Here is a 532333-nt window from a genome sequence, read left to right as displayed (position 1 = left end):
TCTTCTCTCCTTTAGGTCTGAATATAAGAATTTCCACTTATCTTCCAAGTCTCCACTTGGACGTCACCTCCTCCAGGAAGTCTTCCTTTGGGCTCCCAAGCCTCTGCCCTCAGGGCCCCTGGCACTTCCAGCTCCTCACATTTGGGTGTAATTACCTAGTTGAATCTCTAGTCTCCTAAAGACAGGAACACATTTTATCTCCGTAGGCCCAGGACGCTGCACACGGTGCGTATGCAGTAAGAATTCTCCTGCATGAAAGAAAGAGGGTGTCTTGCCAGGCATGGTGGCTCATGCCTGTAATCCCAGCACTTTGGGAGGCCGAGGCGGGTGGATCACCTGAGGTTGGGAGTTCGAGACCAGCCTGATCAACATGGAGAAACTCTGTCTCTAAATTTTGTATTTGTAAAAATACAAAATTAGCCGGGCGTGGTGGCACATGTCTGTAATCCCAGCTACTAGGGAGGCTGAGGCAGGACCTGGGAGGCGGAGGTTACCGTGAGCTGAGATCGTGCCGTTGCACTCCAGCCTGGGCAACAGGAGCAAAACTCCGTCTCAAAAAAAAAAAAAAGAGGGTGGCTTTGGGCAGGTTGGGCCTCTGCTGTAGGGGTGGATGAGCTGGGATGGTCTAGCCAAAGAGGCCCAGGGGCACCCCTTCCTGGCTAGGTCCCTTGGAACCTGAATACAGCCCACAGCTGACCCCTCCTGCCAGAAGCTTAGTTATATCCTTATATTTCCAAGCTGGAACCCCAGCTCTGCCCTGGCCTCTCTCTTCCTAACCCTCCACACATCAATTGAAGAAGGCCAGCAGCTGCGTTTGCAGGTGAGCTTCTTGGAGTAATTCTCCTCCTGGAAAGGAAATAATTCTCCTACTGGAAAGGAAAATCCTCTCACAGCTGAGGCAACGGCGCTGTCCAAGTTTCCTCCCTGCCAGTGACTTTCAGAAAGGACGGACTTCTGACACTTCCTCAGAGTAAAAGGAGAACCCCGAGTCTCCCCAGTGGAGCAGCCTCGCCTGAATGACTTTGAGAAATGAGCAGAGGACCTTGGCAGGAAATGAATCTCGCAGCACAGACACCTCCCCGAATAGTAAACCAGGCCTTGGGTTCATTAAGAATGATGCACTTGACGCCATTCTGTCGGGGGCTGGCAGGCAGCTCTTCCCAGAAAAGCGTCTCTGCGATACAGGAGCCAAAAAAGTGTCTCTGTGATAACAGGAGCTAAAAAGGAATTATTTAGGAGTTAATGAGGGTAAGGGAGTCCTTGGTAAGGGTATCCTTTTCATAAAAAGCAGCCTGAAAAATGAAGCTTCAAGCCTAGATAAGCAAGCTGGAAGCTTGCACAGGTGATGCCAGCAGCTAAGCCAATAGAAAAGGGATACCTGGAAGCCAGGCATATTCAATACGGAGGTTTCCTCTTCCCTTTCCTTTGTCACCATGTGTGCAGTCAGTATGGTGCTGGCCAGGTAAAGACCTCATTTACATAATAAAAGATTAGGGTGGGATGGCCAGCCTCTTGGTGCCCTATGTAAATGGCACACCTGGTCCAACCAATCCACTACACCCTATGTAAATCAGACACAGCCTCTTCAAGCTCATTTATGAAACCGACCACATCTTGCCCCAAACCCGGGAGACCCATTCAGAAACCCCCTTCCTCTGCATGGGGGAGCTTTTCTCTTTTGCCTGTTCAACACTCTGCTCTTAAAGCCACTCTTTGTGTGTCCGCATCTTCAATTTCCTTGTGTGAGACAACGAACCTCTGGTATTACCGCAGATGCTGCTTCAGTGGCAGGGGGTTCAACCCAGCCCATTTCACTGCCTGGAATAAAACAGCCATGTGGGGGCAACCACTAGGGACCCTGCTCACTGTAGGGGAGTGTGGTATTTAGCTTAAGATTTCAGAATGTGGCAGAAGAGAGGAACCTTCCAGAGGCGCACAGAGAGCATCCTGGTGAAACCAGCCCAGGTATGAAGAACAGAAGAAATCACAAGGTATCCGCCAGTGGAAGGCACCCCAGGAGGGCCTGCCACACAGATAGGAAGATTAACATGGTTTAGGCAAATGGACTGCCGTTGCTTAAAATCAGAGCACCTCGGCCTTTGGAGGGTGGAGGACCCCCTTGCAAACTGGGTGACGGCTCTGGACCCTCCCCCTAGAAAAGTGCATGTATGCATGAAATGTCATTGTCCATTTCAGGGGTTTGAAGAATCATCCTGAGGGTTTTTCAGGCAGAGAAATGGCAGCATTTCAGGCTGGCATCTGGCATGAGAAATGCACAGAGCAGCTGTTGAGACAATTAAGGACAAGGTGTTTGGCAGGAAACAAGGCCAGCTGGTGACAGAGACAGACAGTCACATAATTGTAACAGGATGGATATTGGCTAAAATGAAATATTGATTAACAATAATATGGTCCAATGAGTGGGGACATAGCCTGGAGACATGCAAAAAATTCCTGCCGTTTCCAACCATTCACTTATCCAACAAATATTGTGATTGGTACTGTTCTGTGAGCTGGGGATACAGCAACATCCTTGTCCTCTTGTGTCTGACCTGCTAGTGTAGACACAGAAAATCAACAAATAAGTGATGTCAGGAGGCAAAAAGTGCTGCAATGGTGGGGAAGGCTTCTCTGAAAGGAAAACTTTGAATAGAAACGTGAATGAAGTGGCATGCGTATATCCGGGGAAACGGTCCAGATAAAGGGAACAGCAAGCGCAAAGGTCCTGAGACAGGAATGCGCTCTGCATGTTTGAGGAACAACGGGGATGAGAGTGGCGTGGAGTGAACAAGAGGAACAGGAGGAGGTGGGGTCTGTCTCAGAGATAAAGGGGATCCTTGAATTTTATTCCCAGTGAGCTGGGAACCATTAAAAGATTTTGAGCAGGAGAGTGACATAATCTAATTTAGGTTTTAAAAATGGGTCCCAGTGGCTCATGCCTGTAATCCCAGGCCTTTGGAAGGCTGAGGCAGGAGGATTGCTTGAGGCCAGGAGTTCAAGACCAGCCTGGGCAACATAGTGAGATCTCATCTATACAAAAAATAAAAACACTGACCAGGCATGGTGTTGCGCCTATAATCCTAGCTACTTGGGAGGCTGAGGCAGGAGGATTGCTTGAGTCCAGGAGGTCGAGGCTACATTGATGCAAGATTGTCCCACTGCATTCCAGCCTGGGCAACAGAGCAAGACCCTGTCTAAAAAAAAATCCCTTCCAATGGGAAAATAAATGGACAAAGTCATAGTCAACACTCTTGTGACTGTTATAACTAGTTATACCTCCTTGCCTTAACAGATAACTTATCTACTCTTCCTTGGTCCTGCTCAGTGTTCAGCAAACTTTTTTTTTTAAAGAAACAGAGAGTAAATTTTAGGCTTTGGGGACCACATGGTCTCTGGCATAACTGCTCAACTCTGCATTGGAGCATGCAAGCAGCCATAGATGACAGGTAAGTGAATAAGCACTGCTGAATTTCAGGTGATCAGCATCCCAGTTTGCCTGGAACTAAGGTTTTCCAGGACCTAAGACTTCCAGGGCTCAGCTGGGATAGTCCGGGCAAAGAAGGACAGTTGGTAACTTCCCACTGGGAAACTTCATACATGCGTTTCCTTTGCCTGAGAATTTTTCCTACTTTTTTTTTTTTTTTTTTTTTTTTTTTTGAGACGGAGTCTCACTCTGTCACTCAAGCTGGAGTGCAGTGGCACGAACTTGGCTCACTGTAACCTCCACCTCCTGGGCTCAAGTGATTCTCCTGCCTCCGCCACATGACACATGCTGCAGCTCAATCTTTAGGGTAGGAAAACCTTGTCTCTACTAAATACAAAAAAAGTAGCTGGGCACAGTGGTGCATGCCTGTATTCCCAGCTACTCGGAAGTGGCATCATGTTGCCCAGGATGGTTTCGAAACTCCTGAGCTCAGGCAATCTACCCACCTTGGCCTCCCAAAATGTTGGGATGACAGGCGTGAGCCACTGCACCAGGCCTCTTTCCTACCTTTTTACCTGGAGAATGGATAGCTCGGGCTTCCTGTAAAGTTGACATATTACTTCCTGCATGCAACTCTCTTGTACATCACCCCTTTGTGCTTTCCTGCCCTAAAGGTTGAGCAGCAGTGTGTGTTGTGTGGCCCGCAGTGGAAGCTCTTCCCATTGGGAACACAGAGCTTAACTGAGACCATCAATGATCAGGCTCAGGAATCCAAATAGAGATGCAGGGAGGGAGGAAGGCACTTGCAGCATAAGAAGAAACTGAAAGGACACCAAAAGGAGGCAGGCAGAGGCCATGAGGCAGCAGGGGCCATGGACCCCAGGATTAGCAGAGGACACGAGTAGGCAGCAGTAGAGTGAGCAGAAATAGTCGGCAAGGATGGAGGCAGCCAGGGTAGCAGAAAGAACAGAGAAATGGAGCAAATGAATCACCATCATGGTGGAGGCCAGCTTGATTGCTACAGACTTGGGGTGACCAGATGCCCCCATCTCTAACATGCTCCTGAGTACTGACTGCCTGTGCATTTTCCACAAAGTCCTGCCTTATGACCATTTGTGAGTTTCCATGTGATTTCTCTCCCCCTGCCATGTGACCTCTTCTAAAAAGCTTACCCCCGCTCAGTGCCTTGTACATGGCAGGTATTTAAGAAATACTGTCATGAGAATGAATTATTTGAGATAATCTAAGAAAAAAATTGTCTTTGCAAACAAAATTTCCTAATATACCATCTGCGTTTTGGGGTGGCTATTTGGAGCTACTTCCTTGGGGACATGTAGAGCTTCTGTGTCCATGTCTCACCCAACCCAGCAATATTATCCACTATTTGCTGAGCAAAGGCCCCATCTGAGATATCCTGAACTTACGCAGAGACCAGAAAAATCTCAGGCACAGATTGTCAGTGGGGGGGACTAGAAATTTAGAAATATAGTAGCTGGCACATCCAAACGAGTGGGAAATCACCTCTGACTTCTTTGTATCCAGCTGCAATTGGAAGCCAACCGGAAAAACAGAACAGGATGTGCCATAGGGAAGACAGGCAGCCCTGAGAAACGGAAAGGACTTTAATTAGCTCTTGACTGCGCTAAATGTGCCAAAAAGTGAAAAGGAAGAGACTTGTTCTTTGGGTAGAATAAGATTAGTTCTTGTCTGGTGTATTTAATGGGTCAATAGACACTCAACAGAACAATCACTTCTACTCCTTTCCCTCTCACCTCAAGCCTTTAAAAATGTACTTTGGCCAGGCGTGGTGACTCACAACTGTAACCTCAGCACTTTGGGAGGCTGAAATGGGTGGATCACTGAAGCCCAGGAGTTCAAGACAAGCCTCAACAACACGGTGAGACCCTGTCCCTACAAAAAAATTAAAAATTAGTCAGACGGGTGATGCATGCCCCTAGTCCCAGCTACTCAGGAGGCTGAGGTAAGAGGATCGCTTGAGCCTGAATTAGGTCAAGGACACAGTGAGCCAAGATCGTACCACTGCACTCCAGCCTGGGTGACAGAGTGAAACCCTGTCTTAAAAAAAAAAAAAGCGCTTTATCAGAATTAAGGCTGGATTTTTTGCTATCAGGGGAATCCCTTTATTCAATCCATTTGGAACACTTGGGGAGCAAGCCTAAAACCCTTTTGAACCATTGATGTGGTGGTGTGCAGGGGCCTAGCCTAATACAGAAGGCAGTCTCCCGAGGAAAGCATAGCCTCAGTCTCAAAGGTAAACAGGAGAATGCTCGCTTCAGCCCCAGGTGCAAGTCAGCACTGGCTTTTCCCTGGTTCAAAAAAAGAAAAGAGACAGTCCCAGCTGAATTAAACAATAAAGGCATCTTACCCAGCTCCTTGGAGAAATTAAAATTCTTCACATGCATGTGCGTTAACACACAGACACACACACCTGCCCCCAGTCACTTGCCAAATAGTACAATGTGCTTCTTTTATTTAAAAGGTGATCTTTTTCTTCGGTGTTTGGCTGCATTTTTGAGAGAGAAAAGTCCCTACCAAATAAATTCCAGATTCATAGCTCAGTTGCTGTCTGGAGGGAATTGCTGGGGAATGCTTTGGAAACTTGAACGTAACTCAACTTCTGTCAAGGTGAAAACTCTTAACTTTGCTTGCCAAGGTCACAAAGTTCTCCTTCATTGGAGGGCTGCCAGGGTCACCACAAGTGCCAGAGTGCTCACCTCTTAGTAATATTCATGCCTTTCTCACAAACCATAGATGGTGTCTTCTCCCTTTGGGTCCCATGGTACACCCCATATCTACTTCAAAGAACCTGCAGCTCAACCCTGCCATGACTCATTTGACTGTGTGTATCTTCACTGAGCCAGAAGCAACTAGGTTCTGGGGAAAGCATCACCTCTGTGAATTCTCAGTGACTAGCATGATGCCTGGCACACAGTAGGAATGCACAATTGAACGTTGATTGAGTGAATGAATGTGTGCAGGAGTGAATGCCAGAATCTGACTCATTTTTGCATCCCATGCACAGTGTTTAGATATCCTAAGTGCACATTAGTGTCACACACATCTTTTTTCCAGAGCACATTAGGAAGCACTTGGCTTCTTAAATTAAGGGAGGAATTGTGATCAGGCCCTTTAGGATCCTCAGTAACTATCTACATTTTTGTGAGCTTGCATGTGCTTTGAATTCTCCCTTTTCTTCCTTTTAGAAACTTGGATATTGAAGAGAAGAAAGCAGATGCCCCCATTCTGCTACCTCTTCACAAGACCTGGGGGCTTCTGCCATGGATTTACACTGAGCAGCTTTCTTGAGCCTGGCCCAAAGGAGGGGAAACCGAGGAGCAGTGAGGTGACCTTGGAGGAGGCTGTTTGTGAGGCAGCAAAGGAGTAAACAGCATTAACCCAGCCTGTATTGTGAAGAACAACCAGCTCACATTTCTCCCAGATCCTTGGAGAAATTAAAATTCTCCACAACATCACTGGAAAGTGTGCCATCCACTCCCAGTCCCTCAACAGATGCTGAACTGCTCATTATGCTGGCAAGTGGCAAAGCGAAAGCAGGAAGATGTTGGGAGACAATACTATGACAGCATTGTCTCCCAAAACAAAGAAACGCCCTTTATGCATAACCTGTTAGAAGTTGAATCACCAAAATAAACCAGAAGGAATGTTTTCCCAACAATAACAAAAAGGATCATAACATCAAAGACTCTGTGTTTCTTCACCTGGAAAGAAAAGAAAGGCATAATTAAAGCCTCTTGGCACGCTGTCCCTGCCTCTATGCCGGCATCTAGTACATGGAGGCATACATGTCTTTGTTTAAGCCTCTGTCCAACTCCTACATTGAGAATAGCTCAGGGAAAGGACCTGACCTCATTCTTCTTTGGATCCCCAGATGCCAGTAGAACACCTGGCACATAGAAACACACAACCCATGTCTGCTCAGGGAACGGCTGATGAGGCAGGGGAGGGGAGTGTGAACGTGGACCTGTCCAGTAAATTCTAGAAGACCTAGGCTTCGATTTCCTCATCAGAAAAAGAATAGGCTGCTTTCCAGTTCTAGCATTCCTTTGTCTTCTGACTCGATGGAGTATTGAATCAGAAAGTATAGTTTTAAGAAAAGTTCAGAAAAATATGTAGATAAGCCCTTGATATATGCTAACTGCTATGTTATTTCACAAAACTTCCTCTGGGGCTGGATGGAACACTGGACAGCCTGCAAGTGGCAACTTTCACATTCAAAGTACACATTGTACTAAGATGAAAGGATTCATCGGTACTCCATGGTGTCATCCACAAAGCAAAGCTAGACTCAAGTGGCTTGTCTCCTGGGGAAGAAAACATGTCAAGGTGACTGTGTTCTCTGCTGCCCCCCCAGCACGAGCGTGATTTTTAACTGCACATCCAAGTGAACCCTTTCATCTTGCAAACCATATTCAGAGTCAATAGCTGTCCCCAGGAATGCTTTATTGGAAATGCCTGGCAGTAATCATCCTGGGGAGGGAAGGGGAGATAAAAGCTAGTCTGGGGAAGGATGCCATCATCAGAGATTTGGAGCAGCAGGATTGTAATTAGAGGTAGAAAGGGGAGAGGGAAGCTTTGCCTTCTATGTGTGCTCCTTAGAGATCTACAGAAATGACAGGTCTCCAATCCCGAATGCAAAACGAATCCAGGCAGCAATCATAATAAGCCATTAAATGAGCCAGCCTAGCAGAAAAGACACAGAATGCTGTTCGCTGGGCTCCCTGTTTAATTCCACCTGAGAAAAGTCTCAGGGTGAGTGGGAGTGAAAAGAAGGAATATGGAAGACCCAGTCCTCACATTGTCCCCGAGTCTGGGAACAGTTCAGAACCTCAAGACTCTGGGTCATTTGGTGCCACATGAAGTGGCTGGGTCATGTAGATGGCTGCTTGGTGTTGGGACAGTTTGTCCACCCTCTTCCTGACCCCAAAGCTACCACTTAGATGTTCCTTCTCTTTCATTTCATGATTACAGGGTTTTGCAATTTTCAGCTTTCTCCGCATGATGAACACTCACAAAGAGAGATTCCTACATGGCTCATCCCTCTCTAATTTATAGGTTTTCCCTCAGAATCCACTGACAAAGCAGATGGGGAGATGAGGATATTGGTCTTATTATTGACCCAGGCTTTCCACAGATTCGACTGTGAAGCGTGAAATTTCACAGAATAACCAGGCCAAAGAAGGCTGCAGGTAAAGGATAGAACTTCAGACATTTTTTTTTTCTGAGACAGAGTCTTGCTCTGTCACCCAGACTGGAGTGCAGTGGTGCGATCTCGGCTCACTGCAAGCTCTGCCTCCCGGGTTCGTGCCATTCTCCTGCCTCAGCCTCCCGAGTAGCTGGGACTACAGGCGCCTCCCGCCACGCCTGGCTATTTTTCTTTGTATTTTTAGTAGCAACGGGGTTTTGCCATGTTAGCCAGGATGGTCTCGATCTCCTGACCTCATGATCCATCCACCTTGGCCCCCCAAAGTGCTGAGATTACAGGCATGAGCCACCGTGCCTGGCCAGAACTTTAGACATAAGAGATCCATGTTGAGTTGTGATTGGAGGACCAGACGATTCCAGAACCCTTTAGACTCTGTTTGTCAAACCCATCATCTTTGCCCTGTGTTGTATGGATCAAATGAAACGGCATGTGATACGGTTTGGCTGTGTCCCCATCCAGATCTCAACTTGAATTGTATCACCCAGAATTCCCACGTGCTGTGGGAGGGACCCAGGGAAAGGTAACTGAATCATAGGGGTCAGTCTTTCCTGTGCTATTCTCATGATAGTGAGTAAGTCTCACAAGATCTAATGGGTTTAGCGGGGGTTTCCCCTTTGGCTTTTTCCTCATTTTCTATTGCTGCTGCCATGTAAGAAGTGCCTTTTGTCTCACGCCATGATTCTGAGGCCTCCCCAGGCATGTGGAACTATAAGTCCAATTAAATGTCTTTTACTTCCCAGTCTTGAGCATGTCTTTGTCAGCAGCGTGAAAACGGACTAACACAGTGTGCATGAGCATGATCTGTGTACAGCCCTCTATTAATGCCTGTTCAATTACAGCCTTCGTCAGAAAAATGCACATAAAAAGGAATGTCAGTGTCTCAATTATTTCAGGGAGTCTGATTCTCCTCTCGACAGTCGATGATGCCAGGAGGGAAGAAATGAGAGGTGGTAAGAGATGCGGGGCAGGCAAGGGTGCCCTTCCTCTTCTTCTTTGGACAGAGGCATCTCATGACCTTAAAGCCTTTGTAGTGTATTATACATGTGTGGGCTGCATTCAAGTGAGGCTTTCCAGCAAGGGACTCAGAATTATTTCACAAAGTTTTGCTAATTTCGCTCCCATATGGAAGAATTATAATGGTCCCGAAATGTAATGTGAGCCAGTGGATGCCCATCTCTGGAAATAACATCAGACACATTTAATTTAAAAGTGTCCTCAATGCCTAGGACAGTGTCAGGCACATGGTAGCCTCTGCACATGTTTATTTCATAAGTGAATGGTTGAATGATTGAATTTGTTTCTGATGGTTGATTTAACCCTGTCAATTTGATTAAACATGTACTACTTCATTTAGGCAAGTCTGAGGAGGGAAGCTTTAGTCCAACACAGACGAAACCTACTCCTGACTTTAGATGCCTCTCAGAGACAGAATGGTTTCCTAACCAGAGCACCTGACTGGGCCAACTGTCCCAGAAACTGCATGGGTCCCAGATTTGCCATGGCAGCTCACACATGGTTCATAAAAAATTTTCTGATGGTAATTCACTGATGCAAGAGGAAGAAAGACCTAGTGTACGAATTCAGTAATCAGCCTAGTAATTGATTTAAATCAGTAGAAATCAAACATGTTCTAGAATTTCTGAAAGGTCACTGAAGCCATGTGTAAGTTTATTAGAAAGTTGGATTTTTTAAAGATGAAAAGAGAAGGACCCATACACCTTAATTTTGTACCTATAAGCTTGCGGTCTGCATAACATAGATTTAGCCCAGTCTTAGCCTTCTGCATCTAACACTTCCCTAACTATTCATTTTAACTCTATAAGCATGAGTTGAATGATTACCTGGTGCCTGCTTGTGTTGGGTGCTCTGAGGGACTCTGCAATCTTTTCTTTTTTTTTTTTTTTTTTTGAGGCGGAGTCTCGCTCTGTCTCCCGGACTGGAGTGCAGTGGCCGGATCTCAGCTCACTGCAAGCTCCGCCTCCGGGTTTACGCCATTCTCCTGCCTCAGCCTCCCGAGTAGCTGGGACTACAGGCGCCCGCCACCTCGCCCAGCTAGTTTTGTATTTTTAGTAGAGACGGGGTTTCACCGTGTTAGCCAGGATGGTCTCGATCTCCTGACCTCGTGATCCACCGTCTCGGCCTCCCAAAGTGCTGGGATTACAGGCTGAGCCACCGCGCCCGGCCATCTTTCATTTTCATTTTTTGAGACGGGATCTTGCTCTGTCACACAGGCTGGAGTGCAGTGGTGCCATCACAGCTCGCTACAGCCTCGACCTCAAGGGCTCAATTGACCCTCCCACCTCAGCCTCTCAAGTAGCTGGGATTACAGGCACATTCCACCACGCCTGGCTAATTTTTGTAGTTTTTGTAGAGACACAGTTTCACCATGTTGCCCAGGCTGGACTTGAACTCCTGAGCTCAAGTGATCCGCCCGCCTTGGCCTCCCAAAGTGCTGGGATTACAGGCGTGAGCCACCGCGCCTGGTCTGCAATCTTGTTATTGACTTGGGAAAACAAGAAAATTCATCACCAGCTAAGGTATGTAACAACAGCATGTGAGAGGCAGGGTTCAGCTAATCATGTTGGTTATGAATGCAAGAGAAGCAGACTTTATTCAGTAAGTACACAAGATTGGGAACAATTAGATGAACCTTCTTGCTCAAAGCAAACGATGCCAAGACATTTATCGAGGGAAGGATTGCCTAGTAGTAGCTATTTAGTGTGATAATGGCGTTTGATAGTTTAGACACAAACACCATTGTCACACTCCACAGCTCTGCTAAGGAAAATCTGCAGCCACGAAGGTGTCAGCTTCACCTCCACATTCCACCATTGTCACTGACAATAGGGGAACCTTGTCAGCTCCATATATTGTGACCTGAGCAGAGAAAAGAAGCATGACAGGTGCAAGCATCTTGAGCAATGGGAAGAGCTGAAGACTTACAGATGAAAGGCTTCTGTGTTCTGGAACAGTAGAGTAGCAGTAAAGGGGTCCACTGCCTGTGTTCCACTGCCACCCAGCAAACCCCTTCTGCAAAAATGTCCTGTGAAAATGGACAGGAACTCTGTTTGCAAAAATTTTCTAAAATGGCTGAGAGAGAAAGAATCTCTAGAGGGAATAGATTTCCGGAAATAAATATTTACGGGAAGACCACATTATAAATTAGAATAATCTGACCGAATAAATGAATACTCTCCAACTCTTACCTCCTCACATACTTCTCAATCAATCATCAGTAAATGTGATCAATTCTGCAGTCTAGGAAAATTAAAATTATTTTATACGGGGATACAGCAGTTAGATGTGTTGTGATCTACTCTCCGTGCATCTATTGGATATAAAGGCATCTGGTCTTCCTCAAATGTTCAATCTTCTTGACCACAGTCATTTTCCACCATAGCAGTGGGTGGGAGATGAGGGGAGAGCAGAAAGAGAGGTAGATGGAGAGAGAGGAAATGAGTCCATTTTTAGTTCATGATACTCATTTTCTAGCAAAAAGGGAGCTCCGAATAAATCCCTACCGGATTTACTTGGCTTTCCTGTTAAAAATGGTTTCTAATCGTTATGTGAACTCCTGGCCACCATGGAGAATGAGAGGAAATAAAGCATTTATCTACTCCTTCTTTTCCTGCAGATGCTGAAAAGGGAAAGAGTTGGGAGCCAGTTATTTTTTTCCCCAGGATAACTGAGTTGTTAACATCTGACCAGAGCCTTGCTTTAGCCCTAAAACTGGCCCATCTTTAACAGCTGAAAATGAACCCTTCGGTATTTCTCAGGAAAAAAAAAAGCACCTTATTCTCATGTAGATCATGAAATCACCCTCTTCAAGCTGTGATTATTCCCCTGCAAAAACTGAAAGTTGGTCTGCTCCCATGGGGTTGGAGTGTTGAAGTTGCCTCTTTTTTTTCTTCCCCTTTTCACTTTGTGGATTTGTTATCTTCCACTAAGTGACGGATTTCCTTGGTCCCTGTCTGTGGCCCTGGCTTTCTTTCATGAAATGTCGTCATTTGCAAGGCAGCAGGCTGTGCCAGTGGCCTAAACTGAGACATACTCTCTTAGGTGGGACTTGCCTCCTGGGCAGTCTTCCATGACTCAGAGAGAATGACTACGAACCCTAGAACTGTTCTAGGTGGCCCCAGTCGCTGCCACAAACCGCCAGCACTCTGGGTGCGGCCCAGCAGTGGACGCAGGTGTGTGGTGGCCCATTTTGTCCTTCCTTTTCCCTACAGCGCCTCCTAACACAGGAGCCAGGCTTGTCCTGCTTAATCTTTGCTGAGGGACCTAGAACAGAAATCCCCACCTCCTGGTCATACCAGGGCTATCGCTGACTATCACAAGAAGCTCTAGAAGTCTCTTAGCTCTGTTGGGAAGAAACAGTGAGAGGTGAACAATTCACTGGTTAAAAGGGTCCCCGGAGGACGCGCTTGGAGCGCTCTATCCTAGGTAAGGGCTTGGGTTCATTTCACTTCTCAGGGCTCCATAGCAGCATCTGAGCATCCGCCACTTCTCCATGGGGGCTCTTTTGGCTTTTGGCTTTGAATAATCTGCAAAAGACAGAAGAGGGAAGGAACAGATGGAAGATGAAAAGAGTTGAGGAAGTTAATGCACTACAGGTAAATCTTACCAGCTCCCCACCCCCCAAATCAACTTTTACAGGTAAATCTTACCAACTCCCCCCACCCCAAATCAACCTCGATTTCTATGGCCCAGAAATCTATCTCCAGGAAAATGTCAAAAATTTGTAGAAAGATTTACCTATAAGCTTGCTCATAGTGGCATTGTTTATAAGGGTAAACATTGGAACCAACCTAAATGTCCAGCTATAGGAGAAGAGTAATATAGTTATGATACACCGTGATCATTTAAATTGATTCTGTAGAAAAGTCTGGTAGACTTGGAAATAAATTCAAGATATGTTATTGAATTAAATAGCAGTTTATAAAACAATATACAGAGTATGAGTCCCTTTCTGTGAAAAAAAATGCATGCATGCCTGAGGCCAAAACATCAAATGTTAACCATGGTTATCTTTCAGTAGAGAAATTATGGTTTCTTTTTATTTTCTCCTTTTGTGTGCATTTGTTAATTTATGATTCATGTGGCACTTTTTAAATGAGAAAAATGAGGATTTAAAAAATTTTAAGCAATTTTCTTTCTGGACTCTCAATACAAATTCCTTCTTGCAAAATACTCTCCTGAAATTGGGAAAGTTGGAGCCCACCCTACTCACAGACAATTTGTCACAAACATGAAAAGTTGTGCTGTGCTGAGTGGCAGGCCTCAGACTAATTTTTTAGCAAATTGTTAGTGAAATACTTTATTATGCAGTATAATAATTTTACGGTATTATTGCATCTATCACTAAACACATATTGAGTGCCAATCATTTTGTCTTGTGAGCAAATTTTAAACGTTGCTAAAATGCCCATCATGTTTTATTACTTCTTTGTTTCTGCAGAAGTTGTTAAATTATCAATTTACAAAGCAGTTTAAACAAGCAAGCAGAAGGTTTCTTTTTTTAAAAAAAAAAGTCATCCAATAATATATCGCTAGTAAAATAAATTAAAAGTGGTTAATGCCAGGATCCACTTCTGGCATTTTTAAAATTCACATAATTATTTCTCATTTTGCAAATTTTTAATGTTCTAGTATTTTCAGATTTAACAACTGAACTTAAATAGTACGAGCTAATAACAAATAGAAACATTATACACAAGTTGGGATGTATTAACACATTATTTCCTTTGAAAAAATAATGCTTAAGGCAAAGATGTTGGATATTAATCAGGGTGACTTGTCCAAACGCCAGCACAATTTTCTACAGTGTAGAAAAGGCCTTGAGGGATTCTGTTGAGCTTCCCCGGGCCTCTGATCCCATCCACATAAATCTCCCACCATCTCTCTTTATGCCTTACTTCCTGAGATCTCCCTGAGAAAGGCTGAGTGCTAGCCATTCCTGAATGGCTGTCTATTAATCCTGAATTTCTCCTGGAGTCTCAGCTACTCAGGAGTCTTAGGCAGGAGGATCCCTTGAGCCCACTTGTTTGAGATCCCATTTCTAAAAAAAACACACACACAATTTCTGTGCGCTGTCATCTTCCTGCCCCCCGTCTTCCCAACCGTGATGAAATTTTTAGGCATCTCTAGCTGCTGCGGCCAATTCAGAATGCAGCTTTCCCATTGGGCCTGTGAGTAGGAAAAACAGGCTAGATTTGGTTTGCTACTCTTTTAATGCCCTGCATTTCTTTTCATAAGTGAGAAAAAAAGCTCATTAAGGAGGAAGCCCTTACAAAGCCAGACCCTCCAGTAAATTCATCACTCTGTACGCATTCTGTATGCCCCACAGCTCCCAGCATGACGTCTTAGATTCCCAAGTACCAGGAATATCGCAACGCTCTCTATTCTTTCTCAGGTCAGATCTGGGCACGAGCAGCTTGTCTTTGCTTTAATATGTTGTTCCCAGGGGCTAAGAGCATTCTAGGGCCAACCCCGTTGGGGTTTGGGTGCTTTGGAGACTATGAAGCGTCACCTTGCTGCAAACCTAACCCATCAGTACCAAAAATAAAAAAAAAAGTTTTCTTAAAAAGTGAAAGATAAATGGAGATGCTTTTTACTCTGAATTCACGTTTACTGCCATTTAAAATAGATGTGTTAAATGCATTCATTTGATTCTTAGTCTGCATGACAAAGGAAGTCAGTATTATACTTCTGAGTTGTCATTTTGAAAGTGTATGGAAATTTTAAAATAGAATGTTCTTGTCAACAGGGAGCAAAGCAGTATTTCTTTCCTCATTGAAATCCATCTAGAAGGGAAATCTGGGAAGTTCCCTATTCAGGCACCTATAATCGCCTGTGTTTCTCACCAACCAGTGGTGAAGAAGGAATCACTGGGTACATTTTTAGCCAAGTTGGGGCCTCCATGGACTCTTTTTAAAGAGAATTGCTGAGGCTTGGGGATTCCTAAGGAGCTGTTTCATTTCTGCACAGGTGTCCAGCTATTTTTAGTGCTGTCGAGGGAACAATATGACTTGGACAGAGGCATGCCAAAGGAATGACTCTAATGCCGGCATTTTGTATGAAGGTTTGGTGTTATTGTTCAATCAGGCCATTGTAAAAACAAGAACTGGCTTAATGTCCAGCCACTCCAAGGGCAGAAATAAAAGCCCACACCGTCCCTGAGCCCTCAGCTCCTCCCCAGCCTCATCCTCTCTCCCTCTGCAGGGTGATCATTTCTTTTCCTCCTTAAGCCATTTTGTTATTTTTCTTTAAACGGAAACCATCTGTTACTCTCTCTAAAGAAAGTCTCCAGTTTCCCTCAGGCTTTCTGAAGAATCAGAAAAATTATGGAAGACAAAGTGACAGTGTGTTCAACACCTCCTGCTGCTCAGGTGCTGAGTGGCATCTCCTTCGACACTGGCGTCAGCAGCCTCCCATCATTTCTCAGTCAGCGGCCACCCCAAAGGACAGCCTGATCACTCACGGGGGTTCGCCGGCGCCCGGGGAGAGCCGCACTTACCCCTAGTCAGCTCCGGTGTTCTCAGCCCAGGGCCCCTCCTGTGACAGGCAGGATGGCGCCTTCCACAGCTTCTGTGGCTTTAGGCTTCTCCCCTCTCCCTTTATGGGATCCAGGGTTTAAAAGTAAACAATTCTTTCTCTTTCTGATAAGTCGCATTATTTATCGATTCAGTGGGGGAGGGAGGGCACGACCTTAGGCCACTAAGTCAGCATCACCTTTGGTCAAACAGACTCAGCAAGATTGGAAAGTCCATTCCTCTGCTGAGTGGGGGCGTGCGGCCAGCAGGCAGCCATGGAGGCCACCGAGGCAGAACAGGCAGGTCACCTGGTGAGTACATCTTCCCCTCAGAACCCCAAGTTCCAACCAGCTTAACGTTCCTCACAGGAAGACTGCCATGTATGACCTGGTCACCTCCCCAGATTTCTAGAGCCAGAAGAGTCACCAGTCACAGGAGCCTACTAAGATCCTAAGCTCATGCTATGTAGAGCTCTTGACCAATATTTGGAAGCCAATCTCATTCTCCTCTTGAACTGGTCATTTCTGACGTGGTTACCATGCATTCCTTTGTTCACGCCAACAATTATGTATGAAGCTCCTCCTTACCTGCTAAGCTCTGGTAATGCCACGGGGACCAAGACAAACAGAGCTCACAGTCAGGCAGTGAAGCAGGCAACGTGTGAGTGCACGGGCAGCAGAGGAGGCTGCTGCTCGGCCTAGCTGTATTCTGTTGTCGGCTATTATTATTGCTTTTTATTTTTTATTTATTTATTTTTTTTGACATGGAATCTCACTCTGTCACCCAAGCTGGAGTGCAGTGGTGCGAGCTCGGCTCACTGCAACCTCTGCCTCCTGGGTTCAACCAATTCTCCTGCCTCAGCCTCCTGAGTGGGACTTCAGGTGCCCAACACGTCCGGCTAATTTTTGTATTTTTAGTAAAGACGGGGTTTCGCCATGTTGGCCAGGCTGGTCCCAAATTCCTGACCTCAGTTGATCTTCCCGCCTTGGCCTCCCAAAGTGCTGGGATTACAGGCATGAGCCACCATGTCTAGCCGTCAGCGATTATTTTTTATGTCTCTGATTATTTCTTTTCCTTCTCAGGGTCGTTTTGTTATTTTGTTTTTCTTTCTTTTCTTTTTTCTTTCTTTCTTTCTTTCTCTTTCTTTCTTTCTTTCTTTCTTTCTTTCTTTCTTTCTTTCTTTCTCTTTCCTTCTCAATCTCTCTCTTTCTCTCTCTCTCCTTCCTTCCTTCCCTTTCTTTCTTCTTCTTCTTCTTTTTTTTTCTAAGGCAAGGTCTCACTGTCACCCAGGCTGGAGTGCAGTGACGTGATCATAGCTCACTGCAGCCTCGACCGTCTGGACTCAAGTGATCCCCCTGCCTCAGCCTCCCCAGTAGCTGGGACTACAGGTGCCCACACCTGGCTAATTTTTGTACTTTTTTGTAGAGATGAGGTTTCGCCACATTGCTATTTTGCTTTCTTACTCTTTAAAAGGAAACTCCTCGTTGCTTTCTCTAGTAAACACAAATGCAACCTGAAGTGAGGTCTGGTCATTCCAGTTGATGATGATCTGAGGAGCTGGGTGGCCTTAATTTCACTAGCAGGTATTGTCATCCTGCTAGTGTCATACTGCCTGTTAGTTGTCATATTTCTTTTCAGGTAAAAATGAAAAACAAAATATACTAACGGCCTTTTTTTTTTTTTTTCTTGCTGAAGAGCTGAACTCAAGAAATGAGTCCAGGGAGTGGGTACCACTGTTTGTTCCTGTCATGCTACCTAGGTTCCTGGGGGGACTAAGTTCCTTCAGGTTGCCTATGACCACCTGAGAGATCCTGCACACTTGGCCCTACAGAAGTCAGGGCCCTCCAACAGGGCTGAGGGATGGGCCTCCAGTTCCCACGGGAAAAGCCCAAACGGGGCACCCCAAGGCGAGAAAAACATCCCGAGGGCCCTCTGGAAATCGCCAAAGTCCTGTGTTCCCCAGCGTTAGTAGATAAATATGGTGTCAATGGGATTTTTTTAAGGTCACATTCCCGGCACTGCAGTGTTGGCACTGCCTTTGCAAACTTGCTGTGCAGTTTTTAAGCTGCTTCACCTGATTTCAGCCATCCTGATTCTGAAAAGAAATTCTGAAAAGTGCACAGTACTTTTTTTCACCCTGGACCCTGGAATAGGACTCTGGGAAAGAAAAAATAAGTGACTTTTCATTTTTTAAGAAATAAAGATGAGTGCCTTTTTTAAAAGAAAAAACTGTTGTGTTTTCTCCTTTACAGTGAAACAGATTCCTCAGGGCTCCCCGTTGTCCTGCCCTTTGAAAGAAAGACGTTCTTTCAGAGACATTCTTTCAAAGACATTCTTTCAAAGACGTTCTTTGCAAGGGCAGGACAAATCCCTCCCACCCCCAGGCCTCATCCCACATTGTCCGGGTCCCTTTCATCAGCATTTTTGCTGAGATGGTTTTCCCTTCATTTAGAAAACCAGGATGAAGACAGATGTTCAGCTTTCAGATGATTTTCTTTACATTGCCAGCCACGGTACTTGCAAGGATTCTGAATTTCAGAGACAGGATGAATGTTTATCAAACTTCTGGCAAATCACACAACTCTACCTCAGCTGCCTTTAAAAGTGATTTTTTGGCCAGGCACTGTGGCTCACACCTATAATCCTAGCACTTTGGTAGGCCGAGGTGGGCTGATTGATTGAGCTCCGGAGTTTGAGAGCAGCCTGAGCAACATAGCGAGATCCTGTCTCTACAAAAACTACAAAAATTAGCTGGACATGGTGGCATGTACCTGTAGTCCCAGCTACTTGGGAGGCTGAGGCAGGAGGATTGCTTGAGCCTGGGAGGTGGAGGTTGCAGTAGGCCGAGATCATGCCACTGCACTGCAGCTTGGGCACTAGAATAAGACTCTGTCCTGGAAAGAAAAAAAAAGTGACTTTTTATTTTTGAAGAAACAAAGGTGAGTGCCTTTTTAAAAAATAAGGTAGATGTGAGTCTTGGAAGGTTGAAGTTTAACTTAGAAAGTCTAGATCCCTAATGTGTATATTCAGATACAGGCTGCAAAATTGGGCTTCACCAACAGTGAAAACCAAAATCAGGTAACTTTCCACTAGCTGCAGCTGGAAGCAGGCTCCAGTCATTGTGGGTGATTCGCTCCATGATTTTCTCATCTTCCTGCCATGGGCTGCAGACTTTGTTAAATGGAAAAAAAGAAATTGATAATTTCCAATGAAGAATGTCAAACTTTTGCCATGAGGAATGCTGAAGTTTGGGGACTGGGGATCCTGGGTCTCATTCAAGACTCTTTGCCGTTTGGATTTTTGCCTTTGGACAAAAATAACTTCATATTTCTGAGGCTTTAGTTTGCTCTCTGTGTAGTAAAGCTGAGAATACTTGCTCATCATTTGCTCTGAAACCTCAAGTGAAACAGGAGATGAATTCATCTTTAATCGTGAATAGCTCAGTAGACTGAGGCAAGAGAGTCCCTTGAGCCCAGGAATTTGAGTGCAGCCTGGACAACATAGCGAGGCACTGCCTCTAAAAATAAGAAAAAAGTAAATAGAAAAAAACAAAGTTGGATATAGAGAAATGACAAAGGGCATGGGCTGTACGGACTAACTGGTTATTTACTCTACCAGTAAAGAGAACAAAGGAGGTTAATCTGCCATGTGCAGGGACCAGGCCAAGCCCAGTGGGGCTGGAAGGAAGCTGGGTTGCTGCAGCCTAGGATTTGTTATTAAGAGAATCAAAATCACTTTCAACTCAATGTCACAAGTCAGGACCCAAGTGAAAATGGAATGTTGACAGCGAGTCCTGGTTTCATCTCTGCATTCACACATGCATCACCTTCTCCCACGAAAGTTCCTCTTCTTATGGCTGGAAACAGGTCCAGAACACTGGTGGTGCAGAGGGGGCAGGGGCTTGATGGCAGTGATCATGGGTGAGAGCCATCACGTGAATGAGCGGCGCCCACTCTTAGAAGGCAGCTGAAAATAAACTGTGCACATGGTGATATTTCTTCCCTAAACACTTCAGCACACATCCCCAAAGAATTTAGGAGTATTCTACTTAACCTGAGTACCATTATCAGAGCTGAGTTTACAGTAATTCTCTAATAGCACCTACTATTTAGCTTATTTCCTTTTTCTTTGTTTTTTTCCCTTGAGATGGAGTCTCACTCTGTCACCCAGGCTGGAGTGCGGTGGTGTGATCTTAGCTCACTGCAACCTCTGCCTCTGGGTTCAAGTGATTCTCCTGCCTCAACCTCCCAAGTAGCTGGGATTACAGGTGCCCACCACCATGCCTGGCTAATTTTTTTTTTTTTTTTTTTGAGACGGAGTCTCACTCTGTCGCCCAGGCTGGAGTGCAGTGGCCGGATCTCAGCTCACTGCAAGCTCCGCCTCCCGGGTTTATGCCATTCTTCTGCCTCAGCCTCCCGAGTAGCTGGGACTACAGGCGCCTGCTACCTCGCCCGGCTAGTTTTTTATATTTCTTAGTAGAGATGGGATTTCACCGTGTTAGCCAGGATGGTCTTGATCTCCTGACCTCGTGATCCACCCGTCTCGGCCTCCCAAAGTGCTGGGATTACAGGCTTGAGCCACCATGCCCAGCCATTTTTGTATTTTTTAGTAGAGACAGGGTTTCCCCATGTTGGCCAGCCTGGTCTCGAACTCCTGGCCTCAGGTCATCCACCTGCCTCGGCCTCCCAAAGTGCTGGGATTACAGGTGATTACAGGTGAGCCACCATGCCCGGCCCATTTAGCTTAGTTTCAAATTTCCCAATTATGCCCCAATTCTCTTTAATAGCAGTTTGTTTTTTTTTTAAAAACCTAGGATTTAGTAAAAGTTTGTGCTTGCATTTGTTTTTTTCTTTCCTCATGTCTTTAATTGACAAAATTTATCTAGATGCTCTCTGGCATTCTGTCAAATGTTATTTTCTGTCATAGTTTTTCCAGAGATTGGCCACTGCCCTTGGATTTCTAATGAGCGAAGGCCTAGAATGCAGGGCCATGGACCTTCCACCTCATCTCCCTCTCTCCACGGACTCCCGCTTCTAAGGATGAGCAAATAATCTCAGAGTGAACCTTCTTTAAACACCAAACAAGAATCTCCAGCGAGTCCTCATTCCTCATTCATTCATTCATTCATTCATTCAAGAACTATTTGTTGGGGGCCACCATGTCTAAGGTGTCTGATATCTATTCTAGATACCGGGTGCACAGCAGCAAAACTAACAAATAAGAAACACAACCAGACTAAAATGCCTTCCCTCCTAGAGCTCACATCCAGAAGGAGCAGACAATCAATCCACAAAATAAAGAAAAGCAGAGAAGCAGATAGCGAGGTTTGGGAAGAGACTCCAGATAGTGTGAATAAACAAGGCCCCATGGAGGGAAGGTTTGAGAAAAAAGAAGATGAGGTTAAAAAGTAAACTAGCCGGCCGGGCGCGGTGGCTCACGCCTGTAATCCCAGCACTTTGGGAGGCCGAGGCGGGCGAATCACAAGGTCAGGAGATCGAGACCACGGTGAAACCTCATCTCTATTAAAAATACAAAAAATTAGCCGGGCGCGGTGGCGGGCGCCTGTAGTCCCAGCTACTCAGGAGGCTGAGGCAGGAGAATGGCGTGAACCCGGGAGGCGGAGCTTGCAGTGAGCCGAGATTGCGTCACTGCACTGCAGCCTGGGCGACAGAGCGAGACTCCGCCTCAAAAAAAAAACAAAAAAAGTAAACCAGCCAGGTGCAGTGGCTCACACCTGTAATCCCAGCACTTTGGGAGGCAGAGGCGGGCAGATCATTTGTGGTCAGGATTTCGAGACCAGCCTGGCTAACACAGCAAAAACCTGTATGCAGATTATAGAGGTGTTAAAATGTGGGAAAAATTATTTGTTTGAAAATGAATGAAATATAACTTGAATGCCTCTTACTCTCTGCCCCCCTTTGTATTTGACAAACAACTGGCTAGTTGTTAACAGCATCGACCTTGGAGCTAGATTGTCTAGGTTCAGACCTCAGCTCTCCCACTCACTAGCTGTAGAAACTTGAACAAGGTACTTAACTATCTGTGCCTCCATTTATAAATTTGTATTAATAGTAGTACCTGCTTCCTAAGGTCGCTATGAGGATTATATGAATTAGTATACATAAACTTAGAATAGTGTTCAGCCCAGGGTAAACACCACTAAGTGTTATTATTATTAAATCCTGAAAACATCTTTGATCATTCTTATTTCAATTTTAAAATAAATAAATAGGTCAACCGGGCACAGTGGTTCATGCCTGTAATCCCAGCACTTTGGGAGGCCGAGGCGGGTGGATCACTAGGTCAGGAGATTGAGACCATCCTGGCTAACATGGTGAAACACTGTCTCTACTAAAAATACAAAAAAATTAGCTGGGCATGGTGGCGGGCACCTGTAGTCCCAGCTACTTGGGAGGCTGAGGCAGGAGAATGGCATGAACCAGGGAGGTGGAGCTTTCAGCCAACCGAGATCACGCCACTGTACTCCAGCCTGGGTAACAGAGAGAGACTCCGTCTCAAATAAACAAATAAACAAACAAACAGGTCAAGGCACAGCTGGTACCGTGTGTCAAGCCAGGAAGGACACTTTTCTAAAGGCAACTCACTGCCCGCTGCAGCTCTCCCTGCCACACACATGCTAAGGAAGCCAGGTTCCAGTGCCCAGGACCTCACTCTTCCAAGAGGAGTTCAAAACTCTGGGCTCCATTGCCAAACTTAAGAGCCTCTCCTCTTTCAACTTGTCCATGTTCTTCCCCCAGCTGTTCTATCCTTGTGCTCTACAAATCACCAACTTATCACCTTGAGCATTTTTGCTCAAAGTGAGCATAAGAACACAGAAGGAGAGAGCAGATCTCTGCCAGAGCTTGTGCAGGACCCCTGAGAACAGACCTCTGTAGCAGCAAGATTCTGGGCCTCCTGTCCTGAGAAGGAGAAGTGAGAGCTACCTTGTAAATACAGAGTCCTTCACACAACAAGACCCAATGCCCAGGCCAAAGATTGAGCCACAGCCTACAGATCCTCGGAAGACAGGGGCCAATCTTAGTTCTTCTTCTAACCCTTCATGACTTTAAAGGAATTCTGATCTGGGTAGGGTGGTTCACGCCTGTAATCCAGCACTTTGGGAGGCTGAGGCAGAGACAGGAGGATCACTTGAGCCCAGGAGTTTAAGACCAGCCTAGGTAACATAGTGAGACCTCATCTCTACAAAATTAAAAGTAAAAGGAATTCTGAGCTGCGCATGGTGGTGAGTGCCTGTAGTCACAGCTACTCTGAAGACTGAGGAAGGAAGATTGCTTGAGCCCAGGAGTCTGAGGCTGTAGTGAGTTATGGTCATGCCATTGCACTCCAGCCTGGGTGACAGAGTGAGAGATCCTGTCTCTAAAATACAAAATTTTTTTTTTAAATAAAGGAATTCTGACTGCACCCCTCTTCCCTGATCATCAGAGACCTCATTTGGAAAAAGCAAAGTCATTTTGTGAAAAGCCACTCGAAGAAAGGACTTAGTGGATGCATTCATTCATTTGTTCATGCTCTATCCTAGGTAGCTCTCTACCAGGACTTGGGCTAGTATCACATAATTCTCCCTCCCCTCTCCCCAGATCCCCAGGAGCCTCATGAGGTTTTTCAGGGTAATCTCAAAGTCACCTAGGATGTTTAAGTGTTAAAGGAACCACATACTCTGGACAATCTCAAACACACCCCAAGTTGGTGGTCTCTGCTACAATTTTCTTGCAAGCTAAGGTCAGCTCTGTGAAATAGTTCACAAAGCAACATAGCTCCTTGCTTAGGGTTTTTGAAATGGGACTTGGCAGGAAATTCTGAGCCACTGGGTCACTGTAATAATGTTCCCTCTGTCTTCCTGGAAGTCCAGTGTTAGGCTGGGAAGTTCAGGTGTTGGGTTGTTTCTCTGATGCACAGGGCTTGTGTGCCTGTCCCTGTGAGTGTGATTCTCATAGTCCCCACTTCGATGGAGAGTTTTCTCAAGAACCACTCCCTTATCATTCGGTACAGGTCACTTTCTTCCCCCTGTCCCCCACCCCATTGCCTTCCCCCCACTGTCTTGTACAGGGAGGCATTTACTGCACTCCCCTCCAGCCTGGGTACCCCCCAGATCTGTCCTTCCAACAAAACTATACGCTTGCCATTTCTTCTTCAGTGTCCTCTACCTGCACATTTAACCACTGATAGACTAAACTAAGATTTATCCTGAATTAAACGTGTTTATTATAAAGAATTGTTTCAACATTAACTTAATTAACTAGCTTTCTGTCCTTGGAGCAACTGCTTTCTGTTTCACTTTTGTTATAGACTCAGGCAGAGAATAGAATTGGTATGCGGTTTGTCTTCCATCATACAGTCACCGATTCCTCTGGAATTTACTGAGCCAGATGCCAAACTAGTTCTTTGATCAATAGTCTTAAGGTCACACCTGACTCCTGAAAGAGTAGCATGCTGTCCCCTTTGTCCCTCTTTTACTCTTACCCCACTTCAATTTCTGCATCACCTCCTAAGGTCCAAATGTCAGGCCAGGGGATTAGTGTGAGTAAGACACAATTCCAGTCTGGCAGTGTTTACGCTGAGCACAAGACCTAGATGCTACTGACTGCTCACATCAGACAAGGGGCAAGGCCCGAAGGAGCTCAGCATGGGATTGAGGAGATAAGACTTCAGAATCATTCACTCATGGCGTGTTTGACAAATACACAAACAAACAAGTCAGTGAATGCCAGAGATGGGACCTGGGGACAGAGCAGGGACTGAGACAGCACCTCAGCCATGCCTCTACTGAAGGCAGTCCTAGAACCTGGTTTTAAGCTTAGGTCCTACCCAGGAGTTCATTAGCACAGGTCCCACTGTCCCTTGGCGGCCAGGCTAAGGAGAAGGGCTAATTCAGTCAGCCATGGAGAACCAGTGGACCCAAGGGGGTACTTAGGGGACACTACCTGCTAACTGTGCACATAGGAGATTGTGGGAGGCACAGAGAACCATGAGTGGCACAGGGGATTGTGGGAAGCAAAGGGGATTATAGGAGTCAGACCAGCAGAATGCCCTACTGTAGGCCAGGGAATAGTGAGAGGCACAGGGGATGTGGGAGGCACAGAAGATCATGTGAGACACAGGGAGTTATGGGAGACCCAGGGAGTTATGGAAGACAAAAGGATACAGGATGGTGGGAGTCACACAGGAGACGAGGGGGGAACCATGCAGCAGCTCTTTGATGGTCTACGTGGTATATAGGTTGGAAGGGGACAGAGGGGGCCAGCCCTAGGAATAGTAATAAAATAAAAGTAGAAGGATTGGAAAGATAAGGATAGATGGTAGTCAGGGGTCTTTGTTCAGAGAAATGTACTGTGACTAGTGGGTAAGAAAAGGAGGTTTGTAGCCATAGAACCTGGAGTTTGAATCCTGTTTCTGCCTCTTCCTTAATGGGTGAACTTGAGCCTAAATTTCCTAATTTGTAAAGTTCAGGTGATAATACTTACCTTCCATGACTATGGTAAGTATTCAATGAGACATATACATGAAATACATGTCCCTGGCACATAGTAAGAACTCAATAAATGCTATTATTATTATTATCATCAGGCAGATATTACACAGGACGAACTGGGAGAGATACTTAATTGGATTGTAAGTGAACCACAGGCTTATGCCTTAAAAAATCTCTGCAGCTGGAACTGTGGACTCTAGTTGCTAAATATCCCCTTTCTCACTTTGCTGGGTCAGAGATTTGGGACCAGTCCAGAGGGTATCCAGATTCCCCTTGGGCCAGAGATTTGGGGCCAGCCCAGAGGGCATCCAGAAAATGCAGCTGGAGGAGAAAGCAAGGGAGGGCTGCCTTGTGAATTCGGAGTCCTTCATGCACGGAGACCCAACACCCAGGCTGAAGGTTGAGTCAAAGCCCACAGATTCTTAGAAAAGAGGGGCCAATCCTAGTTCTTCCTTTAATCCTTCATGACTTTAAAGGAATTCTGGGCTGGGTAGGGTGGTTCATGGCTATAATCCCAGCACTTTGGGAAGCTGAGGATGGAGGATCACTTGAGTCCAGGAGTTTAAGACCAGCCTGGGCAATATAGTAAAATCTTGTCTCTACAAAATTAAAAGTAAAAGGAATTCTGGGCTGGCATGGTGGTGAGTGCCTGTAGTCCCAGCTACTCTGGAGACTGAGGCAGGTGGATTGCTTGAGCCCAGGAGTCTGAGGCTGTAATGAGTTATGATCATGCCATTGCACTCCAGCCTGGGTGACAGAGTGAGACCCTGTCTCTGAAATGTAATTTTTTTTAAAAAGGAATTCTGACTGTATCCCTTTCCCTTCATCACCAGAGACCTCATTCAGAAAAAGCAAAGTCATTTTGTGAAATGCCACTATAAGGATTCTCTTCTGCTCAAGTCTCCCAAGTGAAGGGCAAGTTCCAGATAACAGAAAAAATGCTAATTAAGCGGTGGCACCAATCTGCCCATTTGTGCCCTCTCGCTCACCACCATTCCTCCTCCTGTCACTCAGAGGTGCTTTGGCCATTGAGAGGGACAGTGGAGAGTCCCAGGCACCTATGGGGCCTTCTTGATCTCTCCATGCCCTTTGCTTTAGCAGGACTGGACTAGATCAGAAGTCAGCACAGCAGACTTGGCAGCCTCAGTTTTATATTTTCTTGCAAAGCAGGAACCGGGTGATTTATAGAACCCAAGAAGGAAGACACTCACAAGTGGATGAAGGGTGCTGTTTTGTTACTGAGAAATGTGCAAAAAAAAAAAAAAAATTCCATAACAGGCCAATAAGGCAACAAATTTGTTCCTGGGTCAGTTAAGGAGGGACACGGAAGGCTGGGGACAAAGCTAGGGTGGACAGGTAACTCAGCTCTGAGGACTGATTCAATTACTTCCCCCTGGGTCCCTCCCACCACATGTGGGAATTCTGGGAGATACAATTCAAGTTGAGATTTGGGTGGGGACACAGTCAAACCATATCAGGCAGTATGGCCATTTTCATGATATTGATTCTTCTTATCCATGAGCATAAAATGGTTTTTGATTTGTTTGTGTCTTTTCTGATTTCCTTGATCATTTCTCCAAGACAAAAAGAAAATTTGTATCACCAAAATCAAATTTAGTTCCTTCCACTTTGCTTTCATGCCTTTCTGCATATGAAATAACTTTCATTTTGATACTGAATCATAGTGTGATTTTTTGAAGACCTTTTATTTTTTTATTTTTTAAATTTGATTTTAAGTTCCGGGGTACATGCGCAAGATGTTCAGGTTTATTACACAGGAAAATGTGTGGCATGGTGGTTTGCTGCACCCATCAAGCCATCACCTAAGTGTTAAGTCCAGCATGTGTTAGCTATTTTTCCTGATGATCACCCTCCCACACCCCTACCCGCTCCCCACCACTGACAGGTCCCAGTGTATGTTGTTTCCCTCTATGTGTCCGTGTGTTCTCATTTTTCGGCTCCCACTTACAAGTGAGAATGTGCAGTGTTTGGTTTTCTGTTCCTGCATTAGTTTGCTGAGGATGATGGCTTCCAGCTCCATCCATGTCCCTGGCAAAGGACATGAACTCATTTCTTTTTATAGCTGCGTAGTATTTCATGGTGTATATGTACCACATTTTCTGTTATTGATGGGCATTTGGGTTGATTCCATGTCTTTGCTATTGTGAATAGTACTGCAGTAAACATACGTGCGCACGTATCTTTATGATTGAATGATTTATAGTCCTTTGGATATATACCCAGTAATGGGATTACTGGGTCAAATGGTATTTCTGGTTCTAGGTCTTTGAGGAATCGCCACACTGTCTTCCACAATGGTTGAACTAGTTTACATTCCCACCAACGGTGTAAAAGCATTCCTATCTCTCCATAGCCTCGCCAGTATCTGCTGCTTCTTGACTATTTAATAATGGCCATTCTGATTGGCTTGAGATGGTATCTTATTGTGGTTTTGATTTGCATTTCTCTGATTATCAGTGATGTTGAGCAGTGGTTTGTAGTCCTCCTTGAAGAGTTCCTTCACATCCCTTGTAAGCTGTATTCCTAGGTATTTTATTCTCTTTGTAGCAATTGTGAATGGGAGGTCATTCATGATTTGGTTCTCTGCTTGTCTGTTGTTGATGTATAGGGATGCTTGTGACTTTTGCCATTGATTTTGTATCCTGAGACTTTGCTGAAGTTGTTCATCAGCTTAAGAAGCTTTTGGGCTGAGATGATGGGGTTTTCTAGATGTAGGATCAGGTCATCTGCAAGCAAGACAGTTTGACTTCCTCTCTTTCTATTTGGGCACCCTTTGTCTCTTTCTCTTGCTTTTGAAGACCTTTTAAATGGTAATGTCAAATGTGTTGTACCAAAATGCAGATAGTTCAATTTAGGTAATACCATGACCAGCAATTACCAAGGGTTCACATGCACACAGATGACAGTTAAATCATGTCTGCTGCCTGTACACAGCAATTGAAGATGCCATTAAATCCTAAAGGTATCCTAATTTCAGAGATGTTAAAGCGTGAGTGGAGGGTAGGCAGTGTGCTTTACTAAACAAAATGTAATTGTTTTGTAAAAATATGATAATTTTTAGCAACCTGCATTTTCCATTCAGTATTCTATCCTCAACATACTGTTATGTCAAGGAATATTTATATCTATCAACACTCTTAAAAATAACTTTGGATTCCACTTTATTTCACTGTGTTCCAATGACTGAATTTATTATTCACCAAACACTCTTTTGAAGTAAACTGAGTACTTCCTATTTTTTCAGAATATGAACAATGATACAAAGACCATCTTTATAGATAAATAATTGTGCACATCTTTGGTTACTTTAAAAAGACTTTAATACATATTGCATTATTAACTTTTTTTACTGGGTACCAAGAAAAACAGGCAAAAGTACTCATTGCCTGTGAGATCTTAAGTGATCTTCCTCATTTCTGTATTGGGAAGTTACTGCCACAACTCAGCTAATACCTCCTCAGACCAACAGTGTCACAAATCTTGTTATATTCACTGACAAACTGTCTCTCCTCAGTTATGTTAGAAATAAATTTTCAATGCTGCAAAAAAAATAACACTCAAGCATAAAATTCAATTTTCTCAGCAAGGCAATTTTACTTCTATAGAAGGGCGTGCCTCGCAGATGGAGCAATGGTGAGAACACACCTGAACAAGGGAGGGGAAGGGGTTCTTATCCCTGACCCAAGTAGCCCTTGTGGCTGTATCATTCCCCTGTTGACTAGGGTTGGACTGCACAGTCTAAGCTAATTCCGATTGGCTATTTTAAAGAGAGCAGGGGTATGAGCCAGAGTGGTGGGGTGAGTAGTTTGGCAGGAAGGACAGTTATAGAATAGGTGACTCAGGATGACTCAGGTCAGAGCGGGTGACCAGGGGTGACTCAGGACAGAGCGGGTGATGGGGGCTAGGAGGGGGTTGTTTACTGAAACTAGGGGCAAGGAGACGAAGAGAACAAGGAAGTTAAATTTTAAAATGAAGAACAAAGAACAGGGGAGCTGAACATACTGATACATTGGTTCTTTGGAGAGGATCTCAGAACTCATTGTACTTAATAATTTACAGGCTAAAACCTTTGAAGAGGAATTTATTATATCCTACAGTGAGGATTTCCAAATTGCCTTTGAAAGTAATGGCAAAAACCACAATTACTTTTGTAACACCCTAACAGCAAATGAAAATACTGGATACCAGTTAAATATTAATTTCAAATCAATGACAAAGAACTTTTTGGCTGGGTGTGGTGGCTCACACCTGTAATCCTAGCACATTAGGAGGCTGAGGCAGCAGGATCTCTTTAGTCCAGGAGATTGAGACCAGTCTGGGCAACATAGCACAGCCTCGTTGCTACAAAAAATTAAAAAAAAAAAAAAATTAGCCCGGTGAAGTGGCACACACCTGTGGTCCCAGCTATTCAAGTGGCTGTGGTGGGAGGATCACTTGAGCCTGGAAGGTCCCTGCAGTGAGCTGTGATCATGTAACTGCACTCCAGCCTGGGTGACAGAGTGAGACCCTGGCTCAAAAAGTATATAAAATAAAATACATTTTTTAGTATAAGTATGTACCATGCAATATTTGCAATACTTGAGGCAAACTTATGCTAAAAATTATTCATTGTTTATTTGAAATGCAAATTTGGCTAGATATCCTGCATTTTATTTGGAACTTTGTCCCCAGTGTATCCCAGGAGTGTGCAAGATGCTGTGCTAATACACTGACCTAGCTCAGCTCATTTTTGAGTTTAAAGGTCAGCTTCCTTATAATTACAACATTCTTTGAACAGTTGATTATTTTGATAAAAGTACTGCATTTGGCTGGGCGCAGTGGTTCATGCCTATAATCCTAGCACTTTGGGAGGCTGAGGCAAACAGATCACTTGAGCTCAGGAGTTCTAGAACAGCCTGGGTGGCATAATGAGATCCTGTCTCTACAAAAAATACAAAAATTAGCCAGTCATGGTGCCATGCACCTGTTGTCCCAGCTACTTGGAAGTTGAGGCAGGAGAATTGCTTGAGGCTGGGAGGCAGAGGTTGCAGTGAGCCGAGATTGCACCACTGCACTCCAGCCTGGGCAACAGAACCAGAAGCTGTCTCAAAAAAAAAAGTATTGCATTCGATCTTAGCTCTTTCATTACATGAAAAGCAATGTCAACCAGGTAGGACAGTGAGACCTGGGGAAGGAACAGTAGATTGAGTTAAAAGACAGAGATTTGCAGCCCAGCTCAGCTCTACCTAACTATACAACCTTGGACTGAGCCCTTCATCTCTTAAGCCTCCATTTGTCTGCATAAAAAGTTGCCGACAAAATTACCTGATATCCCTAAATATTGCTATGTAAAACAGCAATGGGCTAATTTATGTGAGAGGGTTATAAACAGCAAAAGTCCAAGTACTCCTACTTAAAAATCAGGGAGAGAAGTCCCATGATGTTGGGAGTTTTAGAAATACTGAATTTCTTCAGGCTTACACTGCTGCAGTTCCCTTTAATAGTCACCTGTGCAACTCACCCCCATTTTGCCCATCTCTACCCTGCATCACACACACATAAAGTATAAGCTAGTTCATAAGCCATCAGAAAAATCCCAGCTACTCTTAGGAATCAGTCAGCTGATGGTGCTGCACACAGAAGGCCAAAGACAATCAAGGAAATCAGTTTCTCTGAAAGCTTTAGAAAAAGCATTCAAATAGATTCTCATGTTTTAAGAGCAAGATTTTAATTAGAACTGGATGTCTGAATTGATGGGATGTCTTCTTCAATCCAGATTGTAAAAAGATGTTAAAAAAAAAAATCAATAACCCAGGCAATAATTTGGAACCAGGGGGAAAAGTCAATTGAATTAACCTCAAGTATATTGGCTTTTGTTTTTTTGGCTGAGTTTGTGAGTAGGGGGAAATTTCAGCTAGGACTGGCAAAAGGCAGATCAACTGTCAGCATTTTGTTGAAGCTATGATGTCTCAATGGGGGTTAGGGGCTGTAGAAATTCAGCTTAATCTTCAAGACAGCCTGTGGCAATTGTGTAGAACTTTAAAATTGATTTTAAAATGGATATAATTTTGGGCCAGGGAATGCATTCTTAAGCATGCAAAGCCTAAAATAAAGAATTTCTGGGCTGGGCGTGGTGGCTCACACCTGTAATCCCAGTACTTTGGGAGGCCAAGGTGGCAAAACACGAGGTCAGGAGTTTGAGACCTGCATGGCCAACATGGTGAAACCCTGTTTCTACTAACAAAATACAAAAAATTAGCTGGGTGTGGTGGCGGGCACCTGTAATCCCAGCTACCCGGGAGGCTGAGGCAGGAGAATCACTTGAAACTGGGAGGCGGAGGTTGCAGTGAGCCGAGATCGCACCACTACACTCCAGCCCCTGGACAACAGAGTGAGACTCCGTCTAAAATAAAAAAAAAATTCTTAACATTAGATGATTCAAATAAATAAAGTCAAAAGACAAAAACCAAAATATCCAAGGAAAAATTAGCAGTAGAGAATGCAATCACATTGAATAACTCAAGATGGAAATCTGGAAATGATGTGAATGTGAAGTTTACAGAAAAATAAACACATGAAAACATAGTTAACTTCACTCCTAATTTGTAAATGTAGATGAGATATCAATTCTCAGTTAACAGATAAGTGAAACTTAGAAGCTTGTTAATATTTGCTATTGGCCCTGCTGTGGGCGATCTGCCACTCTTCAACACTATCAACATTACCAGAAGTAGTAAGTGGTCTACTTTACAATACCTATCAAAACTGGAAATGTACATTCCTCTTGACCCAGCAATCCCATTACTGAGAATTTATAGATATATTCGCAAAAGTACACTAAGACATGTACATAAGAATATTCATTACTGCATTGTTTGTAAGAGAAAACTGAAGCAAACTAAATATTTATATGGTAGACTGGTTTAGTAAATAATACAGCCATCCAATGTAATACTGTGCCGATATTTAAACAGAAAAAGAAAAAGACAAGATCAGGAACTGGGGTTAAGGATGATGATTAACCCTGTGACTTCCAAGTCAAAAATATATCAGAATACATTGGATATAAATAAAAGATTAGGCTGGGCCTGGTGGCTCACACCTGTAATCCCAACACTGTGGGAGGCCAAGGCGGGTGAATCACGAGTTCAGGAATTCGAGACTAGCCTGGCCAACGTGGTGAAACCCTGTCTCTACTAAAAGTACAAAAATTAGCTGGGCATGGTGGCTCGTGCCTGTAATCCCAGCTACTCAGGAGGCTGAGGCAGGAGAATCACTTGAGCCCAGGAGGTGGAGGCTGCAGTGAGGTGAGATCACACCATTGCACTCCAGCCTGGGCAACAGAGCAAGACTCTGTCAAAAAAAAGAAAGAAAGAAAAGAAAATTGAATACATACTTATGTGCATGTGTTTCTTTGTACATGCACTTATTTGGTGGGAATAGCATACTTTTTCTTTTTTTTCCTTGAGGGATACAAACAGTATAATTGCTGGTAGTTCCTTTGAGGAGTGGGCTAGTGGTTGGGAGGTAGGGAGGGCGGGCTTTTGCATTTGGGGTTTTATCTTACTGTTCTTTCATTGCTTGGAAGTATGACCAGAAGCAGAGTTCCACAGCCTCTGAACCTAGCAACAGACACAGGAAGACTTTGTGTCTCTTCCCAAAGCTGAGGACAAGTGCAGCAAGACATCAAAGGACTAAAATTTCTGCTCGAAAGCCCGGCTGGCTTGATGTTAAAGGTCATGGTGAAGCTGTAAGCACCAACAAGTGATCTCCACTTGGAGGCAGAGGGCTTTGACACTCGACAGTCCAGAGGCCAGACCGAGTGGGAGTTAGGGGAGCTTTAACTTGATCCTGGTAGGGAGCCGGATCAGCTCGGGGTGCTGCAGTATAGGTGCCTGGGGTGCTAGGTGGATACAATGAGGGGGCCTGAGCTAGTAGTGGAGTCATGAAAAGATTCCTCCAAGAAGTGTGGTTGGGCCTGAGCTCTGGATGAGGGATAGGAATTGTCTAGGCAAAGGGACAGGGCTGGAGATCTATCTGGTCGAGGGGACAGCATCTGTGAAGGCCTGAAATGGGGAACGAAAGATGAGTCTGAGTGGTTGGAGCAGATGCAGGGGTGGGAGAAGGCCCACAATGAGACCATGTAGTAGGGTAGGCAAGGTGCTGTACTGTGGGACCTTGGGGACAAAGGTGGGGATCTGTCTTTATCCCAAGAGCTATTGAAGGGTGTTATTTGTATTCTGAAAGGATCAGTGAGAAGAGGAGGGTGGAGAAGGGTAAGAGTGGAAGTGAAGAGGCTTTAGTGAAGTCCACATGAGCGATGATCACAGCGGGACAGGAGATCTGGTGGAAAGGTTGGACGAGGGTTCATGGGTGCCTCTTGTGAGCTCTCCTTCAAAAGGGCCACACCAGCTGGCACAGCTTCCATTTTGAGCTGCCTTGCAATGTGGGTTTGTTGGTGGGGGGTAAGAGCCCAAATTGAAAAGAAATGAAAAAGATCCACAGGTCTGAGCACCAGTCGTGAGAACCCCATACTCTGTAAGAATACAGCCTACAGCCCCTATTCCCACTAGGTTCCTGGGCATCCCTCCACTCCCAGGAATTGGGGTACACGAAGATGACTAATTTCCTGCATCAGCTTTAGTTTTTAACACTGGCTAGCCACTAGAATAAAACCTATGTGTTCTGGGAAAACCAATTTACTTTCCAGATACTAATGACGTTCTTATTCCCCTTTTCAGTGTCATTCTTGGTTTTCATTCCTCCTCAAATACAGGTCCATCACTAGGTAAAATTGTGAATTAGGAAAAGCTGAGGCCCTGGCCCTTTTAAGGCTCTCTCCCACCTTAGAACCTCATTCCCTGCAGGCTGCTCCATGGGGGAGGGACGCCTCAGAGAGACTGCAAAGGCCTGAAAATTCCACTTGTGTACCAAGCCTCTGAATATATGTGGGTACTGTTACCTCTGATAAAATATAAATTTCTTTCAATGTTATACTGAATTCAATATAACTTTTGGTCATTAGGCATTTTCTTAATCAATTGATTTTGAAAGTATAACCTGCTATTATGTGGGGAAGTCTGCAGATTTTTTTTTTTTTTTTACAATGGTTCATTATAGTTAAGAACTGCTAGTCTAGGACAAAGGATCTGGCCTAGTAAGTTGTTAATGTGTTAATCATTCAATAGTAATTGCGTGCCTACTATGATCGAGGTACCATTCTAAGTTCTGGAGATACTCATGAATGAAACTGATGTAATCCCTAACCTGCTGAGAGAGAGAAATACAAGTGAAGTATAAAGAGGCATTAGTAACCATGTGATAAATACTATGGGAGCACATAGCAAGGCACTTAAAGATCTAAGAGGGCTTCCTGTGGGAAGTGGTGCCTGAGCCAAGACAAGGAAGTAGTCCTTGCAGCTAGCCTGTGAAAAGAGGAGGCTGTGTCCTAGGAGGAGGAAACAAGATGCCAGAGGCCTGTGATGAGAGAGTGTGGCATGGGAGACAGAGCGATTGATGACACTGGAGTGTGGGGCTGGAATGGAAGCATACAGCGTGCAGCTGGGCTGGGACACTGGGAGAGCTCCTGCGAGTCCTGACAGGCCACGCTGCAGGTCGGACTCTGTCCTGGGAGCAGTGAGAAGCACGAAAGGTGTTGAAGCAGTGGAGCAGCATGACTACATTTGTGTTTTAGGAGGCTCTCCCTGACTGCCACGGGGCAGTCATTAGCAGATGTGGGGGTGGGGAGGGCCATGGGAAGGAAGGAAGGGCACTGGGTGCATTTCAGGGCTTGGTTGTAGAGGATGAAGAGGGAGTGACAGAGAGGGGCACGCCATGGTTTCTGGATTTCATTGCTTCTACTTGGTAGATGCTGGAGAAAAGCTGGTTTAAAGTAGAAGATAAGTTTGGCTGCAGAGGGTTTGAGTTTTAAGACCTAGAAACATCATGCTCTCCCTTCTTCAGGCATTTTGAAAGAGGAGCCTCGGGATGGGAAAATATGAACACAAAGGACTTAATTTGTACTGGTGGAATTTTAGGAAATATTTTGGCAGAGTGCAGGAAGCCATTTAAATAGCTTGATTAGAAGACAAATTATAACTCTTGCTAAAATAATAAAATATGATTCCAAGTAAACATGTCAATACTGGATATCATCAGTGTGTTAACCGTTAGCACCTGGTACTGATCTATAAGTTGCATTTGTGTGCAGGACTTTCTTCTCTTTTTGTTTTATTTTATTTTATTTATTTTTGAGACAGAGTCTCGCTCTGTCACCCAGGCTGGAGTGCAGTGGCGTGATTTCGGCTCACTGCAATCTCCGCCTCCCAGGTTCCAGCAATTCTCCTGCCTCAGCCTCCTGAGTAGCCTCCTGGGATTACAGGTGTGCAGCATCACGCCCGGTTAATTTTTGTATTTTTAGTAGAGACAGGGTTTCTCCATGTTGGCCAGGCTGGTCTCGAACTCCTGACCTCAAGTGATCCACCCATCTTGGCCCCCCAAAGTGCTGGGATTACAGGCGTGAGCCACCAAGCCCGGCCTTTATTTATTTATTTATTTTTTTGAGACAGCGTCTCATGCGTTCTCCCAGGCTGGAGTGCAGTGGTGCCATCTAGGCTCACTGCAACCTCTGCCTCCCAGGCTCAAGTGATTCTCCCGTCTCAGCCTCCAGAGCAGTTGGGTTTACAAGTACGCACCACCATGCCTGGCTAAATTTTTTGTGTGTGTATATATATATATATATATATATTAGTAGATACGGGATTTCACTGTTGCCTAGGTTGCTCTTGAACTCTTGGCCTCAAGCAATCTACCCGCGTCAGTTTCCCAAAGTGCTAGGGTTACAGGTGTGAGCCACTGTGCCCAGCCCATTGTTTGTTGTTGTTGTTGTTTTTGTTTGTTTGTTAGAGACAGAGTCTCACTCTGTCCCCTAGGCTGGAATGCAGTAGTGTAATCACAGCTCACTGTAATCTCTAACTCCTGGGTTCAAGCGATCCTCCATTCTCTGCCTCCTGAGTAGCTGAGACTGCAGATGCATCCCATGATGATCCATTAAGTTTTAAATTTGTTACAGAAATGGGATCTTGCTATGTTGCCTAGGCTGGTCTTGAACTCCTAGGCTCAAGCAATCCTCCCACCTCGGCCTTCCAAAGTGTTGGGATTACAGGCGTGAGCCACTACACCTGGTCTGCAATTTGTTTTCACATATTTAAAAATATATGTCATAAGTGCATCCTTATTACTATTAGAATGTCAAAATAATGTTTATTGGGTCTGGAAAGATGCTAGTGTTTGCTATTAGCTAATTTTTGGAATTCAGGTCTGACTGAACCATTGAGAAAGCCCAACAATAATATTATCAACAATATACAATAGTTGGTTATAATAGCAGGGATGAGATGGACTTAAGACTTGTGAAATTCAGAGAATGTGCTGCTTCTGAGTGAGCTGTCAGTCAGAGGGAATGCAGATTCTCACTTTAAAAACCATTTTTCAGAGTATCAGTTATAGTTTGCCCTGTCTAGGTGTTAGCAGAGATCCGGAGGAGAAAATGAACACGTTTTAGGAGACAGTGAATAAAACTTGCATCCCTATCTGCTGATAGGTTCCGTTGACACAACCGACTCAGCCTGCTTCATGCTCACATGCGTTATATAGTGAGACCCGTTAGGGTTTAGTGTGTGTCTCATATGTGCCATGCATTTTGATAAGTGCTGAATGTACATTACCCATGAAATCCTCATAATGCTATGAAAAAGGCTTAATTAAGATTCTCACTTTATCAATGAGAAAGTAGAAGCTTCCAGAAGTGAAGCTAAGTCATTTGCTCAAGGACTCCCACACCCTAGGGGAAAGGTCCTTAAGCCATGGTCTCCATCTGGGACCCAGCCACTCTTTGTATATGGGCAGGTGTACCTCTCATCTTCCCAATCTCTTTTGAGGGAAACCATCTTAGTCTCAGGCTTCCAGAAAGAAAGGAGCCCTCCCCAGTGGCCTCATTCAGTTCCTTTAGCCCCAGGTGATTGGCTAATGTTTGTATTAAAGAGTGGTTTGTGAGAACACTTAGTTTGGACAATGATGGCTAGCTGAACCGGTCAGGTCCTTTCTCTCTGGTGGTTTGAATGTTGAGACACGCCAGGGCTTGGGCAGTTGGCAGTGGGGGCAGAACGGACAGAGAGAGTGACTGAGCCATCATTATGGTGGAGAAGGAGACGACACCTCAGTGAGTGAACTCTGTGGCTGGGACATCCATGGGACAGTCAGTCATGGCAGTGGCATTGGGTGTCTCGTACATTCCAGGCCTGGAGGTCACAGCTGGGTTTTCTTGACTCCAAGATAGAGAGACTCCACATTGGGATTTCCAAGACTAAACCCACTTCTTTGAAGTTCTGGCCCTTAGGTCCTCCTAATCCAAAAGAGAGTAATTCACAGCAAAGTTTTCACTGTTATGGGGTAATTCTCTATACATTTCTAGGAAAGTAAATAGAATCCCCCATAATCATTTTTTTTTAGATATTAGTTAGAAAAAATACTAAACTCTCAGTAGAAAAATGGGCAAAAACATGAAAAGATCATTCAAAAAAGAAAGCTGGAGTGCAGTGTGGCATGATCTCAGCTCACTGCAACCTCCGCCTCCCAGGTTCAAGCGATTCTCATGCCTCAGCCTCCCGAGTAGCTGGGATTACAGGCATGTACAACTACACCCAGCTAATTTTTGTCTTAGCTAATGTATTAGCTAATTTCATATCTATCTAATGTCTAACTAATGTGAGAAATTCCTTCAATGTGCTTTGAGCAGCTGTACTCAAAATATAGCATGGCACTCAAAACCTCTCTTTGTGGGGCTGCTGGCATATAGGACTTTTTGTTTTGCTTTGAAATGCTTTATAATATTTCCTATTTTGAAAGTATTTTTTTTTCTGATTTCTGGAAGCTTAGAATAAAGTAGAAGCAAGCACAAGCACTTACACTGTTCCATTACAATCACTATGGTGGTGTTTCCTTCTAGTCGCTTCTTAATTTTATGTGAAAAGAATATATATATTTATGAACATATATTGATGTGTACATGTGTATATATAAGTTGCTATGGAAAAAAATCAATACTGATTTGTACTTTAATCAATGATGTGCTCCACATTACATTCTTGCTAGGTCATTATTATTATTATTATTTTGAGATAGGGTCTTGCTCTGTCGCCCAGGCTGGAATGCAGTGGTGCAGTCATAGCTCACTGCAGCCTCAACTTGCTGGGCTCAATGATCCTCCTGCCTCAGCCTCCCAAGTAGCTGGTACTACAGGTGCACACCACCATGCTGGGTTACTTTTATTTTTTAATTTGGTAGAGGCAGTGTCTCTCTAGGCTGGTCTTGAATTCCTGGGCTGAAGTGATCCTCCCACCTCAGCCTCCCAAAGTGCCGGGACTATAGGCATGAACCACTGTGCCCAAACTATTTTATCTTTTTAATATCTTTCTATCTGATAAACAAAAGTGGCATCTCACTTTATCATTCATTTCTTTTATTACCACTACAACTGTACCTTTAAAAATGTTTATTGGCAGCTGAACACATTGGCTCATGCCTGTAATCCCAGCACTTTGGGAGGCCAAGTTGGGTGGATCGCTTGAGGTCAGGAGTTCAAGACCGGCCTGGCCAACATAGCAAAACCATATCTCTACTAAAAATATAAAAATTAGCTGGGGATGGTGGGACAGCCACCTGTAATCCCAGCTACTCAGGAGGCTGAGGCACGAGAATCACTTGAACCCAGGAGGCAGAGGTTGCGATGAGCCAAGATTACACCATTGCACTTCAGTCTAGGAGACAGAGCGAGACTCCATCTCAAAAGGAAAAAAAAAGAATGTAGTTCCCACATGTTTCCTAGTGAAAATAGCAGCCAGTGCAAAATAATGGCTACTGTATACATGAAAGCTCATAGTCTGGGAAGGAAAGGAGGAAGGCTTGAAGGAGGGAAGGAGGAAGGGAGAACATGTGTTTGTTACAGGTTGATCTTACTAATAACTGTGCCGTCTTTCTAGAGCAACTTGAAAAACCCAAGAAACATTTTCCCCTTCCTTCTCTCTCCCTCCCTTGCCCTCAACATATGTTCTAACTTGGTGCCTGAAATTTCACCATTAGAAATTCATTGTTTGGAAAACAAGTTGATGGGAATATATGATTGTCTTTCCTGTACCCATTCCTGGAATACCTGTTCTAAAAAAGTGCCCACTTCTTCTGTCTTTCTCCATCTACAGATTTCATCTACAGTTCAGCACCTGCTGATGGGGGGGTTGGGGTGCGGGATAGAACTGGCATTGAACTTGGGGAATCAACAGATGTGGACTTGATTCCCAGTCTGGCTCCTTAGGAGCGAAGCAAGCCTCCTGGAAGCATTTCATGTTACTAATGTCACTCTTCTCATCTGTAAAATGGGAATATTTTTAGGCATTTTGCAGTGCTATCATGAGGATTTAGTGAAAGGAAATGCTGCAAAGCATTAAACCTGTGTGTGGCAGAGCGTTCCATCCAGCCCACAATCACTTGAGCCATGGCATGCAAGAGTACCCATGTGAGGGTGTGCAAAGCGAGGCGGGAGAAGCCTCTTGGAGAAACCTTACTTTTCCATGGCTAATCTGGGGTCTTCCTGACTTCAACCAGTATCCCTTTCACCCATCATGCCCAAGGGCAAAGTACTATCAGGTTCCGGGATTGCCTTCTCTAGTATCTATCAGCTATGGCTACCGGTTGTTCTTTACAGGGAATGTCCTTCTTTCGGCCTGAAATGTCAGCTCTTCCTTCATTTTTCCTTCCTCATTCTTCCAGAATCAAAGAGGAGACATAATGTTCCTTGTACAAAACACTAAGCCTTGTCCTTGCTATTACTCAAGCCTAATGGAGAAGCAGTTCCATGTAGGCAATGTCAGCAATGATGGCTGATATCTTTTTTTCTTTTGAGACAGGATCTCACTCTGTCACCCAGGCTGGAGTGCAGCAGCGTGATCATGGCTCACAGCAGCCTCAACTTCCCAAGTCTCAGGTGATCCTCCCACCTCAGCCTCCCGAGTAGCTGGGACTACAGGTACTCAGCTAATTTTTTGTGTTTTTTGTAGAGATGGGGTCTTGCCATGGTGCCCAGGCTGGTCTGGAACTCCTGGGCTTAAGTGATCCACCTGCCTCTGCCTCCTAAAGTGCTAGGATTACAGGTGTGAGCCACCACACCTGGCCAATGGCTGATCTTTGAGGCCCCAGAGAACAACATAGAAGAAACTTGTAGATGGAGAGAGACAGAAGTTAAAATATCATCTCAGTGGCCAAAAAAAAAAAAAAAAGAAAGAAATATGAGGATTCTCAAACATTGCCATTTTTCCTCACCATATAGGTAAGTAAGCTACAATCTATGAATATATGAATATATTATGAAATATTATGGTACCCACTTAAATGAGAATAATTGGCTTAAAAGTCTTAGCCCAGTGCCTGGCTCATAATAAATACTTAAGAAATGGCAGCTGCTTTTAACGTTGTTTTTATTGCTATTATCTTCCTCACCTTACACAGGCACAAGTAGCCCACAAACAGAGGAGCTGAGTGAGTGGCGTTCCTGGACTCTTGGCCAGGAGTCTCCAGACGGGCTGTAAGCTCTCCTGGAGGGATGCAGGGGGTCTTGTGGGGTGCCGCAAGAAAGTGTTAGAACCTCAGTATTTATTTCATCCTTTTTAGTATCTGTATCTTATACGTGATGTTAATGTATACAATATATTCAAGCATCTGTATAACTTATAAGTAAACATATACATATATTGGGAGTGGCAGTCCATTTTTTTTTGGGTAGGCATACACACTCAATAGTGCTTAGTGGTCACTAGTAAAGGACATAAATAGATTTTATATGAGCAACAGCCAGATAGAGAACAGATGCCAATACACTTAAACACACAAGAACAGAGACATCCAGAGCTCTTAAACAGAGGTGGGGTGAGGAGCCGGGGCTCATGAAAAGAGCAGGGGCTGCTTTGCATGTACTGGTGGGTTTATAACCACTTGATTCAGTGCCTTAAGGACAGTAGGGAGGCCATTCATGCTACTTACAGGCATGTATTGACTATCAGCTATGCTCCCAGTGCTGTACTGTGCTGCAAGGGGTACATCAGAAGTAGGAGATGCCTACCATACAGTTTGGGAGACAAGGTTGAACCACAGCGAATAGATTCCACCTTGCTGATGACCTCTGATGTTCTCTGTAATTGGTGAGCCAGAGTGGATAAGCAGGTGAAGGAGGTCCTCAATGGGAGAGACACGTGAGTGCATTCATTCATTGAGTAACTATTGATTGGGTGTCTCTTATGTTCCAGTCATTCTGCTAGGTGCTGGAGATACAAGAGTAAGCCAAATAGATAGGATCCCTGCAATGTCACCGACCACAGGGATCATTAACCAGGAAGAGGTTAACACCTTTAAGAATAAAGAAAGCAGATGATTTATCCTTAGTTTTTGGCAACTGTGTTTCTTTTAAACTTGGCAGCTCCCTAAGGGTATAATGGGGAGGAAAATCTCAAAGCTTTTATGATGGGTGAGGGTACCCAGAACACTCAAGGGGTTAAATGTTATATTCCCAACGGGGCTTATATAGAAGTGGCATGCAGGAAAAATTTATTCAGTTACTCATCCATACACCCATTTACCTATCCGTCTATCTGTCCATCCATCCATTCATCCATGCATCCATCTATCCATGCATGCACACATCCATGCATCCATCCATGCACCCAATCATTCATGCATCCACCCATTCATGCATCCATCTATGCATCCATTCATCCATGCACCCATTCATCCATACATCCATGCATCCACACATCCATGCATACACACATCCATGCATACATACATCTATGCATCAATTTATCCGTGCACCCATTCATCCACACATCTATTCACCCATGCATCCATCCATCCATGCATCCATTCATCCATGCACCTGTTCATCCATGCATCCATTCATTCATGCAACCATTCATCCATGCACCTGTTCATCCATGCATCCATTCATTCATGCAACCATTCATCCATGCATCCATTCATTCATGCAACCATTCATCCATGCATCCATCCATTTATGCATCTATTCATCCATACATCCAGGCATCCACACATCCATGCATCCATCCATTCATGCATCCATGCATCCATCCATCCATGCAGGTATCCATCCATCCATGCATCCATCCATCCATCCATGCATCCATGCATCCATCCTTGCATCTATTCATTCATCCATCCATGTGCCCATCCATCCATGCATCCACGCATCCATCCATCCATCCATCCATCCATCCATCCATCCATCCATTCAACCATGCATCCATTCCCCCATACATTCATCTATCCAACATTTTTGAGGCCCTTGTTTGCCAGGCCTTGACTTGGGTTGTTGAAAAATGTAGATGAAGAATGTAAAGCCAGGTCTCAAGATGCTCATGGTTTATTCCCATACTTGCCTAGTAGGTGGGACAAGCCCATGCGATTGGGAAGAAAACCTAGAAGAGTGTTTTATGTAATATACTGAGCACTTGAAGTGAGATACTTCATTATCTGATGAAACTTTCAGGGAAGCTCCTTCTTTCCCATGCTGCAATGTAGGGCTTTACCATTTATCTTAGAAGTAAATTCTGTATCTGAAGAGTTTACTGTGTCAAAACTAGTTTGTTTTAAACTTAAATTCTCCCTTTTGCATTTCAGCTTGCAGTATTTGAAGTCAGAAACTTTAGAGAGGATGCTGAGCCAATGGTCACGGTACTTGTCACTGGGCAGAATTCTCTGGTGGGCCAGAGGGTGTGCTGGTCCCTTCAGGGCAGGGAGGTGGAGCTGATGAACCCAGGACTCAATTCTTGCTCAACCAATCTCAAATTCTGTGACCCTACCAAAGTCACCCAACATCTCTGAACCTGTTTCCCCTTCTGTAGAGTGAAGGTGCAAACAGGACTAAGAGCAACAGTTGGTGAGATGATACACATGTCAGGGGCTTCTCATATGCATGTGCAAAAGTACCATTATTATTATTATTATCTAGGGCACTAGACTTCTGGGAGCATATGCAGAAAACAGAATCACACTTGGAATTAAAAAAAAAAAATGGAGCCCTGTCCCCTGTGCCACCTACACCAACCAAGGCAGCTTCTGACTGAAGTTTCCTCATCTGCAAAGTGGGGTTGATCATAGCATCTCCTTAAGTGGCGGTGATGTTGAAATGAGACAGTGTGCGAGCACGTGCTTTGCATGAGGGTGGAAGAGCAAAGTCTGTGCCTTTGTTCTAGAAACAATTATTCCCTCGTCCCACTACTTTTCCACTGGCTGTTCTTTTTCCTGCTTTTAGACTAATAAGTCCCTGGTGTCTTTTATGGTAAACTGCCTCTCATCCTCTTTGGAAGCAGATTGTGCCTGGCTAGTAAATTTAATAAAAGTAGTATGTCTTTGTTTCCTTTGTGGGCACCAAGGCCTCTCTTCCTTTGCTTCACATATGCCACCTTTTCTCTCTATCATCCATTCCTTGCCTTTGCTTCATGGATGTAAAGGCAGCTCTAATTGGTCCTTCTCTCTGTCTTCCCAGCTTGTTATCGCAGCTGGTGCCTGCTCTGAACCCTCCATCAAAGGAAGCCTAAAGTGAAAAGTGGGACCCCAGGCCCCATCCCCCAAAGCAGCCACTGTTACCCATTTCCTGTGCCTTTTCAGAAACAGACTACGACTGTGGACACGTATGTGTAGATTGTAGCCTACCTTTTCCTACAAATTGGGGCCATTACATATGGTGTTCCGAATCTGGCTTTTAAAATTTCACAATCTATTGTTGAGGTCATTTTGTGTCAGTACACATAGAGTTCCTTTATTCTTTATTTTTGGATGAGTAATAGGATGTGATATGGGACTTTTCCCCTCGTTCTGGAATTACAGCCAAGGGTCGATGATGTAAACAAAAGATGCTAGGTGTTCCTGCATTCTACAGAGAGCCCTGACCTGAGGCCGCCATCGCCTCCTCAAATAACTTCAGAGGCCTTGGAAACCTTACTTATGCATCAATCACCCAGGCAGGTTTCTGTGGGGAGCACACTAGGCCTGGGAGGAGGTGGAAAGTCAGCTGTGGGGACTGCTCTGTGCCTGGGAAGAAGTGACTTCCTTTCCTCCCAAAAAGCTTCCCATCATGTAGGTGGATGGGAAAGGGATCCTGGAGAGTCACTCATTGAGTCTTGCTAGAAGGGGAGACAGCGGCCCTTCCAGTCAATGCTCGCAAAGCTGCGGAATTGAGGGTCCACGTGAGGGCACACTATGGAAGAAGGGCGGTGAGACAGCCAAGAGGAAGCTTGTATGGCCATAGAGGCTGGGTACCCTCTGGCTGCCTGTGCTAGAGGGCAGAAGGGATCTGTGGGGTGTAGGATGCTACAGCTGGGAAGCCAGAGATGGCCCTGCCATCCCAGTTCTGGGGCCTCAGCAGTACCAACAGGACCTATGGGAGCTTTTCCAGAGCGCTGCAGGAGTGCCTAAAGTGGGCCTCGGGAGCTGGCACTCCCCAGGCTGGACCAAAAGGAGAGCAGGCCCCTTCCTGTGGCAGGTCCCCAGTGACAGAGGGTCTGGGGTGGAGCCACACACTGCTCCCATGAAAGCCACACCCACCACCTCAGAGACCACCAGGATCCCACAGAACCTTCCTCACTAAAGTAGATATCAGGGAGCTCCTGCCTCCAACAGGCCACCAGCAAGTGGAAGAACTCAGCCATCTGGCTTCCCTCTTTGCCCCCAACATCAGGAGAGACCCCAGAGCTCAGCCCAGGCCACCTCTCAGCAGCTGCTGGGGAGGGGAAGCTTTTGAACATTAACAAGGTTGGAGTTTACAGAGAACTGGACATACTCCAACTACAGAAAGTTGCAGGATCTGCCCAAGTTGTCATTAAAGGACAGTCAAGAGAGATTAGACACAAGGCAGTTGAAAGGCAAATTAGGGGGCACAAAGGCAATTTAGGGGGCAGAAAAGAAACTTTATGTTTACACTCCATGGATTGAGACTTCTCAATCAACTCCTTCCAGGTGCCATGACAACCGGTTCTAAAAAGGGGCCATCACTGGTTTAAACTGTTCCTCGGATTGGTTCAGTCTTTTGCTAGTTCGAAAACAGTGCTGTCAGACAGCTTCCCACGTTGACCTTGAGCCCTGTCTCTTGTTTGAATCAATTTGGGGATACATTATTCAGAGTTGAGCCTCATATTTTCATAGTTTGAACACATCCTCTGCCTCTTGAAGACTTGTCCTACCCTCAAACTCAAACTCCTTTGAAGTTGTGTGCCCAATAGCCAGGCTGCCCTACCTTGTTGGGGGTCTGGGCTCAGCTGTCTCAGCATGGCTCGTGAGGGTCAGGCCCACCTCACCCTAAGGGAAATGTGTTCTCTGTACTCTGTTCTCCAGATAGGGCCTCTCTTCTAGTGCCTCACTCTTGTCCTTTTGGTGGCTTCCTCCTCCTTCCCCATCCTTTGGGGGTGGAGTCCTCCTGCCTGTTCCCTTTCAGGTCAAGTTCCGGCTCCTTGGACATTAACAAGGTTGGAATTTACAGAAAACTGGACATACTCCAACTACAGAAAGTTGCAGGATCTGCCCAAGTTGTCATTAAAGGACAGTCAAGAGAGATTAGATTAGACACAAGGCAGTTGAAGGCTTGTATCACAGAGTGGGAGGGTCAGCTCTTGCCTGTGAAATGGACCTGGGTCGGAAACACCATGGGTTTGACTCACAGAATGAGGGTCTCTAAATTCACAGATGGGTCCTGGGTGATACCATCTGAGAACCCACTGTGAAGCCTGATGCACCCGAATCACCTAGAGGCAAACTCAATGACTCAGTTACTTTCCAGAGCTTGGAATAGAGCAGCTTCATTCATGGCTGGACAGGAGGGTGCCCTCCATGGAGCAGGCTGAGGGCAGGCACCACCACCAGGCCCTTTGCATTTTTGTCAAAGTAGTTGAATCCAATTGCTACTGCTAATATTAGGTTGGTGCATTACTTTTAATTTAAAAGTAATGTCAAAAACCTCAGTTACTTTTGCACTAACCTAATGCATGAATTGATGGCTTGGACTTAGTTCTGAGATCCATTCTGAACATGTACCCCATGTCCCCCATGCTCGAGTTCATTTTGAAGCCACAAATACTGAGCAGCAGAGGCAGACAATTCCCAATAATCTTTCAGAAAACTCAATTTCCAGCCATGTGTGACAAAATGACTATTTAATGAAGGCAAATGTCATGCTTAAATATTTTTAGTCTTTCTTGTTGGTGAGTGAATCATTTTGAATGACAGATTGCATTTCAAGGGGGTGCAAAAATCTCAACAGAACACCATTCCTTTTCTAATTTTTTGTTCCATTGACTCTCGGAAACCCTCTCAGTGATTCAGGAAGTTGTCTGGGGCTTTCTGACAGCACGTTACACGTTCAGCAGATCAATGAAACGCCTATCAGTAAAGCTGCGACTGAACACATTGTGAGTTCTGGTCCTTTTAGGGGAAAAACTCTTCCCACTGAACCGGCTCCCATATGCACCTGCTTTAGATTCTGTAACTTCCTCAACCCATTTGCTTCTTCTCCTTTAGAGGTGCTCATGGCAGAGGTCATTCTTTTTACTTCGGTAGCTTCAGTCGGCAAAGGTTTTTGCTGGGAGCTGCCTGCACAGGTGACAGATGAGGGGACATGGGGATTGTGACAGGGCTCAGACACCTCTGCTCCCTTCCCTCCAAAGCCAGGAGAGAGCTCTGAAGGGAGAGGGGAAGGAAGGGTGAGGCACCCCCTCCAGGGCCTCTCCAAGGAAGGAATGGATTCTGCTATCAGTTCCTCCCAGGTTCCAGTCTATCACTTGTCTCTAGAGGATACTCCAGAACGAATGAAGAAGAGGTTCAATGGATGATTAAGAATATGATCTGCAAAGTTCTGAAGACAAATGATAAGAGGTCAAGCAGTGTGATGGGAAAAACTCAACCCACCATGGTACTAGAGGCTGAGTGAACAGGCTTCAATTTATCCCCACTATTTGCTAACTGGGTAATTTTGGCAAGAAATCTCTCCTTTCAGAGTTTTAGTTTCCTCATTTATGAAGCAAGGGATTTGGAGCAAATAATCTCTAATGTTCCCTCTCTATTTTTAAAATTCTCAGAGTAGATGGTTGCTATGCCTACCCCTTACCCTGGGCCTAATTCCAGTCCTTTTAGAATTGGCTTATGCTAGAAAGCAGCTGTCCTTGAGCAAGAAAGAACTCTGGGGCCATCAAAAAGAGGTTGCTTGGTGAGAGATTGCGCGCACCAATGGTAGGTACCCAGTGTGAGTGGAGAAGACAGGATGGTTCAGAACATTCTCCCATGTCTGTACTAATTCCATGGTAGGTGGGTGGGGCTACACAGAAGCCTGGAGCATTTTTTCCTTTGGACGTGAGCTGGAGGCAAGCTGATAGAAACATGGAAACCTAGGCCAGCTTAGAAGACCTACAAGTCAAAGTTGACTTCTCCCCTGACCCAGCTCCATCTAGCATTGCCCAACTCCCCAAACACTGCTGAACGGCTGTTGATATGGAGATGAAGAAAAGCTCTCTGTTGACTTTGTTTCCAAACCCTGCCTTTTGGAATTGACACAAGAAGAGAGCACACTGCTCTCCAGGCCTGACCATCCGGTCAGCAGACTCCAACCCCTGCCCCTGCTTTCTGGCTTTTCTTCCTCAAACAGAAGCTATTGAATCAGATATCAACAACATAGATAAAAGCGAGAGCAACATGGGCTTTGAACCCAAGGCTAACAGGCTTATCACAAACTCCTGTCAACCTCTCTCTGTCACTTCCAACCCTAGGGATGAAAGATCAAACTTTCACTCCTTCTCCTGAGGACGGCTCTGTACAGGGGTCCTGGTCCCTGTGGGTCGGGACACATGGGGCTGGATCTGCACCTTCAGGAAACACAGCCGGGACTGCGGAGGAAGCAAGGCCCCAGGTTCACTGTGGCTGCAGGTGGACGGAGGTTGTCACTTGGGATGGGTGCCTGAAGCAGTATAAAGGCAGCGTTCAGGTTAAAAGCATAAACACTGCAACCAGACCACCTGGTCTACCTCTCACAGCTTTGGGATCTTGGATGAGTTTTTTAATCCTCTTGGTATCTTAATTTCTCCATCTGAAAAGTAGGAATGATGCATCTACCTAGTAAGGCTGTTAGGAGGCTTCAATGTGCTCATATTTCTAAAACAATGTAGAACAATGCCTGACACTTAGGATGTGTCAAAAAAATTGGTGGTTCTCAAACTTTAGCAGGGATAAATCTCCTGGAGAACTTGTTTAAAAGCAATTTGCAGGACTTGGTTCCCTGGATGCTTACGGTGGGGGCCCAGACTTGTGTGATGCTGACACAGGTAGTCAGTACCACCTGGTCTCTGTTGTGCCTGAATACGCCCCACCCTTTGGGAGCAGCAGGACCCTGTGTCCCTCAGGATCGGCCCTAGTTGCCCGATGGGTTGCTAGAATCCTTGCAGATTGTGGTCTTGTGTGTTGTGGCTCATCAGCCTGGAAAGTTCTTCTGCACCTTGTCCAGTTGATCTTTCAAGTTTCAGCTTGAGCAACGTCTCCTCCATGAACCCTTCTTTACCTGGCCCTGAACCTCTGGGAAAGGACACAAGCCCTTGTCTTCAATTCCAAGACTCATTTTTTGTAAATATGAAGCAACCTGATTTGTGGCAAGAACCACATGTGATGTCAAAAGCCTGACTTGAACTGACATGCTATTGATAGTCTTTATTTATTCATATGTGTGACTATTCATATGTTTGCTGTAGAAATATTAATGGATTTGCTGACAAGGTGCTGCCTCAAACTCTGCTGAGGATGTTACATAATGGATGGTATATACAATGTATCACTTTCCTAAAACAAAAATAAACAAACCTGTATTACATAATACATCTAGACCAGAGACTTTTGAATCCCACATGTGTGGCACATTTTACTCTGATTAGTTTCTTTCTCGACATTAAATGGAAATCCTAATAGCAAAGATCATGGATTTAGCACAATCCTTGGTGCAAACAATGATCAACGATTGTTTCTTGAATGAATGAATTCTTTCTTGCAGAAGAAATTGTGTCTGTCTTCCCCATTCTCTGTCACATTCCCCACCCCCACCCCATAATCTTCACGTAGGATTTGTGGAATTAATTTCACATGGTTGTTTGGTTTCGCCTCCTTAGAACCAGGCCTGAAATTTGGGTAGGCTGTTCCCAAATTGGGGTAAATAGGACTTCCTGGGAAGATGATGTTTTGAACAGCTCTTTGGGCAGGGTTTTGAAAAAGAGGAAGCATTTCTAGGGCATTAGAATATCTTTCTTTGATAAAAGAATTTTCTGAGATTGGGAGAATGAGTTGAAGACTTCATCTCTGAGATTCTCTTTTTCTTCTTATTATGTATGATAAAGCTTGACTCATTCAATATCAAAAGGGGGAAATGCTCCACTAGGTCCAGCCCTCCTAGGCTGGAGGAAGGCAAGAACTCCAGGACGGGAAACTGGGAAAGGTACCTTGGCAGCTCCCAACCCATTGAGCTATTAGAAGAAGGGGGATGGAGAGACTCAGGAAGTTATAAGAAGTTGAGTGCCTGATGTATGAATTAATAGGCCCCAAGACCTTGGGATGTATTGCGACAAGGAGAGGGAACAGTCACATTCTAAGAGAAATGGGATGATTATTTGGATAACTTACATTCAAATCTCACATTGATCCTAATTTCCTATGACCAGGTAGAGAGGTTGCAAACTCAAACACTTGCATGGGCCAGGCAGATAATGAGTGACGCGGGCCGGAAGTGACAGCATGGAGTGCAGGGGAGTGTGACCAACCGGGAGGTCCACACCCCATCTAAAAAGGGAAGCCCCTATTCAGCTCCAGCTGACGGATGCCAGGTGTTCTAAGTTTTGTTGTTGTTTTTACATCCATCTTCTGCCCTTTGAGGTGTCTTCTGATGTTTAAAAAGAAGCCAGAAAACTTGATTTTTAGGTGAAAATTTCCCATTTAAAAATTCCCAGGAAAGACAAATAAAGATGAGTTGGGACCCATTGACCATTTTGACCGTTCCCTCCATACATTTCCGGTGCTCTCCCGTCATGATCTTTGGGAAATCCACCTCTGAGTGTCTGAAATGTTCCCGCCATTCTGAACTGCGAGGATCCCAAGTGGGGGTTGTTATTCTCATTTGCAGCTTCTCAGTCCCACACCAAGAAGCAGGGCAGGCTCACCTTCTCCAGGGCTGTCTCCTTTCCCAAACACAAGGTCCCTTAATTGTGTCCTCAGTGAAAACCTAAAGAAGATTGCTAAGCAGCCACCAGGAGCCGTTTGCCAGGCACCTCTGCATAGACAGCCAAGTGTGGCTCGGATGCCTGGAGGCCTCCAGGGAAACTGGCATCTCTGGAGAACTAAATTGTTGCGGAGACCAGGAAGCTTGGAAATTGGAAGGCAAGTATGAGAGGCAGAGCAAAAAGGTAGCTCATTCATTTGCTACTTCACAGGAAACAAGGAGAGCCAACAGGCACTGCAACACTCAGGCCAAGGCGGCGTGACCATCTCAGATCATTTTCTGCAGTTTCAGTGTCTTCACGACTATCGCATGGCCTCCTCTCTTGCTCTCTTGCCAAAGACTCCAAATGACTTTTGTTTTTGTTTTTAGAAACAAGGTCGTGCTCTGTCCCTCAGCTGAAGTGCAGTGGTGTGATCATGGCCCACTGCAGCCTCCAACTCCTGGGCTTGAGCAATCCTCCTGCCTCAGCCTCTGGAATAGCTGGGACTACAAGCAAGTACCACCATGCTTGGCTAATTTTTTAGTTTTTAACATCTTTCTGTAGAGATGGGGGGGAGGTCTCACTATGTTGTCCAGGCTGGTCTTGAACTCCTGGGCTCAGGTAATACTCCCACCTTGGCCTCCTAAAGTGCTGGGATTACAGGTGTGAGCCTCTGTGCCCAGCTCCACGTGACTGCCTTACAGTCAACCCGGCCCCTCCATCAGGATTGTGAGGTGGGCAATCCTCAGCAGCCTGGCCAGTGTCTGACTGTTTATTCAGGAACACACACAGGCAGGAAACAGCAAAGATCCTCAAACACAAATCCACAGACAACCCCGAACTTCCTTATAGCCAGCAACACACCCACCTATTCCCCAGCACCATCTAGTTTACTGTAACCCAGTTTTATTGAGCATCCAAGGTACAGAGAGCATTGATTTAGCCCCACACTTTCAGGTGCTTCGGGTGATGTATAGGATGGAGATAGTCATACAAATAACCACAATAAGAGACAGAAAGGAAAAAAGTACTGTAAACTCAGAGTAGGGTTGGAACTTCATTTGATGGGGTGAATCAGGCAGGGCTTCATGGAGGAGGTGATATTTGAGATGGGCCCTGAAGGTTGGCTAGATTTGGATGCATGGGAAGGTCACTCCAAGTAGAGAGAGTGGTGGGAGCAAAGGCAAGAAAGTAGCAATGCAAGGGCTGCATGGGGATGAAACAGTTCCCTTGATGCGACTATAGGAGCATAGAGAAAAGGTGAGTTAGGAGCCTGACCTTGAATGACTTTACTCATAAGGAGTGTAGATTTTAGTTTCATTTTCATTGGTCAATACAGGCAAGCCTTTGAAGGGTTTCTGCAGGAGAATGTGGATATTGGAGTTGGGCTGCACCAGTGCAAACTGGACTGGGAACTGGGAAGGGAGCAAGTGGGAGGTACAGTCAGGACATTAACTTGGGCAGCAGTTACAGAGGCAAGCAAGGAGGAGAGGGGTGGAAATGAAGGGGAGAATCCAGATGCCTGAGCTGTCATGGGTGTCCCTGTCTCCAGTTCCTCCTCCCCTTCTTCCTCTAGTGAGGCATTTGCCCCCAAATTCCAGCAAAATCTCTCCTATTAAGGCCACCAATGACATCCACATTGATAATTCCAGTGATGGCTTCTCAGTCCTCATCTTGCTGACCTACCAGCAGGCCATACCACACTTGATCTGCCCTTCTTCATAAATATATTCTGCTCCCAGCCCAATCTGTCCCGGGTCACCACTGTCTCCTGGTTTTCCTCTCACCTCTCTGACCACTCCTCCTTTCCTGGATCCATCTCACGCTCCCATCCTTGGACCCCTCCTTTTCAGTGTCACAGCTTTAAACACCATGTGCACGCTGATGACGCTTTAGCTCCAGCCTGGACCTCTTTGACGTCCATGTTCCTTCTACTTTCTACTTGATCCTTCACTTGGCTAACAGATGGCTCACCTTGGTATAGTCCCAAAGAGGCTCTATCTTGTTTCCTGTTCCTCCTTAAGACCTCCGGAGTTGCTGTTTCTCTGCCCAAAGCCTCATGGCTCGCTCACTCACCTCCCAGCATTCTTCATCTTGACTCACTCCATCCAAAATTGCACCCTCCCATACTACCTAGATCCTTTGTCTGCTTTATTTTTTCCCCTGGCTTCATCAACATTTAACACACCATATATTGTACTTATTTATATGTTTCTCATTTAGTTGCCTCCACTAGAATATATACCTCACGATGGAAGTGATCTTTCTTTTGTTTTGTTTTCATTGCTGTATTACTAACCCCTACGAGTGCTTGGTACATGGCAGGCACTCAATGCATATTTGTTGAACGAATGAGTGAATGCATGAATAGAAAACTGAACTTTGTCACTCTTTCAACCTGGGGAGCAAAACCATGTGAAAGGTCACTGAGGAAGTTCCAATGTGGATGTCTGGAAGATACAAGAGAACAACTCCCAGAGATTTGGAAACACGGAGGAGGAGAGGTTTAAAAGGAGTGTGAGTTCAGATTGGGACATTTACAGTTTGGGTGACTTGAGGAATGTCCTATGATGAGTCCATTAGGCTTTTGGAGACGAGGGTCTGGAGAGAAGCTGGGGCTAGAGATAGACTTGGGAATTGTCCACATGGAGGTACTAACTTAAGCCATGAGAGGAGGAGGAGGAGGAAGAGGAGAAAGAGACAGACAGAGAGAGAGAGAGAGAGAGAGAGAGAGAGAGAGAGAGCTCACCGAGAACAAATTATTGGGGAACACGCACCTTTAGGGGAGGAGAAAAAATAGTAGGAGTATTTCAAGAGTGAGAGATTAACCAGAAGATTTAAATGCCATGGAAACCAAAGACGCAGCATCAAGACAGAAGAAATCATCGATAACACTGAAGGCAGCACACTACAGGGGAGAAAGAAGACTGGGAATTGGTGGTTAGATGTGACCACCCAGAGATCTGCCATCCTACTGCCCACATGTCCTGATGAGCAGGTAGATGCCCTTGAGCACCAGTCAGCAGTGCAATGGGGAGTCATGGAAAATTTTCCAGCAGCAGATTGACAAGATCAGAACTTTGCTGGAAGCAGGTTTACATGAGTGTAAGATGACTGGGAAGGGGAAAAATCAATGGACACCCTTTAGTGGGATATTGCAGAAGTCCAGACTGAGGGAGGTCTAGAAGTTAATTAAGGGCTGGTGGCTTCAATGTTCAACATGTAGAGCAGGACAATGACAGGCCCAAGGTCATAGGGCTCCCAGGGCTTCCTGGACCTCAGGTGGGGATGGTCATTGCTGTTTGCATGTCACCAGCAGTAAGTGTTTCCCAACTCGGTCTCTCTCAGCCTCCGTAGCTAATATTTGCCTCCTATTGATTCAGTATCTAGCCTGTTACTTTTTAACTGGAGCCTGGGGTTCAAAGGCCTGATTGTTGTTTAAACACTCATTACACATTGGGGAGGGCATGTCCCCCTGACAACCTCAACAGATGAACAAGCAAGGATCTTCTAAGTAAATATGGAATGCAGAGGAGGCAAGAGGGGGCCAAGATGGGGGTTGAGGTCATGGTGAGAGGGACTGTGAGGGAGCATGATGACCCCAGTGGCAGAGTCGTAGAATTGCTAAGAGAGCTACATAACTAGAATTCAAAAGACAAATCCCAAATTCAAACTTTCTGCTATAAACAATATTAAATACAGTCATGTGTTGCTTAACAACTGGGACACATTCTGAGAAATGCATCGTTAGGCGATTTCATCATTGTGCAAACATCAGAGTGTACTCACACAAACCTGGATGGCATAGCCTGCTACACACCTAGGCTATATGGCCCAGCCGATTGCTCCAAGACTACAAACCTGTACAGCATGCGACTGTTCTGTTCAGGCAATTGTAGCACAATGGTAAGGGTTTGTGCATCTAAACATAGCTACACATAGAAAGGGTGATGTGTTGCGAAGGTTGTGACGTCACTAGGCAATATGACTAGGCAACAGGAATTTTTCAGCTCCATTATCATCTCACGGGACCACCATCGTATATGGGGTCCATTGCTGACTAAAATGTCTTTGTGCCATGCATGACTGTATGTTACAACTTAATATCTAAAATCCCTTAATAACAGAAACTCTAAAAAATTCAGCATCTCAGAGCTTCATCAAAGAGTTCCTGGGAGTAGAAAATCCAGTCCTCAGTCTCTGGTCCCTTTAGTCCTTTAACTCTGTTGGACAAAGGGAAGTTTATGTTGTCCCTGGATGGTCCCTGGAAAATATGAGATGCTTGTTTTGTAGTGTGGGAAAGGCTGGAGGGAGGCTGGGGGTTCTGCCCTGTGGCAGCCAGAAAGACGGTGCTGAAACTAGGACTGTCCCAGAGATCAGGTTGTCTTTTCACACTGTGCTGGGGTCCCATATTCCACTGGCGTCAGTGGATTTTGTAAACTTAAGTAGGTCCCCTACCCTCAAAAACCTCCCCAATTTGCTGGGACATAAATGCCATAAATTTGACCTTTATTCCTTTTGATATAAACCAAGCATCACCTTTAGTATTTGTCAAAATGAAAATTCTTCTGGAAGGGTCACGTGTTTAGCCTATCAGTCATTCACATCTTAGTATAAATGAGTTTATTGTTCGTCAGGATGTGTAGGCAGTAGGATGGCAGATCTCCAGATGGTCACATCTAATGACCAATTTCCAGTCTTCTTTCTCCCCTTTAGTGTGCTGCCTTCAGAGTTATCGATGATTTCTTCTGTCTTGACACTCTGGTTTCTCAGACAGGAGGTTTTGATGGAGGCGCAGGGAATGGGCAGTAGGGTTGGTGGCTAAATGATGCCTTTGAGCCAGACAACCTGGGTTCAGAGAACCACTCTGCAAGTCTCCTAACGTCCTAGTCTGTTTCCTTGTATGTAAATTGGTGCTAATAACATCTACCTCTGTAGGCTGGTGTGGAAATATTATAAGAGAGTAAACTGAAGATGCAGAAGCTTGGTAGATGGCAGGAAGACCACTGTCCCGAGGGGAAGTTCTCTCTGTAAAAGGATGCTGAAGGCTGAAGATAAACTCTCCACGGCAGCTTGGCTTACTGTTCCCAACGCCTTCCCTTTTCTTTTGGGTGCCACTAGGTATTTCCCATTCCCGTGGGAGGCTCTGCAGGTGGCTTGGAGGCCGCTCACTCAGGTGCAGGTAAGCAGCTCAGAGAGGCAGAAAGGGCTGAGGGCCCTACTGGAGCGCCACAAGGGGGGGCTGTGGCGAGGGAAGGCTGATCCCATGGCTGAAGGCCCTACTGGAGCGCCACAAGGGGGGGCTGTGGCGAGGGAAGGCTGATCCCATGGCTGAAGGCCCTACTGGAGCGCCACAAGGGGGGGCTGTGGCGAGGGAAGGCTGATCCCATGGCTGAAGGCCCTACTGGAGCACCACAGGGGGGCCTGTGGCGAGGGAAGGGTGATCCCATGGCTGAGGGCCGCGGGGCTGACCGACCAGCTGGAGCTTGGGTGAGCATCACAGAGGCCATCAAGGTGTCCCTGGAGGATGGCCCTGTAGTACTTGCAACCCCATTCAGGGGACAAAGAGGATGACACCCTAGGCCCGAGGAGAGAGCCCGGCCCAGCCTGTCCTATGAGGATCCACCAGGGACCTCTGGAGGAAAGAGCCTCAACAAGGAGTTTGATCTAGAAATTGAATACTTATTCCCCAAAGACTATTTTAAACCAAAAGAGGCAAATTACACTGAAAGAGCTAACAATTGAAGCCCCTGGCACTGCATGGAAACAGGGCCCCAGTGCAAGAGGAGATTGGTGCTGGGCAGCGAAGGCCCCCAGTTTGTGCCCATCTAACAGGTGTGGGCAGTCCTGGGCCTGCGCCTGTGGAGTGCAGGCTTGTCTTGGCCTTCAGGGCCAGCTCCCCCAGCTCCACATCCCGGGGTTCACTGTTCAAAGATTGAGGACTGAAGAGCATAGCATGCTCCGGGGTGCGAGGGCCCTAATTCCCACCTACTGCTTCTTTTGCTCCAGCTTTTTGGGTCTTGCTCCAGATCAAGGGCTTCTCCTCAATTTTGAGGAAGACAAGGCATAACCCAGAGGGCATGGTGGGCTCTGGTCCCTGTCCTGAAAGACAAAACTTCTTGCGGATGTTTGCCAAGATACACTCCCACGCTGGGATGATGTGTTGATTATGCTCTTTATTATTATTATTTTTTGAGACAGTCTCTTGCTCTGTCACCTAGGCTGGAGTGCAGTGATGCAATCTCGGCTCACTGCAACCTTGGTTTAAGCGATTCTCCTGCCTCAGCCTCCTGAGCAGCTGAGGTTACAGACGCATGCCACCAGACCTGGCTAATTTTTATAATATTAGTAGAGATGTGGTTTCACCATGTTGGCCAGGCTGGTCTCGAACTCCTGACCTCTCAGGTGATCCGCCCACCTCGGCCTCCCAAAGTGCTGGCATTGCAGGTGTGAGCCACTGTGCCTGGCCTACTTACACTCTTTAAATTTTCTTGCTGTCAACTCCTCTTGGGGCTCCTTGGCTCCTTCCCCACCTATAGTGCCAGCCTGCTACTGCTTGGCCACTTGGCACAGGGCCCATCCTCCTCAGGACAAGTAGGACTGTCTCCATCCTTGCGCTTTTTTAAAGAAGAGACCAGCTTAATGTGCTTGCAGATTTCCTGGGAAAACCTGGGTTTTTTTTTGCCTGAACTGGGAAGCAGAAGGATGGAACCCTGCCGGCGGTGTCTCTGCTGCTGGGCTTACCACCAGGCCAAGGTGGTCTGTCCATTCCGCGCTGACCCTAACTGCCCAAGCTGGGCCGTTTTGCGGCTTCCTGGCCTCCCATCCTGAGCTCCATGTTGAGTAGCCCCTCTGCTGCAGACAAGCCACTGGGTGGAGGTGGCGGGGTGAATGAGGTCCCGCCCACTTCCACGGCCCACAGGGGCAGTAGGAAGCTGACCACTGTCGCCCATCAGCCCTCAGGTTTCTAGCTGGGAGAAGCGCTCACAGGGGCGGCTGTTCTGGGTCTATAGAGAGGAGGCAGGGCTGCCCCAGCAGAGTCCAGGGCCACGCATGAGAACAAAACCTGGCCCTCCAGGCCCACAGTACTGGTCATATCTGGATTGATCAAGGGCAAGAACACCGGGACTCACATGGAAAAGGAGAGCGTTAGACAAAGCAAGGCCGGCCCTGCAGGGCCCCAAATTCCGCGATCACGTGATTCGAGCCGCTGACACCTGGACAGTCCGCAGCGCAGAACCTTCTGCCTTTAGCCTTGGTACTCAGTCTGGACAAGGCCAAACAGGATTCAGAACTCGACTCCCTGATTCCAGCAACAGTATTTAAAACTCCCTAGGAAGGGTATTGCTTAGACACCACCCGAATCTGCCTTTAATCACAGGAATGTGGCTCTCACCCATCCCTCTCGGCCCTATTCAGTTTCAGTCTGCTCTGTTTGGAGGTGTGCTTGCTCTAGTACCGGACACCCCTTCCAAACTCATTTGTCTGCAAGTAAGCCCTTTCCTCGGAGAGGAAAAAAGGCTTACTCCAAGAACTGACGTGGGGAGTGGGCAAAAATGTGTGGAGGAAACACGGTCTTCCCTCACCATTCCAAAGGGGAACTGTGCAGCAAGGCTGCAGAGCTGCGAGGGAGGGGCCGGGAGCCCTGGGAAAAGGGCACATCTGAAAAGGTAGTTTCTGGGGACACCTGGCCAAGAAAAGGATGAAGTTATCGCAGCCAGTTCAAACACCAAGGCAGTAAGAGCAGCAGAGGCATACGAGCAGCATGGGGTACGGTGAAGGGGGTTGGGCAGGAAGGAACACAGCAACAGGCTAATTGGGGCAACTGACCTTTTTCCCAGTCTGGCCTAAGTTCAGCCCTAAAAGGTTCCCAACAGGGACTCTCCCTTCTTGCTCTCTTGAGCCCCCACTGGGTGACAGCTGGGCACTGCGGCCTACTTACCAAGGACTGTGTCTTGGGTCTTAAGTAAACTCATGCTCAAATTTTTTCCAGCCCATTCAAGTCCTATAAATGATTCCTTAAGAGGTTCTACAGCCTGAGCTCTCTGGAAGCTGTTTTGAGAAGTGTTCTCTCCCAGAAAGTGGTTTCTGTGTTCTTACCTCAGGAACCCCTTTGAACACGGCTCTGAGGGCCAACCCCGGGAAAGCTAGTGTCAGAATTCAGGACACCCATGCTCACCGCAAACACTTTTACCAGGAGCTTCACCATCTCACAAGTGTCTAATGTGTCTTGGACTTCAGAGCAGGTTAAAAGCTTATTCATCTAGTGACTGTGTCATTGATATAATTCGTTCCACCATGTGTGGTTTTAAGAAAGAACATACAAATATTCACAGTCCAATTGTGCCTCCCATGTGTACTCGTAACTCTGGAGGAGGCAGGAATTCCAGGTACTGCCGACAGCTTCCTGGCAAGATGCCATCTATTGTTAATGGAAAAAGACAAACTGCAAGAAACCAAAGACTAAATGATGTCCTGCTTCCCCGCTATCTCCTCTGCCCCAATGGGATGGGTTAAGCACATCAAGAGGAAGCTCAGTACTAAAGAAAAAGGGAAAATTCTCTAGGAGTCTGAGATGATCTGAGTGGAATGAAATGGCATGAGGAAAAATGCCACCGGGTTTGCACAGGGCAGTGACACACAGTCGGGATTTTTTTTTTTTTCTGAGACGGAGTCTCGCTCTGTCACCCAGGCTGGAGTGCAGTGGCGCGATCTTGGCTCACTGCAAGCTCCGCCTCCCGGGTTCCCGCCATTCTCCTGCCTCAGCCTCCCGAGTAGCTGGGACTACAGACGCCCGCCACCGCGCCCGGCTAATTTTTTGTATATTTAGTAGAGACGGGGTTTCACCGTATTAGCCAGGATGGTCTTGATCTCCTGATGGTCAGGATTTTGACAGCACCTTTCTGAGAAGCAACTTGGGGATTCATTATTGAATCTCATTAACTCTCACACAAGTTGAGGGCCAGGCATACAAGGATGCCTTTTGAGGAATAGACTAACATGGATTATACAGATGTTATATAAAATCATTAATTCTCAAGTTTAATAAAAGAACAAAACAGCAGACGGATAAGAATAAATGTGCATCCTTTTAGTAGGCTTAAGCCATGTGTTTTGGGCAGACTTTATAACTTTTTTTTTTTTTTGAAACAGAGTCTCGCTCTGTCGCCCAGGCTGGAGTGCAATGGCATGATCTCGGCTCACTGCAACCTCTGCCTCTTGGGTTCAAGTGATTCTCCTGCCTCAGCCTCCTGAGTAGCTGGGATTACAGATATGTGCTACCACATGTGGCTAATATAGAGATATTTTTTGTATTTTTAGTAGAGATGGGGTTTCACCATGTTGGTCAGGCTGGTCTCGAATGCCTGACTTCAGTGATCCGCCCACCTCAGCCTCCCAAAGTGCTGGGATTATAGGCGTGAGCCACCATGCCCTGCCAGACTTTAATGTTTTTAAAAGGGTGGAGCTTTTAGGGAGATGAAGGAAATGAACGCACTATAAATCTGCAGGCATTTAAACCCCTCTGAAACAACTGGTGCATTCACAAAGAAGTTTTAAATCAAACAACCCATAATACTTGATGTAGAAATGTTCCAGCTTCCATAATTCTTTATTAAATATTTGACAAGTTGCATCGCTTCTTTACAATGACTTCATTTTGTCACATTAGTCTTTTGCTGTCAGGAAAACAATCTACAGTTTCTCTTTAGATCTCTCAGGAAAAAAGAAAAGCGAAAAGGATTTGTTCTTCCAGAAAACTTTTCCTGTGTATATCAAATTCAACCATATTTTAAAGCTATTCTGATTGTGAAAATGAGCATTATTCCTAAGTTGTCTTAAAAAAAATTCAAGGTAGTTTAGTTTTTACCACTGTATCAAATAGTACTTGGCTTCCTATTAGGTGGTGGGTTTATAATAAAAAGTTATGAAACATTAAGAATTTATTTGGAATGCTTGAAACCTTTCACCTTAAAAGTCACTGCTTTTTTCATGTTTCATTTGATGATAGATCCTGAATTACGAAATGACAGCAAATTAACATCATCTTCCTAGGGTTTTCTCAGGCTCCAAGGGTCGAAATTCGCAGGACACAGCTTGGAGAAAACTGTAGAAGGGACTAAGCTCTCACCCCCTTTTGAAACCAGATTACTGAATAAAGGTGTAAAAATGCTATACAAATATATACAAATATATTTGGACAGCATATGTACGTATATATGTATATATATTACATACATAGTAGTAAAGGAAGAACAAAGTCACGCAAAGTTAACATGAAGGAAACCGTGACAATCTAGGTGAAATTAGTCTGAGTGAAAGGGGAAAACTGGCTTACATAGGAACACAGATATCTGCAGACACGGAGTTATACAGAGTTACAGTCACGAGGAAGGCTTCTGATGCACTGGTACCGGGTTGAGAATGCAGTGCACGCAAGGTTAGGTGCCAACAGCAGTGCTACTCCTTACACACATAAAACCAACGAACAGAAAGACATGCCTTTGAAACATGCATTGCTTTGAGTGGAACATCTTTAACAAATGACGGATGTTTAATGAGAGGTTTGCTGGGAAAATTTCATGCCAACAGGAAGCCACCCCTTTTCTAGAAAACATTCTCCAAGCTCCTGTCTGAATGCTACAGCATTTTCTCTGACATACTGAGAACGCTCTGGGGTGGGGGTGTGCGTATGCAAATGTACAGACACTGTTCATTAAGGCTTATATAAATTAAAAAAGTGGTCCAAAGAATATCACATTTTCCCCCCCAGTTTTAAAATCTAAAGTACAAAGTGGAGTTTATAAGGATTTGTTTTTTAAAAACACATCTCAGTCCTGAAATTGGCAGTTCTGACATGACTTATCAGGATGTACCCCAATGCCTGAATGACAGAGGTAGCAAGTGATCTTTGGGGTCGGGGAAAGTCAGGAAAAGAGCAGGCCAGGCAGTTAACCTGCACAGCGGCACCCCCTACTGGCAAGGCAGAAAATGATACTAGACAGCCCCTCCCACCTCTCCCTGTAAGTACAGGGGTGCAGGGGCAGGGTAAGGAGGAGAGAGAATTAGCACAGTGGGTAGGGGCTGCAGAACTGATTAACCCAGGCTCTCTTTATATATTTTTAAATTTCAGAGGTGAGTACAAGACTCTTAGAAATACAGGAGTCGACTGTTAATGGGTAACTGTTAGAACAATTAAAAAGTTGCTGTGTATGAGCCTGGCTTTCGAGAGGGCCACTGTGGCTCTGGCAAGTTAGCAGCGGTGCACACTGTCTATGCAACAATGGGAGATGTAGAAAACCGTGCAAATGCTTTGCACACTGTTTCTCAGAATCTGTCACTGTGAGGCCGGGTGCGGTGGCTCATGCCTGTAATCCCAGCACTTTGGAAGGCTGAGATAGGTGGATCACCTGAGGTCAGGAGTTCAAGACCAGCCTGGCCAGCATGGTGAAACCCCATCTCTACTAAAAATACAAAAATTAGCCAGGCCTGGTGGCGGGTACCTGTAATCCCAGCTATTTGGCGAGGCTGAGGCAGAAGAACCACTTGAAGCCGGGAGGCAGAAGTTATAGTGAGCTGAGATTGAGCCACGGAACTCCAGCCTGAGCTACAGAGCGAGACTCTGTCTCAAAAATATTAATAATAATCTGTCCCTTTGTCCTTACATGGGAGAAATAATACACGCCAAGTCGCTCTGTATCCCTCATTGTCTGAATTCAGGGAATAGCTGATGTCACCTGCTGAAGGGTCCTGGAAACAAAAGTCATGTGTCTTACCTTTGTTCTGGTGATTTGTTAGAGGACTGGCTACAGAGAAGCATAAACATTTCAGGCAAAAAGGAAAAGAGCACTGAAGCTGGGAGTACACTGTAACACAGAAAATGAATGCCTCATTGCTGCCGGCTCCGGGACCAGCGGTGGAGAGGCACAGGCTGTTGGACCTTCATCCTGCCAGGCGCTCATTCCACGTCCTTCCTCGGGCCAACAAGGGGCAGGAATGCAAATAGCCGGGATACACAGGCAGCCGTGATAACTGATGTTAAGAAACCTGCAATAGGCAGTGCATGAACTCTGGCACGTACTTCGCAGCCTCACGTAAGTGGCCCATAATAATTACAGCGTCAGCAGACAACTAAAGAAACTGCATTAAGGTGATTTCTCTGGCTATAAAGAGAGCCCGGCCTGCAGAGCAGTGTGGCTGCTGGGACCTCTGGGATAGGCAGCACTGCCCTCTCTCCCCCAGGGCTACTCACAGGGCAGGTCGGGGCCCAAGGAATGGCCCAGCAAACTGCTCCTCACCCAGCACAGAGCACACTGTTTTTCCTGCCACCTGCAATTATGCTGTGAAGATGACGGGGCGTGGTCATCATGATTCAGAAGAATCAAGATCTATGACCATTTTAGGCAAAGGGAGAAACTTCGAGAATTGCTGAGGACTAGTGAACCTTGTTTTGCTTTTTTTAAAAAAAATACTAAAACCCCACTTCAGCAATATTTAGTTGTCATTTAAATTAAGCTGGTATTATTAAGGGGTTGATGAACTGAGGTGTCATTCAAAATTACTGCCTTCCAAGAATTCATGGGGTGGATTTCAGTAATTCTTGTTTGCTTCTGGCTTAGAAATTATCAGAATGATTTTTCTTTTATACTTTCCAATACTTGACTTAATATGCATTTAGTGACTATTCTGTTTTTTTTCAATACACAGTTTACAAGACGACAGAAGAATCCCAGTTCTTAGGCTAGAACTGGATTTCTCCCTCTACAATTACACGATTACTCTCAAAAACCAAGAAAGCGTACTGCTCAACTCAGGCTCTGGCATGATTCTTAAAAAGAAAACTGACTCTAGACTACAGGGGCTTACAAAAGGGGCTTTTTACCACTGAGACATTTGTTATGTCAACTGTAGGGGAAACGTCTCACCAACAGTCAAAACCAATGAGCAGGATTTTTTTTTTTTTTTAAGTTACATAGCATCTAAGTTTTCTGATCACTACCAGGTACTTTTCAACCAATAAGAAAAAGGAACCAACACTCAGCTCTGTAGAAATCTACCTTCTTTTAGAAACCTCAGGCCTCTGCACCCCTTTAGACAACTCATTTACGACAACCTTCCATGGCTTCTCACATGCCACCCAGGGCACGGTAAAAAAGGCAATTTCTTACACAAAAAGGTCCTTTTTATGTAACAAACAGACCTCCCCAAACCACAACTCTTTTGTCCTACTGATGACTGGCATGAGATCAAATCTCTAGTGTCCCCTAACTGCCCTGACAGGGTCTAGGACAACACAGGTTAAAAAGGACAGTGGGGTCGTTTAACTCCTACACTGCCTTAGGTGTTTTCTCAAAGCACGACAATTCTGCAATGGAGACTTACACGTGGAAAATAATCAAACTATGCAGGTACCCTCAGTCCTCTGCCACTACCAGCTCAACAGCTTGAGCTCAGAGGATCAAGTCAAGTCTCTGTCTTACTTTTAATCTAGCGCACAACAGACACAACTCAGGCAGTACACGGTATCGAAGCATGCAACAGGTCACTGGTAACAAAACTCAGTTAGATTAAGTGTACATTAAATAAATCTTTGTAGTTGAGTAGAAATCACAAAACAGTTGGCGAGGACAGGTCTGTAGGCTCAGCTTTACATCCGGGTTTTTATACACCAGCAGCCAGATTCACAATGGATAGATATTGCACCGGAAAGAAGTGTGCAGGGAAAAGAAATCATCATCACATTTAATGTTCATGATAAAAAAATAAAAACAAAACCAGACATGACTTCCATGTAGTACATAAAGTGCCTTCAGAATTGGTGCATTTACAACAAAAACTGGTTATTTAGCTACCATTAGCAAACACATACAAACAGGAGACTGAACAGATCTGGTTTCCACAGTTTTGAATCAAGCAGTGCCAAGTTTCATTCAAAATGTCTCTACTACAAACAGCAAAGAGGAAATAGAATAAAAGATGACTGTACAGCGCCAGGAAGGGCTAAATAAGTTCTCTGATGAGAAATGGGAGTCCAACCCTGTCTCAAATGTGTTAGAGCACATGTAATTACTTCTAAGGAATAATGGTGTGATTCCTTTCAAGTCAATACAAAATTTGTCATGCTATGTTACAATTCTCTCGGCCTGTAGCTATTAGCTAAATTTGTACAAAAAAACCCCAAAACAAAAACGTAATATCCAGTTTTTCATTCTGAGTATGGAAAAAATTATTATGTCTAATATTATATTGGAAATTCTCTCAAAGTACTTGTCTATAGAAGGTTTTTGGACAAAAATTTGCCTTCCAATTCTAATAAAGTAGAGGGTGGAGGTGTCAGAGACTTCAAAAATAAAAATGTCATTGACATTAAGCCTGGTATGAAAGTGAAATATAAAAAAAAAAAAAGCTCACTTTTCCAAGTACATGAGACATCTTTAATCTTAACGAAATAAAATCTGAAAATCGGTCTAAATCATTTTAAAAAGTAAACATGAGTTGTAATACTATACCTGTAGAGTGATTAATTCCATTCATTGTCATTAGAAAGGATGTAAAATATTTATTAAGGGCTTTGCCTGCAGAGGCACAACATAAATAGCATAAGTCCTCCTGAAATGTAATTAGTGTACACATCAACCAGTTGATAATTTGTGGTGGGAAATGCAGAAACTCAAGCTTGGACCAGGTTCCCACATCCGAACTTGGACGAGTGCATGGCGAAGGCTCGGCTCCAGGGACCATGCCTGCAGCTGCTCTCTGCCATCGCCTCTGCAAAAGTCTGTTAGGCAAATGCAAAAGTGCAAGCAGAACTTGCTTGAAGAACAAACACCCCCGAGGCAGAGGGTGCTTAATCCACCCCTTCAAATCCTTGAGCATTTTCCACGGCCATGAGAAGTTTCTCTCGTAAATCTTCAAAGGTTTCATATGGAGGTAAGTCAAGGCGATTAAAGCTGCAAAAGGAACAAAAAGTATAGGTGAAAAGCCACAACAACACTTCCTAGATCTGGTTAATAGGGCATGGTGTTTGAGTAAGAGAATAAAAAAGCCTTAACCAACAATTTTGATTACCTGGAAAAAAAAAAAAAAAAACCCCAAAAACCTCTAGCTATGAAACATCCACACTAAGTAAGCTCTTGTAATTTGCAGAGAAAGAACATTTTTGAATGCTCCGTGAAACCTCTGCTGTAGTCAGATGCAGATCTTGGAACAATCCTGGTGGGAAGGGAAACATGAAAAGCAAAGTAACTGGCAACATTTCCAAACCCTTGGACCACAGAGTTGATGCTTTTGGAGTTACCCACGAATTAAGACTGTGTCTGTCTCTAATACTATTACTTATTCCACACTAGGCCTCAAGCCAAGTGCTTTTCTCTCTATTAACTCACTTCATTTTCATCACAACCCTATGAAGCAGGTCATGTTATCTCCATTCTGCACAGGGGCTCCTGGAGCAGAGACAAGGTTCCTGAGGTCACAGTCTTTGTCATACTGCAGACCCACAAATAGAACCCAGGCTGTCCAGGGCTCCGAAACACCAGTGCTAAGCTACCTCCTCTGATCAAAGTCAGGCAAAATTGACATTTGCTATGCAAAGTTGCGTTTAGAAAAAGTCCCTACATATCTAGAGGCTTCAGATGGGGGCGGCAACTGCAATAGTGAGGGTTTTCAGACAAATGGATGGCCTCTGTGCTTCTGTGACATGGGGAAACTGCACACAGGGGTGCCAAGTGGATCGGATCAGTGGGCCTGGCATACAGCAAATGCTCAATTACTCAAGAGATGGTATCAGTGTGAACACCTTTCAACATTTACTGAATGTCTACATGGGGCTCAAGACCAGAGCCTCTAGCCACAGAACCTGCACCTCTGTGTGTGTGTGTGTATGTGTTGGGGGGTGGTTGCTGATGTTTATCTGTCATGAAAATGGCATGCACACTTGCCACAGCTCATTATGACATAAGAGTTCAAGTTCACGGAGTGCTCACCATGCCCGACCAGTCTTGTCTCAATGTTATGAACCCTGGCAATCACCTTGTAAGGCAGGTAATGCTTCATCCCTATTTTACAGAGGAGGAGTTTGAGACACAGCGAGGTTAGGTAACTTGCCCAAGGTCACACGGGATCAGGTACAGCCCCGGGGTGCTCCAAAGCCCAGCTCTTGAAAGTGCACTTGTGCTGTCTCTGCCGTGAGTGCTCACACTGTCTGTGTTTAAAACCGCCCCCTCCAGGTATTGATGTGTGATTCCAAGAACGAGCAAAGTAACTTCCTAGGTTTTAAAAGCCAACCATTCACGCGCTCGCTTCAGCAGCACTTGCACACACACTAAAAGCTAACCGTTCACGCGCTCGCTTCAGCAGCACTTGCACACACACTGAAAGCTAACCGTTCACGCGCTCGCTTCAGCAGCACTTGCACACACACTGAAAGCTAACCGTTCACGCGCTCGCTTCAGCAGCACTTGCACACACACTAAAAGCTAACCATTGTCACAGCCACAGAAAAGAAGCAAATACTGTAGCGGCCCCTTTAACAACCCCTAAATGTGGAGTAAGTCCCACTGAGTTCCACTCGGAGTCTCCAACAGCTCCTAAACACTAAAAGACAAGAGAATAACACTATGCTTCTCAAACTGGGGTTCTCAGAAACCCAGGAATCCTAAAAGAGTAAGTACTAATAGAGGCTTTTCACTTTCTGTTATCATATTGATAAAGACAGGACTTCCCATCTACAGATGGCATTTAAAAGAGGCTTTCACAGAAAGTGGCTTCAGGCTTTTCAGCTGGGGTTTCACAGTCCTGGGCCTGCAATCCCTATCGGGGTCTCAGGCCCTTTCTTGAGGATCTGTGACCATTTTTTCCCGTTAAAAAAGGTCCGTAGATTATTCAGGTTTGAGAAACACTGGAATGATGAAGAGAGAGGCAAAGACAGGAGGTCAAGATCTGAGGTTCTGAATCATGCTGCTTAATGCTTCATCACTTTGCATCTCCGTGTTATCTGTAAAAAAGTGGGTCATAACATCACCCAACTCTTAGGACCACTGTGATGATGGTATGAGTCAATCACATCAAGTGCTTAGCACCATCCCCAGAATGAACTGAGTGCTTGGTGAGTGTGAGTTCCTATTATTTCAGAGGTCAGGACACACGGACCTGGCTTTGGTCTGCACTAATGAGCCGGGTGACCTTAAGGAGCTCATTGTCCCCACAGGGCTTCAGCGTCCTCATGTGGAAGATGCATGGGCTGAACGAGATGATTTTTGTTTGGATCTTCCTAAAAGGGCAAGTGAGCCTGTGATTCTTAATGAAGAGTAATTTTAAATGTCTGAGTAGTGACCTTTTACAGAACAATGAAATGATGTCCTTTGAATGTCAGACACTCAATGGTCACCATTGGAAAGCTTAATGAAAGGTACCCTCATCACAGAGAACCAGATCCTTCAGCTTCTGCTCTTCTAGGAAATCAGATTTTTATTTTGAACTTTAACTGTGTATCATAAAACATGGAAGAAATCAAACCTATGTATGGCGAAATTTTAGGGCAGAACTGTTGCCACGCAACAGCCAGTGAAGTTCCTGTTTCCTATGTCAAAACACAGGCAGGGTCAGGTAGGGAGGAAAGCCATTTCAAAGAAGCAGCAGAACAGTTCCACTCATGCTAGCCAGTGTTGCTTGCAACTGCCAGTCCCCACCATCCGGGTCAAGTTAGTCTGGAGAGAACATCATTGGGAAAACTACATAGTTGCTTTATTTCCACGACACATAGGAAGATACGTTCTGGTCAGAGCCAGCTGGGCTGCTCCCCTCCTGTAGGAGACCTTTGCCCTTCCTAGGGAAGAGCTGTGAATTTGCAACCCTGCCAGCCTAGAAGAATCATCTGGGGAGCTTTGAAAATCCCACTGCCCGGGTCACACACCAGACCAGTGAAGTCCAAATCCCAAGCATCAGTGATTTCTTTAAAGTTCTCTAGATGGTTTCAATATGCAGCTGCGGCTGAGAACCATTGAGTTCAGAGGTCTTATCTGGGAAGTTCTACTTGCGGCAGAATCATGTGGGCTCCGAAATAAAAAAAACAGCTCAATAGTAAGATATGTGTCCCTGAAGTCATGGAGAAACATGGGTTGAATGAACATGAAATTGGTTCACTAATTTGGTTTCCTTGGAAAAGTCTAAAAAGAAAGTGGCTATATCAACAGAGGCAGTGTATCTGGTGTAGTGGTTAAGGGTGAAGGCTCTAATTCTGGTAGACCTGAGTTCAAATCCTGTGATCTGGGAATCTGTGACTCAGGTAAGCCTTGGGCCAGCCTTCTGACAGCCCAAGGGAATAACATATCTCATCAGGCTGCCATACAGATTAAGCAGTGCCTGACCACAGATGATGACTCTGCCCAATAATTTCGCTTTTCCTAATCTTCATCCTGGTTAGTACTATAAGCCTGAGTTCCGCATCACCACCCACAGTCCTGGGGCTTGGCTCAACGCCAGTGCCTTTCATATGGAGGCCAGTAGAACCCAGAAAACCACATATGACTCAGACACTGTTTGGATAAAAGCTCTGAACTACTCAAGCATTCTTCCCTTAGAATAAAGCCAGAGAACCATGGACAATGACTGCTCTGGATATTCATCAATTTTAGGCTGGAGTCAGCTTGCTTTCAAGGCTCTGACAGGCAATGACCACATTCTTTCCATTTGGAGAGTCATGTGAATGGTATGAATGGAAAAAAAAAAAAGACTACTTTTCTGGAGAGGCAAGGGTATCCCACAGAGGTAAAAAACCTTTCACAGTCGAAAATGTGTTTTCGCAAACACATTTTCATGAGAATTCTCTCCTGGCCAGCACTTCTAGTTTAAGGGAAGGCATTTCCTGCAGGGAGTGTGTGGTTGCTCATGTTAGCTCAGTACAGCCAGAGCAGGCTTTGCAGACCCCGTTGCATGAGAAACACAGGGCTACGCTGCTCACCGTTTTCCAGAAGGCCCACTTCCGCTGCTTCCCCAGGAGCAAGAAATGAAGGCTATTGCAGAAAAACCAACATGAGGGACATGGGAGTTTGAGTTAGCAAGAGCTTCCTGAACCTGGCTTCAAGAAATCGATCCTGTCTAGTCTGCATTTGTGCTGGGCTTCACGCAACTCTTCAGAAAACAACCGGACCCTTCTGCCTCACTGTGTCTCCTGAGAGGGCCTTCTGAGGGCAGCCACGCTCCACGCCTGGGCATCCCCGGCCACGCGTCAGCCCTCTTACTCTCCTCCAACCACAGTCACATTACTGCTCAATTCCAGGGAATTACGGGTTATTCATGGGCATAGAAGGCCTTTGAAAAAGGATGTTTCCACAGGGTATTTTGTCCTAATTTCTCAACCAATTTAAGATTGGAATAAAAACCCAATGTATTTATAGAGGGTGAGAGCTGCCTCATACATGTATGGTGAACAGTGAAAGCTGCATTACCTAGAATAACGAGGGGAAGACGGCTCAGAGGAGAAATTCCCCATGGCAGGGACGCCTGAGCCCTTTATGTGCCAAACATACTGAGTGCATTACGTCCTTTTTTTTTTGAGACAGAGTCTTGCTCTGTCACCCAGGCTGGAGTGCATTGAGTGGCACAATCTTGGCTCACTGCAAGCTCCGCCTCCTGGGTTCACGCCATTCTCCTGCCTCAGCCTCCCAAGTAGCTGGGACTACAGGCGCCTGCCACCATGCCTGGCTAACTTTTTTGTATTTTTAGTAGAGATGGGGTTTCACTGTGTTAGCCAGGATGGTCTCGATCGCCTGACCTCGTGATCCACTCGCCTCGGCCTCCTAAAGTGCTGGGATTACAGACGTGAGCCACCGTGCCTGGTCCACATTACGTCTTATTAGCACTACTGTACAATTCCTATTTTCATCCACATCACTATCCTTTAATTCTCTAAGCTACTTACAAACAGGAAACAGAGCAATCTACAGCCTCGAGCCCAGCACCATACCCAGCTAAGTAGTTCAAATACTGCTGTTGACGTGCATGTGTTTTTGCCACTCACCATGTGTGAGCTCTGGGCAGTTTCTCAGGACTGCCCCATTGCTCTATTGTAAACAGCTGAGGACCATTGGAACCTAGACAAGAAAAGAAAAAGAAATGTTAAGAGTACTTGGGGTAGAAGAATGAAGGTATGGTGTGGTCTGCAGTCCAGCTACTGTCAGGGCAGGGTTTGCCCCCAAGGGTGAGGTCCAAGACACTCTCTTCTGCTGCAACACTGATATTTAATGTTGAGGGAAGCCAGAGGTCTGCACAACCTCACAGAAAGATCGCATTGTCTCCAGAATGGAATTGCACTAAGTTTAACAAACACAACAGTTATGCGGAAAGGCAGGCAGCTGCAGCCTCTCGGCTGGACCCTGGAAATTTAAACTTCAAACTAGTTTTGGAGGTGGCAGGGCGAATGAAATGTGACCTTCAGTATGCAAAGTAGAGAGTGATTTTTAAATCTATAGTAAACATGGAAAAATTCTGCCTACTGGAGATGACTTCACAGATCAGTTTACACCACATAAATGACCCTGCAAAACCTAGTGTTTAATGATTTTCTAAAAAACTAAACCAGGAAAAAAAAAGAGCAGCCTTATGGATCTCTTCACAAACCGCCCCCCAATCCCTCGAGGTAGAAGCACCATGTTGTCTCTATAAAGTACAGGTAACAGCACTTTAACTGAACTTTTATGGAACCTATGCATGGCACACTGTCCTGAAAAAGCCTTCTGCAGAGGCCTGGGCAGCAGGGTTCTTGGGCCAGAGTTCATGCCTGGCTGGAAATTCCCAGGAGGACAGCTGAACCTAATGGTATCCTGCTCACCATAAAGTTCGGCAAATCCATTCATAGGCACTCGCGATGTCCCTGTGACAAACTGCAGTAACCGGATACGCTTTTCGGCGTCCATGAGTAGCACAGCCTATGAACAGAGGCAGAAGGTCATTATATCCCCCACGTGACCCATGGCACATGCTGCTGTCATGCAGGCAGGCAGAACTTAATCTTATTTATACTGCAATGTAAGACCTAGACAGTTGACTCTGAAAACTGAGTAGTTTTTTTATGGCCACAATATGAGCTGGCCTCTCTAATCTAAGAGACTGAGTGATCACAACGTCCATCTCTTTCTTCTTCTGCCAACAGGCCAAAATAAATGATACAAAAAGCAAACTCTCTGATGGCACAGAGCTCATGTTTCTGTGTTCGAGGCTTACCAGTTCCCCCTAAGCCAATTATAAATATACAGTATTTAAGATTTGTCATCACAAGAGGAAGCCAGGTTATGAGATGGGATTTCAGACTGTAGACATGTTCCCTAGAAGACACCATTTTATCAAATGAAAAGGAAAAAAAAGCCAAACAAAACAAAACAAAAAAACACAGGCAAAGATGGGGTTCTAAAACAATCTGTGTATCTTACATAACTGCATTATTACAGGAATCCAGGTGGCTTTACTGGTAATGTCACTGGGACTATTTAAAACAAGCCAAGTGAGACCTGGACTAGGATTTGAAGATTCTGCATTTTTTTTTTTTTTTGAGACGAGTCTCGCTTTGTCGCCCAGGCTGGAATGCAGTGGTGTGATCTCGGCTCACTGCAAGCTCCGCCTCCTGGGTTCACGCCATTCTCCTGCCTCAGCCTCCTGAGTAGCTGGGACTACAGGCATCCGCCACCACGCCCGGCTAATTTTTTGTATTTTTTAGTAGAGACAGGGTTTCACTGTGTTAGCCAGGATGGTCTCGATCTCCTGACCTCGTGATCCACCCGCCTCGGCCTCCCAAAGTGCTGGGATTACAGGCCTGAGCCACCATGCCCAGGACTCTGCTTTTTTCATCTCTATTGCTGCTGGCATTTGAAATAGTAATAATAGGCATTTAGAAATGTGAAAAAGGCTGGGCATGGTGGCTCACGCCTGTAATCCCAGCACTTTGAGGGGCCGAGGTAGGAGGACTGCTTAAGCCCAAGAATTTGAAACTAGCCTGGGCAACATAGTGAGACCCCATCTTTAAAAAATAAATAAATAAAAATAAAAGAAATTTGAAAAAGTTAAATGATTCCTTTTTGGGGTGAAGTAAATAATCAGTCTTTTTGGGGATTTTTTTTCTTAAGTTTGTTTATTGCATCTCCCTTGGACTTGGACTCATCCATTCCTATTTTACTTCCCTCCTAAGCTGAACAGGATACAAACACTGGCCCTAAGACAATAAATCAAAGTTGTGTTATCTTTGGTTGAAAGATACACAGATCAAAATATTTGTTGGAATGTATTTTAAAAATTGAGAGAACGACTTCTTAACAGAAAGTGGCACTTTGCAAAGCCAACCCTGAAGCCTGTTTCTGCCCTGAGGAGCCCCCCATTTCTATTTACACTTTGGAGGACCAGTCCCTCAAGTAAAAGTCACTTTCATGAGGTGGTCAAGGAAGGCCAGTGTGCTTTTGTAGTGACCAACTTCATTCAAGTTTAGCTGTCTGCTCCAGTTACAGAGGAGCCGCCACGGGGCTGCTGGCTCAGTTTGCATCTTCCCTCCCCCAGCAGTCCAAGCTCTAACAGACCCCAAAGCCAGCATCAATCCTGAAGTCAGACCACATGGAGGGCACCACACAGCTCTCAATCCTGCCTCAGGTGGAGGACAAGGGGAAGAGCCGGGCCCTGGAGTTAGTTACCTTCCAGAACCACTGAATGACAGGGTGGTTTGGACAGTAGCCGTTCTTGTAAATAGAATGCTGTCTCCAGTCATTCACGTCCACATCACCGAGGCCGCACATGAGCAACTAGGAAGAAAATTTACCAGATGTAAAAGCAGGATGTGAAAGTTGCGAGATCACACACTGAGAAATGACCGTCCTCAGTGCCAGCATGTGGTCACTGTGCCGTGAAGGTAAGCTACCAAATCATAACAGAGGAAGGCAGACACCTGTTCCAGGCTCCACCTGCCACAGCAGATCACAGAGGCAGCAGTCACGAGGGTGGCTCAATTCGAACGCTGTGCAAGCCATGGCAGTTACATTGGATATAAAAATGCCACAGTCGTCCTCTCTACCCCTGTAGTCTTACGCACGGGACCCATGGATTTTCTCACGCTCCAGCAGCATCTGCGCATTACATGGCTGCTTCTCCTCCTGAGAGGTTATTCTTCTTATCTGAAACCATCTCCCTACCCACAAAAGAATTAGTGCTTATGACAGCAAGAACTTCTCTCCTCCAGACTAGTCAATTCCAGTGATGACAAATCACCTCATCTGATCTGTCCAGAGGCCTAAGAACGGCAGACATATGCCAATGCTAAGGCATAACTGGGTCTTGGAGTTAGCATTTAGTCTAAGGTTTGCTGTTCTTATTACACAACTCTCCGTCAGGGGAGGTTTCCTGTGGACGAATGGAAGAAATTCCTGCAAAGGTACCAGAATGAAATGGAAACAGAACTAAGCCAGAAGTCTGGAAATAAAGTTCCTAGGCCTGACTGTGCCAAAACCTTGCTGGGTAAACCCAGCTGCTCTCTGCCTCAGTTTCCCACCTATAAGAGGAAAGGCTTGAGGTATATGATTTCCACAGACATCATCGATCTTGAACTTTCCGTTTTGAGATAAAAGTATAGAAAGCCAGTCTACGGGAAATGCTCACTGGATGTGGATGGGGCAAACAGCCGAGTCCCACCAACAGCTTCTCAACAGACACAGTCTTCCTCTTGTTTCTCTCGACACAACAAAGGGTGAGATATTCCTTTGTTTTCAAGATGGCTGTTGCTCATGCTCATCTATGTCATCACCAAGAAGCTGAACTAAACAATCATTAAACCACCTTTTGCTACTACCTTCTGGTATTTTTCCTCACTCAACATACACCACTTCAAGTTCAACGAGACATCTGTTCTATAGGCCCAAGTAGCTGCTTATTGGCCAAGACCCCCATTTGGCTGCCACGGTGGGGGTGGATGGGGATGCAGCAGAGGATACTTGGCCAGTCTGGTAGTGTAGGCAGGTTGCTGCTGTCCAAAGGGCTACTGCAAACCTTGTTTCTACTTGTTGTGGTGATTTGCCTTGCCTGGTGCGTAGGGCCATGATCCCAGCTCTGCTCAGTGGTCTCTATTCACTAGGCATGTTCCAGAACTGCCCTCTCATGGGCAAGGCAACTACAGCTGATTATTTTTGCTGTTCCTTACTCCCACATTGGCAAACAAGCCCCATAAGAGACAGGTAATAGAATTCATCTAAAGTTACTCTCTAGGACATTATGGATCCAAGAATATAAAATATTACTTGTAAAGTAATGAGAAATATTTTTAAAAATCCACTTTACATAAAATAATGTTTATAATACAAACCTCCAGCTCATTTTCATCAAAAATTTTAATCAAATCAATAGGAAGCAGTTCTGTGAATCCCTGAAAGAAAAAAAAATCATCTTAAACACCTATTGCCTTGAAGAAAAAAAAAAACAAATATCACAGGAAAAACAAACTTTTCTGGTAAGCCAGAAAAAAATATAATCTCTCCTGACGATTCCTGCGTCAGAGACAGTGTCAAGTAACTATAGTTCCAGTAAAAACAGCACAGTCACTATAAAAGTTTTGAAAAATCATAGAATCTAGAAGATTCAAGTAGTGGAGTAATTTTTGAAACCTGATGAGAATACTGGATACTGTAGGCAGGTGGATTCCAAAAGCCATTTATAACACCGCTGTGAGTCAGTGCGTCCTAAAATGCACAGGCCACAGATGTGTAAGAGACACACTTAAAAATAACGTGCTGGAGGCATGGAGAAGAAACACAGAGGGAGGCGGGTGATGGGTGCAGAGACTGTGCGCCCAGAAAACCATGCTCCAGTTCCCAGGGTACCACTAACTATGGCGTGATCTAGGACGAGCTCAGCTCTGCTGGGCCCTGCGCACTGCTAGAGTCGTGTTTCTGAAGGTGTGGACCGCCTGTGGTGGGGCCCAGGAATCTGCTTCCTGGGATTTCTTATCTAAATAAAGAATGAAACCTGACATTCTGTCCTCCCATTTTAAGTTCCTAAGGCCCCAAGTTGTTTCTGAGTGTGCTGCCCGGGCTTCACTCATCCTGTGTAAGTGCCTGAGTGAAGGGAGATATCGTCCCGTGAGAGCTCCGCCTCAGTGCAGAGAAAACCAGTCACGTGGACGGGAGGCCGTTTCCTGTGTGATCTCTGATGTAATGAATACTATCAGATTTAAGAAAGAATTTCACTTTTGGTCCAAGTGGAATACTGTTTAAAATGATCAATCCCTCAACCTCTGCTAGGAGCCTGGGAGCATCCCTGATATTAAAAAGTTGGATCTGGGCAGTGCCTGCTTTGCTCTGTATCAGGGTAAAAGTTGTCATGAGGTGGCTGGGTATAAAATAAAAACTAAGCTTAAGAAAATGTGTTTTCCATGTATCTGTATAGAAAATAATCTGCAATGGATTATTAATATAGCCACAAAGAAAAAGGGCAGGGGATTAAAAAAAAAATGCTCAGGGCTGGGCGCGGTGGTTCATGCTGGTAATTCCGGCACTTTGGAAGGCCGAGGCAGGTGGATCATGAGGTCAGGAGATGAAGATCATCCTGGCCAACATGGTGAAACCCTGTCTCTACTAAAAATACAAAAATTAGCCGGGCGTGGTGGCACATGCCTGTAGGTCCCAGCTACTCGGGGGCTGAGGCAGGAGAACTGCTTGAACCTGGGAGGCAGAGGCTGCAGTGAGCCAAGATCACGCCACTACACTCTCGCCTGGGTGACAGAGCGAGACTCTGTTTCAAAAAAAAAAAAAAAAAAAGCCCAGGCAGCAGTGATCCACGGAGGGTGGCGAGGCACTGCGGGGACTGTGCTTTATCATTCAGCTCTGAGCCCTCGGGCTTCTTGGAACCTGTCACTGCAGCAAAAGACAGCCTTCTCTTGGGTACCACCTGAAACTTCAAGACAATGGTTCTAGATCAAGTTTGTAAGATGTCCTCTTTAAACAGGACAAATATATCAAGCAGGAGAACTCGTGAAAAGGAAAAAGAGGTAGTGGCACAGCAGTTGAACACTCTTGTGCTGGAGACCGGCCAGTGGCGTGAGCTGTGCGATCCCAGCCTTCCCGCGGGGTCCCCAGCCTCGCCCCTGTCTCTCAGTGCATGATCAGCTCCACCACACCAGCCAAAGGAGAAGCGAGATCCCTGCTCGACCCAGGACCAGAAGCACATGGCAGAGAACCCTGGCCAGCAAGGCTTACCTCCAAGAAGGCGTTCATCTGCTTCTGGACCCTGTTCACAAATCTCCACTGGATGACTAAGCTGCAGGAGAAAAGAAGACAACATTGAACCACCTCTGTCATCACTAGCGCCCACTGCTTTCTTCACAACAGGGAGTGCTTCTCCTCCATCTGTAACAGCAGAGCAGAGGGGAGGGTCTCCTCTGTGCCCCCACTGTTCAGCTTATTCACGGCTTCTTTCAAGACTCCCTGGAATACCCATGAAAAACGTAAAATCTCACTGGAGACTTCAAAAGAGTAATTAACTTCCCCCACATCAAGGTTTGGCTGACTTAAACTGCTTTAAATGCTTAACTGGTTTAAAATATTTTAAATGCTTCAATTGCTTTAAAATGTGACAACATAGAGAAAAGGGGAAAGTTCATGGGGTATGAACACACAGGTATATGTGTATAAGATGCACACACCCATATACACACCATATATATATATATGTATTTGTAAAGAGTACTCAGGACAATGCATTTAGTTATCTAATATTTCATTCTCGTATCCAATGTGCTAATATTCAACAATAACATATAAGCATTATCAGCAAAATGATTTACACTCATAATTTAATGCCAAAATTTAGAGGATGAATGCTAAGACCTCCTTATGCAACTGAAGTTCATCAACACCAAGTTCCCTGTGACAGTGTTTAACGCACAGCATAATTGATCACAAGGCAAATCTACTCTGGATGTCATCTGAGACATTCCATCATTCTGAAGGGCTCTCACCTTCGGAGTGGTACCACTGTAACCATGGTAACGGCCCTGAGGACCAGCCTGCGGCACAACCACTGTGCAGCTTCTCAGGTGGCACCTCCTGGGCTACAGTGATCAGCTCAACAGCATTCTTCTGGCACCAGGGGAGCAGAGGTATCAGGGAGCAGCTGGTGATTTCAATTATACTTTTCAAAGTAAAGCTAGCTGGAACCCTGCCTGACCCTGACTCCCACCACGTTTGAACCCTAAAAGAATTAACCGCAAAGAATGGTGCAAGACACATACCACACATGTCAGAGCCCTCAGACTTGAGACCTAGGTCACCCTGGGCTAGAGTATTTTTTAAACCCCACACAGTCTGTACTTTCTGAAGGAAGACAATGGTGTCTGCCAGGGTGTCATCAGCTAAGATTGCTCAAATTCAGAACAAGCGTGCCAATTAATGTGGCCAGGTAAGAACTGATGTATCTTATTTCTAGCCTATGTATTCAGCATAGCAAGCTTTCAACTTGAGAGTGGAAAAAAGTTTGCCATGTAATAGTTCCAGTCTTTGCTGGGATCTCTGACTAGAGACTCTAACACGCTCCGCTTCTTCCTAATTAGGAAGGACAGTAGGTTTTTCTTTGCAGATCACACTGAAAGGTGCTAAGACCCAGAGTCAATTCAACAGCTGTCTGAATTCAAGACCTCTGACCAATTCCAAATGAGAAGAAAGGAGGGAGCCCAGCCTGTTGAAATGAAGCACTGAATGCAAACAAGGAACTCGGGCCACTGCGGCGACCCACAAGGGAGCCACAAACTGCACACTGCAGTGCTCACGTCACGTCTGCACAAGGGGGTCTCCTTGGAAGATCCCAGAGTTATGCATTTGAAGCACACATATACACTAAAAAAGAAAACGTAATGTGCCCAACAGAGAAAAAACTTATGCCTGGTACAAATGTCTTAGAATCACTTAACAGCCAGACTTCCAAAAGGACTCAACATTTTGTTCCACTCTGAGACTGAGATTGAATTAAGAATATTACAAATACCAGAAACAATTCCTTAGGGTTGCACATGCTGAATTATTCCTGTCCATTTTAACTATTGCTATACATTTCTATTATGGAAAAGAAGTTGGGAGAGAGACAAAATATTTTTTCTTTGTTGGTTCCTAATTTTGCCCCGCTGGTCACTGACACCGTGGCCCTCTGTTGCAATTCTAAATTTTAGTTGATATCCCCATATTCCAAAAGGATATTTGCCATATTACTCAATAATATAGACCTTTTCTCCCTCCTCTGCTCCTTTATAGGGGAGCTCAATGGAGTCATGATACAAGACAGACTTTCCATCCCATATTCAACTTCCCATGAGCCCAAGCCAAAAAAGAACTCATATTGTTGAAAACTGACCAATAAACTCACGCCCATAATAAACGCATGAGCTGATTCAGCAAGGGACAGTGACCAAACATGCTGTTCAATTTATTTAAAAAAAAGGCAGTAAATACGTGTATACGTACTCGATGTATTCCCTTTTGTTTTCATTTGTGACCATTATTTCTGACCCATTGGGCTTCAAATCCACTTGATATGTCTGTAATTACAAAGATAAAACAACAATTACTTATCACAAAGTTATCTTGCATATTATTACTGAGTAACAATGTCTTACTATAAAAGGAAGACAACATGTATTCAGAAATATTTCCCAGCAAATGGGCTCTGTGCACAAGAGAATGTACAATGAGGCTTTTAAATTGCTGGGATGTTACACAGTTAAAGATGCTATCATTAAAGGCAAATTGTTTTATGGTTACTTACGACTTTTAATTATTCTTCATGTATTAGCAATAATGAAGAGCAACATTTTTTCATCTGCTATTCATTTATCAGGAAACTAATTATGTTTAATAGAGAAAAGAACAGGGTACACCCATCAAGACTCCAGAAATCCAAATTCTAATGCATTCTGTTTCTGAAAATTTTCTAGTTATAAAAAAGGATGCATGGTATTTCTTTCAAAAATGCAAACGGAAACTTAAAGACAAGAAAGAAGCTTAAGGATCCAGGCTGAAGAAACAGATTTATCTGGTTTCTGAAGACATTTATTTGCATCGGACGCCTTCTCCTTGCTCATCTGCCCCGAAGCTTCCTCCCTTAGTGCCACCCACCATCACGAATAAAGCAGCTGCAATCAGGGCAGCCCTTTTTCCTATGCTCTGACCCAGATCTAGCTTACCATAATGCCCTATATAGCAGTAACCAGCATGAGGGAAGGGAGAAAGGCCTATTATTTTAAAGTAAATTTTTTTTCTCATTATACAAATTTTGGGGAAAAAAAGGTGGAAAAATATAGCACCTACACCTCTCCTACTGAAAGAAAGCCATGCCACTATTTTGATGGGATTCCCTGTAAGTCTCTTTTCCTCTGCCTGCAGAGTAAACCAAGCTGGGGGAGAGGGTTTTCCAGAGTAACTGTTAGGGTGGTACCCAGGAGGGATGGAGGTTCCACGTTGTGATAAACGCTGTGCTCTGGCAGAGGCCGCCTCCAGGGGTTCCTTGGTCCTGCCACCTGCACCCAGGAGATCCTGAGCCCCTCCGGCCCGAGCACTCGCACCTGTGTCTCTCATGCGGCTTCTCTATGCACTGGCTCTTGTTCCCATTCACACTGAGATGGCTTTTCAACGTAAAACACATTCATCATCCAGCCAGTCCCTCTACATTTTCTTTTTCTCTTTATTCAGGAAGGAATCTCATTTTTCCACTATACTTTCCATTTCTGCAAAGTCAACTGAAGTCTTCACTGTGCCCAATGTGAATTTTAATCCTGTTGCTGCATTTCCGGTTTTGCTGACATCCTTCATTTCTCCATTTCCCTTTCCAGCTGCCATCCTCCCAGTGCATTCCATTTTCTCCCAGGGGTCATCTGCTCCTGCCCATACAAGCCGTGTCGGGGATGGAGGATGCCAAATGGTTTCCACTCAGGGGTGGGGTGGGGATGTTTCCACAGTGAAACACCGCAGTTTGTGGCTGTTCGCAGAGGTGCACGGACAGTGCTCATTCATACGTTTTGTTCTACGTGTTAATAACCCAGGTTGGCTTTTCTTTTTTCCCCATTTATTCCTCCCCAGAAAGCCTTGTTGTTCCTTCAGTAACAGTTTTCTTATCAGATGCACATCAATGACAAGTTAATAAATCCCAGCCCAGGTGTTGCTATTGAGAAGGCTTTTGGTACAGCTCGGCTACACTCAAGCCGAATCTTTCCTCCCACCCTTTCCCCCTGCGCAGGGAAAGGGAAGGAGGTGAAGTACATAAGCATCTACAGTCCTGGTAATACACTCCTTCCAGCACTCATCCGGCCCTCTTTCTTTGATCATAGAGCCTTCCTTGGTGTTGCCTGAAAGCTGTGATTTCCAGAGAGCTACTGAGTGAGCGGGTCAGCCACAGACAAAGTGGGGAGGGGAGGGCTAAGGAGGAAAACACTCTGCTTCCTCCAAAAGCAGCATCCAAAGAGAAAATAAGCCAGTGTCACTGAGTGCAGGGAACTGGTTCTCACTTTCACTGTGGGAGGGAGTCTAATTGGTTCAATCTTTTTCTGAAGATATTATAATTTGGCAATAAGCATCCCAATTTAAAAACTACATATCCCTTCTCACAGTTATATGAGTATTCCACAGTTATACATAATTATATGTTTACATAGAAAATACTGAAATAGCCTAAACGTCTACCAACAGGGCATGGATAAAAATAAATGGCACGTCTACAAAATAAAATTCAGCATAGTCATTAGAATGCTATAGACTGTTATTTAGTGACATGAAAAGGTATGTGTGATATATTAACTTGAAAACGGTTTTCTGTTCCTGTGCAGTTTGCTGAGAATGATGGTTTCCAGCTTCACTCACAAGTGGGAGTTGAATGATGAGAACTCACGGATACAGGAAGGGGAACATCACACACCGGGGCCTGTCACGGGGTAGAGGGCTCGGGGAGGGATAGCATTAAGAGTTGTCTCAAAAAAAAGAGAAATACCTAATGTAGATGATGGGTTGATGGGTGCAGCAAACCACCATGGCATGTGTATACCTATGTAACAAACCTGCACATTGTGCACATGTATCCCAGAACTTAAAGTATAATAAAAAAAAATTTAGGAGACTGAGGTAGGCAGATCACGAGGTCAGGAGTTCAAGACCAGCCTGGCCAACATGGTGAAAACCCATTTTTACTAAAATACAAAAATTAGCTGGGAGTGGTGGCTCACGCCTGTAATCCCAGCTACTCAGGAAGCTCGGGCAGGAGAATCGTTTGAACCCGGGGGGGCAGAGGTTGCAGTGAGCCGAGATCATGCCATTGCACTCCAGCCTGGGCAACAGAGCGAGACTCCATTTCAAAATAATTAATTAATCAATTGATAATAAAGAAAATGGTATGCAGAGTAGAATTTCACTTCTGTAAAAAAATCTGTGTTTGTGCTTACCGAGAATAATTCTGGAAAAAGTAAATAAAAGTTTTAATTCTGAGTTTTCTTGAGATACTGGGAATAAGTGACATTTATTTATTTTACATATTTTTATTATACTGGCTTTATTTTTATTATTAAGGTTAATATTTTATAATCAGATAAACTAATAATTTTTGAAAGAAACGAAAAAATGGGCCCATACTGCGCATGCTAAATGAGGTCACAGCAGTAAATCATCCTGTGCGCAGCTGCCAAGTCTCACGGTTGATTCTGACCCTGGGTTTCTCTGTGGGAGAGTGAGGGGAGGGCCCAAGGAGGGTCACAGGATGAAGGGTTTATAATTCTGCTCTCTAAGCTACTAGGTTAGGGGTCAAGTCCCCAGATTTTGGTTCCTCCCGGCTCGAGCCCTCAGTGGTACAGAAATGCATCCTTCTAGGGTTTGTTGTAGGCGATACTTTCATGAGTTACAGGTGACACTTTCATGAGAAGCAATGACCACTCTTCAAATTCCACTTTTGAGACCGGCTGTCGGGGGCTGATCGTGAGACCGTCTCCTGCAGTGCAGGCAGGCGTACTGTCCAGCCCACTACACTGCCTTACTCCCACTGGCTGGTGCCCCCGAGCCCTTGCTGGTTGTGCACGAGGCTCCATGGGAGCTGCTGGAGAAGCGGGGACCATGCCAAAGCTGTCTGATTCTAACACTCGCCTCCGGGCACACAGATTCCCCCTGGGCCTCCATTCCTGCCTGACCTTCACTCTAACTACAGCCTGTGTTCTCCTTTTCCCCAAATTTGTCCCTTCTTAACGTCAGCTATTGCCATCACAGGAGGGGAGGGACTGTATGTCATCAGCACCGAATGCCAGGTGGCAGCGTGACAGTGTCAGCCCTAAGCAGGAGAAGGCGGGGCAGCGTCACACAGGGGCTGCTTTCCGCCCTGCACATCTCCTACAGGTGCTGCGGCAGCACCCTGGCCCCCGTCATGAGGGGGCCAAACTGCAGATGGAGCTGGTGCTGGCACCCAGGGGACCCACTCCCTCGTGAGCAGTCTGCAGAGCCTCCTCTGTGGGGTGGATTCTTGCCACCTTCAGCCACGAAATGCACACCCCGCCCTCCCAGGGCTTTCTGGGCCATCACCCTCCTGTGCCTGGGCTCCTGGAGGACCCCACTAAAAGAACACAGTGCCCAGCCACAGCAGGTGCTCAGTAAGCGCTCACGGGAAAACACTGCAGTAGAAAAATTTCTCTTTAAGTCTACTGGCCCCAGCCTAAACTTGGCTCTCTTCCTCACAGAGATCAGAGGAACCTCTGGCGGACTCCCCGCCTTCGCCAGTTAACAACCTGATTCCCACACATCTCCCTGACTCTCCATAGATGCTTTGTGCTGCCTGGGAAGCTGCTGAGAAACAGCTTGGATCACATCGAATATGCTGAACTCGGCGGAACAAGGCTTGTCTGCTTGTCAGACTCCATTCTTGGAAACCGAGCACTGCTGGGCAAACTCCTATCAATGGGTGCTCACAAATCCTGCAGGGCATGGCCTCAGGGGCAGTCAGTGCCCTTCACCCCCATCACTCCACCAACCAAGCCTTCCTCATCCTCTCCAGCCTCTCCAGCAGACATCAGCGCAACTACCAACAGTATGGAGGCAGTGAGTCCACACCAGCCTTCCGACTTCCCATCTCCCCAGGTGTCATCCCTCTGTGTGCCTGACTGGCCTGGAGGGGCCGGGGCCTCAGCCCTCCCGGGAGCCACCTCCAGCTCTGGGCTCTTGGTCTGGCTCCTTCTGACTTTGGCCAGGACATGCTCTGCGCTATCCCTCATATTGACCGTTTCTGCCTTTTCACTCACTGCCTCCCCGCAAGTGTTTCTCCACGTTTTAATTCATTACGGCCCCCTAAAGAGCCGTTTTAGATTCTTTCTGCCAATGACCCATCTCTCTCCATGAAATCTTAACAGAGAGATCCACAGTACACCTGTGGTATGTGCTGTGGCTTTTGGGAGGGCCACAAACCACTTTAATGTCTGAGATGATCTCCTCCAAGAATCCATTTTTGTCCCCTTGGGGTGATCATTCCTATGGAGACTGGCTCAACCTGATCCAGGCCTGATCCTAAAGAACCTTCCTATATGGCTGCTGCCCATGCTTTCCCTCCAACTACTGCACAGCCTCTCGAAACTTCTGGTACCTCTTCAAAACAACCGAATCAGGCCAGGCATGGTGGCTCACACCTACAAGCCCAGAACTTCGGGAGGCTGAGGTTGGCAGATCACCTGAGGCCAGGAGTTCGAGACCAGCCTGGCCAATATGGAGAAGTCCTGTCTCCACTAAAAATACAAAAATTAGCTGGGCGTGGTGGCTCATGCCTGTAATCCCAACACTTGGAGAGGCCAAGGCAGGTGGATCACCTGAGGTGAGAAGTATGAGACCAGTCTGGCCAACATGGTGAAACCCTGTCTTTACTAAAAATACAAAAATTTGCCGGGCATGGTGGCGTGCACCTGTAGTCTCAGCTACTCAGGAGGCTGAGGCATGAGAATTGCTTGAAACCAGGAGGCAGAGGTTGCAGTGAGCCGATATCCCGCCATTGCACTCCAGCCTGGGTGACAGAGTGAGACTGTCTCAAAAGACAAACAAACCCATAACCAAATCAGACGATGTTCTGCTGAACTTGCAATCAAGAATTTTCACTTGTTACAGCCCTAAAAGGGTTCCTCCTCCTCGTGGGGGCGGGTATGTGCACACAGCAGTGAATGGGGGTATGGTTTATTCTTCCTGCTTGGCACAGGATCATAGTTCAAATACTGACATTTCTTTAGTGGAAACTTTCATATTAGGCCCTAGAAACCAGCAGTCCCAGATTCTTACCAATCAGAAAGAAAACAAATTGCAAAATAATGGCAACAGCTGCAGCTTTATTACATGAAGGAACAGCTACTAAACTTCATGGTCTGATATTTCTAGCTGTGAAATTAAAAAAAAAAAAAGCTTGAAACACCGTGGAAGGCTGACTGCATGTCTGTTTCAACCCATAGCAACTGCACTCGCTTTGCCCCACTGCGGAAGCCACTTGACTGTTTGGCATTGGGGAGGAATGGGCTTCCTTCTGTGTCAGAGTCAACAGTTTTGCAGAGGGCCAATGAGGCGAGAGGCTTGTCCAGGCATCATGCTAATGCCTAGATTTCCACATCAACAACTATGAGTACCCACCATGCACCAGGCAATGTGCTGGTGGGAAGTACATGACAGTGAGTGAGCACAGGGCAGGGATGCGGCTGCCATCCGGGAGGAAGCTGCACAGAAGAGACAGGTGCTAAACACACTGATTCACAGTGAGTCTGGAGGAGGAGCAGGGAGAGCCAGGCCATGCAGGACCTTGTGGGACCAAGTAAGGTTGGGGTCTTTATCTCAAGGGCAGGGGAAACCCCTGAAGGTTTCTGGCATAGGAATGACATGCTCATTTTTATAGGGAGCCAAACTGGACGTAGAGACCAGTCGGGGGTCTAGTGGGGAAGATGGGAGCTTGGACTTGGGTGTGAGTTAGAGAAGAGATCGGGAGAATGCATAGAAGTGAGAAAGGTTTCACAGGTGTGTGAGCAAGGCTCGCTGATGGACTGGATACGGGAGATAAGATCCATACGTGGCTGCTTAACTCGCTCTAAATTCCTCCCCAGAGTGCAAAATAAATACACGAGTTCCCTATTAAAAGGATAGCTCTCTTAAAAAGGCAAGGCAGTAATTTAACAGACTGGGCACCTAATTCTTATCTTACTCATCTCGTGGGTCTATTTTGATTAGTGTATTACTCTACTTGATCCTGCCCCAAAGTCAGAAGAATTCACATTAAACGAGGAGGTATGAGAACTGTTTTTAATGAAGATCTAGCCTGAACGATCATCCGAAGTTTCATTAGAGGCCTGCTTAAAAACTCCAACACCCTGTGTTTGATTTCCATGTATGAGGTGGAAACAATTACACTTCAATGTAATTAGGAAGGTTTCCCAGATCATTTGCTTCTGACTGTGGTATTGCGAATAGTTTTCTGAATTGGGTTAATTTGGTCATATGGTTTTCTATGAGTGGATCCACAAAAAGACTTTTTTAATGCATTTAACACACAAGACTGATTTTAAGTCTTCCTTAGTTCTTTACTTCCACTCCTTCCTTCATATGTTAAAAATGAAAGGAAGATACTTCCAGGGTGACTAACCATGTCTAATTGTTTGAAAATTGGCAGTTTCAGACCCTTCAATAGGTCCGGCTTTTTAAAAAAAGCCACTATGACTCAACTGATTTTGTTTTCTCACACTTAGGATTTCTATCACTTAGAACCTTATTCACATTTCAATAAGCCAGATTAGCACTCCTCATTCATTTGCTCAATAAGCACTTAGTAGGCATCAACTACATGCTGAGCACTGGAGAGACCCAGAAGACCTCAGGGGGCGTACAGCACACAGTACGTCAGTCAATACCTCGAGGAGAGCAGGGAAAGAGGTGATGGGAGAGAGAACGAGAGTGCATCGGTACAGAGTTGGCACTGTCGAGGCAGCAATGTGGCACTGAGGCATCTCTGGGAACACTGTTGACGGCACACTGTTTGCTGACAGGTTGACACGAAGGAGTCAGAGGGTAATGCCAGAGGGGGGCAGGTCTGGATCATGAGGGGTCATACACCATGCTAACAAGTTTTCATTTATGCTGAAGGTCACAAGATGGGCAAGTAGAAGAAGGACATTTTCAGGGTTGCATTTCAGAAATATTCCATAAGCGGCTCCCACCTGGAGTGGGGGCACTGGAGAACAGGGTAGAGAGCAGCAAAGCAGGAAAGGGAGCGGCTGACAGGAGGCTGTGAGAACAGCCGTCAAGAAGTGATCGGGGCATGGGCCAGGGGAGAGCACAGACAAGGACGTGTCAAGCATGGGGAGTCATGGGGCACAGCCACCCTGGGCACGGGGAGATGGCATGACGAGAGAGGGAGATTCTGAGGGGACGCCCAAGGGTCAGGTGGGAGAGGACAGTGGTGGCACTGATGAGACCATAACCGATGTGGGGGCTGGGGAGGAAAAAGTGGCTTTAGCACTGGGACCTGTGAGCCTCTCAGGAGAAGCAGATGAGGCGGCCATTAGACCAGGGAGTTCTGGAGGCTGGAAGCCAGATGTGGGCCTGAGATAAGAGGCTGGTGGTGAACGGAGACGGAAGCAGCTGGAGCCAAGGGCAGGATGAGGACATCCAGATGGCAAGGGTAAGACAAAAAAGCAGCGGGTGCAGGACAGCTGTCAGGGCGACACCTGCATCCACAGGGCCAGCAGAGGACCATGCACTTCCAGGGGACTGGAGACCAGTGGGGAGGGGTGAGAGCCCCGAGCGAAAGGCACTGTGCCTTGCAGGCGTCTCTAGTGGGAGTGAGCCATTCATGTCAAAGGCAGCAGAGGAAGGAGGCAGACAGGGCTGGAGACACCCAGTGCTCTTGGTCCTGGGGAGGCTGCTGGAGACCCAGAGGGGCAGCAGCTGAAAAGATCCCTCCCTGCTCCATCACAAGGTTCCCGTGCAGGAGAACAGTGTCCATCTGTCTGTAAGAATTCTTAGGCATAAAGCACAACACGGCGGGGGAGGTGGGACAAAAGGAGATTTTTAAAGGACTTGATCATTTACATTAAGCCACAAGGTCTCTTGCCTCTGGTGTCTGAAGTCCTTCTCTGAGCCTCGCCCAGCCACTGAAGGGCACTATGGACTCCCCAAGTTCCACCCATGCCAGGACTCACACTAGAGACTGAAGTTTCCTGGCTCAAACACAGGACATGGGAATAACAAGTGATTGTGATATTCATGTGATTATTTTCTTATCCAACAATTTTTACCCTCAGTCATTAAATCCTTTATATCTAGTGGCATCAGCTTCTTTTCTCAAAGATTCTCTAGGAATCTTTGACATCTAGCAATAAAGAACACGTCTATTTCATTTTTCAGAGGGCAACCATCACAATTAGTTTATGGTCTAATTAATTTCATAGCCATGGAGACTTAGTCTGAGAGATGGGAAATACCTCTGGGCTTTTGTGGAAGGACAGGTACCAGGGTCAGAGAATATCTTGAGAACACGTCCCAAGCTGCACCATTATTACTGAGTGGCAGATGAAGCAAAGGCTTCAGATTTGAGACAGATACATCGTATAGATCCTTAGGATGATGAGAATTCCGAGCAGGCAACTTTATCTTTGAAATCCACTTTTAGTGGCCCATCCAAATCCCTGCTGACCAGTCTGAAATGGACTTTGAGGATGAATCCAGCCTGAATAACAGCGTGGGGGCAAAGCAGATGGAATGGTAGAAAAACCTGAGCATGCCGTGCTGAGCCCCACAAATGTCGCCATGACAACAGAACCATAAAACAGAGAGAAAAACCAATGGCCCTTCCAACATCATCCACTCCTGGTCATGTATTTACATTGCTAAGTCAATAATCGCACTATTTTTTTAAGTACCTAAATTCTAAAATTGAGGTACAAATGAAACATTCATATTTGCTTTGGATTAGAAGAGGTGCCGGTTCAGGCCCCCAAGGCCTCTCGGAATTTCTATAACTTTCCTGGAAGAGAGAAATGGTTGTAATTGGAGTGTGGCTTCCTGGCATGACAAGAAGGTACTGCTGCAATGAGATGAAAATTAACACCTGCAGGTCCTGCTGGTTGTTTCTGAGTGTCCAGCAAAGTTGTGTTACAACCTGTCAAGAAGAAAATGCCCCTTGAAAGCTAAAGAAGAGTTCCCAGGGTTACCCACACGTACCTGTCCAAAGTTTTCTTCATCTATGCAGAACATGAGGTCCAGCTCAGTAGGGTCATTCTCCAGGATCCATTTCAAAGAGTTGTAATATTCACTATCCTACAGAATGACACAGGAGTGAAAATTCAGCATTTTTTTCCCCGAAATACAAACTCGTTTGACTTCTTTAAATAATTACATTCTAATGTAATTCTGTGCAGGATGCTCAAGAAATACGTTACTAATGCACTGTTTCCTGCTCCACCTAAACCAAACCTTCCTCTTTAATTTGAAATATAAACAAACAAACTGTTTTAGTTGTAATGGGCTTGCAGTTAAATCCTGTCCTTGGTGATGCACAGTGGAAGGTATCTACTCTGGATGGTGCATGGAGCTGCTGTACTGGTCTACAAAATTTAACATATAGACATCAGTGTACTTTCTTTTTTTCTTTCTTTTTTTTTTTTTTTTGAGATGGAGTTTCGCTCTTGTCACCCAGGCTGGAGTGCAATGGTGTGACCTTGGCTCACTGCAACCTTTGCCTCCTGGGTTCCAGTGATTCTCCCGCCTCAGCCTCCTGAGTAGCTAGGATTATGGGCGTGTGCCACCACACCTGGTTAATTTTTGTATTTTTAGTAGAGATGGGGGTTTGGCCACGTTGGCCAGGCTGGTCAATATACCTTCTATCTTTTTAGAGTAAAAATATCATGGCTGTAATTCCAGCACTTTGGGAGGCCAAGGTGGGAGGATCACTTGAGTCCAGGAGTTAAAGAGACCAGCCTGGGCAACATAGTGAGACCCTGTCTTTATAAAAAATAATGAAAGTTTTAAAAAAGAGTGAAAATATCTGAGGAAAATAGGAAGGATAAAGAACGTTCTAGGCTGGGCTTGGTGGCTCATGCCTATAATCCTGTAATCCTCAGCTTTGGGAGGCTGAGGCAGGAGGAGGGCTTGAGGCTTGGAGTTCAAGACCAGCCTAAGCAACATAGCAAGACACCATGTCTACAAAAAAATAAAAAATTAGTTAGGGATGGTGGTGTGTGCCTGTGGTCCTAGCCACTTGGGAGGCTGAGACAGGAGGATTGCTTGTGCCAGGAGATGGAGGCTGCAGTGAACTATGGTTGTGCCACGGCACTCCAGCCTGGCAAACAGAGTAAGATTCTATCCCTAAAAAAATAAATAAGTAAAATTGGCCGGGCGCGGTGGCTCAAGCCTGTAATCCCAGCACTTTGGGAGGCCGAGACGGGCGGATCACGAGGTCAGGAGATCGAGACCCTCCTGGCTAACACGGTGAAACCCCGTCTCTACTAAAAAATACAAAAAACTAGCCGGGCGAGGTGGCGGGCGCCTGTAGCCCCAGCTACTCGGGAGGCTGAGGCAAGAGAATGGCTTAAACCTGGGAGGCGGAGCTCGCAGTGAGCTGAGATCCGGCCACTGCACTCCAGCCTGGGGGACAGCGCGAGACTCCGTCTCAAAAAAAAAAAAAAAAAAAAAAAAAAAAAAAAAATAAGTAAAATAATGTTCCAACTAAGAAACACTAATAGTTTTAAGTTATCCCCTTTCCTGTGCTTTGATCACCTGGTGCTGACACCAGGTTAATGTCAGCAAAAAGGGTGGCCGCTCTGGTTTCAGAATCCAGAGGAACAGTCACAGGCCTAAGCGCCTGTCCCTGGTGCCTCCACAGTCTCTCCTGCTGGGGACATGACAGGCTGTGAAGAGCGTAAAAATAATACATGCACCGTATTTTAGGCACTAACTGTCAGCATGTGGTATAAAGTTAGACATTAAGAGAAATTGCTATGCTCTTTCTGATGTATGATGTATGCTATGCTCTTCATCACTGTATGATGAAGCAGCAGAAAGCACAAATACAAGGTGAAAGTGGAGACTGGAATCACAAGTGTGCACCCAACCCACCATGACTGGCAAACCAGCAGCGGGTTCAAGGGCACTGCTGGCCTCTTCCTCTCCTTTCATACGAGGAGGAACAGAAACACTGAGTCAGCGCTGGTCAGGGCTGAGGACACAGCTCATCTACCCAACCGTGCCCAAGATATAGTTGGTATCCCAGCCAGGTGACGTCATGCAGCGGCTTTTTAACTCAAGTGAGCAAACACGAATGAGCTGCAAATGCCCCAAATGGACAAACACGCTTCCCAGTGGCCCTTGTGTGTGCTGGTCTGTGGGCAAACACCCATACGCTCTGGAGGTAGATGTGGGGTATAGGTACATTAAAAGAAAAACAGAAGTGGAAGTATATTATAAGAAGAACATCAATTTTTGTTTTATAGAAAATCCTGGCCGGGCGTGGTGGCTCATGCCTGTAACCCAGCACTTTGGGAGAATGAGGCAGGAGGATCACGAGGTCAGGAGATCGAGACCATCCTGGCCAACATGGTGAAACCTTGTCTCTACTAAAGTACAAAAAAAAAAAAAAAATTAGCCGGGCATGGTGGTGTGTGCCTGTAATCCCAGCTACTTGAGGGGCTGAGGCAGGGGAATCGCTTGAACCCGGGAGGCGGAGGTTGCAGTGAGCCAAGATCGCGCCATTGTACTCCAGCCTGGGCAACAGAGCAAGACTTCGTCTCAAAAAAAAAAAAAAAAAGAAAAGAAAAGAAAAAAAAATCCATCCAACTCTAAAATGGTCTGTCTAGGTAAAATTAATGTTAAATGCAACATGAAAATCCAAATCACTACTTGGAGAACGTCTCAAGTGTTCACTTGTCTGAGCTGTGGCGTCACTCATCCATGTCTAGGATGTCTGCCTGATATTCTTCCTATTGTTTTGACCTTTGCCTCTGCCATTTTTATGAGGTCAGGAAACAGAGGGAGAGCGGATGAAGCTCTAAACATTCGGTAGCAGCAGTTTTTATGGGAAACACAGGCTACCATAGATCTTCAGCTGTCTCTTGGATTTAGTAAGTTCACACGAGTCCTGTGCCGGGTAAGCAGAGGCAACTGGGATTTGGATGTATCCACCCTAGGTACCATGGTCCCAGGAAATATGAACAATAATATTTACTTATTACAAGAATTAAGACAGATCAATGAACTTTTCAAGCAATTAAATGTCTCCTGTTGTTCACAGGGAATGCAACACCCATAAAAGTGGCTGAGACTACAAACATGGCTCTCCAATACCTTCCCGTAAGACACAAGTGCCTGGTGATGGCCGGTGTGTGACCTGCATTTACTCACCACAGATTCCATGTCATTCAGGGTTATCTGCTTTCCCAACATCATCTTGTAAAATGGTCTAATGAAGAAACCTAAAATACAGTAAACACTGGGTTTAATTTCAGGTCTTTGATACTGCTACGTTATCAGAGCACGAAAGAAAAGATTAACTTGCTTTCAATGTAAATGAGAAACCAGGATGGAGTAACCAAGGGCCTTCTGCAGTATTGCACAAGTGAGGCGGCGAGATCAGGGGGAGAGTGGCAAGAGGAGGGCAGCTGTGCTAAGAGAGATGGCGCAGCAGAGTGGGGCCAGAAAGGCCTCTGAAGGTGACAGATGAGCTTCAAGGTCAAGAAGAGTCCACAGTGCAAATCAGGCATAGGAACTGGGGAAGAAAAGGGTACACTAAGCAGAGCAACAAGCCTGGGGACTCGCCAGCAGTTTGCCAGGGCTGGTAGACAGGCCAGAGGAGGGGCTGGCACTGCACAACCCACATGGGGTGCTGGAGAGTTGGGGTGCTCTCTGAGGGCAGTGGTGAGTCAGTGAAAGACCAGGTGAAATTCCATTTGTCTTTTGTTATCATTGCTCGGGCAGCGATGGGGAGAAAGCACAGGAAGGGGACAGGTTGGAAATGGGGCAGGCCACGGAGAGGGCCTGTGTAACCTCCCGGGGAGGGATGGCAGAGGTCTCAGGGAGGCAACAGAAGCGAGGTCGACCTCCCCCCATGCAGGCATCCTGCAGGGGCCTCCATTTGACGTGATCTAAAGGCATCACACACCTCCTCAAATGGGGCCCTGACCACACCAGACCTGGCACCCCAGGCTCCTGCTTCTGCTCCTTTATCCCCCGACCAGGCACCAACCCTCTGCAGCACAGGCCAACTCTCCCTGGTTCTGCGTGGCCCCATAAAGGCTCCAATAGACTCCAGTGTCTGGGGAAGTAAAAGCATGAAGCCAACCAGGGGGTGCAGTGGAGAGATGTGCAGAATGAGCCCTGCTGACAGGGACATTCCCATCTGTGGGAAATTTGAAGACACTGCTGACTAGGCCCATCTATGTGCACGTCGACTCTTAAAAATGCAATTCCAGGTTTATATCGTGATCACTCTCATGGGGGTCACTTTAGCCAGCTCCTAGAGACCCTGGTTCCTGCTTCTGCCCATCTCCTTCCACAGAGCCTTAAATCTGGGCCAGTCCTCACTCATCTGAAATGACCCCAGCCTCTGAATGCTCAAATGCTACCCCACCTCCGAGGTGTAGCTCTTCCTGGGAAAGATTCCCCGAGCCGCCGGCCAAGTCACTTTCTCTTCTGAGGACTCAATGTGTTCCCTTCTGCTCAGACACTATCACTGTGATTCTTCTGGTTTTGTTCTCATCTCTTTTCCCCCCACTAAAATATAAGCTGACTAAGGTCAGGATCATATCTTGTGCTTCTCTAATACCCCCTGTTATAGAGAGCATTAAAGACACTGTAGCAACTAACAGCATCTTCTCACTTGCATATGGTGACTAAACTGACCTTCTGAGAAAGTTGGAGTGAATTTGAGCAGGCTGAAATAATCTGTGGCATGACTACAAAGCTGGAAATTAAAATATATTCACACTATACATACACGGAAAGAGTATGTGGTTTAGTTTCCTTCTAGAGGAAAAAAAGTGTTTACTGTCACCCTCCCACCAAATAAAGCATTAAAATCAGAGCATCAATATCAGCTACCAATTAACAGTAAAAACATATTCATGGGAAAAGTACAGAGGGTATACAAATTATTTATTAGAACAGCTAGGGCTCCATAAATGCAATGAACACAGTTCCTTTGGAAATATCTTTCTCGTAAGTTATTGCAATGTTAATCTCAAATTCTACTCTCCCTCTTCCCATCCTCAACCACTCTACTTCCAAGCTCTCAAAAAATATTTCTGATGCTTTTTCCTCACTGATGATTTCTGTAGTGTTTTCTTAAGGACACTATTTTGAATGCGCCAAATCTTTCAGAAGTCTCCAAGCCTATAGGTAATGCCATGTAAAGGGTTTGACTTCTAACTTTCAAGGTACCTTGAAATTCTTCCATGATTTACATGCTTTAAATAAGAATGAAATTATTTTGTGTTATTTGTTTCAGGGTTAATGTCTTAGCTGAGTGGTAACATTATTTTGAAATTATTTAGTCCCTTCCGATTAAAAAAATAATTTAGGGACAAATGCAATAATCACACAATATTAGATGGATGAGATTATTTTAATTAACTTTTCAATTAGTTTTTCCATCTGTTATCAAATCTTGCTTTCAGTAAAGTTATTCCAGAAAACATACAAATGTATAAATACATAACGTTCTGTGCTTTACGATGAAGTTAAAAAAAAAAACTTTTGTTTTTAACTGTGTGTAGACATGATGTCTTCAGTGCCCAAAATAAGCTACCAGAGAAAAGCACATCCATTACGGGCAAAACATAAAAATACTTTATGAGTAAACCAGTGAAGCTTTTCCTTAAAAACTCATGATGCGAAAGGTAAGACGCCTGCCAGCGAACCACAAGCGGCACCGACCTATTTTTATTACTTCCACACTTACCATCTAAGAGCTTTCCATGAAATACGGCCAGACCAGCAACTCTTCCAATAAAAGTGAAGTAGGACAAATGATCTTCATTACAGAGGCCTGAATTAGGGTTGATCTGAAGGGTGTAGTTGTCCCTTTTGAGGAGAAAGAGAAGAAAAGACCAATCACACTTTCAAATGCAAGATTCTGCATATTTCTTTGCCATGTGTCCATTTCTACAGTGTCCTTGTGAGCATTCTGTACCTAGTGGGAAAAGGTGTGGGCTAGAGGACCTGACTTACCACATGCTCAACCACGACCCACCATGGAAGCTGACGCATGTGTACTCTAAAGTCAATTAGACCATAAGAAACTGCTGATGTTTGACTGTGTTTGACCCACAAAGTGTCTATTTCATATGGTTCAGCCAAATATCTTGGGGAGATAAGAAACACCACATAATAAAAGGGCTGTGCAGGGATTCCCAATGATGTGAGTACTTTAGGTCGTGTCTGTGATAAAGGAAGGTTAATTCCTTCCAGAGGCTTTGGCTTGGCCATAAGATGTCTGCTATGGGCCCAACCCTTGGTCTGTCTTCTGACCACTACTCTGCTCTGAAAAGGCCTCAAGGGGATTAGGAACAGGATATGGCTCTCTCAATGATGCAAACCTGCACATGTTTAGATTTGTCCAAATGACCTTGCTTGGTTCACAATCATGCGGATCAGTGGTTTTCAAACTGAGGTCACAGGCAGTTTCCTCCAGGGGGGTATCTTTGAAAATGTGGAGGAGAGGTAAAGATCTTGTCTCTCCCCACCCTGCCCTCCACCTTCAGTAGTTGGATAAATTGTACATAGTGGGCTTTCTCATGGCACTCAGTAATAATAACAACAGATCAATTGGGCAATTCTTGGCTAGAGCAACCGAGAAGAATGCACTGAGCGTGCCTTCCAAATGAGCCCCCAGGAGATTGGTACCACGTGGGAGATGTGGGGGAACCCACGTCCCCTTAGAGCCCAGGGTTAAAGTGATGATAAATGCCCTTCGGCAAGGTCAATGACTATTCTACTGAGGGCTTGGGTCCAGCCTAACCCTTGGAGGATTCAGAAGAAGGAATGGCTGGCCTAGAAGTAGCCGATCTTTGGTTGCTCAGAAAGCAATTTAGTCTGCCTCAGTTTCTAAGCCTGGCAATGATGAAATCCTAATGCAAGGGGAAACCTGATTCTTTCCTTACAGGAGCAGGGCATGGTCCTAGGTCCTCAAAGTCCTTTTACAAAAAAAATTTGCCTTTACACAGAGACCTCGGAAATGACTCTTGTTCAAAAAACACCTCCTTTTTTTTTGAATTCTAACACTGACAAATCCTCCTTTTGAACACTGCAAATGAAAACTGCCTCCTGTTCCTTACCATAGTTATCCACGTTTTCAATTTCAACTCCATGAACCCATTAGATAAGGAAAAAAAAAAAAAAATCAATGTTAGATGTTCACAGAGTACACTATTTCACCAGGTAGAGCCAGAACCTGTTCTAGACTTGCAAGGGGCTGTGGGGTGAGGAGAGAATAAACTCAACAGACTTAATGCATCTTGAACTGGTGAGCTGCTTATTCTTTCATTCTGTTTAAATTCATACAACTGTCTCAGTGGGGGACACACTCTGGGTGTGGCCATATACTTACGTGGCAGAGTACTCAAAGAGGCCGTAGTAGGGGTTGAACATCTCTTTGGACAGTAAGAAGAACCATTCTCTGGCCACACCCCCGTAGTCAAGACCTTTCTCTGATTCAAACTCAATCCACAGTCTAGCTTTTAGGACATCTGGTCTTTTCACGGACATAATTCTCCGATAGGACTCTTCAAATATGTTATTTCTGTGAAGTTTCATTTCAAACCTATTGGGGATATCGGCCTACACAAAAGACAAAAGAAAACACATACAGTAAATACACACTTTGTTTTCTAATAAAAACAACAACCAAGGGTAGGAAAGTTGGCAGTCCTCAAAGAAACGGGCAGTGACAAATGGTTCCAACTGAGATTCTCTCCTTCAGGGGTTTTCCCTTGCAGACAGAAAGCCTCGCTGTGTCACGATGGGACACACGGCATCCACTAGCAATGCTCAGGAAAGTCAGAAACTCTGCTGCGAAGGAGAACAGCCTCCTCACCCCCTTTAATAAACAACTGTGGGCACTCCTCCAGCATATGGCAACTGAAAGGCAGTCAACTGTATCCGCTGCTTCTCTCAAGAGACTTTAGCCCAGGTAATCAAAACCTATAATAATCCCCACCTGGCCAGGTTGGGGCCATGCTCAACTCTGGCAGGGCCACGAGGTGGTAGATATAATCCACGGTGCCTCAAGTCCATTTTGTAGCCATGGGGAGCGGGACCCTGATTATGCCAAGTATGGGGAAAGCAGCCCAAAGCATGGTTCGCTGACATGAAAATAACAAAACACATGACCAAGGCTGTGGCAGCTGCCTCCTGCAAAGAGGCAATCCAGGCTTGGTCTGGCTGTAAGAATGAATCTGCAGAGATGGTTTCCGGGTAGCAGACACTGCTATGTGAGAGTCAGAGAGACTGGGGATGACCACAAAGTCATTATCATTACCGGGGGACGTGGCTCACAGAGAAAACTGTGGAATTTTTAGTGTTCATCTAAGTTTTGAAGGCAAATAATCATTTCAATAGTAGTTATCCATGAGCTCTTGAAGCAGGACTTTGGAACAGAGACCAAAACTCCTAAATGAGGTCAGAGATTGTGCCCCATCCAGAGATGTCCTGGGTAGGAGGAACTGGCTGAGGGGAGGAGGCAGGGAGAGATGGCAACAGAGCCCAGGCCACCGGAGGGGGTCTGAGCTGCAGCTGATTCTCTCCCCTCCCTAAAGGTGTAACCATAGTGATGGAGAAAACCAAAGAGAAAGCTGCTAAGGAGGAATTGGAAAGTAAAACAGAAGATGCAATGTTGAACAATTTGGGGGTGGTGTGTCATTAGAAAATCTAATGTTATAATTTAAAACACTGCCCATAAAAATTTTTAGAGTTTCTAGGTTTGAAACTGCCAGGGATAATTTTAAGCAGAAAATTACATTTGGACCTAGTACTGCCAATTATTATAATTAAATATAACTTTATATTATAAATATTGTGGTTGAAACTAAGCTTTTGCATTTGCAAGGAAGGACCTGAACATTTTTCTAACTGGGATCCAGGTTTATTAAATATGATAACTGTGCATAACTGAATGGGTTTCCCCAGATTTTGCGACAAGGGTTCTGAATTATTTCATATCCCATAAAAATCGTTCCTGTCTTTTTATGTATTACATACGAAATTACCCTTCAGGTGATTTGATATGTAATACTGAGTTAATCTTCACTTACCATTTCTGTTAAAAAGAAAATTCAGATTTCAGAACCAGGAGGATCAAAGTGCAGTGAAGAAAAGGAAGGTAATATTTTTAGCATTCATATAAAAGTAACAACCAAGTTGTTCTCACTGAAGTAACTGTGGTAACTTACAAATGACTAACACAAAGCATTTTTGGAAGGCATGATTACTCACAGGTTTCTTTAATTTCTTCCTGAAGTAGTCATATTTCTGCTTAAATTCTCTGGAGTAAGGAACAGCCTGGAAGATAAATTTATGAATACAGATAACGCAAACAATACACTTGAAATTTTATGTATACTTAGGCAACATTCAAGAGAATTTCATGAATCATAAACCGTAAATTCTCACTTCTCAGATTATCCATGGAAAAATCAGATCATGTCTACACAGCACAGGGGAAAGTCCTAGAACTGAAGAGGACTAATCAGCTTTGAGTGTGGCTTTCACCCCTGAAAACAGCTATACTGCATTTGAGAAACCATTTAGGGATATGCTGCACAAACTAAACATGCTTTCCAAGTGACTTTTGTCAGAATGTGAGTCAGGGTGCTTCTGTTTTTCTTTTTTGCTGTGGTTTAGGTAAGAGTTATTGGCTAGATACTTTTAACATACAACCCCAGAATGACCTATGCTGGCATTTGGAAAAGTCTAATTATGATTTAACAAATTTTTGTGGGGAAATACAACGAGCAGAAAGGGAAGTGAACTGACACTCCTATCAAGGAATATAAAATCAGGCAGATGGCATTCTCAAAAAATCCTCAATTTAGGAGTCAGAAGGTTTGTCTCTTAATATTTAGTGGTCTTGGGCAAGGATTTCTTAAATCTCAAATGCTTTATCTATGAAATAGAGTGATGGTACCACAGTTGAGGGCTCAGGAATTAACTATGCTCATTCAAAAGTTGTGATCTCTCTTCAGGCAAAGGAGTAACATCTTAATGTAGTCATTTAAATGATCTTTATTTGCTATGTTGTAAAGTGGCTTATAGTATCTTAGAGTCAGAGTCCTGACTTTTGGCTACTGAAAAAGCTTAATGATATTTTTATGAAGCAAAAAGGACTGGTTTTTGCATATACACAGATATTAACTACGACAGCCTCGAAAACAACTCATTGCGTTTTAGACACTAGTATGAATTTCAGCAGAGAATACTTCTGCTGTTATCATTTTGGCCTAAGTTAATAAAATATACTGATGCTTAGTCTAATATCTCCAGACTCCAAACCTTACACTTTTACCATACTTATCTGGACCAGAAAGAGAAGAAATGAAGAACATGAACTTCCCTTCTTTATAGTTTTAAGACATGTTTATATAAAAAACTAACCCGAAACAAAACAAGCAATCACTCTTCCAGAAAATGAGCATGTCAGTGTTTCGCCCTATAATTCAAGAGCAATAAATACATCATCTTTATATAGCTTCGGAGAGATCCATAGACAATTTATACTGCCTATGGTCTTTTCTTAGTTTTTAAGCCAGTCTTCTTTGATTTTCCACTGAACAACAGATTTGACCTCACATCCTATTTATTTTAGGCAGTCTTTAGTCTGATGAAACCACATAGCAATTCTGAGTTTAGGCAAGGTATAAATTTGTTAATAACTGGACAACCACCAAAATAAGAAAAAGAATACAATGTTCCAACATAAGCCAATAAAGAGATGATGTTTTCTGCTCTACCAACAGTACATCCTGTCACAAACTAAGACTTCCTCTCTAGTTTATTTCCCACTTTCTGGTGTTCATTCTGATCCATTCAACCGATACTTCTTGAGCACCTACTCTGTGCAAGGCATTTTAGGTGCCAGAAAAATAACAGTACATAAAGCAAAGGTAGCTTTCCCAGTTCCCTCCTGGAGCTCACAAGCTGCTGAGAGCAACAGGTAATTGGAAATCAATGAATAAACCGTGGTAGTGCCATGAGAAAAAAAAAAGACCCCATAGGAACTAAAAAAGTGACTTCCTTCCATTGTCCTCTGCCAGCGTTAGAACACCTGATTTTTCCGGTAGACTCTCATCAGCTGGCTCTGCAACACTCTCTCTTTACTAAGCAGTTTCTTCACTGTTAAGTGGAAGGATTTGACTGGATGAACAAACGTGACTCGGCTCTTCTATTTGTGAAAGTCTGTCATTCCCAGCAATTACTTTTTGTTTGTTCCTGTATTCGTGAGGGTTCTCCAAACATCATGGTTACATCACAGTTCCCCCTACTCCTGAAAATGTTGGGAAAAAAGCTTAAACAGTCATCACTATGTATGCAAGTTCGACTGTCTTAAATGACAGCTTCCCCAAGGAGCAGATTTCAACATGCGGCCCTCAGCCTGTGATGCCCATTCCCTTGCCTGCTCTGTCTCCTGGCAGGGGCTGAGGAGGTGTGGGTGGAAATGTTGAGATATTTCAGGCCTTTCTCCTTCTGGGGAATGATGTGTGAAAGCTGAAAAATCACTGTCTTCCTCCTGCACTCATTATCTTTCCTCTCCAGTGGTAGTTCTCATGATAGAATAAGAAGAGCAAGTTTTTACATTCTCTTCCTGAAAAGTTTCTAAAGATGTACCAGGACAAACATCCTTCCAGTGCAGCTTCTGCAGAGATTACACGTACATTTTTTTTTAAAGTGGACTAAATCATTTGTTCTCACTTGAAAATCTGGAATGTCATTTTCTGGCTTACCATTTAGCTTGTAAAATAGGTCTATGTGAAAAATGAACATGTCTGTTGATTAAAGCCCTTTTGCTCTGCATTAAATCTGTGTTCGTGTTTTGGGTACAGGATGAAAATCTGCCTTATTGTGTAAGTCGGTTCTAAATGTTTTCACATCATCACTGTCCAGGTGACACTGGAGCTCCTTGCACAGAAGGGCTCATACCCGGTGTGGGGACATCAGTGACACCAGTGCATCTGGGGCTCTGGTCCTGATTCCGACCCTTGCAAGGACTGTCAGCAACAGAATCAGCTTTCTGAGCTTCTGACAAATTGGAAATAACAACATTTGCCCTGCCTACCTGAGAGGACGGCTGTGAGTTTCAAATCAGCTGATTATAAAGTTACTGGAAAAATGAAAGTGTTACACAACATGAGATAGTGTTCATGACAGCAGCATGCGCCTACAGCACTTACTAAATGCTATTACTAGTGATACCTGTTATACACAGAGCATGCTAACTTACAGGAATGCTGAACACTGAGCTGCCACAGAAAGGGTCCCCTTTCCCTAAAAACATGTAGAAATGCTAGGCCTACTTAGCACTGATATTTTTAAAACGTGGGAAGAGAAACTCTAGGTACTAGGTAAGCAGAAAGATTCACAATTAGAGAAATCAGTGGGCACTGATTTTAATATTTGGTTTTAATCTCCCATGGGGACATAGAACTTGGCCTTTGGTCTACATGACAGAGAAAAGAACAGTCATTGTTTAAAACCTAACATCTGGAAAGGGGACAATAAAACTCTACCCACCGGACCAGGGAAGTTGCAAGGAAGCTTACCTTCTGTCCAGGACCATAAATGGGAGAAAAACAAAAAGAAACAGACCTGTAATAAATCCATACTCCAAGCCTGTGCCAAAGTGGGTATGAGGTCCACAGTTATACTGACTGGGGGTGCATGAACCCAAGCTAAGAAGTTAACAGTAAATACAGGTCAGGACTTACAAAAGCCTCATAGGAAAAAAAAATGAGCTTGCTCACACTCTCTCTCTCCCTCTTGCATGCATGTATACACACACACACACACACACACACACACCCCCACACACAAATTATAAACTGAACTAGGCAATAATCTACACTCTTAAGGAGAGTCTATAGATGTAGTGGGAGATTTAATGCTCCTAGGACCAGAGATAATAGAATAATCTGAAAGAGGCTAAGAAATAAATATCTTAAAAATAACAAAGAGATGAAAGTATCAAAAAACAAATAAAGAGATAAAGAGAACAGGACAGAATAACTATGAAGACAAAAGCAAATTTTAAACGACCAAATAAAACTTCAAGAGATTAGTCACTGAAATAATAAACACAATGAACTGATAAACAGATTACAAAAAAGCTTAAAGAATTAACTGGAAGAGCTAAGTAATAACTCACAATACAGCAGTGAGAGAGAGAGACAGAATACACAAAAGTTAAGAGATAAAACAGACAATGTGAAAGAGAAGTAAATGTCCAATAGGAGTTACAGAAACAGATACTTACAGAGAATTGGAAAAATGCAATATGTGAAGAAATAATAGGTGAGAATTTTCCAGAACAGAGGAAAGACACAATCCCCATATTGAAGAAGCCTGAGTCCAAAGCAAGATAAATTAAGAGAACTCCACACATAGGTACATGATGATAGTGAAACTGTAAAACATCTAAGACACAAATAAAAATTCAAAATCACCAGAGAACAGAGCCATTTACCTACACAGAAATGACGATGAGATTGACAGCAAACCTGTTATCATCATTTATGGAGGCCAGAAGACATGCAGGAGAATCTCCAAAGCACTGAAGGAAAATAATTTAACCAAGATTTCTATCATCAGCTGAACTTTCAATAGAGAGGTCAAATGAGACCTTCTGAGTCAAAGACTAAGAGACATTACCACTCTCAGACTGTCACTGGCACTGCTGCTGGGCAGAAGTGCTCAAATCTGAGGGGGCACCGCAATCCCAGGGAGAGCTATTAAAACAAAGACTGCTGTCCCACCCCCAGAGGTGCTGATTCAGTAGGTCTGGGGTAGGACCTGAAAACTTGCATTTCTAACAAGCTTCCTTCAGGCAATACTGATACTCTGGTCCGCAGACCACACACTAAGAACCATAAACTGTACTAGACTTCACTAAGATCAAAACTCACCCCAGAAAAAAATGGATGGAAGAACCATGGTGGGAGAACCAATGGTGGGCAAAGAAATTTGTTTACATTTGGTAAAATTAAGTCAGTATGGACAGTAGGGAGAAAAAAGATACAATATATGAATGACTATGTGCCTATTAGGAAAGTTTAAAGACAAGGTAGTTTTAATATTCCACCCAACAATGACGTGGCAAATGGGAGTGGGAAGAATGACATTCAGGTTCCCTGAGGTCCTGATGGCAAGGAGAGTAGACAGTGATTCATTTTAACCCTAAGTCAAGTATGCTGGTTAAAAAGTTTAATGTGAGAGCTAAAAGAGTAGAAATAGAAAGTACAGCCTGCAAGCATGTAGAGAAAATAAAATAGAGAATACTCTATCAATTGAATAAAAGGCAAGAAAGAAGATAAAATATCACGTGAGAGAAAAGATACGCTAAGCAAATACGAACAAAGATAGAAAGAGAATGTAGTTACACACATCTCAGACAACATCGACAGAGCAACAATCACCACGGAGATCCACACAACTATCCTGATTAGCTCCAACAGCAAAACAGCAAAGAGAATGTAGATAATTTGAACACCACAGGCTTGACCTAATGGACACATAAAGAACTCTATATTCAACCAGAGACACAATACATGTTCTTTTACATTTACAAAAAATGATCAAGCTTCAACTTCCAATAATAAACATTCTATAGACAATATTCTCTGACCATAATGTGATAAAAATCAATAAAAAAAGAATAGGCACAATCCTCCCATGCTCTTAGAAACTAAAAAGCATATTTTAAATAATTTATAAGTCAAGAAGAAAAATCAAATGAAAACTGCCAAATATTTAGAACTGAATGACAGCAAAGTCCAAATGTCTACACTAAGTTGGTAATTACTTAAATACACATTCTCCTATTGAAAGCAATATAATGAAAAATAATAATAAAAACGAAGGAGTAAACAAAGCTCTTCTATTAATAGAAAACAGAGAGCTCTTTCTTGGGGGCAAATCTACTTGGCTTTATGATGCTAAGCAATTTTCAATAAGATTTAATAAGGACTAGCAGTGTTTGAGTGACGGTCGGTAATTGATAAGTGATAAAATATTTGAGAAGGCTTCAAAGTTGTGTCAAAAGTCTTCTGCCACTTAAAAAGAATAGTTTCTTGAATTTACCTTGTTCTAATGATGTAGAAGAGAATATAATATTCTAACAAAACAACTGTGACTGTGAATATATATATCAAAAGGAATCATCAGAGTAAGGCAGTGTTTAAGGCACATAGAGAAAAAAGTTGACTGTTTTTACCCAGGTATTACTGGGCACTTTGTCTAGGAAATAGTACCCAAGTGACTGAACAAATCCAACAAATAACTAATGGGAGTCAGTTACCAGGGCACATTTGCAATGTAATATCTTTCAAGTTTTCAAATGGATGTATCTTACTAATTCAAAACATAATTTGAATGGAATCAGATTAAAGCAATGAAATTGGAATTTTAAATCTACCAACTGGCCTCTTAGCCCAGCATGTGATACAACAAACTTCAGTTACTTCTGCTCCTCTAGTCTAAGAATCCCAAATTTGCAATCTTCTGCTGATCACAGTACATCTCCTGTAATTCCAAATTACCTCCCTGCACTCATACAGCCACTGACAAAAGCTGGTGGTGTGCTCTCTGCTGATGAGTGTGGTCCCATTCTACAGACTTGTCAACAAGTGTGAGATACCAAGTGTCTCCTGATGCTGCGGGGAGTGGGTTCTCACATCGCCTTATGGACACAGTGTGCTGCGGTGTTTTCAGAGGTCATCACGCCTGCATCAGAATTGATTCTTTTTCTACCCGGCATATATGAGGGGACCATGAGAACATTCTGGGTCAGCAGAGTTCAAAACAGCTCCTGAATTTAGCTACAATCTCACCGAAACTTCTACAGATTTTTGAAAGTTGTAAAAGATGTAAACTTATTGGCATGCATTTACCACTCCTGGGCTAAAGAAATGAAAACACTCTATGAAGATAGGGCTTGGTTTTGCTTCATATAAAAAGGAAGGGAGGAAATTTTTATTATACTTATAATCCACACTTTTATAAAGGAGAAGAAAAAATGTTTAATTCTGCTGTCATTATCAAGCTATTTTCTTTTCCTTTATAATGAAATCCGTCTGAAAAGGCACATGCAGCTGTACCTCACCTGGAAACTTCAGTAAGAAGGAGATGGCAGCCAAGTACTCCATTTCTAGTCAACTACTCAATCACACCAGTCCCTTGACACCATTGTTATCAGTAATACACAAGAAACATGTAAACATGTAACCAAAGTCTTATACTGAAGAGGCAGAATTTGAAAATACTGACCGGACCAGTAATAGCTGGGTTCTGCAGTCTCGGGTCTTCCCACTGAGTAATTTTGCTATCTGAAAATGTTAAAAAAAAAAAACAAAAAAAACCCAGAACATTAGTTCAAATCTATTCTATGTAAAGAAAGCTTTAGAAAGAAGTATTTCTGGATTCTTCAAAAGCTGTCCAGTCCCCCACCCTGTGTTCTAAAGACAAATTAGTATTTCAGAGTTAGCAGGTAACTATACTCTATACGGCAACCCCTCTCACATACTGTTTAGTTAAAACTACTCAATCAAAAATGCACAACTAAAGAGAAACCAGCTATTCATACTGTTTTGGGCAAACAACTTGCTAAAATGGGAATTATAAACCCCTGTTCTTTCAATTTATAACTTGATCTTGATTTTCACTTAATTGAAAAAAGGCATTTAAAAAGTCTTAGCTTCCCAAAAGGCTAACACACACAGGATTTTCTTCTCATTTCAAATACTTTTCTCTTTATTTATGGTGTTGAAAAACTGCTTTCAATTAAGAATCCTGCATCGAACAAATGAATAATCTATTACATGCGTCACTCATATGCACACAAAAATCAAAGCAGCTGAGGCAGTCCAAAAAAGAGAATTAGATGCAGCAGAGGAAGATTACGGAGCATGGTTTCTGTTTGGTCACGTTGGCAAAAGGTGGTTTGCTTTCTTCCAAGTGAGTTAATGTGAACAAGATTGTTCAATGCTATCTATACCATTACTTGTGTAGGTGATATCACTCGGGGTTTGTAACCATGCATAATTAAAAAGACCTTACGGATTCCTGTGTGTATACTGGGGTGAAGTGGAGGGAGGGAGAATGCAGTGGACTCACATGAAAAGTACGGAGGGGCAGACTGGGGAGAGTAGGTTCTCTGGAGTTTTTGGATCTCCAGGTTAGTAAAAAACAAACAAACAAAACAACAACAACAAAAAAAAAATCAAAAAAAAGGAAGAAAATTATTCAAAAAGTAAAGGGTGGCCAGGAGCAGTGGCTCATGCCTGTAATCCCAATACTTTGGGGGGCTGAGGCAGGAGGATCACTTGAAGCCAGGAGTTCAGGCCCAACCTGGGAAACACAGTGAGGACCCATCTCTACAAAAGGTTAAAAAAAGAAATTAGCCAGGTGTGGTGGTGCACACCTGTAGTCCTAGCTACTCGGGAGGCTGAGGTGGGAGGATCGCTTGAGCCCAGGGGGAGGCTGCAGTGAGCTATGATTGTGCCACTACGCTCCAGCCCGATCTGCAGAGCAAGACCCTGTCTCGGGGGCTGGGTGGGGCGGGTGCGGGGTAAGAATATGATTCTGTTTATTTTCTGGATACACTGTAAGTGGGCTGACAAGAATAATTAGTGAATTCTGTTTTAACGACAACATCAGAAATTTTAAAAAGCCTTATTATTTTAATAAAAGCAGAGGAAAAGCTAAAAAAAAAAAAAAAAAGCTACCAAAGCAAGTGATGATTCCAGAATCTTTTGTTTTCATGCTGTCAGAAAATTTACATGAAAAATCTCAACTGTTTGAGAGAATCTTGACGGAAGCAAAAGGCATTTTTGGGTCCCTTACCTTTCATGGAAGACTTTGGAAAGTAAAAGCTGCTATTGTGATGGAAAACAAGAGAAAAGAAAACCAAATAAAGGAAACGGAATATAGCTGAGTAAAAACTGTGCCTTAAAACACCAACTTGGATTATAACCGTATCAATGGATATTGTCATCAAAGCAAAAAATAAATTAACAACTCCTGACTCATGGGGATTCGCAAGTCCTCAGACCAGACCCGAACTTCATGCTCCATCCTGGACATCTGCACCTGGGTTTCCCATAAGCACTTCAGCTCAACTCCACCAAAACCAAACCTCTCATCACCCAACACCAAAATTGGTAACATGACCTTCATTACAATGTGCAGTACCACAATCCACTCACTGTCCCAATCAGGAACCTGGCCGTGTCACTCACTCTGGTGGCCCTGGACCAATCCTCTCTCTCCCTGATAAGCTTCTTGCTAGAGAGCTCATTTTTTTTCTGGGCATCTCTGGGAATTGTCTCAACTTCCCTGGTTCAAGACATCCTCTATAGCTCTGCCAAAAGGATCTCTCTAAAGAACGATTCTGATCCCATCCCTCCCCTCTGGGAAATCCCCTGGGAGCTCCCCACTGCCTGTGGCTTGAGTCCGAGTCCCCACACCTGGCAGACACCCTTTGGCTTGGCCTGTGTGTCACGCTGGCCCCTGCAGCACACTAGCCGTTTGGAGCAATGCTGCGTTTCTCAGAACGTGGCAGCATCTGCACGTATTCACACACCTCCACACATCCTAGGATCACTCTTCCCAGGGCTTTGCCTGCCTCAATCCTACTCAGTGTTTGTCAACCATCTAAAAAGTGACCCATTCCCTCAGGGCCCCATCCCTGTGCCCAACCACCTCCCAAGCAGATGCAGTCCTTGCCTCTTCTGTTTCTGTGTAACAACTGATCCACTCCTCTGATACTTGAAATATCTCCTGCTACTTCCCACTGGACCTAAGCTCCTCGAGGACAGGGACTGTGTGTTCTTTATCTTTGCAACCCCCTCTCTACCACTTAAGACCAGTCCCAGCACGTAACAGGAACTTAGTGCATTATTTTTTTTAACGACTGAATGAAGTTGATGGTGAAAACAAAGTCCCTTTAAAAACAGCCTAAGCTTTTGGAACAACACAAGTTTTTACATGGTTATGATGAAGAATTCTGCAGTGAAGTATGGTCAGTGTATGAAAGTATGGGGTAGCCAGTTATTCTTTTTGTTTTTTTTTTAAAGAACTTTGGGAGTTTAAACTTGCTTCTCCTCTTTGAGATATTATATTTCAAATAAAAGAACAAGAAGGAAGTGGAAGGATGAGAAACTCAGTTTAGTCACGATGAACAGGTCCAGTAAGACTGTTGACAGGAAAGACTAAAATAGGACTTTACAAAGTCACTGGAATTCAATTTTCTCTCCTAATGTTGTAGATAGGATACCTGTGACCAATTACTCAGCTGTTGGGCCTGTCTGGTCTTTAAGAAGAATGACATCATTCCTACAAGATGTAGAGATTCAGTTCAAGACCTTCCCTTAACCTCCCACCCTAGGCCTGAGAGCCAGGAGCCATTCCATAGACAGCAACCACAGGAATCAAGGAGTCTAAAGAGGTTAGTCTCGATCATTCGTTGCTTTTGAAATTAAATCTTTAAGATGGCTGAGTATTGTTAATCTTGAAAATGTCTAACTTCTCAGGAAAAACTTACAAAGCAGAAATAATTATTGAAAAGAGAAGTGCATCTCATCATCTCATCTGTAATTCCTTGTGGACCCACGTGCCAGGTATGCTGGAGGACAGGATGACTCTAAGCAATTTACAAGATGACAGCGTTCACAGCATTGTGGCATACGCAGGCATAACCTGGTTCCTGTCCTGTAGGCATTATGACAGGAGAATCAGATGCTGAGTTTTCCTTGAAGATTGTTTAGAAAAAGAGGCTTTATTCTGATGGAAAGGACATTTCTAAATGTTATCTTCCAGGTAATTCAACCCATTTGGAATGTATGTGTCAGCCTGATAAAGCCTCTTCAAAAGACAGGTATTCTGCAGTTTTCACACACTGAATTTTGTGGAAAGGCCAATGCCTTGAACTGTTTCATTGATGTGTACTGTGCTACAGCTTTCCATTGAGTAAATCTTGATGAATTATGGAGAGATGGTAGAAATGTAGCATGAAATAGCTAAGGAGGCAGAACTCATAAATTCTTTTCTTAAATGGTTTTTGGTCACTTAATTTATGCTATATCTCTTTAACAGAATCTTTCAATATGGTTATGCAAAGGTAAAACAAATTTTAATCTCTAAGTCAATGGCCACAAGTATCATATTGGCACAGCTTAGTTGCATCAGGCTCTATACAGAGTATACAAGGAGCCTCTGGGGTGCTGTTCTAGTCAAGAGAAATGAGGAAATGTTTGGGCAGAGTGCTGGAGTTACTGCAGAACTGATCAGAAGTAAGGAAAAGCCCAGGCATCTAGCAGGTAGCTACCATCTTCCACCTTTCAGTAAGCCGGAGTTGGGCCAGCCTCAGGCCAGTGGGGGTTGGAGGTGGGGGGGGGGGGGCGCCTACTGCTCCTCAGGTGCGTTCACTTCACTTTCTGATCAAGCACAGCAACTTCCCAAGAGTTTCACCACTGACCCTCCACGAACCTGATTTCAAGTCACCATGTATCAAGCATCTCCTATAGATTATACTAGGTCTATGACATCAATAGTGAAACAGTCGGTGATTTTTACTACTTTAACGCGCGCTAGGATAGCCCTTTGCAATCGTGTTTTTCTGTTTTTGGCTCCTTGCAGTATACCAAACACATTCACAACATTCTTTTTAGGTCGACCTAAGCCAGATCTCCAGCCAGAAAACCATCACAATATTGTGTGCAATGTTCTCCATGTGTCACACAGACCAAGATGTGTTACCAGTAAAGACCTATTTTAGTAAAATGATCAGTATTATTCACACCTGTCTGAAAACTGGAATTGTGATGTATAAAAAATACTACAAAGGAAACTTTGTTCTTTTTTTTTCTGAGACAGAGTCTCCTCCGTCGCCCAGGCTGGAGTGCAGTGGTATGATCTTGTCTCACCGCAACCTCCACCTCCCAGGTTCAAGCGATTCTCCTGCCTCAGCCATCCGAGTAGCTGGGACTGCAGGTGCACACCACCACACCCAACTAGTTTTTGCTTGTGTTTTTAGTAGAGACGGGGTTTCATCACATTGGCCAGGCTAACCTCGAACTCCTGACCTCAACTGATCCTCCCACCTCGGCCTCCCGAAGTGCTGGGATCACAGGCATAAGCTACTGCACCAAGCCGAAAACTATTATTTTGTTTTTCGTGGGAAAAAGAGGTGTGGCCTCTCTCTCATTTTAGTAAATTCTCTTAAGAATAAAATAATAAATAGCATTTTAAGGAAAAAAGTAGGGTATACACATACATGAAAGCAGGAAAAATACTTTTATGTTTACTATGAAATTCTGGAAAGTTGGCAAATCTGCCTATTTTTTTGATAAAAGACAAAAACTAAGTCTCTGCACCTTGAAATACCTGGTTTAAACAAAGGGTAGCCCACCCTTCTAAATACACCTACGACTTCTACTTTAGTTGAATTGTAAACTGCTGGTACTCTTGCTTAATTCCATTTATAATAAGCTCTGAACCCCCAGGGCCTGAAGGTGAAATTCTGTTCACAATGTACTCTGCCTCCTAGTAACATCTGAAAAACGTACTATGCCTGTGAGATAGTGACCAGTCCTACACGTGTGAGGATTACTTGTGGCCAGACTTCTCAGCAGGTGGCTCATCAATGTGCTTTCATTTAGTTAGGAAAGTGTGAAGCCCGGGAAACCTGGTCGGACTTTCTGTTCATGAACCAAATGAAAGCAAAGACCAAGATACTACCAAATGGCACACACGGTTGAAACTTGACATCTATTTGAAGGCTTCTTTTTAATATACTTTTTCAGAAATTTTAAGGGACATAGAAATATGACTCCATGAAGAACATGGCACCTCCAAAAAGAATGAGAAAAAAAAATCCCACTGGCTAAAAAGCAAACCTGTATTAGTTGAACTTTTAGTTGGAACGAGAAACCACACATTTATTCATAGGTGCTGGAGCAAATGTCTATAGCAAATATACTACAATTTCCAGAAAATACATATATATTAGTGTTGTGGGTGCAAGGAAACATGCTGTGAATAGAAAATAAGGTCAGAGAGGGCATCCTGCCATAGGACCCTTGAAGGCAGTGTCTTAAAAAACTTACATGCTGCTTCAAGCACTGTTCACAGATTTTTGACTAAATCATCATTTCTAATCTTATTTTCTATTACCAGAGTGTATTTATTAAATGTGCAAAAGTCAAGGTATCAACAATCAAAATGTGGTTTAAAAATTTAAGAAAAAACATGTTAATAGGACACAAGATCAGATTGGGTGAAAGCTTGATGGGCTACTTTAAGCAAATTTGGGGTGAATGCACAGTACCGTATGAAGGCACTGATTCTCTGGTATCATTTTCTCCACATAACACCTGGCTGCCTAGATAAAGAGTAAAATGACAAAGCTTTCACTATGATGTTTGAATTACTCCCTTCCCTCTAACCCTCAACACCTCTGTGTCCATAACAGCGCCTACTTACTATGATCAATATAAAACGTTCGGCCATCCAAGTGAATTCTTTCTTCCCAGCCAGGCTAGTATCCAGGGAAGGAAGGGAGACAGAAAATATAAACATTAGCTAGAAGTTCCAAAATCAAAGGCAACATTTAAAAACTATAGGACACCTTTGTTCTCTTTTCTGCTAGGGTACATTTATGCACTGAGCATGAACTAAATATGAACATTTCAAGTTAACTCCTGACAATGTCTAGCAACACCCTTTATCACGTGCTCAGGTCTCAGATGTGCTGACTGTATGAAGAACAGGAAATAGGCTGCTAGCTCAAAAGCTTCAAAGGGAAACTGTAGCATTCCATGGAACAGTGGAGTTTGAAGTTGAGTACCATTTAATTAAATAAATACTGAGTATTAAAGGAAGGGAAGAGGGGGTTAATATAAAAATGTTACACATAGTTACTGTATTTATGTTGTCCAGGCAGTTGATTATCTAATATTGGTATTATCTGCCACGAACTTTCACTAGTCAAGCTCAGGAACTACACAGATTTGGAGAATTTTTTCAAGATAAAGCTGGTATGCCGTCATTACCTAAACTATCCGGATTTGCTATCTGCACCTCAGGAATCCAACAGATTCAGAAAAAATGCTTTCTTTTGTTTTCTAAACTCACGCTCTGGTTCTTTCTATTTGAACCCAGGAACCAAACAGATTTGGTGTGGGATACCTGTATAACCTAATGAATAATGATTGAACCTTAACCTTCGCAGCCTCAAATGTTGCCCTAATATACCAGGCAACAAAAAGATTCTTACACTTGGAAAACCACAAAAATTCCCATTTAAAAACAGCCTTGGAGTCCATCCACTGCCCTGTCACCCCCTACGGCTTTTTCAAATTGAGAGTGAGTTGTTGAGGAGGATGTATGTGAAGGTTTCATTCAAAATCCAATTTTAAGTATATAGCTCAACTCCTACGGAGCCGTCACCAACAAGGGAGAAAAAAACTTAAAAAATCTGCAGGTTAAATGACTTACAGAAACTTTCTATGATTAATTAGACCTTCTTCTGCCATACTATTTTCATTACTTTAGTTCTGATGACTTAATCAGCAATATGGCTGGAACTCAGTGGTTGCTAAGTTACAAAATAAGTGAGTGCCACTTAAATTGTCACCTGCAGAGAATGTCTCTTGAGCATCCTGTGTACAAGATCTATCTTCCACTACAAGTTAACAATTCAGAAACCTCTTTCATAAATACTGGATATCACATGAACTATAATGTACAATTACAATTCAGCTAAACACTTAAATTCTACTAAGAAACACAAACCAATGAGATCCATGAAGCCTGGAGATAGAGAAGGTCCACAGGGCCTCTCCATCAACATTGAGCGGATAAAGGAACAAACATTTTCAGACCATTCCATGTGTCTCCAGTGTACTCACAGGAAGGGGACCAAGGTCATTGGGGTTTAAAGATGTCTTTGACCGCATATGCACTGGAAATTTCAAACGTGGATCTTCCTGCAAGAAAAATGTAAAAGACAGTAGATGCTAAGTGGAAGTATCTGTGTGCAGTTACTGGGTGCTTTTCTTCTTGAGCTGTTTGTTTCAAGGCAACCAGACTCTCCATGCCTGGAGCGTGAGATAGGTCCCATCTCTGCTTTGTACAGGAAGCCTGGTTGACCGTCTCTTGAGACCGACTGTACTCTTCCTTCTTGTACTTGGTGGAAGGAGGAGAGTAAGAATATTTACATGAAAGGTTAATAATTTCCCCCAAGACCTTGAGAAGGGGAAAGGGAAGAGAGTCCCAGCAGTGATGTTACTAGGGAAACCAGAATGGAGGGTGCCAGTGAATGTAGCACAAAGAGGGAGTGGAGACGATGGTTTCGAAATCTCTCCATGGGTCCTGCGCCCCTGGTGAGGGGAGCCAGCCTAACACGCTAGGGAATGGGCCCCTCTGCCACACTCCCCTTCAGCACTTGTGTTCCCCTCCATTCCTTCCTGAACTCAGCAGAGAATGTGAATCTGGTCCGTGAAGTCACGTGGCTACTCCAGGGAGAGCCACCTTCCTCAGGCAAAGTCACAAAGTTATGATACGACTTTACTGAGATTCTTGACCAAGTGCTGCAGATTAAGTTCTCATTTATGTCTTAATATTTAAAAGTTTACCAAACATTTTTCTTAAAGCATAGGCTTCATAAGATACCACAGAGAATCAACAAAAGAGAAACATGTACTCTGACATCCTGGGTCAGGCTGCATGATTTACAAGGCATGGTCAGATGTATGATCTTGCAACAGACCCTTGTTAGGAGGTTGGGCACATGCTCTGTTTCTTTAGATGAGGAAATGGAGTTTCAGAGAGAACAAGAAGTTGCCCAAAGGTTATGGCCCAGAGTCCAGGAGCTGACTCTTACTTATGGAGACCCAGTTAAAATGCAGTGCAGGCTGGTCGCGGTGGCTCACGCCTGTAATCCCAGCACTTCGGGAGGCTCAGGTGGGCACATCATTTGAGGTCAGGAGTTTGAGACCAGCCTGGCCAACATGGTGAAACTCCATTCCTACTAAAAATACAAAAATTAACCAGGTGTGGTGGCGCGCACCTGTAGTCCCAGCTACTCAGGAGGTTGAGGTAGGAGAACTGCTTGAACCTGGAAGGTAGAGGTTGCAGTGAGCCAAGATTGTGCCACTGAACTCCAGGCTGGGCAGTAGAGTGAGACTCCGTCTCAAAAAAAAAAAAAAAAAAAAAAAGAAAAGTAAAAGAAAAAGAAATGCAATGTTAAGGCCAGATGTGGTGGTGGCTCACACTCGTAATCTCAGCACTTTGGGAGACCAAGGCAAGAAGACTGCTTGAGCCCAGGAGTTCAAGACCATCCTGGGCAACAAAGCGAAACCCTATCTCTGCAAAAAAACACAAACAATGAGCTGAGTGTGGTGGTGCATGCCTGCCTCAGCTACCTGAAAGGGTGAGGTGGGAGGATCACCTGAGCCTAGGAGGTGAAGGCTACAGTGAGCCGTAAACTGTGACTGTGCCACTGTACTCCAGTCTGGGTGATGCAGAATCTTGCCTCCAAAAAAAATAAAAAGGAGAATCCATATCTTTACATTAAAAAAAAAAAAAAACACTGTCAACCGAATAAGCTTAAAGTTAAAAAAAGTAAACTGTTAAGACATTTGATATCAGCTTCATTCAATTTTGTAATAGGGCCTTTGCTGCTGCCAAATTACTAGATTTTTCTGCTTCCTGAGTCAACCGTATAAGCCATAGTATCACTGAATCATAATCATAGATCTTGGGAACTGGCAAGAATCAAAAAAGACCACAAATAACAAAAATCAACCTTTGCTTCTTGCTAGCTAGGTGAACTTTGAAATGAAGAAAGAAATCATGTTAGTAGTTTGTGATACATACTGACCCTGAACCCAATATATTTTTTAGAAGGCTAAGCAGAGGCACAAAATAATCCAGTATTCTGCAGTACACTGACATACACAGAACATAAAGAAATACGCTAAGCAGATTTAGGATTGAGAAGGTCCAAGAAGCTGATAATCTGGTAAACATTTGTGACTGGTTAACTACAAACAGAGAAAAAACTGAAAGCACTGAATTTCTCAAAAGCTACCCACTCAATGCTAACTCTGATCTGGACCAGGTAACGCCACAACCAGCGGGGGATCCTTGGGTTTCCACCTAGCCAATGACCACACCAGGTTTAGAGAAAGCCGAGGACTGCTATTACATGAAAGAGGGCAGGGTTTCTGAATGCCACACACAAGGCCAGCCTGGCCTTGGAATCACACGTACACTGCCGTGAAAGACAATCAGCCCTATTAGTAAAAGCCTGGTGATTTAAAGGTGAGGGGGAGCAAAAAGAAGCTGAAATTAGAGAAAAGTGTCAGGGGGGCAGTGAGGGCAGAGCATGAGGTATCAAGTCAGCTGAATGTCAAAGGTCTGCTAAAGTGGCCTTGCGTGGAAACCCAGAATTCACAGACCGTGAGGGCCAGAGGCCTTGAGGCTTATAATATAAAAATAATGGCAGCAGCTGCCATGAATCAGCTCTGAGGGCTAAGGCTAGTGGTCACCCCTGAACCCCCACTCCCACCAAGCCAAGGAGGCAGGCATCTCTCTCTAGTTGACAGGGCACGTGAAGTGGCGGTCAAGCCTCTCTATTAGCTATAGACAACTTCAGGGCTGATGAGAAGGTGGGATACTAATGAGGTCTCAAATGCCATGAAAATAATTGATCCAATGCATAAAGCATGCTTGGTTGTTTCTTCCTTTCTTCAGTGTCATACAGGAACTCTTTCATGTGTAATATAAAATTGCTTCCCTCCATCAAGTTCAAAGTGTTTTTAAACAGGATGCAAAGAGCAGTATCTTTTTAAAAAGGGCTTTCCTAATTCAAAATATATAAAACACAGGGATTAAAAAAATATGCCTTTTTTCTTTATCTTTTCCATCCTGGAAGAGACCAGCAACCATGCCTAGGGTAATGAGTTTCATTACTTTGAACTTGGATGGAAAACAAAGCTGCAACTTAACTAGGGTGTAATCTTTCTTGCTACAAAAATAAGCCCATGCTTCAGCCTGTGAAAGGCATATATACACTAACACGGGTTTAGGATCCCTCACCCATAATGCCTGGGACCAGAGGGGCTTTGAATTTCAAAATATTTGCAGTTATACTTACGAGTTCAGCATCCCTCATCTGAGAATCTGAAATGCTCCAATAGGCATTTATTGCCTGAGTGTCACGTCAGTGCTCACAAAGTTTCAGACTTTGGATCATTTTGGATTTTGAATCTTTAAACTAGGGATACTCAACCTGTATACACGTGCTCTGAGCTGTTGAGGACGGAACCTCCCTCCTCGGCACATCCCTCCCAAGCCCCTAGTCTCCGGCATGCATTCCCTGAAAGGCCTGATCCAGGCGGGGAACAAAGCCAATCATTGTTTGTTTGTTTGAATGAGGCTAAACTTGGCCCGGCAGGGTGTCTCATGCCCATAATCCCAGCACTTTCGGAGGCCGAGGGGTAGGATCACTTGAGGTCAGGAGTTCGAGACCAGCCTGGCCAATACGGTGAAACCCCATCTGTACCAAAACAAAACAAAACAAAAATTAGCTGGTGTGGTGGCATGTGCCTGTAATCCCAGCTACTCAGGAGGCTGAGGCAAGAGAATTGCTTGAACCCGGGAGACAGAGGTTGCAATGAGCTGAGATTGCACTGTTACACTCCAGCCTGGGTGAGAGTGAGACTCTGTCTCGAAAAAAAAAAAAAAAAAAGAATAAGGCCAAACTTTATCCAAACACTGATGGCATACTGCCTTTACCTGTGTGTCTGTCTGTAAAAGTTCATGTTTTATGACATATTTCAACAAATTTTTTAAATTTCTCAATGTATAGAGGGGAAATGTCCTGATACTTTTCAGGTTTCTGGTTTGTGTAAGAATCAACAGTGCCCAGGCTGATGGGGGAAGGAGTGTTATTTTCATCATTTTCAACCTGTCCTACCAGGTTTTTTCCTTTTTCTATTCTAATGCTCAAATCTAAGGATAGCTATGCTGTTCTCTCATTTGTTCTCTTCCTCTTTCAAAATGAGAATGCTTACACACTGTTGGTGAAAATAAAAATTAGTACAACCTCTATGGAAAAATAAATAAAATAAATTAAAAATAAAAAACAAAGCAAACCCCAAAACCAACTCAAGACAGATTTTTAAGCTGCAAATTATCTTTATGCTTCCCTCTGGCTCTTCATCTTTTGTTAAAATGAACAGGCAATTTAGAGTGTGTCTCCCGCAGGGAGAATCCCACCTAGGCCTTTGTTTAGAAGCAGCAAAGCAGCTGTGTCAGCACATCTGAATTTGCTTAAGAAGAGGAGTAACTTGTGGAATTTCCAGTTGTTACCTTGAGGATTTTCCACACCAGCAGCAGTAACAAAATGTTGTTCTAACAGATTATAATTTTAAATCAGTAAATTAGTCAATAACAAGTATCTGGGTAAAAAGGGACAACTGGAAATTAAAAATGGGTTTCATTCAGCAACGTTGCAAGCAATAAATAAAGCGAGTGCTGTTTCATTTAAAATACAATCTGCCCAGCTGCAATTACACTGTCGTTGTGGCTTGAAAGGCTGTGAAAAGGTTAGGGGATTTGATTACTAAGCTAGTTGAAATTACTAAAATCATAGCTTATGTTGGCAAGCCACAGTGGCTCCTTACACTAATCCATCTACTTTTATATTCGTTAGCCCTTATTTCTGGAGCCTGTTTCTGGCTAAGGACTTGAAATTACAGCAGTGCTATAGTAAATGAGAACACTGGCAGGACAGCCAGGGATTCCATGGTAATAAGAAAAAAGACACTAAAAAAAAAACACCAAAAAAAAACCCCTCCATTACTATATTTTCCAATGAGCTGCCTGTCTCTTACTCTTGGCTTACCTGCAAATCTGTAACATTATCTTCAGACTACTAGGGGAGTCAAACCTACATGTTATTATATGCCTTAGAAGCAGTTATCAGTTTACCAAATGAATGTTACCAGATCTAGATGAGAAATTCTCTTGGCAGGCCATTCCCTTATTTCAAAATAGAAAGAGCTCTTAGAGTGGTTCTCACTTAGGGCTGTTTTGAAATGTGTAGGGCATTTCTGGTCATCACTACGTTGGGGTGGGGGTAGTGGTGACCATCAGCACCTGGTGGCAGGAGCCAAGGTTGTTAAATGGTCTGCAACCGAAGGCACAAATGTCCCTGCCCCAAATGCCAAGAATGTCCTTGAAGACACAGTGTCCCACGATTCAAAGGATTCTAGGAGTATGCCCTCTAGACCTGCTGGACTGAACTGATACCACCCAATGGGCAAGGCATAAAATGACAGCCCAAATCCCCTTGAGCAGGGCTTGTTCTTGAATCTAAGACTGCTGGCCTATCAAATGGACACACCTAATGTCCATCACTAGAAATGGGAATTAATGGTGTATGTTTATTGTTGATTCACGACCAAAGAGCTAGGGCCAATGACAATCACCAAAACTCAACCAGCATTCCCATAACATCAGTTTTGAGCAAGTAGCACAGATAATAGTAGGACCAAGTTAAACTCTGAGTTAACTCTAGCTAGACAATTCGATGGGGACATAACAGGAAGAAAAACCACCTGCAGCATCAAAAATAGCCAGAAATAAGGGAACCAATTTCAGTTTAATTACAGGTATAGAGATCATACAGCAGAAAAATACCAACTGACTTTCAAAAGAACTATATACTACACTGAAAAAGCCACCCACTGATTCAGCTCAAGAAATAAAGAACTGACAGAGAAATACGAAGATATGCATATTCGCCTTTGATTAATCTCATTTTGCTCAAGATAATACAATGTACAGATTCTTTCTTGCATACAATTCAGGAGTACATGAAAGAGCTGCATGGCAAGAAAAATCAATTTTGACAAAATGATCACAAAAAGGAGCTATCAGATTTACAACCAAAGTCACTCAGTACTTGATTAAGGGCATGGAAATGTAGCTCAGACGTGTGAATACTGATCTGATGTGAACAGTAAAAACTAAAGTGACAAATCAAAAGAAGGTGGGTAATGCCAATAAAAGTGCAAAAAGAAACTGACAAAAGAAAAAATTATTTGAAAATGATTATAACTCCTAGTGAGATTACTTTGTAAGACGGGATCAATTAACAAAATCTTAACAGCACAGAGCAGTACCTTTCCATCCAGCATGGTGAACTGTCTAGAGTTTCCCAGGAGAAAAGGCAGTCCCAGCACCAGTATCAAAGACAGCTACCAGCCTGTGCCCACCCACTCCCACCCACCCATTTGTGCAGGGGCCAGATGCAGGCTGAGGAGACCCTCTGGAAACACCCTTTACGGTCAATCCAATTCCTCTGTAAGAACTACAAACACTGAGTAAGGAAATCAAGGAATTAATGCCAGACTTCATGGTGAAAACGGAGCCAAATAAAAGCAGCAGCCTTACCCAGGTTGTGGTCTTTGTGTTATGATCAATGAAGAAGGGCCGGCCGTTTGGCGCTATCCTCATTTCCCAGCCAGGTGGCAAGAAGCTCTGTGTGACTTTGTGTTGTGGTTTGGGGGAGTTGTAAGGTGATGGCTGTGGGGACTGTGGGTTGGAAAGGGTGTCTTTCACAGCCCGACGTACGGGTGAGTCCTTGGCACCCTAAAGAATAACAATTAGCATTAGAACTCTTCAGCAGGTGCGATTCCAATGTGCCAAAATGTACCTGGGTATTGTAGGAGGCGGACAAGAGGGAAGATTCCCAAAATCTGTTTTCTGTCATTCATTTACTTTTAAATCAATCTAACTTTACATTTTCTCTGTTGGACAAACACACAACAATATTAAGTACTTATAATCACCATCCTTTGGTAGCTACTCAGTATGTACCAAAAATACTGTTCTGTACTAAGCATTATGGATGGAGATTTTACAGAGTGGAGAAAAACGTGCCCTTGCTCTTAATGAGCTCACAGTCTAATGAAGAATAGATTGGCAAGTTTTAGAGCACAGAAAAGAAAAACCCACATCAATAAAGACAATGATCTGGAATCTCACAGTTGTTACCCATGACATTCATATCAGAGTATGGAAGAGACAGCATCCATTCCCACTTATCGGCATCTGGACCCAGGGCATGGAGAAGCCCACAGCTGTCTCTAAGACACAGTCAAGCTTAGGACCTCACACCTTTGCTCTTTGGCTTCTCTAACTCTGACATTTGTGATGTTAAAGGATGGCACCAAAACAATACAAACACGACAGAGAGCACAAGCAGATGCCCAGCCATGATGCAGATATGCAAATATGCATCAGAAACATGTATGCCCATAGAATGAAAGACCCTACAGTCGAAAGAAAAAAAATGATCAAAGCAATAGCTATGTTTAAAAACTCAGTATCAGCACTTGGTATTTGAAAGAGAGATTATGCAATTCTAATGAGGTCACAGGCAAAAAGAAGCGAAACACAAGAAGAACGGTGGAAGTCCTGAAAAGAGAGTGCCCACGTCCAGCACAAGTCACTGCAGCCTTAGCCAAATGAGAATGAGAATCAGGTGAGAGAGTCCAGGAATGTTAACTGGGCGAGACAGAGAAGCAGGTAGAAAGGCTGCACAAGAACACCCTTCACCACCAACACAACGACTGATCAGAGAGAGGAGGGGGCTGCGAAACTGAGGGCAGAGTTAAGAGAGAAGAAAGAATGGGAGTCACAGGACAGAGTGAGTCCAGTTAGATGAGGTAGCCGTCTCACCTCCAGTGGGGCAGATAAAGTTACTGTTGGCGAGCTGAGGCTACGAGGCCGGCGGATCTGAGGCTCGATTAGATGGTTGTTACTGTTTGTGGCTGATCCAGACGCACCATCTTCTGCAAGCTATTTTGGAGGCAAAAACAAGTTAGCTTCATAGGAGGATCTCCCTGTGTGTGTGATTAGGAGCGCGAACCCAAACAACAACGCAAACAGCAATAATAAGAGGTCTGGCCTATTTAAAGCGTGGAGGAAATAATTAAACATAATGATGGGGGAAAGGATGGGGAAACACATTCAAGGGAAATAAAAATGAATCACTAGCCCAGCATAAAAACTAGCCTCAGATTACAGGCAGGGGGTGGGGGTGGGGGGGCAGGGAAGAAGCTACACACTGTAATAGGCTCTTACTTTGAAAATATCTTTTACTTCACATTTTAAAAATGTATTCAGTGATAAACTGATTTGAAAAGCAAATTCTTCCTTAGGCTATTATTGTATTTAAAGTAATGCATTTTCTTTGTGAGAAAGCTTTTTACAAATATGACTCTTTCAGAACAATACATAAACACCAGGGAGGGAGGTCGGTCATGTACATTTTGGCTTCTACGGCCTGCGGTTTTAAGTTGGATGGCGATCTTCGTACCTGCATGATAGGTCGAGTCCAAGTTGTGGTTCGATTGTTATGATTGACATAGTATGTGCGCCCCTTAGCATCTTTTCTTTCTTCCCAGCCTGAAGGCAGACCCGGCGTGGTATGTACATAGGCCACTGATGGCTGTTTGTGCAAGAAATCATTATTATTTAATACCTTGCATTTGTTTTCTGATCAGTTGAATAAAGTAATGTATACCTAGATAATTATTTTCTCTAGACAAAGTTAATTAGTTCTATTTATATAGAAAATACTTCCAAGTGTCTGGAAAACAGCAATAGATTTCCAATAGCTTCAAATCTACTGTGGAATGAACCCCACACAGTTGCAGATCCAAATTCTTACAGAACTTGGTTCTAAGACCCCCGTAGTCTTCAATGTAAAGGGTTGCTGCTAAGGTGATCATAGGGGAAGGAAAAACATTATCATCTGTTCTGGCTACTAAATTCCACTGCCAAACCAGGTAGAACTTAAAGGTATTTCAAACTGCCCAGTGTCACTGTGTATGAGAGGGATGCTGAGTTTCTCCTCGATGTAGCTCCCATGGGGTGCTCTTCTAGCTTAGTCCTAAATTTCTCCATCAGCTTAGGACCCTTACACTGTACCTTTTGGGGCAAAATTTTAAGATCCCAACACACAGCCCCTTCTCTAGGACCGACGGTCACACAGTAGCATAGAATCTGGAGTACCACCCAGGACATCGGTGTGCCCCAGCTCAGGAAGCCTCCCAGCACCCAGCCTCACACCCGAGGCTGTGTGCACCCAAGGCCACTGATAGAAGTGTGTTTCTTTGAAGGCGAACACAGCTTGGCAGTCTTTGGATTCAGAGACCTGTCCAACATAGAGTGACTGTATTTAGACAGTCCACATTTGATCACAAGAAGATCCCTGAGAAACAGTCTAATAAATGCAGTGTGGATGGAGAAACACTGAAAAACAAGGATGTGTTGATGATGTATGGAGGCACTGGGACAGATGCTGGAGATCAGAGCTGTCCCAGGAAGGCTCGAACGCATAGGTGATGCATGTAAGATCTGTGCCTGCGAAAGAGCTCTAAGTGGGGAAAAGCTCAGAAGCCGACCACAGCTACACCACGGCTCCTAGGAGAATCTAAAAGTATAGGAACCCATGCCTTAGGAATAACCTCTCATGTGAGGTTACAAAAGGAAGCTGCTTCTTTTAGAGTACTCTTCCTTTCTCTAGCCAGGATCTTCTTCTGTCCCTCCAGATATTTTAGCAGGTGTCATTTTCTTGCTATTAGGCTGAGAATACAAATTTCCTCTGAACCCAACTTCTTCCTGTGCTTATGCCACCTCTTCCCTGCACTACCAACAATGTGTCTTGGTGAAGATGATCACTTGGAGTTCCTTGGTGGACCCCAGGATCTCAAACTAGAGAAAGCACCAACAAGGACGCTGCCAAGTCATTTGGAAACCCCATCTACAGAGAAGCAATGTGCTAACCTCACAGGCTTAAAAGCACAATTCAGAGAAGGATCACCTGTGTAAGATCATGAAGCAGCTGATTTTAGATTATGCATAAGAAAACTTTGGGCTAAAAACGCGGCAACCATTTCCTTAACATTTCCTGAGATAAAGTCCTAAAGCTCCATAAAGATAGTTTATAAAGACAGAAAGACTCGGATCATAGAGTATTCTGGATCCAGGTGTGGAGACTCAGCAGGAGCAGAAGAAACATCAACACTGACTTAATCCTTTCATGAATATTAAACATCAAGGAATTAGCACGCAGTCCTAGTGAAGCTCCTTCCTCCCCTCCTCCTCTAGCAGTGATGCCAACACAAAGGGCTACGTGGATCCGGGCACTTCAATGGACTCCTCTGCTGAGCTAAGTTGTAACCTAAGTTCGTGGTCAATTAGTACCTCTGGCAAAGTATGTGCTATCAAGTTTTGACCTACTATTGTTTATCCAATCAATCAAACACTAAATAGAATTTGTTACATTCTCAGGTCCCTCTTCCCAGAGCCCTCCCCTTCCGGTGATCCACCTCCCCCTCTCCCAGGCCCCTTCCCTCCCACAACTCCCCCACAAACCACCCCCGCCCCCGTCCTGCCCCTGGAAAACTCAGCTCTGGCAACCTTAGCTCTGGAAACCTTTGGGATATTTTTGCAGTTACTGAATCTCTGGAAAGGACACTGAAGAGGCAACTGATAAACTGAAAGCACTTGGATGTGTCATAGATCATCTCAGAACTGAATCCTAAAGCTGTATGAATTCTAGCAACCAGGTTACTTTGTTTTTTTCCTTTTTTTTTTTTTTTTTTTTTGAGACATAGTCTTGCTCTGTTACCCAGGCTGGAGTACAGTGGCGCAATCTCCACTCATTGCAACCTCTGCCTCCCACGTTCAAGTGATTCTCCTGTCTCAGCCTCCCAAGTAGCTGGGATTACACACGCGAGCCATCATGCCCAGCTAATTTTTGTATTTTTAGTAGCAGGGGGGTTTCACCATGTTGGTCAGGCTGGTCTCGAACTGCTGACTTCAGGTGATCCACCTGCTTCGGCCTCTCAAAGTGCTGGGATTACCAGTGTGAGCCACTGCACCCAGCCATACAGGTTACTTTCATACAGCCACAGTGAACAGCACTAATCAGTTTGTGGAAAATTACGAGTGTAGTACAGAACACTGAATTTGATTAAAATGTTCATTCTCTCTTCTACTGAGAACTGAACTGGCAACCTGTAATTTAGTTACATTTATGTGAGAGGGCCATTTGGAAATGTTTCTTTACAGTGTTCTTTCCAAATGACCACAAAGTACAACCTGTGCTGATGTTTCATTTGTAACTCACACTGCCTCCCACCCTGCATGGCTAGTTGAGGGGGCAGGACTCAGCTTCTACAGACAGACCATGGAAGGGCCCGCCACGAAGCCAAAACCAGCCTTCTGCTGTTCTATGCTTGTGAGTATGTTCCACACTAGCTTAACAAAAAAGTAATCAAGAAACCAGTTAGAAATTGCGACTTAGCTTAACACTTCACAGCTTTTCGTTGTAGACTGAATACACTGCTGCTCTGTGATGCCCAAAAGCCATTAGCTACAACTTCCTAGTGGCTCTTTCATTAAAATAAAGAACAAGATTGTAAGCTGCAGAAGTTTCAATATGCTTTTAAAAATAACCACTTTGATGCTGACCATCACAGATTTGCCAAGACTTGCACCAACCCTGTACTGGTGGCCTTGTGCATTTTTAGAATATATACAACAAAGACTGAAAATACTGTGCTATCCCTCTCTTTTTATCTCATGGGGAGGGCCCTGGCTTAGTCTGCCAGAAAATGACACCACTGTGCATTTATTTGCCTTAAATCAAAGGGCTGTGGTTTCTTGGCTGAGAATCAGTGCCTGTTTATTAGACTACAGGAATGAAAGCACCATCATAGAAAGAAAGCTATACCAGGACGGTTACTTCAGCACAGCATATAGAGTCAAAAGGGCAGGGTAGGGGGAGCGGAAAGTCCTTGAATGTTGGGAAATTAACATCGTAGTGCCTTCACATCACTGAATATTATGTAACTATTAACATGTCCCAGAAGAATGACCATAAGTAAAAAAAAATAAAATCAAGTTGCTGAGTAATGTATATACGACATCCCATTTTAAAAAAATAAAATAAAGTGGCACAATGTGTACCTATGTGTACATAGCCATATGTCTGGGAGAGCACACGCGGAGTGAGATGATTTAATCCCACGGTGGCTCCAGCCCAGGACAATACACTTCAGTGTGAGTGACGGCAGAGGAACAGAGGGGATATCGAAGAGGAAAACATGGGGTGAAGAGACAGAATTGCAAGACAGAAAGTCAAGGGCATTCATGACAAAGGATGTGGAAGAGACATGCAGGAGGATACAGCTGAAGAGAAACGGATGTGATCCTTTCAAACCTAACTAGGTAGGGAGATCTATCTCTTCTACCAGAGTAGATGAAACACTTAGGAATGAATATTGCCAAGCCTGTGGGAAGACAAAACCCAACCTATGCTGAAACTCAGTGACGGGGAGGGGAGAGTGCAGGCAAGAAAAGGGCAGTCTAAAGTGCCACTCATGATCTCATTCAGAGGGGTCACCTCGTCCTGCCAGGTGACCCTTGCCATGGAGCCTGGTACTGCAACGATTCCATTTACACTTCATTTACTACATCAGCTACCCAAACTCTCCAAAGCTACAAGCAGGTTGCAAGGCCAACAAAATACAAAAATAGGTGATATACAGATGATGTTCATCAGCACTGAATTCTACTAAAATTACTTCATAAAATGATCTTGTCCCCCTTGAAGCTCCACTACTCCCACAGAAATTGCAAGTACACGGTGGGAAATAGTTCATGTAGAATTTCTTGAATTCTACTGGAGGCTGCCTCACTCAACACATGACTCACGTAAACCACTATAGCTCAATACCTTAACCTGAGCTGAGTGTTCCGGGGCTGATTGTTGCCAGTTTGATTTTCCCCTGTACAATGCTGAGCATTAAATTGAAGTCATCAATATCTTTTAGAAAATCAGCAGTTGTATACGTAAAGCTATCCACAAATAATGAGCAGTTACAGGAAAATACAACACAGGTGAAACAACAAGGAAATTCTTTAAACAGCTACTGCAGTGCAAAGCATAAACTACAAGCTAGCCTAACTTTAGGGATCAAGTGGAAAACAGGCAATTAAAATACATGGTCAAATCTAAGTCACCCACAAACAAGAATACCATAAATTATTCAAAATAATGAATAAGAATGGTTGGTTTAGAGAAACATCAATTTTTCTAGATCACTTATATATCTTAATTATGCTCCCCTGGTATTACGGAAACTTGTTCATTCCTGTGAGGAGAGCCCCTGGTGGCAGAGAAAGGGTCACTGGTGCATTCTGGAGACAAGAAAAGTCTAACTCCCTGTTAGAAATGTGGTAGGGGAGATACAGAAAAGAGAATGGCTCTGGGCACACCCAGAAATCACATGCAGTCTCATGCAATTCCTGTGGCTTCTCTGATTTTCTTCCAGTCAAATTATTTTTACCACGCATTCTAATGAAAAGGAAAAACTTATCAGGAGTACAAACACTTAAAGCCAAAAATATCTTCTAAATGGTCAAGTTAAACACACTTAACCAAAGCCTGATAGTATTCTTAATAAAATTATGTGGAACTAAAAAATCATTCTATCTTACCCAGTACCTTTAAACAATCCCAAAATGAGAAGCTTAAAATAAGAAACGTGTGCAGCTTTGTAGCACAAAGGAGCTAATCTCATTTTTAAAAAGAGCGTACATTCACCACTACATGAAATATTAAAACTGCCCCACAGCCTCTTGCCATTGATGTCTGATAAAGTGGATCATTACCGTTGGTTCCTCACCACCCGTGACAGTTGATGAACGCGCTCTCCTAGCTGGGGCACTGGGCTGTGAATGATAATTTACATCAGTAAAATGCACTTAGGGGATGACCCACGGCTGTCTGAATCAGGGACCACTGCTGTGGACCAGCGCTGTAAGGCAGGTGACATGAGATCAGAATCCCTGAAACCCACTCTGTCCAGACAAAGCTGAGCAGTCGCTGATGACCAGTAGCACAAAGGAAGCTGACCCCTAGGCCACCCGAGGTGGCTCATCCTTGATCTGGGTAAACAATGACAACCTCAAAAGAGTGAGCTGCCTTAGAGAAAAATGGAAAGCTGGTCTGGTTTTGCCCCCCATTATCAAATAATTACCAGATTCTAAAATCCGCCAACACTCAAAACTCAAGAGGCCACTGGTGATCAGTGAGTTTACAGCATCACAAAGTACAAAGAAAGAGGGAAGAATCACCAGTTTCCAGGAAAGTGAGCTCTTTGGGAAATAAAATTGACATGGATTTTGAAAAGGAGAGAAAGTGCCATTCATTCAAGGAAAATCACAGATCATGAGGCTGAGAAGGATCCCACCAGTCCATCTCAGTTAATTGTTTTGTTTGTGGGGGCCCTGTACTGAAACCATCCCAGAAAAGATGCTCTTCTCAATCTTATTATTAAGTCTCTCCAGCATAAGTCACAAATGACTCTATTATTTTGGCTGCTTCCTTGACTAGTATACTCATTAATTTTTTCTCAAACATAAAAAATGAAAACCTAGGCCGAAATATCCTTTGAAGTCAAGAAAAAACATACATGAGAAGGAAGACACTGTGATTTCAAAAACCTTAAATGCACTTTTCCCCCTTCAAATTCATACATAATACATTATTAGTCTTAAAAATGATCAAGGTGGCCGGGCGCGGTGGCTCAAGCCTGTAATCCCAGCACTTTGGGAGGCCGAAACGGGCGGATCACGAGGTCAGGAGATCGAGACCATCCTGGCTAACACGGTGAAACCCCGTCTCTACTAAAAAAATACAAAAAATTAGCCGGGCGAGATGGCGGGCGCCTGTAGTCCCAGCTACTCGGGAGGCTGAGGCGAGAGAATGGCGTAAACCCGGGAGGCGGAGCTTGCAGTGAGCTGAGATCCGGCCACTGCACTCCAGCCTGGGCGACACAGCGAGACTCCGTCTCAACAACAACAACAACAACAAAAAAAAAAAAAAAAAAGATCAAGGTTTTATAGCAACAGACAAAAACTGTCAAGGTAAAACATCAAATTGAACACGTTAAAACCACATATTTTCACCTCCAAAAGAAACAAATTTATGTAAAATTTCTTATTTTTAATGTGTACATTAAACATCTCTCAAGGCAGTTCTAGTCTACCTTCCAACTTGAATATTTATTTTTACATACATCAGATGTTACAAAATCCCCTACACTTCTACATTTGCTGATAGCTATTAAAATGATGAGAGAGTTGGAAAGAATTATAGCCAATTCCTGGTGAGCAGAGCTGCCTTTAAAGAGAAGGTACAGAGGCTCTGTCGAGTTCAGACTTCAGGTCGTTAGGAAGGGAAAGGAACATGTGGATGGTCGCCCAGAAGAGTTCTTCCTGGTTAAAGGGACTCGTGTTTTCAAAGTACAGATCACTGGAGCATAACTATAGTAACTCAGTAAAGTAAAAGGAATTATGAATGTACCAAGAAGTTTAAGTGAGCAAATCAAAACTGGTATAAATTTGGGTGAAAAACTAAAGCAATGAAAGTTCCAGCATTTTAGAGATGGGTGGCAGTAACAATTCTCTGTATTGGAACTCCACTTTCCTAGGGCAATTTGCCAGGAGATTTAAAAACATCTCATTTATATGGTAAATAAATTTACACAGGAAAAACTCTTTTTGCAGCAGCCCAGATGATTGTAAATGAAAGCCCAGAAAGTTAACTGATGACTGGAAATTAGCATGGGTTACCGGTGGTAGATGGCCCTGTTCTGCTACCGCGTCGGTGACACTGCATGACCTCAACCTTGAGGAGGGTTCTCTTTGCTGGAAGGAGAGGAAAAGACAGGAAGCATCAAGAAATATATCCTTAAAAGCAACTTTCATTGGTTTAACAAATACATCACTCAACCATATTCACCATTCTTCGATATTAGAAGGTAATTAAATGAAACATCTTTTCAGAGCAGGGACAGTCATCCTTGAAAAAGTCACCTTCCACTTTCATTTTCAGTTAAGCAGACTGGAATTGTGATTAGTCCTTAGAATGAATGGTAAAAATAAGAGGAGACCAAAACTTTCGGAAAGGAGACTCGACAGGACTCTGCAACACTCTAATGCTGCTTTACAAACAGTAAGAAGCTAGCAGTCTTATAGTTTGCTTTAAGATGCATCCTCCAGGTAAATTTTAATGTGATGTGAATAGAGGCAAAAAGAGGAAGAAATAAGAAATAGTGATATGTGGCTACCCACATTTATTATTACAATTGACAAAGAGTCAGTTGCATCCTATATTCAGAGGAGCTCAGACATCATCTTGGCCTACTTCTGAAAGATCTGGTATTTATAATTTTAGCTTCTTCTTCTTTTTTTTTTTTTTGAGACCAAGTCTTGTTCTACTGCCCAGGATGGAGTGCAGTGGCGTGATCTGAGCTCCCTGCAACCTCTGCCTCCCAGGTTCCAGTGATTCTCCTGTCTCAGCCTCCTGAGTAGCTGGGACTACAAGCCCCCGCCATCACACCCGGCTAATTTTTTATATTTTTAGTAGAGATGGGTTTCCCCATATTGGTCAGGCTGGTCTCGACCTCCTGACCTCAAGTGATTCACCCACCTCGGCCTCCCCAAGTACTGGGATTACAGGCGTGAGCCTCCATGCTCAGCCAATTTCAGCTTCTAAGCGGACTTCAAGTAGTAAAGACAGGAATAATTAAAAATAGTGTGATCAAACTAAAATAAAAAAAAGATATAGTGTGTAGTGTCCAGTATTCCCCTCACTTGTTTGTATTAGTCTATGTGGTTAAATGAAGCCTAACTGACAGGAATGAAGATTAGCAGCAGGTCACATACAGAAGCCAGAGTCTCCTTATCAGCAAGTTTATCCATGGTATCAATTTCTAGTATTCACTCATTTTTAACATTTTGTGATAAGTAAATGGTACAAGAAGACTCTGTGGTAGGGATGGGGACAATTCACATCTTTCCACATTGGTTATTGTGAAAGAATCAGTCTTTAATAAAAGTGTTACTGTTGCTCAGGCTGGAGTGCAGTGGCGTGATCTTGGCTCACTGCAACCTCTGCCTCCCGGGTTTAAGAAATTTTTGTGCCTCGGCCGCCTGAGTAGCTGGAACTATAGGTGCACCCCACCACACCCAGCTAAGTTTTGCACTTTTAGTAGAGACAGGGTTTCACCATGTTGGCCAGGCTGGTCTTGAACTCCTGACCTCAGGTGATCTGCCTGCTTCAGCCTCTCAAAGTGCTGGCATTACAAGCATGAGCCACTGCGCCCAGCCAAAGCTTAAGTTCTTGCCCTTGAATACAGATTTGACTCTCATTTAACAATGAACACGATGTGAAAATAATACGATATTGTATTTGGGTCTTAAGGATATTTCATGCATCTAGAATAATTAAATGCAGGAGCTCCCCATTCAAAGAACTAAAATTGCTAACTTATTACTAATGCTGAAGAAAATTACGATGCTTACTTGGTTTACTAAAGGTGTGTTACTGCCATGGGTTCTGTGGTAACTCCTTGGTTTTATAGGTTTTAAAAACAGGGCTTCAATGTTTATGTTGTTTCTATAACAACAGTTTTACCAATTCAAATATCCCATATATATGCAATCTCTTTTATCCTGTCCATTTAGTACTACATTTTCATCTTGGCGACACATCTCTTTTTGAAAAAGTCACAGAATTTTAATGTGAAATCACATTAACTGAATGACAAATGCAATTCATGTAACAGAAGCCTATAGTGTCTTTAAAATAAAAACACCATAACCAAAAGTAACAACTTGTGAGTACTTACTTGCTTTTACATTGCATGCAGTGCTACCATTTCTGTTGGTTACGGTCACAGTAATGATTATTTTTTTTTAGGATGCTATTTTCAGTGGAGTGACTACCATCATCTACTATTGCACACCTTTTTTTTTTTTGAGACGGAGTCTCGCTCTGTCCCCCAGGCTGGAGTGCAGTGGCCGGATCTCAGCTCACTGCAAGCTCCACCTCCCAGGTTTACGCCATTCTCCTGCCTCGGCGTCCCGAGTAGCTGGGACTACAATCACCCGCCACCTCGCCCGGCTAGTTTTTTGTATTTTTTAGTAGAGACAGGGTTCCACCGGGTTAGGCAGGATGGTCTTGATCTCCTGACCTCGTGATCCGCCTGTCTCGGCCTCCCAAAGTGCTGGGATTACAGGCTTGAGCCACCGCGCCTGGCCTTATCGCATACCTTTAAGTTCAGTTTCTTGAGAAACACTGAGACTTCATTTGCTCTTAATTCTAAGCATAAGCAGGGATTTTCTATGGGTTATTTCTGCAGCTTTGTATTGTCAAACATGGAAGTCTTTGGGACTGATTCCATTGGGCTCAGGCATTAAGCCCATCTGAGGCTTCTAGAAAGTATGTTTCTGATGGTGGAGAGCCCAAGTTAAAATGCTACCTTGATGACAGTGTCACAATTTCACAACCTTTCTCAAGGTTCATATTCTGGGACTTAGGCGATGTCTTCTATCTCCCATTCAAACCTTGTTTTGGATGAGCCACTTAAGCGTCGTGCCCTTATCAGCGAAATGAGAATGATAAATCCTGCAGAATATGACTTAAGAGGACTGATTAGGCCTGATGGCTTTTAACTGTTACTGTGAAATACTACCTTTGTGATAAAGGTACTATTTTCATGAGCCTTTTGGCTGGGAAAGGAATTCTACAAGGTTAAAGCTAATAATTACAGACATCATGAAGTTTTACTTCTTTGAGTTCTTTATAAACCAAGAAAGTGTTAGTGGTATAGGGGTGAGCAAAGCTGCCTTCCAAATCAAGAAAGATTCTCACCTGCTTGGGCTAATTTTAGTGTAGTCCTGCTTCTCCTAGGGAAGGAGGAACTTTGGAAAATGTCAGAGTTAGCTGGGAGCTGGAAGACCCTTGGTCACTATTTACATAAGAGATTCTCCTAAAGCAACAAAAAACAATAAAACATTGCTCAGCTTTTCTTTCAAACAAGGCCACTACTTACAACCAAAGAGCTGAACTGTTCCCCATTGGAGTCTGGAGTGATCTGAAGCCTTCTGCTCAGTTCCTCTGACAACTCCTGAGGGCTGGTCCGAGATCCTGGGGAGGCTGGTGGTGGGGGCAGAGTCAGACCGAGAGAGTCTCCAGCGATATTCACTTCCTCTGAAATGGTCTCCCAAGGCTTTCAGAGAAAGAGACACTGGGGTAAACGTTAGGAACTGAGGATCCACCCAGCTCCCCAACAAAGCTATGTAACAACAATAGCCACGGTGGTAACTACAATTAACACCTACTAAGTGCCTCTCATGAGGCACACAACCTTCACAAGAATCATGAGGAAGACATGCCTACTCCTGCAATTAACAGATGAGGAAACTGAGGCACAGACAATAACTTGCCCAAGGTAACAGCTAGCAAGTGTAGGGCCATGATGTGAATCAAAGAGGCCTGGTTCCAGACAGAGGCTGTGCTCTTACCCACGTTATAACACTGCCTCTCTGAACAGTGACTGATTTCCCGCACTTGTTACTGTATGTGTGGGCAAAAAAACAAACACACACACGTGCTTCTCTGGAGTTTACAAACAATTGTCATGGATTTTCTTTACTTTTAACCACTGAGGATTCACCATGACAGCAGTATAGAAGCTATATGCTGTAATTAAACAACGGTATAAAATAACTTAGAGTGAATGTATTATGGAATCATTACTTTTGCTTTTCCAAGTTGAATCACTGCATCATGAATGACCTTCCTAACACAATGTCTAAGAAGAATGGATTTTTAGTACATAAACAGAGCTGATAAGACAGCATGGAAGATTATGGCTAATCTGTTGTTTAATTCATAACGTTTTAAGTAACATACCATAACTATTTAAAGGGAAAATTACACATTTCTATTCACCTAAATTTATATTTTCATGGTAACAAATCTCTTTCAAGTGTCAAAGCAACTCAATAAAAATATGCATATGATACCCAAACAAGTTACAGGGCTCATTCGATAGCTCAACTATGAAAAAAACAAGTTGTCATTTAATGAGACATGGTTAGACCCTGGTGAAGAATAAATTACCAAGTAAAAATATCTTAAGACTTTCACACTGAAAAATAATGTGGGCTGGATGCAGTGGCTCACACCTGTAATCCCAGCACTTTGGGAGGCTGAGGTGGGTGGATTATGAGGTCAGGAGTTCAAGACCAGCCTGGCCAACATGGTGAAACCCCATCTCTACAAAAAATACAAAAAAAAAAAAAAAAGAAAAAAAAGAAAAAAAATTAGCCAGTGTGATGGCATGTGCCTGTAATCCCAGCACTTCGGGAGGCTAACTAAGGCAGTGGGCGGATCACAAGGTCAGGAGATTGAGACCATCCTGGTCAACATGGTGAAACCCACATCTACTACAAATACAAAAACTAGCCAGGTATGGTGGTGCGTGCCTGTAATACCAGCTACTCAGGAGGCTGAGGCAGGAGAATTGCTTGAATTCAGGAGGCAGAGGTTGCAGTGAGCTGAGATTGCACCACTGCACTCCAGCCTGGGAGACAGAGCAAGACACTGTCTTGAAAAAAAAATAATAAAAATAATGTTATTCCCATTTCTATCAATATAGAACCACATGTCCTTGTCAAATACAACTTTTATAGTTACTGTCAAGTTAATTAATATCCAGGCTGGTAATTAATTCGCTACGTCACTGTAATCTTTACATTCTCAACAATGTTTACTGAGAGAAGAAATTATGATATAAAATCAAGCTGGAGAACATGGGAAGAAGGAGCTGCCGGGCTTTGCAGCATTCTGGTGACATCGTACCTCGGGGACATCCCCGCCCTCCGAGGGCTCGGGCTCCAAGTCCTCACTGATATGCCTGCGGGAGCGGAAGCGACGGTGCGCTGCCTCCTGGTTGATCTGTCTGATGTTGTTGTCTGACTCGGAGGACACGTCCCTGAGCACGTGGGAAAGGGGGAAGGAGAAGAAGAGAAGCGGTTGAGATCGGGCCCTTCATGACAGTCCAATGCTCATGGAGGGCCAGATGCCCACTGAAGGGTCAGCATCAAACACTGACAACTTAGCTGGTCATCCAATGTGAGAATTCTCCCACCATATCATGGCTAAAATAGGTTAAGGTTCATTGCAATCAAATACATGCAGTTTTAAAATGCCTTAGTCACACCGTTCTGAGCATCTTTCAGGCATATATTTCAAAATATACCTTAGTGCTTAATACAAAACAGAAATCAAAGTCCTCCGCCCATATGCCACAGTGACAAGTCAGGCCTCTGGAAGCAGAGGTGACAGGTGAGTTCACACAGCAGCTGGGCAGTCCCAATCCTTCTAGAAATCCAGCAATCATAAGGTAGCTACTTTTGGTCACCAGCAATTTGACCAAAGACTACAAAAGGTACAAATTCAAAGTTGTCATCTGGAGGGAAGTATACCTGATCCAACATGAATTTTTTTTCAGCTGCTTTCTAGCTCATTTTGACAGAATCTCAAAATCGTGACACTGCATTTCCCCCCTTTACCCTACTTTAAAAATCCTAATAACATCAGGAGATAACCTCTCTAGTCAGCCGGGGTCTGAACACTGCAACATCATACCCTATTTTTTGTCACGTGATGCTCTCAATTCAGGATCTAAAAGTTTTGATTCAATTTGGAAAACTTTTTTGGGCTGGGCATGGTGGCTCATGCCCGTAATGTCAGCACTTTGGGAGGCCAAGGCAGGTGAATCCCTTGAGGTCAGGAGCTCAAAATGCGCCTGGCCAACATGGTGAAACCCCGTCTCTACTGAAAATACAACAATTAGCCGAGTGTGGTGGCGTGTGCCTGTAGTCTCCGCTACTCAGGAGGCTGAGGAAGGAGAATCACCTGAGCCCGGGAGGTGGAGGTTGCAATGAGCTGAGATTGCACCACTGTACTCCAACCAGGGCAGCAGAGTGCGACTCCTTCTCAAAAAAAAAAAAAAAAAAAAAAAAAAAAACCACACAAACTTTTTTTTTTTTTTGCAGTAAATTATAGGCAATCATAATCATACTTTGGGGGAAAATACTAGTCAGAGGCTTTTAGTGTACAAGTTTAAACGCCAAAAAGTTTTTCAGGGAAAACTCTCACAGACACTTTCAATAAGACAGTATATCCCATTAACAAAAATTATGTCACAAGTTAGTATCTCAAAAGTTGAAATCTTTATTTCAGACTAATTGAAATATAGTACTTATCAAGAACACTCATTATAGACTCTTTCTAAAACACAAATTTTAAAGTTTTCTCACACATTCTGAAATGAACTTATACTATATTCCAATAAAGAGCCTGCCAGCAGAGGTTGTAGTGGAAACTCTTTTTCCTTAACTAACTTTCCTCTTGCCTTCTAGAAGTCATGCCCGTTGGAAGCAGGTGCTCCTCAGGTTCTGCCAAGTTCTGCTGTGTCCTTTCTGGCTCAGCTTCTCCCTTTGACATTGCTGCCTCACTGATAGGGCAGTTACGCCTCTGCCTTCTCCCAAAACTACATGTGAACCTGAACTTGGATTCAGAGCTGCATTTTTTGGCTGGGCACGGTGGCTCACACCTGTAATCCTAGCACTTTGGGAGGCTTTGTCTTGGCTGCTAGGCAGCTCAGGTGAGCGGAGTTTGAGATCAGCTTGACCAACATGGTGAAACTTCCCATCTTTACAAAAATACAAACATCAGCCGGGCATCGTAGTGGGCGCCTGGAATCCCAGCTACTCAGGAGGCCGAGGCAGGAGAATCGCTTGAACCTGGGAGGCGGAGGTTGCAGTGGGCTGAGATGGCACCACTGTGGGTATAGAGTGAGACTCTGTCTCAAACAAACAACAACAGAAAAAGAACTGCATTTTTCCCTTGTTGCTCTAGACTAGTGGAAGAGCCAGCAAGTTATACTTTTTGTTTTAGTTTCTGGGACACTGTCACCAAAGATAAGTTTCTCTTTTAACCCCCTTTTTGAGGTCTTGTCAACACATTAAAAAGCTGTTCATGTTTAATGTACACCCTTTGATGAGTGTGGGGACATGTATACACCTGCGGAGCCATCCAAAAAATAGTATATATTTAAAAATGTAGGAAGTGTTTTCTCCAGAATTCCCTCATTAGTTTCACAACTCAGTGAGGTAGAGAAAGTAGCAATTATCCCCATTTGTCTCCAAAATACGAACTCCAATCTGCATGATCCTTATTTATGAAGTTGAGTATTTTTCCATATATGTATTAGCTGTCAGGATTTTTTCCTTTGTGAGTTGCTCCTAGCCACTTTTCTGCAGAGGTCGCATGAGGACCTACCTTTTCAGGTACTTCTTTCTCATGCTGTTGAGCAAAGATAGATAATGGTGCTTTGCTTAGGATATTGCTGCCAAGATTCTTCTGGTCACTACATGTAACCAAGCCCAAGGTGGGTCCAAATTCGTTTTTACTACAAATAGCTACAATGGATTACAACACTTCTAATAGCTATGGGCATTAATCAAAAGGAAATAGTAAGCAATAATATAAAAAACAAAAAGAATCCACCAAACTATTTCCATGGGAAAAAATTTTAACAAAAGATAGTTCAGCATTATGCAGCTGCTCTGATATTTTTGCTGTCCTGAGACCATTTTGCTGTCTTGAGCTAATGCCCACGCTGGGTCGTCTAAAGCTGATCACGAACGGCTGATATTCACGAGAACCCACCTGGGGGCTCAGGGAAGACAGGCTATTTGTTGTTCCAGATTCTGTAAGCTTTATCTCTAAATTAAACAAAACCTAGACCAGAAGACTTGGCCACCCTCCCCAACCACAGTCATATGTACAGTATCTTTGCAATTTCTAAAGATAAAAGGTTTTTAAGAACATGATACCTCATACTGCTTGTTGTCTAAAAAGTATTATTAGCCAATTTCTTTCAGAGTTCAAGTAGACAAGAAAATTATACTACCCTATAGACTTGCTTTTATTACATACTGAAAGTTATATAGTTCATTGATAATTTCCTCCTTGTCTTGGCTGCTAGGCAGCTCATAATTTCCAGGATAAAATTCCTTTTCCTTAAGACTTTGTTTTTGCCCGTTGATGTATTATCAATAGACTTAGATCTTGCTATATAAAATGATTTAAAAACAAGCTGCTACAAAACCATTTTTAAAGTCCATGAGTTTTAACCAGTGTTTATTCGCTATCAATCAAACCGCAAATTGCTGAGGGAACAAAACAGGAATTGGTTTACTGCATCCGTGAAGCTGGTGAGGGATTAAAATACACAGTAATTACTAATTCTAATTTTGCAACTCTGCCATGTGTTTCTGATTATATTAAGAAGGTAACATTTCCTTAAAAAAAGAAAAAAAATTTTTTTGAGGTTTCCAAGTCAACGCCTTGAAGAGAGTAAAAATCCAAAAACTTAGAGAAAACAGAAAATTGCAAAGCCAATTTGCTTGCTGGTTCTGTTCTGGGTCAATTGGGAGAGAAAGGTGAAGAAGAAAACAATATAATCAACAAATGTAAGATAAGTCTAAGAAAAACAACCTCTGCTTTGTATTTCAGGAATCGACATAAAAGAATACCTAGAAAATAAATCAGCTCATATTGAAAATAGCAGCATGTGACTCAAAGGCAATTGCTTACAATACACAAGGTCTGACCGCTCTTGCATGCTTTACATAAATGGAGAGGAATCTCGTACCACACCACCATCTGCTCTTATTGACATATGATTTATTTCCCAGTCTTGTCCCAGAGGGCTGCCATATTTGTCCCTAGCTGTGCATGTGCATGTGTTCCCGACCATCACACGGTACTCACATCAGGCTTGGTCGGTGCCACTGAGTGGTCCGGTTGTTGTGGTTGACATAGTAAGTTCGGCCTAAATTGTCCACTTTTTCTTCCCACCCGGGAGGCAGAGGAGGAGGAGGAAGTTCCTCTTGGTGCTGAGAAGCCGAGTCATTTGAGTCAACAACTTCCCACCCATGCTGTGGAATAAAGTGAGAGGGATGATTACGAGGTTGGTTCTTCGGCTGTGAAGAAGAGGTCATCACAAGGGCAGCAAGGAGAAGCCCTGGGTGCCCTTCTCCTTGCTCGGGGGCTCTCTGGCTCTAGCCATGGCTTCGAGGACACATTTGAGTAAATTCCCAGTTGAAGGCCAAAAAAAAAAAATCAATTCTAGAAAGGCCTCAAAAATCTTTTGAGTAATGGCCAATTAATTGTGCTGCCCTCTAAGATGACTACATAGCAGGACAACATGATTTGGTGACACTACTTAAGTCACATCATACTCTTCCCATATGTCATGTTTGTTATTTTGACTTGAGGGCCTCTAAGGCTGTATAAAGCCCTGCCAATGATGCGAGTCACATTACAGCTGTCATCTTTTCAACACCTCCATGAGGTAAAGGGAGCAGGGAAGATGAGCTGCGTTGCACCTGTGTTCTAACAGAAATCATGGCGCAGGGGACCAGAGGCCCGGAGCCCTGTTGCTCCCCAAGGAGGTGGGCTTTGAAAGAGAAGCCTCCTCTTTGCATCCCGAACAACCGCAGGAGCCACGAGTCTGAAAGCTGCTGCTTTCTACTCAGGCCCTCTACACTAGCTGTGTCCACATCAATGGGTTTCATGGTACCAAAATTCGAGTTCCATTTTTACAGCACATATTTTAGGCATTACGTATTTGCTTCCTAACATCCTCTGCTAAAATCACTGGAAAATTAAGTAATTCACTGGTTACTGCAGTTGGAAGGCAAGAAGAGTGCGAAAAATTCCTTGGATTTGAGATGAAAATCTGTTGACGTGCTTAAGAAATGTTAACATTCATAAATTTCTACCACCCACATTATTCCTCTTCATGTATATATAGAGATGAAGGCTTGGAAATGAAATAATGCCTGGAAATACGATCTGTCAGGTGGAGGGGTGTTCGGGTAACTTCTCCACCACACATTATTCACATATCACATACATGCAACAGCTGCAAACAGATGTGAGAATAAGCCCTAGAGAGGTCTCAGTTAATGGACACTTTGAGAATATGGGAATTTGTCTAACAAAACAGCACTGTCCAAGGCGTGTGCTGAAAAGGTACGATAGGACCCACAGCATCAGTCTGTGACAAGGTAAATACGGGCAGCTCTGTCGGCAAGGAAAAAAGGGACATCCTCTGGTCAGCTCATTCCAGAATGGCATTTCTAGAGGAGGGTTTTTCTACTGCAGGCTGTCACCTGTGGCCAAATGAGTAAGAAACTTGAAAAAAAGTGATTTTCTGAATTCCTTCACCCACTTTGAAGTGACTTCAATGGCTAAAAGGAATTTACAAAGAGCCGCAAGTCCACAGCAATAACAGAGTTCAATGTGTGAGGAGACTTCCACGGAGCTGGGGGGCTAACACTGGGGAATGGGCATGGCATTGTCTAAAGAGAAATCTCTCCGAAGATTCGTGCTGTAACACAAAAAGTTCATCTTTAACCAAAACAAATAAATGCACTGGTAGACTATCAATGACTAATTTGCAGACATATGTACTTTTTTTATATTTAAGCTTTCTAAACTTTTATTTCCTTCAATTATAAAGTTTGAAAGCAAAACATGAATATGATCTCAAGGCAAGGAGAGAGGCCTGACGCCATCCACGTACCTCCATGTCGTCCCTCTGGTCACTGTTTTCTTCATCTTGACCTCCATTTTTCGGCATATAGGCCATTTTCAGTCGCAAAAATCCCTTAACTCGAGACTTATGACTGAATGCATAACGGAAGAAAATTGGTTAGAAGGGGTGTGACTTGAAAGGCTACACTTAAAATCGTCTTCAGCAAAAGCCAACCACCACAGCACGCAGGGCAGGCATCCCCACCCATACCCACAGCACGCAGGGAGGCATCCCCACCCACCCATACCCACAGCATGCAGGGCAGGCATCCCCACCCACCCATACCCACAGCACGCAGGGAGGCATCCCCACCCACCTATACCCACAGCACGCAGGGCAGGCATCCCCACCCACCCATACCCACAGCACGCAGGGCAGGCATCCCCACCCACCCATACCCACAGCACGCAGGGCAGGCATCCCCACCCACCCATACCCACAGCACGCAGGGCAGGCATCCCCACCCATACCCACAGCACGCAGGGCAGGCATCCCCACCCACCCACACCCACAGCACGCAGGGCAGGCATCCCCACCCACCCACACCCACAGCACGCAGGGCAGGCATCCCCACCCACCCACACCCACAGCACGCAGGGCAGGCATCCCCACCCACCACACCCACAGCACGCAGGGCAGGCATCCCCACCCACCCACACCACAGCACGCAGGGCAGGCATCCCCACCCACCCACACCCACAGCACGCAGGGCAGCATCCCCACCCACCCCACCCACACCCACAGCACGCAGGGCAGGCATCCCCCCCCCCCCACACCCACAGCACGCAGGGCAGGCATCCCCACCCACCCACACCCACAGCACGCAGCGCAGGCATCCCCACCCACCCACACCCACAGCACGCAGGGCAGGCATCCCCACCCACCCACACCACAGCACGCAGGCAGGCATCCCCACCCACCCACACCCACAGCACGCAGGGCAGGCATCCCCACCCACCCACACCCGCAAGCCTCACCTTCTTGGTCTGAGGAGAAAGTCCTTAAAGGTATAGGGTCGCTCCATGGTTGGATCTTCGGTCTGTGGGGAAAAAACAATAAATTAAGCTTCAATATTCCTGATAACCTCATGTTTTAGATACACCCAACTGGATCACAGAGAATGTATTTTGAATTTTAGAATGTGGCACCACTGAATGTGGTTCTTCACCTGGTACCTGATGGTCCACGGAACTGATCTACTGGAGTTCCACTAGATGTCACTATCCACACCGGGTTTTAGAAGCCAGCCCCAGCCACAGACAAATGACAAAATTATAGCTGTCATTGCCAAGTATAATTTCTAACTGCAGGGTGTGGCCTCAGTCGCACAGAGCTGATTAACTTCAGAGAACCAGCGGTCACTGGGGGTACCTTGCTATATGCCTGTGACTGGAGACACATACGAGTGGAGTAAACAGAAGAAAATACAAGATTTAATCTTTGAGGGCAACTTTGTTTTTTGCATTAAAATCTCACATCATCAGCCTAAGAGAATTGAAAGACTCTCCTGCACAGAGATCACCCCAGGAAGCACCAATCGACCTTCTGCTGAGGTTTAGTTCATGAAGCTATGAGTACAAGTAGGGTATTTGTTCATTTTTAAAGATATCGGTGTTCATTTGATTGTGCGAAGTTGGCTGGCCTACCAAAGCAGGAAACTGGAAAAATAAGTGTGACTATTTCATGAATCTTAAAATACTATATATGCAGTAAAACCTCAAACACCTAGACCCTTCAATTAAACACAATTTCAAATACTTTTACAGTAAGAGATAAACCACAGTCCAATGAGTTACTGTATCAGGTTTGTGTGTGCGTGTATGCACACATGTGTATGTACATATGCGCTTCTATTTGAAATGTTATCTGTTTATGTCATTCTCTGCTTTAAACTCTCAATGGGTTCCTACTCCTCTCATAATAAACAGGAAATTCTTTCCTATGACCTAGAAGGCCAACTATAATCTGGCTTTGAATCACCTTTACCCTCATTGGGAATCAGTATCTCTCTTCCTTCCTTGTACTCCCAACCATCCTGTCCTCATCTGCCATGGATGCAGATTATATGTCCTGCAGAAGGGCCCATGCACAGGCAGCTCCCTCTGCTGGACAACTCTGACTCCAGATGGCATGGCTGTTTCCACTTGGCATCCAAGTATGAGATCCCAGGTCACATCCTCAGAGTTCCCACCATCAGCCACCCTTATCACCCCCCTAGCCTATCGTCCTGCTGTAGCTTCCTCATATCACTGTCTGAAAGTGCCTGTTCATTTGTTGACATACTAGTTTATCATCCATCACTTCCAGAATGTGAGCCCATGAGAACAGAGACTTGAATTTGCTCACCATTGGATCGTTGGTGCCAAGAATGTTGCCTGGCACAAAGTAGGTACTCATGTAAGCACTCAGTTCAACTGATCTGTAGTAAACTATGGAGGTTCTCAAAATTCATTATCGTTGAATGAAGTAAATTGTATTTTCTAGACTGTTCTTATGAGGCAGTAATAAGCACACATTTTGAAAATATTTTCTACCAAAAGGTTTGTAAATATATATAAGGAAATAAATGGAAAATTTATTAAGAAAACTATTGCTGGTTTTCCTTCCTTTTTTCATTTATTTAGCCAACATTTATTTATTTAATTTAGAGACAGGTCTTCTTCTGCTGTCCAGGCTGGAGTACAGGGGCACAATCAGAGCTCAGTGCAGCCTCGACCTCCTGGGCTCAAGTGATCCTCCCACCTCAGCCTCCGAAGTAGCTGGGACCACAGGTGTGTGCACTATGCCTCACTAATATTTTTATTTTTTATAGACATGGGGGTCTTCCTATGTTGCCCAGGCTGGTCTCAAACTCCTGAGCTCAAAAAAATTCTCCTGCCTTGGCCTCCCAAAGTGCTGGGATTACAAGTATAAGCCACCATGCCCTGCCAACCAATGAATAATTTGAGAGCAATATTATGTGAATGACATGTGGATACAACATGGTATACCAGCCCTTACGGTTACAATTACAAGGGAAGAGCCATTGTGTCAACAATCCACTAGAAGCTAAGGCAGAACAAATTCACTGACATAGAGAGGTGACATTCTGTGAGACTTGGGGTACAGTGAAGAGGCTGACTCTGACTTGGAAATCAAAATGATTTTGGATGTGGAGTCAAATACAGGGTGACGGGAAGGCTTTGAGAGGTGGAGAACTGGGAGAAAGGACAGTTTAAATATAGGAAATCAAACAGTATGACAAAGCCTACAGGATCACCAGTGGGCATGAGCAATCTAGGAGCAGCAGAGAACATGCAAGAGAGTGAAGAGGGAAAACCATGGAGCTTGGAGGGACTCTGAATGTGAGTCTGTCCATACCCTATGCAGCTTACATGACTGATGCCACACAGGTCTAAAGGTAGATATCCTAGGTTTGCATCCTGGCTTTGTTACTTAAGAGCCAAGTGGCTAAGGGCAAGTTCCTTACCTCTCTTTGCCTCAGTGTCCTCATCTGTAAAATGGGGCTGTAACTGTATCTTACAGGGCTGCTGTGAGGATCAAACCAATCAACTGAGTTGGTTTCTATAACGTTCTCAAGGGCACCTGGCACACTCAGCAAACACTGGATATGTTCATTGGCCAATTCTACATGTTCATGTCACTTGTCAGTACTGCCAACTCAATGCCAAGCAGTAACAGTTAGGGCATTAAAAATGAAAGTTCACCTTCATGGAAATTCTCTAGCCTGAATTAGAAGATGATCTTATAGATAACTACAAGATTCTTCTTGGCATTCATCCGGGTTCCAATCTGATCTTGTTCCCTGGAGCAGAGGCGAGTGGAGACTCCCAGGATGGCATTGAGGGTGCTCCTGGTGGAAAGCCATCTTAAACAGACTGCTGCAAACAGTGCTATTGGCCCCAATAGCCACAATGTTGCCCCCATTCCAGGGTAAAAGCACTCAGAAGAAAATCTGGATACACAGTACTTTCATCTTGAAAGAGAGTAGTTGCTTTCAGCCTAGGTGCACTCACTATGGAATGGAGTGAGATAAAGGATTCTGCAGGCAAACGGAAGGAGAGGGCCCTGCTGGGTCCCTAGACTCGAAACCTGGATGCAACCACCGCAAGCACGTAAGCCTTGGGCGAATCCAACCCATGCCCACACCCTTGACCACATCACAGGCTCACAATGATGCTGGACACCCAGGGTCAGATCCAGCACCACCAATGATATACTTATTCCTGGGCAAGTCCCCTCCCTCTACCGGCCCAGGCTTTTTCACCTGGAAAATACTGGGAGCAAATCAGTGTCTCTTAAGTCCCTCCAAACTCCATGACTTTGAATTCTGCAGTCATGAAAGGGAACTATCAGCCTGCTACCTGCTACCAGCCATAAACTTATGCAAGGGGGGTAAAAGGATGTTGATCAGCTGAGCTACCTTCAAGCACAGGCAGGGCATCAAATAATACCACCACCCTGAAAACGCCTCATCTATGAAAATTTAAATTCCAGAAAGAGCCATGGTTGTCTTAAGTGGCACATGACTGGGACTTAGAAAAACTTAATGTTTTATAAAATAGCTCTCTCTGCCCCACTGCCTTTTCCAGGGACAAAGATATTTTGTGGCTGGGCAAAGGTGGGTTGCTGAGGGCTCCAGGGGAAGGGGAGACAGAGCTGACAAGTCAAGAGGCAGGTGCAACAGACAGACATCTGCCAGAAATCTCACTCTGTGTTAATACAGATCTCGGAGTTCTCTTTATCTCTAAATAACTAATAGATACAAGTTATCAAGTATCATATGAACTTTTAGGCAATGATGCACTGAATTTAACAGACACATGTGAAAATGGTAGTTGAAAAAAGTCAACGATGGTACAATTAAAGCTAAGTTTGCTCTTGGTCTCTCAATGTAAAAGCAAAAGGAGAGCTTGCTCTGTCTCCAAGGCTGGAGTGCAGTGGTACAACCATGGCTCAGTGTAGTAATGACCTTCCATGCTCAAGTGATCCTCCCACCTCAACCTTCCAAACAGTTGGGACAACAGGCATGTGCCACCATGCTTGGTTAATCTTTAAGTTTCTCTATAGAGACAGAGTCTTGCCATGTTGCCCAGGCTGGTCTCGAACTCCTGCCTTGGCCTCCCAAAGTGCTGGGATTACAGGCATGAGCCACTGTGCCTGGTCTGCCTATTTCCTTTTATCTAAAATTTGGTGGTTTTGACAAATTTTGAATCTATAGACTGTAAATAATCCACCTTGACAATGGTCATATACTAATCAAGAACATAGCATCCATAATTCACTCCACAAAATACTCATGTGCTCCCACCCTCTCCACACTCACACTTGTGTGCTATCACACAAAATAGAATGCCACTGTAATTTCCCCACGAGCGTCCTCTACACATGACCAAACATACACACAAGAACACTTGAAATACCGGATTCAAAAGCCACGTGCATTCAGAACATGCTACTTGGGTTCTACCGCCACATGAATAAATAATATACCTTCACACCTCTCCTTTTGTTTTCTTTGTGGTCCATCTCCCTGACTGTAGTTGGCTGCAAACAGCTAGTGAGTTTTTTTTTTTTTTTTTTTTTTTTTGAGACGGAGTCTCGCTCTGTCACCCAGGCTGGAGTGCTGTGGCCGGATCTCAGCTCACTGCAGGCTCTGCCTGCCTCCCGGGTTCACGCCATTCTCCTGCCTCAGCCTCCCGGGTAGCTGGGACTACAGGCGCCGCCACCTCGCCCGGCTAGTTTTTTGTAGTTTTTTTTTAGTAGAGACGGGGTTTCGCCATGTTAGCCAGGATGGTCTCGATCTCCTGACCTCGTGATCCACCCGTCTCGGCCTCCCAAAGTGCTGGGATTACAGGCTTGAGCCACCGCGCCCGGCCAGCTAGTGAGTTTTAAGTATGGAGGTGAAGCACTCCACTGCAAGTTACCCTCTGGGCACACGAGTAACTAGAGGCCCTCGGTCCTCTCTGGGCAGTCACCGCTCTACCTCTGTAACCGGCTGGCTTCTATTCCCGTCTTGCACCTCCACATCGCTTCCTTCTTTGGAGGCTCACTGACGCTGCCTCCACTCAGAATCCAAAGCTAAACTATTCTTTCTATTGACTTGGTCTCGGAGGAGGAACCTTTTTCTATTTTCTGGGAGCCCTGCTCAACCTTTTAACACCAAGCATCACTCACTCACTCAAACAAGAGCTTGTCGGAGCAAGGTTTTTAAACATGTCACTTTTGCCTCTTAGAGAATATTAGAATATGTGCCTCTCAGAAAATAACTTCCCTTGGCTAAGATGTGGTTTTTACATTAGGGAAAGGGTCGCTGGAGATGTCCAGAGAAGAGCTGGCCCATCAACCAACACTGTCCAAAAGTGTGAGAGGATCGCAGCTTCAGTTTGAAGAACATACACAGAAGAACATACACAATGCAGAAGTATGTGACGTCTTTCCTCACAAAAGGTGAAACAGTCACATTCTCCTAATGTGACCTGAAGAGAATAGTCAGGTTTCTGATGGCTCATGGAACAGGTCTCACGCAGAAGCCCCATGCAGGCCCCTCCCGTGGCACCCTGGAGTTTCAGATTTTTATAAAGAAACAAACAAGCTATTTTAAGAATATCACTTTCACTTCCAGTCCTTTGGAAGCTTGCAACCTTTATTCCTTAACAGCTCCCCTGAGTGAGTAAGAGTAAATTACTTGCTATCACCTTCCTTCACAACACATCTTCAAAGCTTCCTTGGTAAGATACAATCTTTCTTGGTATTTAACATATGGAAACAGCCATAATTTCCAAACAGCAGGAAGCTTAATGCTAGGGGGTTAAGTCACTTTAGTTTATAGACTAGTTATGCTACTTGCTCACACAAAGCACTTAAAAAAATAACACAATGCCCTTGTAAGGCAGAAACATTCGCCTTTCCTCTCTCAGCTGCTACTTCTACCACGCCATGCTGCCCAGGGAAGAAGTCCAGGAGGAAGGCTGGGACAAGCCGGAAAACTGAAGCTGGAATAGGAGCTAGGGATCCACCTTTCTCAAGGCCTCCAGGTCCTACCCCCACATTCTGTCTGCCCAGCCTCCTGTTTCGGGTGACACCTCTAATGCCTGTCACTAGTCAACAGCCTCGACTGCTCTGCTACTTGGAGCAGAGAGAAATGGCAGCGCCACACATGCTAACTCAGTGCGTGTTCCAGCGAGGGTGGGTGTTCCCAGCTGACAAGTTCACTCAGAATGAACAGGCTCTTCTTTTGTCTCCATGCTGACTGAGAAAGCCAGACACCAAAATCTGGGAACTGCTTTTATGGCTTGTGTAGAGGTATCCAAGAGAAACGGCATGTGCAGTTCGAGACAAAGAGCGCAAACATCTGATGGCACCCGGAGGATGCATTAGGAAGCAGAAACAGTAAGTGACAAGAAGGGAGGCCTGAGTGAAGGAAGTGTCTGTTTTATAAGATGTGATACACAAACGTGGAGCAGCTGAAGTGCAGAAAAGAGAGGGAGCTGGTGGATGGAAACGCATGTGCATGACTCAGGCACCCTTGACTCTTACAGCCAGCTTCTCCTCCATCCCCTTGAAAGGACCACTTTCCAGAAAGGACTAGGGCCACAGCACACACGCTTCATTTCAGCCTTCTCCACTGTGGTGAAGAAATACCACTCTGAAAATACACTGACTACAAACAATTAGAAACCCCCGCCCCCAGCATGCAGCATCAAACATGAGACTGTCCTTACCGGAAGGTGACTAAGGGGCACGTCCACCTGGCCCAGGAAGTCGTCTCGTGTCTGTTAGGAAGAGAACAAAGAGTTAGTGTTTCCATCTCTTCACCGAGCGTCAGCATTTCCTAAAAATGTTTTATCATGAATAGAGACAAAGGTCCAGGGCCTGGCACTGGAATGTGGAGGGCGGAAGGCCCCAAGAAACATGAGTAACCACGCCCCAGGAGACCAGGAGCCTGTGCGCCTGGACTGAGCTGGCTGAGATTCTGTTTGGTGTCTGCTAGCAAGCAGAATGCTAAGGAAGCCTCTGTAGAAGCTGGGAGAACACGATCAGTCAGGGAAGAGACAGGCAGGGCCACAGAGGGTTTGAGGGCACAGCTGGGTCCAGCTGAAAGAGAAGATGGCAAAGAAATGCTAGGAACATTTTAACAAGTGTTTACTGATCCAATGCTAAAAACTAAAGAGCTTCTTGAGAGCTGAGAGCCAGCGGAAACAGTGTATGGCCTAGTTATGAATGCATCTTACAAACTGCATCTCACAAAAAAATACACACACTTTTTAAATCCAGTAAGTACACCGCTTTTTGATTTAGTAAGTACACTGCTTCAGAATCCATGTTTATGGATCAGGTCCTGCTAATTTTTGGACACACCATGCCTCTCCCCCTCCACATCTACCATACTGCACGTATCTCTCCCGACTTCAAAGAGGCCCAGGTGAAAAATCATTGGGAGACACACACTAGTCTCCTCTCAGGCTCTGGGAGTCATCTGGGAAGTCATGATTCAGCTCCAGGGGTCACAGGCCTGGACCACAGGGTGTCCAACAGACCACAGTCACACTGTGTCCCTCAGTTATGGTGCTTGTGGCGTGGCCTCTGATGTTTAGATGACCCAAGAAGCAAATGGGACACAGTGACTATTTGCCGCTCTCCTATAAAAATATGCAGCTGGTTCCACCACATTCAAAATGCATAAAAGCCTGGCAGTTCTTTAGATGTGATCAGACCAGCCCCATAGCTAGCTGGAGTCACCCAAGAAGGAATCCAGCCTACCTCATGCTGAATCCTGGTCTCTTATTTCTACCCTGCTAGCTTACAGAGAAAGTTTCTAATTTACAGATGCTACTTTTCAAGTGTACTTGAAAAGCATTCTCTTCTTCCATTTAAAAGAAAGCAGCAGGTAAATATGAATGAGATTTATTGAAATGACTTGCTCCAAGCTTAGAAATTCCTTTTAGATAATTGAAAAAATTTGATGAACTGGAAAGCCATCTGTCTCCTCTAAACAATCCATACATGATAATTAAAAAATCAAAGTTACCACGGTTTGGGTATGCATGAAGAATGAGACTAGTCCCAACCCTTCTGATGAGATTTTCCTTTCTTTTACTTTCTTAGCTGTATCTGCTACAACTCAACATGGAGAGGCCTCATCTAGCATAAAGCTTTAGGTAAAGAGAGTGTCCATAGACTCTGTATGTCTTACCAAGAGCAGCAGTCAGCAGAAGGCCTTGAGAATAATGACAGCCTTGCTCTCCAGCTCTCAGACCTAATCACGCTGCCCCAGTGACTCACACCCATGACAGTTACACAAGGAGTTAGGCAGTGTGCCTGTTAGTTCTCTATTTGGCTGATTTCACTATTTTTTTTTTTTTTTTTTTTTTAGATGGAGTCTATTGCTCTGTCACCCAGGCTGGAGTGCAGTGGTGCAATCTCGGCTCACTGCAACCTCCGCCTCCTGGGTTCAAGTGATTCTCCTGCCTCAACCTCCTGAGTAATTGGGACTACAGGCATACACCACCACGCCCAGCTAACTTTTGTATTTTTAGCAGAGATGGGGTTTCACCACGTTGGCCAGGCTGGTCTCGAACTCCTGACCTCCAACGATCTGCCTGCCTCGACCTCCCAAAGTGCTAGGATTACAGGCGTGAGTCACCACGCCTGGGCTGATTTTGCTATAATTTTAAAGCTAATATAAATATCAGTTAACTGTACTATTAAAAAAAGGAAATTCACTGAATATTGACCATAAATTGTCTGCTTAATGTGAGCAGAGTAGTGTGGCTACTTGCCACCTCTCCTCCTGCTGCTACGGCTGCTAACATGGGAAAGAAAAGACAATCAGCAGAAGGACAAGACAATCTTATTCAAAGCTGTTTCACAACCTGATAGCTTTGAAAGGCTGCCCCTGAACCATTAACATAAGTGCATTTCAATGAAACTTCACAAAATATCTACATGCCCATGTTGTTTTGCCAGGCAGACATTGAGTTCTAAACTGATAAAACAGGTTAAAGCTTTGCCGAGACACCAAAAGACAGGCACCCAGTACTAACGACTGGCAGCCGGTCTTTACACAGTGCTCCCTCTCTGTGGGCTCTGTGCCAAGGCTGCGTCTAGACCTCGCAACAACCTTCAGAGGCAGGTACAATGATTGTGCCCATTTTACAGATGGGAAACCAGAGAGGTGTGCGGCTGAGGTGCCCATCAGCCTGTGCCCTTAACTGACACTGTGTGCCGTATGTCAGCAACTGGCAGGAAAGCAAGGCGGTACCAGCTCTGGGCTTCCCACTGGATGCTGGCTTTAAACGGTGTGGATGAGAAGGGAGGGATTCTGACGATGGCACAGTCTGATGAGACTTTAGAGGTTCTGGTAAAATGTTTATTTGCTATGTTATCTTTACACTACCTCCTACTCCAACTGTTTCTTTCCTCAAATGGAACACAGTTTACCGAATTCCCTGAGGTACTGCAAAGCCAGGAAACTTCACTTACACCTTTTATCACATGTTCTCATTATGTTAAAATAATTTTTTAAAACAGTAAAAGATGAGGCAATTCGCCATTAAAGGAAACAGAAGGCTCTTATTCATTTACATGAAGAGAGATGGAAATTATTTTTGAAACAAAATAGGGATCAAGTACAGGAATGCACATGGTCCAAAATGAACTGGCTTAAACTAGTGTTTCACCAGTCAGGGAAGATGTAGTTGGTTGAGAGATCTAGGTTTCAAAAGATCCCATTGTTGCCAAAACTACAGAAAGTTCAGGCCATGTAAAATATTTAGGTTAGGGGTACTACACCGATTAAAAACAAAAATGGCCAGGCATGGTGGCTCACGCCTGTAATTCCAGCACTTTGGAAGGCTGAGACGGGCAGATCACTTGAGGTCAGGAGTTCGAGATCACTCTGGTCAATATGGCGAAATCCCGTCTCTACTAAAAATACAAAATTAGCCGGGAGTGGTGGCTAGTGCCTGTTGTCCCAGCTACTTGGGAGGTTGAGGCAGGAGAGTCGCTTGAACCGGGGAGGCAGAGGTTGCAGTGAGTTGAAATCCCGTCACTTGCACTCCAGCCTGGGAGACAGGGCAAGACTCCAACTCAAAAACAAACAAACAAAAATGTCTTCACCACCACAGAGGAGATCTAACGGGATCAGAGAACCTCCTGGTGCCTTCATGCCACGGGGAGGAGCAGGCATGTTGAAGGAACACCTCTGTTTGATGTAAGAGGAATTGGGAGGTGTGCTAGTGTGCAGGATTCTGCCTGTGGGCCCTGGAGGGACAACGTTTGAGGCCATCCCAGCACCTCTAAGTCATCACCACCACAGTGCAACATCTCATACCAACATTATAAAAGCATTAATCAAATCAATTTTTAATGATTTCCAATACAAAATTATTTCCATGAAGCATCAAGTTAACTATAATAGCCTACAAAACCAAATTAACTTCAACCCGTATGGTGAACACTGGTATTTCTTGTGGTTAAGTGGTAAAATGCTGTCAATTTCCAAGCCATTACCCGCCATACAACTCTCAAGGCTGAAAATGCACCCTTTAGTAACAAAATAATAAACGCTCCCTTCTAATGAGCCATCAAATATTTTCCCAGTGAAATGACAATGTAGAATGGAGCCCCTGAAACGTGTCCTATCAGGTGAAACAAAAATTCATAGTCTGATATTGGAAAAGTTACATACACAAATAAAACACTGTCTCTTTTAGAGCTTGCGCAGTAAATACTGATGAACTACATTCAGGACTGCCCCCCTCCCCTTTAAAAATCACTATTAAGTAAGAAGAAGGGGACAAGACGGTGCCCTGTTCATGCAGAGGGGTATGCTGCCACTGAGGGTGGATGCCACCAGGACCTGAAGCCCGGGGACTATTATAATCGCTCCAGTAGAAGAGATTATAGCCTGTGGGCATTTCCCCAGATGTGAGTGCATACTAGGTCAAAGCTGTCAGTACTGACGTGGACGCCAGGCTTAGAGGTCCTCACAAAATACTCAAGACTCAATTTCTCAAAGAACACATCCATTCAAAAAAAAAAACCAAAACCACAGGAACTCTTATCTTTAGGGTAGAACTGTACTTGGAGGACGTGATTCCAATCTTACTATACACCAGTGACCACCTCACCCTATTCCTTTCAAGACAGAGGCGGTGGTAGCACGGTTGGGTGCACAGTGACCTTCACATGGAAGCTCAAAGGGAGAGCATCTGACTGTGCAGAAAGACAAGCATTAAAGAAAGGAAGGGCCACCTACAGCTCACACTGGGGTCCTAAAGACCCCCAGCTGGGAGCCCAGGGGGTTGAGGGTGCAAGGAGCTATGATTGTGCCACCACACTCCAGCTGGGGTAACAGAGCAAAAGAATTGGTGATTCTTGGTAAAATGACCCATGTGTATTCCTGAAGCTATGTATCAAGGTAATATTTTTAATTGGGTGAGTTACAATCCACAAATGGGACACAGGAAGTATTTTTTAAAGTTAAGCATAATATAGAACAGAAAATATCAGTGCCTCACATAAAACACAGGTATGTGCTATTTTGAGGAACTCATCTCAGTTATATACATATATAAATGTGTGTACTAAGTTGTGATCTAAGGTTAATTTCTTTTTGTGTGCCATCAAAAGAATTAGAAAGCCACTCAACTACAGAAAATGAAAACCATCCACTATTACCAACTGTCTGGGGTTTCATCCTCAAAATCATGAAGTAGTGATTTCAAAAGAAAAAAAAAGTTTAGAGTTTCTTAAGACAAATGGAAGAGAACTGCAGAGAATTTAGAACATAAGTCAGACAATAACAGAATGTAAGCAAAAAGCAAAGACAGCATATGATCAGATCTTTGTATGTTACAGGTCAAGGTAAACATCACAGCTGCCTCCAACACGAAGCCAGAAAAACAACCTGGGCTTTCCCAGCACACTAGTGAGTGCAGCTACCCCATGAGCTGCTCCATTCCGAGCACAGGCCTCTGCAGGCTGGCCCCAGTGCTGACAGAGGCCCTCAGCAAAGCACAACGCCAGCTTTGGCATTACAGAGAAAAGGAAGGAAGAATGTTCCTTTTCCTCCTTCCACTTATCAGGCACATCAGCTTCTATCACACAATCAGAGCAGGGCTGTGGTTCAGGAAGAGGTAAAATGTGAGTGTGGTTCCACCCACACTAGGCATTGCATAACCCAAGGAAGGTTTCTGCACCTGGGCGGTGCCTCTGCCTTTCAAGGTGAATGGATTCAAAATATGTCACTGAAATTACCTTAAATAAGAGCCAAGTGGCATTCAAATAAAGAAAAGAGTGTGATGACATATTCTCTGAATGCACATACCTTACCAAAATTCACTTCCTATGCACCAGAACACAAAACCCAAACAAAATTCAAGTACTTTTTGGTAAACACACACAGGGCTTTTACATGGCCAGCTCCTCTGCCATTTAGTTTTTAAGAAGTAAGGGACAAAATCTGCCATTCTGTTATACAGAGTATGGTGTGTCCTAGAGACACTGGTTCTTATTTATAACAACAAACAAGACCTCCATGTCAACAAAGTGTCAGAGCAAATTTGCAGGACTTTTACAGGTCCGAGGAAAACCATGCTGGAAGGCAGCAGAACTCAACCCTGCTGGCTGCACCTACAACCAGGAAGGCCATCTATTTTGAGGAACACTTATTAATGAAGTTTAAAAAATTAAACTGAAGTTGGAGAGACAGCGAGCGAGGGAGCAAGAGTGAGAGCGAGAGTGAGCGCAAGCGAAGAACAACTGTGCCTGCAGAGACTGCAGCAGCCCTGCAATAGCAGCCTGGTTTTAACCACAAAGCATAACTAGACCAGTATAATCGGGGCAGTGAGAAGACACTCCTTTGAGGGCTCAGAGGGAGTCCTGGTGGCTCCAGGTACTCAGCTACGACATCAGGGGATGAGGTGTGCCTGATGTCCCCACCTCCCTCTGGGCGGGTGGAGGTGGTTCAAGCACACTCAGTTCTCTGCCCTACTCCAAATATAAGCATATCCCAGGGGTGGGGTCAACTAATGGCCACAAGAATTACCATTTTTTTTTTGCAATAGGAGCACTTGATAATCTGAACTTAAGGAAACTGGAGGTGCGAACACTGGGACAGGACTCTGCCAACTAGATGCCCAGGTGAGCAGCACTGTTGTGCTTAGGAGCTTTTCCTCCTCAGCTCCTTCAGGCAGGGCTCAGCCACAGGCAGGAGGCATCTCTCCCCGCACATCCTCATCTGGACTGTCCACGGTTCAAGTGCTCAGCAGCCACAGGGTCTGGGGGCTTTGGAGCTCTGGACAGGTTAGGACAACACAGTTCTGCCACGTAGCAGAGGCATGAGCAGAATGCTGCAGGGACACCTTGGGGGAGCGACAGATTCTGCCAAGGGAAGGCCAGGGATGGCCATGCAGGACATAACTTCAAGCAGGGTCCTGAGGCAGGGGTATGCAGGGAGGATGGAGCAGGGAGGACAGGAGTGGCCAGCACGGGAGCATCCGGCTGAGGGCTCGCTGACCAAAAGGTCCATGTCACCGATGAGGCGTGGCCCCGTGGGGCAGTGGTGGGGAGGGAAGCTGAGAACGGGCCTCAGGGTCCCATATGAATCGCTCTCTCAAGAGGACAGTCTCCTGGGGCAAGCGAAGATGCATGAGGACATTAAACAGGGAAAAACTGGCAAGGACTGTGTCCCAAAAAGGTGCCTGAGCAGGAGAGCTGACTGGAGAGAGAGCACTAAGGACAGCGCTGAGGACAGTGTGAAGTGACCCAGCTGAGCACCACAAGGGTGCGGCCCACTCAGGACACGGAGGGTGTGGTGTTCCCGCAGAAGGGTTCTGCTCAGGGATGCTTCGTGTCAGCAGGTGTTTGTTCGCTGGGTGATGAAGGCATCAGGTAATGCCCACTAAGGCCTCAGTGCAGTGCCCATCAGGAGGGCTGGGAGCTGCAGACCAGCATTACTGACTTGACGCTGACACAAAGCAAACGTGGAGGACGGCGGAGGAAGAAGTAGCCCAAGGGAGGCGTGGCCAGGTCATTGTCTGAGACTCACACTGAGCGCAGGACTGGCTGTCCCACCATCCAGGCACGGAAGCTGCCTGTAGCACACTCCATACTGCCTGTTACCCTGACAGTCACCACCTTTATTCTCCTCTCTGTGAAGAGATGTCTTCCCCCCTTTCACCCAGACGTGCTTGGTTACAGATCTAGGGGAAACAACTGTCTCTTGAGTTGTACCTTTTCAGAGGAGGGAAGAAGCCAGAGCTTGTGATGCTTACAAGTTCTGGGGCACAGCCTGGCATCACAGTTATCTGTTACATCTACTCCAAAGCTGTCCAGTTGCACAACGCCACTGACAGCTTCTTATAAGGTTATTTTATTTTTGCAAAAAATGCAGATGTAGAAACCCCTCCGGTATTACTGGGGTCCTGTTATTAATTGTTCCTCCACTGTCTTTCTTGTGAAAGAAATGCTAAACGTATTTGCTGAATAAACTGAAACATTTTAATGAATATTATATGCTAAAAATAAGGCAAACATTTACATATAGTCTACTTCTTACAAAGCAAACTGATATGAGATTGAACTTAATTTAAAAGTTAATTTGAAAGTTAATTTAGAAGGAAAATGTGTCACTGGGTTCTCTTTATAATATTGTTTAATTTTGTGCTTCTGGTTTTATGGTGCAATTTGTCTTAATTTCTCAAGATGTCAGGATAATTTTACCAGGATAAGTGTCACTTTTCTACTCTTTTAAAATCAAATCTTCTGCAAGCAATTTTAATACCAGATTAAACGTATCAAGGAAAAAATAGCAATGATACTTTTAGATCCTATATTTTTTCTCTGAACTTAACTACCAAAGAACAGATCTTCATCTGAAATACTGAATGACAGACACTCTTAGTAACCATGCGGTGTCAAGAAATGATTTGGATTGGGTAGAAGGAACCCTAAGTACACCAGCGGTTCAATGCCAGTTTTTACTTTGATTTCATTTTCATATTTATTGCTAAAAGCTCTTCCTCACATATCTCAGGGCATCTGAACCTCACAGTCCATCCCACTGCCTGGCTGGCTCATAGTTGGGGTATGTGGAACGTCACAAGCCAGCAACAACAAATTACATGGCAATGGAAGTGCTGTGTGGTTTTATTCTTGAATCGTAATTACTGAAGGCTAGAGTAATGAACTAGAGTCATATAGGTTTATGCAAGGACACTAGCTAACTTTTCATAAAGTCTCCATTAAACAGCCTCAATGCAAGCATTGGCATCCTAGTTAGAGCTGTTGCAGGACTTTTCCTTTGTTCAGCTAAAGAGGGGTCCTTGTCACAACAAAAAATTAGGCTCACAATTTAAAGGGTGAGAAAAATGGGACTTATTGGACAAAAAGGAAAAAAAGGAAAGCAGGAACTCTCTGCAAAGCTGGAGTCCTGCCAGCGTGCTTCCTGCCTCACAGGCTGCCTGGGCGACAAGAGTGAAATTCCATTTCAAAAACAGAAGAAAGAAACTTGCCCAAGGTCACAGAGCTAGTAGGGAGTGGCCAAAACATGAGCCCAGGCAGTCTTCCATCATGATGCAGAAGCTGTACTTCATGCACCAGAGTTGTAAGGAAAACATGAACAGGCTCCCCCAATCCCTGCTCAAAAATCCTAGTATGCTATGTTGTCATCCCCAACTCCATATCTCCTCATGAATTACGCTTGCCAAATCTTGCCATGCGCCCTTCTTCCCTCATCTATATTTTAATATAAAAACGAAATGAGTAACATGTAAGTTTGAAAGAGAAAACAAATGGAACGGAGTAGTTTTTATTCTTTTACTTCACTCCCCCGCCCACACCCGATATCTTTTAAAGTAGAGCTCTTCAAACTGGAGCATGCACAGCTCTAGGGATATACAAAGACTTTCCAGGGGACTCGGACATGGGCGATTCTAAAGAAATCATTTTCTAGATCCTTCCATATGTCCTCTTCCTTGAAACCAATCTGGCCTGAGAATAGTGCTTGCCTTCTGTGGCTCTCCTTTCCTGCTTCCCCTTTCTAAATCACAACCTTCCATCCCTGCCTTTCCAAAGAAAGACGTACTCCTCACCCTTCTTGAATCATACACCATGGTCCACTTTGTTGGGTATAAAAGCCTCTGGAGGACAAAATGAATGAAGGAACGGAATCTATCATAAAGTCAAGGTATTAACTAGGTTGTTATAAAAACATTTCCCTGAAAACTCCTAAGTAGTTAAAGCCAAGTCCCCCGGGGCTCCCTCCCCTCCCCACCCCACACCACCTAACAATTTTAGATGACAGCAATGGAAAAGAAAAATTCCTTCTTTCCACACATCAGGTTGATGAGAAGAGTGTGTAGAGGAAAACTTCAAAGCTCTGTAAAACAAATTAAGCAAAAGATTATACGTATTTTGAAAGTATACCATATAAAACAAGGATGTCCAAGGATGAAGAGAAACTTCCATTAACTAGATTTTAGAGTCTAGCAGGTGCTTGTTTAGACACAGAGTATGGGCCTCCTCCCTACAATCCACTGAAGACACGCTGAGAAACAGGGCCCAGCTCACTCTTTTTCTAGTCTCTTTATGACAGAGTAACACCAGCAGGTACTGAGGCAGAATGTGCAGCACTGAGGTGTGCTGTTAACCAGAGGTGCCCGGGCTGCTTAGACACCGGAATCCCTGCAAAGTTCTCAAATCACTGTACCCAGGCCTCACCTCAGAAAATTAAATTTCTGGGGGAGGGGCTCAGTTGTAGGTGTGATTTAAAAGCACTCTACCTTATTCTAATTTTTGGCCAGGGCTGACAACCACTGGGTGAAGCTACCCATTTTCCTTGTTCACAAAAGAGAAACTATAATTACTTATTAAACTAGTGGAGTGACACTGATCAGCACACTGATACTAAATTGCAATCTCAGAGTACACAATAGGTTCCCCTCCTTCTCCAGCTCTCCTCACTCGTGCCTCTGCTGTTCTCCTAAATGAGAAATCACTGGACTCATTTACACATGGAGGTAAAAATAACGGCCTGGGCCCGGAATGCAGATGAGATGCAGAAGATGGTGCATTTCTGGCTGCCCCTGTTTGGAACCCCAGTGCTCTGGCCTGATAGGGCTAGGATATTAATAGGAGTAAGATTCACAGGTGCACAAAGCACAGGGATTTCACTAGTCACAGCGAAGGGATATCTGGCTGCCACTCTAATACTGGGGCTAAAAAGACAAATCCCATTTCAAAATAGAATCAGAGAATGTGATCCTTAGGTGGGACCTCAAAAGTCATTTAGTGCAACATATATCTTAGGCTTGTATCCTCATCCATCCCTGCTTTCAAGTGGGTGCTCACCCTGCTTAGCTCTGAACATCATCAGTGATAGGGAGCTACCTACCTAATGGGTTGGTGGAAAGGGGATGGGTTTTGGACATATGGATGGCTAGTTTAAAATCCCATGTCTATCTAGAAGCAGCTGAACAAGCAAAGGAAGGTTTCTCAATCACCAAAGGTCAATCTCATCTAAAGTGAGCATAAAAACCACTTTATCTTGCACAGTCATTGATATTAAATGGGACAATTAGATTCAACAAATGTTCTTTCTTTCTTTTTTAATTGAGACAGAGTCTTGTTATGTTGCCCAGGCTGAAGTGCAGTGTTACAAACATAGCTCACTGTAGCCTCAAACTCCTGGGCCCAAGCACTCCTCCCACTTCAGCTTCCTGAGTAGCTAAGACTACAGGCATGTACTACCACATCAGGCTAATATATATAGATATAATTTTTTTTCTTTTTTTTGGTAGAGACATGGTTTTGTCCAGGTGGTCTCAAAATCCTGGGCTTAAGTGATCCTCCCATGTTGGCTTCCCAAAGTGTTGGGATTACAGGTATGAGCCACTGCCCCTAGCCAATAAATGTTACTTCTGACTAGCATATCTCAAAGTCAGCATCATTAACATTTGGAGCTAGATAATTCTTTCTGCCAGGGCTGTCCTGTGCTTCGTAAGGTATTTGGAAGCATCTCTGGCTTCTGCTCACTAGAGATAGCAGCAACTGTCACCCCTCAGTTTTGTGCAATCCAAAACTGTCAAACGTCCCTGGGAGGCAGGTGTGGGGGCAGGGGGAAGAAGTGCTCCCAGTTGAGGACTACTGTCCAATCCTACTCCCTCCCCTCCACTCTGGAAGGTGTCCATTCCATCTTTGGGCAACTCTATAAGAATGTTCTAGTAATCTGGTGTTCATTTTTCTTTAACTCCTATCTCCTTGAAACATCAAAATAAAAGTAATGTAAGTTTCTGTAACTAGAAAGTGGCAGGACTAGGATTTGAACCAGACTCTCTTTCACTCTAACACTCAAGAGTGAAAGAGTTATTTGTTTCCACTGTTTCTTAGTGGCTAATCTCTACCACGGGTCAGGATGGCTTAATTTGAAGAAAGTTATGTCTTTGTCCTCCAGCTGCTTTTCCTTTTGCCCCCAAGAGTACTTAAAAGATCAGCAAGCAAAGCTCCATGTACCAGAGTATTTCCTAATTAATGGGTAAAACGGAGAGTGTGACACAGTTCACTACGTGGCTGCCAGGGAAATCCCCAAGAAGCTGAGACCTAAGGCGGAGCTCCTTGCACGAATGAGTTGTGTTTAAGATCAAGAGCAAAAGCTACACAGTTTCCAGAACAAGGAGACAGGCCACACAGGGCTATAAATGGGAACACACAGTGGGGCTACCATTAAAGCCAGGAAAGTCCAGGAACATGACAGGGGAAATGTAATGGTGCTTTAGAGAAAATCCCAGAGGAGCAAAATGCCCCCAATATTAACTTCAATGTCACATCAAAAGCCTTCAACAATCAAACTACCAAAGACAGTAAGAATGAGCATCCTAGGCACCGACCTTTGACTCTTTATGTTTCAAAACACAAGATCAACCTGGGAGAGAAAAGTTCCATTCATTACTCATAACTTTTTCCAAGAATCACTGTGTACATGGGCTACAATTCAAGTGCCCATGCTTGCAAGTGATTGTGCACCCCTGCCATTTGGAAAACCCACCAGGATGAGTTAAGTAAGGCCCCAGGAGCAGGGTTGCCCAGTGCTGATGACAGGTGTCTACTTCACTTTTGCACTCTGATGCCTCTCTTGCCTCACCCTAGTTCCAGTCCTGAAATCTGCTTCTGTTGCACTGCCTGCCCTCTATTGATGACTACAAGGTAGAAGAGACAAGGAAAGCACTATCTCCAAGAAGTTCATCATCTCGATGCATGTGTTCAAAGTCACAGGTGGAGATCTGAAGTACTCCGTGGAAGAAGTCCTCCAAGGACTGGGGCATGGAGCCTTGGGTACTGTTGCTTGTTGGGAAAGAGCTAGCTAAATGGGTACCAATCCTTCCCTGGACGAGGGTCCTCAACTGGAAAACGGGGCTAAGACCATCTGTACATTCTATTTCATAAACTGGTACATATCTGAGATGTCAGGGTATATGAAAGGCTGCTGCAAGTTACTATTGAATGTTATTAAGCTACTGTTAGTGAATATTTTAAATTGACTGCTGAGAAATAGGAGGAGTAGTGGGTCCCTGCCAAGGCTGGTCAACTGGAAAGCATACAGTTATTTTCAGAAAGCCAGTGGTTCAATTCATCTGGTCTCCAATGAAGGAACTGTTGTGTTGCAGAGTTCAGTGTACGCAATTTGAGAAACCCTGTTCTATTATGTGAGGACAAAGTATATGAAAGAGCTTTAAAAAGTGGGATGGAATGTTAGAAAGTATTCCTTAAAAAATAACTTCATGAAGCAATAAAAGGTGGCATAAGGAGCAACATGCAAGACTAAATAAGGCTAAAAAACTTGGTCTAACCTCAAAATGGGGACACTCTCTTGGAATTTTAGAAATGACTTCTTTTCTTCCCCCTTTAAAACGTTATCTAGTGGGAGGCTATTCACCAATGTATAGACATGATATGCTCATGAGGCGATTTATGTATATACCGGTTGTACGAAACATAAAGCCTATAATCCCAAAGAAAATTGTGTCATCAATAGTAATCTCCTCAGATTAGACTACAAAAGATTCTGGAATCTACAAAGTAACCGGGACACCAACCAGCATGAACCCAGGAGCTTCAGTGACATTCTCTCACCATGCTGAGGTTCTCAGTGAATTCCCCAACCACTGGGGCAGGGGCAACAAGGGAACATGATGTGTCCCATCACACTTCCAAGTGCACACTGGTGGGCACCTCTATAGGGCGCCTGTAGGGAACCAAAGGGCATGGCACCAGTGGTAACTCACCTCTGATGACAGAGCTGGGCTTGGGGCCTGGGCACAGTTTCCTGGTCATCCTAAATATTAATGGGTATTCTGCATTCAACTCCATGATATTTCAATGGCTAGAACTAAGGCCGCAGAAATACCCACCACGTTTCTATCTTATGATTCACAGACAACTGCTTGAAAAGCACAGGCTGCTCCAACAGTCACAGGGATCCTGGCAGAAGTGCTTGGCTGTGCTCACTCTGATCCTGAGTAAGCTCCCCAGCCTCCTGAGTGTCTCTCAAGTGGAGATAATAGTTTATAATCCAATGCATTATTAGAGAAATCATGAAGATATGCACCAAACTAGCACAAGGCCTAGAAGAGAGCAGATGGCTGAGAGGTAAATTAAACTGTTAAACTGTTATTCCACAGGGTACCTTCCTGGAAAGAAAACTAGAGAGAGTGACACATTGCGGGGGTACCTAGGAGCTGGCCTACACAGTCACAGCTAGCTAGATGACTCCCACAAAACTCTAACCTTCCCATTGATCAAAGCACCCAATTTCATTAAAATTCAACTTCCAATGACTATATTCAGGGGCCGAATTTTACTAGAACACGAGGAGAAGGGATGAGTGAATAGCAATGGCCCAGGAGTTCAGATACTCGGGGCTAAACTGATATATTCAGACACTTAAATGAGCTCTATAAGTTGTCATTCTTTTATCGATTTAATCATTTGAGCTCTTCTTCCATAGTTGAAAGGAAAGAGTACTGAGAGAGTTAAAGGAACCTGGTGCCTAACACACTATGGAACCCAAGGGAAATCACCTAAACTTTCTGTGCTGTATTTCTGTGCTGTATAAAACGCGGGGCTAAGACTTGGCAATTTGAAGATTCTTTATACGTGTACAGCTTTCAGAGCTTATGAGATATACCTTGCTGTAATAATACCAGTTTCCTTTGCCCTTAGTGTCTATTTTGGACAAAGTTTAACTGAAGAAAATTATCTAATAATCTGTAAATCAAGCAATATGCACATACTTTCAATTTAGAAACTGAGGAGCAAATCTAGTAAAGCAGACAGAGATGCACACGGGGCAAACCTTGCCCATTGGGCCACAGACTCATTCATCCTGGAACCCCCTGCGCCTAACAGAGCCCAGCATATACTGGAATTCGGTAATACTGCACTGAACTGGGCTGGGACTCTCTGACTGCCATGTGCAAAAAACTCCAAGCATGGCCTCTACAGACTTTCTCTGCTCCCATTCCTGAATAATTCTGAGAACTGAGTGCTGGGAAAGACAGCAAAAAGAGCATGGCTCCATATTCTGTCTTTTGCTCTATTCCTGGCCCCGCACCTTTTTGGATAGTGACTTGGTGTAGTTATTTAACTTCTCTGAGACCAGCTTCTGCATTTGCAAAGTGGGGATAACAATTACAAAGTGGGGATAACACTGAGAGGTGTTCAGGAGGATGAGCCTGGGAGAGGACTGGTGCACTAGATGGAAGGTAGTATTAAATCCAAATACATCCTCAAGAGTACAAAGTGCTGTAAAACTTCCACTTAAGCTTGGGGTGGTAATCCTCCTATTTGCATCAAACAATTAATTTTAAGCTATAAATCAACAACTATTAGCATACACAAGGCACTCACCACTCTGTGCCCAGCACTATTCTAAGAGCTTTGCACAAGTTAGTTCACTTAATCCTCACAACAACCTTATAAGGTAGATGCTATCTATCCCTGTGTTACAAACGAGCATAGTAAAACATAGAAAGGCCTAGTAACTTGTCCAGGGTACACTGTGAGTAAGCAGTGGGGCCAAGATCTAAATTTTCATCCATGACAAGATGTACAGTCTCTTAAGTCACGAATGTGGCTGATTTTACTTTTCAAAGTAAAACCTCCAATTCTTATTTTTTTTTTTCTTTTTGCTGGATCAAAATCTTGCCCAGACATTGGCACGTTCTTGATCGTTCCTTGGGGAGCTAGTCATTGTAACATCTGGCAGATCATAAATGGACCATTTAAGCATTTGGAGGATAAATTATAAATCTGAGCCTTACTTTGGATACTATCTTGAGAAAAACTGTGAACAGCTGACTGTGAAACTCTTAGAATCTTATTTTTTAAAAAAGATACCAGAAAGCCTTTTTGAAACTCTCCATTACCCCAACCCCAATTCATCTCCCAAAGGGACCAGGATTGGGGAGGAGACTGCCTATCTATTTATGAAATTCAACTTAATCATATCTGTTACAGGACCTCTCTGTAAAAGCTGTCAGTGTGTGGGTGAATTGATTCTACCCCTCCATAGACGATAACTTAGGGCATTTCAAACCCACAGTAAATGGCAACTAGCTCCAAATAGACACTAAAATACATTTAGTATACACAAAGGTACTAAAAAATGTTTTGATTCATTAGTACATACTATATTTTTCTTTTCAGGCATCAATCTGTCAAAGAAATACCTTGTTGTCTAGCAGCCAAGAAATGTATCACTGCTATTCATACGCTAAGCTGCAATTCAAGAAGTCAAGGGGACAAAAACACATTTGTTTCAGCCAAGCTCAAGCATCTCTCTCCCCTCACCCTGCAAAGGGAACTGAAGACAGGAGGTGACACTCGGATAAAGGCACTGATGTGGCACCTTCTCAAATCGCTTATCATGCGGGATGCACACAGTGTGCGAACAATTAGCAGCTTTGTGTAGGAGGAATCCTCTTTTATTCTCTTGAAATTCAAGTGAGAATTTCTAATAAAACACAATCACAAACTCCAGAATGGTTACTCTGCATACAAGACCAAATCGTGTTGAGCCACAAGCCTTCTTCAGCCCTATCACATGTGTATGTAAATGTGCATATTCTAGTTGAGGAGTGAAAGTCACTGCAAACATTCGAGGGATGTGACTAAAGATAATATTTAGAAGGCAACTGTCATCAATTCAACGTGATGGCTAAGTAATCCTCAGTCATGTCATGAATCAGTATTAGCTACAGCCAGCAACTTAATCACTTATTTATTTAATTTTGCTTTTTGCTGGAAGAAATAATATGCTACGCTGCAATTCAAGAGGACAAAAATACAGTGAGATATTGTCATATAAAATGTAATTTAGGAGCCTGTTCTATATCCAAGGTGACATGATATCCCCAGAAATGTTTGTCATCATGTGCTCAATGGAATGAACCCGAGAGAACAGTGATTACTTGGAAGTGCTACACTAAAGGGAGCCCATAAACTCACAAACATGTCGTTTTTTTTTTTAAAGGAAAAACGGGGAGAGAGAAGGAAAAGACAAAGTTTAAGGCAGTGTTCTAAACACTGCACATGCATTATTTCATTTAATCATCTCAATAATCCTAAGGCAGAAACCATTATTAGTCCTATTTCAAAAATCAGAAAAGTGGGGTTTCAAAATGTTAAGTAATTTGCCCAAGTCATACGGTGAATGAAGCCCTAATTGTGCAGTGGAAAATTCAGGATTGTCTTCTATATTGTTGCTGCAGATTGTACTAAGATAACCAGGGTTCCAGGGATAAGCTGAACATCAAGTATTCCCAGAATACTATCAGTATCATGCATTACAACCCAAAGAAATTCAGGTTCCCTTAAAACATATACAGAAAAAAATTATTTTTTTCTTTTATAGGGATATTTCTATAATTTACACTAAGAAATGACATTCATGTAGACAGAGTGAACTGGCACAAATTTAAATGACCTCAAACGGTACAGCATATTATCAGAGATTCATCTACTGTAAATGTAAGTCTCCTTGATCTTATTCTCAATTAGTATCACTGATTTAGATGACTCTAATCATACTTGTTAACCCTGAGACATCATTTTTTAATTGTTTCCCTTCAAGAATTTAAACTGCTATTTTATTGGAGAAAAAGCCACTGAAGAATAGAAAAAGGGATCATCAAAGCACAACAGGGAAGAATAATCAACACAGAAAGGTGCACTTGTAAGAGGGGGCTCCCAGGAAAAGACTCGGAGACAGTGAAAAATCATGGAACAGGAAACAGTCAAATATGGATATGATCACCGAAATCGGTCTCTGGCTAAATGTTCCAACACACAGAGATAGCTACCAAGAGAACAGGCGCAGGGGCTTACAAGGACACTTGTTGACTGCATTTGGGGTCCACCCATCTCACTCAGGACAACGCCCCATATCAGGATCCTTCATGTAATCACATCTGCAGAGGCGTTTTCATGTAAGGCAATGCTGACAAGTTCCAGAGGTCAGGACCTAATAAATCTGTGAGCCAGTTTTCAGCCTACAAAGTCTCCTATGTGGGAGATAGGGGCTTGGATGCTCACTGCTGGTACCCCTATCTGGCTCTCAGGATCAAACACGACCTTTTTCTTATGACTAATTTTACACACACGTCTTCTCTTCCAACAAAACCACAAGCAACCTTGGGGCAAGCAGAGTTTTATGTATCTCTGTATCTCCCACAGTGCTAAGCAACAGCATCAACACGTAGTAAGTTCTCAATAATCACTCAACTCAGCTGCAGGGTAAGATGATCCCTGTAGGACAGAATCTGAATTTTTTGACACTCTCATCCATAAGCTGCCCCACCCTTGTTGAAACTGGGAGACAGCAGGCTGAATACTGGCTCACAAAATTTATTAGGTCCTGACCCCTGAAACCTGTCAGTGTTCCCTTACATGAAAACGCCTTTGCAGATGTGATTAAATGAAAGGTTCTGAAATGGGGGATTGTCCTGGGACCTAAATGCAGTCACAAATGTCCTTGTTTATTTTTATTTATTTATTTATCTATTTAGAGACAGAATCTCACTCCGTCTGTAAGTGCAGCGGTGTGATCTCGGCTCACTGCAACCTCTGCCTCCTGGGTTCAAGCAATTCTTGTGCCTCACCCTCCCAAGTAGCTGGGATTACAGATGAGTGCCAGCACAACCGGTTATTCTTTTTTTTATTTTATTTTGAGGCAGAGTCTTGCTCTGTTGCCCAGGCTGGAGTGCAGTGGCACGATCTCAGCTCAATACAACCTCCACCTCCCAGGTTCAAGCAGCTCTCCTGCCTCAGCCTCCCAAATAGCTGAAATTACAGGCATGTACCACCACGCCCGGCTAATTTTTGTACTTTTAGTAGAGACAGGGTTTCACCATGTTGGTCAGGCTGGTCTCAAACTCCTGACCTCAAGTGATCCACCTGCCTTGGCCTCCCAAAGTGCTGGGATTACAGGTGTGAGCCACCGCGCCCGGCCCACAAATGTCCTTGTAAGAGAGATGCAGAAGGAGATCCGACACAGCAGAGGAGCAAGGCAGCCCTAGCGGCCAAGGCCCCAGAAGCTGGAGGGAGCAAGAGGCAGATGCGTTCCTAGAGGCTCTGGAGGGAGTGCAGCCCTGCGGACATCCTGACTTCAGTCCAGTGACACCTACTTTGAAGTGGCCTCCAAACCTGTCAGAGGATAAATGTCTGCTGTTTACAGCCGAACTGGTAGTAGTTTGGTACAGCAGACACTGGGAAACTCAGACACAGGCAAAGACCAATCTAGCTTTACTCCAAAGCCTGCGTGAGGAAGAAAAGACCCGGAGGACTGAGTGATAGATATACCTCATCCCCGGATCAACCAGGAAGCTCTTGCAAGGCTGAAGTGCATAGGGCAATCTCCTTCCTAACTAATAGTGTCTTGAGGTTCCTTATGAACATCTGGGTGCCACCAAAATTAAAAAGCTACCTGTGGGTCAAACTTAAATTCCACAAGAGAGATTAGGAGACTGTCTGAAGGTCTGCCCCAAAGAGATCTGACAACTGTGGTATGACTGCGGTCTGGGGGCACACACAAGCTCCCTCTGTCTTGCCCAAATCCTTTTGGTCTGTGCCCACACACCAGGAGTAGCTTTCTAGCTGGAAAAACAAAGGCAATCAAAAATGAAATACTGTTTCACTCACCAAACCAAAGTCCTTCAAAAGTCTGCTTAAAACAACTGTTGCCCCTAACCACCCCCCCAAAATAAATCTGTACATTCTGAATAAAATTTCTACTTTCTGCCAGGAATTTCCCCTAAAAAAATCTTGCTCCCTTTTTATTTGCCTGCCCTGGGTGCCAAAGCGCAGCTGTGAGTGGTCGTGTATCTGCTTATACAGAATCTGCTCCTATCATCCTTTCTCACAGCACAGCACCTGAGCACGCAGCACGGCACTCTAACACTACTCAACATGACACCCAGCTCAGAAAACTGTGCTTTCTGAGGCTATACGATCGACTAAGCTATTTCAAATATTAAAGTATTGAAATTTCATTTAAACTAGTTTTTAAAAAGCTCATAGCAGCTTTATTCATAATTGCCAAAAGTTGGGAGCAACCCAGATGTCCTTCAGTAGATGAATGACTAACTAAGCAGCGGCATTTCCAGACAGTGGAACATTATCCCAGCACTAAAAAGAAATGAGCTATCAGGCCACGAAAAGGCACGGAGGAAACTTAAAAGCATATTACTAAGTAAAAGAAGCCACTATGAAAAGGCTACACACTGCATTATTCCACCAACTGCATGATATCCTGGAAGAGGCAGAACTGTAAAAATCTGTAAAAGGATGAGTGGTTGCCAGAGTTTACGGGCATGGGAGGGATGAACAGATGAAGCACAGAGGATTTTTAGGGCAGTGAAATTATTCTGTATGACATTATAATAGTGGATACATGTCATTATACATTTGTCCAAACCCACAGCGTGTACAACACCAAGAACAAACCCTAGTGTAAACTATGGACTTGAGGTGATGATGTGCCAATGTCAGCTCATCAACTGTAACAAACACACCACTCTGGTGAAGGATGCTGATGATGAGGGAGGCTGTGCCCATATGGGGGAAATAAATGGGAAATTTCTGTGCCTTCCTCTCCATTATGCTCTGAACCTAAAATCGCTCCAAAAAAATAAACTCAATTTAAAAAGAAAAAGGAAAAAAAGCTCCAGTGGCCAACCAAATGAATTCTGTTGTATCTCCTGTGTTTTTACTGTTATTTTAATATAGCCTAAATAATGGAGACTTTTAGTTAAGAACAGGAAGAACACAAATATATAATGTGAAAAAAAACTTGAGACTGGGTGCACTTTGGGAGGCTGAGGCAGGAGGATTGCCTGAGGCCAGGAGTTCAAGACCAGCCTGGGCTATAACATAGCAAGAACCCCTGTCTCTACAAAAAATAATAGCAATAAAAAAAGAAAATCACTTCGACTCCTTTTACCTATGAGCTCAAAAAAAAAAGGAAAAAAAAAAATCAACGTGGTCTGGGAGTTTAACTGAATAAAAACGGTAAGAATATCACAGAAAAACAAGTATTTGTAGAACAAAAATCACATATTTGTAGCTGCTGGTTTTTGAAAGAGCAACAGTTTCTGTTCATTTCAGAGCTCCCATATTTTTATTTAGCCACTTCCCAAGAAATGTGTGTGAACAGCTGTTTGGTTAAAGAATAAAATACTGAATTTAGAGCCATTCATTGAGAGTTTCCCCATCACCCCGCCACCCTAGCTACAACTTACTCTAAAAAAACATGGATACCAAAGTTAGTCAGTGCCAAACCAAATTCAATAGCCTTGATAAGAAATCCCACCATGGAGTGTGAAAACCTTCTCATTTATCTTGGTTATCTAAATTAAGTTGGTGGTGGAAAAGGGGAATCCTTGGGTTTATTTTGGAAGAAAGCGGCAAGCAGAAACTGTGATGTGTATTTCTGTGATATTGATTCCTCATCAGATTTCCCATGTGCCAAAGTGAAAGGTTGGTATAAAAATTAGAAAAAATAGGCGTTTCATGGCACCAAAGACAAATAGTATGTGGAAAACTTCCTAATACCAAAATTTCCTGGTTGGGCATGGTGGTTCAGGCCTGTAATCCCAGCACTTTGGGAGGCCAAGGTGGAAGGATCACTTGAGTCCAGGAGTTCGAGATCAGCCTAGGCAACATAGTGAGAACCCATCTCTACAAAAAATAGAATAATGAGTCAGGCATGGTGGCATGTGCCTGTGGTCCCAGGGAAGTGGGAGGATTGCTTGCGCCCAGGAGGTAGAGGCTGTGGTGAGTTGAGACAGCACCACTCATTCCAGCCTGAGCGACAGAGCAAGACCTTACCTCAAAAAATTTTTTTCCTTACTCTGAGTAAACCGGAGATCTTATAAAATAAACAACTCATGAGAACCCATTATTATACACCGGAAAACACATGAGTCAAAGGTAATCAGATATTTTGCAAAGACGAGATTATGTTAATTAAAACTTTAAATAAAAAACAGCATTAAGTAAACAGCAGTTTATTATTACGTGATCATAGCGCACGGTTGATGGATTCTTCAGAAGCAAGAGCTTTTTCTTGTACACAACCTGGGTTATTAAAATTGCTGTGCCTTTTTATGACATCAAAGCATATGGTAATTAGCCCATATCCAAGAGCTGATGTCTTCTTGCTATTCCAAAGGGGGATTTATTACTATTCCAGAAGATAGTTTGTTCTTTAAATTAAAAACCAGCTAGATTGGTGCATTAACTACACTGGCATTGATTTTCCCAAGAACACAAGCCATTTCTCATCATGGCTTCATAAAATAATTTGATCCGTCAGTTAATGAAGTCCATGGATACAATTATCCCCCCACCTCAAGAAACAAATCCATGTATGGCCTGTAGCAGCTATTCACTAACCAAGTTTGCTCTGTATTATACAAGTTTCCTCTTGTATTATTTGACAGGTTTGAGGAATTAATCTCAAATTCCTGGACATTACGAAGTTGGATATGATAAAAACGCAGGAAAATGATGTGAGAGAAAAATACGACTTTAGGTACATCCTAGCCCAAAGGCAAGCTAATATATTTTGGGCTGTCAGTAACCTAAACACATAAAGGAGCAAAAAACAATGTGGTTGTCCATTCATGTGCCTTATAAACATTGTATGGATCTAAAGGTATCACTTTCCAGACTGACTTCTACTTAACAGGCAAGAGTTTATTTAGGACATTGTATGTAATCCAAGCATCCAAAAAATATCAACGTTTCAGAGCTTACGTTCCAAATACTTCCTTGTACTAAGAAGTAATGCATAATAAGCTCATTCATTCAACATCTGATGAGAATTTAATCATGTGTAAAGCATTATACTAGAACATAAGGGGATGAGAAAAGGCATAAAACCATCCCTGGCCTCACAGGAGCTTTGAGAAAAGGATGCAAAAGGAGACATATATAGAACTATCTATAAATACAAGATAGAGTGCAATGCGAGCCAGGAGTAAGGTAAAAATAAAGTACTATGAGGGAGTAGAGAAGCGAGACCATGACTAGGGTGGGGGTGGCCCAGGGAGCCCTTGGATGGGAAGAGGGGCTGAGAAGTGAGGCGCCGGGTGAGGTGGGGGCACCCCTCCCAGGGGAGCCTGTGAGAGTTATGCCCAGTGGGGTGGTGAAAGCCCCAGAGAGCACAAAGGAAAATGTCACCCAGCAGAGGACAACCTGGCTGGGGTGGGGTGGGGAGCGCCTTGAGGCATCTGGTCTCCACTTGGAGGGAAAGGGGAAGCCACAGAGGCAGCAGTGAGAGTGGACGCCGAGGTGGAAGGACCACTCAGGGTCAGCGCCTCCAAGCAGTCCTGGCAGCCACTTGGCCCTGCGTGGGAACCTGCGGTTTAATCTTCCGTGAACTTCCATGGTTGATACCCACTGCCACCAGCCAGTCCCTCCTGCACGCCTCGGAGGGCACCCAAAGCTATGCACTTGAGTGCTCGCTCTGTCCTTTAGGGGTGTGAACTGGGTGCCTCTCACAGACCCCCAGAGCTGTTTTCTTTTGTGCTACTTTTCCCAGGGGGTTTCCTACAGGGTTACAAGTAATTAAAGGCCAGATAGTTTATAGGAATGTGCTTTTTATATTGGTTAATATCCCAGGTAAGAGAACTGGGGCTGCTTTTCTCTAAAAGAGCATAAGTGTTTGGCAGGGCGGGGGGCGGGGGTGGCGGTGGCTGGAAGGGTGGAAGGAGAGAAAGGAAAGGGAAAATTGAATACATTTTTATACTAGCCATTACCAGCTGCTGGCAAATGTTCACTGTATCCATGGGGTGGGGGGGAATCCCAGTTTCACTTATCAGCAGTTAAAAGTGGCAAATGTTTTGTCCTTAGTTTCATCTAATTGTGTATTACAGTCTTAAAAACTGATACTCCAGATTAGCTTACTGGGAAATACGAGACACAAAAATTAGGGCTGTCTTTCCTAGGCAAAGATTGTCTTACAGGCAAAAATGCATTTGTCGTGTGCCAGGCAATTGGTACAGTGGGGGAATCAGCCAGACTAAATTATTCTCAGGGGTCAGAAAACAGCCAACTGACACAGAATTAGACAAATGGAGTCAGTCCATTTAAAACTGAACTCATGGTGCTAGATTCATTGCACTACACTCTAACCACTTTTAATATAGAAATATTGCTCGCCAATTTTCACTTCTCTCTCCTCTCGAGGCACAGAGAAAAGACGACTACACTTTCCAGTCTCCTTGTGGTCAGGGAAGGCCATCTTACTAGTTTCAGCTGATGAGAAAAGCTGACCTGTCTCACCTCCGAGTGGAGGCCATGAAAAGCTCCAGTGCAAACTTCAGTCAGCCTAGTTCTCTGTGCGACCATGTGGGTGGGTCGGTCGGCCTGGTTCTCTGTGTGACCATGTGGATCCGAATGCCTGCCAACCTATGTTGACAGGTAGTGTGAATGAGAAATAAACCTGGGATGTGTTAAGCCACTAAAATTTTAGGGCATTCTGACACAACTCTCTTTTTTAATGACCATCACACCAGTGGGTTTCTCGGTGGACATCCAGAGGAAAAATAGGGTGCTAACTTTACGAGCAGATTACAAGTCTCTATAGGATATAAAGTTGTATGTCTGCATAAATGAACAGTTACTTTTCACTAAAAAAAAAACTTGACTAAAATTCTGGTCCACAGTCCAGCAATAATAATCCTTTGCGTCAAAGCTGCATAGAGATACATTTTCTCACTCTAATTTATAGGAGACGTTACAGAAATTCTTTTCTCACACATCATTTCTAATAATATCACTTCATATAAACACAATTTTCAATGCAACGAGATAAGGGATCGCCTACCTATTTTTAGACGCTCTCCCAGTTGTGAGCCTAGCACTGTTGTTCATATACATTCAGAGTAACCTCCAAGCTTTCATGCTGGTAACTGTTTCACATTTGCCAAGAGTGAGATTTGCCAATAGCATCAAGCAAGTGACAGACGGTATCATCTATTTCACCTTACATTTGTGAAATATAATCAAACAATGGGTTTGGATCTATTTTAGACTGTCCAGTTCAATGACGAATATGGATCTATTTTTACAACAAACACGTTGCACTTTAATAAGACTAGCAAAACAAATCTGGTTGTTGAATTTCCCTGTTAAACTTCCTGATAAATGACTGGTGCATTAGTCATTTCTTTGTTTCTTCCTTCATTTGTTTGTTCATTCTATAAATATGTATTTGGAGCCTGCTTTGTGCCAAGCACAGAGTGGGCTCTGAATGTCTGAAGTCTAATATCTAGGAGTTTATAACGATATTAATTTATAGTAAAATATCTGATCATTGAATAGTCAGTAGTTATGGATATTTTGTTTTAATCATACAAATAGAGTACCAAACATATCTTTTTTCATGGCTACATGGGGACTTGATGAATAAGAAATAAAGTCTCTGAAAGTCAATTTACTTAATTTCACTAAGGAAATCACGACTATCAATGGTATACAATACTGGGGTAAGACCCTGATTCATGAGTGCAATTAAGGCAGAATTTGAACACTTATAAAAAGCTGCATATGTATTTATAATTTGTGCATATAGATTTCAAGAGATTTTATAACTCTGGTGACCCTAAAATATGTAGAATCCATAGAAGACATTCTCCTGCCTTGGACACCAAAGACACTCAATAAATACTTGGTGGTGACGAGGTGTCAAGTGGAGGCTTCCTTCCCCTAATTGCTAAGAGCTTCTCTTGCCTCAGTTGCTCTCACCCTCTGCAGCTACTGTGGCTGGTGGAACGGGTCCCTGAGCGTGTGTAGCTGACTCATCTTATACCTTGAGAGGCATGCTTGCTGCAGGCTGTGTCCAAAACACACTTCTGTTTATAACCTTATTTTAAAAGCACTTTAAAAACCAGATTCTTGTAGTAAACATATTAAAAAGTCAATAAACAGAATAGCTTGGTTCATTGGTTCTCCGTTGCTTTTTCCATCAAATCAGACACACCATGTCTCATATGCCATATACTCCAAGCCTGCAACCCAGCAGCATGCAGGGTTATCAGCAATCCCGAGACACAAACCTGTTGACTTCCTCCCACCTGCCCCTGAGCCTCTCGCATGCAACAGAAAGTTTAAAGATGCAACTGAGCATTCAGTTGTTAGAGCAAACTTGAATCTGAGCTAATTTATACACAGAGTATACAGTAAACTTAGCAGTTTATTATCAAATTTACTTGTGAAAACATTCACGACTCATCTGGCACTTTTGTCACTGAACCATCATTGACCATTTATTCATTTATTTTTACAAGTGATCTAGTTAAAGTATCATGCAGATTGACTTCGTGGTACTGCAGTAGAAATACCTAAATTCTCAGAATAAAACATGGAACACTTAACATGATAACTACGTTTAAACTCAGGCCTTTCCTTTTGTCTGTGCACTTCCATTTATGCCTCTGGGTGTGTGGTGTAAGAAATGAAGCTGAATCTATACTGAGAACATGGGATGACCATAATACCTTGTCGTGATACTTACTAACTGGAAGAAATATGAACCATTAGTTATTTGAACTTTTTAGTTTTTTTGAAGCAAGTTTGCAGTATCTACCTGTAATGCAGACAATGTTGCATAGTGAACATTTAAGGTTCAAAACACACTTCACTTGGCACCTCAAAGAAAAAAAAGGCAACAGCCCTCAATGGCACTATTGAGACACATTTGGTCAGCATCCATCACACGGTTTTGGAAATAAAGTTAACATTAACCAAAATTTCCTTTCTCTTTCATTTTGCGATAGCAAACCAAAGATTTTAGTAAAAAAAAAAAAATTAAACTATAAAATTCAGTTAAATCACTCACTGTTCTTTTTCACTATACAAAACAAAATTACCCCACAAAACAATTACCAAATCATATAGCAGCCTACCTTGCACCCTATGTAAAGTCTTTAAGATAAACTGTGTGATACTTATATTTCCATAACTTATTCCTTTTAGAATTTTATTTTACAGCAAGAAATTTTATAATAGGTTTTCTTAAACTAAGAGACTACTCAGGGTTACTTATGCATGTTTCTATGGGATGCATAAACAAAGATTACAATTAAAAAGCAGGAAAAAAACAGAGAACCTGGCTTTTCAGCAGATGTTTTCTCTCTCTTCATTTCATGTGGTCTAATGGAGGTATTTGTGCTCTCTTTTTTTGTTTATACCTTGACATAGAAGTAACATGAGCCTTCTCCACAGCCTGCTATCAAATTTTTCTGAACGTTGGTAGAGGAATGGCAAAATTTCAGTGGGAATTCCTGGGTGGGCAAATTAGTCAGGCATGAATTAGCAAAGTTATACTGTAACTTGACTTTAAAGCTTGCTTCCTGTAACATTCAAGATCGTGCTCAGCTGTATACGAATTTGAAGTATGAACTACACACGATTACATATGCATGACTGATTATCATTAATGCTGGTATCTGATTTTTTTTCTTTAACGGTTGTGAGAGAATCTGCCCCACCCTCTGTTAGAAAAAGCAAATGGACTCTGCTCGCTTCCTCACTATACCTCCAAGCAAAACACACAGGCACGCGCACAACGCGCACACACGCAACTCACAAAAGGACAATGATCTGAATTAAAGCCACAACACAATGACTGCATTGTCTCTAAAGCTGAATATTTTCTTCTTGAAAAAACATGACACATAAGGAAGCAAAGGGAAATATGCACGACAAGACCTCTGTAAGACCGCATATTGCACAAATATTTATACAGAAAAGGTTTTCAGATGGCCCAAGAACACAAAAGCAGTATGAACAAAAGTTTAGATTCTGTTCTATAAAGTCAGAACTTAACTACTTTAATTTGTCTAATTCCACGCTGCCCAGAGCTGTGGTGCAGAGGTGAACTTGTGATCCTGAGGGAGGCTGGTCTCTAGGGCATGCACCATAATTCTACTCTATGGACTCCATGGGCAGGAGGCCGACACTAGAAGAGAAGTGGTATGCTCCTCTAGCTTTCTTCTTGGGCATTTATCTTACATATACTATTTAAACTACAGTTACTGAACAACATGCTGTCCTCTATTCATCTGTAAAGCAAGCATGCAGTTGTCTGAATTATGTGGCAGCAGGTAAACAGAAATGAATGAGCCTGGAATTTCATGCTGGGTTGAGAGCTGCCTTTTTGATCATATGGACCTTTCAGCTCCTTAGCAGGATAAAGTTAAATGAGGACAAAGTTAAAGTTGAACAATGTCAAATTCTAAGAGCCCAGCAAAAAAAAAAAATAAAAAAATAAAAAAATAAAAAAATAAAAATAAAATAAATACATAAAGAAAGAAAAAGAAAGAAGTGCTTTAAAACAGCTCTTCTAGTTTCTCAAGTATTATCAACACTCTAAGCACACTAAATTCCTTTTGTGTAAATGTTACCCTGCAGTTGTTCATTCTGGGCAAAGAAAAAGGTTATATAATTATGGTGAAAGAACAATCAAATGTCCCCATATATCCCTGGCCTTCTGGGAAAATCTCTACCGGCCACCATAGATGACTCTCAAATCATGAAAATTTCCAAATGCAGTTTATGCACATAAGGAGCGCCTCCCGGGTCACGACAATGTCATCGTCATCACTGCGGTCCCAATACCTAGCATAGCACTTACTGGTGTTTAATATTCAATTCAACTCAATTTTCCACACCAACTTATCTCAATTAGCACGACTGTGTGCTGTGGATCAGCTATCAGTTTGACATTTCAAGCTGCTGGGATTATCATGAAAATGATGAAGCCCTCTGTCAGCTGAGACAGACTTACACATTCTGAAACAGTTTTTGTACTGGTAAAGGCCATTTTATCAACATGATAAAGAGTGCAGACTAGATAAGTATAATGTAATTTATTGTCTTCACAGGATGCCCTCAAAACACCCACTAATATAGAAGCTTATGACTACATTAAATGCAGGGGAGCTGCCAAAATTGAAAAGAACATGGCAGTTTCAATAAAGTATTTAAAAAACACTTTATATAAGACTCATCTTTCAGAATAGGACAGCAATTTTTTTCCAGTGTCAAGTTAGCATCTTAAATTGGCACCTTTACTGATACAATGATGACCTCACTGAAACTCTGAGGACTGGGGTGGCATCTACTTATATTCTATAGAACACAGCACTGTACTTCTACAGGCAAATATTCCAACATCAAATGTTTGCAGTCCTCATTTGACGTTTACATTAACACAAATAATTCATAGTTGGCTATGTTCAGGTTTTAATAAATGACATTTATATTCCTTACCACCCTAGACTTAAATATACCCTTGGTGAGTGTCTGTCTATAAACACTGACATTGGGTAAGAACGTGTATCTACTTGCAAAATGCTCTAATATTCTGAAGTGTGTCTAAATAAGAACTTAAGGTATGAAAATTGCGTATAGCTACTTATAAAAGAGGTTAAATTCTTTTCATAGGTGAGCAAACTGTACCTTAGAACATAATGTTCTATTCATTGTGTAAGCAAGATAACAGCTTACTGAACATGTTGTTTAAATAAGATTTGTAGGGTAAAGAGTTGAAGAATGAGGAAAACAACTGGCTACAAAGTTCATCTAATATTTACTTTAATTTCAATATCCTGCTTCCATAAAACAGGTTGATTAAAAGCATTTGAATGTTAGAAAGAGCCAGCTTTCAAAAAAGAACAGGTTTCAATAAAACCACCTTTGCAAAAATTATAACAGTGAGCTGATCTAACCCAGCCTCCTCTTGCTTTTAGCTTTCAAGCTGCCTTGATTATTCCTGGGCTTAGGCTGGGCTAGCTTTGGTGGATATTTAGTTTATAGTTTAAATGATAATAAGCCTAACCCAAAACTCAGCAGCCTTTGTATAGCTAATTAAAGGGCATCAGGCTAGAGGTAGGAGAGGAATCTGAATTCTGCTAAAGTGTAGACTAGTCACAAGGTATGTCCTACAGATAACATCACTATTATAGACTGGCCTCTTGAGATATCTTTTCAGATTTTTCGCACGTTTGACACCCATGGCTCCACCTGGTCCCGCCAGCCCCACTCCTGTGGCCCCACCCTGAAGCAACTCCGCTCAGGAAGACGGCTTAGACTCCTTATGATTTCTTCTCTGCCCCAACCAATCAGCAGCAAGCACTCATTTCTAGCCATCCCCATCCCTTCTCCCAATCTGCCTTTGAAAAACCCCTGATCTACGAGCCTTCAAGGAGATTGATTTGATAATAATGCCCACTCCCACATGGCATGGCCAACCCCAGTTCAATTAAACTTTCTTTACTGTAATACTATGGTCTTTATTTGTGCTATGGGCAGGAAGAACCCGTTTGGTGGTTTTATCAACATCTGTGTTCTAGGAGTGAGAATGCCAGTTTTACTCACTGGACTAGTCTAGAATTTCTCCCAGATTCAAGTTAGAAAGAGCTAGTTTAAATGCATGAGAGCTGACCATTCATCCTATAGATTTTATAAATAATCTCTGTTATCTATTGCTTTCTATTAGAATAGAGTAGTATCAGAGCCTGGTCTCAGGGAAAGTCCTGACTGAAGGCATGGGAAAAACCTCAATGGAAGAAAAGTCCAGAAAAGAAAGGATATACATTTTGCATGGTAGATTTTTGTGTATTTTCCAACCTGTCCTAATAGAGAATTTAGAAGAGTAAACAGTACTAGCTAAGGATGTCAACTCCTGACCTTCCTGGAAAACAAAACAAAATAATAGAATAACTTATATTAATTTCTTTTTTCTTGTGTTTTTTTTTTTTGAGTCTTGCTCTGTCACCCAGGCTGGAGTGCAGTGGCGCCATCTCAGCTCACTGCAAGCTCTGCCTCCCGGGTTTACACCATTCTCCTGCCTCAGCCTCCTGAGTAGCTGGGACTACAGGCATCCGCCACCACGCCCGGCTAATTTTTGTATTTTCAGTAGAGACGGGGTTTCACCGTGTTAGCCAGGATGGTCTCCTGACCTCATGATCCACCGCGCCCGGTCCAACTTATATTAATTTCTATAACACGGCAAAATTTAGGTATTCACAAAAAAACTTGAAACTTAAAAGGCCATTTTTCCTGGAACAAATAACAACAAGGTTTGGGTTTTTCTGTTAAGTACCTTAGGGCAAATTTAATACATTCATTCAGTCAACAAGTATTTATTGTCTGTTACCTTCAATACATAATACTAGGTGGAATGCATGAACATGACACAAAAGCAAGAAAAAACCCAGGAAAGTACTAGGTATCTTCACAAACACCCTTTCCACTTGCAGACTTACTTTTTCCAAATGTGTAGTGGAATACGAAAACAGAAACATGTCTCCAGTTACAAGAAAGAAACTTGGAGTTCACCAAAATGACTCCACCGTGTCTTAAAACAGTAATGTGATCACAGCAAGACTGGAGATTTAAGGAGCACAGAATAAGATAGGCAAAAACAAGAAGCACTATTAAGATCATTATGAAATTAAGATAAACCTAAAGAAATTTTAGGTACCTTAAATGGAGTTATCCAATATAGTAAGAGTAAGAATTGAAGTTAGCAAAAAACTCAGCTAACTAAAAATTAATTACCCAAGTAACCATCCTCTTAAGATTTCTCTAAGACTTCTTTCTTTCTCTCTCTCTCTCTCATTCATTCATTCATTCATTCAGAGATGGAGTCTCATTCTATCATCTAGTCCGGAGTGCAGTGGTGCGATCTCAGCTCACTGCAACTTCTGCCTCCCTGGTTCAAGCAATTCTCCTGCCTCAGCCTCCCGAGTAGCTGGGATTACAGGCATTTGCCATAATACCTGGCTAATTTTTATATTTTTAGTAGAGATTAGGTTTCACCATATTGGCCAGGCTGGTCTTGAACTCCTGACCTCAAGTGATCTGCCCACCTTGGCCTCCCAAAGTGCTGAGATTACCGTCATGAGAAGCCAATACGCCTGGCCTTTAGGACTTCTGCATAAGACCAACAAATTAATCGAAAGAAAGCTACCTACGGAGATTAAAACATCAAAAGGCCAACCATACAAGGATATCACACCTTTAAGACATTTCTACATATGACCAAGATTTACAGAGGAATTTTGCTATGGTCACATTCTAAGGAAACTTTCACAGACTTAAACGAAAAATTAAATCAGTGCAAACTCAAAAATCCAAATGTATAGCTGTCAGGTTAACTATATATAGGTCACTTATAATTTATTATGCTTTTGTTAGGTTTTAGCTTCCCATCCCCCATTATTTAAGCAAGCAACAGAGTTTGGACTAGACTTGAGAGCAACATTTACTCTCATTGCTAAGGCAAAATATTAATAGGACATGTCTTCACATGTTGTTTTCAACACACTTCACATGTAGCTTTTTAACACGGGAGTATACATATATATAGCCTTCATTTTTATAGAATTCAAAAATTGAAGATTCACTTTGTTTTTTGATTTTTGAGACAGGAACTCAGTCTGTTACTCACACTGAGGTGCTGTGGCATGATCCTGGCTCATTGTAGCCTCAACCTTCTGGGCTCAGGTGATTCTCCTGCCTCAGCCTCCTGAGAAGCTGGAAGTACACGTTTGTGCCATTGTGCTTGGCTAATTTTTGCATTTTTTTTTTTTTTTTTTTTTTTGTAGACATGGGGTTTCACCATTTTGCGGAGGCTACTCTTGAACTCCTGGGCTCAAGTGATTGCCCCACCTTGGCCTCCCAAAGTGCTGAGATTACAGGCATGAGCCACTGCACCTGGCCACACTTACCTTTTCAAACAGCATGTATATTTCTTGAGTGCAGAGGCCATCTTTCCAACTTAAATTCCCCATCACAGACACTGGCAAAGCCAGACACATATAATGATATTACAAATATTTAAGTGTTCATGACTTCTATATGAAATGCACTGTGTGTCACGTGAAGCTGGAATCCATTGTATCCAAAATGGTACTTCTAACAGCTTCCATTTTCTATTTAGTTTTCCTCACCATACTGCTATCCAGACCAATTTACACAATTTCTAAACCAAAGTGAAATAAAAATTTATACAGAAGGAAAAACTTCAGGAACAACGCACATTTCTCTGAGTCAGTATCTAGAGCAGATGATGCCTTCAGCTCTAAAGCTGCTGTCGTTTTCATGATTGCAGCAGTGACACGCATCACCTGTGGGCGTGCTCCTTGGGAACAGTAATTTAGAAACTGGGAGATAGCTCCACTGGGTGATGACATGATGGGAATAAACAAGGAAAAAACAAAAACTCAAGTCAGCAGTATACCCAAGTAGTCATCTACTTAAAGGAAAATAATCCCTATTAATCCTTTTAAGATGTGAGGCAGAGGCACAGCTTCAGTGGAAACAAAGAAAGTGATGCCAGAAGTAATAATCCAAACTTCCCATAAGGAAAGAGGATGATTCTGAAGGGTTGGTAATACACACACCTGTCTGGTGTCAACCATTATATTTGCAAAAAGAAGCACGTGAGAACTCTTTAAATATTAAATTCCAAGCAATGCGATGATATCCTAAGAAAACGACGCAACAATGTAAGACGAGCAAGTTCTTTATTTCTCAAAGCAAAAAGATTTTAGAATCCTTGAATTAAGTTTTTTCACTTTCCCTCCCCCTAAGCAACCAAAGTCACAATTCCCTGATTAAGTCAGTGATAGAGAAAGACCCCATTAATCCAGAAGCTGAGTTTTTGTGTTGAGAACTACCAAGCCGGGCATGGTGGCTCACACCTGCAATTCCAGCATTTTGGGAGGCAGACGCAGGCAGATCACTTGAGTTCAGGAGTTCAAGACCAGCCTGAGTATTTCTCTACAAAAAAATACAAAAATTAGCTGGGCATGGTGGTGCACACCTGTAGTCCCAGCTACTCACGAGGCTGAGGTGGGAGGATGGCTTGAGGCTGGGAGGTGGAGGCTGCAGTGAGCTGAGAATGCGCTACTGCACTCCAGCGTGGGTGATAGAGCCAGACTTTGCCTCAAAGGAAAAAGAAAAATAACAAACCACCTAGCCAGAGACTAATTTGCAGACCAATTTTTCATTTTAGCTATAAAAACTATAAAAGATGAACTAAAATTACAAAGAAATGGCTCACTGATTCTTTGAACTATCATTTTGCCACTTCAAATCTCAAATTAAATCTTTAAAGTGAGTTCTGTAACATCACAGCCTTAAGATATTTTGCAATTAAGTTTCAAATAGCAGGATAATTATGTTTGCCTACAATCCTCTCTTCAGAGAGTTTAATTTCTGTTATCACCTACTCTTTAGCAAAAGATGAACCAACTTGTAGCATTTATTTCACCCCTGGAACAGAAATTTTTCAAAAAGTTATACTTGCTATATATTCACCTCTTTGGTGGTTAGAAATAAAGTCTGAAGTATTTCCTCAATCTGAACACGTAAAGTATCTCAACAATTTGGACAGCACAGGACTTCAGGACAGTACATGTATCTAACCAGAATTTACTAACTTTAATAAAAACACTTACTGTGATGATCATGCAAACATTAATCAGATGTTACTTGCTTTTTTTTCTAAAGGTGCAGTAAAATAAATAAATAAATAAATATAACTCCTAACACATACAAAGAAAGCCGACACCATTAGAACATGTCTGGACTTGAATAGGAATTCCACAACTTTGAAGTTTTAAATTTCATGGCACACCCAAACTAGGCATAAAATAGTATCCAGAATACGTTCGATTCATATGGATTCAAAATGTTTCAAAACACACCAGGTGTGGTGGCCCATGTCTGTAATCCCAGCGATCTGGGAGCCCAAGGCCGGTAGATCATTTGAGGTCAGGGGTACGAGACCAGTCTGGCCAACATGGTGAAACCCCGTCTCTACTAAAAATACAAAAATTAGCCAAGTATGGTGGCACATGCCTGTAATTCCAGCTACTCGGGAGGCTGAGGCAGGAGAATCGCTTGAACCTGGGAGGTGGAGGCTGCAGTGAGCCGAGATCATACTACTGCACTCCAGTCTGGGCAAGAGATCAAGACCTTATCACAAACACACACACTAACACACACACACACACACACACACACACAATCATCTCATCGTGGAGTTAGCTTCTTGTAGACTTTTAGAATGGGTCCTTTTATAGGGGCCATAAACCACACGACCACTCACTAGTTCTCAGGCTTCCGGCACCAGACGTGGGTTCTGAGCACACACACAATCTGGCTTTACAAGCAGTAGCGGGGGAAGCACTTCATTCGGGGAAAAAAGCATGTAACTTGGTAACTATTTAGCACCTCCTCCTCTGGCAGTGATCAATTAGGAAACCCTTTGCTGGAAGCATCTACTCAGAATTTTAAAAATCATGCAGTTCTTGCTGCTGAAATTTATGAGCATGTAGATGAGAGAGAGTCTGTATCATGGATGAGGACGGGGAGAGCAGGAGTGCCCCACGAGAGCCACAAACGGGAAAGTACAGGAGCTGGCCCGTGTGCCACACCGCCTAGTGCCAACCATACAGCAGTCCCAGCCACCCACTTTCCACATAGCCCTGTGGGGTTAATGACATCACTCCCGATAGTGCCTATGGCACCATTCTCTATGGCCATGGTGTAAAAATGGGTTTATAATCAAACAAAATATCCAGATACGTGATTCAATATTCTTCGGTTTGCAAACGTCACTTTTCTAAAAAGTTTTTCAAAGAACATTAAATATTTGATATACAACATTTACTGAAAAGAACAAGATGATATAAAATCAGGTTGCCCATAAGACTGGGTGTACCCACATGCAATGAAGATACTACCAGAAGTTACCAGCACTTCTATTCATGTAACACCCCCTCTGCTACCACCATCAAAAGCAACTCCAGCCCCACAAAGCTTTCTGTCTCACAAAAAGTGTATCTTGATAACCACCTGCAACAGTATAAGGACAGATTATTCATTTTGCTAGCACAGTCCCTTATTTCTCTTCTTGCTAATATTGAGCTCCCACTAACACATTTTACTCTTCACTTCCAAAAGCAACTTTAAGGAAAAGAAATCAACAACAGTACTCAATTCCACTGCAATCAGCATTAGACATCATGTTGGCCAGGATTTCACCAAACTTTCCCAAGAGGGTCCTTGTTTCAATTTCCCAAGTGGTTCTCCTTGCTAGGCCCAAAGAAGATGATAAAAATACATACTGATTAGCATATTAGTTTGCTAAGACTGCTGTAAGAAAGTACCACAAACTTGAGTAGCTTAAACAATGGAAAGTAATTGTTTAAAGTTCTGGAGGCTGGAAGTCCAAGATCAAGATACGGGCAGGGAGATTCCATGGTCTCCCCTGCCTTCTGGAGGCTTGCTGGCAATCTTTGGAGTTCCCTGCCTTGTACAAGCATCGCCTGATCTCTGCCTTCATCTTTCCATGGCATTCCCCCGGTGTGCATGTCTGTTTGTGAGTCTAAATTTTCCCTTTTTTATATGGCTACCAGTCAGATTAGGGTCCACATTCATGACCTCATCTTTTTTTTTTTTTTTTTTTTGAGACAGAGTCTCACTCTGTCGCCCAGGTGGGAGTGCAGTGGCACAATCTTGGCTCACTGCAAGCTCCACCTCCTGGGTTCACGTCATTCTCTTGCCTCAGCCTCCCGAGTAGCTGGGACTACAGGCACCCACCAACACGACCGGCTAATTTTTTGTATTTTTAGTAGAGATGGGGTTTCACTGTGTTAGCCAGGATGGTCTCGATCTCCTGACCTTGTGATCCGCCCGCCTGGGCCTCCCAAAGTGCTGGGATTACAGGCATTGAGCCACTGCGCCCGGCCTCATGACCTCATCTTAACTTGACTCCATCTGCAAGAGGGTCTGAAAAGACCCTATTTTCAAATAAGTGCACATTCAGAGGTACTGATAGGATTTCATATATTTTGGGGGGGACACAATTCAACCTGTAGCAATGAGCAATAATGGGGTGGCCAGGTAAGTTACCTTTTCAAAAGGGATTTCTCACAAGACAAGGGTATGTTGTGTACCACCAGCAGCTGGCTTCAGGACTTACTGCCTGACTTTTTTTAAGAGTAAGGATTTTTTAATTGCCCCAAAGCCTCAGGATCATTAAGGTGGACTAAGGGATCATACTGTAGTCTTTTTTTTTTTTTAGACGGAGTCTCGCTCTGTCGCCCAGGCTGGAGTTCAGTGGTGCGATTTTGGCTCACTGCAAGCTCCGCCTCCCGGGTTCACACCATTCTCCTGCCTCAGCCTCCCGAGTAGCCGGGACTACAGGCGCCCACCACCGCACCCGGCTAATTTTTTTTTTTTTTTGTATTTTTAGTAGAGACGGGGTTTCACTGTGGTCTCGATCTCCTGACCTTGTGATCCACCCGCCTCGGCCTCCCAAAGTGCTGGGATTACAGGCGTGAGCCACTGCGCCCGGCCCATACTGTTGTCTTTAGGGCTGTTCTCAAATATTGCATCTCTCTCCTCCTCTGGGTAATGGTAAAAATGTACTTCCCAATCTGAAATGGCATGGCCACGTGACTTGCTTTGTCCAGGCAAATATGAGCGGCAGTGATGTGTGCCACTTTCGAACACAGGCTTTAAAAGGGCAGTGTATGGGCTGGGCACAGTGGCTCACACCTGTAATTCCAGTACTTTGGGAGGTTGAGGTGGGTGGATCACCTGAGGTCAGGAGCTTGAGACCAGCCTGACCAACATGGTGAAACCCTGTCTCTACTAAAAATACAGAAATTAGCTGGGCATGGTGGCATGCACCTTAGTCCCAGCTGCTCAGGAGGCTGAGGCAGGAGAATCGCTTAAACCCAGAAGGTGGAGGTTGCAGTGAGCCGAGATCGCGCTGCTGCGCTCCAGCCTGGGTGACAGAGCGAGACCCTGTCTCTAAGTAAATAAATAAATAAATAAGCAAGGCAGTGTGCAATTTACCGCGTTCCTGTCACCTGTGGCAGTGACGGTGAAGGCACAATGGGATTAGCTGTCATCATCCTGGAGGCTCTTGGTGACGACAGAGGATTCTGCTCTCTTGCTGACACACATTGTTTGTGTATTGTGAGTAAGAAAATCACCCTTTGTGGGCGAATTCACTGAGATGTGGGTTGTTATGCAGCATGATCAACATGATCTAGCCTACCCTTGACTGATACAGACGGGAATTTCCCAAATTGAATGTGTTCTCTATATTTCCTTAGGTTTTTCTTTTCTCTATATTACTAGGAAAGGGAAGTCCATTTCATGAGCTCATATAGAGTAACAAAACTAAATGCAGAATGTTATACCCATACCGCTAATTTACCCTGCCTACTAAAAACACGCGAACTCAGCTGGGGCAACAATACGTGCAAGAGAAGCCATGTAGATCAAGGCCCAGTCAGGCCAACTCACTGACATAAGCCAAAATTCATTTGTTCATTTACTCAACATAGTGAGACACCTTATGTACAAAAAATAAAAGATTAGCCGGGTATGGTGGTGCATGCCTGTAGTCCAAGCTACTCAGGAGGCTGAGGCGGGAGGATCGCTTGAGCCCAGGGGTTCAAGGCTGCAGTGAGCCATGATCGCACACCACTGTACTCCAGCCTGGGCAACAGAGTGAGATCTGTCTCAGGAAACAAAAGAAGAAAAGGAAGTACAGCAGAGTTTGAGAAATGTCACATTAGTGGAAAGTAATTAATTATAAAATAAGTCATTTTGTTGATTAATCTTTTAAATTACATCAGTCATTTTTAAATGACCCTCAAATAGGTCACAATGAATGAATTTCTTGGTTATGGGACTATATGCCATACTGACTTTCTTAATATTTCCACAATGAACATAGTAATGATGGTTGGAGACAGCGGAAAAAATGTTTTTAACATAATTTTAAAATAATGCTTCTCAGATTCAGCCCTCTCTCTGAATTCCCCACAATACTGCTTCCCTGGCCCTCATCTTCTCTCTGTGGCGGTGCTTTCCTAGTAGAAGCACACAGGTAGCTTCCTCGACAGGCTCCATGAATCCACTGCACAACCGACAAGTCCACAGAACTGCCCAATACGCCCAGGCTTGTGCTCGCTCTGCCTCCTCAATCTCTGCCACATCTGGTCTTCGCACCCAGCCTCGCCCGGTCTGCTCCATGGCTCTCCTTTCTTTCTTTTCAAAGTCCAGCTCAAGTGTGCCTCTCTCAACCCCTGCCCAGAAAGCTCTCCTAACCAGGCCAGCCCCTGGTGCTGTCTTCCCTACACAAGTGGACAGTGGCGTGGAACACACAGAGAGTGGCATGGACTGGACAGTGGCATGGGCCACACACTCGGAGGCAATGGGAAAGGCCAGAGGCATCATCTGCCTTTAAAAGCGATGCAGCCAGGTGCAGTAGCTGCTCAGGAGGCCGAGGCAGAAAGATCACGTGAGCCCAGGAGTTTGAGACCAGCCTGGGAAACATAGTGAGACCCCATCTCAAAAACAAAACAAATACCCCCTCCCTCCGCCAAGAAAATACACACAGTACCTACTAGCACACTGCAGCTTATAAACTAGATGGTTTGCTGAGTGTGCTTCAGGGATGGAAGGGGTTGGAACCCTGACAACACCACCTAGCCTAGCTTAGAGCAGGAACCACAAAAATCAGAGAGCTTTTTCTCTGCTCAACATCCGTGTATGTTACAACTAAGTGTATAATGCTTATTTGTGAATGTACTTTAGAAACTTGTGTGTAACGTACATTCAGAACGGACTAAATAGAGGCCAAAATATTTACTATCTGGCCCTTTACAGAAAGTTTGCTAACTCCTGATTTAGAGCATAAAACACATTCTTGTCAAATCATGCAGTGCCAATTACATCACAGAGCATGTGTAACAAAAAGGTGATCAATGCAAAGTCCCAGCTCTCAGGCGGCTTACAAAGAGATCCCAGACCTCACTTCAACAAAAAATCCTACTGACACCACTGCCTAGGGAAGAACATCTGCATACCTGCTTAAACACACTTCCCCAATGGTACTTCTTTTCCTCTCAATCGGGTACTGAATTTTTCAGACGGGCCTACTCTCCTGAGATTTTCTCATTTCCAAGCCTTCTTGCTGGAAATGTCCTTCTTTGCAAGTACAAATCCTATGCCTTTTTCAGGACCCTTGTTCACACCTCTCATCCTATGCAGCCTTTCAGCATCCTCAATTCTGAGAATCCATAGCTTTTATCCATTTGTGTCTTCCTCTTCAATTGAACTTCTACTACTTAGTTCAGTCCATTCTGTTATGTGCATTATCTTTTTAGTACCTGCCTCTCTCGTTAGACTGGAAGCTCTGTGGGGGCAGGGGCTGTATCACTTTGGACTCGCTCATCTTAACTAACGCATTAAAAAAGTATAATCGGCTAGGCACGGTGGCTCATGGTTGTAATCCCAGCACTTTGGGAGGCCAAGGTGGGCAGATCACTTGAGGCCAGGAGTTTGAGACCAGCCTGGCCAACATAGCAAAACTCCATCTCTACTATAATACAAAAAAATTAGCTGGGTGTGCTGGCACATGCCTGTAATCCCAGCGACTTGGGAGGCTGAGGCAGGGGAATCACTTGAACCTGGGAGACAGAGGTGGCAGTGAGCCGAGACTGCGCCACTGCACTCCAGCCTGGGCGACAGAGTGAGACTCTATCTCAAAAAAAAAAAAAAAGAAAAGAAAAAGATAATCAAATATATAACTGTGTGAACAATTTTATTCTGAAAATCTCCATCTTCAAAAAATTTTCAACCTAGTTTGAGACAGATATGACAGAGAAGACACATGCAAACATAGATGGCACAATGATGGAGGTAGGAACGGGGCAGAGTGAAGGGGCTGAAGGCTCCTGCACAGAGGGGCTGCAGGGAATAAAGGCAGGGATGGGCCCGGTATCATGGAGTGTTTGTGGGTGTGGGGACATGCTGGGAAATGCAAGTCAATTCACCTGATTGGTAATGGAGGACCGTATGGGGTTTTGGCAGAACCAAAAGATTTGTACAAGTCACACTTTTGAGTCATAATGTGGGAAATGGATTAGAAGGGGTCCATCTGGAGGTGGTTAAGTCTCTAACCAGGTAGGAAACTCCTCCGAATAAGAGGCTGGCCACAGCAGTGGCAGCAAAGAGGCAGGAGGGCAGGGCCTGGCCACCAGACAGATGTGGAAGATGAAAAAGAGGCAAGCGGCTTCCAGGGTTTCTGATCTTCAGAGAGCGAGGGCCATGCTGAAGGGTCGGACCCCAACTCCAGAGCCGACCACACTACACACTATTGACTGTGAAAGGCATGCATTTCCAGAGGAGAGAAAGACTACCCGAATTTCTTATGCCTATCTGAAGTTTAATTCTATCAAAGAACTACATGGGATTATGGACGTGCTTCAATTTTTTTTTTAACTGTAAAAAGAAGGAATCTTGGATATTTCTCAAACAATGACATGGAAGGAGAAAACAAGCCAGGAGAAAATATTTCTGAGGCAGTTTTTAATGAGGCATCATTCACTATTCTTTCAGACAAAGTTTTCTCAAAGAGCACCATGGACACCCTGTGTTGGAATCCCTTGGGCATGTATAAAACACTGAGAAGCGATTTCTGACCACAGCCTAGCCAGTCCGACCTGTTATGATATTACAACAATGTAGAAGTAGTTAAAAATAAGCTAGCAGAACAAGCCAATGCATTTCTAACTTCTTTAAAAAACAGCATAAACAGAATCTCAAAACGTAAAGAACAGGCTATTTTAATATGATACATTTTATATATTTAAATGTATAGTATCTTCAGAGTTGGTTAAAAATAATAAAAATAAATTTCAGGTCAATGTCTGTGGAACCCCAGAAATAGTCTTTGGAGCAAAGTTTGAAACCACAGGTTTTAATTACACCATTTATACCCACTGAGAAGCAAGCCAGAGGGTGAGAAGGTGACCCATGAACTAGCACGCCACTGTCACCTAGCTGCCGAGAGGCCTGGGGAGACTGCCACAATTACAAGTCAAGCTCTACCACATGAACAAGATGCCTGGTGGACTTTTCTTTTCACTGCTACCAGGCTCTAAACAACCCACTACGCTCTCATCTGGGACTATACTACCCTCCCTCCAGCCCCCAGGAAGAGAGCTCCTGACATACAAGCCAGAGCCTGCCTTTCTCTGCTGCCTCGGGGATTACCCTAGGATTACTATCCTCTATTTTATTTGTTGCTTATGTTTTCAGCAGAGCATTGTTTTTCTCTTCTCCATTGTGCCCCCCACCTGGCACGACCCATGGGGTACAAAGATCAAATCAAAGTTCTGAGGCACAGCTGGCTCAGAGAAGCCAAGATACACAGGATTCCCCATCCATAGCCAAGTTCCTTTTCTCCTCTTCCTTGGCCCTTCTTCCTGAGACCTGCCATGCAGTCCCCCTTCTGACATGGCTCTATGTCTGGCACTGAAAAGCCAAGGGTAGCACAGCCAACCCGGAGCCTGGCACTAAAATATAAATACTCCCCAAGGGAAAAACAAAGTCTCTCTACACAGAAATGTTTGATCAACATCAGGACATGGTCCACTCCACCAAAATGCCTTCGCACGATTATATCAAAGCTCATAACCAGGGACACAGGCATTCCAGCAACTACAGACCCTGCAATATGCCCAGTTCAGATGGAAGTCTTTGCTCAATGCATTGTGAGGCTTTCCTTCACTGTTTCGAGCTTAAAATCCTCCTTAAGTAGTTTGGGAATGGATGGGAGCTATTAACTTCACCTAGTAAGCATTTTATTATTAATAATAATAATATATTATAGCTGACCACAACTGTAAAACACATTAGCATTTACAAAGATCTTAAAGTCACCCTCATTAATTCCTTACATAAACTCTACTGCAAGTATTGTCATTTTACAAATAAGGAAACAGAATCAGAAAAGTTAAGTCACCAGGTTTCATAGAATTTGTCAGAAAATGAACATTAGGGCTGGGCATGGCGGCTCACGCCTGTAATCCCAGCACTTTGAAAGGCCAGGGTGGGCAGATTATCCGAGGTCAGGAGTTCAAGACCAGCCTGGCCAACATGGTGAAAACCCATCTCTACCAAAAATACAAAAATTAGCCGGGTGTGGTGGCAGGTGCCTGTAATCCCAGCTACTCAGGAGGCTAAGGCAGGAGAATCGCTTGAACCTGGGAGGCAGAGGTTGCAGTAAGCTGAGATGGCGCCACTGCACTCCCAGCCTGGCTGACAGAGTGAGACTCCGTCTCGGAAAACAACAACAACACAACAACAACAACAACAAAAAGGCAAAAAGAAAATTAACATTAAATCGAGTACTTTATGTATCAAATAAGACCCAAACATGAAACCAGTATTTTTTTTTGCTATTACCTTGAACGAGAATTTAATAAACCATTTGGTTTAAAGTGTGAGAAGAGGCCAAAGACTTAAACGATCCAGTTGTTCCTGCTGGCACTAGTCCATACAGCACCAAAAAGATGACTGACAAGCTCAGAGGCCTGCAGAGCTGCTTAGGAAATAAGACCTGACCGCTCCCTATCTTCAATGCTCCCCTTACCTTCAATGCCCACAGGGGATTTTCATGTGCAGCCAGGGTGCAGACTTCCTGCTTGTTAAGTTTTCCTGCCCTCAGCCATTCCATCCTTCTCCGACTGAAATGCCTCCAACCCACAAGTCTCCGCGGGGTAATGGGTGAGGGATGCTAAGGGTGCCATGCTCAGCCATGAAGCCTGGGCATCAGCAGCACCCAAGACGTGCAGGTGAGTCAGGGCATGGCAGGGGGCAGGCTGATGCAGCAGCCAGATCACTACTCCCCGCAAGAAGGCCTCGTATCAGACTCTCTGGGGACTTCACACACTCATCTTCAGGACGTACAACCTGGCCTGTGTTACCTCTTCAAATGACCCAAGAAATGGGAGATTATTTGCTTGTCAAGTCTTCTTTCTTGGTCTAGTAAGATGTGTGTGGGTGGTTAATCATGACAAGGAAAAAAATCCATTCAAGTATAGTTGACCCTTGAACAAGATGGGTTTGAACTGCATGACTTCACTTATTATATAAGGATTTTCTTCTGCCTCTGTTGCCCGTGACAGCAAGACCAACCCCTCCTCTTCCTGCTCAGCCTACTCACTGTGAGGACAGTGAGGATGTAGACTTTACAATGATCCATTTCCACTTAATAAATAGCAAATATATTTTCTCTTCCTTATGATTTTAAACATGTTTTCTCTAGCTTTATTATGAGAACACAGTTTTAAATTTTTATAACATAAAATATATGTGCTAATCAACTGTTTAAGTTATCAGCAAGGCTTCTGTCAACAGTAGGCTACTACTAGTTAAATTGTGGGGGAGTCCAAAGATTTTCAACTACGTGTTAGGATGCTGACACCCCAGCCTCCACTTTGTTCAAGAGTCAACTATATGTAGGTATGATTTACAACTGATACTGCTTATTGTGATTTTGAATGCAATACCAAATTTCATTTTATAGCAAACTTAGTTAAATCAGATGCTACAGAAATCAGATTATTATAGAAACTCAACCCATTTACTGAGCACCTACTACATAAAAAACTTATTACCAAGTGCTAAGGTGACAGAGCCCCACAGGACACAGTATCTGATGTGAAATTCACTAGGATTTGACAAGGAAGACAATTAAGACTACCAACCTCCTACTGAACCATTCTTTATTATTGGGAATAAGTCCTTCATCATCTGCCTATTAAATCAGATTAAAAAGTACTGGATCTTGGTGCAGGCCTAGGCTAAGAGTTCTTCTCTTTCTGCAACTTTTAAGAATATGGTGAATTTCCTTCAACTACACATCTTCTGTCCTTCAAGTTGAATGATTCTACTCCTGACAACAAAACACCCACTCTTTCAACTCCCTTGGGGCACTGCAGCTGTTTATCAGCTGTCTAAGCCAAGTGCATCCCTGAACTGTTTGGTCTACACATCCTGTGTGTGGCTGCCCTCCTCCAGCTTCCGGGAAAACAACTGGGCCAAGCACTCCTCCATCCCACACTCCAGGGAGCTCACCTACAAGAGGAGGCAAAGTTCAAACCTCCCAGGACTAAATGTTAAGGACACTGTCTCTTCTGGTTATATGTTACTAACAAACTAGTTGACAACTTCAGAGCTCAACACGACAGCCACTTACTATCTCTCAGGAATGTGGAGACTGACTGGGCAGATCGGTGGCCTCTTATGTGACTACAGTTGGATAGTGATGGGCTGGAACATCCAAGATGACTTCACCCACCGGCCTGACACTTGGAGATGGCTAGAAAGATGGAACTTCTCTCTATGTGGCCCACTTCAGGGCCTTTAGGTGGCAGCTGGACCCCCAAAGCAAGCTATTCCAAAAGGCAGGAAGTGGAAGCTGCCAGTCCTTTGAAAGGCGATGCGTAGAAAGGGCCCAGCATCACTTCAAGGCAACCAGAAGGCCAGCCTGGATTCCAGGGGAGGGAAGATAAACTCTCTGTGTGCATGGGAGAGAGATAAAAAGGACTCATGGCCATCTTTGCTCTGTTGCATCATCTTCCCATCTTTAATTAAAGAAGAATACACAGACACAATCTCTACCTATGGTTTTAAAGATGGACCTAAAATCCACACCAAAGGTTCTGCAGTCTACCATTTTGATCTGAAGCAAAACACCTTGTAGGTTAGAGCTCACTGAATGGGTAAGTGCATTTGCCCATCTTGTTACATGGTCACGATGCCTTAATCTACAACACCAAATTGTCAACGACACAGTGTCTGCATAATGAACACAGTTATTTATGTTCAACAAATGAACAACAAAGACCAAACGAAAAGACCTTAAACTCCTGGACCAAATGATTCAAAAGTGAAGAAGGATTCTAAAGACATAAAAAGAAGTCTGCATGCCCTCACACACACTCCTGACTCTACTGTGTCTATATCTCAGGAAAGGCAAGATACCTGGCACAGAATTTGGAAAACAAAAGTGGCCTCCTATCATTTGTAAGAGGAACAACGAGAGAGAGAGATCCTCTGTAAATATTAAAGGAGATGTTAGATACTAGTCTTTGTTTTTTTCTGCGAAAATGTGGATATGTCATAATTTTAAAAATTGCTGACTCTTTTCCCAGGCTTCAGAGCAGCTGAGCTCATTTGAGTTTTGCATCTACTGAGGGTACCTCCATGCTATTTATATATCAGATGTGTGACTGTATTCTAGAACGTAAACAATTCAGGGGCCCCCGCTTTCCCCTAAGCTCATCCTGGACCACTGTCTCCTCCACTCGCTTGGATGATCCCTTTCTGATCCTCCAGCATCTCTGACTCTCTTCCCAGCACAGGACCTTTGGGCGAGCGGCTGCTTGCACTGTGGTTCCACTGGCCCTGCCCACAGGGGTTCTTCCCAGGCCTCAGCTTACAGGCCACTCCTGAGGGGGAGGTTTCCTTAGTAGGCCTCCCCATGATTTTCCGTCTCAGCTTCCTGTTTGTCTCCTTTGGCACATTCATGAAAATAGTAGGTATTTGACTTATGAGTGTCTCTACCATTCATAAAACAGAGCCATGGTCTGCAGTCTCCACAAGGGTAGGGACCACATCTGTCTTATGTACTACTTGCATCTGTAGAACTCGGCATAGTACCTGGACTGCAGAAGGAACTCTGAAGTGTCCCTTAGCCTTACTGACTTTTATGTTTATAAAGGCGGCAACAGCAAGTGAATCAACAAACTTTCTGGACTTAATTTATTCTTTTTTGGAGGAAGGTCAGAACTAATTTTTTTTTTTCTTTGAGACAGGGTCTCGCTCTGTCACCCAGGCTGGAGTACAGTGGTATAATCACGGCTCCCTGCAGCCTCAGTTTCCCCAAGCTCAGGTGATTCTCCTACCTCAGCCTCCTGAGTAGCTGGGACTACAGGCACATGCTGGCCAATATGTGCATTTTTTTGTAGAGACAAGGTTTTACCATGTTGCCCAGACTGGTCTTCAATTCCGAAGCTTAAGCCATCTACCTGCCTTGGCCTCTGAAAGTGTTGGGATTACAGGTGCGAGCCACTACGCCCAGCCTTGGATTAAATATTATTAATTTCCTTGCATCAATATCACTGAAGAGCTATTACCTACTCACCCAGGTTTACAAATAAATATTCATTTGTATTTACTACTTAGTGAGGAAATTCATGATCAGTAAGGATTTGTTTTCTAGTCTCTACTATTATCTTATGAATTTAATATTGTAAAATCCTAACATAAACTAGGTCTGGAAAGACAAACTTTCCATGATCTTATATAATAACACTTTTACTATCTTAAAAGTATAAGGAAAGTCTAACATGTGGAAACATTCAGAAGTAATAAGGTTTTTCAATTTTTCATAAATTTTGAATATATCTTCAATAACCAAGGATGAGGTCCAATCCATAACACTACAATTCTAGGTTTGAAGTTGTAATTTGCTGATAATCTCATTTCAGGCACATCCAAAATTAGCAACTAATTCTTTACACATATTTTATTAATAGACTCCTGAAATTCAGAGATTAGAGAGAAGCACATTCATTATTAAGTTGGGAAAACATACAAAACGAAAAATAAATGGTGTACTTTAATATAATGATCAAACACGATAATCAGCGAGTGAAAAGCTACTCACTCGATTTTTAGACTTTTCTCCTACTCAGTAGTAAAATATATGACTGGTACATACAGCAGCAAAACTGTTGACAAAATTATTAAACCACAATCAACCACACATCTTGGTTTATAATTTGGTTTTCATAATTTATAATCTAAGCTTCCTGGAAAAGGTTACTTGCTGAGTTACTTAAAATAATCCTTCATTTCTTTTCTAGCTAATCTCACTCTAAAAGGGTAACTTTTAAATTATAACAACTGTTTGGGTTTAATAAAATTCAGAAAGAACTTTTTGAGAAATACATTCAGAGTAAAGGTAGCCGTTACCAAAAAGTGATCTTGGTTTGGCTTTTAAAAAAGAAGAGAATAAACCACAAAAGCCTTCAAAGTCCATCTAACTTAATAAGAATAAAAGTTGCTGACACCTGGTAGTCAAGTGAATCATAAAATCTTTTTTAAGGATACATTTTATTAATTTTTTTCCGGGGTTCTTCCATAACAGTACAGTAGGAAACTCATTAACCCTAAAGGGATAAAGGCATAATCCAATAAAGATAAAAATCAAGATGAACTAAAAATGTTTGCTGATATTAATTCGGTGGATAGGGTCGCTACATATCCAATTCCTAAACATCTGTGAAGAATTAACATTTTCTCTTTCACAGAAAAAACAATAATAATAAGAGCTAATATTTATTAAGCATTAATATGTGCCAAGCACTAGGTTAAACAGCTGGTGTATATTATCCCACTGAATTCTTACATCCGAGTCTTACAAAAATCTATCTGATTCCAGAGATGTTCCAGGAGGACGAGAGTAAAATCAGCAGAGATATGAGGGAGAAAGACCAAAGACAGATCATATACATTATTAAAAAGGTAACTACCCTAAGTCCTCACTCTCAACCTATTTATTCTTGCTTTATAAACAATGTTAGTGAGCTTGACTAAACACCTAAACTTTAAGCAGATGAGAAGCAGCGAATTAGAAGAGGGAACTGGTCTCTATCCTTGGAGCCACAAGAAATGGTAACTGATAAGCAACAGAAATGAGAAAGAAACAATAAGCAGCAAACATCTCAAAGATTATGGTAGTCTAAGAACTTTAATGTAGAAACAAAGCATGCTATATACCTTATTAGGCCCAGACAGCACTGTTGATAAATGTTTATTTATCTAAAGAATGACTAGGTCATAAAATAACCCAGGGCTAGGAAGGTGACAGTGTGTCAAAAAATTATTCAGATATGTTCAGAATGCTCTACATAAGACAGAATGAAAGACAGAAATACAACAGTGTGAACTGTTGGCCAGTTCATTTGCAGAAGACCCCAGATGGCCAAGACTGAGCTACAGTTTGTGCTCTCCTGTGCTAGGGGAGCTGGTGGTTTGGGCTTCAGGCCACCTGATGTCCAGGCTCCGCTACCACACTCCTGTGCACCCTAAAAAATGAGCTGACCCAGGTTACCTTTTCAGTCCTTTTCCTCTTTACTACTTTGCTTTAAATACTGTGATAAAGAAACCACCTATTACCCACTTCTCTGAAATTCATGAAAATTTGACAACTGGCCAACACTTTCAAGAAGTGGAGTTATCAAAAGCCACAAAAATGCATTCAGTTAGTATTTACAGCAGGGAGATACTTCAGTTACCTGGAGAAAAGTGGTACTGGCACACAAGACATAACAGGATAGACTGGTCTTGCCATGGCTAGAATTGGAATTCCACTTTCACTCACTTCTTGCAGTAGGAAACTGAGAGAAAATTAATCCTTTCATTTCAGTTATTTTAGGAGATAAGCTCTTTTATATATACTTTGCAAATATTCAACTGGAATGCTCTTAATGCATAGGTATTGTACAACCTTGCTTGAATGGAAATTTATTTTGTGGACCTCTGAGCCATAAAAGGACATCTCCCACCTCCTGAAAGAGGAACCATGTGAACACAATATAGATTTGGGGTGATGAAGGAAAAGTGGGTGAGACAAAAATGTATTAAATCAGTATTTACACCGAGGGTTATCAAGGAAACCCAGATTTAGGCTGTCAGTAGCATTAACTTTTTAAATTAGTTATTCTCAACCCTCACTGAAAATCAGAATCCTGGAAGTACCACCTGGGTACCATGCCCTCCTCCCCCAAGCAATACATCTACTTCTGGCCAGAGGTCCCCCTTAATGTGCTAAATAATCAAAATCAGTGAAATTCTTTTTATCCAGTCTGCATTATCCTTGGTAGATTCTATTCCATTAAGAGTTAAACCTGTTCACTGACAGAAATATCAATAAACTAGGATAAAGTAAAAAATCTGCTGACCACAGACTTGTGCTGAGCACAAGGGTAATATCTAATCCTTTTGGTTGCAGTGAGCCATTTAAACACCATTCTGAATGCGGGGTGGGAAATCAAAAATGAGCCATTCAGTAGGCTTGCAAAGATTTGCAAGACCCCAGAACGCTTTTCTGAGAGTTTTAAGCCATGATTTAAACAATCTTTGATATCTGTTCTATAAATACTGCTCAATCCCATCTCCCCTAGCCAACACACTCTACCTCCCACTTTTCCTCCCTCTCTTCCCCCACTTTGGGCAAGTCTTCCTGCATCTGTTTTGCTTGGCAACACATACCAGCATTCCAACAGATGTCACCTGGCCACTGACAGAAGATTGGAACACATTAGGCAAAGTAAGAAACTTGTTCAAAAGGAAAAAACGATCCCCAGTGAGGTTTCTGCCAAGGAAGATCACCAGACTTTCAGGGCTGAGGCTTGGGAAGGGAGGAGGCTCTGAGTCACTGAAGGCCATACCTTGCCATCAGCCTTGCATGACTATCAGGTTGAAAGAATGCTTCCAGGAGCACTGTCTCCCATGGAAGGCTCCCCTCCGCCCCGAGGACTTCCTCTCCTCCCTCAAACACAGAACCTCTGCACAAACCTTAACTGGTCCGCTGAAAGAAGCCTGAGGATAAACTGGCTGTGACCACTTACGATGACCACAGGACTTCATTACAAAGCATGATGCCTATTTCTTCATTTAAATCCACGTTCTAAAGAAAACTTTCAGTAGCTGAGACAAAGGAGTGTCTATTTCATCAGAAGCAACTTAAAAACTCTCCGCCCCCATCTCTATTCTTGCCTTTTCCATGAACTAAGATTGTGTCTGTCTATCCGTTCATCTGTCAAGCCCTCAGCCCATCAAGGAAACACATGATAAACTAGGAAGTGAAGGGAATAAACATATTTTACCCCAGAATATGCCTCTTTGATACACTGTGAATGGCGGCTCAGAGGGCAGGTCTGTAGGGGGAGATTTGTGCCTGGGGAGGAAACTGCGCTGATGGAGGCCGCTTTTCTCTAAGGCCCTCCCTTGTCCAGATCTAGGGAAGATTCACTGAGAGTCTGACACCTTTAAAGGTCTGAAAGAAACATCTGCCTTCTCTTCTCTGTGAGGGCTGCTACCTAGGAGGTTTCACCTACATAACACATAACAGGACCACCTCTGCTAGCCAGGCCTCCTCTTCTCTTCCTCTAAGAATCTTTCTTGCCACCATAACCTGATTGGCCACCATATCCTGTTTTTGGTCAGGCTCTGAGCCCCATTCTTCCTATAACCTCAGGATGGTATAGAAGCTTCTGAACCCCACTGGGGGGTTGAGGTAATCACTCTGCATGCACGTTAATAAATCTGTATGCCATTTCTCCTATTAATCGGGCTTTTGACAGATTTTTCAGGGGACCATCAGAAGGCAGAGAGCAAATTTTCCCTTGGCCCCTACAATAGGGGCAAAAAACGATGACTCTGAAACTCCAAAACTGAGGGAAACATGTACAAACCTTGCTCCTGGACAACGCTTCTGAAGGGCCTGCCTCTCTCTGAGGGTGAAGCTTGCAGGATAAATGACCTATTTTAAAAGCTATGTATCAGCTTTGCTTTAATGCCCACACATTATTCATCAATGGACAATACGCCTTATAATAAATGCAATCTGCAAATCAGAAGCAGACTCGCTGGTGCAAAAGTGCAAAAATATATCCACCCACGCCCTGGCATGACACAGGCAGCAGAAAGCATCTTGAAATAACACTTCTTTAAGGAGGAGAAAAGCCTCCCATTTTCTACGCACTGCAACATGAAAATGACAGGCTAAGTACTAAGGGGAAGACTAACTCCCGAGACAATCCATGATCTTTCCTGGTATTTGGAGAAATGAAAGGGTGTGGAGGGAAACAGCATAGGCCAGGAACCAGGATCTGCCACATACTAAGGTGACATGCACTTCTGCAACGGCCTCTCAGCTCCCGCCTTGCCCTCCATCCAGTACAGTAGCCAGTGTGGTCCATGGAGACAGAAACAAAGTTCCTCGGGAACTGTTATATTTTCATGAGAGATTCTAGTATTACCCTTTAAGGTAACACAACAGGTCTTCACTTCAAGTACAACAGGGTTTTAGAGTACATGATTTTAAAATATGAAATATGAACCATTTTCTGTAAACTGTAAATGAGGATCCAAGGTAAGGGGCAATCTGAACTCAGAGGACTAATACCTAACCATTAGAATTGAGACATTTCAAAAGTAATCATGTTAACTTCAGGAGCATATTCCTGTAACCCTAGAGTTTTTCACAAGCGAAAAATAATAAAATTGCCAATTGATCAATTCTACATCTGCACTGAATGAATGAAATTTCCAAATTTTAAAATTCTGGGTGACAAATATATGGAAGGCAAGATGAAAAGCATCCATTTTCCAAAAAGTCTAATGGCTTAGACCCAGATATAACTGCAGTCACCAGATTATTTTAACAGTAGCCAGTAATCTTAAAATGTTCCTATCTATCTGTTTTTCATAACTTTATAGAAAGCAAGTCCACTTTAAAAGCAGAGAATAATGATCTCTTAATAAGGTGTCTGCTTTGATTTGTAACTTCATCTGGATTAACTCTAACATTTCAAAACACAAGAATCTTAGTACTTATAATTGTTCTTATCATTTAAAAACACTAGAGTGTTTAAAAATCATTCCAAAGTCACATCCATGAATACTGCCACCAGCAATCTGCGTATATCATTTTCAACCACAAGTTCTCCAATTTGATATATTCTCTACTGGCATAACACAACAGTATAATGAAGAACTTGGCAGCTGGACATTTCTGTCTTTCTTGTTAATCCCTTTGTGTGATTCACCTACAAGACCTACTTTGCAATGGAGTGAGATGGTCGGAGCGGGGGAAACCTCAGTATTTCTCCAGTATTTACTAGAACTTTACTAGAGAGATACAAACCCACTGGCCAAAACATGCACATAATTAGACACTGAAAAGATATACATATGAGAACTTACATGAATCACTAAGAAAAACATCTGGTGTTTCCCTCATTTTAGTTATTTTTTTCATGGTTCAGAAATTTAATACTTTTATATGACTGAATCTGTCCAACTTCTGTGATTTCCTTTTCTGCTTCTAAGGTTAGAAATGTATCATCCTGGCCAGGCGCGGTGGCTCAAGCCTGTAATCCCAGCACTTTGGGAGGCCGAGACGGGCGGATCACGAGGTCAGGAGATCGAGACCATCCTGGCTAACACAGTGAAACCCCGTCTCTACTAAAAATACAAAAACTAGCCGGGCGAGGTGGTGGGCGCCTGTAGTCCCAGCTACTCGGGAGGCTGAGGCAGGAGAATGGCGTGAACCCGGGAGGCGGAGCTTGCAGTGAGCTGAGATCCGGCCACTGCACTCCAGTCCGGGCGACAGAGCGAGACTCCGCTTCAAAAAAAAAAGAAAAAAAAAAAGAAATGTATCATCCTTCACGTATCCGATACTCAATTTTCACTGCTTCTTATTCTATGATGCAAAACATTTTATATGAAATTATTTATCCTGAATTTAATTTGGCACTTGGTTTAGGTTGTAGATCCAATCAACGTTATATTTTTTTCAAATGGTTATATGCACATGTAATTGAATACAATGTATTCAAATGGCAGAAATATGATTTATATTTCCTTTTCTGTCGCTAAATCTAAATACATAAAATATTTAAATATATGTACTATACATAGTTAACATGTCTCATATCATACAGATTAGCATTTTTCTTACATAAATGTCATATCCAACAAAAAGAAATGCAGAGACATATTTAAAATATTCATTTCTTTAGTTTTTCTTCAGGATAAATTCTCCACCGTATATATAAACAGTTTTTTTATAAACTCCATAAATAAAACCTACTTAGTTGGATACAGTGGCTCATGCCTGTAATCCCAGCACTTTGGGAGGCCAAGGCAGGAGGACCGCTTGAGGCCAGGGGTTTGACATCAGCCTGGGCAATATAGTGAGACCCCAATCTCAACAAAAATTTAAAAATTAGCTGAGTGTGGTGACATGTACCTGTGGTCCAGCTACTCGGGAGTCTGAGGTGGGAGGATCACTTGAGCCTGGGAGGTGGAGGCAGCAATGAGCCATCTTAACGCCACCATACTCCAGCCTGGGCAACAACAGAGCAAGACCCCATCTCCCTTCCTCAATTCCCCAAAAGAAAGCTTAATCCTCTCTGTTCCAGTTATGATCGTACACTATGATGTTATAATGAAAGTGACAACAATCCATTGCATTCCTGGGTCTCTGCTACCACCATTGAATGGCAGAAACTGTGCCTTGGTATTTCCTTGTCCTCAGCATGGCCTGGCAGGTGTTCAGAGAACAGCTATATGGAAGGCAGGCCAGCAAGGAAGGAATTCATCCAACTCCACATTTGATGGAAAAACAGAGGAATTGTTTGTGATGACAGCCACACCCAAGAAATCTTCAGCAATGTTTCACATGAAAAATAATTTGCTGAAACCTGCTAATCATGAACAAAGCAATCCGGAGCCAATATGACCACCACATCCCCGGGAGGCACATCCACCTTCAGTGTTTCAATGAGACTCTTCCCACTGGCCCACGGAGACAAATCTGGTCACTTTTCAGCATCCAGTTCCAGTATTGCCCCTCCATGACACTGTTCCTGTCCCTCCCAGCCTGTGCATAAGCAATCTGTCACCCAGTGCCTTGCTTAGTGCCTGCTATTGGGAGTAAGGCTTCTTCTGCTAGGTAGGCCTCATCTCAGCTGTCCCATCTGTTCGCGAAGCTGAAAGCCCTCTAAACCAAGCTCCCTAAGTATTTACATTTCCAGCATCAAGAAGGATAGGGCTTCCCATGCAGTGACTATTCAAAAGTAATTATTTCATACTCAAGAGAGAAAAAGAATATTCTCTGTGACTGCAAAAGTAAAGCTCTCAGGGTTGGTAAATGGGTACGAAAATACAGTCAGATGGAGGAGTAAGTTCTAGTGTTCAACAGCACAGTAGTCCCTGTTCTCAGCAAGATAGTTAACAAGAAGTTACTATATGTTTCAAAATAGCTAGAACAGAAAATTTGGAATGTTCTTAACACACAGAAGCCACAAATGTCTGGAGTGACAGATATTTCAAATATTTCAGTATGCAATGATTTGATCATTACACATTGTATGCATGTTAACAAAATATCACATGTACCCCCATAAATAGGTACAACTATTATGTATCAATTTTTAAAAAGTAAAGCTCTCACTTTCCTCATCTTTAAAATTGAAGGCACTGGTATGCATAATTTCCAAGGCAACGCACAGCTCTGTAAATTTGTGAATCTAGAATTTAAAAATGACCCCTGCATCCATCAGCTGGAGAAAAATGCCATACTGCAGAACTTAGGCGCTTCTCTTGCTGATATAACTTCAACCGAGGGTGCAGGCAGGCATGAGGCACACTGTGTCCTTAGCATTGCTGTGTCCTTAGCCTTGGCATTTGGGCACCTAATAATGCATGCCAATGTGTATAACATTGTTTCTGGATTTTATAAAAGCAGATAATTATTGTAATAAGAAGTTAGCAAAAAAGATAATTACTGTAGTAAGAGGTTAAATCAATTTAAATATTCAAACTAAATTAAAATATTTAGGCCGGGCGCGGTGGCTCAAGCCTGTAATCCCAGCACTTTGGGAGGCCGAGACGGGCGGATCACGAGGTCAGGAGATCGAGACCACCCTGGCTAACACAGTGAAACCCCGTCTCTACTAAAAATACAAAAAAAAAACTAGCCGGGCGAGGCGGCGGGCGCCTGTAGTCCCAGCTACTCGGGAGGCTGAGGCAGGAGAATGGCGTGAACCCGGGAGGCGGAGCTTGCAGTGAGCTGAGATCCGGCTACTGCACTCCAGTCCGGGCGACAGAGCGAGACTCCGCCTCAAAAAAAAAAAAAAAAAAAATTTAAAGTTTTATTGCAACTTAATATCTCTTTTATTCGAGTGGAAAAGGACAATCAGTAAGGTCCTATGGAACAGATACTATGCTTAATGCATTTTAACTCATGAGGAAGACCATACAGAAGAAGCCCAGAGGTATGCTGGTCGTTTTCAGTGTTCAACTGTGACTAATTCCTTACAAAGTTCAAGAGTCATGTTAGTTCTGCAATGTAACTCCTAGGAAGAAAACCTCCTGGATTTGAAGAAGTGCTAGATTGTTTGGTGGGAGCTTAATATACATTATTACATTTCAGTATTTCTGGTTCCACCCCAACTTTTCTATTCAACTCAATTTAAAAAATCTGGACCAAAACAGTAGTTTCCCTTCACAAGGTAACTACCTAGCCATGCATTTGAAAAGAACATGAGAGAGAAAAAAAAGAGCCCAAGAAGTAGGATTATCACGCTTTAAAATATCAAGGAAATGGATGAGTTATGACATGTACGAGTCATTAAATGTATTTTAAAAGTCTACCAGCTCTCGATTGACCGACAGAAGAAAGAGAAACTAACTCTATCAGAAATGATTAGAATTTCAAAGTATTTAACATGCTTAATAACAACTCCAGCCCATTTAACCCCCTAGAAAGAAGTAAGCAAGATAATGAATGATGATGTGGGTTGAAAGGAGGCTCCTCAAAGTTATTATATAGGGAAGTAAAAGTCACTTGACTCACTGTGATCTATAAAAATTAAGTCATGAAAGAAGCCTGTGTAAACTCTAGGAACCTGTGAAAAGCTGATCTGCCTGGGGAAATTCCAGTCTCTTGCTACCTGGAGGAATTTGCTCTGCTTACTGGATACGCAGCATAACGCTTAACATTAAAACAAACACTGAATGGTTTCCAGAAATAGGGAGGTTGTGCAGGCACTTAAGAGAACCAATACAAAGTTTTCTGAATACTAAAGTGTAGCAACAAGTCAAATCAGAGAGGAGGGCCCCCTTCCAGGTCTATTTATGATCCATCCTTTTATTTGACGTCATGACCTGTCCCTTCACAGAGATTTATCACTTTACTCAAAAGTGAGTAAAAAAGTGAGTGTTTCTAAAATTGTCAGGGCATAAAAAATAGGTTTCTTGAAATACAATCGATTCCATCCTCCATCCTGAAAAAAACTAAACTTCCTGTCAAAACATGGTAATGCCTAGAGACCAGGAAAGGGCCCATTAGGGACATGGCATGAAACCAGCCAGGACATCAGGGGCTAACTTTCAGGCCCACTCACATCAGGCCACCTATCTCACTGAGTTACTCGTTTATCCTCCTCTGTATCCTAATTGGCCCAAGGAAGCCACCACGAGATTCCAGAGGAGAACTCCAGTGAGAACTTCACGCATTCATCATGCACACTGAGAGAAGATTATTTCTTTTTCTTCTTTTTTTTTTTGAGACAGAGTTTCACTCTGTCGCCTAGGCTAGAGTGCAGTGGCACGATCTCAGCTCACTGCAACCTCTGCCTCCCGGGTTCAAGAGATCCTTCCGCCTCAGCCTCTCAAGTAGCTGGGATTACAGACACAGGCCACCAAGCCTGGCTAGCTTTTGTATTTTTTGTAGAGATGGGGCTTCGCCGTGTTGCTCAGGCTGGTCTCGAACTCCTGGGCTTGAGGGATCTAACTGCCTCAGCCTCCCGAAGTGCTAGGATTTGACATGAGCCTCTGCGCCCAGCCAGCATTTCTTAAAACCATTTTATCACAGAGACAAAAGTCCAGGGTCTGGCACTGGAATGTGGTGAGGGAAGATTATTTCTAAAAATCTTTCAGCCGGGCGCGGTGGCTCAAGCCTGTAATCCCAGCACTTTGGGAGGCCAAGACGGGTGGATCGCGAGGTCAGGAGATCGAGACCAACTTAGCTAACACGGCGAAACCCCGTCTCTACTTAAAAAATACAAAAAACTAGCTGGGCGAGTTGGCGGGCGCCTGTAGTCCCAGCTACTTGGGAGGCTGAGGCAGGAGAATGGCGTAAACCCGGGAGGCGGAGCTTGCAGTGAGCTGAGATCCGGCCACTGCACTCCAGCCTGGGCGACAGAGCCAGACTCCGTCTCAAAAAAAAAAAAAAAAAAAAATCTTTCAAGGCCGGGCACGGTGGCTCACGCCTGTAATCTCAGCACTTTGGGAGGCTGAGGCGGGTGGATCACGAGGTTAGGAGATTGAGACCATCCTGGCTAACATGGTGAAACCCTGTCTCTACTAAAAAATACAAAAAATTAGCCGGGCGTGGTGTCGGGCACCTGTAGTCCCAGCTTCTTGGGAGGCTGAGGCAGGAGAATGGTGTGAACCCGGGAACCAGAGCTTACAGTGAGCCGAGACTGCGCCACAGCACTCCAGCCTAGGTGACAGAGCAAGACTCCGTCTCAAAAAAAAAAAAAAAAGTTTCAATAATCTCCACCTGCCCAGAAATGTACAGACATTCTGCAATACCTGCTTTTGCTAATATTTTACACATTCCATCCTTTGACATTCTTAATTTTGGATCCAGGGTGGGGCATATGCAGCAGGTGAAGGCTGTTTTGGTGCTCTCCCTCATGCAGGACATGGAATATCATGCTGCTTGGTATGAACTAAGAGAACTAGAAGATTGCAGATAGGATGATAACCTGTCCAAATAATCACCAGCCAACTCTGAGGTGGGTTTCCAAAGTTTCCTTTGACATTTACAGAGGAAATGTAGACATTCTGGTACCAATGTGTAGAATCAGCAATTTCAACACCACCTACGAATTTCCTGCCTTTTCCCATTCTTGCAAATGGCTTAATTAAGAATTAAAAAGGTAAACGTATTTAGGATAGCTAACCTGTATCGCCCACAGTAATATGCAGTTAATTACTTTTATTGAAAAACGTGCTAGATCATTGCAAGTTGCACAAGTAGCATTATCATTTAGATTTGCCTCAACTATACAGAAATATTCATCAACTATCCAGAAACCATCAACTATCCAACATTTATTACATTTTAAGGTAGTTTTTACATACAGTAAATTTCTTCTGGTACTGTGATCTTTGATGAAAAGATAGCAAGTTTCTTATCAATATGTATTATAAAATTAGAGATTTATTTCAATGACTAGGAATTTTGCCACCAGGCTTAGCCAAGAGAAGCAGCTGCACCATTTACGAAAACTCTCTAAAAGACAGCATCTAAAATAAAACATACTCCCAAATATCTCCCTCATTTTAAAGTCACACAATGTGGAAATTTTGTAGAGATAACACTATATTGTTTCTTGAAAGCCTTGGTCTATACCAAAGTAACAGTAGACTCAACCACTGGAAATATTACAGCACAATGACATGGTAAAAAATATGCTAGAAATGCAAGACAAAATGTTATAAGGCTTCAAAATCTACACAGTAAATATACTTAAGAGTCCTTTTCTATAATGCATAGTTCGGGAAGCAATTATTTTCCAAGACTGCATTTGGTGTTAGGGACAAATACTTAGGAAAGATGAGATGACAGCAGAAAGAGCATCAAAACTAGTTATTAAACATTTCCAGGTATGCCATAAATGGATGTTGTCCTTGTGTTAAATGCCATGCTGATCAAAAAATGACTGTTCACAATTAACCTAATTAATCTCCTAGGGGCAAGGCTTGTACATTACAGATATCTGGTTCATGAATCAGGTACTTCCATGGACACTTTCATTTAAACCTAACTATGAACCTACGAGCTGGACATTTTTATCCTCAAACTCACTGAATCAGGTACTTCCATGGACACTTTCATTTAAACCTAACTATGAACCTACGAGCTGGACATTTTTATCCTCAAACTCACTGATAAGGAATAGGCTTGGCCGGGCGCGGTGGCTCAAGCCTGTAATCCCAGCACTTTGGGAGGTCAAGACGGGCGGATCACGAGGTCAGGAGATCGAGACCATCCTGGCTAACACGGTGAAACCCCGTCTCTACTAAAAATACAAAAACTAGCCAGGCGAGATGGCGGGCGCCTGTAGTCCCAGCTACTCGGGAGGCTGAGGCAGGAGAATGGCGTAAACCCGGGAGGCGGAGCTTGCAGTGAGCTGAGATCCGGCCACTGCACTCCAGTCCGGGCAACAGAGCGAGACTCCGCCTCAAAAAAAAAAAAAAAAGGAATAGGCTTAGAGAGGAGTCTAAGTACTCCAGGACAAAAATCTAGTAAACTGCAGAGGATGGCTCTTTGGGTCCCCAAAGAAGCCTTCTTTCGCCTTCAGGCCAGTGCTGCAAGGCACCAAATGAAGTTATCATCTCTAAACTTTTCAACAAAACTCACATCACAGGAAGCATTAAACTGCTTTTTGACTTAACACATACATTTTAACTGTACAAATATACACACACACATAAATACACATTCCCATTATAGGTGCACAAAGTGATATCATAGTATACACTATGATATACACATAATGTTATTACACCTAACACTGGTATCACATCCTTTCATCTGAAACAGTGAAATAACACTATTTCACATGGGAGGGTCAAGTGAGATAATGCCTTCACAATGGGACAGCCATAAACATTAAGTGAAATAAACAAAACATTCCTCAAATTGTGAAGTGCTACAGAAACATGAGCTATGCTGCAAGCCATGTACAGTTTCTGTTTACAAACATATTGGTGTCAACCTTGTGCACTGTCTATCCAACTTTTCAAAATATCCCTGAAAACAGGTGACATTTTAAGCTATATATTGGTTTATTCTCAATAAAACCACATTAAGAGAGAGCATTACTATATATGAGAGAAGAAAGCTGATAGAATCCGATCAGAAACCAAGTCAATGAAAAGAATGCTACTTGTTTTTCTTATCCATTACAGTATTATGTTTTATTTTTATTTTTTTGAGACAAGGTCTCGTTCTGTTGCCCAGGCTGTAGAGCAGTGGCAGAAACATAGTAATCTCAAACTACCGGGCTCAAGCAATCCTCCCACCTTAGCCTCCTGTGTTGTTATGTTTTAAAATAAAGGGCTGGTTAATACACTGGATACTCGAGTTATTTTTAGGGTAAAAAAGGGACATCAACTAATATTAATCTCAAAAAATGTCTGTATATTAAAAACATCTTCTGTAAAAGACACTCAAACTAAAGTTCCCCCAAATGAAAAGAATTTGGATACGCCTTTGTTGTTCAATAAAAGGAATTTTTAATCACAAGGGATTACTACACTACTTCTGTGAAGTATATGTCCACTGAGAGGACACAGAGGAAAGTCCAGAGAGCTTGAGATGAAAGAACGCTCTCTTCTTCAACAGCATATGCAGTAGGTGTTAGAATTACTGCTTTTGTCCGGGTGGGCCCTCCTCCCTCTGTTTACATCACAAACTGTGTCAGCAAGACACTCATATAGTCCCTGAAACTTTCCAAGTAACGGGTGTAATGTTATATACACAGTAGACCTTGAGTACTTCGTAACACCAATGAGATTAGAAAACTGGCTCCTCAAGCTTGTAAAATGCAGAGTTTCACAGTTATTATGCACAAAGTGGCATACAAAGGGGGCACAAATGCTGGTAAATGTTGGTCCAACTTCCTCAGAATAATGCAGTTAAGAGGCTTGGAACCAAACCAAATAACCCAAAAGCTAATTTATAAGAAAAAAACTAAGTTACTCACTAAATGACTGCTAATGACTGTCACAGACTGAACTGGTCAATTCTAACAATTCTGAAAATTTTTAACTGATTATAATTGATGACTATACGAATGAATTCTTGTCTACGGACAGCAACAGACCAGGTGGAAAACGTATCATCACAAGGGTTTCCCCTGTATTTTTTCTAATAATTTAGTGGGTTAACATTTTTTGGAGTCATGTTACATTTTAGATTTAGTCGTGGCAGGATGTTTGGGAGTCACAGATAAAAGTACTCAACAACTTAATCTTGTAATAAGGTCTAAAGTATAGCTTATGAAATATGAGCACATTGTCAAATCAATCCCGAGTGGTATTCCCAAATCTAGGAAGACTTTCCATAGCATTCCAACACCAAACTGCAACAGATTCCAGCTAATTTTTCATGTAAACTTAATAATGTAATGTCCTTCAGACCAAAGGAGTGGATATTTGAAACGCCAAAAAAGCTTGGTGGCAGCCAGACTGTAGACGCCCAAGTGAATGTTTTCCTTCAAGATAAGTAAGGCGGTGGCAGCTGCTGCCTAAACTTAACACCCCTGTCCATCTGAAATGCGTACAAAGTTGCTGAATGGAGCAGGCGGTTTTGTTATGGGACCAGTTTTGGTTTTGTTTTTTGAAGAAAAATCGTTTTGCTTAAAGGAAAACCAGCTTACTAACCACGTACTAATTTATGTATGTGCACAAAAATACACACATATGAAAATGCGAACTACTGTTCACTAGTTGGAACTTACTCTCCAAGAAAAGCTCTTTATTTCAGAATTTATAATCTCCAAATGTGTAGAAACTTGTTTTTCACTACATAGTCTTGCAAGTTAGACTAGCCCTTTTAAGCAAGGTACACATAAGTTTTAGTTTATTCGATTTGTTTTCTAATTACATTTGAAAGTTCAAACCTAATGAGTTTGAACTTTTTTGAGTTTAATTGTATGAATCCCTTTGTCCTCTATATCTGAACTGCAAAGTGATTTCAGTTTTTGCTAACACAACTGAATAGTTATCAAACTTTAGGAAATATATTTTTGTCAATCTTCATGCATCAAGTGGTCCAAGTTCAGCATGGAATTGTGCTGTCGAACAAAGCCTACAACTGTCACGATGGTAACTTGTTGGGGTGGGGGTTAAAGGCTACTGTAATATCAAAACTCTGACAAAATTTGTACCATTGTGTAATATATGGTATAGGTTCCGACCAAGGCAAAGCACTTAGCTGTTTCCCAACAGAAGAGTTTGAGATAATGAAAGAAAGGAGATACACGGAAACAAAGAGAAGAAGAAAAATAAATTTTCATTAAGCATCTGATTGTATCTTCAAAATGATGACAACCAATGATGGAGGAGTGACAAAGTTTACTTGAAAGACGAAACGTATTTCTGAACACAAAGCAACAAAAGACAATACAATTCTAGAGTAACACTCAGACACCCACTTTTCTAAATCACCATTCACAAGTGAAATCCAAACAAAAAGTCCCCTAGACATTTACTAATCACATCCTCAAATTGGCAGTCACACGAAATTCAGGAGAAAAAATATCCAATTCAAAATATAAGGAGCTTGTTCTTTAAGAGAAAGCACTCACTGGCTAGTGATTACTAGTAAAAGAAACCGAACTGATTAAACTTTTCATCCCACTCTACGAAAGCTGCAGAGTCATCATATGCCTGGTGGGATGGAGTGTGCAGCTGTCTCTCTGCACTCCATTTCACTGAAAGGGAGCGATCAGGAACAGAGAAACAGGAAGGCCAGAATCTGTTCTAAGGCGTCTATTTCCACAGCTGGAGACAGGGTACTTACTATTCTATATACAGCATCTCCGGCTTGGACACTCAAGTGGACAGTGTTAAATTGCCCGGCATGCCATCTGACCATTAATGAGTCCCCATCAGTTTCCCCTAGCCTTGGGCCATAACCCAGTTGTTTTAAAAACACATCTCTTAGTATCTTAGTAGTGTCACTTGTGGGACAGTAATGTTGCTATGCCACAAGTGACACTACTCTCGTTCAGTATTACTTAATGGACAAAACAAACAAACAAACAAACAAAAAACCCCAGCAAATTATATAACAACGACTGACCTGACCCCCTCAGCAAAAAGGCCATGACAAATAATCATATTTCACCAAACTTTACATTCACCTACTTTAACTATTAAGAGACGAAACTCAGGTCCTTTGCAATATCCTCACCTTTCCGAGAACTGATTATTTTTAAAGTATTGTCACAGGTTATATTTGCAAGCAGTTTTTTAAATGCACTTCCACCATCAACATGTTGGGGCACTGACTTGTTTTTTGGCAGATTAAAGTAATAAATTTTATTCAAAATTCTTCTATTCAGAAAAATAAAAGCAGGGGGAAGGTATTCTGCTTGGATTTCCCAAACAGACAAAGTTCGTTGACTTTGAGGACCTTCAGAAGACATTTGCAGAAATGGTGTTTTGCGCACCAAACTCTGGACCACAAATTATCGTGCCAGAACTCGGCCAAACATTCAGATCCGCTGGCCTGAAGCAGGGAAACTCCCGGAACAGAGGGTGAGGTTTATTTTGGTTACACCGCAGAGTAAGCATCGAAGTTGAAATCAGTAAACACATGTAAACACGTCGTGAACTTACCGTGGCGTCAGCTCCCGTGGAAACAGGGCTTTTGGCGCTTTTCTCCTCGGGATTCTGGGGAACTTCTTCCGGCCCCCGGGTTACAAGAATTCTAAAATGCTGCTGCCCTGCGTTCTGATCCTGCCTGATCTTAAATGTGCACCCCTGGCCCTGTGGAGTCCTCTCTGCGGAGTTCGTCCTGCGGCTTTCGGGAGCCATCCGGCCAGCCCGAGGCGGTGCCTCCGGGGCTCCCCGATCTTCCGTGGGGCTCCCTCTTTCGCTTCGGGGCTGCGTGGGGTACGAGGTGCTCCTCTCCAGCCGAATGCGGGGATACCTCACCAACCTGTCCCCCTTTGTGCCCGTGAAGCCAAAGTTGAGGTCACCGCCTGACCCCGGAGCGCCTTGCTGGGGCTGCTGCAACTGGAAGACAAAACACCGCTTCCCGGAGCTTCCAGAAGCATCTGGAACATGCTGCAGGGACCAGCGCCTGGGCTCTACCGCCGCTGGGCCGCCCTGGCCATCCGGGCCGTGGGGCAGCAGCCTCACCTGGCGCACGTCGGCGCTGGAGGCACGGTGCTGGATTCGCAGGCCCGGGGCAGCCTCCTCCGGGCAGTCCACGGGGCCAGGGCACCGCACGCGGCGGCGGCCGCACGTGCCGTTGACCTGGAGCCCCGGGTCCCGGGCTGCCCTCGGAGGGGAGCTCCCGGGGGTGTCCCTCGGCGAGGGCTCGCGGCAGCCGCTCTGGGGCGAGGCCCTCGTGATGGCGGTGGCGGAAGCCTGGTCCCCGGGGTCCGGCGTGGCGCACGGAGGCCCATCGTCGGCGCCCTCGGGCGGCCCGCACCCGTCGGTGGCCCCGTCCGCGGCCTTGCGCTGCAGGGAGATCTGCACCGAGGAGCTGCACGTGGGGCGGGCGTCGATGCTGGTCAGGAGCTGTGGGATGAACATGGACGAGCTCCGCTTGAGCGCGCCCACGCCTCCCTGCAGGCCTCCGTCGCCATCCTCCCCTCCGTTCTGGGCGAAGGGGTGTGGGCTGCTCCTCCGTGGTAGGGTGTGGAATGCCATGAAGAAGTCGTCTTCTCTCTCCTGGTCTAGGATCTCTGATTCGGGGGCTGTGTTGCTGCGACCAGAGCCAAAATGAAACCGAAGCCGATGGGCCATGGTGACCAGGGGGGCCAGGAGGGCGAGGGAGAGCGGCAACAACAGGCCCGGCACTGCCAGAAGTCACAAACCAAAGACACAAACTCCAAGAAAAAGTGTCCCATCTGCCAAACTGTTAGCACTGCGGCACCAGGAGCGACAGATAGCAGAAATAACCCAAGTGGCAAGCGGCATTCCAGGCATGATTGGATAAGAGCAAAAAGCTCTCATCCACACTGTGACAGAGGGTAGGGTGGCCAGAACCACATGACCGCGCTCTCCCCCTCCAATGCCAGCTTCTGGACTTAGAGTTTTCCCCCACTCGCTCTTTTTTTTTAAACAGCAAGAGCCTGAAACAGCACCTTCCCAGCTGCTGCTTTTCCATCAGAAAGGAGTGGCCCCAGCAGGGCGCTCTCACAGCTGACTAAGGCAGCAAACACACTGCAAGCCACGCTGCTATAAATCTAAACCACATTACATTCGCAGGGCATTTCTTTCCCAGTGGAGCACAGCACTGGGACTCTGTCTAACCTGTGCAGGGACCTGGCATGTTTAACAGCACACATGGTATTTCCCCACCTCCCACCACACATGGAATAATGACAAGTAAAATATGGCTTGGCCACCGGGTAAACCCCTTCCCAAACATCGGATACCATGTTTCTGTTATTTATGACATCACTACACTACCAGGATGGAATGCAAACTAATAAAACAGTACTATAAATACGATTACACACCCCATAGAGTTAGTGTCCGTTTAATGCTAAATAATTAGACCAGGATCTACAAGTAACAAAATAGCTAAAGGGAGGGGAGGGGGCGCGACTTGCTACACACCCAGTTGGCCTCCTGCTATCACAGCATTTTTCATTTAAAAGGTGTATACGTGTGTGTAGCTCACACATGACTGGCAGACACCAAAGTACCAGAGAAAAGGAACCCAGCTGGAGAATACATTGTCTCCCATATGCCAGGTAGGAAAGAAAACATCAACGAAAAAACAAACAATAACAACAAAAAACAAAAGGAAAATTGAAGAAGGGAGTGCATGTGGATTTTTTTTTTTTTTTGTGTGGTAATAATTTAACTTAAATACCATACAGAAGAAATGCGGCCTAGAGCTGACTGCTTTCCAGTATGAAGTCAGCAATATTACCACAGTTGGGACACAAATATGGAATCTTGCCATGTTTGCAAAGGACCAAAAAAGACTTAAGAAATGAAAGGAAAGGTGCACAGTCAAAAAACTGTCCTCAGATTTGTAGTTAGCTTGGAAATATGCTGTATTTTAAACTCACTATTTTCTATGATCCAGAAACACCAATTATTTAACAAAGAGGTTTATTTAGAGGGGGTGAAAAAATAGGAGGGGAAAATACCAAGCTGCAAGAGTGAAAAAAAGTTTATTTTAAAATCTGCAAAGCATGACTTTGTTAACAGCTCTAGCATCCAGGGTGTGGTGGATTAACCCTGTGTTTACATACATCCAAATCTGTTTTCTTAAAGCATGTGTTTTAAATGCCAAAAATGACCTCTAGAGAGAAATGGAAGCTAGTCTGTGTAATGCTAGAACTTCCAAGTACTACCATAGCCACATATTGTCTCTGCTGGGTTAATAGCCAACAAAGAAAAATAAAACAGCAACACCAGCATTCTTTGCATAGTAACCACACTGCAGATGGCCTGGGGCAAAACTAGGCATCAATATTATAAAACACAATTTTTCAGATACAGCTTGTATTCACACAAGATTTCTTAAAAGTTTTGTATTCAAAGTCCCTTTTGGTTTGGAAGCATAATTTCAGACCCAGGGCAAGATCACCTCAACTACAGTCGTTATTTCAGATACAGAAATGGGAAACAGTTTTTTAACAGTAAATTTCTCTTACTAGAAGAAAATAACGAACTAAAACACATCAAACAAGAGGCCGTTTTTCCTCAAATTTGACCCCTTCCTCATGTTAAAGGAAAGATATTATACTCAATAATTGGAGAATAAGGATTAGTCTACAGACAGATCCATGTCTCCAGGAACGTACTGCTGTACTACTCAATACTGCCTAACTCACTTGGTCCTCACTGGGTGAGAGATGGAGAGACAAGAACTGCACCCTCAGCAGAATCTCTCATTCAATCTCACAAGAAAGTACTTTTATGCATATAACAAAAGTGGTTTAGTTACACTGTAGGATTGTTCATCACCCAACATCCCTTACTTTAATGGAAAAGATACTAGGATGGTAGGCCAGAATCTGTTTTCTCTTTTGGAGAATAATACCAATCAAACCACTACTGGGCTGGGACTTAGGAGGCCAGCAGGTCAGCCCCTGGCACCTCCACTGATTGATGTGCTTATGTAAAGGCTCTAGACCTGGTTCTTTTCATCTATAAGAACAGGAGTTAAATGAGTTATTGTATGAGGCTCCTCTAGTTCAAATATTCTGTTAACGTCCAGCTATTAAAAAATCTGGGCCGGGCGCGGTGGCTCAAGCCTGTAATCCCAGCACTTTGGGAGGCCGAGATGGGCGGATCACAAGGTCAGGAGATCAAGACCATCCTGGCGAACACAGTGAAACCCCATCTCTACTAAAAATACAAAAAACTAGCCGGGCGAGATGGTGGGCGCCTGTAGTCCCAGCTACTTGGGAGGCTGAGGCAGGAGAGTGGCGGGAACCCGGGAGGCAGAGCTTGCAGTGAGCTGAGATCCGGCCACTGCACTCCAGCCTGGACGACAGAGCAAGACTCCGCCTCCAAAAAAAAAAAAATCTGGAGTTTCAGCTGAATTCTGCAGAGAGGATTCTTAAGAACACCTTTGAACCAGTCAACATACCATACAAGTTTCAGGGAGGGTAAATCTGAGAATGGGCCGGGCGCGGTGGCTCAAGCCTGTAATCCCAGCACTTTGGGAGGCCGAGACGGGCGGATCACGAGGTCAGGAGATCGAGACCATCCTGGCTAACATGGTGAAACCCCGTCTCTACTAAAAATACAAAAAAAAAAACTAGCCGGGCGATGTGGCGGGCGCCTGTAGTCCCAGCTACTCGGGAGGCTGAGGCAGGAGAATGGCATAAACCCGGGAGGCGGAGCTTGCAGTGAGCTGAGATCCGGCCACTGCACTCCAGCCTGGGCGGCAGAGCGAGACTCCGTCTCAAAAAAAAAAAAAAAAAAAAAAAAAAATCTGAGAATGACTGACTGCACTGAATTACAGCGTCACTTCTGAAGGTACCTTAGGGACGTAACACGGTAGTGCTCATTTTCATAGTTGGAACACCTGGTTCACAGCCACTTGATGTACACGTTTTAGTTAGTTAAGAAAGCAGAATGTGCTTCATAAAGCCCATTTCTAAAATGAAATCTGGCCAGGCATGGTGGCTCATGTCTGTAGTCCTAGTTATCCTGGAGGCCTGTTTGAACCCACGGGTTTGAGGTTACAGTGAGCTATGACTGCACCACGGCACTCCAACCTGGGTGACAGAGGGGGACCCTCTCTCTAAAAAAATAAAAATAAAAACAAAATGAAATCATATCAGTTATTTATGTATCGATCTTCATAAACATATTATATATGTATCAATCTACATATAAAATGTTACTTTATATCTGTTATATGCCTCAGGCATATCTTTGGTTCTGTAAAGGTACGTTCTAAGGTTCTCTCTTGAGAAAGCAACCATTTTTAAAATACAGCTTGACTTTACCTGCTAAATGTAGATTCACTTTTTGCTATACACGGTTAATTAGATTGTTACTTTACCAGAGAGAATTACCATAGATTTGCTACTGAATGCATCCCAATATTAAGGTCTAGCTTTCATTTAAAAATTGAGCAAAGTTTGTTTACATTCTTGATGGCCTCTTTAGAGAATCTGCCTACCGTTCTGTATTCCCAATATTAGAGCATGAGCATACGGGCTGATACTATCACCAGTGACTTTCGTTAACATTAACTGCAATAAAAATACACACACATACAAATACATTTTTTATCCTAGCAACACAGAAGTATTTGTTAGGATTTTGAATGTCAAACTAGCAGTGGGACAAAAACAGTCTTCTTTTTGGGCACATATACTGTCATAAGTACAACATAAACAAAAGTTCTAAAGATGCTGCTCTGAAAATCCAGTTAATACAAAATGAAGCAAAATTCAAATACAGGCATCCACTTACCAGTCTATTTTCGTCAAATACTTCAAATAGGAGTCTGTGATTAGATGGGTTTACCTATAAGGAACATAAATAGTATTTTTTAAATGAGCTGGAATCATTCGAACAGCGACGTAAGGAACAGAAAGAATAAAATACTGCTTTACAATGAGCCCAGCTCAATTGTATAATGTGAACAATTATCCTACTGTTCTGGAAATTCTAGGTGTACTAAATCAAATTTCCTATCACTGATTTCTATATTATACTGCCCCGAATTTAGGCATAGCAAAGAAGAAAAGACTCTTAGCTGTTTTTCTAAAATAAGAAAGGATAGTTGTAAATAGCTTTAAAGAGTTCCTAACCTCTATACAAGGTATTCTCATGACTGTAGATCAAAAAATGTCTATTCCTGAGGATATTTCTTAGGCCTGATAGCAGTAATAGTAATGATAAAAATAATGAAGAAGATTGTAATAGCTTACAAGTGTGTGTGTGTCTGTGTAGAGAGAGAGAGAGAGACAGACAGACAGACAGACAGACAGACAGAGACAGGGTCTTGTTCTGTTGCCCAGGCTGGTCTGCAGTGGCATGATCATGGTTCACTGCAGCCTCAACCTTCCAGGCTCAATTGATCCTCCTGTCTCACTCTCCTGAGTAGCCTGGACTACCATGCCCGGCTAATTTTTGTATTTTTTTTTTTCAGAGATAAGGTTTCACCATGTTCCCCAGGCTGGTTTTGAACTCCTGGGCTCAAGCTATTTGCATGCCTTGGCCTCTCAAAGTGCTGGGATTACAGGCATGAGCCACTGTGCCCAGCCTGTGTGCTTATTTTTTAGGCACTGTCTTGTTACTGAATATCAACAATCTGATCTCCTTTAATCTTCACAGCAATCCTATGGTGTATAACTATCACGCAATTTCATAAATGAGGAGCCGAGACCCTGAGGTTCAGTGAAATAACTTGCCCATAAGCCCACAACTAATGTGTAGGGCAACCAGAATCTGCACTAGGTCTGTCCTGCCTGTCTCCAGAGCCTAGGCTGTGAACCATGAGACAGACCTGGAACTGTGGGGCAATGTCAGAGCTACTGGGCTTTCAATATCTTTTTGCTTCCTTTTCTTTACCAAAACCTCACCAAAATGGCCCATATCATCTTCCAAACTCAGGTATCATTTACTAAGCACCAACCATGTGTGTGACATAGAGCTACATGTTCTCATTTACATAATTGCATGCAAATCCTGGAAACAACCCTTCCAAGTAAGCATCCTCTCTCCTGTGTGAGCGATAAAGGATCCCAGGGAGATTGAGAGTCCTCAGGTGGCCTTTCCAGGGTCACTAAGGCTCTAAATGGTAAAGCCAGAGAGGTGACCTAGGCCCTCGCTGCTTCATGGTGGAGAACCCATGAAATAACACTTGACCATACAAGCACAGATAGCTTAACTTGTGCTTCTGGTCCTGTGGTCTGCCTGCAGCCTAGCGACAGAACAAGCAGACGGAGTTTGCTCTCTGTTTAGAAGCTCTACAAAGGGTTGCACTGCTCACCAATGCGACCACAGGCTACAGGCAGGAGCTAGCACATGGTAGGCACCCAATAAAGATGTGTAAAATGAATAAATATAAAAGATGTTAAGAACCTGTAATCCCAGCACTTTGGGAGGCTGAGGCGGGTGGATCACGAGGTCAGGAGATCGAGACCATCCTGGCCAACGTGGTGAAACCTCGTCTCTACTAAAAATACAAAAATTAGCCGGGCATGGTGGTGCATGCCTATAGTCCCAGCTACTCAGGAGAGGCTGAGGCAGGAGAGTCACTTGAACCCAGGAGGCAGAGGTTGCAGTGAGCTGAGATCGCACCACTGCACTCCAGCCTGGTGACAAAGCGAGACTCCATCTCAAAAAACAAAACAAAACAAACAAACAAACCTTAAGAAAAACTAACAAAAATAAAACTTAAATGTGCCTACTGCCAAGATTAGTTGGCAGTAGGGATGTACTAACATTGATGTAACTGTGGCCAGTGTTCCACTGAAAGGAGTCTAAACACTTTAGAGGTTCACAAGTGGAAAGCTGTATTTGAGAGTTAACTAAAGGCTAAGAGCATCTATCAGCCCCTATTAACTTTTTTTTCAGTCCTCCACAGGGTAATTTCAAATACATCTGGTAGAGGCTGTACATAGGATTTCACCAAGTATGAAAATATCCGTGCCATATTTCAGCTCTGAGCATAATAGAAAGCAGATGCTGTATGTAGTAGTCCAAGTTTGGAGCACAAAAAATACTATTGCGATTGAGAGGAAGAAATCAGGACCAGTTATAATGGACCTCATGGCAATATTGGCCTTTGGAAATGTGCACTCATCAGAAGGCCTGGATTATTTCTGGAGGTAAGCAGTTTTTAATATCACAACTATACAATTAAGATATCTTCGTTTTGAAGAGAAAGCCCTTTCTTTCGATTAAATAGCTGAGCAGTCTAATATTTCCAAAATTTCAGTAGTAAAACACAGCAACCACAAATGCTCAATAAGCAGAAATCTCTGCTAATTCGCATATTTCAGTCATTTTGACATATAGCTATTCTAAATATTAAATATAAAAGGTTGAGGAAATCTTACCTAATTCTACCGTATTTAGATTCCAGAAGTAATTTTATATTATACACATATAATATGCACTCAATATTTCAATTACCAAAATTTTCCCAACTAGAACATAATTGCTAAGTTTTATGTTTCTTTTTAATCATGTTGCCTCTAGTGTTTTACTCTCTCTAAAATATTTCATAACCCATCTCACAGAATTAAACCGTTCCCATAAATGATATTTTATCTTGTTTCTTAAAGAGAGGTTTGAGTTCAAAAGATGAAACATGGTGTTTGGATAATTTTCTTTTGACATTTCCAAAACACTCCTCAATGAAACAAGTCCGGATTATGTGACCACTACTTCTAGTCTTTCAAAATTTGGGACACATTAGGCGGCTACCTATTTTTCCATCCTAAAAGGAATTTCTCATTAAAAATTTAGGAGCTTTTCCTCGCGATGAACTGACGGTGATAGTCAACCTGGATGTATCAATAACAATTATTACCAAACAATGCAAAACTTACCCTGAAATAAAATTCTTCATTCCATTTTGGGTTCAGCGTCTGGAAAAGAAATTATCTTGTAGTATCTTTTAGGCTTTCAAACATTAGCAGTTACTAGTATAATACAGTCTACATATTTGCTTAAACATTTTTTTGATTAAAAAAAGCTAAGAGAAGCATTTAGTCAATTATTTGAGACTAGAGTATAAACCAAACTGGAGGGGAAGGGAATGTATTTATGAAACAGATGCTTCATAGATATGAAACCTTAAACTGCTTCTATCACCAGAAGGAAAAACATCAGAGGCCTGGAAAGAGTCATCGTGAAAATATAAAAAATTCCTTCAAGAAATTAGCACTGATATGATTATTCTACCAAGAAGGAAATGAACTTTGTTGATTTTCCTCTACCTGCTACAAATCTGTTTTGCAGAGCAATGAAGCAGGTGGGGGAAAGTTGAATATGTTCATTGTTTATATAAATATTGAAATCTTAACATTTTATAGAGACCAATACTGAGGATCAGATTTTATAACAAGAAAAAAAGACCAAATATAAACCAAAAGTGAATTTTCTGTTTCTCCAAAAATAACCAGGTTAAAAACTACTTGTCTTCAGTCTTCCTCTCCATTCATCCATCTGTTCATCTTTCTATCAATCTACGTAAATATACATCTCACAAGGAGATGGCAAGGATACCTTTGTCCTCAGCACGGAAGAAAGGACTGCCAGATATCCCCCAAAACTAACAGGATGTACGTTCTAGGAAGGAAGACTGTACATGTGTGTTTGTGCATCTGCACATGCATAAGCCTTTTAAACACAGCTCTTAAAAATTGTATGTAAAAATCGGAGACTGAAAAATCATCACTTCACCAACAGCGATGGATATTTTTAGTCAAAATGATACTTATCTTTATCAATCTATTTCCTTTAATAGATCAGTTCAGGGAGATGGAAAAAAATCAATAGATTGCAACATAAAAATAGGAAACACAGAGCTCACACAACACCCAACCGGCTTTTTAAAAAATTCAGCACTTTCCCCACCCACAACTCCACAGTGAATTCAATCCTAAATAATGGGATTCATGCTTTTTTCCTGTGTGAATGAAGCCAAGGACGGTAATGAGCAAGGGGAGGGGAGTGGAGCAGCAGGCCTGGCCTGCCTCGGGCTGTAGTCCCGGAGGGCAGCTTCATGGAAATGCACATGGGAAATGACAGGCGAGGAAAGCAACAAGACAGGAGAGCACAAAACGAACGGAGAACCAGTCACAACACCACAAGGAGAGGATGACGAATGCAGCAAAGGAATACGAACCAGGAGGTGGGCAGCAGGAGAAGCAGAGCAAACCCAGCTACAGAGCTACACCCTCGACCGTGGAAAGAGAGAGAGAAGGAGGACCTCCCTTTCGAAGGAAATACATTGCAATAGCCCCAATCGCCAGCTTTGGTCCTGGCTCCGTATTCAGCAGGCAATCAAGTTTCCCAGCTGCCTTCCTGGTGAGCCTTCTAGACAGCCCCCACTCGCCTAGAAACTGAACCAGCAACAACGCCTAACACAGGGAACAATGGCCTCCGTCCCTCGCAGGCATCCTCCCTGCTAATCAAAACACCGGCTCCTGTTTGCAAAACAGATTTTTAATGCCAGTCCCAATGCCAAGTGGAGGACACACTGCAGTTATGGTTCCTTACACAAAAGGACCTGGCCGCCTGCATGGCAGCAAGACAGTTACAATTTTTTAAAGCATTCATGCTGCCCAGAAAATGTTCAGCAAAGTGTTAGACTACCTAAGCACCCGCCTCTAAAGGTGGTAAGGAAAAAAATCATAGTAACTCATAAATAATACTAAAGCACAGATGAAAGGGGTTTGTTTTGTTTTATTGGGGTTTTTTTTTTTTTTTTTGAGACAGGTTCTCATTCTGTCGCCCAGTCTGGAGTGCAGTGGCATGATTAGGGCTCACTGCAACCTCAACCTCCCAGGCTCAATTGATCTGCCAGCCTCGGCCTCCAAAGGTGCTAGAATTAGAGCCACCAGCCACCGCACCCAGCCAAGTATTTTAAATAGAGAACATGCATCTTCAATAAAGCCTCCAAATACAGGGTAAAAATATTTACACATATATACACACTACATATGTCTATAAATACATGCAGTTAGGCAAATTAAGACATACTTATCAGCCAGGCATGGTGGCTCACGTCTATATTCCCAGCACTTGGGAGGCTATGGTGGGCGGATCACCTGAGGTCAGGAGTTCCAGACCAGCCTGGCCAACATGGCAAAACCCCACCTCTACTAAAAATACAAAAATTAGCCGGGCATAGTGGTGCACACTTGTAATCCCAGCTACTCAGGAAGCTGAGGCAGGAGAATCACTTGAATGTGGGAGGCAAAGGTTGCGGTGAGCCGAGATTGTGCCACTGCACTCCAGCCTGGGTGACAGAGTGACACTCCCTCTCAAAATAAATAAAAAATAACTAAAAGACATACCTATGGAAACAAATTTTTAATGAAATCATGTACATAAAAATGAGGAAAATAAGATATATACATACATGTATAGCTTTATTATTAATATATTTTCTCTGTTTCTATGTAGCTAACCAAGTATTTTGCTTCCTTTAGAAGTAGTTGTTTCAAGTTAAACTATTCCTCGTGTGCCTACCAATTCCACAAACAGCTCCATTTCATTAAATGTATTTTAAATTACTTTAAGTTTCTTTGTGAAACATACAAAGACAAAAACAAATCCTTGTTTTTGCTGTATTCTGTGCAAGAAAAAATGTTACAACTTATGACATTTTCAGGATACTGTTTTTGTAGGCATTTAAGTAAAAATCTGAATCGCTATCTTGGGTTAGTACTGAAAAGTCTTGGAAAACTTCTAGATTTAATACTGAAAGATGCTTAAAATGAAAATACAGTATAAAAGATAAAAAGTGGGCTGGGCACAGTGGCTCATGCCTGTAATCCCAGCACTTTGGGAGGCCGAAGCAGGTGGATCACCTGAGGTCAGGAGTTCAAGGCCAGTCTGGCTAACATGGTGAAACTCCATCTCTACTTAAAAAACAACAACAACAAAAAAAATTGGCCAGGCATGATGGTGGGAGCCTGTAATCTCTGCTATTCGGGAGGCTGAGGCAGGAGAATCACTTCAACCAAGGAGGTGGAGGTTGCAGTGAGCTGAGATCATGCCATTGCACACCAGCCTGGGCGACAGAGCGAGACTCCATCTCAAAAAAACAAAAGAAAAGAAAAAAGATAAAAGTGATGCACTTGTATACGGCAGCTCCATTATAATCTCATGGGACTGTCACTGTGTAAGTACTCCATCCTTGACCAAAAGGGCATTATGCAGCACATGACTGTGCATAATTGGATTAAATTATGACTTAAATGAAGTTTGGTTAAAATCGACACCTACCTTTTTAATTGTTTTTGTCTGGATCAAAGCAAGTTCTCTATTCTCATCTGCTACGTACAAAGAAAGTTTCACGTACGGATCACTGTAAGAAAATATTTCAGATTTAATAAGATTATACTTTTCATTCAAAAGAGAAAACAGTGGAACCTAAATGAAAATGCAAATATCAGTTAAAGTCTCAGCTTGTATTATTTCCACAAACTAAGCAATAACCTTTTTAACATATCTACTAAGTCAATACACTTGGAGTAAAGTTCCTATCAAAACCAGTGCCAATAATGTTTACTTAGAAGCCAAAAAATATATATAATTTTAAAGACACATTCTGAAAAGATTACAAGAAAGATTAAAAGGCACACAGATTTTGTTCAGACTTCACAAAATTCAGCTAGAAAATTTAGTTTAGGTCTTATCCATATTCTTATTCCTAGCGTCTAGGTAATTAGTGGAGGTAAAACAGCCACTGTTCACATGACCCAACACCTGCCATTTTACAGGAGTCACTTTCCAGGGGAGTGAGGCTCAGGCTTCAGCATATTAGATTCACCTGAGGGAGGGGGTGATTAAAACACAGATAACTGGGCCCCGCTCCCAAATCTGAATTCAGTCTGAGGTAGAACCCAACAATCTGCATTCCTAACACGTTCCCAGTGATGCCAAGGCTCCTGACCCAGGAACCACACTCAGAGAACTACTGTTCTAGATGGCATTTGAAAAGACTATTTTCTAGCTACAGAAACTAAATTTTCAATTTCCAGCCATAATCTATTGCTTATAAAAGAGCTCAAGGCCTGATGGTCTTGTTACCTCCAGAGAATGTGCTGTGGAGATGTGTGCAGAACACACGTGCACACACATGCACATACAGAATCCCCAGTTATAAAGAATGCCATAAACTCTGCTGCTATCTCTCATTTTTATGCCTCTCAGCTATCATGATTGCCAGCTATTACATAACTGCAATAAAGAGCTAAGCATTTCCTGTAATAAAACATCCACATTCTTCCACTGGTGGTTCATTTACCTCAGTCTGTATCCCTTGAATAGCTCACAATAATTGACACATGCAGCTGGGGACTGTGGGTGGGATCCTTGGGTGTGGGACACTGTATCTTCCAGCAGTAATAAAGAAGTCACGTGGGAATACATAACATCTTGAGTGCTCATCCAGGTAGGTACTAAGGTATGATCAACTCTATGAAAGATCGACTAAGAAACTTCCTGAAATAAAGTTCAGCCTGAAGACAGAACCAAAGGCCAACGCCTTGGAGCTGGCTACAGGACAGTAGGACGTAAGCTCAAGGGAAGGAGAGGGCTGGGCGCAGTGGCTCATGCCTGCAGTCTCAACCATTTGGGAAGCTGAGGCAGGCAGATTGCTTGAACCCAGGGGTTCGAGACCAGCCTGGGCAACATGGCAAAACCCTATCTCTACAAAAAAATTAAAAAATTTTAGCTGCGTGTGGTGGCATGCACCTGTAGTCACAGCCACTACAGAGGCTGAGGTGGGAGGATTGCTTGAGCCTGGGAGGTAGAGGCTGCAGTGGGCTGAGATCGCACCACTGCACTCCAGGATGGGCGACAGAGTCAGACCCTGTCTCATTCATTTATTCATAAATAAGAGGAGGGGGAAACGAGTGCCCAGATTGCTCTCAGGCTCCTCCTCCCTTTCAGCTGGTACTTAACTACTCTTAACTTCAGCCTGCTCATGAATGAAATGGGAATGACAATTCCTAACTCAGGCAGGTTTTGCAAAGACGAGAGAAAATCATGTATTAATACTAGTACCCAGCACCATTCCAAACATACAATATAAAAGCCCCATAAATGACAGCCAAGGTAACTGTTCTTTGCTTCCTCTCTTAGGAGATGTTTGAGGTTCTCTGTTGCTCCTTTTGACTCCAAACTCTTGCTACAATGACTGATTTGACACTGATTACCTCACAGTACACACTGGGTACCAGGCAACTGCAGCATGCTACATATTCCACGCCTACTCATTATTCATATGGAGGTCCCACAGGATCTGGGTAGAGATGATCAAACTGGGAATCTTACTCACAATGAAGCTCACCAGAATTCATTCTTGGCATCAAGTTACCGTTCTAATGGCTGCTGTTGATACAACTCAGGGCTAGCATGAATATGACTCTCTAGGAAGCTCAATGCTGTGCGAGAACACGTAGATTAGAAGGCAAATTCTATTTTACAAACTTTTTGTTTTCTCTTAGTGAAGCTGCTTAGACATCATATTCTTCCTTTCAGCCTTTCCAAGGAGACAGTAAACTGGTACTAGGATTCAAGCAACCTTCATTTCCTGAGTGCCTACTATATGCCAAGAAAAGAGACAGGTTCCAGAAACAAAAGACACTGTCCCTACCCATTTGAATGGAGCACAGAGGAATGAAAACATGATTGTGACAGAGTGTGCCAAGCATCCGGGAAAACAGCAGTCCGCAGCAGTAGTCTCTGACTTCCTGTGCAAATCTGGGTATCTGGCCCTACCTCAGATCTGCTAATCAGAATCTCCAGGGTCAGGACCTAGGAGTCTACATTTACTGAGTGTTTCATGTGATTTCTATGCACTGGTCCATCCAGATACCACTGCCAGATAGGAATCTGAAGGCACACACAGAACTGGGAGGTACGAGGCAGAAAGATCACAGGCAGAGGTCCAGGGATTGGCTGGAGCTGGGGTTCCGAACATTAAAAAGCCTGGCATGGCTGCAGTCAGGAGGGCTCAGGGAGAAAAGGCAGCTGGAGAGGGAGTCCCGGCTCAATGGCCACAAAGAGTCGGCCATTCCTGCAGAGCTCAAACCCTGGCTCTTCATCAATTAGTACATGACTTTGGGAAACTTACATAGCCTTTCTGTGCCTCAGTTTTACCATCTACATAAAGGGTATAATAGTAGTACTTCCCTTATAAAAAGACCATTGGAAAGACAAATTATAATAGTGCTTGACAGGAGTATAGTCAGCACTTAATAAATGTTAGTTGCTGGCTGGGCATGGAAGCAGGCACCTGTAATCTCAGCACTTTGGGAGGTCAAAGTAGGCAGATCATTTGAGGTCAGAAGTTCTGGACCAGCCCGGCCAACATGGTAAAACCTTGTCTCTACTAAAAATACAAAAATTAGCTGGGTGTGGTGGTGTGCATCTGTAATCCCAGCTACTTGGGGAGCTGACGCATGAGAATCACTTGAATCCAGGAGGCGGAGGTTGCAGTGAGCCAAGATTGCACCACTGCACCTGGGCAACAGAGTCAGAATCCATCTCTAAATACATACATACATACATACATACATAAATGTTAGCTGCTACCATCATCATCCTCATTGTGGAGTTGTCTAAATACAGAAGAATCATGATCATACTCATTAGGAGGAGGTAAGACAGCAAGCAGTGAGACCCGTCGGAAGGCTTCTGCGCCAAAGAATAAGAAAGCTCTGAATGGAGAGATGGCGTAAATCAAAAAGGATTGACTGCTCATCCGAAGGTAGACTCAAAAGAACAAGGTGGCCAACTGAATGTGGCAGGTAGGTGGGTTAGGAGGAGAGGGAGTCCATGCCAACTCCAGGTCTTGGGCCTCTTGACAAATTATGCCGTTACACACGGAGCCCTAGAATCTCTTCTGCTGCACGTTCATAACGATGCATTTGTATGTAAGTGCGCAAGGGCCTACCAAATAATGATGGCCTGAACTGTCTGTCCTCAGGGGATCCTAATGATTTAGCGCTATTCCAACAAGAAGTTTAAGCCTTGAGCCTGGCCTCCAAATCCACGTCAAGGTTGGGCAGACACCAAAATGCACCCGGAAGGATCTCAGGTTCCTCAGTATTTTTCACGAAGTAAATAAAATCCAGCAGAAAAACCACTTGGAAGGTTATAGCTGTTCACTTACAAGTAAGACACCTCACTGTCACATAAAAGATTACACCTGGAAAAAAAATACAAGGGCGACATCGCTTTAGAGATATGAGACATGCCAGGAACTGTGCATGAAATCAATGGCTAGCAAACAGACTCCCTGAACTAAAATGAAGTCATAAGGAGTCTGACAGATGCCAAGACATTCAGCAGGAAATCCTCAGGCACTTGCTGTCTCAGGAGAGGTCACCAAGAAATCCTGGGTCAAAAACCTACTCTGATTTTGCAAAATTTCCAAAAGAAAAGCTTTTCAATTATTGTCTCTTTCATTCTCAACATGGAATCCAGTGCTGAAAATTCAGTTCTCTCCTCTGGGCCTCTGCTCCAGTTCTAATAGAGAGACTGCAGGACTGCACTGATCTCAAGTGGGTTTAAAGAATTCAGAGATGGAAATATTATTCAAGGTTCTTATTCCACCTTTATCACCATGAAGCAAAAGACATTGCAGATGAGATCATCTGTCAGGGAGAGTTGAGAATGAGATTTTCTGGGTTTTCTCCATTGCTCACCCCTTTCGGGACACACTCCACAAGGACAGTCCTCCTACCCAGTCATTACTGGGGTAATGCTTAACCCTCTCCATTTGATTCACTGAAGTGTTCCATGTTCTTTCACACCTATTACTTGCTCATTTTTATCAGCATCAACAGTCTTTGCTGAGCCCCACATATTTTAAGGGGGCAGGGTCGTAAGGGGAGAGGGGAGGGCAGGAGTTGCCTGCAAGGGGCAAAACGTCCAAGGGGATTACATTCAGTCTGCAGCCAGATTGCAATGACACCCTGCCTTGTCTACCTGCTATAGAGGTGTTCTTGCAAGATACTTGGATATCAGAAGAACAACGAGAAAGGTCGTTATTTTTCAACTGTGCCTCCTGAGGGGCATCCCAACCTTAACCAAAGGAAGCAATAATTCTTTGCGGTAAAAAGAAGATTCTCAGTATGGCACTGGGACAGCTTGCACAAAGACTGTGTCTTTGCTCCCTATGGGCAAAGAGCAGAGGGCTCATGGATGCTGCATATTTCACAGCATCATACAGCAAATTGAAGATTTAGCTAACCCGAAGAAAGTTGCACTGCAAAACCCAGTTTGTTAATGACAACTTGTTTTGTTGAAGGTTTCCTCCTTCTTTTCCACTTTTACTGTTACCATCAAGTGTTACATAATAACATATATCCTCAATAAAGCAATTAACAATTACAAAACATTTATAAACAATATAGAAAAAATCTAGAAAATGTGTGAGAAGAAAAATATACATGAATACATGCAATAATACTGAAACTGAAGTTTTTATCTAACAAATTGTCAAAGATTGTAAAAAAGGTAATACTTTCTAAAGAGAGGCAGACATTTAACACTCTACTACCGGAAGGAATAATTATTACAAGTTTTCTGGGAAACAACATGGCAAAAGTATCAGAAGCGTTCAAAGGGTTGACCCCTTTTGATTCATCAAATTTATTTCTAAGGATTAATCCCAAAGAAGGAATCCCAAAGAAGGAATCTTTACCAGAGAGGCAGGTAAATATTTACTGGTAAAAGATACTCATTGCAGCATCATATATAATAAGAAAAAATTAGAAGCAAACTTCCAGGCCAATAATTGGGAAACAATTAATAAATTATGGTACAATCATATACTAGAATATTACAAACCACTAAAATCATGTTTTCTAATAATATTTTAACATAAGAGAAAATCATGGCATAACATTAAGAAATAAGCAGGATCTAAAAATGTGATTAATTCAAATATACATATATATGAAAGTAATTAAGGAAAAGAAGGCTAAAATGTTAATAGTCATTCTCTCTAGATGATGTTTACAAATTATTTTGTCATTTATGGTTTGTATTAAGTTTCTACTGTGAGCAAGTACTACTTTTATGAGTATAAAAAAGTTACGAAAAAACTAATAATGGTTACACTTCAATGAGGTACTGAACCCTGTAATTTCATGGCCAGCCCACATCTCAATAACAAACCCTAAAGGGCTTCAAATATTTTGTTTGCCCAGAAAATTGACTTAAGTAGATGACTACTGAAAATTTTTGATAACAAAATGTACATATCTTTCAGCCCAAGATTTACTGAAAGGCAGAAGCGTATTTTAAAATACATCACTCATCACCAATACTGGCAATGAGCCACTACTCTTAACTATGTACGATTTTCCAGCAAATATAAGAGATTATATTACTGGGTTAGATTACAGTCAAATGCATTCTTCACCTAAGCAGCTAAAAAATACATTAAACTTTATTGCTCAGGCATAGTCTCTGAAACTGCTGGAAAAACACACTTTTGGATACTTCCGTTATGATGGTTTTGTTGTTTGGAGCAACTAGTGGTTTACCTGCATTCTAAAACCTTCCCAGCCACTTAAGTCTTGAAATCTCTAGCCAGGACCAACTCTGGCCTTGCAGCCCCCTTGCCATCCATAACTAGTCACTTGAGGGTCCCAATCTTGGGTCACAGAGACCCCTAGGAGCCAGGGAGCAACTGTGTGTGCATCCGTCTCTAACACATATAGACATAGCTCTGATGATAGCTATATAGCTAGCTATATAGGCATCTACATAGAGATCAGCAGAGCTGTGGATACATGTGTTGACTAATAAAATATGTGCTAATAAAATATGTACTTTGTTAATATGTGGTGACTAATAAAAATATTTAAATATTTAAGCTTAAATAGTTTGTTAAAAAATTTTCTTCCCTTATCTTTTGGTAGTAAAAATGTTGTTCAGTGGAAGTTACAAAAAGGAAAGTGTCACCAATAAATTACTGAAATATCCATTCAGTCACCAAAGAAAATGACAATCTGTGACTTGTGTTTATTGCCAGCATATTCTACTGTGCCTTTTCTCCATATATATGCAACTACCACAGGTTAAGAAAACAGCTTTTTCTTTTATGCTATTAATAATAGAGCCAAGAGAGATAGCAACTCATAAGGTTATAAGGAAAGGGGGAAACAAAAACTGTTCCCTTTTTGGAAACTGTTTCACAATTGATTTTATTCCTGGGATAGTCAAGGAGTGTCCACCATACACAACGGACTGTGGTGGGCACCAAAGTGTGGGGCGGGGAATAGAGGTAAACAGACATAGACCCTGCCCACAAAAAGGCCGTCTGCCCCTCCTCCAGAGGAACCAAAATCGGACAACAGTGTTTCTAATGCAGATTTTACCTTTGTGAAAGTTGGCTATATATATTTAGAGCTCAAAGAAGCTGATAAATGACGATTATTGTTGTTGTTGTTGTTGTTGTTGTTATTATTTGAGATGGAGTTTCGCTCTTGGTGCCCAGGTTGGAGTGCAATGGCACAATCTTGGCTCACCACAACCTCTGCCTCCCAGGTTCAAGCGATTCTCTTGCCTCAGCCTCCCGAGTAGCTGGGATTACAGTCATGCGCCTGAACGCCAGGCTAATTTTGTATTTTTGGTAGAGACGGGGTTTCTCCATGTTGGTTAGGCTAGTCTTGAACTCCTGACTCAGGTGATCCATCCACCTTGGCCTCGCAAAGTGCTGGGATTACAGGCATTAGCTGCGGTGCCCAGCCAATGACAATGATTTAAGGATGATCTTAAATGTAGGAAAAACTATGAGCAATGGTCATAACTTCCAGGATCATTAAGCAGCTTCTGGGTGCCAGCACTGTGCCTGGTGCCTCAGAGACATCATCGCTCATCCTTACAACAACCTTGACAAGGAGGATCTTACAGCCTCCCTTTCGTGGATGTGTAAAAGAAAAGGAATGGCTGTAAGACCAGGAGGCAAAGAAAAAACCTCCAAGATGTGATCATGTCAGTCAGTGAATGTTTCCTCTCAAGAGTGAGTCTGGCAGAACACTGAGTGACCAGAACAGCCCACCTACTTCCCTCATGGTTAGAAGAAGAAACGTTAAGCCAACCAGCACTTCACAAAACATTTTTTTTTTTTTTTTTTTGAGCCAGGGTCTCGCTCTGTCACCCAGTCTGGAGTGCAGTGGCAAGATCATGGCTCACTGCAGCCTCAACCTCCTGGGCTCAAGTGATCCTCCCACCTCAGCCTCCTGAGTAGCTGGGACTACAGACATGCACCATCATGCCTGGCTAAATTTTAAAAATTTTTTGTAGAGACGAGGTCTCACTATGTTGCCCAGGTTGGTCTCAAACTCCTAGCCTCAGGCGATCTTTCTGCCTCTGCCTCCCAAATTGCTGGGATCACAGGTGTGAGCCACTACACTTGGCCAAAGACACATTTTTATTTTTATTTATTTTTGAGATGGAGTCTCACTCTCTCACCCAGGCTGGAGTGCAGTGGCACAATCTCGGTTCACTGCAACCACCGCCTCCCAGGTTCAAGCAATTCTCCTGCCTCAGCCTCCCAAATAGCTGGGATTACAGATGTGAGCCACCAGGCCCAGCTATAAACACATACTTTTAATTGTTTAATTATATTTTATTCTTTTTGTAATAAATTGGCTCCTTCTATCTCCAATTTATAAAGTACAACAGCCTTAAAAAAAAAAAAAAAAAAAAACACCCACAGAGACACAGATTGCACTGGAAAACAAGTCTGGGGACAGACTTCTGAACTAATTATTCCCTTGGAACCCTGAAAGTCAATTCCTTGACCAGTCTCACCCATGTCCTTGCAATCAAAAAGAAAACAGTTCTGGCCAAGCCCAGGAACTATGATCATGATGTCAAAATGGAGGCAACACTGAGCTGTGTCTAACTGAAAAAGAGAGCAAGTTCTGACGGCAGGAACTACTCAGGGAATTCAGCCTGGATTAACTAACCAGGGAAAAAAAGATGCTTACTTTTAATTAATTTTGGCAGCCATTGGTTCCCAGGACTTTACTTCTTCTGTCACTGTATGCTCCTGGAATGCCAGGACTAGAGCTGGGCATACAGAGGCACACAGTATTCCCTTTGCATTGCAGAGAGGGACGCTGCTGAGCACCTATGTGTGTCCAGTGCTCAGGGCAAAGGTCTAGCCAAAGGAGACACTATTCAAATGAGTAAGCAACAATAAAACCTGTTAGCAGTGCCACACCGAGAGTGGGCCTGACAGGGTCAGTGTACCGGACAGACGGTAAATTGCATGGTGGAGCTCACTGGTGTACAATTACGTGCACTGGTAAACACTTCCTGTGTACTTAAGCACCAACCTCTTTGCCACTGAGTGTTTATATGAGCCGAGCACTGTCCTAAGCCCTTCCTGTACAATCTTTGAACACATTCTAGGCTTCTCGGTGGGGGAGTAACAATGGTGCCAGAAGTATCTTGGGAACTTACTCTACACTCAGCTCAGTTCACACTGCAAAATCTGACTTGATTCTCACAGGCAAAATTGTCGGAGGGAAGGGATTCCTCCCTCACATGGAGTTAACAGGGGATGTGGCAGCTTCTAATATCTAAACAGGCAGCCCCCCAGGTGATACCCATTCAGTGACACACCTGTTGCTGACACACATTCCCAGGGGCACCAGGAAAGCCCTGAAGCAAAGATCTTGAACTTGGCACTGGCCTGAACACCAACAAAGAATGGAACAGCTCATCTTGACCCATTCTCTATCTCATAAGATGGGGAACTATGTCCTCCCAGTATTTCAGAATGTGACCTTCTTTGGAAACAGGGTCTTCACAGAGGTAATCGAGTTCAAATGAGGTCACCAGGCAGTGGCTCATGCCTATAATCTCGCCCCTTTGGGAGGCTGAGACCAGGAGGATCCCTTGAGCTCAGGAGTTTGAAACCAGCCTGGGCAACGTAGTGAGACACTATCTCCACGAATTTTTTTTTTTTTTTAAACTGAGCCAGGCATGGTGGCACACACCCATGGCCCCAGCTACTCAAGAGGCTGAGGTGAGAGGATTGCTTAGGCCAGGGAGGTTGAGGCTGTAGTGAGCCATGATCATGCCACTGTACTCCAGCTTAGGTGACAGAGCAAGACCCTGAGGGAGGAAAGGAGGGAGGGAGGGAGGAACGGAGGGAGGGAGGGAGAGACGGAGGGAGGAAGGGGAAGAAGGGGGGAAAGGAGGGAGAAAGGAAGAAAAAAAAAGAAAAAAACATTTTTAAAAGTATGAATGAATGAATGAATGAATGAGGTCATTAGGTTGAGCCCTGATCCAATATGACTGGTGTTCTTACGAACAGGGGAAAGGTAGACACAGAAACAAACAGGCACAGAGGAAAGACGATGTGAAGACACAACAAGAAGATGGTCATTTACAGGCCAAGGAACACAGAGCACGCTGGCAAACCTCACAAGCTAGAAGAGCAAGACAGGATATTCCTGTAGGGCTCAGAGACAGCAGAATCCTGCTGACTCTTAATTTCAGATTTCTAAACTCCAAAACTGATAGAAAACAAATTTCTGTTGTTAGCCACCTAGTTCACAGGGCTTTGTCATGGCAGCCCTAGCAAACTAATACTCCATTAAAGCCAGCCTTTTTTGGAAACCCCTGGGAACAAATGTGTTACAGAATTCTGACTTTTTTTCTCACTTTAGAAAGATGATTGGTATGGTTTGGCTGTGTTCCCACCCAAATGTCATCTTAAACTGTAGCTCCTAAAATTCCCACGTGTTGTGGGAAGGACCCAGTGGGAGATAATTGAATCGGGGGGGGAGGGGCAGTTTTCTCCATTCTTGTGATAGTGAATAAGTCTCAAGAGATCTGATGATTTTATACAGGGTTTCCCCTTTCCCTTGGCTTTCATCTCTCTCTTGTCTGCCGCCATGTAAGATATGCCTTTTGCCTTCTACTATGATTGTGAGGCCTCCCCAGCCATGTGGAATTGAGTACATTAAACCTCTATTTCTTTTTTTTTTTTTTTTGAGACGGAGTCTCGCTCTGTCGCCCAGGCTGGAGTGCAGTGGCCGGATCTCAGCTCACTGCAAGCTCCGCCTCCCGGGTTTACGCCATTCTCTTGCCTCAGCCTCCCGAGTAGCTGGGACTACAGGCGCCCGCCACCTCGCCCGGCTAGATTTTTGTATTTTTTAGTAGAGACGGGGTTTCACTGTGTTAGCCAGGATGGTCTCGATCTCCTGACCTGGTGATCCGCCCGTCTCGGCCTCCCAAAGTGCTGGGATTACAGGCTTGAGCCACTGCGCCCGGCCTAAACCTCTATTTCTTTATAAATAACCCAGTCGTGGGTATGTCTTTATCAGCAGCATGAAAACGGACTAATACAATGACTCAGTGATTATTCCAAATATTATTATTATTATTATTTTGATTATTCCAATTATTGCATAGTATCCCCAGTAGGGGCCGGGGGAGGGCCCATAAGTGAATGTTAGTATCTGTGCAGCAAGAAGCACAAAGGGTTGAATGAAGTGTTACACATGATGCCTAGAATACTCTCACATCTGTTCATATCAGGTTTTGCTCTCAAATCAATTTCCTACAAACCTACAAAGATGTCTTTGGTTTTCAGGGCTTTTGGGACTTTGGAATGGCAGGTAAGGGATCATGGACCTGCCCTAAGACCACTTAAAATATGTGCCCTCCTCATGCCACCCTGCCAACCACATTCAGCCTGCAGTCCAAAACACACGCCTACCTGTGAAATCCTAGAATTCCTCAGGGAGACCAAAGGGCAAAAGTTTCCCCTCAACTCTCAGAAAAACAACTTGCAAAATAAATGTTTAGAGATTTTATCTTTAAGTCTATTAAACGTACAAACAAACCACCAGACACCTGACTTTTCTGTTATTCTGAGTGCTGCACTATACCCCAAACACTTTTTAAAATGAAATTTTTAAGCGAGGATAAAACAATTGTGTGATCACAGAAAGAAAAAACTATAATCAAGAGAAAAAGGGCTATATTACGGTGATGCCCTATATCCTGACACATGGGTGCCATAGGATGTGTATTTTCCCCAGTTACACAGATCAATGTACAGCAGGTACCCATGCTGGGAACCCCTGGGCCCACACACTGTCAAGAAGAAAGGGAGTTTATAGAAAGAATGAAGCCCACATCAGCATTAAAAGTCTTGGCTGGCCCACCAGTGTGAACTCTGGAATCCATTACTACATCTCTAAAGCTGGACACACACTGGAGATTTTTCCTTGTGTCTGATTCATCCAAAAAGGACATGTTATTATATTTGGATCTCAGGGATCTCAGCCAGGTTAAATCCAATACAAAGCTGAGGGCCTTTTGATTTTTAAAAATCCTCTCTTAAGTTACTGTGTGTGTTAGACTGGATATCGAAGGACTTCTACAGAGAGCTCAGGGCAGGCTCTGTAATAATTAGTAGAGTGTTGTTCCTACACACCCTGCCCCACCTCAACAGGGCGCATGCTTGAGCATTGCAAGTCTTTGCCTCTAGATGACATTGTTTTATGGGTATATGTTTCTTCCCATCCCTGTGACCCTGGAGAAAAAAGTGCGAAATAATCATGGGGTAAAGGCACAGGGGACACGTTAAGAGAATTTACACAGAAGAAAATGCACCTCTCCTATAACAGCCATGGAGTCAGACCTCTGTAATATTTAACCAGCAGAACACAGGGTCCTTCCTTTACTTTTGCCCTATGCTTCAGACTTTCTATTAGGCGGGAAATGGAGAATCTAATTTAAACCACTTGTCGGCCGGGCGCAGTGGCTCATGCCTATAATCCCAGCACCCTGGGAAGCCTAAGGCAAGTGCATCATCTGAGCTCAGGAGTTCGAGACCAGCCTGGCCAACATGGTGAAGCCCCATCTCTACTAAAAATACAAAAAATTAGCTGGGCGTGGTGGCTTGTGCCTGTAATCCCAGTTACTTGGCAGGCTGGGGTAGGAAAACTGCTTGAACCTGGAAGCAGAGGTTGCAGGGAGCCAAGATCAAGTCACGGCACTCCAGCCTGGGCGACTGAGCGGGACTCTGTCTCAAAACCAAAAACAAAAACAAAAACAAAAAAACACTTGTCAATAACAGCCACATCTGTTTGGTTTTCCAAATAGGTCAATCTACTATCTTCCCAGTTTTCAGGGGGCTCAGCACTGGTGTCTATTTGCTCATCCTTCACGCTTTCCCCCCATACCCTTGGAAATCTTTGATTCTTCCCAGGCTCTAGGCAGCCAGCACCTTCTTTCCCTCATCTCCGCAGGATGAAGCACCCCCATAATAACCAGCCTCTCCACTTTCTGAATTCCTACAGTCTGAATACTTAGACCACTCCCTTTTCCATGGAATCTTGTGTCTGTGTTGTTTGTTTCTTTTTTTTTTTTTTTTTTTTTTTTTTGAGATAGGGTCTTGCTTTGCCACCCAGGCTGGAGTGCAGTGGCGCAATCTCTGCAGCCTTTATCTCCTGGGCTCAAGCGATTCTCCCACCTCAGCTCCTGTGAGTAGTTGGGACTATAGGCATGCCGTCACACATGGCTAATTTTTTAACTTTTGTAGAGACAGGGGTTTTCCCATGTTGCCCAGGCTGGTTGTGAACTCCTGGCCTCAAGGGATCCTCCTGCCTCCACCTCCCTCAGTGCTGAGATTACAGGTATGAGTCACCATGCCCAGACTTGTTTGTCCCTTTTCAAGTATGTAAATCTTAATTCGCCTAAACCGGCTGCACATCACTCAGGGCCACTGTCCATGTCTTACGCTAGTGTGTCTTTTCCATGCAACCTTGTACAAAACAGGCCTTCAATGAACATTTCTTGGTTGCTTGACTTCTTAACAAACACTATGATAGGTTACCTTCTTACCAGGGTTACATGTTTGGAAAACAGTCCTGTCTTGAGTTGCCAAAATGTGGTATTCTCAGTGTGTTTACCTCATACCTGACAATGACACCTCAGAATGTTGACCTTCTTTGGAAACAGGGTCCTCACAGAGGTAACTGAGTTCAAATGAGGTCACCAGGCACAGTGGCTCATGCCTGTAATCTCATACCTGATAATGAATAACTAGATGCAGAATTTATTTTCCACAAATTTTCTTGAATTTGTTTCATTTTCCTCTCTCTATAATATAGGAAGCACAGGGTCATTTTGCATAGTGTACCGAGTTATAAACTCACATACACTCAAAGAAACAACAAAATGATTAAAAAAAAAAAGAAGTTTCACAGTGAACCTCATTTCTGCAACATTTCCCGATACCAAAAACTGAAATCATGAGTCACTTTTGATTAACTAAAAGCATAAACATATTAACTGACTTATAGAGCTGATACCTTTGTGTTTAGTTAAAAACAAATATTCAAATCAAAAGGACACAAGAAATACTAATGTTTGAGGACTAACTTTGGGAGAAAATAATAAAACATTTAATTCCAGAAACCCTGATGAGGCTGTTGGTAATCACTTATAAACTGAAAGCGGAGTTCACATTTAAAAATGAATCTTTCAGCTCACTGCACCATTATAATTTTTGTTTCCAGTTGCTTACATTCTTAGTGTCATTTTTCATGCTTTTGTATGTCTGCTGTTGATATTTTTCCAACCTGAAAAGCTTTTTTTTTTTTTTGAGACAGAGTCTCACTCTGTCGCCCAGGCTGGAATGTGGTGGCGTGATCTCGGCTCACTGCAACCTCTGCCTCCTGGGTTCAAGCGATTCTCTTGCCTCAGCCTCCCGAGTAGCTTGGACTACAGGTGCCCGCCACCATGCCCAGCTAATTTCTGTATTTTTAGTAGAGATGGGTTTTCACCATGTTGGCCAGGATAGTCTTGATCTCCTGACCTCATGATCCGCCCGCCTCAGCCTCCCAAAGTGTTGGGATTACAGGTATGAGCCACCGCGCCCGGCCTGAAAAGGCTTTCCTTAAATAAAGATGTATAAGCCTCAATCTAGATGTGAATCTTCACATACCAAATAAACTATTAAACAGCTCTCAATAACAATGATTGAGAAAACATTTGTTGTAATTAACCTCAATTTTTGTGCAGCTGACGTGGAATGAGATAATATTAAAGAGCAATGATAATTACATTAAGTAAGTGCCACCTGGGATGCAGCGAGCATCAGCACAAACGGAGACATGAGTGCCCCCCAAACTAGGTCATTAGGGGATTAAAAGTGTGATAGATTACTGCAGGCAATGTGAGGGTGCACAGGGACTTTGTCATCGTGCCATTCGCTATGCTGGGCAGCAGTTTGAGACCTCAGCAACCAATGTCCCGGGAACATGCCTGCCTGCCACATGGCTCCTCACACCAGACATGTGCCGTCTCAATGTAAGAAAGGGCATTTGCGTGGAGACAACTATGTATTCTAGGCAAACATCACTTATTAATTGCTAATGCATTGACACTGTATATATTCTGCAGTCTATAATTCTGAAAAAATTCTAAAAGGTAAATAGGTCCTACAAAAAACACAAAAGGAGAAGGGGAAAAAGCACCCTCTACCATGGTTAGCAAGGTCGTTTTACCTCAGAGCAGTGATCTAGCACTTCATGTGCACAGGGATTGCCTGGGATCTGGTTAAAATATAGTCTGACTGGGTAGGTGTGAGCTGCACCTCAAGAACCTGCATTTCTAACAAGCTCCCTGCTGATGCCAATACAGCTGGTGGGAGTAGCAAGACTCTAAAGAAGCTCGAATACCACTCACTTTGCAAACAATTCCAAGTGTGGAAGAGTGCATGGGCTCTCCCATAAAGAACTGAGACCTTAGGAATATCAAGTTGTATGTGGATACTCCCCAACGCTCATCCTGGGCCTCTTTTCACGCAACAGCTTTCCTTGGAGGGAGCTTACACCCTGCCTCCACACACACCTCCCTGACTATTAAAGACCAGGACCTCAGGCCTGAGCACCAGGCAAGCAAATGAGGGCCCTCTCCGGTCATCCCAACCTCATTGATTAAGCACCTTGAGGATAAAAATCACGAAAAGTCTCAATCTCCTCTTTTCCATATCTTGTCAGTGCAGCCAAATTATTAACCAAATAGCCTAAGCTTCATCCACTCTGCACTAGTTCTTTGTAACCTATAACAAACTATTGTGGCATACGTGGTCTGCCCAGCTCTGGCCCCTGCATGCCCCTCCAGTGCCATCTTCCATGTGCCTTATACATGTTGCCAAGTGGAGCGACTGTGACTTTTAGTTCTCAGAGCACAGCATGTCTTCTCCTCTGCTAGAAATGCCCTACCCCCACCCGGCATGCACATAATGTTAAAACAAGCTCTAGTGCCTCTGGGAAGGCTTCCTGGCCCTCAAGCTCTACTCCTGTTGGCAGAAGCCTATCAGTAGTGCAGTTGTTTACTTATGTGTCCATTTCTGCTATCAGTCTGGAAGCTCCTTGCGAACAGGGCTATGCCTTGGTCACTTGTGTGCATCACATTCCAGTCATGCAGTGGGTCTGCAACAAAGATTGCTTTATAGTGCACTGAGATGGCCCTAGGGCAGGTTAGGCAAATGGGAAAGGGGGTAATGACTGGAGTGGGGTAGGGTAAATCTTGAGATTTATGGTAAGTAGATACTGGAAAATATCTATCATGAAGCATATAGCTTTCACATGCTGGGCAAGAGCCAGCTCTATTATTTTAAGGTGTAATACTGCTTAAATTTGGGGTAAATTGGATAGAAATAAAATAGCCTTACTTGCTATTATCATCAAACTCTCACTTGGTTATTTTTCTGATGTCATGACTGAAAAAAAGAAATTCAATAGCAATGGAGCAGAAGCTGAAAGAGAAGGATAATCCGCTCTTAGGGAGTTTGAACAAGAGGCAATTAATGAAGGATTAAGCTAAGTAAAACCACAGCAGAACATGTAACTGCAGCATGTTGAACACTGAAAACCAGAGGTGCAATTAGGTAGGAAAAAACCTACAGTGGGTAAAACACTCACTGGGTCAATGAACAACAGGTGGAACTTCACAAGGCTAATCCCTTGTGGACCTCTTTCTAGAAGAGAGGCAAGGAAAGCAGACTCCAGCCCTTAGACAGAGCATGCAGAGATGTCTGGTAATTAGACTGACCACACAGTCCTACGAGCCACCCAGCGAATTCCATTTTACTAATGCGTAAAGGTGGGATAAGGTGACCTGTGGACAACTCACCTCCAAATACTGACAGCTCAGAAGAAACCACAGCCTCCATACTGACCAAAATTAGGATCATGCGGTCCTTCAGGACACCCGCAGGAAGACCGCCTGGAGACTCCCTTACACAGACCCTCCTAAGGCTCCGGGGTCTGCTTTTCATTCAACAAATTCTCACTACATGTCTGGCATGGTTGTTTTAGATATCTGAGATATGCCAGGGAAGAAAACAGACAAAACTCCCTACCTCTGTGGAGCCTACATTTTACCAAGGGGAGACAGCAGATAGTACCGCATAAATTACTGAAGTTCACAGTGTTAGAAGATGATAAAAATGAAAGAGACAAGAAGCACAGCAAGGAGGACTGATGTGGGGACGTGGAGGCAGACACAGGCTGCAGGGCAGGCACCTGATTTTGTGAAATCTGTGAGTAGCTGCTTGAAGGAAATATATTATCGCTCACTGGAAAGGCAGACTCTAACAGAAATATAACAATTGAATATTTGACAAAGATCAGATTTTTAAATTTTATTTTATTATTTTTTTTTATTTTTATTTTTTGAGACGGAGTCTTGCTCTGTCGACCAGGCTGGAGTGCAGTGGCCAGATCTCAGCTCACTGCAAGCTCCACCTCCCGGGTTCACGCCATTCTCCTGCCTCAGCCTCCCAAGTAGCTGGGACTACAGGCACCCGCCACCACGCCCGGCTAGTTTTATTTTTTTTAGTAGAGACGGGGTTTCACTGTGTTAGCCAGGATGGTCTCGATCTCCTGACCTCATGATCCACCTGTCTCGGCCTCCCAAAGTACTGGGACTACAGGCTTGAGCCACCGCGCCCGGCCTTTAGATTTTTTTTTTTAAATGGATGCCTTGGTCGACTTGACTTAGGGTACCACAGCGGCATCACAGAGGGCATGCTATCTGGAGTCTGCCACACTCTGGTTTGTTTTCTAGCTCTGCCATGTGCAACTAAAAACAACAGGATGTCATCTCTATCAGCTGTAGCAGTGAGGCCTCATGAGATGAGAGGTTTGTACACCCTCTAGCATAGTGCCCAGCACTTGGTGAGCCGAGGCTATCAGCTCTGCTCAGACTTAAGACCACAGTAGGTCCCAAAGCCTTCCCTGTCCCCAAGCACAGCACAGGAACTCATGCTCCTGCTCACTTGAGAAGCTCAGATAAGACAGCTTTATTCTCAGTGGTGCTAAGTTTAAGAAATTAAGAAGTAATAGAATGGTCTCATGACTGTGTTGCTCTGCATATGCGTTCACATTCATCCCTCCCCCTCAGTATTTATCCTATAGCTGCAAAAAATCATTTGCCAGGCCTGGTTTGATGGGTTGCTATAATCAATTTTGACTTGGGGGTTGGGGAGAAAACACAGAGCTCTGCTATTGGAGGTCACTTAGTCTCACACAATTGCATTTGGCAAATGACAAAACTAGGAGATAAAGGGCACTTCTGCCCTCAATGGTGCAGCCACAATTTCAGGCCTTTACTCTATGTCTAAACTGCTATACCTCTTAGAGGGCAGACTAATTAATTCTCTTTGAGGATATTCCATAGGTGTGGATATTCCCAGTTTCCAATATTGATTAGATGAGAAAAGACTTGAGTGTCTTTGATGAGTGGATATATTTTTTTTCCAGGAAATATCCATTCATTCTGCTCCAAGATCAATGACCACTTACCCTTCTAGACATAAGAGTTTATAGCTTTCTATGAGAATGATATTTTTAAAGGTTTCTAAAAGTTGTTTTTTTTTTTCTTCTTTAAGCCACTAACCAAGTGTTAGCCACGACTTCCCTATTAACCAAAAATAGACACACTGGAAAATGTTAGGAGATACCATGGCAGAAGAAAACAAAACTGTGCTGTCTTTTAAAAGATGATCCGGCCAGGAGCGGTGGCTCACACCTGTAATCCCAGCACTTTGGGAGGCCGAGGCAGGCGGATCACGAGGTCAGGTGATCGAGACCATCCTGGCCAACATGGTGAAACCCTGTCTCTACTAAAGAAATACAAAAAACTAGCCAGGCGAGGTGGCGGGCGCCTGTAGTCCCAGCTACTCGGGAGGCTGAGGCAGGAGAATGGCGGAGAAGCTCGGGAGGCGGAGCTTGCAGTGAGCTGAGATCCGGCCACTGCACTCCAGCCCGGGCGACAGAGCGAGACTCTGTCTCAAAAAAAAAAAAAAAAAAAAAAAAAAAGATCCACCCGTGCAATTCTGATGGCTTTACCCTGATTTCCTTATGTCCCCCAACACTACTACTAATTCTATTATCAGTTGACTTGGCTGTTATGGGTCTTCTCCATCAGGCTGAAGTTCCCTGCAAGCAGAGAGGTAAGTGGTCACAGATGGCTGTGCAGGCCACTGGCTCAGGTCCTAATGTGCCCTTGGCTTCTTCTATTTGCACTGGTATCTCCAGCAGTGGTCCCTGAGGGGCTTGGTCCATATTTGCTGAATAAATGAATTTCACCGTGAGGTTGGGAGGCCACTTAGACTCTAACTGGTGCACTTGCCATTTGGGAGCTTGCAAGCTGCATTTTACCTTGCCCACACTTCTCCCATCTCCTAAAAAATAAGAAGCAAAGCCAAATATAGATGTGCACAAGCACAACAAAAAGGAAATTGAATTGTGAAGCAGATAAAACCCAGGTCGGGCAGATGAAGTGGCTGGGGCTCTCCCTGCCCGAGCGGGACAGTGGGTTGCCCCGCCCACATTGCTGAGCTGAATCTCACCGTTGAGTTTCCGGGTTTCTTTTCCCTAACCTGGTTATTGCTAAACAGAGATGCTGGCTTTGTCATCAAAGCTTTCAGTTCTGTGTCATGCTCAAGATCAAATTTTAATAGCAAATTTTATCTCTCAAAAGGGATAAATGCATCCTGTCTCCAGGGACCTGCAGTTCCACATGCATGACAGGGCCCTGACTGTGTCTTCTCATTCTCTCCCCCCCCAATACCCCTTTCTCTCTGACACTTGTACTCTTCAGCTTTCCTAATATTTCAAGCTAAGTTACTTGTTTTTTCCAGACACAGAGCATTCCTCTGCCATACACACAGTGAAACCACTCACCTGGAGTGAGTGGCCCCTATCAATACATAAATAATTTAATGAAAATTAATTTTTTAAACTAAAATTAAGGGGCATTTTCCCAATCTGATCACCATCCTCATTCAGTGCCCAATGCTTCAAGACTGTTAAAGTACCTATTTAAATATAAATAAACAAATCAAATGAAAACAAAAGTAAGAGGAAAAGAACAATCGGCCTTAAGGAAAAATGTAGCTCAACAAAAACAGACAAGTGAAAGGGAGAAGGAAGTGCCCCTCAATGTCTAGCACAAGAGACACTTAAGACATATTTGGTAACTGACTAAAAGAATAAAGAGAAGACAACTTGTTTTCAAGTAATGAACAGAGCAAGTGACTTAAATAGCCTTTTGAATGAGTTAAACTAAATAGTCACACAAATATAATATTACACAGGACAGTGTCCAAAGAGAACAAATTCCTTTTAGATAGGTCCCTGATTGATTAACCTCAGGTATAATTACAGCCCTGAAAACCTCAACAAAACAGGGCAAGTGAGAAAAAGTGAAGTGTATCAAAATGCCTTTAGGCCGGGCGCGGTGGCTCAAGCCTGTAATCCCAGCACTTTGGGAGGCCGAGACGGGCGGATCACGAGGTCAGGAGATCGAGACCATCCTGGCTAACACGGTGAAACCCCGTCTCTACTAAAAAATACAAAAAAACTAGCCGGGCGAGGTGGCAGGCGCCTGTAGTCCCAGCTACTGGGAGGCTGAGGCAGGAGAATGGCGTAAACCCGGGAGGCGGAGCTTGCAGTGAGCTGAGATCCGGCCACTGCACTCCAGCCCAGGCGACAGAGCGAGACTCCGTCTCAAAAAAAACCCAAAATGCCTTTAAAGCCTGCCATGCCATTTCCTCTAATGAAGTTAGACACTTCCTTCCAGTCTCAAGCCTGTCAACTTAGCATGGCAGATCTCGGCCAAAATAAACTCCTGGATCCAGTTAATTGAGCTAAAAGGGGTCAAACCCTAGCGTTGGCAAAGGCTCAAAGATCACACCCCCAGGACTTTCAATGGCTTCTGCCCAAGAATCTATGACCAAATGACCTCTGATAACATGACAGGGTTTCCAGTCACTGGCCTTAGTCAGAGGAGGCTGTTTATAATTGCATGTGATCCTCTCACCTGCTGCAGGCCAGATGAGTAATAGTGAAGTGAACAAGACAGCTTACATCACTGAAAGCGGTGTGTTTTCCATGTATTCTATGAAACTCCAGAGTCCACTGGACTCCTGGATCTCTGTTTCCACTTAGTCTGAAGGGCAGGGGCGTCTCAGCAGGAAGCGCCCAGGTGCTCCCTGTGGCCCCTGTGGGAGGGTATCTGGGTACCGCCTGCCCACATCCCACTGCCCACCTGTGCTCCTGGGTACTGAGAAAACCAGGCCAGGTACAGAGGAAGCACAAATATTTACTGTAGATGAGGGTGTGCTGAGTGACCCTCGGGGAATTCTGGGCCACTGGGAAGGCAGTCAAGATAGACTCAGAAAACAGCTGAGAACACGTGCTTCTGCCATTGCCCTGAAGGCCAACAGCCTCTGAAACCTCCGTGATTCAAGGTGAGTGAGTGGCAGGCTCACGCCAAGCCCACCTGTAGAAAGGAAAGCCCGTCTGTGTTACTAGCACATTACATCATACTTAACTCAAAGCACATAAGAAGGAAAAGATTTCCATCAAGGTGAAAGAAACTATATGAAAATGGCTTCACATGAAAATTGACTTGGTAAAACCCTAAGAAGTACAGGCAAAAAAAGAAAAAAAAACATTGTGTGGAATGAAACATAAAAATTCCAAACAACCCTCCCATCCCAACAGAACCGTCAAGACCACAAAAGCTCCTGTCCCATCACTTGCCTTAATAAGTACATAGAGGCCCCCCAGCACCACCACATCCACCAAACAAACCACTTTGGAATAAAACTTCTATACTCAAGTAGCAGAATTCATATAATTTCATACCTGCCTTCATTTTATATCTTTTCATTACATTCCACAGTGATAAGAAAATGTCCCAAACGTGTTGTTTTAAATCAACATTTAGTTGCAATAAATTTTCATAAAAACGATAGGAATGAAAAAGGTTAAGGCGTAACATCTGTAACTAATACAGATGTTTACTTCCTCTTAACTAAATCAAAAGCATTTCTAGGCTCTCTTCTTGACTTCACCATCATCTTACTAGATTCACACAAGAATTAAAGTTCAACTTGTGCTCCTTACAGACATTAAAAAGAGTAAAAAAAAAAAAAAAAAAAATGTCAGCACCCACCACTGTGGCCATTCTGTCTCTTCCCGGTCATTACTAATGAAACTCACCAGCCTGGGGCCAGCACAAACGTACTTTAAAATCCCTCTTTCCTTACAGAGTTATTTGTTTCCTTTTGTTTCTTTCACTGGCAGTATCTCATTCAAACATGCGTAAAGTACTTTTCAATGTGAAATAATTATTAAAGAATAAATATTAAAGAATAGCTATGAAATAAGTACTAAAGGATAACTCAGATTTGACTGTAGGCTTTGATATTTCATATTGTTGATACATTTTTATTGTCTTAGAATTCCAGCCATCTTAACACTTAATGACATCAGAAATACTTGACTGAAAGTAACCCAGCTCATTAATAGGAAGGTGTGGCCTGCCTTAAGATATCAAGCTTTGCCAACGTATGGATACACTATAACCAGTTAACTAACAGTTCATGAATCACCACAAAATGAGACAGTAAAGAACCAAAAATCACGTGTTAATCATTCAGCATAGTCACATGTGTGAGTAGGAAGGGTGGGAAAATGATAGAAAACCTGAGGGAAAAACTCAGTTGAATATGTTCTGGGCTTTGACTTTTGTTTTCCCCAACAAATAATATAATAAAATTTAGTCTAAATAATGTAAGCCAAATTACTCATACTGAGGAAGAGAAAGAACCAACCAAAAATTCAGATATAAGACATGAATTATTCTCCAAGCAAACTATTTTATGACCTAACATGATATTTCACTTGAAACCAAGTAGAGCTGGTATCTCCCTCTTCTCCAGGAGGTTTCTAAGTCAGAAATACTGAGACTCAAAACAGAACAGGAAGGAAAACACAACTGTTTCCTCCTCAACCTGTGATTTCTAAAACAGAAAACAGCATTCATAGAACTTCAGTGGTCTCTATTTTCCATTATTTTCAAAAATAAAAGTATTATTGCTTTGGTTTTTGAAAGAAAGGCTGTACATTTTTCTAAATAGTCAAGAAAGATAAGAAGCAAAGAATAGGGGATCAGAACACAGATCCCAATTCTTTTCAAGGCTCATTCTTTGCCTGTCATTCTTCTTATACATAAGGAGAGTAAAATTGACCAATTATAGCTAACTCCGAACACCAAAAGGCATTTAAAATGGAAAATCTTGGTATGTGCTAGAACTATGCTGCTGACATAAAAACAGTATTACACCAACATCAAACTCACACCAAGAACAGATGTTATGCATTCATATAACAAACATACAGTGGTGTCTTTGTTCTTACCTATACTTTTCCTCAAGGCTGATGAAAAACAAGGCTGGAAAGTGTTCAGCTGGGCTAGCGCTGCTCGAAATCTACCTTGGTGACCCTCTGGCTCCCTGGCCTCGTCTTCCTCCTTCCCAGTTTTAAAGCGGTGTCTGTACACACCTCTGCTGATACCGGGGAAATCCAGCAAGTTTTAACACAACTGAGAAGGAATGCACCCAGCTCGCTACTTATACTGATGATTCACTTCAATGACAGGTAGAAATAAATGCTTGCTGGTGGAAGAGGGAGTTGCGTCAAGCTCCACCCCCTACCATAAGGTTAAGTAACTCCACCCAGCTCAGCAATTAGCTTACGTCATCACCCGGGGCCTTATCTCCAGGTTCCCTGCAGTTGTTCCTGCAGCATCTCCAAGTGAAGTTCTCAGTGGGCTTACCACACAGGATGGGCAATAACAGAGGTCACGAGGTTTTGTGGATGACTCTGTGTCTGGTGGGGCTGTTCTGCTTATTTAAAGCCAGATCAGAGATTTTGGCATCTCCAACAGTAGAGGTCAGCCCTTCACCCTTCCACAAACTAACTCAGCTTCTACATTCTGAGGTGCTGGCCTTCGAGGCCCCACACTCGGCAGATGGGAACACAACTTTCTGGCCCTCCAAAAGCTTAAGGTCTTGAAGAGGGGAAAAAGGCAGGAACAAAAATAACTATGATAGGAACTACAGCCCCAAAAAGGATCAACAGAGGATTCTGTGTCAGATGAGAGACAGCCCCGCCCTGTAAATCTGCAGTCTCTACTCTGCATCCCAGTTTTCAGATCCCAGCTGTGTGCCCTCAGGTGTAAATCAGGCCCTGAAGGTGCCAACGGAGCTCTACCCTGGGACCCAGCAGCACCATGTCCTTGTTTGAGGGGTAGTCTGGCAACCTGACCACCCTTATTGTATGGAAATTTCAAGAGCAAGTCAAACATGTGCTCTCTGCCTGTGATGGGCACTACGCTACTTCTCTTTCCTCCTGCTGGAAGAAGTCACACCCTACTCTCCAACCCATGCAGCCCTCCACCCCAGCAGATGTGGCTCTAATAGGAAGTGTCCCCAGTTGTAGCAAACAGCTAACTTTCTACATGCGCTCAAATTTGGTGGCATGCTTGCTCGTGAAGTGTTCCTGGCATGTCAGCTGAGAAACCCTATAAACTAGACTTGCATTTTCCCACAGTGCTCAAACACTGGGATTTCCAGAGGTGAGGGGAAGATGAACGGATCTCCCCTCGAGGCTGGGAGGATTGCTGAAGGCTTAGAGGAGCAAGTGGGCACCCGGGTTCAACTAGAAACATTCACCCTCCTGGAGACAGGGGAACAATGTCAACCATTTTCAGTCTTTTTTTTTTTTTTTTTGCCTTTTTTTTTTTTTTTTTTTTTTTTTTGAGACGGGTCTCGTTCTGTCACCCAGGCTGGAGTGCAGTGGTGCGATCTCACTGCAGTTTCTGCCTCTGGGGTTCAAGCAATTCTTGTGCCTCAGCCTCCTGAATAGCTGGGACCACAAGTGTGAGCCATCACGCTCCGCTAATTTTTGTAGTTTTAGAGTTTTGCCATGTTGCCGAGGCTGGTCTGGAACTCTTGGTCTCAAGTGATCCACCCACCTCGGCCTCCCAAAGTGCTGGGATTACAGGCATGAGCCATGGTACCCAGCCTGTTTTCAGTCAAATTCTTAAAACAAGAGGAACATCTCAAGTTTTTAGTCTTCAGCAGTTGAGGATACACAAGTGCTGAATAGACTAAATTTAAGAACAGGATTTCCATCATCTTTGATTATGTCTAAAACTATCAAATTAAGCTACAATGTTTCCAATTTACACACTAGCTGGAAGGTTAAAAAAATATGAACCACAATACACTATAAGACAATGTACCTAAACAAGTTTAACAAGTTTTTATTTATTTTTTTTAACGATTTGCCTATTCCCTTAAAGATAAAAAGCATCTACACGTCCTACCAACTGTTACCTGTGATGGGCTTAATTGTATTTGCCCAAAATTCCTATGCTGAAGTCTTCAGTACTTCAGACTGTGAGTGTATTTAGAGAGAGGGTATTTAAAGAGATAATTAAGTTAAAATGAGGTTAGTAGGTGGGTTCCAATCCAATATGACTGTGCCCTTATACGAACAGGAGATTAGGACACAGACAGGTACACAGATGACCCGGGAAGACCCAGAGAAGCCATCTGCAAGTCAAGAAGAGAGGCTGCAGAAGAAGCCAACCCCCTTCATCGCAGGCTCCGGACATCCAGAGCCCTGAGAAAACAAATGCGTGGTATTGAAGCCACCTAATCTGTGCTACTTTGTTATGACAGCCCTGGCAAACAATTACAACACTAATTAAACAATTGTCTCCCTCTGAAAATTGATATTAAAAAATTGAGACAACTGACATTTCTAATAACCATTCCCCCATCACCATACACTTCACTTGAGTATGCTCACTTTTGCCTTGTCCCATGAGGTTCTGCCTCAAAAAAGTGCATGGAAAAAAACCTCATTCTGGAAGGAAGAAAAGGCTACATTTGATCTTTCCAACTCCAATTCTGCCACGTCCATTCTAGGCAAACTGATCAAACAAATGGTGTACATCCACCTCCCTGCCACCTATGTCATTTTCCCTAACCCAGAGAAATCAGCTTCTGCCAAACTTGATTAACAATGCAACTGGAAAATAGTCAGTGACTATCAGTACCAAATGAAAACACGGAAGCCTGGAGGGAATGCTGGAAGTCTTAGTCCAATACCTTTCATCTAGAGGAGAAAATTAGGGCCCAACCAAAGCAGCGCCATGATCTAGGGACAGAGGCTAGAGAGTGGACTCAACCCTCATACCAGCTCCAACCCAGTGTTACCACCCCTGCCCCCACAATACCATTCACTGAGGGAAGGCTGAAGCTATTCTAACCTCACCAGAGTCCCAAAATGAAAACTGCCACCATGATCATCAGGCTATAGTGAAAAGAGACAAGGATGCAGATATCGGGATAACCCATGGAAGACGGCCAGGTTCTGAGACTAAGTCTAAAATCAGCTTTCTTTTACCGGGGCCCTACTGACATTCTGTGGCTGGGTAATTCTTGGTTTTGGGGGATTCGATATGTCTGGATTTGATGAAGAAAAAGTTGCTGGCGTCTTAAGACAGATACTTCAGTTTTATAATCTGGGCAGAATGCAATAAGCAAAAGGAGAAGAGGGACAAGCAGCCTCCCTAGAACTTTCCACAGCCCTCGCCGACCAACAAGGTCACTGAGGGGACAGCTGGGAAGACCGGGGGGGGTCTCCCAGAAGTCTGGCAGTAGGAGAGGATACTTTCATTCACTCTTATCCCTTGGATTTTTTTCTAAACTCAAATTTCAAAATGAAGTTAAAAAGTCAAGACATTCCTTTAATTGTATATTACTTACACTTAAATGTAAGTAATAAGCCATCGTTGGATGGCACCTAACACTTCCAACAATATTACTCAAAAAATTGCTCAATACTGTTGACCGAACTTAAAAGACTGGGTGGTTTTTAGGGTGTGGTTTTATGAAATACCACAAAGGGTCACAATGGATCAGCTTGTTCCAATGCAAAGCAAAGGAAGTATATAAAAACAGTTAATTCAACTGTAGGCAACACAGCCAAAAGGAATAAGAAAAGCATGAAGACTGATTTCATTCAAAACAGGATTTTATTAAGAACATAAAATTTGAATTTCATAGTATTTCAAAGATGGTTCCGTTTTTGTATTTTGTTTGCTCTTGTTTTTAATCTTAGGATTTGTTAGTGAGATCATCTTGATATTTTCCTCTAAAAAGTCATCATGAATTTATCCACACACTGCAGCCTTCAAAAGTATGTTTTTAAAAATAACATTACAAGCTATCATAAAATGCTTACCATAAAATAGTTTAAAAAGCATCATTCTAAAAAACATCAGTATGATTCCAAATTCACAAGCTATTTCCATACACATAAATATAAATATAGCCAAAGGACTGGAGAGAAATAAAATTAAATGGTAACCAATTTATATCCCTGTGGCTATGTGGCTCTCCAGGTAGATTAATGCTTTATGTTTCATCTTTTCCAATACCTAAATCTGTTATAATCAGAAAAAATGTTACTTAAAAATTGCTGAGATTAGCTGGGCATGGTGACACAGACCTGTAATACCAGCTACTCAGGGGGCTAAGACAGGAGGATCGCTTGAGCCCAAGATTTATAATGCTGCAGTGAGCTGCAATCGCACCATGGCACCACACTTCTGGGTGACAGAGTGAGACCCTATCTCCATAAAAAATAAAATTAAAAATAAACAAACTGCTAAGAATGTACTATATCACTTATTTTAACACAGTGAGTAACCAAATGAGAAGATTTCAGTTGCTGAGGGTGGAGGAGACCCAAGTTTCTCTATTTTGTTCCAAATCAGCTACAGTAGAGGAGAAACTAGGACACTTGGAGGGGGAGGAATAAATTGAACAAAACAAAGATAACATGACACAGGCAAAAATCTTTACATAACACAGGCAAGGTTTGGTGATAACAACATAGGCTTGAATTTCCTCACACGGTCTTAAATCCCTCCTAACTCACGTTCGCTTTTTCTTCCAATGCCTTACAAAAAAAAGGACAATGTGTGGTTTGTATGCTTCATAAGGTCCTACAATCAAGTCACTATGTCAAAGCATCTGAAAGGCAAATTGCTTCATCAAGAAGGGGGGAAGGTCTCTTGAATCTTTAAACGCCATTCAGTAAACACAATACGATGCACCTCTTCTGCTCAAAGCATTTGACAAGACCCAGATTTATATCCTCAAAGCATTTAGAACCTGGCAGCTTACAGACAGTTCCTAATTTATGAAACCTTGTGTTCCTAATGTTTAATTTTTAGGGCTGTTACTTAGGATCCTGACCACATTTTCACAGGAAAGAAAGACCTCAACCTTAGTGAAATCTTCCAGTCCTTAGGCTATAAAGACCATCTAATTTTTTTTTTAATTTTTAATTTTTAATTTTTTTAATTTTTTTTTTTTTTTTTGAGATGGAGTCTCGCTCTGTCGCCCAGGCTGGAGTGCAGTGGCCAAATCTCAGCTCACTGCAAGCTCCGTCTCCTGGGTTTACGCCATTCTCCTGCCTCAGCCTCCGAGTAGCTGGGACTACAGGCGCCCGCCACCTCACCCGGCTAGTTTTTTGTATTTTTTAGTAGAGACGGGGTTTCACCATGTTAGCCAGGATGGTCTCGATCTCCTGACCTCGTGATCCGCCCGCCTCGGCCTCCCAAGTGCTGGGATTACAGGCTTGAGCCACCGCGCCCGGCCAAGACCATCTAAATGCAAATGACTCTGGCCCTCTTTTGAGCTCCATTCTCCTTTACCATCATCTTCACACCTCCACTTGGAGGTCTAAGGGATGTCTTAGATCTAAAAGGAGCAGTGATCCCACCTTCGCACTGCTCCCCAGCGCATCTGTCCCATCTCAGTGGCCCCCAGCCGGTTTAAGAGGAAATTTCCTCAGTTCTGCTCTTCCCTTTCTCTCTTACACATCCAGTCAATCAGTAGATCCTAAGGGCTCCATCCCCACATTTAATCACCCACTATCTCCTCCTCTCCATTCTGGATGCCACCATTTTGGTGTTTAAACCATCCTCTCTCACTTAGGCCTCTGCAGCAGCCTCCTAATTGGCCTCTGGGCCACTCTCACTTGCAACAATAAATTACACCAAGCCACTCCTTTCTTGCAAATCTCCAGGCTGACTTACTAAGTCAGGAAATGCAGGAAATGCACATTCCCTGGCACCCACACAGCCCTGAAGAGCCATGGCTCCTTTATCTTCATCTCCAGCACTCCCCCATGAACTCTCTCCCTTCCCTAGCCCCACTGACCTCCTGGCTACTTCTCAAATCTCTCAAACTCACTTTCATATGCCTCTCTACAAACACTCCTCCCCCAAATCTTCAGGGCAGCTCTCTTCTCTTCTGATGATAACACAGGCAGTCTTTGTGCTGATGGCAACATAAACTAGTACCACACTTTAGGAAAGCAAATTGGCAATCTGTACCAAAGGTATTTAAATCCTAATATGTCTTGATTTAGTAATCCCATTTCCAGGGAGGTATCATAGGAACAGAATCCAACTTAAAAAAAAAAAAAAAAATTCTTGTTTTGCACAAAGATATTCCCAGTACCTTTCTCTCAACAGATATGATTAAATAGAATATTGTACATTCAGAAACTGTTACATATTACATATTGGAATAAATGACCAAAACAGACTATATCTATGTTATGATGCTAAGTACAAATATACATTCTCTCCTAAAAGACAACTAAAAGGAAAATGCCAAAATATTAGGAGTGACTGATGTTATTTCTGTTGTTTTTTTCTGTTTTTTTCCTCTAATTTTTTTTCAGACTTAGAAAAATGTATAATCTTCACAATGAGAATGGGAAAATCCCTTCTTGTTTTTAACAGAAGGAAATTATGCTGTAAGTAGTTGTTAGCTTTCCAAGTCAACACAGAAAAGACATTTAAAAGCACAATGTTAAGATTAAAAGGTGCTATACAAGATACACAATGAATCAAATGAGAAAAACATACGACAGATAAGGAGTTAAACTGCCCATTTTACAAAGAATTCTTATTAATTAATGAGAATTAATAGGTCAAAGGAAAAACTGACAGAAGGATGTGAGTTGGTACTGGATAAAAATGGAACTATAAATACAAGAAGAAGATACTTGGCCTCACTGATTGAAAACATAAAATGAGATTTTTTACCTTCCATAAGGTCAAAGATTAAAAGACTGATAAAATAGGTTAATATTGAACTAGGGAAAAAGTGGTACTCTCATCAACCACTACAGCTACTAGAAACTAGTGCAGTACTACAGAAGGCAATTTCCCAATGTCTATAAACATTGTAAATGTTCTTGTCCTTTGATCCAGGAATTCAACTATGGGAATTTAGCTACAGAAACCCTCACACATAGATATACCAAGAAACACCAGGCTGGGTGTGGTGGCTCACGCCTGTAGTCCTAGCACTTTGGGACGCCAAGGCAGATGGATCACTTGAGGTCAGGAGTTCCAGACCAGCCTGGCCAACATGGTGAAACCCTGTCTCTACAAAAAATACAAAAAATTAGCCAGGCATGGTGGTGCATGCCTATAGTCCCAGCTACTTGGGAGGCTGAGGAATGAGAATCGCTTGAACCTGGGAGGCAGAAGTTGCAGTGAGCTGAGATGGTGTCACTGCACTCCAGCCTGGGTGACAGAGTGAGACTCTGTCTCAACAACAACAACAAAAAAAAAAAAAAAGAAAAAGAAAAAGAAATACCACAGAGTTTTAAAAACATGACAAGCATCAGAAAACATCCTAGATCTATTAAGTAGGGAAAAAACCCCAAAGCTCTGTTGCAATCTAGTATTTCCAGCATGATCTCGTTTAAAACAACAGTGACAACAACAACAACAACACACACACACACACACACACACACACAAAACCGGAGCAGCTAATGTTTACAGAATCCTTACTATATGACAGCACTGTTCTAAGTCTTTTAAGAGCACCACCTATTTTAATCTTCGTAGTAACCCTAACAGTAACAGATAGGCACTGTTATTATCCCTGCTCTACAGATGATCCCACTAAGGCTTGGAGTGATCAATAGAAGTTTCCATCCAAGTGGCCCTCAGTGTACATTTCTACCTCTCTCTTTCTCCGATTCAGACTAAATATCACATCCATAAGAATCTTGGGAAAACAAGACACAGTATCATCAAAGGAACAGATGTGGGATGGGATTGGGTTGAAAGAAAAACAAAACCAGGGGACTGCTAGTGTACAAGTAGTATTCTCCAGATGCCGGAAATTCAAAAGAAACAAGTCAAGAGATGGAGTCAAGAAATCCAAAGGGCAAGAGTGACTAACCCTAGGGCAGCAATCAAGTAATTTATCAGGAAACTTCACTTCCTCTCTGCTTTTCCCATTGCTACCTCGCATTTCACACAGGCCGAAGCAGGAATGGTCCCACGACTGAAGTGCAGGCAGCTCAAGAGAGCAAGTAGGGCCATGCACCGGCACACCTGAAAGGCCACCTCCTGGCCCATCCCACCAGGCCCTACATATTGCTTCAACCTGGCTCATTCCAGTGAACAAAGGGCGACCGGGAGGAACAAAGATGAAGACCAGTAGACCACCAAGAACCGCCGATGATGCCAAAGGGGCAGGCAAACGGGGTCTCAGAATAAACCAAAGAAGAATGTTAAACATGCACAATTAATATGCTCGTAAAATCTAAGAGGATAGCAGTGCAGCAAAACAAGAACAGACTAGAATTAAAACAACAACAACAAAAAAAAACCAAATCAAGACCTAAGAGAAGGAGCCACCATGTTTAACCTCAAACCACAGCACTGCAGCTTCCTTTATAGGAAAAAAATGGGATGTGGTTAACACTCATCACTGGTGGCTGACTTGGAAATCCCTGCCACCCCACTCTCCCACCATTCCACATTAACCTCCACCCCACTCCCTGCTTAACATACAGAATGAACATTTTCATCTTGTTCCCCACACTCACACATTTACACATGTGGACAAGGGAGGAATGTGTCTTTTACAACTGGATATTATATATTTTTCTACACACTGCTTCTCATTCATCAAGTTCTCAGAGAAATTCCTCCAAAGCCAACTCTGATACAGCTCTAGTTCTCCCATAATATTACATGGTACAAATAGTCCATAAATTGGCCGTTTTTCAACTGATGGACTTTCATGTCTTCAGTATTTTGCCACTATAATGGTACAATAAACATCCTTATACATATGACTTTGCACATACTTTTATTTCTAAAAGACAGATAACTGAGGACAAAGGCTGCTTAGAAGAAAGGTGTAACAGTTTTTTATTTTAATATACATTGCCCATCTGCTTTTCAAATAAAGCCATGATAATTCACATTTCCATCAGTATTATGAGAAATACTACCACTCACCACTTCTATTACAGCCTTGCTATCAAAAAGTGTTATTTTTCTCTATTTTTACCAATCTAATGGGTTTAAAGTAATGTCTCATTGTTTTAATCTGCATTTCCCTAGCAAAAATGAACTATTTTTCATAGGTTTGCTGGCTGCCTGCATTTGTTATCTGTGGATTCCATATTAATATTCTTTGTCCATTTTTCCTCTGTGGTTTTCTTAACAATTTGTAAGTTTTTTTTTATTATAGATAGTAACCCCTTGTCTGTTTCAAATATCCTTCCTTGAGCCATGACTTAATTACATAACTTCTGCCATAGAAAAGTTTTAAAATAATTCAGGCTAGGCGTGGTGGCTCATGCCTGTTAATCCCAGCACTTTGGGAGGTTGATGTGGGCAGATCACTTGAGCCCAAGGGTTCAAGACCAGCCTAGGCAATATGGTAAAACTCCGTTTCCACAAAAATTTAGCTAGGTATGGTAGCTCATATGGTTTAGCTCTGTGTCCCCACACAAATCCCACCTTTAACTGTAATAATCCCCACGTGTCATGGGAGGGACCCGGTGGGAGGTAACCGAATCACAGAGGCAGGTTTTTCCCATGCTGTTCTCATGGTAGTGAATAAAACTCATGTGATCTGATGGTTATAAAGGGGAGTTGCCCTGCACACACTCTCTGGCCTGCCACACGTAAGATGTGACTTTGCTCCTCATCCACCTTCAACCACGACTGTGAGTCCTCCCCAGCCACGTGAAACTGTCAAACCTCTTTCCTTTCTAAACTGCCCAGTCTCAGGTATGTCTTTATTAGCAGCGTGAGAACTAATTCAGTGGGTCTTGCCTGTAGTCTCAGCTACGTGGGAGGCTGAGGTGGGAGAAGCACCTGAGTCTGGGAGGTCAAGGCTGCAGTCAGCCCTGATTGTGCCATTGCACTCCAGCCTGACAGAGTGAGCTCATCTCAAAAAATAAACAAAAATAAAATATATGCTCAAAGTGTGCCTCTTTTCACGGCTTGTGCGTATCAAATTTTGCTTAAACATTCTCCCTCACTCCAAGATGATACAAAATAGGTTCTTACATTTTCTTGTAAAAGTTGAATTGCTTGTTTACATTTAAGTGTTTGAAGATTCCGGGATTTATTACTGGTTATAAGATAAAGGTCTGTGCTGCACCCCAACCCCCTCTCCAGATAAAGATCTGGTTATGCCAGTACCATCCTCAACAGTACTGACCTATCATCTTGTTATACATTCACTCTTAATGAGAGACAGTCCTAGATTCTCTAGTCTGTTCCACTGAACTATTTATGTAATTCTGGATCAATACCACATTGCTTTGATCACGAAGACTTCTTATTCTTAGCATGTTGTCATCACTTGTAAGCCAAATCTGCCCTCACTGGTTTTCTTTTCCATATTTTTCTTGGCTCCTCTCAGGTAGTACGTATTTATTCTTCTATAAAGACTTCAGGATTATTTTATTCCATTAAAAAGAAAACCCACCACTGCCACTCTGGAAATTCTAACTGGAATCACAAGAATTGTACTCATTAATTTTGTAATAAGATATATTCAGGCGTTACGTGTTTTAATTTCTCTAGATTATATTTCACATTCTTGACTAAGAAGGTTACAGGTATTAGTTCAATGTCTTCCTGGGTTATCTGCTGCTATTGTGAGAGAAATACTTAACTTCCATTTTTAGGTGCTTGTCTTCAAAACACAGAAAAGATCATTTCTAGAGACCTAATTTTTACCCAGCTTCCTTGACAATTGTTTCTGTTGATTTTAGATTTTTTACTAGATGCTCTTGCGATTTCTAGAAATATGAACATTTCATTGTCTTATTAAACTCACAAGAAGCTCTAAGATAATATTAAATAACAATTGTAAAAGATAAGATTCTTCTCTCATTCCTAATTTTAATTGAATAGCTTTAGTGTTTTGTCTTTTAGGAAATACCTGCTGTGGTGTGCGTGTGTGTTTGTGTACGTACATATGGCCTTTATGTTTAAGTAATTTATAGTGCATTAGTGTTTTGATGCACTCAAAAGTCTATTTGTTAATAAATTATTTTAAATTTCTACATTTACTTTCATAAATAATATTGACCTTTTTTTTTAATTCATCAGATTTTTAAATTAAAATTTTGCTGGTTTTATAAAATGAACTGGGAACGTTTCCACGTTTTACTATGTCCTAAAAGAGTAAAAACACTCAAATTTTCTATTTTTTCAAGCCAGCATGACCAACATGGAGAAACCTCATCTCTACTAAAAATGCAAAATTAGCTGGGCATGATGGCACTTGCCTGTAATCCCAGCTACCTGGGAGGCTGAGGCAGGAGAATTGCTTGAACCCGGGAGGCGGAGGTTGCGGTGAGGCAAGATCACGCCACTACACTCCAGCCCGGGCAACAAGAGCGAGACTCCATCTCAAACAAACAAACAAACAATAACCAAAAAACCAAAAACAAAAAACCACAGCTGGAAATCCATGGATTCCTGGTGCGTTTCGCAATATGGTAACTTTTATTCATCCTTCCTATCTCTTCTATAGTAATTGGTCTATTCAACTTTTCCATGCTTCTTGGATCAACTTTGGTAATTTGTATTTTCCTAAGTAGTCAGCCCCATATTTTCAAATGTGCTGCCACAGGGCTGTATGTAATGTTTTTCTATAAAGTCTACTGATACCTCCTGTGTCTCCTTTCTCATTCCTATCATCTATTTCTCTTTTTTTTTTTTTTTTTTGAGACAAAGTTTTGCTTTTGTTGCCCAGACTGGAGTGCAACGGAGTGCTCTTGGCTTACCACAACCTCTGCCTCCCAGGTTCAGGCAATTTGCCTGCCTCAGCCTCCTGAGCAACTGAAATTACAGGCATTTGCCACCACGCCCGGCTAATTTTGTATTTTTTTTTTTAGTAGAGACGGGTTTCTCCATGTTGGTCAGGCTGGTCTCAAACTCCTGACCTCAGGTGATCCTCCCGCCTTGGCCTCCCAAAGTGATGGAATTACAGGCGTGAGCCACCATGCCCAGCCTTTCATTCCTATTATCTAGTTCTAAGTAAGGATGATTTCTTTCTGTTCCTGAGTTAGGATAATGAGAGTTTACTTTATTGGTCATTTCAAATAACCAGCTATTGGATTTACTTAACTTTTAAATCTGATCATCTCCTAATTCCTCCATCCTAGTTTTTACATTTTTTTGTTGACTTAGTTGATCTTTTTTCTAATTTCTTAGGATGCAGACTCAGTTCTTTACTTTTTACCTTCATTAAATAATGATAGTTCTTTTTTCCAGGTGATATGCTCTACGATGCTTAGAATTTTTACAAAGACCAAGAAAGAAAAATACCTCAGATGAAAATGTTATGAGTCACAAGGCAAGTAAGCAATGGAACTAACAGACTAGTTGTTGGCATTCTAAGAGAGGAGGGGGAAGAATAAACTGTCCCTAGTGGGGGCGGAGGTGGGGTGTGTAGAAAGAGGGGGAGGAGGTAGAGGAGGAGGAAGTGGAGGAGGAGGGGGGCAGGTAGGGGTGGAGGAGGAGTAGGGAAGACAGGAGGAGGATGAAGAGGAGGAGGAGGATGAAGAGGAGGAGGAGGTGGAGGAGGAGTAGGGAGGACAGGAGGAGGAGTAGGGAGGACAGGAGGAGGACGAGGAGGTGGAGAGAAGGTAGAGGTGGGGGAGGAGGAGGAGGTGGAAGTGGAGGTGGAGAAGGTGGAGGTGGAGGAGGAAGAGGAGGAGGTGGAGGACGGAGAGGAGGAGGTGGAGGATGGGGAGGAGGGGGAGGAGGAGGAGGACGTGGAAGAGGAGGAGGAGGGGGAGGAGGAAGGGGAGGAATTGCTTCCATTTCCTGAGTGCAGGCCGAGTTTGAACATTAAATAATCTCTTATCTATCATCTTTCTTATCCCATTGTTAGGTTTTCACTCTTCATTTCACATTTTGGGAAAAATGTTTGGGTTCATATTCGGGCTTAAAAAACTAACAAGCAAACAAAAAAAATTCCCACCGGAATGAATCCTGCAGTCAGACTACATTTAGCCTAATTTAAAAACTGCTATTAAATATCTAGAATCAGTGTTCCAAAGCGAAGGTACCCCATGATCCTGAATCAGCAAAGATTCACTCCTGTGTCACGACCGTGAGCTCACTCATGCAGAAGTGTGGCCTAATATATCTGAGGAGTATTTTCAGCACAGCTTGATATACAGCTCTGTTAATCAGAAGAGCCAGTCATTCGGAACCCACTCCTTCTCCAGGTTCAGAAATGTACCCTTTTAAGAAGTGATCTTGTCTATGCGATAGCTTCAGACAGCAATTCTCAAAATCCAGTGCTGAAGGGGCAAAGTGAATCTGCCTCTCCCAGGATGAGAGGCTCTGACCTCATTAGAAAACTGTCTAAGGCCAGAAGCAAAGCTGCTACTATTTTCTTAATCCTCACTGCAGGGAATTTTAGATGACTTAAAAGGTCTCAACCTGGCCTGGGGAACTTGAAAATGACACTCGAATAAAATCACATTCATTTATGCTCTACTAATTCAGAATTCTTTTCATGATCTGGAAAGAGTTTGGACTCATGTTTCCATTTTTAGACCCTATGACAACAGGCTGAGAAGGAGGCTCAACCTACTTATGGAACAAATGTTAGAGGCTCTGACTCATGTAAACAATCAACGTGCTAATAATTTATCCGCTAGAGCAAATACTTCTATGTGGGTTGCTATCGTAAGTCCTTGTAAGAACCAGAACCATAATGACAATGTTCATATGTCCTATATTAATTTTTTTTTTTTTTTTTTGAGACAGAGTCTCGCTCTGTCGCCCGGGCTGGAGTGCAGTGGCCGGATCTGCAAGCTCCGCCTCCCGGGTTTACGCCATTCTCCTGACTCAGCCTCCCGAGTAGCTGGGACTACAGGCGCCCGCCACCTCGCCCGGCTAGTTTTTTGTATTTTTTAGTAGAGACGGGGTTTCACCGTGTTAGCCAGGATGGTCTTGATCTCCTGACCTCGTGATCCACCCGTCTCGGCCTCCCAAAGTACTGGGATTACAGGCTTGAGCCACCGCGCCTGGCCTTAATTTTTTCACTTTGTTCCTGAACACTTTCCCCCAAGTGAATCCCAGCGAATAAAATGTTACTATTATATTAAACCCCCATTATAACAGGAACTCTTTGGTAGTGGGAAGCATTTAATGTTCCCAAGGGTTTCTGAGACCAGTAAGGAAATAATAATAATAATAATACCACTCTGCTCTTGTTGTTGTTGTTGTTGAGACGGAGTCTCACTGTCACCCAGGCTGGAGGGCAGTGGTGTCACCTTGGCTCACTGCAGGCTCCGCCCCCTGGGTTCAAGCGATTCTCTGCCTCAGCTTCCTGAGTAGGTGGGACTACAGGTGCTCACCACCATGCCAGCTTTTTTTATATTTTTAGTAGAGGTGGGGTTTCGCCATGTTGGCCAGGCTGGTCTCAGTATACCTCCCTTCTCTTTAAGTTATGTCAACTTTTGGGGGGAAAGGTCCAAAATTCCATCTTCCACGAACAAAAACCCTGAACTGGATCCTGCCTAAGCAACCTCAGATCCTGATCAAGAGCCAGATGTCAGATGACACAGGTGAGCGAGCGCAGCGGCACGGCCAAGGGGGTAACTGTACCCCAAACATCACTGGGGGATGGGCACGGCACTGCCGCTACTAAGTCACAGAAATGTTAAAAAGGTGGAACGGGGCCCAGGGACCCTCGGCTATCAAGTCTCTTAAAACCTACTGGCTGGTTCTGCACAGGACCGGCAGCCCAAGTACCTTCATATATTCCTGCTGCACTAGAGGTAACAACCCTGTAGGTCATCCACCCTCACTCACATCTATGCACATGACCCTGCCTGCCTTAACCCATTCTTCATGGAGGAAACTACAACTCCAGAATTGTAAGTAAGAGAGTTTCAAGGACCCTGCATTGGCTATAAACAAGCGCTGTTTCCAATTTCCCAGAAAAAAAACAAAAAAATCTTTAAAATAAGGTATTTGGTTGATTTCCCTCTGCCTGACCCCCATACAGCACTCTGGTTTTCATTTGTGAAAATCTAATGGAACAATCTCTGTTTTCCAAACTTCCATGATATACAGCTACTTGTCATGGTTAAAATATAATACAGCACTGGTTGGAACTTCCAGATATCCTTGTATCTTTTTCAAGCACTTCAAATTTCACTTCCTGGTGAAAATATTCTGTCTGATTCCATTCTCAGCAAACAACCGTATGTAAAGCTTAAAGAGAAAAGAGTGGATGTGAGAACTAATGTATGTTTTCACAATGCGAAGGACGACAGGGGAGACACAACTCAAAGGGCTTTTTCTTGTGCACAGGATGGGTGGGAGAACTGAGTGCCTTTGGATCGTCCCTTATTCCATCACACCATAGCAAGTGGTGTACCCCAACTGCCTGTGAAGGTACCCAGGTGGGAATGCAATTGATTCCTACCTGTATGTTCGTGCTGTAATATTTGCCCAGTGAGGTCAAGGAACAGGAGACCATCATGCCTCCCACAAACACCCACACATTTAATGCCTCCAACCTCAGCCAACATTTCTGTTACTTCTCACTGCTGCAGGTTTCTCTTCTCTTACTTGTGCTCTTTCCATTTTTTGCACATTATTTCTCCCACATATCTTAAGTTCTTGATATACAGTCCTGTTAATCAGAAGAGCCAGTTCTGTTGCCAGATCTCTATGGATATGTTACCATGTTTGGCAAAAAGATGAATTCTCCTGCACCTTAAGTAGCAGGCTGTCCTCCAAGAGCTTATACCTGAGGAGGGCAGGTTCAGACCCTGTGCAAACACAGATCCATAAACTGGTCACATTTGACTGGAAAACTTGGCATAATCTTCAAACTGATGTTGCTGGGCTGGACCAAGCTACTCTCCTGCTGAAAGTTTGGGGAGTTTTGTTGCTGTTGTTCTGAGACGGAGTCTCGCTATGTCACCCAGGCTGGAGTGCAGTGGTGCGATCTCAGCTCACTGCAACCTCTGTCTCCCGGGTTCAATATTCTCCTTCCTCAACCTCCCAAGTAGCTGGAATTATAGGCATACACCACCATGCATGGCTAATTTTTGTATTTTTAGTAGAGACAGGGTTTCACTATGTCGGTCAGGCTAGTCCTGAACTCCTAACTTCAGGTGATCTGCCCGCCTTGGCCTCCCAAAGTGCTGAGATTACAGGCCACCGCTCCCCATGCTGAAAGTTTCAATGCATCCTGTACCCAGTGCAAAGGGGAGCATCTTTCATTCCTCTGCAAATAGCTTTATTGCAATTAAGGGGAATGAAAGGAATTAAGGAAGCCATTGTATAGAGTTCTGTACAGAGTTGGTCTCATCAGCTAAGCAAAGTTCAGACATATGCAGAAGGAGGCACTAGGACACTAGGATTCTGAGGCCGGAAGAATAGCACAGAGGAAAACAAACATCAGAACATAAACAGACAACCCAGGCAGTCTAGTGTGGCTAGAACCAAAGTGGTGTGAAAGGAAATGAGACGGGACCTGGGTCAGATCAAAACTATATTCCACCAGAATGCCAGAGAAAGGGTTTGGGACCGTTTTTTAACAGTAATTCTATTTCTTAATTACTGGTGGTTTCTACCATTTCTCTGTGAAATCTTCAACTAATGACTAATGAATAGCCCTGAAATTTCAAGATCCGCCTTCCTACATGTTTTCTATTCTTACTAACTTAATCATCTCATTTCCCTCTCCCAATTGACACACTCCACAGTCCTTACCAGCTGCCTGCCTCCCTCCTTCTCTCTCTGCCAACCACACACACACACCCCTCTAGTCAAAATAGCCCAAGCTGCTTATGATTATAAAACAAACTTTCAAATATTTTTACCAAAAACATTTCTTCTATATATAACCTCCATCATTTAAAAAGGGTAAATATTTTTGCCAGGTGGCTATATTTACCTTTCTTTAATCTCTGTTATTCTTTTGGCCATTTGTGAACACAACAGATTACTTGGCGTGTTAGTTCATGGCTTTACTGCTCATTCTCCTACCAACCCACAACTGTGCCTGTACTAGCTGTACTAGCTGGTGACACAAAACTATATTAGTTCATTAGGAGTTAATTAAAAGGACTAATAACCTCAAAAGCAGGAAACACAAATAGGACATAATAAAGATGATACCTTTAATTGATTCTACATTTATTACTCTACTTGATTGATGTTAGAATATCTTATGGTTATTGATAAAATGTATTTGATGAGTTGAACTCTCAACCCAAACATCCCATATGGACTTGCTCACAAACTACTGGATGTCTGGATCTGATCCACATTCTGCTTTATCACTGGTAGGATGCCGAGTTCCTCCCCTGCCATTTTTTTGATCTATTTTTTCCCTTTCTTCATGGGGAGTTTCATTTTGTCTCACAAACCATTTGACCTCTAGTGCTTTTCATAGCACCTTCTTGCTTCTTTTTAAACATTCACATAGGTGACCCTCAGAAAGATCTGTAATACATATAAAACCTTTTATGTAATGAGTGTCTAACGTGACGAACATGATGGAATATCTAAATCTATTTTTAAAAGACTAAAGCTTAGAAACATAAGCAATTCCCATGTGTCATGACCTGTCACCAGTTAACATAATGTGAAGGAAAGTGACGAGAGTGATTTTCATTTACTTAGATGCCTGCTCATTCATTTGATTGGAATAATCCCAAGAAAACCTTGCCCAGTGGAAATTTCAAGGTTTCTATCAGACTAAGCATCTTGAAGTCAAGGGATTTACTTTACTCCTTTATGTCCTCCACATAACCACCTAATCACATATATACCAAAAGCAAAATAACTGCTTATTGTGAATAAGTAAATCACCATTAATTATTTTGTAAATGTATTTGTGTCTACAAAGTACAGACAGATCTATGAATAAAGTCAGCTAGGCATTTTTTTTTCTTTTTTTTTTGGAGAAGGAGTCTCACTCTGTTGCCCAGGCTGTAGTGCAGTAACACAATCTCAGCTCACTGCAACCTCCGCTTTCCAGGTTCAAGCAATTTTCCTGCCTCAGCCTCCTGAGTAACTGGGATTACAGGAACACACCACCACGCCTGAGTAATTTTTGTATTTTTAGTAGAGACGGGGTTTCACCATGTTAGCCAGGCAGGTCTCAAACTCCTGACCTCAAACGATCCGCCCGCCTTGGCCTCACAAAGTGCTAGGATTACAGGCGTGAGCCACCACGCCCGGCCAGCTAGGTTTTTGGAGTCAAAATGGTTGAACTTTTATTATAAGTCATTCTATGAAGCTGGTTATTTTCTATGGCTAAAAGCAGTGGCTTTTTCACAGCAGTTAGATTGAACTGGCTTCTCTAAAACCAGGGTGATAAGATTAGTACAAATCTTCAGACTGAAAACGTTTCTCTAATTATGCCCTTATAAATTGCAAGTACACAGTTGTTATTTTTCAAATGCTGCAAGTTTTCAGGGTCTGATTCACTAGTCTTCTCAGACAGTCTGGCAAGACTTAATTTATCTGAGAGATCAACTACCAAATGGAGAATTTCATTTAATTATATAAAAAGTAAAAAAAAAAAAAAAATTGCAAAACGTTTTTACCAGTCATGGTTATTTTAACATTTACTAATTTGGGTATAGCTAACATAGTTTAGGGGAAAAAAAAAAAGATCATCTGTTTCTTTGTATAAAAAGCTGTCCTTAAAAAGAAAACCCCTATACATTTACCAACATTCCATATTGTTATGCTAAAATCTTTCCTACACTGAATCTAGATATACTTAGATTATTAACACCACTTCCCAAAAATTTACCTTCCAAAACTGAAATGTAAGAGATTAGAAATACTAAATCTAACAATAAAGAATTTTATTTTTATTATGACAGTGGTTTCACTACTTGTAGTTACTTTCACTGCCAAGTCAGTTTGTGGATAATTTAAGAAGTAATTTGCAATTAAGTTTTTATTTAAGTATATCTACGTATGCATTGAGGGCCAGGCGCGGCGGCTCACACCTATCATCCCAGCACTTTGGAAGGCTGAGGTGGGAGGATGGCTTAGAGCCAGGAGTTCTAGAGCAGCCTGAGCAACACAGTAAGCCTCCGTCTCTACAAAAAATAAAAAAAAATTAGCCAGTGTGGTGGTGTGCGCCTGTAGTCCCAGCTACTCGGGAGGTTAAGGTGGGAGGATCACTTGAGCCCAGGAGCCCACGGCTGCAGTGAGCTACAACTGCGTCTCAGTCCTTCAGCCTGGGTGACGAAGTAAAACCTTTTCTCTTAAAAAAAGAAAAAAAAAAAGGATGCACTGAGGCCCAATATTATCAGTTATTAACACAGGTAGATGTGCACACACGGACACACCTCACAGCAGCAGTAAAGCAAAGAACCTGAACTAGTAACTCTTACATGGTGGCATATCTAGCAAGCATAATAGGCCCTTAACATCAATGATGAGAAAATGAATAAAGCAAGGGCACTTGTCAGACAAAAGCAGCATGACGTATCAGAGACAAATGGAGAAGGATGAAGGCTGTGTTGAATGGATGCAGCAGGAATGGAAGGCAACACTATCCAAGAAAGACCCTACCACCCAAAGGATCAAGTCTGAACCCCTTCTGGGGGAGGCTGGTGTGGAACAGAACAGGCAGGCTGGAGGAGTGCACCAAGAGGAAGTGCAAATCCACGTGTTGAAAAGGAACCTGCGCCATCCCTGTTTGCAAACCGCTGTTGCATGCTCCTCTGGAGAAAGCCACCAGTCCAGCGCTTCTCCAGCCTGGCTGTGCAGGAGTCACCCAGGGAATCCAGTCATTGGTAGACTCTGTCTCAGCCCCTCTGAGGCAGGGCCTGACGTCCTGCAGTTCTGATGAGCTGCAGGGACGCTGCTGCCCATGGACCACACCTTGGGAAGCACTGTCCTGGAGGACAGCCTGGCCAATAATAGGCAGAGGGAAAGAGAGTTTAACAGAAAGAATATCACCTGCCAGACAGGGAACAGGAGACCTGGGCTCTTGGCTCTCCCTTTGTTTCCTGGTCTCAGGTCCTTCAGCTGTAAAGCAAGAGAGATCTCTTAGGTTCCTTTGTAGCTTTAAAAACCTGAGGCAGGAAGAAAGGTTTGTGGCCTGAAGAGTTGCACCTCTTAAATCAGGGATTAAAGATGAGGACAGAGCTTGAGAGAATAAAAGGTTACTGAAGAGCTGCACGTCTTCAAGGCAAGAGAGGAAGAATTTACTTATTTTTACTGGAAGGCCTCAACAAAAATACCAAAGGACTTATGCCCAGGGCTATTTTTGCAAAACCATGGTCAAGTCTGGGAATAACTCAAGTGCCCATCAATAGGGGACTGACTGAATGAAATTCCGTTGGTCCATAGCAGGGAGTTAAAAAAAGACAAGGGAATTCTCTGTATACTGACATTGAGTGAGTTCCAGTATACAGCGCTAAGTGAAAAAAAACAGGGCTCAGGACAGTATATACCACGTGCTGCTTTATGAGTAGGCGAGAATACAAATATATCCATACTCTTCCCAAAAAGGGCAATGGAGGAGGGATAACCTCAGAACAAATAAAGGCAGTTACCTATAAGGGGACAGGGATGGAAGGTGGCTTTAATACAAGAATGTAATAAGAACATAAACATATACTATGTATCAAGTTAGTGGTGAACTCATATAGGGAAACATTACTTCACCTGACTTTGAAATCTGTTTTTATCATCATCCCTGATAGTATATGCTAAATAAAAAAGGACTGCCAAGAAATATTTAACCGCCTTTAGTAGCAATAAAGATAGCAAACTGTTAACAATGGTTGAAGCTGAGTGATGGGGTTTCATTATGCTGCTGGTTCTCATGTTATCTTCTCTATTTTAGTATATGTTTGAAGAATAATTTAAAAATAGCTTTCCAAATAATCTTCTGTTTTTATTTTGTTTTGTTTTGTTTTGTTTTGAGACAGGGTCACACTCTGTCACCCAAGCTAGAGTGCAGTGGCGTGATCTCAGCTCACTGCAACCTCTGCTTCCTAGGTTTAAGCGATTCTTCTGCCTCAGCTTCCCAAGTAGCTGGGATTACAGGCAGGCACCACCATGCCCGGTTAATTTTTGTATTTTTAGTAGAGATGGGGTTTCACCATGTTGGCCACGGTGGCCTCGAACTCCTGACCTCAAGTGATTCACCCGCCTCAGCCTCCGAAAGTGCTGGGATTACAGACGTGAGTCAATGCACCAGCCTAATCTTCTTTATCTAACATTAATAATATACACACACTGAACAAGAATACAAGGTTTGCAACGAAGACAACCTTAGTCCACCAAAAGTGAATATCAATATATGTAAGATCTAAGATACAAGCAGGTAAGAAGGTGGGGAAGTGGGGCCACATCTGACTCCTACTGCAAAGTAATAGATTCAGCATCTGTACAGCCCTCACTGTATTCAAATACATTTTATATTATTTCATTCTGTTTTCATAACAAAATTGCAGGATAACTATACTGCCCACCTGTAGTGAAGGGAAGTGACTCAAATTGATTCCAGCTCAAGTTCTTTAATCTGCAAGTCCAGTGCTTTTCATACTGGCCCTTCTGGTAGCCCCACTAACAGGAGTGTGGGGCAGCGTTCACGAACCTAAAGCCAACAATCTCCAGTAGTACTTTAAAAATTCATGCTAATTTTTAACTTCATTCCATAATGTATCCACATTATCTTAATATGAAAACAGTGTATTTCATGACTTATCATCAATTAAAATAGGGCCTGCATATGTATTGTGTGGCTTTATGGACCCAGAAGCCACAATGACTTATTCTGATTATCAGAGGCATTAAATGGCACCAGCCTCCCTGAGGCAGTGATAGCTGTCACCCAGCAAAAAATGGGACAAGTCCCATTGTCCAACTAGGACATCGCTGGTAGCATTTCCAGTTGACAGTATTTCAACTGGCACCTACATATACATTTTCTGCTAATGTAACTTTTTAAAACTGAAAATTCTGTCTAGTCTTTTAAATATACCACCCAGAAATGAGTTAGTGAGTGCAATAGAAAATAAATTAAAATCACATAATATGGTTTGAAATGGTTCAAAATTATCTGGGCACATTTTTGAAAGAGCCGTTTCATGGCTACCCTGAGCAGAGAGCTGAGATAACAAAGAACACACCTTTGCAGCTGCCTATTTCAAAGAAAAAGAAAACAATAAGATTGGCTACTATATCTGTTAACAAAATGGCAACGATTTTGTGCTTTTTAAATAAACTTTGTTTCAGACTTAGAGAATTATTACAAAGATAAGATAGAGTCCCCATGTCCCCCGAAGCCAGTTTCCCCTATTTTTAAGATCTACATTGTTCAGGACATGTCTCACAATTAAGGCATCAAAGTTGATTTATTAACAAAATTCCATACTTTATTTCCATTTCCTCAGTTCTTCCCTAATGTTCTTTTTCTTGTTGCAAGATGCAATTTTCTTTCCATTTAAATTCAACCATAGGAAGGCTTTTAAGCTAATAACAAATTCAGGCCTAAAAGGCTAAAATGTTTCCCAAGGCATCCTTAGCTAAAGAAAAATTCAGATGTTGGATGAAATACCAGTCAGCTCTTCAACAAACCAACCTTCATCTATATAGCCTCAGAATCACCACTTTAGAGGACTTAAACTTAAACATGGTCTCGAACTTCTGGGCTCAAGCAATCCTCATGCCCCAGCCTCCTAAAGTGCTGGGATTATAAGCGTGAGCCACCATGCCTGGTCTTCCACGGCATTTCGTATTTGGTCAGCCAGTACCAATGCTTTAGGCTATGTGGCAGGTGCCATCCTGTGTGGTGTAGAAAGTAGACCAGCACCCAGGCCTCTACCCACTAGATGCTTGCCAGCTTCACACCCCACTCCCTCGAATATGACAACTAAAACTGTCCCCAGATAGAGTCAAATGTCCCTTGTGGGAGAGAAGGCAAAACTGCCACTGGTTGAGAACCACTGGCTTTAAGCAATTCATAATATGGATAAATATAACAAAATTTCTACAGCAACGTAAGATGATGTCAACGTGGATTAAACACCTATTTTTAAAAACCTTTTATTAGACTATATAAAAGAGTATGTGTTTTAGAAAATATAATCAATATGAAAACTAAAAAAGGCCGGACATGGTGGCTCACGCCTGTAATCCCAGCACTTTGGGAGACCGAGGTGGGCAGATCACCTGAGGTCAGGAGTTCGAGACCAGCCTGGCCAACATGGCAAAACCCCGTCTCTACTAAAAATACAAACATTACTGGTGCCTGTAATCTCAGCTACTTGGGAGGCTGAGGCAGGAGAATCGCTTGAACCTGGGAGGCAGAGGTTGCCATGAGCGGAGATTGCGCCACTGCACTCCAGACCTGGGTGACAGAGCGAAACTCCGTCTCAAATAAACTAACAAAAAACAAAGACGCCAAATCATAGTCATTCCTGTCAACTGTTATGAATTAGTGCTTTGTAAAATAATAAATGTATTGTATAGGGTTAAGAACTCCATAGAAACAAGGAATTCAAATCAGAAATCATTCTTAACCCTCTCCATCCTAGGATTCTAAGGTAAACATCAGATTCTATAACTAGCAGCCAAAACAATAAGCATGAGGCAGAACTTGGTCTGGGAAAGAGGCCAAGATGGATAACCCATGACCACTGTGTGTCCCCAGCTCCCCCACACTCCACCTTAGAGGACCATGGAAACACTGCCCAGGGATCCTTTTGCCACCAGCAATTTAAGCAGACCCCATTCCTTAAAAGAAAATTAGGGCCAGGGAGTAGAAAAGATCCAGATGGGAAGGACATGCCTGATAAACGCTTTAGGCTGATGTCCCCAGCTTCTCATATGTCACTCTGCTTAATTTGGGATTGGAGGTGGCAAGAAATAAGCCAATAATCCACAGTTCTCAAGGGAAATCTGATAGGCTGCAGGATGGTGCCAGCCAATTTTTTAAAAAGTGATTTTAAAAGTTGTCTCTTAAAATAAATTTTTAAAAAGGGCCACCTCTCATTTTTGCAGCTCCGAAAACTTTTTTTCATCTCTGCAAAGGTCTCAACATAAACAGGTAGAAATACCACCATCACATACGCAGGTCAGAAGAAAGGGCTAACTTTACCTAGCCTACAGCTACTAGGCCATCCAGACAGCTCTTTCCTTCATGGACGGGTGCCAAGGGGTGTCCGAGCAGAAAGGTGAAGAAGGCAGGTCGGTGCTGAAGAGACCCAGGCCATTATCACTTGCAGGTGAGAGCCTTTGATCAGCTGCTGCCACCCCCACCCCCACCCCCATGCACTGGAGAGAGTGTGGGGCAGCGCCTTCCCTCATGCAGGCTTAGGGGAAAGGCTCACCAGAAGGTCCTCGGGTTTTAGGAACCCTCAAGCCCTCTACCCAACAGGCTGCTCTGTGGTTGCTCTCTTCTGCTGAACAGCTTTGGTTCCACCCCATCGGTCTCAGCCCAAATTCCACCCAAGGCAAAGAGAGCATATAAAGAGAAAACTGGCCATGCCCAGTTCCTACAGGTGGGCAGGTGGCTGGCAGGCAAGGGATCACATGGAAGGACCATGGAGCTCGGCCTGTACATACTAACCCAGCTCAATGTTAATCAAGGCAAAGGATCATTTACATTTAAGATCATTAACCAGGTGCTTGGGTCCCTTGGCAAGAGCTGAGCGTTTACAAGCTGAAAAATGCATCTGGATCAAGGGGCAGCCTCTTGTTGCCAAACACAGGTTTGGGTAATTTCAGGAGAAGGGCACGTCAATGGCAAGAAGGAGCAGAAGCAAACGGGGGTGTCTCAGGAAGGCGCCCCGTTTCCTTCTTGCAAAGCTGCTCCCACCCACAGCCACACTCCATTCCATCAGGTTTATGTGCTGTTCTTCCTTGTCCCTTATGGGGTAGAACCATCACCTTGCGTGCAAAGCAGCTTACAGGTAAGGAATTATAAACAGGTTAAAGTTTATGGCATTTGTCTTGCCAATTTTCCATCTCTCAATAGAAACATCTCCTTTTAAGGTGATGGCCCAGGCTCTACCATGGCAAGTCCCACCCAAAAAGGAAGGCACTTCCCTGTTCACTAAACCACTTTGCTGTTCCTCCCACATCCAAGGACCCAATGCCACACAATTCTCAAGCACAACAAGAAGTTGCCATCAAGCAAACAGGGCCAGAAGTTCCATTTCACACATGACCAACGGCCACGGTTTTGAAGATTTCTGGCAAATGTTCTTTCTGACATGTTCAAGTTGCTGCACATGCTCGGTGCCCTCCTCCTCACCATCTCCTCTTCCCCCTCATAAAAATCACCAGGAACTCCCATCTCAGCCTTTGTCTATGGCAGCCTGAGACTTTCTCACTGTTTATATAGAATCATCCAAAAAGAGCAGGCACTGCCCTGGTTTTCTATTCCAGCATTAACCTAATTCAATTTTCCTCAAGTTATATGTTTACCAGAGAGTATTTCCTGTGGCCGATGTAAAAAAGAAAAAAAAGAGAGAGAGAGAACAGAAAAGGAGAGCCCCAATATCCCTGGCTGGTAAGATTAGGTCAAAGAAAAAGACAGATTAATTTCTACGTCATTTTTAATGGCACATAACACCGGTAGTCTTTAACTTAGAGTAAAGGAAAACTAAGTGCCAGTTTTATTTTCTCTTAAAGGGAATAAAAGTTTGTATGTTTGAGGGCTGAAGAATGTAGGAAAAGACAACGAGTAAAGATTAAGCACCTCATTTACAATTTTTTAAGGTTCCTAACTGCACGTTTATCCATATAAGAGCAAAATCATTGAATCTGTGTGAATACATGTAAAAACTCAAGTTAGGGGCCATGTGACTCATCCCCAGGTATTTCCTGTAAAGGTTATAAAACAAATGAGAAGGTGTGTGCATCCCAGGAGGTGAATCTAAAACAATAGAGAAGTATGTTGTCCCATCATGAGCTGGCTGATTGCATTAGCTATGCTCTAAATTGAACTTAATTCACAGTGAAGCCTAAAAAGAATCAAATTTTAAATAAAAGATCTGTCCTCTCTTCACCTGAGGTTTTGAACTCAGAAATTTGAAAATTTCTGAACTCTACATGACAGATTCCTTTACAGTGTCTATTTTTGATATTTCAGGAACACAGTGATGACAAATGCAGTAATTTATTCATAAAAGGGGGGGAGAAGCACCAGAGCAATATCTGTGTAATTTTTCACTGCACCACCCTGAAGAAAAGAGGTTGCAAACAAGATGACACAGGTTAAATACGTAAATAATTAAAATGTTTTCACTGTGCCGCCTTTTGATTTTGAAGCATGCAAAAAATGTCTAATGGACATTTTAAAAAGAAAGCAAGCAAGTTCAAATAATTCCCCAAATCCTGCACATTTGGGTTAAAGCTAATGGATTCACGATAAGAGAACCTTCTCCTGAGGGTGTGGGCACGAATCGAGTAATAAGGGGAATGGAACCTTCGGTGGCACTTACCAGATTCCAGGCAGGAAGAGCTCGTCTGAAGTAGGGAGAGGAGAGAGAGGCAGGTCTAGATGCAGATGGTCTGTTTCCCCTAACAACAGCAACGGCGGTGGTGAGGAGAAATCCTGGTCTCTGCCAGCTCCCGGCCAGGTAACCAACAGCCTGGAGTGGGAGGCACCGCGTGGGGAGGGCTCTGCAGCCGCTCCTGTCCAGGTAGGGCCCCGCGCAGCCACCCACCCAGGCACCCTCGCGCTGCTGAAGCCTGTCTGGGTTGGAAGCTGCTGCCGCTGATGCCTGCCTCTCTGGAATCGGGAGCAAATTCAAATGTGGGGAACAAGGAAGTGCCTCATCAGAGGCAGCAGAGCCAATGACTATAGGAGGAACTTCGTGTATTCAAGAGACACAAAAAAGCAATTCAAACCACAGCCCCACAATGCTGCCCTTGCAACAAAACAACATCAGGGAAGTTATAACAGCCAGCTTGCCATGAGACCTGTGTATACCTGGCTTGGCTCAGGTGACCCTGGAGCCGCAGGGATCCATCTGAGGTGTATGGAATGCCCCTTTTGGAGTATCAGTGGCATCTTTTCCTAAATGTCCATAGCAATGTTAAACAGAAATATATCCAAGGCAATAAGGAAACTCCTTTAGATACTTCTGTTTAAATAACTGTCCCACTGTCCTCACATACAAGGCATGAGCCTGTATTTTCATCAGCCAAAACTAGCTTTGGATCCCATCTCCGCTAGCTTTGTGACATCCAGCAAGCTTCTCGACCTACGCCACCTTCGTGGTTCTTGTTTCTAGAAACAGCCTTGAAACCTCCTTCACGTGCTTCTTGGGACCACAGGTCCTGCAATCAATGTGCTTTGGCCCTTTTTACATCTCCTCGCCTTTCACAGTTGCCTGTGGCTCTAAAAGTATTATCCTAAATCAACCAGTCACCCCTTTCACCTTCTCTCACTTTAAAAATGGATCCAGTGCATACCCAAAAGCAAAATATTTTCCTCTTTACTCTCATTTTTTTTTAAACTAATGTCTCCCAACAGGTTAGGGAGGCCAATTTCTTCTGTTTAAAGTTCCATGTAAATTCTCACTTCAAGGCCCCTTTTAAGAGCCAAGAGTGTTGAGGAAAAGAAAGGCTTGATTGAGCCAAAAGGTCTTTTTCTTGAATGCTTCCTTGTAAAAGGCAATTATTTCTTACAATGGAAATTCACAGCATACTTATATTACCATTCTTCGATACGATAAGAACGACCAGGGCATGGGTGACCGGCACAACACTTATCAAGTGACTGTCCATGGGAGGGGGAGATGCAGAGTCCCACCTGGGCCGAGAAGTCGCATCACCATCTGCTGGTGGCTCCTGCATTTTACAGTCAGGAGCCCTACACCACCTTCCATCTCCGCTGTAGCAGGCAGCCCATTAGAATTCCTGCTTTATTACATTAACTTTCTGACGGCTTAGTCTGGCTGCTCAAGGACCACTCTCATTCTTCCCCACAAGATCTTCTTTCCAACCTTCACTTTTTCCCATAGACTCTTAATCAGGCCACTAACGACAGCGCAGAGCGTAAAAGTTCTCTTCCCTACCCACCTCACGTGATACAGTGACAAAGAATGAAATTCACAACACACATGGAGAAAAGGAAAACAAAGAACCAATCCCTCCCCAGAACGGAACAGCTAAGAGCCAACGCTACTGAAAAGCATGGGGCAGGCATCTCCACTGAGTGCAGGGAAGAGGCCAGGTGAAGACCCAGGAAATAAATCAAAAAAGGGACAGCCTTTGAGCTGGTCCCTGACTGGTGAGCAAGACTTAGCTGAGCTCAGGCAAGCTGTTCTGTGTGGCTGGAGTAGAGAATATATTGGAAATCAGGGAGGTCAAAAACAATGAACAGGAGATATTGGAAGAAATGTTCCTAATCACGTCAATCTTCCAAGACCTTCATCCATCCCTGGTTAATACATCTACGTCCAGCAGGGTCTCAGAAGCAGATGCCAACCTGAGGGGAATATTTACCAGATGACGTGAAGGCTGTGGAAAAAGAAGAAATTGGAGAATTCATTATTTAAGTGGTGTCACTAGGATACTCCCTAAAATGATACCAGTAATTTCTAAAGAAGATCTAGGGGGAAGAGAATAAATCTGGGTTTTACAGGCAGCTGTGATGAGGCCTGGGTGACCAGCTGTGCCACAGCTGGCAAATGTGTCTACACATAGTAGTGGCATCTGTTTGCAGTATGACAGGAGAGGACGCCTCTTTTAGGTACAAAGGAAGATAGGAATTATCACAGAACTTCATGCTACATAGAAGGTCCTGTCTCTTACTTCCATTACCCCAGTATATTATTTGCAAGTCTGTGAAATTAAGTATATGATTGGTATTTAGTTTAATTTTATATCAGAATAATTCAAAAGGTAAATTTCAGTACCTTCTGCCTTCCAATCAGAAGTACATTCTCATATATAAAATATTCCAAAGAAATAGCTCCTAAATAAAATGACTTAAATCAAGAAATACAGTCTCACATCTGATCTCATCCACACCCTATACACTGGCCTTACTCTCTCCTCTTAGCCACCTCACTGTAAAAACCTTTGCAACTGCCACAGGTGCATGCCCAAAACCATACAGGTTATTGTGCTGTGTTGGAACATGATCACATCAAACCAGGATATCAATTGATATTTAAATATTTTAAATTTAAATATCAATTTAAAATGATAAGAAGTGAAGCAAGCAGGCAGAAAGACAAGTCTATATACATTAAAGGATCTCTCTCTCTCTTTTCACATCTGGAAATCTGGAAATCTATGGCCCATGTTCAAGTGCCAAGCTCAGCTCAAATTAGCAAGTGATGATAAATTCCTGGAGGCCTAGAACTCCGTGTTCTTCATCTCCTGGTACAGTGCCTTTCAACATCAAATAGATGGTTGCTGAACTCCCCTGGGAGAAAGAGACAAGTACCTGTGAGCTGCATCACCACCAGCTGACGCAGCAGAAGGCACTGATGCTTGTGTTCAGCTAGGTAGGAAACCAACCATGTAAGCAGTGAAAAGTATGTCAAGAGAGCTAGTAAAAACCATTAAAATGAGTGGTAAACTGTCAAAAGGCAAACACGAATCACTAAACTAGAGAAGCTAGGAGTCAGGAGACCTGAGAACTAACCCTAACGATGCCCTTAAACACCCTCTTTGATTAAGACAATTTAATATCTTAACCTTTGAGAAATCAGCAAGCCTATCACAAGACAGGCAACAGGAACTTCCCTGCCACTGTCTCCCCTTGTTACCAAATTAACGATGGCACCTTACACACAGTCAATAGTGCCTCAGAACCAAGAAATCATTTCTGATCTTGAACAGTGCATTTAATGTCTGTATGTTAAGATGACAGCTCCTTGTCACACAGTTTAATGGTCCAGGCTCACATATTTAGGAGACCAGGATTGAAAAGCCAACTCAAATGCTATCATCATTAAGTTTTTAAAAATTATTATTATTTTCTGTAGCTCAGGCTGGAGTGCAATGGTGCGATCTCAGCTCACTGCAACCTCCAATTCTCATGCTCAAGCCATTCTCCCACCTCAGCCTCCTGAGCAGCTGGGACTACAGGTGCATGCTGCCACACCAGGCTAATTTCTGTATTTTTTGTAGAGACGGGGTTTCACCGTGTTACCCAGACTGGTCTCAAACTCCTGAACTCAAGTAATACAGCTGCCTCAGCCTCCCAAAGTGCTGGGATTACAGGTGTGACATTAAGCAAGTTTTTATTAAGCTTGTACCATGTACCCTGTCAGCACTGGGGTTTCCCAGATTGAACCCCAATCCCAACATTGGAGTTTCCCAGATTGCTTCCCCTTGAAGCACTGGGGTTTCTCAGATCAGGGCTCACCTCTCACTGCCCACCAGGTATAACTTTTCTGAAATAACCAATTATATGCCTGTTATCTGTGCATGCAATTGAGCACTTTGGTTATACACTGAAGGTGGTAGGAGTATATATGCTGCTTATACACCAAGTTCTAGCTTAATGTGATTGTTCTGTAATAAGACTATGTCGCCGATAAAATGTTAAGTTGTACATATCAAGGCCAATGTCTTTTTTTTAGCAATTTACCTATTACAGCAGAGCCAACCTGCAGGTCACCTGAGTCCAGGGAACTTAGCTGCAAAACCCAAATAGAAACAAACGTCTGGATTCTGAAGTAGAGGCCACCAAAAGCCAGGCCCTTGATCTCAGAGCTTCGTTAACTGACTGTAACACAGTTCTGAACAAGCTTCATTACTGAGCTTCCCATTACAGAGATTAGGCTTCTAATCAGCAATACACCATGTCAAATCACATTACTGTCTCTCCTATAGGAACCAGACACACCAAACACACCAGAAAATGTAGTGACAGTGGGGTTATTCATTGATACAAATGGCAATTAAAAATTTCAGCCATTATAATTATCAATAGTCCACTTAAAAATCAGTTTAAGTTCTTTTTATCACTAGTTTTTGTTTTTTCTTTCTTAAAATATTACATTTTTAGAGACAGAGTCTCACTCTGTCTGCCACCCAGGCTGAAGTGCAGTGGTGTATTCACGACTCACTGCAGCCTTGACCTCCCAGGCTCAAGCAATCCTCCCGCCTTAGCTTCCTGAGTAGCTGGGGCTACAGGCACACACCACTACGCCTCGCTAACCTTTTAAAATTTTTTGTAGGTATGGGGTCTCACTATGTCACTCACTATGTTCAGGATAGTCTCGAACCCCTGGCCTCCTAAAGTGCTGGGATTTTAGGTGTAAGCCACCATACCCAGCCTTTTTATCACTGTTACATCTTCTATTTGAAGGTAGAAAAAGATGGATTTAAATAATGGAGGTAAAAGGTAAACTAAGAAGTATAAATCATAGGTTCTCACTCAAAGAGGTAACTTTAATATCTAAATCTAAAATAAACCCTTCCAGTAGTAAATGCAATACAGGTTCTTCAAAAGTGTATATACATAACCTATATACAGACACATGAACCCATATATATATTTACTTACAAGAAAAGAAAACGCTCATGAGCCCGCTTCTCTGAGGTAATGTTACTAACACATTAGGGCATTAATACCCTTTCAGACCTTCATCTATATTTCTGCATTATGTGTTTCCTATAAAAAGATGAGATCAAATTATACAAACCAATCTACAACTTACTTTTCATTCTATGTTATAAAATGTTTCCATAACATTAAATACTTATCTGCAACATCATTTCTAATAGCTTTATACTATTCCATTATAAAGATAAACCATTATTAAGCTAATTTAGGGTGCTTCGACTTTTTCATTATAAGCAATGCTTCATCTTAAGAGCTAATTCTTTAGGATATTAGACGCATACTCTCTTTGGATACATAAGGATAAAATATAACTTCAATACTTCCTTAGGAAGAGTTCCTTTGAATGAAGTGTGTTTGCTAGATCAACAGGCATGCATGCTCTTTTTTCTACATATTTGATACTTTAAACAATACGTTAATTGAAGAAAATTTAGAAATTCAGAAAAAGCAAATATAATTTATACTCCTACCACCCTAACATAATGTTAATAGTTTGCAAACCCTCTCCAGTCTTTTCTAATTACATCTTTTTTCCCTAAAAATGATTTGGAATACTTGGTTTGCTTTTACTGGAGTTTTAATTCTTTTTTAGAGAATTCCACATAAGAGATTCCATTTACCTACTTTAAATTTAATAACATGAATCGTAAAACTCTCATTCAATAAAGATAAGAAATAAAAGATACTTGACTTCTGCTGGATGGCCCAGTGTGGAAAGAGGAAGGGATGAAGTAAGGAGAGAAAGGTGGGAATGGAGGAAAGGCGGAGGGATCGAGGTGTGCCCACCACCGCTGTGGGCCACAGGCTTCACTATGAGCTATCACTACCTCTGAAGTCACTCAGTGAACATTAGTTACAACAGACGAGTTCATGTAAAGAAAAAAGCCAAAACTGCTGGCCAGAGAGGAAATCACCCCGGGCTGACCAGGATGTGTGCAAAGCCCCACCTCAACACACCTGAATTCTGATTTACACGTTCGTTATTGGACTTGAGGGCTGCTAACTCCTTAAGCTAGACGCCAGCAGATGCACTTATTCTGAACTTGGACAGCCCCCTAGAGAGCCCAAAACTCACACCAGTCTAGCCGTACAGGCTAAATACGCCCAAAGCAAATCGAAGGTTTTAAAACACAGCCATTTATACTCTAGGCTCATTGTCTGTAAGTTATTTTCTTCCTCCAGGTGTATTATGTCAACTCCTGGGGTGTAAAGGTCACTACCTGTGGTTTGGGTTTTGGAAGAGATGTACCCCAGAGCACACCAGGGCTATGGAGTTCAAGTGGGGAATGCACCAGATGGGGCTGAACTTTTAAACACAAAAGATCCTGTTGCTGCCTTTCAAACAGCAGGCTTAGCAGACAGAAAGAAAGGCAGCGATGATCTGACGTGGGCTTTATAAAGTCTAAAAATAGGCACCCGTGGCAGAATGGTTTCTTCAGAGAACAATTTTAAAGATTCCCAGGAGGTGTCAGCTGTTCACCAGATATTGGATGAGGACAAAGTCTTTCTGAGCTGTCAGGGGATTGCAAAGCTCACGGTGAGGGCACCTGAGACAGGTGAAGAAAAGGTCTTGGTTCAGAATCCTGCTCGTGACAAAGCGGCCTGGGAGAGAAGATCTCTGATGCAGGAAAGCAGCACTCAACCGGAGCTGAGAATCCACTCCGAGCTCACTCAACCGGAGGTGAGAATCCACCCCTAGCTCACTCAACCGGAGCCGAGACTCCACCCCGAGCTCACTCAACCGGAGGTGAGAATCCACTCCGAGCTCACCCAACCGGAGCCGAGACTCCACCCCGAGCTCACCCAACCGGAGCCGAGACTCCACCCCGAGCTCACCCAACCGGAGCCGAGACTCCACCCCGAGCTCACCCAACCGGAGCCGAGACTCCACCCCGAGCTCACCCAACAGGAGCCCAGACTCCACCCCGAGCTCACTCAACCGGAGCCCAGACTCCACCCCGAGCTCACTCAACCGGAGCCGAGACTCCACCCCGAGCTCACTCAACAGGAGCCCAGACTCCACTCCGAGCTCACTCAACCGGAGCCGAGACTCCACGCGGAGCTCACTTAACAGGAGCCGAGACTCCATTCGGAGCTCACTCAACAGGAGCCGAGAAGCCACTCCGAGCTCGCTCAACCGGAGCTGAGAAGCCACTCCGAGCTTCCATCTTGCCAGACAGACCGAATGAAAGACTATTAGGCCATGCAATCACTTTCATTAGAAAGACAATGAATTAACCCACTTTCAAGACGAATAACCACAGATTACTTGTGAAGAGACAGTCTTCTCCATAATGCAGACATTAATATGCATCTGCTTAGCTTCCATTATTCAAAAACAATGTTGGACGCAGGTAGGTTACTGCAAAGCCCTGGCCACCAATAATGCTGTTATATGGAAAGTCAAGGGCAGGGGCTGTGGGACCAGAGTAACACAGGGCTTCAAAGTGCACCAGGGCCAGATTCAAACTGGACGCGCCCCAGGGCACACTGGAATACAGGCTAGGACAGAGTCAGGAGCCCGAAGCCTAGTCCTGCCTCCCCACGTCACTTCAGGTCCTTGAGGGAACAAGCAGCCTCCCAGATTCTCAGTTTCCCAGTCTGCAGAGGTGGACCCACTCAGTGGTTCCTGACCCTGGCCACCCACATCTCACCCCAGGCCAAGGAAGTCATTTGCTCTGGACCAAGTCTTGGCAGCCATATGTTTCTGGAGCTCCCAGGTGATGCTAATGCCAGGACAGGGTTGAGAACCACTGGTGCTAGGGTCCCTTTGAGCCCTGCGTTCCGTGTGCACATTTTCACTCATCTCTGTTTTTTTCCTCCAGTAGGCTAATGAAGAGCTGTCTAGTGAAAGGAGAAGTGCGGTGCTGGAGGACCGTCCTGCGGGTTGGCCTGGGCGCCAGGCACAGGTCCCGGTCTCAGCTGCACTGTCACTGAACAGAGGCCCTGGCCGCACATTCCCTTGCCAGGACTCTTTGCTCCCACATTCTGAACACTGTCCTGCCTTGGATCAACACTCCTTTCTTTCAGCCCTCAAAATACATCTCACATCCCTACCACGAAGTTTTCCCTGGATTCAATGGAGGCAAAGTCGCGAAAAATGCAAACAAGACATAATATGGACTCAAGCACATGCCCAGCTCTTTAGAAAGCAAGAACTGAAGCTCCCTGAGCTAGCAGCACATTCATATTCTCTCTCCCTTGAACTCAGACCAAAGATAAATGAAATGCACATGGGGGTGGGGGGCAGTGGTGAGGATTTTCTGATTTTTAATGTGATTTCCATATTTGCTTTCAGAATACCGGTTCCATCTGCTTCTTTTTTTTATGAGAAAAGGAAATCGTGCATTTAATCATCTTTGAATATTACTAATTTTATATTTCTATTTCAAGTGTCTGGTAATTTGATTTTCATAATTAATCTTAAAACGTATGCAGAACACACAAAAAAATCTCAATACATGTGAAGAGAAGGGAAACAAAAAAAGTCCTATTTTCATCTACTACAGAAAATATTAAGTCAAAGGTTTATACGTAATGAAGCATACTGGATTTAAATCCTAGTCATGTATTTTTTAGATTTAAATTTTTTCTTTATTGCTCTTCTGATTTATAAGAACCTAAGAAAAGGGTTTCCCTTCTTACTCCTTCTTTCCCCGTCCCCACCCTCTGCTGATTTTCCTTCCAAAGGCTGCCCTTCTTACCCATTCCCTGCCCTCCAGTCCCCCACCTGCCTGGTTCAGTGATTCAGTGAGCAATAAGTGCAGAAAGCCAATGCCCAGAAGATTAAAATAAACTTGTCAGGTTGTCACAAAGTTTTTCTGGGTTCTCCAGGCCCCTCTAGAGCCAGCTCATTTGAAGCAGACAATTACTGGCCAACAAGGTCTGGAAGCCACAGAGACAAAGGAAACCTATTGTTTTTTTGAAGACCCTCGGAGGGGTCTTCAAAAGCCTGTGCACTAGGCTTCGTGCCCGGCCCTTCCTACTGAGTGGCCTTGTCCACTGCCTGTTGCTTAAAGGCTTTCCAAGCACCTATTAATTTCAAAGATCACTTTCCTGCATGAAGTCATGCCTGAGAGCATGAACAAGAGTTCTCAGACTGAAAGCAGAAAACCAAGATTCTTAATGAAATGATCAAGAGAGAACCCGATCATTTACTGGTGGTGTAGACCAGTGGCTCCCAGCTCTGGCTTTCATTCCAGTCACCTGGGGAGCTGGAAATGCCAGGGCTGCAGACTAGCTGAATCGGAAGGCCTGGAGGCAGGGCCTCAGCATACCAGGTGACTGGCGTGCAGTGAGCGTGAGAAGAGAGACTATGCAAGCACACCGGAATGCAGCTCCAACTCTGGCACTTAAGTCTGCTGTGACTTAAGCAAGATGCCTAACCTTTCTCATCCTCCATTCTTCTTATCTGGAAAATGCCAATAATAAACCCTACCTCCTAAGAGTGATTGATGACTATGATTTAATTATGCCATATGAAGCTACAGTGTCTCAAAATACAGTAGGTCTCAGCCTCTGCTGCTTCATCTATAAAATGCCAATCAGAATAGAGAGAATGACCTGCTGGGAGTGTGAAAAGGAAATGAAGACAGAAGGGAGTGTGACTCACACATTATAAAAAAAATACGAATTCATGATGGGCTAGAGGCCAGTTTACAGAACATCCCATTCTCCTGCTCACATCAGGGGTAACTCAACACAGTCCAATAACATACAGGCTGTAAGCTCTGCAGGAGCCACCATCTCTCTGCTGCAAATGCCAGCCTAGGGCTGACATCCAATGGAGAAAACCAGGCTGAGAATAAAACCTGCAGAGGGCAGAGGCAGGGTGGGAGAGAAGGAGAAGGGATGCTGATGTCTCAACACAGGTGGTTCAAACTGTTGTTTAATGCACCCTTTTCTGTTGTTTCTAATCTCCTGTGACTCCGTCAACTAGGGAATGCGTGTTCTTGTGCATCCTTCTCTGTACGTGTGTGTATGTATCTTTCTCTGTACACGTGTGCATATGTATCCTTCTCTGTATGCGTGTGCATATGTATCTGCTGCATGAACTGGTAGAACTGGGAGTGCTAGGTCTACGAGTACAGACATTCATCATTTTATTTTTTACTTTTTATTTCTTTATTTGTTATTACTTTCTGAGGCAGAGTTTTACTCTTTTTGCCCAGCCTGGAGTGCAATGGGATGATCTTGGCTCACTGCAACCTCTGCCTCTCGGGTTCAAGCAATTCTCCTGCCTCAGCCTCCCGAGTAGCTGGGATTACAGGCATGCACCACCACACCTGGCTAATTTTGTATTTTTAGTAGAGATGGGGTTTCACTACGTTGGCCAGGCTGGTCTCAAACTCCTGACCTCAGGTGATCCACCTGCCTAGGCCTCCCAAAGTATTGGGATTACAGGAATGAGCCACCATGCCCGACCAGGCATCTGTCATTTTGATACATATTTCCAAATGGCGAGAGGTTGTACCCACTTAATTGCCCTACAGCGATAGTTTAAGGGTAGCTGTGATAGAAACTGGCAGTATGTTCCTGCTTGTCTGTTTTTACACTTTATACAATATACATACATTTTAAGACATTCATCAATCTGGTCATTCACAGCTTCTCCAATTTGGGGTTGATGAAATGAAACTGCTTTAAGCTTCTATTTTAAAAACTTAAGACGTGTGGACATTGGTAGTTTTAAAGTGTTTCATACGGAACAGGTGTAATTCCCTTTGAAATCTGTTTCTACTAATGGTGGTAATTCCAAGCTCCCTACCAAAAGCTTACAGAGAAGTGAGCCACAGTCTGGGGTAGTCCAGCTCCCACGGTCCCATCACAATTAAGGCCTCCCTGTCATTCCTGTAGCACTAAATGCTAACCAGGAACCTGTGCCAGCTGTTCAGCTGCACATTTGCACCATCCTGCTGCTACAAGTACAGTGCCTTGAGAGCAAGGACCATGACTGATGCCGTGCATGCCTGGTGCTGATGAAACTGTAAACAAATGGCCTAATTCGCTCTCCCTTACAGGGTTAGGTCCTGTTTGGGAAAAAGGGTGAGCAGTGCTTAGAAGAACACTTTCTTTTTTTTTTTGTTTGAGACGGAGTCTCACTCTGTCACCCAGACTGGAGTGCGGTGGTGCGATCTCTGCTCACCGTAAGCTCCGCCTCCTGGGTTCACGCCATTCTCCTGCCTCAACCTCCTGAGTAGCTGGGACTACAGGCGCCCGCCACCACGCCCGGCTAATTTTTTTTGTATTTTTAGTAGACACAGGGTTTCATTGTGCTAATCAGGATGATCTGGATCTCCTGACCATGTGATCCGCCCTCCTCGGCCTCCCAAAGGGCTGGGATTACAAGTGTGAACCACCACGCCCAGACAGGAGAACACTTTCTTGAACCCAAAAACCAAGACTTCATGAACTAACATTTCTGGACTACATCGTGCTTAATCCTTTACAGAAACTTTATGAACTGACTCAGTTTCTCTGGAAAACTTCTCCAAGCCACCATTCCAGGGATGGCTTAGGAGGTAGGGGTTATTATCTACCTCCTAAGAGTGATTGATGCTAGTGCCTGGCATGACTGACTCCAGGTGCCTGGCAAGGCCTCTGGGTAATCTCAGCAGTGCCTCCAGTGAGGCTCATCCAAAACCATCTCTTATCCACTTCAGAACCGCACCAAGCAGGCTGCTGGTGGAAACCAAGAGGAGAGGAGGGTAGAGAATCCCATGACTTCAGAACATTCTTCCTACAAGACGTGACCCCACAACATGGCAATTCCTAAAAGAATGGTGACACTGAAGCCAGACACCCCTACCAGGACACCCTCATTCCCTCCTACCAACAGATGACATCCTTAAGGCCACAAAACACAAGACCGCTTCCTTTAAGTAATGGGGCACGATCTCGGCTCACTGCAACCTCCGCCTCCCGGGTTCACACCATTCTCCTGCCTCAGCCTCCTGAGTAGCTGGAACTACAGGCGCCCACCACCATGCCTGGCTAATTTTTTGTATTTTTAGTAAAGACGGGGTTTCACCACGTTAGTCAGGATGGTCTCAATCTCCTGACCTCGTGTTTCGCCCGCCTCGGCCTCCCAAAGTGCTGGGATTACAGGAATGAGCCACCGCGCCCGGCCTTAGAAGTCTTTTAACAGCAGAATTTAAAATGAACAAAATAGGTTGTAAATAGGATAGAGGGTAGAAGTTAAACGAAAATAATTCAAAATTAATCATGTTTCTACCTGCAATGTTCAGGATAACAAAAAGTGTTTTTTTGCAAACTTATGGTGAACCAAATAAAACTTGGGTAACTGAAATCTGATGAAGCGATCTGAAATGACACCCACAAGCACAGGAACAAGCTATTTACAGACCCGTGCGTGCAGCATGGAGCTTGGAAGTGAATACTCAATCAGCTCGGTAAGATGCAACATGAAAGCCTATCTCCAAGGAGGAGGTGTTGCAGGTGAGCAGCTGGCGCAGGGCCCGGGCGAGTGTTCGTTCTACCTAGCCATGAAGCAGGTTGAAAGAGGATATGGCCTATGAACGTACAGCTCAAGAACCAGCACACACGCCACTCTCTGGGCAAATGTTTGTAGCAAAGACAGCTGGCACAGTACTGGTAACTGTCTACCCCTGTGTTGTGCCAGACCCATATTAACTTCAACAGAGACAGCAGCAAGTTGAAGAGGCCAAAGAAGAGACCCAGAGCTAACAAACAAGGCCCAGGGTTTATTTGGAGGAACTTACTTACAGGGTGGCCCCGTGGCACCGGGCTGGACAGCAGAACTTCAACTGCTTGTAAAAAGCATACAGCTTATACAGTACCGTCACTTGCACCTTCCTCCCAGCAACCTCCACGTGGCAACCCTCATTTCTTTAGTGACTGCTGTCAGGTATGTCTGCCATAAGGGTCATTCTCAGGGTGTGCTGAAGTTACTGCTGTTAGATGCTTCTCCCATCCAACCTGGAGCATTACTCCTATGGGAAGATGTGGTCCCAGTGACAACCCAGGTTACTAGGAAGAAGCCTCCTCGAGCCAGGTCTCCTATGCCAGGGGACCCAGTGGTGAAGGAGAAGAGGGAGTATCTTTCAAGGTGGCTTCCCCTGCAGTTGGCCAAACACTTAAAGGAATGCAGAATTTAAGCTCTGAGCAGCCAGGACCTCCCTGCATAGTGCACAGAACATTACAGGCACAGGCCAGGTGCGGTGGCTCATGCCTGTAATCCCAGCACTTTGGGAGGCTGAGGTGGGCGGATCACTTGAGGTGGAGTTTGAGACCAGCCTGGGCAACATGGTGAAACCCCATCTCTGCCAAAAATACAAAAATTAGCTGGGTGTGGTGGCAGGCGCCTGTAGTCCCAGCTACTTCAGAGGCTGAGACAGGAGAATTTCTTGAACCCGGGAGGTGGAGGCTGCAGTGAGTCGAGAATGCACCACTGCACTCCAGCCTGGGAGACAGAGCAAGACTCCACCTCAAAAAAAAAAAAAAAAGTATCAATGTCTAGGTCACCAGAGAGAGCTGTAGGAACTGTCCTAACAGCCCTGAGAATAAATCTTAATGTCTGCAACTGCAAAGAAAATAAACTTTAACATCATCTCAACTGACACTTTTTCTCCCTAAGTGCCTCCCTCATTTTCTGTCCCACTGAAAACATGCATGGTTTTTGTTAGTATTTGTAGCATTAAGAGATGTTAAAGGAAAGGAAGGACTTTATTACAAAATGAGCAGATACATTCCCCACCCCATTTTCCTCTGTGGGTATGTTCAGCACCCCCTACTCTGTTTTCAGTTCTTTGCTGCACGTATCTACTTAGGCAATCTGCCCAGATTTCTTGCACCAAGACTTAATGGACTCTTTCCCCTGACCCTGGTAGAATTTTTATCAAAAACAAAACTCAAGCATCCAGAGAGAAAATCACCCAACCTTGCATTTTAAAAAATTTAAACTAAAAATTGCTGCTGCTGTGGTTCTCTGAGGGTCACGATCATCAGTCTGAAAAACAAGGCTATTTACAAGCATCTACAAAGTTAGCTATAGAGAAGGGATGACAATACAAGGAAAAAAAAAGTGTTAAAGACCTCTCTAGCCTCTTCTGAGTCTCTTTCACATCACAGATTGTTCCACTAACTCTTTTGTAATACTACAATTTCCTACAATCTCAGAACCCTATGAAAAGGGAAATTTCTTTTTATTTCAAAGCCAAATACAAATACTTTTGAGATGAACCTTAGCTGTTCCCATAAATAGCATGGATATAGACAACTATTTATATAACAATATTTTTCTACAAGAGGAATTCCTTTCTTAGGCCAAGGCAGGAGGATTGCTTGAGGCCTTGAGGAGTTCAAGACCAGCCTGGGCAATACAGCAAGATCCCTGTATCTACAAAAAAAGTTAAAAAAAATCTGGGCATGGTTGCATGCACCTGTGGTCCTAGCTATTTGGGAGTCTAAAGTGGGAAGGTTGCCTGAGTCCAGGAGTTCAAGGATGTAGTGAGCTACAGCTGCACCACTGCACTCCAGTCTTAATTAGCAGAGAGACCCTGCTAATTAATTCATAGATAGATAAATTCCTTTCTTAAAGAAACCTGGAAGAGTGAAGTTCTGATTCATAAACATTTAAAACAAAAAATGAATCCCAAACATTCTGTCTATGGGACCATATTGAAACGAATACAGTACTCTTCATTTGAAGAATTTAATTTTTTCCACTACCAATTAATTATTCCTTTTTAGTGACTGGCATTTTATCTGAATGATTCTACAAGTTTAAGAAATTCTCTGACAGAAAAGAAATAACGGGGAAATAAAGTTTAACACTATGTATTATCTACTTTAAAACCAGCTATGCTTAAAGTAAAATCATTCTCTCCTCTGCATAAGTGTCACTATTTGAGACTGGCTTAAATACGTGCTAAAACACAGAAAATGTGAATTAACAGTGTCCTCTGAAAAAGAACTCCAATCGACTATTCGATTTGTGTATCATTTTATTTGGCTAGAACAAAAATGCACCTGACAATATGGCCACCAGAGGGTGCTGTAACCCCCCCAATACTCCTCGATAGAACCAGAGCAGGAAGAGGCCTTCAGGTGACCGAGGCTGCACACCTACCCTGGAATGAACTGACATGGGCAGAGCCCCTCTGGGGGAGGCTTTCCTTAAACATAAAGGCATCAGCGCTAACTTTAATGTAGGGAGGACAGAAAAGTAATGTGATGAGCACTCATAGAGGACTTTTATATTATTAAAATTCAGAACCTGCATGTTTTAAAGAATGTCTTAAACCTACAGAATAAAATAAATAAGAAAATTAATGAAATGCGAGGGTAATGAAAATATAGGCCTGAATAAGTCACCTGGAGAACAAGCACAAAAGGAGGAGAGATTCAGCCAAGGAGTGGGGTGGCCGAGCCAAGGAGGGGCGGAAGAACGGGCGCTTGAGTCGGCCAAGCACAGAAAGGGGGTAGGGAGCAGTACTCAGCTCAGTGCCCCTGGGCCGATGTGGGACTACAGCAGGACATGGTTCTGGCCCTTGGGCACTGAAGGCCTGTCGGGGAGAATCTTAGCACCATGTGTTAAGTGTAACCACAGAGACCTGCACAGGGCCAGGCACAGAGCCAAGGACTCTGCACCTGGGTCACACACACAGATCAGCAGCACCGACCTGAGAAAGGACGAGAGCAAGGCAGTTGTACAAAGGGGGAGAAGGGAGCAGTTCTGGGCACCGGCAAGGCACAGAGGAGGAGGAGCACACGGCGGCTCAGAGAGGGATGCATTGCAGGGTGTCACAAAGACCCCTGTGCCCCCATTCACCCAGGGAAATGCACAATCACTGAAGTGTTTGCCTGGGCAGGAACATGGTCTGTCTGTGTCTTAGAGATAGAATTCTATACCTAGGCGGAGGGATAGAGAGAACAAGGCAGATATGGACACTGCTTGAGGAGTCCTCTACACCAGCGGTCCCCAACCTTTTTGGCACCAGGGACTGGTTTGTGGAAGACAGTTTTTCTCCAGGCTGGTTCGGGGTTTGGGGGAGTGGGGTGGATGGTCTGGAGATGATTCAAGGGCATTACATTTATGGTATTTTATTTCTATTATTATTACATTGTAATAGATAATGAAATAATTATACAACTCATCATAATATAGAATCAGTGGGAGCATGAGCTTGTTTTCCTGCAACTAGATGGTCCCATCTGGGGGTGATGGGAGACAGTGACAGATTATCAGGCATTAGATTCTCATAAGGAGCGTGCAACCTAGATCCCTCACACGAGAAGTTCCACAATAGGGTTCATGCTCCTATGAGAATCTAATGCCAGTGCCTGATCTGACAGGAAGCGGAGCTCACGCAGCAATGCGAAAGATGGGGAGCGGCTCTAAATACAGAGGAGGCTTTGCCCGCCCTCCCACGGCTCACCTCCTGTTGTGTGGCCCACCTCTTAACACGCCACAGGAGTTGGAGATCCCTGCTCTACACAAACACTGAAAGCCAGACACAGCAGCCGCAAGGATGAGAGAGTCAAGGACGACTCTTGGGTCCCTAGCTTGGATACCTGTACAGATGGCGAGGCCATTGCGGAGACAGATGATTCCAGAGAAAGAAAAGTTTCTGATATTTTGACATTCCAGGCCAAGAAACTATGTAAGGACAAACAAAAGATGCTGAATTATATGGCCCCTCTAGTGGATGAAGTCTCATTTCAAGAACATGATGGTTTGACTACATATGTAATAAAAAGAGAAGATGAAATCACACTCCAGAGAGCCAGTACACCACCCTGGAAGAAGAATATTTGAAAATTTCTCTTTTATTTTCCAGAGTTGCTAAATAATGTTTAAAATCACCTAACCAAGTTAAAATTGCTGTTCTCAATGAACTCCCACGTGACTCGAGTCAGTGTCAGAGAGAGAGAATGCTTTGAGATAATATACAACCAATACTATCATTTTCCTACTAGGAAAAAAACCAAAACTGTGATAAAGCTGTAAGACTAGCCTAGTTTGATTTTTCTACCAGCCACTCCCAAACTTGAAACGCAGTATTTCTTCCAAATGTTTCTCTACTTTCTTACCATGAATGCCTAGTTTTAAGCATCTAAAAGTCACAGAAGCTTAAAACAATGATCAATCAGTTCTTCAACAGGAGACACACAATAATGTGCCTATAACAATGAAGGATAAAAATGCAAACAACCCTTGAAGTGTATTTACTACACATTCCTATGCCAGAAGGAATGTTAGCACACATTCATTAAGAATCCAGGCATATTTTCTATCCCTTGTGTTGATATTATACAGTAGGAATGCCAATCCTTTTAATAATTTACAGAGGAGTTACACATTGCAGATTCCTTATTAAACATTACTTACACTAAGGTCATAAGTCTAATGAATATTTCATAGGGAAAATGGGCAATATTTTAACTGCAATACACTAATTTAAATTATGTCTGCATCTGCTTGTATGCATTTAATTCATCATTATCTTTCATGTATTCATAACACAAAGCAGTGAGAGTATTTTCTCTAAGGCAAAAACATTTTACAATTGCATTCATTTTTAGACCTTAAAATTTACAGTAGATATCCAAAAGCTTCATATGCTGTATTTTAAGCATGTTGCCCTTGAATGGAAAAGAAAATAAATAAAAAGGTACTGCACTATCTAGGAACCCCATTCCCTGGCCCAGGAAGTCAATACTAGCAGAATTAGTCTGTCATTGACCAACCAGCAGCTCTATGAAAGAATTTAATCTGGAAATCATGACAAAATAACACTGACACTCCCAGTTCTAAATATATATGTTGTAGAAAATCAATGGCTTACAACATCAGAGGCTGGCAAGCTGCAACCCATGGACCATCGGTTCACAGACAGGCCCATTTGTTTATATATTGCCCAAGGCTGCTTTAGTGCTATGTCAGAGACCATAAGTCCTGCAAAGCCTCAGTCACTTAGTATCTGGCTTTTTATAGGAAAATAAATAAAAAGGCTTGGTAGGCCCTGATTTAGATAACTACCTACAGCATGTAGGGAAAGGTTTTATTTACCATTTAAGAATTTGCCAGTTCACTTAACTTATAAACAACCTCTAAAATCTTAGCTTCCAGGCTTCTCCCCCAAATAGAATTATTCAATAATTTTATAAAGTCGATGACAATGTTTCTTAGAAAATGAAGTAATACAGCATAGGTGATACGTATCTGAGAAAGACAACAGTCTGGAGATCCAAAGATGTTTCCCAGATGGATTCAAGACTGTGTATTTTTAAAAGCATGACTTTCGGGTAAAAGGGACATTGTTACCTTCAACAACGCAGATGCATAGTTGGTCCCAAGATCACCAGCCTCACGGCCTCCCCAAGGCTGCACCCACTGAGGATGAGGTGGAGAGCCAGTCGTCACTGTCTACAATGGGGAGAACCATTAACAGGGTTCTGAGAAACGAGTCCCTTCCTCCTGGGGTGGGGACGCCGGCAGCCACGCTCCAGCATCCTAATGCACACCTCTCCTTACATAGCACCTTCTGGCTGTGTTCCTGAAGGCTTGGTTGGTAGTTCAATTTTTGTAAAATAAATATTTTCCTCATTGTCTTACACATTCAGCACTGCTTTCATTTCTGACTCATCTCCAGTTGGCAACCTTCCCTTCCGCATACTTTAGCTTCTTACACTCTTTCTACCCTTCCTCCCCGCAAGAAAAGGAAAACAGAGGAAGACTGTGAGACAAACAGAATGCATTAAGACAAAGACTCCAGAGTCAGGGCACAGGCAAAGACAGCAGAGGATAAAGGAGAGGAAGGACTGAGGAGGGGCCGGCGGCTGGGGGAGAGGCGCAGGAAGGGGCCACGGGCTCAGGACACAATGTCAGGCAGGGGATCCAAACTTCACCAGCCCTAGGACTGGCCTCATATTTTTGGCCCTTTTGGTGCCTTTGTATTTATGTCAAAATGCGACCCCGGCACTACTCAGCAGCTTTTTAATTTTTTAATTTTCTCAGGCTCCACTCTGACCAGATTAACAAAATTTATCAAACATCTACTGTGTCAGACACCTTCCGCTTCCTAAAAAACACATCAGATTCTCTGCCCTACAGACTCAGTGACCCCAGCATCATTCTAGACTGAAGAAAATGAGGGCAGGAAGTCTTACAGTTTTCCTTCCACTCTGACAAAACATTTGGTAAAGCAGAGGTGTCTTTGGTAACAGCAAATATCTATGCATCAGGAGCCAGGGACAAGGTCCCGCAGGAGGGACTCTCACTAGTCTCACAACATCAGAGAATGGTACAGAAAAGTGACCTGTCTCGCTAGGCACAGTGGTTTGCACCTGCAATTCCAGCTCTTTGAGAGGCCAAAGTGGGAGGGTCACTTGAGTTTAGGAGTTTGAGACCTGCCTGGGCAACACAGCAAGACAACACCTCTATAAAAATTAGCTGGGCATGGGAGTGTGCCTGTACTCCCAGCTACTGGGGAGGCTGAGGCAGGAGGACTGCTTGAGCTCAGGAGTTTGAGGTTACAGTGAGCTATGATTGCACCACTGTACTCTAACCTGTGCAACAGAGCAAGACTCCTGTCTCATAAAAAAGGGTAGGGGGGAGACAGATGAGGGGGGAAAAGAAGGAAGGAAGGAAGGAAGGAAGGAAGGAAGGAAGGAAGGAAGAAAGGGAGGGAGGGAGGGAGGGAGGGAGGGAGGGAGAGAGGAAGACAGAATGAGGGAGGAAGGGAGGAGAAAGGGACAGGGACAGAGGGACGGAGAGGGAGGGAGACAGGGGGAGAGTGAGAGAGAGAGACAAAGTCTAGTTTGCCCTTTTATTTACCAAAACTGGAGTGGGAGAGAGAAAAGCTTATGTAGAAATGTTTGTAAACTGATGATATATTCCCTGCATGCTCACTTAGTGTATACTGAACATGGCACAGTCTTTGCTCAGTGATTCCAGATCATTAGAAAGATCCATTATTGTGGCGCTGGCTATATGAGCACAGCAAGCCTCTCGCAGAATGGAAACTTGCCAGCCCTGTGCATTTACCCATCTGCCATTTCCAGTGCTTCCCTCTGGGAAACCTGGTGGGCTGGGTGGCGTGGAGGCTAGGATTGAAATATTTTTAAAGGATGTTGCATGCATTCATGCAAAGACTAGGCAGTAAACACAAAAATGTAAACAGTTGCGTGGTTGTTAGGGAATAAAGAGGTTTTTATCTATATTTGAGGGAGAGAGTTACTATCCTTTAATGTCATTTCGGTTTGCCGGGTGAGAAGGAATACAACTAGAACAAACAGCCTAAGAGGCAGATCCTCTTGGGGTCTCACAGGAGTAAATGAACAAGCTATTTGGTGCAAGGATTTTAAGACAAACACTTTTTGGCCCAAGGGCCATGAGTGTTGATGTTGTGATTCTCAGCAATGCCCTAGACAGCAAAGGCTGCTCAGCAAGGCCTCTGGAGGGAAATGTAGCTCCGCAAAGAGCCTGCCAATCACAGACAGAGTCTGCATAGAGTAAGGTGCTGCTCCTCAATGGGGGAGGAAGAGGAGAAGTCAGCTCTAAATACTAATGAAGAAACAGCGCAGAGGACAAGTCCAAATGCCAGCCTGTACCTTGAGGGACCTCACACGGTCATGTGTCAGCAAGGGAAACCAGCTGCATGAAAACAACAGGAGGTGTGCGGTCCCTGGTGGCCAAAAGGGCGCAGTCCCACCTAATGGGCGTGCCCAGCACACACCTCTAGCCATGCAGACTCACGCAGATGCAGGCCCAGTGTGGCTAGATTACCAAGACTTTTGTAGTATAATACAAACCTGGATTTGTATTATAATATGGGATCTCCCAAATGTTGGCTCAGGATTTGTATTTGTTTGTTTTAGTGTTCCACAGGCCAAATAAACACATGTGTGGATTCAGCCTGGTCCACAGGGACCAAGTGTCTGCAAACTTTGGTCTGCTCTCTGATCCTGAAGGGCTTACAGTTGAGCAAAGGGACTTCAACGTATGTTCAGCCTCTTTCCGAGGTTTCTCCATCAGGAAAAGGAGGAGATTTACTTTGTACAACGTTTTCAAAGAAGGGCAAAGAAAGAAAAAAACAAAATTTCCAATCCTTTGGAAGTAAAGTAAATCAATATTTAAAATTTGCATGTATATAGTGCCAAAACATCCCCTCCCTCATGACTTGCTGGTCACCTGGGGGGGAAAAATGTTAATTTTTGACAGTGGAGGGATGAGACTGCCCCCACATTAACCCGGGGATCAATTTTAATCACTGATTATGGCAGAACCAGTCATTGTGTCCCTCCAGTTGCATGCAGCCTCACCCATTCCTGCCTCAAATTTGATCAAGCCTTTAGTTCAACTTCTGATATACAGTACGTACAAGAAACACGGGGAAAAGAACACCTTCATTCATTGGTGATGCCACCAGGACACGATGGAATGTGGGAAGTGAAACAAGCCTCCTACAAGTCACTGAAGGGAAGGGACTATTGACAGTGACAGGAAGCAGCCAAACGCCTTGGCAGATAGGGGCAGGTCCCTGGTGAAACCGCACCTTTGAACCAAAAACAGCCTGAAGGCTGAAAGACTGGACTGCTGGTCCTGGATGAAACCCACGACTCAAAGTAAGAACTTCTGTTCCTGTTTGCCCACCTTTCCAGACTGACTCTTTCTGAATAATGCCTTTTAATAAATCAAATATTATCTTTTCCAATACTACCTGCAGCCTGCCCCTCACCTATTCTGAGCCCATAAAAAGCCCTAGGCCCAGCCACATGGGAAGGAGAGAAGCACCTGACTGCAGCCCCTCTCCACGGAGAGCTATTCCATTGCTCAGTAAAATTCCACCCTGCCCTCCTCACCCTTCAATGTCCAGCATAACCTCATTCTTCTTGGGTGCCATGCAAGAACTCAGGAACCACCGAACATGGGTACAAGCTATAACACAGGTGAGTTGGGGTACCCCAGCATGGTAGAGTGAGACCCAGGTGAGGTGTTGCTGGCTGGGGGTCCCCAGCTTGCAAAGAGACCAAGAGTAAAAAGCTTTTATCACTATTCTAGCTTAAGAGAATCTTAATAGACCTACCAATTAAATGCAATACAGAATTCTCAATTGAATTCTGGTTTAAACAGTTCAGCTGTAAAAGGCATGTTAGGGTCAGCTGGGGAAATTCAGATAATGGATCAGGTAATAGAGTCCATTAGGCAATTAGTCTTAATTTTGTGAGAACAGTACTACAGTTACATAGAAATATGTTCTTGTTTTTTAGAGGTTTGGGCTGAAGTATTTAGGGACTAAACGCATGATGTCTGTGATTCACTTCTGAATACTTCAGGGAAAAAAGAGATGGAGCAAATACAGCAAAATGTTAACAACTTAAACCTAGGTAAAGGGGACTGAGGTGAACTGTGTCAAAGAGCTGTCCTTCCACAGAGTTAGGTCCCTATCACTCTCAATCACTAGGCAGCAGAAGGACTTTCTGCCATGTTCCCCAATACCCTTGAGCCCATGTGTGTTTTAAATTTCAAGTCACCAGCTCCCAAAAGAAAAACTGATAGCAGCCCAAGCAGGTTCGATGCCAATGGCTCATCACACACAATGAATAGCTGTGCATGAATGTCTTGCAAACTTCTCCATGAAAGCATGAGATTCTATAGTTGGTTTGTCTCAGCCAACGTTGCTAAGTTTTAAGAAAGCAGCTTTAGAGTCTCAAATGCATCCTAGGTAACCTCAAATGAAGCCACTGATCATAATTAAGGAGAAAAAGGGAGGGGAGTTAGATTTTTAAAGCTGCATTAAAATGACCCTATTTCATGACTGCTTTAAGTCTATGACAAAAGGTTAAATGTCTTGAGCTTACTGAAAAAGAACAGTTTGAAATTTGAAAGGCTATCCTAAGCTTAAAAGAAAAACTTTAAGATCTTACTTAGCCAAATATGCCTATTCTAAATCTAACGATAGTTGATGATTCTCCAATTCAAAAAGCTTACACAGCTACCATCAAATACAATGGCCAGCTCTTTAAATCTGCTAACACAAAAAGGTGCCGCCCCCAAAAATGAAATCTCAGGGTTTTGGAGGAACCCTAATAGTCATCTAGTCCCACTCAATTCTCGAACTTTTATCCGTAAGAAGAGTATTGATCTATCACTGAGCATAGCATCAGAAGTCACAGAAATCTGAACCTCATGGGTCCCACCACTCCGTATACCCTTGTTTCATCTTGGGCTGATGATAACCGCTCAATTTTCTTACCTATCAAATGGAAATCCCCACTTCACAAAATTTAGGCAGAATCTGATGACATTACATTGGGTTCCAAACACATTGCCAGCCAACCTGTGAGCGCTCGAGTAACAGCCTCTAACTAACTTCTATCAAGAAGTTAGGCCCTGGCTCAATACCTAGCTCCACAACTTACTAAACCTTTCTTGCCTCCGTTTCTTGAACTGCAAAAGGAAAAGAACAATAGTGCCTATGCATAGGACTTTGCTTGGAGGACACAATGAACTCTCATGTAAATAGTTCAAACCACACCTGGCACAGGGCAAGTGCTCAAGAAACACGAGCTGCTGAAACTCACTACCTCCCTTCCTTACACGCATGTTAAGAAAGCACGACTCGCCTACCCCTACTGCACCCTTCACCATGGCCAAACACCAAGGACTCGTCCCTGCCCCACCACAGAATGTCTGAAAGACATCCAGAAGAGTCAGTGGTCTGCTGAGCCTGAGGCTCCTGCTGCTGTTTTGGCCTCTGTTTCCTGGATCTGCCTCGGTTCCTGACACTGTCCGCGGCTGCCTGGTGCCTGCCTCACCACCTGTACCTCTCCTCTACAGAAGGATGGCCAAGGCACTCCATGGTGCCTGTGTCCTCCCTAACCCATCCCTCATGTCCTTGGCTCTGTCCTGACCCCTAAGGTGAGGGTCAGGTGCAGAGCCATGACCTTCTGTGCCCAGTCCCAGCCGGGCCTCATGTACCCCCAAGTAGAAGTTTCTGGGACCTACCACAAGAAGAGAGTGTGCTCCTTCTGCAGAGTATAAAGTAGTCATTCTGCACAAACATCAGCATCAAACGGAGACGGTTCCCTGCCTGCCACCCCACGGACTCCCCCAGATTCTTTTCTCTGAGCCCAGTCTTGAGCTTGCTTCCCTTAACCTCCTCTCTCTATGCTCACTTTTCATCCAACCCCTAGGCAGGCATCTTGTGCTGGTCCACAAAGAGCCTTTGTGAGAATGACAAATAAGCACCTCTCCTGGATGCCTGGGAGAGATGCTTGAAGAGCCAATGGTACCTCCATGACAATGAGAAAAAAGTACCCCTTCCTCCAGGCTGGCCATCAGGTGCCACAGCACACCATATTGTGTTCCACTTAATGAATTCAAGGCAATTTATCAGGCGACTGTCATGTGCCAAGATTTCTGGACCTGCAAACAGCAGTAAGACAGGGCTGGAGCCTCCGAGCCTCCCAAGTCCGCTAAGACAAGGGGCCGTAGGAGGAGGGAACTTGTAGACCCGCTACAGCCCCGGGAGCAGCAGTGTTCTGTCCTCTTGGGCTGGGCTGATGGGGGGGGCAGCACTGTTTTGTCCCCTTGGGTTGGGGTGATGGGGGGGCAAGCAGTGTTCTGTCCTCTTGGGCTGGGCTGATGGGGGGGGCAGAGGTGTTCTGTCCTCTTGGGCTGGCTGATGATGGGGAGGGGGGCAGAGGTATTCTGTCCTCTTGGGCTGGGCTGATGCAGGGGGGGGGGGGCGCAGTGTTCTGTCCTCTTGGGCTGGGCTGATGATGGGGAGGGGGGCAGAGGTGTTCTGTCCTCTTGGGCTGGGCTGATGATGGGGGGGCGCAGTGTTCTGTCCTCTTGGGCTGGGCTGATGATGGGGGGGGCGCAGTGTTCTGTCCTCTTGGGCTGGGCTGATGATGGGGGGGCAGAGGTGTTCTGTCCTCTTGGGCTGGGCTGATGATGGGGGGGGGGGGGGGCGCAGTGTTCTGTCCTCTTGGGCTGGGCTGATGATGGGGAGGGGGCAGAGGTGTTCTGTCCTCTTGGGCTGGGCTGATGGGGGGGGCCGCAGTGTTCTGTCCTCTTGGGCTGGGCTGATGATGGGGGGGGCGCAGTGTTCTGTCCTCTTGGGCTGGGCTGATGATGGGGGGGCAGAGGTGTTCTGTCCTCTTGGGCTGGGCTGATGATGGGGGGGGGCGCAGTGTTCTGTCCTCTTGGGCTGGGCTGCTGATGGGGGGGGCAGAGGTGTTCTGTCCTCTTGGGTGGGCTGCTGATGGGGGGGCAGAGGTGTTCTGTCCTCTTGGGCTGGCTGATGATGGGGGGGGCGCAGTGTTCTGTCCTCTTGGGTGGGCTGCTGATGGGGGGGGCAGAGGTGTTCTGTCCTCTTGGGCTGGGCTGATGATGGGGAGGGGGCCGCAGTGTTCTGTCCTCTTGGGCTGGGCTGATGATGGGGGGGCAGAGGTGTTCTGTCCTCTTGGGTGGGCTGCTGATGGCGGGGGCAGAGGTGTTCTGTCCTCTTGGGTGGGCTGATGATGGGGGGGGCCGCAGTGTTCTGTCCTCTTGGGCTGGGCTGATGAGGGCAGCAGGGGCCTCAGAAGGAGTGTTGCCACCCAAACTGGGCCCTGACAGATGAGAGGGCAGCTGCCAGAAAGGATGTGAACAGATGCCAGGCAGAGGGGAAAACACAGGCAAAGGCAAAAGGCAGTGACTTCATGGCACATTTAGTGAATGTGAGTTTCCAGTGAAGGGGTGGGAAAGGGAGGGAAGGAGAGAGGGAGGAGGAACAGGCTCACTTCATGCAATCGTTTGGTAAATACTTCCTGAGGACCTGTTACGTGCTATAATAGGTCCTGGAAAATAAAAATAAATAAATAAAATAGAATCCTAGTTATCACAAGAGGAAAATCTAATTTCAGGAGAAAGAAACAATTCTAAGTATAAAACAACAAGTCAACCTCACTGATAGAACTATGCACAGCACCTCCCAGGGGCCGTGGGCACCCCAGAGACAGGGAGAGGTCTGCTGGGGGACACAGCGGCAGCCTGTGTGACGGAGGAGATGAGGACCCAGCTGGTGAACATAGGATGAGCCACTGGAGGAGTCACTGGATCAGAGTGAGGTTAGGGCAGGGTACATCCTTGGGAAAGGGGGCAACGGAAACAGGATGCAGGCACACAAGGGTGAGCTGTGGCCATCCCACATGGGCTTGCTTTGAGCAGGGTTTTACTTCTCTTTTGATGTCTTAGTGGCATTTTACGTAAGGCTTGCTTTTTTAAAAGGTGCTTTTTCTTTTTCTTAGCATTTTTTTTAAAGCTGTTTTGGAAAACAAAAGAATCACATTCAATTTTTTTTTTTTCCCATGGTATGGATAATAAAGGCTGGATGTCTCTGACCTAGGGTGACTGTAGTCTCAATTTACATCTTACGCCCTGACGTCCCAATCAATGTCGCATTCATTCCAGACAAAAGCGTTCCAGTTTAGATGACAGATTATATGACTGCCCTTTTTTGTCCTCAAGGTACAGTCCAAAGGGAAGCATCTTTCTCTGCCATTGCCGTTTCCCACATAGGCCAACTGCTCAGATGTTCAAGTGGAGTCACAGCTCAGTTATCCAATCTGCTCTGAACAAAGGCTCCTTTAATAAAGTGAGACTTGGCTGGAAGGGGCTGCAAATGATCTTGGATCCTAAGCACTGGACTGGGGCAGAGAGGGCTGAAAAGGACAAGGGCATTTCAGGCACAGGCCTCTCAAGGGTGAGGGGACCACCACCAGCTAGGAGGGAGGCCCCGCACCGAGGGCCCCAGAAACCCCCAGCCTCTGAGCTGCAGCTGTAGGCAGCTTTCATCACCATCTCGGAGGGGCAAGGAGAGATGTCATGCTGTCATGCTCCACTCCTCCCACCATCACCCACCCCTGACCATCCCGCACCCCCAAACATCACATTGTGCCCCACAACCACCACCCCTTCCCAACCTCAGGCCAAGTGACCCAGGGAACCTCCCTTGGAAACAAAGGAGTTGGAGTCCCAGAGATGCAAATCCCTGATTTTAAACACATCAGTGTCTACAGGATTTCTACCACTTTAAATGCTCTGAAATGCCTCTCATGAAAATGCCCTTCCTCTTCCACCCATTATTCTGTCTATAGCAAGGGCTCCAATGCCTACCCGGCCTTTTTTGCTGCAGAGGGAGAATGAGATGCCTGATCAGGCACAGAGGTCGGGGGAATACTCAGGGAAGAGACTTGGAGAAAAAGCCTGCCAGTGGCCCAGGGCTCTGAAGGAGATGGTGGATGCCAGAAAGGACACTACCAAACCTCTACCCTGTGACTGCTACCTTAAAACACAACAGAGCTGCCGCTAACAGAAGTCACTTTGGGGTTCTTCCCTGCATGCCAGTTACAAAGAAACTGTTATCCTTGCTGTACAATAATATACGGTGGCATGAGTGGGTTTAAGGGATTTGCCCAAGATAGCATGGAGGGAGAATGCAGGTCATCTGGCAAAACTTTCAGGCAATAAGCAGTGCCACTCCAGAGGGATATGCCAAGATAGCATTAACCCAACTGTCACCTGACAATTCCATCTCAGACTCTCAGACGAACTACAGCACTTCAAAGGAGGGAGGAAAGCAGGGATGTGTGTGCCTACTTATCAATCTAAGAAAATGAAGACCAAACCAGGGTTCAGAGTTTCTGATGCGTTTTCTGGCACTTGGTCCACTTGGCCACAATACTATTTATCTTTCTAATTAATATCATAAATATCCCTTTCCACCATGTCCCTTAGAAATGACCCGGCCTGTTAGTATCTAAACAGTAAAAATTTAAGGTTCAAATTTGCTCTTCTAAGATTTGGAACCTAATTCCACTACAAATTCAACCTTAAATCTATTTAACTGGCTTGGAAACACAATGTGAATCAATTTTTTTTTTTTTTTTAATGAAAAGGTTTGGATAAAACAAAATAAAAACCCAATCAAGCTTAAAAAGAAATCACCAAAATTTCCTAAATCCAACTTCCTACGTCAACACTCTAAATTTCATTGGAAAGAGTGAGAATATATATTTTTAACATAAGAGCACAATCCACTACCAGTCAGCATGCAAATGTTTACATTTTTAAAAGATAATTTTTGTTTTTTTTTTCCTTGGTGCTCTATATGTTAAGTAATAGGAGAAAGATATTAAAAAGATGTCTGTTCCCAGTACATTTCTCTAGTAATAGAGGCAAGTGGAAGAAAGACTAGAAACCACCAGGTAATGCATCTGCAAATGCTAAAATGACACTGCACCTACTATGGCAGCTAAGAAGGATTAGGAGAGGAAAGACACACAGGCTTTGATATAGGAATATCAAATTTTTTTTCTTGAAATTTTCTTGAAAGGCGTCACAGAAAGGCAGGGCATAAGGTGGGCTTTGGTAGATAGCAAATTTTTGAGTTTCAGGAAACAGTATTTCAGCTGGGTAAGAACAGCCCAGGCTCATGGAAACAGTTGAAAGTGTTGCTTTGAAAGGGAAGAGAAGGGAAGCAGGGATGCTTCTGCCCATGCCCAGAGACCTGGCTTACTCCTGCATGAATGCAAGCACATGGTGAACCACTCAGCGTGACTTCACGGTCAAGCGAGAGAGCACCTTCAGGTAGGATTTGCTTCCCTCTGACATTACCACCAGCACAGGCTGATGTCACTGTCCCCGTGCATAAGGTTCCTTGTGACACCACTCAGAGACCTAAGCCTCCATTAGTCACTTGAGGCACTTCTAAGTACAATAGGTTTTTAGAAGATTTCACTGACATTTGCAACAATTTTTTTTCTAATTTCTTTTGGTGCCATTCTAGTAACTTATCAATTGCTTTAATAGACAAAACTCAATCATGCATGATCTATCACAGATGAGAAAACAGAGGTGCGCTTACTAATGGCAGCAAAAGGCTTCTGTGGGGGTGTGCAGGATGGAACAACTAGCTAGCTAGAGAGGGGCTTTTTTTTTTTTTTTCCTGAGACAGAGTCTCGCTCTGTTGCCCAGGCTGGAGTGCAGTGGCACAATCTGGGCTCACTGCAAGCTCTGCCTCCTGGATTCATGCCATTCTCCCGCCTCCTGAGTAGCTGGGACTACAGGCGTCCACCACCACACCCGGCCAATTTTTGGTATTTTTAGTAGAGACAGGGTTTCACCATGTTAGCTAGGATGGTCTCAATTGCTTGACCTCATGATCCGCCCACCTCGGCCTCCCAAAGTGCTGGGGATTACAGGCGTGAGCCACCACACCCGGCCAGAAAGGGGCCTCCATAGAGGGTCTCCAGTGTCAGGCAGGAGCACTGATATCTAGGGGTCACCAAGGGCCACAGCACAAGGGACTGACAGGGAGAATCCAGCGGCTGGAACTCTCCTCACCAGTCACCTCCCTTCATTGTTAAACCCCACAGTATTTTCAGGCCACCGTGCCACAAAGGAAAATGTACTGGGTAGAGGCAGGAGGAGTGTTCCCATCAGTCCTCAAACATCACTGGCTCACGTGACCTACACGGGTGGTTTAATCTTTCTGCATTTCAGCTTTGTCAACCATAAAATGGAAAAGTTGGACTAGAACATCACTCATGTCCATTCTAAGTCTAAAGTTCAAAAGATCTTTGGTCTCCAAAATCTGGTTAAATTCTAGTGCCAGGTGGCTCCACCCTCACCCTGCTCTCAGTCCAATAGCTTCATGCAACACATCACTCAGAGCCAACAGGAACCAAAGGGCTGATTTAAAGATACAGGAATATCAAGTGCAATACTGAAAATAAAAAAGCTGCAACACACAGAAAAATCTGGCTGCTTCCCTGCTGGTGCTTCTAGAAATGCCACAGAAATCACCACATTCGCCCCAAATCACCAAATCTCTTAATTCAGATTATACATGTCAAGAATATCCAGTTCTCCTAGAAACAAAATGATACTTTCATGTTTCCCTAAGTTAGAAATATTTTTAAAGTATTAAAATAAGCACAGCCACAGTCCCAAACTGTATTAAGAAGACAACACCAGAAGCTAATCTCATGAAATTAGCCCATGTGAAAAACAAGTCTGTTAACTACTGTTGTGATGCTAAGTCCAGAAGGAACCAGCTGGACCAGCATCACTTATGAAATCAGAATCCCGGCAGGTGGGGCCCAGCCAACTTTGGCTTAAGAAGTCCCCCAGGTGATTTTGATGCGTGCCTGAATTTGAAAACTGCTTGTCGTTTTTTAGAAATCCACAGAAATAAAAACAAAGCCAACATACCTGGCTCCAAAGATGTCCTTTTTGGCGAGATCAATTCCAGAAACAACTTTGACTCTGAGAATTCGGGACTCTCCCTGTGAGAAGGAAAACAAAAAAAGAGGTTAAAAAACTGATCTTCAATGAATCACTCTCTCATCCAATATTAAAGTCATTGATTTCTATTGTCCAGTATTGGGATACAGAACAAATCAATTCAACATAAGCAATTATCCCTTACACTGAAGTGCAAAAAGCAATATTCCAGCTCTAAAAGTCTATGCCCCTAGACTAAACTTACAGCATCCAAGTTAATGAAGCACAAGTTTAATTCAAAGTAGGTCATTAAGATCAATTACTCCCACCATTTAAAGTTAGATTTTGCAGCTGTACCAAGAATACAATCACACACGTAAAACCGTCTAGATAAATGTCCAAGTGCCACAAGTTTGCATACATATAACAAATAATTTCTCCTCTGAAGTTGACGTATTTGTACGTGACCTGCAATAGAAAGGAATTTAATGTGGTAAAACATTTCAAAATTATAGTGCTTTTAAAATGTTGGCATCAACAAGCAAAAATAATTCCTCAGTTCCAGTAAAAAGAAATAAAAACCATTCTAAATGAAAACCACCCCAAAGTGTCTTGGAAATCAATCAACTGTTCATTTGTTCATTTATTCATCATTTCATCATTTATTCCAATATTTCCTAAGAAGTTCTTATGCCCGGGGCCTTGAAATACAGACATGAATATGCTCCAGGCTCTACCGAAGGCAACAAGCAGCCCAGCAGTATACGACCCTATGACAGCTTAGAGAACTAGTTAAGGGCTATGACATTTAGGACAGGTGAGATGGCTTAGGAGAAGGTGGTAGGCAGAAGTCCAGGATAACTCACGTTTCCAGTTCGGATCATGAACTGTCAACATAAATTGAAATAGAGGACTGTGTCCAAGGTGTCTGTGAAGCAATCGGATGGAAAACATGTATCACTAAATGGGGAGAAACATCTGGTCTGAGTTAGACACTCAGCAGTTATCAATGTAGAGTTGGCAGTTATAACCAAGGTCTGAGGAAACCTAGCCTAAGAATGAGAATGAAAAAATGGCTCAGGGGCTGGGTGCGGTGGCTCATGCCTGTAATCCCAGCACTTTGGGAAGCTGAGGCGGGCAGATCATGAGGCCAGGAGTTCAAGACCAGCCTGACCAACATGGTGAAACCCTGTCTCTACTAAAAATGCAAAATTTAGCTGGCCATGGTGGCATGCGCCTGTAATCTCAGCTACTCGGGAGGCTGAGGCAGGAGAATTGCTTGAACCTGGGAGGCAGAGGATGCAGTGAGCCGAGATCACATCACTGTACTCCAGCCTGGGTGACAGAGTGAGACTCAGTCTCAAAAAAAAAAAAGAAAAGGCTCAGGATGGAGTCCCTAAGAACACAATGGCTGACAGAGCAAGAAAGAAGTAATATGGAATTCATCTACCCAACATGTTTAGTCAAGACCTAAGTGAGAGCAAGAAAACCTCAATGATTATATGATGTCGAAGAGAACAATGGCAGGGCAAAAATAAAACATGGAGGGTATAGGATGGTGGATCTTTGTCAATTAGCTGCATAGATTGAACACACATCCATGCAATGGACACACATCCTTGAGATACTTCACGCTCCAGGAGTCTTCCATCCACCCAACCATCCATCCAACCACATATCCCCAACACAAGATTGCCCATGTGGCAAGCACAGTGTCCTCATAATACGGTAAAGAACTTGAATATGGTAAAGATAATGTTCTCAACTCATTTGTGCCAATGTTCTTTCAAACATGGCCTGCTTTCAAGGTTGGCAGGACTGAATGTGTTTGCCAGTCTTCATGAGAGGATTAAGGGATATAAAGTAACACCAGACAAGTCAGGGATAACTAAAACAATACCCTACTATAGCAAAGGGTGTCCCAAAGTGCTTACAGAAGCATCAGGGGTTAGCTGCTCTTCTCTTCCCTGAAACGCTGCAAGGACTGCTCTGCCCATCTCTGGAACACTCACAGGCTGGGAGTCAGGGTTCTTTCTTTAACACAGGATGTTATGTAGGCCAAGGCTCTCTTCTGGTTTTCACAACAAGTTGTACCCTGCTGCTAATCATCTGATGCCTCCATGGCCTGCTCAGCTCAAATGATGTCATTGCTAGAGTATTTTTTACACATGCATCAAAACCTGAAGTACCTATAGTACCAGCTACTCGGGGAGGGGCTGAAGCAGGAGGATCACGTGAGTCCAGGAGCTCAAGGCTGCCGTGTGCTATGATCACACCTGTGGATAGCTGTTGCAGTCTAGCCTGGGCAACAGAGCAACATCCTATTTCTTTTTTTTTTTCTTTTTTGTTTTTTTTTTTCGAGGCAGAGTCTCACACTGTCACCCAGGCTGGAGTGCAGTGGCTGGATCTCAACTCACTACAACCTCTGGCTCCCAGATTCAAGCGATTCTTCTGCTTCAGCCTCCCGAGTAGCTGAGATTACAAGCGCACGCCACCACGCCCCGCTAGTTTTTGTATTTTTAGTAGAAATGGGGTTTCACCATGTTGCCCAGGCTGAACTCCTGACCTCAGGTGATCTGCTCACCTCAACCTCCCAAAGTGCTGGGATTACAGGCGTGAGCCACTGTGCCCGACAGCAACATCCCATTTCTAAAAAATGTTAATGCATAGAGAACCTGTAATGACATTTCTTTATTCCACAAGTATTTACTGAGTACCCATCATGTGCCAGACACATTATCTGGAGATTGAGATGTAAACAAGACAGAGTTCCTGCCTCAAGCAACCCACCATCTAGTAGGCGGAACACAGACTAAAAATACGTAATGCAAACAGCAAGCAAAATTTCTGATGCTGGCAAGTACTCCAAAGACAATATGACAGTTAAACAAAAGTAACTGAGTAGAGGGAGAGGGAAAAAGTAACTGGGGAGAGGAACATTTATGGCTGAGTGATCAGGAAAGGCTTCTTTGGTGAAAAGGCACCAGAGCTGAAGCCTGAAGGAAGGAGGCCGAGTGGTGTGGCCGGGCTGGGAATTGCAGGAAGGGCTGACAGCAAGCCCTGTGTGACGGTGCGATGCTGGGGAAGGATGGCAGAGTCCATGTAGGGCAGCGTGGGACCTGGTGGGGTCAAGGACCACAGAGGCCAGCCTCAGGAGAGGGTGAACATTATCCCGACCACTGTGGGAGGAAGCACTGTAAAGTTTTAAGCAGACAAGTGACAAAATGTAGCTTCAGTCTTTGAAAGAACCACTGTGGCTGCTGTGAAGGAACAGGGCAGAAGGAAGGAGAACAATTGGGCAGAGATTCTGGCAAGAGCTTTTAATAGGTTACAAATGGAGAGGTGAGCAGATTCATCATATAAAAATGTGCTTGAAATAGGTTTTTTTAAAAAAAAAAAGTTTCAAAATGGTTTATACAATTGAGTTACAAACATGCTAGTTGTTCCACAGAAAAGGGTCCCTTTTCTACCTGGACACGCAACTTGACTACATTTCCCAGCCTTCCTTGCAGTTAAGTGCAGTCATGTGACTAAGTTCTGGACAATGGAACGTGGCCAAAAGTGATGAGGCCTCTTCCAAACTGGCCCCATAAGCCCCTCCCATTCAGCAGCCTTCATTCTCATTAATGTCTCTCCGTGAAATGGGGAAGATCTTGGAGATAAAGAAGCAAAAACCATATGAAGGGAGTAGAGCCAAGCACCCCCCACCTGCTGACCCTCCCCAGAAATGAGCTGGAGATAAGACTTTTTCTGTTTTTTCCCATCCAAAACCAAAAGTTGTTATAGCAGTCTACCCTCGAGTACAATGTAATCTCATTTTTAAAAAAATGTCAATGATATAGCTGCATAGAAAAAGACCTGGAAAGGCTGATGTTAATAGTAATTACCTCTGTAAAATGAATCATTTCTTTGGGCTTATTTGGAATCTTTTCTTTTGAATCATTAAATATTTTTGTTTAGAAACCAGACTTTTGTTTGAAAAAAAAGGAAATATTAAGGAAAACAAAAGAAAAATTTTAACTTCACTGTTAACGACACATCCAGGATTGATTTTGTCATAAGAAAAACAAATCTGCCGGGCGCAGTGGCTCATGCCTGTAATCCCAGCACTTTAGGAGGCCAAGATGGGTGGATCCCTTGAGGTCAGGAGTTCAAGACCAGCTTGACCAACATGGTGAAAACCCTGTCTCTACAAAATACATAAAATTAGCTGGACGTGGTGATGCATGCCAGTAGTCCCAGCTACTCAGGAGGCTGAGGCAGGAGAATCACTTGAACCAGGGAGGCGGAGGTTGCAGTGAGCCGAGACTGCACCATCGCACTCCAGCCTGGGCGACAGAGTGAGACCCTGTCTCAAAGAAAAAAGAAAGAAAGAAAGATGAACAACCCTATGAGTTATTTTTTAGGTGACTCACAAAGGTACAGAGCTGCAAATATGGAAGACGTGAAGGGGTTCTCTTATGTAACATGTAGGCAACAGCTGGGAGGTGGCCTTTACTGAGCAATCACTGTTTACAAGCACCTGTTGCAGGAAATTTTACTCCTCTCTGAAGCATTACTCTATAAAACAGTTTACACATGCATTTTAGAGACACAGCAAAAATGTCTTATCTTTGTTTCCTCAAAATGACAAGCTTAAACACAGATAAGCAGCCATCGTCATTCTGTTAGGAAGCACATGACAAGGTGTGTAACCAAATCATCAGATGCAGTGGCCCCAGGCTGAGCCACTGTATTTTCTGAAGCATTTTATTACTTTCATAAAATCTATGTGATATCTTGAACCCTGTTTATGACTCCAGTAGAATTAAATATTTAGCTAAGGTGGCTTTGCTTAGACAATGAAAATATTATTCATAGATTGTACAATGCAGAGAAGAAACAGCAGAGTAGAAACTAGACTGAAGAGAACTTTCAGCGTCTCTTCCTGTTATTAATCTATTGTTCTGCATTGTTATTGTGTAACAGGGGTGATTCTATAAGCTTTACATACGTTTTTCTTTTACACTGAATTTTCTAATTCTTCATCAAGACACAAAACAAGATAAGATGCCCAAGCCATAAGTGACAGCAACACACGAATAAATAGTGTCCAAACTGAGAAACAGGTGGTAACCTGAAGATTCAGTTGCAAGAGTGTCATCTGGAAATTCAGCAGGCCTACTCATATAAACTATGCATAAGCAGTTACTAGATTCCCACGGCCACCCACAAAGCCTATAAAATACATAACCCATCAACAGTGCTCTTGTGGTAAAATAAATTTCAAGTTCCAACTCAAAACTCAAGATACTGGAATTTACCATTTCTCCTATGACTGTGTCTTAAGGAGGTAACTTGTTATCCTTTATCTTTATTTTCCACAGTGGCAGGTACTCTCCTAAAAAGATGATATCTGAGCTGGAAAATAGTGTTCTTCCTGCAAAGGGAGCCACTGTGACCTCAGGATCACTTACACCAGCTGTCCAAGCGGACAACAAGTTCTAAGTCAGGGACTTCCACAGTTCAGTCACTCTTACCTAAATTAATTCATGTATTTACCTTCCATATTCTAAAGTACTTTTCTAGTTCTAGCTATTACCCATCACACTTGCAGGCTTAGGGTAAACACTCTCTGGATTAAAACAGATGACCAACATTTTTTTGGATCACATAAATATGTAAGTTATATATACATTGCTTAAATTTAGTTGTTTAAAAAAATAACTAAGCCAGCATATGGACCGTGCCCATCGTGTGCCTGCTACACAGCAGCCACAGTCGCTCTTTCCATTCCTACCTGCTCTTGCCGCAGTCCTGAGATAGGATCCTATTTCATGCATTTTTAAGACTACTCTTTTTAGAGCAGTTTTAGGGTCACAGCAAAATCAAACAGAAGGCACAGAGATTTCCTACGTATCCCCTACCGCAACACACAGCCTCCCCCATGGTCAACATCCTGCACCAGAGTAGTACCCCTGTTACAATTCACACATCAAAATCACCCAAGGCCCATCGTTTACCTTAGGGTTCACTCCTGGTGTTGTACACTCCGTTAGTTTGGACAAATGTATAATGACATGTATCCACCATTATAGTATCATACAGAGTATTTCCACTGTCCTAAAAATCCTCGATGCTCTGCCTACTCATCCCTCCCCTGCCTGCATTAAAAAAAAAAAACAGAAACAAAAACTCACACACTGTCCTATCACCTCCCCGCCCCACACACCTTCCTGTCACTACCAACTCCTGCCAGGTTGCATCCTCTTCACCTTCTCCCTCCTCACACCAACGCCTGCCCACTACACCTTTCCCTCTCTTCAGGTTGGGTCCCATAACCTTATACTGCTGCCACCCCCTCCTAAAATTCCTGAGTTCTCCACATTGACCATCTAATTATACACTCAACAAAAATGCAGAATGATACTATGTTCAATGTACTGTGCCAGCAAAAAGGAGGGCCACAAAACTGAACTAGACACATTCTCTCTCTCTCAGGAGCTTACAGTCAATGGCAGAGGTGAGGTGTGTGCACAGCTCCCTCTTACAGCGGTGGAACAGAGGCATAAGACGTGAGTGGTGAGAACAAAGACCTAGGGTGGAAATGAAAGCAGCCCACCAGGACTGCACGTCCAGTTCAAACTCAGATGACACCAACAGAGGCAAACAGCCCTAATTCACCGGACTACTCACTGGCATCTCTGATCACCACTGGCAGCCCAACACATAATACGTGGTCACGTCTCAGTCCTACAATGCTGTAAACAAGCAGACGCCCCAAGGATATGAGTTTCTGAAAAGACTGCGGGATTCTGTGCAACCTAAATCTCTTAACTCTTACTAGGTAGTGGCTGCTATTATGCCAAGTAGAAAAAGGGTTAATAAATGGGAAAAAAAGACAGGGATAGACTTCTAGAGCAGAACTCTAATTTAAATGCTCAAGGGTGACTCTACCTTCAAGAAATGATGCTGTGTGTTTATGAAACAGGTCCACAAATTCTCAGTATTTCTTTCATGAGGTGGGACATTTCCCATGGGTATCTGATTTAGTGACTCCTTTCTAATAAAATATGGAAGAGGTGACAGTGTGTGGCTTTGGAGATTAGGTCATAAAGACATCAGGCTTCCTCCTCTCTTTTGGATCATTCACTCTGGGGAACGCCGGCTGCTGCTATGATGTGCAGACACTCAGTCAGCCCCAAGGAGAAATCTCTGTGATAAGGAACTGAGGCCTCTTGCCTCCAGCCATGTGAGTGACTCATTTTAGAAATGGGTCCTTCTGTTCCAGTCAAGCCTTCAGATGACAGCAGCCTCGGTTGACATCCTGACTCAGGCTCATAAGAGATCCTTGCCGGCTACATGCCAGTCACTGTGCAAAGGCACATGTCAGAACCACCCAGTTAAGCCACTTTTGATTTCTTGACCCACAGAAACTGTGAGATAATAAACATTTGTTGCTTTATAAGCTGCCAACTCTAAAACTAATTTGTTATGTAGCAACAGATAACTGACATACATTGTGAAAAACCCAATGCGATAATTAGAGTCTCATTTATCTCTCTGCTAAGTCAAGATTTTCCTATGTATTAGGGTGATCCTTCAAAATAAGAAAAAAACAGGAGTGAGAAATAAAGACTATTGCCTGTGTTTTCTATCATGTCAAAGCAGTGGCATTTTTCAGGCAAAATTAACAGAGCTTGGTGACTTGTTCAATATAAGTGCAGCAGCAGTATCCCTTTAAAGAAATATGGAACCTGATACCATAATAAATACAGTCAAAATGTGAAACCAAGGCTACTTCAGAAAACTTAAAATACACGATCATTTATAAGTATAAAATTTTAAAAAATCCAAAAAGAATGACAATCAAGAGATGCTGAGATACTTACATGTGCCACTGAAATAACTAAATTCACCCCTGTTCTCTACTCCACAGCCTCAATGCATGTTATCGCTAATGGCAGGATGGTCCAACACCAGTTGGCTTAAGCTCATTTGTTCATTCTTTCAGAATCTACTGAGTAGCTATTATGTGCCATGCTCTGTATAGCTGCTGGTGGTGTGAGGCAGCGTCTCTGCATCCAAATTCGCTTGCTACCACGTTAGTCCAGTCTTTTTAAAATGTCCCTCTCCACTGCTCTGGTGAGACCTCCCTAGGAACAAATGAATCTAATTAAAACTGCCTGGCCTGCCGCTGAAGGCTCACCACGAGCAGCTTCACTGCTGCTGTAAGAACAGCCTGTGCTCTGCACAGGGACCCAATTCTTTTCTTCCAGTTGGTACCTGCCCATCCAACATCCATTCCCCAACGCTCTGCGTGAGTCCACACAGTGACTCAACCCCAAGTGCCTGCTCTGTGCTGAAAACATACGAGGAATAATGACTCACACAGAGCTCAAGCCTGCAAGATTTACTTTCTATTATGTATAAGGAGAGTAACCACATAAGAGATACGTTCAATAATGTGATGAGTAATACTCTTCAGGAACTTGGAGAAGGAAGAAAGTTCCTCAGTCAGCCCCAAGGGGGTGGGGAGAGGTACAAGGGGTGGGGAGAGGGAGAAAGGTGGGGAAGTTGGAGGAAGCTACAGATGACTGACTGCTTGGGCCAGGCCTCCAAGAACGAGGAAAGAGGAGGAAAGAGAAAAGAGAAAGTTGATGTCCTTGGAGGAGCTGGTGTGCCAGGGAAGCAGAGGGCAGCTGCAAGAAGTGAGTGTGGCCTGCACCTGGCTCCATCCTCTGCAAGATGCAGGGCAAACACAGTAACCAGGTAAGTGGTGGCTCGGGGTGCCATCACCCTGGATGACAGCACAGAAGGCATGTGAAAGGGAGAGGACAGGGATGCTAATTACATGGTCTTCTCCACCATCTGGCAGATAAGCATGGAGGACAGGGGACTGGTTCCAATGCTCCTGCTGGGGGAAGAATGTGGCTGGGTGACAGACTGGTTTTACAGGGCCAGAGAAAAGGAATGTGCTCAAGTTTGCAGTTTTCTTATTAGTGAGGGCTGCTGCTAATAGCTGGTAGAAAATAAAGAGGAGTGGTGGGACTTAGGCTAAGGGAAATAAAGGAATAGGGGTTTCTTGGATTTGAGGTTGTCTTCCCAGTGGGCCAGCAGGGCAGTCAGAAGTCAGAAACCAGAGCTCAGTACCGAGAGATCAGAAATAGACCCAGTGTGGGAGGCCTGGCTCGTGACTGCCTTCAGACCAACCACGTATTCTGGCACTTAAGTAACGAGGCAGTACGGTCTTTTTTTTCTTCTCTCTCACAGGTTAAATCTTATTTCCTCAACTAGACCCTGAGGCTGCACTGTCCAATAAAGTATCCACTAGCCATGTGAGGCTGTTTAAATGTAATTAAAATTAATTAAAACTAAAATTCCATTCCTTGGTCACACTAGCTACATTTTGAGTACTCAATCTCCACCCATTCCCAGCAGGCACTGTACTGGACAGTGCAGATAGAGAATAATTCCATAATCCAGAAAGTTCTACAGCAAAACTTCACTCTAAGGGCACTAACACAACTCAAGAGTGCAGCAGGATTTGAATAACCCCTTGTGAAAGGAAAGAAAGAAGGCAGGAAAAGAAGAAGGGGAGGGACCCCTACACTTCACCCAATTATAACCGAGAACACATGAGAACACTATGGAATTGAGAACAATTGAGAACACTGGAATTCAGCTACGGTGTCACTCCACTGAAGTAGTTATAGTGACACAGGGAATGACTGTCTGGAAATGACACAGGCTTCACTATAACCACACGCTCTAACATCAATATTTCACCTGCAATATTGAAGACTGGTAATAGGCACTTAATATGAAACCTAATAAAGCAAATACTGAGTAGTGCAGAAATATATTCTTGCAAAGACATTTTAAAAATCATTGTGCAAATAAACAGTAGGGAAAGTGGCTTGATAGAGTGTGACAAAGATCTGGGAGTCTCTGATGGGTCCAGCACAGGCCAGCATCCTAACGAGGTTGCAAATCTTGCACAGCATTACCAGGTAGAGTAGTCAGGAAGCAAGGAGACAGAAAATCCCAATAAAGGCTCCCAGTTCCTGTAAGAGAACTGGAAGATCTTCGGAGAGGAAGAGCTGATAGGAAAAAGAAACGGAAATTCAGTTAAAGGAGAACAGCTGAAGGAACGGTAGTGGCCGGCCATCTAGAAAACTCCCTCTGGGGGCCCTGTGGCGATCCATCAGGCCCCAAGGATGCTCTGTGGGAGAAGCCAACGGCGATGCATATGGAAGAAGGAGGCCTTCTAACAAGGACATCTGTCCAGTGAGGGGCTGGCAGAGAGCCGTGACCACACCCTCCCGCTGCAGGAGACCAAAGCCAAAGACGCTGTGTTCAGGCCCCAAATGGGTTTCTGTCCATTCCAGTGCTGATTGCACATGGCTTGCACTGAACCACACACGTGTGAAGGGGTATTTTGATCCATGCCTTAAAAGTGCTGGCATGACATTTCTTTCTTTCAATGACATCTGATGCCTCCGTCTCCGACTTGTGAACAGAGCAGGGCCACAGCACTTGAGGTGCTTTCCCCGAGTTCTTGGCAGGTATCAGTATTCCACCGTCATTTCGCCCATAAAAGGCATCACTGAAGAAGAGGCAGGTAAGCAGGTGGGTTTATGGGGTGTGGCAGGTTGAGGGTTACTTGTGCGTGGAGGCTGGGATCAGTTTCATAGTCATGGGCATGGTCACCCCCAGGAGCCTCACATCTACCATGACTCAAGTGTGCATCTCAGTCAAAATGCAAATTCTTCCATGTGTGGACAGATTTTTAGAGTGACTCTCAATTAAAAATGTTAGATCTTCACATGCCAAGAATCTGCAGTAATTCCATGATTATGGGGAGGGGAGGAGGCTGTCACTGAGCAGGGTCCATGATATAAATAAGCGGGCAAGAGTTCCAGCTTAAAGGACACAGTCACTCTCTTCCACTAATTAAAAACTCTCCTTTTACCAGAATAGCTGGTAAAACTCCCATAAAAAGGTCTTCAAAGAATCCACTTATCAATGGTTCTTTTGTTCTGAATCTCTAAATCATAAGACAGGAAACATTTTTAAATTCCACCAAGATGACAAAGACAAGCATTATCTGGTGTTTATAGTTCTAAAAATGATCATATAAACAATGGCACTCTGTTGAAAGCCAAGAATTATAGCTCAGGATCTAAAATTCTAGATTTTTTTTCATGGCAGTCATAACCCTGACCTCTCTCCTTAAAGTCAAGTGTGGGTTTCTGGATGGGAAGTGTAGTTTGAACTAGAAGAGGTCTAGATTTCACAAGGTAGGAGCTGCCAAGGGCCCCCGAGAAGGCATTAGTGGGGTAAGTTCTGTCACTTCATATCTGGATCTCAAGATATGAGTAGGCTCAGAATCGCTTCAAGCATCTTAAAGACACACAAGAATCAAGTCCTCTCCTCCCCCCACCCTTTTTGTTTGAGACAAGAGTCTCCCTCTGTTGCCCAGGCTGGAGTGCGGTGGCATGAGCTCAATTCACTGCAACCTCTGCCTCCCGGGGTCATGCGGTTCTTGTGCCTCAGCCTCCCAAGTAGCTGAGATTACAGGCCTGTGCCACCACGCCCAGGTAATTTTTGTATTTTTAGTAGAGATGGGGTTTCACCATGTTGGCCAGGCTGGTCTCAACTCCTGGCCTCAAATGATCTACCCGCCTCAGCCTCCCAAAGTGCTGAGATTATAGGTGTGAGCCACCACACCTGACCTGAATAAAACTCTTAAGAAACACAAGATAAGCAACGAGTTGTGAATTTTTTTTTTTTTTTTTGAGGCGGAGTCTCGCTCTGTCGCCCGGACTGGAGTGCAGTGGCCGGATCTCAGCTCACTGCAAGCTCCGCCTCCCGGGTTTACGCCATTCTCCTGCCTCAGCCTCCCGAGTAGCTGGGACTACAGGCGCCCGCCACCTCGCCCGGCTAGTTTTTGTATTTTTAGTAGAGACGGGGTTTCACTGTGTTAGCCAGGATGGTCTCGATCTCCTGACCTCGCGATCCGCCCTCTCGGCCTCCCAAAGTGCTGGGATTACAGGCTTGAGCCACCGCGCCCGGCCCGAGTTGTGAATTTTAAAATGAGAAAATGGTCTGTTCTATGGATCTGAGGACTCAGGACCAATGACTAGCATTTTCACTCTGTAAGCAAATTATAACCAATCAGCAGGCTGCATGGGAGCACGCACTCAGAACGAGGGCTGAGCTTGATTATTCAAACACATGCTGTGCCCATCTCCGCGAACAGGGAGACTTCCTGCTGCTGGCTCCCGGGTGCTGGAGTTCCTGGACCCTGGACAGGCCTTCGAAGGGCACTGCCAAACAGAATCCTCTCTGGGCTTCTATTTACTATGCTCTAGGCTGCCATTCCCCTTCCATTCCCAGGCTCTGTCCTGACAGTGCCACAGAACTGACAAGGTTGCCCCTCTGCGGACAGCAATCAAATCCCAACCCTGCCTCCTGTGGATCACCTCCACTGGAACTCTGGATGTTCCCAAATGCTTCAGCCATGCATTTACAGATAAGTTCTTGGTTCTTTCCTACCAATACCTTATTTTCTACTAGCCCAATCCTCATCAGATAACTATTTCTCATTCCTGGGTAGCTATGATGTTCTTGCTAAATAAGTATTCACTCTTGAGCTACAGTTTGATGCCCCCTGCACTAACATTTACTGGCCACTGGAAGAAAGTGACTAGGAGAACCAAGGCTCTGAAATATCGATGAACCAGGATGGCCCGATATCCAAGCTCTACAACTGGTTCTGCCATCTGTCACATTCTGCAATGACTGAGAGAAACTGCTGGTCATCTCAGAGGAATTAGAAAGATCAGAGATGGGAAAATGTCCCAACTCAGAAAGAAATGATTCTATAAATTACACAGACGGAGCGTATGATAGTTTTTTTCCTCTACCAGAACCACCAATTTGCTAATTTTGCTCAGATCTCCTACTTGTCCTTTAGGGATCAGCCTAAGTATCACATTATCTGAAGTCTTTCCAGGGCTCCTGGACTAGTTAAGTTTTCCTCCAACAAGCCCCACAGTACCCTATAGCTCTCTTCTTGCCCTTTACTGTCATTGCTTTGAAAATTAGCCGTCACACCTGGAGATGGAGCTCTTGGAGGGCAGAGGCAGGGCAGATCACAGGGAATGACAAGGATAAAGGATATGTGCAACTGTTCCTGGCCAGAGAGCCACAGAGCAATCCCTCACCCTGTTCAACACGGACTTCCTAGACTCCGGCAAAGAGCTGGGCACCCAAATAATTGTAGGGGAAGTGAATACATGACATCAATCCAAACCAAAGTTGTAGAGAGAATTACTAAATAGTTTGTGAGCATTTAGAAAAGAAGAATAATCTACAGCTAAAGTTCACTAAGAATAAGACATGCAGACAAACTTATTTCCTTTTTTGATAAGGTTACTAGCTCCAGATATGCTGTCTGGATAGGGTACGCAGACTTCAGCCAACCAGCCAGCAACACCAGTAGTACACTCCTATTTCTTCTAGACAAGATGATCATGTGAAGATGAACTAATGGTAAGACTGGGTGGGATATTGCGCCCAGCTGCTAACTCTTATCCAGAGTGTAATCATCCAGCCGATTGCAATGGTTCACGCCAGTAATCCCAGCACTTTGGGAGGCTGAGCTGGGCGGATCACCTGAGGTCAGGAGTTACAGACTAGCCTGGGCAAAATGGCGAAACCCCATCTCTACTAAAAAATACAAAACAAATGAGTCAGGGGTGGTGGCATGTGCCTGTAATCCCAGCTACTCGGGAGGCTGAGGCAGGAGAATTGCATGAACCCAGGAGGCGGCCATGTCAGTGAGCTGAGACCACACCACTGCCCTCCAGTCTGGGTGACAGAGCGAGCCTCCTTCTCAAAATAATAATAAAAATACAAAAAAAAGTAGCCGATACAGTGGCATGTGCCTGTAGTCCCAGCTACTTGGAAGCTGAGGCGGGAGAATTGCTTGAACCCAGGAGGTGGAGGTTGCAGTGAGCTGAGATCACGCCACTGCACTCCAGCCTGGAAAAAAAAAAAAGGCAAAGTGTAATCAGAAAACTCCAGGAAAGTGTCAGAGGGTTATGTCATGGGGCTCTATTATTAGCTGCATTCTGTGCAACATTCTGAGCCAGGAAAATCTGGATGAGGATACTGATGGCAGGCTAATCCAATCTGTAGCTGATCTACACAACTGGATAAAATGTCAGATGACTAAATTAGAATCCTGAAAGATCTCATCAGACTGGGTGGCAGGCCAAGTCCCATAGGATGGGGTTTTATAGTGGTGCGTACACTCGGATGCCCGAAACAACACAGGATGCAAGAAACATGACATTGAGAACGTCAAGAGCAGGGGAAGAAATCTGTGGGGTTTGATTTTACCTCTAATTAATTACGACTCAACAATATGACAGTATAAACCACCTGTGTTACCAGAAGCCCAGAGCAAGAATGTCATCATACTCCGCCCTGGGACAGCATTATGCACAAACCCAGGGGGCACAATTAAAGAGGGAGGTTGGGGTTTTGCTTTAAGTAAATAAGACAAATTCCATACTGTAGAACACTATGTAACCTTAAGAAAGAATGATGGTGTTCTGTATGTACAGGTTTAAAAATTAAAGACAGACTCATAGACTAGAGAGAACATTCTGGAGGATATGCCAGCCTTTCCATAAGATAGAAAGGGTGTGTGTGTGTGTGTGTACGAATATTTGCTTACATAAATGCGTAAAGCAAACTGCATGGACACAAGAAACTGGTGACACTGCCTGACTCTGGGGACAAGAACTGTTTAGCTAGGGATGGAAGTGACTGAGAAAAAAGAGACTTCTTTGAATTTAAAACCATCTAAATGTATTCATAACTCAAAAATTCATTTTAAGTAGCCCAGGATAGTTAATAAACAGGCAAAAGTCACAAAAAGAATGACTTAGGAATGTTTAACCTGGTTTTTCTTATTTTTCAATTTTTTTTTTTTTCTTTTGAGACAAGGTCTTGCTGTTGCCCAGGCTGGAGTGCACTGGAGTGATAAGGCTCACTGCAGCTTTGACCTCCCAGGCTCAAGAAATCCTCCCACCTCAGCCTCCCAAGTAGCTGGGACTACAGGTGTGTGCTACCATACCCAGCTATTTTTTTTTCCTGTATTTTTGCAGAGATTTCCCCATGTTGCCCAAGTTGGTCTCAAACTTCTGAGGCTCAAGAGCTTTGCCCACCTCTGCCTCCTAAGGTGCTGGGATTTTTACAGTTGTGAGCCACAATCAACCTAATCTGGCTGTAAAAATAATAGAGAGCTAGAAAAGACCAGATTCTTTCAGTGGGAAGGAGGACGAGGTGACAGAAGTCAAGTCATTTTCCGTTATGAGGTTGCAGAGGGCAGCTCTCACCCAAGGAGTGAGCACGCAGGAGAGCAGATGAGTTATATTAAGGTGAAGGAACTGTTTTAACCTGTTTAACCCAGGTCAAACACGAGCAGGTGGCCTCCCGAGGCTGAGAGCTGGCCAGGTAGCATTGGGGAGGGACCATAGGCTGGTAGGCAGCCAGAAATGTGGGGCGTGGGAGGCGGTGGTGGGGAGGATAATGAACCAGATGGCCCCTGATGTTCCTTCCCAACTCAGGGACATTGTGATTTTAGAAGGCCTGCACACGAGGAGCCAAAAACTCAATCTGAGAAAAACTGCACAAGACCACACAATATCTGATGCATGTATGCAACTTCTCTATGACAAAGCACAGGAATAATTACAATCCCATTGATTTCATAGTGAAAAGCAGATTGTTCATAAATCAGAATGTTTTCTACTCACAACAGTTTCAAAATATCAGGGATGCAATAACCAACTGAAATGAAATTAAAGCATCTCTAGATAGCATTTGGGGAAGGTGGTGTCTGAATCTTCAGTCCCAAAACAATTTATGGTGGCTAACCCACTCTCCAAGAGATGTTTAAAACTCCTTATAGGAAGAACACCAACACTTCTACTACGATGGGCTGGTCGCTGGACTAGTTTTAGGATACAAAAACAGGAAGGGAAGAACTACATAAGAAAGTAAAAGGAGGTTTCTGGTTCAAGGAGTGGCTAAGGACCAGCTTGAGTTATCCACAAAAGTGCAACCAAAACAGCACTGAGAAACCAAATCACCAGCTGGGAAGACCGAGGAGAGATAAACCTGGCCAGCAGAGGGGCTGCAGGTAGAATTCCACTGTCTCATTAGACAGTGAAAAGTCAGGAAGCCCAGTGCCAATAACTTGGGAGAGGGCTGCAGGCTTCAACCACAGGACAGTAGATCTAGGCATGATGACAAGGAGAACAGTGCATGTGCAACTGATCACATCTAGAGACTCCCAAAGCAATGCCGCAGTTCACACCCATCCCTGATTCCCTGATTCCTCACTTCCCTTCTGTTATCCCTGTGGTGAAGGCCTGCAATGGACCACACACCATGAATGATGCTCACCCTAACTTATCTACCAGGCACCTGCATACCAGACAAACCATCGAGATTGCCAGCTTCACATTTAGGAGACAAACATGTCATCGGTCTCATCTTGGCCATAATCATGCTTCGAGAGCTTTCCTTCCTTAAAGCATGCAAATGTCCATTATGAGATTTAACTTTTCAGCTCAGCCTCATCACCCATCCATTCCACCTTACTGCAAAGAAATAACTCATATCAAAAACTCATTAGCAAGATAAACAACTGAAAAATACTCCTTAGCTTACCGGATTCTCCTTGTGTTATGAATCATTAAAGTTTTACAAAGCAAAATAGAAATTTGTTATATTATTTTTTCCAGTTTCCTTATAAAATACCTAAGATCAAAGGATTTCATCTGAGTCTAACTTGGAGCGTGTTGTTGTTGTTGTTATTGTTGTTTTACTTAAAACTATCAAAGTCAAACTGTCTCACTTTTTTTTCAAAACACAAGATAGTCTCAATTACTATGTGGGTGGGTACTGCTTCAAAAGGGATGTATAAGTAAGTAATATCAAAAGTAAAATGACAAATGTTGGGTTATTTTCAACAGAACACTTTGAGAGGAAAAAGAAAACAAACAAGAACATTAGGATATTCCTTTTAAAGGCAACTGCATGATGTTAGATTGTGTCCATGGACCAGATTTCTAAAAGGCCCTCTAAAATACATTTTTAAATACTTATTCCTTTCACAGGTAATATCTTCTGAAGTTTGAATATTTTTGAATTGTCATAATATGGACTTAATATGGGAAGAAGGTAGTTTCAAAATGACAGAAGTAATTGCTTCCAAATTACTTTTGTTTTTCTATTTACATATACAAACACTTTTTCTCATGTCACAATAGTAACTGAAACATTAAGAGATGCTCACAAATATTTGAGGAATAACTGGATTGTTTTGCTATTTATTTATTTATTTATTTTGAGATGAAGTCTCACTCTTGTCACCCAGGCTGGAGTGCAATGGCATGATCTTGGATCACTGCAACCTCCGCCTCCTGGGTTCAAGCGATTCTTGTGCCTCAGCCTCCCAAGTAGCTGGGATTACAGGTGCCTGCCATCACGCCCGGCTAATTTTGTGTATTTTTAGTAGAGACGGGGTTTTGCCATGTTGCCCAGGCTGGTCTCGAACTCCTGAACTCAGGCAATCCACCTACCTTGGCCTCCCAAAGTGCTAGGAGTGTGGGTGTGAGCCATCACACCCAGCCAAATAACTGGATATTGTGAATAAGAGTTGAGCTTAACTACTCCTGCACTGGAAGCAACTTCTGAGCTTCACTGGGTCCAAAGGGTGATTTGGGCTCAGCAGGTATTGTCATTGTCACCATTTATGACAGCAGTTATTGTCACCTAGTTTGGCCCCTTGGGTCCCAGTCTTCCTTTCTCACCCCACAGTTCTCTTTGCAATCGAATTCTACCCAAAGAAGTGGAAGGTTCTATCTGGGCAGTACTCACTTTGCAGGATGCCTGAGCTCAGTTACCAGGGAATCCTGCAAAGCCAGGACTGCCTGGCTACAGTGTTCCTTCTAGGAAACTTATCTTGGCCTTACAGACTTTTTAAATGCCTATGTCACATGTCCATTTCTCATATTATTTTTAAGGAGTTTCTATTGAATATTTTATTCATTTTTTATCGATCAACCTCTACTCAGTGCTATTTCTTTCTGTAACTTGAAATTAATGTTTGACTTTAATGCCACACACTTGGTACTTGGTTTTTGTAACAACGTTTCACAGAGGTGCTCGGTTTTTGTAACAACGTTTCACAGAGGTGCTCGGTTTTTGTAACAACGTTTCACAGAGGTGCTCGGTTTTTGTAACAACGTTTCACAGAGGTGCTCGGTTTTTGTAACAACGTTTCACAGAGGTGCTCGGTTTTTGTAACAACGTTTCACAGAGGTGCTCGGTTTTTGTAACAACGTTTCACAGAGGTGCTCGGTTTTTGTAACAACGTTTCACAGAGGTGCTCGGTTTTTGTAACAACGTTTCACAGAGGTGCTCGGTTTTTGTAACAACGTTTCACAGAGGTGCTCGGTTTTTGTAACAACGTTTCACAGAGGTGCTCGGTTTTTGTAACAACGTTTCACAGAGGTGCTCGGTTTTTGTAACAATGTTTCACAGAGGTGCTTGGTTTTTGTAACAATGTTTCACAGAGGTGCTTGGTTTTTGTAACGATGTTTCACAAGGGTACTTGGTTTTAACAATGTTTCAGGCTGAGCACAGTGGCTGGTGGCTCAGGCCTGTAATCCCAGCACTTTGGGAGGCCAAGGCGGATGAATCACAAGGTCAGGAAATCGAGACCATCCTGGCTAACAAGGTGAAACTCCGTCTCTACTAAAAATTCCAAAAAAATTAGCTGGGCATGGTGGCGGGTGCCTGCAGTCCCAGCTACTCTGGAGGCTGAGGCAGGAGAATGGCGTGAACCTGAGAGGCAGAGCTTACAGTAAGCCGAGACTGCACCACTGCACTCCAGCATGGGGCACAGAGTGAAGACTCTGTATAAAAAAAAAAAAAAGTTTCACAAGCTAACAGACTTGGTTTTCCTTTGACTCTTCAAACATGCTCCCTAGGAGACACAAAGCGGATCACTGAGGTCAGGAGTTTGCGAGAGCAGCCTGGCCAACATGGTGAAACCCCATATCTACTAAAAATAGAAAAATTAGCTGGACCTGGTGGCTCACACATGGAATCCCAGCTACTCGGGAGGCTGAGGCAGGAGAATCACTGGAATCTGGGAGGCAGAGGTTGCAGTGAGCCAAGATTGTGCCACTGCACTCTAGCCTGGGCCACAGGGCAAGATTCTGTCTTTAAAAAAAAAAGAAAGAAAAAAAAAAGTCAGTCTCTTCCCTCTTCCAATTTAAATCTCTTCGACTACAGTGCCTCAGATACATTTTGTATCCTTCCACAAAGCTTCTGCTGTACGGTAGGTCCCTCTACAAAGTGAGTGTTCTGTTTCCAAGAATCATTTTTTTAAAAAATTATCATCAAATGAGAGGTTGTGCAAAGACAGGAATCAACGATTCACCTACAGGACAACAGGCTCATGACAACCATTCCACGGGCAGTCTGGGCGATGCAGCCTGTGGCCAGACATCTGAACATCAAAGCCAAGCTCTTCCCATAACCTGGAACAACTCATTTAGACTCTCGTTCCCCCAAAACCCTGAAGACATAAGGAAAGGCATCAGCCACTCCATAGGTGGCTGTCAACCATCACGGAATGTTGATGCCTGTCATGAGATTTCCCACACTGGACAGGTACTAGGATCTCTGCAAGTGTCTATGCTGGAAGATGTGCCTAAGAAACCACAGGACTGGCACAGGGCATCTTCCCAAGTACCAATTTTTCTGGAAGTCTTGGTAGGTAGAAGAGTGGTTCTTAAAGTACGGACCCCCGACTACCAGCATCAGCATTACCTGGCAACTTGGAAGAAATGGAGATTCCCAAGCCCCACTTCAGATTTCCAGAATTCGAATCTCCAGAACCAGAGTCCAGCAATCTATGTTTGTAAGCACCCAGATGATTCTGAAGCACAATAAAATTTCACAGTGTTCTATTCAAACAAACAAGGAAGTATCATGGAATGAAAGATACTATTTGCATACATTTTTAAGATTTCACATTTGCAACTGGACTCCTCTGCAGGGATCCTCTCTTCCCCAAAGAAAACTTGGATGGAAATGTGTGAGAAGGGCAAACAAAATTTCCACATGCAGATGATCTGTATCTGTATATCTCCCAGATCTGTATCTCCAACCCTAACCCCTTTCCCTCCCCAGCATGCAAGCCCTGAATATTTGACTCTCTTGGAGCCAGCAATGCTGGAAGAGCAACTGGATCTTGCAGAAAATTGAACAGGTCCTGAGTGTTGCTCTCATGCCTCTTGTTCCCAAGCCTTGCTGTTTCAGTAACTGTGATCAAGAATCACCCTGTGAGAAGACACACACACATTAACAGAGGTCCTTCAGGGTTGCGACAGTACACGGTGTTTTCTTCTTGAGTATAATTGTCTATAATGACTGAAGTTTTTTGTTTTTTGTTTTAATTTTTCCGAAGAACATGAGCAATGCTTTCATAATAAGAAATTAAATTGCTTTCATAGGAGGTACAACCACTTTATCTCATCGAATTTTTAACCCAAACTCACTAACTGTGCCTTTCTATCCTATGGGATGTATTATTTGATATTCCATTTCATCAAACATATATGAATAATACACTCACACTGCTCTACTACCTGCTGCAATAATCACATTCCCTTCCTGTCCTGACCCTGAAGCCACTGGGGTGGTCCTGGTGGCCATCAGTCCAGGCCTGCACCTTGAGCCCTTGAGCTCCATCGCCCACACCACCCCACCCCATCCTCTTACACAGCTACCTCCTTGCTCTTTAATCCCATAGATTATTTCCAAATTCAGTGACTATTAACACTCTACCCTACATGTCCAGCACCACTGGTAAACCTTCTCCAGGCAACAGGCACACACACACACACACACACACACGCACGCACACAAGTCCACACAAAGCCACCTCATCTTCATAATCACCCCTTTAATAACCATGCTATGGTGGTATCCATATTTTTACACTAGTTCTGGGCCCTCACCTTCATCTTTCTCAAGCTTTATTGAGCACCCACTAAACACCAAAAATTTATGTTTTGGAATGAGAACAACTCACTCATCCATGACCTACTGAAGCTCACCATGATGCAGGAAATATCCAAATATATGGAGATAAGAGCAATGATGAGCTAACACCCAACAGTGAAAAAAAGGAAAATGGACCAACATTGAAGAGAAAGAAACAGAACAAAGAAAGGTAGAGGGAGTGGGCAGACAAGGCCGACCAGCCCCTTGGAGAGTCTTTCCCAAATAGTTTCTTCCCATGCATGGTCCGTCTGTGGCAGAAGCAGCACATGTCTTTCCCTCGACCCCACTCCAGGATGCTGTACCAGGCAGACCCAACTATAGGCATATTGTGAAGAATCATTTTAAGTGAGCACCTGAGGGATGGATGTTTGGCAAAGGAAGGGCTTCAAAAAGTCAAGATTGTTCATCACCAGAACACAACACTCAGGAAAGTTATGAAATCCCCTGTAGAGGGCTTTTAAAAGTAGGTTAGATCCCAATCTCTGCCTGGTTGAAGTGTAGCCTAAACTCCCGGGCGCGGTGGCTCAAGCCTGTAATCCCAGCACTTTGGGAGGCCGAGACGGGCAGATCACGAGGTCAGGAGATCGAGACCATCCTGGCTAACACGGTGAAACCCCGTCTCTACTAAAAATACAAAAAAAACTAGCCGGGCGAGGTGGCGGGCGCCTGTAGTCCCAGCTACTGTGGAGGCTGAGGCAGGAGAATGGCTTAAACCCGGGAGGCGGAGCTTGCAGTGAGCTGAGATCTGGCCACTGCACTCCAGTCCAGGCGACAGAGCGAGACTCCGCCTCAAAAAAAAAAAAACTCCCAACATTGTCAAAGTTCAACGTCCTTTTGGAGGTAGAGGAGTCAAGGACGTCCATCAATTTACCTGGGCCACTGAGGCAAGATCGCAGGAGAAGGGGGTCATGGTACAACACCCCCCCAATGGACCAAGGCCCCTAGTATGGAAAACCCGTGGCTGGGTACCCGCCAACCACAGCCACCATGGCAAAGACAGCCAACAAGTGTGGGCCGTCCTGGGACTGACCACTACAGCTCACAAAAGGGCCAGTCACCTGAAGGAATGCATAGCACCGCCTAAGAAAAAGTCATTCCTAGTCCTCCCTGCTACTTCTCTGCAAATAAATATTCAAAGTTAGATCTATCTAACATCTATAACACATTCTGTCAGTCCAAATCACAGTGCTTTTAACTGTCTCCTTTTAAGTACAGGAAACAAAAGTTTCAAACCAGAAGTTTCAAATTTATCAAAAACAGGCCAGGTGTGGAGGCTCATGCCTGTAATCCCAACACTTTGGGAGGCCGAGGTGGGTGGACCACCTGAGGTTGGGAGTTCAAGACCAGCCTGACCAACATGGAGAAACCCCGTCTCTACTAAAAATACAAAATTAGCCAGGCGTGGTGGCGCATGCCTGTAGTTCCAGCTACTTGGGAGGCTGAGGCAGGAGAATTGCTTGAACCCAGGAGGCGGAGGTTGTGGTGGGCCGAGATTGCGCCATTGCACTCCAGACTAGGCAACAAGAGCAAAACTCCATCTCAAAACAACAACAACAACAACAACAAAATTTATGAAAAACAGAAGGGTTGATGGCTCAGCCAGCAAGAGAGATAGGAGGTAAATGATGAATTGACTTCAAAACTGAAAGACATCGCCCCTTCCCAGGATACAGAATACCATCTTATTTGGTTAATTACATTGAAATCTTCATCAAATTCTCTTAACAGGCAAACAAAAAATATTCTAAAACCTAAGAGAAAATCTATAATTCTTCCAAAAATAACCTAACAATTCTATTCAGTATTCAATGTCAGAGAAAGGCTTACTCAGGCAATTACACAGAAATAAATTACCATCCACAGTGGAGGGTCATTCCTCACTACACAGTGTAAGAGAAATATTCACAGATACTCTTTTTTTTTTCCCTCAGTAAGAAAAATTCACAATGGTCATGGTGTTCCTACATTTTCAATCCACTCATTTTCTTAATTTATTTCCCAAAGCTGTATCTCTACCTAGGAAAATCAATTAGGCCTGGTGAGACTTGTTCCTAAATAAACCCTGAGGTTTGAACAAAATTCTTCAAGAAAGAAGTAATCAGGTCAATTATGTTAAAGATGAATTTACAGCTCCAGCATCTTGAGGTCATATAACACAATTACGGCTATGGGTGGATTTGCAGAGCTTCTGAATGCCACAGGAAGGTAAAACCTCCTCCCCCACCAAGCAAACTCTTACTGAGTGTTACTTGCTCAAATGCGAGACGTCTCATTTAGAAGAATACAATATTAAAGGTTTAGTGCATTAAAGGAAAGCTGGAAAACTCAAGGGCAGAGTAAGTTCTGAAGAGTATGTGGAAGTCGTGGCTGCAGCCAAAGGTAACTTTCCACTGCCAGGTGACAAGGTCACAGGAGAGCAGTTTTTAACTTGACTCCCAGGAGTGCAGACTACACGGTTGTTCCTCTCTGGAAATGGCTTTCTCTGTGACCAGCTCACATCAAATCACAGGTGTCTTATGAACCTGCCACCTGGACACCAAGGTCCAGCCTCTCTGAGGACTGCCGAGTTACCTCTTCAGGAAATGCAATGAATCTGACCCAGACAACGCCACATAAGGTACCATCAGTTGTCCAGGGCCCTCCACCTTCAGTAAACGTTCAGAAGTACACTCTGTCTTAAAGGAATCCTTGTATATTTCATGTTTTCCCCGTGCAAAAGCTTCCTCTCTGCCACTTTCAGTTTATGTAATTAGACAGCTGGCCGTGAACATCTCCAAAACCCAGGATCTGCATTGTTTCAACCAAGACAAAAATATTAGGCTCCTCATAAGTCTGGGAGCACCAGGAGTGTATCATTCAGCCAAGTGACACTGAAATTCTTACCAACTGCTTAGAGCAAATAAGGAAATCATAAAGTATCAAATATACGGATTCACTTTTCTTCTAAGATTCTAGAATCCACCATATATTGGTCTATTCTCCCACAAAGCTTAACATGACATTGGTGTTACAGGTGGAAGTGTGTCTCCCTCCAAAACTTCCATGTTGAGGCTCTAGCCCCCGGAACGTGACTGTATTTGGAGACAGAAACTTGAAAGAGGTTATTACGGTAAAATGAGGTCATATGGGTGGGCCCTAATCCAATCTGACCGGCGTCCTTCTAAGAAGAGGAAATTTGTCCCAGCACTTTGGGAGGCCGAGACAGGTGGATCACGAGGTCAGGAGATGGAGACCATCCTGACTAACACGGTGAAACCCCGTCTCTACTAAAAAATACAAAAAACTAGCCGGGCGAGGTGGTGGGCGCCTGTAGTCCCAGCTACTCGGGAGGCTGAGGCAGGAGAATGGCGTAAACCCGGGAGGCGGAGCTTGCAGTGAGCTGAGATCCGGCCACTGCACTCCAGCCTGGGCGACAGAGCGAGACTCCGTCTCAAAAAAAAAAAAAAAAAAGAAGAGGAAATGTGGACACAGAGACACTGGGGCTTCGCGTGTACACAGAACAAAGGCCACGTGAGGGCACAGCAAGGGGCCACCTGCAAGCCAACAACAGAGGCCTCGGCAGAAACAATCCACCGGCCTGCTGCTCTTGACTTCTGGCCTTCAGAACTGTGCGGGATCATGGCCAGGCAAAGTGGCTCACACCTGTAATCCCAGCACTTTGGGAGGCTGAGGCAGGCAGATCACTTGAGTTTGAGACCAGCCTGATCAACATGGTGAAACCCTGTCTCTACTAAAAAATATAAAAATTAGCCAGACACAGTGGCATGTGCCTGTAATCCCAGCTACTTGGGAGGCCGAGGCAGGAGAATTGCTCAAACCTGGGAGGCAGAGGCTGCAGTGAGCCAAGATTACACCACTGAATTCCAGCCTGGGAGACAAAGTGAGACTCCACCTCAAAAAAAAAAAAAAAAGAACTGTGTGGAATCAATTTGTGTTGTTGAAGTCACCAATTTGGTATTTGTTATGGCAGCTCTAGCAGGGCTAGTGGAATTGGAAAGAAAATATTTCAGTGATCAAAAAAAAGGGGGAGAAAGGGGTGGACTCCTTGGGTCCTGTGTCCTTCCCCTGGGCACATGGCCTGACCAGCAACCCCATTCCGAGCCCGGCCCCTTCCACAGTGCATTGCAGAGCCAGAGCACAGAAATCAAGCCCTGTGGACAGAGCAGTCACTGGGACTTTGGGGGACAGTGAGGTGCCCTAGAAGAATGGATGAGATTTGCTGGCAGAGAAGAAAAGGCATAGTGAAGAGAGGCCATAGGCATGAAAAGGGCATTCAAAGCCCCGATGGAAAACAGAATGAGACAACTGAACAAAAGGCAAGAGCAATCAACCCCACAATACAGAATTGGCAAATATACACACACACAACCTGAGGCCGTCCTCCTCCTTACCATATGCAAACTGAACTCGCATATACTTCGATGCCTCTTATATTAGCAGAGATTAAAATGTTAACATTAGCTGCTGTTTATGCAAAACTGAGCACATTCAGAGCAGTGGCATTAACAGCCATCCTGACAATGTACAGAAAGGGACAGTGAAGCTTAGGAGAGAGAACAAGTATCTTCTCCAAGCTCAGGCAGCTCTAAGCAGCTGAGCTTAGACACAGGACACTGTGTTCCAATCATACTGCTTCTCAATTTGGGGAGGGGGGTGATTCTGCCCCCCAAATGTGGCAACGTGGAGAGATATTTTTAAATATTACACCAGGGAAAGTGCTCCCAGCATCTAGTAGGCAGAGGCCAGGGGAGCAGGGAACATCCCATGGGGCACAGGACAGCCCCCACACCAAAGAATGATCCAAGCCACACAGTCACCAGTGCTGCCTGCATTGGGAAACCCTGCTCCAGAAACAACGCCAGCTCAACCGCACTCTCACAGCCTTTCTCTAATTTTGAAATAATTTTAGTTCCAAAATAAAAACTTACCAATGCACACACAGACACAAACTATGAACCACTCTGCTACATATGCTGTTTGTAACCAGAGAAATCTCCCATCATCAGGCCTCCCACCACAGCCTGAGAACGCATCCTGGGCCCAACACCTTTACATGGGCTCTGCTCAACAACCTGAGGTCAGCTCATCCCACCCTTACCCATGTGTCCTCGTCAGTTCTCCGCCCATGTCTGCTCTGCACATCCCCTCAGCACCAGCGACATAATTTCCAGGCCCAACGCAAAATGAAAACATGAATCCTTTGTTCGAAAATTATCAAGAATTTCAAGATGGTGAGAAAAGAGCATTAAACCAAACACTGGGCCCTTCTGAGTGTGAAGCAAGTGACCACACCGGTCACAGGCTCAGGCAGGTGACCTTGAGCAGCTCTGCATCCTTCCACGTCCTCACCCTGCCTGCCTCCCTAGTCACTGCATCAAGTCTTCATTCTTCTCCAAATTGCTCCCACCATTCCTTGTCACACTGAAGCTTGGCTCTGCACACAGGAGGCTACACGTTCTCTGGCACATTTTAGGGCCAGGGCTGAACCCTACTCTGGGACTTTCCACCTCAGCCTCCATATAGTGAAGAGTCCTCCTTATTATCTACAGACCACTTGGCTGCTCACTGGACATCCCAGTAACCATCCCCTCTTTAAAGATGACATGGAACCTGGGTTGCCATCTTCCTCCCCAGCCCAAATTCTGCATCATCCTGGATCACCGTGATCCACATCCACATAGCACCCTCAATCCACAAATGACTCCCTGAGCCCCACACACCTCTGTCCACGTTGTGCTCACACCCAGAGCCATGCTAGACTGGGCCACCACGCGCCACCTCATTTCTGGAAACCTCAACTCCACAGCTCCTTTTCTGTGTCCAGGTCTCTCCTGCCCACCTTCCTACGGATTAGCACATCAAATGGCGAATAAGCTCTAGGGCTAGCTGAACATCTACCAGAGCCCAGCACCAATTCAATACGTCGATGCATCCTCTCTGTAGTCCTTGCAATGACCCTGTGAGATGGGCACTACTATTAATACTTCTAATCCCATTTTTCAGGGATAAAAAGGATTCTGAGAGAGATTCAGAAAATGCATCCAGGCGAATAAGCCAGTATGTGGCCCCAAGGTCTTGATCACGAAGCAGAACTGTTTCCATTTGACTCTGTGAAAAACATCAAGTTCACTAATAAATGCCAATTAAAAATGTATATTTTTAAACCACCTGATTGACAAAGAGTAAAAAGAATAACAAGACCCAGAACTGGTGAAAATGTGAGGGACAGGTGGTCTGAGGGAAGGAGGACTGGAAACTGATGTATTTCTAGAGCACAATTTGGCAAAATATACAAAGAGCCTTAAGTAGCAGAGACTTTGCTGCTAGTAGTCCACTTCTAAAAACCCACAGAAAGACTCAGACAAGCAGACAAAGATGTATTTACAGGAGTATTCATCAAGGGGGGAAAACCCCAATTCCTTAAACATCCACAGGATTGATAAAATTGGCTAGAGTAGTAATTACCCTTATTATCACTATCACTGGATACTGTCAATCAGCTAGGGTAAAGTACTAATACTTAGACATTATCTCATTCAATCCTCACAATTTGGTGTGTTTTACAAAAGAGGAAAACGATGCCTACTCCATAATCTGTTTCACTGAGAAAAATTATGTGGAGCTGTATCTATCAAGCAAGGAAGATACCCATGGTATATTATTCACAGTTAAATATAGGTTTACCTTAGAGCAGAGTAGAATTTGATCGCAGATTTGATTCTTCAGACTGTCATGTAGTCTGGTTATTTACTATCTTCTCAGCTGCAAATCCACCCTTCCCTTATCGCCCCTTGACACTTGGACCCCACAAATGAAACTTCCCCGACTCCCTTTCCAGCTGGGGCCTGATGAGATGGGGCCTGGTGGGAGAGCCTCAGGGGGAGGGGAGCACCATCCCGGCATCAGCAGTGGGGTCTGATATCTTCCCACTGCAGAGGTCGCATCAGCAGCAGACGGTGTCCCTTGGGCTCAGGTCACCCAGCCCAGTGATGGTGCCTGCTTCCTGCAGAGCTTGTCTCTGGGCTCTCTCAGGGTCGCCCCAGCTTGTTCTTTCAACCTCCACACCTGTGGAGAAAGTCCTCGCGTGAGGTCCCTCTGTTGGGCCCTGACTGGTACCACATGCACATATATTAATATTTACTCAGCACCCAACTGCTGAGCGGTTATGCTGTACCAGGGACTCTGCCAGGTGATGGGGACATAGCACTAGCAAGGCACACTGCCCCTGAGTCTGTCCACCTGCATTAAATGGCGTGTAGACACACTAAAACATGAACTGTGCGGTACACGCAAGGGAGACTGTGGGTAATTTTTATTTTGTTCTTTTCTTCTATGGTTTCAGGTTTGTTTCGTTTTCCAGGACTGACTTTTATAATCAGGACATTTAGTATTTTAAAATACAGTAGACAAACTGTCCTACTCTCTGAGCTCTACAATGCTTCAAAGAGGTAAGACCCTCTTAAGGCTATGACATAGTTTGGATGTTTGTCCCCGAAATCTCATGTTGACAGTAATCCCTGGTGTTGGAGGTGGGGCTTGGTGGGAAGTGTTTGGGTCATGGGGGCGGATCCCTCGTGGCTTGGTGCTATTCTGGCAATGGTGCGTTCTCATGAGATTTGGTTGTTTAAAAGTGTGTGACCCAACCCCTTGCTCCTGCTCTGGCCACATGAGGTGCCTGCTCCCCCTTTATCTTCCACCACAATTGGAAGCTTCCTGAGGCCTCCCCAGTAGCCGAGCAGATGTCAGCATCATGCATCCTGTATCATCCGGTACAGTGTGCAGAGCTGTGAGCCAATTATATTTCTTTTCTTTATACATTACCCAGTATTGGGTGCTTCTTTACACCAATGCCAGAATGGCCTAACAGACTAAACTGGACTTTTTTTTTTTTAATGCTGCTCTCAATATATAACCAGTCATGAAGTCATGTGTGTGGCAGAATGTTTTCTGTCTTGGCCAAAGAGTACAAAAACAAAAGAGATCTGAGTTACTATTACAACAACAACAACAACAAAAATACTAACTGAAGCACCTGCAGTTTCTATCAAAACAGAAACCTAGGACTTAATAATACCTAAAGCAATATTCTGGATATCTCATATCAGGCCACAGGGACAATGCCCATTTATATATAATACGAACAATCTTCTTTCCTAGATGTGAGACAACCTAGCATGTAGCTGTAAAACCCTCTTGCTGGCCCTCAGTCCCTCTCTTCTCCCTTCCTTCGACAGCTGTGGCCTGTCCGTCACACCACTGGCCGCTGTGTCTTCTTCACAGGGACCATCCGCAGGAAGGATTCATTCTGCTTCCTGCTGGTTTCTTGCACCATCCCATCCATGGTCTCTCTGGGCACCTGGACGCAGAACACGGGATGGGCACAGGTCATGCGTTTATGCTTCTGAAACATAAACGTCCTGCTGCGCTGTCCCTCTGTGAGCTTGCTTTATCTTTAAACAGCACTACGTCATTACTGGCACTGGGTTTACAACACAGCGTAACACGGACAGCTTTACAGCTTGTCGCAGAGCCTGTGCGCATTTCTGCAGAGAAGGGAGAAATGCGGAAATAAACTAAATGGCCCCCTTTCAAAGATACTTATGAGAATCACAGAAATCTCTAGGAATACTACAGATAACTGTAGTTGATACAACTCAATGTTAATGAGAGAACAGGCAGCTGAGCTCTGTCTAATGAGGTGGATTCCAATGTTATGCTGTGAGATCGAGGGTGCAGGGTTACTTATCAGCTGTGTGTACCTGGGCACATTATTAAGCCTCAGTTTCCCCACCAGTGAACAGGGATATGATGTGCATTCCCCTTGTTGTCTATCTTGAAGTGATGCCAGGGGGCTTGAGAGATGCATATAAAGTAGCTAGGCCAGTACCTGGCACTAAAGGATATCAATATGTACCATTTCCTTCCAAGTCAGGATTTGGGGCCAGCTCTCCTGACCTGCAACAGGCACCTGTCTGCTCCGCATGCCGCCTCGTCCCCACAGGTGGGACAGGTTTGACACTGATCCAATCACGCAGGCTGGACTCCTTCTCCCTCCCTCCATTGCTAAGGACTCTGCCAGCGTCCAGATACTGAGGACTTGATAAGCAACATGTGAGATAAAGACCCTTCTAAAATATTAATATTTTAAAATCTGAAGAAAATGGCAAAAGGTGAGGTCTATAAACGGCAATTTTTAAGCTGCTTTTGTTACAGCACAGGAGATGGGAAATAAAACTCTCATTTCCAGAGTCTTCACAGTCTGGGCCTGAATGCTCATTAAATATGTAGCATTAAAATGTAAATAGAGAGATCGCCTCCCGAACACCTACAGGTCATTCAGCCAGTAATGAGAAACATATTAAACACAGTTGTTACTACAAAACAGAGTGCAAGGTAAGATTCCCAAAACTTCTTTTATCTAGCTTGAGTTGAAAGCTGCCCTCAGCAATCCTCTGAGGTCTGGAACATGTTTGAGCCTATTTGCCAGGCTATGAAATGTCAGAGGATCTCTGTCAGTATCAGCTCTCCCAACACCCCCATCGGAACACACAAAACATTCCTTCTGAAAGCTGAAGAAAATTACACAGGTTTTTATAAATCAGGATCAGAACTTAAAAGTGGAAGGTTAAAATTCAATTAGAAATTTTGGGGATGGGAGCGGGGGCTCATGCCTGTAATCCCAGCACTTTGGGAGGCCAAGGCGGGTGGATCACAACATCAGGAGATAGAGACCATCCTGGCTAACACAGTGAAGCCCTGTCACTACTAAAAATACAAAAAAAAAAATTAGCCGGGTGTGGTGGCAGGCGCCTGTAGTCCCAGCTACTCAGGAGGCTGAGGCAGGAGAATGGCATAAACTCAGGAGGTGGAGCTTGCAGTGACAGAGCGAGACTCCCTCGGGAAGGGAAGGGAAGGGAGGGAAGGGAAAGGGAAAAGAAAAGGGAGAGAAAAGAAAAAAGAGAGAGAGAGAAAGAGAAAAGAAAGAGAGAAAGAAAAGAAACAAGAGAAAGAGAGAGAGAGACAGAGAAAAGAAAGAAAGAAAGAAAGAAAGAAAGAAAGAAAGAAAGAAAGAAAAAGAACGCAAGCAAGCAAGAGAGCAAGCAATTTTGGAAGGTGGGGGCGGTAGACAAACCCACAGAGCCTGCTCCCTTACGCTGCTTTGAAGTTTGCCGTGACCCTAAGCTCCTACTTGGCTTTCACAGAACAGACAGCATTGTTTTCACAGCTCCCGTGAGTTTCATCAGACAGTAGCTGGGAATGCAAGAGCTGAGCCAGGCTTATGAACCACAGGCATGGGTTCTAAGATCATTTCCCATTTTTAACTTCAAATTTAGAAACTGGAGACAGGCAATGAATACCTTTCAAATATGCCTTTTAGTTCCATTCAATGTAAACGAGATGCACGCACATATATAATACATGCATTCTTAACACTAGTCACGTAACATATACGTACATAAAAGTATTCAAGACACTAGTCTAGAGGGAAAAACAGTACTTCTTCATATGAATGATGAATTCCTGATTGTTTGTACACAATCCTGTACACAATCAGGAATTCAAAGCCTGCTTTCAGAATAGGAGTAGGAATGACTAGACCAGAGTAAACCATCATTATATAAAGTTTAAAAAAAAAAAATTGTCTTTCAAAGGAGTCAACATTTTGCCTTATTTCCATCCCAGCCCTGATGATTAAAGGAAACTTGTTTGATTTTATTCTGTAACTCAAAATGACTTTATTTTTTATGTCATCCTGACAAACCATATTTGCCCGTCTGCAATAACACCGTAACCAGAGTTCATCTTTTCTCTAATCTGAATAACTAATATTGTGTTACCCCATAGCTGCCTTGTGTAGGGACAATAAAAGGTGCTTTATCTACCACATCCCCTGCCAGGTAATGACCTCCAACACCAGGAAGGAGGGAGCTCTCCAACCCTGCTGACAGTTAACACGAACCAGGGCAGCCGCCCGTGCTGGGTGCCCACGACATGGCCAGCCCAGTGGAGCCGCATCAGGAAGATGTTATTAATATTATCCTCCCCTCCACCTGAGGACACTAAAACTCAGAGAAGAGAAACAGGCCTGCTGCCGGCTTCTGACTGGAGAGCTGGGTCTCAAACCCAGGTCTGTCAACTCACAAAACCCCACCATCCCCCATCACTCTTATCAGAACCATATTATCAACAACGTGATGGTTACTGGAGCACAGTGAAATCCGCAATGCTTCCTCTAAGGCCTCTGACAATCTCAGAAAAATGAGCGACAACTCAAGAGCAAATGCCACAAGGGCCACTCCACCAGCTTTACCTCCAGCAGAGCCGTGCAGGTGGCCAAGGCCGACACAAAGGTTTAATTCAGCAGCAGAACTCTGCTACCAACAGGACGGACGACACCAGAAAGGCACTCCTCCTCTGAGAGAAACACTGAAGATACACCACGCTATGGAAAGAAATCCTCCGCTCAGAAATGGACAAAAGAATCCACTGATTACTATGAAGGAAGCAACCTGATTGGCATTTTCACAGCAGGCGGCACCAGTCTACATTTTTATCAAATGACAAGCGGACACACTATGTATGTCCTTGTGCTGGTGGCCCTTGATGAGGCAAACAGAGGGCTTCTATAAACCTCAGGAAGTATGATTCTTAATCACAGGGCAAATTCATAGGTGGAGGCTTGAGCAGTTCCTTGATCTCTGCACCAGAATTTCCCAGGTATACACTCCCCACCATGTCATCAGCCCAGCAGCTGCAAGACTGTATGCTCTGTCCTTAGCTAGATCGGGGCCCTCTGGGACTAGGTATAGGTATGTCATTGCTCCAGTCCCCTTCTGGATGCTCCAAGTCTAGTCCAGGCCACAATACCTCTCCCCTGGATTCCCTGGGAAGCCCCCTAAATTTGGGTCCCTGCCTCTATTGTTGACCCTTCCAGTACAATGAACACTGAACCAATGTCCATCAGCAATGCAAGCAAAATATAAATTTGATCAGGTCACATTCCTGCTCGAAATGCTAACTCTAGGAGCCTTAACATAACCTACAAAGCCCCCATCCCACCTGCCTGACTCAGCCTTGCCTCTCTCCACTCCTGCCTGCCCCCACCTGCTTAGCTGTAGCCACCCTCCCCTTTTAGGGGGTTCTACAGTGGTTTCCTGAGCTTCCTCCCTTTGGGAGGTTAGCAAGGATGAACACAGCTGATCCGAAGTCAGGCTCCTTGGGCACAGCTGCCTCCACTCAGCCCTATGGCTCTCCCAGAGTGAAGAGTGACTTTTGTTGTTATCATGTAACACAGACGAAAGACATCCTCCACCCTTCTTCCTAACCACCAACACCAGAGTTCGGGGGTTGTCCATTTTTACTTTGCTTTTTTCTGTATTTTGTTTGGTTATTTTTAACAAACATGCGTTATTTTAAACATATTTTTCTGATTACGGAGTTGATAAAATGTTGACAGAATTATGAACATTCCTAATAATCCTAAAGTTGATAGGATTATCTTGATTGTATCAGCCTAATTTTTTCTCTGCCAGCAAAACAGAGTTTTGGTTCATTAAGTATTATGTCCCCCAAAAGATATAACTGAGGGTACTGACAGAAATGTATCTGAGGGTCTTCTGTGTGGGGTGGAGGTGCGGGAAGGGGTTGCGGGGGAAGAGACAGATAATAAGGAATCCTATTGTGGCCAAATTATCCTCCCCTCCCCAGTCCAGCCCTAGACTATGCACAGCAGTCAAAGACTATAGAAAACAATCTATTAGTTTTCTAACAGAATAACACAAGTTTAATTTGTATTGTTAAATGGCCAAGTATATTAAGTAACCAAAAATAAGTATGAGCATTTTCGCTTGAAGGATTATATCAGGTAAAATAAAGGCAGAGCACTGAGGACCCAGAATGCCCAGGCATGGGCCTTAGGCTGGATGATTCATCCAGGGTGGCTGAAATGAGCCAGCATGGTCCTGGCAGGGCTCCAGGCATCCTGGTGATTGCCAGCCACACAGTGCGTAACCCTGTCAGGGACTGAATGTTTGTGTCCCCCTAAAATTCATGTGTTGAAATCCTAATCCCCAAGATGGCAGTATTGGGAGGTGGAGCCTTTGCGAGGTGATCAGGTCATGAGGATGGTGCCCTCGTGAATGAAATTAGTGCTCTTATAAAAGACACAATGGAGCTTGCTTGCTCTCTCTCTCATCATGTAAGGATACAACAAGGTGACTTCCATCTGCAGACCAGGAAGCAGGTCCCCCACCAGACCAGATCTACCAGCACTTTGATCATGGACTTCCCAGCCTCCAAAACTGTGAGCATTAAATGTTTTTCATTTAAGCTACCCAGCCCATGGTACTCTGTCACAGCAGCTGGAGCTGACTAGGACACTGTCCCTCAGCCAAGGAGGGATGGGAGACAGGTGAAGATGCTTACTTCCAACATTACTTTGTAATGTATCCAAAACTAACTAAAATGGCTTGATTTTCAGGCCATACTTGATCAAAACATCAGGGATGCACCTGCGCACATGCTTCATGAGGAAAGAGGATGAGGGGAGAGGAGGAGGGAAGGGGAAAGCAGGAGGGGAGGGGAGAGAAGGAGGGGAGGGGAGAGGAGGAGGGGGGGGAGAGGAGGAGGGGAGGGGAGGAGGGGAAGGAGGGAGGGGAGGGGAGGGGAGGAGGGGAGGGGAGAGGAGAAGGGGAGGGGAGAGGAGGAGGGGGAGGGGAGAGGGGGGGGGAGGGGAGAGGAAGAGGGGAGAGGAGGGGGAGAGGAGGGGGGAGGGGAGGAGGGGGGGGAGGGGAGAGGAGAGGAGGAGGGGAGGAGAGGAGGGGAGGGGAAGAGGAGGGGGGAGGGGAGAGGAGGGGGGAGGGGAGAGGAGGAGGGGAGAGGAGGGGGGAGGGGAGAGAGGAGGGGGGGAGGGGAGAAGATGAGGGGAGTGAAGAGGGGAAGAGGGGAAGGAGGAGGGGAGGGGAGAGGAGGAGGAGGAGGGGAGAGGAGAGGAGGAGGGGAGGGGAGAGGAGGAGGGGAGAGGAGAGGAGGAGGGGAGGGAGCGGAGGAGGGGAGGAGAGAGGAGGAGGGGAGAGGAGGAGGGGAGAGGAGGAGGGGAGAGGAGGAGGGGAGAGGAGGAGGGGAGGGGAGGGGAGGGAGGGGGGGGAGGGGAGAGGAGGGGGGAGGGGAGGAGGGGGGAGGGGAGGAGGGGAGGGGAGGGGAGGGGGGGGAGGAGGGGAGGGGAGAGGAGGAGTGGGGGAAGAAGGAAAGAAGGAAGTCATTCAGTAATGCCTCAGCATCACTCAAAGTGGTCATCTAGCCCAGTGCCTTTCAAAGTGCAAGTCACACAACCCGTAGGTATGAAATCCATTTAGTGGATCACATTTATTTAATGAAATAAAAATAGGTTAGAACAAAGCAGCACCACTCAACCAGAAAATATCAGAAACCCAGAAAAAGAGAGAAGCCATCAAAGAGAAACCCTAATGTCCAAGAGAGGTGAAGGAAGACTTCAGTGGGGCGGCAGGAGAGCACAGACTGGGTGATGGCAGACCCGGGACCCTGCCCAGGTCAGACCACCTGGACGCCTCTGAGCCAGACTTCCTCAGGAATACGAACGGACAGGCCTTATACCTAACGGGTCTGAGCACACTAAAAAGAGGCTGACACAACTGGGGACGAGTTGGGGAATCTTTACAAATAAAAAACAAGGAAGAAAAAGACAAAGTTGGGCAGGAAAAGTAATGATGGCATATGTACCACCCAGCTCATGTGTCAAGAGCGTTTACAGAGTATCAGAGGTCAACACAGAAAACGGAGCTGACCAACAGTAAGAGAGATCTGTATTTGATGTGGTAGGGACAGGGTGTGTGGGTGGAAAAAAAGCAAATCCTTAACTTCTAAAATAGAAATCAAGTTTGAAAATTCAAGTAGCTGCACCAAAATCATGTTCTGCAGACGGGAGGATAAGAGTTGAAAGAATCAGTCAAAAGAGGTGGAAGTGGTTGCCCTTGAAGAGCAGGCAGTGAACACACACTTTGGGCTCTAAGACTTTTCCTCCCAGTTATCCTCTCAAATGCAAACTTCTCTTCCTCACCCTTAGGGCCTTTCCCAGCTAACAAACCCACTCCCCGCTGGTGCCGGTCCTCACACTCTCCTCAACCTCACAGAGCTGGGCCCCTCACTCCCCTTCTCCACTGCCCTCCAGAAACTTCCTGTTCTTGCAAGAGATTCTGGACTTATATGTGGTGCCCATGAGGCCCTGCAGAAAAACACATAGAACTCATTTCTATTGTCTTTTTAGATGGGTTGGGCCTTACAATACAGTTTTTATCTAATATCCTAAAAGAATAAATGAATCCACATAAATCACATGGGATGCATTTCTCTCACAAGATCACCAGAACACAACTTTCAGCCTTGAGGGAACCCTGCACCCATCATGGTGAAGCTTCTATGGTAGCCAAGTTGTGCTCTCTGCTTTTTGAAAGTCACTAAATATTGCTCAATCATTTAAAATGACTGCTTTTGCCAGACTGCATATCGTATTACCCTTGGATTCAAGGTACACATACAATGGCAGGGACCAAAAATTTAAGATAATGTCTACAGGAGAAATTCTTTAAATGCTTGCTTTTTAAAAAAAATCTATTCCTTAATTTTCCTTTCTTGGAATTAGGAAAATCAGACTATTATTCCATTTTAGTGGCAAAACCTATCCAGCCAGTATATACAACACTGCTAAGTTAGGCCACTTGTGGAATAACATGTTCAGTTCTGGACTGTACCTTTTAAAGGAGTTGATGAAACAACAAAAGAGTACCCAAAAGAAAGTTCCAGAACAGTGCTGGGTCTGAACCAGCATCTCCTCTCAATCCCAAGATCTCAGTGCCTGACTTGCTCGGCTTTTCTGGGTCCTTCTGGAATGCTGCTTCACTTTTCTTTGACCTTAAACCTGGTAAGTTTTACTTAAATCCGTCCTACTCCATCAACCTCGCTCTATCTGCGACTGTACTGAAGGTCTTCCTTTTGTGAATATCCACTGTAGCACAGTCAGTAGCTCCTGGGTTCCTCCCTTTCATTAGCCTCACGTTCCCATATATCAAACAACATGAAAGTCGCTTGAAGGACACTGACTGCAACCTCTTGTTACTCTTGCCCTACTCCAAACCCAACAATGGGGAGAGAAGGCACTTGGTAAACAAAACAAAAGTGTTTGTGTCAGTCCCAAGCAAGCAAACAATTTGTAATTGAAAACACTTTATTATCAGTAGCAAAATCAAACAGATGATCTCAACTCCGGGGCAGGATGAGGAGCAGGGTTCTTACTTGAAACTCCACTTTCTCGGCTCAGGGTGAACAATCTTCCCTGATGTATTTTCTTTGCCAACTGATTAAGTGAAGGAAATAGCGTCCCACAGAGAGCCCAAATTGTTATTAACGTTCACAATAATAACACATGAAACACCCACAGCATGTGAGTTATCTTAATTATTTTCTTGCTTTACCTCTAAGCCACAAAAAGTTTCAAGCTGAGTTTACATTTATAATCTTCTTATTCCTTGGTAGATGCAGTAATTGACCACTGGGTTTGCCAGCAGAACTACCTGTATTTAACCACAAGGGGGAGCAAGCGTTCAGCTTCCTGGCCAACCACACAAGGGGTATGGCCATCAATGAGCAAAACAAAACCCCATGTCTTCTTCAAGAAACATGGGCCAAAACTATCTCACTAACCTGGGCTCTCCCCGCAGGAGACACACTTCCATTCTTTCCATACCCAGTCTGGCTGTGACTTTCCTCCCATGACAAGTGTGGCCCAAAGACAAAACGATCCCACAAATCAAGGGATGAAGAATATTCCAGTCCATGTACCAGGAATACCAATGAAGAAAACTTTGCAAATGTGTTAATTCTACAAGAAAAGCCAAGAACCAGTGGGAATTTACTAGAAAGAAGTTGACTGTGGCCAAGTATGCCAAAGGTTAGTTTCTGCAGACTGCCTGAGATCACAACTCGGAACTTCAGTCTGCACTCATATAGCTTGTAGAGAAGAAAGTGATTTTTCTCTCTCCATACATGGTCAGGTGGCCTACATGTCAAGGTTAATTTACAATCAGATACAAGGGCAAACCACACAAGGGAGCTGTCACAAACACAACACAGCCGGCGCTTTCAGAGATGTGCACACATTGACCACAGACCACAGCTTAAAAGGCACACTCCCTGAGTAAGAGAGAGTATCACCAAACTACCACATGAAGCCAAAGTCAATATGGATCTTAAGATATCTTAGTTGGGCCAATTTGCCACATCATCGTCCCTTCTCTCCTCGTTCTGGAAGCGCAATATTCATTTCTTCCCTCATTCATTTCATTTCATTCATTCATTCATTTATCCATTCATCATATACTGTTTCAGGACTTCCACTGGACAGGCTGATGCCATGGAGGCTAATATCAGCCAAATAAGGTGGCCAGCGCTCTTGCCTTTAAGGAGATGGAAATACACGAGCAGGCAATTCCACCACCCCCCCCACCCCGCCCCGCCACAAAAAAAGAAAAGAAAATGTGAAACTCCTGATTTGAGGCACTAAAGGGTATAGTCCAATCGCAGAAACTGTAATGTCACTCTAAGGAAAAAATCTAACGTCCTTCTAGAATGTTCCTTTGCTTTCCATTGACCTTAGACCTGAAAGGTTTTACTTAAATCCCTCCTACTCCATCAACCTTTCCCTCACTACTTCACATTGTACTAAAGGTCTTCCTTTGTGAATATCCACTGTAATCACAGTCAGTAGCTCCCAGGTACTTCCCCTTCATTTGCCTCAGGTTCCCTGCATATTAAAAAAAATAAAAATTGCTTGAAGACAAAAGAAAAAAAAGAGATTAAAAGAAAAAATAGAAGGGAAAAAAAGGAAAAAAGAAAAGAAATTCTGATTTTCACTTAGGAAATGGAATTGCTTTAATTGATTTGGGTGACAACCGACAGCCAAAATAAGAATATTAGGCCAGTTGCGGTAGCTCATGCCTGTAATCCCAGCACTTTGGGAGCTCGAGGCGAACGGATCACCTGAGGCCAGGAGTTTGAGGTCAGACTGGCCACAATGGTGAAACCCCCATCTCTACTAAAAATACAAAAAATAGCAGGGCATGGTGGCACGCGCCTGTAGTCCCAGCTACTTGGGAGGCTGAGGTAGGAGAATCACTCAAACCCAGGAGACGGAGGTTGCAGTGAGCCAGGATCATGCCTCTGCACTCCAGCCTTGGGCCACTGAGTGAGACTCCATCTCAAAAACTAAAAATGAAAAATAAAAATACAGAATATGAAGTTCACTTCCTTTCATATGTCACATTCTCATCCCTAAAGTGGAGATAAAGTAACACCTATCTCCTAGAGTTGTTATGAGGATGAAGTGAGCTCATATTCATGAAGTTTTTAGAGCATGATTCCATGATTACTAAGCTCAGAAAAGCAACTAGGACTGGCTTGGGCATCTACCATTTGCCAAGCACCATACATTCATTAACTCACTAAACTTCACGGCAACTCTGTGTCCTATTATTATGCTGCCTTATGAATGAGCAAAGAATGAGTGATTGCTATGTTAGCTCCTTCATTATCATCATGATGTACGCATAAGCCAGTCTAGCAAGCATGGAGGGGAAATGATATGTTTGCTGCATTATGAGTATTACTATATTAAGAAAAAAAACAACTTGCAATTTAGGAGTTTTACTTCTTATTTACATATATTTCCCGCCTCCCAAAAAAACCCACAAACTCATTAATGCAAAGAACATATTATCTAAAGAAAAAAGATTTAGGTTCCACTCCTGTTCCAGCTACTAAATCTGGCATAATAACTATGCACAGGTTTCTCTATGTTCTTCTGAGCTCCAACCTCATCTATAGAAGGGAGGTGAGAGCCCGCTCACTGGGGCAAGATTCATTGTGGGGCTATAAAGAGCTTTGTATAAACCCTGGGACCATGCACACAGGAGAGCAGTGGAAACAGTTGGCATAGAAACTTGTAAGTGCATTCTCCTAATTAGCCCTGTCCTCAAAAATGTCAAAATGTTAAACAGTAATATTTAAGCACATTAAACCATAAGAATTCTATCAGAGTCAAAACACAGGTTCTCCCCAATCTGAAAAGACATCCAATTCCCAGCTGTTATACATTCCTTCAGTGAGTTCTTTTGAAAGAATTTACTCAGTTCCACATGCCAGGCAAGTAAGAGAGGAGAAGCCATTTAACACCACAAATAACTGAAATCTGCAGAGAAAAGAGGCCTCCTCATCTGGTTTGAGAATGCATGCTATGGTCTTTAAAGCCAGCATTCATCTCCTAGGTATGAGTTACTCACGTTCTCTATTTGGGTTTGGTGATCTCCTAATTGATTTGTCTGATCTCAAATCTCCAGCTACCCCGTATGTTAAAATCACTTTGCATCCATTGCATTTGAACTTTGTTTTGACAATTTTCTTAAAATACTTTCATGAACTCAACTCTATCACACACACTCTCATCCCCTTAAAAAAACAAAAACCAAAAAAGAGAATACAGAATGCTCAGTTCAAAGTCCTCAGCAGGTCCAAGGCCCACTAAGCTCAGAAAGGCAACGATGACTGGCTTGAGCCCTTAACATTTGCCAAGCATCATACATTCATCAACTCACTAAACTTCACAGCAACTCTACGTCCTATTATTATGCCACCTTATGAATGAGGAAACTGGGGTATGTGACAGATTAATCAACTTGCTAAGAGCATTCTGGAACAAGGAACTGTACCACTACCCCACCTGACAACAGGAGGGTTCAAAGGAAGACCCTCAGTTGTTGAAGTGCCTTTTGTGATATTCCAAACAGGAAAAGGTTTACTCCATCACAGTAGTACACGTTAGGTTAAATTCACCTCTGCAAAATAATTAAGTTATTTAAATACAGCAGCCCTTGGACCCATTCCTGTGTGGCAGCCCCACATTTAATTCATCCCAAGGTAACTCCATTGGTCTTTTTCTTCTAATCCTCTCTCTCCTGTGGGTGGCAAAAAACCACCACCCCTACCATCAAAACAACAACAACAACTTTCAAGTAATAATACCAGTCAGGGTAAGATCAAAAGACTAGAACGCACTGATGGAGAATAACAGAACTTAAAACTCAATCCCTTAGCCCTAGGTCTGTGGTTTCCATCCCCTGGGGTTAACGCTGTCACTTTCTGAGTTACTCGGGCTTAATTCCTCTACTTCAGAAAGGAGGAGGAGCTGTAAAGGAAAGAGAATGCACTAGCAGAGAGGTGGTAAGGGGACCTGTTTTAGAATAAAAAGTGGATGTTTGATCTCACCTTTTCAGAGCATGAACACCAGAACATGTCTCAAATGAAATAATCAAACTTGTTGAGAAAACTGGTTCAAAACCCTAAATTGTTCTTCCCACAACTTTCCAGGTATACAGGTATACAGCAATGCAAGATTCCAAGAAGCATCTGCATGCAAAATAACACAAAATCCAACTTTGAAGCACACAAGGAGCAGCAGCTCCTGGGATCCACCACCACAGCTCTGCTAGATCACAACCAAACCCCAAAGAGCCCAACACTGCCACAGTTCTGCTAGATCACAGCCAAACCCCAACAGAGCCCAACACCATCACAGTTTCGCTAGATCACAACCAAATTCCGACAGAGTCCAATACTGCCACAGTTCTGCTAGATCACAGCCAAATCCCAACAGAGCCCAACACCACCACAGTTCTGCTAGATCACAACCAAATCCTGACAGAGCCCAACACTGCCACAGTTCCACTAGATCACAGTCAACCAAACCCCAACAGAGCTCAACACCGCCACAGTTTCGCTAGATCACAACCAAACCCCAACAGAGCCCAACACCACCACAGTTCCACTAGATCACAACCAAATCCCAGAGCTCAACACCGCCACAGTTCCACTAGATCACAGCCAACCAAACCCCAACAGAGCCCAACACTGCCACAGTTCTGCTAGATCACAGCCAAATCCCAGCAAAGCCCAACACCTCCACAGTTCTGCTAGATCACAGTCAACCAAACCCCAACAGAGCCCAGTACTGCCACAGTTCTCCTAGATCACAACCAAATCCCAACAGAGCCCAACACCGCCACAGTTCTGCTAGACCACAGTCAACTAAATCCAACAGAGCCCAACAACACCACAGTTCTGCTAGATCACAACCAAACTCCAACAGAGCCCAACACCGTCACAGTTCTGCTAGATCACAACAAAATCCCAATAGTGCCCAACACTGGCACAGTTCTGCTAGATCACAGACAAACCTCAACAGAGCCCAACACCGCCACAGTTCCGCTAGATCACAGTCAACCAACTCCAACAGAGCCCAACACTGCCACAGTTCCGCTAGATCACAGCCAAACCCCAACAGAGCCCAACACTGCCACAGTTCTGCTAGATCACAGCCAAATTCCAACAAAGCCCAACACCACCACAGTTCCGCTAGATCACAGTCAAACCCCAACAGAGCCCAACACTGCCACAGTTCTGCTAGATCACAACCAAATCCCAACAGAGCCCAACACCGCCACAGTTCCACTAGATCAACCAAACCCCAACAGAACCCAACACCGCCACAGTTCCACTAGATCACAACCAAATCCCAAGAGAGCCCTACACCACCACAGGTCTGCTAGATCACAGGCAACTAAACCCAACAGAGCCCAACACTGCCACAGTTCTGCTAGATCACAACCAAACTCCAACAGAGCCCAACACTGCCACAGTTCCGCTAGATCACAACCAAACCCCAACAGTGCCCAACACCGCCACAGTTCCGCTAGATCACAACCAAACCTCAACAGAGCCCAACACTGCCACAGTTCCGCTAGATCACAACCAAACCCCAACAGTGCCCAACACTGCCACAGTTCCACTAGATCACAACCAAATCCCAACAGAGCCCAACACTGCCACAGTTCCACTAGATCATAGCCAAACCCCAACAGAGCCCAACACCGCCACAGTTCCGCTAGATCACAACCAAATCCCAACAGAGCCCAACACCACCACAGTTCTGCTAGATCACAGTCAACTAAACCCAACAGAGCCCAACACCGCCACAGTTCCACTAGATCACAACCAAAGCCCAACAGAGCCCAACACTGCCACAGTTCTGCTAGATCACAGTAAAGCAAACTCCAACAGAGCCCAAACTGTCACAGTTCCACTAGATCACAACCAAACTCCAACAGAGCCCAACACTGCCACAGTTCTGCTAGATCACAACCAAACCCCAACAGAGCCCAACACTGCCACAGTTCTGCTAGATCACAGTCAAGCAAGTCAAGCAAACTCCAACAGAGCCCAAACCATCACAGTTCCACTAGATCACAACCAAACTCCAACAGAGCCCAACACCGCCACAGTTCCGCTAGATCACAGTCAGCCAAACTCCAACAGAGCCCAAACCGCCACAGTTCCACTAGATCACAACCAAATCCCAACAGAGCCCAACACTGCCACAGTTCCGCTAGATCACAACCAACCAAATCCCAATGAAGCTAAGCGTGTGGACAAGATGAACCACGACTGCTAAGATCACAAGGTCCCTGAGTCTGTCTGCGACAAATCTTCCCAAAGTTTATTAAGAACACACAGCTTGGCCGGGCGCGGTGGCTCAAGCCTGTAATCCCAGCACTTTGGGAGGCCGAGACGGGCGGATCACGAGGTCAGGAGATCGAGACCATCCTGGCTAATACGGTGAAACCCTGTCTCTACTAAAAAATACAAAAAAAAACTAGCCGGGCGACGAGGCGGGCGCCTGTAGTCCCAGCTACTCGGGAGGCTGAGACAGGAGAATGGCGTGAACCCGGAGGCGGAGCTTGCAGTGAGCTGAGAGCCGGCCACTGCACTCCAGCCTGGGTGGCAGAGCAAGACTCCGTCTCAAAAAAAAAAAAAAAAAAAAAGAACACACAGCTTAATGAAATCATTTGTTGATCCCCCACCCACCAGCAGCAAGAGTTCTTAAACACTTGATTCCTCCAACTCAAGATGGGCCAGAAAGTAACTAGAAAACCAAGTTGGGTGCTCTATTTTAGTGGAGAAGCTTCCAGAACAGAGGGGCAGAAGATGGCTAACTGAAATGACAGGCCATAAGAATTCACTGTGTGATTCCCCTCTTTTTATCTAATCCCAGGATATGAACACATCTGTACTCAAATTTCAGGGTAGTCCATACGCTGAGGCCAAACACAGATGACTTGGTTTCTCCTTCTGAATCCACTGTTGTGTTTTTCTCACACCACTGATAATTGAGAACAGATGAGACTTAAGCAGGCTGAGCAGCAGCAGCCAAGGGTAGGCAGGGATACCTCAGTGAGCCTTTTGCGTCTTGAAGCACAGGCAACCAGCTGGGCAACTTTCTCAGGGCTTCCTCTATCAGCAATCTGGGCTGGACCAACAGGCATGTAAGTTAAAGAAAACGATAAAGCACAGGCCGCTTTTTTATTTTAATCTCAAATGCATGATCTGGATTTCCATTTTGAAAACAAATGCTGGAAAATGTGACCCCTATGCAAGGCCCCCTCCTAATGAGGTCTGCCTGTTATACATGCGTGACAGGCACTTCATAGCTTGGAACTAACCGCACTGTATTTGATGTGCTCAGCACAGCAGGTTACTGTAGGTAGAAAATCATTAACAGTACAGTGAGATCGCAGTCAGCAATCCAAAGGCCAAGTTCAACTAGCAAAACTAAAAGCCACCACTGCCCTCTGCATCCAAGAGACTTCATCTTACGCTTCAGGCATTTAAATGTGCTGTTCAACCACAACGCATTAAGTGGGGAAGGGCTTTTAAAAATCCCAACATTTACACACAGAAACAGCAAGTATCATCCAGCCACAGCTGCCTACAAAACATAGAAAGACACGGCCCCGCCAGGATTTCCAGCATCCGTCCCTGCTACAAGCAGTTGCCAGAGAGAACATAAACAAGGGTATCCAATGGAAGAGGGACAAGGGACAGGACTTACGTTGCACTGTTTATGGTTTGGAATCTGTTGTTTTTGGACTCAAAACTTCAAGTTGCTGAGATGCCTGTATAATTGACTCAGAGGTCACAACATGGGCAGCTGGACATACCAATTCCCACCCAGCCCTGTCCAAACTCCCTCAAGGGGAGGGTTCTTTGACCTAATAAGTTTCCTGGGATAAGAAGAACTTTACAACCAGGCACAACAAGGGATGCTAAAATAAATAAATGAACATGTTGGGAGGCCAGCCGAGGTAGGCGGATCACCTGAGACCAGCCTGGTCAACGTGGTGAAACCCCATCTCTACTAAGAATACAAAAATTAGCTGGGCACAGTGCTGGGAGCCTGTAATCCCAGCCACTTGGGAGGCTGAGGCAGGAGAATAGCTAGAACCCCGGAGGTGGAGGTTGCAGTGAGCCGAGATCGCGCCCCTGCATTCCAGCCTGGGCGACATAGCGAGACCCCGCCTCAAACAAAACAAAGCAAAGCAAAACAAAACAAACCAAACAAACAAAACAATTAGCCGGGCATGGTGGCACTGGGCTGAGGCACAAGAATCACTTGAACTGGGAGGTGGGGTTTGCAGTGAGCCAAGATTGTGCCTGCCTGGGTGACAAAGCAAGACTCTGTCTCAAAAAAATAAATAATAAATAAATAAATAAATAAATGTTGACTTTTTTTGTGTGTTTGTTTTTTGAGACGGAGCCTCACTCTGTCGCCCAGGCTGGAGTGCAGTGGCACAATCTCGGCTCACTGCAAGCTCCGCCTCTTGGGTTCACGCCATTCTCCTGCCTCAGCCTTCCAAGTAGCTGGAAGTGCAGGCGCCCGCCACCACGCCCGGCTAATTTTTTGTAGTTTTTAGTAGAGACGGGGTTTCACCGTGTTAGCCAGGATGGTCTCGATCTCCTGACCTCGTGATCCACCCGCCTCGGCCTCCCAAAGTGCTGGGATGACAGGCGTGAGCCACTGCGCCCGGCTGATTTTTTTTTTTTTTTTTTTAATAATGGTGAGGTTTCGCCATGTTGCCCAGGGTGGTCCCAAACTCCTGGCCTCTTCCCACCTTGGCCTCCCAAAGTATGGAGATTACAGGTGTGGGCCACCACCATGTCTAGCCTGCAATGAATAAATGAATCATAATGGCAAAGGTATCATTCTGAACCTTCACACAGCCAAAGAATTACGTTTGTAAACAAATACAGCACTGCCCACAGAACGTCGTCCTGTGATGACGGGAACGTCCACATCTGCAGTGTCCTGTGGGCAGCCACTAGCCACATGTGTCTACGGAGCACCTACAATACAGCTAATACCACGGAGGACCTTTCTATTTGTTTTATTTAAGCTCAACTGGAATCTAGCCTGGTGTGGCCAGTGCTCCTTTATGGGCCAGTATAGCTCTGGTCCACCAGGAGGGAAGATGACAGGAGACAGGGTTTGCTATCAGAGAAAAGTAAGATAACATGAACAGGTAAGCAGAGAAAAAGGTGACCAAGCAGCGAGCAGCCGTCACCCCAGTCTCACCTATCCCGAAAGGAGCGCAGACAGAAACCCAGAGAGAGTATCACAAGGGTCCTCTGGTCAGTCAACCCCAAGTGAGGACAGGGCCGCCCAGGCAGGCACCTCACCCCTGGGTGCTGGGGTGGGGGTAACCAAGGCAGAGTGAGAGTCCGCAGGGAACTGACATTGCAGGTGCAAGAGACACCTGCAAAGAAATAAGCTCATTTCATATTTTAGAAAGTGCTACAGAGGCAACAGAAAAGGGTAACCGAGTGCTGGGGAGGATATGGAGAGACTGGAGCTCCCACTTGATGCTGGTGGGAATGCAAATGGTACAGATGAAAAACAGGCCATCAGCCTCTCAAATGTTTAAATGCAGAGTTACCATAACTCTGTGGTTATTCCACTCCTAAGCCTATGTCCACACAAAAACTTGCACACAGGTGTTCATGGCAACATCATTCTACCAAAAAGTAGAAACAAACCAAGTGCTCATGAATTGATGAATGGACTTTTTAAAAAACTAGGTGGTATATCCATACAATGGGCTAGTATCTGCCATAAAAAGGAATGAAGTACTGATGCATGCTATCACACGGGATGGGCCGTGGAAACACACCACGTGAAAGAGGCCCCAAGCAAAAGACCCCCTACTATGATTCCATTTATGCAAAATATTCAGAATCAGCACACCTACAGAGACAGAAAGTAGACCATGGTTCTCCAGGGGCTCAGGAGAACAGGGAATCACAAAGTCATAGCTAAAGCATACAATGTTTCTCTTTCAGTTGATGAAACTTTTCTAAAATTGGTTATGGTGATGGCTGCACATGTGTGTGAATATACTAAAAGTCACTGCACTGCATCACCCACTAAATGGGCGAATTGTAAAGAGATGTAAATTCTATCTCAACAATGACTGGGGAGAAGGCTGCAGGGGGAGTGTTCAGGCCTCTCAGAGCAATGGTCCCCTCCAAGGCTAAAGGGAGGCAGCCCCTTGAGGACGCAGGGGAAGGGCGTTCTGACCAAAAGGAACAACAGCAGATGCCAGCTTCCCCAGACTGGAACCCGTTTGGTATGTACGCCAGGCAGACGGATGCCCCGGTGGCGGGACCTGCCCTGTGCACGGGGTAGCCACAAACAGCGGCCAAGCACTGGAGATGTGGCTGCCTGAATTGAGAGGTGGTGGGTCAAACTTCCAAGACCCCGGATCAAAAGAAAAGACCATAAAATACTTGATTAATCTTTGTATGAATATTGATTACATGTTGAAATATTTTTGATATCATGAGTTAACTAAAATGCATTAAAATTCATTTCACCTGTTTACTTTTTAATGGGACTACTATAAAAGTTACCGTACATAGGTGGCTGGCATTTGCGGTCCACCTTATATTTTCTGGGCTGCATGAGGCACAGAGAAGAGAGTGGAGAGGCTGGCAGTGGGGTGGTGACTCGAGATCATATGAGGGCTCAGAGGCATGAGACCAGGGTGAGCTTTAGTTCTAAATGTGATGGGCCACTGAGGACCTGATGTGATTTCATTTCTACCATGAACACATCACTCTGACTATTCCAAAAGACTGGAGGTGAACAAAGAAGGGAGTGGTTGGACAGAACGACATGAAAGCCTGCTGAACTCAACTGGTCAGATTCAGAAAACACACACACACACACACACACACACCCCTCCTGGTGGGGGTAAGAGGACAGTGTTACAGTTAAGAGCCCGGGCTTAGAATCCCATTGCTTGGATTTAAGTCTCAGCTCCAACACAGGACATTTCTGTGAGCAAATTATTTAACTTCACTGTGCCTGACCTTTCTCATTCACAAAATAGTTTATTACAGGCCAGGTGCGATGCCTCACACCTGTAATCCCCACACTCTATAAAGTCAAAGTGGGAGGATCACTTGAGGCCATGAGTTCAAGGCCAGCTTTGGCAACACCATGAGACCCCCCCATCTCTCAAAATGTTTTTTAATAAATTAGCTGGTGGCAAGCAGCGGTAGTCCCAGCTACTTAAAAGGCTGAGGTGGGAGGACTGCCTGAACCCAGGAGTTTGAGGCTGCAGTGAGCTATGATTGTACCACTACACTCCAGCTCGGGTGGCATTCATTCATCCACACATCCATCCATTAATTCATTAATTAAATAGGTTTTAATAGCCTTCCTCATGCAGGTTAACACACTCTTTTTCAAATGCTTAGAATGGTGTCACACACACAGTAAGCACTCAATAAATGTTTGTGATTATTACTGAATAAAGAACGTGAGGGAAGACGATAAACTTGTTTTTTTACTGAGAAACCGGGTAAGAGCCGGTACTGTTTAGTGACAATGAGCATGATGTGGTGGTGGGGACAGATCTGGCAGGAAGAGCAGCGGCCCCATGCGGGCCATGTTAAGGCTGAGAATCATCTTGGTCCTCCAGCGGAAATACCAGACAGAGGGGTGACTCTCTAAAGGTGGAGTGCAGAGGTGAGGAGGCTGGGCTAGCAGCATCAAGGTGAGATTCCACTTATAGAGAGTGGGCCGGATGGAGTCAGAGTGCAGAAGGGAAACAGAGTGTGGGGGCAGGACCCCAGAGCCTGCAGCACTTGGAAGCAGAGAAGCAGAGGAGGAGCCAGAGGGAGACCAAGAAGGAGCCATCAGGGAGGCTGGGGAAGAACAGACTACATGCCACACAGAAACAGGGCTTTGTGGAGGAGTCAAGCTCTCGAATGCACCGCAGGCGGAGGAAGATGAGGGCAGGCCACGCACGAGTCTGACCAGATGTGGTCCCTAACAGGCTCGCCCAGAACAGCACAGGTGGCACTGAAATCCGGCCTCCCACCCGGGGAACACCCTCTGGCACTCTCAGAAGGCACAGCTTGTTACCTGGTCACTGGCGAAGGAGCAGACACAGTTACCAGGCTGGAAGGGGCAATCAGAAGGCAGGCGCTGGAGAGGACAGGATCTAGTCTCTACACGTCACTTCTTTCTACGGAGTGAGGCGCGACAGGGGCAGCGGCTAAGAGGGACGTGGCACTGGTAAGGACATTTTTAAAAAGAAACGTCATAAGGCCTGTTTTTAAGCTATTTTGGAAGGATGCAGAAGAAAGGAAGAAACGAATAATGCAGGAGGAAAAAGGGTTAACTGCAGGAGTGACATCCTTGGGAAGCAGGAAGATGCCTTGAGGTTGGCGAGGGGCCTGAGTGGGATAGGAGCTGGGGTAGCCTCCGCTGCAGTAGGTGGAAAGGCGGAGGCGAGACGGGGGTCTCACTGACCGAGCGGCTTCTTTCCTCAATGAGACAAGCAGCAAAGTCATCAGCTAGGAGAATGATTGGAGGTGTGGAGAACTGATGAGCAGAAGGTATGAAAGAGTTTTCTCTGAACCGATGAAACTGCTGGAAAAGTATAAGATTCCTGATACAATGAATGATGAGAGCCGATCTGAAGAGATGCGAATCCAGCTGGCAGTTTTGGAATAATTGTGAAAGTGGGTTTAATCGGGGTGGGGTGTCCAACCGCGGTTGGGGTCTCCTCACGGAGTACAAAGCAGTTTGGCTGTTTACAGGAAGGGACCATGAGGTTCAGGCTGCAGCAAAGTCCCCTGAGGGCACTGGAAAGGGGGTAAAAAGGTGGTGGGTCTGCAGATTGGCAAAGCCTGGGATTTCCAAGGCGATTTCAAGTGGGAAGGCTAGGAACGGAAGATTGCAGAGTGGGGTGCCTGAGATCAGGGTTCTGGAGGCTAACCTGGGATCTGGAGGCTAACCTGGATGAGATCTAAAAAAGGTCACTAGAATGAGGTGCAGAAAGGCAGCTGGACCGGAAGAGGTCAAGAATGGACAGGTCAGGTTGCTGAGTGGATACTCCATGAAGAGACCAGTAGGGCTGGCAGTGTCTTCAAGGGCCGACCAGGCTTCCATGAGAAAGAGAAGGTGCAGGAATATTCAGAGGTGGTGTAGGATGTAAGGATGCTACCATGACAGGGGACCCAAAAGGCACAGAGGAAAGAACAGCATAATAGATATAGATAGTCAGTGGGGCTGGATGCAGTGGCTCACACCTGTAATCCCAGCACTCTGGGAGGCTGAGGCGGGTGGATCACTTGAGGTCAGGAGTTCCAGACTAGCCTGGCCATCATGGTGAAACCCCATCTCTACTAAAAATACAAAAATGAGCCAGGCATGGTGGCACCCACCTGTAATCCCAGCTACTCAGGAGGCTGAGGCAGGAGAATCACTGGAACTTGGGAGGCAGACATCGCAATGAGCCGAGATCGTGCCATTGCACTCCAGCCTGGGCAACAGAGCAAGACTCTGTCTCAAAAAAAAAAAAAAAAAAAAGAAAGAAAGAAAAAAAAAAAAGAAAGAAAGAAAAAAAATCCATCAGTGGGATGGGTGGACACTACTTGACAACTGCTTTGATAGCAAACAATCAATCAGCCAGGTATAGCCTCATTAACTCAGCAGTATCTAAATACACACCATTTGAAAAGTTACCACAAATTTTAAGTCTCTTAAAAAGGGCAAGTTGAAGGTAGCAAGGCAAACATCACTCCAGGGCTCACTAGATTTTTATATTTTATTTTATTTTATTTTATTTATTTTATTTTAGATAGAATTTCACTCCTGTTGTCCAGGCTGGAGTGTAATGGCGCAATTTCGGCTCACTGGAACCTCCACCTCCTGGGTTCAAGCAATTCTCCTGCCTCAGCCTCCTGAGTAGCTGGAATTACAGGTGCCCACCACCACGCCTGGCTAATTTTTGTATTTTTAGTAGAGACAGGGTTTCATCATTTTGGCCAGACTGGTCTCAAACTCCTGACCTCAGGTGATCCACCCGCCTTGGCTTCCCAAAGTGCTGGGATTACAGGCAGGAGCCACCGTCCCAGGCCCAGATTGCGTTTTAGACATTGTCAGCAACTGAAGACTGCCAACCCTGCCATCTGGTTGTGGGCACAAAACCATCACTTCCACCCCAGCCCTAAGGCCAAATAGCAGCTTTAAGCCAAAGGGCTACCACTAGAGGGCGACACAGCCCAAAGACTTGAGCAACTCACAGGCACTGATTTTTAATAAAGCAAAGCTCTAAGCAGAATGAGTTAAAATTTCTCAAGTTCAAAAACCTAGTTTATTTTTTAAAATGAAACAATACTATAAAAACATAGAAAAAACATGTATATGGATGTGCAGAGAAAAAGGTCTCAAAGGCTTCACACCAACTTAGTAACAGTGGCCCATCTCTGGGGAAAATAAGACATGAGAAGGGAATGGGGCAAGGCAGAGAAATGGCAGACCTTCACTTTTTAGCCTAAAGGCTATGCTGAGTATTTTCAAGATTGCATTCACATATTATTGGGATAATTTTAAAATTCATTACAAATCAGAAAATATAATAAACATAGAAAACATATAGTTGGCCAGGCGTGGTGGCTCATGCCTGCAATCCTAGCACTTTTGAAAGCCAACACAGGATGATGACTTGAGCCCAAGAGTATGAGACCAGCCTGGGCAGCAGAGTGAGAACTCATCTCTACAAAAAACTTTTTTAAGTTAGCCAGCTGGAGTGGAACTCGCCTGTGGTCCCAACTACTTGGGCAGTTGAAGTGGGAGGATCACTTGAGCCTGCAGTGAGCCAGGGCCACACCACTGCTCCAGCCTGGGTGATAGAAAGAGACCCTGTCACAAAAAAAGAATGAAGGAATGAATGAATGAAAGAAAAGAAAGATTGATTAACAATGGAACAAAACTTGCTACAGACAGAATCTCCAAACCAGCAGCATCCACAAGGGTTCTAAAATCCATCTCACTGAATTCTATAGGTAGTTCCTGAGGAAAACAGGACCCCCAAAGAGTAATTTGCTCCAACAACAGGGCCAAAATTAAAACAACACCCCACTCTCATCCAAGATCCTAATAATACGTGAGAATCTTTTCTTTGTTTCGTCCTCTACTAAAATGTTAGCGTTTAAGGTTTTGTCATCCATTCTCTATCTTTCTAATATCATTCTACTCTCTTTTCTCCCCACCAAAAAAAAAAGAGAAGACACTTAGATCATATTGTTGAAACAGCCTGTCTTCCTTTGGCTAAATTAAATTTTAACAAATATCTGTTGATATTTTCATCACTTGATAGAAAACCATCACATAATTATCTATTATAAATCTAAAAACCTACCTAAGTCCATATCTTCAACTTACCTGCAATTTACAAAAACAGCCCAAGCAGAATATGGTAATAATCACCCCAGTACAAAAAGATACTAGTGGGGGTTGGGGAGTGAGGGGTGGATTACATCTGTTGGACTAAAGAAAATTTTCCTGTATTTGAAGGTAGAGAGGCACTTTTGTTTTTGTAGATGGAGTCTCGCTCTGTCACCCAGGCTGGAGTGCAGTGGTGCCATCTCGGCTCACTGCAAGCTCTGCCTCCCGGGTTCACGCCATTCTCCCGCCTCAACCTCCCAAGTAGCTGGGACTACAGGCACCCACCACCACACCCAGATAATTTTTTTGTATTTTTAGTAGAGACGGGGTTTCACTATGTTAGCCAGGATGATCTCGATCTCCTGACCTCATGATCCACCCGTCTCGGCCTCCCAAAGTGCTGGGATTACAGGCGCAAGCCATCGCGCCCAGACAGGACATTTTTTAAAGGGTGAACATTTGCTAAACACTCATTATAGGCTGGGCATTGTACTGACAGTATTTTATGTTTTGTTACCTCATTCCATCCTCACAAAATCCAGTGAAGTAACCTAATTAACCTCATCATAGAGGGAGGGAGAATACAATTGGCCAATGAATAGCAGAGCCAGGACTCAAGCTTAGGACTGCCTAATCCACACCTGCTCTTGGCTGACATCGGAAGGCCTTGTCTTTACTCTGCCTGGTGCATTTCATTTCACCCCCTGCCACTCTCCATCCTTGCTGTCTGGTCTCAACATGGATTTCCACCTTTCTAGTTGGGTAGTCCAATCTCACAGACGACGTCAAGGCAGCCAGAGAGGATTCATGGGTTCTGAAGAGAGCAGGCGAGGAGAGATCCAGAGACCAGAGAGGCCGATCCTGGCAAGGAGACTTCTTCCTTAAAGGATCAACAGGCAGAGGGAAGATCTTCAAAGACGATTAAGGAAGATTATCAGATGGCTTGCTTCACAATGCGATATGCACCAACCTGCTACAGAGGGAGATTAAAGGGGGCCTAGGAGGCCAGATAAGAACAGGCCTTGCTTGGTGCTCGACCCTGGTTGCTATGAGAACCACCCGGGCAGCTTCTAAGCAAACCACCAATGTCCAGGCCTGCCAGCCCCAGACCAATGAAGTCAGCACCTCTAGGTGTGAGCCCCAGGGCATGGGGGCAGAGCTAGGGTTTTAAACCTCCTCCCGGTGATTCTAATGTGCAGCCCAAATTGAAAACCACTGGGCCAAACCAACAGCTAGAGGAACTGAACAATAACACAGGGTACAGCACGGGCTCCAAACTCTCGGTCGTCCAGCCCCAGTTGGCTGCATCCACTTGCTATAAAGCTACACCGCTTAACTTAGTGAAATTCACCAGCAATTTCTGCAGCTAAGAACAGAGAGAACACACCAGGGACATCTGGGACAGCAGGTCAGTGGATCGGGTTAAATGTATGTGGTATGACTACAAAGGCACTGTGGCAGCTGCTGCTGAAGGAGTCCAGGCTGATAAGCGATTCCAGAACATAAAACGCCAGAGAGACTCCAGGGAGGCCCAGAAACCAGGCTGGGAGCAGGAAAGGACCTCAGAATAGCCTGGGTGCCTTTTTCAACACAAATGTATACAGGTGCCCACACCTCCCCCTACCTCCCCCATTGCTCTGGCCCTTGGGAAAGTGAGCAGGCAACTGGACTTCGGCAAAGCCTTCCCACTCCCCATACCCCATGAGAACGACTGGAACAGAAGGGAAAGATGGGGACAACAGGAAGGTGGGGTGTGAGGGGTAAGGTTGGAGAGGGCAGACTGCAGAGACTAAGAGCTTAGAGGTGAAGTATCTTCAATGAAGACAGTGGTTTGGATTAAAGAGAAGGAAACATTATTGGATTTACTTCGCTAACAAAATATGAGGACAGTGTTTTAGCAAGCACAGCCACAGGGCTATCAAGAGCCTTTAGGATGACCCTGGGACCTGGGTAAGGACAAAATCCAAGACGCAGAAAGGTAGTAGCAGGTGGTGTGAGCTAAGGTCAGGGCCTTCAAGAGAAGCCCAGTTCAGCTTGGGGAGCTGAAGAGGATCTGGAATCAGCGCCCACCCAGGGAACAAGAAATGTCAGCATTGAGTGCGACGTCAGCTCCCCCACCTGCTGGGACACAGAGGCCTTCCCTGGAGAGAGGGGGAAAGTGTTCCTTCCTCAGCTGGGAGATGAAGAAATCAGACGGGCTTCTCTTCGCTCTAGTGATTGATAAGTATTTCAGGACATTTTCAAAGATTCGGTGCAAAAGATGTGGCAACCCCCACCCCGCCACATACACACACTCACACACGCACACAAACAACAATGACGGAACAAAAAAGAAGAAAAGGGAGGATGAAGAAGAGAGAGGAGGAATACAGGTCCCTAGAGTGGCAAACACTGAAAAGCAGCAGTGCAGTTCTTACGATTTTTATTTTAATAAATAGGATTTTGTAAACAAATTGTTATAACACAATCACTGATGAAGCAGACCTTCCAGTTATAACCGTAAACGAGATGAGAAAATAGGAAAAGCCACAAGTTTGCTTCACCAATTTCAGTTTCCATTTTTATCTACTCATAAATGTTCAGACCACAAATTCTGCATCCACAGCCTCACGTCACAGGCATCATAAGCACCTGACAAGTGGTTACTGCGCAAGCAGCGCCTTACCAGAATCTGGCAGGATACGTAAGAGCATGTGCATCTTGATAACCATGTGTTCGCAAAGAGATCTGTGTGTTCACTGACACAGCAGATGTGAATTCTGAGTCATACACAGGTTAAGGTTCACTCCAACTTGGCAATGCCGGCCGAGCTTCTGGGGTTATTGCATGAAGAAAAATGGAAGGGAGCTAGTTAAATCATCTTAAGGGGACAAAGAAATGTGGGGTGGTGGAGTCTCCAGTGTGAAGTCCATTCCTCCTGCTGGGCTGTCATTCACACGAACCACACTGGAGCAGCTGTTCTAAAAAATGAAAGCAATGCCTGAATAAAGCAGAGACAGCCACTACCCAGAGGTTAGGAGACGGAAGACTTCTCCTGGCAGCACTGACAAGGAAGACGGGAAACATTCTATATGCTCTGTGTCATGGTCAAAGCTGTTGGGGTATCCGTGAGCCATGTTTGCTACATTTCAAACAATCCCAGGGAAACTGGTTCAAAGACAACTGTGAATGGACGAGGATGGTTTTCATACATACAGACCTCTGGTCTCATTAGCTTATAATTTGACCTTTTCCACTATAATGTGGCTCCCCAAGAAAGAACGAAAAATGGCTGACTGCTTCCCATTTATTCCCATAAAGATTAACATGCAGAAGCAATGTGGCTGACATCCAAACTCAAAAGTGTACTCAAATCGAAGTCGAGTATGATAAAAAGTAAATTGATTGTGCATTATCTTGAACATAAAATATTCTGGATGGTAATGAGGATGAACTGTTTCTCCTGCTCCAAGGCAGCTGGGCCTGGAGGTATTCTACAACCTCAGTAATATATGTGCTGATTTACATTAGTGCCTGGGACCATGACCTTAAATGAATCCGTAAAAAGCAAAGCACTCGAGCAAAGAAGAGGCGGTTCTGCAAATGCTCCAGACGAGGAAAATCTGTCTGAAAATTCTTAGTTCATTCCTCAACTGTTTACTAAGCATTTGCTTTCTCCTAGGTATGTTAGGAGCTGCTGCTTTCTTACTCCTGAAATTCCCTTCTAGATGGAAGAAGCTCTGTCCAGCAAATTCTTCCTGCCTCTCCCACCCTCACGAACTCCAACCAGGGGAAGAAAGAAGGGCCAGCGTTGGCAGGAGTTTGGGTAAAGAACTGGCCGTGCCAAGCCAAGCCCCTGCCCCTTGCTGTATTTTATCCTCCATGAGGAGATCAGCCCAAAGGATGGACCATCAGTGTGAAGACGCAGCTCAAGTCCATGCTGGCACTGACCGGGGTGGGCATGGGGGGAGGTTAAGTCTGCCTAATTCCATATTCTGTGTTAGGAAGCCCACTGGCCTGGCCATAGAAGCCACATTCCCCTATGTTAAGCCTTGGCACTAACAAAGATGATGCTCTGGTCTCTCTCTGCAAATGCTTTTGTTATTTCTCTGGTGAAATGTATTTACTAGGCCCCCTTGAGTCCCCTGAGCCTAAAACTGTGCTGCTGCTGTATAGGGCAGTACAGTTTACAACCCATGAGCTGGCCCCAAATTTAGGGTGCATTAGACTCACCTGGAGGGGTTATTTTAAACTGCAAATTCCTAAGACCCAGGCCATAAATTCTGACGCAGCAGATCTGCAGAGGGCTCAGAAATCTGCACCTGGAAGAACTGCAGCTAAACCAAAACCACATTATGAGAAGGCATGGAAAAAATTCATAGTTCTCTATACCTCTGAGCTTTAAAACAAAAACACAGTACTTTAATAAGTCTGATTTTCCACTTCCAAAAAATTAAATGATTTTATGGTTGATTTGGCGACTCACAGAAAATGCTTACAGGGCAAGAAGACTGGAAGTAAGAAACGCAATTCTGAGCATGCTGTCTGGAAGAAGCGCTGTAATCAAATGACCAGGTGGTCACTGCATTCTATCAGGATGTCAGCCTAAGTTAGCCACAGCCCAAAGAGGCACACTGGGGTGAGTGCTGCGTCCTTGCACAGGCACAGGGACCACTGAGAAGGACACAGTAGTTTTGGGGAAAAGTTGGCTGTACTGGGTTTGGTCAAGCTATCCAAAAATCATCAGGCCTAAACATGTCTTGCTTCTCCAACAACATCAATTTCCAACCCAAATTTAAAGTTAACAAATGTAGAGTGTTCTCTAGGGCCTGTCAGACACACTGTATTGATTCTGCTAACCTCTTAGCAAGGGAAAAATAATCCTATTCCAACATCTATAATGTCAAGTTTGCACAAAAGGTGAAGTTAAAACTTACTAACTCTGTATTAATAATATTCCTGGAAGTGCTCCCCTCTGTCAACGTTTGGCTCATGTCCCAAGTGTCCCCACTGCATTGCCGCACAACACAAGACAGACACACATTCCCTCCATTTAGGCAGCAGTTCAACAGAACTAACAGGAGAGCATGAGTCAATCTTTCAAAAGTCCAAAAATCCTCAATCCCCATTCTCAATTCAGACCAGGTTCCCAGGCTCCTTCCCCACCAGAATTCTGGAAATTAGAATCCAGTATTTCTCAACAATTTCTCCAAGTATAAGAAATTTAAACTCATCTTGAGAGGACTCCTGGGTTCCCTCTGAGTATTTTAACATCCTGCATTAATGAGGAAAATGCAACTAACCTCCTACGTTTCCTGAACAGATTCGTCTTCCTGAAAAACCTGAACATATGCAGGGAATTGCATCTCCCCTAGGGCTGCTTTAAAAACCTCGACCACTTACTACAGTGGATTCCCAGGAGGCAAGTGGACTTCATGATTCTAAAGCACCTACTGTGGGCACAGAACAAAAAAAGAAAAGAAAAGAAAAACATCTCAGGCGAATACCAATAGGATCGGCAAGTAGACAAAGGCCAGTGAGCTAGGTTCACAATATCAGACGCCTAAGGTTTAGCCTGCCACTGCCGCAGGTGGAATGACGGTCCCCCAAGATGCCCAAGTCCTAATCTCCAGAACCTGTGACTAGGTCAGGTTACACAGAAAAGGGGTATTAAGGCTGCAGATGGAATTAAAGTTGCTAATCAGCAGACCTTAAAATAGGGAGATTATCCTGGATTATCCAGATGGACACAATGGAATCACAAGGGCACAATGGAAGTGCAAAGGGAGGCAGAAGGAGAGCATCCCAGGAGAAGATGTGACCAGGTGGGAATGCCACAGAGATGCTGCTCTGCTGGCTTTGCAAATGCAGGGAGGGGATGACAATCAGCTGAGGCTAGTAGATGCCCTGCAGAAACTGGGAAAGGCAAAGGGATCCTCTCCTAGAGCCTCGGGGAGGAACACAGCCCTGGTGACACCTTGAGTTTGGCCCATGTTAGACTCTACCCTACAGGACTATGAGATATAATAGCAAATCCGTGCTGTCTGCAGCCACTGGTCTGTGGTCCTGTGTTACAGCAGCCACAGGAACCCCACCTGGGATGCTCCAGAAAGTCCATGCTCCCATCTTCACGTTCCAGAATGACTTCTGCCCATGTATGTCAAGTGCTATAAAGACATACTGGATTTTAAAAAGCAAGAGGGTAAAAGATAAAGGTTTTAAAAAATCTCCTGACTGCTGGAGGCCAAGAGTTTGAGATCCCCTGGCACACACACAGGCTTCCTGCTTTTTAATTTTTATATATATGTATATACATATATATTTTACTCCCGAAGGATTGCCAAAAGCAAAAACACCTTTACCCTACAAATGCTGCCCAACAGCAAAACCGTCACTAGAAGCAACACTTCATCTTGAGTGTAAATAACACATTTGCCCAAGTACTAGAAACTCGTGAAAGCACGTTTTCTAATTTAGTTGATAAATTGTAATGAAGGACGGGTCACTCAGAGAGTTGTTTAAGAATGCACGGCCCTAAAAACTCAAAAGTGGTTTCTGCCTTGTCTCTGCCAGGGGCTAAGTTCGTATTTTAAAAACACACACAAAAAAATTAAAGGAGATCTCTCCCAGCAACGCAAGCGAGCCAAAGTGCCTGGGGGCTGGCATGAGAGTACACATACCCTCACAGCGGACAGAAAACGTGGGCACTGAAGCCCCATGTCCCCAGCTGCAGACCCCACCCCCACCCATCTGGGTCTTGGGCAGGAAGACCCATGAGGTCCCTGTCTCAGTTCATAACTTGTCCCCCTGCATCCATTCTTGCCACCAACCCCATGTCCCCAATCCCAATTCATCTGCCACACAACAACTAGAGTGGGTTTTCCTTTTTTTTTTTTTTTTTTTAACTTGGATAATGCCTCCCCTCTGCTAAAACCCTTCAATGACATATCACTCCACCTTGAATAATGTCCAAATTATCCATACGGCCCTCCCACTGTGGCCTCTATGGGCCGCTCTTCCAGCAGTCTCTGCACTCCAACACAGACTTTATTTCAGTTCCTCTAACCTGCCAGAGTGTCCCCGCCTGGGAAATCCCCTCTAGCCACCACAGTGTCCTTCCCAGGCAAGCTCCTCCCCTTCCTTTAAGTCTCAGCTGAGAATTTTTCCTGCTTCAAAAAGGTCCTTCCTGACGCATCCCCCACCAAAGAGAAAGTCAAACTCAACTTGACAAGTCCCCTTTATTCTCTCGTGGAAATCCCTTTCTTTCTACAGCCCTTGTTCAATCTGTAATCACATCTGCCTTCATTCATTAAGGGTCTATTGCCCCAACTAGACAGCAGGGACCTTGTCTACTCTGTTACCAATTATCATCAATCAAGCATGAAACTCAGACTCGTCACTCAATAAAGTGTGTTGACCAAATATATAAACCACAGAGGGGTCAGCATTGCTCCCCTTTAGAAACTGCCTTTAAGTTCAGGTTCCTCTAACAAACTATCATAGACTGCATGGCTTATAAATAACCGAAACTTATTTCTCACAGTTCTGGAGGCTGCAAAGTCCAAGATCAAGGTGCTGGCAGATTCGGTGTCTGACTAGGGCCACTTCCTGGTTCACAGAAAGCACCTTCTGTGCTAGATCCTCACATGGTAGAAGGAGCAAAATAAGCTCTTTCTTATAAGGGCCTCTTCTTATAAGGGCACTAATCCCATTCATAAGGGCTCTATCCTCAGGACCCAATCACGTCCTAAAGGCCCCACCTCCTGATACCATTCCACTGGGGGTTAGGATGCAAACATTCAGTCTATAGTAGAAACCACACGGTTTCACATTATATTAAAAATGTATATATACTGGGCCAGGCGTGGTGGCTCACACCTGTAATCCCAGCACTTTGGGAGGCCAAGGCAGGCGGATCACCTAAGCTCAGGAGTTCATGATGAGCCTGGCCAACATGGTGAAACCCCATCTCTACTAAAAATACAAAAAAATAGCTGGGCATGGTGGCACATGCCTGTAATCCCAGCTACTTGGGAGGCTGAGGCAAGAGAATCACTTGAACCCAGGAAGTGGAGGTTGCAGTGAACCGAGATCGTGCCACTGCACTCCAGCCTGGGCGACAGAGTGAGACTCTGTCTCAAAAAAAATTAATAAAATTAAAAAAAAATCTATCTATCTATCTATACTGAAAATACATTTGATTGTTTACCGACCAAAGTGAAGTAGGCAAAAAATAAATAAATAAAAAATAAAGACAAATAGGAACCACCACCTAAGTTCCTCAGTTAAGAGAGAGGATGTAATTTTTGCTCTAAAACAAGACTGTCATTTCGGCTTAAGCTTGAAAGTTTAAGCCACTAAACCTGTCAGTTGATTCAACTGAAAACCTAAACACTGAAAAAATATCAAATCTTAAACTGAGAATGTAGGTCTGGTAATGGAAGGTTAAGAATGTCCTTACAAAACATACATGTTGACATGGACAAATCCTCATAAACAGCCAAACGTGGATAAATCTACACAAGTTAATGACAGCACGAGTTGCAAGTTGGGGACGGTATGTGCAAAGTCAGTAATGCAGAAATGTGATCTAAGTTTGGTGTTAAATGACATAAAACAGCAGGAACACCCAGTAGGATGGCTATCACTGCACAGGCAACATGTGTTGTTGAGGACACAGATACACCGGAACCCTCAGGCACTGCTGTGGGGGAATGTCAAAAGGTGAGCTCCTTTGGAAAAATAGTACGGCAGTTCCATTCCTAGGTATAAACCCAAGAGAAATGAAAACATATTCACCCAAAACCTGTACAAGAATGTACTACATAGAGGTTCACAGCAGCAAAAAGCAGAAACAACCCAAATGTTCATCAACGGCTAAATGGATAAACAAAACTCTACAGGGGTCGGCGTGGCTTCCATTTCTAGAAACCATATGGATTTATAACACACTGTATCCCACACAATAGACAAGTATTTGACCAATAAAAAGGAATGAAGTGCTGACACCTGCTGTAACACTGATGACCCTGGAAAGCACCACACTAATTGAAGAAGCCAGTCACAAAGGACCACATATGGCATGACTCAGTTTATACGAAAAGTCCAGAAGAGGCAAAATGCAGAGACACAAAGTAGTTTAGAGGCTGCCTAGGGATGGGGAGAGGGATGTGTGGGAGAATTGGGGGGTGATGGTTGTATCGTACAGGCTTCCTTTTATGGGTAATAAAAATATTAACATCAGCCAGGCACAGTGGCTCACACCTGTAATCCCAGCCCTTTGGGAGGCCGAGGCAGGTGGATCACTTGAGGTCAGGAGTTGGAGACCAGCCTGACCAATACGGTGAAACCCTGTCTCTACTAAAAATACAAAAATTAGCTGGGCGTGGTGGCATGAGCCTGTAGTCCCAGCTGCTTGGGAGGCTGAGCCAGGAGAACTGCTTGAACGCAGGAGGTAGAGGTTGCAGTAAGCCGAGATCGTGTCACTGCTCTCCAGCCTGGGTGACAGTGAGACTCTGTCTCAATATAAGGGAACAAACAAAAAAATTAACATCATAATGATGGTTGCACAATGCTGAATATAATAAAAGTAACTGAATTATACACTGTAAATGGGTGAATTATAAGGTATGTGAATTACATCCTAATAAAGCTGCTTTTTTAAGAAAGCATGTGTGTTTCTGACATTTAATTCATTAAAAAATACCTTGGACAAAAGGATAATAGTAACAGCAGAAATGCTTTTGGTCCTAGCTATATCTGTCTGCCTGTGCACAAAGGCACACACATGCACAGGCATATACTGAAGAAAAGTAAGTTCAAAACTGATTTGTAGCTAAGGAAAAGAAAATGAGCAAGGTTTGGTCTCTTACACAAAAACTTGAGTCAGGAGGGACTAGGTTAGGCTAGAAAAACACCACCAAAATTCCCATGTCATCTTAAAGAGCCTGAAACAAAGGCTTCTCTCTCAGGGCAGGTCCATCGCGGGCAGACGTGGCACAGCGCTCCCTCGGGGACCCAGGTCCACAGCACGGCTGCCTTCTGGGACATGCCAAGCACCACAGCTGAGATAACGAGGGCCAGAGAGTCTCGCTCTGGCTTCAAATGCTTAGCTCAAGAGCCACATGAATTTCATCCGCTCATCGCCTGATTAGTCACAGGTGGTCACATGACCATATCTGGGCTCAATGGAGCAGGGAGCATCCCATCCTCTATTCTGGAGATTAAAGATCCAAACGTGTGACGGATCTTAATGACTACCCCAGATACCAAATTGCAAGCTCTTCAGGACCAAGTCTTTAAAGACAAGTCGGCATTCTCCATCCTTCCATCCCATGTGGATTGACTCCCATGGCTGGCCAGCTACCTATGGGAAACAAGGACATGTACTCAACCTGCCCATGCCCACAGCCTCCATATGAAAGGCTCTTTATCCACTTGGACACCCAAGCTAGAAACCTAGTCATGCCCATCCCGGACACACCCATCTTGATGCGAACTATCTCAAAGCTCTGCAATCTGTCCTCCTGGGCTGCTGCAGGGCAGCCCAAGTTCAGAACCTCAGTCTCAGCAGAATCATCACAAAATCTTTCTAAAACTTCCACTCTCAACAACCCTGCCTTCCACTCTGCCTCTCTCCCAATCAGCCTCCAAGCTGCTATCAGTCTGGTCTTCCTAAAACTGTAAATATCATCAAATCGCTTCCTAGTCAGCCAGGTATGGTGGCTAATGCCTGTAATCCCAGCACTTTGGGAGGCTGAGGTGGGAGGATCACAAGGTCAGGAGTTCGAGACCAGCCTGGCCAACATGGTGAAACCCTGTCTCTACCAAAAATACAAAATTAGCCAGATGCAGTGGCAGATGCCTGTAGTCCCAGTTACTTGGGAGGCTAAGGCAGGAGGATTGCTTGTACCCGGGAGGTGTAAGCTGCAGTGAGCTGAGATCATGCCACTGCACTCCAGCCTGGGTGACAGAGCGAGACTCTGTCTCCAAAAAAAAAAAAAAAATCTCCTAGTGGTTCCCAAGGCCTGTGTGATCTGTCCCCCTTTACAAATTTAGTCCTCCACTCACCACCCCCACAGCAAATGGGTTCCTGAACTGCTATTTTTCCATCCATGCCATGCAGCCTCTCCCATCCCTCTAGACTTCTGCACATGCTGTTACCATTACCTGAAATAACTTTTCCACTCTTCTCCGGGTGATGAATTCAAATGTCAATGCAAGTGCCTGCTCCCATCTTGGGGCACAAATTCAGAAACTGTGAAACTCTTCCCGCAGCATAAATTCAAAAGTAGCCCTCTTCAATACCTGCATGACAACCTGAGCACACTTGGATGGCAGCACTTACCATGCCCTCCTGGGCTTCCCGCCTGCCTGGAAGCTCAGTGAGCGCAGACGCCTTGCCTTATTCTAATTTGGAGCACCTAACCACAGCTGGTTCTCAGACTTCAGTTGTTGAATGCATGAAAGAATTGATCCAAATTTTCTTGCTATATATTTTTTCTATTAAATAAAAATATTTTAAGAAGTCCCTTAATTTGCCTCCACTTTTCTTTTTCTTGAGACAGAGTCTTGCTCTGTCGCCCAGGCCGGAGTGCAGTGGCACGATCTCAGCTTACTGCAAGCTCCATCTCCCAGGTTCACGCCATTCTCCTGCCTCAGCCTCCCGAGTAGCTGGGACTAAGATGCCCGCCACCATGCCCGGCTAATTTTTTATATATATTTTTAGTAGAGATGGGATTTCACTGTGTTAGCCAGGATGGTCTCGATCTCCTGACCTCGTGATCCACCCGCCTCAGCCTCCCACAGTGCTGGGATTACAAGCGTGAGCCACCATGCCTGGTCTGCCTCCACTTTTAACTATCCACTTTCAATCTTCTAGCTTCTTGCATAGCATTACCACAAGCGCCTATCATGGGAAAGACACAATGCTAGACATCCGTTACTGCATGCAGCAGCCCAATGTGATGTGTACAGTTATCCACTTTTCACAGGTGATAAAACGGAAGCTCTGCCTATTTATGTCATATGGTATAGCTGACAAAATTATTAAGTGACAGAGGCAGGATTTAAACCCAGATAGCCTTAAGTCAAAATCCAGTATCTACTATACCACAATTTACTGATTAAAATAATCACAGTAGGCCAGGCACGGTGGCTCATACCTGTAATCTCAACACTTTGGGGGGCCGAGGCGGGTGAATCACCTGAGCTCAGGAGTTTGAGACCAGCCTGGCCAACATGACGAAACCCTGTCTCTACTAAAAATACAAAAATTAGCTGGGTGTGGTGGCGGACGCCTATAATCCCAGCTACTAGGGGGGCTGAGACATGAAAATCCCTTGAACCTGGGAGGCAGAGGTTGCAGTGAGCTGAGATCACACCGCTGCACTCCAGCCTGGGCAACGCAGTGAAACCTGTCTCACAAAAATAAAAATAAAAATAAAAATAAAATAATAACAGTATAAAAGTAAGGTATACTTAGGAAATTTAATTTCAAAATATTTTCATGATATTCCTCTACAAACATAGATTAAAACAATTTTGGAGTTAAAAGCTACTCTTAGGGATCTGAGACCCAAATGATCTCTCCCCTGATAAGAACTGTATTGTGATTTGGTGCCTAGTACATGAGGCACCCCACAGTTATTAGTTCAATAAATGACTCAAATGCCTATCAAAATAACATACTGATTTCTCAGGCTAACATTTAGCACGCAGTCAACTAACACTGTATCTCTTCACTCAAGATCTAACTAAATCAGTGTGCGTCCCACAATGGGTCTGTGGATCCCAGATCTCCGTATTCTGAGGATCCTCCTCTCACCACACAAAAAGTCCTTTCCAGCTGGGTGCAGTGGCTCATGCCTGTAATCCCAGTACTTTGGGAGGCTAAGGCAGGAAGATTGCTTGAGCCCAGGAGTTCACAACCAGCAGGGGCAAGATGGCAAAACCCCATCTTTACTAAAAACACAAAAAAATTAGCTGGGCAGAGTGGCATGCATACCTGTAGTCCCAACTACTTGGGAGGCTGGAGTGGGAGGATCATATGCGCCTGGGAGGTCATGGCTGCAGGGAAGGAAAAAAGTCCTTTCTTCTTTGTCCATGACTGACTCTGTTGAAAGCTTTCCCCCGCCACCCCCCGCCCGCCGGGAGACAGAGTCTTGCTCTGTTGTCCAGGTTGGGGTCAGAGGCAAAGATCTTTGCTCACTGCAGCCTTGACCTTCCATGCTCCAGTGATCCTTCCACCTCAGCCCCCAGAGGAGCTGGGACTACAGGCACAAGCCACCACTTCTGGCTGATATTTTTTAATTTTTGTAGAGATGGGATTTCGCCATGTTACCTAGACTGGTCTCAAACTCCTGACCTCAAATGATCTGCCAGCCTCGGCCTCCAGAAGTGCTAGGATTACAAGGAATGAGCCACCTCACCTGGCCCGAAAATCATTTTCAAAAATCACCCAGACCAAGCACCTGCCTCCATCAATTCTAGTCCTTCCAAATTCTGGCTTCATTCCAATCCTTAATATGGGTATTCAATCCCTGTGTTTGATTACTAATCATTTACTGGTATTGGCTGAATTGTGTCCTCTCCCCTCCAAAATTCAGACATTGAAACCCTAATCCCCAGTACCTCGGAGTGTGACTGTATAAGGAATCAGGGTTTTTAAGGGAGTAGATAAGATGAGGTCAAGCGGGTAGGCCTAATCCAATATGGCTGTGCCCTTACAAAAAGGAAATCTGGACAGAGTCACACACTGAGGGAAGACCATGTGAAGAAGCAAGAAGGCGACCAATTACAAGCCAAGGAGGGAGGCCTCAGAAGAACCCACATCTGTCAACAATTTGATCTTCAACTTCCAACATCCAAGATTATATAAAATAAATAAATAAATGTCTGTGGTTTTGGCCACCCATCTGCAGTTGTTACAGCAGTCCTAGCAGACTAGCCCACTTCCTCATCATTCTCCTGCCATGTCAAGAAGCAAAGAAGGTGAACGTTTCAGGGGACAGGTTCAGATGCTGGCTCAAGTCCTTTCTAGCACTGTGACTCTGGGCGAGTGGTTGAGTCTCTCATGCAAAATAGGCATGACAATCACCCATTCTGCAAGGATTAAATGTGACCAAAAATGTTACTGTAGTGTATTTCTGTAACGATTTTTTAATCATCTGCCAGGTACTGTTCTTGGCACTCTGCATACTTTAAATCATTTAATCTTCATAACAACCCTATGAGAAGGGTCCTTCACTAGTCCTTTTAACAGATGAGAAAAAGAGAAGCAGCAGGAGGCAAGTGGCTTGCCCGAAGTCACATGTGAGAAGTATGGGAACCAGCTCCCCCTCATCAGGCACCCTTCTGACTACTGCAGGGCCTCCCTTAAACCCACAGTGCCTCGCACTCATGAGACTCTCAACAAGTGGGAGACTGAAAGCTCCCCAGGAGCCGCAGCTTTTGGCGTTTTTGGTACCTTCCCACAGAGCAGTAGGTTCAAAATTATCTTAAATACCTACAGATAAGTAAGCTTCTACTAGGGTTAAAAAGCCTGAGCTGGAGTTGAAGGGGCAAGACTTAAGGGTAGGTACAAACCAACTTCCACAACCCCAAAGTGAATGCCATCTACAGTTCTGGACACAGGCTCCCAGCCTGACAGTTGATCTGGGCAGTGTCCCAAGATCCTGGGCAGCACGGATGTCCCCACACAGGGCTCGTGCCTAGCTGGGGACCATCTGCTACCCAGATAGGGCCTCAGGTAAAAGAACGGCTGCTCCTCTCACTCTCCACATCAACGGCCTGCCCAGGAATGATGTTTCTACAGGGCTAAATGGCCCTTTCGGAGCTGCTAGCTGAGCAGTAATCATTTAGCTGCTGGGTAACCTAAGGTTTCTTTTTTCAAAACAATTTCTGGAATCTCATCATGCTGAGGGCTTGGCCCCTGGAAACGGCAAAAATATGCTTGACCAGATAATTCAGTCACCATCACAGACTATGACCCCGACCCAGTGATCTTTTGCGGGTTGGCTTTCATATTCCTTCCTTCCAAAAAGTACCACTGAAAAATGCAAGCAACATTGATGGAGAAAATCTGGAGTTATTCTATTTTAGTTTACCAAAAACTAAGATGCAGTCAGAGGGCTTGAACCATTACGTGTGGAGTTGGCTTCACAACAACTCATTGACTCATGAGACCAGACCATGAGCCATATCACCTATTTTTCTTAATCATTTTCACAGTATAAATAAGAGATGGGAATGAAAAATAAACACACAGTTCAGACAAAAAAGCAGCTTTGGCCTGAAAACATTACCAGTGATCCTAAGCAAAAATAAACAGATTTCCATAGTCATTTAGAAGATTTAGATTAAAATCTTAATTTCGTAATAATTAGGTTCATTAACAAGTATTTATTAAGCTGCTGCTAGGCACTGCCAGACACAGGAGCCTCAAGAATGACTAAGGCACATTTCCCTACCCTCCCAATTCTCTGGTGGAGAGGGGAATACACTAACCTAGCCGCAACGCAAGCACGGCCTGTGTCAAAATGCAGGGAGAACAGGGAGATATGGGTTGAATCCTTGAAAGCATCTGATGAGCTCAAGTGAAACAGCATTGTCACAGCTCATTATGCATTTCTGGGCTTCAGGTATCGTACCTTCGCTCCTAGTGCTCTCCTTGCTGTCAGATTTCCCAAAACTAGGACATGTCCAGACCACTGGGTCTTCTAGCTACTGGCCACACAGCTGCTAGCCAATCCCACAAGCTGCTCTTATATTTACCATACTTTATAAGTTACAGGCTTCCCTTGGTCCCTAATGCCTGCTGACTTTACCTTCCCTCTTCCCTAGAAGAAGCTGAGGTTCCAACAACTTCACTGCTAACATCCTACCTCTAACTTCCTCTGCTTTTTCACAGCAAGCCCAGAACACTTTTTTCTATTATAGAAGACACATCTCAGAATCCTCCCTGCAACAATGTGCTGTAATGGGTATGGGATGTATTGGTGGGGGCGGAAATGGGGGGGGGGTGTGGGTGTGTAGTGAAATATATGTGCACAGGCAGTACTCAGTATGAAACCATAAAAATGCCCATAGAAGCTGAAACTGTGCAAAACAATGTTAGTGATTAAAGGGAAAAAACGCCATTGTTCTATAACTTCTTAAAAATTTTGTCAAAGCATTAAAAATCTATTACTGTCAGTTACAAATGTACATGGAAGTGAAAAATAGTGAAATATTCAGCACATTGCCATTGAAACCCTGGAAACAAAAACTTTTCAAGAAATGTTTAAAAGTGCTTGTCTTTTTGTCACATAACTTATACAAGAGAAGCACCTTTTCTATGACTTGGTGAAACGTCACATTTTTAAAATCAAGGTGAAATTCATATAACATAAGCATTTGAAACAAGCACGTTTAGTACACTCGCAGTGTCATACAACCACCACATCCATGTGGTTGCAAAACATTTTCTGTCACCCCAGAAGGAATCTCCACCCATGAAGCAGTTGTTCCTCATTCCCCTACCGCACCCCAGCCCCTGATCTTAGAAATAAGCTTGCTGTGATCTTAGAAAACAAACCACAAATCTGTGTTCTTTCTCTATGGATTTACCAAGGTAGTTCATAGAAACAGAACCTATAATATGTGACCTTTGTATTTGGCTTATTTCCCTTAGCATGGTATCTTTGAGGTTCATCCGCATTGTAGCAGGTATCAGTACTTCATCCCTTTATAAATCAATATTCCAGTGTGTGAATATACCACAATCTATTTTTTAATCTATTCATCCATTTGTTAATCTATTCACCCACTGATGGATATCTGGGCTGTTTCTACCTTTCCACTATTGTGAACAGTGCTGCTAGGAGCCGTCAGTTTGAATAAGCATACATTTCATCCTTTGCATTTTCTATGCTGGGAAATGGTTCCGAGAGATCCTTTAATGTGAAGTTTGTTTATTTTGCCAAGGTCATTTTCTCTAGGACAATTTTATTCTTTTCTTCACAACCACTTTCCTTGTTTATGTGGATAAACCTGCATTCTCCTCCTCGGGCTGCGCAGGCGGTCTCTCCAACAGCTGTACTGCCAATATTCCCACAGTCAGCTATTTCTTCTATAATACCACGCAGGTTTTGGTTTCACTTCTAGCATTATCACTTTCAGCTTCTTTGCTGCACTTTTATCTTTGTTCACCAATTCCCTCTCAATTTTTGATATTTTTGTAAAATGTCACACTGGTTTATCCCTGAGAGCCAAGAAGGCCACAGAACTACACACTCGGCTGTCTGTGCATGAACTAAGGAACACGTACACTGACCAACCACCCACAGGCTTTGAAAGAAGTGCTGTGATTGGCCACGGATTCTGACATGCACCTGTTATTTACATGGGGAGTTGTATACTGAAGCACTAGCAACAAGCTGGTGTACTTCATGCAATTACCCAATTCAGTTAACACACAGGGGTAACTGAGATTTGACTAGAGTTGTTGGGGAACTGGCATTATTTAAATCATGGTAATTGAAATTCATGCATATCAGAACTGCAAAGTCAGAACCATCTATATATGTGTATATGTAATAATATATTCACATATATATAATATATGTAATTTAAGCATACTATATATAGCAAATAGTTTGAGGACAAAGAGCACTGTAACAAGTTAGTGGCATTACTGCTACCCAGAGCAATAGATAAGGGTCAGTCCCCTGTCCATTCTACTCAGTTCATTCTGGGAGTATCGACACCAAACGCTCACTGTGTCCATAACACCGAGGCACTGCCATGATGAGCCAGCACAGATAACAAGTCAGCCGTGATCTTAGAAACCAAATCACGAGCTGGTTTTGAGCATGCAAACAAAGGCTGAGCTGCCTGAAAACAGCAACTGCCATAGGATCAAACTTTCAAGATTACAATTTTACAGTACATATTTTATTTATTTTATATTATATACAGTTGTGCCTCAGTGTTGATGGTGGAGTGGTTCCAGGACATCTGAGGACAGCAAAATCACAGATCCTCAAGTCTCTGATATAAAATGCTACAGGATTTGCATATAACCTATGGGCAAACCCTCTCATATACTTTAAATCATCACTAGATTACATATAACACCTAATACAACACAGGTGCTACATAAATAGATGTTATACTGCATTGTTCATTTGCATTACTTTTGTTATATTGTTACCTATTTTTCATTTTTCTAAATTTCTGAATATCTTCAATCTGCAGTTGGTTGAATCTGCAGAGGGAGAACCTGAAGATGGGGGTGGGGGTTAACTGTATTTTTAAAAGGAAGAAAATCTGATTTCAAAATTGGTTCTGTGAGTGAGCCCCAAGAGAGAATTCACTGAAAAAAAGTGTTATATTTATTGCACAGAATTTTTGCCACATATTTCCAGGGTCAATTTTGTTCACTTTCTGGTTCTGATTATGTCTTCAATAGGTGGGGTTACAGCATAACAAGTTTCAGGAAAGTGAGCCGTTACAGTAGTTAAAAGTTGATTTTTAATCAGTCTTCCTAGGGCCTGTGTCTCTGGAGACATGCGAGCCACAGCTTTCCAAGCAGTCACCACCTCCCACCCCTCTGTACCATTACTGCCTCTCATACAATGGAAATGTATTCAAATGCAGGCAGTAATAGAGGCGGAAGAAGATGAGAAGAAAGGCAACTACATACCCGACCTTCATTGAAAATGATTTATCAGAGTTTAAAACAACATCTAGGGAAAGAAAAACAGAAAAAAAAAAAAAAAGATAAAATTAGGCTAGGAGTTAAGTGAACGTAGAAAAACCAACCAACCAAGGAAGACAACACATTGGCTCCTGCTGGTAAAGCTTCTTGGTAGCCACATCAACATTAGGGTCTTAATAAATGGGTTGCGAACCATTTGCTTCCACACTAATTTAAAATAATACCCCCATTCATTTCTTCATGAATAATTCACCCACTTTCCAAAAAGCACCCAACATGACACAATTAAACAAAAAAGTTCTCCCTCCTGGCTCATTCTCTCTTGGTTTACAGTTGACATTTGCTATGAAGTAACTGACAAGAGCAGAACAACCATCCAAAGAGATTTAAAAATGCATCTGCCCTAGAATAAAAATGCATAGAATACGAAAAGCATTTCCATCTGTGAATACAGTTTTCTATTTCATGATGTCATTCTGTAATTTACTAATTGCGGGGTATGCAAAAATCTAATGTGCAAATGGAGGCTCGCAGGCCCAGTGCAATGAGCAACAGTCACTTGTTACTCAAATGACACTCGACACGGACAGAACCGAGAAATACTTATTGGAAACCTCAGCCTTCATTACCCAAAACAAAGAACGGGCTCTTTCCATGACCAGGCACTCCAGACACCAAATGCAAATTAAACCAACAGAACAAAAACTGTATTCAGAAGGCGCAGATTGCAAAAGGCTTGTTCTGAGTTCAGCCATTCACAGACCCTGAGGAGGACATCGCCCTCAGAGAAACACAGCTGGGCCATGCTGAATATGCCAGGAGTGATGCTCCTTTTAAGCCCAGAGATGTTCAATTCCACTTATCTAAGTCTTTTCACTTAGTATTTTTCCTTCTCCTGGTTGGCTGTATCAGTTGAATACTGAAATTTCATCTGAAAGAAAAAGACATCCATTCTCCCTGCTGACATTTTTTGAAGCCATTGCCAAACTTCCACAACTCATAATCAAATTATTTTTTTCATCCAGACACGGTGGCTCACGCCTATAATCCCAGCACTTTGGGAGGCAAAGCAGGGAGGATCCCTCGAGTCCAGGACTTTGAGACCAGCCTGGGCAACATAGCAAGACCCCAACTCTACAAAAAATACAAAAATTAGCCAGGCATGGTGGTGGGGGCCTGTGGTCCCAGCTACTCGGGGTGGCCAATCCTGGAGGGTCACTTGAGCAAGGAGGTCAAGGCTGCAGTGAGCCATATTCACGCCATTGCACTCCAGCCTGGGTGACAGAATAAGACCCTGTCTCAAAAAAAACAGCTAAGTACGTGGCCCAAGCCTCTGTTCTCAACGTGAGAAAGGTCCCCAAAGAGTATTTTAATCCTATTCATGAAACTTGAGTTTAGGATAAGGTCTTGGCATTCAAAGGGCATACAAAGATGAAGGGAAAAGAACTGTTCTCTGGATCTGTTTACTAAAACAATTTATCACCTTGGGAAAGTCCATTAACCACCAATTGTCTCTCTCAAGCAGGTGGCAGGTGAATTACACTGTCATTACTCTGGCCCCTAAGGGAACTGGCTTGAGAGCTACAGTATAACATAAATCTCAACTTTCACAGGTAACTTCGGAATCGGTCATGATGTTACGAGGCCTTAATGACCGATCACCCTACCACAGATAAGTGCTCCTCCCCGCCCCAGGCAGGGGAAACAGCAACCATTTCCCTGAGCCCAAAGCGGCAGGCAGGACCTGGGCTTCCTTTACAGAGCCCGAGGATGCATCATCCCAGCATGCTTCTATCTTTGTCTTGGCTGCCAGGAAACTCAGAGCTGCCACTGGCTTCAGGAGTCCTTGAAATCAGTATTTTATCCCTTCTTTTCTGGTTCTATGATAATCACTTTCATTTTGGGGGGCCTGCACTTTTATTATTAGCTATCTCAGATTATTTTGTAAAGCAAGCAGAATATAAATAAAGCAAGAGAAGTGGAACATTACCTACTATCTTATTTGCAGCTGGTTTTCCTTGAAGAGTTTTCCTATATTGCGTGTGTGCTACTAAACGTCTGGGCACTAAAGCAGTCCCTGCCAGTCACTCACACCAATCCTAAGTCTCTAAACCAAAGGGTCATCTTACACCCCTTAGAGTCTACCTGAAATGCCAGGTCAGATTTCCAACTCTTTCAATATACTCAAGAATCAATGAAGCAGACCTCCTGGTTTTAATGTGGATAGCACTCGCTGGTGTGTTTAATGCATAAATTCAATTCCCATTAACACGTGATTGGCCTAAATGGTCATCAGATGACCTGAAATATCACTATCCCACTCTAACAGGAAATAACACTAAAGGAAGAAAGCTGCTGGCTGGTACAGAGCAGACATCTGACAAATGTAGGTCACGTGTATGAGAACCCAAACCTGCCTATTTTCCCATTAAAAAATAGTTTAGTATTTATTACTAAGTAATGATAAATGCATTCAGCAAACATTTGCCAAATGCCCATTATAAGCAAGGCACTGTCCTAGATGCTATGAGGAAAATACAGATGAATAAGACAACAGGCCTTGAGGAAGCCTGCTTATAAGGCACTGGGATTCGCTTGAGCCCAGGAGTTCAGGACTGCAGTGAGCTACGATGGCACCACTGCACTTCAGCCTGGGCAAGAGAAAAAACTTGTCTCCAAGAAAAAACAAAAACAAAACAAAAACAAAACAAAAAAACAGGCACTGGGGTATAAGGAAGTCGAAATAACCAGAATCTGGACACAAACAGGTACAGATATTCAAAGATTATTGCAATTTCCAAATATCTACAAATGAGTTCATTTAACTCTGTCATTTCATGTGTCCCAAGGTGGGGCTGGAAAAAACAGTCGTCACAACTATAATACAAGGCGGCAAGTAAAACTCATTGTGACAAGCAACATAATAATAGTGACCTGGTGCTCACTGAGAACATGCGCTCACCACATGGTTTAGCATTTACTGACAAAACCCTGTGAGATGGGTTGAGTATCACCATCCTTCTTGAACACATTGGGAAACTGGTGCTCAGAGACATCAGCAATTTGATGCATTTTCAAACCTAGTAAGTACAGAGTGATGACTGTGAGCCACCACTGTCTTCTCACTCTAGTATCCCTCTGTGCCTTAGGGAATCTAGAAGAAAAGACACCAATTCCTTTCGCGGGGCTCCAGAAATGATGCTGGAAAGTGTGAGAGTTTGGGTCTAAAAGATATGAAGAAATGACAATGATGATGGCGGTAGCTAGCATCTGTACAGCTCAATAACACCATGAAATAGGTACTGCCACTACTCCTATCATACGAATGAGGAAACTGAGGCATAGAGAGGTCACACAGCTGGAAGATGGCCAAACGAGGATTCAAACTCAGGTAGCCGGCCTCAAGAATTCACACCCCTAACCACTCAGTACAATGCCACTATATGATGGCGCTCCGCGATCAAACGCCGGGAGGCTGAGAGTGCTTAGAAACTGACAGAAGAAAAGTGAAGGCAGGAACAGACAGGCCTTATTACCCTTTAGAGGCCTGGGAGTCTGAACCTCATCAGGCAATGTGAGGCCTGAAGAGGGTGACAAAAGGGACTTCTGGCAGGGTCCCTCCCACACCTGCAGGCTGGGCAACAGGCTCTGTCCCTTCCAACAAACACAGGAGAGGGATCCCCTGTCAGTTCTCCAAGTCTCCGCTGCTCAGCGACTTTAGGCGTGAACTCTCCCCCTTTCCGTGGCCCTGCATTCTGCCACTTGCCAGATTCTTCTCCACTATTCTAACAATTATCCGGATAAAACTAAGCAGGGAAAGCCACTCTCTGCAACTATAGTTTTGGTTTTTGTTGTTGCTATTTTGAGACAGAATCTCACTCTGTCGCTCAGGCTGGAGTGCAATGGAGTGATCACGGCTCACTGCAGCCTTGACCTCCCAGGCTCAAGCAATCCTCCCACTTCTGCCTCCCAAGTTGCTGGGACTATAGGTGCATCACCAAGTCCAGCCAATTTTTTATTTTTTGTAGAGATGGGGTCTAGTCATGTTGTTCAGGCTGGTCTTGAACTCCTGGGTTCAACTGATACTTCAGCCTCAGTCTCCCAAAGTGCTGGGATTATAAGCACCAGCCACCACACCTGGTAAACTACAGTTTTTTAATACTTCTCACTGTTTCCTTTAAGTCCCCTCCAGCATGCAACTATACCAGTCTGGCATATGAAACCATTTACCTCTTCCCATTCCATCTGTACATCTGATTCCAGCATGTGTCTACTCAGAAGTTAGGGGCCTTGGGTTCAATTAACTTTAGATAAGGCATGATATACTCTCTGACTCACTCCAGATAAAGAGCCAAGGATTCCTGCTATTGTGCTATAATTAGTTGAGAATGCAACATGGGGGTTCTGATCCTTTGTTTCTGATGTCCTTCACTTAGTAAAAGTAGAACAATTTGCCTGGTGCTGTATTACTTCAAGTAAACATGTGTTTGTTTTAGGTTCTCTGTTTACTTGTCCCGGGGATGGAATGCTTCTCCCACTTGGAATGGCCCTTGCAGCCTGCTAGCCAACTGCGAACTATGACCTGTGCAAAAATTCAGAGGCAAACATTCGAATGCTCTCTCCATGTTCTTAACAGCACTTGGCATGAAGCTGGCATTAAAATATTATTTTGAACAGTCATTTACAATGGTCTCATTTCCTTCCCATCAGAATGAAAAGCCACAGAGCTGGAAGGCTGTGTCATAAGTCTTGGGAACAAAGCAGCCTTCATGCATTCACTTTTTTTTTCTTTTTGTAACTTAAGGAAGAATTCCAAATGGTTTGCCTCTTGGGATGCCACAGTTTGATGTGAAATGGTATGAAGCACTGACTTTAATGCTCTGAAGATCAGAACCTTAACTAGCTAATGCAAAATAGATAGAGAATAAATAGAAAGCCCTAAGTTCTAACTGCTACCTGCCATTCTTCCACATGTCAATTTAGCACAATGATAAAGATTCTGCAAGGCGGAAAAGATTTCACATTCCAACACACTGCATTCTGTGATTTATGGGCCTTCAGGGCAGATGGAATTGTGTTTTTCCAATGTAAGGGAAAAATTCATTACAGCAAATAAGCATGGAGTTGGTTTCTGAACTTACTGATGTTCTTTTTTTAAAACAAAACTCATAACATAAAATACAAAATCACACTAAGACTAGAAGGGGTGGCTCATGCCTGTAATCCCAGCACTTTGGGAGGCCAAGGCAGGCAGATCATCTAACGTCAAGAGTTTAAGATCGGCCTGGCCAACATGGTGAAACCCCATCTCTATTAAAAATGCAAAAATTAGCCGGGCATTGTGGCACACACCTGTAATCCCAGCTACTCAGGAAGCTGAGGCAGGAGAATCGCTTGAATCTGGGAGGTAGAGGTTGCAGTAAGCCGAGATTGCACCACTGCACTCCAGCCTGGATGACAGAGCAAGACTCTGTCTATAACATAACATAACATAACATAACATAACATAACATAACATAATCACACTAAGGCCAGGAGGATTCGTTTTAGATAAAGATGACCACAAAATGCCTTTTATCAAACTACCCTGAAAACGTAATTGATGCAATATTCAAAAATAGTTTTCCCACATTTTCAGAAACAGCTACTGGTTATAAAGTACCCCATACAGAAGAAAATAATAAAGTGAAAAGAGCCACACACTAACATTAGGTTCTACCAAGGAGCTCATGAGGAAAAGCATGCTCATCCTAATGGAAGGCACCTCTCCATGTAAACATTTGGCATTCCCAAAACCTAAGGCCTAAAACTCTTAATCGGGGTGTCCAATCTTTTGGCTTCCCTGGGCCACATTGGAAGAAGAAGAATTGTCTTGGGCCACACATAAAAAACACTAACACCAACGATAGCTGATGAGTTTCAAAAAAAAAAAATCACACAAAAGGCTCATAATGTTTTAAGAATGCTTACAAATTTGTGTTGGGCCATACTCAAGGCCATCCTGGGCTGCATGTGACTTGCTTGTGGGTTGGACAAGGTTGCTCTAGATCATGGAAGTCAAAGCTTTCTGGCAGAATTTTGAGTATATAGGCACATCTTTTATTAATGCTCAAATAAAAATACTGGAAAATGTTCATGAAGAGAACTAGAAGAAACTATGGAAACAATTACAGGGCTGGCAGAGATGTTTCCACGTGGTGAGATTTCAAGCTCCACAGTGTCCATTGATGCCCGCGACCCCGACGGTCAAGGATTCCATGGGACCTGGCAAGGCGGCCACAGCTTCTCTCTATGCCCTGCCCCTCTGCCCTTTGGTCCCGACTAAGCCGTGCAAGGCCCCTCTGCATTCCAGTCCCATCTGCCTGTCCAGGCCTCGGTGCGTCTCTCACTGCCTCTCTCTGTTGCAGACAGAACGAATTATTCCCCATGCAGTGGGAGCAACAACTTTAAGTGGCAGCTTTTGCCGCTCCGTCAGCCTGACCTGGCTTCCCCCAATCTGTTCACCTGGGAATTTTTCAGGCTCAGCCATCATCCATATCATTTGCACCTTCCCAGAGCAAGCACCTGGCACCCAAACCCTCAGTAAGAATCTGCTGAATAAATGTCCCTCTCTTTGCCTGCCTCCATGGCCCTGGGCACCAAGCACAGTGTGTAGCTCAATAAATACTACTGGAAAAGCAGCCCATGCAGGAGCAGAAGAACCCAGATGAGTGACATTGGAGTGAGTTGGGAGTGGAAGGAAAGAATATAGGAATAAAACAATGAGAACCTCTTAACAACATCTTGTGAAACATCTAGAAAGGCACCAAAATCTAAGTGAATGCACAATCAACAGGCATCCAAAACCTTAGACACACACCTAGACCCTCTAATGTGTCAGCACAGTGGTGAGCAAAGGGCTCATGACACGGGGTGCTTGTTTTTAAACTCACAGGCCATGAACAGGGAAATCCCTTCTTTGTTTTTTTTTTGAAGTGCTCTTTCTAGAGGCATTCACAGCAATAAAGTCGTACAGCCTACCTATTTCTTTTCTTTTTTTTTTTTTTTTTTTGGAGATGGAGTCTCGCTCTGTCGCCCAGGCTGGAGTGCAGTGGCCGGATCTCAGCTCACTGCAAGCTCCGCCTCCCGGGTTCACGCCATTCTCCTGCCTCAGCCTTCCGAGTAGCTGGGACTACAGGCGCCCGCCACCTCGCCCGGCTAATTTTTTGTATTTGTTAGTAGAGACGAGGTTTTACCGTGTTCGCCAGGATGGTCTTGATATCCTGACCTCGTGATCCGCCCGTCTCGGCCTCCCAAAGTGCTAGGATTACAGGCTTGAGCCACCGCGCCCGGCCCAGCCTACCTATTTCTTAGCTGTAATTTGGAATCATCTGTCTTCCAGGCCATACCTTCAACTGCGGGGTTTGTAAGGCCCTCAAGGTGCAGCCACCTATGCAGTCAGGCTCCTCCATGCTATGCCTTGCAGAGGCACACCACTCAGTAAAATGATGGTGGGGCCATCTACACAGCAGGGGTGGAGTCCATGGAGAAGGGGAAGGGCTCTGAGGTGTGATTACGAATGAGCACAGTCCACTGGGGCTGAGCATGGGAGAGTGGGGGTATTCCAGACACAGGAAATGGCCAGGGCACAGTCAGGCACAAAAATGCCAGTTGAAATGGGCGCAGTCGTCCAGCCAGCCAGGGTGGCGAAAGGTAAGGGTGCAGGAGTGGCCAGGCGCAGTGGCTCACGCCTGTAATTCCAACACTATGGGAGGCTAAGGTGGGCAGATCGCTTGAGCCTGGGAGCTCAAGACCAGCCTGGGAAACATGGGGAAGTCCAGTCTCCATAAAAAATACAAAAAATTAGCCAGGTGGGGTGGCACGTGCCTGTGGTCCCAGCTATCTGGGAGGCTGTGGCAGGAGGATCATGTGAGCCCAGGAGGTCAAGCCTGTAATAAGCTATGAAACGTGTCACCGCACTCCAGCCTGGGCAGCAGACTGAGATCCTATCTCGGAAAAAAAGAAAAAAAAAAAAAAGAAAGAAAGAAAGAAAAGAAAAGAAAAATTAAAAAAAAAAAAAAAAAAAGGGTGCAAGAGGCCCAGGAGGAGAAGTCACAAAGGCAAGAAGGTAGCAGATGAGAAGGACTCTGCAAGTTGCACCAGGAAACTGGGCCTTTATTCTGCAGGTAGTGGAAAAGGACTTACGCCAATCCATGCTGTATCTGCCACCATCTGTGGCAGTGTAATGAGGAAAGAAGAGTCAGATTTCAGGAAACCAGCCCACAGCACTGCCTCAATCACTCTGGAAGCCCCTGGAGCTGGGACTGCACGTCCTGCTCTAGCATTCAGTGGGGCATGTAGCCATTTTTAAAGAGTGGCTCCAATTTTATAAGGGACAGTATAATTCCTCCAAGTTTAACCTATTTTAGATGTTCTATATCATTCTTCTGAAAAGTTCAATTTCCTTATTCTGTGGAACAAAGTATTTATGATGTTTTGAGAGCTGATGAGAACCCTCCTCCTCCAGCATAAATTGTGCAATGTTTGACCTCTGCATTCTATCATCAGACAACACATGAGCACGTAGCAAATATAAGACTAGCACCAACTGTACCACACTTCTTTCCATGAGAAAGTTTCAACTGCTCAGCATCAAACACGAATATGCGCACAGTAGTGAATTCAAGGTATCTAGCTTCAATTTGGGTGGGGTGGGAGATTTTTTTTTTTAACCTCACCTAGAGACAACTCTAGTTCCCTACTCCTACTTTTCAAGAAAAACCTGTTAAACAGTATTCTCTGCTAGCCTAAGGGACAAACACAATTTTGAAATGTTATTACTAACCAACTATGATAGCTTGGGAGGCTGAATGAGAATGAGTGATTAATACACTGTCTTATGCATTTCTTACCAAACATCTATCATTCAAGATGCCTGTGAAATGAGTACTTCTTGAAAAATTTCTATGTGAAATGCACCATGCTAGATGTCAAAAAAAATTTAAAAATCAGTATATTTAGCAAAATCCATGCTCCCAAAAGCTCACAGTCTGCAAAAAGAACCTATTTCCGTCACCATTTCATTGAAATGTCCCATTGCCTAAGTGACACTCACATTACAAGCCCCTGGTCATTTACCTTAAAAAAGAATCTGTCCAAAAACTGCTGAAACATCAGTCAAGAGAGGGAATACATGGAATTTTTTTTTTTTTTTTTTTTTTTTGGTACCAGGGAAAGAATTTTACCTTTTAATCTGTGAATCTTAAATTCCACATAAAATGAAATTTTGCTTGTGTACACCACATCTCAAGTGCTACTGCCTTCATGCTCTTACACGAACTCTTCTAGATCAGAACATTCTCTTCTGCTTGTCTTCTCCTTCATAACAGCAGGTGCAGAGCTGTGCTGAGTAGCTTGCAGAGCCAGTACGTGAACGGTGGTGGTTCCTACTTATCTCCATTCACTCTAAGCAGTCTATCAACATTCCTCAAACAACTTTCGTACCTCCCAAATCAAAGTCTCACCAGAAATGCCCTGCCTAGTGCTCCTTCCCCACCTGTTCAGCATCTGTGATCTCTGCTCTGCCCCTTGGATGCCCTGGGCCTGGGCATACTGTGCCTGAGAACCACTTCCACCCTCAATTCAAATGAGAGTTGCTGGGCAATCTTTCCTGCCTTCTACACACAACCCCCCCACCCCAAATCCTGAATACACACATGGGGCTCTGAACGCAGCATGCCATCACCCATCTTACATGTAAAATGGGAAACAGAGCAAGATGTTCAGCTGGTGTATCTACACTTTTATCTCCTACATTGCCAACTTCTCCAGCTAGCGTCCAGATGAAAGGATGTCCCCCTAAAAGGGGGATGCTGGTGACAAGTCACAGGGCCTGCCCCAACTTCTGCCCCCTGCCATCCCCTCTTTTACTCACATCTGTAACTTGGTTCTTCCAGAGCTTATTTACCTGGCTTGGAGTTGACACGAAGCTACAAAGAAACCCTAATATGTGGAATAACACAGTCATGAGTTCCAGAGATGACACTTCATGGCTGAATGTGGCATCCCTTACAAAAGCAAGAGTGAAGGGCAGTGGGGAAGTAACACAGCTCCCAGGGCATGTAGCGGCTTTAGTCTTCTAAAAGCATGGAGTGAGTCCCCTGTGGTATCTGGTTGCCAAAGGAGCTTCTACGGTCTCAGGCAACGTGAATAACGCTATTATATGTGCATTTACATGAAGACAAACTCTTATGCCACAGTGCAGATCATAGGACAGCAGTTAAGAAAGCACGTTCTAGATGATTCCTACCTAAATGAAAACTCTGGCTCCTCCTTTTACTAGATGCTAGAACATGGGCAAGCTATGAAACCTTTTTGAGAATCAAACGCCTCATTTGTAAGATGGGGATAAAGCAAATACTTACTTATACTCTAGGCTGGAGTGAAAATGAAATGAGTAAGTCCATGTAAAGCACTGAGCAATGGTTCCAGGCACAGAGGAGGCACTCAGTGAAGGGAGCAGGTACTGGCGATTCACCATTCTGCCAGCAGCCACTATGCACTGGGCACCAGCACATACCAGCCCCCATCAGGAAATGTGCACATCCCATCTCATCTCGTTTCATCTTCATTTTATTCATGAGGAACTGAGAGTCCAAGAAGGTTCAATCATTTGCCCAAGGACAAAGAAGTGCATACGAACTCAATCTGAGCGACTCCAAAACCCAAGCTCTGTGACCCTGATGACACTAAAGGGCTCTGGAGCCTTCCCTCACTGTGCCAAACTCTGGTCACCACACTTTAGGAAAGATATAGAGCAACTGGAACCTAGCCAGGGAAGAGCAAGTGTACGGTAGGTGGCAGCAGGTCTGAGAAAGGCTGTGGGAACACAGGCTCAACCTGGCTCTCTCGCAGCTTGCATGGTGGAAGGAAGGTCAGTGTGTGTAAAACAGACAACAGAAGGCAGATTTCACCTCAAATTAAAGAAGGATATTTTCATCTCTGTTACTATACCAAGGGTGAAGTAAGGTGCTTCAGGAGGTAGTGAGTTCCCTGTCAGGAGGAATACTCAAACATCAGCTAGAAGGTGCTTCCTGGACAGGGGACCTGCTTGGTTGTTGGACTCAAAGACTTTTGGATTCTCATCCAAGCTAAGTCTACTATTTGAAGGTTGCTTTTGAAACAACATACTTCTGTGAAAAATATTCTACCGAAAGAACAAGTGACAAAGTCTGAAAACTCAAACGCAATAAAATAAATCACAGGTGTGGCTGGGTGCATCGGCTCACACCTGTAATCCCAGAATCTGGGGAAGCCAAGGTGGGTGGATCAATGGAGGTCAGAAATTCAAGACCAGTCTGGCCAACATGGCGAATAGCCATCTCTACTAAAAATACAAAAATTAGCCAGGCGTGGTGGCACACACCTGTAGTCCCAGCTATTTGGGAGGCTGAGGCAGGAGAATCACTTGAACCAGGAGGTGAAGGTTGTAGTGAGCCAAGATCGCACCACTGCACTCCAGCCTGGGCAACAGAGCAAAACTCCGTTTAAAAAAAAAAAAAATTATGGGTGTTATGTGGATAATATCACTGTGCTGTGAAAGGGGAATACATCGGAGAAAATGAGAGGAACCAAGAAAAGTCCAGGAGTTCTCATACCAAAGAAAACAAGGAGGTTCTACCAGCTGCACTCAGATCTCATGGCCCAATGACAAAAACTTTTAAGGTCCCCCCAAGGCACATGTTAATTTACACTTACAGTAAAACCTCCTACTGGGTCCCTAAACCAGTCACATACAGTTTCAATAAATCCATCCCCAAAGCAGTAAGCAAGACCGTAACATCAAAAAGAAGAAGAATGAAGGTGAGGCTAACCAAGAATCACAGATAAAGTCCACCCTCTAAGAAAAGGAAATTTAGGCCGGGCGCAGTGGCTCACACCTGTAATCCCAGCACTTTGGGAGGACGAGGCGAGCGGATCACGAGGTGAGGAGTTCAAGACCAGCCTGACCAACATGGTGAAACCCCGTTTCTACTAAAAATACAAAAATTCGCCAGGCATGATGGCACGTGCCTGTAATCCCAGCTACTTGGGAGGCTGAGGCAGGAGAGTCACTTGAGCTTGGGAGACAGCAGTTGCAGTGAGCTGAGATAGCACCACTGCACTCCAGCCTGGGCAACAGAGACTCCATCTCAAAAAAATAAAAAAAAAAGGAAAATGAAGTTTGGACGCAGACACAAAATAAAGACACAGGGAGAAGATGACTGACTGGGAGCCTGAGAGAAACCAACCCTCATGACGCCTTGATCTCAGGCTTCTGGCCTGTAGAACTGCCAGGAAAGAATATCCGCTTAGTTTAAAGCCACAGTCCTCGCTGACAAGCCCTTGCTCTCAATGGATGTAGTTCTCTCATTCACCTTTCACTTTTCTGAGATGCATTTGAAATCATTTGAATCCAAAGGTTCAAGTGTAATTTTAAACCACTCATCACTCCATCCCATTCAGTGCCTATCAACCACTTCCAAAAGCTTCCTCTGAAATCAGTCACTCACATTAGTTACATTTGCCCCAGCCAATTCTTTCTATGGAAAGACAGAATTACGAAATATGGCCAGGCATGGTAGTTCACGCCTGTAATCCCAGCACTTTGGAAGTCCGAGGCCTGTGGACCACCTGAGGTCAGGAGTTCAAGACCAGCCTGGCCAACATGGCGAAATCCTATCTCTACTAAAAATACAAAAAATTAGTCAGGTGTGGTGGCATGCATCTGTAATCCCAGCTACTTGGGAGGCTGAGGCAGGAGAATCGCTTGAACCCGGGAGGTAAAGGTTGTACTGAGCCGAGATTGCACCACTGCACTCCAGCCTGGGCGACAGAGCGAGACTCCATTTCAAAAAAAAAAAAGAATTAGGAAATAAAATTTGAATGGTTAGAACGGCAATATATATGAATTAGGTTTTCTCTGAAGCCAATTCTTGCACATTATGGAGCAAAAGCTAACGTATTTTCTTATGAGCAGGTTGGAAGCTGTAAGCAAGTGGCGACCTTATCTATCTGTCCAGTGCCAGATCCAGGGCACACGGAATGGTGTCTGGCCAGCAAGTTGAATTCAATAAATATTTGTTGAATTCAAGAATACCTGGCTTTTCTTCCCACAAGTAAACTGGAACATCTCATAGCAAAACACTAAGCAAAGGAGAATACAAATACGCCAGTCAGTAGGATCAACATAACTGCCACACTTGAACGACAAATTTCATTCTCAGCTTCCTCAGAGCCAGGGCAACAATGGAAACCAAGCTTCTATTTATACTGATTTATGGTGAAAAAAATGTTCTCTAAATATTTACAAAATGGATATTGACTAATAAAAACCATGTCCCCAGCTGCATTTATACAAAAATGCAATAATGAAGTTTATATGTTCCTTTCACGAAAATAAAATCCATTAATAAAAGCAGAGGGCATACACATAATACTAAACTTCAACCCAGTTAGATCTATTACTACGAGAGGCTTTGTATATAGAGGCCCAAGGGTAACAAAACAGCAATCCCAATTTAACATAAGAATAAGACACTGGATGGACTGCTTGTCTTTTTAAGGGAAGCCACTCTTACAAGTTTTACAACACACTGGTATGCCACAATCAAGTCTGAGGTGTATCTGAATTCCATACCAATTATGTTATCGAACTTCCATGATAGCCCCCAATAATTCTTGCCTCCTGGACTCACCCTCCAGTAATTGCCTCTCACAATGAATAATGCTGACATGTAACCCACAGGATATTGTAGAAATGACAGTGTTACTTCTGGGACTATGTGATAAAAAGACACTGCAGCTTTCCCCTGGTCTCCTGAATCATGTGTCCTGAGGGCAGCCAGCTGCCCTGTAGTGAAGGCATTCACACAGCCCTCAGAGAAGTCCATCTGGCAAGAAACGCAGGCTTCCTGCCAGCAACGGCACTAACTTGCCAGGTATGTGAGTGAGGCAACTTAAAAGCAGGTGCTCCAGTCCTACCCAAGCCCTAGTGGGCATAATGACTGCAGCCTCAGGAGAACCTGAGACATACTCACCCAGCGGAGACACTCTGGGATCTCTGACCCCCAGGAAGTATGTGTGACAGTAAATGCTCATTTTTGTTGGTTTGTTTGTTTGTGTGGAGACGGAGTTTCGCTTTAGTCCAGGCTGGAGTGCGATGGTGCAACCTCAGCTCACCGCAACCTCTGCCTACTGGCTTCAAGAGATTCTCCTGCCTCAGCCTCCTGAGTAGCTGGGACTACAGGCATGCGCGACCACACATGGCTAATTTTGTATTTTTAGTGGAGATGGGGTTTCCCATGTTGGTAAAGCTGGTCTCGAACTCCCAACCTCAGGTGATCTGCCCGCCTCAGCCTCCCAAAGTGCTGGGATTACAGGCATGAGCCACTGTGCCTGGCCAGTAATGTTCCTTGTTTTCAGCCACTAAGCTTTGAGGTAATCTGTACTGCAACATATAACAAAAACTAACAGATTCTGGTAACTGGAATTGGTATGCTTGTTAAAAAGAAAAAAAGAAAAAACCCTAAAATGTGTGAGTGACTTTGGAACGTGGCAATGGGCAGGAGCTAGAGAGACCGTAAAAAGAGAGTCAGAAAACCCCTGAAGAGTCCTAGAAAAGCTAGAACCTGGAGGGCCTTTCAGGAGGCTGTGGATGATGGTGTAGAGAGGAAAATGTTACTGGTAACTGGAAGAGGAGTTCTTTGTTATTTCCTGATGGGAAGTTTAGCAACGCTGTTGCCTGCTATAGTGCGAGAGATGGAAAATGTACCTAAGGAGATGGCTGATGTAGCTAAGGCAATTTCCAGAGTGTTGAAGGTCCCACCTATAAAATCCTTTGTTAAGAAGTCAGGAAAAAATCCAAAGCAGGCCGGGCGCGGTGGCTCAAGCCTGTAATCCCAGCACTTTGGGAGGCCGAGACGGGTGGATCACAAGGTCAGGAGATCGAGACCATCCTGGCTAATATGGTGAAACCCCGTCTCTACTAAAGAATACAAAAAACTAGCCGGGCGACGAGGCGGGCGCCTGTAGTCCCAGCTACTTGGGAGGCGGAGGCAGGAGAATGGCATGAACCTGGGAGGCGGAGCTTGCAGTGAGCTGAGATCCGGCCACTGCACTCCAGCCTGGGTGACAGAGCCAGACTCCGTCTCAAAAAAAAAAAAAAAAAAAAATCCAAAGCAATGGCTCAGAGAACAATTCGGGCAAACCAAAGTCCCTAAGAAGTAAGAGTGTTGTCCCTCAGCAGTTTCCACAGAAGTCCAGTGTTTAAAAAGTGAACTCCAATGAGATTCATAGAACATCCACAATGCTTTTACAAGAATTACACCAGCAGAACCTCATCAGGTTGGACTCTTGGACTGAAAGGCACAGAAACAGTACAAAATTGTTACTGGCAGGATACAGAGTGAGAAATCTACTCAGATGGAAACAGGTTAACTTTTATTGAAAAGAAAGAACGAATGTGTGACATAATGAATGCTTATTGTTTTCATATGCTAAATTTTGAGGCAATTTGTTACACAACATTAGATAACTAACATATTAATAATACATTTTTCCCTAAAACATAATCTTTTTTAAGATTATTTGTCTAATTCCCTTGGATTCAAAAATACTTTTTTGAATAGAAAATAGTGAAGAAAGTCAATTTACAGCCTTGTTGGTACTTAAAAATATATCAGGCATATGACCGTCTGTCTTGTGTGGAAATATCAGAACAATGAAAAGGCTAAAAACGAGGGACTTGAAAGTTTTTCCCTAATATTTTTGGAGAGTAAAGGTTTGTTTTCCTACATGAGTAATACATTCAAATAGTTCAAAATATATATATCAGAATGTACACCATAAAAACATCCCTCTCTCACCCTGCTCCTCAACCTGCCAGTCTCTCCCTGCCACACCCACATCCAGAGCCCCCACCCTGCAGGGAACCACTACCACTAGTTTGTTAGGAATTCTTCCCAAGTTTCTCATGGATCTACAAGCAAATATGAAAATCTCATCTTATTTTCTCCCTTCTGACACAACACGTAGGACATTTTAAACAGTATTTTGCATCTCGGGAAGCTTTAAATTAGCTGGCAAGGCGTTCAATCAAGGCTCTATTTTCTGGCAAAAGATCTGGATAACAGATGTTCTACAGAGCTCAATGGAGTTAGAGTCAAATGTTTCAAAGGATTAAAAGTCAAAATAAAATATGTATGAAATTCAACAACTGAAACTTCAATATCTATAAGCAAAATCTACCCAAACCAAAGAGTACAACCCCATGTTTCAATGGTTAAAAACAAAGTAAAACTCAAAATAATAATTAGCAGGAATCCTACCCATCCCTTAATCACGGAACCAGCTGTAAAATCTGTTACAAATTGTACAATCTGACCTAACATAAATGATTAACAAAGACACTTGTCTCCATCTAACTCTGAGGTTTAGGTTCCTGAAAACTCTCTTAGGAGAATCAGCAGTTAATTGGTGTAAAATAAAAGATTCTCTTTTTAATAGAGAGAGAAAAAGAATTGGTTGCAAAAATACAGTTTGGAAGTAAGTTATGAAAGCTGTTTAAAATAAAGAAAAGCATACTAAATACAGAATTAATGACACTTCATGTATCTTACCAACAATGGGACCTATATTTTCATTTATCTAATTTCCCCATTTCACCCTATTTCTTCTATAAATAAGGTTCAAAACTGTGACATCATCTCAGATGCCTCCGTTCTGAAACTTGGGTTCACTTTGCTTTTGCAAGGCCTCCAATCCTTTTACTTGCCCTGAGATTGCCTCATGATCTTGCACACTCATTTCCCTCCAGCCTCTTCCCTCCTCAGTCCATCCTGCAGGGTGCAGAGATGAATTTTCCTGAAGCATGGTTTTATAGTGTCACTCTTGGTTCAGCCCCCAGAATGACCCCCCACACTGGGTAAAGGACCAAGTCCACACTGCTGCCTGGCACACAGCCCTCCACACTGACCCCATCCCATACCCCCGTGCACACCTCCTGCTGCATCACATCTGTGGCCCACGCACCTTCACCGATGCATCTCCACTCATATCAGTCCTCACTCCGAACGGATAACCATTCTTCTCACTGGGTTGAACCATGTTCCCCCAGAGGGAAAAGAAATTCTGTACCCATTAGCAGTTAGTCCTCGTTTCCGTCCTCTTCCAGCCCTATGCAACCACTAATCTACTTTCCATCTCTGTGGATTTGCCCGTTCCAAACATTCCATGTAATCACACAATATGTGGAATATGTGTAATCACACAATATGTGGTCTTTTGTGCCTGGATTCATTCAGTTCCCACAGTGTTTTCCAGGTTCATCTGTGTTGCAACGTGTATGAATGCTTCATTCCCTTTTATGGCAGCATAGTATTCCACGGTATGGATATACCACATTTTGTTCATCCATTCACCAGCTGATGAACATTTGATTTGTTTCTGTTTTGTTTTTTGTTTTTTTTTTGAGACGGAGTCTCACTCTGTCACCCAGGCTGGAGTGCAGTGGCGCTATCTCAGCTCACTGCAAGCTCTGCCTCCCAGGTTCACGCGACTCTCCTGCCTCAGCCTCCTGAGTAGCTGGGACTACAGGCCCCGCCACCACGCCCAGCTAATTTTTTTGTATTTTTAGTAGAGACGAGGTTTCACTGTATTAGCCAGGATGGTTCCAATCTCCTGACCTTATGATCCACCCACCTCTGTCTCCCAAAGCGCTGGGATTACAGGCGTGAGCCACTGCGCCCGGCCCCTGATTTGCTTCTGTTTTTTGAGCCCACCTAAATTTAAAGTCTTACTTCCATCCCATAGCCTGAACTGATTTAGAGGTATACTCCCTCCCGTTCCAAAATCCCATGCAACAATGTATAAATCATTTAGATCAGTACCCTGTGCTAAATCATTACACAATTAGTTACTGTCATGTTATTGTGAACCACTGCAGCACTTCCTTCCTGTATATATACCACTAACTGGGACATTCTTTATGATTACTGATCTTTTATGTTCATTCAGTCAGTCAACATTTACTGAGCCTTTACTGGTATTAACTGCTATTAAGCCACCAGTTAACAAAACAGGTACCCTCTCTACCCTCAGAAATCTTAACCTGTTAAGATCCCTACTAAGAATTTAAGTTCCTGCTAAGAATGTATATGCTTTTGACTGATTAACAGAAACTGATAGGAAGGGACATTTAAAAAGAATGATTGATGAATAAAATTGCTTCCCATCACCTTATTTGTAATATAGAAATATCAGAAACAGCCCAAGAACACAAAAACATGTATCAAAGAACTAAGTGAACATCCACTTATATAATGAGATGCTTTGCAATCATGTACATGCTTACCAAAGCTTTTTTTTTTTTTTGAGATGGAGTCTCGCTCTTGTAACCCAGGCTGGAGTGCAGTGGTGCAATCTTGGCTCACTGCAACCTCCACTCACTACAACCTCCACTTCCTAGGTTCAAGCAACTCTCCTGCCTCAGCCGCTCAAGTAGCTGGGACTACAGGCATGCACCACCATGCCGGGCTAACTTTTGTGTTCTTAGTAGAGACAGGGTTTCATCATGTTGGCCAGGCTGGTCTTGAACTCCTGACCTCAGGTGATCCACCCGTCTCAGCCCCCCAAAGTGCTGGGATTACAGGCGTGAGCCAATGCACCCGGCCCAAAGCTTTTTTTTAAGAAAAGAAAATGCTTATAGATTTAAAAGGCAGCATACAAAATGCATAAACAGTACTATCTCAATATGTAAAAGAATATTTATTAGAAGGCCGGGCACAGTGGCTCATGCCTGTAATCCCAGCACTTTGGGAGGCAGAGGCGGGTGGATCACCAGGTCAGGAGTTCGAGCCCAGCCTGGCCAACATGGTGAAACCGTCTCTACTAAAAATTAGAAAAATTAGGGCATTGTGGCAGGCTCCTGTAATCCCAGCGACTCGGGAGGCTGAGGCAGGAGAATCGCTTGAACCCGGGAGGCAGGGGTTGCAGTGAGCTGAGATCATGCCATTGCACTCCAGTCTGGGAGATAAGAGCAAGACTCCATCCCCCGCCCAAAAAAAATAATAATTCATTAGAAAACAATTAGAATAAAAAGACAGCAAACTGTACATTTAGTCTTAGATTACAATCATTTCCTGTACCATTCCTTTCTACAATGAAAAGAAAAAGCATCATTTCACTCTAAAATACAATAAATAGCCCTATCACACACAATGAGGGATTAAGGTACTTACCACCAACTATAAGGATAGTGTCACTGAGGTAAATAGGCAATTTCAGTTCTATGCAAAACACATTTGTTATGGAGAAACTGCCTGGAAGAAAACCAGAAAGTTCAGCACAGAGTCAGCCAACTCTTAATTTTTTTCTATAATAATTAAGGTAAGTGTTCTGAAGCAGGGACAAGGGTTCAGCCTGCACCACATAGGTTCAGAAAGAAGAGTGGAAAAACAAAACATAAATCAAGGCTGCAGTTCAGCATCAGGGCAGGAAAAGATATGAGATTCTGTGTGTTTCGCTTTGTTTTGACCGAGTTAATTCCAGCATCCAGATTTCCTAAAGTGTTCAAACATCCTTTTGTACAAATAACAGTAAATTCTCTGCTTTAAAAAATGGGTTGTGTTCCAAAATTTCATTTGGAAGCTAGTTGTCTAAAACTCGGAATGCATATTCCCAAACAGAAATGAAGTGCCAAAACTAGACCACAAATGTCCCTTAATGCACAATATAGCTGAGAAACCCTAGGCTTTTTATTCATTGAAAGTAGCAGAGAACACTATTACTGTAACATTATCACATAGGAGGCTTTCAAAGACCCAGACAACTTTTTATTTCTGGAGTTCTGATGCTGAGGACTCCGGCCCTCACATTTCATACCTCCCAGCCCCCTACCACCTCCCAATTCTACCTCTCCCCACTCCCAACAAAACTGCTTTTTTTTTTTTTTTTTTTTTCTGAGACGGAGTCTCACTCTGTCACCCAGGCTGGGGTGCAGTGGCTGGATCTCAACTCACTGCAAGCTCCGCCTCCCGGGTTCATGCCATTCTCCTGCCTCAGCCTCCCAAGTAGCTGGGACTACAGGCACCCACCACCTTGCTCGGCTAGTTTTTTTGTATTTTTTAGTAGAGATGGGGTTTCACCGTGTTAGCCAGGATGGTCTCGATCTCCTGACCTCACGATCCGCCCCTCTCGGCCTCCCAAAGTGCTGGGATTACAGGCTTGAGCCACCGCGCCGGGCCGAAACTGCTTTCTTAAAAGCTTGAAGGGGCTGCTGTAGGGAACTGTTGCCCTCGCTTCCTAGTAGGGTTTCAGGAAGATCAAAGAAATAACAGTTTTCCTGGGGCAGCTCCCAGGCTCCAACTCACTCCATCAGTTACTAAATAATGGCTTTCTTTTGTCTTTTTCTTGCTTGCTTAATCTTGAAGGTTAACACACGCACCACCCTCTCGCTCCTTATTTAGAGCAGTCAAGTGAGGCTACACATCTTAACCTGGGGGCATCCGTGCCTAGTAAGCCTGCAGGTACAGGAATGAAGTACATTTGCCTTCTTGCTCATCTGGCCCTTCTCTCTATAGCAGTATCTTCTTCCTAACAGTTTTTCCAACAAATGATCTACACGGTGGTTCCAGCTAATGAACGTAAAGCCTCCCACCTTTCCAGATCAGAAAAGTCTCGAGGGAATAAGGATCTCTAACAGAAATAATCCCACTTTACTGCCCATATCAAACCCACAAGCTTCAGGTTATCAAACATGTGAGAACCAAAAGCCTCAAAGGGTGGATGCAAATCTAAAGCTTTGACCAGAACTCTGAAACCTGAGTAAGAGACGCTCGTGTGAAACCGCTGTGCATATGCCAGAGCCAGGTGTCTCGCGTCTCACCCAGGTGGGCTCCCCATCTAAAGAGAATCCTAGGCAGGGTGTGGTGGCTCACACCTTTAATCCCAGCACTTTGGGAGGCTGAGGTGGGAGGACTGCTTGAGGCCAGGAGTTCGAGACCAGCCTGGGCAAGACAGTGACACCCGGTCTCTACAAAAACTAAAACTTTGCAAGGCATGATGTTATGCATGGTAACTACTCGGGAGGCTGAGGGAGGTGGGAGGATGGCTTGAGCCCAGGACTTCAAGGATACAGTGAGCTATGACCATGCCACTACCCCCCAGCCTGGGCAACAGAGTAAGACTCTGTCTCTAAAAATAACATTAATGTTATTATTTGTATTATTATTAAAACAGAGAATCCTGCATGAACACTGAATGCCAGCTCCTCATATTTCCCTGGGGACTACCTTCATTGTCCTTGCTCTCCCGCTCCAATGACACATTCCATATAGAGTTGCCATGCTCATACCTCACCCAGTTTAAAAAGGGAAAAGCAAAATCAAAACCTCCACGATCCCAGTCCCAGGGAAATGACGCCTCCGGTTCCTCACACACACTCCCCACCAACTCTCATTCTTGAAGCCCACACATGCCTCCAACTCCACAGCCCATGTGGTACATGTGGGGAGGTGGCCAAGCGTTCAGAGCCCAGAGAGGGCAGGGTGCCTACATGCCATCGAGGTCTGCCACTTCCCAGCTATGACTTGCGGCAAATCACCAACCTCTCTGAGGCTCAATTTCCCCATCTGTATAATGGGAATACTAGCAGTACCTAAGTTATAGGGTGTTATGAAAGTTGAAAATGAGTATTTTTAAGATCTTAGGGGCAGTAAGTACACTGTGTTTGTTACATAAAATTACTAAGGAAGCATATGCACACTGCTGTTACCACGCCCATCGCTGCTGCCATTTCAGATTCCCAAAAGACTTTTTCCAGAAAGCTCCACACCAGAAGTACAGAATCCTAAAGATGAACCCTTAGGAATATCCAAGTACCTCTTTCATTTTAGGTATGAAAAAATGAAAGAAATTACAGTCAGAGACATTAAGCCACTTGACCAAGGATATATCGTAATTAAACCCCGGAGCTGAGCCAAGACTCCCAAGAAGGTTGCCTCATCAGCAGGACTTGCTGGTTATCTGCAGCTCACACACACCCTGCAGGCACGGGTGTCTTCACACATCGCCACACCCAGAAGTAACAAGAGCACCTTCTGGCACTGGGAGTGCACGGTACATTTTATCCACACAGTTCCTGTTCACAGTCTCATTTAATCTTCCAACAGCCATACAGGTATTATTTTTCCTCAATGACAGATGTGAAGTGAACTGACACCTATCCAGAGACAAAGCCCAGTTCCACCCAATGCAATCCAGCAGTCTGTTTTCACCACCATAATGTCTCATCAGGTCCCTGAAATCAACCAAGTAGGAAATGCGTTGACCAATAGCACTTTTCACCTTCATCTTCCTCCTCCCTAGGAGGGCCAGAGCAAATCCTGTCACCCACTGGCTCCCCACATCACTTTCACCTCAAGAAAAGACCTGACCTTTTTTTTTAAGCTCTTTTTCTACTCCACTGTACATATTGTTTTCCTAAAAACTGGTAAAACGTGGACTAAGTAGTCACAGCATTACTAGAAATGCATCTTAATCAAGAGACAGGTAAAGCCATTCATTATGGAGTCAAGTGAGATCTTCGTGAAAAATGACCCCATCAAGACACTCAGAAAATTCTACATGGAGCGACTACCGAGGCAAGCCCTCTGCGGTCTCCCCTCATCCAGCTCAGCACATCCCTGCCATCCTGCAGGACAGGGCCTGGAACACAGCTACCTGCAAAAGAATCCTGCTTTGCATTCATTACATTCATCCCAAAGCATCATGTTCTATTTTTCTTTGATATAATATTTAAGATATATCAAAAGAAACTAAAGGCCACCAGCAACATTACCTTTTCAAGTGAATTCGCTCAGAGTTTGAGACTACTGACCATCTAATAAGCTTTCAGAAATCAGCTTATTTTAATAAATTAGGTACTTTCTGGAGCATGAATCTGTATTTGACGGAAACCAGGTAGGCAGTGATGAGACTGTCTCTAAAGGTCTCATTTGGCTCTTTAAAATTCATTTCATGTTGTCATTTTAGTTTTTACTTTTTATTTTTATTTTTGGTTTGTCTGGAGTCATTTGGAGCAAGCGATTTTCTTTTAGGCAGGAAAAATATATATACACACACACACACACACACACACACACACACACACACACAGTTCTTCTCATCCTCAGCACTATTAGCATTTCAGCCCAAATAACTCCCCATCCTGTGGGGCTGTCCGGTGCATTACAGGATACTCAGCAGCATCCCTGATCTCTCATCATTAGATGCCCCCTGGTGTGAGAACCAAACCATCCCAAACATTGTCCAGTGTCTCTTGAGGCACAAAACTGCCCCTGGTTGAGAACCACTGTTTGAAACAAAAGATTCCAAGAAAACCAAAAATGGAGCTCTATGGTCAAGTTAGAGATAACTGCCCACCTCTGCATTGTAGGTGAGGATTCGCTATGAAGTCACCGAGAAGCACTTCCTGGGGCAGAGGATCCCTAACCCGATTCATCACAAGAAGCACTAGAGAGCTTTTCAAAGTACTGATTTCTAGGCCTGCCCCATCCTTCTAACTCAGGAACTCTATGATGGCGCTTGGAATTTAATCTTGAAAAAAATCCCTGGAAAAGATCAAGAAACAAAACAAATATTAAACTGTAGTTAACGACGTGCACACTCAGTGTTTAGGACTGAACTGTACCCACGTCTATCACATACTCTGAAACGTATTCCAAAAAAAGAGATTCCAGTACTTTGGGAGGCCGAGGTGGGTAGACTGCTTGAACTCAAGAATTCCAGGCCAGCCTGGGCAACATGGCAAAAGCCCTTCTCTACAAAAAACACAAAAATTAGCTGGGCATGGTACCACATGCCTGTAGCTCCAGCTACTGGGGAAGCTGAGGTCAGAGGATCACTTGAGTCCAGGAGGTCAAGGTTGCAGAGATCACATCACTGCACTCCAAACTGAGTGACAAAGGGAGACCCTGTCTCAAAAAAGGAAAGGCAGGTATGAGGCTGGGTATGGTGGCTCATGCCTGTAATCCCAGCACTTTCAGAGACTGAGGCAGGCAGATCGTCTGAAGTCAGGAGTTCAAGACCAGCCTGGCCTGTTAGCAAAACTCCATCTCTACTAAAAATACAAAAATTGGCCAAGTATAGTGGCACGCACCTGTAGTCCCAGCTACTCAGGAGGCTGAGGCAGGAGAATTGCTTGAACCCAGGAGGCAGCAGTTGCAGTGAGCTGAGATCATACCACTGCACTCCAGCCAGGGCAACAGAGCAAGACTCCATCTCAAAAAAAAAAAAAAAAAAAAAACCAGATATATTAAAATGTTCATTGTAGAAGGTATATGTGGTAGGTATATAGGTGCTCACTGTACTTTCTTTATCTGCAGGCTTGAAATTTTTCATAATAAAGCATTAGGGGTGTGGGAACTGGAGCCATTCCGAGGATCTGCAGGATTTGAAAACCACTGAAACAGGAGTTCCAACACCAACCTCGCCCCCCAAACCCCATGCTGACAGACACAGTCTCACCTCACTCAGCTCTCAGTTTACCTGTTACTCAAAGGTAAGTTCAAAACTGCAAGAAAATGGAGAAAACTGCAATAAACCTCAAACAGGATTTTTAAAAAGTCTTCTGACCCTTTTTGCTCTGTGGTCCTGCTACTATTTGCTGCATATCCTAATATTCCACTAAAAGAAAGCAAAACTTACCACCTTGCCTAATTTGTTTTAGTTTTTTTGTTAATAGGCCCAAGCCTGAGGCAGAATCTTTCATCAGCTACTAAAGGTTTTTTGTTGGTGGTGGTGGTGGTGGTGTTTTTAGAGACGGAGTCTCGCTCTGTCACCCAGGCTGGAGTGCAGTGGCCGGATCTCAGCTCAGTCCAAGCTCCACCTCCCGGGTTTATGCCATTCTCCTGCCTCAGCCTCCCGAGTAGCTGGGACTACAGGCGCCCGCCACCTCACCCGGCTAGTTTTTTTGTATTTTTTAGTAGAGACGGGGTTTCACCATGTTAGCCAGGATGGTCTTGATCTCCTGACCTCGTGATCCGCCCTTCTCGGCCTCCGAAAGTGCTGGGATTACAGGCTTGAGCCACCGCGCCCGGCCACTAAAGGTTTTTTTATCCTTTACTGCACCCAGTTTTAGAAAGGAAGGTGTCCTATTACGTATTATGAATGAAATCAAGGGTTTGCTCTTCATGTGACATTAGCTACTCACTCTGCCTCCCCAGATTAGTTTATACAACTCAAATTACTAACATCCTACTACAGTCTGGCTTAACCCCAAAATACAACATCTTCTAGCTTGCATATTTGTGGGCTTCTCAATTTATCAAAAAATCCTGACCACAGAAAAGTAAACAGCAACATTTTCACTGACCCCTGGTTCAAGCAATCCAAGGAAATTGCTCTTCAGTAATCTAGTTCACTCTATTTATCAAATGGTGTGAGATTTCTCTTGATGCCAACAATGGTTACTTTCCATCGTGCTTTGTGCCAACCTAATGATCACTTTGTATTGCTAAGCCAGGGAAAATCAGTAAGAAAATAACATGATCTCCAGCTCTCATCTGGAGGGGTCTCGCTCTGTCACTCAGGCTGGAGTGCAGTGGTGCAATCATGGTTCACTGTAGCCTCAATTTCCTGGGCTCAAGCGATCCTACTGCCTCACTCCCGAGTAGCTGGGACTACGACTGCACACCAACACCACCAGCTAATTAAAAAAAAAATTCTGTAAAGATGGGGGTCTTGCTATGTTAGCCCAGGCTGGTCTCGAGCTCCTTCTCTCAAGTGACCCTACCTCAGCCTTCCAAACTGCTTGGATTACAAGCATGAGGCGCCACATCCAGCCTGAAAAAAAAATTCTTAAAAGTACTTCCCAGCTAGATACAGTGGCTCATACCTGTAATCCCAGCATTTTGGGAGGCTGAAGTGGGTGGATTCCTTGAGCCTAGAAGTTTGAGAATGCAGTGAGCTATGATCGCACCACTGTACCCCAGCCTGGGTGATGAAGCGAGCAAGACCGTATCTCAAAAACAAACTAAGGCTAGGTGCGGTGGCTCACGCCTGTAATCCCAGCACTTTGTGGGGTGAGGCGGGCGGATCACAAGGTCAGGAGTTCGAGACCAGCCTGGCCAACAAGGAGAAACCCTGTCTTTACTTAAAAAACACAAAAATTAGCCGGACATGGTGGTATGTGCCTGTAATCCCAGCTACTCGGGAGGCGGAGGCAGGAGAACTGTTTGAATGTCCAGGAGGCAAAGGCGACAGTGCAATACTCTGTCTAAAAAAACAAACTAAAAAATGACTTCCCTTCTGCTCTCTAGGACAAGAAGTCTCTGCTACTATCATGCTCTCTGGTCCTAAAACTCCATCATAAATTGGGTCTGTTCAAAGCATGCCCCCTCCCAAGACAATGGTGGGTGAGATGACCCCAAACAGGTATCTGACATATGTGCTGGGTTATTGTTATTTTGACCTAACAACCACTGTCCATCCAACTCTTCACCTATGGAGAAGTTTCTCTCACACTCTACACTCCTGAATTATCAATGCCTCTTTTGTATTTTCCACTGTCCTCTTCCTTTGAGCCCATCCTCTTTTACATATTAAAACTTTCACAGCCAACCCTGTGCCTGGATACCCTTGGATCTTCTCTTCCATTTCCCTGCCATTTGGGTTTCATCTTCTTGTCTTAATATACAGCATCGGTTGTATCCCTCAACGTAACCACCAGAGACAAGAATCTGTTTTATTCTTCAAAACAAATGATTACTCCTTACTTTGTAATCATTTACTCAATTTTAGTGTCTCAGGCCATCAATCAGGCACTTTTTGATACCCTCAAATTGCCCAAGATCATCTCTATGGCTTTGTTCTTCATTGTGTTACTTATTTTAAAAATTCTTAGCAGCCGGGCACACTGCCTCACGCCTGTAATCCCAGCACTCCGGGAGGCCGATGCGGGCAGATCACAAGGTCAGGAGATGGAGACCATCCTGGCTCACATGGTCAAATCTCATCTCTATCAAAAATATAAAAAATTAGCCGGGCGTGGTGACACGCACCTGTAATCCCAGCTACTCGGGAAGCTGAGGCAGGAGAATTGCTTGAACCTGGGAGGCAGAGGTTGCAGTGAGCTGCGATCACATCACTGTATTCCAATCTGGGACAGAGCGAGATTCTTTTATTTAAAAAAAAAAAAAAAAAAAAAAAAGGCATGATTTTGGGAGGATAAGAGCAAAATGACAGAATACAAGTAGAGAGAATGGGAAGAAACATTTGGCAGGTCTGACATCAATGGAAACTGAAGCTCGCCTGTTAGATAAGATGAGCACTCGTGGCCCTACAGTTCACATTACCCTTTTAAACAACTTCCTCATTCAGGAATTAAGGGATGTTCCAGTGCTGCTCCCTCAATCCAGGCACAGGGAAGCAGACCCTGCCAGCGGCAGTCCAGTGGACAGGGAAAATCCTGTGTGGATTTTGGAATTCTACGTAAGGTACAAACGCCCCAAGTTTGCACAAGCCAGATATTTCAGCTTAATGCACCACTTTACTAATACCTTAGGTGTATCTGGATGTGCTCTTAACTATATATTGTTTTTAAATAAGTTTTACTGAGATTTCATATACCATAAAGTTTGCTCCTCTGAAATGTATAATTCACTGATTTTAATATATCTCCAAAACTATGCATCTCTCACCATTAGCTAATCACAGAAAATTGTCATCACCCCAAAAGAAACTCTATACCCATTACCATCACACCCTATTCTCCCCTCCCACCAGCCTCCAGCAAATATTAATACTCATTTATTTCTTGTCTCGAATTTGCTTATTCTGGACATTTCAAATAAATGTGTGGCCTGTTGTATTTGATTTCTTTCACCTACCATATGTTTCCAAGGTTCATCCATGCATTTATCTGAGCTTTGTGTTTTAATGGCTGAATAATATCTCACTGTATGGATATACCACATCTTCTTTATCCATTCATGTCCTAACACCCCTGTCAAAAAAACAACTGACTGTAAAGGTAAGGGTCTGTTTCTGGACTCTCAATTCAATTCCATTGATCTCTATGGCTGTCCATATAATAGCACCACACTGTCTTGATAACTGTAGATTCGTAGCAAAGGTTTGAAATTGAGAAGTGTGAGTCTTCCAGCTTTGTTCTTTTTCAAGATTGTTTTGGTTATTCTGGGTCCCTTGCATTTCCATGTGAGCTTTAAAATAAACTTGTTAATTTCTGAGAAAAAAAAAAAGCCAGCCGGGATTTTGTAGGTATTGCACTCCATCTGCAGCTCAATTTGGGGAGCATTAGCCATATTAACAATGCAAGTCTTCTAATCCGTGAACATGGAATGTCCTTTCTTTTGTTTTTTAGGTGTTCTTTACTTTAAGAATGTTTTATAGTTTGTGTACAAATCATAAACTTATTAAACTTACACCCAAGTATTTTCTTTTTGATACTACTGTATCATGGAATTGTTTTATTAATTTCATTTCTGGATGCTTCAATGTTCTTGTACATACAAGCTTGCTAAAGTCAATTATTAGTTCAAGTTTTGTGTGTGTGTGTGTGTGTGTGTCAGTGTGTGCATGCATTAGGATTTTCTATATACAAGATCATGTCAACTGTAACTACAGATAGTTTTCTAGTTATAGTTCTATTCCAATCTCTATTACAATCTCAAAGGTTTTATTTATTTATATTATTATTTTTACTAATTGTCCTAGCTAGAATCTCCAGTACAATGCTAAATAGAAGTGGTGAGAATGACTATCCTTGTCTTATTCATAATTTTAGGAGAAAGCATGCAATTTTTCACCATTAAGTATGATGTTAACTGTGAGTTTTTCATAGATGGTCTTCATCAAATTTTAGAATTTTCCTTCTATTACTAGTTGATTGTTTTCATCAAGAAAAAGTACTGAACATTATCAAATGATTTTTCTGCATTTACTGAGATGATCATGTGGTTTTTGTCTTTTATGCTATTAATATGACCTATTACATTGAGTGGTTTTGGTAAACCAGGTTTTCATTCCTGCGATAAATTCCACTTTGACATGGTGTACAATCCTCTTTTATGTTGCTGGACTCAGTTTGCTAGTATTGGACTGAGGATTTTGGCCTCTATATTTATAAGGGATATTGTTCTATAGTTTTCTTGTGTTGTCTTTGGTTCAGTATTAGGTTAATTATAAACTTTTGAAAGAGTTTATAATAATACTTGATAGAATTCACCCAGTGAATTTACCCAGTAAACCATGTGGGCCCAGTTTTCTTTTTTTTCTTTTTTTTTGTGGAAGGTTTTCTGGTTGCTATTTCAATCTCTTAACCTATTATTGGCCTATTCAGATTTTCAAATTCTTTAGTCAGTTACGGCCATTTCATCTACATAAATTTGTATAAATTGCATTTAGGTTATCTAATTTATTGGCGTACAACTTGATATGGTTTCGCTCTGTGTCCCCACCCAAATCTCACCTTGAATTGTAATCCCCAAATGTCAAGGGCAGGGCACGGTGGAGATAACTGAATCATGGGGGCAGTTTCTCCCATACTGTTCTCATGGTAGTGAACAAGTCTCACGAGATCTGATGGCTTCATAAATGGGAGTTCCCGGGCACAACTCCTGTTCTTGCCTGCTGCCACAGAAGACATGACTTTGCATCTCATTTGCCTTCTGCCATGATTATGAGGCCTCCCCAGCCATGTGGAATTGTGAGTCAATTAAACCTCTTCCCTTTATAAATTACCCAGTCCCAGGTATGTCTTTATTAGCAGCATGAGAACAAACAAATACACAACTATTCACAGTATATCTTCTTTCTCCCTTTACCTCTTTCCTCTTCTGGGACTCCCATTATGGGTATGGTTGATGATGTCACAGAGGTCTCTAAGGCTTTGTTCATTTTTCTATTCTTTTCTTTTTGCTGTTCAGACTGAACTATCTCAAATGACCTGTCTTCCAGTTCACTGATTCTTCCGCCAGTTCAAACCTGCTGCTAAGCCCGTCCAGTGAATTCTTCATTTCCATTACTAGAGTTTACGACTCCAGAATTTCTATTGGTTCTTTTTTTATAATCTCTACTTCTTTATTCCCATTCTCTGTTTGGTCACCCAGTTTTTTTTTTTTAAGAGACACAGTCTTGCTCTGTCACCCAGGCAGGAGTAGAGTGGCCTGATCATGACCATGGCTCACTGCAGCCCCAAACTCCTGGGCTCAAGCAATCCTCCTGGCTTCAACTTCCCAAGCATATTTTCATGTGATTCTTTAGACATGCTTCCCTATAGTTATTTGACCATAACTTTCATAGTGACTTAAGTTATAAGTACACCCAACATCTAAGCTTCATCAAGGACAGTTTCTATCCTAGAAACTAGGCAGAAATTGAGGTTTTGGGTTTTTTTAAACCTGTATAAGCGACATATCTTCCTGCTTCTTCAGATAGCTTCTAATTTTTGTTAAAGACTAGAAATTTTATCTAATACAATGTGTCAATTCTAAAAATCAAAATCTTCCCCCATCCCAGGGTTTGTTTTGTTGCTGTCTGATTAGTAATTCTCAGGAACAAATTCTATAAAGTCTGTTTGTTTTGTTTTTGCTTGCCACGTATGGCCACTAAGACTCTTAGTTTAGTGGTTCACTAGTAACTCGACAGAGATTTCCTGATAGGCATCGATTAATACATTTTCCAGCCTTTACTAATAGTAGGGTGGGTGGGTAGGTAGGTGAGAGGCTGCGTGGGTGTGGGTATTGGGGCATGCCTTCAACGCTCTGCTGAATGGTTTATAACTCTACCTTAATCTTCCTTGAGGCTTGCATAAAGCCTCAAGATGAGCCACAGCAGAGAACTTATAGCCTTCTCAGAATGCTCAGAGCCTTCTAGACTCCCAGTTAAAAAAACTGTTTTGAGCCTGGGTACCACAGGGAGATTCCATCTCTACAAAAAAATTAAAAGACTAGCTGGGCATGGTGGCACACACCTATGGTCCCACCTACTTGGCAGGCTGAGGTAGGAGGATCAATCATTTAAGTTCAGGAGGTTGATGCCGCAGTGAGTCACGACTGTACCACTGCACTCCAGCCTAGGTGACAGAGAGAGACCCTGTCTCAAAAACAAAAAAATTTTTTTAATTAAAAATAAAAATGTTTTTGGTCAGCCATTTGGCCTCAATTAGCAACATCACCTTGGACAGCTGTGATTAAACAACTACCACTGATTGTTTTCAACAAATGCTCAGTGGGTAGAGCTGTTTGCACAATGTGAGCTTAGCTGTGTTGCGTGAAACAAAGACAAAGCCCTCAGAAAGGCCCTTTTAAGCAAGCTGCCAAACGGTCAAATTGTGACATTTCTTTGAGGATGGTCCTTGAAGAGCTCCAGTTCTGTTCTGTCCCTTCCAATGGTTTCACAGACTTCTGAGTTTCACAGCTGCCATGGTTGTGAGGCTGCTGGTTTTCAAGGCCACCAAAGAGGTGGTCAGAGGCAGGGAATGGGATTGCAGCAGGTTAAAACACCACAAGGTTCATTGTTCCTACTGAGATCCCAGGGTTTTCCTTGAACAATCATTCCTCAGATTGCTAGAAATCTTTAACTAATTTCCACGGTTCTGAAAAACTCGAAATTAATAGGTTTTGCCGATGTTCTCATTGCTTTGATGAAGGAGATTTTCAGATGTCCTTAATCCACTATCCAGAATTCCAAAGGCCTAATCTGTACTAGGGGGTGAAATTTCAGTGGGATATTTACCATTGTTTTAAACTCAGTATCACTTTCACTCAGTTACAGCATTAACACTTGCCATTCACGTGCTGAGAGACTGCTGCTTTTTTAACGACAGAAACAGTCCACAAAGGATCTAGAAAATTCACAATCACTGCCCTCTATCCAGTCAAACTTTCTTCCAGGGGAATCCCTAGGACTGTTTCCTAAAACTGAGCTGACAAAATAATTAGAATCTGGAATACTTTTAGTTCTCAGTTTCCCACACTACTAAATTTCCACTGGCTTCAACATCTGAAAGTTGGTCCCTGGTGAGATAACCTCCATTTCAGTTCTAACACTGGTGGAGCTCAGCTACTTGCAGAGTTGTGGAAATCAAGCTTTAACAACTGCACTCACACACTGCTGACACTTGCTGAGGAAAGGCATGAGGAGATGGTCGTCCCCTTCTGATAAACTATTCAAGAGAAGAGAGTATAACAGGGAGCCACAGGGGGACACATATTTTCTTTCCTTGTTTTTTTTTTTTGGAGACAGAGTCTCACTCTGTCACCCGGGCTAGAGCACAGGGGTGTGATCTTGGCTCACTGCAACATCCACCTCCCAGGTTCAAGCAATTCTCATGTCTCAGCCTCCTGAGTAGCTGGGACTACAGGTGCACATCATCACACCCAGCTAATTTTTATATTTTTAGTAGAGATGGGTTTTGCCATGTTGGCCAGGCTGATCTTGAACTCCTGACCTCAAATGATCTGCCTGCCTCAGCCTCCCAAAGTGCTGGGATTACAGGTGTGAGCCACCATGTCTGGCCAGGAACCCTTCTTTTCAAAATGAGCATGAAAGACCTAGAGGTTCCACTTTGCCCCATTCACAGAGTATTCCCACCCACTGAGGGTCAAGGCTGGGCCATGGCCACCCACTGACATCTCTCAAGCTTCTCCAATGTCTCCTGCAGAGCAATTTTGAATCAATGGATAATAACCAACCCAAGACAGTAGAGATGTGCTCACTTTTTTCTCTGAGAGGTACAAAATCATATTCTTTCCTTCCTCATCTAGCTCTCTCACTTTGCAAGTAAGTCATTTTTCCATCTGCTGAGACTAAAAGCAAATCATGATTAAGAACAGAGATGTTTCTGTCCTTCATGTTTAAGAATTCTAGGAGTTCAAGATCAGTCTGGGCCACACAGCAATACCTCATCTCTAAGAAAAGTGGCACATGTCTGTAGTCCCAGCTACTCAGAAGGCTGAGGAAGGAGGACTGCTTGAGTCTAGGAGGTTGAGGCTGCAATGAGCTATGATCACACCGCTGCACTCCAGCCTGGGTGACAGAGGGAGACCTTATCTCAAAAGCAAACAAAAAAATCTGTAACCCTACTCCCAAACAGTGTAATTCCATTTCACCTTCTGGAAGTCCCAGCCCTTCAAAGCCCAATTCCCAACCTCGACACAGGCACACCTGCATTCCCTGCTGCTGCCAGCAGCTGTTATCTCAAGTCCTGGCATTCCCGGGCCAACTAAGACTGCCAGCTTCCCAGATCACCTCATCTCACCCACATCTGCACAACACTGTACAACATTCATTTCTCCAGCTCCCACTCCTCAAGTGCTCCACTGGGACACAAATCACACATTACAAAGAGCAACACGTGTGCAGCTATGAAGCACTAAAAGTGTGGCAAAGTCCCCATTAAGCTGCTACTCTTACTTCCAAGCTCACACTTTCATTTCTCAGTTGTGAGACCCAATTCCGTGGAAACTGCAGATGTACCAGATAACCCAAGTGTGTCCTCGCAGGCCCCCCACACCACCTCCTCAGAGCAGCTCCCTTCACCCCAACCCAGCCCCAACCATTACTTCAGGCAGAAATGTCAAATTAGCTCATTCCCTGATAACCCCTTAAATGAGAATAGCAAAAGGATATCAGATAGCTGAGTGGTTGGACCACTAAGATTCAGAACTCTAAATCATTTCTTTTGCTTTTCATTCTTCAAAGCCTGAGGTCACTATGGTACTAGATATGTATGTACATTGACAAAATTAAATTCAAACATTTGTAAGAATGGTATTTGAATTTGGACTTTTATCCAGTCTTGTTTAAACTAGGACTGCATTCTGCTTAACTGATCAAAATCATGAACCAGTACTCTAATTCTCCAGTTTGCTCCTGTGGAGCTAAGTTCTGTTATGCTTCTCCTTTCTTCTGCTGTTGATCTTTCTTGGCAAAAATCAAAACTCATTAAAGTTCACTTTGAGAGTTCAGGGCTGGAAACATTTAAATTGATAAGCTAATATTTAAAAATATTTTTAAAATGACAAATTCTGAATTACAATGTGGATGTGTATGAGGGTTATATGGTTTAGATTTGTGTCCCAACCCAAATCTCATGTGGAATTGCAATCCCCAGTGTTGGAGGAGGGCCCTGGTACAAGGAGATGAGATCATGGGGGCAGATTTCCCCCTCAGTGTTGCTCTCGAGATAGTGAGTCTGTCCCTGGTTATTCAAAAGTGTGTGGCACCCCACCCCGCTTCCTCTGATTCTTCCATGAAAGACATGCTTGCTTCCTCTTCACCTTGCCTCATGACTGTAAGTTTCCTAAGGCGTCCCCAGAAGCAGAAGCCTGTTCAACCTGCAGAACCATGAGCCAATTAAACCTCTTTTCTTTCTAAATTACCCAGTCTCATGTATGTCTTTATAGGAGTGTAAAAATGGACTAATATGGAGCAGATCTAAATTTACAAACTTCACAAAACTAAACCAATCCCCAAGCAAGTCTCATTCAACGAGATCACTCTCACTCAGCCAGTTATTTAATTTCCTTGTGCTTAGAACTGTGTCCAAAGTTAAACTCAGAACCATCTAACTTCTATGCAAATGGAGGCTTCCAAAAAGGGTTTACCCAAAAAAATGTCATGAGATGTAACAGGAAATGGATATGCAACTTAAGTGACTACTGGGGGAGAAAAACGTGCATACATTTCTACTGTACAGAAATCCAGCAGTAATTTCGGCTATTTTATTCAATCTGCCAAGTTTCCTTCCCAATGTTAACTCTATGAGATATGAATATTAAAGAGTATGACTGATTATTTCTGAATATTCTTTAAACACTAGGGACTGCATATGCCATTACAGCCACCTTGGGACTCTAAACACTTATTTCAGCAGTAAGCTGTGATTCGATACCTTCCTCAACCTTCCCTACTGGGGCAGTTGCCTTTGAAGCAGGGTTCCTGGTACACCCAGCACTCCGTGTGGTGGCAAACATGTTTTTTCCCAGGGAATAAACTTAACTTCTAGAAAAGGTTCAAAGCCAACCATAGTGACTAAGATAAGTGTTCAACTTGGTTAAGGCCATTTGAATGAGGTGTTATCGTAAGGTCATGACACTAGTATGGCTACTAACCTGGCTAACAAGGCAGCTTTGACTGAGTAAGGATGACCAAGAAATGCACTGACCTATAGGCACCCGATTCAGAGTAAACGCAGTCTATCAAGAGGCCACAATGAATGGCAATGCTCATCTGCCTGCGCACCATCCAGTATATCTCTTTAAACAATAAATAGGTCGTGCCTTATTTTACTGTCATCGCTGGCTAAGAAAGGCAAACGGAAAAAGAAATTTTTAAAGGCAAGAATACCAAAGCTAGACAGGAAAGGAATGCAACTAGAAGCATGGCAGCTGAGACAGCAGCAACACAGCGAGCAATGCACAAAGAACTGAGCTTCACCTTGCCAGGCACTCTAGAGCCAGTCATAATGGATTTTTGTTGGCCTTTAAAAAACACAACAAAAGCAATTGCCACTTGGAAGCTCAGCAAGGTCATCTGACGGTGACAATGAAAAAGAGGTTGCTAAAGATTGGAAAGATCAGAGATTAAATAAATTGTGTTACTTTACCAGGGCAATTTTCAGGACCAAACTGTCTTTGAAAGCAAAGACAAGGTCTGTGCATGATTAAACAGCAAGAAATGCACAGGATGTTTTAGATCTAACGTACAATCTCAATATAGTTAAGGTATTGGGGTCAGGTGATAGTCATTTATATTCTGAAGAATCAGAGCTATGTATTGCTATGTATGTATCAATATATAGCAAATGTATGAGCCATCTGAAGAGGCCCCACTATAGCAGGAAGGTTTCCCTCCCTGGATATGACTTCTGTTTTTTAAGAAATGGGATCAAGCTATGTTGCCCAGGCTGGTCTCAAACTCCTGGCCTCAAGCAATCCTCTCGCCTCCCAAAGTGCAGAGATTAGAGGGATGAGTCATCATGCCTGGCCAAGCTATGACTTCTTTGAGAGCTAAGACCACTCCTGGCACGGGAAGCTTTAGGCAATTATGGTCTTAATACACTAACGGGCAAATTTTAGATCATCTACATGGCCACTTTATGTAAATGAGTACTTCCCCATGATTTCTGGGGCTTCGATCAGCCCTTGTATTCAGGATCAAGATGACAGTAATAGTTCTGCTGTGTCTCTAGCTAACATAATTTTAGGTCAAAGATGTCTTCATGCTCTTGCACATAGTACAAAAGAAGTTTGAATAAACGAAACAAAGGAAAACAGTGTATGTTACCACCAACTGGCACATAATTGGTCAGGAAAGGAAAACTTACCCTAGCAGCCACGACTTCCTGAGCACAGACGATAGATATAGTTTTAATAAAATAGCATCACCTGTCACATTAAAATCATGCTGTTATTTTGAATGGTATTCATTTGAGAATTAGATTTGTACCAAATTTGTATGTTTGTTATGGTGTTACAGTGTTAGCTATGGTGATACAGCAGCTATAAACATCCTTGTTCTTTTTATGTTTGGATGTATTTTAAGAAATATTATAGTAAAAATAAGGCAACATGGCTTCTCACTGATGTTTTTTCTCTAAAGGGGGTCTACCTTATTCAAGCTTAAAAATACTGCACTACAGCTGGGTGCAGTGGCTCACGCCTGAAATCCCAGCACTTTGGGAGGCCAAGGCGGGCGGATCACAAGGTCAGGAGTTGAGACCAGCCTGGCCAATATGATGAAATCCCGTCTCTACGAAAAATACAAAAATTAGCAGGACATGGTGGCGAGTGCCTGTAGTCCCAGCTACTCAGGAGGCTGAGGCAGGAGAATCACTTGAACCCAGGAGGTGGAGGTTGCAGTGAGCCGAGAATCACACAACTGCACTCCAGCCTGGGTGACAGAGCAAGATCACACCTCAAAAAAAAAAAAAAAGCTCTACTATCTCATGACTAATTGTTCTTCCCAAGAAAAGCAATATCAGAATAACGTGCTCCTTGAAGAGAAATTTTGGAGAAGAAAAAAATATAAGCACAATCAGTTAAGCACTGAGTAATAGTAACATCAGTATAACAGAAAAAACATGTATTTTTATGTTTACTCTTCAATATTGGGCTGAATTTAGAAGAGATCTTCTAACTTACTGACCCTGGCCAGGTGTGGTGGCTCATGACAATAAACCCAGCAATTTGGGATGCTGAGGCAGGATGACTGCCTGAGCCCAGGAGATCGAGACCAGTATGGGCAACACAGCAAGAACTTGTCTCTACAAAAAATAAAAATAAAAAATTAGCCAGGCATGGTGGCAAATGCCTGTAGTCCCAGCTACTTGGGAGGCTGTGGTGGGAGGATCGCTTAGACTTGGGAGGTCAAGGCTGCAGTGAACCATGATAATGCCACTGCACTCCAGCCTGGGCAACAGAGTGAGACCCTGTCTCAAAGAACAAATCATCATCATCATCGTCATCATCATCAACCCTTCGATTTCTTTCTCTTTTTCTTTTTTCTTTTTTTTGAGACAGAGTCTTGCTCTGTCACCCAGGCTGGAGTGCAGTGGCACGCTCTAGGCTCACTGCAAGTTCCACCTTCCAGGTTCATGCCATTCTCCTGCCTCAGCCTCCTGAGTAGCTGGGACTACAGGCACCCGTCACAAGGCCCGGCTAATTTTTCATATTTTTAGCAGAGATGGTGTTTCACCATGTTAGCCAAGATGGTCTCAATCTCCTGACCTTGTGATCTGCCCGCCTCAGCCACCCAAAGTGCTGGGATTACAGGTATGAGCCACTGCACCTGGCCGAACCCTTCAATTTCTTTGTCAAAATTTTCTATTGCTACTTTCACGCTGTACACATGTGAACATGAACATAGGATCTGAAAAGCAGCAGCCACGCTTGAGTGCCATGCTGTGGTCCCACCTAGGCTGGCTACCAACTACATTTAGATGACAGCAACAAGCAGCAAAGTTTTAAGCTCTCCTTTTCTCCATTTTTCATCTGATTTTGTATTAACTTGTGCCATAATTAAAACACAAACTCAGTATTTGTCTCTCACAACATAAAGCTTGAAGCCCTGTTTGCTTACCAAGCTCCAAGATCAGATTCCACCCCGAAATGCCCCTCTTAGCATCTATTTTCTAGCAGACTGGAAGGTGCAGCAAACAAGTTCCCCTCAAAGCACCACCACCTGAGCTGGCACCTTTCAGGACAACAGACTCCACAGGTGAAGTACAGAGACCTCACACCCACCAGATGGTCCCAACAACCCAAGTGCACCCAGGTACTGGGTGATCAAGCAAAAAATAAGACCTGGGACCAACATAAAGACTTCTTTTTACAAAGAGAAATCACAACTGCAAAACAAAACAACTATCTCAATCTCAACAAAGCAGCCTTCCAAAGACTATCTTAAAATACACCATCCAAAGACTATCTTAAAATACACATATAACTTTGAAAATACCAATAATGAGAGATTACGAAGAGTTCAACCGGGAGAACTCTGTCCCTAGAGCTCTAATACCATGGATCGCCAAGGGAGGCTGCTACATACATGCAGAATCTTCCCAGAACTGGACAATAACCAGTAAAAGTGGAGAGCAGTCGAAAGAATTAGAAACCTTCCTATTTAGAGTTATATACCATTCTAGCCCTCTAATCATTCTCGACTAAAACTAATTCTCAAAAGGGCTCCTTACCTCCAGGAAATCAAAATATTTTTAATAGTTCAGCTACCTCTAAATCCAGAGTGGTCCTACGTGATCTTCCAAATTTCCTTTTGCCTCTTATCTCTTCCCAAAGGGATAGTAATTAATTTGAGAAGCTTGCCATAGTTAATATTAACAGGGAATAAAGTTTTTAAGTTGTAAGTTTTACATTTTACCTTATCTTAATTATAACAGTATTTTTTTTAAAGGAAAGAATGGGAAATGTTCCCATATTTATAACTGCAAGGGAAAGCCAAGGTCTAAAGGAGATTTCTTCGAACTACCCGCTGCAAGTCCTTCAGGATTGCAAAAAATCGATCCTATGCACAGCTGACTATAAATAGCCACCTTCCTTCCTGTCTCCTCTAGTCTGGAGCCACCACAACAGAAAGAGAAAAAAAAAAAAAAACCCATAGTCCAACGTGCATCTTCCTTGGCATCACTGTGCGACATGAAGCAGCGGGGTAAACGGAAGGAGTAGATTTTGACATCTGGAAGACTTGGCGTTCAAATTCTGGCTCTAACACTTACTAGCTGCAGAGCTTTGGCTAAGTGACCCATCCTGTCTAAGCCTCAGTTTTTTATCTGAAAAACAGGAAAAATAATATTTCGGATCTAACATGACTGGTTCATGGATCGAATTAGATAACCATGTAAAACTGATACTACACTACAGCAGGGTTTCTCAACCTTGGCAGCATTTGGGGCCAGATCATCGTTGTGGGAGCTGTACTGTGCCACGTAAGATGTTCTGCGGCGTTTCTGGCCTCCACCTTCTAGAGGTCAGAGGCATCTCCTAAGTTGTGACAATCAAAAATGTCTCCAGGCGGCTGGGCACAGGGGCTCATGCCTGTAATCCCAGCACTTTGGGAGGCCGAGACAGGTGGATCACCTGAGGTCAGGAGCTCGAGACCAGCCTGACCAACATGGTGAAACCCCATTTCTACTAAAAATACAATTAGCCGGGCGTGGTGGCAAGCACCTGTAACCCCAGCTACTCGGGAGGCTGAGGCAGGAGAATCGCTTCAACCCAGGAGGTGGAGGTTGCAGTGAGCCGAGATCGTGCCACTGCACTCCAGCCTGGGCAACAAGAGCAAAACTCCGTCTCAAAAAATAAAAATAAAAAATAAAAAGTCTCCAGGCATTGCCAAATGTCCCCTAGGGGAGAAGGAAGGGTACAAGACAGGCTCCAGTTTAGAGACCCTTACTAAGTATTTAATAGAGATAGGCTTCTTCCCCTTCTCCCATCTATCTAGTCCTCTGAAGAAACCGAGGGATTATTCCAGACACCTCCCTTTTTCTGTACCTAATCAATCAGTAACCAAATCCAATGGAATCTGCCTCCTAAATACCTCCTGCCTCATCCCCTGGCTCATTTCACTGTCATCACCACCATTTCTGCCTGGACAGCTCGTGCAACTGCCTAGGGTTGTCCAACTCAAATCCAATCTCCCCGAAGCTGCACGGGGAACTTTAGAAAAGCCCAGATTGCCGGGCCCAACGGCTTGCACCTGTAATCCCAGCGACTCAGAAGACTGAGATGGGAGGATTGCCTGAGGCCAGGGGTTCGAGACCAGCCTGGGCAACATACTTACTAATAAGAAAAGCCCAGACCTCAACAGGTTTCTCAGTGTGCCTCAAACAATATAGTCCCAGTTCCTTGATGAGGTCCACAAAGCTGTTTACATCCAGCCACTTCTTCCTTTGGCTTTTATGGTCTGGCCACTCAGGCCTCAGCTGTGCCTTCCCCACCCCCGATCAACGCCTGCTTGAAGCACTCCCTGACACACCACAGCGTGACGGTTCCACTCAGGGTATCTACATGGGGACTGCTTGTTCAAGTCCTGGCTCAGCCACTTACTAAGTAGTTCTGTGACCCTGGGCAAGTTATTTAACCTCCTTGTACCTCAGTTTCCCCACCTATAAAATGATAGCACCTACCTCAAAGGGCTATTGTGAAGATTTATGTTAGTTTTTTTAAATGTTTATTTTAATTGATGAAAACTGTATCTGTTTATCATGTACATGTTATTTTGAAATATGTACACACTGTGAAATGGTTAATTTGAGCTGGTTAACCTATGCATTATCCCGCATACTTACCAAGTTTGCATATGAAGAACATTTAAAATCTACTCTCTTGGCAATTTTGAAGAATACATTGTTACTAACCAGAGTCAACATGTCCCACAAGAGGTGAGTTTGTGCAGCACATTTACATCAACATCTAGCCAAGTGACGATTTCATGGACAGGATGAGGTGGGTTGGCAGATTGCAAACTTCCTAACACTGCTGTCACTCCAGGGAAGCAATGACATCTCAGTTTTCTAGGTCTGCTGTGGTTTAACACCTGGGCAAGGAGGACACTGCCCTTCTTAGCCAGGCAGCATGGATCCTGGAGTCACAAAAGAAACATCAGTTTCAAGCAGATGCTCTGGTATTGGTAGTGGCAGTTTCAACACCTTCTTTGCCCTTTCAAGAGCCTCTAGGGGAAAAAATGGTATAAAGCAATCAAACATGAGTCTGCGACCTTCTTCTGTGGAACACATTTGCCTCTCTTGGGGCCTAGAGAGGAGGGGAGTCTTTTCACTTAGAATTTGAGGAAAGAGAATAAAGAGTAAAATTCTCAGTAATGACACAGACTAGAAAATAGGAGGAGGGGCTGAGCATGGTGGCTCACACATGTCATCCCTGAACTTTAGGAAGCCAAGGTGGGAGAAGTGCTTGAGCCTAGGAGTTAGAGGCCAGCCTGGCCAACATATTGAGATCCCATCTCTTAAGGAAAAAAAAGAAAGAAAAAGAAAATAGGAGGAGTAATCTATATTGCATAAACAAATTAGAATTCAAAAAGACATTAAAAAGATGTTTTTTCTTTGACCAACTGACCTCATGATTGTCTAACCTGAGATCATCACTTGAATGGAGTAAACCGTCAAGGGGTCTGATTCGGTGCTTGGGACTGGAGATAAATCATTGGGATGTGGCTGTTGCTCTGAAGAGGTGCCTAATCTATAGGAGACAGGCACATAAACAAATAATCCTTCATTGCTGTCAGTGAAGTATTCAGTAGAAGTAACCATGCAGGAAGGTGCCTTTGAGTCTGGGATGTGAAGAGGGATAGTTGGAGACACAGAGTGCCCAGCTTTGAACAGTGACTTCTGAGCTGACTCTTACATAAAAACAATAAAATGCACTAACAGCTATGATTCTGGATGCCCAGGCTTCATTGGTCCCTGACCCCTGTCCAGGCCTGCCTCTTCCGTGTGACAAGTACTCCTGTGCTACCCCAAATTCCTTCAGTGAATTCCTTCTCTGTTGAATTCATCAGATTCAACTGCTGTTGCCTGCAATCAAAACCCTATCAAAGATTTTGTATCAAACAGAAGATGTGGTACAAGAAACTGGAATGGCTGGGAATGGGGAGGTACTGGTTCACGAGTATGGCATTTCCAGTTTTGCAAGATGAAAGAGTTCTACGGCTAGACGGGGGTGATGGTTGCCCAACAATGTGCATGCATGTAGTGCTACCAAACCATACACTTTAACGTGGCTAAGAAAGTTAATTTTGTCACGTGTATTCTACCACCTTTTTGAGATGGAGTCTCACTCTGTCGCCAGGCTGGAATGCAGTGGCGTGATCTTGGCTCACTACAATTGCCATCTCTTGGGTTCAAGCGATTCTCCTGCCTCAGCCTCCGGAGTAGCTGGGATTACAGGCTCCCGCCACCATGCCCAGCTAATTTTTGTATTTTTAGTAGAGACAGGGTTTCACCATGTTGGCCAGGATGGTCTCGATCTCCTGACCTCGTGATCCGCCCGTCTTGGCCTCCCAAAGTGCTGGGATTACAGGCGTCAGCCGGCCTTACTACTATTTTTTAAAAATTGCTTTAAGAAATTGGAATGGCTGAGTGAAGGCAAGTGGGTACTCAAAATCCCACAATCCCAGTGTGGGGAAGTTGCTCATTCTTGATACACCAGAGAGCAAAAGCAGAGTGGGTTAAATGGCCCCTGTTGTCTGTTAGACCTCACCTGTGTGGCTCTTCATTCTAGGCTATTTTAAATTGCCTCAAGGCAGATGCGGTGGGGATTCGCAGGGCTATGGGGCTTCATGTTAAGACCCTGGAATTCCCAGAACCAGAGACTTCATCTAGGTAAGATCACTGGCTGCCATTACCAGCCCATGGAATTGACTAGACGCAAAACCCAGAGCCTGAGTTTTCCTGGGAGCAGTTTTGCCAAAGACATTCTCAGCAAGGCTGGAACAAGCCTGTGGCTATTCAACCCCAAGACAACCAATCCTGAAGCCCCAGACTAATGCCAACAGCACCCAAGAAAAGGAACTTTGCCAGTGCCTACCCCATCCAGGTGCAGCTGCAGAGGACAATGCCCAAGGGAGATTCTCACCCTGGACAGACTTCAGCAGAGGCAAGCTGCCAGACTGGCTGACCAAAGCAAACACTCCTGGCTGTTCCTGTTCAGCCAGCTACCCCACCGTGACTGTCTTATTTTCTCCTTCTCCAAATAGAAGAAGGTTTATTGTAGTCATCCTGTTCTTTCTTGCCCATTGTAGGTTCAATGTTTTCAGAGACATAACCTATTTAGTCATAAATCACCAGATAATAAAAAACAAAACAAAACAAAACAAAAAAACTCCTTTCAGGTGTAATATTACCCAGAGATCCTTGCAATACTTAGATGCATATTCGGGTTGCCTCCCTGGGGAAAGGGAGCATGTGTGTTTCACGAAGCCAGGGGCATTTCTGAAGGTGGACATATTAACCAAGGTGTGGAACGCAGGGTCACCATGCCTACTTTACCCCCAGCTCAAGAGGTAAGGAGAAAAAGGTAATTCTATCTCCTCCTTGCCACGGCAACTGGTTGCAGGATGAACAGATCTCAGTTTCTGTGGGCCCTGAGACACAAGGGAAGATTTCCTTAATTTTAAGAGAAAGGCACAGGAGGCCGTTCTCTTTCCTTTACAAGTACGTAGTTAAAAACAAAAACAAAACAAAACAAAAAAAACAGAGGGGCCGGGTGAGGTGGCTCAAGCCTGTAATCCCAGCACTTTGGGAGGCCGAGACGGGCGGATCACGAGGTCAGGAGATCAAGACCATCCTGGCTAACACGGTGAAACCCTGTCTCTACTAAAAAAAAAAAAAAAACACAAAAAACTAGCTGGGCGAGGTGGCGGCGCCTGTGGTCCCAGCTACTTGGGAGGCTGAGGCAGGAGAATGGCGGGAACCTGGGAGGCAGAGCTGCAGTGAGCCGAGATCGCACCACTCGCTCTAGCCTGGGCGACAGAGCGAGACTCCGTCTCAAAAAAAAAAAAAAAAACAGGCATAGCTCTGGCTGAGCACGGTGGCTCACACCTGTAATCCCAGCACTTTGGGAGGCTGAGGCAGGCGGATCACTTGAGGCCAGGAGTTCAAGACCGACCTGGCCAACATGGTGAAACTCCATCTCCATTAAAAATACAAAAATTAGCTGGGTGTGGTGGTACATGCCTGTAGTCCCAGCTACTCGGGACGCTGGGGCAGGAGAATACTTCAACCCAGGAGGCGGAGGTTGCAGTGAACCAAGATGGTGTCACTGCACTCTTGCTTGGGCGACAGAGCGAAATTGTCTCGAAAAAAAGTAAAAAAATTAAAAAATGCATAGCTCTGTCAGTGGCAGCCAGCCTAGGACCAAGAAGCCCTGGAAAGAGCCAGGCTGTAGAAGAGAAAGCAGAAAAAACAATGAACCTGCTTCCTAAAGACATCCCTGAGCTGCTCCATTTCCTTACTGTCTAGGTGAACATTTCCTAATTAAGATATCATAGCTAAACAACACAATTAGTTCCCATGACAACTATCAATTATCTTTCACAATTTATGGGCCACCATAAAACACGAATTGAGATGGACCAACTCAAGCCTCACAATTCTAAGACGCCATCAACTGTCAGCTGTCACTTTTTGGGGGTGATGGGAATGGAGGAGGATGGTGTGAGTACAAGAAACCTACCAACACTTTAAACACGTACCAACTATAACATGAATTCAGAATTATTAAAGGCTGGGGGAAGGGGGACAAGGACAAGTCTCTGATTAAATGTAACATGGTGTTTGTCAACTCCACCCTTCTGTTTGGGAAGAGATATACTCTAGGTCACACCCAACAGTGGCTGGATATTACAAGTCAGTGGAAAGAAACAAAGAAGAGCTGACCGCTCACAGGTGAGTATTGCTATGCATAGCTATCACTCTGACACCTAAAACTATTCAACACCTAATAGGGTAATGAGAAGGTCTCTAACTCAAAACCTAAGAAAACAAAAATAAGGAGAAACGGATTTGAGTCTGATCACAGGAGACAATTTCCATAGCACACACAAAAAATTTCAGAGAACCCAAAACACTACTAGCAATGTAAATTACTTTCACGCAACTGAAGTGCACAGAAGGATAGAAATTCAAACTTCAAGTGTCCACAGCAGAGAGAAATGAAACATCTATTTTGCAAACTGCAAGTGGGGAAAAAGAAATACAATTTACCAGTCATTTTTTTCTTAAAATAATCCTTACTTTATCCCTCCAACTCCCAACGTAGTGGTGAGCTCCGAACATGAAAATGACCTTGTGATCCTTAGATACAAAACACAAGGCGGACCCTAAATAAATAAATGTTCCACTGAACAAACACTGTATCAAGATTTGTACTGATCCAGTACTATAACCTTTCACTTAAAGCTTGAAGTACATGCCTTTCGGGGATTTTTAAACTCACTTTTAAACTTTTCTATTAAGAAAAAAAGATTTATTGTAGAAATATAGAAAACACATGTAAGCAAAACACGAGACAATAAAAAACTACCAATAATCCTCTTTGCTCAAAGATAGCCTCCATTAACATGCTGGAATATATCCCTAGTCAGTTTTTCCTTTTTCCTGTTTTATAGAGACAGAGTCTCACTATGTTGCCCGGGCTGGTCTTGAACTCCTGGGTTCAAGTGATCCTCCCACCTCTATCTCCCAAAGTGGTTCAGATTACAGGCGTGAGCCACTGCACCCAGTCCCTAGTCATTTTCTCTATATGTAAACGCTTTTACTCACAATAGGATTCTACTCCATCCACTGTCTTATAACCTACTTTTTCTATTTAATATGATACTGCTGACATCTTCATGGTATTATTCTTCAACACTGCCCCACCCCACCCATCACTCCCACAGCTGCAGTATACTCTTCTGTACCTCACTTCTCGAAAGGAGGAAAAGCTCTTACTCCTGGCTTAAAGTGTTCTCTTTAATGATAATACGAATAATAGTCACTGAAAATTAAGGTATCGATTCCAAAGGCACGGCACATACCAATTTCTCAAGAATCAGCATAAGCATACTCTAGAATTCAAAGTCAACATGGGAAGTTCAGCTCCCTGTAGATGTAGCTCAATCCAAGAGCCATGTTCATTTATCTTCTGGTGTTAACAAGTGGGGAGGAAATACAGACAATTTGAAACTTAAAAACCAAGTTACTGACAATAGTTATGGCTACATCCAATTGTCACACACAATGCATGAAGCACAAAAGGAATGAGAGCAAGAAGAAGAATAGGAAGTGAACTGATTGTCTCTTCTTTCTTTTTCTTTTGAAATGATGTCTCATTTGGTTGCCCAGACTGGAGTGCGGTGGTACAATCATTACTCATCGCAGCCTTGAACTCCTGTGCTCAAATGATCTTTCCACCTGGGCTTCTCAAGTAGCTGGGACCACAGGCATGTGCCACCATATCCAGATAATTTTGTTTATTTTTAGTACAGATGGGGTCTCACCATGTTATATAGGCTTTGCTTTTTCTTGAAACCTTGCACTCCTTCCTCTACCCAAAACAAACTGGGCAAGATGAAGTCAGCATGATGAGGACACCCAAAGACAACTCACTTAATAACTGAGAAGGAAAAATAGAGACTAGCAAAGAAAGTAGAAGATTCTCCACAAAGTCCCATTCTTCAGGTTCTTGGGGTAGTTAGGAGATTCGTAAGTAAGTTTGTGGAGCCTGTCACACTGTGGGACACAAACACATGTTTCCCCATTACTAAATAGTACTGAGTGCTTACTAAGCAAAGTAATTCTCTAAATAGATTAGGATTACTTGCATTTTCTGGAAAACCAAAGTAACTTCCAGCATTAAGAAAAAAAGAACTTAACACATGTAAATAAAACTAACCATTCAACACAAACATCTTCAATTAAACAAGAAAAATTGATAGAAAGGGTCTTTATCTCCTACATTACCTCTGACCCAAAGTCTGCCCTCATAGGCTTCCTCACATTAGTGACATCCAACACTCACTTGCCGAAACATAAATCTAAAACTTAACATCACAGAGATCAAGTTAAAAAAAGTGATTAGCTTTGCATTTTCCAACATTCATTCATAACAGAAGTTCAACAGAGGCAACTCAGTGCGACCTCCGGTCAGCTAGAGAAGTGTTGGCCATGGTTCCCAAGTGCACTTCTCACTGTTACAACAATCTCAGCACTTACCCACAATGGGAATTCCAGCTTTACAACACGCTTTTAAATATACATTATAAGACATGATCCAAAATTGCACCCAAGGAGACCAAGAGCTAAGCCTTGATTCAGGGTGGAAACTGGAAATTAATTAGAATGTAAAAATTGTTGGCCGGGCGCAGTGGCTCACACCTGTAATCCCAGCACGTTGGGAGGCCGAGGCGGGCGGATCACGTGGTCAGGAGTTCGAGACCACTCTGCCTAACACGGTGAAACCCCATCTCTATTAAAAATACAAAAAAATTAGCCGGGCGTGGTGGTGGGAGCCTGTAGTCCCAGCTACTCGGGAGGCTGAGGCAGGAGAATGGCATGAACCCGGGAGGCAGAGCTTGCAGTGAGCCAAGATCGTGCCACTGCACTCCAGCCTGGGCGACAGAGCGAGACTTCATCTCAAAAAAAAAAAAAAAAAAACTGCTAACACAGTCAAGTCCGGGGGTGGAGATGCAAATCAGGTCCTTGTCACCACACCACTGGGTCCCCTCAAGACAGGGCACATGGTGTCTGCCTGGTAGACAGGAGGTGGAAACATGCCAGAGCCACTTAAACAAGCCATCTACATGTCACTTCAGTGTGCCTGGGAAACCACTGGTCCACTGCAGCCCAAAGTGATGGGTGATGGGACGTCACCCAAACCAGCAAAAGGACAGTTCCCTCAGTTTGTTCATCCTCCTCATGGGACCACTATCCTTACAAGCCCTTCCAAGTTCTACCTTCACAGGATAGATTTCACATCACAGCTTTTTTTTTTTTTTTTTTTTTTTTTTGAGACAGAGTTTTACTCTGTCACCCAGGCTGAAGTGCAGAGGTGCAATCTCGGCTCACCACAACCTCCATCTCCCAGGTTCAAGCGATTCTCCTGCCTCAGCCTCCCAAGTAGCTGGGATTATAGGGGCATGCCACCACGCCCGGCTAATTTTTGTATTTTTAGTAGAAATGGGGTTTTGCAATGTTGGTCAGGCTGGTCTTGAACTCCCAGCCTGAACTGATCTGCCTGCCCTGGCCTCCCAAAGTGCTAGGATTACAGGTATGAGTCACCATGGGTGGCCACATCACAGCATTTTCAACTTAAAAAAAAGAAAAACTCACTTTTGAATGGCCCTTTTCTTTTGACGAATAGGAGGTATAAAAAGAATACAAAATCTCTTGGTAGATGTCTGCCTGCCAAGAAGTCACCAAATACTGAATGTGATGACAGCAAGGGAATCTGAGAGCCTTGCCGTTTAACTTGGTGAGTTTTGAATCAATACAGGACTGAAGTCAGGGACAAAAAGTCGACTGGGGTGTCAAATTTAAGCTAGTTACCCCAGATACGCTTACATAATAAGGCTTTTCTCACCTAAAGGCATTACAATAATCACCACTCGGGTTCAAAACAAAGTATTACAATCATAGTGAGATTCTACTATTCATGAAATAAGAGACCCAGATCTTTACACCACCAACCACCAAACGTCCTGCTAAAACTTCAGCCACAATCTTGCATGAGGAATCAAGAATGTCTCTGCTAATCAAACATCAGTAGTTGTCACAATTATCAGCTCCTTCTCAGAGTCAGTAACAGCAAGTTACGGAAGGGTCCACACAGCAGAACTAGGACTATTTAGGAAGTCTCTACTAAATCTAAATCTAGTTTCTAGTTTTCTAAATCTAGTTTATTCTCAACTCTAAGTTATGCTCTCATTTCCATATTCCAGCAACAAGCAACACTCAAGCCAACAGTAACATTAAACAGTGAACAGTACAAACATTGCCACCTATAGTCTGAAAATGAAATACATTTGTTTATATTGTGACCTGGAAGAGAAACAATGTAAATACAGAAAGTAACATTTTGTCATACTTCTCCCACCCTTCTTTAATCCTTCTGCCCTAATACTTATTGTCACCATTATATTATTTATATATTATTCTAATCCTCCTTAGCATGGACTACCAAAAGATCAATACATAGTTTGCTTTATCGCCAGTTAACAAATATTTCAGTAAGACAGACCCACTTATTCAAATACCTGCAACATCAAAAAGCTTGAAAACTCTTAAGTTAGGATCTCTTTTTTTCACTGCTGCTACTCATCTAAGACTGGAAATTTAAGGGCAACAATAAAGTCTGTTTTTACAGATGTTGTAACTCAAAATAAAAAATTTAATTGGCTGTTAATCTATCACAAACTGCCATGTTTTCATGATGCCATTTTAAACACTGCACAAGCAGACAGGTGATTAAATTTGCAATGAGCACAGTTGCTTCCTTTTGAAATGAGTGCAAAAGTAATTTAGCAGAAACTCCAAGGTACTGCTGCAATAATGTCACACTCAATCATTCTTTTATTTATTTATTTATTTTTGATATGGAGTCTCGCTCTGTTGCCCAGGCTGGAGTGCAGTGGTGCGATCTCAGCTCACTGCAAGCTCCACCTCCCGGGTTCACCCCATTCTCCTGCCTCAGCCTCCAGAGTAGCTGGGACTACAGGTGCCCGCCACCACGCCCGGCTAATTTTTTGTATTTTTAGTACAGACAGAGTTTCACCATGTTAGCCAGGATGGTCTCAATCTCCTGACCTCGTGATCTGCCCGCCTTGGCCTCCCAAAGGTGCTAGTCAATCATTCTTAATATTTTTAAACAGTTTTATTGAGATGTAATTCACATACAACACAATTCATCCATTTAAAGGGTACAAAACTCAATGACTTTTAATATGTTGGGAGTTCTTCTTTGGGGTGATCTTGGCTTTTTTGCCTTTGTTTTCTGAGACAGTGTCTTGCTCTGTCACCCAGGCTGGAGTGCAGTGGCATGATCATGGCTCACTGCAGCCTCAACCTCCCAGGTTCAAGCCATCCTCCCACCTCAGCCTCCCCAGCAGCCAGGACCACAGGTGTGTGCCACCACACCCAGCTAAGTTTTTGTATTTTTTGTAGAGGCGGGGTTTCACCACGTTGCCCAGGCTGGTCTTAAACTCCTGGGCTCAAGCAATCTATCCACTTCAGCCCCCCAAGATCACTCATTTCTCTTGGGAAAATATACCAGATATATTGAGGTACCCCAGAATCCCAAAACAAGCTTTCCCAAGTAAGCTTCCTGGTGATGTGGACACACACTGCACTGAAGAAACGCCTGAATACTGTGCAATGGTTTTCATTTGAATTGCATTCTGTAATGGTAAATAAACTGCAGTCATCTGAGGATCACCATTTGTCACCGTCCTCACCCTTGGAGCAAAACTATTACTATTCTTTATTTTTGAGTTTCGCTCTTGTTGCCCAGGCTGGAGTGCAATGGCTCAAACTTCTCTGCCTCCGGGCAAGTCTCCTGCCTCAGCCTTCTGAGTAACTGGGATTACAGTTGCCTGCCATCATGCCCAGCTAATTTTTGTATTTTTAGTAAAGACGGAGTTTCACCATGTTGGCCAGGCTGGTCTCAAACTCCTGACCTCAGGTGATCCTCCAGCCTCGGCCTCCCAAAGTGCTGGGATTACAGGCATGAGCCACTGCCCCAGACTATTATTATTGCGACAGAGTCTCACTCTGTCACCCAATCTGGAGTGCAATGGTGCGCGATCTCGGCTCACTATAATCTCTGCTTCCAGGGTTCAAGCTATTTTCCTGCCTCAGCCTCCACAGTAGCTGGGATTACAGGTGTCCACCACCACGCCCAGCTAATTTTTTTTTCTTTTCTTTTCTTTTCTTTTTTTTTTCTTTTTGTAGAGACAGGGTTTCACCATGTTGGCCAGGCTGGTCTCAAACTCCCGACCTCAAGTGATCCACCAGCCTTGGCCTTCAACATGCTAGGATTACAGATGTGAGCCACTATGTCTGGCCTAAGCAAAATTATTTTTATTCCTTAAATTAAGGAAACTGATGTTCAATAAGGAAATAAACATAACATTCTGATTTAATAAAACTAAATATAATGAAAATTAAAATGTCAATGTCTACAAATTCCACAGACACTACATCTGTGAAGAAAATAAATTATATTCAGTATTTTTTTTATTTTTATTTTTTGAAACAGGGTCTCACTCTGTTGCCCAGGTTAGAGTGCAGTGGCACGATCTTGGCTTACTGCAACTTCTGCCTCCAGGTTTAAGTGATCCTCCCACCTCAGCCTCTCAAGTAGCTGGGACTACATGCACATGCCGCCATGTTTAGCTAACTTTTCTATTTTTTATAGAGATGGGGTTTCACCATGTTGCCCAGCCTGGCCTCAAACTCCCAAGCTAAAGTGATTCACCTGCCTCGGTCTCCCAAAATGCTAGGATTACAGGAGTGAGCACTGCACCCGGTCCCTAGAATCAAATTTTAAAACAACACGTTATATTCAAGAATTTTAAAAACTGATTTTAAATGTCACCATGAAAACCAGGCCCTTTTAAGATTTGTTTCTCGGCCAGACGCGGTGGCTCAAGCCTGTAATCCCAGCACTTTGGGAGGCCAAGACGGGCAGATCACAAGGTCAGGAGATCGAGACCATCCTGGCTAACGGGGTGAAACCCCGTTCCTTACCCCTTATACGAAGATTAATTCAAGATGGATTAGAGACTTAAATGTTAGACCTAATACCATAAAAACCCTAGAAGAAAATCTAGGTAGTACCATTCAGGACATAGGCATGGGCAAGGACTTCATGTCTAAAACACCAAAAGCAACGGCAGCAAAAGCCAAAAATGATAAATGGGATCTAATTAAACTAAAGAGCTTCTGCACAGCAAAAGAAACTACCATCAGAGTGAACAGGCAACCTACAGAATGGGAGAAAATTTTCGCAATCTACTCATCTGACAAAGGGCTAATATCCAGAATCTACAAAGAACTCAAACAAATATACAAGAAAAAAAAAACAACCCCATCAAAAAGTGGGCAAAGGATATGAACAGACATTTCTCAAAAGAAGACATTCATACAGCCAACAGACACATGAAAAAATGCTCATCATCACTCGCCATCAGAGAAATGCAAATCAAAACCACAATGAGATACCATCTCACACCAGTTAGAATGGCAATCGTTCAAAAGTCAGGAAACAGCAGGTGTTGGAGAGGATGTGGAGAAATAGAAACACTTTTACACTGTTGGGGGGATTGTAAACTAGTTCAACCATTATGGAAAACAGTATGGCAATTCCTCAAGGATCTAGAACTAGAAGTACCATATGACCCAGCCATCCCACTACTGGGTATATACCCAAAGGATTATAAATTATTCTACTACAAAGACACATGCACACGTATGTTTACTGCGGCACTATTCACAATAGCAAAGACTTGGAATCAACCCAAATGTCTATCTGTGACAGACTGGATTAAGAAAATGTTGTACATATACACCATGGAATACTATGCAGCCATAAAAAAGGATGAGTTTGTGTCCTTTGTAGGGACATGGATGCAGCTGGAAACCATCATTCTTAGCAAACTATCACAAGAACAGAAAACCAAACACCGCATGTTCTTACTCATAGGTGGGAACTGAACAATGAGATCACTTGGACTCGGGAAGGGGAACATCACACACTGGGGCCTATCATGGGGAGGCGGGAGGAGGAGGGATTGCATTGGGGAGTTATACATGATATAAATGATGAATTGATGGGTGCTGACGAGTTGATGGGTGCAGCACACCAACATGACATAAGTATACATATGTAACAAACCTGCACGTTATGCACATGTACCCTAGAACTTAAAGTATAATTAAAAAAATAAAATAAAATAAAATAAAGAAAAAAAAATACAAAAAACTAGCCGGGCGAGGTGGCCGGCACCTGTAGTCCCAGCTACTCGGAGGCTGAGACAGGTGAATGGTGTAAACCCGGGAGGCGGAGCTTGCAGTGAGCTAAGAACCGGCCACTGCACTCCAGCCTGGGCGACAGAGCGAGACTCCGTCTCAAAAAAAAAAAAAAAGATTTGTTTCTCAAACATTACCTATATGTCCTGGGTATACAGTCTACCATCCAGCATCTAGGCCCGACACAGGCCTTGGACTTGGCATGACTGGGCAAGCCTTCTCTCTCTACAGAAAACAGCCTGTCAGCATTCACCTTGAGATCCAAGCAAAATCTAAACCACAATTTCTGAAAGCAATCTTGTCCTCACCGTTTTGCACAGCTACAAAGATGGCACACAGGGTTTCCCAAGTCATCTCTTGAAAATACACACAGGCCGCCTTTTTAAAACTAACAACTATTCTTAATCACTTACAGATGGCTATCCAGTTGGCTATCATCTAGGATCCCAGTTCCTTCTTTGCTAATGCGTACTTAAGAGCACTTCTCTTTTCCTAGCAGTTTTCTCAAACACAGAAAAGCAGAAATCTGACTACTCATTGACTTAAAAGTATTGAATGATTGGAGCTATTGAAACTGATGGCTTGGAGTTTTCCCAGGTTTCTAGTCACTGTAATTCATCAATTCTAAAATATCCTTGTTTTCATATTTCAACTTCTCTGAAATAAGGATGCTTCATAAGATGAACACTATGTCATAACTTGACAGCAATTTTTCCTCTTAGTGGTACATGAAATAGTGGCATTATCTTAAAAGTGACAGCATCTTAAAGTGAAAGAAATATGGTATCCACGCCAAAGGTTAGCCTTAAAGGTTTGTTATGAAGTGGATAATTATATGTAAATGAGTAGAAAGACCCCTAAAACAATAGAAAGTAGTGGTGACTGCAACCATAGCACAACTAGCTGCCACATCTCAAAGGACATAATGCAAGCCACTGACTGTAACTAGGTTAGAATGTGGCCCCAATTAAGCCAGATTTTTACCGTTTTCATGAAATTTCCAAGCTTTAAAACACTCTGGAGACCACACTAAGCATGGCTCCTGGTCAAATCTGGTCCAGTAGCCATCAGTTTGCAACCAGTGGTGTTTATTTCTCTTACATTATCTTGAATAATTCAGATATTAAGACCTTTCCAGTCATTTGGCAGAAAGGGAGGATTATTCAGCATGTTAAAAACTAGGCCTTTCTATTCAAAATACCTGGCTCCATAACTTATTTGTTTTGTGTCCTTATCCAGGTCATGTAACCTCTTTGAGCTTTCATTTCTCACCTGTAAATCACAGCCTAGCTCATACAGTTCTCATGAGAATTAAGCGACACAGTATGTGCACAAGCCTCAGCACTTTGCTCTCATGGCGCATCTTAAAAGTGACAGTATCTTAAAGTGAAAAACATATGGTATCCATGCCAAAAGTTAACCTCAAAGGTTGATTATGAAGTAGATAATTATATGCAAATGAGTAAAAAGACCCCTAAGCCAGCAAGCCAGCAGGGAGCCGTGGTGACTGGCACCTATAAGCAGATCTGCCACATCTCAAAGGACATAATGCAAGCCACTGATTGTGACTAGGCTAGAATGTGGCCTCAATTAAGCCGGATTTTTACCATTGGTATAGAAGAGGCATTCAAAAGCAGCCAACTATCGTGTTTGTATAGGATAAGGAGAGAAGGTGTCATTTATTCTAAGTCAGCCTGGCCTTCATTTGTATGCCATTTGCTTCATTTTAACTACTAATGAAATTACTTAATGTCATATCTAATGTGATAAGAAGCTGCCATTCAATCCCAGTATTTTGATCAGTAGAAAAATATTTCCAATAAATGATACCTTTCTAAAATGGAATAAAAGATTTCAGAAAGTTAGCAGTAACATTCATAAGTAAACTATGCCAAAATGCACTACAGATTGACAAAAATAAATAAATAAAACAAAACAAAAAATCCACCAAGGACTCAAGCCAGATGCAGAAACTAGTCGAAAGTGTTCTGATTCCAAACCAAATGTGATTTTGGGCCATGGATCAGAAGTTTTGTAAACTGCTAATCCCTCCAACACCAAAAGTACTTCATCTGATGGTTTTAAATCTGGCTACCTAAAATGACATGATTTAAATCAGGATAAATACGAATTATAACTCACCAGAGAAACCTCCACCTGAAACACACAGCAAAAATTAAATAGCACATACATTCACACAAACACAGTCCACATCTCAACCCCTTACCTTCTACAGAGTGGACAGATATCTGCTGATGATGCAAGGAACAGCACCAAAGCCTCTGCTTTGGCATCCCCATTTTCTGGGTTCATGCAGTGCTTCATCAACAGCAGTGCAGAGAGCTCAACAGTCTTTATGAGCTGGGACATAACTAGGTGCACTCCAAACATATCATGCTTTTCATCAATCTCAAATCAAAATACAAATCTACTTTTAAGAAATGTGGTAGGTATGAGTGTCTACTTTGCTAAAAGGTTTATGAGGTCACTCGTCTAAATGGCGGTCAAAATATCTTCATATGGGATATTCTGCAGCACACCAGGTCTACGAACTTAAGTGCACGCATATTTAATACGCCTTGGAAGAACAACCCTGCCGTTTGCTTCAGCGGGCATTCTACTTTCAGAGCCTGCTAAAACCTTCCATTGGTTTTTCTTACACATACTAATTCAGGGACACAAAACAAGCTGTGCAAATTCAACAATTTGTCGTTAATATTCTACGAAGGCATTCCCTGATTCTCTGAAGGGCAACCTGACAGCATGAAACCGCCCATGAAAAACGAATACGACTGAGATCTGAAGTCACCAAAACTGCCCTCGCTTATTTTTTCACTGGTAGGAGAAAGTTGAAAAAGGAAGACAGATGAGACTCATCTTGTGTAATACAATGTGTGTGGAACTAAATATTACCAGCGACATGGCAATAAATAGATAATAAAAGGTGTCTTCATCACCTCTTGCTATTTCCTATACAGCCCCAAATTCCCTTCTAGCAACATGCAGGAGTGAACCCAGTCACATGCCAACACACACTCGGACTCTGTTTACATTCCAAGCTTCACTTTCACACTAGACACTAGTTATGACGATTAGTAGTGACTCCTGTAGACAAAAGTGGCAAGATGTGCTCTAGGTAGATTCTGACACTCACTGCCAATGTAGATAAAGCAAAAACAATAGTGACATTAACGTGTTTTATTTATCCAGTTGCACTTTCCAAAACACTCTTAAAATCCTTTTTTCGGGCAGTTTTTACAAGTAATCATGTTATTAAAACATTTTTAAAAGAACCTAGGATGAAATGCAGCTGTCCTCACGCCCCCCCCCCCCCCCCGCCCCCACCTTCCCCGCAATACGTCAACCCAAGCAGTCCCTTTGTTTAGGAATGTCCGTGTCTCTGCAACTCTAAGAGCTCAGGGCCTGCCCTCTACTGCCACTAATTAAATGGAGAAGTAAAGGATGCAAGGGAAAGCTCCTCAAAGAGAGAAGCCAGGAGGGAGAGGAGAATCCCCCGGGGTCAATGAAACAATGCTACTTTTCACCTATCCCCAGGTAGTTACACAAAACGGGAAATTATTTTACAAAAGCACAGCGAGGCAAAGTAATCAAACACACAAATCACACATTATTTGCACTGTGATCATTCTTTGATCAAATAAATACATCAAGCTTTGCCTAGCACCGCTAAGAAAAAATTCATACCCCAAACACCCTTCCCACCCCAAAATACCTTTCATTCCACACTTACGTAGCACACAGGCACACACACACCATGCCAGGGTAGGAGAGCTGCAGAGAGCGGAGCCATAACGCGAGCCTGTCTCAGATAATAGCCTTTCTTCCAACCCCACCCCCATCACGAGAGAAAGAGGGAACCTCTGAAAAGAAAGGAGGGAGGGAAAGAAAGAGAAATCGAGAAAGCCTGAATTTCCAGGCATCAACTTTTCATGAAATACACAACCAGGATAGGAAATACCTCCCTGCTGAGTAATGCTTCTTGGGTTGTAAATTTACCTCTCGAAAGGGTAGCCAGACCTGAGCGCGCACCCCGCCAGATGGCAAACCACTCCTACCTGCTCCATCCAGCCTGCCTGTCACGCCGCGCCCGCGACAAGGGTCCCACCCCCCTTTTTGGCAGAGCCACATACCAGTAAGGGCCGAGCGTGGCTGGTCGAAAGAGGACTAGGCAGTGATTTAGAAGGACTGTTTCAAAAGGGGGGAGTGGGAGACATGCAAGAGAGAGTAAAGGTAAAAACAAAGCCCTTTCCAGTGAAACCGACCCCTGGAAGGCGTGGCTTATTCATTCGCTTTATTAATAAAAGAGATCAATTGAGCTTTCCTCGCCCCACCCACCCCGGAGGTGCCGAGCTTTGAATCCTCGGGAGGAAAAAAATGGCAGGGCTGCAAGCTTCCTCCCCAAGTTTCCAGGAGCACCTGCCACCAGCCTTGAACACCTCCCCCACCGAGGCTCCGAAATCCACAATCCTGGCCGTAGACTTTGCAAAACGAGGGGAGGGACACACGCAGCGTGTCCCCCATTCCCGGCAGGATAAGCACGCACAGGGTTCTGAGCGCCTGCTGATCCACACAATCATGAGACAGAAAGTTCCAGGGGGAAATGATCCGGCTCCTCCGCAGCCCTGGGTCTCCAGCCGCGCGACCCAGACGTGACATGCATCATGGACTCCCGGGCTGCAGGGGCGAGAGGCGGAAAGTTGCCCAACAGCCCCAGGAGACGCTGCTTGGAGAGGAAAGGGGAAGACAGGAAGGGGGAAGAGAGGGGCGCGTGCCCCCTCCCAAAAGCGAGGAGCGGCGGAGTGAACCCCCAGGTCCAAGGGCGCCGCGCCGCTTTATTTACAAACAATGCGCTCGGCTTGCGGAAGGTGGGGGATGCGGAAGGACCCAAGCTCCCCTCGATCCCGCTCCGGGGCCTTCCCGCTTTGGGGCTCCTGCAGACGCCGGGCACGAGCACCCCGGGAGCGGCCCCTTTCCCCTCCCCCTGCCGGCGCGGGACAGGAACTCCCTGGGGAGTCCCGGGCAGGAATGGGGTGCCACTCACCTCGTCTTCGGAAAGTCCATAGACCGGCTCCCCGAGCCCGGTCGCCATGGAGCCGGCGCCCCGCGAGGGGTCGGGGGCGCTCCCGGCGGCTGCGCTGCGGCGCGGGCGGCCGGGTCTCCCCTCTGCCTCCAGGTCCCCCCCGGTCCCGCACCCTGCCCTGCGCACGCCTTGCCGGGGAAGCGGCCGGGCGCCGGCAGGTGAGGGTACCCGAACGCGCGCCCCGGCCGCTGCCGGCGCCGCTTCCTCCCGGAAGGCTGCGGGACCAGCGGGCCGGCGGCTGCCGAGAGCGCGCCGAGCACCCAGCGGCAGCCCCGGCGCCTCTCCCTGCGCGCGGCGGCGTCGCAGAGCCCGCCGGGCTTTCCCTCCCTGCGGCCCGCGCCTCCCTCCCGCCCCGCGGCTCTCCGCCCCTCTCCGAGCCTCCTCTGCGCTCCCGGGGACCCGGCTCGCCCGCCTACTCGCTAGCGCCGTCTGGGCCCCAGCTCTCTCCGCCCCCTCCTCCGCCTCCACCCACCGGCGCCGCGAGGGTACCCTCCCCGCTCGCCGGGGCGGGCGCACGCGCCCCCCAAGCCAATCACAAGCCGGGCTGGGGAGAGGGCCGCGGGCTGCGGGGGTGGAGGAGTTCAGCCCCACGCCCACCCCGGCCCGGGGCCTCCAGCGCGGCGCGGTGGGGGTCCGTCCGCCGCGAGGCGGGTCCTCAGGAGCGTGTACGGGCGAGCTTGGCCGGCCCCGCCGACCCTCCCGGGTTCCCTCCGCTTTGGGGAGGGGGCGCGCTGGACGTTTTGGGGCGATAGAGGCTTTTGCGAACAATAACAAAAACGCCCTGAGCCTTTCTTCCTCCCGGTGGTCTTTTTACCAAGAGCCCTGAGCTCGCTGTTAACTGTGAAAAGGGGAAAAGATGGATGTTTCTAGACCCCTTTAAATTCTTTGCAGCCCCGGCGAGCAGGACTTGGCTACATTGTCAGCTCCCGGGAGCGAGCCGCCCGGCCCGGCCGCCAGCCGAGGAGAGGCTGCCCCAGTGTGGCCGCGAGTCGCCATTGCCTGTATCAACCTTGTAGGGAACAAAACCAACATAGCGCCCGCCCCGAGTACACACCCACCCACACGAAAACATACAGCATGGTTCTTTGAATAAAAGGCAGTTCATTTTTGAGCTGCAACGTGAAATATCAAACTCAAGCTTAAGGTTATCCTTTGCATATGCAAACGATCGAGACGTCTTATTAGCCACCGTAGGATTCTTCCCACGTCCCAGCTACTGTTTCTCTAGCAAGCAGTTCATTTAATCCTTCCGATTTATAGGACTGCAAGAGACTACTTTAAATAAGTGAAAGAAATTCGTCAGTCGACTTTTCCAGGAAGCCTTTCCTTAAATTTAGATGTTAAGTGCAGTTGTGAGTTCAAAAAGAAACAGACGCAGAACATTCCATTTGCCTTTGAAAAGGAAACATCAAAGTGCCTACTTGGGTATTACCAGGATGCATTTAGGATTTTCATTCAAGGAAGTTAAGAGAGAACTCGCGTGACCCGAAAGAATCATCTTCCTCGTTGCCAGCTACATAACTAAATATCTGCTGTTTGCCTGCCAGTTGGTTTTCAAAAGAGCACACCCATCCTACCTTAAGCTCTCCTTTGCCTCCCTGCAGCATGACTGGCTTAAAACCTGTGCCGCAGACTGGGTTTCCTTTGAAGACTAAGCCCCATGGAGTCAACACTCTACTCAGAAGCCTTCTCTAGAAGTCTTGTGCCATGAAGTCCACAGTACTTACAGACTGCAAAACCCCGAATGAAAACTATTTATGGAGGACTATTTAAAAGTCAGATTTCTGTCCTTTTTCAGCCCTTTCAAACCTACAGTCTTCAGGCCGGGCGCGGTGGCTCAAACCTGTAATCCCAGCACTTTGGGAGGTTGAGGAGAGCAGATCACAAGATCGGGAGTTCTAGACCAGCCTGGCCAATATGGTGAAACTCCATCTCTACTAAAAATACAAAAATTAGCCGGGCGTGGTGGCAGGCGGCTGTAATCCCAGCTATTCGGGGAGGCTGAGGCATGAGAATCCCTTGAACCTGGGAGGCGGAGGTTGCAGTGAGCCAAGATTGCACCACTGCACTCCAGCCTGGACCACAGAGCAAGACTCTGTATAAAAAAAAAAAAAAAAAAACGGAAAAAACGGCCGGGCGCGGTGGCTCACACCTGTAATCCCAGCTCCTTGGGAAGCCGAGGCGGGCGGATCACGAGGTCAGAAGATAGAGACCATGGTGGCTAACACGGTGAAACCCCGTCTCTACTAAAAAAGACAAAAAAATTAGCGGGGTGTGGTGGCGGGCGCCTGTAGTCCCAGCTACTTGGGAGGCTGAGGCAGGAGAATGGCGTTAACCCAGGAGGTGGAGCTTGCAGTGAGCCGAGATGGCGTCACTGCACTCCAGCCTGGGCAACAGAGCCGAACTCCGTCTCAAAAAAAAAAAAAAACCCTAAAGTATTTTGATAAACAAAAGTACACGTGCACACACTGTCTCTCTCTCTCTCTCTCTCTCTCTCTCTCTCTCTCACACACACACACACACACACATACACACATACATTCTCAGATGCCCTTCCCTAGCCTGTGACCCTCATGGATAGGAGTCAGTGCTTCTCTACCTACCCTCACTAGCCAAGCCTTTATAAAGTGTGTACAGTTTATATTATAAAGGAAGAAAATTAATTGAATAATAATGCTAGCATTTTGGGAGGCAGAGGCAGGAGAATCATTTGAGGCCAGGAGTTTGAGACCAGCCTGGGCAATATAGTGAGACCCCGTCTCTACAAAAAAATAAATAAAAAAAAATTAAAAATTAGCCGGGTGTGGTGGCATGGGCCCATGGTCCTAGCTACTCAGGAGGCTGAGACTAGAGGATCACTTGAGCTCAGAAGTTCAAGGTTACAGTGAGCTATGATCGTGCCATTGCACTCCAGCCTGGGTGACAGAGCAAGACCCTGTGTCTCTAAATAAATACATACATAAATAAATAATCAATTCTTAAAATGTACTGGTAGAAAATTATAATTTCTAGTTACACAGGACACTCCTTCCACATCCTGAAGGTACACAATTCCAGGCTTCGCCTTTGGGTAAGGGTATGTTATCTTGAAACTGTAGAGGGGTGTGGCAGTTTCTCTTCCTGTCCTTTATCATCTACTCCCACACACCCACCACAACAGCCTATAACCCTGCGCTCCAGGTCATGTCCTTGTCTTTCCCTGAGGGATGGTTATTAGGAACTATAATATGAAGCTTGTTTATAAAATCGTGATCCATTACATCCTCTGTAAGAAGACTAATAAACTAGACATTTATTTCAGATCTATGAAGAAAAGATCTTTTGCTTTCAAGAAACTGGTAAGCTTTTGCATGGCAGATGACCAAGATTATTAAAACTGACTGTGTTTTTCTATCTACTTTGGCCACCAGGAAGCTCAGAACCAGTTTCATGGTCTTAAGCCATGAAAGAACCCATTTAAAAAAAAAATGAATCCCTTTTGTAACTATATGCCAACTTTTCCCCAGTGCTGTGGTTCGCTACGCTGCATGTACATTGTAATCACCTGGGGAGCTTTCAAATAGACTAAGTGCCCAGTAACCAGCATCAGAGGCTATGATTTAAATGGATTGTGACATCAGTAGGTGCAACAGCCTCCCAGGTGATGCTAATGTGCATTTAAGGCTAAGAACGTCAGCTTAGGCCAGTAGTTTCCAAATTTTGCTACACATAGAAACGTTTGGGAAATTTTACTACTACTCCTCTCTGCCTCCCACTCCTAAGCATTATGATTTAATTAGTACAGAGTGCCACGTGGGCATCAGGAGCTTTAAAAGTACCCCAGGTGATCCTAATGCACCACTGCCAAGTTTAGAGACATCTGGCCTAGATTTGTATTACTATTCTTTTCCTTTTCTTTTCTTTTTCTTTTCCTTTTCCTTTTTCCGGAGAGACAAGGTCTTGCTCTTTTGTCCAGACTGGAGGTCAGTGGCATGATCACAGCTCACTGTACCCTCAAACTCCAGGACTCAAGTGATCCTCCCACCTCAGCCTCCCACGTAGCTGGGACTACAGGAGCACACCACTGTACCCGGCTAAGGTTTTTTATTTTTTGTAGAGATGGGGTCTCCCTTGCCCAGGCTGGTCTTGAATTCTTGGCTTCAAGTGATCCTCCGGCCTTGGCCTCCCAAAGTGTTGGGATTACAGGTATGAGCTACTGAGCCTATATTCGTTTTCCTTATATATTTTCCACCACTCTGTTTTCTCATTCTTTTTTTTTTTTTTCAACTTAGAGGAAATTACAAGTTATAAACACACTCAAACCTTTTGGGGAGTGAGGTAGAATGTAAACAAACATACTTAGGTGACTAGCATCATCAATCAGTTTACCCATCATCTACTCTCAAGTCTCAGATGAGTAATCCAATTTCTTTGGTGGTGAGGGAGGACAACCCTTAAAGGAAACTATTCAGCAGGTATATCAAAAGCAATGTTTCCTCCAGTCCATTTTGCATCTACCCAACAATTACATAGAACCTTAACTTGTAGAGTCTCCTCTAGAATTCATTTTCCTTTGTTCCCTTTGCAGGCTGCCTTTATTTTAGCATCTTAGATTTGTTACTGTGGGTGTTTGGCAAATACTCTTCACTTGGATCATCAGAAACAAAAAATTAGCAAGAACAATTTTAAAGTATAATGGGTAATCACAAATAGAGAACATTTTAATGCTAAGCCTCTTTACAAATTATTGAGTTGTCTTAGCAAAACTATGTAGATCGTAATCACATCTGGGAAGTACCCAAAGAAGAAGAATACATAATGTCACATGTTTAAGTTTCATATAAATACCACTCGATTTTTCTCTTCAATTTTCAGTGATGATTTGTCTTCTTTAAAAAGAAGGCCTATTAAGCAGACACTTTGAAGATGGCCACGAACCTGTAAAAACTGGTATCAACTTGGAACTTAGTACCATTCCTTGACGCACAGAAATGTAACAAATTTAAGCCATTTATGATTATGTAAGAAAGCTATATTATGCTTCAAATTTTTGACAAATATAGAGGTGGGTAGGAAAGAATGACGTGTAAATAGCTCATCTTTTTGCATAAAAATAGCTATATTAGGCCATTCTTACAATGCTATTAATGAAGAAATACCTGAGGCCAAGCACAGTGGCTCACACCTGTAATCCCAATACTTTGGGAGGCCAAGGTGGGTGGATCCCGCGAGTCCAGGAGTTCGAGACCAGCTGGGCAACATAGTGAGACCTTGTCTCTAAAAACAAAAAATACAAGAATTAGCTGGGCCTGGTGGCTTGGGGCTGTAGTCTCAGCTACTCAGGGAGCTGAGGCAGGAGGATCCCTTGAGCCTGGGAGGCTGAGGCTGAGGTGTGCCAAGATCGCGCCACTGCACTCCAGTCTGGGCATGGAGCCAAACCCTGAAAAAAGAAAGAAAGAGAAAGAAAGGAAGAAAGGAAGAAAGGAAGAAAGGAAGGAAGGAAGGAAGAAGGAAGGAAGGAAGGAAGGAAGAAAGAAAAGAAAGAAAAGAAAGACCTGAGGCTGGGTAATTATAAAGAAAAGGGGTTTAATGGGCTCATGGTTCTGTAGGCTGTACAGGAAGCATGGTGCTGGCATTTGCTTCTGGGGAGGCCTCAGGAAGCTCACAATCATGGTAGAAGGCGATGAGCCGCTAGCACTTCACATGGTGAGAGCAGGAGCAAGAGTGGGTGGGGAGGTGCCACACACTTTCAAGTAACCAGATCTCACATGAACTAACTGAGCTAGAATTTACTTATCCCCAAGGGGTTGGTGCTAAGCCGTTCATGAGGGATCTACCCTCATGATCCAGTCACCTCCCAGCAGACCCCACCTCCAACATTGCAAGTCACATTTCAACAAGAGATATGAAGGGGACAAACATCCAAATCATATCAATAGCCAAGCTTTTTAAGAAATACATTTTGGCCTGTAATCCCAGCACTTTGGGAGGCTGAGGCAGGCGGATCACAAGGTCAGGAGATCGAGACCATCCTGGCTAACACGGTGAAACCCCATCTCTACTAAAAATACAAAAAAAAATTAGCCGGGTGTGGTGGCGGGCACCTGTAGTCCCAGCTACTCGGGAGGCTGAGGCAGGAGAATGACGTGAACCCAGGAGGCGGAGCTTGCAGTGAGCCAAGATCATGCCACTGCACTCCAGCCTGGACAACAGAGCAAGACTCTGTCTCAAAAAAAAAAAAAAAGAAAAAGAAAAAAAGAAATACATTTTGAATACCTATGTGCTATTTATTCTAGAGCTCTAAAACTAATAAAATATCATTTATTAGTTTATTACTAATAGTGATTTACCTTTTAAAAATCATCATTTCTAAAATACCTGGCTTTGTTTTCACGTTTTTACTATGCACTTTTTTATGCCTTTTAATTAGTCTTCTGATTGAGTAATGAAAATATTCTTTGTTTTCTTATTGCATTTATTTCCTCCTCTTGGTTGGGATGTTAATCACTGTATTTCTGTGCTTTTACTGGTTACACTTGACATTTTACATGCATGCTGTTAAATTAAGTTTAACAGCCTAAAGATTTCTTCATACATGATGAACTATAACCTAACTAGAGGTGTAAACAGACTGTAACTTACTCTTGTATCAGTCACTGACTTTCAGCCAATCAAAGGGGCCAACTCTTCAAATTGTGCTCAAATAAGGCAAACACTGAGCAGTTACCAATCTAGCTATTTCTGTACCTCACTTCTGTTTTCTGTAAGTCACTTCCTGTTTTCTGTCCATAAACCGTCTTTGGCCACACAGCAGCATCAGGGTCTCTGAATCTATTCTGGTTCCAGGGAAGCGTAGTGTTGCTGGATTCTCAAACTGTTCTTTGCTCAATTAAAATCTGTTAAATTTAATATGCCTGAATTTTTTTGTTTTGTTTTTTCTTTTTTTTAACAATGCCTAATGTAGCAAACCAAAAGTTCGTATCTTAATCCCCTATCTGAACATGAAGCTTAAAAACTATTTTGATCAAGGTCTAATTTTGTTCTGCCTTGTTTTTTGTTTGTTTGTTTTTTAGTTTTTTCTTTATTTTTAAGAAAAATTTTGTAGAGACAAGGTCTTGCTATGTTGCCCAGGCTGGTCTCAAACTCCTAGCTTCAAGCAATCCTCCTGCCTAGGCCTCCCAAAGTTTTGGGATTACGAGTGTGAGCTACCATGCCTGGCTCCTGTCTTTTTTTTTAAACCACCAAATTAGATGCTATTATTATATTATACAAGTTCTTCTAGCATTACCAATATGTTTTGCAGTTTCTTTTCTAAGGATTCCTTGTTCCTTCTTAGATGTTCCTTTGGGATCATTTTCCTTCTTCCTAGGAACATCCTTTTAAGTTCCTTTAGTAAAGATCCATTGGTAATAAACTTGCAGTTTTTGTTTACCTGAAAATGTCTATCCACATCCATGAGAGAGGGTGAAATTATATATTAGAAATAGACTCAAAGCTGTTGTGGAACACGGTTGGATGTAAATAAATGTTCTTAATGTGATTCGTGTCCTTGATTGGTTTTACCCAACCCCTATCACTCTGAAGCCTCAGGTTTATAATCAACTTATTTTGGCGGTGGGGGGGAGGCGGTGTTCTGGAGGACAGAACAACCCTTCAGGAAAAAAAATGGTAGTCTTATCCCAGGTATAATGTTGTTTCATTCTCAGCACTCTGAGGATGTTGCTTCTCTGATTTCTGCCTTCCATTGTTGATGATGAACAGTCAGCTCTTAGTCTAATTATTGCCCTTTTTAAGTCATTTGCCTTATCTTTAGCTGCTTTTTGTTTTCAGTGTTCTAAACTTTCTATAATTTGTCTACATGTGGCTTTCCTTTCTTCCATCCTGCCTAATGTATTTTGTGTTTTTTCTATTTCGGATTTAAATCTTATTTCTGGAAAATGCTCAGCTACTAATCTATTCATATATTCTGTTTTCCCCATTGTCTATATTCCATTCTTCCAGGGCTCCAATTAATTATATGTTAGACATTCTCATTCTATTCTCTGTATCTGTTAACTTTTTTCATATTCTGTTTCCCTGTCTGCTACACTCTGGGTGATTTCTTCAAACCTCTCGTCTACTTTGATAAATAACTATTTAGTTTAGTCTAATGTTCTGTTTGGCCCATCAGTTGAGTTTTTTTAATACAACAATTAGACTCGGTAATTGTATCTCAAGGTTTTTAGCCAGACGTGGTGGTGCATGCCTATAGTCCCAGCTACTCAGAAGGCTGAGGCAGGAGGATCACTTGAGCCCAGGAGTTTGAGGTTGTCTGAGCTATAATCACACCACTACACTCTAGCCTGAGTGTCTCAAAAAATTTAATGAATGAATGAATTATAAATAAAAGTTTTATTTAATTCTTTTTCAAATCAGCCTCTCAATTCTTGAGTTTCTTATGTCTCCAAATTTTATTTCATTAAACATTTCATAACTAGTTATTTTCTATTTTGTTAATTCTCGTATCCAAAAGCTTGGGGTATGTCTTCCATTGTTTCCACTGACTCTTACTCACAGTAACTTTGTTCCATGTGTGTTGATTGGGAATTCATTTGGTTGAGATTTTATTTGGTTAGTCTTAGTCTATGGGAATCCATAGTGGATTTGTGTTTCTTTCTGCTAAGAAGCAGGGGACCCTACCACTCTAGGACCACTGTAGCCCCATTTGAGAGTCTCAATTTAGTGCAGAAGTCTCAGGTTCAGCCACCAGCCAGAGGGGTAGTCTCCCTCCAACTGCAATATTGATATATTAATAGCATTTACTTGCTGCTTACGGCATCATTCTTTGGTTTTAGCTAACTTTTTTCAGGTTGGAGGAATGTGATAGACCGTATTACTATTTGGCAAATATTCACTTCCTCACCCCCAGTAAATGTCCCTGCCCCAGTAATATTGCACCTATTTTGGCCAACGGAATCTTAGCAGAAATGGCAGCGTGGCCAGTTCAAAACAGACATCATACGAGGTTTGCAAGATTCTGCGACCTCTTTTGTCCTCCTGCCCTCCACCATGAGAACATCACATCCTAAATGAGCATTGCTCCTTAAGTATCAATGAGGAGAACCATGAAACAGACCTGAACCTGGCCTGGAGCCTGGAGCAGGGTTATCCAGCTTAACAGTTGCCAACATACAATGCAAATTAGAAATAAATGCTTACTATTGTAGACATTCATATTTTGAGATTTTTGCTGTACATCATTGTCACAGCCAAAGCTGAGTAATATATGGGACCTCAAGGGATGAATTCCCTTATGAACTGCAAGCCTAGCAACACATTTAAAAAGTTAGGTTGGCTTGTAACAGGGAGACCCTTCAGTACAGCTAGACCACCACAATGCCAGCTGAGGAAACTCAGTTGATGTTCTTTATTAATGATGCATTTGAGATTTAATGCAGTTAAGTCTTTTTTCCTAAAAGAGGCACAGCCAAATTTGTTTTTTGTTTGTTGGTTGGTGGTTTTTTTTTTTAGACAGAGTCTCACTCTGTTGCCCAGGCTGGAGTGCAGAGGCATGATCTTGGCTCACTGCAACCTCTGCCTTCTAGGTTCAAGTGATTCTCCTGCCTCAGCCTCCCAAATAGCTGAGACTACAGGCATGTACCACCATGCCTGGCTAATTTTTGTATTTTTAGTAGAGATGGGTTTTGACCATGTTGGCCAGGCTGGCCTCGAACTCCTGATGTCAAGTGATCCATCTGCCTTGGCCTCCCAAAGTGCTGGGATTATAGGTGTTAGCCACAGTGCCTAGCCTAAAATTTGTTTTTTTGTTTTTATCATTTTTTAAAATCATACCTTTACATTCTAATTCATCCCTATTAACACATGTACTGAACTTTAAAGTCAAACATCAAGTTCCTATTTCCTAGAAATTGGGAAGAGCATTAATTAATTCATATGGCTGGCCCCTGTAACATAATACACACATTTGGTGGCATAAAAGAACATAATTTTTTTCTTTTATGCATCTGGAGCCCAGAAATTCAAAATCAATGTCACCAGGCCAAGGTACAAGGCCCACTCTGGAGGTTGTAGGGGAGAATCAGTATCCTTGCTTTCTAGAGCTGGATTCCTTGTATTCCCTGGCTAATAGCCCCTCCCTGCATCTTAAAGGTGGTACCATCTTCAAAGCCCTCTCTCTGCTGAAGTCATGATATCGCCTTCTTTCTTCTGTCTGCAGTCAAATATCTTTCTGCCTCCCTCTAATAAGGACACATGATTATATTTGGAATCCATCCACATAATCTAGGATACCTTCTCCCCTCAAGATCCTTAATTACATATACGAACTCTCTTTTGCCACATAATAACATTCACAGGTTCCAAGGATGAAGACCTGGATATCTTTGGAGGCCATTATTCAACTAATTACAAGAAGTGTGATGGCAAATTTTAGTCTATACTTTTCTAGATACCACAGAAATGCTCAATTATATGAGTTCAATTTTTGCAAGATAAGGGAAATGATTTGGGTTTTTTTTCTACTTCCTTTGCATTTTTATTTTCCAAAAAGCAAAATAAATGATGTTCTTCAACTCTAGGGTAGACATTCTAAAACAGCAGCTTTAATAAACAATTTTGACAAGTTTAATGATTATTTATTTTTAAAATAACAATGTCTTTAGTAGTCTGAAAAATCTCTACTTAATTTAAAAGGTGACCAATGTGTCTTCTCATTTTAAAACTCTTTTAGTATTCCACTAATAAAATTTCAAAGCATGCTTCCTGATGATTTTCTCTAAATTTATGGTTTGTTTAAAAGCAAGAAGACCCAGAAAAAGTTATTAAATGACTCAACTAGCAATTCCAAAGATGTCTCCAACAATATTGAATTCGCTTTCTGCTGTGTGTGTGCCAGGGGTGGGTGGGGGTGCATAGTGGAAAAGAGAAAGAGGATTCACATAGTGGAAAATCTCTTTAATGATCAGTAGCGACTTCACAATTTATGAGTTAGCAGTTGAGGTAACAAAACCAGCTCCTTCAGCTAATAGTGGCAAACAAACATCCTATGTTTTCCTTACAATTTTTCCAACGCCCGTCCCCCAATGCAACCCCCATCGTGCTCACTGTCCGCCCTCCACTCCTACCCCTTTTGGAATAATAATCTTCTAGTTTTATGAACTGTTCTTTCAGTATCACTGACTACGTCAAAATTATTCCTCCATAGACTCTAGATTCTGTTCACCGACGTCTCTTGAACATATTCCCTGGGAGCACTCCCATCTTATCACGGTGGTACTGTGGCTGGAGCTGAGCTGCTTCTCTGCCTTTTCAAGAAGGGAAAACTTAAGAGAACAGGATTAAAATACAGGAGATTAAAAAAAGCCAGAGGTTTGACAACATACTTAGTTGGCAAATTCGTGGGGAAAAAAGACACCTTGCTGGTGAGAATGCAAAGCAACCCCTGTGAAGAGACATTTGTCTGTGTCTAGCAAATTACACTGGTAATTCCTAATTAATACAGCAATCCCACTTCTAAGACTATCTGCACTGGCAAAATATGAAGTGACATGTGCATTTGAAATATCAAAAGATTGGAAACAACCCTAAATGCCCACCCACAGAGAAGTAGTTGAATCAATTATTGGTATAGCCAGCCAGTGAAGCACTGTGTAACTCCATGAGGATGCTCACTCTGCACTGATGTAGAGTAATCTTGAGGGTATATCAAGTTAAATAATAATTTTTTAAAAGCAAGGTGCAGAACCACATTTATCCTGGGCTACCATGTGTATACAAGTGGAAAAGCATGGCTGAGTCTAGAAATACCGCTGATATCATCACAGCTCTGTCTCTCAGCTCTGTGTGTTTCTGCTTGACTTCATTCAGCAGTCTGGTTCTTTCCATATAGTAAATAAGGAGACTACTTGCACCCCAAGCTACCCCCACTCCCTGAAAAAAAACAAAAACATAAACAAACAAACAAAACCTGTTTTTTTGTCAAGTACGCCTTAATAAAGCTGGGGGTGCTGGGAAGAACCGGTTCCTCCCAAATTATTTTACCAAACAAGGAAGGTGTAGACTGGGTCACCGGCCTACTCCTGTGCACAAGGGAGAAGAGAACAGGGTAGAGTAGCTGACAGCCCCACAGGGATCATATAGCGTGAGGGAAGAAAAGGTCTCCAGATAAAATGAGGGCACTGAACACACAAGGGCAACAGATGCCCAGTCCAGGCTGAGACCTCTGAGAATGAGACAATAGGAAGAGATTATTGCATTTGTCCAGACATTGCGTTTCTACATAAAATATGTAAGATATTAGGCACCATGAGCCTCCTTATCTCAGGGTATCAGATGGAAGCAGCTGTCAGCATTTCTTAATCCTTCATATCCAATGACTCATTGCAATATATTGAATTAATTTAGGGGCTGCATTATAATTTGTTTCTGGGTTTTCCAATGTGCCTACTAGATTTTTAAGGGAATGTGAAGTCCCTCCTCAGGAAACAAAACAGGAGCTTTAGAAAGTGAATTCTGAACTGTAAAGGTGCAATAAAAACATCAGGACGCATGCCTGTACTAGGACAAAAAGCTTTCAGTGTTATGTTTCATGCCCAGAGAGCTCAGCCTTTGCTTCCCCCAGCATGGTTGCCTCTGGAATTCCCCAGGGTCAGCTGTAATGAAGATCTGCCAGGAAGCAGTGAGTATGGCTTATTGGAAGGAGAGTAATGGCCTTAGAAGCATTTTGGGAGAGGCAGAGATGCATCCATTGGACTTGTCCACCCAGGCCACCTGCTCAATCTTAGAATTTTCGAAGATGGGCAAAAGCATCCAAATGAAAGCAAATTTCTGGGCACCAAAAGGCTGTGATGGCTAAGAAAGTCTAATTTTTCTGGAGGATCCCACCTGTTTTAGTATAAAAACTTCTTCTTAAAAAAAAAAAAAAAAACAGAAACAGGGTCTCACTATGTTGCTCAAGCTGGTTTTGAACTCCTGTCCTCAAGTGATCCTCTGGCCTTGGCCTCCCAAAGCACTGGGATTACAGGTATGAGCCATCATGCCCAGCCAATATGAAGGCTTCTATAATAATACATTTTTCCTGCCTGTTTCAGCATGAAGACTTCTAAGACCAACTACTGTTATAAATTGTTACAAATATAGTATCTCCTCCTTTCTTTCTCTTTATCCTAAAACTGGACATCTTTGGACCATGGCTAGAGACATCTTCTGTCTCCCATGATTGAAACTGAGCCTGGGGAAATGGCCTTGTTACCTTTTCATAGATCATTCCAGTAAGCCCTGCTAGCTAATGGCCTCTTATTCTGTATGGTCCCCAAGATCTGCTAATTGAAGCCTCAACTCCAATTAATATACAACAAACAAAACTCCTGTTTTTTGTTTGTTTGTTTTTTGAGGCAGAGTCACCCTCTGTCACCCAGGTGAAGTACAATGGCATCATCTCGGCTCACTGCAATCTCCTCCTCCCGGGTTAAAGCAATTCTCCTGCCTCAGCCTCTGGAGTAGCTGGGACTACAGGTGCATGCCACCATGTCTGGCTAATTTTTTGTGTTTTAATAGAGATGGGGTCTCACAATGTTGCCCAGGCTCATCTTGAACTCCTGAGCTCAAGTGATCCAGCTGCTGTGGCCTCAAAAAATGCTGGGATTACGGGTGTGAGCCACTGTGCCTGGCAAAACTCCTATGCTTTTTGATAGCAGAAATTTCTCATAATCGTGCAAACTCATACTTTTTAAAAACTCAGATATCTTGGCCAAGTGTGGTGGTGTGCACCTGTAGTCCCAGCTGTTTGGGAGGCTGAAGTAGAAGGGTCACTTGAGCCCAGGAGTTCCAGGCTGTAGAGTCCCATGATTTAGCCTGTGAATAGCCACTGCGCTCCAGGCTAGAACACTTGTTTCTAAAAAAATGTTTTTAATCAGAAATTAAAACTGTTATTTTATAGCATTGATTACCCTATATTAAAACTGCAGCACACTGAAAATTCATTTCCTTTCTTTTTAATTTTAAGTTTATCATTAAAGTTTGTTTGACACTGTAAGGTACTTCTTGGAGACTCATGTCATGTATTGCTTTTTCTTTCTTGCCACTGGCATCCACCGATCCCTCTCCCTCAACACAGCTATACTGGGTGAAGACTGGTACTTGGTTCACCATGAGTTTCTATCGACCTCAAATTCTGGCATAGAATCCACCTATGATATAATGAACCCTCCTGGCTTCTCAGATCCTTGACCTCCTTATGCCTAACGACCTTCTCTCTCTTTCTCTATGCCCTGGACCTTATCAACACTCCAAACTGCTCTACCTTCAAACTCAGGGATTTTTATTTATTTATTTATTTATTTAGAGACGGAGTCTCACACTGTTGCCCAGGCTGGAGTGCAATGGTGTGATCTCGGCTCACTGCAACCTCTGCCTCCCTGGTTCACGCGATTCTCCTGCCTCAGCCTCCTGAGTAGCTGAGATTACAGGTGCCCACCACCACACCTGGCTAATTTTTTGTATTTTTAGTAGAGATGGGGTTTCACTATGTTGGCCAGACTGGTCTCAAACTTCTGACCTCGTGATCCACCCACCTTGACCTCCCACAGTGCTGGGATTACAGACGTGAGCCACCGCGCCCAGCCCAAACTGGGGGATTTAAATAGCAGCTTACTCACTACAGATTCCTCATGCCCCAACCAGTGTTACATGGTCTTTGACTTCACCAAAAGCACGATCCCTTCCATTTTCTCCTAATTTTGAGAACTTTTGGTTTTAACTTCATTACCTTTCTTGTAGAGCTTTTATTCCACAGTCTTGTGTTCCAGTCTTTCTCTTGAAATTACTCCCAAATGACCTTTCCCTCTGCCCTCTGCTGTTTCTGCTTTATCCAAGCTTGAATCTGAGTAGCTGAGACTCACTGAAGAAAGTAAAGGATTTCAGCAGTTTCCACTCCCTGTGAGTTCCCGATTGCCAACCTCACCTGGGCTTCCATCATCCCTAGCTCCCTCCCCTTCTCTGCACTCTCAACAGTTCACTCTGCTTCCTAGTTCCAGGAGAAAACAGAAACCATCACACAGATCTCCACAGCCACACCCAGAAAGCATCCTCATCCACACCCTGTACTCCTTCCTTTTTTGTCCTTTTCCTATTAGAGATCAGTCATCCCAAGGAAACCTAGAACGCATTCTCTCCCAGGCATCCTCTCTCTTGCCCACTGGATCCTTTCCATCAGCATTTAAATGTTCTTCTAACCGCGAACTCACCTTCATTTCACATGGAAGGCTGTGCCTCCCTAGTTTGCAAAGATTAAATTTTTAAAAACTGAAAATAAAGATATGTACTTCCAACCTAAAAAAATAAATTTTAAAAAGCCCTCTTTGGACTTCACATCCTCTTCTAATAATCACCTTATTTTGCTTCTTCTCTTCACAATCGAATGTCTATACTTCCTCACTACCATTTATCCCCTCACTTTCAGTCTGGTTCTCATACTCCCCTGACATTTCTTTCATTAACTTCAATGAAAATACATATGCCACTTCAACCAGGGGATGCTTTTTACTATTTATTTGATTTGTTCTCTTAATGGTATCCACCACAGAGATCTCTTTTCTCTGGAAACTTTCTATTGTATTCCCTACACTCACTGATGCCACACTTGCCTGCTTTCACTTCTACCCTTTTGGCTTCTTCTATTCGGTTTCCATCATAGACTCTTCTCCTCTGTCCAATGAGCTCCAAGGACCTCATTGCTAGATTCTTCTCTCTTTCTATCTTTTACATATCTCCTGTGAGAATCTTCTCTCTTCTGTCTTTAACAACTATGTCTTCACCAAAGACTCTGAAATGTATGTCTCTGTCCCAGACCTCCAAGTTGGTGTGTATGTATCTAACTGACCACATAGCCACTCCTGGACATTTCAAATTCAGTGTGTCCTCAATTGAAACTATCCTCTCTTTCCCACCCACCTATCCCCCAAATGAACTCCAGACAGAACAAGTAGTATAATCAGACACATAGAGTCTGAGTGAGAAGCCTAATTTAGGAGCCATATGTGACTCTATTAGGGTAGACATGTGGGGAATGGTTTTCTTAAAAGTGAAATAAAATACTTTTGGAACCTCTGTGATTTGGGCCCACCCTTCATTCATTATTTCTTCCATAGCCAGATCGCTCTTTATTTAGAGGGAGTCAACCCTTCCTCTCTCTCCATCCATTTGATTTAGATGGGGCCGACTCCATTCCCTGAAGAAAGGTACTAGACCCAGGGATGGCCAATCAGAGCTCCAGACCCCCAGCCACAGTAATGGGTTCAGGAATGGGCACATGACCCAAGTGGGTCAGTAAGAGTCATATGCTGAACTTTTTACTGGAATACGGTTTAAATAGCTTGGTTTTTCCACTGAGGTTCCAAAGATGACATAGGTTGCAAGTCTAGTGTTACTGGCGGTCATCTTGACCTGGTTACACATGGGAATGACCTACCTAAGAAGGCAATATCAGTGTGATAAGATTCTGTTTGCATTTTAGAAAGATCACCACTGAAGACAGTGAAAGCAATAGACTGATGCAGTAACCCAGGTAAGGACTTTGAACTAAGATTGCTATAGAAGATCCAGAAAGTGGAGGAAATATCTGAAAGGTAATCTGAGTGGTAAGCTCTCAAGAGTAAGGAGCTAGTAGTTGGAGACAAGAGAGAAGGAAGAATGAGGACCCTTTCCAGTTTTCTGGATCAGCTGGCTAAGCAGATTATTATGTCATTCTCAAGACAGGGAGCATGGAAGCAGTAGAAGGCCAGTAGCAGTGGCCTGGGAGTGGTGTGGAGGATGATTTGGTTTAATTTTGGATAGATGGGTTTGAAGGGTTTTGGTGCCTGAGGAACATGTAAGTGAAGGTGTTAGAAGATGCATTCATGAAAGAAAATGAAAAGCAGTGGCCAATGAGATAGAAGAAAAACCATAAATAGCAGGTATCACAGAAGTTCGGTAGGGAGAAGCAAGAAGTATGCGATCTCCAATTTGTAGTCTCCAGCCCAAGCTTTTCTTAGAAGCTCCAGACTCATATATCAGCATTCATTAGACATTTCCATGTGAATGCAAACATAGCCAGAATAAATCAAGCATTTTCCATACCCAAAACCTGTGTCCTTATGAATCAGTTCCATTATTTTATGGTTGCATGGAAAGCAACGAATCCTTTTAGATCCTTCACCTTCCTTATCCCCCACAAAAATTCCCGTGATGTTTATCCTCTCTTTATACCCTTCTCCCTTGCTCTATTGACACTGTCCTAGTACTTCATCTCTTATCACAATTCCTGTAGTTTCTCAAAAGAGGAAACACAGATATAGCTCCCCCCGCCCACCCTCCATGATCATGTGCTTGTGGAATCCTGGATTCTGAGCTCTTCTGGCCTGCTCTACTGGACTCAAGGAGTTACTTGAGATGTCCTTGGTCTTGTTTGCCAGTAGACAAATGAAGAGTAGAGTTCGAGGAGAGAGCGTGGGAGAGGCAGCATTTAGCTACATGGTATAAACACATCGCCTGCTGGCCCCACTTCTTCTTCTCTCCCAGGATCTCCCAATTGAGATTGTCAAGGGAAAGGGTTGGCCTTAGATCAGACCACAGAGGGGCAGGGTTTTTTGTTTTTGTTTTTGTTTTGTTTTGTTTCGTTTTGTCCTTTTAAGAGACAGGATCTCACTATGTCGCCCAGGCTGCAGTGTAGTGACGTGATCTTGGCTCACTGCAGCCTCAACCTCCTGGGCTCAAGCGATCCTCCCGCCTGAGACTACAGTTGTGCACCACCATGCCTGGCTAATTTTTAAAATTTTTTGTAGAGCTAGAGTCTCGCTTTGTTGACAAAGCTGCTCTCAAACTCCTGGATTCAAGCAATTCTCCCACCTCAACGTCATGAGTAGCTAAGATGACAGGCATGAGCCAACACACTTGGCTAATTTAAAAGATATATATATTTTGTAGAGGCAGGGGTCTCACTATGTTGCCCAGGCTGGTCTTAAACTCCTAGCCTCAGTGATCCTCCTGGCTTGGCTTCCCAAATTGCTGGGATTGCAGGGGAAAACTGGTAGTTGTTAAAGAAGAACCTCTTTGCATAGAGATTAAGCTGCACATATATACTAGTTTTCGTTGTGCCCTGGAACATCAGTGTGTAAGCTCCAGGAGGCAGGGACTGTGGAGATTAAGTTTCCCACTGTAGCCCCGGCTTAGAGCTTCTGCCTTGTACATAAGAAGTACCTATTAAATAATCACACAATAAGTGATTATTATGTTGGCAACTGATGTGGCAAATGTCATTCTGAAATTCTGATCCAGTTTGCACTTATTAAGGGGTTTCCAAACAGTATTCTGATGTCCTCTCTCGGCAGCAAAACAGGCCTGAAAATCACGAAAGTCAATGAGTTTATTGTCTTTGTCTTGCTTCAAGTCAGCATGCCTCATCCCCCCACCACCATTTCTCAGTCAATATAAGGTCCCTCAAGGCAAATAACTCTTCTATGACTCAAAGATACTCACTGGAAGGCAATGAATGTCTCTCTCATGTAGATCCTTCCTCCAGGATGAATTTCCCACTTCAGTAAGGAAAATGAGGATATTCACATAAGCCTACCCTTTCCTGCCTCACGAAGTGGGTATGTGAGTAAATTAGATGATATTTCTGAAGGCTGACTGTATTTATAAATTCCAAATACTTGGTAGACTTTAGGACATGCTTAATAATACACATACAACCACATTCCCCAAAATGTAATAACTGCATTGCGTAAAAGCTTGATATAGATGTGTTTTCACAGAAGACAAACTCTTGAAAATGATGAGTCTCCAGGTTTATTAGGTTAAAATAAAGCAAGCCTATCCGTTCATAAACACACATGAGGGACAGGCTCAGTCTGTTCATTAAATTCTTGAACACCCAAGTTTGAGAACATCCTTTGAAGCTTAAAATAAGTTATTTTATACTTTACACCATGGACTGCAAGCTTATGAAACTTAGTCCCAGATAAAAGCCTCAGCATGAAAATAAATTAGGAAAAGTTTAGTTAAGTCAGTGAGCAACAGATTTAGAGATAGCTTTTATCATTTATCATTACAGCAAACCCTTATTAAGAGCCACAAGGTGTTGGGGATTTCACTTAGGGCCCTTTAACCTTTTGAGGTTTTAGCATGAGGGTAATTATGTCCCAGGACATACCCCTTTCATGCTGCTGGCAGAATACTGACTTGATTCACCACCAGCCTGGCCTCATAGGATGAGCTATTTGTTCTAGTTCTTCAACTCCAGCATTATAAAGGAAATTATATGAATGATTTTTCGTATTAGTTATAAGTGCTCCAAGTTTAGACAAACTGTCCTTGTCTCTCTCTTGAAGAATTAATATAATCCTTTTCCTATGTTACTCCAGGCTGCTTTCTTCTTGTTTTTTTTTTTTTAAACAAACAAACAAACAAAAAACAGGATCTTGCCTAGGCTGTAGCGCAGTGGCATGATCATAGCTTACTGCAACCTCCATCTCCCAGGCTCAAGAGATCCCCTTACCTTAGCCTCACAAGTAGCTGGGACCACAGCTGTGCACCACCTTGCCCAGCTAATTTTGTAAAGATTTTTTGTAAAGATAGGGTCTCACTATGTTGCACAAGCTGATTTCAAACTCCTGAGCTCAAGTGATCCTCTGGCCTCAGTCTCCCAAAGGCTCAAGGCCTTCTAAACCAACAAAGTGTATGCACATGTGTGTGTGTGTCTGCAGCTATGTGTGTCTTTTTGTCTTATATCTTGTCTTCCCACACAAGCCAGCATGAAAACATAAGAAGCACCAGATACACTTCCTAGACTCAGGGTCTCAAAAGCTAATCTTGAAGTTTCCACACTCACTCCCAGGATGTCAGCCACTTCTAGTGTGGTTGTGGAAATCTAAAAACAAAACCCATTTCTTAGGCTGGGTGTGGCGGCTCACGCCTGTAATCCCAGCACTTTGGGAGGCTGAGGCCGGCGGATCCTTTGAGCTCAGGAGTTCTAGACCAGCCTGGGCAATATGCTAAAACCCCATTTCGACCAAAACAAAAACCAAAACAAAAAACACCCACAACTCATTTTTTCTCATTGCAAGCTTTTCCAGTTCTGCAAAAAGATATATGCCAAAAGGAGCTTAGAAGCTTGGAGAAACACCACATCAGAATGAAATAAAACAGCACTATGTTCAGGAATGATGGATCCAGGCACACATTAAGGTAGCACCTCCAATCTCCCCTTTCTTCTTCATTCAGGATATAAAACATTCCTGCTCTGAATTCAGTTGTATAATTGCTCTTCCACACCACTGCATGGAAACAAATTCATGGCATGCGATTTGATGCAGAGTTCCTGTATTGAGGGAATGAAGGAGAATATTTTTGTTGTGAATATAAAGTCATGCATTGGTCAGGTCCCCCAACCTGACTGAAATGAATGGCACTATCAGTTCACAAAATCACTTGATTAAATTAAATGCAAGCCCCAGGCCCAAACTGCCTGGAAAATATTATCATACCACAGCATTCCTAGTAAACAACTTCATTTTTATTTGCCAATCAAAATAGACAAGACTTCTGCACAAGAAGCAGTAATTGATTTAGTGTATTTGATTTAGATAGTGTGAGAGAACTTAGCCAGTTGGGATAAGAAGCCATTGTTAGTACAGCTGAGCCTCCAAAAGAGTTATTTTATTCTCTCTTCCCTATCCTGGGAGATGGACTTTGGAAAGGCTTGTAATATAGCCGGTTCCAGACCTCACTTCCACCATGAAAGACTTCACTGAGCCTCAGTTAATCTGCTTGTTTATGTACTGTTCAGATTCAGCCAATTGGAGGATGGAGGGATCTGAAATATTTCCATGACAACAGTTTTTTATTAAGACAAGAAAACGCTAGAATTCTTTTTATGATCAGGCCATTCTGAAACAAATAGTGGTCAAAAAGGTTATTCAATAACTTTTTTAAAAACCAAAATAATTCTCTAATTATTAGTTAAAATTGTGGACCACTATAAAAAATTCCTGGATCCTAATTAAATATATCATTTAATCACTCTATCTTCCATTCTACCAGCAGGAAATAGAGATAATAATAGTAAACTTCATGTAGGAGTTATTTTAGGATTAATTAGATCATGTTAGTAAAGGGTGTTTTGAAGTAGTAAAATAAAAAAATTACAAAATTTTATTTGTCTCCATTGTGCCTGAAATTTATAGGTTTTAGCTCTTACTTCTAAAATTTAGTAGCCGTAAGGTCATTTTGAATTTATTTTATTCGTATCTCCTGAATCCCAGCTTAAGCAACTCACACATACATATACACACTCCATCAGTCACAAAGCCACAGTACATAACAAGTCATCCAGGGAGATGACCAGAATCCCTGGTCTGATACCAGTTCTTGCTCCCACTCAATTTTTTACTTATTTAGGACATAATACCACATGTGCAACTATGAATTCTTCAGCACAGCTCCAAAATTTGACTTTCTGGTTAAACACTTAGATAAGCAGAAACACATTAGATAACATATTCAAATTATTAATTTTCTAAAAATGAGAATTCAGTAGAAATGTAACAATTAGTAAACTATACTGAATACATTACTCTTTTTTTTTTTTTTTTTTTTGAGACGGAGTCTCACTCTGTCACCCTGGCTGGAGTGCAGTGGCCGGATTTCAGCTCACTGCAAGCTCCGCCTCCCGGGTTTACGCCATTGTCCTGCCTCAGCCTCCCGAGTAGCTGGGACTACAGGCGCCCGCGACCTCGCCCGGCTAGTTTTTTTTTTTTGTATGTTTTTAGTAGAGACGGGGTTTCACCGTGTTAGCCAGGATGGTCTCGATCTCCTGACCTCGTGATCCACCCGTCTCGGCTACATTACTCTTTATATTAACAATTCAGAATTTTTTTTTTTTTTTTTTGAGATAGAGCTGCTCTGTCACCCAGGCTGGCATGCAGTTGTGCAATTATGCCTCACTGCATGCAGCCTTGACCTCCTGGTCTCAAGCGATCCTCCCAACTTAGCCTCTTGAGTAGCTGAGACTACAGGCATGTACCACCATGCCTGGCTAATTTTTTAAAATGTTTGTAGAGATAGGATATCACTATGTTGACCAGGCTGCTCTTGAACTCTTGATCTCAAGTGATCCTCTTACCTTGGCCTCCCAAAGTGCTGGGATTACAGGCATGAGCCAACACACCTGGCAGAAAGTATTCTTAAGGGTTATAGTTAATAGTAAATATCTTCATATTCTATTATGGATTTCCAGATAACAAAATGGACAGTGAAAGAACATTTACTTTGTCTTTTTAAATTGATATATAATATTTTACTTATTTTTTTTTTTTTGAGATGGAGTCTCGCTCTGTCATCCAGGCTGGAGTGCAGTGGCCCGATCTCAGCTCACTGCAAGCTCCGCCTCCCGGGCTTACGCCATTCTCCTGGCTCAGCCTCCAGAGTAGCTGGGACTACAGGCGCCCGCCACCTCGCCCGGCTAGTTTTTGGATTTTTAGTAGATACGGGGTTTCACTGTGTTAGCCAGGATGGTCTCGATCTCCTGACCTCGTGATCCGCCCGTCTCGGCCTCCCAAAGTGCTGGGATTACAGGCTTGAGCCACCGCGCCCGGCCAATTTTACTTATTTATGGGGTACATGTGAGTTTCTGTTACATGCACAGAATGTGATATTTTTTGTAAATCTCTTTTGTTTATCTTAGTACCAAATACAAAAATCTATACCTGGGGAATTTAATATATTTTTGTATAAAATCATAGCAGCAGCAATCACCCTCTACAGCAGACAGTATTTTACAGAGAAGGAAGCTGAGGCCCGGAGAAATTAAGGAGCTTGCTTGAGGTCGCACGGCCTGGATTAGAACCCAAGCAAGCCTGACTCCGTACTCTTTTTTTTTTTTTTTTTTTTTTTTGAGAGGGAGTCTCCCTCTGCTGCGCAGGCTGGAGTGCAGTGGCCGGATCTCAGCTCACTGCAAGCTCCGCCTCCTGGGTTTACGCCATTCTCCTGCCTCAGCCTCCTGAGTAGCTGGGACTACAGGCGCCCGCCACCTCGCCCGGCTAGTTTTTTGTATTTTTTAGTAGAGACGGGGTTTCACCGTGTTAGCCAGGATGGTCTCGATCTCCTGACCTCGTGATCTACCCGTCTCGGCCTACTCCGTACTCTTAATGCAATCTACACTGTGATTGTTTTTAGCTCCGTGTCTATACAATAGAGTGTCTGCACTCCATGCCACATACATCCCCCATACATTCTGAACTTGTGTACCCAGCACCAAGGCAGTGGTCGTCTTCTGGGAGTTTGTGTTGGAGGGTGAGTGGCGGCACACACACCATCCATGAATGCCATCTCGGTGTTGAGAGACCTCCCTCTCTTCAAGACTGGTCTGTCTGCACAGTCTGCTAATCCACTTTCTTTTGGATTCCTCGATAGGCTGACTCTTCTCTAGTTGCTGGTGGCAGGGTCATCCAGACCTATGATGCCCCCATGGCTCCCCTACCCAGGGCACTGCACTCAAGGACAACAGCAACAGAATATTCTAGCTCTCCTTACATTCCCAAAGCCCTGGCAGCTCCCCACAGCTTAGAAAACAGTCTCCATCTCTCTCCTCATCTTTGGTTTCTGTCTGCCCCACTCCTCACTCTTCCTGTGGCCCAAATTCCAGAGACCCTCCAGTCTGCTACAGTGAAAACCCCAGGCCAGCTTCACTCCCATCACCTTTGGAGGTGAACTAGGTGGACTGGGTAGGGGATAAACGTGGTGGTAGGTATGGGAGGAGGCAGTGGATGATGTTGCACAGTGCCTAAGGGCCCAGAAGTGTGAATGAGAGATAACATTGTCCACAGACAGGGCTGGAGAAACAGAATAACATGTGAAACCTGAGAAGAAGCGCAACTCATAAGAAACCAAAAAGTTGACAGTACATGAGAAAACTGCAGAGATATTCCCGGTCATGGCTCTTTGCCACAGGTGCAGTGACAGGTCCGTGTGAATGAGTAAACAATTCCCGCACAAAACCAAGAGTATTTATGAACTTGCTTTTCTTTTTTTTTTTTTTTTAATTTTCATTTATTTGTTTATTTTAGAGCCAGGGTCTCACTGTGTTGCCCAGGCTGGAGTGCAGTGGTGCAATCTTGGCTCACTGCAGTCTCAACCTCCTGGACTCAAGCTGTTCTCCCACCCAGCCTCTTGAGTAGCTGGGACTACAGGCATGCACCATCATGCCCAGCAATTTTTTTTTTATATTTTTGTAGAGATGAGGTCTTGCTATGTTGCCCAGGCTGGCTTCAAACTCCTGGGCTCAAGCTATCCTCTCACCTCAGCCTCCCAAAGTTCTGGGATTACAAGCATGAGCCAGCTTGCTTTTCTTACATATTTAAAAAGTGCTATAATGGAAGGAGAGGGTGATGTGTGGGCACTCCAGACCCTGACTTAGTGACAGGTATTTCTGTCGTGGAATAGTTCTGGAATAAAAAAGTCATTGCACATGCTGGAAAAGCAAAACAAGTGTACTTTGGGAAGGAAGAGACAGACCATTTAAAACCTTGGCTCATCCACACAAGGTAGGAGGTATGGTCTCCACAGCTACACAGGGACAGATGGCCTCTGCAGGGGGAGCAGGTATGGAGCAGGTATAGCGCCATTGGTGACTGGAAGCTAGGTGTGGGGGCTGTGTGACCTTGGTCACCTCATTTCATTTAGTGTATCAAATATTTATTGAGTTCATGGGACAAGGGAGTGCAGGGAACATAAAGATGGGCAAGATAAGGTCTGGCTCTCTAATTCCCAGTTTCCTCATTACAGCTGAAGTCCTTCCCTATTCGAGGTATATCTGATTCCAGGGCCCTTTATTTAAGATGAAGGAAAAGTTAAGGAAGTGTGCTCTCCTCAAAGGCATTCATTTCATTTGGTACTTAAGCAGTGATTAATCTTAAGCTCTAATAGGCCTTTAAATAACTTGAGCCTTGGCTTTGCCATCTGTAAGTTGGGGCTAATCATCTCTCTCCTATTATCAGCTAGAAAAATGATTTGTCAAGCCTAAGGGCTATTAAAATTTACTCCACAATAATGAGAGTCTATGTTAGCAGTTCTCAGCCTTTCCAGCATGTTACAATAACCTGAGGAGACTTAAAAAATAGTCAAGTCATGCAGATAAACAAAGGCATGCTCTTTCTCCCTGCAGATGTGGCTGGCAGCACATTGGCAGTTATGCCATGGTTGACTGACACAGCCCAGGGACATGGTCTCACTAGGAACAAAACAGGTTTTCATTTTTTTGTTTTGTTTTGTTGCAGTTTTTTTTTTTTTTCCCATGCGTATAACTACCATACTGCAGCATCGGTATAGGGAAGTGTTACCCATTTTATAACATTACTTCCTTTTTTTTTTTGGCTTTAGACATGAGATAGGAAAAGTTGGCCTGAAATCCACTGAAGGAGCAAACTCACTTCTATAACATCCCTGATCCAGGCAGCATGATGTATAAGCCATAGTGGAAGATGGTAATATATAGTGATGGCAATATGTGAAATGATGATGAATAAGGCCTGCATGAGTGGAAATCAACTAAAGCCTAGGTCGGCAAGTTTGGAAGACCTGTGTAAAGGCCGATGTATAAAACAAATACAATATTTCCAAACTGTACATACTGTGGTTTGCATTTTACTGCCCAGATGCTTCGTGAGCATATTTCCCGTCTAAAAGATTGATTCCTTTCCTGGTGCTCCTCAGGACACTTTATTCCTTTGCTCTAATGACTTTTATAAATGTTTATACTCCATTTCACTCAGTGTAAATCAAATGGTGGAATCTGATGGGCTATGAGGAGCCCCGAGCTCTTTCTATAACTGTGTGTACATTTTCTCCAGTTAAGTGCTAAAGTAACACCCCATGGAATGAAAAGAATAACAGTACAGACACAGTGAAAAGCCTTTTTCTGGTTCTCATCTAAACACATCACACACATTTTCAGAAATAAGAAAAGCTAAAACATCGACATACTTTACCGTTCCAGATAGTCTCTAGCCCCTCTTTTTTTGGCCTGTGCTTTTTAAAAGTAGACTGTGTTCATGAGTAACCAAAAAAAGATAGTAGAAATAATTGCAGCCAGCATTTATTTTTATTATTTTCTTTTCTTTTTCTTTCTTTCTTTTTGAGACAGAGTATCGCTCTGTCGCCCAGGCTGGAGTATAGAGGCACAATCTTGGCTCACTGAAATTGCTGCTTCCCGGGTTCAAGCGATTCTCCTGCCTCAGCCTCCCGAGTAGTTGGGATTACAGGCATCCACCACCACACCTGGCTAATTTTTGTATTTTTAGTAGAGATGCGGTTTCACCAAGTTGGCCAGGTTGGTCTCAAACTCCTGACTTCAGGAGATCCTCCCGCCTTGGCCTCCCAAACTGCTGGGATTACAGGCATGAGCCACTGTGCCAGGCCCAGCTAGCATTTATTGAGTTCTTACCACATGCTGGATACTGTACTAAGTGGTTTGTAGTTTTTTCTTATTTAACCTATTATTTAAATTGCATAATTTAATCCAGTGTATTTTTTGGTTGTTTTCACCAGGAGGGCAGTCAGAACCTCTAGCTAGCCTTAGTATCAGCAAGGAAATCTCAGAATGAGACCTTGGGCAAGTTGTTAACCAGACACCTATGAGTAGGTGCTATTGTTGCCCCCATTTTATAGAAAAGAAAACTGAGATATAAAAGCTTAGTATCTTTGCACCTGACCCAACTCCAGAACTTATTTGCTTAGGAATTACCCACTGAGCCCTCTCCACCTAAAGAGAGTCCACATTCTGCTTGTGCTCTCTTAAAAATGTAGATATACATAACCACTCATTCAGCAAATGTTTGTTGAGTACCTAACACATGTCATATCATATATGAAGAAACTAGGGTACAGGATTGAATAAGACAGTTACAGTCCCTTCTTCCTGAAGATTACAGTCTAGCTGGAAAGAAGACAGGTGTTCTAGAATTGCTGTTGAGATCACTATTTAAGTTCAACTGTGACAAAGAGCCAAGAAGGAAAGTAGAGTGACAAGTAAGAGCAGCTGACAGTGGTGAGGGGCTTACTGCAGGTTGAAAAAGTAGAAGTCAACCCAAGATGAGTGCTTACTATGTGCCAGGCAGTGTTCTAAGCACTTCACATTTGCCATTTTTTTATATTCTTCACAACAGTTCTTTGAGCTAGTGCTATTATTGTCATTTTACAGAGAAGCAAACTGAGCAGTGCTGGGTTAAGTAACTTGCCCAAGGTCTCACTTTGAGATTTCCTTCTTGAAAGCATGAAGAGCTGACATGATAACAAAAAACTAGTAGTTTAACAATCTACATAAAGGGAGAAACCCTCCAAAATATATAGAACATGGAGAGTGCTTTCTGAACTTGAACTTCAGTTGTCAAGGTCCCTTGGATGAAGGAGCACAAAAACACAAAGCCCAGGGCTTGCTCAGGCAAAGAATCTAATATAAGATCTTCCACACAAAACCTTGAGGTCCTAAAGGACTATACCCTTCATGTCTAATGATGAACCAGAAAAAGCCTTGCCTTCCAGGAAAGTCTTCTCACACCTGAGCACAACAGGAGGAATTAATCCTCTGACCCAAGGATGCTATAATGGAAAACAAGTCTTTTCATGGATTAAAAGCCCAAATTCACATCACTCAGGCAGTCCAGAAAACCTCAAGCTATAAACTTATTTTAGAGTTGTCCCAGACTGGTAATAGTTTCAGGAACCTGGCAGAAGCAAATGTAAATATCAGAGAACCCTACCTTCACCTGAGGCCTCAAGCAATTCCCTCAAATAATTTTCTAAGGAAAATGCATAGCTAACAGTAATAAATTAATGAATGAATAAACACTAAAAAGAAAAACAAACAACCCACAGCAGAACAGACTCACAAAATTTTAGATATTGAAATTACCTAAGGCCAGGCATGGTGGCTCGTGCCTATAATCCCAGCACTTTGGAAGGCCAAGGCGAGTGGATTGCTTGAGCCCAGAAGTTTGATACCAGCCTGGGCAACATTGGTGAAACCCTCTGTCTACAAAAAATTAAAAAATTAGCTGGGCATGGTGGTGCTCCCCTGTAGTCCCAGCTACTCAGGAGGCTGAGGTGGGACGATCACTTGAGTCCAGGGAGGTCAAGGCTACAGTGAGTTGTGATCATGTCACTGCACTCCAGCCTGAGTGACAGAGCAAGATCCTGTCTCAAAGAAAAAAAGAAGAAGAAGAAGAAAACAGATTTCTTACAATACGAAACCTACTACTTCAGAAACAGATGAACAAATAGACAAGCTGGAAAATATCTTCAGGGTATAGAAAATAATAAAAATGATATAGCAGATTTTAAAATTTGAATTTACAGAGATAAAAAATTAAATGATTGAAATTTAAAACTCAGTGGGTATATTAAGCATTAGGCATGCTAATGAGAGAATTAATGAACTGGAAGACAGGGCTGGAGAAATTATGCAGAATGCAGCACATAGAGATGAAAAATATAAAGGGGGCATGACAAGATACAAAACACAGAATTAAAAAGTCTCACATTTGTTTGTCAGAGTTCCAGAAGTGAGGAGAGTGAGACTGGGGCTGCAATATGAAACCTGAATTTTATCTTGAGAGCAGTAAAAAAAATTGAAAGAATTTGAGTAGGACATTAATTGGGATTGTTATGAAAGATGGTGCATTTTAGTCACTGCTCAAAGGTTTTTGGCTGAGGGGATAAACGAGCTAAAATGTGGCTTGTGTTCAATCTAGCAGGCCACATGCCTGGTGAGGGGTTGCATCTGGCTGGAAGAAAGAAAGCAATTTTAAAAAAAAATTCCCACAGAAAAGTTATATGGCTAGTCATAGCCCTGGCCCTGACATAGGTGAGTTCAAGTTTTGCTCTTCAGATGTAGTATAGAGAAGAGCTTTTCTCAAAGAAAAATGGTGTTAGATCAGTTTTTCATCTTCTCTGCCAAAGGTCAGATTTCCAGACTTTTCTCTCCATATGCAATCAAAAGGTCATGCTCCTAAGAAACAATTAACATACATTTGTTTTTGTTTCATGTGAGATTGATTATAGCCAATTTTAGTCCTTGATCTAGACTCTGCTATTGTCTTCTTCTATAGTCATTTTTGTTCTTTTCTCTTCCTTCCTGAATACGTTTTGGGGTGGAAAAGGGAATTTCATCTTCTTTTTTATCTTAGCGGAATATGTAATGCAATATGCACATTGCTTTGCATTCTGAAGCATGGAAGTGATTTTTTAAACTACTATATCCAAAAGATAGTCACTGCTCAACTTTGTATGCTGTATTATCTGAAGTCCCTGATCAAACGAGCAATTCACTATATCATCAACTGTCATGTTATATTGCCTGGGTTTTAGAGAATAAGGGATGGTAGTTGGTTAATAGCTCAACTTGAAATATTATGAAAGAGGGGCAATTCCAGCTGGGATCATTTACAACTCTCAGAATGGGAACTAGTGGAAGAAAATAAAGAAGGGTATTTATGTGGAGCTAATTATATTGAAGGAAAATGAGGCCAGAAGTTGGAGTGTACTCTGGTGTCTATTATGAGGCAGGAGCCGAGATACGAGTGGGGAACGGGTGGCCTCTGTAGTTGGACTTTTAAGTTAGCAGGGATGGAGTTGAATCTGCATAATCTTGGAAAAGGAACTTGAGAAATGTCTTCTGAGCTAGGCCAACTAGAGGAAACCAAAGTTACCCCAAATCATCTGGGTCTCCTGTAGGTGACCCAGGGGACCAGCCCCAGCTCATAAGAACAGAAGGTGGCAAGCATTTGCATGACAGGGAACCACTGTGAGGAGATGAAAGCACCTTATTTGTAGTAAATCAGGACACATTTATACCATTCTGTGGAGACTGCAGGGAAGAGAGATGTTTCTAGTGGAGAAGAGATGCTAAATTGGATTAATTACATAGTACGCATTAGTACTAATTAAAGATGTGTAATGCATCATTGGTATCTTCTTATTTAGTATGCTCTCAGCTGCTCATTTTCCTTCAGTGAACACAGAAAATATTAATAAAGGCTTTCATAGATTACTTTAAACTTTGGAATCCAATTCTCCTTTTAACATGTAGCTGAACCTTTTATGAGGAAATTCTGAACCTTACTCTTTTAGTCAAGGTCTTATTGCACTTATATTTTTAAAGAAGAGATTGTTAAGTCCACCACTAAGGTATTTATAAACCAGGGTTGTCTTGCTATCATCTGCTACCCCACTTCCTCAGAAGGGATGAACCAAGCCCACAACCCTTGGGTTCTGTACCAAGTGATGGAGAAACAATGATGAATAGGACAAAGAATCTTTCTTTTGAAAGACATAACACAGAAAGGTTAATAGCTGGCTTGGCATGGTGGCTCATACCCGTAATCCCAACACTTTGGGAGGCTAAGGTGGGAGGATCACTTAAGCCCAGGAGTTTGCAATTACAGTGATCTATAATCGTGCCACTGCACTCCAGCATGGGTGACAGAGCAAGAATATATCTTGAGAAATAAAAATAAAAAAGTGAAATAGCCATATAAATAAACCACATAATTCAGTATGGCAAGTGTTCAAGTAGATGGTTGTACAATGTACAGGTGTAGCACAGTGGAAAGAATACTTTGTTCATTTTTAAAGTGTTTAAGACCTACTGTGTGCCAAACACTATGATAGGCATTGAGGGAGATGAAGAAATAAGAAAAAACATTCTTGTACCTTTTCTTTGTGTGGGGTAGAAGCACTCTTGAGAAGAAATTAATTTTGAGAATCTTCAGAAGGATTAAGAACAGTCATCATTATTCAAAAACCTCCTAACAGATCCCGCTACCTTGGGCCCAGTGGTAGAAGAGAGAGACTGAGAAAGGGATGATCCCTGCCAACCCTTCTGGCCCAAAGAAATCTCTTAGCTCTCCAGGAGCTAAGCTGTGCTGGGTCAGGCAGTTATTTTTCTCTGATGTTCCAGAACATTGCAAGAACACATGGCCAAATCTGGTTCACTTTAACAGGGGTCACTAGCAGGGCTTTCAGCAAATGTTTAACCAACAGGTTTGCGTTTTACTAGTGGTATGGTTACCATAATCTCTCTTTGCTGACAGATTTACAGATCAGAGGTCAATAGCAGCTTTGAGAATAGTTACTGATTCATGAAGTCAAATATTCCTTAGTCCTTTCCAAACATAGACACCTTTCCTCACTCAGAGTAACTGGTATGGGGGTAGTTGCTACCTGGAGAAAGAGAATTCTTTCAAGGCCTGTTGTATAATAGCATCATAACAATAATGTATATATTCCTGGCATTTGATTTCATTCAACACCCAGATTCATTGTCTTTCAAAGAATGTGTTGACTTTGCCACCACCTTAGTCATTATTTACTTTGGGATAGATAATGTGAGTCAAAACTTTAAAGGTGGTGCCACCTTTAAAGATTAAAGAAGCTTTGGGCAGGGAGAAACTAAAGCAATGTAATGAGGAAACAGAAAAATCCCATGTCACCTTTTTAACAGCAACAATTTTGTTTTCAAAACCTGAGTCAGGATTCCTGGCGAAGCTAACACTGGCCTGATGCTCAGGATATTCTCAGGAGGCAAACTAGATGTAGGCTGCCCCGTTCAATGAATCATGTCATGCATACTGTTTCTTCCCTGAGCTGGGAAGGAAATGGGAGTAACATTTGTGATTCACAATTTTATTAACAGCATTCATTGAGCACACCAAATGTGTGATATGCATGTCATTCAATTCTCATCACACAAGCTGTCCTACACAATTGGGACTGAAAAAAGCTCTGTGCCAGTAGCTTATGACAACAGCCTTTTCAACCAGAGCCTCAGTTTATACTTGAGGAAGCTGCTACCCAGAGACGTGAGGGACAGTTTTCAATGGCCATGCATGGAACAGCAGAACTCTGAGTTTCTGGGCCTCTCATCTGCTCTACCCCCAGCTTCATTCATTGATAGAGAAATACCTTCGACCTGTGCTTCTCAAACCTTACCTGCATGCAAGTCCCCAGGGATCTTGTGAAAATAAAGATTTGATTCAGCAGATCTGGGATGAACCCAGATTTTGCATTTCCAACAAGCACCTGGTAGTGCCAGTGCTGTTGGTTCCTGACTGCACTGAGTGAGAAGGCTGTAGATGATTGTGTATTTTTCATTGTTCTCTTCAACGTGACATTTTCAGCACTGGTGGTGCCCTTTTCTATCTTATGATATAGAGATTTTGAACTAGTGGTGACATTATATTAAATACGAAATCTGCTAAAGTTCTTGAGTTCTGAAGTAATGCTAAAGCGATTCATCTATAGAGTATCTTCTTAGGAAACTTTAAAGCATCTTTGAGTCATTTTTCCTTGAATGTCACTCCTGTCACCATTGAGATATGTACCAGCACTAAGGACCAAAGTGTGACAGATCAAAGCACAGCATTGATTGTGCAATCATTGGCGTACACATACAGACATTTAAAAAATGTGACAAAGCTTTTAAATATATTTTGGGTCAACACCAAGATATGTTTTTCAGAGATGCAGCAGTGTGGTAGTGGTCATTTGCTGAGGATCGGGATCCTGGAATCCCATCTCTCTGCCTCTCTCACATAGCTTTGAGAGCTGAAGCTCCAGCCCTCTAGGCCTCATGGTCCAGATCTATAGGAGAATTGTTGGAAGAGATAATCTGGAAGGCTTATTACTTTCTTGTTTTATGGTTGGTGATGATTAGCATCTTTCTTTTCTAGATTGACCTACAACAAAATGTAGAAAGCCATTTTTCCTTTGGGTAACCAGGAAGATTTTGATGAAAACAGCTGGCAAATATAAGCCAATTATTGGCTTCTCTTAGCCTGTTGCTATAGCAGAAGCAGTCCTGGATTAGGAGACTGCAGATACATGCTATGTAATATTGGGCAAATTACTCCATCTCTCTGAGTCTCAGTTTCATCATCTGCAAAATGATGAGATTGATGCTCTATTTTAGTACTAAGGATCCATATAATAAATGGAAACAGTTAACGAATTTCTTGAACCTGGTTTTCCTTTCTCATTTGTCCCTGATTTTTACCCATGATGAAAGGAGTGGGTCCCCAACCATGCCCCCTATTCTTATGGATAGAGGACTTATTAACTCCTGAAGAACAGAGACATGTCTGCTATTCCAGCCTTCCTTCATCATCCTTTGAATAGTTGGCACAATGAATGAATGAATGAGCTATTGTACCACAGGAATAATAGGAAACAGCCAGATCCATTGAGGTCAGTGCTGTCGATGAGATTGCCCAGGAGCTATAACACATGGGTCTATAGTGGACAGCACAGAAGCTATTGACCAGAGGGGCAGTGAAAAGTGTTTTTATCCCGTGGATGCTTATAGGGCCAAGATTACCCAGGATGTAAGATAAGTCAGGAAAGGATGTTATTAGCAAAACTGCAATGGTATTAAGGACCCTGGGAGGGAAGAAAAATCAGCAACTTTGAGATCATTCTCTTTAGTTTTCATTTCAATCCCTAATGCTAATTTTAATTTGAATTGGGAATTGGGTTTAATCAGAAGTGTTTCCATAGGGAACAGGGCCTGTGAAATTTAGAACACATTTGTACCTGCCTAGCTTGGTTTCAAGAGAAAAATCCCTTCTTTTGGGGAGACTATGAACATCTGGGAATTGTGGGCAGATGTAATTAATAGAATCATAGCTGTTAGAGCAGGAAGGATCCTTGTCAATTAGTTCACCCTTTGTTTTCTGTTCTTCTCATAGGCAAACTTGGGATGTGGAGGAGGGAAAAGAAAATTAGCTATGCAAGCATTGGAAGCTACTCCCCTCAGACTTAGTAGTGACCCTGAGAAAACACAGAGAAGAAGACCACCTCTAGAGCAGTGCTCATTAAAAACACATATCCCTGGTTGGGTGCTGTGGCTTACGCCTGTAATCCCCGCACTTTGGGAGGTCAAGGCAGGCGGATCACTTGAGGTCAGGAGTTTGAGACCAGCCTGACCAACATGGTGAAACGCTGTTTCTACTAAAAATATAAAAATTAGCTGAATGTGGTGGTGCACACCTGTAATCAAAGCTACTCAGGAGGCTGAGGCAGGAGAATCACTTGAACCAAGGAGGAGGAGGTTGCAGTGAGCCGATATCGTGCCACTGCACTCCAGCCTGGGCAACAGAGTGAGACTCTATCTCAAAAACAACAGCAACAAACACATATTCCTCAGGTCCTTCATGCACACATTCTCCTTCAGGGGTTTGGGGTAGGGTCAGGGACCCGTGATTTTACCAAGCTGCCTAGATGATTCTTAGACACTCCTGAGTTTGAGAATATAACTTAGGGCAATTTGCAGTCATTCCCACTTTCACCTGAATAAAATTCAAGTTCTTTCCTTACTGTAGATTGTACGTATTTAAGAGGAAGAAAGAAGAGAACTTATGGTTAAATATAGGAGAATATTTTGATTGCTTTGGTTTTGTTTTAGAGATGGAATCTCACTCTGTTGCCCCAGCTGGAGTGCAGTGGTGCAATCATAGCTCACCGCAGCCTTGAACTCCTGGGATGAAGCAATCCTCTTGTCTCAGCCTCAGGAGTAGCTAGGACTACAGGTGTGCACCACCAAGACTGGCTAACTTTATTTTTATCTTTGTAGAGACAGGTTCTCACTATATTGGCCAGGTTGGTCTCAAACTCCTGGCCTCAAGCTCCCACCTCGAACTTCTGAAATTCTGGGATTACAGGTATGAGCCACTGCGTTCAGCCAGAAGGGTATTTTGTAATGGTCTGGGAAGAGGTGACTTTGGGGAGAGGTGAGTTTTTAAAAAAATAACACAAGTGAGAACATAGAATGCACGGAGGAAAGACAAGATCTTGCTCTGTCGCCCAGGCTGGATGGAATGCAGCGGTGCTACCTCGGCTCACTGCAGCCTTGACCTCCTGGGCTCAAGTGATCCCCCCACCTCAGCCTCCCGAGTAGCTGGGACTACAGATGCACACTACCACACCTCGTTAATTTTTGTATTTTTTGTAGAGATGGGGTTTTGCCAGGCTTATATCCAACTCCTAGGCTCAAGCAGTCCTCCTGTCTCAGCCTCCTAAAGTGCTTGGATTACAGGCGTAAGCCACCATGGCAGCTGGGAAAATTTTTTCATCAAAGCTCTGCTCAGGGTTGGTTAGCTTTTATTTGAAATCTTCTTTAAAGATACCTAAGACTCTAAACATCCCTTTTAAGATGTTTCTGTACAATGAACAAATGGAATTATTCTTTAAGTCACCTCACCAGCTCAACTCCTCAAACTGCAAATTATCTCCACTGGGGATGGGGTGGGATGGGAGGAGGGAGGTCCTTGAAGACATTTTGCAAGACTAAACCTTCTCTCAGCTATCCAAATGTTGTGTGAGCACAGTCAAATTCCTTGTTATGTTTGTCTTTTTTCCTTCTTCTCCCTGTGGAGACATTCAAAAAGGAAGAAATTTCATTGGACATACAGACACTTGAAAAATCACACTGCATTTCTTGATGTACAGGGCTGTTGTGATTAATGGACTTGATAAATAGAGGCCTTTTCAAGTTAGACTTTTCCAAGGATTGGCAGTAATTTATACACTGGGGCCTCAGGGAATTGAGGAATTCATGTATTTTGTAGGAATGAGCTGAGTCTCTCCCTTGGGACTAGCACTGCTCAAGGAGTACAGAAGACACAAAATGCAATGTCTGTATTTTCTAAAAGTATATAGTCTTGTCAGGGAGATAAAACAGACACAAATAAAGCAGAGAGCAATACCAGACCTTACAAACAATGGTGCTAAAGTTAATATCACTCATTCAACAAACTCCTTCCTATATAGCACTAACTGAATTCAACTCAGGTGAAAAACCCTCTTTTGAAATGTTTTCTCCCAGACTGTAGTAGTAAAACTTTTCCACTTGACTCTTAACTTATAGCAGCACTCCCTTGCACCATATCTTGGTAGACAAATCAAAGACGGAGGGAGAGGAAATAAACGTATTTTGCATGTGGGAGTGATGTGGATTGTTGTGGCCAAAGGGCAAACAGTGACTGGTTGTCTTTTCCAAAGGTAACTAAACCAGTAGATTCCCACTCCCATATGCTTTTCCTATGACACGATGGATACTCCTTCCACTGAAAGGTGAGATCTATAGTCCATTCTCTTGAATCTGGGCAGAAACTGAGCACGACCTCCAGCCGACAACCAGCCAAAAGCTGGGCATTTCACTCTTACAACACAAGGAAACAAAATCTGCCAAACACCTGAAAAAGCTTAGGAGCAGGTTTCCCCCATTTGAGTCTCCAGATGAGAATGCAGCCCAGCCAATACCTCAATGGCAGCCTCGTGACACCTTAAGCAGAAGATCCAGTTAAAAGATATGGCTTAAGCTTGACCCACGGGACCTGTGACATGAGTGTGCATGGTTTACCACTGAGTTTGTGGTGATTTGCTGTGCAGCGACAGGGAACCAAAACACCTGGCTACCCTGATGGTGCCATGCTGGAGAGACCACACTGGAAAGGCCACATTGTGACAAAGAGACAGCTCCAGGAGTCCAAGCTGTTCCAGCCCCCAGCTGTTGGAGTCTCCACAGCATCAACCATTAGGCTTGTAAATGGGCCTTCGGATGATTCCAGTTCCCAGCCTTCAAGCCCTCTCATATGATGTTAAGTAGAGCAGAGACAAGCTATCCCCACCAAGCCATGTCTGAATTGCAGACTCATGAGCAAAATTAAATCTGTTGTTTGAAGTCACTAAATTTTGAAAGTAATTTGTTATGCAGCCACAGTAACTGGAACAGGTATAGGTAAGCTCCCAGACCTGCTTCCACCTTGACCTGCCTTTCCTGGTGTATTTCCTTGACTTTCTATAACTTTTGATGATGGCTTTTGTCCTCTTGACACTGATCACTCATCAGGTCTTGCTTTTTGGCTTCAGGACCCCTTGGTTATGTTTGTCAGGCTTCCCTGTGGTGTCCCATACTTTGCATGCTGTTCCCACTTTGACCCAACAGAACTATGCTTGGAACACAAGTAAAATTCAGGCAGCCACAAGACAGCCTTAGCTCTTTTATATACTTGCCATAATGTATTTATGTACCTCCATACCTGTTAGCCCCATCAGACCATGAGCTCCTCTATGTCAGTGCCTTTGTCAGTCTGGGTCTAATTCAGGGTATAAATGCTCAATATGTGGAATGAATGAATATAAGTTATCCTGCTGTGTGGAAATTAAAGATTTATATGCTAAGAACTCTTCCCTTAAAGAACTTACAGTCCAGTACTAAAATACATGGTCCATATTATAAATGCTAAGAAAGGAAAGGTTGTAGTATTGGCTTGGAAGGCTTCACAGAAGAGGAGAAACGTGAACTTGACATTAAGGGGGGATTTGCTGGATTTGGGTGAGAGGAGAGGTGACAGGATGGCATTTCAAACTAGAAGAACAGTATGACAAAATTATGTAGAGGTTGGAGGGAGGAGAAGACTGGCATTTTAAGAACCTTAATGAGACACCCCTGGCAGAAGCTTTTTTTCCATGGAGAAGTAGTAACAATGGTCTTTTTCTTCTACTATCTTTCCATGGCTACTGGATTCTACAAATCTTGTATATCCATTTGATACCAATTTTATAATTTAGATACATTTTACATTGAGTATCCAGATTTTTCATTAGTTGAAACAATAAACTGTTACGTGGATTATTTATTAATTTATGTTGCCAGCTTGCCATACATTCATTTCACATCAATCATACTGGGTGAAACTCCAGTGAAATTCCAATTCATCACTAGGTAGATTCATTTGATATATGAAGTAAGCTCTACAAATTGTAAAGTCAGAACACTTAGGTTTCCTTTCTTTCTTTCTTTCGTTTGTTTGTTTGAGATGGAGTCTTGCTCTGTCATTCAGGCTGGAGTGCAGTGGTGCAATCTCAGCTCACTGCAACCTCCGCCTCCCAGGTTCAAGCCATTCCCCTGCCTTGGCCTCCCGAGTAGCTGGGATTACAGGTGTGTGCCACCACACCTGGCTATTTTTTTTGTATTTTTAATAGAGACAGGGTTTTACCATGTTGGCCAGGCTGGTCTCAAACTCCTGACCTAAGGCAATCCACCCACCTTGGCCTCCCAAAGTGCTAGGATTGCAGGCATGAGCCACTGCGACCAGCCAGAACACTTAGATTTCTTAAGCATTTGGAACATTTGTGAATAAAGTTGAATACTGTGACTAATGGCTGCCCACACCTCCTGGGATTTAAGGTTCATGTAATCTTAGGTTTGATGATATTAATAATTCTGACCTCAATAATTCTGATGCCAATAATTCTGGTTGAAGTATAGTGAGACTAGCAAGTGTGTGCTTTAATTTGGAAAATCTGAGTTGCATGGTTGTTATGACAACAAGTACTATGCAACTTCCATCGGAGGCTTACCATGAAATTAAAAGGGAAGCAAGTCCTTTATCATCATGGTATCTAGATATATGTAGTCCAATGACAAAGCAACACTTCTAACTGGAAAAATGATGCCTCACAGGCTTTATAGCAGGAAATCATTCACCTTTGTGCGGAACCTGGGAAGTGAGTAGAAAGACGTGAGTCAGGTTACATGAGACAGGGACATATGTACTGATATGAGGATGGAGTCCTCATCAGTCAGGGTAGCCTAAGTTGTGCTGCAGAAACAACTCCAAATCCCAATGGCTTAAAACTATTAATACAACGTATTTATAGTTCAGGCAACTTCTCTGTCATGGGTCATTTTTAAGGTTCTGTTCTGCTTTATCCTCACATAAGGATGAAGGCAGGTGGAAGTCACATCTCTGTGTTTCCAAGATTTCCAAAGTGGCCAAAGTCGAAAAAAAGGATACATAGTGTTATGCCCTGGCTTTTAAATTTTTTGTCTAGAAGTGCAGCGACTTTACATTAGCCAAAGCAAGATATATTCCTATACCAACTTTAAGAAATGTAAATTATACCATATACCTGGAAGAAGAACTTGTAAAACTGGGAGAAGAGCATCAGTGACTAGCACACCAGCATGCTCTCCCATCCTTGGTGCTACTGACATCTGGGCCAGACACTTTGTTGTGGGGAACTATCCTGGGCATTATAGGATGCTTAGCAGCATTTCTGGTATCTACCCACTAGATGCAAGTAGAATCCCCTCCCACAAGTTTTGACAACCAAAAATTTCTCCAGACATTGCCAAAGGTTCCCTGGGGGACAAAATTGTCCCCAGTTGAGAACTATTAGCTTAGAGTAATGCACATGAGTCCATCCATTTCTAGGCTTTGGAGTTAGACTGCTAAGGTTTGAATCTCAGCTCTTTCATTTCATTTTATTTGATTTTTAGAGACAGGGTCTCTCTATCATCTGGCTGGAGTGCAGTGGCATGATCATGACTCACTGCAGCTTCCAATTCCTGGGCTCAAGTGATCCTCCCACCTCAGCCTCCTGAGGAGCTGAGACTACAGACATGTGTATCCATACCCAGCTGATTTTTAAATTATTTTGTAGAGACAGGGTCTCTCTATGTTGCCCAGCCTGGTCTCAAACTCCTGGCCTCAAGTGAGCCTCACGCCTCACAACCTCCTAAAGTGCTGGGATTATAGGCATGAGCCACTGCACCCAGCTCTTTCTCTTACTAATTGTGTGACCTTGAGCAGTTACTTAACCTTTCTGGGCCTGGTTTTTTAAATATGTAAAATGAGGATATTGGTTGTACTTCTCTCATAATGTTACAGAGATTGAATCAGATAATACAATACTTGTAAAGTACTTAAATACTGCCTGATATATGGTAAATATATTAAAAATAGACTTCAGACAACACCCATTCAGAGTGGCCTATAGTCTGCAGCAATCGATCTAGTTTCAAGTTCATTTATATTTTATGTCACATTGAATATGCCATTTCAACAAGTGAATCGTCAACATTTCATATTAATTACACACACTGGGTCCTTAGGACCCTATGGCTTACCTTGGTTTAGAAAGGTTCAGTTCAATTCAATAGGGTTTGAAATGAAAAAAAACAAAAAACAAAAAACAGGGTGACTAATGAGAGTGACTCAATAGACTTATATTTAACATACTTTGCTTCTGCCTTTTTCTTTCATTTGATGTTTGTGGGAAATATTTGTGGTGAGCAAAAATTAAAAGTCTATACTTTTTCATTGGAACACTTGGTCAGAGCAGAGTGCTAATAAGATTTAGATCAAATGTGTCTGATCCCTACCAGCCCAGAACCTGGAACAGGCTACTATCCCAGAAGAGCTAATCATGGCCACGTAGGGTAGTGGACAAGAGTCAGGAGGACCTCAGGAGTCAGGAGACTCCAGATAGTCAGCTTAAATGTCTTGCTTTAGAATTTTCATGAGGCAGCAACCTTTTATTCAATGTCTATTCATTTGTCCCTGATGAGTGACAAGCACAGGACTGACCCATAGTAGCTGTTTAATAATAATGTTTGTGCATTTAAAGATGCTGTGCTGTGGAATCAGCCAATTTTGCAGGGCGGAGGAAGAAAGAAAACTGGTTTGCCATCTGGCATTTACAAAATGGAAAACAAATGCATTGACTTTTTCTTCCTCTCAAAACTTTGCAAAAATGGCAATAAAGAGATTGTTTTCAAAAGACATAAACCCATAAGGATGAAGAGCATGGAAGAGAAGATAACAGACAACAATAGAAAATAACAATTTCCAAATTTTGGAAATTGGAGAAATGCTTATAAAGGGGCTTAGCAGAGCCGAAAAAACTGAATTCACTCTTGAACCTGGGAGGCGGAGGTTGCAGTGAGCCAAGATCGTGCCACTGCATTCCAGCCTGGGCAACAGAGCAAGACTGTCTCAAAAAAGTAAAACAACAAAACAAAAAACTGAATTCAAAGCTGGCACTGGAGAAAATTGAGACCTGGTCTCTAACACAGAAGAAATGACCCAATGACCCCAAAATAGGTGGCATCAGGCACCTTTGAAAATATGGAATAAAAAAAAGATTGCTAAAGAACGGAGGTTTATCTGAAAGGCTGTTTAAAAATCAGTGTCCAGGCATGGTGGCTCACACCTGTAATCCAAGCACTTTGAGAGGCTGAGGTGGCAGGATCACTTGAGCCCAGCAGCTCGAGACCAGCCTGGGCAACTTGGTGAGACTCCATCTCTAGAAAAAGTTTTAAAAATTAGCCAGGCATGGTGGCACATGCCTGTGGTCCTAGGAACTCAGGAGGGTGAGATGGGAGGATTTGTTGAGCCTGGGAGGTGGAGGCTGCAGTGAGTCATGGTTGCATCACTACACTCCAGCCTGGGCAACAAAGTGACAGTCTATCTCAAAAAGAAAAGAAAAGAAAAGAAAAGAAAAAGTCAGATCCATAGATCTTCCCCTACAATCCCCTCATGCTGGCAGAAGATTCAAGGTTTTTCCACTCAAGATAGTCTCTGGAGTAAGTACAGAAGTATCGAATGGAAAGGGGAGGGAGGACTTAGTAAGCCATATGTACTGGATGCTGAAGCCCTCTGTCCTCGTTCTTCTCTGGAGTAACAGAAAAATAGCAGCTGGGCCAATGCCTCCCTGGCATGAGACTGGAACCATCGGCTGTGAAGAATCTCACCAGGCAAGGAGGAAACACCTAAAGACACAGATGACATCAGGTTTCCCAACTAAATTGTGTAGCCAGATCATTCCACAGTGAGGTTAATGGGTGACAAACCCCAGGCACATACCCAGAGCTTTCTAAGAACATTGCCTTCCCCAACTCTTATGTATATGAGTTGACAACCAAGGATTACCAGCTGTCAAGGAAAGCCTCAAGCTAGACGTATAGAAACCAGTGCAGATAAACAGAAAAGGAGGAAACAGGTAGAAGAAAACATTTAAAAATCTACCAATATTCTTAGAGAGGTAAGAAAACATCGCAACCATGAAACAAGAAAAAAATGTTATAAAAAGAGAGCTCTTGGGGAACAAAAATAATACCTGTTAGAAATTCAAAATATGAGGACACAAATTTAAGACTCAATAGAAAGTCTGGGAAAATATAGCTGAAAATTTTCCCAGAAAGCAGAGTAAAACAAATAGATGGAAAGAGGAGGAAAATATAAGAAAATTAAAAGATTGATACAGAATGTCCACCATTTGAATAACAGAAGTTCTAGAGAAAGAGAACAGAAGATAACAAAGGAAAGAAATCATCAATGAGATAATTAAAGGAAATTTCTCAGAACTGAAGGATATGAATTTCCAAACTGAAAAGGCCCACCAAATGCCCTGGACACTGATTGAGAATAAACCCACAACGAAAGCATGGCATCAGGAAGCCCAAAAATGCTTGGGACAAAGATAAAACATTAAAACTTTCAGAGGCCAAAAGCAGATCACAATCCTGCAACAGGGAATTAGGATGTTCTTTTGATTCCTCAAAAGCAATACTAGGCTGGTTACAGTGGCTCATGCCTGTAATCCCAGCACTCTAGGAGGCCAAGGTGGGAGGTATGTTTGAGCCCAGGAGTTTGAGACCAACCTGGGCAACGTAACAAGATCCCCAACTCTACAAAAAATTTAGAAAAATTAGCTGGGTGTGGTGGCATGCACCTGTGGTCCTAGCTACCCCAGAGGCTGAGGCAGAAGGATCACTTGAGCCCAGGAGTTAATAGTGCAGCCAGCTATGATCACACCATTGTACTCCAGCCTGGGGGTGACAGAGACCCTGTCAAAAAATAAAAATTAAAAATTAAAAAAATGCAGAAAGCAATACTGGAAGCTAGGGAGATATGAAGCAATACCTTCACAATTTTAAGGTAAAATTATTTTTAGTCTAGAATTTTATTCTCAGCCAAACCATCAATTAAGTGTGAGGGTAGAATAAATATATTTTTGGAGTGTAAGGACTCAAAACATTCCCTCCTATGAACCCTTTCTCTGGAAACTACTAGTGCCGTGATGTCTAATATGGTAGGCATTTGTCATAGATGCTTATTTAAATTTACATTTATTACAGTTAAATAAAATTTAAAATTGTATTCCTTAGTCACATTACCCACGTTTCAAATGCTCCATAGCCACATGTGGCTAGTGAGCATCAAACTTTTTTATTTTTATGTTTATGTTTTGAGACAGTCTTGCTCTGTTGCCCAGGCTGGAGTGTAGTGGTGAGATCTTGGCTCACTGCAGCCTCCAGCTCCTGGGTTCAAGAGATTCTTGTGCCTTAGTCTCCCGAGTAGCTGGGATTACAGGTGTATGCTACCATGCCCAGCTAATTTTTGTATTTTTAGTAGAGATGGGGTTTCACCATTTTTGTCAGACTGATCTCCAACTTCTAAGCTCAAGTGATTCACCCACCTTGGCCTCCCAGAGTGTTGGGATTACAGGTGTGAGCACTGCGCTCAGCCCGAGCATTGATTTGATTGTGCAGATACAGAACATTTCTATTACTGCAGAATTTCTATTGCACAGCACTATACCTGAGAATGTGCTCAACCAAAATAAGAGGAAAATTGTGGCCGGGCGCGGTGGCTCGAGCCTGTAATCCCAGCACTTTGGGAGGCCGAGACGGGTGGATCACGAGGTCAGGAGATCGAGATCATCCTGGCTAACACCTTGAAACCCCGTCTCTACTAAAAAATACAAAAAACTAGCCGGGCGAGGTGGCGGGCGCCTGTAGTCCCAGCTACTCGGGAGGCTGAGGCAGGAGAATGGCGTAAACCCGGGAGGCGGAGCTTGCAGTGAGCTGAGATCCGGCCACTGCACTCCAGCCTGGGCGATAGAGCAAGACTCCGTCTCAAAAAAAAAAAAAAAAAAAAAAAAAAGAGGAAAATTGTAAATAGCATTGACACTGGGAGATAATACGTAACATATTATACAGAGATAATACTGCCTTTTGCCTTTTTTGAATCTGAAAATTTCTGAATTCTGAAACATGCTTACCCTAAGAGTTTCAGTTAAGGGTTATGGTACTCATCTTAATAAAAAGATAATTTAAAATTAAAGAGTAAGATAGTATGGCAAAGACTCAGTATTGTACAGGTATCACAGTTCCCCTAATTTATCGATACATTTCCCCAAATTAATTTTAAAATCCCAACAGAGAATTTTTCTCTCTCTGGAACTTAACAAACCAACTCCAAAATTTATTTGATACAGCAAGGGTCAAAAAAAGAAAGACAAATGTAGAAGAACAAGGTAGAGAGATTTGCTCTATCAGATAAGACATTAAAAAGCCACAGCAATAAATAAAAGACGTGATGGCAGGGACAGGCAAATAGACCAATGGAACAGAATCAGCATGGAAATAGGCTCGCTCTGGCCACTTGATAAATGGCAGAGGCAGAGCATTAAAGTAATTTGGGGATTTTAAAAAATTAATAAATAGTACTGGAGAAATATTTTTTAAAATTAATAAATGATGCTGAGACAATTGGTTTTCTACAAGGAAAATAATACAACTAGGTCCCTAACCCTACACCAAAATCAATCCAAGGAGATTCACATCTAAATGAAAAAAGCAAAAATCATTTCAAAATTAAAAGGACATCATTAAGACATGCTAGCCAAGAGGGCTTTCTTAAATAATCCTTAAAAAAAATATAAACATGGCTGGGCGAGGTGGCTCATGCTTGTAATCCCAGCCCTTTGGGAGGCTGAGGCAAGATGATCCCTTGAGGCCAGACGTTCAAGATCAGCCTGGGCAACATAGTAAAATCCCCACCTCTATTATTAAAAATAAAAATATATATATATAAATAAATAAACTTGCTGATAAAATTCAATGCATAAAAAAATAATGCTTCTGTGCAACAAAGGACCAATAAAATTAACAAACAAGCCTTAAAATAGAATACAATATTTAAAATGAATATAATTAATACAGGATTAATATCCAGATTATATAAAGAACTCCTACAAATCAATAAGAAAAAGGAAAACAACCCAATGGGGAAAAATGGTCAAAGGACAAGAACAGGGAATTCACAGAAGAAACATGAGTAGTCAGCACATAGCAATGATGCTCACTCTCACTAACACCCAAGGTAATGGTTGTTAAAACCGCCTGTCATTCTATTTTGAACAGATCGGTAAATATTAAAATGAGTGCCAACAGCAAGTGTTGGTCTATTGGTGGAGCAATGGTGATTATCATGTACTGGTAGTGGGACTGTAAATTGGTACAATCACTTTGGAAAGGAATTTGGTCACATCTTTAATGTTGAAGAGGTGCATTTCCTACAACCCAGCATTTTCACTCCTAAGAGTCTGTGTCAGAGAAGCGGAAATGTACGACATTGTTTTTTGCAGTGTGGTTGGCGATAGCACAAAAGCTAGAAACAACCTAGATTTCCCTCAGTAGGGAAGTGGATAAACAAGCTGTGGTTTTGTCATACAGTGAAGTACAGTATACCATTGAAACAAAGTTAACAAGATGCAAAACATAATTATACAATAAATAAAACATAAATATACAATATAAGTGTATATGTATACATACAATTAATTATTTACAGATATTTATACATAAGGTAAAAGTATAAAGACAGAAATAAGGATAATAAACTTCAAATTCAGATACTTCTAGGGGAATATGGTATCACAGAAAGGTAAACAAGGTACTTCAACTGTCTTATATGTGTGTGTATGCACTATGTATAAATACATATATATATATAATTTTATTTTATCTTATTTTATTTTTTGAAACAGGGTCTCACTCTGTTGCCCAGGCTGGAGTGCAGTGGCATGATCTTACTGCAGCCTCCCACTCCTGCCTCAAGCGATCCTCCTGCCTCAGCCTCCCAAAGTGCTCGAATTGTAGGTGTGAGCCACCATGATCGGTCCACATGTATATTTTAAATAAAGTTTATTTTTGAGTATTTTTAGGTTCACAGAACAATAGAGTAGAAGGTACAGAGATTTCCCATATATTCCCTGCCCCCAGGTACTCACAGCCTTCTCTACTATCTACATCCTGCCCCAGAGTAGTACATTTGTTGTAACTGAGGAATCTATATTGACTCATTAGCATTCAAAGTCCATAATTTACATTAGCATCAATCTTAATGTCATATAATCAATGGGTTTTGGCAAACGCATCATGACATGTATCCATTAGTATAGTATCATGTATAATAGTTTAAGTACTCCAAAAATCTTCTGTTATACTTTATTTATTAAAAAGAAGAGAGATATGAATTGTGTATGGCAAAATGTTAAGGTCTGACAGCTGGACTGAGTGTATCTGTGCTTAATAATCAATTCTCTAAAATTTTCTGAATGCTTAAAATATTTTAAAATAGAAAAAGATCATAGGTATCTCTTAGGTGAGACTTTTTAAAAAATACATGGGGGTTTTATATATACATTTGATTTCAAAAGTTCTCTGTCATCAAAGAAAAGCAAACAGGCCTATTCCTCTACCTTCAGCATCTCCCAATCTTCTCTCATTTTCACCCAATTTCATCAACATAAAGATGCATATAGGATCGTTCCATGTGGCTTGCCCTTGGTCCTGGGCACACCTAGGAATGAGGTCCTGAAACAAGTGTGTGGACGGATGGACCCTGGGAGCTGGTCTTTGCTGGAGAAGCAGTTCAGCTCAGATTTGCGGATGCTGACTCAGCAAAGTTCTACATTCTCCGTGTTCCATTACGACTGCTGAGCTGTGTGACTGATTCTTTAGGGACAAGCAAACCCCCCCTCCTCACTGTTTTTCCTCATTACTTTTTAATCTCCGGAGTCCTCAGGAGAGTGCCATTTAGTGGGCTCCAGGGACCTAAAGGAGTTCCTTAAACCACTTAATTCACAAGGTGTATGGGGATTACAGAACTAGAGGAATCGAGTTTATTAACTAGTCTCAGCCTTACCCCCCCAGAACATGACACACACTCATCAGATTCTTCTCTTCGTGATTGGGAAAGCACCAGCGGCACCAGCTCTGGTGTCACCAGGCCAGCTCAGGGGTGCAGCTACAGTGTGCACAGCGCCAAATGGGGTTTAAGGAAACATCCGAGTCATTGGACCCACACCTCTCTGCTCTAAACATGATCTCTTTGGCTGCCACGTTCTGAAGGTCCTCATTTGGGTCAGTCCTCAAGAACATGCCAGTGGCAGCTTTGGAAGGTGTGGACGGTCCTTAGGGGAAGGAAGCAGATTGGCTGTGGGGTGTTGGGGGCAGATGTGGATTTACGACACATGATAGGCTGAATAATGGCCTCCAAAAGTTTCATTTCTGAATCCCCAGAACTTGTGAATATATTATTTTATGACAAAAAAGACTTTCCTGATGGGATTAAATTATGGATTTTGAGATGGGCAGAATCTGTTGGGTTCTCTGGGTGGGCCTTAAATGTCGTCCTTAAATGAGAGAGGCGGAGGGAGATTTGACTACAGAATAGGAGTGTTAGAGTAACACGGAGTGAGAAAAACTTGACCAACCACTGCTGGCTTAAAAGATGGAAGAAGGGTCCCCGGTCAAATAAGGCAGGAGGCTTCTCAAAGCTGGAAAAATCCAGGAAAGCAGATCTCTCTGAGAGCCTGCAGAAGCAGTGCAGCCCTGCTGACACCTTGATTTTGGCTTGGTGAAACCGATTTTGGACTTCTGTCCTTGATATGGTTTGGCTCTGTGTCCCCATCCAAATCTCATCTTATAGCTCCTAGAATTCCATAATTGTGGGAGGAATGCAGTGAGAGATAAACGAATTATGAGGGTGGGTCTTTCCTGTGCTGTTCTTGTGATAGGAAGTCTCACAAGATCTGATAGTTTTAAAAATGGGAGTTTCCCTACACAAGCTCTCTTTCTTTCCCTGCCACCATCCATGTAAGATGTGACTTGCTCCTCCTTGCCTTCCACTGTAATTGTAAGGCCTCCCCAGCCATACGGAACTGTAAGTCTGATAAACCTCTTTCTTTCTTAAATTGCCCAGTCTTGGATATGTCTTTACCAGCAGCATGAAAACAGACTAATACAGTTCTCCAGGACTGGAAGAATAATTTGTGTTGCTTTAAGACACTGTGTGTGGCAATTTGTTACAGGGGTGTTATGGGTTGAATTGTGTCCCGCCCCAGTTCACATGTTTAAGTCCTGACTCCTGCTACCTCAGAATGTGACTAGATTCGTAGACAGGGCCTTTCCAGAGGTCATTAAGGTAAAATGAGGTCACTTGGTGACTTCAACTGGTCCAACACAACTGGTGACCTTGTAAGAAGAAAAAGTTAGGGCATAGACATGTGCGTGCACAGAGGAAAGGGAATGTGAGGACGCAGCAAGAAAGTGGTCATCTGCAAGCCAAGGAGAGTGACCTCAGAAGAAACCAAACTGGTTGACACATTACTCTTGAACTTGCAGTCTCTAGAACAGTGAGAAAGTTTATTTCTGTTGTTTAAGCCACCCAGTCTGTGGAATTTTTCTATGGAAGCTCTGGCATACAGATTGGAATACAGGTTGCTCCAAGAAAACCAGCTGTACCTCAAGGCTGAATATACAGATCATTTTACATGATGTGAGACATCTGTCAACTGTCCATATCAAAATAAAGTGGCCAGGCATGGTGAGTCACGCCTGTAATCACAACACTTTGGGAGACGGAGGTGGGCAGATCACCTGAGGTCAGGAGTTTGAGCCAGCCTGACCAATATGGTGAAACTCCGTCTCTACTAAAAACACAAAAACTAGCTGGGCGTGGTTGTGGGTGCCTGCAGTCCCAAGTACTCGGGAGGCTGAGGCATGAGAATCGCTTGAGCCTGGGAGGCAGAGGTTGCAGTGAGCTGAGATTGTGCCACTGCACTCCAGCCTGGGCGACAGAGCGAGACTCCGTCTCAAAAAAAAAAAGAACAAAAAACAAAACAAAACAAAAAACAAAGTGGTGGGGACTATGGAGGTGCTAGGCCCCCTCCCCAAAGCTCCCCCTTGGCCTGCCGCTGACATAGTTAATGCCATTTTATTTTTCAGTGTCTTCTCCTTAGCTCTGAATCATTGACCACGTTGTTTGTAACTCCACTTGCACTTGGCCTTTCCTAGTGCTACACTATTACCCACCCATTCACCCTCCAAACACAGTCTGAGGGAGGCACTACGGCTGAGACTCTGGGGGACACCCTGCTAGCCATGCACCTCGCAGGCACTCACTTTCCTGGACTGCCGCTCCTTCCTGGGCTTAGATTTTGCCTGCTGACTTTCTCTTAGGGTATTTGTTTTCTCTGGTTCTGCCTGCCTCGTTCCCAAACAAGCTAGAGCTTTTCTCTTCAAAGCCCTCGAACCCTGAAGAAATAAGATTTTGTGAACTAGTTTTCAAGACACTGTTTTAGGCTGGGCGCAGTGACTCATGCCTGTAATCCCAGCACTCTGGGAGGCCAAGGTGGGCAGATCACCTGAGGTCAGGAGTTTAAGACCAGCCTGGCCAACATGGCAAAACCCCATCTCTACTAAAAATACAAAAATTAGCTGGGCCTGGTGGTGCACGCCTGTAATCCCAGCTACTTGGGAGGCTGAGGCATGAGAATTGATTAAACCTGGGAGGCAGAGTTTGCAGTGTGCTGTGATTATGCCACTGCACTCCAGCTTGGGTGACAGGGCAAGACTCTGTTAACAACAACAACAACAACAACACAACAACAACAACAAAAGACATTGTTTTATTCTCATCCTCAAACCCCGCAGGACAAATTTCACTTCAGACAGCCCTCCTGCCCCTTCATGTGGCTGCTTTCACATCAGCCAAATGTTGCTCCTCAGCTTCTGATTTTAATCCTGGTATTGTTTGTTGTTCCACAGCTCTTCTATCTCCGGCTGTCCCCCATATCTTCAATGTTGTATTGAACCTATCACCTTCCTTCTTCCCTCCCCCCATCCTTCCTCCTTTCCTTCTCTCCTCCCTTCCTTCCTCACTCCTCTTCCTTTCCCTCTAGAATTATTGATTTTCAGCTCCACATGGGGTGTATATTTCTGGGTAGTCACTATTAAACCCACTCATTAACCAGATAGGGACCAAGAAAAAGAAAACACTGGTCTTCCTGTATCTCTCATGAAACAGTCAGGGCAAGGCAAGGGCTGCTTATCACACAGAGGCCCTGAGCCATGCACCTGCCCTTTTCACTACCACCACTATATCATCATCCATCTAATAGTCATCTATTGCTAGGGCATTTTACTGGAAGTCCAGCCATTCTTTTTACTAAATTGATTTCCTGGGCAGGGACCAGGAAAGTTCTGTACATTTTAGTGTAAGTAAAGGCAACTTCCAGAGGTTAGGAGAGAGAAAGTAATATAATCTACACTATCTTGAATATATTTGGCTGCCAGCCATAGAAAACTCTGTTAACCATGGCTTAAACAATGATGGCATCTTGTTATTTGACCAAACAAGAAGTCTGGAGGAATCCAGACCAGCACTGGACTAGCAGCTCAGGGATGGCATCAAAGAGCAGGGCTCTTTCTATCTTTCCTTCTCCACCATCTTCCGTGTGTTGGTTTTTCATCTTTGTGCTTAAGGCCTCTTGATTACAGAATGGCTGCTACAGCTTCAGACATTGCAACAGAATTCCAAGACAGGAAGTAGTGGGAGAGGGGCATGAACTAACAACAAAATAACTTTTCCTCAAATGCCTCTTTTCTTTCATCAGTAAAGAAAACATTTTTTGCAAAAGATTCTGTCACCCTTCCTCTTACATCTCATTGGCTAGAACTGGGTCACATAGCTGTCTTTAGCTGCAAGGAAGGCTGGGTGAGGAAGGACTCACTTTTTCAGCTTTGCTACAGGATGTCACTCATGAGAGAAAGAGGCTGGCATGGCTGTGTGTTGGCCAATTGACCATGTGTATGAATAACTCTTGACTACTCAAAAATGTTTAACTATATCTTCTCAGAATCTCCAAGGGAGCAAAAGGTAGCAGATCTGATAAAAATGGAGAAAGGATTTCTCTGTCTTTGCCCCGCTTCCTCTCCCTACACATCTCACTCAAATCCCATCTCAACACAATGCACCCAGAGCCACCAGGATGTGGGTGCTTTGCTTATACATATGTTCTGAGACTCCCAGAAGGCTGAAATGGGGATCAATGGTCCCCAGTGCTTGGGTTTGTATTTATTAGGCAGAGCCATGTTGGCAGGAATCTGTGACGAGGACACTGTTGGATTTCTGGGAGCCTGCCATTCCCAAAACGTGAAAGGAGTCAATCTCCATTCCAAGCAGAAATAGTCTCAAGGGTTCAGACATTACACAAATCAATTTCGTTTTAAATTTAGCAAAAAGGAGTCTGAAAATTTAGCAAAAAGGAGTCTGAAAAAGGAGTCTGAAAATTTAGCAAAAAGGAGACATCACATTTATGGTGGTCATTTTGGCCCATACCAGTGGTTGACAGGAAGGCTCTAGAGGCAAAGGCAAGTTTTTGAAAATACCCAGCCAACTTGGAAAAGGAGCAAGAGAAGGGCATAAGCTTTGAGGCTTTAATAGGAGTTGCCAGGGTGGTACAAAGATCATCCTCTGCTCAGGCAGGACAGTGGCTCGTGTTAATCCTCAGACCTGCCAGGTTTCAAGCATGCAGGGTAAAGAACAATAAAAATGCTTTGTCATTTACGGCTGAAGATGGTATTGGTGACTCACATCGGTAGGGTTTTATTTATTCTTCCTGTAGGAGCAGAAGATTTGTGTGGGTGGCTCACGCTCCCTCCTTGTCCCCTTCCTACCGGAATACAGTGTTCTTTGAGAGGATTGAACAGGGTTGGGGCAAAGAATGTGTTTTTGTTTTTGTTTTCATTTTCTTTTTTTGACAGTGTCTTACCCTGTCACCCAGGTTGGAGTGGAGTGAGGCTATCATAGCTCACTGCAGACTCCAACTCCTGGGCTCAAGAGATCCTCCTGCCTCAGCCTCCCGAGTAGCTGGGACTACAGGCTTGTACCACCATACCTAGTGAATTTTCTTATTTTTTGTAGAGATGGAGTCTTACTACGTTATCCAGGCTAGTCTTGAAGTCCTGGACTCAAGCAATCCTCCCACCTCAGCCTTCCAAAGTGCTGGGATTATAAGCATGAGCCACTGCACCTGGCAAGATGTATCCTTTGCATAGAGCAGAAAAATGGCCTGGCTGCCTTTTCATCCCCTTGGGTCCCTGCTTCCCTCAGCTGCTCCAAATATTGCCTGAGGTTTCTGAGCCTGAGGCGCACACCTCACTTTTCCAGTCTTGTGTTCTCCCCCTAGCCACTTCTCCAAAATCACCCCTCTGATCTGCTTTCAAACCCTCCTGCCTCTTCCCATTTCCTTCCCAGCCCTGGATCAGTTTCTTCAGCTCATCTTAATGAAGCTGACCCATTTTTCAAGGCCCCTGTCGCCTCCGTCTCCTATGTGAAGTCTCCTAAAACGAACTCCAGCAGATTGAGTTGTTCTTAGCCCTGTCTGCCATGGCATCTTGTATGTATGACTTGTGTGCGCTTGAACTTTAGGGCTGAACCAGGGCCATGCTATTTGTGAACATGTATGTCTCTGCCTGAGGTAATCGACTGAATTACAATCATGATAGACATGGTGCTTGTCTCAGAGAAGGCATCCAAATTTTAAAAGCAAGTTGAAACTCTGGTATAAATGATCACTTTATCACAAAACAACAATTTTGGGAAAAAAAAAAACCAATATTAGAGGACTTATAGTACTCCATTTCTTTTTTCTTTTTTTTGAGTCGGAATCTTGCTCTGTCACCCACCCTAGAGTGCAATGGCACGATCTTGGCTCACTGCAACCTCTGCCTCCCAGGTTCAAACAATTCTCCTGCCTCAGCCTCCCAAGTAATCCCAAGTAGCTGGGATTACAGGCACCCACCACCATGCCTGGCTGATTTTTGTAATTTTAGTAGAGACAGGGTTTCACCATATTGGCCAGGCTGGTCTCGAACTCCTGACCTTGTGATCTGCCCACCTCGGCCTCCCAAAGTGCTGGGATTATAGGCGTGACCCACGGTGCCCAGCAATACTGCCCCATTTCAAAAGTTACTACAAAGCCCTGTTAATTAAGACAGTGTGGTATTTATGTAAAGACAGACAAATAGGTCAATGAAACAGATTAGAGTCTAGAACTAAATCCTTGCATTCATGGCATTTATGGTTGATTGATTTTTGACAAAGGTGTCAAAACATTTCCATGGGATTTCTTTTCAGCAAATGGCACAATTATATATCCATATGCCAACAACAACAACAAAAAGTACCTCCACCATACACAAAGGATAATAGCCCAAAATGTAAAAGCTAAAAGTAAAAACTTCTAGAAAAAAACATAGGAGGAAATCTTTGTGACCTTTAGGCAAAGGATCCTTGGATTCAGCATTAAAAGCATGAACCATAAAAATATTGATAAATTGAAGTTGAATACATTAAAAAACTTTGACTTCAAAAAATATCATGAAGAAAATGGACCGCTGGCTGGGAGAAACTATTTACAAATCATATATCTGATAAAGGGCTTGTATCAAGAATCTAAAAAGAACTTCTACAACTCCATAAGAAGACAATCAACCCAATTAAAAATGACCCAAATCCTTGAGTGAACATTTCACCAAGGACAGCCTAGGAATGGCTAATCAACACATTAAGATATGCTCAACATCATCGATTATTAGAAATACGAAAATTAAAACCACATTGAGATACCACTTTGCACTCTCTAGGATGGTTACAATAAAAGAGAGAATGCAAAGTGCACAGAGAGAAACTACAACCCTCATAGACGGCTGGCAGGAATATTGAAGAGTACAGCCACTTTGGAAAACAGCGTGACAGCTTGTTGAAATGTTAAACACAAACATACCCAACAAATCTACCCAAGAATCCACCCAAAAAATCCACCCAAGATAAATGAAAACATATGTCCACAGGAATGACTTATACATGAATGTGCATAGTAGCATTATTCGTAACAGCCGAACACCAGGCACAGCCCAAAGATCTATCAAGAGATGAATGGATAAACACAATTTGGTAGCTCCATACAATGGAATACTATTCACCAATTAAAATGGAATAAAATGCAGACACAGGCTATGATATGGATGAACCTCAATAACTCTAAATTAAGTAAAATAAACCAGTCACAAAAGACCAAATATTGGATGATGGCTGACACAGGACATGAGTTGATAGTTTTTGAAGCTCAGTGGTGAATATATGTGGTGAACTGTTCTCTATAATTCTGTATATGCTGAAAATGTTCCTTTTTTTTTTTTGACAGTCTCACTCTGTTGCCCAGGCTGGAGTGCAGTGGTGCAGACTTGGTTTATTGCAACCTCCGCCTCCCAGATTGAAGTGAGTCTCCTGCCTCAGCCTCCCAAGTAGCTGGGATTACAGGTGTGTGCCACCACACCTGGCTAATTTTGTATTTTTAGTAGAGACAGGGTTTCACCATGTTGGCCAGGCTGGTCTTAAACTCCTGACCTCAGGTGATCCGCCCACCTCAGCTTCTCAAAGTGCTGAGATTATAGGCTTGAGCCACTGCTCCCGGCCTGAAAATGTTCCTTTACACAAAATTTTTAGAGGCTACTAGTCATTTTTGTTTTGTCAACAATGTTTCAAAAACACCAAATCTATTTCACATTTTATCTGCCATCGTTTATTTTACTGCATTACTACTTTCATTCCTATTTTCTTTCTCTCCTGCCTTGATGTGGCCTGTGACATACATAAACACACACACAAGTGCACACACAAACATGCTATATTCCCTATCTTAGCTGTTGTCAGCTTAGAAGTTGTTATTGCTCTCCTAGGTCACTTTCTTTCTCAACGCCCCCTTCCCTCATCTTCTTGCACTTGTTTTATTCCTAGAGAGGGTCCACACATCCTTCCAGACACTATCTGCTCACACTTGGCCCAGATAATATTTTCTGTGGCTTAGCCTGTATGTGGCTCTGTTGTCTATTTATATCTGCTTTGGAGCTCCACAATCTTCGTGTGTGTGTGTGTGTGTGCGTGTGTGTGTGTGTGTGTGTGTTTCATTGCCCAGGCTGGAGTGCAGTGGTGCTATCATGGCTCACTGCCACCTTGACCTCCTGGGCTCAAGCAATCCTCCCAGCTTTGGCCTACCAAAATGCTGGGATTTCAAGCATGAGCCACCATGTCCGGCCTCATTTATGTTTTTGAAAACCACTCTAATAAGCTTCTTCTACACTTTAAAAATGCTGTATTTAAGTTTTCTTCCATTTATATAGGGACAAGGCCAGTTTTTCTTCTTATATGTACATTGTTTTGGGGAGAGGGTATATGATGGTAGTTTACAAACATTTATTACACACGCATACACACACACACACACACCACAGTTACCATCTATATATACATATCTATTTATATGTTGTCTTACTTCCTTAACTCCTAATAACTCCTATCATTTGTGGTGAGTTGTATTCAAATTTTACTCTAATTTATGCTTCACAAACATCTTAAGAGGTAGTACTATCATGTCCATCTAACGCAGGAGTCCCAGCCCCTGGGCCATGGACCAGTGCTGGTCCGTGGTCTGTTAGGAACCTGTCTGCACAGCAGGAGGTGAGCAGTGGGGTGAGCAAGCATTACCACCTGAGCTCTGCCTCCTGAGAGATCAGTAGCAGCATTAGAGTGTCACAGGAGCTTGAACCCTATTGTGAACTGCACATGCGAGGAATCTAGGTTATGTATTCCTCATGAGAACCTAACTAATGCCTGATGATCTGAGCTGGAACAGTTTCATCCACAAACCATCATTCCCTTGCCATCCCATCGGTGGAAAAATTGTCTTCCACAAAACCAGTCCCTGGTGCCAAAAAGGTTGGGTACTGCTGATCCAATGGATAATAAAATTGAGGTTTTAGGAGGTTGAATAACCTTCCCTCAAGATCACACAGGGTTCTCCTTCTGATATAACAAGCTGTCTCTCAAAGAGTTACTTAAAATAGGATTGGCATAGTCAAAGCGTGGAGTTAGAAGACAAGCTTGCCAATTAATATCTGAAGATTCCTTGTCTGGGGGGAGGAGATTATAGCAATGCTGGTGAGAGAGCCAACCTCGGTCACAGGTGGAATAACTGGTAGGAGGATTTCAGGGCTTTATCCAAAATAATTTCCTAGATACCTTGTCTTTGCCAATTTGGGATGCTATAATTGAATACCAAAGACTGGGTGGCTTAAAAAGCAAACATGTATTTCTCATGGTTCTTGAAGTCTGAGCTTAGGGTGCCAGCATGGTCAGCTCATGGCGAAGGCCTTCCTTCTAGTTCATAAACAGCTGCCTTCTCACTGATTCCTCACATGGCAGACGGCAGAGAGCAAGCTCTCCGATGTCTTTTCTAATAAGGGCCCTAAGGAGGACTCTACCTGCAAGACCTAATTACCTCCCAAATACTAAGTCCAAATTGTGTCCCACTGGGCATTAGGATTTTCACATGTGAACTTGGGGTGAGGTGGGTGGACACAAAGACTTAGTCCATAGGATACATCCACGTGAAATTCTAGAACAACAGGATAAAAAGACAATCCTGAGAGCTTCTAGAAAGAAAAATGTGAATTTCTTATAAAAGAATGAAAATCAGATTGATATCAGATGACTTGATCCAAAATATTGGATAGTAGATGTCAATCAAGCAATGTCTTCAAAGTCCTACACCTGGAACTTAGAATTAAATATCCAACCAGACTATCAATCAGATGTGAAATAGAAACACTGACATTTTCAGCTATTCAAGACCAAGACAGTTTATCTGACATGTAGGCCTTTGAGAAAAAAAAAAAAATGTATCATAAAGGAGAACCAATTTTACATTGATGTTTAAAATATTATGCTTCCAGTGGTACAGGCTTACAGACAAAAAATTACTTTCACTAAGTTCAACTATGGATGAAATCTCATTACTTTTTTCAACTAGTAAATAACACTTATATGATTTAATTACATGATTACTAATGCATGAGGGGCTTAATGCCTAGGTGATGGGTTGATAGGTGCAGCAAGCCACCACGAAACATTTACCTATGTAACGAACCCGCATGGCCTGCATATGTATGTATCCTAGAACTTAAAATAAAATAAAATTTAAAAAATTATGTTATTACTTATATTTATATTATACAATTATGATATTGTAAATGCTGCTTACTGGCTCTTGATTTTCAAAATTGACCTATAGACACATCATGGAATATTTACACATGCCAAAGGGATAATATGATTGCAAATTTTCATATATAAAAATAATGGTATGGCTGGAAGAAGTTGAGAGGTAGAGGGAAGGAGATTAGCTGGTGGTGGTGGTGGGTGTCTTACGGAATGGGGAGAAAGAAATACTGTTTACATTTGGAAGATCACAAAATAGAAGTTTAATTCTATTGTTTAAAGTTGCGAAGTTGTAAGAGACTGAATATCCAAGCAGGCAATGGCCAGGCCACATATATGTAGATGAACTTTGACCCATGATCTGCAGCAACCTGCCCAGGAAACCAATGTCCTTTTCTACCATAAACAACACAGAAGTCAGCCAGCATAAGTCAGCCCCAAATGGCCAGGACTTGTTTAATAACTGACAGCTTCCCGAATTTTTATCCTTGCTTCCAACTTAGGACCACCCAGAGGAAGCCAAATATGCACCCCTAACTAATCACATAGGACACCCTACTTCTAATTAGTCCACCTATAGCTTCTACACTCCAGCAGCCTTCAATCCAACCGTAGCTGAAGCCTTTCTTGTTCTCTAATCTAAAGCTTTCCTACTCCTCTGCCTGCCTTTGAGTCTCTGCCAAAATGTAAGTGACAGTGGGTGGCTGACTCCCTTGCTACAGCAAGCTCAGAATAAATAGCCTTTACTTTGCTCATGTGATTGGTCTTTATTTATTTTTATAGTTGACTCATAGAAGGACCAAAAGATAAAAATATAATAAACAAAAATTGAATGAAGGAGGGAAAAGGGAGAAGATGAACCAAACTCCAGTTTCATGGTAAAAAGTGGATAGATACTATTTAAAGAGAGAAATCAAGAAATAGGGCATATCATATTATTTAGAGTTATGGGGTACTTTCTTATAATTTACCAAAAAAATGGTCAAAAGTATTAATAGCTGCCTAAGGAGTGAGATTGGGAGGGGCAAAGGGAGGAGGGCATTTTATTTTTATATAAGAGCCTTCTACAACATTTGAACTTTTGTTTTTATACCAACTCATTACTTCCATAATTCAATACATTTCTGGATAGTTCCCTTTTATTTATTTGGGTAAGAATCCTGCTTTTAAAATGTGGATGCACCTAAGAAAAGCAAAGTCCTTAGTAAGAAAAGCAAAGACCTTGGAGCAAAGACCCAGGCAATGGGGAAGCCATGAATGGAGAATGGGCAGCCCCAGTTGCTGATGGGAGGACCTGGGAAGAGGCTGGGTGTTGCAGGATGGGTGCAGTTTGGCCGTGATGGTGGCTATGCAGTCGTTGTCACAGAGGTAAATCTCAGGAGGGACACTGAGACATCCACACTTTCCCACGCTATGCCTTCCCTAGGGACAGTTGCTGTCTATACAATCACAGACATACAGGGTCAGACCAACAGCAGTGGGAGTGGGACTGGAGAAAAAGGGGTGACTCTGCAGAGACAAGGTTTAAAAAGCAGGATTCGACACCAGGCGGCAAAACTGAAATTCACCCGAAATTCTCCAATAAATGTTTTCTAAGGAAAACCTTAATCCACTTTCACTTAAGATCTAAAATAAAACTGTCTGTTCTGTTTTATACTTTTAAAAAATTGTGATTATTTAAATGTCTTTGATTATTTTCCCTTTCTATCATTTGTGGGGTTGGGGGTGGATGATGAATACTTGAGTAACGTCTGAAATGTTCCTTGCAATTCTGAGTGAATAACTGAGTTGGTGCTGCCTGCGAAAGGGGAGGTCACAAAAGGCTGCTGTTTTATTTAAGAAGCTATACAGCCTGCTTTTGTCCATTAATGCTAAAGAATGGCTGAGTGTGGGGGCATTGTCATCTTCAAACACCCACTAAGTGGTTGCCTGCTACAGTAAGGCTGAGAGTGGTGCCGAAAATGCAATGTAAATATTTAAACCAAAGGACACTCCCTGCCATCCTAGTGGAGCAAACTGTTGGCACCACCTCAAAATTAAGACTTTATTTTTAGCAGTGGGTATAGCGCTGTCAAGGACCAATCACTTTCAGCCTACGCAATTCTTAAACTAAGTTTCTTTCAACTGTTGATGCATCCTCCGCACCACTGCCCATCATGATGCACCAAAAACCTTGTGATGAAAAACTTTCCATCCTCTATCATTCCCAGTCCCCATCTGACTGCCCCTGGAGCTGGGCAAGTTTTCATGAGACTCAGCTTTTTGGTTCTGGGGCACCTGCTATGGCCATTGTCAGCTGTTACTAAGAAGTCAATTATAAAGAACACAGTAAAGGAACAATGGACCAGGTGTCAGGAGACTTGCCTGAGTTTTGGTTGCCAACTCACTAGATCTCCAACCAATCCCTGAGCCTCCCTTTGCCTCACTGATAAAATTCTAGGGAGGCGGAGCAAGATGGCCGAATAGGAGCAGCTCCAGTCTCCAACTCCCAGCGCGAGCGACACAGAAGACCGGTGATTTCTGCGTTTTCAACTGAGGTACTGGGGTCATCTCGCTAGGGAGTGCCGGACAATCGGTGCTGGTCAGCTGCTGCAGCCTGACCAGCGTGAGCTGAAGCAGGGCGAGGCATCGCCTCACCTGGAAGTGCAAGGGGGAAAGGAATCCCTTTTTCCTAGCCAGGGGAACTGAGACACACAACACCTGGAAAATCGGGTAACTCCCACCCCAATACTGCGCTTTAAGGAAAGAGGCACACCAGGAGAATATATCCCACACCTGGCCGGGAGGGTCCCACGCCCACGGAGCCTCCCTCACTGCTAACACAGCCGTCTGCAGCGATCTATCCACAAGGCAGCAGCGAGGCTGGGGGAGGGGCGCCCGCCATTGCTGAGGCTTAAGTAGGTAAACAAAACCGCTGGGAAGCTCGAACTGGGTGGAGCTCACAGCAGCTCAAGGAAGCCTGCCTGTCTCTGTAGACTCTACCTCTGCGGACAGCGCACAGCTGCAGTCCATTAGGGGAAAGAGCGGGGGCGGTGCAGACGCGAACGACTCTGTCTGACAGCTTTGGGGAGAGCCGTGGATCTCCTAACGCGGAGGTTGAGATCCGAGAACGGACAGACTGCCTGCTCAGGTGGGTCCCTGACCCCTGAGTAGCCAGCTGGGAGACATCCCCCACTAGGGGCAGTCTGACACCCCACACCTCACAGGGTGGCGTCACCCTGAGAGGAAACTTCCAAAGAAAGAATCAGACAGGTACACTCGCTGTTCAGCAATATTCTATCTTCGGCAACCTCTGCTGCTGATACCCAGGCAAACAGGGTCTGGAGTGGACCTCAAGCAATCTCCAACAGACCAACAGACAGTCCTTCTGACTGTCAGACGGAAAACTATCAAACAGGAAGGACACCTATACCAAAACCCCATCCGTACGTCACCATCATCAAAGTCCAGAGACAGATAAAACCACAAAGATGGGGAAGAAGCAGGGCAGAAAAGCTGGAAATTCAAAAAATAAGAGCGCATCTCCCCCTGCAAAGGAGCGCATCTCCCCCTGCAAAGGAGCGCAGCCCATCGCCAGCAACGGATCAAAGCTGGTCAGAGAATGACTTTGACGAGATGAGAGAAGAAGGCTTCAGTCCATCAAACCTCTCAGAGCTAAAGGAGGAATTACGTACCCAGCGCAAAGAAACTAAAAATCTTGAAAAAAAAGTGGAAGAATTGACAGCTAGATTAATTAATGCAGAGAAGATCATAAACGAAATGACAGAGATGAAAACCATGACACGAGAAATACGTGACAAATGCACAAGCTTCAGTAACCGACTCGATCAACTGGAAGAAAGAGTATCAGCGATTGAGGATCAAATGAATGAAATGAAGCGAGAAGAGAAACCAAAAGAAAAAAGAAGAAAAAGAAATGAACAAAGCCTGCAAGAAGTATGGGATTATGTAAAAAGACCAAATCTACGTCTGATTGGGGTGCCTGAAAGTGAGGGGGAAAATGGAACCAAGTTGGAAAACACTCTTCAGGATATCATCCAGGAGAACTTCCCCAACCTAGTAGGGCAGGCCAACATTCAAATTCAGGAAATACAGAGAACGCCACAAAGATACTCCTCCAGAAGAGCAACTCCAAGACACATAATTGCCAGATTCACCAAAGTTGAAATGAAGGAAAAAATCTTAAGGGCAGCCAGAGAGAAAGGTCGGGTTACCCACAAAGGGAAGCCCATCAGAATAACAGCAGACCTCTCGGCAGAAACTCTACAAGCCAGAAGAGAGTGGGGGCCAATATTCAACGTTCTTAAAGAAAAGAATTTTCAACCCAGAATTTCATATCCAGCCAAACTAAGCTTCATCAGTGAAGGAGAAATAAAATCCTTTACAGATAAGCAAATGCTTAGAGATTTTGTCACCACCAGGCCTGCCTTACAAGAGACCCTGAAGGAAGCCCTAAACATGGAAAGGAACAAGCGGTACCAGCCATTGCAAAAACATGCCAAAATGTAAAGACCATCGAGGCTAGGAAGAAACTGCATCAACTAACGAGCAAAATAACCAGTTAATATCATAATGACAGGATCAAATTCACACATAACAATATTAACCTTAAATGTCAATGGACTAAATGCTCCAATTAAAAGACACAGACTGGCAAACTGGATCAAGAGTCAAGACCCATCAGTCTGCTGTATTCAGGAGACCCATCTCACATGCAGAGACATACATAGGCTCAAAATAAAGGGATGGAGGAAGATCTACCAAGCAAATGGAGAACAAAAAAAAGCAGGGGTTGCAATCCTAGTCTCTGATAAAACACACTTTAAACCATCAAAGATCAAAAGAGACAAAGAAGGCCATTACATCATGGTAAAGGGATCAATTCAACAGGAAGAGCTAACTCTCCTAAATATATATGCACCCATACAGGAGCACCCAGATTCATAAAGCAAGTCCTTAGAGACCTACAAAGAGACTTAGACTCCCATACAATAATAATGGGAGACTTCAACACTCCACTGTCAACATTAGACAGATCAACGAGACAGAAAGTTAACAAGGATATCCAGGAATTGAACTCATCTCTGCACCAAGCGGACCTAATAGACATCTATAGAACTCTCCACCCCAAATCAACAGAATATACATTCTTCTCAGCACCACATCGCACTTATTCCAAAATTGACCACATAATTGGAAGTAAAGCACTCCTCAGCAAATGTACAAGAACAGAAATTATAACAAACTGTCTCTCAGACCACAGTGCAATCAAACTAGAACTCAGGACTAAGAAACTCAATCCAAACCGCTCAACTACATGGAAACTGAACAACCTGCTCCTGAATGACTACTGGGTACATAACGAAATGAAAGCAGAAATAAAGATGTTCTTTGAAACCAATGAGAACAAAGATACAACATACCAGAATCTCTGGGACACATTTAAAGCAGTGTGTAGAGGGAAATTTATAGCACTCAATGCCCACAAGAGAAAGCAGGAGAGATCTAAAATTGACACTCTAACATCACAATTAAAAGAACTAGAGAGGCAAGAGCAAACACATTCAAAAGCTAGCAGAAGGCAAGAAATAACTAAGATCAGAGCAGAACTGAAGGAGATAGAGACACAAAAAACCCTCCAAAAAATCAATGAATCCAGGAGTTGGTTTTTTGAAAAGATCAACAAAATTGACAGACCGCTAGCTAGACTAATAAGAAGAAAAGAGAGAGGAATCAAATAGACGCAATAAAAAATGATAAAGGGGATATCACCACCGACCCCACAGAAATACAAACAACCATCAGAGAATACTATAAATGCCTCTACGCAAATCAACTAGAAAATCTAGAAGAAATGGATAATTTCCTGGACACTTACACTCTCCCAAGACTAAACCAGGAAGAAGTTGAATCCCTGAATAGACCAATAGCAGGCTCTGAAATTGAGGCAACAATTAATAGCCTACCCACCAAAAAAAGTCCAGGACCAGATGGATTCACAGCTGAATTCTACCAGAGGTACAAGGAGGAGCTGGTACCATTCCTTCTGAAACTATTTCAATCAATAGAAAAAGAGGGAATCCTCCCTAACTCTTTTTATGAGGCCAACATCATCCTGATACCAAAGCCTGGCAGAGACACAACAAAAAGAGAGAATTTTAGACCAATATCCCTGATGAACATCGATGCAAAAATCCTCAATAAAATACTGGCAAACCGATTCAGCAGCACATCAAAAAGCTTATCCACCATGATCAAGTGGGCTTCATCCCTGGGATGCAAGGCTGGTTCAACATTCGCAAATCAATAAACGTAATCCAGCATATAAACAGAACCAAAGACAAGAACCACATGATTATCTCAATAGATGCAGAAAAGGCTTTTGACAAAATTCAACAGCCCTTATGCTAAAAACGCTCAATAAATTGGTATTGATGGAACGTACCTCAAAATAATAAGAGCTATTTATGACAAACCCACAGCTAATATCATACTGAATGGGCAAAAACTGGAAAAATTCCCTTTGAAAACTGGCACAAGACAGGGATGCCCTCTCTCACCACTCCTATTCAACATAGTGTTGGAAGTTCTGGCTAGGGCAATCAGGCAAGAGAAAGAAATCAAGGGTATCCAGTTAGGAAAAGAAGAAGTCAAATTGTCCCTGTTTGCAGATGACATGATTGTATATTTAGAAAACCCCATTGTCTCAGCCCAAAATCTGCTTAAGCTGATAAGCAACTTCAGCAAAGTCTCAGGATACAAAATTAATGTGCAAAAATCACAAGCATTCTTATACACCAGTAACAGACAAGCAGAGAGCCAAATCAGGAATCAACTTCCATTCACAATTGCTTCAAAGAGAATCAAATACCTAGGAATCCAGCTTACAAGGGATGTCAAGGACCTCTTCAAGGAGAACTACAAACCACTGCTCAGTGAAATCAAAGAGGACACAAACAAATGGAAGAACATACCATGCTCATGGATAGGAAGAATCAATATCGTGAAAATGGCCATACTGCCCAAGGTGATTTATAGATTCAATGCCATCCCCATCAAGCTACCAATGACTTTCTTCACAGAATTGGAAAAAACGGCTTTAAAGTTCATATGGAACCAAAAAAGAGCCCGCATTGCCAAGACAATCCTAAGTCAAAAGGACAAAGCTGGAGGCGTCACGCTACCTGACTTCAAACTATACTACAAGGCTACAGTAACCAAAACAGCATGGTACTGGTACCAAACAGAGATATAGACCAATGGAACAGAACAGAGTCCTCAGAAATAATACCACACATCTACAGCCATCTGATCTTTGACAAACCTGAGAGAAACAAGAAATGGGGAAAGGATTCCCTATTTAATAAATGGTGCTGGGAAAATTGGCTAGCCATAAGTAGAAAGCTGAAACTGGATCCTTTCCTTACCCCTTATACAAAGATTAATTCAAGATGGATTAGAGACTTAAATGTTAGACCTAATACCATAAAAACCCTAGAAGAAAATCTAGGTAGTACCATTCAGGACCTAGGCATGGGCAAGGACTTCATGTCTAAAACACCAAAAGCAACGGCAGCAAAAGCAAAAATTGACACATGGGATCTAATTAAACTAAAGAGCTTTTGCACAGCGAAAGAAACTACCATCAGAGTGAACAGGCAACCTACAGAATGGGAAAAAATTTTTGCAACCTACTCATCTGACAAAGGGCTAATATCCAGAATCTACCAAGAACTCAAACAAATATACAAGAAAAAAACAAACAACCCCATCAAAAAGTGGGGAAAGGATATGAACAGACATTTCTCAAAAGAAGACATCCATACAGCCAACAGACACATGAAAAAATGCTCATCATCACTGGCCATCAGAGAAATGCAAATCAAAACCACAATGAGATACCATCTCACACCAGTTAGAATGGCAATCATTAAGAAGTCAGGAAACAACAGGTGTTGGAGAGGATGTGGAGAAATAGGAACACTTTTACACTGTTGGTGGGATTGTAAACTAGTTCAACCATTATGGAAAACAGTATGGCGATTCCTCAAGGATCTAGAACTAGATGTACCATATGACCCAGCCATCCCACTACTGGGTATATACCCAAAGGATTATAAATTACTCTACTACAAAGACACATGCACACGTATGTTTATTGCGGCACTATTCACAATAGCAAAGACTTGGAATCAACCCAAATGTCCATCTGTGACAGACTGGATTAAGAAAATGTGGCACATATACACCATGGAATACTATGCAGCCATCAAAAAGGATGAGTTTGCGTCCTTTGTAGGGACATGGATGCAGCTGGAAACCATCATTCTTAGCAAACTATCACAAGAAGAGAAAACCAAACACCGCATGTTCTCACTCATAGGTGGGAACTGAACAATGAGATCACTTGGACTCGGGAAGGGGAACATCACACACTGGGGCCTATCATGGGGAGGGGGAGGAGGGAGGGATTGCATTGGGGAGTTATACATGATATAAACGTCATGCACATGTACCCTAGAACTTAAAGTATAATAAAAAAAAAAAAAAAAGAAAGAAGCTTTAAAAAAAAATAAAATAAAATAAAAATAAAATAAAATTCTACCAGGACTTCCTACTCACTCTTCACTCTGCTCCCCATAAGGGCTTTCCTGTGCATTTTACAGTTTTCTGGTACATCAGAGATATTGTAGATGCACAGAATCCTAGAAGTGGAGAGATACGTAGTAAAGAACATACAAGTAAAAGATAAGGCCAAGTGCTGCATGCAAGCCTGGATTCCTGCCTCTTTGGTTTGATTTGAGGGATTCCGTGGATTTTTCTTTTTCTTTCTTTTTTTTTTTGAGACATAATATAATTCAGTCGCCCAGGCTGGAATGCAAGTGGCAAGATCATAGCTCACTGTAGTCTTGACCTCTTGGGCTCAAGCAACCTTCTGTCTCAGCCTCCCATGTAGCTGAGACTACAGGCGTGTGCCACTATGTCCAGCTAGCTCTTTAGTTTTTGTTGTAGAGACAATGTCTCCCTATGTTGCCCATGCTGGTCTTGAACTTCTGGCCTCAAGTGATCCTCCCACCTTGGCCTCTGAAATCCTGGGATTACAGGCATGAGCCACCATGCCCAACCCTTCAGTGGACATTTTTGGATTTTGCTGCCCAGCAGTAATCTTTCCTTTTGATTACATTGTTTTTCTCCATTGCTATTTCCCACTCTCTTTCTAACAGCTGGAATTCTTGACAAATTTAAAAGAATTTCTGATCTAAATATGTGGCAATGCGCAACCTAGTATCTTTGAAAAAGTAAGAGAGTCACGGTTAACAAGTCAAGTGGATGGAAATTGAAATTGAGTCTTGGAGGTTATTAACAAACAACCTTTAAGAGGGCAGTTTTATTACATTCATTCTTTTTCTTTTTTCATTACAAATATAAATGGACTACGCACTATATAGATCTGCCTGACTGAGGAGATTGCTGTGACAGTTTAAAAACCAAGATCCACTCTAGCAAAATGAATGCCTTGCCCTTTGCCTTTTGTCCACTGTAGCTCAGTCTGTAATCAGTCTCACATGAATGCATTTGATTGGCAGGAACTAAATTGCACATGGGGACCTGGCTTCACCTGTCATTTTCTGCTTCTTGGCCTCTGCTGTACTGAAAGGCAAGCTAGTCGGGGGTTGGATGAGCCTTAAGCAAGGCAGCCCATGGTCTCTGCTGCATCCTCTCCGGTCTAGAAACTCAGAGATGAAGATGGCATTCACCTGCCTGCGAGGAGCTCCTAGTTCAGCTCAGGTGACTGGCCTCTAAATATGCCATTATGTTTCCATGGGAAATGCACTGCCTACAGGCTAAGTGGCAAGGGAACATGCAGGAAGGAATGACTTGCTGCCATGAGGAGTCGCAGAAGGCTCTACCAGCAAGGAGGTGATGTCAGAGGTCTGAGTGATGCATGGGAGGTGAAGAAGAAAGGGTATCATGAAGGACCTCCACAACGAGTGCTGTGGGACAAGAGAGCAGCTGGGTGGGCAGCAGGTCACATTCCTGGACAAAGGGGCTACCCGAGCCCGGGTTCCAAGCACAGGAAGACAGAGTCACTGGCAGACCTAAGCCCCATATTGCCTAGTGGCAGCATAGCCTTTGGAAGCTGCTAACATTCATGGGATCTAAAGCCGAATGACCTGGGTTCAAAGCCCAGCTCTGCTACTTCCTACTTGGGGTCAAGCCGTTTAAACTCTCTAAGCCTTAATTTCCCCATTTGGAAATGTTGATTTTATTGGTACCTAAGGTAAATGTGAAGATTAAAACATGATGATGATGATGATGATGATGATGATGATGATGTTGCAAAGCATTTGGTCCTATGACTGACGCTTTGCAGGTGGCAGTGCATGTTAGCTGTGACATGATCACTGTAAGGGGCAGCATTTAGACTCATTGAGGATGAAGGGGCAGTAGGTGAGATCCAGACAAAGAGGATGCTAGAGTGACATCAGTGGCATGTGTGTGGGTAGTCAGTTTATTCCTGGGGGGTGGCAGCTGTGAGACGCAGCACCCTGAACCCCAGAGGAGATCGTTAGCAAGAGCAGGGTGTCTGGGGCCCCAGGGGTCACTGCTGTTCTTTCCTCAATTATAAAGCTGAAATGTCTGCAAGGGGCAACAACTGCACTCAAATTCACATAAAATCTATGTGCAGGATCCCAAAGTCACCGATGCTACACCCAGATGTTCAGATAAAATGTAGGGTCTTCCTCAAGAGACCCACTTACTGCATAACAAAAAAAAATTAACAAGTTTCAGATTAATCTGTTGATCTAAGTATGATGTAATAATTGTAACAGCTTCTTTATATAAAAATGATGAGCATCGCAGAAACATTCCTTTCTCTCTTTCACTTCCCTTTCCTCCTTTGTCTTCTCTTCCATCCTCCTTGCTCTCCTCCCTCTCCCCTCTTTTTCTTTCCAGGAAGGTACTTCATGTTTGGATCAGAAACCCTTGAGGTACTGGGGAAAGGAGGTGGATCTGGGTGGAACCTCCCAACTCCCCCAGCCTCTGCGATGGTGCTCCTTGCTCCCCTGCTTCTGCCTGTCTGCTGGCCATCACAGCTCTGGGAACTGACCCACTGCTGTCTCAGCTTCATCCAGGCTGCTTGCTTGATGTCTATGCTTCAGCCAAGCCTAACTTCTCCTTTTACCTTCACCATGGACCTGGCTGAGTTTCTGCTACCTCCTCCACCTAACCTTGGCTGGGAGTCCCCTCACCCCTGGCCATTGCAAGGCCTATGACCAGCCACTGAGCCTCATGCCAGTTGTCTTCTGAGTTCCCTAAAGCCTCAGATACAGGTGGGAACTTCTAGGTTCACCACGTGGAGCACCATCCTTCCTCCATCTGCTTAGTCCTATTGTACTGCTGCTTCCATTTTGACGGAGCTACCTCCAACTTGGTGGAGAGAGGCAGCCTAGAGCCATGCACAGGAGGCAGGACAGATGCCTCTCTGCCTTCCAGCTTTTTAGCACATTTGTAGATATTTCCAAAGCTGCCTCCAACTGACTCCTTGAGGGGGCAGGGAGGGAAGATGAGAACCTGAGTACCTGCCTTCCCCTCTGCATTTGCCTGGCTCCCTGGTTCTCCTGCATTCCCCTAGGCTGGATGGGGCCATCTCTAACCTAAACCTCCACAGTGCAGGTGGCCAGGCCTGGCTCTTGATTGTCCCTGGGAGGAGATAAAAAGAAACTGTGAATCATAATTACACAGCTTTTAAATCTCAGCAAAGCTGGCTTGTCACATTGGATTTCTGGGCAAAATCCTCTTTTAAATGCCAGAAGCTGAATGCGATCTCTTCTGTCTTTGCTCTGTCATTGTAATACCAGCGCTGCTCTAATCTGTGCTCCTGCCCTGCCCCACATCTATGTGTCAAGCCAATAGGAGAAGGTCATAAACATGAAATGCAAATGAGGAAGTCACTGTCACCATTTTTAAAAACATCAGTGCTGGGAACACAGTGTTTCTGAATGCGGTTTGATAAAGCGGTGTGCTAGAGGTGTGCGTGGAGGAAAACATGGCATTGCTGGTGGGGAGGTAGGGGCAGAGGCTGAGCATATTGGGAACACTGCAGGCAGCTTTTGCTTTCATCAGAATTTGACCCAGGGCAGGCTCTGGCAGGCATTTTCTGCTCCTTCCTGCTTGCTATGGAGGGATAAAAATGCAAACTGCAACACAAGGAGAGGACCCCAGACAGGCCCACGCCTACTCTGCTGGCCTTCTACTCCCTCTTCCCCGAGCTTTCCCTTCAGCCATAGCACTGCCTGCATCCCTGCAATCCCTACCAGTTTCCTGACTACCTGCCTATTTGTCCTCTGTGGGCCATTTTCTTTTCTTTCCTCTTTAGAGAGAGGGTCTTGCTCTGTTACCCAGGCCTAAGAGAAACAGCATAATCATAACTCACTGCAGCCTGGAAAAGTGATCCTCCTACCTCACCTCCCAAGTAGCTGGCACTAAATGTGCACAGCACCACACCCGCCTAATTTTTAATTTTTTTTTTTTTTTTGATAGAGACAGGGTCTCACTACATTGCTGAGGCTGGTTTCAAACTCTTGGCTCCAATGGATCCTCCTATCTCGGCCTCCCAGAGTGCTGGGATTACAGGCGTGAGCCATGGTGCTCAGTCTCTTTCTTTCTTTCTTTCTTTCTTTCTTTCTTTCTTTCTTTCTTTCTTTCTTTCTTTCTCTCTCTCTTTCTCTCTCTCTCTCTCTCTCTCTCTCTCTCCCTCCCTCTCTCTCTCTCTCTCTCTTCCTTCCTTCCTGTCTGTCTGCCTGCCTGCTTTCTTTCTTTCTTTCTTTCTTTCTTTCTTTCTTTCTTTCTTTCTTCTTTCTTTCTTTCTTTCTTTCATTTCTAAATGTTTTCTTGTGGACAATTTTTAGAAATATCAAGTATAGTATAATGAGCCCTCAAGTATTCATCATCAGCTTCAATGTTGATGAACTCATGGCTAATCTTATTTATCTTTAAATATCCCCTTCTTTCCACCTCTCCTTCCCGCCAGATTACTTTGAAGGAAATCCCAGACATTGCAGTGTTTCTAGAAGCTTTTTAATATCCCCAATGGCAATTTGCCATCTCATCTAAAATGCATGAGCCCGTCACTCAGTATCTAAACTAGATTCATCATCCATTGTGTGTAGCTCAAAGTTGATAACTTGAATTCCATTCAAATGTCATGTCTCTCTAGGAACTTTGCATAAATTTTTGGTAAAGGGAAGAGTTCTTTAGTAATTAGAATAATAATTCCATAATTCATCTGCTTTAATGAACAAAAACATCAGTGTGCTAGTGATTTCTTAAGGAAGTAGATGGTTTGAACATGCTTTAAAGTGGTTAAAAGTTGCTTCTTTTAGTAGTTAATATTCTTCCTCCTCCCCTTCCTCTGTGCTGTTTATTAGTTTGCTTAGCAAACCTTGTCAGTATAGATAGTGCAAAGAAATTTCTACCCATTGCTGGTCTGAGTGAATGAGATTGTGCATAGTTTTGTATGATTTCCTTCAAGTGGAGAGAAAGTACACAAAGTTCTTATCAGTTTTTTTGCCTCTAATTAATTGGTTTGATGGCTACAAGAAAGAACAGAGGATTGTCTTAGTTTAGGTTCACATAAAAAAGAAGACTGTTGAAAAAAAAATGGCTGTTTCATTTCTTAGGTAGATCTGAGCCTGTTCCTGTGCAGGAACAAATTTTACTTAGATAAAACCATACTCTCTGCTCTTTTCTAACCAACTTCTTCAAAAGTGATTGTAACACGAGGTCTACCAGTACAAGCCTGGACTTGCAGCTCCCATAATGGTAGGAGTGGCTAAACAGAAACCCCAGCTTCACCCCTCACCAGAAGCTTGTTTAGTATAAGAGATCCAGAGGCTTGCTTCCTGCTGAAACATGATAATGTTCCTAGGATGATGATGAGGTTTGGAGTTTGTCTCTAAAGTCTGTAGGTAACCCTTGTATCATGGCGGAATTTTAAAGAAACAAATGACTCACCAGATGACTTGGCCTAACTGTTTAGCTTTGAAATATGACGCATTCTCAAACAAGCTTACAGGCTTAATTAATATTATGTGTTGCCAATATTTTGTCAGTCAATGGTTTTTCAATATGTATTTGCGGGCAAACATTCTTATCATTAATATTGCTTGGAATGAAATATGAGATATTTGTTCGGAAATGACATTACATTAAAATGATAACTTTATATATTAATATGAATCATGTTGAAGAAGTATATATTCTCTCATTTTTCTTTCTTTCTTGTTTTTCTTTTTTTTAAAATATAGAGACAGGGTCTACGTTGCCTAGGCTAGTCTTGAACACCTGAGCTCAAGTGATCATCCCCCCTTGGCTTCCCAAAGTGCTAGGATGATAGGTGTGAGCTTCTGTGCCTGACTATTTTCTCATTTTATAAGAAATTCTCATTTTAAAAATGTAAATCCCATAAGATTGTTTTGAACTGCTCTATAAAGGCCAGTTTCCAAACTTTAACTCCTATTTGCATGTTGTATTACTTAGTGGTTTCAGGACCAAATACAAATTTGATTCGTAAGTTTTTTTTCTCAGATCCAAGAGTTTCTGTAAATATTTAAGGTAATTGCTAGGAGAGAAAATGAAATCTTCTAGCGAAGCCCAAATCCCTCAAGGAAGGATAAGGAAGCTGGCACTTCAAGAAGTTCATGTTGCCAGAAGTGGGGAGGACCAGCAGCAATACAATCCACATATTCTTACTCCCACTCATCCTACTAGTCCCTAACATTCTGTTTTTTAAAAAATTATTTCTGGTGGACAGGTGTGGTGGCTCTGACCTGTAATACTAGCACTTTGGCAGGCCAAGGCCGACAAATCGCTTGAGCCCAGGAGTTCAAGACCAACCTGGGCACAATGGCGAAACCCTGTTGCTGCAAAAAATACAAAAAAAAAGACAAATTAGCTGGACCTGGTAGCACTCACCTGTAATCCCAGTTACTCAGGAGGCTGAGGTGGGAGGATCGCTTGATCCTGGGAGGTGGAGGTGGCAGTGAGCTGTGATCGTGCCACTGCACTCCTACCTGGGCAACACAGTGAGACTCTGTCTCAATTAAAGAAAAAAAAAAAATATATATATATATATTTCTAAGGATTTCAGCAAAATTTTATAGCTCGGTTGCCGTTTAACTAACTTAAACTGGGATTACACGCTAAAATATATTTAGCTTGTCTATGATTCCCTTCCCTTGATGGAAATTAAATGTACACGGTGTCAGAAGTCATTGGCACTTGGGAGAACAGTGGCAATTCTGGGGGTAGAGCCAAGCTCAAACCTCGCTATACTCCCTGAGCACTTTGCCTGTCATAAGGAAAAACGATCTCTCTGGTGTTTAACTTTGGTCCTTTGGGAAGGGACAGGATAGTGTCATCTTCCACAGTGAAGATGAGTGAGTCAGTGCTGAGTACTATTTCTTTTTTGAGAAGGGGTCTCATTCTGTCACCCAGGCTGGAGGGTGACACTTATGATCATAGCTCACTGCAGCTTCGAACTCCTATGATCAAGCGATCCTCCTGCCTCAGCCTCCTGAGTAGCTGGGATTAGAAGAATGAGCCACCAATCCGACTTCAGTGGTGAACACTGGCTCATGATCTATTGCTGGATGGTTAGGGTTAATCGGGGATCTGGAACACTTGATTCCAGGGATCTTGTGATTACAGACCCTGATAAGGTCAGGGCTGGAAGCCACGGGAAAGGGCACCCAGTAGAATTCTCTTATTTTATAGATAAGAAAAGTGAGCAGGCATGGTGGCCCATGCCTGTAATCCCAGCACTTTGGGAGGCCGAGGTGGGCAGATCACAAGGTCAGGAGATGAAGACCATCCTGGCCGGCATGGTGAAACCCCATCTCTACTAAATATACAAAAATTAGCCGGGCGTGGTGGCGCTCACCTGTAGTTCCACCTACTCTGGAGGCTGAGGCAGGAGAATGGCTTGAACCAGGGAGTCGGAGGTTGCAGTGAGCCGAGAGAAAAAAAAGAAAAATAAGGCCCAGATCATGAGGAGATATGCAAGGGAGAGCGGAGAAGCTCTTGGAGAATGAGTTGTGCAGACGTGCAAAGCAAGAACGCTGAGTACAGGACATGTTTCTCAGGCTCCGAGAGCTCATCTTCTATGAGTGCTTTTCATCGAGTATCTGCCACCCATAATACTGGGGCAGTCTGAGTTAGGTGTGGACAATGCAAATAACATTGAATCCCATGCTGAGAAAGAAAGGTATTCCCTTTCCGACACTCTTTCCAAACCTCTCTGATTAGCTAAGGAAGAATTTCTGTAACACTCTCTGATCTCCCTTTTTCCCTTAGGCTCAAAACCCAAAGGCAACAGTAGCTGGCTAGAGTTCAATAAGTAGCAATGTTGTTGTGTTTATTTTTTTAATATGTTTATTTTTGTGCTACATTCCATTTGTGGCAAACAATACTGGCTTTCCATTTATTGAAAGCTTCCTTTTAAATAAATTTAGATTAAAAAATGAGTTTATTTGCAATAAAAAGGTGTCTAGTAAAAATAGCACACGTGGTATGAAGATAAGGCAAAATTGGTAAAAGGTAGCAGGTAACATGTTTGGAAAACACAGTACTAAGTAGATAAAAATGGGTCTGAAGGGCAAAAGTAGAATTTAATCCTAATCAAGTGGCAAATATTTGTATAGGGCCTGGCTCATGCCTTTGAGGAGCATAAAATGCATTTTAGTTTGGGAAAACAAGGCATATACATAGCTGACAATAAACTAAAATAAATATATCACAAGTCAAAATGATGAACAGTCAGAGAAGGGCATGTCTTTCCTCTTTTTCTGCCATGAAAGGAAAATAATCACTTTAAGAGATTATTAAAGAGAGAAGGCTCCCTCTAGCCTGGGCATAGAGAAGATGTCAGCAAGGAAGTGGGATTTTCTCCAAGCCTAGAATAGCACAATTTTAAAAATTAAACAGGAGAAGCAGAACATTATCAGCAGGGATGTGGTTTCCAGCAGATTCTTAAGGATTCTGCATAGAAGCCAATAATTCAAATATTATTTTATAATTTATTTTAATTTTAATTGTATTTTATTTGTTCTTTTTTTTTTTTTTTTTTTTTTTGAGACGGAGTTTCACTCTTGTCACCCAGGCTGGAGTGCAATGGCGCAATCTCTGCTCACTGCAACCTCTGCATCCCAGGCTCAAGCGATTCTCCTGCCTCAGCATTCTGAGTAGCTGGGATGATAGGCGCTCACAATCATGCCCAGCTAATTTTTGTATTTTTAGTAGAGATGGGGTTTCACCAAGTTGGCCAGGCTGGTCTCAAACTCCTGACCTCAGGTGATCCACCCACCTTGGTCTCCCAAAGTGCTGGGATTACAGGTGTGAACCACCACACCCGACCTCTTCCATTTTTTTAATAACTATTTTTTAGAACTGTAAAAACACATACTTATATACACAACAATGTGATGCACACAAATGTACATAATAATGGAGACTGCAATGTGTTACCTGTGCCAAAAGGCTAACCTGTTTAGTGCTGACCTCAGTCTCTTTATTACTATGCTTACAAATGCCGATAATGTACCAACGAGGAAAATGACATGAAGTTTATCCCTTTATTTTGTTTAAAACTTCCTTTGTTTTAACTCAATTAAAGTTTTTCTCGCAAAATTTGGCTGTGTTGAAACTTTGAATAAGTGTGTCAGAAATGAGCGATGAGATTTTTGAACTTATTTTTACTTATGCCACTGAACATTTCGTATTGGTATAAGATGTATTTGGAAAGTATTTTCTAAAAACAGAAGAAATTTTAAGTGGCTGGGAAAGCTGTTCATTAACACCCTCAAAATTAAACAATCACCAGTTAAGGATTCTGAGCTGTTGGTAGATACTCTACATGCTTTGACTTTGAAATGGAAATTTCCTATAACTCTACTCTTAAGCTTCAGGAGGACTTGAAGTACATCCTGAGATTGCAAGACAAGCTGTTAAATTATTACCACTTGCAAACATTTAACTAAGTGAATAGAGATATTCTTGATACCAAACAACCAAAGACAGAACCAAAACTAAAACAAAAACCAAAACCAAAACCCAGAAATAAATAATATGCTGATTCAGACAGGATTCATTGTTTTAAGAAACAAAATCAGTACTGTCTTATGCAAAAAGGTTTTGGACATTTATTGCATTAATACTGGGGGCTTAGAAAATCAACAGGTAGTAGATGAAAAGAATCTTGGGAAATGGTCAGAAACCAAAAGGGCTCAGAGGCAGTAGGAACACAAGCAACAATTCTACTGCACACTATTGCCACTGGGTTCACCCACATTCCTGTGATACTGGCTCAACCCTGAAATTCCTAGGGGAAAGCTTCCAGTTGGCTACGGCTGTTAGAGTAAGGAGAGTCTGTTAGACAGTCTGTTAGAGTAAGGAGAAGGGGCGTGTAGCCCCATTCATTCCCATAGTGATGGAGCTACCACTTCCCTGTAACCGTACACAACAGGGACACCCCACAGCAGATGGGGTACTAGCAGGAGGAAGAGAGGCTCACATGCTAGACTGCCCAAAATGACAAGTATTCAATACAGACAATGATGTGATAAAAAACCACAATGATCATGTGGTCTTATCAACTATGACTCCTAAGTTCAAAGTTTTGTGTTCACCAAGTTCACCCAACACCTAGAGCTTGGTCTCTGATAGCACGAAACAGGCTTCACGAAGAAAAGCCTGATTCCAGGACTGGGGTACAAGATGGGTCCAGAATGTGGCTACCCCTACATGTGTGGGACACCAGGCAAATAGTTTCTGTAAATTCTCTGTCTATATAAAATATTTGATTAAAAATGTATTGCAAAATTCATGAGACCAGGTAAGGGATAGCAATGTATTTAGACTGATAGAGAAGAGCTTTCTACCTATGTTCATTGTTCAAACTGTACCCGTGCAGATCCTTCCTAGCATCCAGGCACTGTCTCTTCCGGTTCTTTATTGTCAAAAGTGCTATCCCTGGCTAAATTTGTACCAGAGAAAAGGCAGCAACTCTTATTACTCATAACGCCATGGTTCTTCATATCCTGTTAGTATTGAAACGATAGAACTCTTGCCTCTGCAGTTCCCTGGTACTGTTTACTCACATTGGATGTTATATCATCCATTGAGCCACCTGTGAATGCTGGCTTCTGGTGACTCAATCAAATGTTATTCCCGTGCTTTGTCAATGATGTTCTCAAATGCCTAAAGGATGCAGAAAAATGTCAACTACTACTTGCATTCTGCGCATGTTAAATTTACCATCTGAATTTTATAGCCTAAAAGTAGAATGGCGTGTCTTCCAACCATGACTTTTCTTGACCTCCTTGGGCCTTAATCACTGCGTTCCCAGACTTTGCACTCTTTCAATATTGGCCGCACCCTTGCCTTGCAGAGACCACCAACAGCATGAAGGAAACACGAGGGGCTCATGGGTGGTGTGAGAAGGGCAGTGTCACTTATGCAGGAAATGCTGATCTCTCTTGTATGACAACTTCAGACTTACCAGAGGGCAAGAGAGGACAGAATGGAAGGAGAATTTACCTTACCCAAGTTGAGATCTGGCCTTCACCATCAGCTACTGGGAAGTGATCTCCAGGATCACCCTGGAACGTCCTGCCTGAAGGTAGTATTTGTGTTTGCCTGGGTGCTTTGGCTGCCAGACAGTCCAAATATGTAATTTATGAGACAGACTTTGGGCCACTCCATCAGTCCTAATCTCTGGAGGGACTGGAGACTAAAGGTATTAGCCTGATCTCTGGGAAAAGCTGGAGACTAAAGGTCAGTCTTATAGGCACGAGCCCCAGTAAAAGCTGTGGGCACCTAAGGCTCAGAGCAAGCCTCCATGGCTGGCAATCCTCAGTCTGTATTGGCACACACTGCAGCCAAGGGAAGGCAGCACTGTCTATGATTCCATGGGGAGAGCACAGTCAGGGCTCTGCATTCAAATCCCTCCCAGATGCTGCCTGCATGTCGCTCCCCTTGGCTGATGATAATCTGTGCCTTTTCCTCTTTATAAACCACAACCGAGTATAACAGCTTTCAATAAGTTCTGTGAGCCCTTTTAGTGAATCATCAGAACTGAGGGTGGTTTTAGGACACCCTAAACTTGCAAATAGTGTCAGAGTGAGAGCAGCCTTATAAGACTGTTCCCCTAGGCCTTGCAGCTCGGCTAACTCGGAGAACAGAGCAAGGGTCTCACCAGCCCTTGGCTGAAATGGTGAGGCCCACGTGCTGTAGAGCAGAACACAGATGGATGGGTCCTGATCCCCAGGCACATAGCGGCTCAAGTCCAAGAGTCAAGACAGCAGGTAGCCCAAAGCTCTGAATGAATCCTGGGTCCAAATGAATGAGAATCACCCCAAATAAGCATCAGCACTTTCTGGTAGCCCAATCTTGAGTGACCCCATGAAAGAAATAAGGAGAGGAGAGAGTGGGGTCAGAGAAGTACCCCAAAGGGGAGACAGAGCATCCCAGCCAGGTGAAACTGCTGGCCCTGGTGAGTGCCAGGAGCCAGAGGAGGACTTTGAAAATTAAGAGGATGGTGGTTTTAAAGCACTCAGTCTCCTGAGATGCTGGACCAGGAACTGGCCTGGGTTTAAAGGCAGTACTGGCCTGGGACAGTCCTCTAGGCCAGAAAGTAAGGAAATGCTCCATCCAAGGATGGGGCGGAGCAGGGGGACATGTGAGCCAGCCTGAAGGGGCTCCCCTAGCCGAAGCTGGTACAATCTGAGCACCAAAATGATTGAGCATGAAAACCAAATACAAACAATTTAAAAATAGGAATTCACGAATTTAGATAGATAGATAGACAGATAGATAGATAGATAGGCAGACAGACAGAAGATGAGGGAGGGCTGTCTTGTTTACCAGGGCTACAAATGAACTGATAATGTGGAAAGGGTGCTGGAGCTAAAACATCCTCACTTTGCAAACATTAGGTAAAAATTGGAACAGGCAAGAATCATGAAAGGATACTAAGTCTAGGCGGATATTTTGATGAGGAGCAGAGTGTTTGTATAGTCTTAAAGTTTCTCCCCAGAGATAGCACCTTAATTACAAGAGGAGGAAGAAAACAGTCATTCTTTAATGGAAAAATCAGGCTACACCTAGGCCGAGTGCTCAAAATTAACATTCCCAACAATGGGCAGACAGGCATCAGATGAGGGCATCAGATGTACCTGGAGATGTGATGCTCTGAGAAGGACCCCACAGCACCTATGCATTCTGGCTGAGGGTGCAGAACCTCAATCTTCACACAGAAGCAAACATCAGACAGACACACAATGAAGACTGTCCTATTGCAGAAAAAAAAGTCAGCTGGGCTTGGTGACTTACAACTGTAGTCCCAGCACATTGGGAGGCTGAGGCAAGAGGATCACTTGAGCCCAGGAGTTTGACACCAGCCTGGGCAACATACTGATACCCCATCTCTACAGAAAATAGAAAAAGTAGCTGGGTATGGTGGCACACGCCTGCAGTACCAGCGACTTGGGAGGCTGAGGTGGGAGGATCACTTGAGCCGGGAAGGTCATGACTACAGTAAGCCATGTTCATGCCACTGCACTCCAGCCTGGGAGAGAGAGCAATATCCTATCTCAAAATAAGTAAACAATAATACATTAATAAATTAAATAAATAATAAAACAAAAATTGAATGTTCTTTTTTCAACAACAACAATAAAAAAAGAGACAGAGAGGCAGAGGGAGGACTGTATTCTTTAAAGATGTTAATGGCATAAGAGATAGACTATGGAAATGCTCCAGACTAAAGGAGGCTGAAGAGACATAAAAATGAAATGAAATAACTGGCTCCAGAATGGATCCTATAGTGGAGGGGGGAAATGTCATAAAGGACATATTAGGTTAACTGACAGAATTGGAACAAGGATGGTAGACTATTAAATCAATGTAAATTTATCAAGTTAGTAACTGTACTATGGTCACATAATAACATATCTCTACCCTTAGGAAGTACACACTGAAGTATTTAGGGGTAAACAGTCATGACATATGTAACCTAGTCACAAATCCTTTGAAAAATACTGTTTGTGTATATAGAGAAAGACACACACATACAGTGCACACAAATGCTAAAGCAAGTGAGTAAAATGTTTACAATAGGCAAATCTGAGTAAAGGATATACCAGAATTCTCTATGCTATTTTACTTTTTGCAACTTTCAGTAAGTTTGCCATTATTTTCGAAGACAAAGATAAGGTGTTTTATGTTCATCAAACCAGCCTTAATCTACTCATTGGTTGTCTTTATTATACATAAAAATTAACTCAATTAAATGTATCTGTTGTGTGCAGTTGTACAGGATTTTGGTTGTTTTTCTTTTCTTTTCTTTTCCTTGTCTTTTTTTTTTTTTTTGAGATGGGGTCTTACTCTGTCACCCAGTCTGTGTGCAGTTGTACAATCTCTGCTCACTGCAACCTCCACCTCCCAGGCTCAAGCGATCCTTCCACCTCAGCCTCCTGAGTAGCTGGGACCACAGGCACACGCCACCATGCCCAGCTAATGTTTTGTATTTTTGATAGAGACTGTGTATTGCCATGTTGCCCAGGCTAGTCTTGAACTCCTGAGCTCAAGTGAGCTGCCTGCTTCAGCCTCCCAAAGTGCTGGGATTACAGGTATGAACCACTGTGCTCTGCTAGGATTTTGTCAATCTGTTTTGAAACATAAAAGGTTGGACACCTGTGATGTAAAGGCATCATCCTGAGGAAAGGATGCTGAATTCACTGTAGATGGCTATACTTGCAGGATTAAAAGCACAGCCAGGCCTATATGAATACACCTAGATGACTTACACCTGTAATCCCAGCACTTTGGGAGGCTGAGGCAAGAGGATCACCTGAACCCAGGAGTTTGAGACCAGCCTAGACAACATACTGAGACCCCATCTCTACAGAAAACAGAAAAAGTAGCTGGGTGTGGTGGCACACGCGTGCAGTCCCAGCGACTTGGGAGGCTGAGGTGGGAGGATCGACGAAAAAGATAAAGTGTTTTATGTTCATCGAACCAGCCTTAATCTACTCATTGGTTGCCTTTATTATACATAATACACACACGTGCGTATAGACTGCTGCTTACTAAATGTGTTTCAGAGAGAAACACGAAGGGCGGTGGAAGCTGTATGTAGCATCCTTCAAGTCACAGATTTGGAAAAATCTACGTGATAGTTTTGTTAATTCTCTTGCCTTAAATATGAACAACTTCGACTATACCAAATAAATGTCCCTACAAAATAAGATCCACACTTTCCTAAGATAATCCATTTAAATGTTTAACAATTTCAACTTTCAAAGTCCTTGTCAGTGTTTACCATATCCTCTTACAGTACTCAAATTCTTATCTTCTTGCTCTGTCCTCAGGGACTAGGCAGAAAGAACATTTTCACTTTAAGAATCAAAATAACCACCAAAGAAGAAAGGCACGCTATAAATCCCAAACATAAACACCTACATTTTCAGTGCTGGGTTTCTTCCTATCAAAAAATGGACAAACAGCATTAACTTGTGCTACAGGAGTGCTCGTTAGCTACTAGATTCACTAAAGAGCATGAAGTATTAAAAAGCATAAACTCAGGTGACAGTAAAAACACTTCCATTGCCAGACAAGGTTTGGGGTAGGTGGGAGTGGGAGTTGGGGTGCCTGCTAAAGTAGGCTTGGAACAGTGGTGGCAATGCTAGCCGCTAACTGGTGCACCTGAGAGTGTGTCAAGATCCTGGCTGGCCAGGCTGCCCCCAACCCCACCCCAGACCAATTACATCACATCCAGGCACCTGTATTTTTGAAGGCTTCCCAGGTGATTCCAGTAGGCAGGCTGAGAACAACGCCTTAGAGGGACATTTCCTGCCTCTGGTCTCTGCTCTCCACCTGTATGGCTTTCATTTCTCTACTGCCTCACCACAAAAAGACTCTTGGGCAAGAGGCTGCATTGGAAGGTTCTGGAGAGTTTGCCCACTCACCAACAGAAGAGAGATCTTCTCCAGGCCACCATGTTCATCTCAATTGTTTGTTGAATCCAGACTAGTAGGGTATCCTCACACAACTCCAGGGGGCACTGTAAACGCCCTGTTTTCTGGGATGGGCTCTTCTGGAAATAAAACTCCCTGTGAATGGTGCCACCTGCAGTTGGGCAACAGGCTAGCCACAGTTCAAATGCTGGCCCAGTTGAGGTGAATAATGAATTTCATGTTCCTCTCTTCACACACTAGTGTTCCATCCCCGGGTGCAGTGTGAGTGCTGCCTGACTCCCTCCTCCACCTGATTCTGGTGGAGATGCCTGTATCACTCCCTGGTTCATGAGTTTCAGCTGGGATGGATTCTACAGGAAGGCGGCCAGTGAGAAGCAAGGCTGCCTCTATGGTGGATGCTAGGAGGTGCTAGAAGAAGACCCTGAAACCCCTCAACATCTCACCCACTCGCTTTGCCATTGGGCTCCATCTGCCCACCATGGGCTTCCTGTTTGGTTGAGGGGTTTTGCAGGTGGCTGCAAAAATGGAAATGTGATCTCACAAGGAATCTAAGAAATTAATTTTGGTGCAATTAAATTAGTAATATTAACTTTGCAATGAATGGGGCGAAGGGGATGGGAATAAAAGAGGCGTGTTTTTAATAAGGGGCATAGAGAAAGAAGGAAGATTTTTATCTCCTGTCATTTTGCATGAGAAGAATTTGCCGGGCCCTTGTGGGTGTGGTGGGAGGATGTGGGTGTAGAGTAATGAAGGAGAAGAGGGGACCAAGAAAGAGAAATACCAAGAAAATTCACTTACTTTACAACATTTTCTAGAGCCAGTCTGAGCATTCTCTCCTTTATTCAATAAATAATTTTTTAGCATCTGCTGAGCACTGTGTGAAGTGCAGAGAATAATGATGAACAAGGTGCTTTCCTTATCTTGAGCAGTTCACAGTGTAGCATCGGAGACACTTAGGATGATTTAAATGTTACTGTGAGGTATTAGAAATGTTGATTTAGAGGGCTGGGCACAGTGTCTCAGGCCTGTAATTCCAGCACTTTGGGAGGTCGAGGCGGGTGGATCACGAGGTCAGAAGATCAAGACCATCCTGGCTAACACGATGAAACCCCATCTCTACTGAAAATTCAAAAAATTAGCCGGGCATGGTGGCGGGTGCCTGTGGTCCCAGCTACTCAGGAGGCTGAGGCAGGAGAATGGCGTGAACCCGGGAGGCGGAGCTTGCAGTGAGCCGGATCGTGCCACTGCACTCTAGCCTGGGCGACAGAGCGACACTCCATTTCAAAAAAAAAAAAAAGAAAAGAAAAGAAAAGTTGATATAAATTAGAAAACCCAACTCAAAATGTCTTCAACAAAGAGGAAATTGTTTCTTGTTTCTCTTTCTCTCTTTCTCTCTCTCTCTCTCTCTCTCTCTCACACACACCTGCAACACATGCTGTCTTGTTGGGCAGTCCCAGGGCTGGTTAATTCCGAAGCTGAATGATGTCATTAAGGACCACGGTTCTTTATAGCAGCATGATTTATAATCCTTTGGGTATATACCCAGTAGTGGGATGGCTGGGTCATATGGTACATCTAGTTCTAGATCCTTGAGGAATTGCCATACTGTTTTCCATAATGGTTGAACTAGTTTACAATCCCACCAACAGTGTAAAAGTGTTCCTATTTCTCCACATCCTCTCCAACACCTGCTGTTTCCTGACTTTTGAACGATTGCCATTCTAACTGGTGTGAGATGGTATCTCATTGTGGTTTTGATTTGCATTTCTCTGATGGCCAGTGATGATGAGCATTTTTTCATGTGTCTGTTGGCTGTATGAATGTCTTCTTTTGAGAAATGTCTGTTCATATCCTTCACCCACTTTTTGATGGGGTTGTTTGTCTTTTTTTCTTGTATATTTGTTTGAGTTCTTTGTAGATTCTGTATATTAGCCCTTTGTCAGATGAGTAGATTGCAAAAATTTTCTCCCATTCTGTAGGTTGCCTGTTCTCTCTGATGGTAGTTTCTTTTGCTGTGCAGAAGCTCCTTAGTTTAATTAGATCCCATTTGTCAATTTTTGCTTTTGCTGCCATTGCAAACATGCACACGTATGTTTATTGCAGCATTATTCACAATAGCAAAGACTTGGAATCAACCCAAATGGCCATCAGTGACAGACTGGATTAAGAAAATGTGGCACATATACACCATGGAATACTATGCAGCCATAAAAAAGGATGAGTTTGTGTCCTTTGTAGGGACATGGATGCAGCTGGAAACCATCATTCTTAGCAAACTATCACAAGAACAGAAAACCAAACACCACATGTTCTCACTCATAGGTGGGAACTGAACAATGAGATCACTTGGACTCGGGAAGGGGAACATCATACACCGGGGCCTATCATGGGGAGGGGCGAGGGGGGAGGGATTGCATTGGGAGTTATACCTGATATAAATGATGAATTGATGGGTGCTGACGAGTTGATGGGTGCAGCACACCAACATGGCACAAGTATACATATGTAACAAACCTGCACGTTATGCACATGTACCCTAGAACTTAAAGTATAATAAAAAAAAATTAAAAAAAAAGAAAAGGACCACGTTTCTTCCACAGTTCTTCTATCTCATCTTCAGTGTCTTCACTTCAAACCCACTCTACCCACACTCACAAGATGGCTGCCATAGCTCCAGGCATCACTGTGAGACCTGAACATACACAAAACTGTTACTTCCCTGTACGTATTAGTTTGTGCTTGCACTGCTATACAGAAATACCTGAGACTGGGCAATTCTTGGTGAAAGGAGGTTTAATTGGCTCATGATTCCACAGGCTCACCAGGAAACATGACTGGGGAGGCCTCAGGAAACTTACAATCATTCTGGAAGTTGAGGGGAAGCTGTCACATCCTACACAGCTGGAGCAGGAGGAAAAGAGAAAGCAGGCAGGTGCTACGCACTTTTAAACAACCAGATCTTGTGAGAACTCACTCTCACGAGAACAGCAAAGGGGGAATCTGCCCCCATGATCCAGTCACCTCCCACCAGGCCCCACCTCCAACACTGGGGAACACAACTTGACATGAGATTTGGGCAGGGACATAGACCCATACCATATCACTAGATATCTGGGGTTTTATTTGTTTGTTTTTTGTTTTTTTGTTTTGTTTTGTTTTGTTGTTGTTTTCTTGAGAGGGAGTCTCGCTCTGTCGCCCAGGCTGGAGGGCAGTGGCAAAATCTTGGCTCACTGCAACCTCCGCCTCCCAGGCTCAAGCAATTCTCACACCTCAGCCTCCTGAGTAGCTGGGATTACAGGCTAATTTTTGTATTTTTAGTAGAGACAAGGTTTCACCATGTTTGCCAGGCTGGTCTTGAACTCCTGACCTCAGGTGATCCGCCTGCCTCAGCCTCCCAAAGTGCTGGAATTACAGGCGTGAGCCACCTCTCCTGGCTGTACCTTGTCTTTTCTATGTTATGTTTGGTGTCCTTGGTTATAAGAAATTTTAAATTTCAAATTAGTCAATATATAATTTCTATTAAAATTTGTGATTTTGTTTCCTTGTTTTTTTTTTTTTTGAGACTGAGTCTCACTCTGTCACCCAGGCTGGAGTGCAGTGGTACAATCTCAGCTCTCTGCAAACTTCGCCTCCTGGGTTGAAGCGATTCTTGTGCCTCAGCCTCCTGAGTAGCTGTGACTACAGGCATGTGCCACCCTGCCCAGCTAATTTTTGTATTTTTAGTAGACACGGGGTTTCACTATGTTGGCCAGGCTGGGTGTTTTTGTCTCTTAAAATATTCTCCTATGTCTTTATCTACAATTTGCTTTTCAGATTTAGGCTTTTAATATAGCTGGAATTGATTTCTGTAGGTGATAGGGAGCCTACTTTACTTTTTCATATGGATAGCTGATTCTTCCAGGCCATTTATTGAGCAGGCCATCAGTTCTCTAAGGATTTGTAATTCCACCTCTGCTGCTGACCAAATTCCCTGTATGAGTGGAATCATCTCTCTATTCTCTTTCATTAGTTCTATATTCCTAACCCTTTTCTCTTTCTTATGAATTTAAAATCGGCTTGTCAAATCCAGCAAAAAATCCTGTGGAAATTATTATTAGAACTCAATTTAATATACAAATTACTTTTGGAAGAGTATCCTTCTTTATGAAGTTCTGTCTTCTCATACATGAACAAACCACATCTTCACTGATTCAGGCTTTCTTGTGTCAGTTAATGATGGGCATAATTCTTTTCATTATGGTCTTGTTCATTTTTGTTTGAGATTTATTCCAAGGTAACTTACAGTTTTGTTGCTATTGTCAACAGTATTATTTTAAAATTATATTTTCTAATCAATTATCATTGATCTCTGTGAATGCTATTGACTTTAATTTTTAGTTTTATCACAGTAGTACATGAACATAGCTTAAAGAATCAAGTAGGCCGGGTGCGGTGGCTCACACCTGTAATCCCAGCACTTTGGGAGGCTGAGGCGGGCGGATCACGAGGTCAGGAGATCGAGACCATCCTGGCTAACATTGTGAAACCCCATCTCTACTAAAAATACAAAAAATTAGCCAGGCGTGGTGACGGGCACCTGTAGTCCCAGCTACTCGGGAGGCTGAGGCAGGAGAATGGCGTGAACCCGGGAGGCGGAGCTTGCAGTGAGCGGAGATCACGCCACTGCACTCCAGCCTGGGCGACAGAGCGAGACTCTGTCTCAAAAAAAAAAAAAAAAAAAAAGAATCAAGTAGCCTTATAACCAAAACACTCCTCTTCCTTATCTCTTTTACTAATAGTTCTCAACCAGGGGTGATTTTGCCTTTCCCAATCCCCTGCCCGGACATTTGTAATGTCTGGAGACATTTTTGATGATCACAACTGGGAGTAAGGGACATACTGCCATATAATGAACAGAGGCCAAAGATAGGACAGTTCCCCCACTACAAAGATTTATCTACTTTAAAATATTGATAGCAGCAAAGTTGAGAAATCTTGTTCTATTCCATTCTCCCAAAGGTAATAATCAATCACTCTTCTAGCTGTTTCTCTGGGTATTTAAACTCCATATTGCTAAATTATTTTTAAAACTGCAACTTTTAATTTTTTCTTTTTTTCTTTTGGTTTTATTTATTTATTTATTTAGAGACGGAGTCTCGCTCTGTCGCCTAGGCTGGAGTGCAGCGGCGCAATCTCGGCTCACTGCAACCTCCACCTCCTGGGTGCAAGTACTTCTCTGCCTCAGCCTCCCGAGTACCTGGGATTACAGGCAACTGCCACCACGCCCAGCTAATTTTTGTATTTTTAGTAGAGACAGGGTTTCACCATCTTGGCCAGGCTGGTCTTGAACTCCTGACCTTGTGATCCACCCACCTCAGCCTCCCAAAGTGTTGGGATTACAGGTATGAGCCACCGTGCCCAGCCTTGTTTTATTTTAAAAGTAACCGTTTATCCTCAAATTTCTGCTAGGGATGAAAGCTCCCAATATGTTGAAACACATCAAATAAATGATCATTTGCATTTGTTTTGTGCACATCCTCCATCCTCTTGCCTGCGCTCTAGCTCTGCTGTACAGACATTGATCTGGGACAACCCTTCACCATAACCCAAAGAATTTGTTTCTCTTCTTCCCCATATTGGATTACCCATTTGCTGAATCCCATGTCTGCACTTTTGTGATTTCTTCTTTCATTTTGCTGGGGCAGAAGCTTCAATGTTTTCACGGGAGACATATTTCTTGACTCCTGGATTATCTGAAATTTTTCTTACTCTACAGTGTTAAATCAAGTTTAGACTAAAACTGCCTTCTTACATACTTTAAATTCAGCCTAAAGGGTTTCTCCTTACATGGTGAACTATAGCCTAACTGGAAGTATAAACAGACTGTCATCTACTCTTGTGCCAATCACTGAGTTTTGGCCAATTAAACGTGGCCAACTATTCGAACCATGTTCAAATAAGACAAACACTGAGCTGTAACCAGCCTGGCTGTTTCTGTACCCCACTTTGTTTTCTGTAATTCACTTTCCTTTTTACTGTCTATGATTCCTCTGCCACCACGTGGCTGTGCTGGAGTCGTCTCTGAACCCACCCTGGCTCCGGAGGCTGCCCAATTTGCAAATTTTCTTTGCTCAATTAAACTCTTTTAAATTTTATTCTGCTGAAGTTTTTCTGTTACTATCAGTTAAGATAGATAATTTGGCTACATATAAAATTCTGAATTGGAAATGATTTCCTTTAGAGTTTCAGAGGCTTTGCTTCATTGTCTTCTGACTTTCAATACTGTGAGGAGAACTCTGATGGCCTCATGTTTCCCAGTGCTTTATATGTCACTTTATTTCCTCTTTGGAAGATTTCTGGGATCTTTCTTTGATTCTCATTTGTTGTGCGGAGCACAGGGTGGCCCCATTCAATCTGGAAATTCATATTCTTCAGTCTGAAAATATTTTTCTTCTTTTTTTTTGAGATGGAGTCTCGCTCTGTCTCCCAGTGCAGTGGAGCGATCTCAGCTCATTGCAAGCTCTGCCTCCTGGGTTCCCGCCATTCTCCTGCCTCAGCCTCCCGAGTAGCTGGGACTACAGGCGCCTGCCACCACACCCGGCTAATTTTTTATGTTTTTAGTAAAGACAGAGTTTTACCGTATTAACCAGGATGGTCTTGATCTCCTGACCTCGTGATCCGCCCACCTTGGCCTCCCAAAGTGCTGGGATTACAGGCATGAGCCACCACGCCCGGCTTGCTTCTTCTTTCATTTATTAAATTAATTGTCTTTGATATCTTACTTTCCTTCTGGAACTATATTTTTCAGATCAAATCCTCTTGTTTTTGTATTATGAGCCCTTTCTCACAAGAATATTCTTAGATGCACAAAATAAAATGCATAGGATTACAAAGACAAACACTTCTTTTGAGGTACAGTTGACAAAACATTAAGAAATACATTTTAAAAAATAAAAATAAAAAAGAAATAAATTCATTATACAGTTATATATGTTTTTAAATAGCAAAACAATAGTAAGTTTAACAAACTACCATTTTATTTTTTATTTTTTTTTTTGAGACAGAGTCTTGCTCTGTCGCCCAGGCTGGAGTGCGGTGGCCGGATCTCAGCTCACTGCAAGCTCCGCCTCCTGGGTTCACACCATTCTCCTGCCTCAGCCACCCGAGTAGCTGGGACTACAGGTGCCCACCACCTCGCCTGGCTAGTTTTTTTTTTTTTTTTGTATTTTTAGTAGAGACGGGGTTTCACCGTGTTAGCCAGGATGGTCTCGATCTCCTGACCTCGTGATCCGCCTGTCTCGGCCTCCCAAAGTGCTGGGATTACAGGCTTGAGCCACCGCGCCCGGCCAACAAACTACCATTTTAAAATAAAGTTGAATGCAAACTAATTTTAAGATATCTGTAACAACTGCAATATGATTGTAAAATATCTATGGTTTCTATTGGTGACAAAGTTGCAGTAAAGTTGTGCTTTGTTGCTTACGTATTTACTTACTGTTTTTGTGTGTGTGTTTGTTTGTTTGTTTTTGTTTTTTAAGATGGAGTCAAATTCTGTCACCCAGGATGGAGTGCAATGGTGAGATCTCGGCTCACTGCAACCTCCCCCCACTCAGGTTCAAGCGATTCTCTTACCTCAGTCTCCCGAGTAGCTGGGATTACAGGCACACGCCACCGCGCCCAGCTTACTTATTCTTACTTATTTTTATTTATTGTTTAGAGAAAAGGTCTGTCTCCCAGGCTGAAGTGCAGTGATGCCATTTTAGCTCACTGCAGCCTCGAACTCCCGGGCTCAAGTGACCCTTCTGCCTCAGGCTCCCAAGTACTGGGACTACAGGGACAGCACCACGCCTGACTAATGTTTTTATTTTTTGTAAAGATGAGGTCTTGCTATGTTGCCCAGGGTGGCCTTGAACTCCTGGGCTCAAGTGATCCTTCCACCTCAGCCTCCCAAAATGTTGGTAGTATAAGCGTGAGCCACCACACCTGGCTGCCTGGACATTTAAAAGAGGAAATGTAATGTATTTGTTAGGGGTTAGGGAAAATAAAGATATATTATTTTACCATATCGGTTTATGAACGAACTCAGTCCACAGACCTTTTAGGAGTCTGGGGACCCCAGGTTAAGAATGCCTGATTCAGATGTTAGATCTCTTAAATGGATCCTCTAATTTTGTTATTTTCCTCCCTATTCTTGTCTTTGCCTTTTTTTTTTCCTGCTTTCCAATAAATGACTTTTATTTTATTCTCTAATACTTTGAAGTTTTTAAAATTATATTTTTAATTTCTAACAATTTTTTGTTGTTGTTGTTTTCAAAATGTTCCTTATGTTTAGCATCCCTGACCCTGCTTCATATATGCAATACCCTTTCTTATCTTCTGAAGACATGGATGAAAGTGAAGGGTTTGTTTGTTTGTTTGCATTTTCTTCTACTCCTTACATCATTATCTCTTTCATCATAATTACTTCCCACTATTTGGTTATTAGGGATCATGAGTTTAAAATGATTAATTGCAGAACTTTTACTGACTGTACCTATTATTTCTCCCACAATTTTATAATGCTGGCAGGTTTCTAAAAAAGTGAGCTACAGTTTACATAAAGTGCATAAATATTCAGCATACAGCTCAATGAACTGTAAAAACCAAGGTATAGGCTGGGCACGCCTGCAATCCCAGCAAGTTGGGAGGCCAAAGTGGGAGGATCACTTAAGTCCAAGAGTTTGAAACCAGTCTGGGCAACATTAGCAAGACCCTGTCTCTCTAAAAAATTTACAAATAGTAATAATAATTAACCAGGCGAGGTAGTGCATGCCTGTATACTTGGGAGGCTGAGGCCTGACAGTCACTTGAGCTCAGGTGGTCCAGGCTGCAGTAAGCTACGATAGTGCCACTGCACTCCATCGTAAATGAGACCCTGTCTCCCAAAAAGAAGAAAAAAAAAAAGGATATACAACATTTACATTACTCCACAGATTTCCTGTAATCCAGGATATATAACACTTACATTACTCCACAGACTTCCTGTAATCCATCCCAACAAATACTCCCCTTCTAAGTATAACCCCTGTGTTGACACCATGAATTCCTTTTGCCTGTTCTTGAACTTTATGTAAATGACATAATGGAGTATTGACGTGGACTTTTGGGTCTGGCTTTTTTCATTCAGTGTGTCTGCAAAATTTATTCATATTAATTCACCTATCAGTCTTTTGTGTACTTTTTGCTAAGTAATATTTTATTGTATGAATATATCACAAGTTCTTTTTCCATTCACCTATTAATATACACCTGTCTTGTTTCTGGGTTTTAACCACTATGAATAAAGCTGCTACGAACCTTCTTATACATATTTGTAATTGTTTCTAGAGTTTTAATTTCACCTTTTTAAAACCTGAAAGATAATTTTTTTTTTTTTTTTTTTTTTTTTTTTTTTTTTTTGAGACGGAGTCTTGCTCTGCCACCCAGGCTGGAGTGCAGTGGCCGGATCTCAGCTCACTGCAAGCTCCGCCTCCCGGGTTTACGCCATTCTCCTGTCTCAGCCTCCGGAGTAGCTGGGACTACAGGCGCCCGCCACCTCGCCCGGCTAGTTTTTTTTTGTATTTTTAGTAGAGACGGGGTTTCACCGTGTTAGCCAGGATGGTCTCGATCTCCTGACCTCGTGATCCGCCCGTCTCGGCCTCCCAAAGTGCTGGGATTACAGGCTTGAGCCACCGCGCCCGGCCGAAAGATAATTTTTAAAACACTGATTTTCTGAACTATTTTATTGATGTCTGTCTACACAATTGCGTGTTGTGTCTCACACTGTTGCTTTGGGTTCACATTATTCTCTGCTGAGGTGTCTCCTTTAATAGGGAATGTTGGTGGCTGGTGCATTCCTGATGTCTTAGTTTTGTCCTTCTTCTTGAATAATGACTTGAAAAATGATTTCTATTACCCTCAACACTGTGAAGATACCACCTCATGATCTTCTAGTTTCTGTTACTGCTGATGAGACGCATGGGGCTGTGGAATTCTTCTTCCTTTTTAGCTAATCTGACTGCTGTTTCTCTGGTAGCTTCTAAGGTTTCCTCTCTGGAATTTTTATTCAGCTGTTTCATTATGTTATTTCTAGGTGTGATTTTATTTTTATTTAACCTTCTGGCATGGGGAGAGCACTTTTGATCTAAGGACTTGTTTGTGATCATGGAACATTCTCAGCCATCATCTCCTCAAATATTGCTTCTTTGTTATTTCTTTTCACGATTCTCTTCATTATTCCTTTTATTGCCTGCAAAATTTCTATTAGGTATGTAAGTTCTTCATTTATTACTCTGTAGATTTTAAATATATATATTTTTTAAATAGTTTAATAATATTTTATTATTGCAATCGTGCAGAATGAATTTATCTTTTGACTGTTCATTTTGTTGGATGCCTTTGTTAATTGTTTTTACATATTTTGGAATTTTGGCTTAATTTCAGTGGAATTTTGGATAATTTATCTCTCTCTACGTCTCTCTCTCTCTCTCTCATTTCCTCTCACTCCCCTTTCACAATTGACTTCACCACTGGCCCAGGTCTTGTACTGAGGACAAGGAAATACTGCCCCATAATGCTGTTGAGAATATTTAAGAGCAGTCAGGAAAACTTTGTAGCTTGGTTTTATTGCAGCAAGTGTGTGTGTGCTATTTATACTGGCCTGTTTTTATGTTTTCATTTGTTTTTATATGTTTTGTTATATTTCAGCAAAGAGGAGGACCTTAAGTCCTGAGCTTCCAAGGCCAACTTGACTGGAAACCCTCCAGTCTTTAATCCATAGAAACCTGACTTCTGTCCCCACCATGCCTAGAAAACTACTTTTTAAAAGAACGTTAGTGGTCACCACATTAGTAAAGTATTAATAAATAAGCATCTTTTAGTTCTAATCACACCTGGCCTTTTGGCATGCTTCCTGACTATACTGCATCCCCCACAAATGCTCTGTTCTTTTGGCTCCCACAATAGCACACACTTTTTATTTTTAAAAGGTTGTAAAATATGCAAAACATAAAACTTATTATCATAACCATCTTTAAGTTCACAGACCAGTGGCATTCCATACATCCCCACTGCTGTGTGGCCATAACCCATCACCACCATCTGTCTCCAGAACTCTTTTTATCTTGCAAAACTGAAACTCCATACCCGTTAAACAACAATTCCCCATTGCCTGCTGCCCCTAGCCTCTGGCAGCCACCGTTCTACTTTCTGTTTCTTTTTTCCAAGACTGAGTCTCTCTCTGTTGCTCATGCTGAAGTGCAGTGGTACGATCACAGCTCACTGCAACCTCCAACAATCCTCCTGCCTCAGCTTCCTGAGTAGCTGAGACTACAGGCATGCTACACCTGGCTAACGTTTTTAGTTTTTGTTTTTGGCAGAGATGGTGTTTTACTATGTTGCCTAAGCTAGTCTTAAACTCTTGGCCTTAAGTGATTCTCGACCTTGGTCTCCCAAAGTGCTGGGATTACTGGCATGAACCACCACGACTGGCCTCTACTTTCTATGAGTTTGACTGTTCCAGATGCCTCCTACGAGTGGACTCATACAGTATTTGTCCTTTTGTGACTGGCTTTTCACTTAGTGTAATGTCCTCAAGGCTTACCTTTGTGATAACACATCTTTCTGCTGACTTCTTTCCAGTCCCCTCTTTGTTCATCCATGTCTTCATATTGGTCTTCCTCAACGTTCCCTCCTGGACCCTCTTCTGTCTTCATCATCCCTACCCCTGGGTAATCTTCACTCTCATGGTATCAACTACCATCTCCATGGAGGGGACGGGCCTGTATTTCTAGCCCAGACCTCTCCCTTAGCTCCAAGCTTTGCATCTCCAATTGTGTATGGGACACTTTTTCTTGGATGGTTTGTAGGCACTTCCAGATCAGCATGTCCCAAGTTCAATTCCTCATATCTTTCTTCCCCCATAAATAAACTGCTCATTCTCTAGGTTTCCTATCTCATTAATTGACACCACCATCTACCCCAACCCAATTTACAGATAAAGATGTCATCTGTGACTCCTTTCTGCCTCCCTTCGCATTCCCTCCAGAGTAAGCCAGTCAATTCCTATTTCATAAACATCCCTGTATCTAACCCATTCTCTCCAAATCTACTGCATATAACCTACAACAGACCACCACTTTTCTAGCCTGAAAAACAGCCTTCCACCTGGCTTCTGTGCCTCCAGATCTTATGCCTTCCTAATTTGTTCTCCAAACTGATACTTCTCAAATGCAAATCTGATCATTATTTTCTGCTTAAAACCTTCAGTGGCTTCCCATTGCCTTTGACAAAATAGCCAGACTTCTTGGCCTGGCTCCTCTCGGCCAATCACGAACCCATCTGCAGTTCGTGTTCCAAAAATGAAACGTCCTAGAACAAGATGTCCACCATTTCTTTCTGGGGTCAAGAGAAGAGCTTAGAAGATAAATTCTAGGAGATGATGCCTCATTCCTTTAGGGAGGCAGATAATTGGATGATAACTAATTAGCATACATGTACTGGTAAAGTCAGCACGTGACCTGGTGAGCTGGCACCAAGATGAGCTGGTGAGCTGGCACCATGAGGCCTGTGGTGCCTTACACAATGAACACGCAGCCTGACAGGAGCTGCAGTCTTAGGTATGACGTGAGAAGGATTGCCCCCTTCTGGCTGTGATCCTGATTGTCCCTGAGTTTTTCTGTTCCCTAGCATGATTAACTCACTGGGACATCTTTATTAGAGCTGGATCCATGGTTACAGTTTATAAAGCAATGAGAACACATTTGAAATCTTAATAATCTCCATTCCAGGAAAAAATTAACCACTTTAAGAATTGGAGGGGGAGGGATGTAATTTTCTACTTCATTGCATGGGTTTGGAGTATAGCTGAGAGCTATTTGGTGTGTGGAAGTTATTTCAGGATGATTCGATGATGAGGCGGCCTGACTGAGGCTCTGGAGAGCTGGTTTAAAGAAGAAAACAAAATGAAAAAAGAAAAATTATTTTTACATAACCTTTTTTAAAATGGGAATTTTAAAACAACAAAGTTTTGGGGGTTTTTTTTGTTTGTTTGTTTGTTTTGTTTTGCCTGGTTTTAGTTTACCTATTCCTTTGAGAAGCTGTAGAAAGACTTTTATCCTGGAGAGGCTCAAATGCAAAGCTAGATCAAATTTTCTATAATTTCGAGGTATCTGTGGAGTCTTTGGAGCGGTTTTGTAAATTCGCGGGGCTCACGAGCTTCAGAACCACTGTCTGGGAGTTCAGTGAGAAATGAAAAGATGGAGTCTATTTGGGGAGGATCATAAACACTTTTTTTTCTTTCAAAGATAGGGTCTTGCTCTGTTGCCCAGGCTGGAATGCAGTGACCTGATCATAGTTCACTGTAGACTCAACCTCCTGAGCTCAAGCAATTCTCCTGCCTCAGCCTCCCAAGCAGTTAGGATTACAGGTGTGCACCACCATGCCTAGCTAATTATTTTTAATTTTTTTGTAGAGATAGGGTCTCACTGTGTTGCCCAGGCTGGTCTCAAACTCCTGGGCTCAAGTGGTCCTCCTGCCTTGGCCTCCTAAGCTGCTGGGATTATAGGCATGAGCCACTGTGCCTGGCCCAAAAACACTTTTTAAGAGTAAAGCTAAGCCAAACAACCATGAAAGGACACAAATATGAACTGCTAAGTGTAGGGATTGGAGCCAAGAGGACAACAGAGGCTGTCCCAGAGTGTCATGAAGATGTTTGTAGATTATCTCCCAAATGGGAGGCTGATTATATTTAAATTGCAAAGTTTTTGTTCTTTTTGGTTAAAAAGACTTCATGTCTTGACTTTAGTTACCAGCTCAAAAAGGTAGGACGACCTGGGGTGGGAAATGAAACATTGAGAAGTCTGGCCGGGCACGGTGGCTCATGCCTGCAATCCCAATGCTTTGGGAGGCCAACGTGGGCAGATCGCCTGAGCTTAGGAGTTCAAGACCAGCGTGGCAAACATGGAAAAGCCCTGTCTCTACTAAAAACACAAACATTAGCCAGGCGTGGTGGTACATGCCTATAGTCCCAGCTACTCAGAAGGCTGAGGCAGGAGAATCGCTTGAATACAGGAGGTGGAGGTTGCAGTGAGCTGAGATAATGCCACTGTACCCCAGCCCAGATGACAGAGCAAGACTGTCTCAAAAAACAAAAAAAAGAAAGAACGAAAGGAAGAAAGAAAGAAAGAAAGAGAGGAGAGAGAGAGAGAAAAGAGAAAGAAAGAGAAAAGACAGAGAAAGAAAAGAGAAAGAAAGAAAGAGGAAAGAGAGAAAGAAAAAGAAAGAAAGAAAAGAAAAAGAAAGAAAGAGAGAAAGAAAGAAAGATTGAGAAGTAAAATTCAACTGTTCTTGTAGGAAAAGTCCAACACTTCCATTTATTTATGGTTGTAATGAAGACAGGACTACTTAGGACCTCAATTAAGTAATGAAGTGATTACCATTGCCTGGGGCACTTATGCTGGACAGAAAGATGATGCTGCATTAAAGCACAATATGGGACAAAAAGAATTCTGGATAATGTGACCTTCAGGCTTGACATATTTTGACATGCTTACCTTATAAAATTATTTTTCATGAATATTGATAAAATATTCATACCTCCTTTGGGGAAAAAGTCACTGAGATGAGCTTTCATGTGTGTGGTATTCTTTAGCTAGGGGCATCAGCACACTTTTAGAGTCTAAGGGTTTTTCTTAGCTTTCTTTTTTTTTTTTTTTTTTTGCTCTGAGATGGAGTCTCACTCTGTCGCCCAGGCTGGAGTGCACGGCGCGATCTCGGCTCACAGCAATCTCCGTCTCCTGGGTTCACACTGTTCTCCTGCCTCAGCCTCCCAAGTAGCTGGGACTACAGGTGCCCGCCACCACGCCTGGCTAATTTTTTGTATTTTTTAGTAGTGATGGGGGTTCACCATGTTAGCCAGGATGGTCTCGATCTCCTGACCTCGTGATCCACCCGCCTCGGCCTCCCAAAGTGCTAGGATTATAGGCTTGAGCCACCACACCTGGCCTTTCTTACCTTTCTTGCATCACAATTTCTGCATTTGTAAAAGGAATTAATAGAAGCTCAGGTCTGCTGGCAGTCTCGAAAAGTCACCTAATCAGTCTTTAGGCAAGTTCCCCACAGAAGTAACTCTGACATCCTTGGCTGATGCATCCAATCTCAGTCAATCCACTGAGATTCTAGAACTGGAGATGCCCACTCTTAATATTGACTCAGGGTCTTCAAAAGATGGGCCAGTGCCCATAAGCTCTGTCCATGGGCATCACTCTGATATAACTGCTGCCTCACCTGCTGCTTGTCTTTTCTTTGTGGCCCCAGACTGAATTGTGATATTGGCCCTTACACCTTACCTCCCTGAATACCAGCCCCTCTCCTTGTGTTATCTGGTGTCCTAACCAGGCCTTAACTATGAAGCTCTTCTTGCCCACTGGTATCCCTTCAGCCCTTGCCATCTCAGTGCCCACCAGCCTGGCTTCAAGTTGCCAGCCCCTGTTCTTTGCCTGGGATGTCCTCTGGCTGTTGGAGCCTGTTATGCTCCAGTCTACATGGCAGAAGGAATCAATCTCCCCAAGGAATCAATTAATCCCGGAGCACTGACGGGAGTTGTTGATAATTATCCCAGCCTCCTTGTCTTTCTCAGGGAAGCACTGTTAGGCACATGCTCTATACTGTTTTCCAGAGTTCCCCAGTGGTATTAAGCTCCACTGGTATATACACTGGTGTCTTTTTAAATAAAGTCATCACCTTGTTGCCTGCCCTCTCTTCCCTGTCTTACTTCCACATCACCCATTATTGTTTGCATAACAATAAATGCAATAAACTATTGAAATAAACTTGCATTCAAACTCTTGTCTCAGAATTTGTCCTTGGGAACAAAAACTAAGACAGGCGTCTCAGACTTACCTTGTTCAAAACAATCCGGAACCCTCCTTTGCCCCTCCATCTTTCTTCCGTTCCACACGTGCCCACACCCGAACTCTTTCTTTCCCAGTTTTCCCCATCTTAGCTAATGCTCCAGCCAGTTCCCCAGCTGGGCAGGCTACAAACCTAGGAGTCATCTTTTGTTCTCTTTCCCTCTCATAGCCTACATTCAACCTATCAGCAAGTCCTATTGGCTCTATCGCCCAAGATAAATCCTGAATTCAGTCACTCCTCATCAGCTTCTCCGCTGTAACCTTCAACCAAGTTACTGAAACCTCATACCCCGACTGCTACAACTGTGCCTTGCTGTCTCCCTGCTGTACACTCACCCCTATGGCCCACGCACACCCAGCAGCCAGGGCAATCTTTGAAAGTATAAATAAATCTTGTTACTCCTCTGCTTAAAATTCTCAAAAAGCTCCCCATTGCTACTAGAACAAATACTGAACTCATGGACAATCAGCTCCTGCCTTCTCTTCACTCCCTATCTTTTATGACATTCCTATCGATGGATTTGGTTCCCCCCCACCACCATTGCATGCACATGCCAAGCTAACTCTTGTTATAGCATTGGAGTATTGGGGTTTAGAAAATGATACCCCAGGCCAGGTGCAGTGGCTCATGCCTGTAATCCCAGCACTTTGGGAGGCTGAGGCGGAGGATTGCTTGAGCCTGGGAATTTGAAGCTGCAGTGAGTTGTTCTGGGGCCACTGCACTGTAGCCTGGGCAACAGAACAAGACCCTCCTTCTAAATGAAAAAAAAAAAAGAAAAAAGAAAAAATAGATACCCCAAAATATGTCAAATATGCTGCTTTCGACTTCAAACTGAGTGCATCTGGGAAGCAGCAAATATGGTAGGGAGAGGAGGTTCTCCCTAAAGTTCCCCTATCTACCTAAATGCCAGATCCTCCAGAAGATATCCAATTATTGGGAATTCCTTCCCCAGATATCTCATCAACCGAATATCTTTGCAGGAAGAAAGACTAGAGTAGACTCCATACCCAGAGCCCACGCTATTGCCTATTATTCAAGCCCATTCATCTCCCCTAAAAATCATTTGCTCTTCCTCCAAAATTGCCTATATCCTCCCTTCCCTCTCCCCTATGAAGAAGATATTTAAATGTCAGCCATCTGGCCCTTCTTTGAGTTTCATATGTTGTGTGGCTTATGTGCACTTGCATGTTAATAAATTTGTGTGCCTTTTCTCCTGTTCATCTGTCTAAAGTCAAGTCTATTTCAGAGAGCAAACCTTCAGAGGGTGGATGGAAAGTTCCTTTTGCTCCAACACAGGGATTTTGTGTTTGCTGTTCCCTCTACCTGGAATACTCTTCCTTTATATGTTTGTGTTTCATTGCTATGGTTGCTATATCACAGTGCTGAGATTCCTCTGCAGAAATGAAGAACAACGAGTTGCTCCCAGATGCTCAAAGTGTTGCCAGCAGATAGCCTTCAGCTGTGAGCCGTCTTCTGGGATTGCCTCTGCCAAAAACGGATGCCCCTCCCAAGGTCATGCTTCCTTTTTGGAGGAGCCACCATTCAATGACTGATTATATCACGGGCATGTGCCTGTCCCCTTGCCCCAACTCAGGGAAAAGCTAAAAGACTATCTCAGCTCCAGAGCCCCTGAGGGGTTGGCTGAGGCTTTCACGGCTCAACTTCTCCCTCTTCCCAATGCCACTTCCTTCCTCTCCATTCCGTGGGTGCTGATCCCACAAACACTCCCTGAGAACCTCCTGTGTGCTAATCTCCTTTCCAGAATCTGTTTCCTAAGGATCCCAACTGGTGATATTAATCATTGACGGATCAGCCCCATGTCAACCCTTCAGAAAGGGCTGACCACCCAATCTAACGTTGTATCCCATGGCTGAATGAAGACAAACACTCATGAAAACATTATAGGACAGGATGAGACTCGAGTCACCATCTGAGA

The 532333-nt window shown here is 43.6% G+C and overlaps 1 protein-coding gene and 1 long non-coding RNA gene across 15 annotated transcripts; both read right to left on the bottom strand.

The window, feature by feature from the left end:
• Nucleotides 1-11932: 11932 nt before the first annotated feature.
• LOC117098795 lies at nucleotides 11933-16269 on the bottom strand. 2 transcript variants are annotated; one of them, XR_004443604.1, is made up of 3 exons: nucleotides 16186-16269; nucleotides 12983-13213; nucleotides 11933-12042 (listed from the first exon to the last, which is right to left on the bottom strand). It is a non-coding gene; the product is annotated as an uncharacterized LOC117098795 (long non-coding RNA). The 2 variants fall into 2 exon arrangements; XR_004443603.1 differs by having other exon boundaries at nucleotides 11933-12039.
• A 47629-nt stretch (nucleotides 16270-63898) lies between these two features.
• On the bottom strand, nucleotides 63899-433845 carry NEDD4L (NEDD4 like E3 ubiquitin protein ligase). Of its 13 annotated transcripts, XM_033238697.1 has the most exons (32): nucleotides 433368-433844; nucleotides 303689-303762; nucleotides 223356-223437; nucleotides 219947-219985; nucleotides 216855-216908; nucleotides 147605-147655; nucleotides 140858-140919; nucleotides 139869-139971; nucleotides 138050-138216; nucleotides 134066-134198; nucleotides 132252-132428; nucleotides 128986-129060; nucleotides 127021-127080; nucleotides 121652-121783; nucleotides 121012-121131; nucleotides 119722-119919; nucleotides 113166-113243; nucleotides 111739-111793; nucleotides 111584-111637; nucleotides 105526-105584; nucleotides 98488-98553; nucleotides 96605-96834; nucleotides 94958-95079; nucleotides 92404-92474; nucleotides 89230-89325; nucleotides 79498-79571; nucleotides 77242-77302; nucleotides 75354-75413; nucleotides 73696-73803; nucleotides 71853-71949; nucleotides 71043-71115; nucleotides 63899-65973 (listed from the first exon to the last, which is right to left on the bottom strand). In XM_033238697.1, exons 1-32 carry the CDS (start codon nucleotides 433413-433415, stop codon nucleotides 65871-65873), a joined length of 2982 nt encoding a protein of 993 aa, XP_033094588.1. In that variant the 5' UTR covers nucleotides 433416-433844; the 3' UTR covers nucleotides 63899-65870. The 13 variants fall into 13 exon arrangements, with proteins under 13 accessions (XP_033094588.1, XP_033094592.1, XP_033094596.1 ...); XM_033238701.1 differs by lacking the exon at nucleotides 111584-111637 and having other exon boundaries at nucleotides 433368-433845; XM_033238705.1 differs by lacking the exons at nucleotides 111584-111637; nucleotides 127021-127080 and having other exon boundaries at nucleotides 433368-433845.
• Between the last annotated feature and the right edge of the window lie 98488 nt (nucleotides 433846-532333).

This window comes from Trachypithecus francoisi, unplaced genomic scaffold, assembly GCF_009764315.1.
Source record: "Trachypithecus francoisi isolate TF-2019V2 unplaced genomic scaffold, Tfra_2.0 Contig01474, whole genome shotgun sequence".
NCBI classification, from domain to species: domain Eukaryota; kingdom Metazoa; phylum Chordata; class Mammalia; order Primates; family Cercopithecidae; genus Trachypithecus; species Trachypithecus francoisi.
Note: the sequence above shows the minus strand (reverse complement) of the source record. Positions and strands in the feature narration are given on the sequence as shown.

What these genes read in the sequence shown, in the direction of transcription:
- NEDD4L (XM_033238636.1), bottom strand. Translation starts at nt 212,702, where the DNA reads ATGGCCCATCGGCTTCGGTTTCATTTTGGCTCTGGTCGCAGCAACACA. An exon ending in GGAAGAAATTAAAGAAACCT is followed by an intron (nt 96,835 to 98,487) that starts GTGAGTAATCAT and finishes TCTTTTGTGTAG; the next exon opens with GCCGATATCCCCAATAGGTT. An exon ending in AACAAAAGGGAATACATCGA is followed by an intron (nt 77,303 to 79,497) that starts GTACGTATACAC and finishes TTTCTCCTGCAG; the next exon opens with CTTAGTCATCCAGTGGAGAT.